The sequence below is a fragment of the Puma concolor genome, chromosome B3 (assembly GCF_028749965.1).
Source record: "Puma concolor isolate L17-30 chromosome B3, mPumCon1.1.hap2, whole genome shotgun sequence".
Classification (NCBI taxonomy): domain Eukaryota; kingdom Metazoa; phylum Chordata; class Mammalia; order Carnivora; family Felidae; genus Puma; species Puma concolor.
The window spans coordinates 115,188,536-115,680,837 of NC_141672.1; the positions used below are offsets into that span (position 1 = coordinate 115,188,536).

Consider the following 492,302-nt stretch of genomic DNA (forward strand, 5'->3'; position numbering starts at 1 on the left):
GGCCGTAAGCAGTCCCTCATCGAGGGCTTGGGTGGGAACCATGAGGGTGGAAAGCTGGAGCCACAGTGAGTGCCACACACATGGAAGCATACACACACACAGACGCACACACACCTCCCAGACACACACTTGCTCCCAGACACATGCCAAGCAGCTCCAAGAGGTTTAAAGTCCTAGGGGACCTGGAGTCCACACTTCCCTTCAAGATTTGGCATTGAACGGCGAGCAGGTTGAGGGCACAGAGGGGAAGGGACCGGGGGACCCTGGGCAGCCTGGGGGCTGGTGTGGGGGCAGCAAGATCGACCGGCTCAGCGGGCACCTTGGTGACGCTGCAGGTGTGGCTGGTTGATCCCCTGTGGAGACAGTAAAGATTAAGAGGATCATAAGCTGCGTCCAGTGCTGCCCTGGGAGAAATCTCCTAGATCCAGAGCCGCTGCTGTGAGGGGAAGTTGGGGCAGCTCCTGAGTTCAGACAGACAGACAGAACAGAGAGGAAAGACTCGGGAGGGAGACAAAGACAGAGGGAGACCACCAGGGCCAGGGAGACAGAGAAGTCGAAATAGAAGAGAGACGGGGGCACCAAGAGAGGGACAGAGGTGGAAAGAGGGGGAGCACGGCTGCGCCCCCTCAGGAGGCCTCCCTCAGGCAGGAAGCGGGGGACCCGCTAGCACCAGGCCCGCTGCCTGCGGATGAGTGCCAACATGGCTGCAGCTGTGCCAGCCACTGCAGCTGCTTCCCGGAAGGAGTCTCCAGGCACATGGGGCCTGGGAGAGGAGCCGGCAGGTATGGCTTTCCTGGAGGCAGCATCCGGGCCCTTGGGGGATTGGAGTGTGGAGGACCTGAGATTTGCAGACACCACGAAAAAGAGCCCCAAGGTCTGTGGGCAAGAGTGAGGGGACAGGCCAGCAAACCCAGAATCCTAGAAACGGGGGGGTGGGGGGCGGTCAGCAGAGTCAGGATGGGACAGCTGAACTGATGGGAAAAGAGAGAGAAGCAGCCTTGGGGTGTGGCAGCCGAGCTCCCAGGGATGTGGTCAGGAACGTTTCTGTGGGATGCCAGAGCCTGAAGTCACCTGCAGAGAAGGGATGGGAGCCAGGGCAGTGGAGGCAGAGAGCTCTTGGAGCCAACTGGCCCCCGGAGGAGGCGGTGGGAGGGCAGAAGCTGGCTGGGGGGGTGGGGGGGTGTGTAGGTAAAGGAGGAGAGAGTGCCAGTGTGTTTAAATGTGGGTGGGGACCGGAAAGGGAAGGAGGCGGGGAGGGCTCCCAGAGAAGGTGGGATGGAAGGGTGTGACCCAGCCCTGCCCCTGCCCCTCAGGCATGGGCCCCTCGCTCCAGTGTCGCGTGTGTGGTGACAGCAGCAGCGGGAAGCACTATGGCATCTACGCCTGCAACGGCTGCAGTGGCTTCTTCAAGAGAAGCGTGAGGCGGCGGCTCATCTACCGGTGAGGGGGGCGGGGCAGGACCCCCACCGGGGTGAGCCCTGCGGCGGGGGGGGGGGGGGGGGGGGGGGGGGGGGGGGGCGGGGAGGGGTGGAGGATGTCCAGGGACGAAGGGACTGGGGGAAACGTGTCCCAAAGCCAAGTCCAGGGCCTGGGTGGGGCACTGACACCCTGGGGCTCACCTCCTCCTGCAGGTGCCAGGTGGGGGCAGGGATGTGCCCGGTGGACAAGGCCCACCGGAACCAGTGCCAGGCCTGCCGGCTGAAGAAGTGCTTGCAGGAGGGCATGAACCAGGATGGTGAGTTGGGGAGCCGGCCCGGAGAGCTATATGACAATAGAGACGGGGGCACAGGACTGATGGGGGGTCCTGACCCTTCCTGCCTCCCCAGCTGTGCAGAATGAACGCCAGCCGCGAAGCACAGCCCAGGTCCGGCTGGCCAGCATGGAGTCAGATCCGGAGCGCCGGCTGGAGCCCCTGGGGGCCCCTCTGGCCCCGGCAGGGCCCAGTCCACGGGGCCCCACGCCTGTTTCTGCAGCCAGAGCCCTGGGGCCCGGGGCTCTCACACCTCCAGGTCACCACCACTTCATGGCCAGCCTTATAACGGCCGAAACGTGTGCTAAGCTGGAGCCAGAGGACGGTAAGTGGGGGGACGGCTGGGTGCTGGCTGCTGGGTGCTGCCGCAGCAGGCTTTAGCCTCACCCCTGTGGCCCTGAGCGCCCCCTGCTCCTGCCACAGAGCAGCCTCCTCCTCCAACAGCCGATGAGAATATTGATGTCACCAGCAATGATCCCGAGTTTCCCTCATCCCCATACTCCTCCTCATCCCCGTGTGGCCTGGACAGCATCCATGAGACATCGGCTCGCCTTCTCTTTATGGCCGTCAAGTGGGCCAAGAACCTGCCCGTGTTCTCCAACCTGCCCTTCCGGGATCAGGTACGCGTGTCGGGATGCACTTGGGTCAGCCGGGTTGGGGGCACATACACTGTCGTGCAGGCGATGGTTGGGGGCGGGGGGCCTGAAACCTGGGGATGGTGGTGACGGTGTGGGGGCACATGTCTCTGGGTCCGTGTTGGTCAGGGATACGCGTCTCAGGGACGTGACCGTTGGGGGCGCTCACATCTCTGGGCAGAGATGATGGTGGGACGTGCAGCGAGGAGGTGACGCAGAGACCAGGGATTTGAAGGCAATGCCTATGGCCCCCTGGGTCCTCTCTCCCCCTAAACACACCCTCAGGTCCTACAGTCCCTCTGTGTGACAGGGCAGTCTGCCCTCCTGTCAGCGGCGTGAGCGGGTGACTCTGGGCTCCCCAGGAGCACGAGTGCCTCTGACCTCAGAGCTCCAGTTTCCGCCTAACCTCTTCACCTGTAGGACTTCCCTCTGAGCGTCTCAAGGGCAAGCGGAAGCGTCACAATAAACCCAGGAAGGGAGGCACACTGAGGGTCTGAGTCCTTGGCCGGTGGTTTGCAAGGAGTGGCTCAGAAGTCAGGCAGAGCCTGCTGAATGCACTCAACTTGGGATGCTTGTGGGGGTGCCCCCGAGGCGGTCCAACTTCCCTCGGCTCTCGGAACTTCCCAAATGTTCCAGCTGAGCCTCTGGGTGGAGGCTATAGTGTCTTGGAGCCTACGCAGCTGGGCCAGATCATACCAAATCCTAGAACTCTGGGCCCCTGGCCAGTGTCGGGCAGAGGTCAGGAGAAGGTCTAGGCATCCGGGACCAAGCCCTTCCTTTCCTAGGGCCCCAGAGAAGGTGGCGGAGGTTGCAGGCTGAGCCGGACAGGTCGTTTCTCAGTCATCACACTCACTGCTTCTTGAGCACAGGTGATCCTGCTGGAAGAGGCATGGAGTGAACTCTTCCTCCTCGGAGCCATACAGTGGTCCCTGCCTCTGGACAGCTGCCCGCTGCTGGCCGCACCTGAGCCCTCCGCTGCCGGCAGCTCCCAGGGCCGCTTGGCACTGGCCAGCGCGGAGAGCCGCGTGCTGCAAGAAACCATCTCACGCTTCCGAGCGCTGGCGGTGGACCCCACGGAGTTCGCCTGCATGAAGGCTCTGGTCCTCTTCAAACCAGGTAGCCCAGTCTTTGCCCAGGCCTTAAAGAAAGGCGGTTGGGGTCAAAGAACGACAATGCCAGTGATTTCCTTCTGCCTCTCGTTCTGCTTCCACGGCCCCACATAGCCCCAGGTGGGCGGAGGCTTCTTCCCTGGGGGGCAGGAGGAGAGAGGCACGGGGCCCGGCTCATCCCTCCTAAGGGCCCTGGTTGACTGTGGGGGGTGGAGAGGGACCAGAGGGCAGGCTGGGAGAGGAGCTCACTGCCGATGCTTGTTTCTCTCCAGAAACTCGAGGCCTGAAGGATCCTGAGCACGTGGAGGCCTTGCAGGACCAGTCCCAAGTGATGTTGAGCCAGCACAGCAAGGCACACCACCCCAGCCAGCCTGTGAGGTGACCTGAGCGCGTGCCTCCCTGCCCACCTGTCCCTTCTCCTCTTCACCCTCCCCCCACCGCTTTGACATCATCTCTGGGCTGCACTGATCAGATGGCCCAAAGGTCTGAGTTCATCCGGCCCGAATCCAACATCCACTGTGTGCCAGGCCCCAGGAGTAGGCACCAAAATGAGCATAAGACAAAGTTGCTGCCTTCCAAGGATGCCCCCCCCCCCCCGCCCAGTGAGCACACCGAAGACGAGAAGCACCCTAGTCAGATACTGAAGTTCAGATACCTGTATCTCTATGTATGTATCTATGTGGGTATCTAGGACAGGAGCCCAGTTCGGAAGGTGTACCAGGTTGCTGCCAAGTGAGGAGGTGGGAGATTAGGCCAGAACAGTGCTCTGGGGCCAGCCTGTCCAGGACTTGAATGCCAGCCAAAGGCCATACGTGATTTGGCGGGCAGACGGAGCCACCGTATGTGTTTGAGCAGAAGGGTGTTGTGCACAGAGCCGGAGTGAGTACAGAGAATATGATCGGGGAGGGTGGTGCACGCTGACCTCATCCGGGGGAGTCCCTGGGGTCCTGCTCTCCAGAAGTGGCCATAGGGAGTAGAAGGGAGAGGACAGTGGCAGGAGCCTCTAGGAGTCAGAATGGGTCGGACTTGGAGCCAGAGAAGAGGTGCTATCGGGCAGAAGAGGGAGTCAAGAAATAAAAGGGGACGTCGGGCAGAGATAGTTTTTAGGGAACATGACCAGGTCTGTTGGAGCTGCAGGGTAACATCTTGTCAGGATGCACTGGGCTAAGCCACGTGCACGGATGATGGCCCGGCCCTGGCTGGGTTTGGGGGCAGGAGCTCCAGGCTGAGAGCGTGGCTGGGGGAGCGTGGGGGCAGGGGCCACGTTCATCCAACACCAGTAGATGCAGTGGAGCCTCGGCATAGATTGGGCCACTTGACCTCCAGGCATCTACTGGCTATTTTTTTTTTTTTAATTTTTTTTTTTCAACGTTTATTTATTTTTGGGACAGAGAGAGACAGAGCATGAACGGGGGAGGGGCAGAGAGAGAGGGAGACACAGAATCGGAAACAGGCTCCAGGCTCTGAGCCATCAGCCCAGAGCCCGACGCGGGGCTCGAACTCATGGACCGCGAGATCGTGACCTGGCTGAAGTCAGATGCTTAACCGACTGCGCCACCCAGGCGCCCCTCTACTGGCCATTTTAGACCTTATTATCTGCATTCTTTTGGGGTGCCCAGCGGCTGTCTCTGAAGAAGTTAGGTGAACATGAACATCTTCAAATCACCTCTGATCTGAGAAATGATGTCAGGAGGTAACCTCCCTTTAAAAGGAGTCAAAGTATACAAGGAATATATATGGGGTTGTCCAGAAAGATTTCTGCTGCCTATGAGCATGGGGAGAAACAGCTGTTCCTAAGGTGCGACAGAGTGTCCTAAGCACAGTCATCCCAGACACTCAACACATCCAGTAGCCCTCCCAGACTTTCTACTGGGATCAGCTCCCAGAGATGTCCGGGCATATTGGGTTGGTGTCAGATTTCCAATTCTGATTAAGATTTCCTACGTCACCTCTTAGCAGTTCAATATCAACTACAGACAGAAGTGACAGAGAGGTTTTCGGTTCTCTAAGTCCGTGTATTTCAGTTTTTAGAAACTGCAATAGGCAGGAAGAAATACAGTTCCCATCACAACCCAGTCCACACACAGACACTGAAACAAAGTCCCACCGAAAAGTACCTGCACTTACTTTGCAGACAGTAATTTACTCCGTTTCTTTTTCTTTTTTTTTTTTTTAAGGCTTGTGGTGACCCACTGAATTTAATTTCAGACCCACTAGGGGATGAATTCCTGCAGTTTGAAAAACAGTTTCTCGACTTGACTTTCTAGTTACTTCTTCCTGAAACTCCCCAACTCAGATGAACAAGACGGGAAGGAGCAAGGGAGAGGGGCAGGACTGCAGGGTGCCACCCACTTGGCGCCCGCAAGAGAAAGGAAGCCCTCGGGTTGGGTGGGCAGAACAAGTCCCACGGATACCTGGCCCATGAGGGAAGGCCTCCCACAGACCTCCATGGTGGGAGTTGCGGGTGGAGCTGCCCCACTTTGGAGCGGCCTCCTTGATGTTGGGCACTGAACCCTGCTGATCCCTCCCGTCTGTCTTGTGGAGCTTCGCCATCCACCTTCCTTCTTTGCACTGGGGACTCTCGCCCTGGCAAATGGTTCTTACTGAAAACTGCAGCTGTTTTGCTTCTGGAGGAGTATCTCACCACAAAAATGATGCTTCAACTTCAGAACACTTTCACTAACGGCTACTCTATCATCCTAACAGGCTTACACAGGGGAATTTATATTCTTACTCAAATATCTATAGTATTGACCACAGCTATCATAATAATCATATATGTGATTGATATATTCATACATAGTATTAATGTAAATAACTCCTCACTTTCCAATCTTTACACATAAACAATATTCACGCACGCTTTCTTATGCCACCGCCCCCATGACTCGTGCTCAGAAGCTGCCGATAAAACTGATATTGTTCTCTCTCCCGTTCAGGTTTGGGAAATTGCTCCTGCTCCTCCCATCCTTGAGGTTTATCACTTCTGAACGGGTTGAGCTCCTCTTTTTCCGCAAGACCATAGGGAATACTCCAATGGAGAAGCTCCTCTGTGATATGTTCAAAAACTGAGAGACATGGAACTACCATGGGCACCGCTTCTTTGGAAAACAATCTACCAAAGCCAAACATTTGCCCTGTGACTCGGCAATTCCACCTGTGGGTACACGCGTACCAGGCAGAAATGTCCACTAAAAGAGATTATAAGAATATTCATAGCAGCTTTATACCTAATAGCCCCAAACTGTATTTTGGCAATAGGATGGATTAATAAATCGTGATCTATTCATTTAATGGAAAACAGCAATAAAGAAGAGTGAACTACCAACACATGTGACGACATGGATGAATTTCACAGACATAAAAGTGGAACCGAAGAACCCTTCCAGGCACAGGTTCTGCTTATACAAAGTTCAAGAACAGGCAGGACTAACGGATGGTGACAGAAGCTGGAATAGTACTTACCTCAGGGGGAGGGAGGTGGGTGGCTGGGAAAGGACCCAGGGGAGCCTTTTGGCATGCTAGAAATGGTTTTTATTTTGACCCAGGTGGTGGTTTCCCAAATCTACTAATTCATAAAAATTAATTGAGCCATGCACTTAAGATTTGTGTACTTTACTGTATTATGTTAAATCTCAATAAAAAAGTGAACAACAACAACAACAAAAAAGAAAACACATGTGGAAAAGGCTCTCCCTTTGAGGACATGGAAGGAATGAGCACAGACTCGTGTTCCATCTGGTTTCCATGCCAAGGCAGAGTCCAGGTGCAACAAATTCAAGCCTAGCTTCAGAAACTCCCACAGGAGCAAAAAGGCCAGCCTCTCTCCAGATGGGGGCCCGCCAGCCCACAGGCTCTCTCAGCCTTTCTCTTCCTGTTCTTCCTCACCCTTCTAGAAACAAAGGTGAGCCCATCTGACTCAAAACCAGGCAGCTACAGGCACTTTTGGGGAAGGGGAATCTCTAACACTTCTTAATTCCTTAGGGAGAAATGCTCAGCCAAGCCTCATCCATTTCAAAGGCAGACGCAAAAGACCTACAAAATGGTAGTAAAGTTTGCTTTACTTTATACCAGGCAGTGAACCAAACGCTGAATGCCCCTGTTATTTAATCCTCACATTAGCTCCGGGACAGGGACCTATCATCCCCATTGATAAATGAAAACCCTGAGGCTTGGAGGGAACACAAACCTTAGTGGGACTCAACTCCTCTGAACTCCGGCACTGCCGCCCCACCACACCCCTCCACTCCTGGAATCGCTGAACAACGCTGTTGCATTTCCTGTCCCCACAGAAGAAATACTTGAAGTCAAGAAGGAAAAGGTCATGTGAGAAATATGTGAAATCCTAGGGGTTCCCTGCCCTTTGGCCTGTGTTATGAATTCTAGCTCGCAGAGATATCCTGCCTTGATGGAAGGAGGTGGTTCAGGACACTCTGCTCTGGAAATGACAATAGCTAGGCCGGTGCCCAGAGAGGAAAGAGGATGGCAAATATTGCCCAGCTTAAGCCCTTCCCACTTGAGCACTCAAACTACTCTGGGTCTTCTAAAAGCATCAGATACGCCTCAGTTATGCAGGCCATTTAATGTCCACAGTGTCATTTTACTATCTAATTGCTTATCAAAAGTTTTAACCATAGGGTTTAAAAGGCCTGCAAACAGAAAGTCCGAGCAAAGGCACTGTAGCAAGACACAAGGGTGAAATAGGACCAGATACGCCCCGGACATGTACCCTGTAGTCATGCTCCTGAGAACATAAAGGAGTGCGGAGGTGGCCTGTTGAAGTTCACAGGCTGGTGTCTGGGATGTGTGAGCACAGCAATCCTATATTGGGAGAGAGTGAGATCTCCAGGAGGAAGTCATGGAGAATTAGAGGAGCTACATAAACTGAATTATCTGCTGGCAACCGGCATCAATACCACCCCCCCCCTTCTAAGGTCTTGTCTTGGTTGCGGAGATGCCAGGAACTACATTTCCCAGGATCCCTTTGCCTAAGGCTCCCTCAGGAAAGGCAGGCACTCACAGGGGCCTAGGAAGGTAAAGGAGGAAGCCATTACTCTCTGGAGGCAGTTGCAGCCAGCTGTGTGGGAAGACGGAGGTTTCAGGCAGTCTTCCTTAGAACTGCAGTAGCTTCGAGGCAAGCTCTTAACTTTGGATCTTTTGGCTGAGATCTGTGTTGGCTTTCTCTACCTTCTGCAGGAGCTTCTCTGATCTTTGTTTTCCCAGTCCTTCCAATGTTTATTGTTAAACTTAACCCTGATTCCTTTTTAAATCCTTCTCACCTGAAATACACCTAGTGGCTCTTGTTTTCCTAATACAATATAGAGCTTAGTTGATCTCAAGGATTTACTCAACATTTTGCTGTAAATTGGCCCCACTGAAATTTGGATGGAAAAGAGCTCTCCTTCATTGCATTTAGGGCTGTTGCTAGGGAAGAGGATACTGTGAAAGCTTTTTTGCCCTCAAAATCTAGAAATGTCTTTGGTTATGAAGCACATGGAGGTAGTCTCTGTGGGCCTATCTGGGCCTTTCTTTTCAACTGCAGTTTGCAGATTGGAGGGACACTCATCCTCCTGCACCCTTAAGGGACTTTCATGGTAAGAAAGGCAGAGAAAGACCCAAAGATGCCAAGAAGCACCATTCAAATTAATAAATATAACCTGATTGTGGAATCCAGGTGTTGTGGATGACTAGTCTCCATCTTGTGGACATTGTTTCCCCCCAAAATTCAAGCTCCACAGGGTTAGGGAGCTTTGTTTTGTTTGTACCAATTTACCCCAAATACCTGGGACAGTGTTTATGGGTGCTCAGCAAATATTTGTTGGATGAATGGATAAATGGCCACCCAGAACTGGGAGGAGACATACTCAGATAGGAATCCGAGATGCCCACAGACTCAACAATCAGATATTACATGTGTCTGATTTGCTTTCATGGTTATGTCCCTGGCTCTTAGACACTGTACTGCTACCCAATATAGAAGAACAATTAAAAAAACAAAAAAACCAAAAACCAAAAACCAAAAACACAAGGCTCTGGTCTCTTTAGAACTTGTCTCCTTACACCTTTCTGCTTTCTTCATAATTGGGAGGTTTGTTGTAGATTCAGCTATCACAGGGGATGTCTCAAAAATGGCATTTCTTGGGGCGCCTGGGTGGCTCAGTTGGTTCAGCGACCGACCTCAGCTCAGGTCATGATCTCTCGGTGTGTGAGTTCGAGCCCCACGTTGGACTCTGTGCTGACAGCTCAGAGCCTGGAGCCTGCTTTGGATTCTGTGTCTCCCTCTCTCTCTGCCCCTGCCCCCACTCATGTTCTGTCTCAGAAATAAACATTAAAAAAAACTTTTTTAATGGCATTTCTAGGTTTTATTTGGCCAACGAAAGACATTTTAAGAAACAATTCACCATCCTTATCATTTTGATGTAAACTTATTGCAAAAATGTAAATATAAACAATGCAAAAAGAAATGGGAAGATGATCTCAGAATTCTAACTAAAAACTGAACAATTTTCTATTTCACCTTCGACCTGGTTTGGCATTTGGGAACCCCCAATCTCCTTCAAGTTGCTCATCCAATATCTAAGCAAGGGCACTTTTTGTTAGGTGCTGGGGATCTAAGAGTCAGCAAGATAGGCACACTTCTTGCCTTGAGAAGCTTAATCAAACAGATTTTTGATGGCACAAATACTGGGCTCTGTTGAGAATACAAGACATCTAACCCAGTTCAAGGGGGAAGCGTAAATTTCCAGTAAACTTCCCTTTACACAGACACCTGAGAGTCAGCAGGAGTTATACAGAGAAGTAAACCCGAGGAAGGGAAATTTACAGATGAGAAAACTGACACCCAGAAAGGGCTCTCAACTTTCTCCAAATCACAGCCAGAACAAAAAGCACAACCTAGGCTTGAATTCCTGGGCCCACAGCAGATATTGCTACTTCTTCACAGTCTTTTTGGTGAGGATCCTAAATGTAGACTTGCGGTCTTGGCTGTCCACCTAGCTCTGAGCTGATTAAATGGAAGTCTTAACAGCTGGCAGCTAGCATCCATTACAGAAAACTAACAGCTTGAATCTCACCCTTCACTTGAATTCAGCTGAGTTCCAGTAATTACTGTTTCTGTACTTTGCCAACTGCTCAGTCCTTTCCTTAAACAAAAACCACTGGAGTGGGACTGGAGTGAGTTAGGGTGGGAGCCAGGATGGTCAGAAAACAAACCACACGGATTGCTGCTTCTGGAAGCTTTGTTCTTTAATGAGCCACGGGGTGATTTGTTCATCAAGCTGCTTTTGTGTAGCTATACAGTGCATATTCTGAGTGACACAAACTGCACTTCATACAGATGATGTCTTGCTCCCCCACCTCCAAAAAAAACAAAAACAAAACAAAAAAAAACAACCCAAAAGGAAATTACAAAGTGCCTGTTGATTGCATCAGGAATGTAATCAGTTCCGTGGGTGAGATAAATCATTCTTTTTATAGAATTATTCTGTTAAACAGTAAAATGATATATTTCACAGGATATGTCCTTTTACAATACATAGTCTTAAAAATTTACACTCAGCATACTTATAAATTACTTTAAATCCATTAAAATAATATAATACTAATCTGTAATCCACACCTTTCCCCTAGTAAATACAATTACTTGGTTCAAAAGGTGCAACTTTTATATGACCTAAGAGGGCTGATAAACAGGCATTAAGTATATAGATGGATAGCAAGGTGATAGGCCCCTTAAACAGTTTTAGCCAAGAGACCAACAAGACCAAATAGATCCATCTCCACATTCTTCATCTTGCTGTTTCCTTTAACACCAAATCAAATGTGGGAGTGGTTCCAGAGAAAAGTGGTTAGAAATATTTTAGGGGCACAGAAGAACAGAGGACTTCCTCAAACACCAGGGACTTTTACCACCAAGGCTAGCATGGTGTTGTTGGGGGACAGTGCTGGGGAACTGTCACAAAATATGGACAGACATAACACATTTGTCAACACAGAATGACGCATGCCCCATGCCTAGCTCCCACCACAGGGGAGAAGAGAGGAGGATTAGGAAAGCCATCTGGACTGTGTTTCATTTTAAAATAAAAACCCTCTTAGCTTTGAACACATCCTGAGAATACTTTCTTCTCTAGTTCACCAAAGTGCTTATAAAAGGTACACATTCGTTAGTTACAGTTAAAAAATCGTGGCCCACGGTCACTGAAGTGGGCCTGCAGAACCTTGCCGGAGCTCCTCTTTTCTTCTAGGCCCCCCGTCCTCGGTCTTTGACAGTGAAAACAACCCTACTGTCACGGAACACAGGAAGTCTCCACTAACCTCCCAGCAGGGTTAAGAGCTGCACCCGGTTTCCAAAGCATGAGAAGGTAGGGGTCTGCTATCCCATCCCTTCTTCAGGTCCCTGTCTGTGCAAGGCCCATACTGGGAACTCTCTATCTCCCTTTGTGTTTCCAGAAGGCCAGAGTGGCAAAGTAAATAAAATGGCAGGAAGTACAGAGTGTGTTAAGCATGCCACCTGCCTCATCCTTGCTGTTGAACAGATTTGCTTCACTTAATGATACACAACATAACCCTAAAATTATACTTCTCTGCTTTTATTACATTTTCCATGATAAAGGATATGTTGGCTTTAATGGGGAGAAGTGAAAATCTGGGCTTTGTTTGGGGCTGGGAATGTGTGATATGAACAGAATTTCTCTGTATTCTGGAGTACGGGCTCCAGATGGGGGGCTGCCCCACTGATGCCACGCAGGGATTTTGTTTGTGGCATCTGAGAGCAGAGAAAAGCAAAGGAGAAGCAATAGGAAGCATGACTTTGACACATATTAAGGGTTAACATCTTCATTGTAAGTGACTGTAATACAGCGTCACTTTGTGGTGACAACTTGAACCATGGAGAGGACCAGTTAAGATCAGATGGAAGAAGATACAGCACTTGGTTCTGACAGCTTTTAAGAATTATGGCTTCAACTCTTTATCAGGCCAACAACACCTGTTATCCTACGAGAAGAAAAGCTTTCTTTCCTTCAAAGGGAGGGTCCCACACCTGCTCTCCATTCTTAACATTTGTGTGGATCTCTCCTCCCCACCATCCTCCATTCTGGCAGTTTGTTAAATAACTAGAAATCCACAAATCTAGCAACTGAAAAACAAGTATTTTTTATTTAATTTTATCCAAATTCAGGTTTCAGGTCCCTGAGAAAAATTATAAAGTCTCTTATCATCCACTGCCTAGTTCCTATAAAGTGACCTACCTATAATGAGTAGTTTCTTTTTTAACTGCCAAAACCTTATTTTGCAAACAAACAAAATCCGCAAAGATTTAGAAGGGAGAACATATGCTGAGATGTGTCCTCCAGGCTGTTCCTCAGGGCCAAAGGACTATCCGACAAGGGTAATATCTTTTTTTGTATAGTATTTAACCAATGTTCTGGAGCAAGTGGAGAGTAGCTGTGAATGCCCAGGAGGACACTCCTCTCCCCGGAATCCTGAAGCAGACCTGTGTGGCCCGGCAAGGGGCCCTGAGGCTCCAGCAATCCCACTTGGACATGACCACGCTGAGGGGCTGGGTTTTCCTCTAGGAGATTCTCCAAAATTCAGATTTTTAAAGGCTTTAAATTTATTACTCCTCGGCACAAACAAGGTGGCAGATGTTTGCGGGATATAAAATCTAACATTTACTCACAGCCATCATCATTCTGGAGATTTAAAAAGATTCCTTTCCCTAGCTCATTTCTGAAACCAAACCAGGGAGAGGTAAGACTCCTGCTACCTTTAGCTGCCACTCAGAATGATGTTCCAAGTCCGACCTCTGGGGCTTGACAATAACCACTGAGGCAGTGACATGAGGTTCAGTGTTGTGTAACAGGAGAGACTCTGCCTTAACAAAAATCTAAATATTTCCATAACTTCAAATTGAAGAAGTATGAAAAGAAAGAATAACCAAAATTCAGGTTACAGATGGTAAAGGCTCTTTTTCAGAACAGTGCATGTGGTAGTTAGACAAGATGCATTTAGTAACTTTAAAAATAAACATTTTCACATACTTATCTCAAGAAAGAGTATCATGTTTCATTTTCCATATATTATAAATAGCAAAAACAGATTTCTAATCCCACAAATGCTAAGAAGCTTAAAATACTATTATTATAGCTCAGGTGTGTGGAGACACCCAGTGGTGAAAAAGATGGTTTGATTTTTCCCTCAACCCAGGGATAGTGGCTCTCACCCCTATCCAATGGCCCCTAATCTGTGGGAAGAAACTCCATGGGAAGGAGGGAAGCATAAAGTTAAAAAGAAATATGCATACTATACATATATATTTACAGTAAACTTCAGTAACCAGAATATTAACAAAAATAGCTTCAAGTAGTCCTTGATTTTTCTTTCATCTATTTAATACTGATGGTCTGAGGAAAAGAAGATAATAGTTAGATGGTTATATTAAAAACTTTTTTATTTTTTGGCAGCTTTCTGTTAACACTTATTCATGCAGTGTTGTGTATAAATGTTTTGGGAGAAGTGATTAAATGGTCACATTATTTGTCTGAGTTTATGGTGGAAATCCACCAGCAAATGAACAGGTTCGTTTGTGATCTTCAATTTAATCTATACGAAGAGAAAGGCCTGGGTGGATTAGGATGAAACCCTCATGTTTAGGGATCACCATGTCTCTGATGAGACTTTTAAAAAAAATCAGAGGAACCTAATCCTAGGACCAGGAAATAAGAGAAAAGTAGGCTACTGAAACTTTAGCCCATGCAGTATGTTTGGCAAGAACTAACCAGGAGTGAAACCAGCATTGATTATTATGACACTGAACATCATCAAAAAACAAAACATGTACTCTCTTCTTCATTGTGTAACCAGATGTCTGAGGCATGCTCTGATGGCTTCATGGAAACAATTACTTTTTTACTTTCCCCAAAATATAACATGGAGTGTTTCTCAAAAATCTTAAAATAGAGGGCTTAGGCTTTTTGTTTATAAATCCTTGGAAAAAAATTATATTCTGCTCCAGCTCCTAACTATCCCAAAATAAACCCAAAGGCTTTTGCTTTCATGGTTAAGAAAGATTTATATGTTTTCTTTCAATGTCAGAAATCAGCGGGTCCCTCAGGCCCACCATGTCCCCTCCAGTTCAACACCCACATCTGGGAAGGAAAAGAAGACGGAGGAGAGGCAACTACAAAGACCTCACAACTGGCCCAAATCCCCAGGCCCTTGGTGGCTCTGTTTGGTGGAATCTCCAGTCAAATACAGCAGCCAAGGCACAGCTGGCACCATCCCCAGCAGGCTTCAAAGGGGCTTTTCTGCTTCTGCAGGAGGCCCAGGAAATTAGCACACAAGTTCTCAGTTGTATGCTTGGGCAAGAGGCAGGACCACAATTAGGATGGACTATTGTGGACAAGGTGATGAGAAGAGGCCCCGAAGAGGAGGTGTGTTTACCACTCTGTAGCCATGACAGGACATACAGCTGCCAGTTCAGACCATAAACTCGTTATTTCCAAAGAGTGCTAGCTGTTGGGTGGAGCTGCAGTCTGGGTCCACAGTTTTCCTTCGGCCAGACAAGACTGTCCCTTCTGGGGTCTCTTTGGTTTTCTGAGGTGAGTTTTTCACATTCTTTAATTTTTGTTTGCCCTTTTCAGGGTTGAAGGTTCCTCTGCTGATGAATTGAGGCCTGTCTTCCAGGGATCTGCTCTGGCCCAGTGGCCCTTCCATTCCCAGGACCTCCCCAGCTGAGGCAGCTCGGTAGAATGGAGATTTAGAATAAATCTGAAATCGTTTTCTGGTCCCATGAGAAGATGCAGTGCTAGACGAACATAAAGTAGAGACTGAAGAGTCCACTGAATCCAAAGAGTCTTCCTGCTTTTTTAGCTGCTTTCGGAACTTGCTTGAAGATTCAGACTTGCCAGCTGCCTTCAGGGAGCTAAGGGCTAAGCTTCTCTCTAATTCAAAGAAGAGATCAAAGCTATAAATGACAATTTTCTCTAAAGCAAATCATTCCATAATGAATCAGTTTCACCATTCCCATGTGAAATTGGGTGGGCTGAGGTCTGAAGGGTCCAAGCTGACCTACTTTGTGCACAGTCACAACTCGAGAAGCTATCCATTTCTATGTAGGTCATTTCAGAATCAACCCCAAGAAGTCTGGAGTTCGACTATGCCATTAGGAGAGGCCTACAACTGTCACTATCATTTAAAAAACTGCCAGGGTATGTAGTAATTCTTCGTCTCCCTGAGACATGCCAGGTGGTTAAATACCTCCTTTGGTATAACCCCATCTCTCAGCAGGGCACAATGCCTGTAACCACCTCTGGAACATGGATCATGGGTAAGACGACATGTGTTGTTACTATGGGTTTTTCTCGGTGGTAAATCGAGGAGAAAACATTAAATTGACAAAAAGCTGCATTGCATTAAAGGCTTGGTGTAATGAACAGTATATAATGGAAGTTTCACAAAGATTAGTACATATTTAACTCCTTAGGACTTTGTCACCTTCTCACATAAGGTTAGGCATTCTTGAAAGGGATTTTGTCTTATTAGCTTGGGAATCCTTACTCCTCCTTCACAAAAAAAATCTGGAGACTTTGGTCTAGTATGTTCATTTACCTGATTTCTCAGAGATGGCACCTTCAGACTCAATATTCAAATTTTCTGAGCTATCGGCAGTCCCAATGGAGGCCTCAGACTCCAGGGTTTCATCATCAGAGGCACGGGGTTCCAATACAAGCATCTCAAATGTTAGCTCCTCCCTGTAAGATATAATCAAGAAATCCACTAGCATTTGATAAGAAGTGGAGCGAAGACAACAGGAAAAAAGACCTATGATGCAAGAAATTTAAGTAGCAAAAACAGTCACATTTCCTACTGTTCTCAACCAAAGTGGCGATGGAGACCCGGAAGCCACAGTAATGATGAAGGTTGAAAACAGCAAAGTCTGGGACCTATAATAGAGCAAAGAGTGAGGTAGGAAAAGATGCTGCAGCTATAAGATATTTTGGTAAAATGAACTTGGGACTGATAATCAGATCAGGGTTCTAAACTCACTCTAAACTCATACATAATGCAGCAGGAGTGTACTTTCCTCTCTCTGGACCTCAGCTTCCTCATCCACAAAACAAAGGGATTTAATGAGATAAACTCTTAACATTCCTTCCAGCTCTTAAACTATTTCCCATGAAACAGGCACTAACTACACTATAGATGATATCCTCACCTTAAACACAGAGAGGCCTCTGATGAAGTCAAATGCTGACTGATCTTTTCTGTTCTTTGCAGCTTATGCTGCTCCCACTCACAGCATTCTCTGCTCCTCTTCATCAGCCTGCCTCTCAACCCCCTTGTTCTCTCACGTCTTTGGTACATGGCTCCTAATCTTGCTTTCTTACTACTGCTTGATGTCACCCAGATCTGTGTCAATTAACGTCTTCGTAAAAGCTCACTTCAGTCCTCTAAGACAAAAGTTCCTCTATGTCTGCTACTTCTAACCAGCTTTCCTCCACATTATGTGGGCAACTTTCTCCAATGGGCAGATCTTACACCTGGAAATACATCAGCCCACAACTTCCTTATCCTTACAATTCTTATTCCCTTTTACATCAAGTCTCTTCTCCTTCAGGGCCTTCTTAGCTTTGCTTCCACTCTACCAAGCTTGAACTACTCATCCTTCAGTACCTCCAATACCAGCCCCTGGTCAATGTATACTACTTCTGCCTTATCATGTTCTGCATATCTGAGCCCCAGCTGCTTTTTTAGCTTGCCTAAATTCTAGAATCAGTCCTGATAGGCAAAAAGTACTTCAACAGACTCCCATATTCCCTAATGCATCAAACTCTCAGACCTGGGATCGTGAGACTGAGGAACAAAAATGCCCTTAAAGCTTAAGAGTCTTCGTTTTCAACCAGAACCAGTACACAGTACCTTCAAAAAGAGCCACAGCTTGTCCACATTATCCCCCCAAATATAGTATTATTGTTGCCTACCCTTTCTCCAGTGATGGCGGAGGGCACAGAGTTGACTATTTGTCTCTCTCCTAAATTGCAACCAATTTCCCTACATAGTATCCCAGCGCCCACTAGAGCTGCTGCCTTATCCTGACCATCTAATTGTTGGCCCCATGGCTACACTGATCTTCAGATAATAACCTTCCTTTAGGGAGTTCTGGGTAATACCCATTCTTGAAAGGGCCTCTGCCTTAACCCAGGAATCCTCATTCCTCCTTTTAAAGACCAATTTAGTCAGTGAGGCTGGTCTCAGACCTGTGAGGAATCTTGGCTAAGACTGACACACCGTGTTGCAGTGTGTCAGTTCAGCATCTCCAGGTCTCCCTGCTCATGGAGCTTCCGTCAATACAATGACAACTCTCACGCTGTTACCCGAGTCCAGGTAACATGTCTTTGTCTTCTCTGCATGCCCTGTATCACCTGATACAGTGCTTCACACATAGGAGATATTTACTAAGTAAGGAAAAATCAAGAAAGCACAGAATGAAGGAAAGGAAAACAGGTAATAACTGGTCACTCCTTTTCCTCCTGAAAACTCACTTCTCTTTCTGTAGGTTCTCAATCTGCTCAGTCAGTACCCTCTCCTCCTGCTGCATAGCTGCTTGCTGTTGTTCTGTGATGTCAGTCTCCACAGCTGTTTCACTAGTCAAGGTCTCTTCTGGCACATCAGACATAGAGGGCAACCGAACTACAACAGGAGAGGATGGACTTGGATAGTTTCCTCGGCGAAGTCGCCCCTTTCCCTGCAAAGAAAAACATGTGTTAGAAACTAAATTGAGTGACTGCATTGGTTTTATGTGGCCTGTTGAGGATAGCAAGTGTACTTCCATCACACCAGGTGAATGGTAGGAATACATGGAAACATTCTGCAAGGCCTAAGATATTTAGAGAGATACTACTGACCATTGAATATATTTAGGTTAAGTATTTCTTGCAAAAGCACTAGAAAATGGACACTTTGGTGGGTGAGACTGTAAGAACACATTTTGCACTGAGAGTAGATTCTTCATTTAATCTAAGCTTTATCCACTCTAAACTAAGTACCCACCCACACATGGCTATTTAAAATTAAATTAGTTAAAATTAAATAAAAGTAAAGTAAAATTGGAGTTTGGTATTCGCACTAGACACATTTCAAGTGCTCAATAGCCACAGGTGGCTAGTAGCTACCATATTGAACAGTGCAAGATGTAGAACATTTCCATCATCACAGAAAAGTTCTGATGGACAACAGTGCTCTATAAATTTAACCTTGGAATACACAATCACTCTAGGAAGACTACAGAAACATGTCTTGAAAAGTCAGTTTCATTAAAGAAAAAGTCATTTATATATCAAAGGATGTCAGTGAGAGAGATTCTCTGAGAACACCTCAAGAAATTTCCTTCCTGAGATCAAAGAGGAAAAAAAATCTCACTGCTGTTAAATTGGTTAACTTTGTATATGACTTTAGCTTCTAATAATACCACAGACTAGGTATTTCAGATTAAACCTCCTGCTGACAGCAACTGGGCAAAACATAAAAAACCCAAAATATTCTTGAAGGCATTAGAGAGCTATTTAACACAGCAGACCAAAGAGAGGCTAGATCAGCATTCAGGGCTAACCTAAATTTAAGAAGAGGTGGCTGAGAATCTGAGCAGAGCTTTTGACAGACTATAGCAGGGGTTAACAAACTATGGCCCTGGGCCAAATCTGGCCTTGTGCCTGATTTTGTAAATAAAGCTTTATTGAAATACATTCACGCTCATTAATTCACACGTTGTGGCTCTTCTCAAGAACAATGGCAGCATTGATTGTTGCATCAAAAGACTGTATAGTCCACAAAGCCTAAATTATTTACTCTCTGGTCCTTTATGGAAAAAGTTTGCCAACCCCTGGGGTAGAGAATAAAAACTGGAGTTCAGACCCATGCAAGAGTATGGACTGCTGCCTGGTAAAACTTCCATGCCTGATGCTGGCATCCCCAATGTTTGCAACCTAAATGAGTTAACTGAAATAACAGTCTTTGTGGACATTGTAGCCTAGCTTCCAGTAATTTGAATGGTCCAGAAAATTGTAATTCCTAAAATTGGATTAAAGTAATCCCAGATTGCTAGTACCCTAGAACCTGAGAGAAAAAACAGACACACCTTGGAAGAAAGTAATATCACCTCAGGCTTCAAAATATTTTTATAGTTTTTCAAATACTATGTATGACACATAATCAAAGGTAACCAAGCACAAAAGGAGACAAGACAATGTAAGTGAAAATAACAAAACCCAGAAACCCTCAATGACTCCAGATACTGTCGCTATCAGACAGACTTAAAATAACCATGCTGAAGGAGACAGAAAGACATTGCTAAAATAGTAGACTGGAAGTTAATTATGTCAGAAGAAAATATAAAGAATCAAGCAGAGAACGCGAAACAAAACTTTTCCTGCAAAAATTCAGAAAAGAAGGTAAAAGAGAGAGCAAAATAAAAAAAATCTACCATATATATATATATATATATATATATATATATATATATATATACACACACACACACAATACCAGAAGAGGAAAAGGATCCTGTAGAACACTAAAGAGATAATGGCAGAACATTTTCAAAACCAATCATTAAAGATATCAACCTAGGGGCGCCTGGGTGGCGCAGTCAGTTAAGCGTCCGACTTCGGCCAGGTCACGATCTCGCGGTCCGTGAGTTCGAGCCCCGCGTCAGGCTCTGGACTGATGGCTCGGAGCCTGGAGCCTGTTTCCGATTCTGTGTCTCCCTCTCTCTCTGCCCCTCCCCCGTTCATGCTCTGTCTCTCTCTGTCCCAAAATAAATTAAAAAAAAAATGTAAAAAAAAAAAAAAAATTAAAGATATCAACCTATCAACCTGAAAGAAAGCTTTCAACCTCTAAGAAAGATAAATAAAAATAAGTCCATACATAAACAGAATGGCTAAGAACTAAAGACAAGAGATAATCTTAAAAGAAGTCAGAAAAATATATATACCTGAAATAAGGATACAAAGCTAATATTAAAAAATCAGTTGCATTTCTATATACTAATAATGAAGTAGCAAAAGAGAAATTAAGAAAACAATTCCATCCACAATTGCACCAAAAAGAAAAAAGTACCTAGGAATAAATTTAACCAAAGAGGTGAAAGACCTGTACTCCAAAAAGTATGCAACACTGATGAAAGAAACTGAAGAGGACACAAAATGAGAAAATATACCCCATGCTCATGAATAGGAAAATTTAATATTTAAATGTCCATACTACCCAAAGCAATCTACAGATTCAATGTAATCTTTATCAAAATACCAACAGCATTTTTCACAGAACTAAAACAAATACTAACATTTATGTGGAATCATAAAGGATCCCAAAGAGCCAAAGCAATCTTGAGAAAGAAGAACAAAGCTGTAGGTATCACAATTCTAGATTTCAAGATATACTACAAAGCTGTAGTAATCAAGAATATGGTAATGGCACAAAAAGAGACACATAAATCAATGGAACAGAACAGAGAGCCCAGAAACAAATCCACATTTATAAGGTCAATTAATACAATAAAGGAGGCAAGAATACACAACAGGGAATCTCTTCAATAAATGGCGCTGGGAAAACTGGACAGTTACATGCAAAAGAAAAAACTGGAATACTTTCTAGCATACCAAAATAAACTCAAAATGGATTAAAGACCTAAATGTGAGAACTGAAACCATAAAACTGCTAGAAGAGAACATACACGGTAATTTCTTTGACAATGACCATAGCAACGTTTTTCTAGTTATGTCTCCTAAGGCAAGGGAAACAAAAACAAAACTAAATACTAGGACTACATCAAAATAAAAAACCTTTCCACAGTGAAGAAAAGCAGCAACAAAACAAAAAGTCAACCTGAATGTGAGAAGATATTTTCAAATAATATATCCAATAAGGGGATAATATCCAAAATATATAAAGAACTTATACAACTCAAAACCAGAAAAACAAAATAATCCAATTTAAAAATGGGCAGAGGACCTGAATGGACATTTTTCCAAAGCGGTCAGACAGCCTACAGGCACGTGAAAAGATGCTTAACATTATTCATCATCAGGGAAATACAAATCAAAACCATAATGAGATATCATCTTGCATCTTAAAGATAAAAAATAACAAATGATGGTGAGGATATGGAGAAAAAAAGAACCTTTTTACACTACACATGGTGAGTGAGAATGTAAATTGGCACAGCCACTTTGGAAAACAGTATGGAGGTTCCTCAAAAATTTTAAAGTAGAAATTCCATATGATCCAGTAATTCCACTACTGGGTATTCACCCAAAGAAAATGAAAACACTAATCTGAAAAGATACATACATCCTTGTGTTTATTGCAGCATTAATTTACAATAGCCAAATTATGTAAGCAGTCCAAGTGTCCATCAACTGATAAACGGATAAAGAAGATGTGGTATGTTGTGTGTGTGTGTGTGTGTGTGTGCGCGCGCGCGCGCGTGTGCATATGTGGACTACTGCTCAGCCATAAAAAAGGATGAGATCTTGCCGTTTGTGACAACATGGATGGCTCTAGCGGGTATCATGCTAAGTGAAAAAGTCAGAGAAAGGCAAAACCATGGTTTCACTTATATGTGGAATCTAAAATACAAAACAAATGAATAAACAAAAAGCAGAATCAGACCTATAAATACAGAGAACAAACTGGTGGTTGATAGAGGGGAAGGGAGTGGGAGGATGGGTAGATGGGTCAGAGGAAGCAGGAGATACAGGCTTCCAGCTTTGGAATTGTAAGTCACAGGGATGGAAAGTACAGCATAGGGAATCTGGTCAGTGATATTGTAACAGCACTGCATGATGAGACACGGTGGCTACACTCGTGGTGAGCATAGCATAACACAACATATAATTGTTGATTACTATGTTGTATGCCTGAAACTAACGTAACATTATGTGTCAACTATACTCAAAAAACTTTTAAATTGAATTATGAAATGAAAAATATATACACATATGCAAAAAGAAGAAACTACTGGATTCAAAGGTTACTTTTCAACAGAAATAATGGGAGGCAAATACAATAGATGGTATTTTTAAGTGATGAAAGGGAAAAGACACTGCCAACCTAGAATTCTACAGATAGCAAAACCACCTTCAAGAACAAAGTTGAAATAAACACATTTTCAGACTGACTTAAGACAGAGAATCTGTCCCCAGCACAATTGCACTAAAGGGCATATAAAAAATGAAGAGAAGTCGGGGGATAAATGAAGAGCAAGGAAAACAGTAAAAGAGTAAAAATATGAGCAAGTTAAAATGAATACTGACTGCATAAAACATAAAAATAACGTGTTGGATTTAAAGTATATAGAAAATTAAAAACAACATTAGCAACTATACCATAAAATAGCTGAAGCACATTAAAGTCCTTGCATTATCTAAGAAAAAAAATAAAAGCACAAATTAACAGACTTAATTGATAGTCATATATTTATGTGGTCATCTTTATGTTTACTACTGAAAAAAAAAAGAGTATAAAACTTGAAACTAACAAAAGAAAAAAATGGGATAAAAAGTAATAAGAAGAAAAGGGCAAAAAAACACACAAAAAACAAAAAAAGGCAATAAAGAAAAGGGACATATATCAGGCAGGAAAAATAAAAAGCACAAAATAAAATAAGATTTAAATCCCAATACATCAGTGATTACATTAAGTGTAAGCAGATTAAATGTACTAGTTAAGATCTGAAGACTGTCAGATTGTCTTAGTAAAGAAAACCCAAGTATATGAAGTTTATAAGGCAAACAAATTTAGAAAGTCTGAAAATAAAAATATGGGAATAAAAGACATATCATGTCTAATCAAAAGAAAACTGGTGTCACTATATAAATTTTACACAAAGTAAACTTTAAGGTAAGAAGTGTTACCTGTGATGAAGAGGGGTATTTCACAATGACAAAATTTCAAATTATGAAGACAGAAGATTTCCAAATTTGGAAGTACCTAAGAAATGGCTTCCAAAAATTTAAAGTAAAATACTGACAGAAATTCTCAAAGAAACAGACCAAGCTATAATCAGCACAGAAAAAACAAATGTGTACACACAAACCAATAAAGCTAAAGAAAGGAACAACTTGATAAACATAAGTGATATAATAGACATACAAGAATTCAGTATCTAACGACTTCAGAATACTCATTATTTTAAAGTACATATACCAAGACAATATATTTCCAAGGGGTTATCTTCAAAGTAACTTAAAATAATTTCCTATAAGTGTCATCACAAAGAGAAAACTAAAAGTCCCTATATATTCAGAAATTAAGAAACTTTAAAGAGACTTTAAAATATCCATGAACAAAGAAGAAATCACAAAGGAAATTAGAAATTATTTTGAACTAAATAACAATATCAAAATACATGAGATACAGTTTAACACTGTCTACCTTAAAGTTATAGCCTTACATGCATACATTAGAAAAGAAGAAAGGCTAAAAATTAATGAGGTAATAAGCATCAATTTCAGGAAGCTAGATAAAGAACAAAAAAATAAACCCAAGGAGAAAAAAAGGAAATAAAGATAAGAATAAATGAACATCAGAACTGAGAAAAACAAAGCCCAAATGTAACTTTTTGAAAAATCATAAAACCTGGCAACACTGAGAAAGAAAAATTAAGAATTTACAACAACCAAAGGCAGGAATGAAACAGAGGGCACTACTATAAATATGTAGTAGTGAAAAGGATATGAAAAGGTTAAGAGGCTACTATGAACAACTTTATGTCAGTAAGCCTGAAATTTTATAAGGAGTGGAGAAATTTCTACTAAAACCCAAGTAATTAATACCATTAAAGAAAATATTTTAAAATTTGGATAATCTTTTTTTTCATTTTTAAAATATTTATTTATTATTTTTGAGAGAGAGAGAGAGAGAGAGAGAGACAGGGTGTGAGTGTGGGAGGGTCAGAAAGACAGTGAGACAAAGAATTTGAAGCAGGTTCCAGGCTCTGAGCTGTCAGCACAAAGCTGGATACAGGGCTCCAACTCACGAACTGTGAGATCATGACCTGAGCTGAAGTTGAATGCTTAACCGACTGAACCACCCAAGCACCCCAAAAATGTGGATAATCTTACAAATTCAATCCAAAAATTAAAACCTTTCCAGAGAGAAAACTCTGGGCCCAGATGATTTTACTAGCAAACATGATAGTTTTAACATTAGAAATTCACTGTATGTGTGTATACATGTCAGTAAAATAGAAAAGTCTCATGAACACCAAACTACATATAGTAATGGCAATTCATAAAATTCAACATTAAATCCTAGTAACAACTCTTAGAAAACCAAGAATAAAAGGGAATGTACTGAATCTCAAAAACAAACTACAAAAGTTCTATTAAAAGCTTTCCCAGTGAGTTGGGGAACATGCCAAGAAGGATCCTTACCACCACTGTACTGGAGGTTCTAGCTGATGTAAGAGAAAGAAATAAAAGGCATAATGACTATAAAAGAACAAATGAAACTATCATGACTCATGAACAACCTGATTGTAGAGGTAGAAAATCTAAAGAAATACACAGAAAAATTATTAGAATAAGTGAGTTCAGCAAGGCTGCTGGATACAAGGTGAAAAATAGCAAAATCAACTGTATGTAATGAGCAAAAAACATAAATATTTTAAACATTTAAATTGTATTAAAAATATTAAAATTCTAGTATTAATTCAAACTAAAGATGTGTAAAATCTCTGCAAACAAAACTTTATTTTTTCTCCAAATTTTTATTTAAATTATAGTTAGTTAAATATAGCATAGTATTGGTTTCAGGAATAGAATTCAATGATTCAACACTTACATAACACCCAATGCTCGTCATAACAAGTGCCCTCCTTAACACACATCACCCATCTAGCCTATCCTCCACCCACCTTCCTCCATCAACCCTCAGTTTGTTCTCTACATTAAGAGTCTCTTATGGTTTGCTTATCTTTTTCCCCCTCCCATATGTTCATCTGTTTTGTCTTCTAAATTCCACATATGAGTGAAATCATATGGTAATTGTCTTTCTCTGCCTGACTTATTTTGCTTAGCATAATATACTCTAGCTCCATCCAAGTCATTGCAAATGGCAAGATTTCATTCTTTTTGATGGCTGAGTAGTATTCCAGTGTGTGTGTGTGTGTGTGTGTGTGTGTGTGTGTGTGTGTGTGTGTACCACATCTTTATCCATTTATCAATTGATGGACACATGGGCTTTTTCCATAATTAGACTATTATTAATAATGCTGCTATAAACATTGGGGTGCATGTACCCCTTCGAATCTGTATTTTTTGGTATTCTTTGGGTAAATACCTTGTAGTGCAATTACTTGAATGTATGGTAGTTCTATTTTTAACTTTTTGAGGAAACTCCATACTGTTTTCCAGAGTGGCTGCAACCGTTTGCATTGTCCAAATGGCCAATTTCTGTATGAAAAGGTGCTTAAGCACATTAGAGTCACAGCACAAAAATACAAATTAGACCACTTTGACACACCCATTAAAATGGCTAAAATGAAGGAATCTGGCAATATACATACTGGGGTAGAACAACTGGGAACCCTCATATACTGTTAGTATAGTACAACCATGTTGGAAAAAAGTTTGCTATTATTTACTAACGTTGCAGATACATATATCTATGGCCCAGTAATAGTGCTCCTATATACTCCTAACAAAAATATGTGCATGTGTCTAGCAAAAATACATGTATCAGAATGTTCATAGCAGTATTCACAATTCCCCCAAATACAAGCCAAATGTCCTTCAACATTAGGACATTTGTGTGTATAAATTGTGGTATACACATGCATTGGAATACTATACAGTTAACAAGATACAATGAAACACAACAATATGGATAAGTCTTACACATATAACATTGAGTGAAATAAGTCAGATATAAAATAATATGTGCTATATGAATCCATTTTTATAAAGCTCTAAAACAGGCAAAACAAAACTATAGTGTTCAGAGATACATACAACAACAAAGAAAACAGAGTAAGTGATTAACATAAAACTCAGGTTATCACTTACCCTGGGACGGAGAGAAAGAATTATGTTTGGAAAGAGAAAGAGGAGAGCTTCTGGGAGTGCTAGAAATCAACTTCTTGAACTATGGGTGGTATTTGGATATTCACTGTATAATTCATTAATAGATGTATGTTTCTGTGCTTTTCCATATGTGTTGTATTTCACAATAAAAAAGATATTTGAAGAGGTCCTTTTCAAAGTTAGCACTTTATGCAAACATATCAGTATCTTTTGAATAGCACAGGACAATAAGTGATAGATTTCTGAGTTGATTTGGGGAAGAAAGAAGGAAGATATACTGTCTAAGAAAGAGAAACTACTGATTTAGTCCAGGTATTAAGGCAAAGTGGAGGACAGCTCTACGGAAATTCATGCTAACTCTTCCAAACTCATGCATTCTAAAACACACAACAGGATGAAAATCAAGAGCATTACAAGATTGCTATTCCACTTTCAGTTCTGAGTTCAAAAAGTAAAGAATATATTAAGAAAAAGGCCCTTAAAACCAGAAGATCAGTCTGTAAATTTAACAAAGGATGACTCAGAAGAAGATGGCACTGTGGAATGGAGGCAGAGAACGGGGTTTAGAGTTAGTATCAACACAGTGCTAAAGTCCACTGACAGTCCATGACCAGTCAGAATCACATTATAAATTCCAGGACATCTTGACTTTGACTATTTTAATGAAGCCAAATGAATGACTAAAACATGTGATACAAAAGCCTCAGGAAGCTGAAAACTATGAACTTATTCCCGGTACACACCAATATTCAAAAAAGAGTTGCCTTTGTTCAGCGTTTATACCATCACCTAGCTGACTGAGTAGCTCACCATGGTTTAGCTAGGAATTACTTAGAAGAGCTGAAGAAAATCAAACAAACCTTACAGGCCTCATCTCTAATCAGTATTAAATAAAGATGAAGTAGAAATTGAAGCCCCTACAGCTCAGAGTTGTCTTACAAGGTCAAAGCTTAATATTAAAATTACAAATGAGTGTATCCCTAAAAAAAAAATTAAGTTTTCAAGTTGATTACATAGAGCTTTTAGAAACCTGGAAAATGCTAATACTGTGTTAGAAACTAGACATAAATTTGTATACTGTCGGGTTTTTTTTTTTTTTTTAAATCTAAACATACCACATTATTAACAGTAGCTTGAGTGGAATAATATCCTTTATTCTCTAAACTTTTCTGTACTTTCAAACAGTCAGCAGTTAACGCTTTGAGCAGTGGTTGGTAGAATCTTTTGCTCATTTTTCACTAGGTAGCCAGTCTTTCTCCTATTTATAGGAGTTTCTCCTTATTGATTAGGGAAAATTAGACCTTGTGATATGAGTTGTAACTATTTTCTTAGGATGTGTCATTTCCTTTGTGGCTTGCTTATGGTCATTTCTATCATTCAGTAACAATACTTTGTATTTGTGCTGATGAACCTATCAACTTTTCTTTTCATGTTTTTTTGTAATAGGAAAACCTTCTCTACTCCAAGGTTACAGTGTATTTTTCTATCACGAAAGGAATTTTATTGGTTTGGATTGATCACATACTTTATGAACAATTTGGACCCATTTGCATTAATTATTATTTAATTAATACAAAGTCAGATTGTAGTCCTTTTTGGAGAACTTATTTCAGTGATTTTCCAGCTTAAACTTTAGGGACAAACTATTCCTAAAATTAGGATATCAACTATAATTATCTTCAAATGTTGATTAAGTGTTAGGTCTGAAATCCGACTAATCCATGTTTTAATATGATATATAATACTCAAAATTTCAAATCCAAGTTCCTAGGAAAAGCTGGACTACCACTACCAAAGGTGTCACAGATAACACACAATTCTCATAGATCAGGGAACAGTTTAAGACATTATCATACTTATGGACAGGTAACTGTTTTTAATTTTTTTTTAAAGTATGTATTTTTTTCATTAAAATTTTTTCCAAGTTTTAATTTAAATTCCAATTAGCTAACATACAGTATAATATTAGTTTCAGGTGTAGAATTTGGTGATTCACCACTTCCATACAACACCTGGTGCTCATCACAAGTCCCTAACCCCCATCACCTATTTCACCTACTCCCCCCACCCCGCACTCCCACGCACCTCCTCTCCAGGAACCATCAATTTGTTCTCTACAATTAAGAGTCTGTCTCTTTATTTGCCTCTTTTTTTCCATATCCATTTGTTTTATTTCTTAATTCCACAAGAGTGAAATCATATGGTATTTGTCTTTCTTTGACCTATTTCGCTTAGTATAATACTCTCTAGTTCTATCCATGTCACTGCAAATGGCAAGATTTCATTCTTTTTTATGGCTGAGTATTATATCATTGTATACATACACCACATCTTTTGCATTCATCAATCAATGGACACTTGAGCTGCTTCCATATCTTGGCTATTGGTTGATAATGCTACTATAAACATCAGGGTGCGTGTCCCTTTGAATCAATATTTTTGTATCCTTTGGGTACATACCTAGTAGTGCAATTGCTGGATCATAGGGTAGCTGTATATATTTTTTAATGTTCATTTATTTTTGAGAGAGAGACAGAGCGTGAGTGGGGGAGGGGCAGAGAGGGAGACACAGAATCTGAAGCAGGCATCAGGCTCCAAGCTGTCAGAGCACAGAGCCTGATGTGGGGTTCAAATCCACGAACCATAAGATCATAACCTGAGTTAAAGTCAGACGCTTAACTGACTGAGCCACCCAGGCACCCCAGTGTAGACCTATTTTTTACTTTTTGAGGAACCTCCATAGTGTTTTCCAGAGTGCTGCACCAGTCTGCATTCCCATTAACAGTATAAAACACTGATTAAAGAAGTTGAAGATGACACAAAGAAATGAAAAAACATTCCATGTTCATGGACTACAAGAACAAATATTGTTAAAATGTCTGTATTACCCAAAGCAATCTACACATTTAATGCAATCCCTATCAAAGTACCACCAGGATTTTTCACAGAGCTAGAACAAACAATCCTAAAATTTGTATGGAACCACAAAAGACCCCAAATAGCCAAAGTCATCTTGGAAAAAAAAAAAGTGAAGCTGGAGGCGTCACCATTACAGACTTCAAGTTATATTATAAAGCTGTAATGATCAAGACAGTATAGTACTGGCACAAAACAGACACACAGGTCAATGGAACAGAATAGAAAACCCAGAAAAGAACCCACAACTATATAATCAAATTAATCTTCGACAAAGCAGGAAAGAATATCCAATGGAAAAGAGAGTCTCTTCAACATATAGTGTTGGGAAAACTGGCCAACAACATGCAGAAGAATGAAACTGGACCACTTTCTTACACTATATGCAAAAATAAATTCCAAACGGATTAAAGACCTAGAGGGCAGTAACTTCTTTGACGTCAGCAGCTGCAACTTCTTACTAGGTATGTCTTCTGGGGCAAGGGAAACAAAGCAAAAATAAACTATTTGGACTTCATCAAAGTAAAAAGCTTCTGCATAGTGAAGGAAACAATTAACAAAACTAAAAAGCAACCTAAAGAACGGGAGAAGATATTTGCAAATGACCTATCTGATAATGGGTTAGTATCCAAAATATATAAAGAACTTACAAAACTCAATATCCCCAAAACAAATAATCCAGTAAAAACATGGGTAGAAGACATGAAAAGCATTTTTCCAAAGGACAGATGGCTAACAGACACATGAAAAGATGCTCAACATCACTCATCATCAGGCAAGTGCAAATCAAAACTACAATGAGATATTGATAACCTCACACCACTTTAGTCAGAATGGCTAAAATTAGCAACACAGGAAACAACAGGTGTTGGCAAGGATGTGGAGAAAATGGAACCCTCTTACACTATATATTTTTTTTTATTTTTGCAGTATAACTGACATATAATATTAGCTTCAAGTGTACAACATATTGACTTGACAATTCTTTTTTTTTTTATTTATATATGAAATTTATTGTCAAATTGGTTTCCATACAACACCCAGTGCTCATCCCAAAAGGTGCCCTCCTCAATACCCATCACCCACCCTCTCCTCCCTCCCACCCCCCATCAACCCTTAGTTTGTTCTCAGTTCTCAACAGTCTCTTATGCTTTGGCTCTCTCCCACTCTAACCTTTTTTTTTTTTTTTTTTCCTTCCCCTCCCCCATGGGTTCCTGTTAAGTTTCTCAGGATCCACATAAGAGTGAAACCATATGGTATCTGTCTTTCTCTGTATGGCTTATTTCACTTAGCATCACACTCTCCAGTTCCATCCACGTTGCTACAAAAGGCCATATTTCATTTTTTCTCATTGCCACGTAGTATTCCATTGTGTATATAAACCACAATTTCTTTATCCATTCATCAGTTGATGGACATTTAGGCTCTTTCCATAATTTGGCTATTGTTGAGAGTGCTATGAACATTGGGGTACAGGTGCCCCTGTGCATCAGTATTCCTGTATCCCCTGGATAAATTCCTAGCAGTGCTATTGCTGGGTCATAGGGTAGGTCTATTTTTAATTTTCTGAGGAACCTCCACACTGCTTTCCAGAGCGGCTGCACCAATTTGCATTCCCACCAACAGTGCAAGAGGGTTCCCGTTTCTCCACATCCTCTCCAGCATCTATAGTCTCCTGATTTGTTCATTTTGGCCACTCTGACTGGCGTGAGGTGATACCTGAGTGTGGTTTTGATTTGTATTTCCCTGATAAGGAGCGACGCTGAACATCTTTTCATGTGCCTGTTGGCCATCCGGATGTCTTCTTTAGAGAAGTGTCTATTCATGTTTTCTGCCCATTTCTTCACTGGGTTATTTGCTTTTCGGGTGTGGAGTTTGGTGAGCTCTTTATAGATTTTGGATACTAGCCCTTTGTCCGATATGTCATTTGCAAATATCTTTTCCCATTCCGTTGGTTGCCTTTTAGTTTTGTTGGTTGTTTCCTTTGCTGTGCAGAAGCTTTTTATCTTCATAAGGTCCCAGGAATTCACTTTTGCTTTTAATTCCCTTGCCTTTGGGGGTGTGTCGAGTAAGAGATTGCTACGGATGAGGTCAGAGAGGTCTTTTCCTGCTTTCTCCTCTAAGGTTTTGATGGTTTCCTGTCTCACATTCAGGTCCTTTATCCATTTTGAGTTTATTTTTGTGAATGGTGTGAGAAAGTGGTCTAGTTTCAACCTTCTGCATGTTGCTGTCCAGTTCTCCCAGCACCATTTGTTAAAGAGACTGTCTTTTTTCCATTGGATGTTCTTTCCTGCTTTGTGACTTGACAATTCTTTACATTACCATGAGCTCTTTACATTACCAGAGCTCACCATGATTGGTTCATACAAAAAATAAACTAGCATTTGATTTCATGATTTCAAATGGAAGGAAATGGGATTCTCTTCTTTTCATAAATCAGCTTTGTATATGCTCTTAGTGGTTTTATGTGGATGCATGTTACCACGCCTGTTGGGTAAATGCACTGGGGGCACAGCTGCTATACCATATGGTGACACTATGTTTAGCTTCAAAAGAATCTGGCAAGATTTCTTAAGAGGCTGTACCATTTGTATTCCCATCAGCAATGAATGAGATTTCTTCTTGTCCCACATCCTCACCAGCAAGTGGTATTGTCAGTTTTGGTATTTAGCCATTCTGGTAGATGGACAGAGAATCTCACCAGTGTTTTAATTTGCTTTTCCTTAATGGAAATTCCATATCATTTTCTAATAATTCCCCAAGTTGAGCAACATACACATACTGATTTCCCACTTATGTACATTATTTGGTAAGGTGTCTACTCATATTGCCCTATTTATTTTAATTTGGAGAGTTTGTTTTCTTATTGTAGAGTTTCCCAGTTAATTTAATATTTTTCAAGCAAATCTTTCTTCACATATGTGTTTTGAAAATATATTGTCCTAGTCAGGGTCCCGTGTTCTGTGTTTTTAACTGAACTCATGGAAACAGAGTAGATTGACTGGTGGTTGCCAGGGGCTGGGGTGAGGGCATAGGGGAAATAGACAATACTGGTCAAAGGGTACAAATTTCTAGTTATAAGATGCATAAATTATGGGGATGCAATGTACAACATGCCGACTACAGTTAACAATACTATATTGTATATTGAAAGCTGCTAAGAGAGTAGACCTTTAATGTTGTAACCACACACATACACATAAAAGGTAACTACGTGGGGTGATGAATGTCTAACTAAGTGTATTGTGGTAATCATTTCATGATATATACATAAATCATTGTGCTGTATACCTTAAATTTACACAATGTTATATGTCAATTATAGTTCAATAAAACTGGGGGGGGGAGGAAAAAAACAAAAACACACGTTTTTAGAGTTCTAAAAAACTCACATTTACAAAATGGTGATTAAAAAAATTCTTCTGGATTGGACAAGAAGTGTAATACAGGGATCACTTACCTGATAAATGCTATCAATTTCATTGTACTTAGCCTCAGTTTTCTGTTTTCTGAAGACGTTTTCAGTTTCTTGGTTAGCCACTTCGGTCTGTTTTCTTTTTGCTCCCCCTTTCCCTTTTGTTTGCATCCCCGCCCCCGCCAAAGATCGATCCTTTTCTGCCACTTTTAATGGCTTGGTTTCAACTTTTGTAGGAAGAGGTTTTATTTGACCACCTTGCTGATTTCCTCTTGGGCTCTTCTACAACTACCCTTTCAGCTGAATTGAATTTCCTCTTGGATATTTTGGCAGTGTGAAGGTAAAGAGTAGGATGCTTTAATAACTGCAGGATGCAGGGCAGTGAGCAGCCCTGAAAAACTAGAATGCCTCAACTATATACTTCTAGTACCTTTAGTTTGTACTTTTTAGTCTTTGATTCACTTGAATCAGTATTTTAATTCTTGTTTTTTCCCCATATGGCTACCCATTTTTCCTTCACTATTTATTGAATAATATATCTTTAAAATGTCACTCACTTTAATGTTCTTTTTCTTTTTTAAGGATATTTCTTCTTTATTTTCTTATGAATTTTAGTATCAACTTGTTAAAGTCTCCCCAAATATTATTTTGCTATTTTTACTCAGATCACGTCTGTAGGTAAAGGGTTACAAAACTTTCCTTGACCTTGGAGGGAAGATGGTGGAGGAATAAAAGGACCCTAGGCTTGCCTCATCTCACAAATAGAACTAGACAGCTATCAAATCATCCAAAATCCCCAGAAATCGATGTAAAGACTGGCAGAACAAACTCCACAGGAAGAGAAGAGACGACACTGAAGGAGGCAGGAAATGCAGAAACACAGCTTGGAAGAGAAATGGATTGTGGCTGCTGCAAATGGGGAGGAGCTGTGGCTGTGAAGGGTGAGAGAGAGACTAACACACAGGAGAGTGCACCAAGAAAATTATTCCCATAGCAATTGGCTCTCTTTCTAAAGAGAGAGGGTTTGAGTTTTTAAAGTTATTGCAACCAGTGAAGCTTAAAGCCTGGTTTTAAAGGTCAACATTCTTGCCTCTGGGAGAGCTCAGAGGATCTGGGGGCTGCACTTGCAGAAAAGGCAGGACAAACAGCCCATGAAAATATAGCAGGGAGACAGCACTCTGAAAAGCACCAGGACACAGTGGGAGGTTAGTTTCTCATCTCCGAGTGTGTCCAAGAGGGCCAGTGATCATGGAGAGACCCATCCAGGAACAAAGGAACTGGCAGGTGCCATTTCTCTCCCCCATCCCTCAGCATAAGCACAGGGCACCAAGAACCAGTGCAGCACCAACACTTGCTACCTAAGTTGCTTACATCAAGTCCGCCCATCCCACTCTACACTCCAGAAGAACCACCCTACCCAGTCACACTTGCCTCTGTCTCAGTGCAGATGGCCTCTTCCTCCAGAAGACTGGCCCAAATCCCTGGCAATACCTCATCTCCCAGTGAAGGAGTTTTGTAACCCCTTGGTTCCCATGGCAGTGGCTACAGATCTCATTTCACTAGCAGACTAGAGCATACCTAGTTAAACATGCTACACTCACGTCAGGGAACAAACACTGCCTATAACAGGCAAACAGAACCTCTGCATCTGCAGATGACTGGCCAACACACAACAACAGAGTGCATGCAGCACACATTGTAGAAATTCTTGGAGGCACCAGGCCCTGGGGAACAGGGGACACTATACTACAGGGACTAAAGGACTCTTCTTCATAAAGCTATTACCCTCAAGAACAGATACAGCTGACTTTACTGACACAGAGAAACAGTCCCAGGAACTTAGACAAAATGTAAAGACAGAGGAATTTGTCTGAATGAAAGAATAGGACAAGGCCATGGCCAGGGATCTGGGCAAAGCAGATGTAAGTAACATGCTTGATGGAGAATTTAAAGCAATGATCATAAGGATACTCACTGGACTTGAGAAAGGAGTGGAGAACATCAGTGAGACCATTAAATGAGAGGTATACTTGATGGAATGACAGCAGACTGGAAGAAGCAGAGGAACACATTAAAGACCTAGAAAATCGAGTAATCAACCTGAACAAAAGGGGCAGAAAAAAGAATTATGCAAATTGATTAACAGACTTAGGAAAATCAGTGACTCCATCAAATATAATAACTTTTGGAGTCCCAGAAGAAGAAGAGAGAGAAATGGGGCAAGATTATTTGAAGAAATAACAGCTGAAAGCTATGGTAATAGATCCAGATTCAGGAGGCACAGAGACCCCCAACAAAATCAATAAAAGCATATCTGTACCAAGACAAATTGTAATTAAAGTGGCAAAATATAGTGATAAAGAAAAAACCTTTTTAAAAGCAGCAAGACAAAAGAAGACAGTTACATACAAAGGAAATCCCATAAAACTATCAGCAAATTTTTCAGCAGAAAAACCCCAAGCAAGAAAGGAGTGGCATGATATATTCAAAGTAATAAATGGGAAAAACCTACAGCCAAGAATATTTTATCCAGGAAAACTATCATTCAAAATAGAAGAAGAGATAAAGAGTTTCCCAGACAAACAAAAACTTAAGGAGTTCATGACCACTACTAAACCAGCCCTGCAAGAAATATTAAAGGGTACTCTTGAGTGGAAAGGAAAGACCAAAAAGACAGTATGAAGGCAGGAAACACAAAAACAGTAAAAATGGATATTTCTTTAAAAAAAATCAGTCAAGGCATTCACAAAATAAAAGGATGTAAAATATCATACCATATACCAAAACATGGGGAGAAGAGGAGTAAGTCTGAATGGATTCAAACCTAAATGACCACCATTTTATATGCAGAAGAGGTTATATACAAACTAACGATAATAACAAATCAAGAACTAATAAATACACAAAGAATAAAAAGCAAGAAATCCAAATATATCACTAAAGTAAATAAGCAAACCATGAAAGACAGATAAGAAAGGATCAATCAAAATCTTCAGCAACAACCACAAAACAAGTAATAAAATGGCAATAAGTACATATCTATCCATAATTACTTTGTAAATAGACTAAATGCTCCAATCAAAAGACACAGGGTGACTGAATGGATAAAAAAACAAGGTCCATCTATATGCTGCCTATAAGAAACTAATTTTAGACCTGAAGACACCTGCAGATTGAAAGTGAGGGGATGGAGAAAAATGTATCATGCAAATGGATATCAAAAGCAAGCCAGAGCAGCAATACTTATATTGGACAAACTAGACTTTAAAATGAAGATTGTGAAGGGAAGACAAAGAAGGACATTATATAATAATAAAGGGGACAATCCAACAAGAAGATAAAACTATTGTAAATATTTATGCACCCAATTTAGAAGAACCCAAATACATAAAGCAGCAAGTAAACATAAAGGAACTAATTGATACTAACACAATAATAGTAAGGGACCTTAACACCCTACTTACATCAATGGACAGATCACCTAAAGAAAAAATCAACAAGAGAACAATGGCTTTGAACGACACACTAGAATAAATGGATTTAACAGATATATTCAGAACATTCCATCCTAACACAGAAGAATACATATTCTTTTCAAGTGCACATGGAACATTCTCCAAAAGAGGTATTAGCCCACAAAATAGGCCTCAACAAGTGTACTTGTGAAGAGCACCAGTTGTTGAGTGGAAGTGCTGAATCACTATATATCTAGAACAAACATCACATTGTATGTTAACTGGAATTTAATTAAAAATGTAAAAAAAATGCTTAAAAAATTCAAGAAGATTGAAGTCATACCAAGCATCTTTTCTGACCCTATGAAACTGAAGTCAACCAAAAGAAAAAGTATGGAAAAACCAAACATGTGGAGGTTAAATAACATACTACTAAACGATGAATCAGTCAACCAGGAAATAAAAGAAGAAATTAAAAAGAACATGGAAACAAATGAAAGTGAAAACACAACAATTCAAAACCTTTGAGATACAGCAAAAGAGAGTCTAAGAGGGAAGTTTATACCAATACCGGTCTACCTCAAAAAGCAAGAAAAATCTCAAATAAATAAACTGAACTTACACCTAAATGAGCTAGAAAAAGAACAAGCAAAACCTAAAACAAACAGAAATAAGAAAATAATAAAGATCAGAACAGAAATAAATGATACAGAAACTAAAAAAACAGATGGATGAAACCAGGAGCTGGTTCTTTGGAAAGATCAACAAAACTGATAAACCTCTAGCCAGAATTACCAAGAAAAAAAAGAGAAAGGAAAAAAAGGAGAAAGGACTCAAATAAATAAAATCACAAATGAAAGAGGAGAAATAACAACTAACACCAGAGATCTCCAAAGGATTATAAGAGAATACAGTAAAACCTAGGTTTCCAAGCATAACTCATTCCAGAAACATGCTTGTAACCCAAAGCACTTGTATATCAAAGTGAATTTCCCCATAAGAAATAATGGAAACTCATATGATTTGCTCCACAACTCGAAAATATTCATATAAAAATGATTACAATACTGTAATATAATACAAAATAAGAAAGAAAATACAAAATATAAAGAAAAGTAAACAAATTAACCTGCACTTACCTTTGAAAACCTTTGTGGCTAGTGTGAGGGCGACAAGAGAGAGGAGGGTTATTGTGTAGGACAACTTTCACTATCACTAGCAGAATCATTGCTATCTATTGGCTCAATGGAATCTTTTTCTTTTCCTGCAACTTTAACAAGGAACCTATCCAATGATACTTGCTTTGACCTCCTTTTGAGGATTTCACGGAAATGGGGCATTGCATTGTTATTAAACAGATTCATTGCTCACACTGCTACAGTCTTATTTGGGTGGTGCTTTTCCACAAAATCTTGCACTGTTTCCCACATTTTACAAATCTCCCTAATCTCACGTCACATGAAGCATTCCTCCTCCTTTTTCTCCTCTGCAGACGAGATGCAGACGTGGACTTCTTATAAAATCTTGCAATTTCGGCCACTTGCATACCTCATTCATACTTTTCCATGATTTCCTTAACTTCCACCTTAATCATCTCCTTCTTCTTAACTGCCTTTCATTTCAATCTTTTTCTGCATGGGGGGCCATTGTATATGCTCCCATAGATGTTGACTACAGTACAGTATTAATAAACTCTTGTCATAAACTGTATTTAATGTAACTGGCAATAAGGCAGCAGAGGAAACGGTCTATATCTGCAGGCAGCCTGACCTAGAATGAAGCAAAGCATTCATAAGCTAATCTCGTATGGAAAAGCAAAGGACTGTCTATAAGTGATCTGAAGTGACAAAAAAATACACAAGTGCCAGTTGTGGGCACCTTCCAATGTTCTGAAAAATCACAGATTTCTGCCAAACACCGCAGCTTGAGACCGAGCATCCAAGTATGGGAGACGATTACCCACAATCCCGCAGTGGGCAGGGGAGAGAGAGAGAAGAACCAATGGCTCAGTTGTGCTCATGAGATGTTTGGCATCACGTACTACTCATATTGCAAGACATAGCTCATTTATCAAGTGAAAATTTATTAGAAATATTTGCTCGTTTTGCAGAACACTTACAGAACAAATTACTCACAATCCAAGTTCCACTGTATTATAAAAAATTATATGCCAACAAACTGAGCAACCTGGAAGAATTGGGCAAATTCCTAGAAACATATCACCTACCAAAACCAAAATAGGAAGAAATAGAAAATTTGAACAGACCAATTACCAGCAAAGAAATTGAATCAATAATCAAAAAACTCCCAAAAAACAAAAGTCCAGGACCAGATGGTTTTAAGATGAACTCTACCAAACATTTAAAGAAGAGTTCATACCTTTTCTTCTCAAATTATTTAAAAAAACAGAAAAGGAAAGAAAACTTCCAAATTCATTCTATGAGGCCAGCATTATCCTGATACCAAAATTGGATAAAGACACCACTAAAAAATGAGAACTACAGGCCAATTTCTCTAATGAACATAGGTGCAAAGATTGTCAACAAAATACTAGAAAACCAAATCCAGCAATATATTAAAAAAATTATCCACCACAATCAAGTAGGATTTATTCTTGGGTTGCAAGGGTGGTTCAATATTCACAAATCTATCAGTGTGATGTATCACATCAATAAGAGAAAGGATAACAACCCTATGTTCATTCCAATAGACGGAGAAAAAGCATTTGACAAAGTACAACATCCATTCATAAGAAGAACCCTCAACAAAGTAGATTTAGAGGGTACCTCAAACATAATAAAGGCCATGTATAAAAAACCCACAGCTAACATCATACTCAATGGGGAAGAACTGAAAGCCTTTCCCCTAAGATCAGGAACATGACAAGGATGTCCACTCTAGCCAGTTTTATTCAACACAGTACTGAGGTCCCAGCCATAGCAATCAGACAACAAAGATATAAATAGCATCCAAATTGGTAAGGAAGAAAGAAAACATTCAGTATTTGCAGATGGCACGATACTATATATAGAAAACCCTAAGACTCCACCAAAAAACTGCTAGAACTGATAAATAAATGCATTGAAGTTGTAGCATACAAAATCAATGTACAGAAATCTGTTGCATTTCTATATACCAATAATGAAGCAGAAAGAGAAATTAAGAAAACATTCCTATTTACAGTTACACCAAAATAGTAAGATACCTAAGAATAAACCTAACCAATGACATGAAAGACCTTGTACTCTGAAAACTGTAGAACACTGATGAAAGAAATGGAAAACAACACAAAGAAATGTAAAGACATTCCATGTTCATGGATTACAAGAACAAATATTATTAAATTGTCTATTATTAACCAAAGCAATCTACACATTTAATGCAATCCCTATCAAAATACCAACAGCATTATTCACAGAACTAGAAAAATCCTAAAACGTGTATGGAACCACAAACAACCTCAAATAGCCAAAGCAATCTTGAAAAAGAAAAGTAAAGCTGAAGGCATCACAGTTCTGGACTTCAAGTTGTATCACAAAGCTGACTGGCACAAAAACAGATACATAAATCAGTAGAACACAACAGAAAATCCAGAAATAAGCCACAATTATAAGGTCAATTAATCTTAAATAAAGCAGGAAATAATGTCTGGTGAGAAAAAGAAAGTCTCTTCAACAAATGGTATTGGGAAAACTAGATAGCAATTTGCAAAAGAATGAAATTGGACCACTTTCTTACGCCATACACAAAAATAAATTCAAAATGGACTGAAGACCTAAATGTGAGACCTGAAATCATAAAAATCCTAGAGAAGAACACAGGCAGTAACCTCTTTGACATCACTGTAGCAACTTCTTTCTAGATATATCTCCTGAGGCAAGGGAAACAAAAGCAAAAATAAACTATTGGGACTTCATAAAAATAAGCTTCTGCACAATGAAACAATCAATAAAACTAAAAGGGGACCTATGGAATGGGAGAAGATATTCACAAATGACATATCTGATAAAGGGTTAGTATACAAAATATATAAAGAATTTGTACAACTCAACACCCAAAAACCAAATAATCCAATTAAAAAATAGGGAGAAGACATGAACAGACATTTCTCCAAAGAAGACATAAAGATAGTCAACAGATACATGAAAAGATGCTCATCATTACTTATCATCAGGGAAATGAAAATCAAAACTACAATAAGATATAACCTCACATCTGTCTGTATTGCTAAAATTAAAAACATAAGAAACAACAGGTGTTGGTGAGGATGTGTAGAAAAAGGATCCCTCGTACAGTGTTGGTGAGACTGCAATCTGGTGCAGCCACTGTGGAAAACAGTATGAAAGTTCCTCAAAAAGTTAAAAATTAGAACTACCCTATAATCCACCAATTGCACTATGGAGTATTTACCCAAAGAATTAAAAAACACTAATTCAAAGGGATACATACACCTCTATGTTTGTAGCAGCAGTATTTACAATAACTAAGATACCAAAGCAGCCCAACTGTCCATTGATTGATGAATGGATAGAGAAGATGTATTATATAAATACAATGGATTATTACTTAGCCATAAAAAAGAATGAAATCTTGCCATTTGCAACAACTTGGAGCTAGAAGAGTATACTGCTAAGTGAAATAAGTCAGCGACAAATACTATACAGTATTTGGAATTTAAATATATGGAATTTAAGAAATAAAATAAACTAACAAAGGAAAAAAGAGAGAAACCAAGAAACAGACTCTTTAACTATTGAGAACAAACTGATGGTTACCAGTGGGGATGTGGGTAGAGGATGGTGAAATAGGTGACGGGGATTAAGGAGTACATTTGTCATGATGACCACTGGGTGATTAAAATAAAAACTTAAAGAAGCAACAACAACAACAACAACAACAACAACAAAAACAACCTCTTCCCTTATTTGTGAAAATCTGATCTTTGGTCAATGTTCTAGCTGAGGGATCCCTGGAATCCTGGTAAAGACAGCATGAAAATGAGGTTATTAAGTGACATTGCCTCTGGAAAAAAATTACCCTGTTGGTAAGTTGCATTTAGAGAAGAAGAAATAATAAATTATAAATATCTGGTTGGAAGCCACACATTTGGACTTCCCTGAGCGTAGAGTCTATTGTAATCAGACATATTCCTTGCAGGGACCCTGGAAACTATGTTTATAGAATTTTACAAAAGATATTGATTCCTGTGGAGGAATGAAACTTCTAAGGCAGAATGGGTCTCAGTCACTAGATTCAGATCTTCTCTTTTCAGAGATGTGACTTGGGAGGCTAAAGATAACTAAATCGTTGATAGTTGTATGGCAGCATGGACTGCTACAAGGACTCTGGCAGAAGAAGACGACCTTAAATTGTCTGGTGGCATACTGTGCTTCCTGTCCCACATCCTTCTAAGTGATTCTGATGCCAAGTGTAGCCCATGGTAGCCCTACCAGTCTGAAAGCTGCATCTGATAAGATATCCCTTCTCTGTGCTGTTGGGTATTAGAACAACAATAGAATGGGAATAGACTAGGAAGAACTGACACCTTTATAAAATTTAGTCTTCTTTTCCAAATGCAACTGTTAAAGCCTTCTTTTGTAATTCTTGGGGTTTTAAGGCTTTCTTTGTGCGACCTTCCCTATTTCTTCTTCCCACATTTCTTCATTAAGTGTACTCCTTGGTATTTTACGTTGCTGTTGTGTATGTGTATGTGTGTGTGCGTGTGTGTACAAATATGCTAATACAAATGGGGATTTTTCTTTCGTTATATCATCTAACTGGCTGTATACATCAAAGTTATTAACTATTTTTTTTTAATGTTTATTTATTTTTGAGACAGAGAGAGACAGAGCATGAACAGGGGAGGGGCAGAGAGAGAGGGAGACACAGATCTGAAACAGGCTCCAGGCTCTGAGCTGTCAGCACAGAGCCTGACGCGGGGCTCGAACTCACGGACCGTGAGATCATGACCTGAGCCAAAGCCGGACGCTTAGCCGACCGAGCCACCCAGGCGCCCCCAAAGTTATTAACTATTAATTGCACCCTACCACCTTATTAAATTCTCTTAAAACCTATAGATTTTTAGTTTTCTTGAGTTTTGCATATATACAGTCAGAAGACAAATGATAATTTTTTATTTAAAAAAATTTGTTTAATGTTTATTTATTTTTAAGACAGACACAGAGTGCGAGCAGGGGCGGGACAGAGAGAGAGGCAGACACAGAATCCGAAGCAGGCTCCAGGCTCTGAGCTGTCAGCACAGAACCAGATGCGGGGCTCGAACCCACAAACTGTGAGATCATGACCTGAGCCGAAGTTGGACACCCAATTGACTGAGCCACCCAGGTGCCCCAACAAATGATGATAATCTTAACTCTTCTTTTAAATTTTATACCTGTGATCTCTTTTATTATCTAATTGCATTAGCTAGTACCTCTCTAATCAGTGTCAAATAACAGTGGGGATAATGGACATCCTTGCCTTGTCCCGATTTTAATTAAAATGCTTTCAGTGTTTCTCCATTAAATAATATGCAGGCTTTGGGGTTGAGACAGATATATTTTACCATGCTAAGGAATTAGAGATATATCCTTATTTTAATAAGAATTTAAAAAATACCTACATACTTATATCAAATGCCTTTTTTTATTTATCTATTTATTTTGAGAGAGAGAGTGCATACAAGTGGGGGAAGGGCAGAGAGGGAGAGAGAGAGAATCCCAGGCAGGCTCTGCACTGTCAGCAGAGCCTGGTGGGACTCAAACTCATGAACCATGGGGTCATGACCTGAGCTGAAGTCAGTTAACCGACTGAGCCACCCAGGTGGCTTTTATTTATATTATTTAAATAAATAAAATTTATTTAAAAAATTTTTTTTATTTATTCATTTTTTTTTTTTTAATTTTTTTTTTTTGAACGTTTATTTATTTTTGGGACAGAGAGAGACAGAGCATGAACGGGGGAGGTGCAGAGAGAGAGGGAGACACAGAATCGGAAACAGGCTCCAGGCTCCGAGCCATCAGCCCAGAGCCCGACGCGGGGCTCGAACTCGCGGACCGCGAGATCGTGACCTGGCTGAAGTCGGACGCTTAACCGACTGCGCCACCCAGGCGCCCCTATTTATTCATTTTTGAGAGAGACAGAGACAGCATGAGTAGGGGAGAGGCAGAGAGAGGAAGAGTGAGAGAGAATCCCAAGCAGTCTCCACACTGTCAGCGCTGAGCCCTACGCAGGGCTCGAACTCACAAAACCATGAGATCATGACCTGAGGTGAAACCAAGAGTTGGAAGTTTAACTGCTTAACCAACTGAGCCACCCAGGTGCCCCTCAAATGCCTTTTAAATATCTATGAGGATCAACTAACATGGTGAGTTATGTTAATAGCTATCCTAATATAGAATCATCCCTTTATTCCTAGGTTAAGTCTCACTTGGTCAAGGTTTATGTTTATGAGCTACTGAATTACTCTTGCTAATATTTTAACTTGCAATTAACTTGTAACAGATGACACAGTTCTACATTTATATATCAACTATTTTACTGATACATACATACATACATATAAACATACATACTATATATCAATGTATCAAGTGCTGTTCTTATGGCTTTCTGAATAGGAACTCATTTAACTCTGGGAGTTTGGTACTATTAACCCCAATTTATAAAGAAAACTGAGGCATGGGGATTAAATGACTTGCCCATCACATAATAGCTAGTACACTGGTGCTGGGATTTATACACAAAAGTAGTCCAGAGCCCATCCTGTACTCCGCTGCCTTTAATTCTTTTGTGTGCAATTGTTTTTTTCTTTGGGGGGGGGAGGCAGTGGGAGTGAATACCAATGTTACACTCTTTTCACAAAAAAAGGCCTTTTCCCTTTTTGCTCTGGAACAGCTTAAATTGTATTGTAACTATGTCTTTAAAAGGGTTAGTAAAATTCCTCTGTGAACTGTTTGTGTCTGGTGTTTTTATATGAGGAAACTCTCAGACAACTTTATCTTTTCTTTGGTAACTGGTCCATTGATAGTCTTTCTTTTAGAGGCACTTTGGCATAGGACAGCTTCTTAGAAAACCTTGTATTTCAAAGTATTTCAGAGTTGAATAAAATTGCATTAGCTATCCTCCAAGATGGTTCCTGATCATTCTTATCTCTCAGTGTTCATTTCCTTATGTAGTCCCTTCCACACTGAATAGAGTTAATGTGTGTGATTATCGTAGAAATAGCACAGTGTAACTTTTGAGGCTAGAGTACAAAAGACATTGTAGGCTTCTGCCTAGGCTGTCTCTTAGATCATTTGCTCTGGAAAAAGTCAAATCATTCAAGTAGCCCTATGGAGTGATCCATATGGCAAAGAACTAAGAGTTTTTGCCAACAACAAACACCAATAAGTTAACAATATGAGTAAGACATACAGAAAGTAAATCCTACAGCCCCAGTCAAGCCTTCAGATAAATGAAGCCCTGGCATTCTGACACAAGCTCATGAGAGATCTTACCAGAACCACCTAGATAACCTGCTCCTGAATTCTTTTTTAAAATTTTTTTAAATGTTTCTTTATTTTTGAGAGAGAGACACAGTGTAAGTGGGGGAGGAGCAGATAGAGAGGGAGACACAGAATCGGAAACAGGCTCCTGGCTCTGAGCTGTCAGCACAGAGCCCGATGTGGGGCTTGAACTCACAGACCTTGAGATCATGACCTGAGCCAAAGTCGGGCGCTTACTGACTGAGCCACCCAGGTGCCCCCTGAATTCTTAACCCACAAAAATATATGTATGAGATCATAAATGTTTGTTATTGCTTTAAGCCATTAAGCTTTTTGGTAATTTGTTACATAGTAATAGATGACTAAAACAATAGTAGTCTTAATTATGTCTCTTAATTTTCAGTTATCCATGATAATCATTATTTCTTGTAAATTTGTGCCTACTCCCATTTTAATTACATTAGCTAATGATTTGTTTTTCAGAGAATCAAGTTTGTTTCACCATTTTTGTTGTTTCTAATTTATTTCCTGCTTTTACCTTCATTATTTTCTTCTTTCTGCTTTCCTTAAGTTAATTTTGTTATTTACTTTTTTTTTTTTATAAGTTTTTTAAGGCAACACAATTTCATTTGAACATTGCTTTAGGTACATGTCCCAGAGACTCAGATAGTGTTTTTATTGTTATTTTTAAATTACTCAATAATTTCTCTGTGCCTTTGAGATTTTTCTTGTGGCCTGGTTTTTTCTCACAGACTTATTATTTTAATTAATTTCTAACAAGAAATATTTTATACCATGTATGCTTTGTACCTCCCCTTAAGATCTGGCTCACAGGCCTTCCCAGTATGCCCAGGCAGAATTAAATATTTCTTCCTCAGTACTCTCATCACATAATACACAGTATTATCTGATCCCTCCCTCTCTTCTTTTAGAACATTTTTTTTTTTTAATGTAGGCTTCACGCCCAGCACAGAACCAAATGCAAGGCTTGAACTCACGATCCTGAGATCATGACCTGAGCTGAGATCAAGAGTCAGATGCTTAACTGAGCCACCCAGGAGCCCCTTAAAACGTTCTAATACCCATGAATTCAGTCATCTAATCATATACATTTGCCATATTTTATCTGAGAAAGTCTATATGATTCTACTATCTACTTTTTCTAAGAATGATATTCTGAAATAAAAATCCTTAATTATTTGATTTGGATCAGAATTCTGTGAGTCCATAAAAGGTTTCTTTACTCTGTGAGACCAGTCTGTAAAAGGCTTCTTACCATAACAAAAATATTGAGAACCAAATGCCTTAATGTGGAGGATCTAAATAAAGATACTAACATTTCCATTTTCTCCCAAGGCTTGAAGAGATAACAATATGACTAGAAGGTATAGCAAAGTGTTAAAATGAATAAGGCCTATGAAAGAGTTTTGATATCTTCTGAAAATGCTTTAAGGTTCATGATGGCGGAAATATTCAGGAAGGAATGGCAAGGCATAATTGATGAGACACAAAGAAATTCAACGCTGAGTCAAAGTAAGCCCAAATAGTTAAAGACAGATGAAGATAGAGATACTTGTGGTGGTTATAAAGGACTAGATTGCACTGCCCTTACAAAACCTGAAGACTATGTAAGGAAAGACATGTACTACCCTCACCATGGAGTCATTATACTTTATGAAGATCCAAGGAAAGTATATACCCAAGGGTTGAACATATAAGGAGAAGAAAATATGCATCATCTAGACAGGACTGTATATAACTAGTTAAAACAAAAATTTCAGAATTCTTAGGAAGAAATTTTACCCCAAAATAGCACTTTGGGCCAAGACGAAATATCAATAGTGAGTGATCTTAACAAAAATAGGAAGCAAGGATGTGAATTATCAGACCTCTTCCTGAGGAGTCTGCTTTCCTGATAAGGACAGGTCCTATATTCAAGGCTTTCTGGAATATTGGTTACTTTGAATGGTATTATAATTAGGTTACAGGCCTGATCAAAAATCCCAATGCTTGTAATTATGGCTCATCAGATCATAAGAATTAGTAAGTACTTTAAACACAGCCAGTATATGATTGTATTTGTATCTTGCACATGAAAAGGAATTACCCACGTCAAATATTTCTGTACAATGCAGTGTGTCAGCAGTATTGTATGTAGAGCAGTGGTTTCCCAAAGGCTAGGCAGTAGTCTGTGGATCCCTGGCAGGGGTTATGTGATATCTCTAAGCCCATTTAAAAGGGTCTGCAGTATCAAAATCAAGATACTAAGTTGCTGTTTGCCCTTCTCACTTGTTAACATTTGCACTAATTGCACAAAAGCAATTGTAGGTAAAACTGCTAACATTTTTGCATGAGTACAAGGCAGCAGTACCAAACTATATTAGTAATCATGGTATTTTTTGCTACTATGACAGCTTTTTTAAAAAGTCAATTTCACTTCATTAATCAAGTAGTATGAAGTGATTTTATTAATTCCTAACCCTTAAGTTCACTATTTTTTTTTTTATTTTTTGTGTGATAAAATGGGAAGTACATATAAAGGACCTTGCTACATACTGACCAGTTATCTTCAGAAAAATAGGAGTGCAATTGTTTCAAATGCAAGCTGAATTACAACTGCTTTATTCATAAAACAGTGCTTATAAAAATCAACAAAGTAGGATTATTCAGACTTAGATATGTGGCAGACATTTACTTTAAAAATGTATGAGGAGAGCTCATCATTTCAAGTGAAATACATGACCATATTTGTTGTCTATAATAAAATTTCAAGCTTTCAAACAAATATTGGAATTTTAGAAAACTTGTAACTGCTCTGTGAGTTTGATAGCTACCCAGTACTTAAAAGATTGTCTGAAGAGACTGGTGGTAATACTAACAAATGTGATTTTTGATACTGTATTGGGAAACATTTGAGCACTGAGTAATGTATATAATTGCTGAATTACAAGGTTGTACTCCTGAAACTATACAACACTATAGGTCAACAATACTTCAACAAAAAAAATTTTTGAAAGATCTGCCTAACTTAGTGATCCAATATTTCCCAAATGACCCACCTATGACATTATAAAGCCATTGAAAGTACAAAATAACCAATGGATTTTAATGTCACAGAATATACTTTTTCTCCCAAATTTTTACTTAAATTTTGGTTAACATATACTGTAATATTGGTTTCAGGAGAATTTAGTGATTCATCACTTATATAGAACACCTAGTGCTCATAACAACAAGTGCCTTCCTTAACACCCACCACCCATTTAGTCCATCCCCACCCCTCTCCCTCCATCAACCTCAGTTTGTTCTCTATCATTAAGAGTCTCTTACAGTTTGCTTCCCTCTTTTCCCCCTTCCCATATAATCATCTGTTTTGTTTCCTAATTCCACATATGAGTGAAATCACATGGTATTTGTCTTTCTGACGGACTTATTTCACTTATTAAATAAGCATAATGCATGCTAGCTCCATCCATATCATCATTGCAGATGGTAAGATTTCATTCTTTTTCATCACCAAGTAATATTTCATTGTGTATATATATATATCACATCATCTTTATCCATTCCATCAATTGATGGGACACTCGGGTTCATTCCATAGTTCAGCTATTGTTGATAATGCTGCTATAAACATAGCGGTGTATGTACCCCTTTGAATCCATATTTTTGTATCCTTTGAGTAAATACCTAGCAGTGCAATTGCTGGAATGTAGAGTAGTTCCATTTTTAACTTTTTGAGGAACCTCCATACTGTTTTCCATAGTGGCTGCACCAGTTTGCACTCCCACCAATAGTTCAAGAGATTTTACCTTTCTCTACATCTTTGCCAACATGTGTTTTTTCCTCTGTTGCTAATTTTAGCCATTCGTGATGTTGAGCATCTTTTCATGTATTTATTAGCCATCTGGGTGTCTTCTTTGGAAAAATGTCTATTCCTGTCTTCTGCCCATTTTTTAACTAGATTATTTGTTTTTTGGGTGTTAAGTTTGATAAGCTCTTTACAGATTTTGGAAACTAACACTTTATCAGATGTCATTTGCAAATATCTTATTCCAGAATATGAAATGTTAGTTGATGTAGCTTCATATTCTATATTGCAATTAACTTGTAAGAAATTAAAAACTCTTGCTTTTGGGTGAAGGACCACAGTATCCAAAATCATCTGAGGGATAAGATCAAAAGTATATTGACTATACCAGACGTGAAATCTTCCCTCATTCCAGATACCACAGCCAATGGTAAGTCATTTTAATAAGAATTAAGATTGCATCTCTTAATGGCATTTTTAAAAGAGCTATAAGCTGATTCTCTTTAGTAAAAGCAGAACTAATGCTCCTTTTTCCATAAGGCCAACGTTCTATGAAGGAGAAGGAAACTCAGCTTTGGATCATGAGCAGATGCTGAGCAGGCACATTAGGTGGAAAAAAGGACTAAGTTGTTTGAGGGGATGTATTAAGGAAAAACTCTGCTTTCTTTGTAAAGAAACATGTTCCTGAGCTTTCCTCCTGGCCTTGTCAGAAGTATCAAAGATCATGACAGACTAAATTACTGGCTCCAATTCTCCAATCTTCCGAATAGAATTATATCTGCACCCTCCTCATGGCCTCAGAATAGGTGAAGTATATTCTCCCCTTCTTGATTTGGGGTTTGGTCATATGATTTGCTTTGACCAGTTGGACATTTATTAGCAGACATTATGGGAGCAAAAACATGCACAGTTGAGCTTACCAATTCACGTGATGAAGACATCATGAAAAAAAAATATCCCAAAGAGTCCAATAGTACAAGAAGAATCAGAGATGTGTGGAACAGAGCTGGACCTAACCTGCAGTCTACCCTAAATCAGCTAAACCTCAGCTGCCCCACAGATGTGTAAGTGATAAATACATGTTTGCATTAAGCCAATGAGTTGTGGGGTGCTTTTATATAGGATTATTTTGAAAACAGCCAATAACTTAGGCTACTCCATGTATACCTAATAGTCACATTCTGGAAGCTACCCTTGAGTACAGTCATTGCCTTTCCCTAAAAAGGTTTGAAAGTCTTTGGTAATGGGTAAAAGTTTGGTAGTATTATTCCCTGGCTTAAAAACCTTTGACAGACTCTCAAGACCTAAAAAGGATTGAATCCAAACTCCTGATTCTGTAATTTAAGAGCCCAAAATGTTACTAACTCATCATATCTTATTACTCTCCCCTTCCTTCATTCTTAACAAGAAATCTTCCATTCTGGCCTCTGATGTTCATTCAACTTTCACAAGCAGTACGAGTCACCAGCTTTCTATGTTGCTATAGCTTTTTGCACAGACGAGATTTAGTAAACTGAACTGCAATTATGTATTTGTTTGCTAGATTGTTATTTTATCTAAGGCAGAGATACTGTCATTTCTATACCTCCAGCACAGTGCCTGAAACATGGCAGAACTGTTCTATTTTTGTTGAAAACATAAGAATAAATGAAATAGAATGAATGAGTGGGATTAGGAGGATAGGTACCATCTGCAGAAGAGAATGGGAAGGGAAAAAGATGTGTCTAAGATGCAGCCTACAAAGAGAAGTATCCTTAAAGAAACGAATTGAAAGTAGCCTCATTTTTATTTAGTAAAATTGTAAAAGTTTACTAAATAGATTAAGAATACTGAATTGAGATTACGTTTTACCTCTATGAAAGTCTTCCTAATGAAAGAAATATAAAACTATGATACCTAGTATTATCATAACTTCATCAAATATACATAAGGAAAAAGTTCGAGGGAAATACAAATACTCTAAAGGATTCTCTTTTTTTTTTTTTTTTTTAATTTTTTTAACGTTTATTTATTTTTGAGACACAGAGAGACAGAGCATGAACAGGGGAGGGGCAGAAAGAGAGGGAGACACAGAATCTGAAACAGGCTCCAGGCTCTGAGCTGTCAGCACAGAGCCCGACGCGGGGCTCAAACTCACGGACCACGAGATCGTGACCTGGCTGAAGTCGGACACTTAACCGACTGCGCCACCCAGGCGCCCCAAGGATTCTCTTTTTTTAACGTTTATTTATTTTTGAGAGAGAGAGAGAGAGACAGACACACAGAGCATGAGCGGGGAAGGGGCAGAGAGAGAGGGAGAAACAGAATCCAAAGCAGGCTCCACGCTCTGAGCTGTTCGTGCAAATGGGTTTGCAAACCCACAAACCGTGAGATCAAGACTTGAGCCAAAGTTGGACACTTAACCAAGTGAGCCACCCGGGCACTCTGAAATACAAATATTCTAAAATATTAATAGATATCTATGATTTGCTTCCTGCTTTTACACGCTACCCTGTTTAAAATTTTCCACAATGAACATGAAAAAAGTATGTGAATCTCTTTTATATAAAAATATGTGATCTTAAATATATCAAATGGCTAATTTTAAAAGACATTACATACTATAAAAGAATTCCAGGGGTGCCTCTGTGGCTCACTTGCCATCTGACTCTTGATTTCTACTAAGATCAAATCCCAGGGTTGTAGGATCAAGGTTGGGCTCTGTGGTGAGCTTGAAGCCTGCTTAAGATTCTCTCTCTCCCCCTCTGCCCTGCTTCCCCCACTGGCATACATTCTCTTTCTCTAAAACAAACAAACAAAAAAAAAAACCAAAAACCTTTCAGTGATTTGAAAGTGGTAAACACAAAATAGTTTATCTTTCAGCTCCAAGTTCTGTGAGAAAAAAGAAAATAGTTTCTTTAAAAGCACTAAGTACATTACTACGCACACACAAAACTAGAATGAAGCTTCAAATCTCATTTAAAAAAAAAAGGAGCGGGGTGCCTGAGTGGCTCAGTCGGTTGACTTCAGCTCAGGTCATGATCTCACGGTTCATGAGTTTGAGCCCCACATCGGGGTCTGGTCTGACAGCTCAGAGCCTGGAGTCTGCTTCAGATTCTGTGTCTCTTTCTGTCTGCCCCTCTGCTGCTTGCACTCTGTCTCTCGCATTGTCTCAAAAATAAATAAACATTTTTTTAAAATTAAAAAAAAAAAAAAAGGAGATACAGGAGTGAACTGAGACTATTTAACAGTCAAGTTTTAGAATATAAATGGTAGGTAATCCCCTTCTAGCAGCAAAAATTACACAGGGAGCCAACAGCATTCCTTTTTGTCTAGCATTCTGTACTTTTTATTCTTTAACCACAACCCCCCAGGATCACTCTACTGTTTTGTAAACTTCTCACCTCTCTTTTCTCACATATAACCCCATCATTCCAAACCACAATAATCCTTAATGTTTTCTTACTTCCTATCTTCTGCCTTTTATTCTTCAAACCTAATTGTTAGGCTTCCTGAAAAGGGTTAAGTTCCCTTCCCAGATATTACTGTAGTTCTTCCATTTCCATGCAATTCTATGTACAATAATTCCCTACATAATTTTCATTTGTCCCCATCTGAGAGAAGATTCCAAAGCTTTGAAAGAGGTGCTTTTCTCACAAATACGCAAAGAACACAAATGCTGTTCTCCTTTTGCCTACTCTCCCAAGAAGGTCCTGTGTATCCTCCTTGTCACTGGCCTTGCACATTTACTGCATGCAGATCTAAGCCTACTCTTTCTATTTCCCCCAACCCCTTTCCAGAGATCTAAGTAATACCTCATGCATACCATGACGATCTCTGGAAAGGGCTTAGGGAGAAATAGAAAGAATAGGGTCCTTCTGGGTGTGGTGTTATCAAAGACAACACTACAAGTTCTCACCACAAGAAAAAAAATTATAACTGTGTGGTGATGTAACCTAAATTTGTTGTGGTAAATTCTGTAATATATACATACAGCAAATCATCATACAAAAGTCTGCAATATATACTTTTAGCAAATTGTTATATTATATACCTAAAATTAACATGACATTACATGTCAATTATATCTTTAAAAAAAAAGATAACAATATAAAAATACCTGCTGGTCAGTACCAGAAACAATAAGAATGCTTCTATATTCTGAGAAAATCTTCACTCTCTGAATCCGATTCTTATTATGTCAAGTCACCTGAATGTGAACAGCAGACTTATATACTATACATTATTAACATAAGGAAATGACAAAACCCTTCGCTGGAAGGAAAGCAAGTCCACACTTGGAATATTTCTTTCCTTTGGAACCATTCAGAGCTGCCAATTTTCAATTGATTTTGGCTTTCCAATTATTAATACTTAACTTTTGGAAGGACATTTCTAGCTTCTTTTGGTGTAGTCAACTGCAAAACTTAACGCTGCAGATCTACCTATACGGGTTAATACAGAATCAAAGGTATGTTAACTTCTAAAAGAGACATGCAGGTAAGTTCTTTAATAAGCCTACAACAGGCAAAATTCACAAGGTCTGCCACTATGAGTACAGCAGTAAAATCTTTGAAAAGACTTAGAGCAATTTATAAATTTCAAACTAAGTAAATAAAGTAGCAACTGATACTATTTTAAAAATTAGAATGTTCATTTTTTTAAAATGCCCTTCTTAGAATGCTTGTTCAGCTAGATACGTTATGAAGAAAAGAATTCCATGGTCAAAGTTTTGGAAGTGTTATCCATTATATCCCCAACTTTGTTTGGTTATGGAAACTTTTGTGTGTAACATCTTTCAAGATGATGATTTGTGAAAGTTTTACAGATTAGTAAAATTTATTTCAAATTGTATTCTTCATATTATATTAACATAAATAGTGCTAAGTCAATATTTATGTTTGGAATTATGCCATAAATACAAGTAAATAAACCACTTCTTATAGCAAAGGAATAGTTGGATGAGACTAGAAGCATATCATATTCTGAAATCCTAGTCTGGGAGTGTCCTAGCCAAAGATTATGCTCCATAAACCTAATGACCTTCTTTCTGCATGGTAGCAGAAAGAGATTTTCCACATCATTTCAAAATGAAATGATCGGCATTCAACCTATTTCAGTGATTTATGAGTCAAGAGCTTTCTGATACATGACTGCTAGTCTTGCCTATCTCTAATCTATTCTTCTTTAGAATGCTACCAGTTATCTTCTAAAAGACACACTGATGGTGACACTCCCTCATTTAAAAACCTTTCCATAGCTCCCAAATGCTTCAAAGCAGGAAATTCAAAATTCATTTTTTTTAAGTTTATTTATTTATTTTGAGAGGGGGAGAGAGTGTGAGAGGGGCAGAGAGAGGGAGTGAGAATCCTGAGCAGGCTCTGCACTGTCAGCACAGAGCCCAATGTAGGGTTTGAACTCATGAACCATGAGGTCATGACCTGAACCAAAATCAAGAGTCAGATGCTTAACCAACTGAGCCACCCAGGCGCCCAAGAAATTTAAAAAAAATTGTTTTTTAATGTTTATTTATTTTTGAGAGAGAGAGAGACAGAGCACGAGCAGGGGAGTGACAAAGAGAGAGGCAGACAGAATCCAAAGTAGGCTCCAGGCTCTGAGCTGTTGGCACAGAGCCTGATGCGGGCCTCAAACCCACAAACCGTGAGATCATGACCTGAGCCGAGGTTGGACGCTTAGCCAACTGAGCCACCCAGGCACCCCAGAAATTAAAAATTCTTAATGTTGCACATCTGGTTCCAATCTACTTTCCAAATTATTCTGCCACTTCCACACCACCTGCCCCAGCTCTAGCTATACAAGGTAGTTATTATTCACAGATTGTTGCTTCATGCTTCTTTCCTTCTCGAATTCTCTTTTCCCCTCATTTTCTCCATTTGTTAAATTATTATTCATCTTTCAACACCCAACTCAAAATGACTGTTCACATTGGCAATAATACAACATACGTTTCATAAATATATTTCACTCTTCATTTCAGAAAAGTCACTACTATATTTAATTATGGAATAGTAATTTTTTTCATCTATGAATAATGAACACTATTGAGTTTGATTAGTCTATTTGTAGTGGTTATCCTAAAAACTCACTGCTATCTCCCCTAGATTTAATTCTTAGATTCAATTCCATGGATACTTACTAAATACCAAATATGCCCTCGACACAGTCATACTCTTAAGAACTGGGCCTATATACAGCCTTTACTACAGCTAAATGCAAATGCAATAGTACATTGCATTTTTCTTCCTGTTTCAAAATTGTGGCTAAGGCCCAAAGCTGAGGATAATGAAGTATTCCATCTACTAGCTTAAGAAGCCAACCATAGTTGGTACCAGACTCTTCTCTAAGGGTTTAACTGAAAGATACCAATTTATTGAGACAGCTCCTACCATCAATATCCTAACACCTTCCCTCAATGTAAATCTAAAATGGCTGAAAAGAAAAGAGGATTACTAGACCTTAAGGGGAACACAGAGTTTCTGAAAATAGGACATTCCTTTCCTCTTTGGAGAAAAAAGAAGTTGTCATATTTAAATCCAGAGGGAAAGAATCATCGTCATCTAAAAGAAAGTCAGACTGGTATTTCATTCCCTATTTGGTTATTTGTATAGGCAAAAGACTTACTGATTTACCCCTCTGTTATATACATAAGGGAAAAGAGAAATAAGGAGAGAGTATGGTGGGGGAAGTGAGAGATAGTAAGACAGGAAAGATAATGGCCTGGTTCCTGGAACCTGGTTCCAAGAGGTATGAAAAATGTAACCTTTCCCCTAATGTGCCTGTAGGCCCTAGAACTGGTACTGGGAGGTAGATTTGATTGTAAAGTCCTGAGGCAAAAAAAGACATACAGAGTCCCATGGTGTGAATGCCATTAGTAGGTTTAGTCCAAAGATGTAACCAAATCTTCCAAGGGATTGCCAATGCCTGTAAACATGGGATAGGACTGATCTGTTAGCAGGATAAATGGAAGTTCCCACTCACCTACATTTAGGCTATTGACAATGAGCTAGAACAGCAGTGCTGAACCACCAAGAAAGAGGACTGCCACCTCAACGGTGGGATATCATGTAGGATTTTGCCCCCGGTATCACTCCTCTCAGTTTCAACACTAGAGAAAGAAAAACCACAAGAAAAAGGGACGGCCGACATGTGTAATAAAAGGAACCTACTTACCCACCCCAAAAGTTTTCAGCCCCAGATTAAGGTCTAGTTTGCCTGAGAGAAAATGAAAAGAGTAACTGAATCAAGTCTGTGACTCAAGTTATAATATGGAGAAAACTGATTCTTAAATACTGCCATGAGACAAGAGTGTTTAAAAATTGCAGAATAGTGACAAGACACTGTGAAGGCAGTTGACATCCAATCAGAAAGGGGAGTCAGACATGGTAGAGTTGGCAGGCAGTTACTAAGTAAAAAGCAAAACTGATCGGTGTTTATATCCCAGCAAATTGAGATCCTTAATGAACTAGTTAACCACAGATGGATAGCCTCTAAAGTTAGTTTCCACATATACTGGTGTTCTTAGCTTTCCATCTCTCCTTTCCTTTTTTTGTATAATAAATGAAATCCTGGTATGAGCTCTATTATACTATGATATTTATACTATGAAGTCTAAAACCAGTCTGTCAATTTTTTCACTACCATTTGCTTGCTGCTCTGTCTGAAAAATGCTAAGCAGATGAGAGCTATTATTCTATATCTGGGAAGTCACCATTAAAGTCACAGATATGAATGGACAAATAAGCATTACTAATGACGGAGGATGCTAGTAGTAGTAATAGGTATTTCAAGTAATGAAGTGAAGGGGACCAATGAGAACAAAGTTCTTCAGAAATTAATTTGATACCTCAAAGCCTCTTTCAATGTTACCTTTTAATGATCCAACCAAAGAAGAAATCTACAAAGAGGCTTATCTGACAAAGAGCAAAACCAGTATATTATAAATGGACACTGTTCAGCTGCATGATACAAAGGAAGAAAAGGGAAGGTTCTAAAGAAAAAGAGTAAGAGAAAAACAAGTGAAGGCTGGTCAGGAAGTGGGACCTGAACTGGGGCTGTACATGGAAGGTGGACAGGCATGGATGATAGACAGAGCAGAACAACTCTGGATGGATGGTAGACAATAATGTAAAGTGGCTATGACACATTGCAATATTAATACATACCGAGACTGAATTGCGGGTAATGCTCATAAATCTAACTGCAATTAGTACAGGTTTCTGGATTAGGAAGGACATGAAAAGGAAAGCAGAAGGTTAGAATGTACATGTCATTGCCCCATTAAAAGAGAAGGTTTAATCTTTCAATGGACTGAATATATCTGTCTTCTGCAGCATCAGGGGAAAAAAAGCACAGCTTGTCTAGCTGCTTTGAAAAGCAGTTTTAGAGTAAAAGGTCTCTCCCCATCCTTCTTAGATGGGAACTGCTAAATTGGGCATCCTAGAACTGAGCTCCTGAAAATTCAGACTACCAGAAAGGGTTTCACTTTTTAATAGTGTTTCTGTTTTCATTTTCTAGGGAAAAGATTTAGATAGTGTCCTACAATTAACTTTCTTTAGTAACTTGACTGCCTGGAAAAGGTCTATGTTTGTACTTATTTTTAGAGAAGACCCTTCACTAATTTAAATCAACAGACATATTTGTTAGGACTTATTCTGTGCCAGGCAGTTTAAGCACTAAAGAAAGAAACAGAGTTATTTTAATGTTAATCTAAGTATAAATCATGAAGATATAGATGAAGTATTGCTGGGCTCCTGGAAAAGCACGGGCATGATAACAGGGAAGCCTGCTTTCCTTTAGAGATTTACTGGGAATCTGACTGGGTCTTCATTGCTACAATTCTGTTTTGCAGCTGAGGGGAATGGTAGCAAATGATAGGACTTTAATGCAGCAGTAATATCCCAGTTACCCAGATCCTACTGATTACTGGTCAGTGAGAACTGAAGTTGTCTATCTATAGGTCACTGGTTACAAAGGAAGATATTAAACAGAAAAGTAGGCAAATGGAGAAAACAAATTAAATTTTTGCCAGGCTTTTCTCAAAACCTAATAATAAATCCTTAAAGAAATCTTTATTTGAGAATAATAGACTCATAGATGGAATTCCATTTCCTTATGAATCACATTCTTGCAAATGATTAAGTTCTCTACATCACACAAGTATTAACAGGAACATCAAAGGTGACATGGTTGAGGGTGGGAACAGATGGTGGAACGAAGTAGAGAAAAAAATTAGGATAGGTTAAATTTTCACAGAAAGGACAGGAAAAGAAAACAGGACAGATTATTAAACCACCAGCATTTTACCCAAATACTTGACTTAAAAACTTCTACACATTTAACTATATATATTCTGTACATATTACTAAAGAGGGCTAAAATATCAAACATGAGGCATCTGTATTACCCTGAGTTAAAGTGGTTTCTTTTTACTCATTCCATGTGAAAAAGATTTGGAGAATAATCTCTCTTTACACCATAAATGCACACTTAAAGCCCCAGGAATGCTCCCATTTTCCCCTGTGATTCCACATCTTGTATCTTACCATTGATCTACGAATCAGAGACAGCCTGGTCTTTGCCTTATTCTCAGCAAATTCCAGGCTACTGATGTCTTTGAGACGAGCCTTGTATTTATTCATTTGTTCCACAACAATCAGCTCCACACAGCTGAAACAGGAGGAAAAAGAGGAAACTGTTAGGAGCTGAAGTAAGTCAAATAAAGTGTAGTATCCACAGACTGCTTTTCAGCTAAATGTGGCAGATGGTTGGAGAATGAAAGAAAAATCAACATTCCTTACTTTATGAGCTCTATGACAAGGTTTATATAATGGTGGTCCACAACTTTGGCTGTACTTCAGTACCCACCCGAGGAGTGACTGTATGTTGCAAAGCCCAGGCCATACCCCAGACCAATTAAATTAGACTCTCTAGGATGGGACAAAAACACCAGGATTTTTTTTAAAGCTCTTTTTGCAGTCAAGGTTAAGAACCATCAATCTAGAAGGAAACAAGAGGCCCACCACAAAAGGTTAAAGTAAAATGCAGAAATACTGAAGTACTAAGGCCAAAGGGATTCGGAGCCAGTTAGACTAATTACGGGAAGATACAAAGTATACATAATTTGGTAAAATGAAATTCTAAAATATTTTTAGAGATTACAAGCATTGCTAAAGAAAAGCTAAATTTAAAAACATCCTTCAAAACAAATGGTGTTCAGTTGAATAGAATCTAAAAAAAAAATTTTCATCTTCAGCGTAAGAAAACCCAATGGTGTCTAACAATCTTCTTAAAAACATCTGAACTTAAGAAATCATTCACTATGTTCGATATCTGGATAAAGTGGCTACACTGACTCAGAAGTTTCTGGGGTCTTGTGGAGGTGTTAACAACAGGCCTTACGTGGTAGTCTTACTGATGTCCTGCACACTTTGTAGTGGGTCAATGGTATCAGGGCAGCGGAGAATGCAGGGTGCGAACACAATGGCTAAAGCATTAGCAGACATTCGATTAGTTTCTTCCTGTAGAGCAATCCTAAGGAATAAAAAAACCAAGTGAAGTTCAGAAAAAAAGGGTAAATAGTAAGGACACAGGCAGAGGATATGAGAAAAAGATGACGTATGACATCAAGCACATAGTACTGGAAGGATATACATATCAGTTGAAAGAAGATACTTGTAGACTTTTCCCAAAGCTATTCCTTTGCCTCTGGAAAATACACTTTTTTTTTTTTTTTTTTTTTAATGCACTTTCACTCTGTCCCTTACTTGAAGCAATATAGGCTAGCAGATAGCTTATCAAGGGAAATTTCTGACCCACTGCCATACACCTGATAAACGTGTCTGAAGAATGCACAGCAGAGACTTTAAGGCATTTTCAGATAGTCATATTAGATATTCATCTAACATTTATCTAGTATTTACCAGATATTTATCTAATAAAAATAAACATAACTTTCTACCCAACTACTGCAGATACTTATACTCAGAGAAGAGAGACCACTCCTGAAGTCTCTGGTCAGTCAATTCTCAAGCACCATTTGAACCCACCTCCTTTGAATTAGGTTATGTCTACTTCCTAGTTCAGGAATGAGATAACAGGCTAGGCTACATAGTGCCACCATGAGGCTGAAGTTGTTACATGGCTCAAACAGGGCAGAGAAGCACCTGTCATGCAGTCCAACTCAGCTGAGGCTTTCTGCTCCAAGGAACTGTAAGCCCCTGTTTGAGTCGCTGACTTTATAAATAGGAAAAAAAAGATCTGTCAGTTTTCCAAATGAAGGAGTTCTTCCCTCATTTAAAAGAATCAAAAAAAAAAAAAAAAACCCAAAACTATCATATCTTTCCTTGCTCCTTGAAATTACCTGACTAGATGAAAGATGAGGCGTTCCAGTGTATTGAGATGAGTTCGAGAGAGCTGGTCAATCACAGAGTATACACCACGGATTGTTTCTTTCCTCTCCTGAAGGCCTAGAAAGATTAAGGACAGCAAATAAAATTGAATACGCCCTCTTATATGCTGTATCTTCCTCCTGAACAGATAGAAGCAGGGCAGCCTGGCTCTAAATTTTAAAGTTTTAGGAGAGACAGTTGTACCTGTATGACAGAAAACGAGCAACTCACAGTTACTACTAATCTTCCTTTGCTTGAATTCTATATTCACTAAGCAGTCTCCTGGTTTTAATCTATATCCCAGTCATCCTTATTACAGCAAGGGGAAAGAGACGGCCTAGTTTATTAGGCATTTTGTGGCAGGTGGATTCCCCCATTAAAATTAATTAATTGCCATGTAATTTATAAATTGGTCTTATAGGAATTTGAGGAGTAATGCCTCAGGGCCTAAACACGTCTAGGCAGGCCTTCAGCAACACCCTACATACCTGTAGTGCTGAAAAACTAAACTCCATCATCTAGTAGGCCTGGCATAAAATAGATAGCAGAGATCTTGCCTAGATTCACAATTTAAATGAATATAAGCTGGCCCTTAAATCTATTTAGTTTTCTAATGTGTTTATAATTTGTAATCTTAGTCTTTCAATCTCTTTGTGAGAAGCAACTAGCTGACTTACTCAGAAAACGTTTGGGATCCTGACATTTTAATGAAGCTCTCAAAAATCAACAAATGAATAGGTGAGAATACAGTGGCAGTTCTGTATTGACTGTCAAAAGCTTAGTTTTGGACCTATATGGACTAAACCACTAGAGGATGACTAAATAAATCTATAATGAAGATAGCATTCCTTTCCCAAGTATAGCCCTTCCGTGGAATCCAGGAAGCCTGTGCTTACCCATAGCTCGAAGAAATTCCTCATAGAGCTCAAAGGTCATGAGTGGATTGGGCAAATCACGAAGCCATTGTTTGAATACACTTGCAATGACATGTATGTTATAGTCATCCAGGTTTACATTCTCAGCATCTGTTTATAGACAAGAGTTAGATAACAAAGCCAAAACATGCAAAGAAATTAAAATAATTCACTTTAGAAACTATCATCACCAAGGAAGCCTTCATGTTCTTAATTGAACTAATACCTTCTACAATCTAATTGTTTGCTCTAGAAAAGCACTTCTAACAGTGGTAAAGGAACAGCTTTTTGTTTGTTTTCCAAATCTGTTGTAGACTGCTAAATAAGTAAAATAAAAGATCATATGCTTTCATGTCAAAGCTCTGTTAAATACTGTTATAAGTATTTCTAAATGCTTACACTCAGTTTTTGTACTTATCTTGTAGATTGGTCTGTGAGCCACACTTTCATTAGCAATGCTGTGGATGACACATGGGGAAAAGGCCCAGAAGACATTTTCTAAAAATAAGGCTAATGTTAAGTCATTTTTAAAGATGAAAGGACAGCAATAACTGAACTTAGGAAATGTAAAGGACATATCTTTACTCTGTTTCACTTATAAACTCCCAAAGGTTATACAAAGGAAATGATTGGGAGGATATAGGATGAATGATTTTTCATTTGTGCTGACCCAAGGTGCAAGACACAAGTTGGAAACTGCCTTTAAACTGGAATAGATGAAGTCTCTGGTAGGCAGAAGTTCCTGCTTGAGTTTTACCAAACATTTTCTGTTATTTCCATACTAATTTCTCCCTGATTTGCCCATTAAAACAACAACAACAACAACAACAAAACAAAACAACTAGAAAGAAAAAGCATGTAGATAGGTTCCTGGAGACACAGAGACAAGCTTTGTACCTATGTTTGATTCAAAATGATCTATTCCTTCCCAATAGTGATAAAAAGTAGAAGTTGACAATGAAACCAAAGTCAAATTCCTGATATATTCCGGGGCTGAGGCTACAGTTCTACACAGGTACATGTTTAATCCACTAAATAATTATGTCATCAATATAGGAAGGTGAGAACATGCATCAGAAACAGCACACTTGGGAGTCAAAATAACAGACTAATAGGCGATAGTTTAGATTATGAATTCAGAACATCTGGGGTTAAATCCCAGCTTGATCACTTATTGGTGGTGAGTCTTTGGGTAAGATCCTCTGTAAGCCTCAGTTTCTTTAAGTAGGATAATAATCCCTAAATCACAGGACTGTTGTGAAGATTAGAATAAAAACATTGGCACACTGCTCTACATCATCATCAACAGATCATTATGTAATTTTCTTTAAATTATTTTCTTCTTTGTAAATTACAGATATCATGACCATACCAAATTGTTAAGATTAAATGAGATCTGTCTGAAGTACCTAATAATGCCTTGTAGAAATGAAACACTCAATATGTGTTTGCTGAACTGACCACATAAAAACAAAGATTCTTTAGAAAGCCACAAAATGAATAAGCACCACAGAAAAGATTGCATTCTTTTGGCTACGAGAAAAAAAGGCAACATGTAATGAAAACTTTGAGTGTAAAATGACCTATTTAAATAAAAGCATGTGGTCTTGATTTGGAGAGCACTATCTTACCTGTATCTAGACCCTGTCGGAGCTCCTTGATTTTATTAGTTGAACCAGACTTTCGGTAAATACCTTCTGTGTACAGTCCATGCATTTCAATGTAGTTTATGAGCTTTTCCACCACTAAAGGAACAGTTCGTTCTTCGCTGGTCAAACGGGACAATTCAACCCCAAATTGTCGAGATGACAGCTCTGGATCATACTAAATGGAAGATAATTTTCTGTTTCCAAATACATTCAAACATCTTTAAACATATTTAACCAGTTACTTAAGAGGAACTACTTTTTATTTCCCTGAAGTTTCATGAACACAGTTATAGGAGCTGGAGGGAAAGGGAATTCTGGTTAATACTGACAATATATATCAAGTGAGATGTACTTTTCAATCCTCTACCACTACGAATCCCCTCAAAATATAATGGGGTAGAGAATGAAGACAGTGGCAACAGGCTACTGTTCCCCTTCCTATTAAAAAGTTCTTCACATAAAGTTGGGATTTGGACAAAGGAGAAAGGGAATAGACTTTGTGTGCTAAACATTTACCAAGCACCAATAGAAAGTCTGATTAGATATGAATTAGAGCTGCCAGTAATTTCTCAGGCTTAACAATGCTTCAATGTTTATGTAAACTTCAGGGAAGTTTTTTTTTTTTTAATTTTTTTTTAACGTTTATTTATTTTTGAGAGAGAGAGAGAGCATGAACGGGGGAGGGGCAGAGAGAGAGGGAGACACAGAATCTGAAACAGGCTCCAGGCTCTGAGCGGTCAGCACAGAGCCCGACGCGGGGCTCGAACTCACGGACCACGAGATCATGACCTGAGCCGAAGTCGGACGCTTAACCGACTAAGCCACCCAGGCGCCCCAACTTCAGGGAAGTTTAACTGAACAATATCATAGCCAAAGGTAGAAGCACACACAGACTGACCCATGATTAGTGTTCAAGCTCTTTCTTACTTTAATTGGTGTATCTGCGGGCACCTGGGTGGCTCAGTCAGTTAAGCTTCCTACTTCAGCTCAGGTCATGATCTCATGGTCCAGGAGTTTGTGCCCTGTGTCAGCTCAGAACCTGGAGCCTGCTTCAGATTCTCTTTCTCTCTCTCTGCCCCTCCCTCACTCATGCTCTTTCTCCCTCTCTCAAATATAAATAAACATTTAAAAAAAATAGTGTATCTGACATCATAATCCTACAAACTACAGTTTACATGACTGTAAAAGAACAGCTTATCCTGAAGACTATTTGAAGTAATTCACAGAAGATAAAAATGCCAGGTATTATCTCTGAGACTCAGATCTTTTTTTATAAATCTCTTCTCTTTTCCTTCTCTTGCATCATTCTCTTTTTCTAACTTGGTCGTGGGGTGGCTGGGTGGTTCAGTTGGTTAAGCATCCAACTCTTGATTTTGGCTCTCAGGTCATGATCTCATGGTTCATGAGTTCGAGCCCTGCATTGGGCTCTGTGCTGACAGTGTGGAGCCTGCTTAGGATTCTCTCACTCTCTTGCTCTGTCCCTCCCCAACTCACTCTCTCTCTCTCTCTCAAAATATAAATAAACTTTTAAAAAAGATTATTTGTCCTAGTTCTATGAAAAATGCTGCTGGCATTTTAATAGGGATTGCATTAAATCCAGTAGATTGCTTTGGGTAGTACGGACATTTTAACGAAACTTGTTCTTGTAATCCGTGAACATGGAATATCTTTCCATTTGTTTGTGTCATCTTCAATTTCTTTCATCATTGTTTTACAGTTTATAGAGTACAGGACTTTCACTTCTCTGGTTAAGTTTATTCCAAGATATTTTATCATTTTTGGTAGAATTCTAAATGGGAATATTTTCTTAATTTCTCTTTCTGCTACTTAGTGTATAGAAATGCAGTGGATTTCCATAGATTGATTTTGTATTCTGCAATCCTACTGAATTTATTTAGCAGTACCTTTTTGGTGGACTCTTTAGTTTTTTTATATATGGTATCATGTCATCTGCAAATGGTGAAAGTTTTATCTCTTCCTTAGCAATTTCCATACCTTTTATTTCCATATCTGTCTGACTGCTGTGGTTGAAACTTCCAATACTATGTTGAATAAAAGTGGTGAGAGTAGACATTTTTGTCTTCTTCCTGACCTTAGGGGGAAAGCTCTGTTTTTCCCCATTGACTATGAAGTTAGCTATAGATTTTTCATATATGGCCTTGATTATGTTGAGGTATGTTCCTTCTAAACCTACTTTGTTGTGGGTCTTTATCATGAATGGATGGTATAACTTCAGTAAACTCTTTTTCTGCATCTGTTGCAATGGTCACATACTTTTTATACTTTTTCTTGATGTGATGTATCACATTAATTGATTTACAAAAATTGAACCACTCCTGCATCCCAGGAATAAATCCCACTTAATCATGGCAAATAATTTTTTTTTTTTTTTATTTTTTTTTCAACGTTTATTTATTTTTGGGACAGAGAGAGACAGAGCATGAACGGGGGAGGGGCAGAGAGAGAGGGAGACACAGAATCGGAAACAGGCTCCAGGCTCCGAGCCATCAGCCCAGAGCCTGACGCGGGGCTCGAACTCCCGGACCGCGAGATCGTGACCTGGCTGAAGTCGGACGCTTAACCGACTGCGCCACCCAGGCGCCCCGGCAAATAATTTTTTTAATATACTGCTGAATTTGCTTTGTTAATATTTTGTTGAGATTTTGCATCTATATTTATCAGAGATATTGACCTGTAGTTCTCTTTTCCAGTACTGTCTTTATCTGGTTTTGATTCAGGGTATTGCTGGCCTAATAGAATGAGTTTGAAAGCTTTCCTTTTTCTTGTTTAGAACAGTTTGAGAAGAATAGGTATTAATTATTTTTTAGATGTTAGATTTCACCCATGAAGCTGTCTGGTCCTGGACTTGTTTGTTGGGAGGGTTTTGTTTGTTTTTTGTTGTTTTTTTTTCTTAATTACTGACTCAATTTCATTGTTGCTAACTGGTCTGTTCAAATTTTCCATTTCTTCCTGACTCAGTTTGGGGAGGTTATATATTTATCCATTTCTTCTAGATTGCCCAAATTGTTGGCATATAATTTTTCATAATATTTTCTTATAATCCTTTGTATTTCTATGGTGTCAGTGGTTATTCACTTCTGTTTTTGTTTGAGTCCTTTCTTCTGGAGTCTTGCTAACAGTTTATCAATTTTTAGATCTTTTCAAAGAACCAGGTCCCAGTTTCATTCATCTGTTCTGCTGTCTTCTTAGTTTCTATTTCATTTTATCTGCTCTAATCTTTACTTCTTTCCTTCTACTAGTTTTGGGTTTTGTTTGTTCTTTTCTAGCTCTCCTAGGTATAAGGTTACGTTGTTTATTTGAGATGTTTCTTGTTTCTTGAGGTAGGCCTGTACTGCTCAAAACCTCCCTCTTAGAAAGCTTTTGCTGCATCCCAAGGATTTTGGACTGTTGTGTTTTCATTTTCATTTACATCCATGAGTTTTTCTGATTTCCTCTTTCATTTCTTGGTTGACCCATTCATCATTTAATGGCATGTTATTTGACCTCCATGTATTTGTATTCTTTCCAGGTTTTTTGTTGTTGTTGATTCCTAGTTTCATAGCATTGTAGTCAGAAAAGATGCATGGTATGACTTCAATCTTTCTGAATCTGTTGAGACTTTTTTTATGGTCTAATATGTAACCTATTCTGCAGAATTCTCCATGTGCACTTGAAAAGAATATGTGTAAAAAAAAAAAAAGAATATGTGTTCTTCTGTTTTAGGATAGAATGTTCTGAATGTATCTTTTAGATCCATCTGGTCTGGTGTGTCATTCAAAGTCACTGTTTCCTTGTTGATTTTCTGTTTGTATGATCTATCCCTTAATATAATGGGTTGTTAAAGTCCCCTATTATTGCATTACTATCAATTACTTCACTTATGGTTGTTATCAGCTACTTTATGTAGAAAGGTGCAGAAATATATACAATTGTTATATCTTCGTTTTTAATTTTTTTAATGTTTGTTTATTTTTGACAGAGAAAGACAGAGCACAAGTGGGGGAGGGGCAGAGAGAGAGGAAGACATAGAATCTGAAACAGGCTGCATGTTCTGAGCTGTCAGCAAAGAGCCCAACGCAGAGCTTGAACTCACAAACCATGAGATCATGACCTGAGCCAAAGTCAGATGCTTAACCACTGAGCCACCCAGGCACCCCTATAATTATCATACCCTCTTGTTGGACTGTTCCCTTTATGATTATATAGTGTACTTCTTTGTCTCTTGTTAACAGTCTTTGTTTTAAAGTCTATTTTGTCCAATATAACTATTGCTACCCTGGCTCTTCATTTCCATTTGCATGATAAATGCTTTTCTACCTTTCACTTTCAATCTGCAGGTGTTTCTAGGTCTGAAATGAGTCTGTTGTAGCAAACATATAATGGGCCTTGTTTTTTTATCCATTCCATCTCTCTATGTCTTTTGATTGGAACATTTAGTCCATTTGCATTCTAAGTAAATACTGATAGATAGGTACTTACTGTCATTTTGTTACTTGTTTATGGTTGTTTTGTAGTTCTCTGTTCCTTTCGTCCCTTGCTCTCTTCTCTCACAATTTGCTGGCCTTCTTTAGTGATATACTTGGATTCCTTTCTCTTTTATTTTTTGGATATCTACTACCAGTTTGTGATTTGTAGTTACCATTAGGTTTATATTTAATATCTTATGCATTTAGCAATCTTTAAATTGGTGGTCACTTAAGTTTGACCCCATACTTTATTCCTCACTCCTTCCCACCATGTTTTAGGTATATGGTGTCACATTTTATATCTTTAATTTTGTCAGTTCCTTGACTGATTTTTACAGATATACTTATTTTTATTGCTTTTCCTATTTTTCTTATTCCTACTACTTATGGTCTTTCTTTCCAGACAAAGGAAAGGAAACATTTCTGTCCTTTAACATTTCTTATAGGGCTAGTTTAGCGGTGATGAATTCCTTTAATTTCTGTTTGTCCGGAAAACTCTTTATCTCTCTTTCTATTCTGAATCACAGCCTTGCTGTATAGAGTATTCTTGGTTGCAGGTTTTTGTTTTTTCAGGATTTTCAATATATCATGCCACTCTCTTCTGGCCTGCAAAGTTTCTGCTGAAAAATCAGCTATTAGCCTTAAGTGATTTCCCTTGTATTATTTATTTTCTTTTCTCTTGCTGCTTTTAAAATTATCTCTATTAACAATATTTTTGGCCATTTTAGTTATTATGTGTCTTCATGTGGACCTCCTTGAGTTGATTTTGTTGGGGGCTCTCTATGAATCTGGATTTGTTTCCTTCTTCATATTAGGGAAGTTTTCATCTGTTATTTCTTCAAATAAATTTTCTGCCCCCTTTTCTCTCTCTTTTCTTTCTAGGGTCCCTATTGTGGAAATGTTATTGCACTTGATAGTATTGCTTAGTTCCCATAGTCTATTTTCATTTTTTATTATAGTATTTTTCTCTCCCCTGTTCAGTTTGATTGCTTTCCATTACTCTGACCTCTGCTGATCTGTTCTTCTGCTTCTTCTGGTCTATTCCATCTATTTTTAATTTTAGTTATTGGGTCCTTAATCTCTGATTGGTTCGTTTTCATGTTCTCTATCTCTTTGTTGAGGGTCATATTGAGTTCCTCTACTCTTATCTCAAATCCAGTATCATTATGACCATTACTTTAAATTCCCTATCAGACATATTACTTATCTCTGTTTTGTTTAGCTCCCTTGCTGTCCTTTCATTTGGGACATATTCCTCTGTCTCCTCATTTTGTCTCTCTGCATCTGTTCCTATGTGTTAAGAAAGTCTGCTACATCTCCCACTCTTGAAATTGATGACTTTATGAAGAAGAGGTCCTGTAATGGCCTACAGAGCAATGTCCCCTGTTCACCAGAACCTGATGTTTCAGGGGTGTTTCCTATGTATGTTGCACGCACCATGCTGGTGTAGCTAAGCCGTGTTTGCCTTCAGTCCATTCATCTGCAATGGCTCTCACTGCCTGTTGTGAGCAGGGTTTGGCCCATGTATTGTTAGTGGGCCAGTCTAGGGCCACCTTGGCCTTAAGTTGATTCAGACCAGGAGTTGGCCAAACATGCAGTAGCACCAAACTACAGGCTGCTTTCCTTGTATTGTCCCCTGAAAAGTTTTCGTTGGTTGGCAGGGACTATAGTCAGACCTGATGTCTGACCTCAGCCCACTGCTGGGCTGCAGCTGTACTGATGTATGTGGTTATCTTCTACTCTCCTTTAGGCAGGAGTCACTTTGGAGTGGTGCCGGTCCCTGTCAGTGTTGCTTGCACACTGCCAGGCTCAATGCACCACTTTGGATGGGCTCTGACCTAGGATGTACTAGAGGGGGCATTTCTGCAGGAGAACATGGGGGCAGAATGTACTGTCAGCAAGCTAAGTGGAGAGTGTTGCTGCAGTGCTGGTTCTCATAGCAGCCTGTATATCTAGGCTGGGGGGCAGAGAGGGAAACGGCACCCACCAGCTCTTCTGCTCTTGGAGAAGTCTGACAAAGATCCCTTCCTCTCCAGCACATGTTCTGAGATTAGTAAATAAATATCCTTCCCATACACCCCATGCATTTTTCAAACTGCTGCTTCTATGCTGTATCTCAGTAGGACTGTTTGTTCTTCTGTCTCTTTAAGGGTGGGGGCTCTACTCTCCCACTTCTCCCAGAGCCAACCCACTGGTTTTTAAATTTACTGGTGTTAAGCCCCATTGATTGTTAGGTTCCTCTGGTTTTCAAAGCCACATGCCATGAAGATTTGTCTTCCCCATGTGAGTACCCTGTGCCTGGGGTGCCTGGCATAGGTCCTTCCCCTCTGTGTGCCCATGGAGTCCCTCTCTCTCACACAGTCTTATGGGTCCATTTAGATCCCACCACAGTTCCTCTCTTCCTACCCTCTTCGATGTGGCCTCTTCTCTACCTTTAGCTGTGGAGAGCATGTTCTGCCAGTCTTTGGGTCATTTTCTGAGTTATTTACACTGATGTGGATGTTATCTAGTTGTACCCATGGGATAAGGTGAGCTTAGGATCTTCCTACTCCACCATCTTCAGAGGAAGTTCACATCACTTGATTTTTGAATGACAAACCAACTTTATATTCATAGAATAAAACCAACTTTATCACAAAAGTTTTTGTTTTTTTTTTTTGTTTTTTTTTTTAATTTTTTTTTTCAACGTTTATTTATTTTTGGGACAGAGAGAGACCGAGCATGAACGGGGGAGGGGCAGAGAGAGAGGGAGACACAGAATCGGAAACAGGCTCCAGGCTCTGAGTCATCAGCCCAGAGCCCAACGCGGGGCTCGAACTCACGGACCGCGAGATCGTGACCTGGCTGAAGTCGGAGGCTCAACCGACTGCGCCACCCAGGCGCCCCTATCACAAAGGTTTTTTTTTTTCATTTTTTGCCATTAACACAGATTTAAGTGCTAATAGTTTAAGATTTTTTTATATCTATGCTATGATATAGACTGACCTACAATTGTCCTTTATTGTAATATCCCTTCATGTTTGACTTTAAGGTTTCTTAAAGGTTTGACTTTAAGGTTTCTTCGTAAGTCAGTTTGGGGGGAAAAGTTATGAAGTATTCACTCTTTCACCATTCACTGGCAGAATTTATAGAAATTTGGTGTTGTTTCTTTTTTAAATTTTGGGAAGTAGTTAATTAAGCAAAGATCAGACCTAGAATTTCTTTGTGGGAAGATTTTCAATTACTAACTCGATTTTAATTGATATGATTCTTCAGATCTATTTTTCTTAGTTTAAATAAATTGTCAAATTTGTTAGCATCAAGGTATCCATTAATAGCCTTTAACTAAAGGCCTTTTTAATGTATACAGTATCTGCAATGATACATGAATTATTTTGTGACAATTTGTTTTTTAGAAGTTCTTTTTATTAATCCCTCTTGTTAAGAGTTTATCCATGGTTTTAGTATTTCCAAAGCGCTAAAATTTGGCTTTGTAGATTTGATTTCATTTATTTCTCTTTATTATCTTCCTTCTACTGCCTTTGGATTAAATTTGCTGAGGTTACTTTTCCCCATCTTCTAGAGATAGAAGTTTAGATCATTTCTTTTTTTACATCCTTCCTAACTGTATGCATTTAAAATAGCTATAATTAGTCCTCTACTCACAACTTTTGCTGTACCCACACTTTTGTACCTAGTCATACTTTATCATTTAGTTCAAAATATTTTTTCATTTTTATTGTAATTTATAAGAGTATTGCTTAATTTCCAAGTACTTGAAGACTATCTAGTTATCTTTATGTTGATTTAGAGCTTAATATCACTTGGGTCAAAAAATGTACTCTCAACAGTTTCAATCCTCTTGAAATTTGTAGGGACTTGCTTTATAACCCAACATATAATCAATTTTTCTCAAATGCCCCATGTGCTCTTGAAAAGACTGCAAGATTCATTACACATCAACTAGGTCAAGTTTTTTCATCTTGTTTTCCTATCATTTGCACCCTTATTAAATTTTTGTCTCTAGGTATTAAAGCAATAATATCAAGTCTCCCCTAATGTTAGAATTTTTGGGGGTGCCTGAGTCAGTTAAGTGTCCAACTTCAGCTCACGTCATGACCTCACAGTTCATGGGTTCAAGCCCTGCATCAGGCTCTATGCTGACAGCTCAGAGCCTGGAACCTGCTTTAGATTCTCTGTTTCTGTCTCTGTCTCTCTCTGCCCCTCCCCCACTTGTGCACACTCTTTCTCTCAAAAATAAATATTAAAAAAATAAAAAAGGTTAGAATTTTTATATCTCCCTGATGGGATGACCATTTTATCATTACAAAACATCTTCATCTGAAATGTTTTTTGCCCTAAAATACACTTTAGTACTAGTATACGTACACCACCTTTCTATTTGTTAGTCTTTGCATACAAATCTATCCTTTTGCTTTCAGCCTTTCTGTATCTTTATATTTAAGAATGTTGCTTGTAAACAGCATATCATTGATTTTTCAGTTGGTTTTAACCTAGTCTTCTAACTGGAAGTATCTTACCTATTAACATTTAATGTAATCTCCAATATATTTGGACTTATACCTACCAATCTGCTATGTATTTTCTTTTCTGATCTAATTTATGTTTGTTCCTCTCATTTCTGGTCTTCGTTTAGATCAAATATTTTTCGTTTTTCCATTCTCCCATCTTTATTAGCTTTTAAGACATATATTCATTTGCTTTTCTGTTAGTGGTTAAAGACTAAAACAAATATCCATAACATATTTAAGTCTAATGTATTTTGAACAATTTAACCACTTCCCAGATAACCCAGGGACCTTAGTATAGTTTAATTCCATTTACCCAAGTAACTTTTGTGTTGTTATTGTTGTCAGGCAGTTTAATTCTATATAGTTGGCCTTCAAACAATGTAGGAATTAAGGGCACCAATTTCCTATGTAGCCAAAAACCTGCATGTAACTTTTGAGTCCTCTAAAATTTAATTACTAATAGCCTATTGCTGACTGGAAACCTTACTGATAACATAAACAGTCAATCAACACATTTTTATATGTTATATATGTATTATACATTGTGTTCTTACAATGAAGTACACTGCTAGAGAAAATAAAATGTTATCAAGAAAATCATAAGGAAGGGGTGCCTTGGTGGCTCAGGTGGCCAAGCATCTAACTCTTGATTTCAGCTCAGGTCATGATCTCATGATGCATGAGATCAAGCCCAGCATTGGGCTCTGTGCTGACAGCATGGAGTCTGCTTGGGATTCTCTGACTCCCTCTCTCTCTACCCCTCCCCAGCTTGTGCACTCTATCCAAATTAAATAAACACTTAAAAAAAGAAAATCATAAGGAAAATACATTTACATAACTGTGTTTATCAAAAAAATCCACAAATAAGTGGACCCATGATGTTCAAACCCCTGTTGTTCAAGGGTCAACTATATATTTGAAGTGTTATAAAAGACATTATTGTATTTTTAGTCATATTCACTTAGATTTATAAATATTATTCACTCTTTGCATTTTTCTTCATTCTTTCCTATGTTTCTGTTTCTATCCAATGTCATTTTCCTTCTGCCTGGAGTACCTCCTTTAGTATTTCTTTTAGTGCAAGGCTGCTGGTGACATATTCTGAGTCTTTGTCTAGAAATAATTTCACATCATTTTCACTTTTTTTTCAATGTTTATTTCTTTATTTTGAGAGAGAGAGAGTGCTCGTGCACGAGTTGGGGAGCAGGGAGAGAGAGGATAAGAGAGAATCCCAAGCAGGCTCTGCACTGTCAGCAAAGAGCCCAACATGAGGCTCAATCCATGAACCATGAGATCATGACCTGAGCCAAAATCAAGACGCTTAACTGACTGAGCCAACAAGGTGCCCCCATTTTCATTTTTGAAAGCTATTGTCACAAGGTACAAAACTCTGAGTTAGCTTCATTTTATTATAACTCTCAAAACATGCCAGGCCACTGTCTTTTGACTTCCATCATTTCTGTTGAGAAGCCAGTTGTCAGTTTTTCTTCACTGCTGCTTTAGCAGTGCTTTTATTTTTTCCTTTCAGACTGCTTTTAAGGAATTTTTTTTTCCTTTCATTTGGAGAAGTGTCCATCTGGTGTGGCTTCCTTTGTATTTATCCCGCTTTAGGTTAAAAATGGTTCATGAACCTGTGACTTGATGTCTTGGTCATTATCTCTTAAAATGTTGCTTTTCCCTTATTCTCTTTCCTTTCTTCCTGGACTCCAATTACCCACATTTAAAGAACCTTTCATCTTTTCCTAGATGTTTCTCGTGTTTATCTTTGTATTTCCCCCTTCTTTTTTGCTCTCTGCACTTATAGATTTCTACTGACCTATCTTTTAGTTCACCAATCTTCTCTTCTCCTATGACCAATATGCTGTTGAGCCCATCTTTTGAGTTTATAATTCCAATTGCATTTTTTATTTTTAGAATCTCCATTTGCCTCTTTTTTAAATGTATATTTCAGATATTGATAAAAAATAAATTTTCGGGGTGCCTGGGTGGCTTAGTCAGTTAAGCAGCCAACTTCAGCACAGGTCATGATCTCGCGGTTTGTGAGTTCGAGCCCCACGTCGGCTCTGTGCTGACAGCTCAGAGCCTGGAGCCTGCTTCAGATTCTGTTTCCTCCTCTCTCTGCCTCTCCCGTGCTTGTGCTCTGTCTCTCTCTCTCTCAATAATAATAAATAAATGTTAAAAAAATTAAAAAAAATTTTTCTTTTTATCTATATTTCAACATATTTGAAAAAAAAGGTTTTAAAGTCCAGGTCTGAAAATTCAGTAACTGGGTCATCTGTGAGTCTACTGACATTGTCTATGTGTTTTTTTCTCTGTCTCATTTCTTAATATCTGTTATTATATATAGATAAAGTATAAACGTTGGATGATGTTATGTCTCTTTGGAGAGGGTTCACCCTATTCTCTCTGATGGGTAGCCAAATTAAGGAACAGATCATCTTAATCTAATCAAGAATGCCTTAAAGCTCGTCTTCAGCTTTTATAACGTCCAGACTATTAATGACTCACTCCCTTTCTGAGAGGGAGTACAGCTCTTCAGAGGTCTCAGTGCCAGTGTAGGACATTCAGTAGGGCCCCTCTCTGAAGGTGGATCACAGAACTCCAATTTTTTTTCCTTAACAGTGTGAAATTGCAGAAAACTCTGATCTTTTTTCCAGTTTAGCTTTTTAGCCTTTTACCCCATATAGCTTAAGAATTCAGAGAATGTCTTGAGGGAAAAACCTCTGAGTTCAAGGGTTACACCTGGATCATGATCCTGGCAAACCCAAATTCCTGGTCTTGGCAATCCCAAATTCCAACTTTTGCCTCCATTGCCCTATGAGATTCCTAAAAGTTGTGCTGACTTCTCTGACTCTTAAAAACTCTGCCTGAAATTGTGGTTTCGTGTTCTACAGCAAAAATTGACAAATTCCTACTAGGAGAAAAACATCTCACAGACACAGATTCACTACTATGCAATTATCTTCTCTCTAGGATTGACATTCCAACAAAGTCCAACTTTCCTGGGCAGCTAGCTCTCTGATGTGCAGCAACACTTTTTTCAGTTATTCTTGGCATGGGTAATAGTCTGTCACAAGCTATTCCACCTAAGCTCAAAGCAAATGTCCCACCTTCATTGTATTTTAAGCCTTGAATAAAATTTCTCTTTGTATACCTTGCCATGATTTGTCTACTAATTTGGAACAGATGCAAATACTGTACCTGGGTTGTAAACAATACACACACACATTTATATTACAGTTCAGATTTGTATAGTATTGTTACAACTGTCCATATGTGACTAATAAGTAAAAAAAATGTGATTATATAGCAAAAAAAGCCTGAAATCTATCAAAAATCATTGCTTCCTTTAAAATAAAGTGTCAAAGTACATGTTTAATACCTTTTAGATCTCTGTGTATCCAAGCTGAATTATGTAAAAACATAATGTTAAAATCTTTAGCTATAGCCTACCACTTTCAAGACAATTTCTAGTAAGAGTTATGAGCATTTAATGAAGTGGAAAACCTTTAAAAGCAGTGTTTTAATAAACTGTCAGTTGTGAAACCAGTTTAATAGCTCTCCCAAATAGTAAAGGTAAATATAGTTCCAGGAAAATCAATCCAATTATATACCTATCCCTATATATATACGTATGCTGGATCATGACATAAAGTGTGAGTTGTGATCAAAAAGTTTGAAAACCACTGCTCTATAAAACCACTGAAGAGGACTTGCTTGCTTTCATGAGGTAGAAAAGACCAATATATCTGTTATTTACTACTCATAGGTGATAATTTCTTACCTTTTTAGAGCACTTGGCTGTGGTTTTCAGACAGCATTTCTTATGGCAAGCATATTTACATACTGAAAAACAGATTAAGAATGCAGTATTTTTAGAAGCCTGTACATCAATGACAAGAACTTAAAAAGTTTACAACTTTAGGGGGGCCTGGGTGGTTCAGTCGGTTGGGCGACCGACTTCGGCTCAGGTCATGATCTCGCAATTTGTGAGTTCGAGCCCCGCATTGGGATCTGTGCTGACAGCTCAGAGCTTGGAGCCTACTTCGGATTCTGTGTCTCCTCCCTCTCTCTAACCCTCCCCTGCTCACACTCTGTGTCTGTCTCTCAATAATAAATAAATATAAAAAAATTTTTAAAAAAAAGTTTACAACTCTGTTTTAGACATAAATATTTTCTTTAAATTTGAGGCTGCTATAATATCATATATATGTTTCATATGGTATTAGAATGGGGGAGGGGAAGGGGAAAAAAAAAGTTAGAGAGGGAGGAAGCCAAACCGTAAGAGACTCTTAAAAACTGAGAATAAACTGAGGGTTGATAGGGGGTGGGAGGGAGGGGAAAGTGGGTGATGGGCATTGAGGAGGGCAGCTGTTGGGATGAGCACTGGGTGTTGTACGGAAACCAATCTGACAATAAATTTCATATAAAAAAACAATAAAAAAGCATTTTAACCCATTCTATTTAGAAAAGTGAAGCTGAAAAACATGCCTAAAATTTCTAACTACTGTCTATGAAAAAGCTTTTAATCTTTCATCACTGTCTACTCCTCCTCCCTGCACCTGCCATATTCCTACAGAATATTTTCTATCTTTCTGACCTGACTCACAAATTAGTCTTTATGCTCTCCTAATATATCTGGCTCTGCAATCTATTAAAGTGCCAAAAATACCTATTAAGAATCATTCCAAGGAGGAAGAAACGTATTACCACCAAAGACTCCTGCTGAAATGAAAGTACGTTGGGTAGCACATTAAGATCTAAGAAAGGCTTTATTTATTTACTATCTTAGAAAGTCCAGAATAGAGCTCTGAGGAACCAGAATATAAACAATATCAGTTGTGACTGGGAAAAAAGATAAAGAAAAGTTTCAGAGGAGAAATTATTCCCTGGAGCAGCAGAGAAAAGGCTTGTTAGGCAATTGGTAGTGGGAAGAAGCAGTGAGAGAATACTGAAAACATACCTGACCGGTATCACTTTGCTACACCAGTTCTACCCCTTGATATCAACACCTAAGTATTTTTTTTGAGCTTCTAAAACATAACTTGTGAGGTTTTCAAGACCGAGATCAAATAGGGGAGGCTATCTCACTGTGCAGGTGAAACCACCAGTAAATCACAAAGTCAGTTAATTCTATTTAGAAATCAAACCAAGCCCACCCAAGTCATAAACAAGCAGATTTTTTTCCATTTTCAGTTTTAAAACACAGAGACATTTATACCAAACCTACTGGACCCAGACTAACATCAAACAGTCAAGTTAATGGCAAACTACTTCCTATTTTGTTCTTACTGTAATTTTTTTAGATTATCAATAATAAAACAAAAAGAAACCATTGTTGATGACAGAACAAATGAACATATCTAATAATGGTGATTCCACAATGGTGACCATGACTTTCATCCTTGTCCTACTGGACACAGCCCTTCCTAATACTTCAGTCATTCAATTCCAGGCCACTAGGAAACAAAACCTCCAAGAATTACTGAAAGCACCACAGTAGACGTATGGCATGACAGGAAAAGAATCTGAAGGTCCTCTGTAAGCCAGAACCCAGAACCAAGGTGACCTATAAAAAGTCTCTATTCACATTCACAGACTTATATATTCTGATGAGATTACAGTAGAGGGGCTCCTGGGCAGCTCAGCCAGTAAAGCATCTGACTCTTGATTTCAGCTCAGGTAGGATCTCACAGTTGGTGAGTTTGAGCCCCATGCTGGGCTCTCTGCTGACAGTGCAGAGCCTGTTTGGGATTCTCTCTCTCTCTCTCTCTCTCTCTCTCTCTCTCTCTCCCTCCCTCCCTCCCTCTCTGCAACTTACCCATCAGCTCTCTCTCAAAATAAATAAACTTTCACACACAAAAAAAGTTTAACAAAGAAGATTACGAGTAGAAAAAAAGTACTTTTTTGGTTATAGCCTAATAATATTTGCATTAATTCATCCATCCATCTATAGGTCCATCTACCTAACAAATATTTATCAAAATTTGTAATACCAGAACTGATCTGGTATTAAGTTTCAAGTGATCTGGTATTAAGAAACAATTAAGGGGCGCCTGGGTGGCGCAGTCGGTTAAGCATCCGACTTCAGCCAGGTCACGATCTCGCGGTCCGTGAGTTCGAGCCCCGCGTCGGGCTCTGGGCTGATGGCTCAGAGCCTGGAGCCTGTTTCCAATTCTGTGTCTCCCTCTCTCTCTGCCCCTTCCCTGTTCATGCTCTGTCTCTCTCTGTCCCAAAAATAAATAAACGTTGAAAAAAAAAAATTTAAAAAAAAAAAAAAAAAAAAAAAAGAAACAATTAAATTTCCTGACCTTATATGTCTTTCTAGTGGGACAGCCTGACAAACAAGAAAACAAATACTTAATATAACCTTGGGTGGTGATAAGTGCTATGAAGCCTATTAAGCTGAGGAAGGAGACAGAGAATTAAGGGACAAAAAATTAGGGGACAGAGTGGTATTCAGATAGGACAGTAAGGAAAGAGCTCTGTAAGAGGTAACATTTGAGTGAAGACAGATTAACTGAAATAGTAAGTCATACTAACGTCTGGGAGAAGAGCATTTCAGATAAAGTAAGCTGCAAGTACAATGACCAAACAACACCAAAATATCTGGTTTGGCAACAGGGAGTAGGTGAAAGAGTACAGTGAAATGAGGTTAAAGAATCAGGAAATGTGAATTACTCTTTTATGTTAAAAAAAAATGTAAGTAAACTTAGGAAATAGAAATATCAAGGGGTTAAAAAAAATTCTCAAAGATCACTCATATTGGCTAAATAAAAGTACTATAATTTCTGAGGGTAATTGTCTTCCCTCAGAAGAGCTCTTCCTCTTTGAAGAAACTCACAAATTGGTTCCTCAGGCTACTAAATGTAGATAAAAAGTTTCTGGAAGAGTGGCTTTCGATGTGAGTCCTGACAGCAGGGCCCAGACCCTTCTTAGCCACAAGTTTAAAGTGGGACCCCTGAGAACCTAGAGAAGTCAGTTCAGGTCTCTGTACTTTATTTTGCACTTCAAAGAACGGATAGATGGGTGTCTGACAAAGTACATGTGTTCTGCCACATGTGACAAGATTATATAGCAAAAATGAGGTTCATGGTGAAATGTTTGGAATTACTGTAGTAAAGATAGATGGATTCCTTTAAAAAAAAAAAAAAGATCACTCATACTTACATTTGCAAACAGAGGCTCGGTCCATTATCCATATCAGGGAAGAACAGTACTCACAGTATGTAGGGATGCTATACTGGGTGGCCTTAAAGATGTGACCATTGTGCTCTTCTACCTGAATAAAAAAAACAAAAACAAAAACATAGCATTTATGTTAAAGCCAACATAACAAATGCTGTCTTAACATAGTCAGCCAATGGGAAATCCTTCAATCCCTTGTTAAGTCTTCAATGGGCATTTACTCCAGGAGTAAATACGATCTTCTGAGAAACTAAATAAAGGCAATATATGTGGTCCCTACTTTCAAAAAGCTAACAATCTAGTAGAGAAACAAGATCAACTTGTATGAAAACAGAAAGGAATGCTACAAACATACAAGAGCTGTTTTGCATGACTCTGAATCAGCATTTTAAATTATAAAAATCAGTGGTGCTAGACAAACAAAAATTAAAGGACTTCATGACCACTAAACCAGCCCTGCAAGAAATTTTACCGGGAACTCCCTGAGGGGAGAAAAGACAAGAGGGGGGAAAAAAAAAGACCAAAAGCAACGAAGACTAGAAAGGACCAGAGATCACCACCAGAAACTCCAACTCTACAAGAAACATATTGGCAACAAATTTGTATCTCTCAGTACTCTCTCTAAACGTCAGTGGACTAAATGCTCCAATCAAAAGACACAGTGTAACAGATGGATAAGAAAATAAGACCCATCTATATGCTGTTTACAAGAGACCCAGTTTAGACCTAAAGACACCTTCAAATTGAAAGTAAGTGGATGGAGAACCATCTATCATACTAATGGTCAACAAAAGAAAGCTGAAGTAGCCATACTTACATCAGACAATCTAGACTTTAAAATAAAGACTTTAACAAGAGATGAAGAAGGGCATTATATCATAATTAAGGAGTCTATCCACCAAGAAGACCTAACAGTTGTAAACATTTATGTTCCAAATGTGGAAGCACCTAAATAAAATCAATTAATCACCAACATAAAGAAACTCATTGATAATAATACTATAATAGTAGAGGACTTCAACACCTCACTTACAACAATGGACAGATCATCTAAACAGGAAATAATGGCTTTGAATGACACACTGGAGCAGATGGATTTAACAGATATACTCTAAACATTTCACCCTAAAGCAGCAGAATATACATTCTTCTCCAGTGCACATAGAAGGTTCTCCAGAATAGATCACATACTGGGACACAAATCAGCCCTCAATAAGTACAAAAAGATCGAGACCATACCATTCATATTCTCATACCACAATGCTGTGAAACTCAAAATCAATCACAAAAAAAAATTTGGAAAGATAACAAATACTTGGAGACTAAAGAACATCCACTAAAGAATGAATGGGCTAACCAAGAAGTTAAAGAAGAAATTAAAAAGTACATGGAAGCCAAGAAAATGATAATACCCAGCCCAAAACCTCTGGGACGCAGCAAAGACAGTCATAAGAGGGAATACAGATAGCAATCCAGGCCTTCCTAAAGAAGGAAGAAAGGTCTCAGATACACAACCTAAACTTACACCTTAAAGAGGTGGAAAAAGGACAGCAAATAAAAACCCAAACAAGCATTAGACAGGAAATAATAAAGATTAGAGCAGAAATCAATGCTATAGAAACCAAAAAAAAAAAAAAAAAAAAAAAAGTAGAACAGATCAAAGAAACCAGAAGCTGGTTCTTTGAAAGAATTAACAAAATTGATAAACTACTAGCCAGTTTGAGCAAAAAGAAAAAGGGAAGGACCCAAATAAAATCAAGAATGAAAGAGGAGAGATCAATAAAAACAATAATAAGAGAATATTATGAGCAATTATATGCCAATAAAATGGGCAATCTGGAAGAAATGAACAAATCCCTAGAAACATATAAACTATCAAAACTGAAACAAGAAGTAACAGAAAATTTGAACAGACCCATAACCAGTAAAGAAATCAAATTAGTAATCAAAAATCTCCTAAAAAACAAGAGTCCAGGGCCAGATGGCTTTTCAGGGGAACTCAATCAAACATTTAAGAAAGAGTTAACACCTATTCTCTTGAAGATGTACCAAAAAATAGAAATGGAAGGAAAGCTTCCAAACTCTTTCTATGAAGCCAGCATTACCTTGATGCAAAACCAGACAATGACCCCACTAAAAAGGAGAACTATAGACCAATTTCCCTGATGAACATGGATGCAAAAATCCTCAACATTAGCCAACCAATAATACATTAAAAAAATTCTTCACCACAACCAAGTGGGATTTATACCTGGGATCCAGGGCTGGTTCAATATCCGCAAAACAATCAACGTGATTCATCACATCGATAAAAGAAAGGACAAGAGAGGCACCTGGGTGGTTCAGTCGGATAAGCGTCCAACTTCAGCTCAGGTCTGATCTCATCATTCATGAGTTGGAGGCCTGCATAGGGCTCTGTGTTGACAGCTCAGAGCCCGGAGCCCGCATCAGATTCTATGTCTTCCTCTCTCTCTCTGACGCTCTCCCACTCACACACACACACACACACACTCTCTCTCTCTCTCTCTCAAAAATAAACATAGAAAGAAAGAAAGAAAGAAAGAAAGAACGAACGAACAGACGGACAAGAACCACATGATCCTCTCAATAGATGCAGAGAAAGCATTTGACAAAATATAGCATCCTTCCTTGATAAAAATCCTCAATAAAGTAGGGACAGAAGGATCATACCTGAAGATCATAAAAGCCATATATGAAAGACTCAACACTAACATCATCCTCAATTGGGAAAAACTGAGAGCTTTCCCCCTAACGTCAGGAACAAGACAGGGATGTCCACTCTCACCACTGTTATTCAACATAGTATTGGAAGTCCTAGCCTCAGCAATCAGACAACACAAAGAAATAAAAGGCATCCAAATTGGCCAGGAGGAAGTCAAACTTTCACTCTTCACAGATGACATGATACTCTATGTGGAAAACCCAAAAGATTCCACCAAAAAACTGCGAGAACTGATCCATGAGTTCAGCAAAGTTGCAGGATATAAAATCAATGCACAGAAATCAGTTGCCTTCCTATACACCAATCGATCCCGTTTACAATTGGACCAAAAACCATAAAATACCTAAGAATAAATCTATCTAAAGAGGTGAAAAATCTATACACTGAAAACTACAGAAAGCTTATGAAAAAAATTGAAGAAGACATAAAAAAATGGAAAAAGATTCCATGCTCTTGGATAGGAAGAAAAAATAGTGTTAAAATGTCAATACCACCCAAAGCAATCTACATATTCAATGCAATAGCTATCAAAATAACACCAGCATTGGGGCGCCTGGGTGGCGCAGTCGGTTAAGCGTCCGACTTCAGCCAGGTCACGATCTCGCGGTCCGTGAGTTTGAGCCCCGCGTCGGGCTCTGGGCTGATGGCTCAGAGCCTGGAGCCTGTTTCCGATTCTGTGTCTCCCTCTCTCTCTGCCCCTCGCCTGTTCATGCTCTGTCTCTCTCTGTCCGAAAAATAAATAAACGTTGAAAAAAAAAAAAAAAAAAATTTAAAAAAAAAAAAAAAAAAAAAAAAAAAACAAAATAACACCAGCATTCTTCACAGAGCTGGAACAAACAAGCCTAACATTTGTATGGAACCACAAAAGACCCCAAATAGCCAAAGCAATCTTGAAAAAGAAAACGAAAGCAGGAGGCACCGCACCCGGACTTCAAGCTCTATTACAAAGCTGTAATCATCAAGACAGTATGGGACTGGCACAAAAACAGACACTCAGATCAATGGAACAGAATAGAAAACCCAGAAATGGACTCACAAATGTATGGCCAACTAATCTTTGACAAAGCAGGAAAGAATATCCAATGGAACCAAGACAGTCTCCCAGCAAGTGGTGCTGGGAAAACTGGACAGCAACATGCAGAAGAATGAACCTGGACCACTTTCTTACACCATACACAAAAATAAATTCAAATTGGATGAAAGACCTCAATATAAGACAGGAAGCCATCAAAATCCTCGAGGAGAAAGCAGGCAAAAACCTCTTTGACCTTGGCCGCAGCAACTTCTTACTCAACACATCTCCAGAGGCAAGGGAAACAAAAGCAAAAATGAACTACTGAGACCTCATCAAAATAAAGGAGCTTCTGCACAGCGAAGAAAACAATCAGCAAAACTAAAGGCAACCAATGGAATGGTTGCAGATATTTGCAAATGGCATAGCACATAAAGGATTTAGTATCCAAAATCTACAGAGAATTTATCAAACTCAGCACCTCAAAAATAAATAATCAAGTGAAGAAATGGGCAAAAGACAGGAATAGACACTTCTCCAAAGAAGACATTCAGATGGCCCACCGACACATGAAAAAATGCTCAACATCACTCATCAGGGAAATACAGATCAAAACCACAATGAGATACCACCTGTCAGAATGGCTAACATTAACAACTCAGGCAACAAAACACGTTGGTGAGGATGCGGAGAAAGAGGATCTCTTTTGCATTGCTGGTGGGAATGCAAACTGGTGCAGCCACTCTGGAAAACAGTATGGTGGTTCCTCAAAAAATTAAAAATAGAACTACCCTATGACCCAGCAATTGCACTACTAGGTACTTACCCAAGGGATACAGGTATGCTGTTTCGAAGAGGCACATGCACTGCAATGTTTATAGCAGCACTATCAACAATAGCCAAAGTATGGAAAGAGCCCAAATGTTCATTGATAGATGAATGGAAAGAGAAGATGTGGTGGCTCAGTCTTTTGAACGTCTGACTTCAGCTCAGGTTATGATATCACGGTTCATGGGTTCGAGCCCCACATCGGATTCTGTGCTGACAACTCAGAGCCTGGAGCCTGCTTCAGATTTTGTCTCCATCTCCCTCTGCCCCTCCACTGCTCACTCTGTCTCTCTCAAAAATAAATAAACATTAAAAAAAATTTTTTTTAAGATGTGGGGTGTGTGTGTAGATACACACACACATATATATGTATATGTATATGTATATGTATATGTATATGTATATGTATATGTATACACACATATACATATATATAATGGAGTATTACTTGGCAATCAAAAAGAATGAAATCTTGCCATTTGCAACTACGTGGATGGAACTAGAGGGTATTATGCTAAGTGAAATTAGTCAGTCAGAGAAAGACAAACATTGTATGACTTCACTCACATGAGGACTTTAAGACACAGAATAGATGAACACAGGGATGGGAAGGAAAAATAATATAAAAACAGGTAGGGGGACAAAACATAAGAGACTCTTAAATATAGAGAACAAACAGAGGGTTGGTGGAGGGATTGTGGGAGGGGGGATGGGCTAAATTGGTAAGGGCATTAAGGAATCTATTCCTGAAATCATTGTTGCACTATATGCTAACTAACTAGGATGTAAATTAAAAAATAAAATAAAAGCAAATAATAAAATAAGTAAATATTAAACAAAAAGAAGGAATGTTCTATAATCATTCAAAATCTAATTGCTAAAATTCAGGGAAGCACAACTGAACTGTAGTTTAATTCAGAAAGCTTGTATATTAGTAACTATATTTATTCCATCTCAAGAAATAATATGTTAACCAAAGATGGTTAATCTGCATGAAGTCTATAACAGGGGCACCTGGGTGACTCAGTCGGTTAAGCATCAGACTTCAGCTCAGGTCATGATCTCACGTTTCACAAGTTTGAGCCCCATGTTGGGCTCTGTGCTGACAGCTCAGAGTCTGGAGTCTGCTTTGGATTCTGTGTGTCTCTCTCTCTCTGGCCCCCCGCCCCCCCCACCCCACACTCTGTCTCTCTCTCAAAAACAAATTTGAAAACTAAAAATAAATAAATAAAAATTTTAAAAAACAAACAAACAAAAAGTTTGGGAAGATGGTGGAGTAGGAAGGCTCTGAGCTCATCCTGTCCCACATTTACATCTACGTTATCACCCACATTCAGGTCAATAAACAGAGAGTGAACTGAAGACAGGCAGAACAAACTCCACAACAAGATACACAGAAGAAACTGCATCTGAAAGGGTAGGAAAGTCAGAAAAGTGGAGGGAGGCTACCTGCAGTAGAGAAAGAGCTACCCGTGCAGAGAGGGCAAAGAAATGGGCCCTCACACCAAGACAGCTCACATGGTGAAGAATAATCCCCATAACGTTTGGTTTTAAAACCCAGGAGGAGTTGAATTCAGTGAGTTTGGAAAACCAGTGGGACTTGCAGCCTGGAGTGTTTTTTTTTTTTTTTTTTTTAATGCTTATTTATTATTTTGAGAGAGAGAAAGATAGAGAGAGACAGACAGACAGAATGTGAGTGGGGGAGGAGCAGAGAGACAGGGAGACACAGAATCCAAAGCAGGCTTCAGGCTCTGAGCTGTCAGCACAGAGCCTGATGTGGGGCTCGAACCCACGAATCATGAGACCATGACCTGAGGCGAAGTCAGGCACTCAAACAACTGAACCACCCAGGCACCCCATCAGCCTGGATCTTTAAAAGTCACCTGACTCAAATGATGGTGGGAATCCAAAGTGACTGCAGCTACTCTGGAAAACAGTATGGAGGTTCCTCAAAAAATTAAAAATAGGGGCGCCTGGGTGGCTCAGTTGGTTAAGCGTCCGGCTTTGGCTCAGGTCATGATCTCACAGTTTATGTGTTCGACCCCCACGTCACGCTCTGTGCTGACAGCTCAGAGCCTGGAGCTTGCTTCGGATTCTGTGTCTCCCCCTGCCCCTCCCGTGCTCATGGGCTGTCTGCCTCTCAATAATAAATAAACATTGAACAAAAATGTTTTAATTAAAATTAGAACTGGGGCACCTGGGTGGCTCAGTCAGTTGAGCGTCCAACTTCGGCTAAGGTCATGATCTCGCAGTTTATGAGTTTGAGCCCTGCGTCTGGCTCTGTGCTGACAGCTCGGAGCCTGCAGCCTGCTTCGAATTCTGTGTCTCCCTCTCTCTCTGCCCCACTCTCTCCCACTCATACTCTGCCTCTCTCTGTTTCTCAAAAATAAATAAATGTTAAAAAAAAATAGAACTAACCTATGACCCAGCAATTGCACTACTAGGCATTTATCCAAGGGATACAGATGTGCTGTTTCGAAGGGACACATGCACCCCCATGTTTATAGCAGCACTATCAACAATAGCCAACGTATGGAAAGAGCCCAAATGTCCATGGATAGATGAATGGACAAAGAAGATGTTGTGTGTGTGTGTGTACACACACACACACAATGGAGTCGGCAATCAAAAAGAATGAAATCTTGCCATTTGCAACTATGTGGATGGAACTAGAGGGTATTATGCTAAGTGAAATTAGAGAAAGACAAATATCATATGACTTTACTCATATGAGGACTTTAAGGTACAAAACAGATGAACACAAGGGAAGGGAAGGAAAACTTATATAAAAACAGGGAGAGGGACAAAACAGAAGAGACTCTTAAATATGGAGAACAGAGGGTTAGTGGAGGGGTTGTGGGAGGGGGAATTGGTTAAATGGGGAAGGGGCATTAAGGAATCTACTCCTGAAATCATTGTTGTACTATATGCTAATTAACTTGGATGTAAATTAAAAAAAAAAAAGTCAGCTGACTCAGCAAGGGGTGAGCTGGGAGGGCAACTGATAGCTGGGATACTATCCCTTAAAGAGATAGTAACCTGCACAGAGAGGACATAAAAATAGCAGTTTACACAATACTGGGGGGCAAATGGGAGCTAGATAAATTACAGCTGATTTTGGAGTGAGCTGGGGGACTTCTATGAAAACAAGGGAGCTGGCAGTCACCATTTTTCTCCCCTGGCCCCCAGCACAAACACAGAGCCACCTACAGGATGAGGAGCTGTACACCCAGACACTTGCAGCCTTGGCCCAGGGCTCAGGGCACATTTTGTTAAAGCTGCATGCTCCCCACCCACCCACCAGGTGTGCTGCTGCTACCATACACTGCACCCAACAACAGCATTCAGCCATGCACCCCCAGCCACCATCCAGAATCAGGCCCAACCACACCCAGCCACAGTGCACTGCCACACCAGGCCTCATGTCCCCAGCCATTGCAGCATTTCATGGTTCCATCATAAAACTAGTGGCCCAATGCCAATTTTGCTAACAATGCGTCCTGCATCAATGGACAAATCATCTACACAAAATCAAGAAGGAAACAATGGCTTGGAATGATACACTGGAACAGATGGATTTCACAGATATAGTCAGAATATTTCATCCTAAATCAGCTGAAAAACACACTCTTTTCAAGCACACATGGAAAATTCTCTGGAATAGATCACATATTAGCCCACAAAATCAGCCTGAACAAATCCAAAATATCAAAGTCATACCATGCATCTTTTCTGACCACAACGCTATGAAACTAGAAGTCAACCACAAGAAAAACTCTGGAAAGACCAAATATGTGGAGGTTAAATAACATGCTACTAAACAACAAATCAGTCACCCAGAAAATAAAAGAAGAAATTAATAGAACAGATGAATGAAACCAGGAGCTGGTTCTCCAAAAAAAAAATCAAGAAAAGTGATAAGTCTCTAGTCAGACTTATTAAGAAAAAAAGAGAGAGAGAGAGAAAGGACTCAAATAAAATCACAAATGAGACAGGAGGAAAAAACAACTGACACCACAGATATACACAGAGAATATTATGAAAAATTATATGCCAACAAATTGGACAACCTAGAAAAAAAATGGATAAATTCCTAGAAACATATCACCTAACAAAAATGAAATAGGAAGAAATAGAAAATTTGAACAGACTGATTACTAGCAAAGAAATTGAATCAGTAATGAAAAAATTCCCAACAAACAAAGTCTAGGACCAGATGGCTTCACGGGTGAACTCTACCAAACATTTAAATAAGAGTTCATACCTATTCTTCCCAAACTATTCCAAAAAATAGAAAAGGAAAGAAAACCTCCCAATTCATTCTATGAGGCCAGCATTCTCTAATAAACATAAATGCAAAAATCCTCAACAAAGTACGAGCAAACCAAATCCAACAATACATGAAAAAAAATCATCCATCACAATCAAGTGGGATTTGTTCCTGGGTTGAAAGGATGGTTCAATATTCACAAATCCATCAACGTGATACATCCCATCAATGAAAGAAAGGAAAAAAACCACATGATCATGTCTATAGATGCAGAAAAAGCATTTGACAAGTACAACATCCACTCATGAGATAAACCCTCAACAAAGTAGATTTACTTTGAGTAGATTGTTGAAGGTACATACCTCAACATAATAAATAAAGGCCACATATGAAAAACCCATAGCTAGCATCATATTTAGTTTTTTCCCCTAAGATCAGGAACAAGACAAGGATGTCCATTCTAACCACTTTTATTCAACATAGTACTACAAGTCCTAGCCATAGCATTCAGACAACAAAAAGATATAAATGGTATCTAAATTGGTAAGGAAGAAGGAAAACATTCACTGTTCACAGACACATGATATTATATATGGAAAAACCCTACAGACTCCACCAAAAAACTGCTAGAACTGACAAATAAATTCAATGAAGTTGCGGGACACAAAATCAATGTACAGAAATCTGTTGCATTTCTATACACCAGTAATGAAGCAGCAAAAAGAGAAATTAAGAAAGCAATCCCATTTACAATTGCACCAAAAATAGTAAGACACCTAACTAACAACATGAAAGACCCCATACTCCAAAAACTATAAAACACCAATGAAAGAAATGGAATAGAAGATGACACAAAGAAATGGATTACAAGCACAAATATTGTTAAAATGTGTCTACTACCCAAAGCAATCTACACATTTAATGCAATCCTTATCAAAATACCAACAGCATTTTTCAGAGGTAGAATATACAATCCTAAATTTGTATGGAACCACAAAAGACCCCAAATAGCCAAAGTAATCTTGAAAAAGAAAAGCAAATCTGGAGGCATCACTCTTTCAGACTTCAAGTTATATTACCAAGCTGTAATAATCAAAACAGTATGGTACCGGCACAAAAAGAGACACACAGATCAATGGAACAGAACAGAAAATCCAGAAATAGACCCACAAATATATGGTAAATTAATTTCTGACAAAGTAGGAAAGAATATCCAATGATAAAAGGGAAGTCTCTTCAACAAATAATGTTGGGAAAACTGGACAGCTATATGCAAAAGAATGAAACTGGACCACTTTCTTACACCACACATCACTAAAAACAAATTCAAAATGGATCAAAGTCTAAATGTGAAATCTAAAATCATAAAAGTCCTAGAAGAGAACAAGGGCAGTAAGGTCTCTGACATCAGCCATAGCAACACTTTTCTAGATGTCTCCTGAAGGGAAACAAAAGCAAAAATAAACTACTGGGATTACATTGAAATACAAAGCATCTGCACAGTAAACAATCAACAAAACTAAAAGGTAACTTAAGGAGTGAGAAGAGATATTTGCAAATAACATATCTGACAAAAGATTAGTATCCAAAATATATAAAGAACTTACAAAGCTAAACACCCAAAAAACAAATAATTGAGTTAAAAAATTAGAAGAAATAAACACATTTTTCCAGAGGACAAACAGATGGCTAACAGACAGACACATGGAAAGATGACCATCACTCATCATCAGTGAAGTACAAATCAAAACTACAGTGAGGTATCACCTCACACCTGTCAAAATGGCTAAAATTAACACCACCACAGGAAACAACAGGAGTTGGTGAAGGATGTAAAGAAAGGGAATCCTTTTTTACACTGTTGGTGGGAATGAAAAACTGGTGCAGCCACTCTAGAAAACAGTATGGAGCTTCCTCAGAAAGTTAAAAATATAACTGCCCAGGGTGCCTGGGTGGCTTAGTCAGTTGGGAAGCTGGCTCTTGATTTCGGCTTAGGTCATGATCTCACAGAGTGTGAGATCTGCGCTTGCAGCATGGGGCCTGCTTTGGATCCATCCTCTGTCTCCCTCTCTCTGCCCCTCCCTCTCCCCTCTCCCCTCTTCCCTTTCTCGCTCTCTCTTTCTCTCAAAAATAAATAAATGTTTAAAAATTAAAAAAAAAATAGAGCTGCTCTATGATCCAGCAATTACACTACTAGGTATTTACCCAAAGAATACAAAAATACTAATCGAAAGGGATACGTGCACCCCAATGTCTATAGCAGCATTATCAACCAATAGCCAAATTAGGGAAAGAGCCCAAATATCCATCAATTTATGAATGGATAAACAAGCTGTGGTATGTATATATTCAATGGAGTATTATTTAGCCACAAAAATGAATGAAATATTGCCACTTGCAATGATATGGATGGAGCTAGAGAGTACTATGCCAAGTAAAATAAGTCAGTCAGAGAAAGACAACTACCATATGATTTCATTCATATGTGGAATTTAAAAACAAATGAACACAGAGAAAAAAATAGGGAGGCAAACCAAGAAATAGACTCTTAACTATAGAGAACAAACTGATGGTTACTGGATGGGGAAAGGGTGGTAACTGGATTAAACTGGGGATGGGGTTAAGTATACTTGTGATGAGCACTGGCTATTGTATGTAAGTGTTGAATCGCTACATTGTACACCTGAAACTAATGTAACACTGTGTGTTAACGAACTGGAATTAAAATAAAAACGTAGTCAAAGTAAGAGAAAAGCCTTCAAGACTTTAGAGTCTTGTATATCATGTGTATATGGGGGTATACATGTACATATATTTGATAACATAAAAAGTAATTTAAAAAATTTGATATGTGTATAAACAGATCAATGAATAAAAAGAGAAAGTTCAAAATTAAACCCAAATACATTTGGAATGAAGTATATTATAAAAGTGATATTTCAAATCATTGCAAAAGAAATGCATCATTGAATACAGTTCAGAGAATTGACATGCTTTTAAAAATAAATCAGACTTTGATCCCTACCTTATTCAAGACTAAAATAAATCCCAGATGATTAAAAATTTTTATAGGAAACAAATGAAACAATAAATGTATGAGCAAAAGGCAAGGGAAAAGTGAAAAATTATTTGTAATAATTATATAATTATTTGTCTAAGAAAGATAAAAACCTCAAACATAAAATAACTGGCGAGAGGTGCCTGCGTGGCTCGGTCAGTTAAGCTTCTGACTTTGGCTCAGGTCATGAGCTCATGATTCATGAGTTTGAGCTCCACATGGGGCTCTGTGCTGACAGCTCAGAGCCTGGAGCCTGCTTCAGATTCTGTGTCGCCTTCTCTATCTGCCCCTCCCCTGCTCATGCTCTGTCTGTCTCTCTCTCTGTCCAAAATAAATAAAAACATTTAAAACATTTTTTAAAAACTGGTGAATTTGTATTTCCATAATAAACAAATCAACTATAAATAAAGCAAAAAGATAATTCCAGTCAGAATATCCTAAAAAAGGAAGGGGAATAATATATACATTTAATTTTTTATGTCTATTAATTGATTGACTGACTGATTTTGAGAGAGACTTCAAGAGGAGGACAGGCAGACAGCAAGGGAGACAGAGAATCCCAGGCAGGCTCTACTCAGCATGGGGCTCAATCCAACAACTGAGAGATCATGACCTGAGTGCTATCAAGAGTCAGAGGATTAACTGAGCCACCCAGGTGCCCCTAAGGAAAAAGGACCGGGAAAGAAATTTCCTTTATAATGAATATCATTTTAAATTATGTTATGAATTTCTCAAATATAAAAACTAGTTAAAAATTTTAGAGATTATGCTGGCAAACAGAACTAGACCAAGAGTATCATTGATGATGACTGGCAACACTGCCTGTTACTAAAATATATGGCAGGGAAGGCTGTACAAACTTTCAGTTATAAAATAATTTATTATTTATTTAAACTTAAAGTTACAAAATAATTAAATCAGGAGGATGTAATGTACAGTATGATGGCTACAGTTAATAAGAGATACATTATACAAATTAAGAACATGAGCAATGGCAAAATATGCTGAAATGACTTTGAGAATGTCTTTTGAATTAGAAGTAGTTATATTTGTAAAACCCTTAAGAGTCCTCAGTTGTTTGTTTTTGTTTTTGCTTTTGTTTTTTTAGAAATGAGGGGAAGTTAAACAGCTCCTATGTCTGAGAAGAGGTATTTGTACCTTTCATGAGTAAACATTTTCACTTTTCTGCCATTTTAGGAAACCACCACCAATAGCAAGTCACAGAATTCAAGACACATTTGCCATTGTAAATTTTTGTAAAGACATAAATTATAACCCCTTAGGCAACTGATAAACATTCCTTACATATATCCACAGAAATACTGTAAAATATACTTCAAACTACTAAAAATTATTTCTTGCTAACATAAGAAACAGATTATAACTTACTAAATCAGTTTCTTTTTTCCTTCTTTTCTTTCTTTCTGTTTTTGGCACCTGATGGGAGAGAAATACAGAAACTGTAATATCAACAAAGACAAACATACTTTCTTGCTTCTGTGCAAATGCTGAGATTTTTGCTCACAGGTAATAGAGCAAGCAGCTCTTTGTTCTTCAAGACAAAGTATGCAGTGCTAGTAAGCAAATGTGAGAAAACTTTTAAATTTAGTAAAACACAGTGCTCATAAAAACAACAGAATAAAAGGACACTTTAGGGATTCTTGTCTTATTAAACATTAGTTCTGTCCAGAAGCCACTCCATATAAATTTAAATGATAATTTTATTTTAATCATTAACTGAATGATTATTAACTTTTAAGATTGTACTTTCCATATTTTGTCTCTAAAAAACTCTCCATCTCAGAGTTAAATATAAAAAGGTATCACAAGGGATATGGAAAGCTCTTTTATATATGACATTTCCTGATAATTACAGTATAGAGCAATCTAAACCTAACCTTTAAAATTATAAACAAAGGCAGTATAAGCCTACTAAAAATCTTCTTCTGCATAATATAAAGTTAACCTTGACCTAGAACAGAGGAACTTTTAAGGTTATTACTTATACCTGACTACTTCAAAAATGAGTTAAAATGGCTTATAAATCTACACACATATAAACTAGAATAACTGAAAACAAGACCCCATCAATAAAAAGGATTAATAATATTCCTGATATCTAATAATTAGAGACCTATTTATTTCAGCTGGGGTACTAAAATGAAACACTGATAACTTTGTCTAAGCTTGCTATCTTTTCTGCAATAGGGATTTCATAATAGTTATTTAATAGGACTGAAACAAGAATTAAATATCAAACTCCTAGTACAATTCCTGGAATTCAATAAATAAATGTTACTATTAACTGTTATATAGATTTCTAGCAACACACATCCTCTCAAAACCTAATTTAAGAAGAAATATAATCTGTGGTTCCTTACATAAAGGCCATCAAATGATACAATGAATCACATCTTTAACCATGACTTTTCAAAAGGAAATTCATGTAGTGAACTCTATCAAAGTAGAAGGTATAATTTTGAGGACCCATATTATATTGTAACTAAGCAAAGAATATATTAATTGCAGAAGATTTAGATAAAATGGCTTGATAAACTTACAAGACAGAATTAGGTTTGCTGAATCTAAAGCAGTGCTAAGTTGACATGTTTCCTGTAATGTTCTTCTCAAACGCTGTTTCAAACAGTTAAAAATTCTTAACTGAGTTCTTTTTAGAAATCAAAACATATTATATTTACCTTTGTGGGTATACAATCCAAAGTCTTGAATTCATTCATATATTCATCTAAAAACACTTTAAAAGTGTTAACCCAAACTCTGACTGGAGATTCCCTCCAATCACGCTGCTCAAGTCTCATGGTCTTTTCCAGAATCTGTTCAAATAGTGCGTAGAGGTCTTTATACCGTATGCTTTTCCCATCATCTACCTAATAAGCAATAAGAGAAGAAATGTTAAGGTTTTATAAAGAAATTCTATAAATATAGAAGTTGATTGAACTTGTATTAGGTAGTGCTTAGAATAAAGATTAGGATCCTTTCTAATGGGCATGCCCATGAACTCATGTGGTATTTGTAAACTCTTCTACTTGGAATGTCTGCCAAATAAAACCTATTAAATTTGAGTCAAATGCCTAACAATTTAAACAATATAACAATCTGAAAAAGTCCTGGAAACTTTCCAATAAACTATATTTAGTTATAAAGATTATTTGCATCCCTTTCAATTACCCATTGCTTCAAAGATGAACCTTGTTTGGATAGTTCCACTCTAAAATTGAAAGAATGAATACTTGAATCCTTGTCTAATGATACATTAGGTAACTTTTATTTTATTTTTCCAAAGAGTGATATGCCCTAACACTGTATTACATGCACAGAAATCTACATGGAATTAACTTTTTTATTTAAATAAGGTCTGGAATCCTTATGAGAAGAAAGGGGCTTTAAATGACCAAAAAGTGTTAAATACATTTAGAATTTGTTTCTCCTTCACTTCCTCAAAATAAGTTGAACATTTTTGATCTAGGGTTAGAAAACCACTATTAAGCTCTGCTTTATAATTTTGGTTCTTCATATGTAATTTAAGTGCACTGGAGCAACAACCCTGAGTCCCTAATCTAGGAAATACAGGTATGAAGCAGAGAAAGACATGAGCATAATAAGCAGTGTAGCAGGATTAGAAAAATACGACCAATGTTGTCTCCACCCAAACCTAGTCATTTGCCATAGCCTGATTACTACTCTTACTATGGTCTTGAAATTCCTATTCTCTCAGACTGCATGGTTGAGGTTTCTAAAAAATCAAAAAGTCTTATATTGAGAAAGAAAAAGTAGAGGGTACACAAGAAAGTTCTGGTTTCTCTTTTCATAATAAATTACAGATTGAACAAAGAAAAATGATTAAATACAATTATTTATACAATGTGAGAATTCATAGATTGTAGAGATCAAAGAATGATTATATACTTTAGCATGAAAATAAATTTTCTAAAACATAACCAATATCACATAAAATTATAATGTAAATCTGAAAGTGAAATAAACTGATATATATAAATCAGCAAACATAAATGCTCTAATTCCACTGGGGAAAAATATATAATTCCACACATGTGAAAATTAAAAGCTAAAGCTAGAGCTAAAAGGATTATGAGAAGTCAAAATAGTAGAGAGCCACAGAATCACATCTAGAATATTTGAATTCATCATCTTAAGGAGATTCAATATCTTAACAGGGGAAAAAAAACCTACTTAAGGAAATTGAAGGAAGGTATTAATCTAAGACCCATAGGTATGCTTTTCCCTATCTATTCCTAAAACAAAAACAAAGAATTTGAGAAATCTCTCATTGAACACAGCTTCTGTATGGTCTTCTACAGCATTGCGAAATTTTCATATGTTGAACTACTGAGTATCTCCTAACACAGTCCAACTTACCGCCAAGGCAGATGAATAAAAGCTGAAGATATTCTGCCGAAATTCTTTTAGGGCTTTTTTAAATACAACATCCACTAATGTGTCTTTCTTGCTGTCTTCATTATCTAGGTCATTCATCTAGAGGCCACAGAAAGAGTTTTTGCATATAATCAACTAATTAAAAACAGGTGAACACAATAGTGATATTGATTGGTTCTTCAACAATGATGGTCCTGATGGTTCTGAAAGTGCAAGCTCCTGCTATTATGGGTCCCAGGTAAAATCATGACTAGAAAGCAAATGTTTTATTACTACTAGATGATTTCTAAGATCCTTCTAACACTGCATTATTCTATTGTTCTGTCACCTGAGAAAAAACTCCAAGTGTGCAATGACATGTCTCACCTTTACAATGGAATATAATGGGACAGTTATAGTAAAATGGAAGTCAATATTAAAGCATAAAACCTTAAATCCTGTCCACCCAGTCTTAGTAATGTATATCCTATTATTTGTACCTTTTGATAAAGAAAAGACCATCTAACTTACTGAAGCATATATAACTTTGATCTATAAGGGCCACATTCTGATATATACACGTATTCCATAGTCAAAACCAATCAGGGGCTTAACTCAGCGTGCAGAGTGTACCTTTTTCAGAAGAAATTCATCCATACTTTTTAAATCACTGACACTTGCTATGATCTGGACAGAGTCATTTTGCCAGTGCACAGATTCCAAAGCCACATTGCTGATCTTCACACTTCGCTTCCGCTTTGCCTTTGGAGAAGGTTCTTTGTTCTCTTTGAACTCCTTCCGGCAACTACCAGGCAAGTCTGGGCTCAAAGGAGGTGTCGAATGATACTGAACTAATTCTACAATTCAAGATAAGTATCCAAAAAAAAATTTTTAGTGAAAATATTGAAATCTCCATATTCTTCTAAGTTTAACTTCCTTTAGTAAGTCACTGAAGGAAACATATGTAAGTATCTGAAAAGCCAAGTAACATTAATGTCTGAGGTTAGGCAATTAAGCAATAAATCCAGACTGCATATTTGTACAGAAAATGTATTTTAAAATTATCACTTGGGGCGCCTGGGTGGCGCAGTCGGTTAAGCGTCCGACTTCAGCCAGGTCACGATCTTGTGGTCCGTGAGTTCGAGCCCCGCATCAGGCTCTGGGCTGATGGCTCAGAGCCTGGAGCCTGTTTCCGATTCTGTGTCTCCCTCTCTCTCTGCCCCTCCCCCGTTCGTGCTCTGTCTCTCTCTGTCCCAAAAATAAATAAACGTTGGAAAAAAAAATTAAAAAAAAAAAAAAGTTTAAAATTATCACTTTTCGAAAGGAAATGCCACCATGTCTCCCAAGGGGCTAAGGTCTGATACCAAAAACCTGGATAGAGGGGTCTGGTAGAACCGAAGCCTGGAATCAGATACCACAGTCCCAAAGAAAAAAAAAGAAGATGTAATCACCCTGGCACATTTCATGCTGTTAACCCAGTCATAGTTTTACTATATTAGTTTGAATGAACATTCAGCTATATATGAGTCCAGCAAACCAGTGAAATTCGTTAATTATTATTATTTCATTACTAGGGTCTAAAGCCATAAATGTTCCAGTTATATTATCTGGTGTTAGCCTGGCAACCTGTCTAGGGAGCCAGGTAAGTCAACTGGCTCATTTCTCCCTGGTCTCTTTAGTATTTACGACTGTCTTACATATCTCCCAAATAAATTTCTCAGGAATCCTAGGATTCCTAGAATTCTCTGAGAAATCTCCTGGAATGCATTAGATTTGTATATAATATTGGAAGGCCCAACAAATCTTCTTAATAACTATTTACAACAGCGAAATTAGATTCCATGTAAGTCCATCACAATCCAGAACTATACTGGGTTTGCCAAAGCCCTACCTGGGGCTTGATAAGAATGTTGGCCCCTTCTCACTTCACATTTCAGTTTGTTTCTCTGACACATATTCACCTATCCAATAGTATGTCCTCATTCCTTCTAAAAGCTAATTCTGATAATGAAGGAAAAAAGTAGCCTCCTACATGCTAAATGCCACTTCAAGCAGAAAGGCAAACCCAATCTAAGATATGGCACCACAATAAAAATTATAAAGATATAGGATATATGTATGTGCAAATTAGTATCAATTGACTTTAATTCCATTATATAACCTAAAGATATAAGTATCTAATTATTTCATTTAGCAAAGTCAGTATCTTTCTTAAATAAAATAATGATTACTATAGAAATTATAATACTATTTCAGTATTAAAAACGAGGGCTACCTTAATAAATTGCTACCCAAAGAGGAGTAAAAAGCTACAATTTTAATTTTTATATACATATCCTTAAGGAGCAACACACAGTGAAGCCTGCTAATAATATATGCATCAACTAAAGAGCCTTATGCTTCCTTCCTGAGAATTAGCCATTGAGAATAGAGCTGTGAAAAATGAAAAATTTAGAATGATTACTATAAACCAGATAAGATAAAGGAAAGAGATCCTCTTAGTAATGTAATGGTAAGAATTTCCCAAATTTCCAAACTGAACTTGCAGTATTCATTTAATTTATTATTGGTTTTATCCATATCAGTTTGCTAACTGATAGGAGCAAAGCCACAACATGCAAAAATAGGGCTCTAACTACAGCTCTACCATTTTTTCCCCTGATGCACAACTGCCTCTGCTTGGGCTCATCCATTCCTATGTGAAACCTGATGATCTTTTCTCCTTGTCCCTTTATCTTACCCTAGATATGAGAAGTTTTGTCTACTTATTTTAACTGGGTCTGCTCTATCTTTCCTTTAGAGATAATAACTTTCTTCCTAGATCCACTTTCTATTTTATTCAATCCTGATATTTCACTTACCCACTGGTATTTCATCCACTCATTACCACACACTCATCTCTGGTATATAGCCCATCATTGCTGAAGATAGCTGGCATTTTTACATAATGATTAAAAACTCTCACATGTGCTTGAGCAAAGGCTTGGGGGGAAATGGCATAATCATCTAATGCTGGAATTACTGTAATCCTTGGAAAGTTAGTAATTCTAGCATTTAGAAAGGCCAGTTTTCGTCAGGCTCTGGGCTGATGGCTCAGAGCCTGGAGCCTGTTTCCGATTCTGTGTCTCCCTCTCTCTCTGCCCCTCCCCCGTTCATGCTCTGTCTCTCTCTGTCCCAAAAATAAATAAACGTTGAAAAAAAAAAAAAATTTAAAAAAAAAAAAAAAAGGGGCGCCTGGGTGGCGCAGTCGGTTAAGCGTCCGACTTCAGCCAGGTCACGATCTCCCGGTCCGTGAGTTCGAGCCCCGCGTCAGGCTCTGGGCTGATGGCTCAGAGCCTGGAGCCTGTTTCCGATTCTGTGTCTCCCTCTCTCTCTGCCCCTCCCCCGTTCATGCTCTGTCTCTCTCTGTCCCAAAAATAAATAAACGTTGAAAAAAAAAAAAAAATTTAGAAAGGCCAGTTTTCTCAACAGATGAACTCACTGTTGGGTACTTCCAAGTGTGTTGTGACTGATGTCCAAAATGTTAAAATAACAGCTACATTTATAAGGTCCGAGACATTGACAGTATAGTACATACTTAATATATAGCACAGGGGTTTAGCCCCTGGAGCTAGGCTACCTAAATTCAAATCTCAGCTCTGCCAACTACAATATGTGTATCAGCAAATAACTTCTCTGTGCCTCAGCTTTCTCATCTATAAACTGGGAATAATAATTATACCAACCTCAAAAAATTGTGAGGATCAACTGAGTTAATACATACAACATCCTTAGTACAGTGCCTTGCATATGGTAAGCACTCAAATATTAGCTGCTATTATCTTAATTTTTACTAAAACACAAATTTGTTAAGTGAATGAATATCAGCTAAATTTTTACACTGTAGAAAACTGAGGCTAACCGAAGATTCACCATCATTCTTGAAGTTGTTACTTCACCGTTTTGTACACTTCCTTGGAACTTCTATTATAGGTACAATGTAATTTTATAAAGTTAAGGAAGGATTTAACAATCCTGGTCCTATCTCATAAAATATCTGACCAACAGGAACAGTAAAGTCTCAGAAAGAGTAGAAAATTAGAAAGACAATCTCCACCCTCTATCTTTTTTTTACCATCTGGAAACTGATGAGCTGGAATCATATCTGAGCCAGCAAAGAATGCTGACACCTCTGGTTGGGTGGCAGGTTTCACTCGGGTAGTCTTCTTCTCCCCTTGTCTCCCTTTGGCCCAGAATCTCATCTTAGCTCTCTGAGGTCTATTTTTAGAAATAAAGGTAAAAATGGAAAGAAATTAGTATGTTGCAGTGATAATATCTGTACATCACTTTAACCCATATAAACCTTTCATGTGTATGACTTCATATAACCTTCACACTTAAGTTTAATCATATTTAACCTTCAATTTCACATTTAAACTTCTTCTGGAAGGGAGATAGTTTCCTCATCTTGAATACAGGAAATAATAAGACCCAGAGATGTTAAATAATTCCTGAAAATGAAATGGCTACAAAGCAGTAAAACTAGAATTCTAAAGTTTTCTGATTCCTAAACTGGTATCTTTTCACTCTTGTCCACCTTCCAGCTTGGATTTAGCACATAAACAACAACAAAGAAAATACCTTTTAAAAACTCACTGGTATCCCATCACTCTAAAATGTATCAGTTTACCTTTTTTGTTTTTTGGTTTTTTTTTTTTTTTTTTGTTAATTCCCTTCAAGTCTTTATCCATAAGAATGCCCATTTATTTTTACACCACTGTAATCATGATGAAGACATAATTTTTTTTTTTTTTTTTTTTTTTTTTGAGACAGAGAAAGACAGAGCATGGGCAGGGGAGGGGCAAGAGAGAGAGGAAGACAGAATCCAAAGCATGGTCCATCCAGGCTCTGAGCTGTCAGCACAGACGCGGGGCTTGAATCATGTGATCATGACCTGAGCTGAAGTCAGACGCTTAACTGACTAAGTCACCCAGGTGCCCCGATGAAGATACAATTTTAAACCTTTCCACTTACCATTATATAAAAAATATTTTAATGTGATTTATATGTAGAAGTTATCAATACTATTATTTAACAAATGCTACCACTTATTTGAGTTGTTATTTTTCTCTAGGCACAAGTGCTTACACTGGCTTACCTTATTTAATTATAAAAACAAGTTTACTTTCAACGACAAAAACCATTTTATAAGTGAAAAACTGGAGGCTTAAACATTAGGTGACTTTCCCAAGACTACATAGCCAGTGAGTAATGAAGTTGAAAATCATAACTATATTGATTGTTATACTACCTTATTCTTATTGCTTATATACTTTCTCCTATCATATAAATTAAAAAAAAAAAAAAAACGTAGGATAATAACAGTGCACATTTGCTGACCATACATCATGTATCCTAACCCCATACCCCAAGAGCTTATTTGCGCATTCATTTTTTGTTTTTTCTTTTTTTACCTTTTATGTTCATTCAATCAAAATAAATATAAGCATCTACCAGGAGTCAAGCATGATATGCCTTTTTGATATACCTAATTTTCACAACTACTATGATAAATAGCTATTATTATCCTTACTTTTTACCCATGAGCAAACTGAGGCTCAGAGGACTGATGAAGCTGAAAGTTAAAAACAGGTCTATCTGGTTTTGAAACCCACATTCTTTTTTCTTTTGTTCCTTTCTTTAAAGCCTATTACTAAACTTACACATCCATATACTGTAAAGAGAAGTTGTTCTACAAGGCTTATTACAAAGGACAGCATCCTTCTGCCATCTCATTCCTTTTCTGATCCCTGGAGGCAACCCTTTTGAATTGATTTAACAAAAAGTTAAAAAAATATTTACCATACTTATATTGCTGCCATCCTTGTGACCACAAGTAATGATTAAGCATATTCCAACACTCCTGTTCTACACTCTCCACAGACAGGTATGCCCACAACAGAATCAAATAGCAATTTGAGTTAGCTCAATATATAGTATTTTCTTGTAGTAACAGCCACTTTTTATTACACAAATAATATTCACAACTAAGACATGTAATTCCCTGTATAACCTATTTTTTTCTCTAGAGTTAACGTTTTGCTTTACATTTGCTCACTTATCCACATACAATTCACTTCGAAATGCTTTCCTAGTTGTGTACATCTCTTTTCAACATGTTCAAACACAGTAAGTACTCCATTTCTTTAAGAAATCTCTCCCAGAGCCTTCTAATCTGCTCTAATCTGGCATGGTTTCCCTCAGTACTTGTACAAACATCATTTGAAAAGCTACTTTCATCCATCATCATTATGTAAATTCCTTTCGTCCCTATTGTTTTACAATGACATGTCTTTTAGTACGGGTCTGTTTTCATCCATTATGTTGGGCAATCATTGGGTGCTATCAATCTAGAAACCCATGTCCTTCAGTTCTATGAAACTTATTTAAATTACTTTATTAATGATTGGTCCTCTTTATTTTCTTTGTTCAGTCTTTCTGAACTTCCTATTAATGTGGGTCACTGGATCTTCTGAACTGCTCTATGTTCTTATCTTTTCTTTTTTTAATTTAAAGTCCAGTTAACATACAATGCAATATTCATTTCAGGTGTACAATACAGTGATTCAACACTTCCATATAACACCCAGTGTTTATCACAACAAGTGCACTCCTTAATCCCATCACCTATTTCGCCCATTCCTCACCCACCTTCCCTTTGGTAACCACTGGTTTGTTCTCTATAATTAAGAGTCTGTTTCTTAGTCTGTCTCCCTTTTTTTTTCTCCCTGTTGCTCATTTGTTTTGTTTCTTAAATTTCACATATGAATGAAATCATTCAGTATTTGTCTTTCTCTGACTTAATTTACTTAGCACAGTACTCTCTAGCTCCATCCATATTGCTGCAAATGGCATGATTTCATTCTTTTTGATGGCTGAGTAGTATTCCATTGTGTATATATACCACATCTTCTTTATCTAATCATCAATGGACACTTAAGCTATTTATCATAATTTGGCTATTGTAGATAATGTTGCTTTAAACATCAGGGTGCATGTATCCTTTTGAATCAGCATTTTTGTATCCTTTAGGTAAATACCTAGTACTGCAATTGCTGGATCATAGGGTAGTTCTATTTTTAAGTTTTAGATGAACCTCATACTGTTTTCCAGAGTGCTGCACCAGTTTGCATTCCCACCAACAGTGTAAAAGGGTTCCCCCTTCTCTACATCCTCACCAACACCTGCTATTTCTTATCTTGTTGATTTTAGCCATTCTGGCAGGTGTGAGATGATATCTCCTTATAGCTTTAGTTTGTATTTCCTGATGATCCGTGATGCCGAGCATGTTTTAATGTGTCTGTTAGCCATCTGGATGTCTTCTTTGGAAAAATGTCTATTCATGTCTCCTGTCCATTTTTTAACTGGATTATTCATTTTTTGAGTGTTGAGTTTTATATACGTTCTTTATATATTTCAGATACTAACCCTTTATCAGATATGTCATTTGCAAGTACCTTCTTTCATTCCATAGGTTGCCTTTTAGTTTTGTTGATTATTTCCTTCACTATGCACAAGCTTTTATGTTAAGGAGGTCCCAATAGTTCATTTTTGTTTTGTTTCCCTTGCTTCTGGAAACATGTCAAGTAAGAAGTTGCTGCAGCCGAGGTCAAAGAAGTTGTTGCCTGTTTTCTCCTCTAGGGTTTTGATGGCTTCCTGTCTTACATTTAGGTCTTTCACTAATTTTGGGTTTTCTTGTATGTATGATATGAAAGTGGTCCAGGTTCATTCTTCTCCATGTTGCTGTCCAGCTTTTTCAACACCATTTGCTCAAGAGACTGTCTTTTTTTCCAATGGATATTCTTTCTTGCTTTGTCAAAGATTAGTTGGCCACACATTTGTGGGTCCATTTCTGGGTTCTCTATCTGTTCCACTGAGCTATGTGTCTGTTCCTGAGCCAGTACCATATTGTTTTGATGATTACAGCCCAAAGCGATTTTCTTAACCTTTTCTTGTGTCTTCCATTTCTTTGTCTTTTTCTTCAACCTTCTGAGATATGTCCTTAACTTTCTTTCCAACCATTCTAGTTCTTTCTTTATGTTATCATATTTTTAGTTCTCAAAGGCTCTTTTAATAATGAATGTTTGTCTTTCATGCACTTTGTTTGGTTCCATGTATGCAGTTATATTTATTTATGCAGGTTTGCTGATTAGTTTCACTTGTCTGTCTTGAAGTTCCCTTTCCCCTGCATAGTTTATTTCTTCCAAGTTGTATTATATCCATTAGTTTTAGTCTCTTTAATATAAGATGTTTCTTCAGGGGTGCATGGGAGGCTCAGTCGGTTAAATGTCCTAATTCGGCTCAGGTCATGATTTGGCAGTTTGTGACTTTGAGCCCTGCGTCGGGCTCTGTGCTGACAGCTCAGAGCCTGGAGCCTGTTTCGGATTCTGAGCCTTCTTCTCTCTCTGCCCCTCCCCCACTTGTGCTCTGTTTCTCTCTGTCTCTCAAAAATAAATACATGTAAAAAAAAAAAATTAAGATGTTTCTTCAAATGCAGTGATAAAATACAGGGCTGAAAAAAAGCACTATTTGGAAGTTCTAGTGTGCATTGGTGGAGCTTCCAAACTGGTCTTCCTTGTATGGTTATCTGGCTAGTCCATTTTGTAGGGCGAGCCTCTGATACCAATACCTCTGGTCTTTCCTAGGAGTTGTACAAATGTCCCAAAGACTTTTTGAACGATTTGTCAAGGGGATATGTGAAATGTGGAAACTGAGTGGAATCTTAATATTCAGTATGTAAACATTCATTAAATCTCCTTATTCCAAATATGTACTCCAGTCCTCAAATGTATCTGAGAACTCCAAGTAAAGAGATCTTCTATTTTATCCTTTCCAGAGAATAAATTTCCAGCTTTCTGCTATGATTGGGGAATATCAGTCAGCCAGAGGCTTCTTTCTCAGGTCCACCCAGGTGGTTTATGATTCAGCTTTCTTCTATTAAGACATTTAAAATTTGCCTATTTCCTTTTTGGATTCCACAATTTTACTATTGTTGTCTCTCATTGTTTTATTGTTTGTTGTTGTTTGACCTGCACAGGTTTTATCATTTTAACAATTTTGGAGGAGGAAGTAGAAATTAAATTTATATATTTAATCTGCTATCTCCAGCCATATGTTCTTTCTATTATGGTATATCTTTTTCCCAAAATTTGATCTCTAACATAATCTGGTCAGGATTTGCATCATCTTGGATTATGCCTCTACAGACATTAAGGAAGTGGTCTTTAATAGGACTAAGACCAGAAAGATTTCAATGTAATCTTCAGGTGTTCAGTGAAGGCCCAATTGCCTTCTGTAACACAATAAGAGACAAAGATATTTACTTGTCAAATAAGAACTCCATATATTCTCTTAAAGGGAATAGAATTATTTCCTGACAGTCTTTTCCAGTTCTGTTTGTAAAACACTTTAACGCAGAGAACAGAATCCAAATCCAAAGCTGGAAAATATTGTCACTCTCATCTGGTCTAATCTCCCTTTCTGACAACAAAAAAATTACAAGTTGTATAATGATTTAAAGACTTTGTTCAAATCACACTGCTAAACATACAGAAACATAAAGCTCATCATGTAAATCTGAACTATCAGATGCCTGTCACATAGTAAGTACTTAATATTTGTTGAAAAATAACTTTCAAAACTAGCTGCTCTATCAACTATGCTTTTTAAAAGAGGCTAAGTATAAACTATAGTTGATTAGTAAATAAAATGATATCACCCCTATTAACTTGGTGTATATACCTTATATCCGAATCTGAAGCCTTCTGCCTCACTGCCAATTTTGTAATCTCTCCTTGAGACATAGTCTTATGAAGCTTTGTTTCTTCATCAACTGAAGAAAATCGCTGTGATGTCTGTAATAATTACATATATGGAAGACTTTAAAACCAAGTAACTATAACAGCACTGTAATTAAAACTCAAGTTATAGAATTTGAGAATTATATCTATGAAAAATATATAAAAATACATTCATATTATTTAGCAATTCATTGAAATAAAAGAACCTAGTAAAAACTCTATTAACTTCCTAATCTGAAATAAAAAGAACTTGGGTCAATGAAATGCTGAATAGGACCTACCAGCTCATGTTTTCTGACAACTTAACAATGAATATCAAATGGAAAGGTATGAAAGAAGTCAAAGCCAACTAAAGATACAGACAAAAGATCCAGGATCTGATAAATCTAGAATACTAAGTACAGTCTTTCATGCCTTTTATTTGTCCCTATAAATTAATAATTATTATGGCCTAACTTGCTATTATAGATTCTTATTATACTCAGTCAAGGATTTTAAAAATCTAGAAGGAAAAAAAAACAAAAGACCAAACAATTAAAGATCATTATCACCACTAATGCTCTATACAAACAACTTACACAGCTTTATCAAACTGGGGCCTGAATTTCAATCGGCAATTTTTGTTCCATTTGTTTACAATGTGCCCCTTTAAAATTTGGAGGAGAAAATTTCTTGTTACCTATTCAAATCATTTCCTAGTATTTCATTTTTCTATAATTATAGTACTTTTCTTTAGCCTTTTAGTCTGCTTGACTATGGCCTTACCAACATAAATAGAAAATAACATGGGTTGCTAAAATTTAAAGAACAGACTTCTGCTTCTGGCCAAGAAGAATTAACAGGGACCTGTTTTATCCTCTTGTCTGAAACAACCAAAAACAAAAACAAAACACAAACTCCCACAAAATAGTAAGAACCAGCAGTTATCAAGATGATGGACAGTTATCCCTGAGAGATGGGAAACAAAGGAAGTAAAGTCTTTCATTTTCCCCAGCCTAATGCCTTGAGACAGTTTCCAGGCTGTTACACAGGGAGGGGGAATCCAGGTGAACCCTGTCAGACTCTCTGAGTTGGACACATGAAGCTGAAGTCCAGAAAGACCAAGGTTGACTAGGGACCAAAAGGCAGAGTACTGAAGAGGAAAGCGATGCACAAATAAAGAACTCTAGAGATCTTCAGAAACTATTGAGCTGAGTACTAATCAATACTTCTATGTCAGACAACTACCCAAGACCAGGCAAAGGATCACCTGAAAGGTTTAAAGGAAATAGAATCCCACACCTATGAAATCCCAGTAATAGTGCCTGTACCCAAGAGTCAGAATACATAACTTTATGATTCCCAGGGCACTGGGTGAAGTACACAGAGGATCTTGCCTCAATAGTCAATAATGAGCCCTAAGTGAACTATTGCTCTGTTTAAGCCTAACAAATCTTTGTTTTATTTAATAAAAATTGTATATTAAGTATAGAACATAGTTCAATTTACATATAAATATTAAAATTACTACAGTCAGACTAATTAACATATCACCTCCTCACATTGTCTGTTTTTTGGCAGTGAGAGCACCTGAAAGCTACGCTTTTAGAAAATTTCCAATATTCAATACAATGTAACTAACAAATCTTAAAAGGAAGACCTAATTGCTTAGGAACAAACTGCTTCCAGAACCAAGCTCTAGAACATTACTGGAAATAACAGTCTCAAGAATATTAATTAAATACAAAAGTATTCAGCACCCAGTAAGACAAAACTCACAATGTCAGGCATCCAATAATGTCTATTTCTAGGCATGCAAAGAAATAACAGTATATGACTGACAAGGAGGAAAAAAAATCAGTCCATCTATAGTGACTCAAAACTGACACAAATATTGAGCACTAGGAGATCAGAGAACTGACTAAAAAGAAAGGACTTAAAACTGCATGGGATTCAAGGTGACTTTTTTTTTTTTTAATGTTTATTTTTGCAAGAGAGACAGAGCATGAGTGAGGGAGGGGCAGAGAGAAAGAAAAGAGAGAGAGAGAGAGAGAGAGAGAGAATCCGAAGCAGGTTCCAGGCTCTGAGCTGTCAGCACAGAGCCTGACACAGGGTTCAAACCCACAAACCGTGAGATCACGACCTGAGCCAAAGTCGGACACTTAACGAACTGAGCCACCAGGTGCCACCAAGGTGACATATTTTTAAAATCACTGCTTCTGAGGAAAATGAAGGTAAAAAAGAAGGAAGGGTGCCTTCTGGAGATTGAGTAGTGAAAAGGAAAAGAAGCAGAAGGGTAAAATTTAGAATCTAGCAAGGCAAAAAAGTAAAAAATGAAAGACACAACAATGCCTTCACCACACACACACACACACGCACTCACACACCTACCAGACCCAAAAGAGGCTGCCTGTAAAATAAATTTTTCTTTGTTACACTGACAGAAGAGGAAGCCCTTGAAATCAAGTTACTTATAAACTATCCCAAATGAACATGCAGAAATTAAGACATACAAAATCTACACAAGTTACAATAAGAAAACAAAGAAAATTAAAACCAAAACAATGCAGTTGATTAACCCATCTCCCACTGACCAAAACCAAGCATGAAGTAGAAAACTGTAAATCAAAAATGAATTTAATAACTTCATATATGAAATACCATATTAATCAGAAATTCAAAAATTAAAAACAGAAATGAGCTCCCCCCTTCCTAGAAAAACCAGGAAGAAGTGAAAAGAGTCAAATGAACTCAGGAAAGAAATAAAAAGATAGTAAAGAATAGCTTAGAAGATGCCCAAGGGAGAAAATACACAAATGCAAATTTAAAAGGGACTGAACAAAGGCAGAAAGATAATAAAGAATGTAAAGTGATATAAAGAAATGAGTGAAAAGAGTCAGAAGGGAAGGTAGTTGAGTTGGAAGACAAGAAAAGAAGAAAAAATCATTTATAATTGGGGTCCCTACACAAGAAAAACAAAACAATGGATGGAACACAATATCTAAAACTGTAATCCAAGAAAGTGTTTCAAAAATAAGGCAAAACCTGAATTTATACACACACATGCGTGCACACACACACACACACACACACACACAAGTCCTGCAGGTATATGGGATAACTCATCTGTGATGATGAAGTTGAAGACATACCCTAACTTTTAGATATAAAGAAAAAAAATTCTGGAAGTCTCCAAGTAAAAAGAGCCAATAACTCTTTGAAACAGCAAGAGGATTAGTCTGGTAACAGACTTCCAAAAATAACAAAGTGAGACAATAGCATTTTCAAAACCTCAGGTATAAATCAAGTAAAGTATGAATCAAGGATTTTATATGTAGCCAAGATGTCCCTTCAAATATCAAGGTAATTCCAGAGCTATGAGCCTTCCTGAGTAAAGTATTAGGAGCAGAGCTACAACCAATCAAGAGATAAATATGGAAACTTCAGCAAAATATTTGATGTGATCATTTCAGATATTTAATAGATCTAAGACAAAAAACAAAGATGGACACTAGAGTGAAATAATATGTAAAATTAAATGTTCTGACAAAGTAGAAGTAAAAGCCTAAAAAACAGAGGAAAGGTAGAGACCAGAATAATTTGATAGTTGTGCCAAAACAGGTGAGAATTAAAAAATATTTTTTATAAATGACTAACTGGAGAATAATAGATTAAAATATGGTAAATTAGGGGTGCCTGGGTGGCTCAGTTAGTTGAGCGTCCGACTTCGGCTCAGGTCATGATCTCATGGTTTGTGAGTTCGGGCCCCATGTCAGGCTCTGTGCTAACAGCTCAGAGCCTGGAGCCTGCTTCTGATTCTGTCTCCTCCTCTCTCTGCCCCTCCTGTGCTCATGTACTGTCTCTCTCTGTCTCTCAGTAATAAATAAATGTTAAAAAAGTAAATAAAAAAATAAAAATAAAATAAAATATGGTAAATTAAGGGCATTTAAAAGTTATATACAAACCCAAAGAAAAGAACACACCATCTCATATCAAAATAAATTTTAAAAAGTGAAATAAAAAAGTAACAAACAGCAAATTTAACATAATGCAGAATAACAACATAAAACTATAAGAGTTGAGACCAAAGCTATCAGTTATATCAATAAATATAAATAGATTTAACTCATCGATATGGTAAAAAAAATTTTAATTTGGTTCACAAAGTAGGAACCAACTATAATGCATACAAAACACATCTAAAGCAAAAGGGTTCAGAAAGGCTAAAAATAAAGGGATGAGTAAAAGTACTCTAGGCAAATGGAAATAATTAAGAAAACAGAGGCTATAATACTATTATTTAAGTAGAATTCAAGCAAAAAGCACTGAATGTGACAAAGGACACTTTTTGATACCAAAAGCCACAATTCACAATGAATAATAGGAAACTTTAACATAACAGTCTCTGTAAAAGATAGCTGTATAAACAATAGTAAGTATACAGAAGGTAAACAACCTAATCAGTAAGGAAGAAATTATGGTTATATTTTGAAATTTTACATTCTGAATACATAATATATACCTTCTTAAAAAATGCACAAGGTGCATTCACAAAAACTAACCACATATTAAGTAACAAAGAATATAACCAATAAATTTGATCAACTAGAAGCATTACAAATACTCTTTAATCATAATACAATAAAACTAGAAATTTAAAAAAAAGCTAAAAAAGAAAAAGGTTCTTCCTCTGAAAACTAAAAGATTTTTATTGAGCAAGTTTTGGGTAAAAAATAACATAAACTGAAATTACAGATTTCCAAAAAGTAATTGAAGACTTAAACACATTAGAATAAACAAGATATATCTAAAGTAGTGATCAGAAGAAAATTCACAGCCTTAAAAACCTGTATCAATAAAAATAACTTCAATAAATGAATTAAATTCCCCACGAAAAATGTAGAAAAATAAGACAGTAAACCAAAAGAAAATATAAGGAAATAAATAATAAAGGTAAAAGCAGAAATCAGTGGAGAACGGGGAAGCAGTGGGGAACTAGGTATCATAAATAAAAATCCTGTTGTTTTGGGAAAAAGTAACAAAGACAAATGATTGGCTAACTTAAAGAAAAAAATGAAAAAACACAACTCTATAAAATATGAAATGACAAAAGGGAAATAACCATTGAAACAAAATTTTTAAAAATCATGAGATTATTTCCAGACCTCTATGCAAATAAATCTGAATCATTAGATGAAATGAATAATTTCATAAGAGAAATTATTTACCAAAATTGACCCCTTTAGATAGAAAGTTTGTAAGACTAATTTCTCTAGAAGAAATATAGGAAGTAACGAATTACACCATAAAAATGTACCAATCCAAGATGGTTTCATAGGGAAATTCTACCAAATCTTTAAAGAGCAGAGAGTTGCGATGCTATGAACCATCCCTAACTTCTGGGAGGGGAAATACATGTACAAATACTAAGTATATTTAACAGTATGGCTGCTGTGCTGGGACTGCCAATCCAAACCTTTCATGTCATGAACTGTTCAATATCAACCAGATTTCTAATTTGCAAGACCCATCTCAAAATCACCAGCCTAGGTTCTAAAATTCTATAAACATCCTCTCCTGGCTTCCCCTTTCTGAGGCCTAGCCAAGGTAGATTTTCCTTTACTGTAAAATAAGCTAAAAACCTTAGCATTGCTCTATCTACAGGTTTTTCTGGCAATTTTTTGTGGAGAGAGTGGTGGTGAGAAGGAAAATTCAACAAAGACAAGGACTAGTGAATATCTCAGAGAATAACAAACAGAAACAGGAAGTGACAGCAGGTTTGGGGTAAAATGAGAAATTTATCATACTGGAGATAAAGAAGACAAATTTTGGAGAGCTATTTAGGAATCATGCCCACAGAGATGATTATTTTCCATCTAGGGAATGACAGAGGAAACTATAACGTTACCTATACCAATCCTACTAATAAGGAATAGAAATGATGTGACTAACTCACTTACCGCCTAGAATATTGAGAAACTAAAAACTATATAAAAATTGGTTTTAAAAATACTACGTGACAGGGGCACCAGGGTGGCTCAGTCAGTTAAGTGTCCGACTTCAGCTCAGGGCATGATCTCACGGTTCACAAGTTTGAGCTCCACATCAGGCTCTGTGCTGACAGCTCAGAGCCTGGCGCCTGCTTCTGATTCTGTGTCTCCCTCGCTCTCTACCCCTACCCCACTTGTGCGCTCTCTCTCTCTCTCTCAAAAATAAATAAAAACATTAAATAAACTTTTTTTTAAATATTATGTGACAGAACATATTCTTCTTGGGTAAAAGCCAACACAACGGATAGAAGAACTGAGTGAGAGCAGCATACAGAGAGTAAATAGTTATTCAAATGGCAGAATTAAAGGCAGAAAGTTTAAAAAAAAAAAAAGGAAACTGCTACTCTTTCCACTCCTCCTAGCAGGTAACAATTAATTAATGTTAATTTAATTAACCACTGATGAATTCAGGAGGTAGTGCTTATCAAATCCTCTTCAGGTAATTCATTTATAACTGTCTTTATCCCATTGGATCAGTTATTTTGCAAGTGGAAAGGTAAGACGGCTTCTTCCAAGATTGAATGACACTCTTTTTAGAGAATGTCGCAAGTGACAGGATCACTTTGTCCAGGAAAAAAAAAAAAATCCAGTTTTTAAAAATCCACGTGTCTAGAAAATCAAGCCTATTTAAAATCCTGGAGATACCTGAATTTTTGAGAATTCCCATTTACAAACAATTAGTCTTCATCTTCATATCAGATAACATTAGAACACGGCATATTTTCAAGATAAACAAACAGAAACACATTTTAAACTGTCTCTACCCTTTCCACCCCCAACCCCAATACTATCTATCAGCATATTCTAGAAAGCAAAGCTGCTTCATGCAAGTGTCCACAGAAACAAACACCACCACCTGTTCCTAAAATAGCTAGTGATGAAACAGAAGGACAGTGAGAAAGCTGGAAAGGGGGCTATATACACTGTGCAGGGATACAGAGTGCTCTACAACTACTGGCATGCAGTGACCATCAAAAGCAGGTGAACAGAATCATAGGCAGAGGCTACCAGCTAGAACCCTTAATGGGGCCAAATGCTCCAAGCAGAAAGCCCAACCTCCAGCTTATCTCAGTAAGAGTTTTCAGTGAGGAAGAATTCTACCACCAAAAGGACTAAGGTTTGTAACAAAGCAAACTCTCAGGAACAAAACAGCAATTACAATGCTAAGTTCTTCCACAAATGAAAAATCTATGTACACTTTAGAGAATAATTTAAGTATGCTCCCTATTTACACTAAAAAAAAAAAAAAAAAGAATTTTTTTTAGTAAAATTAGTTGCTCTGTAACATAATTTCATCTTTAACCACTAATCATATGGTAGAGTAAGTTTCATTATTTATAACTCAAAAACAGGGCACCTCCAAAATGGAGTTACTTTACCTTACACTGAAGAGAGGGCTTTGGCTCTAGTTATATATAATAGATACACAGATTGTTTCTAACTTTTATAGCCCTAAGGTTTAGCTCAGGGTAAAGACTCATTTGTCTAATTAGAGACCTAGTCATACAGTATGTATGTATGTACATACATATGTACATATGTACATATGTAAAAATACATATTTTTATTTTTTCTTCTTAGATTATCAATATTATCATTTAAAAATGGGATCTATCTAACGGAAGATAAAGACAAGGAGAGTATTCTAGAAATTAGCAGAAGATTTAATTCTTTGGCACAAACAGCTTACAACAGTTCAAAAATGAAATATTTAATATGTCAAAAGACCAACCTAAAATTTTTCTCCCATAATGAATATATACTAAAGAATAACATTAGAAACCCAACTTAATTAAGGATATGCATGGAAATAAACCATATATATCACTCCACTTGATAAGTGATAATGTTTTAGTACATATTAGACATAACAGACTGTTTATATAGTATATTTTCCAGGACAATTCCAAAATCAAATACTTTATATCCATAAATACATTCATACTTGTCAAACTATATATACCTAATTTTGGATGAAATATGATGATAAAGTTATACTCCTGGTCAAATATTTTGACTAAGTGTAGCTTTATTCAAACATAACTCCAATGTTATAATTTGTGATTAATTCAAATTCACATTACATACAGACTTCTGCCTGGCTAGGTTGGTCCAAGAAAACATTTTTGGCACTGTTCATTACATTTTTAAAAAATTAATGTTTAGGGATGCCTGGCTGGCACAGTCAGTTAAGTGTCCAACTCAGTTTCGGCTCAGGTTGTGATCTCACGGTTCGTGGGTTCAAGCCCTGCATTGGGCTCTGTGCTGATGGTGAGAAGCCTGCTTGAGATTCTGTCTCTCCTTCTCTCTGACCTTCTCCTGCTTGTGTGTGCTCTCTCTCTCTGTCTCAAAATAAACAAACTTAAAAAAAATCATGTTTATTTTCTATTACTAAATAATGGTGGAGGGGAAGCAAGCTTAAAGGCCAAAAACAAAAAAAGGAGAGTACCATTTCAGTTAAAAGCAACTGGATTATTTAACCACATACCCTATTCACTAGACACAAGGATCAATCAGCAACCTACGGCCAGCAAGTCAAATACAGCCCACTGTTTTTGTAATCAGTTTTACCAGAACACAGTCCTATTTGTTTAGTTATTACTATGGCTATTTTCACTTTACAACAGCAGAGCTGACCAACAACATCTAAATATTTACTATCTGGCCCTTTACAGAAAACAATTTGGCGGCCCCTGATCTTGACCTTTTAAGATATAATAGAAAAACTCTACATTAGTGCTAAATTAAATAACCCTAATTTCCCCTAATTTATGATTTGATATATGCTGTTAAAGTGCCCTTTATCTGGTCCTATTAAGTTAAGGTTTAGTTTTATTGCTGTGTTCACTGAGGTTTCCCGTGTACAAACCACTATACAAGGAAGAAGCCGCAAAGGTTAGCTTTAGATTAGCAAAAACTACTCACTATTCCCATCAGATTTGCTTGTTCCCTATATTTCTTATATTGCTGTAAAATTACCATTTCGGAGTCACTGTGAGAGGCCTGACCCAGGCTGGGTGCAGGCCCTAGCTCAGAGTGAGACGCTTGATCAAGGGAGAGAAGGGGCTCAATAATGTCATCGTAATCATCTTCCTCTGTATCCCCCTCCCCATCGGCAAAAGTACCTCTAGTCAAGAAATCGGAGCGCGTCCGCGCCATTCGAGCTTTCTTTTTATGGGCCGGTCTGGCAACCTGCTTGACCAAATGATAAAACAAATAACACAACAATGTTTTGTTTTGGTTTTTTTTGGAGACGATGCCAATGAAAGACATCTGAGAGCTCATGAATTTCTTGAAACATCCCTCCACCCCACTGTATCCTCTTCTAGAAGTGACAGAGATAACCAAAAGCAATCCATATACATTACTCTGGACAAAACACAAATGGAAGCTAAATCTACACTGTTCTCCATAGCCAAGGAAGACATCTTTCACCGCCATAATATGTCACCAAAGCCACTTGCATAAATTGCCTTCTTTCTTTAAGCAACATCTTTTTTGTAAACATAATCTGGGATTTTAGTCACCGTTCCCTCCCTAAAGTACACTTCCTTAAGTATAACAGACTTAACTCATTGCTTCTTTCCCATAAACACTTGGGAGTAAATGCATAAATGAGGTGCTCTACTTATAAGAATAATAATTTCCAAAATAGGTGCATCTATTTTGCATAAGAGAGATAAAGTTCAATACTTACCTCTCCTTGGCCCAGCCCAGTTAATTTCACAGGTTTCCAATTTGGCTCATCTTGTTTATGGAGTAGAGGATTTCCACTGTTTAAGGCTTCCTTGTTGACACTTAAGATAAAACAACAGGATTACATTTCAATTCCGAGCAGACATTCCATGGCAACAGTCTTAAAGTACAACATGAAATATAGCCTAACAAGCCAAGTCAAAGAATTCTAGAAAATCACATAAATATTTCCAGATCTTATCCAATTCCTAAAACAACGTATCAATGTTTTTCTGCCTATCCTAATTAATAGCATTATCAAGAATTAACATATGTGACTGAATTAGAAGCCTGTCCCTGATACTCACTGGGTATATTCTACTATGATATATGTTTAAGAATAGTAGCCGCAGAATTAGCTCAAGAAAACAGATGGATTTGATAAGGGAAAATACTACGTCCCCAAATCTTTAAAATCAGTCTTAGAAGGGACCTTTTATTCTAATCATTATAAAATACCTGATAAGTAGCTACTAAGTGATGAAGATCCCATTACTTTGTTTTATACTGAGATGGTTCCTCCTGGTTAGCAAATTTCCTTTCTGAAATCCCTCTGTAGCTTTCATCTACTATCTTAGTTTTAAAACTGTTATACAGAACAGTGGGGTGCCTGGGTGGCTCAGTCAGTTAAGCATCCAACTTCGGCTCAGGTCATGACCTCATGGTTCATAAGTTCAAGCCCCGCATGAGGCTCTGTGCTGTCAGCTCAGAGCCTGGAGCCTACTTTGGATTCTGTGTCTCCCTCGCTGTCTCTCCCCCTCTCTCACTCACACTCTGTCTCTCAAAAATAAATAAACGTTAAAAAAATTTTTAACTATTATACAGAACAAAGTCAACACTAGAAGGATAAGAAATTGTTATTAAGTTAAAAGAGGTATGCCATACAGATTGCACAGTGTTAGTTTATGAAAATTTAATTTTGCTTGAATAACCACATGATGTGACTACTTTATCATTAAATTCTGTTACCTACCTTAACTCAGAACCATGAATCTTAAACTTTATCAACATACCATTATCCTCTCCTTAGAACTATAAGCTCACTGAGAATCATACTTTACCTTCTAACATAGTGGTGGGTTTAAAGTACATACTAACTTATAATACAAGTTGGCAGACTAACTGCTCTCATGCAAAATCTTCCATTTAATTTTTATAAGTGAAGTCCAAGGGGCCATAGAAGTTATACTGTCCTTTACCCTATGCATAAATCCCTAAACAAACCAAAATAGATGGCAACCTTTCCTAGCTAAAGGCGTCTCAGGTATCTCCCTTTTTGACCAACGCACGATCAAACCTAGCAATCCTAGGCTATCCAAAAAGATTCCCTTTCATCAAAATCTGTCTTGCCACAGTTAAGCCTATTGGCCTTTGATTTATTCTCAAAACAAGGAAACAATGTTTGATAGCATCTGAACACCCTAGCCAACTTTTAAACTCACAGCATTTTCTTTATATTTCTCCATGATTTCTTTTTTGTTCTCTTTCATTAACCAGATGAAGGCCACAATGCACTTTATCTATAGAAAGTGCATTTCTTTTCTATAGAAAGAACACTAATCTAAAATTACTTCCTAATCATGAAATCCAATGGTGATTTCTAATCATGAAACTCAAGTTCCATTCCCAGCTATTTCTCTCAGTATGTGATTTTGAACAAGTCATTTCATCTCTATAGGCCTAGTGAGCTCATCTATAATAGTGTGGCAACTGGACAAAATAGTTTAGAATTACCAGCATCTGCAATTCTATAAAATGCTAAGGTTTATAGTATTACTTATACAATAAAAGAAGACTTAAAGTATGAATTTTATTTAAGCTTTCACAGAAACAACCTAACACATAATCATTCATTTTGAAGATAAATAGATCTTAATGAGGCAAAACAAACTAGATCAAGTACCCTTAAGATTGTTTACCTTGGAAAATGACAAAAGTAATTTACAAGGATTCACAAGAATGATTAATGTTTTTGCAATCTATAAGTAAGCCTTTCACAGAACTGATTCATGGATCCAACAACTACACAAACATACAACACACACACCTCCCATCACTAAACTTAATCAGAATGACAGGAAATAATGTTTTTAACACTCTGATGGGCTTATATATGCTTATACAAAGTCTTTGAACTTTTGGGCAATCTCTAGGTTAATGGGCAGGTATAGGATCTCAAGCTGTCATTTAGTCCAACTGCGTTTCATAATACCATACAGAAACCCCTAATGGAAAAAAAAATACCAATGATTTTTTGCTCGTATTTACAAAGAGTTTCTATAAAATCTGTATGTAATTTTAAAGACAAAAATATTTAAAAGCTCAAGCTATGAAAAGAGAGAAAAGGTTATTTTCATAGTTAATGTGAAATTCAATTTTTTTTTTAGCTCTAAGATATATACCCTCCTTTCATTTAAACACTGACGTTCTTGTGGCACCGTGGTGGCTCAGTTGGTTGAGCATCTGACTCTTGATTTTGGCTCAGGTCACGATCTCATGGTTGTGATATCGAGCCCCATGTTGGGCTCCACATTTACCCAGAGTGTGGAACTTGCTTGAGATTCTCTCTCTCCCTCTCTGCCCCCCCCCCACTTTGTGCGCTCGCTCTCTCTCTCTCTCAAAAAATATTTAAAAACAAAACACTGACATTGTCCCAGGAGAACTGAAAGAATCCACTATACAACAAAGACTTAATAAAATTTCTTAAATTTTATCATTTTTGTTTTTATGTTCCACTTAAAAAGTGCTTTTCTCATGATGACCACAAGTTAAGAAAACTTAAAAGTATAAAGAACTTCCACTCATATGAGGCATCCACTTAAGTAGTCAAACTCTTAGAAACAAAGCAGAATGGTGGTCACAAGGAGGGACGCCTGGGTGACTTAGCCAGTTGAGTATCCAACTCTTGGTTTCAGCCCAAGTCATGATCCAAGAGTTGTGGGATTGAGCCACATTGGGCTCAGTGCTGAACAAGGAGACTGCTTGAGATTATCTCTCTCTCTCTCTCTCTCTCTCTCTCCTCCTGCCCCTCTCCCCTGCTTTCAAGTACACATGCACACTCTCTCAAAATAAAAAAGAAAAGAAAAGAAAAAGAAAAAGAAAAAGAAAAGAAAAGAAAAGAAAAAAGAAAAATGGTGGTTACCAGGGGCTTGGAGTAAGGGGAAAGGGCTGGTTGCTGTTTGATAGGTAATAGAGTTTCTTTTGCAAGATGAAAAAGTTCTAAAGATCCACTGTACAACAATGTGCGTATAGTTAACACTACTGTCGTATGTAATTAAGAATGGTTAAGATGGTAAATTTTATTCTTTTTGTGTTTTTTACTACACACCAAAATGTATAAAGTACTCAGTGAAGACCCAATAGGCCAAGAGCTGGGACAAAGTACATTAACTTTAAAGTGTGACAATAAAAACCTGGACTTGCCTCACATGAAAAATCTAAGACAACCAGGATTTGCCGAATGCCTAGCCTACTATGTTTATAGGCACTGTATTGACCTTCACAAATGCTTTCTCACTTAATGAGGAGAAACCAAAAAACTCCATCTATGCTTAGTCAAAGATTCCTATGGTATAATTATATCCAATTTCAGGAACCCTGCTAGAGTCAACATTAAGGGAATTTTTTTACACAGAGAAAATGGCTCATTTCAGCAGCACCCATACAAATAGTTGAGGTAGATTAAAGCAACTTAGCAAAATTCTCCAAAAAGTTTCCCATTTACACAGAAAATAAATATCATTTCACTTACAGGGAAATACTCATATTGTCCTTTGGTGTGAAGAAAATGACCCTAGTAGTTCCATCTCTGGAAGGGCCATCAGATTTGTGGATGTAAGACTGAGCTGGCCTATGATGCTCTCTTTTGGAAACACGATTATTAGAAAGTTTACAGGCTACATTCATTTGGGTACACATTCTGTCTGTTTTGGATAATTCCTTGGTAGTAGCAGATTGGTATGGGCCTCCTTTTCTTTCAAAGAATAAGGTGACAGGTCGGTCCTTCTGGGACAGGTGAGCAGAAGCGCTGTCTTTTGGAAGAACTGCATCTTTTACAGTTACTAATGGAGGCCCTAGTACATTGGGTTCTTCCTTATTTGGAGTATTCAGAATGAGGAGAGAGGACGGCCTCTCTACTCTTTGTTTTGATGGATGGAAAGATGGTGCCAGGAACAACTCCCCAGTTCGTGGCTTTTCAATGGTCTTGAAGGCTTTACGCTCCTTCTCTAAAATATCTGTTTGCTGACGAATCTGTTCCATCATCTCTTTTTCATTCTGCTGCTGCAAATGCTTTTGCCTTTCTTCCTTCTCAGTGTTTAGCTTTTCTAACTTCTTCAGCACAGTATTAGAAGAATCTGTATTCAAAGACATGACAACTTGATTTTCTCCGGAGGAGTGGTACTTTCTGGCTTCCCTGTTGATATCCAAAGTAAGAGCTGAAAGTGCTTCTTCACTTTCTAATAGCTTGTTTCTCTGGATACCTGTGTCTAGTTGGGAACTTGTTTTCAGTGGATCTTGTTGAGGAATATAAAAAAATGTAGGCAGACTATTTGAAATAAAGGGGTCTCTCAGCTGTGGCTTACAGGTAATAGATTCAGAACTGCAAACCAATTTTTCCTTCACAGTCCCATTCTTCAAATGCACTGAGTCAGAGGGTGTTCCCTTTTCAATCATGGTATAGTTAGTCTCACTTGAGGAACTGAGGGCATTGTCCTGTGAATCAAATTTTGGACTGCTAGATATTTTAGGTGACAGACTCTGCAAGTCTCCTTCATCTAATATTATGGACTCAAGTTTGCTCTTCTGGCTTTCCTCACAGCTCAGATGTTCCAAACTTCCTTGAGAGCTTTCACTGTCAGGTGTACCCTGTAGAGACTGAAGACCTTCAGGCATCAGTTCTGTAGACCATCTACGTTCCTCTGAAGGAGACATGCCACCAAGAGAACGAACTTTTAGTAATTCTAAACTGAATATAGCTTGCTCTAGTTCTCTCATTCTCCGGCTTTCTCTTTTGGCCCGACCTACTTTTTTCTGGTGGAGATCCTCTAAGGACTTAGGTCTCTCTCTTACAATCACTTCTTCCTGCAAGTCCACACCACTTTGGCTTCTGGCTCTCTCCTGTTGCTTGTTTGGGGACTCTTTCAAGCAGTCCATTGAACTCTCCTGGCTAATTCGATTACTCTCTATCACAGATTTACATTCCTCTATAGCTTTCACTCTGTTGTCAAAGGAACAATCCTCCCATTCTGAAGGGTCTGAGCCCTGAATTTCCAGAGCTCCATATGGCTCAGGATCTGCCAATCCAAATTCTAGTTTTGTTTCTTTCAGTCTTTGTTCTTTTAAAACTTTAAATCTATATAACAGGAAAAAAAAAATGGGTTAGAAAGATTTTTTTAGTTACTACTGGAGAGAATACACTTTACTGAGAATTTAAGAAATAATTTGAAAGTTTCAAAATTTTCTTCTTAAACTAACTTGGATGCACATTTCATAATTCTATTTCTATGAGTGAGATACTTTATTAAGTACATTAATCCTAATAGGTCATCCTAGTCAAAACATAAATTAACTCAGAAGTAAAGCTCTCATTTTAAAAATAACTTTATTTTAAGGTAAACGTTAATAATGAAATTAAAGTTTCTGAAGATAAAAACAACTGAATATTGCCAAATTTTAAAGACTCAACCTAATGTAAAATCAATTCTTAGTGGTTGTAACTGTAGACCATGCAGGTTTTCAATCCAATTTAATTCAATAAGTATCTGTTTAGCTTCTTTTAGAGACCATACAACTTGGGTTAAAACGGCTAGGAACATCACAGCCTAGTGGAGAAGACGAAATTGTACATAACCAATTCTAATACAAGTTAGGCAAGTGTTAAGAGCAAAGATATAAACAAAATAGCTGAGGAGAAAAGGAGTAAGTATCAAAACAATACAGATTACCTTTGTCTTGCTCTGAATCCTCTACATATTGATTGCAAAAGGATAATTTTGCTCCTTTGTTCTTGATACCTCTTACTTTCCCTGTAGCCTTTCCATCTTGCCTGAATACAGACAGCAGCCATGTGCCTCTGCCTATAGCATTCCTTCCATCTCTGCTGGATGATGATGGCTGCAGTCCGGAGCTCCAAATACCGCTGCCTCTCCACATGAGCACGCCAGGAAGACTGGAGAAGCGTGGCTGCACTAGCCAAGACTAAAGCATCCTTCTGCACAGCTACATTTCTGGCTTGCTTCTGATTTAGATAATTCCTCCAGAATCGCTGTGAGGAAGACAAAACAATAGAAATGGCTGTCATATCTTATACCACATTTTCACAGAAAAAAGAAAAAAAATAAGTTTATTGTGTTGTAATTAGAGATTAAATGGCTAAATAGCTAAATTGCACCTGATTAAAGTGAAAAAAAAAAAGCTTTCTTTTCCAGATATGCTTGGCTAAAACAATTCTTAGAGAATATAACCTCAATGAAGTTAATTATAGAACTTAAAATAATTTAAAAGTTTTTGATGCTTTAACAAATTACATTATCTTCTCGGGCTATAGTTTTGCCAATATTAATGGGTTTAAGGTCAACATGCACATGTTTCAAAGATAAATATTCTAAAAATTTTCTTGTATTAAAAGAAAAGGGCCTATGGAGGAGAACAGAACGGTCATCATATAAATCAGTGAAGGAAAAAATAAAACAGATAAAATATGAAATAAGATACCTATCATCCAAGAGGAGTACAGAGCAAGAGCAATGTATATATAACTCTCAAATGTCACTCAGGAAACAATCAAATAAAAATAACTAAGGCAACAAAAATTAAGGCACGTAATTCCTTTGCCCCTAACCATAGTGTACAAGACATTACAGCTATAAATTCAATTTAATTTAACTTCAACTCCATCGATGTTTATCAATGGTCTATTAGTATATGCCAGGTAATCTTTTAGATGCTATGAACATTTCAAAAATGAATAGGACACATTGTCATCAATGAAGAAGTTTATATTCTTATTCAAATGTTTCACAGTAAAATTCTAGTTACTAAAATAAAAGCCAAATAAACTAGCAAATCTCATGCAAGAAATCCTTTACTTCCCACCTGGATAATGATGCATGCCTGTCTCAGGTGGAGGAAATGCTGCCTACACAGCAGGACCCTGAACCATCGCTGCAACAATATGATTCTGCGCAGCACCTCTTGGTGAAGCAGATCTTGTAGGTGCTGTCGTTCCTGCTCCTTTAGGAACACCTACCAAAAAGAAGAAAGATGAGGAATACAGCTTATGAAGAAATGAGAAATTTATTTCATGAATCATCTTTTTGTGGTAAGCTTCTTTTTTTTTTTTTTAATTTTTTTTTTTTTAACGTTTATTTACTTTTGAGACAGAGAGAGACAGAGCATGAACGGGGGAGGGTCAGAGAGAGAGTGGGAGACACAGAATCTGAAACAGGCTCCAGGCTCTGAGCTGTCAGCACAGAGCCCGACGCGGGGCTCGAACTCACGAACCGTGAGATCATGACCTGAGCCGAAGTCGGACGCTTAACCGACTGAGTCACCCAGGCGCCCCTCTGTGGTAAGGTTCTTTAGAGAAGAATACAGTGGAAGAAATGAAAAGCAGTACTGATAAATATTTCTATCAATATATCCAAAGAAGTCATTCTCAAATTAAAAAAATAGCCATTAGAATATAGAAAGAGACATTAGAACATAGAAGGGGAAATGAAACAGTGAACACGAATACAAAATTCCCAGTTTTAGAGATTCGCTGCCATCATGAACCACTTGTACCACTGGTAAAAGGTCATATTGTTCAAGGATGTTAGGGTGGGGGGATGATCATAATATGAATAAACCAATAATAACAGTCTTTTTGAAACCCAGTATGCATCAAAGGCTTCTTGCTACCCAAAGCTATTAATCAATTTATTTACTATTTCATGCCATTAATAAATCTTTAGGGGTTTAGGAGGAAACAAATATAACTTAAACATAGTCCCTCTGAAAACAGAATTTGCACTTCACCCTTAAAAGCAGGTAGATATTAAAACCTATATATATCTTTAAGGTGTACAATGTGACATTTTGATGTATGTATACATTATGAAGTAATTACCACCAACTAATTGATATCCATCACCTCCCCCTTCTGTCAAAAATTTAACACTATTTTAAAAAAGAAGAGATATTAGATACACAAATAGGAAAACAGTAAACTGTAAGGCAAAAGACAGAGGGCTCTACCTAAGCAAAACAAGGAGCAGGAAATAATAACAAATGTACACGTACATGGCAGCATGTACAGGAGACAACCGAATAATCTTCATAAAGAAAATATTAAATGATATGAAGTCACAATATGGAGGTTCTTGAAGAAGAGAAAGATGTTTGAATTTAACGGGAGGTTATCAGGTGATTATTATTGAGCAGAAAGTCAACATAAAAGAAAAGTATATTAAGATGATGGTTTTGATACTATGGGTAGAGTGACTTAAATGGAATGACAAATAGACTGAAATCGGATGAGGAATTAACTGTAAGAGAACTATAACTGAGAGCAAAGGAACAGACTAAAATGCCAGCAGTAGGAATGAAGAAAAGGGGCATGACGTGAGAATCATTTGTGAGAAGACACAGAACTTTGTAAAAGGATTAAGGTAAAGGGTCAGGCCAAATAGCATTACAGTTTTTAGCCTAAGAACCTAGAAGAAGGATGAGAGAGAAAAGAATAGATGAAAATTAAAGACAGTAGGGTAATTTGGATAAGCTCACTTTGGGCAAGTTGAGTTAAAGATTACAGTAGAATACCTAGGGAGTCATTGTTTTTAGGCAGATAAAAACCTTAAGCAGACCTAGAGCACTGGCCAGAAGCTCTTTGGTTAATACTGACTATATTAAGTAAAAATCTTGGCCTAATCAATTTCCTTATGATAAGTGGTACAGTATCTTTTTCAGAAATGTTCTCTGGGGCAAAGATCACCATTATTATCTAAATATAAAAATTCACTCAAATTTGACAAGGAGTGTATATATTATATTTACCATGGATTTTCCAACTTGATAGTTATCTGAATTAAGATTTATTTTCCTGAAGAAATCCTGAATGTTAAATTTGGATGGAATAATATTTCGGGGAAGAAGTACATGGAAGTGGCTCACAAAATCCTGAAAAATGAAAAGAAAAATGTTGTAAAATCACAAGAAAATTATAAACATGTCTAAACTATGTGTAAAATGTAAACATGGGTCTAAATTAGCTAGCTGTCCTTTTATTGATCCTTTTCTCATCTTCTAAACAGACTGAAACCAAGAAAGTATTTAATTAAAAAAACGACAAAACAGTTAATTTGTAAAATGGGGGTGGGGTGGAGAGAAGATAGTGAGTTCTACATATTTTGTTATCAAAAGGGAATGGAAGAAGAAAAAAGCAGAAACTATCCCTTTTGAGAAAGTTGTGTTAAAGACCAAAGAAAAAGTTATTTAATAATAATTGAAATTTTTAGCAAAAAAACATGCAAAGGTGTCAGCTATTACAGGGTATAACTGAGAACAAAGCGTTCCCGCCCAGAAACAGCAAAGAATCTCTTCAGCTGCTGAAAAGCTTCAACATAATTTCTATACCCATAGCAGCAGCAGCTGATGAGAATAACTGTGAACCTTGCTGGCAGCTTACTATAAAAGAAAATCTTGCTGAGAAAACTTTACATAAACCTAAAATAGAATCTTCTCTTGAACCAGGTAGCTCTGATTGAACTATTTCCATCACTGGAGTAATCAGCAGGAGGAACTACTATGTTACAAGTAAACTTAGTATTAGTAAACATTCAGATAAAATGAGAATAGCCAGGAACTGGATTCGATTACAACACATAAATAAGATTGCTGCCATTCAATGGAAGTGAGTACTTTCTATCCCTCTTCAATTCTGTATACAAAAGATGGAATGGAAAGGAAGAAATAAGAGAAATAAACAAGTGAGCCCCAAATGAAAACCAAGACACAGGAATCACTTAATTATGTGTATATAAATTTAAATATCACTATAAAAGCATAACCTGGAAAGAATATTTGCAGCTGTATCCAGATTGGCGAATTCGAACTGTCTCTAGCATCCCAGTGTACCGAAGCTGTCGAAGTACCAAAGCATCGTTGAACCTTAATGGCAGCTAAATCAAAGCAAATGGAAAAAAAAACAGATTAACCCGGAAGAACAGATCTCCAGATTAATGTTTTCCTCATAAGTATAGTCAACTTTTGAGTATCTAAAAATTGGAGATTGTCAGGTTAAGACACAACAGAGGTGACAGGAAAATCTACCTCCTCAGCTGGTAGCTTCAGAAAAGTTCTAAATGCCTGACCCTAGGGAAAAAGGAGAAACCAAGCTTCCAGCTTCTCTCTAGTTGTAGAGGGAGAGGACCTTCAAAGCTAAAAAGGAATGCAGTTACCCACAGGAGGAGCAGACATAGTCTAGTCCCTATAAAAATCTGTAACAAGATTAATCTACATATATGTAGTCAAGAGTGTCTGTATTTTTGTTTTTAATTAAGATTTCTCTCTATAATTTCAATCAGAAACCACCCACTCCACTCTACCAGTTGCCTTGGTTAATGGAGAGCTGACAGATTCTTCATTTAATGACTAGTACAAGGTTAAGAGCAGTTTTTTCTCTAAACACTTTTTGCTAGTAATACCAGTAGGATACAATGAAAAAAAAAATTCCTACAGTCCCTGAGAACTGACCTCCTCAATGCACAAGCATTGATAAGGAAGAAGCTAATGGGAGGCAGTCACTCATCACCAGTCACAACACCCTGTCACTTGTAGGTATCTCAGTAGGCATGTTTTCTGATATTCAAAAGATATATTTGGATATTCTGATATATCTCCCTATTCTCTAAATACTATTTTTAATTGCAAAGGCAATCCCAAACATTTTCCTGCAGGGAAATGGGGCATACCAGCTATCAAAGAAAAAAAAATCAAATATGCAACTTATGTTAATAATAGTCAATGTTTATTTAGTACTTATTCTGTGCCCTGAAATACTTCATTAATTGAACTCTCTGTATAACAAGGTCTTCATTAATAATAAGGACTCAAAGGTTCTATTTAACTGTAAATAAAAAGGTGTCCTTTTTTGTTACTATAAAAGAACAGCTAACATTTACTGAACAATTAGTATGGGCCAGTAACATTTTAAGTACTTTGCAGGTAGTGACTCAGGTATACTAGTTCCAAAACACTATGAGTATGGTCCTATAATTATAGTATATTCTTACAAAGATGAAAACTTTTAAAAGTCACAGAAATGGTTAAGTTCACAAAGCTTGTAAACAGCAGTTGAAGACTGCTTCCTAAAAATTAAGAAAGCTGGACTATACATTTATAGTACTATAGAACTACACATTTTTAGCTGTTCAGCCTAGGAACTATATTTTCCTATGATGAACATAAAGGAATATGACAAATGTTTGTATTTATTAGGTATATTCTGCAAAGCTGTAATTAGGAGACCTATTATCGAAAGCAGAAGGAATCAAGAATGTCCACAGTACGTTCCTTATTTTACAGAGGCAAAAAGCTCTAAACAAATTCTTTAAGAATGACAGGTTATATACAAACAAGAAAGATTAATCTCAGGGTAACAAAAGTTGCATAAAACTCTTTTTTATGATGGAATTTCAAAACATATTTGCTTCTCAGATTCTAGGAAACACTGAATCAAGTGCATGTAAACACGGAATAGGCAAGTAAATACAGAAAATAAAAGGATATCCACAGAAAATACAGAACCTGGTTTTCCTTGAAAAGATTATAGATAGCTCTTCCCTACCACTTGCTCTCCTTAAAAAAAAAAAAATGTAAAGCCTGATTTGAAGTAAGCTGAGCTAGAAGCTCTCATTTACAGGACATTTTTACCTTTTCAGCGTTAGAGCGAATGCATTTCACAAAATATGGTTCTGCTTGACCAAGTGTCTCCATCAGTTTGCTTAATGAGGCCTGCAATACAAAGCAATGTAATTAGCAATTTCTCCCATTCCAAACTGGCAGGAAATAATTTATAGGTACAAAAAAAAATGTTGGCAAACTATGCAGAAACGATTGGTATACACAGGAATAGCTTTCTTTCTGAAAAGCAAATTTATTTCCATACTAATTAAGGGTAATTTAGTAATTTAAGGATGGTAGTTTAATCTTAAAGCTAATAACTTGGCAATAGTAAATACTGCATATATATTACAGAATAACCTAATTCTAGACTTTTCTTCACATTTCATGAAGCAATTTATTCAAACTCATGCATTCCTAGAACAACTTGGAAAATCATCCAGTAGGGTATCAACTAGCTAATATTCTCCCACTTTCAGTGTTCATGTCAGTGATATCCCCTCTTTCATTCTTAATATGATAATTTGTAGTTTACCTCTTTTTTTTTCCTGACTAGTCTATCTAGAAGTTTATAATTTTTTTATGTTTTCAAAGAACCAGCTTTTTGGTTTCGTTGATTTTTTTCTATTATTTTTCTGTTTTCAATTTCATTGACTTCTTTTATCTTTATCATTTCATTCCATCTGCTTGCTTTGGGTTTAATATATTTTTCTTTGGCTAGGTTCCTAAAGTAGTAGTTTACATTATTGACTTGAGACCTTTCTCATTTCATTAAAAGCATTTAATGTTATCAATGAACCCTGGAGCACTGCTTTAGCTGCACTGCACAAACTTTGATATTTTCACTTCATTTAAAATATTTTTAAAATCTTCCTCCTTCTTTGACTCATGTATTATTTAGATGTCTGCTTTTTATTTTCCAAATAGCTGGGGGTTGTTATCTTTCCTTTATTGATTTCTAGTTTCATTCCATCTTATGCTCAGATAACATATTTTGTTTTTTAGTATTCCATCTATTGGCTTCTCTGTTATATTTCTTTGTAGTATTTTTCAGTGGCTACTCTAAGGATTACAATATGCAAACCTAACTTGTCATAGTCTACTTAGGGTTAATATTTTATGACTTCAAGTAAAACTTAAAAGCCTTACAACCATATAGACTCTTATTATTACCATCATATATAAGCAACATACAACTTTTTTACTTTTAAGTGTTCTTTTTTCTTGTATATGCTATTGTAGTACAAGATACATAAAATGCTTAAATCATAAGTATACATACAGTCTGATGAATTTTCACAAAGGGAACACATTCTTACAACCAAAGCCCAAATCATTAAACAAAATATTACCACAAATTCAGAAGCCCTTCTATTCCATCCCATTGATTTTAGCAAGGTCACTGTACATAAATTACCTACCTCCACACCTGAACCAAGGGTAACCATTACCCTAATCTCTAAGATGGCAACTTAGTTTTGTCTGCTATATGAGTTCATATAAAAAAAAAATATATACTAGGTACTAGCTTGTATTTGTTGCATATATTATGTACATTTTCAGTGCTATATACTAATGATTCATTATATGACTATACCACAATTAAATAATCCATTTAAGGTAGATATTTGTTTCAGTTTGGGCTGTTATAAATAAAGTTGCTGTGGACATTCTTCAACATATCTTTTAGCTATTTCCAAATACCTGCATCAGTTTATATTTCAATAGAAGTGTATAAAAGTTCTTCTGGTTGCTCCACATCCCCACTAACACTTTGTATAATCAGTCTTTTTTATTTCAGCCATGCTGGCAAGTGTGTAGTTAATTTGCATTTCTCTGATGAATAATAATGTTGGGCCAGTATTTAATAGGCTCACTGGCCTTCTGGATTACATCTTTTGATTTCAGACAGTTTTGACTGCACAAGGCTTTGTACCATTTGTATTAGGGTGTCAGTCTTTTTAAAAATTGATTTGTGGTTCTTCGTTTATTCTATATATATAAGGTGCTTTTCAGATATATTGCTAGTATATTTTCACACCCTGTACCTTGCACTTTCATTCTCTTAAGAGTGTTTTGTTTTTAAGTTTATTGAAATACAAATTAAATACTATAAAAATGTACCCATTATAAGTGTACAGATCAATGATTTTCAGTAAGTTTACATAATTGTGCAAACATCACATTAGATGAGATATAAAAATCTTCCATTACCCTAGAAAGTTCCCTCCTGCCCATATGCAATTAATAACTCTTCCTGCTTACAGTCCCAGAAAACCACCGATCTGATTCCTGCTGCTATAAACAAACCATCTTTGAAAAAAATAGCCCATTTTAGACTTATTTTCCTTTGATTATAAAACCAATGTGAAGGTACTGTAAAAAACTTAAGACACAGATATATGTTCAAAGAATAAAAGTCAGCTTGACAATTCTATATAACTGTTATTTAATTTATTGTGATATTTATTCACAAATGCCCAGTCACAACAAAAAGAAATGGATCTATGTACACAAAGTTAAAATAAAACCAGAAAAACCTACAATCTCATTTAATTAAATATCGATAGCAGAAGCATGAAGTTTAAAAATACATATAGGAAAAAAAACATACACCTTATGTTAACAGTGACTATATCTGGGCCATAGGGTAAAAGGAAGATTTTGTTTATAATAGCAATTTCCTGCCGCCTGTCTCCTCACATTGAAAGCAATGAATTACTCTTTGGGATATCCACTATCCACAGATACAACAATGAAAAAGAAAGGCAGCTGACTTTTTCCACCACTGTAACTTTTCTCCAAAATGACCACCATAAAATGGCTTTTAAGTCATATGAATCATATTCCATTCAGGTACCTTGCAGATCATTTTGACCTTTCAATGCTGATCTGAATGAAACAGATTCCTGATTTTAAAAACTTTTTTTTATAAAAAGATAACAAAAGAAATAACCTGAAACTGGGCACTGATGCTGGGAGGCTTTTTCTTCTTGTGCAAATGAAGAAGAGACTTGGTAATGCGATCCTGTAGTGTCAGTCTTGTCAGGTGCTTTAAAGAATTTACCTCTAGCAAGTGCTGAAAACAAGCAAGAAAAATCATATTCTTCACATAAATTAATTAAAGAACAGGGAAACCAAAATTCTAAGCCAGTTTTCATTATCACCTATGTATAATGACTGTGGTGAATATTAGAAATTGATATTCAATATCCATCTCACCCTCCTGCTTTCTCGCAGAAGCTTTCCAGCTAAAAAGAAAACTGCATTTCTCAAACTCTCTTGCATCTGGGTTCCAGATAGGATTTAAGTTTATCATTTAAATTCTAACGCATGAAATTGGGAAGGTATAACTGAGGCAGACTTTGGCTACTAGCTTCTGTTTCTTCTGACAACCATATATACCCAAGTACTTTAGCTTTCTAAATGGATCCTAATGTCCAGGCACCACCTTTGTGAGTTGAGAGGCAGAGCACAGGGCATTTGTGTTGTTACTGCAACTCTAATAAATGCACCTTAACCCTGGAGCCAATAGTTGTGGCAGCTTCCTCCTGATTCCTGGATCACACCACAGGTAGTATGCACCTGGAAGCAGCAGCTGGAATGGCAGCTTCCTGCTTTCTTAGCTGATTACAGCTGGGGTCAGTTCTGCACTGCTATTTTAATACTCTGAAATTCTAAAACTTCTAATGATTTTGTAAGTGCCTATTTGAATTAAGTCTTTTTCTACTTAAAAATATCTACACTTATTATTGCTAACTGTAACTGAATCCTGACTCACAGAGACAATAAATTTAATCCCAGGGCCACAGAGGGTATGCCAGAAACACACACAGAAACAAAATAAAACATAAACCCTATTAACCATGATCCTGGCAAATTAATTATCAATCTTAATAATAAGATAGGAGTTACACATAAAGCAAATGCAAATAATACAAAATGGGGTGTTAATAAAGTATTTGAGAGCTTTTGCAGCCAATTACAATTAAAAGTAATTTTTTCTAATATTTATTATTTATTTTTGAGAGAGAGAGGCAGAGTGCAAGCAAGGGAGGGGCAGAGAGAGCGGGAGACACAGAATCTGAAGCAGGCTCCAAATCAGCACAGAGCCCAACGCAGGGCCCAAAGCCATGAACCATGAGATCATGACCTGAGCTGAAGTCGGATGCTCAACTGACTGAGCCACCCAGGCGCCCCAACTTTTTAAACCATACCATATTTATGGAAGTGAGCTTGCCCATGGAAAGAATATATATATACATATGTACAACTATATAATGTTATTCAAAAAGCTCTAAAAATTTTATTGTATGAGAAGCACAGAACTGAGTTAAAAACAACAAATTTAAAAGTCTTAAAAATATTAATTTTGACAATATAAACACCTAAAAATATAAACCTTCAAGTGGCAACAAGTACAATACATATTTTAACAGATACAACTAAATAAAATTTTTCTAGCAATGACAGACTTATTATCTGTACATAAGAAATGTAAAAATTCCTTTAAAAATTCATCCTGAAATTAAAATGAACAGAAGACATGAAACAGGCAATTCTCAAATAAAGTATAAATGACATACAACATGATGACAATCAATCAACCTGATTTATAATAAAAAAAAAAAAGCACATTTCTTTTAAAGAGATTTTCTGCATATCAGATTGGCAAACATAATAAACACTGACAAAACCCAATATTCATGAGGTTGTGAAGAAAGACATATTTATGCACTGTTCTTAAGAATGCAAATCAGTATAGCCTTCCTGATAAACAATTTCACATCTAGATATTTATTTAAGGGGATTATCAAACAAGATCTGAAAGTTATTTTTGACAATGCTTCAGAAAACAGTGAAAAACAACAGAGATATGCAATTATAAGGAATTATTTTCATAAAGTATGCTTTAGTCACACAACTAAATTCTATACAGTTCATAAATATACTGTAACCTGTATTTGCTGACACAGAAAAATATTTGCAACCCTGTCCACTCCTATCACTTTTATTCAACATAGTACTAGAAGTCCTAGCCCCAGCAATCAGACAAGAAAAAAAATAAGAAGCATCCATATTGTTAAAGCAGAAGTTAAACTGACACTATTTGCAGATGATATAATACTACATATAGAAAACCCTAAAGACTCCAAACAGAAAACTATTAGAAATAATAAATGAATTCAGTAGTTATAGAATACAAAATTAATATGCAGAAATCAGTTCTTTCTATACACTAATAATGAGTAGCAGAGAGAGAAAATAAATAAACAATTCCATTTGCAATTGCACCAAATAGAATAAAATAACTAGGAATAAACTTAACCAAGAAGATGAAAGACCTATACTTTGAAACCTAAAAAACACTGATGAAAGCAACTAAAGGTGGCACAAATGGAAAGATATTCCATGCTCATGGATTGGAAGAACTAATATTGTTAAAATGCCCATTCTATCCAAAGCAATCTACAGATTCAATGCAATCCCTATCAAAATACCAACTGCATTTTTCAAAGAACTAGAACAAATAACCTTAAAATTTGTATGGAGCCACAAAAGATCCTGAGTAGCCAAAGAAATTTTGAAAAATGAAGAACAAAAATGGAGATATCCCAGATTTCAAGATATACTACCAAGCTGTACTACCAAAAGAATATGGCACAAAAATAGACACATAAGTTAATGGAACAGAATAGAAAGCCCAGAAATAAACCCACGACTACATGGTCAATCTGTGACAAAGGAAACAAGAATATACAATGGGGAAAAGACCATCTCTTCAATAAATGGTATTGGGAAAACTGGACAGCTACATGCAGAAGAATGAAACTGGACCACGTTCTCACACCATACTCAAAAATAAACTCAAATTGGATTAAAGACCTAAATGTAAGACCTGAATCCATAAAAATCCTTGAAGACAGCATAAGCAGTAATTTCTCTGATATCAGCCATAGTAACATTTTTCTAGATAGGTTTCTTCAAGAAAGGGAAACAAAAGCAAAAATAAGCTACTGGGAGATCAAAATAAAAAGCTTTTGCACAGCAAAGGAAGTCATAAACAGAATGAAAAGGCAACAAACTGAATGGGAGAAGATATCTGCAAATGATATATCCAATAAGGGGTTAGTAAAAAGAACTTCTACAACTCAATGTCAAAAAATAAGTGATCCAATTAAAACATGGGCAGAAAACCAAAGAGACATTTTTCCAAAGAAGACATATAGACGGTCAACAGACACATTAAAAGATGGCTCAACATCACTCATTATCAGGGAAATACAAATCAAAACCACAGTGAGGTTTTGATTTACACCTATAAGAATGGCTAGCATTAGAAAGACAAGAAATAACAAGTGAATATTTAGCAAGGTGGTGGAGAAAAAGGAACCTTTATACACTGTTGGTGGGAATCTAAATTGGTACAGCCACTAAGAAAAATAGTATGGAGGTTCCTCAAAAAATTAAAAAACAGATATACCATATGATCCAATAATTCCACCACTGGGTATTTTCACAAAGAAAATGAAAACACTAATTTCAAAAGATGTTTGCATCCCTGTGTTTACTGCAACATTATTTACAACAGCCAAAATATGCAAGCAATCCAAGTGTCTATCAACAGATGAATGAATACAGATGTGGGGTGTGTGTATACAAACACACACATATACACACAATGGGACTACTACTTAGCCATAGAAAAGAATGAGATCTTGCCATTTGTGACAACACAGACCTAGAGGGTATTATGTCAAGTGAAGTAAGGTAGAGAAACACAAATACCACATGATTTCATGTATAGGTGGAATCCAGAAAACAAAACAGATGAATGAAAAACAGGCTCAAATACAGGAAAAAAAAAAAAAAAAAGAAAGTGATAGTTGCTGGAGAGGAGGGGTAAAATAGATAAAGGGGATTAAGAAATACAAACTTCCAGTGATAAAATAAAAGTCACACAGATGAAAAGTACAACATAAAGAATATAGTCAGTAATTCTGTAATAACATTGTTGGTGACAGGTTGTGAGCACTGAGTAATGTATAGAATCAATTAATCAATATGTTGTACACCTGAAACTAATATAACACTGTATATACGTCAATAAAAATAAATAAATAAAAATAGAGAAATAGATGGGATTCCCGTCACTGATAATTGAATAGAATTTTTTATTTCAGGTGTAGCCAACATGAATATTTTTAAACCATATGAAGTTTAAAGAGAGATTATCCATTTGAGGAGAGTAAAAAGAATGGTACAAATAGCTAGACTCAGTGCTGGCATTCAAAATACTAAAGTACATACATATACACATACACACACACACATTGTATATATATACATTTATATATAATATATATACTTACATATTTATATACACACTGTACATATATATATGTATGTATATATATAAATCTTGTATATATGTGTATGTGTACACAGACACTGGAATATTACTCAGCCATCAAAAAGAATGAGATCTTGCCATTTGCAATGACATGGATGGAGCTACAGTAGAGTGTATTATGCCAAGTGAAGTCATTCAGTCAGAGAAAGACAAATACCATATGATTGCACTCATACATGTAATTTAAGAAACAAAACAGATGAACATTGGGGAAGGAAGGGAAAAAAAGAGAGGGAGGCAAACCATAAGATTAACTATAGAAAACAAACAGGGTTGCTGGAGTGGAGGGAAGCAGGGGATGGGCTAAATGGGTGATGGGTATTAAGGAGGGCACTTGTTATGATGAGCACTGGGTGTTCTATGTAAGTGATGGATCACTAAATTCTTTTCCTGAAACAACTATTACACTATATGTCAATGAACTAGAATTTAAATAAAAACTTGAAACAAAAACAAAATACTAAATGGCTAAAGAGACAATGAAGGAAAAAAGGAAACACAAATGAACAGATAAAGATGTTTGATAATGAAAGTGGTAGCCTTTTTCTCTACATAAAATCTTTTCATGATAAGAACAAAGTACAAACCACTTAACATAAATTTTCTTTGTGCTTTAAAACTATTTACCACTACCAGAAACCACAGAAGCATTGCATTACCTTTTCTCTAGAAGCCAAAGAGGCTTAAGTAGAAGGAAATAATAACTTCATTTTTTTGTTTTTTGTTTTTTGAACTAGAAAATCTGAGAATAAATAGCTCTTTCTCAGTTCTTTTAAAATTTTGAAATTCACCAAAAAGGTTACAAGTGACAGAACTTCTTTAGGGGGGTACAAGAGGAAGAAAGAGTAAGATTTTTCTTTCTTTAGTAAATTAAGTAAATACTTTTGGAATGCCATCTCAGCATAAACTTTGTAGATCAGGGTGGGCAAATTACAGCCATGGGCCAAATCCTGTTCACTGATTTTATATGGTTAAAAGAACATTAAAATAATACTTAAGGGCATGTGTAAAATTATATGAAATTCAAATTTCAGTGTCTAAAAATAAAGTTTTATTGAAATATAGTAACACTTATTCAGTTCCATATTGTCTATAGCTGCATTTGTGCTACCACAGCATAGCTAAGTAGTTACAACATAGACCTGCAGCCTATCTGGGCCTTTATAGAAAAACTTGGCTAACTAATGTTAATGATGATAAGCTAGACAAACACTAATTAGAAACTATTTTATTTTTTTTTTTAATGTTTATTTATTTTTGAGACAGAGAGAGACAGAGCATGAACAGGGGAGGGTCAGAGAGAAAGGGAGACACAGAATCTGAAACAGGCTCCAGGCTCCGAGCTGTCAGCACAGAGCCCGATGCGGGGCTTGAACTCACAGACCGCAAGATCATGACCTGAGCTGAAGTCGGACGCTCAACCGACTGAGCCACCCAGGTGCCCCTAATTAGAAACTATTTAAAATCAGGTAAAATTCAAAATTTGACCTTAGCCTGGCTTAAGGATAAATGAAAAGATCTAATGTAAAGATGCAATTACTCAACAAAAAACATTTGTAATTCAAAAGCCTTTCAAACACTGAAATATGAGATATATCACAAATATTTACCTGAACCATTAAGCCTGGCCATTTCCTAACATCCAGTGTTATTTCTAAAACAGATTTAACTGAATATACAAAATTAATCCCTACTTTGGGTACAAATAAGGTACTGCTTATCTGGGATTGTTTATAAAGATTGTTTGCATGAATAAAAAAAAAATATTACAGAATAGGGCACAAACAGAAAAATTCTTTTTCATAATACTCACCTTTGGAAGTCCAGGCTTGGGTTTGAAGTTTTTGCTTCTCCTATAAGACAGATCATATATTAGAAATAACGACAGTACAGATGAATCCTTTCCAGGTCTCTGGTAAAACAATAGATTATATACCCATTTCCAAGATACTGGTCCTCTATATGAAAACACTGTCTAGTTCAACTAAGCAGGCACCTTTAGGAATGAAAAATAAGCAGGGAAAAGGAACAAGAAATACCTGCTCTACAATATAGGTATAAACAGATTCAAGCCTGATAATCAGTAACATAATGTTGTACATTCAAAACTAAAATTGTTTCCTTTTGGACGTTAATAGAATTCTGCTTTCCTATACCTACAGAAACTTTGTTTCTGTCATTTTAAGACTTTAAAGAGATGTCTAATTTCATAGATTTTTTAAATGTACGTATCAAAAAATTCTTATCTTTCCCTTTTGAATTAAAAATTCTCTTCTTCTCTTTTTCTTCTTTATAACCCAATATTATATTCACATCAAGACTTTTTTTAACGGCTAAAGAAATAAAAGGAATAATGCCCAGAGCTCATGAGCATAAGCTGGGGAGTCAGAAAGACCAAAGCTTGAATCTAAAACTCTAGCACTTACTAGTGTAGGAGTTTTAACTTCTCTAAGTCTTGGTTTCACTAATGCGATAATGTAAGATAATGTAGAATGTAATAATGTAAAATGAAGATCATAATACCACCAACCTCTTGGTTGTTGTGTGGATTAAATGAGTTAATTTATAATTCTGAAGCATCGCAAAACTTAAATAAATTGAGCCTATTAGCAGTGTTAAGTGATGACTTAGGGATTAAGGAATCCAATTCAGTCATACCAGCTAGCGGTCAAAAAATATGTTTTGAAATAATGCCTGAAATACATGGATACAGGTAGCTAAGAACTTTTTACTGGTCCACCTTGCATAGTTAAATCTATACCCTCAAAGCAGTCCTATAATTAGGTAATGAAGAATGGCAGGCTGGATAAAGGTTATATATCACTATATATAGTCTCAGTCCCCATTTCATAGGGGATTTTACTGCCCAATTTGTTAGGACTGTCAAAATTAAAGGACAAGTGCAATTCAAGACTGAGAATCATAAAAAGTGTGAACAGTTTTACTCTATTTGTATGTAGGGTCTGTCAAAGACTAATGAAGAATTATCTCCGTAAGTACATCCAACCATGATTCTCCTGGGGAGATGAAAACAAACAAACCACCAAGCTTCTTAATGCAGGAGATTCACAGCTCTCAATACTATTTTTGATTCACTTGTTTCACTCAAAATTCTCCTCATGAAAATAATGATTCACCATCACCCCTCTTCTTTTTTTAGCCAGAAATTTTAAACCAGTCATAAAAACCAATCCACATTTCTGATCAATACTAACGTGAGAATTCCATGCGCTCTTTCCAAGAGTTTGCTGCTAGCTGAATTAGCAAATATCCCATCTTTATCAAGCAAGGAGGTGCTACTTGACAGTCTGCTCTGGCGAATCCCAGTTCTGCCATTCCAGGCAATATCAAATGTATCACTGTAAAAAGTTAAATACGGTATAATTTGCTTTAGTTAACTGAGACATCTACAATACTCCCCACATTGCTTAAATAAGTAAATTTTAAAACTTTCAACACTGAAGTTAAAATTTACAAAAAGAGCTAACCCAGCAAAAAATGGTTTTAGCACAGAGATTACCAATCAATCTAATCTTTTCCTCATTCAGAACAAAGAATTTCTATGGATTCTGGCACATTCACATACAAATGTGCATGTAGATGAGCACATCATACAGCTAATATCTTTAAATCTAATCCATTAACTATTTACAATCAGTAAATAATATAAGGTTATTATAGTAATATAATGGGTTTTTGTCTTTGTTAGATTTTAGAACTTCCAAATATTATTGAAGGAATTTACAATCCTAATAGGCTGTCCCATTCTATGGAATATTTAATTTCTTCCTGGGAGGTCTTATTCACACATTCACTCACTACACACACATCCACCAAAGTTACTAAGTATCTTCTATGGGCTGAGCAATATTCTAGCCACTGGAGATAGAGGAGTGAACAAAACAGGTAAAATTATCAGTGATTACAATATGAGGACTTAATAGAGGGCTTTCCAGGTAAAGCAGCAAATTGACCACATTTTTTGATTCCTCCCATAAAAACCCATAAAAACCCATAAACACATTAAACATTAATAAAATCCATAAAAACCCATAAAAACATTAATAAAATAACTTTTAGGGGCGCCTGGGTGGCGCAGTCGGTTAAGCGTCCGACTTCAGCCAGGTCACGATCTCGCGGTCCGTGAGTTCGAGCCCCGCGTCGGGCTCTGGGCTGATGGCTCAGAGCCTGGAGCCTGTTTCCGATTCTGTGTCTCCCTCTCTCTCTGCCCCTCCCCCGTTCATGCTCTGTCTCTCTCTGTCCCAGAAATAAATAAACGTTGAAAAAAAAATTAAAAAAAAAAAAAATAACTTTTAAAGGAATAAACACTTAAGAATAAAGAAAATATACTAAGAGACAAGAGTAACACAGTTTTGAAATATGGAAAACAGGGGCGCCTGGGTGGCGCAGTCGGTTAAGCGTCCGACTTCAGCCAGGTCACGATCTCCCGGTCCGTGAGTTCGAGCCCCGCGTCGGGCTCTGGGCTGATGGCTCAGAGCCTGGAGCCTGTTTCTGATTCTGTGTCTCCCTCTCTCTCTGCCCCTCCCCCGTTCATGCTCTGTCTCTCTCTGTCCCAAAAAAATAAATAAACGTTAAAAAAAAAATTAAAAAAAAAAAAAAGAAATATGGAAAACAGAGGAATACAGAAAGCAATCTGAAACTGGCTACGAGGAAGAATGAGAAACATCTGTATTTACAGAACTCTCAAAGGCTCCAGAGTTTCTGGAGTTCCATCAAGTACCTGTGGAAGTGGTGGGGAAGGTGGGTTAAAAACAAGAGCAGTAGTTGAAAGTCAGTTTAATAAGCAGTTAGATGAATGGATAAAGAAGATGTGGTTTATATATACAATGGAATACTACTTGGCAATGAGAAAGAATGAAATCTGGCCATTTGTAGCAACGTGGATGGAACTGGAGGGTATTATGCTAAGTGAAATAAGTCAGAAAGAGAAAGACAGATACCATATGTTTTCACTCATATGTGGATCCTGAGAAACTTAACAGAAGACCATGGGGGAGGGGAAGGAGAAAAAAATTACAGAGAGGGAGAGAGGCAAACCATAAGAGACTCTTAAATACTGAGAACAAACTGAGGGTTGATGAGGGTGGGGGAGAGGGGAAATTGGGTGATGGGCATTGAGGAGGGCACCTGCTGGGATGAGCACGGGGTGTTATATGGAAACCAATTTGACAATAAATTATATATATATATGTATACATATGCGTGCGTGCGTGCGTGCGTGTGTGTGTGTGTATGTAAAGAAGCATTTAGAACTCCATGAAGCCTGATAGCCATCCCTTACCTAAGCAAGAGGATGAAAGAGGAGTCCATGAACCATGGACTAGGCAGCACCAGGCACAACAGAGGATGAGTATACTATATAAAAGTCAAAGGTAATACTGAAAATAGATTCTCAACCCTCTTACCCCACTGGCTCCAGAATGCTAGCAGCTAGGACTATATCCTCCAGGGAGAAAATCGGAATAAACTTTTGTGTGCAATGTGGCCATCCCAGGAAGAAAGACCCAAAGATACCAATATGTTCTATACATTGCCAACACACCCAATTAATCAGATTGCAATTAGTCTTTCAGTGTTTCAATAATGAATATTAACAGTCAACCAAGGTTCATCAGACATCTGAGTAAAGCCATGAGCATAAAACAGAGACCAAAACAAACTATCATGACATAAACAACTTAAAGGAAAAAAAGATCAGGCAGGCGGGAAAAAAAAAAAGTTTTAAGCCCTCAGTAATATTCTTAGAGAAGAGAGAAAATATTGCATCTATAAAATAAGATGCTATGAAAAATTTAAAAATTGAGAAAACAAAGTAACAAAAATGTCCTAAAAATTAAAGATGTAACACCAATAAAAATGCAGAATATACTTATTCATTCAAAAGTATTTATTGAGCACCAAATAGTGTCAATTTTTTCTAGCATCTTCATATTACTTAAATTCAAATGGAAGAAAACAAACACATAAAAAAACACGTTGTATGTCATAATAGGTGCCAAGGAGAAATTTTAAACATAGAAGAATGCTAGGACACTAGGCTTTTTAATAGGGAAGTCAAGGAGATGCACGATGTTGAAGATTTCATTTAAACAGAGATCTAAGGGAGATAATAAGCAATTCAAGCAATTATCTGAAAGAAGAGCACTCTACTCAGAAGAGCAAACACACAGTTTGGGAGGCTGGAATTTTGTTGATGAGTCTGAGATATATTAAATAAATCAGCAAGGCTGGAGTGGAGTAAACAGGGGAAAAATGGTAGATCAAGTCAGAGTTAGGAAGGAGGAAACCATGTCACATATACCCTCTAGGAAATGTAAGAATTTTTGGGTTTTAATGAGAATGAGAAAGAAAGACAAAGAAGGATTTTCAGCAAAACATGAATTAGCTTTTTTATATTAAAATGTATTTTATATTACATATATTTACATATTATATTAAAATGATCTGGTTTCTATATTGAATACTGTTTGAGGGGCCAAGGACAAAAGCAGGGACTTTACTTTAGGAAGCTATTATAATAATCTATGCCAGGGCAATAGCAGTGGAAGTAGTAAGAAATGGTGAGATTCAGGATATCATTTTAAGGTACAGCCAATGTAACTTGCTGATGGATTGAATGGGGAGTGTCTGAGACAGAGGGAATTAAGGATGACTTCAAGATTTTAAACCAGTAAGAGAAGATTTAGAGATGACGAAGTGGGAGAAATCACTTATAAAGCAAAACAACATGAAAAATCATTAACAAAATAGATCAATCAAGTAGACTCAAGACTTAACAAAAGAGTTTCTAGACAGATCATACAAAATTCTGGTACTTAAGTACAGAGGAGAGATGTCACTTGTATTACAAAGGCTCAAGAATCAGGTGCACCTGGATGGCTCAGTTGGTTAAGCGTCCAACTCTTGATTTTGGCTCAGGTCATGATCTCACAGTTCGTGGGTTTGAGCCCCACTTCAGGCTCTGTGCTGGTGGGGCAAAGCCTGCTTGGGATTCTCTCTCTCTCTTCCTTTCTCTCTTCCCCTCCTCCACTCGTGTACTTTGTCTCAAAATAAATAAATAAACTTGGGGCGCCTAGGTGGCTCAGTCAGTTGGGCATCTGGCTTCGGCTCAGGTCATGATCTTGCAGTCTATGAGCTCGAGCCCCACGTCGGGCTCTGTGCTGACAGCCCGGAACCTGGAGCCCGCTTCAAATTCTGTGTCTCCCTCACTCTTTGCCCTGCCCCTGCTCACAATCTGCCTCTCTCTCTCAAAAAAATAAATTAACATCAAAAGACTTTTAAAAATTAAATAAATTAAATAAATAAGTAAGCTTTAAAAAAAGAATCAGAGAAAGGCCATCTATAAAAAAAAACCTACAGTCAACATCATGCTTCATGATTAAAAAAAAAAAAAACACTGGAAGATTTCTCACTAATATCAGGAATAAGACAAGGATGTGAGCTCTTGCCACACTGATTCAACACTGTACTGAAGTTTCTAGCCAGGGCAGTAAGTAAGAGAAAGAAATAAAAGACATCCAAGTTGAAAAGGAAGAAGTAAAATTATATTTATTCACATATGACATGCATGATCTTACATATAGAGAATTCTAAGGAATCCACTAAAAAACTATGAGAACTTATGAGTTAAGCAAGGTTAAAATATTCAATTATATTTCTATATAACAGCAATGAACAATTGACAATGAAAGCAAAAAATTTTTTCATTTATAAAAGCATGAAAAATAATACTTAGTAAATTTGAGAAAAGAAGTGTAAGGCTTGTACACTAAAAACTAAAAAATATTGTTAAAAGAATTAAAGATCTAAAGAAGTGAAAAGATATTCCATGACAATATTCCTCAAATTAATCTATAGATTCAATATAACCTCTAGCAAAATCCTAGCTGTTTTTTGGGGTTTTTTTTTTTTGCAGAAATGACAAGATAATCCTAAAATTCATACAGAAATGCAAAGAATCCAGAATAGCCAAAACAATGTTGAAAAAAACAAAGCTGGAAGAATTACAGTTCCTGATTTGTAAACCGATTATAAAGCTATAATAATTAAGACAACATGGTACTGGCATAAGGAAATACATACATATCAATAGAATAAAATTGAGAATCCAGAAATAAACACTTCTATTTATGGTCAAATGAGTTTTGACAAAGGTATCAAGACAATTCAACAGGGAAATAACAGTATTTTCAACCAATGGTACTGAGGCAACTGAATATCCACATGGGAAAGAAGGAAATTGGATCTTTATCTCTTAGCAAATACAAAACAACTCAAAATCAATTACAGATCTAAATTTAAAAGCTAAAACTATAAAATTCTTAAAAGAAAACAGAGAGAGTAAACCTTTGTGACTTAGGCTTAATGATTTCTTAAATACAACAAAAGTATAGCAAAAAATAAAAATAGATAAATTAGACTTCTTCAAAATTAAAACCTTCACACTTCCAATAACACATTTGAAATCATGTATCCGATAAGGGACCTAGATCTAGAATATATAAATAACTCTTACAACCTGATAATAAGACAACCCAACTAAAAAACAGATTACTCAAGAAATAAAAAGAAATGAACTACTGATACATTTAATAACCTAATGAATTAAGCACCACGTTTAACGTTAAAGAGCTAATCTCAAAGTTATGAAGGGGATTAGGACATGTCACCCCAAATTACACTACATAAGGGAACTAAGAATCAACAGATACAGGAAGAGTCAGTTCTCTCCCGTCCCCTGAATTTCCTAAAAGTAGGGCATAAATTTCCCTTCGCGAAAAGTGTCCCCCTCTCCCCTATAAGGAAAAGAAGAGCAGCTTTTATCACCTGAAATAAGAGACTAGGAACTGAAAGGAGTTTGCTTAAATAACCCTCATCTTCCATTAGTTCCCCCATCTATTCCCTAGTCACTACCCCACATTTTATAATCCCTTTTAAAGCCCAAAACATCTTTCCTTTAAAAAAAGAGTATATAAGCCCCCAAGTATGACACCACCTCTTTAAGTTTCACTTCTTTTCTGTGAATACTCATGCATGTAAAACATTAATAAAAATTATATACTTATTCTCCTGTTAATCTGTCTTTCATAATTTAATTCACAGGCCCTGGAGGCCCACAGGTTGCTAGAGGATAGGACAGGGAAGGAGAGGGGTAAATACAAATAGGCAGCATTAGTGAATTATTTTGTGATTATGAAAAAGGTATGTATCTTGACTGTGGCATTGATTACATAATTGTATATATGGGATACAATTGCAAAAGTCTATATATGGACATGTGTAGATTGCTAAAAATGGTGAAAGTAAAAAGATAAGTTACAAATTGGGGGAATACATTTGAAACATAAGTGAAATGGCACCAGTACATAAAATTTATAAAGAATACTTTTTAAAAATAAATATGGACAAAGAAATGATATTTCAAAATACATGAATAGCCATAAAATATATAAAAATTGTTCAACAACATTAATAAGCAGGGAAAAGCAAATCCTAAGATACCATTTTATAACCACCAGATTATCAAAAGTTAAGAAGACAGTCAGCTGAGTTGTGCTGGCAAGGAACGAAGCAAACGGAACTTTTAGCTGCCACTTTTAGTGTACATTAGTACAACTCCTTTGGGGGAAAAATTGGGGATTATCTTACAAAACTATCATGCACATATCCCACTGAATTAACAGTTCCATTAATAAGTACATATCCTAGCAATGTAATAATAGGTGAACCAGAAGACTGGTATGAGCATGTTTAAAATAACACCATTAGTCAGGGTGCCTACATGGCTCAGTTGGTTAAGCATCTGATTCTTGATTTCGCCTTAGGTCATGATTTCACGGTTCATGAGATCAAGCCCACATTGGGCTTTGTGCTGACAGCGCGGAGCCTGCTTGGCTTCTCTCTCTCTCCCCTTTCTCTTCCCACCACCCCCCCAACACACATGTGTACACACCTGCTCTCTCTCTCAAAATAAACATTAAAAAATTAAAAATTATATGGGGTGCCTGAGTGGCTCAGTCAGTTAAGCATCTGACTTAGGCTCAGGTCATGATCTCACGGTTTGTGAATTTGAGCCCCGCATCAGGCTCTGTGCTGACAGCTCAGAGCCTGGAACCTGCTTTGGATTCTGTGTCTCCCCGTCTCTCTGCCCCTGCCCTGCTTGCACTCTGTCTCAGTCTCTCAAAAAGTGAATAAACATTTAAAAAAAATTTTTTTAATTAAAAATTTTTAATAATAAAGTAGCACCATTTCTTTAATTTTTTTTTTTTTTAACATTTATTATTGACACAGAGAGCAATACAGCATGAGCATGGGAAGGGCAGAGAGAGGAGGAAACACAGAATCCAAAGCAGGCTCCAGGTTCTGAGTGGTCAGCACAGAGCCAGATGAGGGGCTCAAACCCACAAACCATGAGATCATGACCTGAGCCAAAGTCGGATGCCCAACCAACTGAGCCATCCGGGCACCCCTAAAGTAGCACCATTTCTAATAGTAAAAGAATCACTCATATATCCACTGAGAGACAAATCAATTATGGTATATTAGTGTCACAATAATTTTTTTAATGTGATAAAATAATTTTTTTTACTGTGATAAAAAATACACAACACAAAACTTACCATTTTAACTATTACTTTTTTATTGAGAAATAATTGACACATTACATTATATTACAACATACTGACTGAGTACTTATATATACTGCCAAATGATCACCACAATAACTATGGTTAATATCTGTCACCATACGCAGTTACAAATTTTTTTCTGTGATGAGAACTTTTGAGATCTACTCTCTTAGTAACTTCTAAATACACAATACAGTATTATTAACTATGGCAACTATACATACTATCTGTTACTTCCCAGAACTTATTTATTTTGTAATTGGGAGTTTGTACCTTTTCACCACCTTCACCCATTTCACCCACCCCCTACTCAGGCCATGGGCAACCACCAATCTGTTCTCTCTCCATTTTAATATTTTCAGTGTACATTGTATATGAATATATTGGCATGAGTACATTCACATTGCTCTACAACCATCACCACTATCCATCTTCAGAATTTTTAGCCAAACTGAAACGTTGCATCCATTAAACAGTAACCCCCTATCCCCCCCCCAATAGCATATAATATTATACAGCAACTAAAAAGAATAAACTGTATGCAACAAGATGGATGAATCTTAGATGAATATTGCTGAAGGGAAAAAATCATAGAAGACAGCATACTATATACTAATATTTCTGTATAACTTAAAAACAAGCAAAGACAATTTATGGCTTAGAAAAAACATACATTTATGATAAAACTTTTTTGAGAGAGAGTGCAAACGTGTATGAGGGGGGAGGAGTAGTGGGGAGAGAATTTTAAGCAGGCTCCATGCCCAGCATGGAGCCGAATGCAGGGCTCCATCTCACAACTGTGAGACCATGACCTGCGCTGAAATCAAGAATCAGACACTCAACCAACTGAGCCACCAAGATGCCCCTGTAAAACTTTTTTTAAGAGTACAGTAATGGTAAACATAAAATTCTACATAGCAGTTACCTGAGGGGTGGGAGGAAGGGAATGATCAGATAATATAAAGGTAGCTGTAGCAATATTAATAATCTTCTAGTTCTGAACTTGGGTGGTAGGTTCATTTTGTTTGTGTGCTTCCTAATTATATGAGTGTTTGCATGTTCTCTTATAGCAAAGTCTACATTAATGTATAAAGACTGAATAGGAGCTTCCCATTAAACATGTATATCAAACTTACTATACACCATTTCAAATCCTCAGTCTTAACCTCTTACAGCTACTGCTGTTGCAAAGAGTACTATGACTAGTTACACATATTTAGTCCAGTTTCAAACCTTATTATACCATTTATAAAAGCTTCAAGAAAGAAAAACAAACTACACCTTGCTTCATATTTTTAAAGCCACATAAGTATTAATAAGAATTCTAACTATTTCTTCTATACCTCTTTGAAAACACAAACCAAACATACTTACTGTTGATTTTTTTCATTTAGAGTATTCATGCCCTGGAGATCAGAAAGAGGTGTTCTGGGATTTTTCCGGGTTATACCTAACATATAAAAAGCAGATATTTTCAAATCAATGCTAAAAGAAACTACACATAAAATAATTTTTCTAAGGGCAAATGAAATTAATGTACTTCGATAGTAAATATTTGCTAAACATGTCAGAAATATCAAATAAGAATGTGAACCAAGGCACATGACTATTACTTACAAATCTGACTTAATCAACAATGAACCCAATTAGGGAATTAAATAATAAATCTTTTTAATTGTTCTCTCATTTAAACATTATCAGAAAATCAAGGGTAACTGGGCTGAAGGTCTAGAAATGTATATACTCATTTATTTTAATATTCAAAAAACTCCTAATTATTCCTTTGCATCATTTTTCAGCAATAATTATATTGCTGACATGGACCATAGATTTTAGAGATCAATTAATCTTATGTATAGACATTGAGAAACAAAAACAATAAATTACTTCCTTTACCGATATTTTTTAAGTTATAATTTACTTTAAATCATATGATAAACACTGAAGCTCTATACACATAAGGCTACGAATTTCCAACACACATTTAATATAGGTAAAATACAATGGAAAGGAAATAAAAGTATCTATTCAAGATAACAATCTTAAATGTAGAAAATCCTAAGTAACTCACAAAAAATTATTAGGACTAATAAAAGAGTTCAGAACAATTATAAAATATAAGATCAATACTTAAAAGTCAATTTTATTTCTATACAATGGTAATAAACAATCAGAAAATAAAATTAAGAACACAATTCCATTAATAAGACCAAAATAATATTAAACAATAAATTTTAAAAAGTATAAAGTGTCTACACTGAAAACTACAAACATTAAAAGAAAACCTAAATAAATGGAATGCCTTTCACACTTATTGGTTGGAAAATTTAATGCTGTTAAGAAGGCAATGTTCCCTAAATTTACCTGCAGACTGATGCAATCTCTATTAAAATTCCAGCAGCATTTTTTTTGCAGAAATGAATAAACTGACCCTAAAATTAATATGGAAATGCAAAAGACCCAGACTACCAGAACAATGCTGAAAAAGAACATGATTGGAGGACTCAGACTTCCTGAATTCAAAACTTACTACAAAGACAGAGTAACTGAGACATTATGCTACTGACATAAAGAAAGACAAATAAATCAATGGAAAGGAACTGAGAATACAAATCAGACCTTTACATTTAAAATCTATTGAATTTTGACAACGGTGTCAAGATATTCAATGGGAAAAGAATAATCTTTTCAATAATGGTGCTGGGAAAACTAGATATCCTTATGCAAAAGAATGAAGTTGGGACCAAAAATCAAAATATAAGTCCTGAAATTATAAAACTCTTGAAAGAAAATACAGAAGTAAATTTTTCTGACACTGAAGTAGACAATAAAATTACTTAGCTATGTCACCAAAAACATAAGCAACAAAAGAAAAAAAATGGATAAAAAGACATCATCAAAATGTAAAAATATTATGCTTCAAAAGACACCATATCAAGAAAGTAGGAAGACAACCCAAAGAATGGTAGAAAATGTCTGTAAATCAAATATCTGATAAGGAACTTGAATCCAGAAAATAAAAAGAACTCTTACAACTGAACAATAAAAAGACAACCCAATTTAAAAATGAACAAAGTATATGAATAAATATTTTTCCAAAGAAGACATGCAAATGGCTAATAAGTACACAAAATGATGCTCAACATCATTAGTAATCAGAGAAATGAAAATCGAAACCACAATGAGATACCACGTCACACCCACCAGGATGGCTATAATCAAAAAGACAGATAATAAGTGCTCCCAAGGACATGAAAAAATTGGAACCTTTATACACTGTTGAAATGTGAAATGATACAGACACCTTGGAAAACACTCGAGCAGTTCATCAAAAAAATAAACATAAGATTACCGTATGACCCAGCAATTCTACTCCTAAGTAAATCCCCAGGAGAATTTCCAATAAACTATTACTGGAAATATATCCTGAGATCAACAAATTCTTAGAACTTTGAATGACCTTATTTTCTTATATATTTGAATTCACTGTTTTTGTTTTATTTAATCAGTTGTTTAGTTATAGGCACCAATTATCCCTATGACAAATTCTCCCTTTCTATCCTCCATATTTATTATTTTCTTTTGTGTATTGAAACATAATAATCCCAGAACTTTCTTCAGTATCAGTAATTCAATTTTCAGCTATTTCCCCTATTTTTTGAACTCATACAGATTTAGCTTTATGCCTCTGTGTGCTTTAGTAGTTCAATACCTATTTTCAGTATCATTCTGGTATTTTATACTCTCAAATTTGTACTGCTGCTTTACTGGATTCATGTTATTAAATGCTTCTAAACTATAAAGTACTCACAGGAAATCTCTCTCTTTCTTGGAGTATCTTCCCTGTAAACACAATAGGGCATATCTTTGAGGGTCGTTCTTTTATGCATATTAACTCACTTTCTTATTTCCCTCTGTATGATGATTTTTCAACATCAATTATTAAATAGTTTAACATTAAAAGGGATAATACACTGAACACTGGCAACTGATCACTCAGAAAATGAAGGCCTGTGCACCTCTCTCCTGATCCCATCACAACAGCTTCAGGTCCCATCATTGCCTACTTGTTAGGATTAGCACAAAAAAACAAAACAAAACACTATAATAGCTATCATAATATTCAATAACTTAACGTTGAAGATTGTCTTATGAGTTAACAGACAGCAAATCTCAAGGAACAATAGAGAACTGTAAAAAGGAACCAAATGGATATTCTGGAACTAAAAACTAAAATTAAAAATTCATTTTATGGGTTTAAGAGAAGACTTTAAACAGCACAATGAACTTGAAATTGATAAATAAAAATTATCCAACCTGAAGAATGAAAGAAGATAAAAGAAAAATGAACAGAGTATGAGGAATCTGAGAGAATATCAAATATGCTAAAAACATGTAACTGACATCCAGAAAGAAAATAAATTGCAGCAGAAAAAAAAATTTTAAATATTAGCCAAAAATTTCCTAAATTTGATGAAAAACAATTGAAGCACAGGTCCAAAAGGTACAGCAAATCCCGAACAGGATAAATATAAAAATAAATCATATCTAGGAAATCACAATTACTGAAAACCAGAAAACAAAGAGAAATGTCAAGCAGCCAGAGGAAAAAAGGTCCATTAGGCATGAAAGAATGACAATAGGATGACATCTGAATTGATCATCACAAATAATATATAACAAGGAGAAAATGAAGTATATATTTTTAATGTTTATTTTTTGAAAGAGAGAGAGAGAGAGACAGTATGTGTGTGTGTGAACAGGGGAGGGGCAAAGAGAGACACAGACAGAATCCAAAGCAGGCTCCAGGCTCTGAGCTGTTAGCAGAGTCCAACATGGGGCTCAAACCCACGAACTGTGAGATCATGACCTGAGCCAAAGTCGGACACTTAACTGACTAGGCCACCTAGGCACCCTCAGAATGAAGTATCTTTAAAGTGCTGAAAGACTGATAGCTCCTAATGACATTAAACATGTCTACTTTATGACACAGTAACAACCCATAAGTTTTACCTGAGGAATGAACATACGTAGTACACAAAATGACTTGAATGTTTATAGCAGGACTTCTCACAACAGCTCAAAACAGTATTATAACCCTAATATCCATCAAGAAACGAATGATATACAATTGTTTATACCTATATAACTGCAACAAATTACTTAAATATGAAACAACATAGATGAATGTTTACCATTATATTGCATAAGAGAATCAGAACGCAAAATACAAACTGAATTATTCCATTTCTGTAAATTTTTAGGAAAGGCCAAACTATAGTAACAAATCTTAACATGAGTTGCCTAAAGGTGGTGGGAAAATGTACAAGAAAGCAAGAACAAATTTTCTGATATAACTTTATTCTAGTATTTCATTTTGAATCTTTTTGTGTTCATGTTTTAGGTTTTTCTTGTATAAACATCTTATAGTTACATTTTTTTTTCTTTTTAAATGTTTATTTTTGAGAGAGAGAAAGAGACAGGATCTGAAGCAGGCTCTATGCTGACAGCAGATACAGTGCTTGAACTCATGAACTGTGAGATCACAACCTGAGCCAAAGTCGAACCCAGACGCCCCGAGTTTTCTTTTTCTTAACTGCATAATCTGTTTTTTAACTATTTAGTTTGGCCCAACATAATATTACTGTTATTTCTATTTTTACTAACTTATTTTATGCCTTCTACGCCCTAATTATTATATGCTTTTATCCAGACTTCTACTGAATTATTTTCTTTATATTCTGATTTCTTTTGTTTTGGAAGTTATATATATACTCTCTTCTTTGATTATCCTTGAATTTTTAACATATCCATGAATTCTAAACTAAATTCTCTATTCCCTTTTTCTAAAGAGTACAGAAACTTTTTTTAATATACTTATTTTTGAGAAAATGCAAGTGGGGGAGGGGCAGAAAGAAGGGGACAGAGGCTTCAAAGTAGGCTGTGCACTGACAGGCTGCTAGCAGGAAGCCACATGTGGGGCTCCAGCTCACAAACATTGAGGTCATAACCTGAGCTGAAGTCTGACACTCAACCAAACTGAGCCACCAGGTTCCCCTAAAAAGAGTATAAGAATTTCTGAAAGGTCCGATTCTAGCTATCCCCTTCCCATCTCAGATGTTGTTACCCTGTACTTATTTTCACCTTGTTTTCTTCCCATGAATCAAGAAATTAAGCTTTACTACTAAGTTTTATAAAGTAAATATTTATTTAGATTTATGCACTTATTTAATACTTCTTTATCAGATCTCAAAACTTGCCAGTGAGGTCAGGTTTCGTCTTTCTCAACTAAACCATTTTATAAGTTCTATCAGTGTAGAGCTATTCAGATTACTATCTAACTTTATTACAATTGTTCATCTTTGCATGGTCTATCTTTGTCCACCCTTCTATGTTTATCATTTTAAGAATCTTTAATTGAACTTCTTGAAAAATTCATTTTGGGAATTTAAGTGATGAGGTTAATCTATTTTTAGTAATTATAAGTAGCAGTACTTGTTTCTTGTATTTTATTTCATATTTTTCATTTATCTCACTCAAACTCATTTTTTCCCTTTTTTGCTTTCATTTGTTAAAGGTTTCTTAAGCTACTGTAAAAGATAAACTTGTTGCTATTTTTTTATTATTGTAGTTGCCTATAAAGCACACATTCATGTTTATTTACCCATACTGATTTACCAACTTTGATAAATATCTATATTCTACCAATTCAAGAAAAAGATAGCTTCCTGACTTCCCTGCAAGCTTCAACAAAGTAACACTCTAGCACTTCCTGCATGTTTCTACTCATTTTCAAACAGGAATTCTGATCATACACTTTTTTATTTTGTATATTCTTAATTCCATGCAAAATAGTCTTTTCTATACATTTGTGACTTTTGTCAGGCTTCATGATATGTGATTTTTATTGTGGTAAAATTTACATATAGAATCCATGCATTTTTAAGTATATGGTTGTGTAAGATTAGATAAAACCACCACCAAAAGAAGACAGAATATCTGCATCATTGCCCAAAAGTTCCCTCATACCCTTTCTTAGACAACCCCTACAACCCCTTTCCTGGATCAAGGAAACCACTTATCTGCTATGCATATAGACTGGTTTGCATATTCTAGAATTTGACATAAATGGAATGTAACACAGTATGTCCTCTTTTGTGTAAGGTTTAACTCAGCATACTATTTTAATAATTGATCTATAAAAATATTTCCATGAACACATATTTTCATTTCTCTCAGGTAAATACCAGGGATCGGTATTAATGGAACATATGGGAAGTATATGCGTACCTTTATTCAAAACTGTTTCCCAAAACAATTATACTATTTTACATTGCAGTAGAGTAAATAAGTACCCCCAGTTGCTCCACATCTTCAGCAACAGTTAGTACTGTCAGCTTCTTAAAGTTTAGCCATGTCACAGGGTGTTAATATGACCTCATTGTGATTATAATTTGCATTTCCCTAATGATTAATGAAACTGATAATTTTAATTAGCCTAAGGATCATTCATAGATCTTTTTTATTTTTTTTATTTTTTTATTTATATATGAAATTTATTGTCAAATTGGTTTCCATACAACACCCAGTGCTCATCCCAAAAGGTGCCCTCCTCAATACCCATCACCCACCCTCTCCTCCCTCCCACGCCCCATCAACCCTTAGTTTGTTCTCAGTTCTCAACAGTCTCTTATGCTTTGGCTCTAGCACATGTTCAAATCTTTAGGCTATTTTTAACTGAACTGTTGATCCTATTAACTACAGGGGTTTTGAAAATATTGTTTTCAAATCCATTATCAAGTTATTAGTATTATAAATTATTACACAAATATTGTTTCCCAGGGTGTGGTATGCTTTTAGCTTTCTTAAGATCTATTTCAAAGTAGAAATTTTCAATTTGGTGAACTCCATCTTTTTTTTTTTGTTTTTTAACAGTTTAAGCTCTTATGTCCGATCTAAGAAATTTTTGCCTGGCAAAAGATTTTGCCTGACTGCAAAGATTTTCCTCAGGTTTTCTTCTACAAATTTAATAGTTCTCCTCTTTATGAAAAGCTGTATGACCCACTTTGAGTTCAATCTTATGTATAATATAAGGTAAAAGTCAGTCTTCTTGTTACATACAGATACCCAGTTGTTCCAATGTGATTTATTCAAAAGACTATAGTCAACCCCACTGGATTATCTCAACATCTTTGCAGAAAATCAACTGACTTCTATGTATAGATCTTTTCCTGGATTTTTATTTGGTTCTAGTGATCTCTTGATCTTAAGAATAAGAGAACAATGTCATCATTATTTTAGTCTTGAAATCATATTGTATAAGTTCTCCAGCTTAAGTGCTCTTTTTCAAAATTGTTTTGTCATCCTAGGTATTCTATATTTCTATATAAATCTTAGTTATCAGCTCATGAATTTCTACAAAAAATCTGCTGTGATATTCATCAGAATTGCATTCAAACTATTGATCCAAATGGGGAAGAACTGACATCTCAACAATAGAAACACATGTATCTCAAAAAAAAAAAAAAGAAAGAAAAAGAAAATGAAGAAGAAAAAGAAAAACATGTATCTCCATTTATTTAAGTATTTTTCAATTCCCCTTGATTGTATACAGGTCTAACATGTATTTCATTAAAGTTATCCCTATATATTTCATGATTTGGTGTATTATTACCCATTGCATATTAAAGCACTTCAAAACCTAGCACTTTAAAATAACAGTTATCATAATCACAGACTTTCTAGAGAGACAGGTTTCAAAAGCTGCTTAGCTTGGAGGTTCCAATAGGGTTTCTCATAAGGTTGTATTCAACCTGTTGGCCAAGGCTATGGTCATCTCAAGACTGGAATGGAACTGGGGAGGAGTTAAGACGGCAGAGAAGTAGGGGAACCCCAGGTATTGCTCATCCCTCAAACACAGCTATGTTGAGGTCAGATTACTTGGAACACCCAGGAAATCGATCTGTAGAGACACAGAAGGATCTCCAAAGTTGGAGGGAGACAGCTTGGCAGATGTGAAGTGGTTGGATCTTTTGGGGCTAAAACCCTGAGGTTTTGGAAGCATATGACTTTCTGCAAAGCACAGCCATGGTGCACGCTCCTGTGGAAGAGGGACCTGGCCCCGAGAGTCCTTAGTGTGGTGTAGCAATCTCCAGGGTGCACTGGGAGAGAACAATTCCCTTCCTGGAGTACTTCCGAAGAAGGTTTATTGCCTCCCTAAGTACAAAAGACCCTGCAAGTGCCAGCCAAAGGCCTTTCATGATCAGGGTGAAGGGGCTCTACTCCGGAGGAATGGAGAGGCTCTGTGCCAGGCCAGGCCTTTAAGACTTTGGGTTTTGAATCCCAGCTGCGTGCCAAGTGCCAGGTCCTTTAAAACTGGGTTTTGAATCCCAGCCATGCACCAAAGAAAAAATGCAAGAGAGTTTTGGCGCAGAGTGAGCTTCCCTCACTAATCCTTGAGGGCTGCCTGAACAACAGGGGTTGAGATCCCCAGTTGGAGGACGAGGGGTTGGGGTGGCACCATTTTTCCCCAACACCAACAGGAGGGACTTCAGAGACCAACACAGAGCGCCCAGTGGGCAAGACCGGCTGACACCAAACCCTGCCCCTCTGTGCCTGCAAATGCTTATTTACTGGGGCAAGACTCACAGAGAGACAACACAGATGGCCTCTCCTCCAGACAAGCACAGCTACCTCCACCCCCAGGCACTAAGACATAAATAATGCTTTTTTTTTTTTCTTTCCTTTTTACCAGTCTTCTTTACTTCTTCTGGAATCAGGCTCATAGTTTCTGATTTATTTTTTGTCATTTCCTTTCATCATTTTTTTTTTAATCAGGCTTTTTTATTCCTTTCTTTTTTCTTCTTTTCCCTTTCCTTCTGCCTTTTTTCCTCTCTCTCTCTTTTTTTCCCCACTTTGTTTTTCCTTGGAATCAGCAAGATAGTTTTTTGATTCTGTTTGGTTTTTTTTCTGTTCCTGTTCTTTTTTCTCTTTTTCTAGAATCAGGCCTACCACTGATTCTAGATTTATTCCAGGATTACTTCAACAAACAAATCAAAGCGTATGTAGTTAAAGGTCCAAACACTCCACCACTGCAAGCAAGGAGGAGCTCTGCAAATGACTGACCAGTGGGAAAAAGCAGGCAAAACACAACAGCAGAGTGGACACAGCATACACCAGAAACACTTCCTGGAGTGTGAGGCCCTGAACAATCTTAATTTTTTTTTTTTTTTTTATTAAAAATTTTTTTTTTCAACGTTTATTTATTTTTGGGACAGAGAGAGACAGAGCATGAATGGGGGAGGGGCAGAGAGGGAGGGAGACACAGAATCGGAAACAGGCTCCAGGCTCTGAGCCATCAGCCCAGAGCCCGACGCGGGGCTCGAACTCACGAACCGTGAGATCGTGACCTGGCTGAAGTCGGACGCTTAACCGACTGCGCCACCCAGGCGCCCCCTTAATTTTTTTTTTTTAATGTTTATATATTTTTTGAGAGAGACGGAGTGTAAGCAAGAGAGGGGCAGAAAGAGAGGGAGACACAGAATCCGAAGCAGGCTCCAGGCTCTGAGCTGTCAGCACAGAGCCCAATACAGGGCTCGAACCCACAAACCATGAGATCGTAACCTGAGTTGAAGTCAGATGCTTAACCAACTGAGCCACCCAGGTGTCCCTCAGGCCCTGAACAACGTATGACCCCTTTTTAATATAGTAGTACTCTCAAATGCAGGAAACATAACAAGCTTTTAAAACACGCAACAGGGAGGAAGATGGCGGCGTAGGAGGACGCTGGGCTCACCGCGCGTCCTGCTGATCACTTAGATTCCACCTACACCTGCCTAAATAACCCAGAAAACCACCAGAGGATTAGCAGAACGGAGTCGCCGGAGCCAAGCGCAGACGAGAGGCCCACGGAAGAGGGTAGGAAGGGCGGCGAGGCGGTGCGCGCTCCACGGACTGGTGGGAGGGAGCCGGGGCGGAGGGGCGGCTCTCCGGCCAAGCAGAGCCCCCGAGTCTGGCTTGCAAAAAGTGGAGGGGCCTGACGGACTGTGTTTCCACAGCAAGCGCGACTTAGCGTCTGGGAGGTCATAAGTTAACAGCTCTGCTCAGAAAGCGGGAAGGCTGGAGGACAAAGGGAAGGAGAGCTGCTGAGCCCCCGGACAACAGAGCTCAGTTTGGTGGGGAACAAAGGCGCTCGCCAGCGCCATCTTCCCCGCCCATCCCCCAGCCAAAATCCCAAAGAGAACCAGTTCCTGCCAGGGAACTTGCTCGCTCTGCACAAACACCCAACTCTGCGCTTCTGCGGAGCCAAACCTCCGGCAGCGGATCTGACTCCCTCCTGCTGCCACAGGGCCCCTCCTGAAGTGGATCACCTAAGGAGAAGCAAGCTAAGCCTGCCCCTCCTGCCCCTGTGCACCTTGCCTACCCACCCCAGCTAAGACGCCAGATCCCCAGCATCACAAGCCTGGCAGTGTGCAAGTAGCCCAGACAGACCACCCCACCCCACAGTGAATCCCGCCCCTAGGAGAGGGGAAGAGAAGGCACGCACCAGTCTGACTGTGGCCACAGCGGTGGGCTGGGAGCAGACATCAGGTCTGACTGCGGCTCCGCCCACCAACTCCAGTTATACACCACAGCACAGGGGAAGTGCCCTGCAGGTCCTCACCACGCCAGGGACTATCCAAAATGACCAAGCGGAAGAATTCCCCACAGAAGAATCTCCAGGAAATAACAACAGCTAATGAGCTGATCAAAAAGGATTTAAATAATATAACAGAAAGTGAATTTAGAATAATAGTCATAAAATTAATCGCTGGGCTTGAAAACAGTATAGCTGACAGCAGAGAATCTCTTGCTACAGAGATCAAGGGACTAAGGAACAGTCACGAGGAGCTGAAAAACGCTTTAAACGAAATGCATAACAAAATGGAAACCACCACGGCTCGGATTGAAGAGGCAGAGGAGAGAATAGGTGAACTAGAAGATAAAGTTATGGAAAAAGAGGAAGCTGAGAAAAAGAGGGATAAAAAAATCCAGGAATATGAGGGGAAAATTAGAGAACTAAGTGATACACTAAAAAGAAATAATATACGCATCATTGGTATCCCAGAGGAGGAAGAGAGAGGGAAAGGTGCTGAAGGGGTACTTGAAGAAATAATAGCTGAGAACTTCCCTGAACTGGGGAAGGAAAAAGGCATTGAAATCCAAGAGGCACAGAGAACTCCCTTCAGACGTAACTTGAATCGATCTTCTGCACGACATATCATAGTGAAACTGGCAAAATACAAGGATAAAGAGAAAATTCTGAAAGCAGCAAGGGGTAAACGTGCCCTCACATATAAAGGGAGACCTATAAGACTCGTGACTGATCTCTCTTTTGAAACTTGGCAGGCCAGAAAGAATTGGCACGAGATTTTCAGTGTGCTAGACAGAAAAAATATGCAGCCGAGAATCCTTTATCCAGCAAGTCTGTCATTTAGAATAGAAGGAGAGATAAAGGTCTTCCCAAACAAACAAAAACTGAAGGAATTCGTCACCACTAAACCAGCCCTACAAGAGATCCTAAGGGGGACCCTGTGAGACAAAGTACCAGAGACATCACTACAAGCATAAAACATACAGACATCACAATGACTCTAAACCCATATCTTTCTATAATAACACTGAATGTAAATGGATTAAATGCGCCAACCAAAAGACATAGGGTATCAGAATGGATAAAAAAACAAGACCCATCTATTTGCTGTCTACAAGAGACTCATTTTAGACCTGAGGACACCTTTAGATTGAGAGTGAGGGGATGGAGAACTATTTATCATGCTACTGGAAGCCAAAAGAAAGCTGGAGTAGCCATCCTTATATCAGACAAACTAGACTTTAAATTAAAGGCTGTAACAAGAGATGAAGAAGGACATTATATAATAGTGACAGGGTCTATCCATCAGGAAGAGCTAACAATTATAAATGTCTATGCGCCGAATACCGGAGCGCCCAAATATATAAAACAATTACTCATAAACACAAGCAACCTTATTGATAAGAATGTGGTAATTGCAGGGGACTTTAACACCCCACTTACAGAAATGGATAGATCATCTAGACACACGATCAATAAAGAAACAAGGGCCCTGAATGAGACATTGGATCAGATGGACTTGACAGATATATTTAGAACTCTGCATCCCAAAGCAACAGAATATACTTTCTTCTCGAGTGCACATGGAACATTCTCCAAGATAGATCATATACTGGGTCACAAAACAGCCCTTCATAAGTTTACAAGAATTGAAATCATACCATGCATACTTTCAGACCACAACGCTATGAAGCTTGAAATCAACCACAGAAAAAAGTCTGGAAAACCTCCAAAAGCATGGAGGTTAAAGAACACCCTACTAACGAATGAGTGGGTCAACCAGGCAATTAGAGAAGAAATTAAAAAATATATGGAAACAAACGAAAATGAAAATACAACAATCCAAACGCTTTGGGACGCAGCGAAGGCAGTCCTGAGAGGAAAATACATTGCAATCCAGGCCTATCTCAAGAAACAAGAAAAATCCCAAATACAAAATCTAACAGCACACCTAAAGGAAATAGAAGCAGAACAGCAAAGGCAGCCTAAACCCAGCAGAAGAAGAGAAATAATAAAGATCAGAGCAGAAATAAACAATATAGAATCTAAAAAAACTGTAGAGCAGATCAACGAAACCAAGAGTTGGTTTTTTGAAAAAATAAACAAAATTGACAAACCTCTAGCCAGGCTTCTCAAAAAGAAAAGGGAGATGACCCAAATAGATAAAATCATGAATGAAAATGGAATTATTACAACCAATCCCTCAGAGATACAAACAATTATCAGGGAATACTATGAAAAATTATATGCCAACAAATTGGACAACCTAGAAGAAATGGACAAATTCCTCAACACCCACACTCTTCCAAAACTCAATCAGGAGGAAATAGAAAGCTTGAACAGACCCATAACCAGCGAAGAAATTGAATCGGTTATCAAAAATCTCCCAACAAATAAGAGTCCAGGACCAGATGGCTTCCCAGGGGAGTTCTACCAGACGTTTAAAGCAGAGATAATACCTATCCTTCTCAAGCTATTCCAAGAAATAGAAAGGGAAGGAAAACTTCCAGACTCATTCTATGAAGCCAGTATTACTTTGATTCCTAAACCAGACAGAGACCCAGTAAAAAAAGAGAACTACCGGCCAATATCCCTGATGAATATGGATGCAAAAATTCTCAATAAGACACTAGCAAATCGAATTCAACGGCATATAAAAAGAATTATTCACCATGATCAAGTGGGATTCATTCCTGGGATGCAGGGCTGGTTCAACATTCGCAAATCAATCAACGTGATACATCACATTAACAAAAAAAAAGAGAAAAACCATATGATCCTGTCAATCGATGCAGAAAAGGCCTTTGACAAAATCAAGCACCCTTTCTTAATAAAAACTCTTGAGAAAGTCGGGATAGAAGGAACATACTTAAAGATCATAAAAGCCATTTATGAAAAGCCCACAGCTAACATCATCCTCAACGGGGAAAAACTGAGAGCTTTTTCCCTGAGATCAGGAACACGACAGGGATGCCCACTCTCACCGCTGTTGTTTAACATAGTGCTGGAAGTTCTAGCATCAGCAATCAGACAACAAAAGGAAATCAAAGGCGTCAAAATTGGCAAAGATGAAGTCAAGCTTTTGCTCTTTGCAGATGACATGATATTATACATGGAAAATCCGATAGACTCCACCAAAAGTCTGCTAGAACTGATACATGAATTCAGCAAAGTTGCAGGATACAAAATCAATGTACAGAAATCAGTTGCATTCTTATACACTAACAATGAAGCAACAGAAAGACAAATAAAGAAACTGATCCCATTCACAATTGCACCAAGAAGCATAAAATACCTAGGAATCAATCTAACCAAAGATGTAAAGGATCTGTATGCTGAAAACTATAGAAAACTTATGAAGGTAATTGAAGAAGATTTAAAGAAATGGAAAGACATTCCCTGCTCATGGATTGGAAGAATAAATATTGTCAAAATGTCAATACTACCCAAAGCTATCTACACATTCAATGCAATCCCAATCAAAATTGCACCAGCATTCTTCTCGAAACTAGAACAAGCAATCCTAAAATTCATATGGAACCACAAAAGGCCCCGAATAGCCAAAGTAATTTGGAAGAAGAAGACCAAAGCAGGAGGCATCACAATCCCAGACTTTAGCCTCTACTACAAAGCTGTCATCATCAAGACAGCATGGTATTGGCACCAAAACAGACACATAGACCAATGGAATAGAATAGAAACCCCAGAACTAGACCCACAAACGTACGGCCAACTCATCTTTGACAAAGCAGGAAAGAACATCCAATGGAAAAAAGACAGTCTCTTTAACAAATGGTGCTGGGAGAACTGGACAGCAACATGCAGAAGGTTGAAACTAGACCACTTTCTCACACCATTCACAAAAATAAACTCAAAATGGATAAAGGACCTGAATGTGAGACAGGAAACCATCAAAACCTTAGAGGAGAAAGCAGGAAAAGACCTCTCTGACCTCAGCCGTAGCAATCTCTTACTCGACACATCCCCAAAGGCAAGGGAATTAAAAGCAAAAGTGAATTACTGGGACCTTATGAAGATAAAAAGCTTCTGCACAGCAAAGGAAACAACCAACAAAACTAAAAGGCAACCAACGGAATGGGAAAAGATATTTGCAAATGACATATCGGACAAAGGGCTAGTATCCAAAATCTATAAAGAGCTCACCAAACTCCACACCCGAAAAGCAAATAACCCAGTGAAGAAATGGGCAGAAAACATGAATAGACACTTCTCTAAAGAAGACATCCGGATGGCCAACAGGCACATGAAAAGATGTTCAGCGTCGCTCCTTATCAGGGAAATACAAATCAAAACCACACTCAGATATCACCTCACGCCAGTCAGAGTGGCCAAAATGAACAAATCAGGAGACTATAGATGCTGGAGAGGATGTGGAGAAACGGGAACCCTCTTGCACTGTTGGTGGGAATGCAAATTGGTGCAGCCGCTCTGGAAAGCAGTGTGGAGGTTCCTCAGAAAATTAAAAATAGACCTACCCTATGACCCAGCAATAGCACTGCTAGGAATTTATCCAAGGGACACAGGAGTACTGATGCATAGGGGCACTTGTACCCCAATGTTCATAGCAGCACTCTCAACAATAGCCAAATTATGGAAAGAGCCTAAATGTCCATCAACTGATGAATGGATAAAGAAATTGTGGTTTATATACACAATGGAGTACTACGTGGCAATGAGAAAAAATGAAATATGGCCTTTTGTAGCAACGTGGATGGAACTGGAGAGTGTGATGCTAAGTGAAATAAGCCATACAGAGAAAGACAGATACCATATGGTTTCACTCTTATGTGGATCCTGAGAAACTTAAGAGAAACCCATGGGGGAGGGGAACAAAAAAAAAAAAAAAAAGAGGTTAGAGTGGGAGAGAGCCAAAGCATAAGAGACTGTTGAGAACTGAGAACAAACTAAGGGTTGATGGGGGGTGGGAGGGAGGAGAGGGTGGGTGATGGGTACTGAGGAGGGCACCTTTTGGGATGAGCACTGGGTGTTGTATGGAAACCAATTTGACAATAAATTTCATATATAAATAAAAAAAAAATAAATAAATAAAATAAATAAATAAAACACGCAACAGACAGAAACTTAGCCAAAATGACAAGATGGAGGAATTCTTCCCAAAAGAAAGTTTAGGAAGAAATCACAGCCAAGGACATGCTCAAAACAGATATAAACAATATATTTAAAATGGAATTTAGAACAACAGTTATAAGACTACTAGCTGGCCTTGAAAAACACAGAGAAGACACCAGAGATCAAAGCAAAGATCTCTGCAGAGATCAAAGACCTAGGAACTAGTCAGGATGAATTTAAAAATGCTATACCTGAGATGCAAAACAAACTAGATACAGTGATAGTGAGGACTGAAAAAGCAGAGAATAGAATAGGTGAAATAGAAGATAAAATTATGGGAAATAAAGAAACTGAAAAAAAGAAGAAAAGGATGTTACTAGATCATGAGGAGAGATTTAGAGTACTGATTCTATAAAACAAAACAATATCTGTATCATAGGGGTCCCAGAAGAAGAGGAGTGATAAAAAAGGGCAGTAGATAGATTTGAACAAATTATAGCTGAAAACTCTTATCTAGAGAAGGTAACATGCATCCAAGTCCAAGAGGCACAGAGAACTCCCTTCAAAATCAATAAAAACAAGTCAACACCATGACATATCATGGTGAAACTTGCAAAATACAAGGATAAACACAGAATTCTGAAAGCAGCTAAGAATAAATAGTCCTTAATCTACAAGGGTAGACACATAAGGTTAGTAGCAGACCTGTCCATTGAAACTACGCAGGCTAGAAGGGAAATATTCAATGTGCTGAATAGCAAAAATAAGCAGCCAAGAATCCTTTATCCAGCAAGGCTGACATTCAGAATAGGAGAGAAAAAGGCTTTTCCAGACAAATAAAAACTAAAGGAGTTTGTGACCACAAAAAAAAAGCCCTGCAAGAAATTCTAAGGGGGGCTCTCTGAGTGGAGAAAAAAAAGGAAACAGCAAAGACTATAATGGACCAAAGAACAATAACACCAATTCTATAGGTTAACACAATGGCACTAAATTCGTATCTTTCAATAATCACTCTGAATGTAAATGGACTAAATGCTCCAATCAAAACACACAGGGTAGCAGAACAGATTTAAAAAACAAGATCCATCCATATACTGACTATAAGAGACTCATATTACACCTAAGGACACACGCAGATTGAAAGTGAGGGGATGGAGAACCATCTACCATAATAATGGACCTCAAAAGAAAGCTGGAGAAGCCATATTTATATCAAACAAACTAGATTTTAAAACAAAGACTATAATAAGAGACTAAGAAGGGCATTATATCATAATTAAGGGGTCTATCCATCAAGGAGATCTAACAATTGGGATGCCTGGATGGCTCAGTCGGTTAAGTATCCGACTTTGGCTCAGGTCATAATCTCATGATTCATGAGTGTGAGCCCTGCATCGGGCTCTCTGCTATCAACACAGAGCCTGCTTCAGATCCTCTGCCCCCATCTCTCTCTGGCTTCCTCTACTTGTGGTCTGTTTCTCTCAAAATAAATAAATAAACTTTAAAAAAAAACCTAACAATTATAAATATTTATGCCAATGTGGAAGCCCCCAATTTAAAAATCAATTAATCACAAGCACAAACTTATTGATAATAATACCATAATAGTAGGAGACATTAATACCTCACTTATAGCAATGGACAGATCATCTAAGCAGAAAATAAACAAGGAAACAATGGCTTTGAATGACACACTGTACCAAAATGGACTTAACATATATTCAGAACATTTCATCCTAAAGCAGCAAAATCCACATTCTTCTCGAGTACACATGGAACATTCCCCAGAATAGATCACATATTGGGTGACAAATCAGCCCTCAACAGGTACAAAAAGATCAAGATCATACTATGCATATTTTCAGAATACAACACTACGAAACTCGAAATTAACCACAAGAAAAAATTTGGAAAGCCTTCAAATACATGGAGGTAAAATAACATCCTATTAAAGAATGCATGGGTTAACCAGGATATTAAAGAAGAAAAAAAAAAAAATACATAGAAGCCAGTGTAAATGAAAACAAGACAGTCCAAACCCTTTGGGATACGGCAAAGGCAGTCCAAAGAGGAAAGTATATTGCAATTCAGGCCTATCTCAAGAAGTAAGACAAGTCCCAAATACACAACCTAACCTTACACCTAAAGGAGGTAGAAAAGGAGCAGCAAATAAAGCCCAAAGCCAGCAGAACAAGGGAATAATAAAGATTAGAGCAGAAATAAATGATATAGAAACAAAAAATACGGTATAGAACATACCAATGAAACTAAAAGCAGGTTTTTTTTAAGGAATAAAGAAAACCAATAAACCCTTAGCCAGACTTCTCAAAAAGAGAGAGCTCTAACCCAAATAGATAAAATCACGAATGAAAGAGGAGAGATCACAACCAACACCACAGAAATACAAACCATTATTAGAGAATACTATGAATATTGTATGCCAACAAATTGGACAATCTGGACAAAATGGACAAATTTCTAGACACTCACACATTACTAAAACTCAAACAGGAAGAAACAGAAAATGCTGGACCATAACCAGCAAAAAAAGTGAATCAGTAATCAAGAATTTCCCAATAGACACATATGGGTAGCTAGGTCGGTTAAGCATCTGACTTCAGCTCAAGTCATGATGTCATGGTTCATGGGTTCAACCCCACATCAGGCTCTGTGCTGACAGCTCAGGGCCTGGAGACTGCTTCAGATTCTGTGTCTCCCTCTCTCTCTGCCCTCCCCCACTCATACTCTGTCTCTCTCTGTCTCTCAAAAATAAATAAATGTTAAAAAGAATTTTTTTTTTCTTTAAGTTTCCCAACAAATAAGAGTCCTGGGGTAGATGGCTTCCCAGGGGAATTCTAACAGACATTTAAAGAAGAGTTTAATACCTATTCTTCTCAAACTGTTCCAAAAATAGAAATGGAAGGGAAGCTTCTAAACTCATTCTATGAAGCCAGCATTACCTTGGCTCGAAAACCACACACACACACACACAACCACACACAAAAGTCTCACTAAAAAGGAGAATTACAGACCAATATCCATGATGAATCTGGATGTAAAATTTCTCAACAAGATACTAGCAAATCTAATTCAATAGTACATTAAAAGAATTATTCACTGGGGCTCCTGGGTGGCTCAGTCAGTTAAGCATCCAACTTCGGCTTAAGTCATGATCTTGTGGTTCATGGGTTCGAGCCCCGTGTTGGGCTCTGTGCTGACAGCTCAGAGCCTGGACCCTGCTCTGTGTCTCCCACCCTCTCTTCCCCTCCCACCCCCTCGTGCTATGTCACTATGTCTCTCTCTCTCTCTCTCTCTCTCTCTCACACACACACACACACACAAATGAATAAACTTAAAAAAATTTTTAAAAATAAGAATTATTCACCATGATCAAGTGGGATTTATTCCTGGGCCAAGGGCTGGTTCAATATTTGCAAATTAATCAGTGTGATACACCACATTAATAAAAGATAAGAAACATGATTCTTTCAGTAGATGCAGAAAAGGATTTGACAAAAGCATCCTTTCATGATAAAAACCCTCAAGAAAATAGGGATAGAAGGAACATATCTCAATATCATAAAAGACATATATGAAGGGCCTACAGATAATATCATTCTCAACAGGGAAAAAATGAGAGCTTTTCCTCTAAGGTCAGGAACACGACAGGGATGTCCACTCTCACCAATGTTGTTCAACATAGTACTGGAAGTCCTAGCCTCAGCAATCAGATAACAAAAAGAAATAAAAGGCATACAAGCTGGCAAAGAAGTCAAACTTTTACTCTTCACAGATGACAGGATACTATGTGGAAAATCCAAAAGACTCCACAAAAAAACTGCTAGAATGATACAAAAAATCTGCGAAGTTGCAGGATATAAAGTCAACACACAGCAATTGGTTGCATTTATATATATCAATAATGAAAACGCAGAAAGAGAATCAAGGAATTTGACACAGACACTCAGATCAATGGAAGAGAATAGAGAACCCAGAAATGGACCCACAAACATATGGCCAACTAATCCTTGACAAAGCAGGAAAGAATATCCAATGGAATCAAGACAGTCTCTTCAGCAAGTGGTGCTGGGAAAACTGGACAGTGACATGCAGAAGAATGAACTTGGACCACTTTCTTTCACCATACACAAAAATAAATTCAAAATGGATCAAAGACCTAAACACAAGACAGGAAGCCATCAAAATCCTCAAGGAGAAAGCAGGCAAAAACCTCTTTGACCTTGGCCACAGCAACTTCTTACTCAACACGTCTCCAGCGATAAGGGAAACAAAAGCAAAAATGTACTGGGACTTCAAGATAAAAAGCTGCTGCACAGCGAAGGAAACAACCAACAAAACTAAAAGCAACTGACAGAATGGGAGAAGATATTTGCAAATGACATATCTGATAAAGGGTTAGTTTCCAAAATCTATAAAGAACTTATCAAACTCAACATCCAAAAAACAAATAAGCCAGTTACAAAATGGGCAGAAGACATGAATAAACACTTTTCCAAGACATCCAGATGGCAAACCAGACACATGAAAAAATGCTCAACATCACTCATTGTAGGGAAATACAAATCAAAAGCACAATGAGATACCATCTCACACCTGTCAGAATAGCTAAAATTAACAACTCAGGCAACAATAGATGTTGGCAAGGATGCAGAGAAAGGGGAACACTTTTGCATTGTTGGTGGGAATGCAAACTGGTGCGGCCACTCTGGAAAACAGTATGGATGTTCCTCAAAAAATTAAAAATAGAACTACCCCACAACCCAACAATTACACTACTAGGTATTTATCCAAAAGATATAAAAATGCTGATTCAAAGGGGCACATGCGCCCCAATGTTTATCAATAATGGTATCAATAATGCTATTATTTTATAACAACAGCCAAATTATGGAAAGAGCCCAAATGTCCATCAACTAATGAATGTATAAAGAAGATGTGGTATAAATATACAATGGAATACTACTCAGGGGCAAGAAGAATCAAATTTTATCATCTGCAACAACATGGATAGAACTAGAGTGTTTATACTAAGCGAAATAAGTCAGAGAAAGACAAATATCATATGATTTCATTCATATGTGGAATTTAAGAAACAAGAGATGAATATAGAGGGAAGGGAAGGAAAAGTAAGAATAAAGGCAGAGAGGAAGGCAAACCATAAGAGCTTCTTACATACACAGAACAAACTGGGGGTTGCTAGAGGAGAGGCAGGTGGGGCAATAGGGTAAATGGTGGTGGGCATTAAGGAGGACATCTGCTGGGATGAGCACTTGGTGTTATATGTTAGTGATGAATCACTGGGTTTTACTCCTGAAATCAATACTATACTGTATGTTAACTACCTTGAATTAAAAAAAAAAAAAAAAAAGACTGGAATGGAACTGAAGGATTTGCTTCCAAGTTCACTCATGTAGTTAGTGGCAAAGATCATTTTCTCACTACCTGTTGACCAGTGGCTTCAGTGGGATTCTCAAAACAGGGCGACTCACAGATGACAGTTTGCTTCTTTCTCCTAGAGACAGTGATCTGAGATAGAGCTACCAAGTAAGAAATTACCTAAGATGAAAACTGCAGTCTTTCATAACTTAATTTAGGAATTGACATACTATCACTCCTGCCATGTCCTATAAGTCACACAGACCAAGACAGGAAAAATGCAGAAGATTATACAAGGTTGTGAATACCATAATATGGGGATAACAAGAATATCTAGGAGACTGGCTGCCAAAGATGTATACATAAAATTCATAAATTTAATTTTCTATGTCTTCATGGCTAAAATAGTATAATTTTGTAAATTTACCTGGTATCATGAGAGGCTGTTGAATCTACTTCCTAGATCAAAGAGCATATATCAAACTCCTTAACACTTCGTATATAGAGGATCGTATGTTGTTTACATCTTCCTTTTCAAGCTATGCACCTTTTACTTCTTTTTCTTGCCTTATAGCACTGTGTATGACTTTCAGTACAATGTTAAATATCAGTGTCAAAAGCAGATATCTTTGCCTTGTCTCAATGTCAGAGAAGTGTTCAATCTTTCATCATTACATATGAAGTCTGCCGTAGGATTTTCATGCATGTTCTTTATAAAACTGAGGAAGGCTGCCTTTTATTCCAAGGCTCCTAAAGGTGTTTAAATGAGTGAAAAATTACGAAAAAATCTTTTTCTCCAACTACTGAGGTATCATATGCTTTTTCTTTTTTTAGAAGGATAATATAGTGAATTATAATGATTGAGTTTCTTTATTTTTTTTTTTTAATTTTTTTTTTCAACGTTTATTTATTTTTGGGACAGAGAGAGACAGAGCATGAATGGGGGAGGGGCAGAGAGAGAGGGAGACACAGAATTGGAAACAGGCTCCAGGCTCTGAGCCATCAGCCCAGAGCCCGACGCGGGGCTCGAACTCCCGGACCGCGAGATCGTGACCTGGCTGAAGTCGGACGCTCAACCGACTGCGCCACCCAGGCGCCCCATAATGATTGAGTTTCTATTATCAAACCAAACTTTCATTCCTTTCATTCATTCATTCAACCTTAAATTCCACTGGGCTTCATGTATTATCCTTTATTATACTGCTGAATTCAGTCAGCCCTTATGTTGTTAAGCCTTTTTACACCCATCATTGTGAGGTCCATAGTTTTCTTGTAATGTTTTTGTATGCTTTTGGTATTAGAGTAATAATACTGGCCTCATAAGATTTGTACAAGGTTACTTGCTCATGTATTTTCTGAAATAGTTGAAGAGAACTGGTATTATTCTTTTCTTAAACATCTCTTAAATCAAATTTACTGTTGAAGCTATGTAGGCCTACACTTTTTTGTGGGGGGAAGATTTTACTTATGAAGCCAATATCATTTATAGGAGTGATCAAATTTTCTATTTTTCCTTGGGTCAATTTTGATTGACATTCAAGGAATTTGTCCATTTCATCTAAATTGCTTAATTTATTGACATAATCTCTCCTCAGTCTTTTGAGGTCTCTATCATATATAACTGTGTCCACTTGCTCCTTCCAGATAACAGTATTTGTCTTCTTCTCTCTTATTTCTTGATCAGAATGGCTAGAACTGCACTAATACCGCAGTCACTAGCCACATGTGGCTTTCAAGTTTGATTTGACTGAATCAAATTAAAACTTCAGTTTCTCAATTTTAAATAAATTTCAGGTGCTTAACAGCCATATGTGGCTTTTAGATAGCATGGTTGGAGAACATTTTCATCTTTATAGAAAGTTCTAATGGACTGACCCAGAGCTTTAAAAATTTCATTGCTCTTTTTGAAAAAATAGCTTTTGGGGGCACCTGGGTGGCTCAGTTGATTAAGCATTCCATTTCTTGATTTTGGCTCAGGTCATGATCCAGGGAATCGGGATAAAGCCCCACATCGGGCTCCGCACTAAGTGTAGAGCCTGCTTATGATTCTCTCTCTCCCTATGCATCTCTCCCCTACTCATGCACATGTGCGGTCTCTCTCTCTCCCTCTAAAACTGGAAAAAAAGAAAAATCAGCTTTTGGTTTCCACTGATATTCTCTACTGTTGGTCTGCTTTGTATTCATGGATTGTAGTTCGTCACTTCTCTCTACTTATTTTGGGTCTAATGTGCTCTTCTTGTTGTAGCTTCATAAGGTAAAAGCTTAAATCCTTGACTTTTGACCTTTTTTCCTAACATAAGGACTTAAAGCTATCAATTTTCTTCTAGGTACTTCTTTAGTTGCATTATGCAAGTTATGTTATTTCTATTCTCATTCAGATCGAAGTAGTTTCAAGTTGCCCTTATAAATTTTTCTTTAACTCATGAGTCATTTATACATGTTGTTTATTTTCAAAATATTTGAGGATTTCTTGAGGGGTGTCTGGCTGGCTCAGTCAGAAGAGCATGTGACTTTTGATCTCAGGGTTGTGAGTTCAAGCTCCACACTGGGTGTAGAGATTAGTTAAAAAATATACATGTATTTCTCAGATATCTATTATTTATTTCTATTTTAATTCCATTTTTGTAAGACTTAAATTTCATTTGAAATTCCACAATGGAATTCCATTAATTGTATTTGGCCAGATTAAATTTTCAATCATTTGTAGGACCCCACACATTTGTGGGCCTGAGGTCAGGGACATTAAGGTAAGCACTGTCAGCAAGGTGAGTTGTATCAGAGGGAGGGAGAGAGAGAATCCCAAGCAGGCTCCAGGCTCTAAGCTGTCAGCACAGAGCCCAATGCAGTGCCCAAACCCATGAACCATGAGATCATGATCTGAGCCTAAGTCGGATACTTAACCAACAGAGGCACTCAGATGCCCCCTACATTTTTAAATGGTTAAGGAAAAAAATATCAATAGAAAAATAATTTTGTGAAATGTGAAAATTATATGAAATTTAAATTTCAGTGCCCATAGTAAAGTTTTATTGGAACATAGCCATGTTCATTTATTTATGTATTATCTATGGCTCCTTTCACAGTAGAACTGAGTTGTTTCAACAGAGTCCATAAGACCCACAGAGGCTAAAATATTTACTTTCCAGCCCTTTGCAGAAAGTTTACCAACACTTACTACACATCCACATTACCATCTGGTGCCATTTCTCTTTATTTTACTTTTTTAAGTTGGTTGATTTGTTTTTGAGAGAGAGAGAACAAGCACATGTACACTCAAGTGGAACAGGGGCAGACCAGGAGGCAGAGAGAGAATCCCAAGCAGACTCTGCACTGTCAGTGCATAGCCCGACACAGGTCTCAGACTCATGAACCATGAGATCATGACTTGAGTGGAAATCAACAGACACTTAACCAACTGAGCCACCCAAGCACCCTGGTGCCATTTCCCTTTAGCTTACAGAACTTCCATTATTATTTCTCATAGAATACACATTATGGTGGCAAATTCTCTCAGATACTTTTTATCTGAAAACATATTTATTTAAGGTTCATTTATTAAGAATATTTTTGCTGATAGCTTAACATTATGGATAATACATTGTGCCAACACTAAATTCTGTTATGTTCTTCTGAAGACTGTTGGTTTTTCTTTCAACAGATAGTTAACTTGTCTGGACCCAAACTAAAAATATAGAAATTTTGCCTGAAAGTTGGGATTTGTTTGGGAGGTAGGAGACAGCTGTGTTCTGGTTCATTTTGGGCCAGGGCGAGATTTTAATTATGATTTTTCAACATCTTTCCATCTCCATTGCTTTAATAAGTCAGGTGTTAATATCATTATTCCCCTGTATTTGATAGGCCATATTTTCTCTTCACTGCTCTCAAGATTTTCTCTTTGTCTTTGACATTTAGCAGTTTGTCTACAATGTGCCTAATTATGGTTTTCTTTTGTATTTATTCTACTTGGAGATCATTAATCTTCTTGGATCTCTAAGCCAGGTTTCTAACAAATATAAAAAGTTTTCAGCCATTATTTCTTCAAATATTCCTCTGCTTCTTTCTTTCCCCCCCTCTACTTATGGGATTCCAACTAAGGCAGGAAGAATTCAGCTTTTCTCCCACAGGAGCTACACACAGATACAAAACGTGTGTGTCAAAAAAGCAGCAAACGAAAATCTCACCTACTACAGTTGTGTGTTTCGAAGTTTGTCTCCTATTTGGTTTGCACTGCTTTGCTGACAGGTTTCCCTGTGTACTCATAGCTGTCAGCCAGGTACGGCTGGCAGAATTCATACTCTAACTTTGGGTTTTAGCCCTCTGGCAGCTTTCTCAGTTTCAGATTTTCCTCCTAAATTCCAAGTTGTTTTGCCAGTCCTCACCTTTGTTCTCTGATACCTCAAGTCAGTATGGTTGTGGTTTTCCGTCTCTGGGGCTATGAGAGTGGGGAAGCACCTTGTACAAAAACCCACAGATTCACAATTCTTATCCACTACTTTACTTACTTCAAACAATAAACTCTCCTCTGGTTTCTGCTTCTTTATGGTATTTTAGTGGGGGTTTTTTGGTCTTTTTCCAATGCTTTCAAATCATTTTGTTATTTTAAAAATTTTTCCAGGTAATGCAAATTGGTGCAGCCACTCTGGAAAACAGTGTGGAGGTTCCTCAAAAAATTAGAAATAGACCTACCCTATGACCCAGCAATAGCACTGCTAGGAATTTACCCAAGGGATACAGGAGTACTGATGCATAGGGGCACTTGTACCCCAATGTTTATAGCAGCACTCTCAACAATAGCCAAATAATGGGAAGAGCCTAACTGTCCATCAACTGATGAATGGATAAAGAAATTGTGGTTTACATACACAATGGAGTACTACGTGGCAATGAGAAAGAATGAAATATGGCTCTTTGTAGCAACATGGATGGAACTGGAAAGTGTGATGCTAAGTGAAATAAGCCATACAGAGAAAGACAGATACCATATGTTTTCCCTCTTAGGTGGATCCTGAGAAACTTAACAGGAACCCATGGGGGAGGGGAAGGAAAAAAAAAAGAGGTTAGAGTGGGAGAGAGCCAAAGCATAAGAGACTGTTGAGAACTGAGAGCAAACTGAGGGTTGATGGGGGGGGGGTGGGAGGGAGGAGGGGGTGGGTGATGGTATTGAGGAGGGCACCTTTTGGGATGAGCACTGGGTGTTGTATGGAAACTAATTTGACAATAAATTTCATATACTGAAAAAAAAAAGTTTTACATAGGAAAAAAAAATAATAAATAAAATAAAAATTTTTCCAGGTTTTATCATTGTTACCTGTGGAAGGGTTCATTCACCTTGCCAATTATCCATTACCTAAAGCTGGCAGTCCCCTGTTTTTTTGAGATCTCCCAAAATTGAATTTGTAATTTTATAGAGTATAAAATTCTAATTATTGGTAGTACTATAATATAAAATGGAATAAACTTCTTAAAATAATGGAAAAGCTCCAACTTCCATAAATGTAAAAATCAATTTGCATGTAAACACAGAACAAATGTACAATTTCCTCACGCAGCCTATACTGTACATGGTGCCTTCCTATTCCCGGAACCCATATATACTAAACTGGAATACAATCAGGCCTAGGGTTGTCAGAACATGATGAAAATCAACAAAGCAAATAAACCACTTGCAACTATTTAAAAGTTAAAAAGAATTAAACTCCCAAAAAGATTTGTAAACTGGTTTAAATAATGTCCCATGGATTAAAAGATTTAAAAAGGAAGATGGGTAATTGAAATAAAACTTATTGTACACCTTTTAGAAACAATAGCAATTAATTCATTGTAACACTTAAGGATGGTCTTTTTAAAATGAAATACTTACCTTTGTTCTTTCTAAAATGAGAAAACATTTTTAATAGTATTTTTCAAAATGCATTACCCATTTCCTTATACCAAGACAGCAAAAGTAAGAACAACTGAAAAAAGAATCCACAACATTTGCTTTTACAAATTCTACTTACATTCTCCTTTCACTGATAATTAGATACTAAAATTTCATGGAATTTCAATCACAAAACTGTAAAATCAACAAAGTAAATCTGTGATAATTTGTAAAAAGCTCAGAATCTGTAAGTAATTTAGGTCCATTATATGGAAACTGCTAAGTTGGGGTTTGAGTATTTGAGTATTCTGAAGGATCTCTTTATTCTCACTATAGCAGTAGCAAAATAACTATAATCCCACAATAAGCAAAACAATCTATTTTCATTCAGAATGAGTATAACAAATAGAATGGAGGAAATGGAGACCACGGGCATCTTTTCACACCAATTTTATAAAAAAAAAAAAAAAAGAAAGAAATAGAAGAAAAAGAAAAAAAAAGAAATATCCACTATGATTCTATCATTCTTCCTTAATCCAAAACATTAATATGGTGGTTTTTCTCTAAACCAGACACAGAAAAGTCTGATAGGAGAACTGCAATCAAACTAAGTGGATTAAGCAATGATACACAAAAGCAACACTGCTGATGTTGAAATTCAAGCATAAGCAAGCGTAACAATCAGCCAAAAATTGGAAAGAGGCAGAGGAAACTTTTGGTAGTGTTGGATATAGTAATTATCTATATCATGTTAATGACTTCACAAGTGCATATATATGTCAAAATTTACCAAACTCTATGCTTTTGCATGCAATTTTATCTCAACTAGATTTCAATAAAGCATTTTTTAAAAATTAGCAGGGAAAAAATCATTATTCATTTTTACCCATCACTCAGCTACTTTAAAGACAAAAGTGGAAACAAATTCAGAGTCTATAACCAAGTATAATCAACAACTCATGGATCACAGGCAAAGAGTCGTCCAAGTTCAAAGAAGAGGTATATCAACTTTTTCAAAAGAAAGAACTTAAGTCTCAACGGAAGTATCCTGAGACTGGTCAAACGATTATTTAGGTGACATTGCCTATGCAATTTATGTCCCACCCTGGTGCAAAATGCTCCTGGTTTCCATTTCCAAACAGATATGTGATGACACAGAGTTTATCAGGATTTGCAGCCTTACTGTACTTCTCTTCCTTGCACCTCTGCAGAATCTCTAAGCTCCTCTGGTGGACTGGGTGTTGGAGAAAGCTAAAACTATCCATACTTTTCAAAATTGCACATGGCGCTGTATCATCATGTCCTTAGGAAGCAAAAGAAAAACAAAAAAATGGAGAAAAGAAAAAGATTACATAAGCCCAAACCAATAGAGATTCAAGGACAATGCTGCCAACTATCTTAAGAATATATATAAGTGTATCAAGTAATAGGAATTAAATGTGAATAATTTTTCTAAATTGATTTGCGGAAATTACACAAAAATAAAAGGAAAACATAAAGGTATTTTTTAGATATTCAAAGTATCCTTATCAGTATTCAAAGTGTTGTGAGATAACATCACACTGAAAATTTCTAATTTAAAATATTAGGGAAATTTCAAAACAATTTGTATGATTTAGCTATTTTTTTAACAGACCCATTTTTATCAGGTCTGAAATATAATTAGCATATAGTTGGCAACAATGCAAGGAACAATGATGGAACACCAAAGAGAAATATACCCAAAACAATTTACCAAAAGTTAAACAATTCTTTCACAAATCTTGCAATAAACCACACTTGTAGGAATTCCAACAAGTGTGTCAATGTTTAAAGAGCAGGAAGAAAAGCAAAACAGAGCAGGAAAACCCAGCAGCACTTTGGTATTTATAAATCTGAAAAGAAAGTTGGAAAATGTACCTCACCACCACTTCTTAGTCAAGTGAGACAGGATCAACTACTGGTGGGAAACGGAAGAGAGCATGTTCACATAAGGACCAAAGCCCCAGATTAGTGCTACTGAAACCATGAGTCACTCTAGCAATGATGAGGATTTGGGGGATGTCAGTACCATTAATATTAGCAACAGACGGATTTAAAAGAGAATAGGCACCGCCAGTTTTGGGAGGTGGTGTTGAGTATCATTTACTCAAAGAACATCTCTAGAGATAAGACGTTATATTCAAATTTGTGTAGGTTTGCCTTTAAAAAACAAAAGGGGGGAGAAAAGGGAATGGTTTAACAACAGAGGCAAAGTAAGCAACACAATGAACTAAAGTTTCATTAGTGCATATTTACTCTATAATTTGGAATGAGATACTATATAGGAACAGTTCTCAACACAGGATCATTTAAAAAGTTAAACAGAGGCAGAGTAGTTCAAACAAGTTGGCAAAGCATGGTTTAGTCTAACCATAATTCCTTAAACTGGATCCAGAGAAAAGGCATCTACATTTTAGCTGAAGACATGGAATCTTACAATACATTATATAGGAATAAACACATAAATAGCAGGCTTTTAAAAATGAAATAGATGTGAAAATTATTTTCACATCCAATATTAAAAGAGTAAACGAATAAAACACTATCTCATCCACTGTGGAGAGCCCACAGCTGCAAATGTTCAATGTTTCAAAAAGAGACAAATATTATCAAGTTATCTATCATTTCTAGGTCAAAGAATACCTCAGTAAAAATATTCTACACTCATTACCAATAATTCTCCCCTCCGTGTTTGACAGGCTACTTGAAGAAAGAATGCTTAGGTTCAGACTAGCCTGTATTTTACCAATAATCCTCCCCACCACGTTTGATGGGCTACATGAAGAAAGAATGCTTACGCAAAGAGACTAGCCTGTACTTGGTTAGTTGCTGGTGACAGAAGGTAAGTATCAGTTGAAGGGGACCATGTGAGGGGGGGGGGGGGGGGGAGAAACAAACACATGGTGAGTTCTATTTATACTCCCTCCAAACTGTAATTTTAAAAAGTTATCACTAGACCTTTAGGCCTTTCAATAGCTATCTTAATAATCTGCCAGTCAAAAACAGTTTTAAGGAGATTATGGTATTAAAGCATTTTATGTAAAAGTTCAGGTATTAAATACACTAAATTAGTAAGCAGTTTGAAGAAATCACTTGACATTACTACAGCCAGCACACTCTTTTATCTAATTAAATTGTAGCAATGCCGTTAATTTTATAATTGTGACAGGTTTATGTCTCACCATCATACCTACCTTATTTTTTTTTTTTTAATTTCTTTCATTCTGCTTTCTATGCTCTAACTCTTGTTTTAGACTATAATACCATTTCGAAACCTTAAGCTGACCTTCCTGTTGTTTGCTGTGTGTAACAACTCCCTGTTAAGGTGGTTAGGCTTCCTAGGATAAGTATAGAAATACATTTTCAGTGAGTCTTCTTGTCTAAGGAGTCCCATAAACTCTTAAAAGATGTTTATTAATGTTGGTGTACGCTAGTTCCTGGTCTAATTTTGATAATTTCTTAGCTTGAGATCATGCATCAAAAACACAGCATAAATTCAGATCCCATACCTATGCATGGTAAAGACATGGGCACTGGTTTTTTTACAGGTAATTTATTAAGAAAAATCTTATCTAGGGGTGCCTAGGTGGCTTAGTCGGTTAAGCATCCGACTTCAGCTTCAGCTCAGGTCATGATCTCACAGTCTGTGAGTTCAAGCCCTGCATTTGGCTCTGTGTTGACAGCTCAGAGCCTGGAGCCTGCTTCGGATTCTGTGTCTCCCTCTCTCTCTGCTCCTCCCCTGCTCATGCTCTGTCTCTGTCTCAAAAATAATAAAATAAAAACATTAAAAAAAAAAAAGAAAAAGAAAAATCTTATCTAACGCCTAACACAGATTGCTAAGGTCCTTCTTGTTTCTATGCTCAAGGCCAATGGACAGAATTTTTCAATTATCTTTTCAGCGACAGAAAAGTCCAAGCTCTTCTAAGATACTACCACATAATGGGAACTCAATCCTAGCTAATCGTTCAAATCTGAAGCCATGTATCTGATCCTAAAGTAGTTTCTGTAATACCAGCTCCTGGGCCTTATGGCCATAATAAAGGTATATCTCATACACAGTAAAATCCACCAATCTCAAGTTTAAATTTGATAAGCTTAAACAAATATTTACTTCCATATAATCCTCAATCAAGAGGATTTCCAGGGGCGCTTGGGTGGCTCGGTCAGTTAAGTGTCTGACTTTGGCTTAGGTCATGATCTCACAGTTCATGAGTTCAAGCCCCACATCAGGCTCTGTGCTGACAACTCAGAGCCTGGAGCCTCTGGATTCTAAGTCTCTCTCTCTCTCTCTCTCTGCCCCTCCCCTGCTTGTACTCTGTCTCTGTCTCTGTCTCTCTCAAAAATAAACATTAAAAAAATTTTTTTAAGGATTTCTATTATCCATATACCCATTATTTCATCCCCTTCCAATCAATACCACTCTTGTCCTCCCAGAAACAATCAAGTTATGGTTTCTATCACTATGTATTATTTTGCCTGTTCTTAAACTAAACAAAATCATATGCGTTATATCCTGGCTTTTTTTTGCTCAGTTTTTGTGACTCATTATGAATATAAGTAGTTTGTTCTTTTTTACTGAGGAATAATGTTACATGGTAGGAATGTATCACAATATGGGTTATCCTTTCTTCCACTGATGGATATTTGAGTGTTTCCAACTGGGAGCTGTTAAATTAAGAGGCACCCCTCTTCTTTTTTAAGAGATATTTGAAGCTATAAATTTACCTCTAAGCATTGTTTCAGCAGCATCCCAGTAAGTTTTGGTGTATATTTTCTTCCATTCATCTCAAAATATTTTAAGTTTTTACATATTTTGAGAGACAGAGAGAGTGCAAGCAGGGGCAGGGCAGAACAGAAGAACCCCAAGCAGGATCCATGCTACCAGCACAGAGTCTGACACAGGACTCAAACCCACAGAATGCAAGATCATGACCCGAGCCAATATCAAGAGTTGGACGCTCAAACAACTGAGTCACCCAAGCACCCCATCAAACTGTTTTCTTTCTTTCTTTTTTCTTAATTTTTTTTAATTTACATCCAAATATTTTTTATTACGTTTCTTTATTTTTGAGAGGCAGAGAAAGACAGAGCATGAGCAGAGGAGGGGCAGAGAGAGAAGGAGACACAGAATCCGAAGCAGGCTCCAGGATCTGAGCTGTCAGCACAGAGCCTGACGTGGGGCTCGAACTCACATGCCGTGAGATCATGACCTGAGCTGAAGTCGGACGCTCGACTGAGCCACCCAGGCACCCCTAATTAACATCCAAATTAGTTAGCATATAACCATCAAACTGTTTTCTAATTACCTTTGTGATTTCTTCCTTGACCCACTGGTAATTAAGAAGTGAGATCACAGTTCGTGAGATTGAGCCCCATGTCTGTGCCAACAACACAGAGCCTGCTTGGGATTCCTTCTCTCCCTTCCTTCCCAATCTCCTGCTCACACACTCTCTCTCAAAATAAATATAAAAACAACAACAACAACAACAACCCTGGGGCACCTGAGTGGTTCAGTCAGTTAAGCGTCAGACTCTCGATTTCAGCTCATGATCGTAAGTTCGTAGGTTCGAGTGGCACACTGACACTGCAGAGCCTGGTTGGGATTCTCTCCTTCCTTCTCTTTCTGCCCGCCCCCCCCAACCCATCTCAAAATAAAACTTTAAAAAGAAAAAAAGAACTCTTCCTTTGGGGCTCCTGGGTGCCTCAGTCAGTTAAGCGTCTGACTCTTGATTTCAACTCAGATCATGATTTCACAGTTCGTAAGTTTGAGCCCTGTATCCAGCTCTGCAGAACTTGCTTGGGATTCTTCTCTCTCTGTCCCTCTCCCCAACTCATGTGCTCTCTCTCAAAATAAAAATAAACTTTTAGAAGTGTGTTGTTGAGTTTCCATATGTCTTTTTTTTAATGTTTATTTATTTTTGAGAGAGAGGAAGGCAGAATGTGAGTTGAGGAGGGCCAGAGAAAGAGGGAGACACAGAATCTGAAGCAGGCTCCAGGCTCGGAGTTGTCAGCACAGAGCCTGATACAGGGCTCAAACTCATGAACCATAAGATCATGACCTGAGCCAAAGTCAAACACTTAACTTACTGAGCCACACAGGTGCCCCTCCAGATATGTCTTATGACATATTATTTGCGCTCCTCTTCTCTCATTACTATCTTCTTTTGTATTAAACAGATGTTTTCTAGTATATTCTTACTTTTTTGTCATTTATTTTACCATCATTTTTTAGTTATTTTCTTAACAAATGCCAAGGGAATATAGAATTAGCATCTTATAACAATCAAGTCTGGATTAAAAACCACTTAATTTCAGTAGTATATAAAAATGTTTCCCAGGGTGCACCAGGGTGGCTCAGTTGGTTAAGCTTCTGACTCTTAGTTTCCACTCAAGTCATGATCTCATGGCTGTGGAATTGAGCGCTGTGCTGGGCTCTATGCTGACTCAGCCTGCTGGGGATTCTGTCTTTCTCTCTCTGAGCCTCCCCTGCTCATGCTCTATCTCTCAAAAATAATTAATTAATTGATTGATTTTTTAAAATGTTTCCCCTATATAGTTCCATTCCCTTCCTCCTCCTTTATGCTGTTATTATCATACAAATTTACACCTTTAAATGTCATGCCCATCAACAGAGATTTATAATTATTGCTTTGTACCAGTCTTTTAAATCAGATTGGGGCGGGGTGGGGGGAGTTACAAAATGTAAAAAATATACTCTTACTATATTTTTTATTTAACTCTATAGTTGTCTTTAATGTGCTCTTTAGTATTTCATGTTACTGTCTAGTTTCCTTTCATTTCCACCAGAAGAACCCACTGTAGTATCTCCTGTGAGGCAGATCTGATAGTAACAGTAGCTCAGGATTTGTTTATACAGGAATGTCCTAATTTCACCATCACTTTGAAGGGCAATTTTGCTGAATACAGAATTCTTGACTGACTCTCTTTTATCTTTCAGCACTTTGAATATATCAAGCCACCGCCCTCTAGCTTCAATGGTTCCTGATGATGAATCAACTGTCACTCTCACTGAGAATACTTTGTACATGATGAATTACTTCTCTCTCGCTGCTCTCAATATTTTCTCTCAGGACAATTCAATTATGATGTATCTAAGTTTGGATCTCTTTGAATTCACCATTGTAGTTTGAACCTCTTGGATATATAGATTAGTTTCCTCATCAAATTTGAGGAGTTTTTGGCCATTATTATTTCTTGAAATGTTTACTGCCCCTCTCTCTATCTTTCTGGACTACCAGAAATCAGTGTACTTTCTGGTGTCCCATAGCTCTTTTCATTCTTATTCATTCTTTTTTCTTTCTGTTCCTTAGAACAGATCATCTCAACTGATCTGTCTTCAAGTTCACAGATTCTGGCCTCTGCCTGTTCAAATCTGTTGCTGAATCTAGTGAATTTCTCATACATATATAAATTAATACTTTATATTTGGTCAGACATTGTTCTCAAAATTTGCATTAGTCTTCAGACATGGTTGCCTTTGAACATATTTAAAATAGTCACATTTTTTCTTTGCACATCCCATAATTGTGTATAGAACAGCAGATATTTTTTTTGAGAGTGGAACAACATCTTTATTTTTTTAAACAATATTTGTAATTATTTACTTAATAATTTAAGGTCTTCTTTTCACATTTACATGTCACTCAAGGAACAGGAATTATTTTTGTGAGTTTTATTAAAACATTTAATTTGCAACAAATTTATAACAAATTTCATATTTTTATATCTTCACACTTTTAAGAGTAGGAACACAAATATTTTTAAAAATATAACATGGCAATTCTGGAAATCAGATTCTCCCTTCTTCCCAGGATTTAATATTTCATGTAACTGTTGCTATCGTCTGGGACTTTCCTGAACCAATTCTATAAAGTTTGTATTCTTTGTCATATATGATCACAGAGAAATCTCTCATCAGTCTGCTTGGTGCTCAGCTAATTACTGAAGGCAGATATTTCTACATGCCTGGAAGCAATAAACCTCCCTGTCTTTGTCAAAGTTCACTGTGCATGTGTTTTGGGGCACACCTTCAACACCCTGCTAATCTGCTAGGCAGTTTACAACTGTCTTATATGATCTCACCTTTGCTTCCTGCTTGCACAGAGCCTGAAGGTCATAGAAGTGAGAGAGAAGGATCTTCTTGGGTCTTTCCTGAGCATATGCATAAGACTGGGCATGTACACAGCCCTATGTATGTACACGACTATCTAGATTTCCACGAAGATACAGGAAATTTTCAAAGCCATTACTATGGAGACCTCATTTCCCAGCTTTTCCTTTTAAGTTTTTTAGTTAGTTTTTGCCCCAACTGCTATCTACTACTAGCAGGGAGTTGCACTGTTCAACAAGTACTTCTGATTATTTTTGGACATCACCCCTACATAAAAGGCTATTCACACTGGGCAAGCTCTGAGTCAGGTTAAAGAAGCAAGTGGGTGTCAGGTTTTCCAGGGAACCACCTAATATGCTGAATATAATTCTCTGGAAATGGGGCTTTTGAAGGACCTCCAGCCTCCATCTACTACCTGTAATGGCTGTCAAACTGCTGATATTCAATGTGTTTCTGACCTATTGGTTTTCAAGGCTATCATGGGGAGCTGGGGACGGAAGAATGCAAACAGTGTAAATTAAAAGGCTACAAAGTGCATTGTCTTTACCAATATTCAGCCTTTTTTCTTGTATAAACGCTTTCTAGATTACTACAGGCCTTTGATAAATTTCCTGAGTTCTGACAAAGTTATTCTGACATTTTCTGCAAGTATTTGTGTTGCTTTTATGGAAGAGGTTCCTATTCTACCATTTCACTGACATTCCATCTAAGACACTACTCTTAAACCGCCATACTACAGTGTCTGATACACAAGTGATTTATAAAAAATATTCAGAGTTTATTTTGTTCATAAAAATCCATTTAATTGTCTTAAATTAAGGGTACATTTAAATTTGGGAAAGAACTGTGGACAGAGTACTGCATAGAGATCCTAGACCCTTGGTGATATCAATATCAGTTTTAGTACCTGGTCATTTCTGGAAATAGATGGTCCATGGAACCCTTGCCCTTCTCCCACTTAGAAAGAAATGATAGCACATTAGAGTCATGCAATCCACTGAGTGGGTGGGGAAAAGGAACAGGTTATGTGGGGCAGGTTATGTGGAAACCATTATAGCTCTCTGTGAAAACTATATCAATGACTTCAGCTTCTCTCCTGTAGATGAAGAAAAAACTGACACTTTGAACTCTCTTGTTCTTGCCTCTTTTCCCTATACCACAACTGAACTCCCCATTTCTGTCTAGCTGTTTTAGATTGATTAAAATTCTCCAAAAGAGCTACATAAAACATCACTGCACTCGCTTCTACATACAGCATAATTCATGGTCAAGTTATGATCTCTCCTACTCTCTTCCAGAATCTTTCTTATTCAGGAAGAGGCAAGGTGAATGACACTACTGGAATGTCTGTTCTCTCATACCTCACTGCTGACCAGACAAATCATTACTATTTCTCAGGGCCAACATGTACCTTTACTCAGATGGCCTACTTATATGACTCCATTAAGGACATTTTATGGTTTCCTGATTACCATAATATACATTACACAATTTTAACAAATTTATCCTTGAAAAGAATAAATTGAATTAGTTTTTATTTAAAAGTATTAAACAAATAGCACTGTGTCCTTTAATTTGGAAGTCTGTATACAATAGTCAAAAAGTAGATTTTAATTTGATATTCTCATTTTTGTGTTTGGTTTGCTTGATGGTGAAAAAGAATGTCAGGGATTTCCATAAGAAAATCCAAAATTTTTTAGTTTACCATCAACTATTGTTGGCAATCAAGTTAAACTGTTGCCAGTTTAGCTAAGAGCCACTAAAACTTTTTTATACAGATACTCTCAAAGGAAGTGAAAAATATATTGTACTTCTGCAGTCTACATCTTCTTTCTTCATTAAAGTATTATCTTTGAACTCTTATTCAAAATCTGAACTTGATTACCTTCTTCCATCCATATATTCCACTTCTACTTAAATAATCTCTAATTCCTATTTCATTTTCACATGTCTGCACACTATTTATGGTCATTATAAAAGTTCTGAATCTACTACTAATCCATTTTCAGTTATTCCAATAGTTTTCATTTTGCAATGCTACAATGTTCTAATTTAATGGCATCCTTTTATCCTAAACCCATCAGAGAACAGTAAGTGGTGAGAGATGTGGAAGGAGCAAAAAAAGCTGAATACTTGCACTGACACTAATTTACAGTAATACAATTATTTCCTGTAACAAGTCTGTTCCATCATTGCCTCAAAATACAAATGAACTATGGAATTTCTTTTTCTTGAGAAAAAACGAAATTTAAGAAGTTAATCGAATGCGATTTCTGGGTTGTTGGTAATATTCTACTTCTTAATCTAGGTGGTAGTTCCAGGGGTGTTTTCACTTTGTGATAATTCATTGAGCTATACATTTTGGGGGACACACTTTTCGGTATGCATGCATGTTATATCCCAAAATAAAAGAGCTTTCAAAAAGTTTATTATATGGAAGCTCTGTGCTGGCCAGAAAGGAAAAATAGATTAAAAAACAAGAAGAATTTAGATATGATCAAAGTAGAAATAACACAGTATCATTTTGCTGATCATTAATAACATTACATATCTTTGTACAAATTGATAATAATAAACCTACAATCAGCTTTCACAAATAATATTTTAAATGCCAAAGGAACATACAAACAATGTGAATAATGTTTACAGAAAGCAATATTTTCAATAGTAAATACAAGAAAAGTTTCTTCGCTTAGTTATACCTTAGCAGGATACTTACCAATTTTTTAAATTTTCAAAATTAATAAATCCATTGTAATAAGTAAGAACATATCTTAAAGGAAAAAAAATCTTTCCTTAAAGCTTTTTTCAAAGAGAGCCTCTTAGAAATAATTTTGTAAAAGACATAGCAGGTTTAAGATATTCCTTTTATTTTCCAAAAAACTGTATTTCTCTCTACCTACAAAGGCCAGTTTGCACGTATTATAATTTGAAAAACAGAAGCTAAGCTCAATTAGCATTTTTCTCTCATTTTAGAAATACAATCTACCAAATATGTGTATTCACCTGAAATATATAAAAGCTGAACCTAAAAGTTTTACTGCTAGTACACATACCAAAAAGCCATATATGTAAGTCTGGGGGTCCTGAAAGCACAGATGTGTCCTAGAGAACTTCTACTGAAGCTTCTCTGGGCAGAAAAACTTATTTTAAATCACTACATATATATTAGAAAATCCTCACTATGCAGCAATGGTCTATCTAAGGCTAGAGCTACAGCAAGCAACAGTGTGGTTTCCATTAAGTGGCAAGTGCTTATGAAGATGTCCTCCCACAGAATGTGAAATATGGCGTTTTATGATTTAAGGGGAAAAGACACAGAAAAAGTATCCTGCTTCATTCATTTCTAAATTTCAAAGTAAAATTCAATGAACTAAAGAGTGGGAAGAAAAGAAATTTAACATTTGTAAACAGATATTTTATATGTATCATTATTATCTGACTTTACCTCACAATTTTGAAGGCAATATTTTCAAGAAAAACTTCTTCAAATAGTCACAAAACCTCTTCAAGAGAAGAAATGACACTTGACTGATTACTGAAGCCAGGTTATCTCTAACTAGACTACCCTACCTCTATCCCAATTTTTCTATCTCCTGATTTATTCTTCCACATTAAATTATGTTTCATTTGGAGTAAAAACTATGGCCTAAGAAGAAAATAGAAAAAGGTATCAATATTTAATTCTATATAAATAATGGTAAGTATCATTTTGTTTTTTTGTTTAAAAATTTTACCAATGTTTTACTAAATGCCTATTAAATACCAGGTGTCTTACATACATTACTCCTCTCAGGATTTATTAATAAAAATGTACCAACACATATATACACACAAACACCATATATCCACTTAATCATATAAAGTTCACTAGAACTAATAAGATCTGAAAATGATGTTAGGATATGGTAAGAAAACAGAAGAGAACAAAATTATGATACCTCTATTTTAAAAAGGTAAAAAATTAAAAGATGAAATATGGTAGAATACTAATATCTACTGCTTACCAGTTTTTCTCTGAACGTGTCTTTTCCCAGCTTCCCTGAAAGCAACCATGGCTCTGAAAAAAGCTCTGAGAACTGCCCATCGGAAAACCGCTACAGGATCAATTCCAATCATCCCAGAGATAAATGCATTCTTGCTACTTCTTAGAAGAGCTACAATGTCAGGGCGCATATGATCTGTATTTTTTTCCCGGAAATCCTACATGAAAAAAGTACCAATGTTATTTCTGAAAAAAATATTAAACCAAGAAGACAATGGGTGACATATCTGAAAAGTGGCTAAATAAGGACTATAGAAGTGATTTCTGTTCTAGGTAGCTAACTGGATCAGATACCTTCTATAAAGTCCCATCCAACCCTAAAACTACTGAATTCTATAATACATTTCATTTAGAGTGAATATTCAATTATTTTATTGCAGCTTGTTAAACATTGAGCCTCTCTGAAGGGGTATTATATAAAATGACCAGAGAGTTGGACAATAAAAAGGAGGCAGACATAAGACAAGGAACAGTGTTCTAAGCAAAGGAAACACCTACTACCCATAGGTGGTGATGAACTGGACAAGTTAGGAGATAAGCAGTAAAACCAGGGGCTGGAGCATTCTGGGCAAGGGTGAGAGTGGTGGAAGATTTGGCAAATAAATAGGTTACGTAAGCCTGAGTTGGGAGTTTGGGTTTTATTCAAGTGTAAAGGAAAGCCAATGGAAGGCTAATGACATAAGCTAAATGTTGTTTTATAAACAACACTGGATGTTGCAGAGGGAATGAATTTGTGCAAAGAATTAAAAAAAGGAGAACAGCTACTACAATATTCCAGGTAAGAGCTAATTGTGACTTTAGACTACATTGGTGGTAATACTGTAAAGAGAAAATAGTTATTGCATTTGGGATATGTTTTGGAAGTAAGGCTGGTAATTTGCTGGTGGATTAGGCCCCAGTGAGAAAATGAGGGAATAAGCATAACACCTATATTTTGGGTTTAAGTAACTAGGTGGATAGAGGTGCCATATTGATATGGATAAGCACAGAGAAAAGAGAAGGTTTAGGGAAAGGAAATGAGACCAAGAGATTAGTTTTGTACAAGTGAAGTCTGAGATGGTGAGGATAAAGATAGCAGTAAGTAACATTTATTGAATGGTTATTATGTACATGGCACTCCTCTGAGCATTTTACATGTGCTATCTCATTTAAGCTCATTTCATCCACCTAACAACTCCTTAAGATAGAGAATATTACTATTATTCCTATTTTATAGATGAAGAATCTCAGTCACAGAGAGGTTAACTATCTTGGTCCCTATCACACAGTAAGTAGAACAGGGATTCAAAGACAACCACTCATAACCACTGTACTATGTCTGCATACAGACATCAAGTAGGCAGATGAATATATGCATCTACGAATCCTATACAGACTTCAGAAAATACATATGGATATCATCCACAGAGTTTTTTTAAAGCAGGATAGTATTACCTAAAGAGCATAAACAGGCAGTAAAAACCACCTGCCAATGGAGGTCGGAGGGAATATCAGAAGAAAATGGGTTAAAACACTCCACACAAAGATAAAGAGGACAAAAAGCTTATACTCATGGAAGAAGGTTCTAGACTGATATGTATAGTCCAACACACCCAGATTAAAGGATTAAAACTTGGTGAGTAAATCACCTGGAGTTGGTGCAACTTCACAGAACAGCTCTAACTCAGACTTCTACGAGGAGCAAGCCTAGTATGATGTTTTCTAGAAGGCAGTTTGGACTCATCCTATTAACTGTTAGGGGTTTCTTTTCCTGTTCTTTGTTCTCTTGAGAATAGAAGAGGGAAAACAAGCCAGAAATCTTGGTCCTTGGCTTTCCCCTAACCATCTTTTGAGCAAAAGTATATATTATAAAAGTTAGTAAAACTGAGTTAGAATTTACAAATTCAAATCACCACCACCAGCAGCAGCAGCTAATACCTACAATGGGAGACAAGATGCCAGGCACTAAGTTAAGGACTATACATAACTTATTCAATTCTAACAAGTACTTAATAACACAGAATAATTATAAACCATACTTTACTGATAAGTAAATAGAAAGATAAAGAAGGTCAAACTACAGGAACTGAAACACTAGTCTGTTCTATACCAAAGACCATCCCATCCTATTAATAACTATATGGTACGACATAAAATTCTAGAAATCTTTTCCATGATAACTGTTAAATATTGATGGGAGACCTTCATTTTCCAAATGCAATGGTCTCATATGTCTTCAGAGTTCCAGATTTCTAAGTACATTTCACAAACTGATCATATCATTCTTGACATTTTCTTCTTGGTTTCTATAACAACACATCTTGTGATTTACTACTTACCTTTTGTGCTGTGCATTCTCAGTCCCTACTGCTGGTTCCATTTTTGAAATTCTTATCTGATGTAAGGTGATTGATCTCAACCATAATAATGACCTTAAACACTATCTATATGATGAGGCCTAAATCTGTATTTCTACCTCAGATCTTTCTTGTTTGAGATCCACTTATACATCTTAAAGGGATCTCAAACTTGAAAGAGAATGAGCAAGACTAGTATTACTTAAATGTTTGTAAGCATTCACCAGTAAAATCATGTGGGCCTGGAATTTCCTTTGTGGGAAAGATTTAAACTACTGATTTAAATTGTTTAACAGAAGTGGGAATCCCGGGTTTGCCTGTATTTTTAGTGTCAGTTTTGATGATGTGTGTTTTCCACGGAATTTTCCATTTTCATGTTAACAAGTTTATTGGCAAAATATGTTCAGATCTTTTTAATATCTGTTGAGTATGTAGTTAAGTCCTCTTTTTCTTTTCTGATATTTGTAATTTTTAAATATTTTTCTGTTATCAGTTATTTTCTATTACCTTTTACTTAGATTATTTTCTGTTATCTTTTTAAGAAACTAATTTTTGGCTTTGGTAATTTCTCTCTTGTATGTTTGTTCTCTACTGCATTGATTTCTGATCTTCCCTTTATTATTTCCTTCTAATTTGGAGGAGTAGGGTTAATTTCCTGTTCTTTTTTTAGTTTCTTGAAACGGAATGTTAATTACTTTCAACCATTCTTCCTAATATATGCATTTAAAGTTATAAATCACTGCTTTAAATGCATCCTACCAATTACTATCAAATCTGCAAATTTTGATATGTTGTATTTTCATTCATGCTCAGTTTGAACTTAGTATTATATTGTAATTTCTTTTTTGACTCATGGGTTACACAGATGGACTGTGCTTAATTTCTGAACACCCAAAGACTGCCTACTTACCCTTATTAATATACCAAGCAGGTCAGTTTTTAACAATGCTTTTCAATTTTTCTGTTTTTACTGATTTTGTGTCTGCTTATTCTGTTACTAAGAGATATGTATAAAAATCTACAACCAGATGGATTTTTCTAGTTCTACTTTTGTTCTCACTTTGCTTTTTATGTACTGAATCAAATCATTAGGTACATGCAACTTTTGATGATTGTGTCTTCCTGTCAAACTGGCCCCTTTTATTGTTATGAAATGTGCCTCTTTATCTTTAGTAATACTTCTTGCTTTAAAGTCTACTTTGATAATAACATAATTATACATCAGCTTTCTTTTAGTTAGGGTTTGTGTGGTATATATTTTTCCATACTTTTAATTTCAACGTATCTGATAATATGGATGAACAATCCATACAAGTGTATATATAATTCCATTTATCTGAAATTTAATAACAAGTAAAACCAAGGATAAAAAATGAGGATAGTGGTTACCTCTAAGTGGGGGAGAATGAGCTGGGGAGGGGCCTGATAGAAATCTGTACACTTTAGATTTATGTATTTTATGCACCTCACTATATATAGCTCAAGATTTCTGGTTTTTGTTCTAAACTGTATTTTTAAAATCTTTTTTTTACATAAGATAAAACTGACATGTAATATATATAAGGTATATAATATGTTAATTTGATACATTTATACACTGCAGTATGATTACCACTATAGCATTACTTAACACTTCCATCAGGTCATTTAATTTATCATTTCTTTTCTATGGTGAGACCATCTAAAATCTAGTCTCTTAACAACTTTGAAGACAATGCTATTATTACAATGTTAATTATAATTGCAATGCTGTGCATCAGGGCTCCAGAACTTATTCATCTTCTAACTACAAGTCTGTATCCTTTGTCCAACATCTCAATTCCTCCATCCCCAGCCCTGGTAGCCACCACTCAATTCTGTTACTTTTTTTTTTTTTTCTTTTTCAATATTTATTTATTTTTAGAGACAGAGTGTGAGCAGGGGAGGGACAGAGAGAGAGGGAGACACAGAATCCCAAGTAGGTTCCAGGCTCTGAGCTGTCAGCACAGAGCCCCACGCAGCACTTGAACTCACGAACTGTGAGATCATAACCTAAGCCGAAGTCAGGTGCTTAACCAAGTGAGCCACCCAGGCACCCCTATTCTGTTATTCTTTATGCTTGTTCTAAAATCTGTTCCTTCCTGTCTTTTCCATCTCAGGAAACAGCACCTCAAATTCACCCATCAGTTACAGTCAGAAGTCACTTACTTTCAACCTATCTGATAGGTTAGAATAAATCAATCAGGTTTTACTGATTACACCTCCAAAATTTTTTCTTAATCATCTAGATCTCCTACATCTCTACTGTCACCCTGGTGGTTCAGTTTACCTTAACATTTCACCTCAACTATTTTTTTTTTAATTTTTTTGTTTTTCAACGTTTATTTATTTATTTGGGACAGAGAGAGACAGAGCATGAACGGGGGAGGGGCAGAGAGAGAGGGAGACACAGAATCGGAAACAGGCTCCAGGCTCTGAGCCATCAGCCCAGAGCCTGACGCGGGGCTCGAACTCACGGACCGCGAGATCGTGACCTGGCTGAAGTCGGACGCTCAACCGACTGCGCCACCCAGGCGCCCCTCACCTCAACTATTTAAAAAAGCTCCTAACTGATCTCCCAGCTTCCTCTCTCATCCTCTGCTATTCCTTCTCCTCAAAGGAATCAAAGCAATCTTTAAAAAACACGAATCACATCCTGTTTAAAATCTTTTTATTGCTCCCCATAATAAGTTCAACAAAAAACAAACACCTTTAACTTGTCCTAAAAGCTATGAATTAACTTGCTGTCCATTCTCTAAATTCATTTCATGCCACTATCTCCCTTGTTTACCATAATCTAGTAACACTAGCCTGTTTTCAATTATTTTAACATACTAATTCTTTCCCACCTCATGTCCTAGAATATTCATCATCTCAACTCCTCGCCAAGGTAATGCTTGTTTCAGGTTAACTCTCAATATTTAAGTTTTCAGAGAGGTATTCATGGATCTCCAAATTCAAAATCCACTATTTGACTACTATCTCTCATAGAACTCATTCATTTATTTATAGCAATACCCATTTATCTATATTACACGCAAACACACACACACACACACATACTGAGCCAAGAACAGGTCTGTCTAGTTTATCACTAAGCCATTCCAAACACCAGGGACAGTGTCTGACACATAGCCTGTATTTAACAAACACTTCCTAAATAAGTGAATCATTGATGAATGAATGAGTGATCTCAGTTGTGACTCTAATCTCAAGACCCAAGAGAAAGCTTATTGCTCCACTTTTCTCCAAAACATCACTGCCTTGCCTGGGAAATTATCTTAAATGGTAGGCTTAAACATCAAGTGGTTGAAGGGTAATGGGCTCACTAATTACAAACAGGAAATAGACACAATTATGAAGGTTCCCCTCTGCAGGAGTTAAGAGTTTCAATATATGCATTAGGAATGCAAACTCACAAATACCTAATGGTGCATGAAGACAAAATCTTCTGTCAAGCTTCATGGATATAGGGAAGAGAAAAATTCATCAAACCACTTAATGAAATAGTGGGTTTAAGAGATATTTATGCTACCTATTCTTTTATATTCAAAAAACTATTTGAAGGGACTGATATCAAGTTTATCTATAGGAAGAAGCCAAGAAAAATATCACATAAGACAGTAATATATTGCAAGGTAGGATACGAGGGTTAGTAGTATTCTTACAAAATGTCTCTAATTGTTACTGATCAAGAGCTTCCATAAACTACAAAGAAAGCAGTGTGACAGGAATGATAATACAGTAAACACACTTTTACCCTGAAGGCATTTTAATGAGAAATTTACTGACCTTTACCCCATATTTTACTTTCCCGGCATAATGCTTTATAATGAAAGCAGGCTCCATCACAGCTGGAAATTCAATGTAAGAATTCTCTTCATGTTGATGCTTAAATTTATCTAGCAATGTTTGATTTGTAGCCTGTGGAAAGCTGAATTAAAAACAAAAGCAAAAATACTAAAGAAAGATGCAACAGTTAATAATCTTAAAAAAAAAAACCCTCATAATTACATTGCCATCTAACACATTTAGCAAATTACAAAGAGCAAATTATATTCTCTAATCTGATTCTTATAACAAGCTAAAAAGTGAATGTAACAAGGATTGATGTTTTATAGATGAGGGATCAAAATTCATGATTTGCCCAAACTCACACTTGGCAAGTAGCAGAACTGAGAAATAAACTCAAGTCTTTAAACTTTTAGCTTAGGTTGCATTGTGTGACACTACCATTAAACTCACCAAATAAAACTCAAATGATCCACTGTTTGGGGCCAAGAACTTCCAAAAACAAAATGATTTCCCAGTTTTGATACATCCTTTAAATCCATAAGTCATTTTCTGTTTTCCTATTTCTTGATATATAAATTAAGTAGCAATTTTCATACCTATACCAGTTACTATATAAATTTATACTATATCTATTATTATTTCAAATATACATCAATGGGTTTATACTCACTGATGAGCATTTCATATCTAGGGATCATTCAAATGATACCTATTAAAAATAATTACATGATAGGGGCACCTGGGTGGCTCAGTTGGTTAAGCGTCTGACTTTGGCTCAGGTCATGATCTTGCGGTTCATGAGTTCGTGAGTTTGTGAGTTCAAGCCCTGCGTCAGGCTCTGTGCTGACAGTTCAGAGCCTGGAGCCTGCTTCAAATTCTGTGTCTCCCTCTCTCTCTGCCTCTCCCTCACTCATACTCTCTCTCTTCTTTCAAAAATAAACATTAAATTTAAAAAAAAAAAAAAAAAAGAAAAAGAAATAAATACATGATAGCAAATACAAGAATATAAAAGTTCAGAAGAGGAAAAAATCACTAGTGGTTGGAAATAATGGAAAGGTTTAACGAAGATACAGGAGGCAATTATGAGCTAAATGTTAAAGGTGGAGTTTCTTAATAAAGGAAATATCACTGACAAAACGGAAGAAGCAAGTATCTTTCAGAGAATAGTTTCATTTAATAGTAGCTGAAGTAATGAGAAATAATGTGACATGAGGTTGTAAAGATGATGAATACAAAATCTAATGTGTAAAAATGATTCCAAAATTATAACGAAAATAATTATGTAAATGTATTAAAATGAACGCCTTTGGTGTTAGTCATTGTTTAGATTACCAGTTCTGTCAGTGACCTTCAGTAAGCTTCAAGAACCAGCTAGCTTCCACAAATGAGTACAATGAGGTATCACAGTGTTAGCAGAATCAAATAAAACTAGTAAAAACATCTAACACTAGCTGGCATCCTATAGGAAGGACATAAATGTCACCTCATTTCTTAAGTTGCCAACACTGCCATTTTTCTATCCACCTAGGCCTGCTTTTCCATTCAATACCAACCCTTCCTCAAAACATCTCCACCATCCACCTCTTCCTGTCCATTCTAGAACTCTAAAGCCATTCTAGAATGAACTATAACTTTTACAATTTCAAACAGAGAGTACAGCAACAGCCTCTACAAGTGTCAGTGACTTTAAACTTTGTTTCAAGTCACCAAAGCAAAATAACAAATTTTCCTAGAATACTGCTTTAATCATGTGCCTCCCCTACTCAGGAAAATTTATGGATCACCAAGGCAAAGAGACAGAATCCAAGCTCCTAACCCTAGACAAACTCAAACTCTGCAAACTTAATGCTTCACTATCCACAGCACAGGATGCTTTTCTTCAGAAAGGATACTCACACCTCATGGTCTCTGGATAATCCCCTGGGTAATCAAAAAGCTTATGATTTTTTTCCTACTTTTAAATGGAGAAAAAAAATTTTCAAAGGAAAACATACATGAAAACAGTTTTTATTCCAAACAAGGAAAGATAGAAAGGGAAGCTCTCCACATTTCCTGCATTCAATACACACCTATAGATACACACTACAATATCAAGCAAAAGAGCTTGGAACAGAGACAAATATCATACATTATTGTGCATGTCAAAGCTTTTCCATCTAGTGTTCCCCAAAGGCTATCTGCCAGGATAGCCTTAGTGCCTCTCTGTGTCTTTAGCTTGCAAAAATACCAAGGCCTAGACCCCATTCCTGTGATTCTACTGAACTGACCCTAGGGTGGTGATGATCAGTACTACTTCCAAATTCTCCAGGTAATTCTTATGGGCAGGCAAGACTCATGAAATGCTGTCCTAAATGAATGCACTGATCTTAACTTCATTTTGTTAAAAGAGTCTGGGGTCGAAGTCTCAGATTCTGCATTTCTTTTTTTAAAAAAATTTTTTTTTTCAACGTTTATTTATTTTTTTGGGGACAGAGAGAGACAGAGCATGAACGGGGGAGGGGCAGAGAGAGAGGGAGACACAGAATCGGAAACAGGAAACAGGCTCCAGGCTCTGAGCCATCAGCCCAGAGCCTGACGCGGGGCTCGAACTCACGGACCGCGAGATCGTGACCTGGCTGAAATCGGACGCTTAACCGACTGCGCCACCCAGGCGTCCCTCAGATTCTGCATTTCTAACAAGCTTCAAGGTGCTGCAAGTCCTGCCATCAACAGATCACACTTTGAATACTGTAGGAAAGACTGGTAACACTCCTAACATCCTGCTCATACCTAACTTTGCTTATTCTACTCCTTCTTTCTAAACTTCGCACTGCATCCTTTACAATCAAGCTTAAATAACTTGCCCAGGTCAAACAGCCCAGAGATAGCAAGACAAAATTAAACAAGACTTCTGACTTCAAACCCATTCACCTAAAGCAGTAAAATAACACTGAATGAAGGAGAAACACCACTAAGGATAGATTTCAAGTTATATGCTCCCTATAGAACAAAACAGTTCTTAGAAGAAAACTACTTTATAAAGTGGTCCCCAAATAGCTCTTCTTAAATGTGACTGTTTTCAACCCATTTTGGCAGAGAGAAAACATTTCATGCCTTTGCATCTTCTGGGATGTTAACGCATAGAGACAAAGTGGTCCATTTACAAAAGGAGGTAAGAACAACAGGACTGATATAGAAATGAAGAAAATTATACTAGGGTTTATAAAAAAAATTTTGTGGAGGACTGAATATAGAAGTATAGCTGAAGGGACAATTAAGAGGTTATTCAGTCCAGTCTCCCAACTACAGATGATGCAAAATAATTATGATTTTGGGAAATTTTATTACTTTATAAAGCAGCTGCTAATCAGCTCTACTGACTAGTAAGTTCTTCCTTACATTGAGCCAAAATCCGTCTCTCTGTAATTTCTGGCCACATGGCTTACACCCAGGAACTTTTGAGTAATGGCAAAGAGTTGACAGTCTCTTATTGGGTAATATTTATATCTATGGGAGGTAGCAACTGACCAGGAAAATACAGTCTTTGTAAAGTAAGATATGAACTCAAAATATTTTGAGTAAAGAATGATAGGCCAGGCAACAACCCTTTTCTCCCATGTTTTAATTATATACTATATCTCAACTGCTACTTACAACCACCTTAAGATATATAGCACAAAGCATTATCATTTCTCATCATCATCTGCTTTTTACATGAAAAAAAAACAATGACCAAGAACATTCAGAGATTTGCCAAAGGCAGTTAATAGAGATGGAATGCAACCTTGAAATTCTGACTCTACAGCCTGAGCATTATGAAGAAGCTTTATAGGACAATACTTAAAAGCACAAGCTAATTAGTTAGAAATACCTGGAGTATCTGAATCTCAAATCCATCATTTGATACCTGTATAATCTTTTTCTAGAATTGCTTACACTTTGTTCTTTTTGTTATCATAAAATACCTCAAAAAAAGAACTGCATTTTAACATCAACCACAGTAGTTCTCAACACCGAATATCATAATCACCTATGAAGCTTTCCAAATAAAATACACCAGAGGTAAGGTATGTGAGCACAGCTAAGAACCACTGACCTTACAATTTTATAAAATTGCTCTATATGTTTCAGGACATATAGAGCAATACAAAAAACTTTTACGCAACTTTGGATATAAAATATTTTTGTGTTAATTGTATTTTAATTCATTTAAATTAATGGAAACAGACTAGTGATAAAGTAGGAAGATGTAACTGGTAACATTCTCCTTTTCAATTTATTTTGCAATCTGCTGTATTACTTTATATTTTTGGGTATCAATTCTTTTTTTTTTTTTTTTTTAATGTTTATCGTGAGAGAAAGAGCACGTAGTTGCAGGAGAGAGGCAGAAACAGGAGGATAGAGAATCCCTAACAAGTTACACGCTCAGCCTGGAGGCTGACACAGGCTCAATCTAAAGACCATGAGATTGGTAGATAGCAATTCTGAATGTTTATGGCATATTAGTAGCGTAACCTACAACCTACCATACAAACCAGGATATCTGTAAGTAAAAGTAGGCACCTTTAATAACTAAACTGGACAACAGGCATAAACTTCAGATTGTCCTATTCAAGCCTGGTGATGTATAGTCATCCCACCTATGATAGTGAATTCCCAATATTTTAGATCTTAGTTCAATGGGTATAATGTTAAGCTAGACATCAGGTGACCTAATTACTAAACATTTTACTGAAGAGTGACAGAAAACTTAAATACTCCCCATCACTTCAGTTTCTCCAGTTCTAGATTTGCCATCTCATAAGATAATTTTACTTTAGATAATATCTTATAGAGCACTGAAAACACTGTGGAGGATGCTATATGAAGTTTTATTTCTGAAGCTTATATATAAGTTTGGTATACTACACAGTGGTAAAAAGGATGCCAAATACTTGGCCTATATTGCTATTTACACTTGCACAGCTGTGACAGACATCACTAATCTATCATGATATTCTTTGCTGATAAACATGAAAACTACAAACATATCTTATATAAAACCCAATTCAGGAAGAGAAGAACATGGAAAACAACAAAAAATATGCTAACAAATTTAACGTCAAAGAAACTCAGTAGAAGAAATCTGGAAAAACTCAAGGAAAGAATGCATTCAATGCTGAAGTGCATCCAATTTTCCTAGAAACACACACACATAATAAAATGCATACAAGGGAAACTTTGGCACATTATTTCATTATGTAAGGAGAAAACTTCACAGTTAATAAAAAGACATGAAAATCCCAAATGGCCAACAGCAAAATTGAAAGAATCATACTCACTTGCTTTCTTCATCCAAAAGATGGAGTAGTCCTGTTGGTTTCTTGCTAATAAGATTGATGCAACAGGTATTATCAATATAATCTATATTGTGCCAGCTGATACCTTCAGTTCTATACTCCTCCTAGGAAATAAATTCATAATTTATTCATCTCGCAGAAAATAATTGGTATATAATAAAGACTGGAAAGCTTTTGCCAGGCTTAAAAGAACTTTCTAAACTTTTCTTTTTTAAATTGCTAATCTACACAATAGAAGAATGTTTAATTTCGGTGGTATAAAACCTTCATACAGTCTATGTCTGTTTTCATTAAAACATACATGTAACCAAATGTTTTTGTTAGAATGCTATTTGTAATACCACTCAGGTGAAAATTTAGGGCTGAATTTGTTTTAGCCACCTTATCTGTGGACTGCACTAAGGAAAAATGCAAAATGAAGAAGCCTAATTTCTCCCACATTACCCTAAATCATCAAAAAGAACTGAGTATTTGTTGGATTATCAACAATGAATTTAATGAAGCAATGTCTGGGAAAAGAAAAAAACCATCACCTACAGTGATTACTGATATCATATGGAATTCATACACACTGTACTTTGGTAAAATAAAACCCTTGTTGGAATTGGGGGGGGAGGAGGGAACTCCTACAATACGTTAAAAAAAAAAAGTTTCAAATTTCAAGACTTAAAAAAGTCAAAGCGCAGGCCTTGAGCAACTAAAACAATGTCATTAAGCCCCTATTGGTTTTAACTTTTTCTCTATACTGGGAAATATTTGCTTTTAAACTGTTTTTCAAAATGAGGCCCCCGAATAAGTTTCTACACAGCAGTATTTAGGCACCAAGGAAATACACTGATAACATTCACACACTTCTCTGCAAATATGGTGGTTTTGCAAATTGGTGATTTTGTGATTTTTATCATTCTTTGGGTATTATTATTATTATTATTAACCTGTAAAGAAGAATGGTAGTGCATAAGTGATAGTTATGTTAATTGGGAAAGGCATATGCTTATGCTCACTTCAGCAGCACATATACTAAAATTCGAATGATACAGAGAAGATTAGCATGGCGCATGTGCAAGGATGACATGCAAATCTGAAAAGATAATTTATCATTTCCTTTTAATTAATAATTTCACAAGGAAGTAATTGCTAAATGAAGGTCACCCCCAAGGAGTTGTATGATTCTGTTTCTTCTCTTTTGTATCATGGTTAACAAGCACTCTACCTAACAGGAACATATGGATTCTTACACACATTAATAGCAGTCCAAAATCCTTCCCATCTCCTCTTCCCAAATACAATTCAGACACCCTTGCCAAATTTAACCATTTTCCTAACTTTTCATACCACTGTTAAGATTCATATGTTTACAAATATAAATAGAACCATACAGGGGTGCCTAGATGGCTCAGTCAGTTAAGCATCCGACTTCAGCTCAGGTCATGACCTCATGGTTTGTGGGTTTAAGCCCTGCGTCAGGCTCTGTGCTGACAGCTCAGAGCCTGGAGCCTACTGGATTCTGTGTCTCCCTCTGTCTCTGCCACTCCCCTGCTTGTGCTCTCTCTCTCACTCTCTCAAAAATAAATATTAAAAAAAATTATTTAATTTCCTGGTTAACCCATTCATTTTTAGTAGGATGTTATCTAACCTCCATATATTGAGGGCTTTCCAAATCTTTTCTTGGGGTTGACTTCAAGTTTCATAGTGTTGTGATCTGAAAATATGCATGGTATAATCTCGATCTTTTTGTACCTGCGGAGGGCTGATTTGTGACCGAGTATGTGATCTTTTCTGGAGAATGTTCCATGTGCACTTGATAAGAATGTGTATTTTGCTGCTTTAGGATGAAATGTTCTCAGTATATCTGTTAAGTCCATCTGGTCCAGTGTGTCATCAAAGCCATTGTTTCCTTGTTTATTTTTGCTTAGATGATCTGTCCATTGTTGTAAGTGGGGTTTTAAAGTCTCCTACTTTAATGGTATTATCAGTAAGTTTGTTTATTTTTGTTACTAATTGATGTAAATACCTGGATGATCCCTAGTTGGGGACATAAATATTTACAACTGTTAGATCTTCCTGATGGAGGCACCCCATAATTATGATATAATGCCCTTCTCCATCTGTTACGGTCTTTGTTTTAAAATCTAGTTTGATATAAATATGGCTACTCCAGCTTTCTTTTGACATCCATTAACATGTAGCATGATATATGGCTCTCCATTCCCTCACTTTGAATCTGTAGGTGTCTTTAGGTCTAAAGTGAGTCTCTTGTAAGTAGGATATAGATGGACCTTGATTTTTTATCCATTCTGATACCCTGTCTTTTGATTGGCTGTAAAGTATTTACATACAATTTATTCACCCAATGCACTACTGATAGACATTACAGTTATTTCTAGTTTTTAACCATTGTTAACATTCACGCACAAAACTTTTGGTATGTGTATATGCATTTTGAGAGTGAAAACACAGGCTTATAAACTACACATGTATAACTTCAGCAGATACTGCCAAACAGCTTGCTAAAGCAGATGTACTAATTTATGTAACCACCACCTGTAAATGGGACTTTCCCCCATGCACAGTATCTCTAATACTTGTATTATCAGTCTGTTTCATTATAGTCATTCTGATGAATGCATAGGGGTATCTGACTGTGGTTTTCATTTTAATTCCCTAATAAGTGAAAAATCTTTTCTTATGTTTACAGTCAGTCCATTTGGATGTCCTCACATGCCTACATTCATAATGAAAAACTCTGAGGAAAACTCCCTTAGGAGATGCCTTAGGGGAAAGCATTCAGCCTATTTCCATTAAGTATAATATTAACTATAGGTTTTTGTAAATGCCCTCTACAATTAATTTGCTAAGGACTTTTTTTTAACATGAATGGTTATGTAATTTTATCAACTGATTTTTATACTTTTAGTGAGATCACCATAAGTTTTTTTTTCTTGTTTTGTTTATAGATGAATTAAATCAATTGATGATTAGATGTAACACACACCAGGAAAAAACTCCACTTGGTTCTATATTATCCTTTTGTGTATCTTGCTGGATTTCATTTGATAATATTTGTTTAAAATTTTTGAATCTATGTTTATGAGTGAAATTCACTTTAATTTCCACTTCTAATAATATCCTTGACAGATCTGGATCTGGACAGATCTTGGGCCCCTCAAACGCATTGTGAATTGTCTCTTTTTCTACTCCACAGAAGAATTTATGTCAAACTGATACTAATTTTTTCAGTATTGGCAGAATTTACCACTGGAGCCAATGTGGCTTACAATGTTCTTTATGGAAAGGCTTTCAATTACATATTGAAATTTTTTCATAGTTATAAGAATCAGATTTTGCATTTCTTCTGTGTCAGTTTTGTAATTTTTTTTTCATATCATTTGATAAGTCTACTTATGGACATAAAGTTGTTTAGTGTACCCTATTATCTTTTTAATGTGTGTAGGATCCATGGTGATGTCCTCTTTATAAACTGGAATTCTTATTATTTATATCCCTCTCTTTTTCTGTCACTCCCTTGGATGAATTTCTGAGGGTTTTTTTTTTTAAACATTTTTAATGTTTTTATTTATTTTTGAGAGAGACAGAGTGCAAGCGGGGGAGGAGCAGAGAGAGGGAGACACGGAATCTGAAGCAGGCTTCGGGCTCTGAACTGTCAGCACAGAGCCTGATGCAGGGCTCAAACCCATGAACCGTGAGATCATCACCTGAGCTGAAGTAGGACGCTTAACTGACTGAGCCACCCAGGCACCCCTCTGAGGGGTCTTAATTCATCATTTCAATATATTACTTTTGACTTTGTTGATCTTCCTCCATGGCATATTTGTTTTCACTCTTATTTAATTTCCTCTTTTATCTTTATTATTTCTTTATACTTTCCTTTGGTTTATACTTCCTTTATATCTTTTTCCAATTTGTTGGGAGGGGTACTTTTATCATCGCTCTTCAATCTTAAAATCTTCTAACAGCTATAAACTTTTCCTCTAAATACACCTTTGGTTACATCCCACAAGTTTTAGTATGCAACATGCTCACTCAGTTCAATATATTTTCTATTTTCTTCAACTTCTAGTCTATGCAGAAGGACGTTTCTTAATTTTTACCCATAAAAGTATTTTCCAGTTATCTTTTGGTTGTTGGTTTCGGGCATAATTTCTGTTTGGTACTAAAATGTGTGTGATTTCAATCCCAAAACTTGACCTTTGTTATTATGGTCCAGTACAAGGACAGATTTTATACATTTTGTAAATTTGCAGTTCGTTAACTATACATGTCAAATAAGTATTTGCTTTAAAAATCTTCCATATCCAAAAGTAAAACAAAAATAAAAACAAAAAACCTTCTATATCCTTATTTGATACAGGCCCAAGTAAACTGGCATTCAAACCTAAAGGCAAGAAGGGCTGAGCACCCACAAAAGCATCTGCCACATCCTCTGGGTGCTTTAAATAGTCTATACCCTGACTGTTTTTTTCTTTTGTGTGCTTATTCTGTTAGCTATTCAGGAAGGTCTGTTACATGTTTCTTTTTTACTTTTAATTTTTGTTTTATATACTTTGAATTTATGTTATCAGTAACCTATAAATTTGGAATTGTATACTTCCTGATGAACTCGTCCTTTTGCATTATCAAATATTCTTTTTGATCTCCGGCAATGCTTAAAGCATGATATTAATATACTTACCTACTAGCTCTTTTTTGTTCAGGTTTATTAAAGCTTTTTCCATCCTTTTATTTTTAACTTTTTAATATGTTTATATTTAAAGAATCTCTCTTATAGGCAGCAATTTACCTTTGTTTTATATCTAGTATGACACTATTTCACTTCTACTTGGAGTAATAAATCCATGTATATTTAGCACAATCACTGATAATTGTGGGATTAAATCAGCCATTTTACCATATGCTATCTGTCCTGCTTCAGTATTGCTTTTATTCTTCTTTCTTGCTTTCTTTTGGATTGCTGGAGTTTTTACTTGTTCCCTCTATTAACTTGACAATTTTATATTCATTTACTATTTGGTGGTTATCCTAAAATCATAATACTATCTTTACTTAACAATGTTTAACAGAGGGAGAAAAAAAAATCTTCTATCGCTTGGCATTTAATGCCTGGCCCTCAACCCCTGACTGCCTCTCAGATTCTCAGATTTTTTGTTTTTGGTTTACTATATGACTGTCTTTATACTTGCCATGCTTTGAATTCTTAGAGTTTTTCAAATGTGCACTTACTGGATTTTTTTTGTTTTTTGTTTTGAGTTTTGGAAAAATTCTCAACCATTATCTTTTCAAATATAGCACCTATCATATTCTCTCTTTCCTCACATACATCTTTCCAGAATTCCTCTTACACTTATGCTAAACCTTTTCACTTTACCCCATATGTCCCTTTTATTACTTGTATTTTATTTTTTCATCAGACTAGGTATCTTCTTCTGGCCTATCTTCCAAATCACTAATCTTTTCTTAAGCTATATCTAACTGTTAAAAACTATCATGTTCTTAATTTCACTCTCCCTTTTAGTTCTAGATTTTCCTAAACTTGGGATCTCTTTGTAGTTCTTCAATAAAAATATTGCTTTTAAAAAAAATTTCTTGAAACCATTATTACTTTAAAGATCATGTCAGATAACATCATTTCCTGGATCTCCTGTGGAATAATCTATTCATTCTCTTGTTTTTTATTCATGTTGGTTTCTCTCCTTGTATGTTTTTAAAAAAAGAATTCTCAGTTAAAAAAACTGAATTCTTGTTCCTGTATACGAAAAATCATACAGATAATTTTAGCACTAGGATGATCTCTTCCTCCACTGGAGAGTGAATTTGCTCTTTGCACGTGGCTGAGAACATTAGGAATTCTATACTCTTTCAACCAAACTGGAACTAAGAATATCTTAAACTGGGCTTCAGTCCCTATGATGCATGATCTATTTCTGGTTTATCTTTACTTCTAAGACATAATCCTTAAGGTCTCAAGCATAAAGCCTGTAGGAATTACCAGGAGTATCTTCCTTGTTCTTAAATCTGAAGAAACTCTGTTCAGCTTCTCAGATTCTTAAGGCTGGGCAGCCCTCTACCAGAATAGAAAAATATCTTTAGAGGCAAAGCTGTCCAAAAATGCTGGTCTCGTCTCTCTGGGTTTCCCTCTTGCAGATATAATAAGCCCTGTAGAACTTCACTTATTTAAATGTAACTCAATGCCTTTAAATATATTTTGTTCATTTTTTTTAGGTGTTCTACAAAGGCAAATTTCCTAGTTTGATATCCCCAGAAGCGACAGAGATGAGAAAAACTCTCTAGATTATAAATTCCTCAGATAAGATCCCTGTGCTCTAAATTTGCTGTCTTCAGTGGCTAGCACAATGCGTGACACACAACTGTTATTCAATTTAGTGATGAGCCAATGACTTCAAGGATAATTCTGAGCAAGTAATGGAAATAAGAGAACAGTATTATAAATGACAACTGTAAGTATATTTTCAAATCACGGAAACTTTTTCTGGTCTCCTACTCCATATTATCTTTACATATAACTTGATTCAGAACTCAGAATCACACTCACACTACTTTAACTCAAGGATTACGTCCTTCCCTCCATTTCACTTCCACCAGTCTATCTTACACAGTTCAAATCCTCTGCTAAATATACTTCAAATAGCTCCTAATTTTCCAAAAGAAAAATTCCAATCTTCTCTGCATGACATATAAAGCTCACAAGTATATGACCCTTTATTTCATAAACTAATCTTCCTCCCTGTCTCTATCCTTATATCCTGTATTTTAGCTTACACTGAACTATTTTCAGTTCCTCTAAAGTGCCATGCTGTTTTATGCCTCACAGTTTTAAAGAGATTGTTACCTTTGTTTAAAATATCTTTTCCCCATTGACAATCTGGTAAACTCAATCTTCTATTCAAAACTATATTCCCGAATCACCCCTGGGAAATGTTTGTAGACTTTCATGAAATTCTAATCAACTTCATCCTTTATATCACTACTTTAACCTTCTACCTGATTTTCACACTTATCATCCTACAGGGCAGTTATTATACCTGTCTCCCATCCTATGTGTCCATACACAATTTTTAGAAAAAATTTACTTCAGTACAGATGTTTACTCCCTAAGCATATTTGATAGCTTTTTACTTCTATCCTCATTTTCAACAAATTTTATCTACTTAACTGATGTTGCATTCAATTGAATTTAACAGTCACTGTGTACCCATCTTATTCTAGGTACCAATGATACACAAATCAACAAAACACTCAATATTTAAACTGCCTTAAATCTCTTATGGCCCAGCAAATCCATTTTAAGTGGAAAAACCTAAGAAGGGAGAGAAAGGAAGAATAAAATAGATGAGATGGCAAAGAGGTGTAAGGTCTCCAAACTTTCTATAAATTATAGCAAAAGTATACCCATTACACTAAATTACAGAAGGGAATATTAAAAATTGAAAGGAAAAAGCTGTATCTTTGAATCTAAATCTTCTGATCCATAATTCCACCACATTGCCCAAAACTATGATATTCAGAGTAGCAAATACATAAAGATCACCCCCAGCCAAGTAGTCCCAAAAACATTTTCCATGAACTGTGAGGCATGTTTTTATACATGTTTCTAGTCAAAGTATTTCTTGTGGCTCCTCCATGTCTAACCTACACTTCTAGAAAAGGTAAGAATAATTTCAATAATTGTAAGAGAATACCTTTTTTCTTCAAAAGCAATTTACTTACTCTTCTGTTTAATGATCCAGAGAGCAACTGACGCTTTGCTTTGTAAAATACAGCACACAGTCAACAAAACACACTTCTCTACCCCTCCAATACATATATCCATTTAAAAACTAATTTAGCATGATCTAGTTAAAAGAACACTAGACGGAGTCTAGTAGATCAATCCCAGCTCAGCTTTTTAAAAGCAAGAATTATAGAGCCAGAGTGTTAAGGTTTGAATACTAGGCTTAGGTATCATCTGCACAACTAGAATAAAAATAGTACCTGCCTGATAAATAGTAAGTACTACATAAATGTTAGCTAACATTGTAACAAATAATACTGTACTATCTTTTAACAGCTCCATCAGAGAGTCTAGCTAAAAGGTTGAATATGCTAAACATTTTAAGCACCATCAAGATGGCCAGGACTAGTGCTGCTTGTGCAACTGTCCTAACCCTTTAAGAAGGTAAATATGCTTAAAGCTAGGACCCAATGTAAAAAGCCTCAATGACAGAAAGATTCTTTTTTTCTGTTTTGTAGATGTGTTGTCATCCTCTTGTCCATTTCATTTCTTCAGCATTTCAAAGTGAACCCTGCTTCTGCTTGTATCTTCCTATACAAACTGAAATTGTTGGCCACAACTCAACTCGTTACTAACTTGAAATCTGGCTTGGAGAAAGAGACCACGTTTTCTCTGACCCTGTATTTATTCTAAGTATTCTCAGGGAAACTGATGGATCGCACTTTCAACTCTAAATCAATTTGAGTGTTTCACAAGAAATATCTAGTTACCTATTTTGGTCTCTGTAAACTATCCCATTTCTCTGTATCCATACTCTAAATTGATTCAAGATTCTATTAATAAGCTCCTCCACCCCACAGATAAAGAAGAGACCAAAGCAAGCAACTACGTTGAAACTAAGAGACCAAAGCAATCAAACAAGCATATTTAGCATTACACAAATTGACCAAGCACATGGCAACAATTAAAAATCAAGAGAAACCCAAACCAAACCAAACCAAACCCAAGCATCTTTATATTGAAAGGTATACTTAAGCAAGTACATATTATTGAATCTACTTGAGGTTTATAAAAAAAATATAGGAAACCCTGTATCACATGGCTCAAAAACTATGCTCTGAGTATTAATTTGCTGACACTTATGTGAAGACTGTAATATCTGCATGAAAGTACAAGACTTAAAATGCCTGTAACTATGACTCAAAAATGTTATGTGTATACACGTAAGTGAAGGTTAAGTGGTTAAGACAAGCATACATGCATTTAGGTACTCACTTGCTCCAATTTAAAGATATGCTGATTGAAGTAGTGTTGTAAACGTTCATTAGCAAAATTAATACAGAACTGTTCAAAGCTATTATTTTCATAATCTTCAAACCCAAAAATATCAAGAACACCAATGGACAAAGTCTATAAAACAGGAAAAAAAATATGCTCAAATTTATTTCATAAATAATATCCACAAAATAAGTAACAAAATGCTCAAAGTTCTTCTAGAGCAGTGGAGAGGAAATTCTGGGGGGCCAATGTTCAACCAAAATATTCCACAAAATAGAGGGCATCTTACTTCTCTTTATCTTCATTTTTTTTCTTTTTATCCCAATTATAAAAATACATACAAAATTTTAACACATGTAATACATTGATTACTTTACAGAAATGCTTGAAGCAGGGTTAGTGACCTGTTACCTCAATCTCAGAAATTCCTAAACTCCAAGAGACAAGGAAATAGAAAGAACCACCAATGGGGAAGTAAAAAATAACCTAAAGCTAGGTTGCTCGTGATTATTCATGTTTATGCAAAGAACACCATGCAAGTTCCACTATTTTGACTTCTAAAGCCTAACAGAATTCTGCTTCACAAACCAAACTAAGAAGTATGTTTCATCAGCCTTGTGCAAACTAAAAATTAAACTGGGTATCAGAATATGGCTTTTTCAAATTTTAGTTTTCATCAAAAAAATTATACAAGGTTCATGATGTTAAAAAGTTCTAAAAGGTTGGGGGTGCCTGGGTGGCACAGTCGGTTAAGCGTCCGACTTCAGCCAGGTCACGATCTCGCGGTCCGTGAGTTCGAGCCCCGCGTCAGGCTCTGGGCTGATGGCTCGGAGCCTGGAGCCTGTTTCCGATTCTGTGTCTCCCTCTCTCTCTGCCCCTCCCCCGTTCACGCTCTGTCTCTCTGTGTCCCAAAAATAAATAAAAAAATAAAAAATAAATTAAAAAAAAACGTTGAAAAAAAAGTTCTAAAAGGTTGTAACAAAAAATAGCAATCCCTTCTTCAATGTCAACTTCTGCTCCCTAAAATCCACACACTCAAATCTTTTAGCTATTTGGTATAAAATAGTAGAGTACAGTATACAAGTGCTCATTCATCTATGTCTTGATATTTTATTTCTACAAATTATATTCTAACTTCTTACTATGGATAATAGGGATTCAGCTCTAATGCCCCCAAACCAACATTTTTCTCACCACCTCACCTCATTCTTAAAATAGAGTTGCAAGACAATTTTGGTTAAATGAAAACAATTTTTCTCCACCGGTGCTAAGAGAGCCACTGGGCAAACTAATGTCATGAGTGATAAATAGTGAGAGATTTATTTAATTCTCCATTAAGAATATTTCCTTTGGGGTAACTGAGTGGCTCATTCAGCTGAGTGTCCGACTCTTGATTTTGGCTCAGGTCATGATCCCAGGGTCATGGGATCGAGCCCTGCACCAGGCTCAGCGCTGAGCATGGAGCCTGCTTAAGATTCTCTGTCTTCCCCTCTGCCCCTCTCCCTTACTCATGCTCTCTCTCTTAAAAAAAAGTATTTTCTTTGATTCTAATTCTAAGCCCTTATGAAAAACAGTGAAAGTAATGAACTTTAAAAATATGTCAATTTGGTAAATTAGATAACTATTACAATTAATTTTATGGCTGTGGGCTTACTCAAATCATAAAAAGTTAATATAAAAGCAATTACACATTTAAGACAGGAGAATTAAGTAATAAAGATGATATTTTTAATTACCCTGAATATGCAGACTATTCCATAAAGTTGCTGAGAAATAAAAATGGATTTAAAATAATTTAAATATCTAAAATCTGCCATATTAAAAAATAAATTCCAAGGGCACCTGCCTGGCTCAGTTGGTGGAGCAGGTGACTCTTAATCTCAGGGTTGAGGTTGAGCCCACATTGGGTGTAGAGATTACTTAAAAATAAAATCTTAAAAAATACATAAATAAATATTCCAACCAGATAAATAATCTGATTATAAAAAATTAAATTCTAAAAGTATGAGAATAAATATTTTTATAATCTTGGGGTGAAAGATGCATTCTTATGTAAGAAAAATAAATACAACTCTGGAAAATAAGGGAAAAGAATGACAGAATTAACTGTACAAAAACTTAAAACATATGGGCCAGGGGCACCTAAGTGGTTCAGTCAGTTGTGCATCCGACTCTTGATTTTGATTCATGTCATGATCTCAGGGTTGTGAGACTGAGTCCAGCGTTGAACTCCTACCCTGGGTGTGGAGCCTGCTTAAGATTCTCTCCCTCCCCTTCTCTCCTTCTCCCTCTCCCTACCTCCTGGCCACTCGCTCTCTAAAAAGAAAAAAAAAAAAAATACAGGCCCAGGTATATAATATAAATAAAACATAAAAGTTAAGAGAAAATATTTGTAATATATATCAAACTATAAGTCTCTGCAATATCCACAATGACTCCAAAAAAGGAGTAACAAAAAGGCAAAATACATAATGAAATAATGAAAAAACATGAGAAGATGCTCAATTTTAATCTATCATTGAAAAAACAGACACTAAAATGGGATACTCCTCCTAATCAGATGCATAGATGAAATGACTGATAATATCCAATATGAGTAAAGGTGTAGGGAAACAGGCAGTTTCATACACTACCAGTGGAGTGTAGTCTTTTTGAAAAGCAATTTAGCAGTAGCTACCAAAAATTGAAAATGTATATTCTTTAATCCAGCAATTTACTTTAAGGATTTTATCCTAGAGAAATGTGCACAAAGAATATTTGTTACACCATCATTTCTAACAATAAAAAAAATGCAACATTTTTATGGGGAAATTTATGGTATACAGGTATACATACTATATAATATTACAAAGTTATTAAAAATAATAAGGTCCAGATATATTTCAAGACATACCAGGTAAAAAAATACAAGTTAGATACAATACAGATAGCATAATTCTATTTTTATGTTGAAAACCAACTCTGTATAGTCTATATCCATAGAAATGTACATAAGAAAAAGGTCTGGAAAGACAACAGAACAGTAGTTTCCTTGAACAGGGTTTATATGTCTATAAAAACAGACATAAAGAGGAAAGAGCAGGGAATACATATAAACACAGATTCTTACTTATTACTCTACATAATTCTGTGTTTTTAAATTTCATCTTTTAATTATTTTATTAAAATAGCTTTCCAAGAAAAATATATAATAATATAGTTTATGTCTACCTTCGTATTTTGCTCCAAATCTTTACTATTCAGAAGTGCATGATTAATCCGAAAAACTATCCAGTCAAACAGGGCACTATATAAAGACTTAGCCATGGAGTTCCTCACTGTCACAGCCTGAAAAAAAAGAAAAAGGGTTGGAGAACAAATGAAAATGGCAATAATCTAAGATACTATAACAAAGTGTGTTTTTCTCTCGATCAATCAAGAAATATCCAATAATTCTTATCCTGAATAAGAAATTTAATTTTCTGTCAACATAAATAGCCTATAATTGAAGTTTTCCATATACATACACTCATTTACCTAGTCCAACTCAGGTAAAGTAGACTAAAAAGTACAAGAAACAAAATATAGGTCAGTTCTAAACAGTTTTACTGAAAATTGGGGTATACATTTTATCTAGTAAAGAAGGTATTATAGGAAGTTTACAAACAAATGAACTTTGCCAGCTGAAGTGGGGAAGACTATTCCAAGCAGAGGAATAAATCTGTTGGAAAACAGGCATCAGTTATAGTTATCTGTGGAATCCTAGTCGGAGTCAGACTCTTAAAACATAATCAAAACAATGACATTCCTAGTCGTCTTCAACTTGTCATCCATTTTAACCTTTAGGGTTTCTCCATCACCAGAGTAATGGTTTCATTATGGAGTAATACAATTTATATTTCCCCTCACTTCAAACTTTCCCCAGTTTATGGAAACCCTCTGTACTATCTGCTCAATTTTTCTGTAAGTCCAAAATTGTAAAAAAAATAACATCTATTAGTTAAAAAAAAAAATCCAACATTTAGAAAGCACTACAGGCTAAAAAGGAAGGACACATATCATAGAGAATTGAGTCCTAGTAGTTAGAAGAATATAAGTCCTAATAACATATATTTGCTATCTAGGGACTTATTTTGAAGCTGAATCAGGTACATATTTATATATCTGTCCTAACCTTTAGAGGAAATAGAGAATAATGATTAAAAGCTAGGCTATCATCCAATCCCAGTTTCTCTACTTATTCTAGCTGTGTAACCTTGACCAAGATACTTGAAATTCTTAAGCTACAGCTTATGCATTTGTAAAATGTAGATAATACTACAATCTACCTCATGAAATGATGAATTAATTTCTCAGTTTTTGTGAATAAAAAAACAAAAGTTTCAAGTTTCTAGACCAAAAAATAACTAACTAAACCATTACCTGCAAAGAAAAGAAAAGATGGCTATCAAATTCTCTACCTTTAACACCAGAAACTTGAAAATACTTGGAAAACATTTATAAGTTCTGAAAGAAAAAGGACTGTGACCCTAGAATTCTATACTTAGGCAAGTTATCTTTAAAATTCAAAAAAATCAAATAGAATATACAGGGAGAATAACCAATTTTTCCCAGAGTGCAAAATGAAGACAATCTGATCTAGCTTAGCAAAAGTAAAAAGTTTTATTTTTTTTTAATGTTTATTTATTTTTGAGAGAGAGCACAAGTGAAGGAAGGGGGGGGGGGGGTGCACAGAGGATCCAAAGTGGGCTCTGTTGCTGATAGCCGAGAGCCCAATGTGGGACTGAAACTTACAAACTGCGAGATAACCGACTGAGCCACCCAGGCACCCCAAAAGATTTAAAACTACATACACAAACATAAATCACAAAAACACAGAATAAGAAAACATATTAGCATAAAATATACAAATGGGTTGAATTTTTTAGTGAGAAGACAGACCTTCATATTAAATTAAAAACTACAACCCATCTACTTATGGTTTACATTAAACAACCACTATTTTTATAAAGTTAACAGTCAGACAGAATCCAGATATACCAAATTATACCAACATAATACTTATTTACCCCATAACTCCCAATATTATACTTTTAGCCCTTTTTCTCTGAAATGTGGTCCTTTCACAGCTTAATCTCAATAAACCCATATGCCAATTAACATTTTCCAATCCAAACAAGATCTCATCGAGTGTTTCCTATCTCAGTGAATGGTACCAATACTCTTACAGTTGTGTGAACGAGAAAATTAGGATTTATCCTTAACATCTCCTTCTTTCTCCTTGCTTCCCATTAAGCAAATCACTACCAGATGCTATTGATTTTACCATCTAAATTTCTTTTTAAATATCCATTTCTCCCTATCAATATATCACCATTTTAGACAAAGCAATAAACCTCTTTCTCCTCAACTCATCTTTCCACATTCACTCTTGTCCTCTGTGTTAGAATTCTAAAATGGTCCTCAAGATTCCCATCTCCTTGTGTACACGTTCTGAATAACACTCTCCTGTTAGGCATGGGCAGGGCTGTAAATATGATGAATTTCACTCCAGTAACTATCTTGTTACACGACAAAGGGATTTAAAAGACATAATTATGGCCCAAAATCAGCCAATTTTTTTAATTAATCAAAGAAAGTATCCAGAGAAATCTCCTAAAAGAGACTGAGCCTTTCCATCTGAGATTCCCTTGCTGGCCTCTGAAGTAGCAAACTGCTATACTGTATACAGGACCACAAGTAGACTCTGATGAGCATGGCTCCTGACAGTCAACAAGAAATTAGGGCTCTCAATCCTATAACTGCAAGGAACTGAATCCTGTCAACAACCTGTGAACTAGGATGCTGAGTCACAGATGAGATCACAGCCTTTTCAGACATCCTGACTTCAGCCTGGTGAAACCATGAGCAGAAGACAAAACAAACCTGTGCCCAGACTGCCAATCCATGGAAACTGTCAGAAAATAAATCTGTGTTGCATTAAGTTGCTAAGATTGTTACAAAATTATAGAAAACCAATACACTCTCCTCTAATTCTTTAAACTGTTGTGAGACTGATCCTTTAAAAAAATAATCAAAGACACCTTTTTTGTTGATAACATTTTAAGAACTTTCCATTGCTCTTAAAATACAAAAATTCTTTTTTTTTTAATTTTTTTTAATGTTTATTTATTTTTGAGAGAGACAGAAAGCAGAGTGTAAGCAGGGGCGAGGAGGGGCAGAGAGAGAGGGAGACACAGAACTCGAAGCAGGCTCCAGGCTCTGAGCTATCAGCACAGAGCCCGATGTGGGGCTCGAACTCACAAACCGTGAGATCATGACTTGAGCCGAAGTCGGATGCTCAACTGACTGAGCCACCCAGCTACCCCTTAAAATACACAAATTCTTAAGAACTGCTCCTTAATTTTACCTTTAATGCCTAATACATTTCTGGACACAAATAAGATTTTCAAATATTTACTAAATAAATACACTAAACAAATGCAAACAAAAATAAGTCAGGAGCTATAAAAATTATCTGAGAAAGTTCAATTTTAAGTTAAAAATGTAAATAAACATAAGGAAATATTTTATATTGAAAAAAGTTGTAAAACAAAATATAAAAGTACTAAACCTTTATGCAAAAAGAAGGGCAAAACCCTGTAAAAGGTCTGGCTTTTGGGGGCACCTGGGTGGCTCAGTCAGTTAAGCATCCAACTTCACCTCAGGTCCGCATCTCACAGTCTGCAAATTCAAGCCCCGTGTCAGGCTCTGTGTTGACAGCTCGGAGCCTGGGGCCTGTTTCAGATTCTGTGTCTCCCTCTCTCTCTGCCCTTCCCCTGCTTTCTCTCTCTCTCTCTCTCAAAAGTAAATAAACATTAAAAAAAATTAAAAAAAAAAAAAAAAAAGAAAAGAGCTCTAAAAGTTGGGAGACTATGACATAAGATACATGACATAATGAAGAAATACAGACTTGAAGGTACATTTAGAAGGACCCGAAAAGATGGTATAAATAGATCAATGTCAGCCTAAAAAGCATTCTCTAGACAGAAATAGTTCTATTACTATTTCCCCACCTCTGTGTCTTCTAATCTCACATTCCGTCCTATTTTTATAATAACTGTCATAGTTTCATTTCTCATCATTTTCATTAAATTGTACTATAAAATAGTAGGCTTTTCAATAATTTTCCCACTCATACACACCTGAATAGTATATTATTATAATTATAATGGCAAAGACAGCAATACTCAGTATACAGATGATACTTAAAGCCATGGGACTAGGTGAGAGAACCTAGATAAGGAATATAGAGAATAAAAGACAAGGACTGTGTAGGGAGCACTACATCTTTTAGAAGTCAGGTGGAAAAGAAACAGCAGGGGCGCCTGGGTGGCGCAGTCGGTTAAGCGTCCGACTTCAGCCAGGTCACGATCTCGCGGTCCGTGAGTTCGAGCCCCGCGTCGGGCTCTGGGCTGATGGCTCAGAGCCTGGAGCCTGTTTCCGGTTCTGTGTCTCCCTCTCTCTCTGCCCCTCCCCTGTTCATGCTCTGTCTCTCTCTGTCCCAAAAATAAATAAACGTTGAAAAAAAAAAATTTAAAAAAAAAAAAAAAAAGAAACAGCAAACAAAAAGAATTACAAATGAGTGGCCAACAATGAAAAAATGAACTAGAAAAGTATGATGTACTAGAAGAAACTACTTGAAGAAGAAATAATCAACTGGATCAAATACTGCTCATTTGTAACTATCTAGTTCACCCTATATTAATAACATAAAACTTAAGAATGGTGAACAAATTAAGATCTCTGGAGAAAAATATAAGCCTACTGCTTAAAATCACATTCAAGTAAGTTTTCAAGTTAAGGGAAAATTCACAACCAAATTTCAAGGGCTCAGAAGATATTTCAATCAATACTCTTTTTTGTTATTTTCATTCTGTTAAAAGAAAGAACAAACTCAAACTTCTAAAACTGTTCAGAGTACTCTGATCTCAAGAAAATCTATTCAAGGGCACCTGGATGGCTCAGTTGGTTGAGCTTCTAACTCTTGATTTTGGCTCAGATCATAATCCCAGGATCATAAGGACAGCTCTGCCCTGAGCATGGAGCCCATTTAAGATTCCCAGTCTGTCTGTCTGTCTCTCTCTCTCTCCCCCACTCACACTCTCTCTCAAATTAAAAAAAAAAAAAAAGAAAGAAAAAATAGAAAAAAAGGAGAAGAAAATCTTTTCATACCTCTGCCAGCTTGTATGGCAAAATAAGTTTTTCTCCCACTGTCACAGTCTTCCTTGTAACTAATGCTTCAAATAGCATCTCTTCTTTAACCTATACAACAGAAAAGTAAATTCAATGTATAAGATTTATGACAACGTATTTATTGAAAAGCCAAATAAAGAAAAAAAATGCTTAGTGAGATTAGCAAATATACAATCGAAAAAACAAAGACAATACATTGGGTAATTTAAATATTGGCCATGGTAAAAGTTAAATTTTCCACTCACCCCACTTCCCAGTGCCCACCTCCAAAAAGAGAAGGGGTGTAAGACAGATGTGTCTTTTTAAAGTTTTCTTTCTGACCATAATGGAAAAACATGTTTCTTTGTGCAGAATATGGAAAATACAGAATAGTGCAAAAAAACATTTTAAGATGGTCAACAATAATGCCACAACTTGCAGGCAAGGACTAAAAAGTGAGAACACTTCTTGAATTCGAAAAGCATTACAGTGAGTACTTATTTATGTTTCAGAGGTTTGATATTTATTTGCACATTTAAACTTTAAAAAAAGTTAATGCTTCCTTTGTTCTCATTCTCTCTAGAAGCAAATATGATCATGAATTTGACATGTCATCATTTAAGTTCAGTATCATTCAGTTCAGTTGACGTTATATATATTAGATGTATTTGTAAATACATTATACTGCCAAGTTTATTTAACTCTTAAATCTATGGCATCGTACTGCCCATAAGTTTTTGAATCTATGTTAATAATTTACATCAAGCTCATTCATTTTAACTGCTGTACAGATTACCAGTATATAAATTACTACAGTGTTTAACCCATTATCCTACGTGTAGGAGTTTACACTATCCACCATTTTGCACCATTAGGAAGTAAACTGAAGTGAATATTCTTGCATATGAGTTCAAGAGTTTCTCTGAAGTACAAGCCTAAAAGGGGAATTACTAGGTTGTAGCATACACATTTTCATCTTTAAAGGATATTGCCAAACTATTGCATGTGGTTTTCACCAATTTGTTCTCTCATCAGCAATGAGCATTCCTATTTCTTCAAACCTTGACTATACTTGGTATTATCAGACTGCTGATTTTTGCCACACTGAGATCATGAAATGGCAAAACAAGGGCATTTTATAAAAGCATCCATACATAAAAAAGATAAAACACTCACAAAATTTTATGTAGACAGTATGATATAAAGTATAAAAAGCAAAAAAGATTTGATTATAAAGAGAAACTGAGTTAAAAAACAATAGAGTGAAGCATTACCCTACCACCAGCAATTCATGATAGATCAATCGTTTTTTTTTTTAATGTGACGATACCATAAAGGAAATATACCTTCTTTTGGAGCATCCACTGCTCAACCTTCAAATTCAAAACGAATTGGAAAAAATTTGAGGACCATTATCTTTACAAAATGCAGAAAAACTACAAATAAATAACCAAAGTTTAAATAAAAGACCTCAAGCTTTTAGCTATATTTAAAATATTTTGAAAAACAAAAATTAAACAATGCCAGATTACACAAATATAACAAAGCTAATAAAACTAAGAAAAAAACTATGTGATAAAAACCACTGTTGTTTGGTGAGGTTAAGCAATTATTACTAAAAGTGAGTATTATTAAATAAATGATCTAGGCAGTAGACTCAAGAAATTTTTTTAAAGGAACAAACAAACGTAAGCTGGCAACAATGTGGAGCAAAAGTCAGTTCCATACACTTGTATAAACTGGTACAACCACTATAGAAATAATCTGTCAGTATCAGTAAGCTATGTATATGAGTATACCATAACCCAAAAATTATACTCCTTGGACTATACTCTAGAATAATTCCCACACATGTTAACAAGGAGACATGTACAAAAATGTCTATCATAATACTATCTATAAATGAAAAATTACAAATCTCAATCTCCACTAAAAAAGATGTTTTACTCATATAATGAAATTTTATAAAGCAACTAAAAAGAATCATTTAGAATATTTAAATCAGTATGGAAAATTCTCAAAAACAGGATATAGAATGAGAAAGTCAAGTTTTAGAATGATACATTAAAACATTTACATATATAAAGTACAAAAATATGTAGAACAAAACTGTTCTTTTTTTTTAATTTTTATTATGTTTATTTATTTTTGAGAGACAGAGCGTTAGTGGGGGAGGGGCAGAGAGAGAGAGGGAGACACAGATTCCGAAGCAGCACCGGGCTCTGAGCTAACAGCAGACAGCCTGACGCAGGGTTCAAACCCACGAACCGTGAGATTATGACCTGAGCCCAAGTCAGACGCTTAACCGACTGAGCCACCCAGGTGCCCTAAAAACTATATATTCTTTATGTAAACATCCATCTATTCTGAAAATATAAAAACAAAACTGAGAATTATAAACACCAAATTCATAATAGTGTTTACTTATGGTGTGGCAGAGTACAAAATGAGCTACAATTATATGCAGTATTTTATTACATGGGTACGGTTGTGAGTACACAGGTATTTATTATATTGTATATAGAAAACCATTTATAATTTAACAGAGAAAAATGAAGAAGATATATTAAAACAGAAATTAATACATAATAAGTAAAATGGCAGAAGTAATAAATCTAAAGGCCAATTATTTCAAAATAAGAAATGAAAGACAACTTTTACCAAATCAAAAAAACATTAAGAAATACAGAGGGGCGCCTGGGTGGCTCAGTCAGTTAAGCATCTCACTATTGGTTTCAGCTCAGGTCATGATCTTGCAGTTTCATGAGTTCAAGCCCCACATCAGGCTCTGCACTGGCAGCAGGGAGCCTGTTTGGAATTATCTTTCTCCCTCTTTCTCTGCCCCTCCCCCACTCATGCTATCTCTGTCTCTCAGTGTTAATAAACTTAAAAAAAAAATTATAAAAAGAAATACAAACAGAAACCTAACAAAATAGAGAAAATGTTTTTAAACATTAACAGAATACTTACAAAGAATGCAAAATAAAGTTTTAAACATTTAATCAATATATGATTTCCTAGAAAAACACATCCTAAAAAATTAACAAAAAACAAACAGGAAGGACACAAATATTGCTGATCACAAATATAGGGTTGATATCTCTCAAATTTTTAAGGAATATATTATTCTTGGCTAATTATTCTTCTTTTAAGTGCAGAAAACATTTTGAAAGGATAAAAAACTACACAATTCACTTTAAGGAGCTGGCTTAATACTGGCACTAAAACCTAGTAATAATAATGATCATACACAGATCTACACACATATGCACAATCACACAAAACACACAAATCTTGCTTATGTTTGATAAACACCCTGAAGAAAATGACTGAATTCACGATATTTTAATCAGCCATCTCTGTAATTTCCCAAATATCCTTAATTGTACATGACTTTTAATTTAAAAAATTAGTTTTATTAACACAAAATAACTATGAATAGCTCAATATCTAGTCTACAATGTTTCTCATATTCACATAATTGAGAAACTGATATGTGTGTTAAAAACCCATTCTTTATATTGTTTTAACAGATGTTAAAACATATTCAAAACACATAAACCTGCTAAAAACTGAACAGTTTTTGATAATGATGATTGTTCTAATGTGCTCCAAAATATGCACAAAAATATGCTCTACAATTAATCTACTGGAGCTTGTTCACCTTTCAATAATTTCACAAGTATATATCCCAAATAGAATTTAGTAAACAGATGACTGAAAATATTCATTGCTGCCTGAGGTAACTACAAAAAAATAATTAAAAAAATAAAATTAAATCATTATTTCAGAAACATTTCCTCCAAAGAAATACATATAGGGGTGCCTGGGTGGCACAGACAGTTAAGCGTACAACTCTTGATTTCAGCACAAGTCATGATCTCATGGTTCATGGGATCAAGCCCCGCCTCAGGTTCCAGCTTGAGTATGGAACCTGGTTAAAAGTCTCTCTCCCTCTTTCTCTGTACCCTCTCCATCTCTCTCTCTCTCTCAAAATAAATAAACATTAATAGTTAAAAAAAAAAATAAATCTAAAGTTATCATTGAACTGAACTACTGTGAGGAGAAGAATTCAATTAAAATCTTAACTAAAGAGTTTATATTTTAATTAAACCAGTTACTGTTCCTATCTTTGAATTCTATCTCAACAAAAGCCTTAAGGTTGCAATTATTATTACCAATTTTAACCAATTACAGGAAATCATCTTAAAAATAATTTTTAAGAACTAAATACAGGCATGATACTATGGTAGGTCCTGTCAGTACTTCTATAGCTCCTCAAACTTTGAAGATAACTTCTTCCTACTTACTACCAAACCTCCATTCTTAGAACCTGTTCATAAGTGTTTTTATTGACTACATGTTGACTAAAATATCACCTAAAATGCCTGACTGAAATTGTTTATTCATTCACCTATTGTCAACCTCATGACCTTCAAAATTACCACCTTCAAATACCACACTCCACATCCTAGTGTAAAACTTCTTTCAATGAATGAGTCTAGTTTCAACTCCGTGTATCCTCTTCTGCCCCTTCTGCCAGACTAACTAATTTCACTTAAGTTAATAAGCAACACCCAGGCATGTGCAAAATAAGCACTCTAAGGTTAGATAAATAAGAAAGAGGCATCCATTGCCCTCAAAAAGCACTGCCACCTTATAATGAACACAAACCACTAAATAACTTTCTGCTACAAAACCAAAATTAAATTAGGCTAAGCAGACACAAATGTTCTATTCTGATGGAGTCAGCTTACAGCATTTAATAAGGTTAATTTCTATGAAGAGGCAAATGAACCAAAATTTGAAAGATAAGTAATATTTTAACATTAAAAAGCAGGCTATTTATACCTGCAAAAAAATGTAAACAACCAAGATGTCCTTCAATAGGTGAATGAATAAACAAATTATGGTACATGCATACAATGGCATATTACCCAGCAATAAAGAGAAATGAGCTATCAAGTCACAAAAAAGATATGAATGAATCTTAAATGCATACTGCTAAGTGAAGCAAATCAGTCTGAAAAGGCTGCATTCTATATAATTTCAATTATGTTACATTCTGAAAAAGGCAAATCTACAGGCAGAGTAAAAAGATCAGTGGTTGCTAGGAGTTTGGGGAGAGGGGTTGAACAGGTGAAATACAAGAGGCTTTTAGGAATGAAACTATTCTATACCAATAGTAACATAATGGAAGAACATGACATTATGCATTTGCCATAACCCATAAAGTACAAAGAACAAATTTTTTAGAAAATTATTTCAGACACTGAGGGATCCTAGGAAAGAATGCAGACCATGACAAGAAAATCTAACTGTATGACAAATATATGAAACAACCTAAACGAAGGGAGTGGGAGAAAAAGGTGCTAACCTAAATTAATTCTGGATGAATGGAGTCAGAAAAACTAAAAGCAGAAGGAACACCATACTCTAGTTGATAGTCATTTCCCATATCAGTGTATGTGTACATAGATATATGTACATTCCCATACATGGACAGTTGACACTTAACGTGGATTTGAACTACATGGGTCTACTTAACATGCGGGTGTTTTTCAATAAATACAATACTGTAAATGTATTTTCTCTTCCTTATGGTTTTAACATTTTCTTTTCCCTTGCTTACTTTACTGTAAGAATACAGTATATGATAGATGTAACATACAAAATATGTATTAACCAACTGTTTAATAAGGCTTCTGGTCAACAACAGGCTATTACATTTTGGGGGAGTTAAAAGTTATACACAGATGGGAATGCAAGCTGGTGTGGCCACTCTGGAAAACAGTATGGAGGTTCCTCAAAAAACTAAAAATAGAACTACCCTACAACCCAGCAATTGCACTACTAGATATGTATCCAAGGGATACAGGTGTGCTGTTTTGAAGGGACACATGCACCCCCATGTTTATAGCAGAACTATCAAAAATAGCCAAAGTATGGAAAGAGCCCAAATGTCCATCGATGGATGAATGGATAAAGAAGATGTGGTGTGTGTGTGTATGTATATATGTGTGTGTGTGTGTATATATACACACATGTATATGTAGATATGTGTATATATATGTGTGTGTGTGTGTGTGTGTGTGTGTATATATGTGTGTATATATATATATATATATATATATATATATATGCACAATGGAGTATTACTCAGCAATCAAAAATAATGAAATCTTGCCATTTGCAACTACATGGATGGAACTGGAGGGTATTATGCTAAGTGAAATTAGTGAGTCAGAGAAAGACAAAAATGATATGACTTCACTCATATGAGGACTTTAAGAGACAACAGATGAACATAAGGGAAGGGAAACAAAAATAATAAAAAAACAGGGAGGGGGACAAAACAGATGAGACTCATAAATATGGAGAACAAACTGAGGGTTACTGGAGGGGTTGTGGGAGGGGTGATGGGCTAAATGGGTAAGGGGCATTAAGAAATCTACTCCTGAAATCATTGTTGCACTATATGCTAATTTGGATGTAAATTTTTAAAAATAAAAATTTTTTTTAAAAAAGTTATACGCAGATTTTTTTACTGCCCAGGAGAGCTGGCATCCCTAACCACTGCATTGTTCAAGGGTCAACTGTATACTGAAATTGAATAATTAAATAAATGAATGGCAGATGGTAGGAGATAGGTTCCTTATTGTTAAAGTGGGAGTTTCTATACAAGGGGAGAAGGCTAGGATGATACATGTGATAATGTATTAGTTAGAAACATCAGTATGACCTCAGGTTTACCTTTATATAGATATACATGGATATATAAAAACATTTGTAGTATGTGACTATACATGGATTAGTAAACACACATGTATTTCCTTGCTCTGTCAAACGAGAAGGCCTGTAAAATGATTTTGAGATGAATCTGGCAACATGAGAAATGAGCTGGGAAAACATGGGAAATCATCACTCCCGGAAGAATGAGGCAATAAAGACCTTGATTATAGGAAGAAGCATGGTAGGAAATTAAGACCTTTGGCTCCTATTTAGACATGAATAGAAAAAAGGTAAGTACCCTTTTCTCTTCACTCATCCAGATATTCCATCTTCAAATAAATAATCTAACCAAAATCTTAGTATGAGAAACAAATCTCAAATATAGAGGGAGAAACACTATTAATGGCTTAGAACATGATACAGTCTAGAGCGAAATACTGATCCTATCCAGCAAATTGAGGGATTATGGATATCTGGCCAAAGGGAGACAGGCAAGAAAACCCAAGCCTTTTAGAGATTCTGGTAATAGCAAAAATTCCATCTTTCCAAGAAACACCATAATAAAAAGCATTAACCCATTTACACCTAACCAAATAGTTACACAAAATTAAAAGTGAGCAGTTACCCCAGTATTTGAGAAATGACAACTGAAAATATAATCACTCACTTCTAATAATTCTGAGACAATAGGCAGAACTTCAGGATTACAGATATCTATGGAGTCATCCCGATATGTCTTCTTTTTATAACAGATATTACCCAAATGTAGTATTGCTGAGAGAAGAGAGAAAATCCTGTGAAAATAAAACCATAAATTACAGCTTGCTTATGTGCATTCTCTACACTTACTTCATTGCAAAATTCTAATCAAGCACATTAACCACTACAAATATGAAGTATCTAATCATTATAAAAATAAAAAATATAGGAATACTAATTATAATAATAAAAATTATGTATATTATGTCAGGTACTTCACAAAGTGCTTTACATAACCTTACTTTCAGTACTATATCACTTTTCAAACATAGTTGTTAGAAGAGGACTTGCTATTGCCTGAATCTGCTATAGTGTTTCAAAATCCATACCTTTCTAAATGTTTTTCATCCTGCCTGGAATTGCATCCTTTCCCTACATTGTATAATTCAGATCTACTGCATCAGAAACTTTAAAGGCAAGTCCTTGGAATCTGTATTTTTTTAACTAAGTAGCTTAGGTGATCTTTCATTATTAGTTACATCTTTGAAATGTTTACCTACATCATACTAAGGTGCCCTTGATAAATGCTTTTAAAACAAACACTATGAGGTCATTAGGGTAAATTACCTGATATCAGGCCCCTCCTATAAAAACAGCATCTACATCTGGACCCTCCTTTCCATTCTTCCCTCCCATCTAAGAGGAACACACGACCCTTCTCCAGTCAACAACTAAACCTCTACTTGTGCTCTACATCCTGGGAATTCCAGGTGACTCAGGAATTTTATTATACCTATTTCCTATATCTTACCTGAACCTACAAGAACTTTCTACCAAAATAATATCATGTCCACTTTTCTCTTTAAATAACCCATCCTAGATCCTACATCTTCTCCTTCCCTTCACAAACAGGCTTTTTAAACTGTTAACTTACACACTTGTCTTCACTTTGTCATTCCCTGTTTACTATCACATTCTGGCATCTGACTCCATTAAAATATCTCATTGAAGCTACCAATGACCTCCATGAAACCACGAAAAGTATATTGTGTCCTAACTTACCTGACCCCTCAAAGGCATTTAACATAGCTGAACCTTCCATCTAAAAGCCCTTCCTAGAAATCCGTACACATATACACATCCTTCTGGCTTGTCCCATTGTTTCCTTGTAATAAACCTGTCCTACCTGTAAAATTTTAACTAGTGTGTTTTCCAAAAATTACTAAGTGTTCTAAATAAAATAAAGATACTGCTTTAGGAATCTAACCTATACATTCAAAATCCCTGAATCAACAACTAGTTGATCTAATTTTTCAAACAATTTAAATTTTTAAATGTTTGAGGGGCACCTGAGTGGCTCAGATGGTTAAGCATCCGACTCTTGGTTTTGGCTCAGATCATGATCTCGTGGTTTGTGAGTTCGAGCCCTACATCGGGCTCTGTGCTGACAGCATGGAGCCTGCTTGACATTTTCTCTCTCCCTCTCTCTCTGCCCCTCCCCTGCTCACTCTCTTAGTCTCTCACTCAAAAATAAATAAAGTTTAAAATTTTAAATGTTTGAATCATTAATACAACTCAAATAAAACACAGGTCAATTATAAAGGAATAATTTATAAAAGTACTCTGGGTTAGAGAGGAAATTCAGTATCAACTGAATCATTATACAGACTAATGGAAGCCAAAAAATATAAAAACACAAATTCATGGGCCATTTATTAGAAACTGTTTTTAGTAGGATTTTATATAGTTGCTAATTACATTGTTTCAGAATATGGGGTTCAATAATCTGCACATTAACGTTTTCTCACACACAAATACATAATGCATAGTCTCCAATAATAAATGTTACATAACAATCTCATGTACAATGATTAAACATAAAAAAGATTTACAAATATGAATAAGAATTCCTGTTCTCAGAAAGCTTATAATCTTGCAATAAGAGATAACACAGACTCAAAAACTGTAAGGCAAGGTATACTAAAATACTGAAGGCAGAAACAATACACAATTAAGAAAAATTTCACCAAAAAGACAGGACATGGGGTGACGGGCTGGCTCAGTAGGAAGAGTGTGTGACTCTTGATCTCAAGACCATGAGTTTGAGCCTCACACTGGGTATAGAAATTACTTAAACTTTAAAAAAAAATAAAAAGGGAAGACAAGTACAGTACTCTAAAGCAAACAGGTTTCAATTAATATACCAAATTTTGGGCTGCCTACAGGGCTGTGTTAAGAATAATTCTGGGGGCACCTGGGTGGCTCAGTCGGTTGAGCAACCAACTTCGGCTCAGGTCATGATCTCACAGCTCATGAGTTCAAGCCCTATGTCGGGCTCTGTGCTGACAGCTCAGAGCCTGGAGCCTGCTTCGGATTCTGTGTCTCCCTCTCTCTCTGCCCCTAACCCACTCGCATTCTGTCTCTCTCTCAAAAATAAATAAACGTTAAAAAAAAAAAAAGCTGCTGATAAAAAAAAAAAAGAATAATTCTGGATTAGATCTGAGTGCAGTGGAAAAGAATTTTGTGAATTATCAGCAGATAATTAATCATGGTCACAGGAGAGGGGAATAGCAGTACATATGATATGTTATCAAAAAAAGAACTGTAAGTATGTGAATGACTGAAAAAGAGATAAAGATGTGTCCTTCAGGGCGCATTTGAATGGCTCAGTTGGTTGAGCATCCAATTCTTGATTTTGGCTCAGGTCACGATCCTGGGGTCATGGGATAAGAGCCCCACATTGAGCTCTGTGCTCAGCACAGAGTCTGCTTGGAATTCTCTTTCCCTCCGTCCCTCTCCCCCAGCTTGTTTTCTACCTCCCTCTCTCTCTCTCTCTTTCTCTCTCTAAATTAAATAAATGAATGGGCACCTGGGTGGCTCAGTCAATCAAGCATCTGACTCTCAATTTCACTCGGGTCATGATCTCACAGTTTGTGGGATCGAGCCCCCCATCAGGCTCCACGATGACAGCTTAGAGCCTGCTTGGGATTCTCTCTCCCTCTCTCTCTGCCCCACCTACTCACTCTCTCTCTCTCCCAAAATAAATAAACATAACTATTATCATTATTATTATTATTATTATTAAAATAAAATGAAGAAAAAAAATTTTTTAAGATGGGTCCTTCAAGGAATTGGGAAAATACTGAACATTCAGAATACAACATACTGTTTTAGGACACACCATCAGCCTAGTTAAAATGCAAAACTTGTGTTAGGGAGTATCTGAAGATAATACTAAAAGATAAAGAAAGGTCAAATTAAGGCCAGGCTACTAAGAACATACTTTTTCCAGTGTTTTCCAATAAGAAATACAGTGATATCAGAAAGTGTAAAAGACACACAATCCCTTGGTGTATGAGAAATATTTTATTTCCAATGTATGTTACCTTTAAAAAAATGAAATTAAGTTTCACTATTATTTAATATATAGACTGACACTTTGGTCCATGTATGTCAATCAGGTATCACATGACGTATGTTGAGGGACGAATATAATATAGCATGGAGGAACTATAGTGGTACTCTCATTTACTTAGTAACTTTCAGTGAAATGCAGTTTATGTGACTAATTAAATTGGCTTGCATATTTACATATTGTACTATTTGGCAAAAAATCATTTTGGCAAATAATCGAACTGAAGATCATACTAATGATGTAATCACAAGTAAGCAAGAAAACAGCAGAGCTGTTATTCTACTTTTAGTATAAGATTAAAGGTTGACAATATAATCACATCTGACATAATTCAATTCCTGTCTCAAAAAAATAGTTGTTACTTTTTTTTTTCTGGTGAGAGTCAGGTTATTTGTCTTTAATTTTAAAAAGTTTGTTTTATTTTAAATATAATTTGCTTCATCTTTATTTCAACCTTTTTACATTTCTATTTTGTTTATAATGAACAAAATATGTTTAGTACAATAGTACAGACATAAATTTACAGAGGAAAAGCAGGGAAATTATGTTTTATTGAGAGGTACACATGCCTTAGGATTAGAGCTCAATGACGCAGAAAATAAAAAACTATAAAAATAGCATTATAAAGCAAGTTTTTAAATAAGGTCCATGGACAGGCTTTAGGAGCACCATGAATTCCCACAATTGCATGCAAATATTTATGGATGCACATTTTACAGGAAGAAGAGCTCCAACTTTTAAGAGATTTTCAAAGAATTTATAATTAAAAAAGCAATTCATAACAGGTCTTTTAAGTAATGCTTAACAAGGGAGAAGGAAGCACTAGCTCAGCAATATCCATTAGAAAATTCTTTCAAAGGACCAAGGAAGAGGAACTTCTTAACCATACATTGTGATTTGTTCTCTACCAATGGTATAGAGTACAATAAATAAACTCACTGTCTTCGTGTCTTGGGAAGAAATCCTACCATTTCCATGGCCAGTTGTAAGCGTTCAAAGTCATGCCTCAAATCTTCCCCCTCTACGGAGAAGCAATCCTGCTTATTAAAGAAAAAAGGGGAAGAAATCAAGATTACCTATGGAAATATAAGGTAGGCCACTCAGAAATAATAGTAACTCTAGTAAGTATACCTGTGTATAAAAATTAGAGCTGGTGAAATATTTAGACACAGCCAAATTCATTAGAACTCTTATGACAGGTTTGCAAACTAAACCCATACCTACCAAAATAACAATTAAGTTACCTTTTTTTCTTCCTTTCACAAATCACCAAGGCAAGGATCTCAAAGCAACTTAAGATAAAGAGCTAGCAATATAAAATGTTCTGATACCAAGTTTGATTTTGAATGGTGAAGAGTCCTGAAGATCCAAAGCATTTAAGAGAGCTCAATTCCACAAACAAATGTTATTTAATCAACAAATATTTAATAAATGCCTATCCCTATGCAAGATGCTAAACAAGATCCTGAGACACAAAAACAAATTTTAGAAGAGGCAGTAATTTAGTTGAGAAGTGAAGCCTAGTTTTATATAAAGATGTTTATATCAGTATTAGATACAAAAATAGTTCCTAATGAAATAATATAAACGTGATTATCAATCAGCAAAAAAAGTATACACGAAAATTAAAAATTTGCAAAGAATACATATTAGTGCATAAAAATAGCTGTGAACTACCAAATAAAAAAATACTACTTTTTTCAGGTAATCCTTGCATTTCAGTTACCAAAAAAGTCAAACATATATATAATCTGTATCTTTAAAATAACAAATAGGTTCTTAGAGTCCTTTACTGTATTTGCTCACATTCCCTTACACCTACATTTTCAAACACCTCCTCACACATATTTACTTTTTTAAGATACTGTAGAAGGTTGCATCAAGTTCTCAATACATGCATTAACTGTTAATCTGTTTTATTCACTGAAGATCTCTAGCATCAAGTCAGTGCCAAGAAAAAAGTGGATAATCATTAAGGTAAATATATAGTCAGTGAATTACTGAACAAGTACTGAATTAGATGAAATACTCCTTTTTGAGAAAGTACTCATTTATTATTTTTAGACTATCAAGTATCTAGCATGTACACCCTGCTTTCAACCCTGTAAGAATGAGTTAAACTAGATATAGTTTAAAATATAAACACAAGGAGGCAATTAGGGGTATATACATTCAATTGGGAAGAAAACAGGCTCAGAGATTAAATAATTCACCTAAATGACAGGAGTGGCCAAATGAAAATCTATCCAGTTCTAAATCCTCTGCACTCCCTCATGCAACACCAGTTGCTTGAGCTTATTTAATAGGATACCTCTTAATAGGAATTAAACCAACATAAAATGGGCAACAACTGGCCCCTTGTTAAAAGCAATTTTCTCATCACAGTTCTCCTCAGGATCATTTATACTACTCCATTACATGTATGATAATACAGAACACATTACAAAACAATCCTTAACAATCCTCTCTTCTCGGGACACCTGGGTGGCTCAGTCAATTGGGCGTCCAACTTCAGCTCAGGTCATGATTTCATGATTCTCCCAGTTGGAGCCCCACATCGGCCTCACTGCTGTCAGCACAGAGCCCCGCCTTGGGTCCTCCGTCTCCCTTCCTCTGCCCCTGCCCCACTTGCGCTCTCTCAAAAATAAATAAGACATTTTTAAAAAAAAAAAATCTCTCTTCTTATAATGCTAAGTCACATAAATTCGCATAACTCAGAGGGACACAAAGTTTAGTTTGGCCCCAAATATACTCTGAGGAGGGCTAGGAAGATAAACCAAAAGATTCTCATATTGACTGCTTGCTTTCATCAATTAACTTGTAAGAAAAAGTAACAGAAATTATTCAAACTATAATAGACTGAAAACATCAGCAAGAGGCTAGTGATGAAAGGTATAAAAGGATAGGGGCGCCTGGGTGGCTCAGTCAGTTAAGCGTCTGACTTCGACTCAGGTCATGATCTCACGGTCCGTGAGTTCGAGCCCCGCATCAGGCTCTGTGCTGACAGCTCAGAGCCTGGAGGCTGTTTCAGATTCTGTGTCTCCCTCTCTCTCTGACCCTCCCCTGTTCATGCTCTGTCTCTCTCTATCTCAAAAATAAATAAACGTTAAAAAAAAATTTTTTTTAAAAAAGGTATAAAAGGAGTAGAAGAATTTGGGTATAAAATTCTAAAAAGAAAAGATGGAGACAATGATGATCTCAAAGGTGGCAGCAACATTGGGAACATGTACTGTACATTTATGAAGTACTAAGAAGCACTCTATCAAGCTGTTTATTAGATGCACTGTCTAATTTATTTATTTATTTTTTAATTTTTTTTAAGGTTTATTTTTCAGAGGGAGAGAGAGACAGAGTGTGAGTAGGGGAGGGGCAGAGAGAGAGAGACAGAATCGGAAGCAGGCTCCAGGTTCTGAGCTATCAGCACAGAGCCCGACGCAGGGCTCGAACTCACAGATCACAAGATCACGACCTGAGCCAAAGTTGGATGCTCAACCAACTGAAACACCCAGGCACTCCTGCACTAATTTAATACTCACAAAAGTTAAAGAACATTGTTATCCCTTTAGACAGACGATGGAAACAAGAGTTACGTGACCTGCTCAGGTTCTCAAATCTAGTAAATGGGTAAGCCAGTCATCAAGGCAGGTCTGTCTGCTTCAGAGCCCAAATCCTGAAGCATGACTCAGACTAAATAACAGCAGATCAGTTCATAATGTCACAATAAGCTCTTTACAGGCAATCAAGTCTTACATTTACTATATGAGTCTACCAGTCTCCTACCTACTTCCCAACAGATCAGTCACTTGATATAATAGGTGAAAGGTGGGAACTTATCAAGAGTGGCAAAACAGCATAATTTTTTCTACTAAAATTTATCAGAATCTATAAATTTAAATGTCTAAATTTAATTTTCCATAATGTTAAATCTGAAACCATAAATTAATTGATATATAATGAAAAGGTAATGCAATTAAACTTTGTATGAAGGAAAAAATTAATGTCCATAATTTCTGATCCTTCTCAACTCTCTGAAACAGTTTTATAATTACTGGAGGTTGTAAACACATGCAGTGAAAATTAAAGTCACGGTTATTTAAAGCAAGGACGAAGATAAGTTATGTTTCCAGAAGGAATAGTTAATAAATTAGTTCATAAGTTAATAGATATAGATGAGTGCAGATTCTCAGCCTTTTATATCTGACCTCATTACAAAGGGAATGGCAGGAAAAAGATTTTTTATGTTCTCTTTATAATTACAAACTTGCCTTTATAAAATGTAACAAATAAAATTAAATTTACCTACTCATTTTACGCCCTTAAATCATACATCATATATGCCCTACATCATATATGCCCTTAAATCACTTAATTTAAACATTATTTATCTTATTTATATGAATTTCAATTCTTAATATTTGGAAAATGATAGCCTCTCTTGCTATTAAAAAAATTTCAAAGAAAAATGCACATGCATCCATCATGTGAAAAGACTGTTAATTGACACATAAAACAGGAAGACTACAACTTTTTAAAATGAATACATACTACTCACAACATGTGAGTAATGAAATCACTAAAAAAATACTGAAAAAAAATATATCTCAGGGAAAAACACCCTGTAGTTCATAAGAATCCACATCAATGTTGAAATCAGGAATGCAAATCAATTTATTGTCAAAATAAATATAGACTAAACATGAGCAGCAAAACAATAAAGTTTTAAAAAGTAAATTGACTGGTTTTTAATCCACACACTATACACATACAAATAAATCAATTCAAAGAAATTAAACATTAATTTCTCTTCTTTCCTAGAGTCTTTGTATTTCAGCTGATTTTCTTTCTAAGTCATGAGATAGATGCAAATGAGCAAGGTGAGTGAGGGTCCTTTAACAGGAACACAAAATATTTAGGTACTTGTACTGACCGGCTCAGAGTCATAGCAATAATCATCCCAGCTCTGTCTGAGGGGTTTCTTTGTTATCTGAAAGTAAGGCAGATTAGTTAGGTAGAAGTAATGATTATTACTCTTCTCTAATTATCTCTTAGAAATACTATTCAGTTAGCACTGCTGCTACCCAAAGAAAGTTATTTTGTGTAGCAGCATAAAACAAGAAACAACTAGGTGAACATTCAGATTCTGGGAGATCATATATCATTACAACGAATCCATACATGCTGTTGTCCAGCAACTCTGAGATTTGTATTAATTGATCAATCTTACATTCTATGAATACTGACCCGTTTAGGACAAGAATATGTGTGGTATGGGCACCGATAAAAAAAAAAATCTGGAAGAAGAATTAATAAGCTCTGGGTTTCTATAATACTATCAGCTCATTTATGGGCAATTATTAGTTTTTAAAAGAAAATATTTAATCACCCAAATATATGCAAATTGTTTAAACAGGGGAAAGAAAAAGGTCAGAAGCTAAATCAGTAACTTTTTAAATCTACTTAATTTTTATACAGTGGAAATGTTTAGTATTTATATCAAGAAGTGAAATTTTAAATCATCTTGAAATTGATATATTTGATAACAAAGTTATATTAGCTTATATAAAATAGGTAGTTTCAAAACTAAGAAATATCATTACACAGCATGCTGTGTATCTTGGGAAAAGTCTAGGATACTCATTTCATAACCTTACTACAAACTATCATCAAATGTCAATTTCTTTACAAAAGCTCCATAAACATTTTTTAAATTACCATAAAGACATTTATTTCCAAGGATATTACATCTTGTCTTGATCCAAAAAAACAAGGAATGTCTTTCTGTTAAGTGATCTACTGTCATACCAATTTCATTGATTTTGGTTCTAGAATTTTTGTTAATATGAGAAGTAATAAAATTGGAGAAACTACTGTAATGAAAAACTGGGAGAAATTACTCCCTAATTAGGGGTGAATTTTTGAGTTTCAGAGAAAGATACAAATTCTGTAAGTCATTCTTTTTGATGAATTTCATACTAAAGAGGATCATTCACTAAATTAAAAAAAATCATACTTTTAAGTTAGTATCATAATATCATGCAAAGAGGCATATGTATTAGACTTCAAAACATACAAAAAAGGTTTCAAGTAATCCCATGCGAAGGACAAACATTAATTATTAGTGATATTTAGCATGCTCTTGTCGATAAAAGGTAAATCACTTTGAAAAGACCAACCCATTTTATTAAGGTGTAGGTATGTATATAAACAGTTTATTATTCTCTGAAAGAGTCTCACAAAAAGCAAAGGGCACACATATAACTAACTTCTTACAATTGAAAGTAATAATAATTTTTAAATTTGAGAAGCGCATCACATAAACTTTTAGGCGGCATGTATGAAAATGCTAGTTAATGTCTATTACCAGGTTCAGAGAACAAAGTATTAGGAAAAAAACTTTTCTCAAGAGCTAAAATTTAATAATGCCCAACATTCAAAATACTTTTCATGAATCCTCACCTGATTTAGATAATGATACTCTTCCGGTCGTTTAAGATGGAATGCTAATCTTTCTTCTTCATTTGCTCCTGCCAGGAGGTAATAAAATACATGATAGTTCCTGTTGGAAACAGAGTATGGCTTTAGAATGGACGTGATCTATAGTCATCATTTATCAGAAAAAAAGAGCAAATGTTAATAAAATGTTTCAACTTTGCCTCATTTTAAAAAGAAAAATTTTTAGTGTTTATTTATTTTTTAGAGAGAGAGAGACAGAATGAAAGCGGGGAAGGAGCAGAGAGAAAGGAGACAATCTGAAGCAGGTTCTAGGTTCCAAGCTGTCAGCACAGAGCCTGAGGCAGGGCTCAAACTCACTAACTGTCAGATCATGACCTGAGCCAAAGTCGGCCGCTTAACTGACTGAGCCATCCAGGCGCCCTGGACTTTGCCTCATTTTTTAATGCAAAAGTGGTAAGTTCAATATTTTAAGTATTACAAAATAAATGATGTTTTGGATGCTAAATTCAAACGAGAGGGGTGAAGGCAGCTATATGGCAAAGGTTAAGACCTGAAAATTCTCTCCTTCATAAAACCAATTAGAAAACTGGCAAATTTGTCAGAATCAACTTTTTCAGAACTCTAGAAAATACCTCAAAGCTTAAAGCAATCCAAGGAGTGTTTACATAAGAAAAACAGCCCAATCTCAGTAAAAAATCCAACCTTTGTAGCCTTTTAACTTGCCCTATTCCATCTCCTGTTCACCAGATCCATGGTAGCCTTCAAAACCACTAGCTTATAATGGTGATGGACCCCAATAGCCTGGCAGCTTTCAAAAGAGAGCAGAACAGGGTTAGAGCTCATTGAAAAGCCTCATTCTCTGAGAAATATCATTATTTAAACTATCTGGTGGTTCCCTGGAAGAAGCCAGACAGTTCAAAACTGCCTTTATTGACATTACTCACACTTAGCCCAGTGTGAAAACCTTTTCTCCAGGGCCATTGGTAGAAAATTATAGGCAATTTTTTGAAACATATCAGCTACATTAAACAATGAATAAATGCTGGGGCAAACAACAGGTTAACAAAAATTTAAAGGGAAATGTGATCTCCACACCAGCTTTTAATTCCAATTACAATTGGAATTAATTCTATATTCTAATATTCTAATTCTATATTCTAATTCTAATTCTATATTCCTAGGAATCGAGAAGGCCATGCACATACATAAGGCTGTGCACATGCCCAGGGCTTCATGTCTTCTCGGCAAAGACCAAAGAGGGTACTGAACTCTCACCTCTGGCTAACCTTGAAAGGATACACATGCAGGAAGTAACGGCAAAGGCAGAATTATAAAATGCCTGAGTGTACATCATCAGGAAAATACAAATCAAAACCACAATGAGATACCACCTCACACCTGTCAGAATGGCTAACATTAACAACTCAGGTAATAACAGAAGTTGGCAAGGATGCGGAGAAAGAGGATCTCTTTTGCACTGCTGGTGGGAATGCAAACTGGTGCAGCCACTCTGGAAAACAGTATGGAGGTTCCTCAAAAAACTAAAAATAGAACTACCCTATGACCCAGCAATTGCACTACTAGGCATTTATCCAAGGGACATAGGTGTGCTGTTTCAAAGGGACACATGCCACCCCCATGTTTATAGCAGCACTATCGACAACAGCCGAAGTATGGAAAGAGCCCAAATGTCCATCGATGGATGAATGGATAAAGAAGATGTGGTATATATATACACAATGAAGTATTAGTCGGCAATCAAAAAGAATGAAATCTTGCCATTTGCAACTACGTGGATGGAACTAGAGGGTATTATGCTAAGTGAAATTAGTGAGTCAGAGAAAGACAAAAATCATATGGCTTCACTCATATGAGGACTTTAAGAGACAAAACAGATGAACACAAGGGAAAGGAAACAAAAATAATATAAAAACAGGGAGGGGGACAAAACAGATGAGACTCATAAATATGGAGAACAAACTGAGCGTTACTGGAGGGGTTGTGGGAGGGGGGATGGGCTAAATGGGTAAAGGGCATTAAGGAATCTACTCCTGAAATCATTGTTGCACTATATGCTAATTTGGGTGTAAATTTTAAAAAATTAAAAAATTAATTTTAACAAATAAAAATAAAAATAAAAAAATAAAATCTACTTTGATATCAAAAAAAAAAATGCCTGAGTATTAAAGGAACGAATCAATACAAACAGAATGCCCTGAGGCAAAGACTAAGAGATTTACAGTTTCCAAGCATTTAATCAAATCTCTGTTCTATCACTAGCTGACAATTAAGCTAACCAAGCAGATACTTGAATGGCCACACTTAGAACAGAGACTTCATGAAATTAGTTCAAAAAGTCATGATACAAACATAAACAAAAACAACCACAAACAGTAGGAACAGGAGAATCTCATTTCAAGAGCTGCCACACAATTATTTTAAATGTCCAATTATTATTTGAAATGTCCAATTTTCAAATAAATGTATGAGGCATGTAAAGAAACAAAGTATAGCACATACAAAAGAAAAAACACAATCAATAATAACAGTCCTTGAGGAAGCCTTGGTACACAAGATTTTTAATCAACTATTTTAAATACGTTCAAAGAACCGAAGGAAACCATGTGGAAGAACTAAAGGAAAGTAGAATAGAGTCTCATCAAATAGAGCCTATCAATAAATATATAGAACTTAAAAAAACAATCAAAAAGGAATTGGAATTGAAAAATATAATAACTGAAATGAAAAACTACCTAAAAGCACTCAACAGCAGACCTGAGTGGGCAGAAGGCATCAGTGAACCTGAAGACAGGTCATTTGAAACTAGTCTGAAGAGAAAGAAAAATTAATGAAGAAAATTGAACAGAGCTTCAGATATCTGCGGGACACCATTAAGCAGACACCAACACACGCACAATAGGAGTCCCAAAAAGAGAGGAAAGGAACAAAGAGAATATCTGATAAACTAATGTTCAAAACTCTCCAAATGTGATGAAAAAACAACTGCACATCCAAGAAACTCAACAAACTCCAGGGAAAAAAACTTGAAGAGATTGACATTTAGACAAATTAAAACTATTTAAACACAAAGACAAATTTTCAAAGCACCATGAAAAGATATGCTAATCAAGGAATCCTAATAAAAGATTTCTCATCAGGAACCATGGCACCAGAAGGATAACACACTTTTAAGTACTGAGAGTAAAAACACTATCAATCAAAAATTATATGTCCAACAAAACTATCCTACAAAAATAAAGGAGATATTAGGATAGTCCCAGATAAACAAAAATTAAGAGACTTTATAGCTAGCAGATGGGTCCCATAAGAAATGCTACAGGGCCTTTTTCTAGCTGAAATGAAAGGAGACCAGACAATTTTCAATTAAACGTGAAGAAATAAATAGCACTAAAAAGGCAACTATGTAAGAAAATATAAAAGATAGCATGTATTTAAGTTTTTTGTCTGTCATTCTTTTCCCACCTATTAGATCTCAAAGACACCAGCCAAAAAACAATGACCAATCTGTATTGATGGGTCTACCATTATAAAGATGTAATTTATATGACAATAATAGTACAAAGGAGAGGGAAAGGAACAGAGCTACACAGGAGCAAAGTTATTTGTGCATTATCAAAATTAAGTTATTACTCCAAAGAAGATTGATAAAATGTTAACTGTAATTGCCAGGGGAAGCATTAAGAAAATAACTTAAGGGGCGCCTGGGTGGCTCAGTCGGTTGGGCATCCAACTTCGGCTCAGGTCATGATCTCACGGTTCATGAGTTCAGACCCCACATCAGGCTCTGTGCTGACAGCTCAGAGCCTGGAGCCTACTTCGGATTCTGTGTCTCCTTCTCTCTCTGCCACTCCCCAACTTGTGCTCTCTCTCTGTCTCTCAAAAATAAATAAATGTAAAAAAAATTTTTTTTAAATAAAATAACTTAAGAAATATGTAATAAGAGATGCCAACAGTACACAGAAAACATCTATTTATCCAAAACACAGCAGTAACTGGAGAATAGAAGAACTAAAACATCATAAAAATATATAAAACAAATACAAAATAACATTCATAAATCCTATCTAAGCAATTATATTAAGTATAAATTAAACACTCGAGTCCAAAGATGAGTAAAATCAACTATATGCTATCTACAACCGACACACTATAGATTAAAAGATACAAAAAGGCTTAAAGTAAAAAGGATGGAAAAAATACCATGCAAAAAAAATAAGTGAAAGAAAGCTGAAATGTCTATATTAACATCTGATACAATAGACCTTAAGACAAAAATTATTACTAGCTGCAAAGGACATTTTATAATGACAAAAGGGTCAATTGGTCAAAAAGATGTAACAATTCTAAATATAAATACATATAAAAACAAGCTTCAAAATACATAAAGCAAAAACTGAAAGAACTGAAAAAAGAGAAAAAAAAAAAACAATTCAACATAGTACTGAGATATTCCAACATCTCACTTTCAATAATAAACAGAACAAGACAAAAGACCAAAAAGGAAAAAGAAAACTTGAAAAATACTAACAACCAACCAGACCTAACAGCCATCTATAGAATACTCCATCTAACAACAGCAGGATAAATACCCATGAAGCATTCTCCAGGTTAGAAAATGTTAGACTATCTGGGGTGCCTGGGTGGCTCAGTCAGTTAAGTGTCCAACTTCGGCTCAGATCATGATCTCACAGTTTGAGTTCAAGCTCCAGGTCAGGCTCTGTACTGCCAGATTGGAGCCTGAAGCCTGCTTCAGATTCTGTCTCCCGCTTTCTCTGCTCTTCCCTGTTTCTGTGCCCAAGCGTGCTTGTGCACTCACTCTCTCTTTCTAAGATAAATAAACTTTAAAAAAAATGTTAGGCTATAAAACAAGTCTCAATAAATGTAAGGGGACTGTAGCATCTGGGTGGTTCATTAAGTGTCTGACTCTTGATTCTGGCTCAGGTCATGATCTCACAGTTAATGAGTTTGAGCCCCCCACATCAGGCTCTGTGCTGACAATGCGAAGCCTGTTTAGGATTCTGTCTCTCTCCCTCCCACCCTCCTTCCCTCCCTCTCTTTCTCTCTCTCAAAATAAATAAATAAAGTTTAAATAGGGGTGCTTGGGTGGCTCAGTCAGTTAAGCGTCCGACTTCAGCTCAGGTCATGATCTTGCACCTTGTAAGTTTGAGCCCCACATCATGCTCTGTGCCTGAAGCCTAGTTAGGATTCTGTGTCTCCTTCTTGCTCTGTCCTTTCCCCACTCGTGCTGTTTCTGTCTCTTAAAAATAAAAAACCTTAAAAAAATTTTTAATAAAGTTTAAATAAACGTAAGGAAACTGAAATCATACAAACTATGTTCTCTAACGACCTTACAATGAAATAAAAAACCAATAACAAATTTCCAAAATTCAAAAATACAGAAGGAAATTCACAAACACACTCCTACCTAACAACAGGTTCAAAGAAGAAATCACATAGAAAATTAGAAAATACACCGAGATGCATGAAAACAAAAATACAACATGCCAAAACATGGGAACCACTGAAGCAATGTTCAGTGGGTCTTTATAGCTAGCTGTAAACCCATATTAAAACAGAAGAAAGAACTCAAATCTAACCATTCACCTTAAGAAGCTTAAAAAAATTTTTTTTTTAATTTAAAGAAGAGCAAATGAATCCAAAGCAAGCAGAACAAAGTGATAAGCATGAGAAGGGAAATAAAATAGGCAACAGGAAACAGAAAAATCAACCAAAACTTGGTCCTTTCAAAAAATCAACAAGATTGACAAACTCTTATCTAAACTGACCCAAAAGGTGGGGGAGATTGCTATGGTCTGAATGTGTGCGCCTCAAAGTCCTATCTTGAAATCTTAACCCCAAAAGGTAATGGTATTAGGAAGTGGGGCCTTTGGGGTTGATTAGGTCATGACAGGTAGAGCCCTAATGAATGGGATTAGTAATCTTATAAAAGAGGTCCTACAGAGTTCCCTATCCCATTCCACCACATGAGGACCAAGCAAGAAGGTATGAGTAATGAACCAGGAAGAACTCTAACCAGAATGCAACCATGCTGTCACCTTGATCATTGACTTCTCAGCCTCCAGAACTCTAAGAAATAAATTCCTATTGTTTATAGCCTTCCCACGTTGAGGTATTTTATTATAGCAGCCCAAACAAAGATAGGAGTAAACCTCAAATTCAAGAAGAAAAGGGGAAACATTATTACTAGTCTTTTAGAAATGAAAAATATTATGAGGGAATACTATAATTTTTTTTGTCAACAAATTAGATGAACTAAATGAAACGGACAAATTCCTTGAAAGATAAAAACCTTCAAACCTGGCTAAAACGGAAACAAAAAATCTACAGAGACTTATAATAACTAAAGTGTTTGAATCAATAATCAAAACTTCCCCCAAAACCCTAGAACCAGATGGCTTCGCTAGTAAATTCTACCAATCATTTAAAACAGTACTAACCCAATCCTTCCCAAACTTTTCCCATCTCATTTTATGAGACAGTATTATCTTGATACCAAAACCAAAGACATCAGGAGAAAAACAAAAAAACTTACAGCAATATCCCTTATGAATACAGACATAAAAAAATCCTCAACAAAATACTAGCAACCCAAACGCAGCAACACATAATAAAGATTATACATCTATCCACAAATAGAATCCAGCAAAATAATAGTGAATTAGTTTATAAACTCTGGATCTTATTTATCTCCCTCCCATTGTTGAAACCATGCTATATCCCTACCATTCCATTAAAATGTGTTAGAAAAAGTTACTAATAATCTTCTCATGGCAGTATCTTTTAGCTCTACAAATCTTTATGAAGCTATTCTCTTCCTAAAACTCCCTTCCCCTCATTTCAAAAAACTTCTAATTTAAATTTCCTCATCTGCTAGCCACAGAAAAATTAACAGTCTTGAGTTCTAGTCCTAACCTGGAAGGTATTCATTACAATAATTTTAGCTATTAATTACTGAACTTTAATTATATAAGGACCACACTAAGCACTTTACTTTTTAAATTTTTTTTAATTATTTTTTTTTTTTATGTTTCATTTATTTATTTTTGAGAGTGGCGGAGGGGCAGAGAGAGGTATACAGAGGATCTGAAGCAGGCTCTGCGTTGACAGCAGTGAGCCAGATGTGGGGCTTGAACTCAGGAACCATGAGATCATGACCTGAGGTGAAGTCGGACGTTCAACTGACTGAGCCACCCACATGCCCCTATTTTTACTTTTAGAGAGACAGCAAGCTCAAGTGAGGGAGAGAGAGAGAAAGAACCCAAGCAGGCTCCATGCTCAGCACGGAGCCTGATGCAGGGCTCAATACCACAACCCTGGGATCATGACCTGAGCCAAAATCAAGAGTCAGACGCTCAACTGACTTAGCCACCAAGCTGCTCCTAAACACTTTATAAATGTTATTTCATTTACTCCTCCAAATAACTCTTGTCTTCTATCTGTATAATGGGAATGAATGTCAAAGAAACAGATGCCAAAGGCATAGTCAATATTTGAATGTAGGTCTCTTTTTTTTTTTATGTTTATTTATTTTTGAAAGAGAAGGGGCACAGACAGAGCATGAGTAGAGGAGGAGCAGAGAGAGAGAGGGGGCGGGGGGGAGAAACAGAATCTGAAGCAGGCTCCAGGCTCTGAACTGTCAGCACAGAGCCCAACGCGGGGCTCTAACTCACGAACTGTGAGATCATGACCTGGGCTGAAGTCAGATGCTTAACCAACTGAGCCACCCAGGTGCCCCTGAATGTAGGTCTCTTTAACTTCAAACTCTGATTCTTAACTTTATTTTGTCTCATTGTAGCATGAAGCAAATCATTTACTGCTCTTACATTTGGGTCTTTCTTTCCCCTGACATTTGGTTTCTTCATCCGTACAAAGTTACAGATATCATCTCTGAAGTCCCGTATACTTCATATAACAAAATTAAGTGCCTTATTAAAAATTTTCTCAAATTAGAAATAGAACACTAAGACATGGGGAAAAGCCCAAAGGCACAATGCTCACAAAAAGCAATAATCTGAGATACCACTGTTTTCCTGTTTGGACAGTTTGCCTAGAATTTAGAAATGGCAACAGTTCCACGTGCAGGCACACCTCGGAGATAACTGTTTGTGGGTTTCAGTTCCAGACCACTACATACAATAAAGCAAATATCAAAATAACATGAGGCAAATAATTTTTTTTGTTTCCCAGTATATATAACAGTTATGTTTACACTACACTATAGTCTTTTCAGTATGCAATAGCATTATGTCTAAAAAACAATGTATATACCTTAATTTAAAAGCACTGCATTGCCAAAAAAAAAAAAAAAAAAAAAATGCTAACCATCATCCAAGCTTTCAGCTAGTTGTAATCATGGATCACAGATCATGGTAACAAATATAATAATAATGTAAGAGTTTGAAATATTCCAAGAATTACCAAAATTTGAGACAGAGAGATACAAAGTGATCAAATGCTACTGGGAAAATGGTGCCAAAAGACTTGCTCAACACAGGGTTGCCACAAACAAATTTGTAAAAATCACAGTATCTATGAAGTGCAATGAAACAAGGTATGCTTGTACCCGTTAAAAAAAACTCCTAGCAGCCTCTGAAAAAGTGCAATGTTCTGCCAGTGATAGTAACAGCAATTATACATAAAGGGATTACACAGTATAAACTGAATTAAAAGTCATAATATACAAACATCCTAAAAGTTGATCTGCATAATACAAATGTTAACTTAATTAAATTATACTAATAAAAATCTGTACCGTTCATTATGCTCTTGATAAACGAGTCTGGACTTCTCCAGTAGATATTTTTCAACATAGGCACTAGAAGAAAAATAAAATTGGTTGATATAAACAATAAAGCTTAAGGTAGATAAACACTGTTTCATAGAAGATGCAAAAGTACAAAGAATACTATCCATATCATTTTAGTACATTTACCATTACAACTATTTTATAAATGCTGGTAATGTTATCTGCGTTAAATTCATAAACTCGTTAAGTCTTTGGCAGAGGGGAGTCAATAAATCAAAATAAAGTCACAAGTTCAAAACATGGCACAGAAGACCCACCCATGGCATAGACTTTACTTTCTTTCCAGGTTCATATACCACTACACATTCTTTTCAAAATATTTTAAAGTTTATTTATTTTGAGAGAGAGAGAGAGAGCATGAGCAAGGGAGGGGCAGAGAAAGAGAATCTGAAGCAGGCTCCACATTCTCAGCATGGAGTCTGATATGGGGCTTGAACTCACCAACTGTGAGATCATGACCGGAGCCCAAACCAGGAGTCGAGATGCTTAACTGACTGAGCCACCCAGGCAACCCTTTGTGTTTTTTTTAATGTTTATTTTTTGAGAGAGAGAGACAGAGACAGAGACAGAGAGACAGAACACGCACTTGAGTGTGAGCAGGGAAGGGGGTAGGCAGAAAGAGAGGAGACCAAGGATCCAAAGCAGGCTCTGTGCTGACAGCAGAGAGCCCAATGCAGAGCTCGAACTCAAGAACCGTGAAATCATGACCTGAGCTGACGTCAGACACTTAACTGACTCAGCCACCCAGATACCATGCCACTGCACATTCTTTCAGATATTATACTTTCGTCAGATGCCTAAATAAGGCTCAAAGACACATTTCTTAACATACTCATGCTACTACCACATTCTGGAATCTATTCATTTATTATTTACTCAGTAAGTATTCATTAATTGGGCACTGTACTAAGCACTGTTCAAATATGAAAATACTGATGTACTATCTATTCTCAAGAGGCTTACAAACTAGTGGAGGAAATAAACAAGGAGCTATCATACTGAGTTGGTATAGGGTTTATTATAGAGCAATGACCACGATATTATAGATATACCAAGAGAGATAGATAAGACTCAATCCAAGAAGGAAAAAATTACATAAGGAACAATTCATATAGAGGTGATTTCCCAGCACATAGTAAACATTCACAAAAACTATTTGATGACTGACTAAATGACTCTAAAATCTGAAAGACTGACCAGAAGAAGGCAAGGAGAACTGCATTGTATAAACGCATAAAAGGAGGGTACTTAACATCAAGGAAGATAATTAGTTAACATGGCTAAAGAATGATACAGACAAGTGGAGTGGATCAAGAAGAACCAATATACCATATGCCAGAAGAATGGATTTTACCCTAAAAGTAATGAGGAATTGAAACATAAACATCTGATACGTCATTCTCTTTATCCAGCCTGTACCCCACCACTTCAAGTCTTCAATACCTATTACCAAACTGAAGCAATTAGTTAAGCTCCCACTGCAAAAGAGGCTCCTATGGTCTGAAATTTAAAGGCTTTAGCCTACTAAATCCAAATTACTTAGCACAAACCTCTGTGGGGTCAAAATCTGACTTTGGAGCTTTTATTGCCATCAGTTCCCTCCCACTGCATGCTCAGTATTTCAGTCACTCCCACATACAGGTTATTTCCACAAGCACACCATTCACTCCTGACTGCATTGTTCATGCTCTTCTTTCCACTTTTAATTCTACAGTCTATACCCACTCTTTATCCAATAGGTTCCATCCATTGGATGGAAATGAAAATGAAAATGAAGCTCAAATGTGCCTTCTTTGTAAGCCCATTATCACTACCACTACCAGCAATTAAAAATGCATCATTTCCTCTGAATAAACATCATCACCTCTAAACTACTGAAACAGGGTCTTATCTGTATAAGATGGGACAAAGAGAACTAACATAAACTAGTATGTTAAATTCTTTTATTTTATTTGACTATGTCAACATTTAGTTGACAATGTTACATTAGTTTCAGGTGTTCAGGTATACAACATAGTGATTCAACAAGTTTATACATTATACTATGCTCACCACAAGTGTAGCTACGGTTCCTCACTACTACAGTATCATTGACTATATTCCCTATGCAATGCCTTTTAGTCCCATGACTTACTTATTCAATCATAACTGGCAGCCTTCACTCATTTTGCCCATTCCACCACCCTCCTCCCCTCTGGCAACCATCAATTTGTTCTGTGTGTTTACAGGTATAAATCTGCTTTCTGTTTACTCATTTGTGTTTTAGATTCTACATAGTATATGAAATCCTTACACCCACTCTGCATGGCAAATATTACTGACTATTTCATAAGTGGAGAAACTGATGCTCAAAGATATTCAGATCATGCAGCTAGTAAAGAGCAGAACTATGACTGGATACCAGATCTATTTTAACTAAAAGCCTCTCTCTTTCAGCTATACCAACATACTCCTAGACATCTCTCCTTCCTCCCCTCTAATCCATAAGTTATACTGCTCTGAGAGTTATTTACCTATAAAATAAGATCTACTCATTTTATTCCTCTTTCACTGCTGCTCATACTAAAGTATGTATGGGTAAACTGATGTTATATCTACCTGGGACTGTTTTTTAAAATACATCAGCAAGAAAAAGAAAAAAATAGATGAAGTATATATGGCAAAACAGGATAACTGTTTAATCAAATGGGCATTCCTTGTACTATTCTCTTTACTTCTATGTTTGACATTTTATATAATAAAATTTTTAAAATCTCCTTCCCAATGTCAAAAGGGTAAATTATAAACATTGGAGCTTTATTCAGAATCTGAAACCAATTGACCATTATAGCCTCTGAACTTCTCAAGTACACCAAGCTCTTGTTATGATTCCATTCATTTCCTCAATCAATAATGTGATTTACCACTTTTTCTTCTTAGCAATTTTTCAAGACCCAAGATAAAAATCCTTTTTTGTGAACTCTCCCAGACGCGTGCTTTAATCACTGTACTTACCTCACTTACTGTAATCCTCTTATGTAAACATGTCTTCCCAAAAAGACTATGAGAATTTTAATGGCAGAGGACAAGTGTATATATTTTTTTTTTGTCCTCAACACTTGGCACAGTGCCTGGTACTAGAAATGAATTCCATAAATGTTTGCCCAATGAATGATAAAATGAAAGAAAAATGTTTAACATATATTTGCTAAGAGTTAGAAATTTTTGAAATGAAAAAAATTTTTTCAATATGTATCTGTTGACTTACTACTCAAGATAAAGATTTTTGTTCATCACTGTTGTAAGAGAAAAGATTAACCATTTTAGGTAATCACTTAACATGTAAGAGCCAGGATTTCATTCATAAAATGGGAAAATAAACATCTGCCATTCCTACTTCATGAAATTGTCTTAGGAATCAATGAATATATATAATGATATTTTGTAAGTTACAAAGCAATATATACTACTGTACCTATTATCAACCTCTCCTGCATCACAATCATAAATACTAGAAAAGTACAACTTGACAACTTGACTGCATCCCATTTTTATTAGTAAGAGTACCAACTGTACCTTTGGAAACATAGTTTTAATAAGAAAGGAAATAAGTTATGAAACTTATCACTGAAGAAGGATTTATCCTTCTTGTTTTGTTTTTGTTGGCAGGGGGAGAATGTACATAGTTTTGGTCAAAATTTTAAAATTAAAAGAAGTAAAATAGTAAGCATAATTAAAATAGCCTAAAAAAGAAAAAGACCAATCTCACTTATTAATATGGACACAAAAATCATAAATAAAAACTAGAAAACAGAATAGAACCAATTTATATGTGTCTACAAAAATATGTTTGTGTACGTATGTATGTGAGTGCGTGTGTACGTATCATTTTGTACTGACCAAGCGGGACTGTTTTCCCAGGAACACAAAATGATTCAATATTAGGAAAATAATGATAACACTGATAGATCTCAGAATGAAGATTATGCTAATCTCCACAAATGTGAAAAATGCATTTGATAAAATGCAATATCATTTTGTTACTCAGAAAACCACTCACAGAAAATTTAAATCGATACTAATCCATTAATGTGATAAAATGTCCTAAAACCAGCATTTTACTTAGTGGAAAAAAGTAAAGTCATTCATATGAAGGTGTGAAACAAAATTACTTGGAATCAGACAAGAGAGAAGATTACTAAAGATGTAAGAGCAGAAAAAAAGGTAAAAATATCTATTTTTGCATATATACCAAGAAAAGGTAAGAGATACAACAGTAAAATGCAAAAAATAAAATAGTAAGATACAAATATAAAAATCAGTAACTTTCATATATATCTTCAAACAACTAGAAGATATAATGCAAGAGAAAAATCACACTTTTAATAACAACATTAAAATACTTAGGAATAAATAAGAAATACAAAAACTTAAAAGCATTTCTAAATAGCCCAAGATGTCAATTATCTCCAAATTAATACATACATTTAACATTAGCCCAATAAAATCAAGCATGAAAGGTGTGGAACAAACTTTAATACAAAGTGCTAAGGCAAAGGGGGTGCCTGGGTGGCTCAGTCAGTTGAGCATCCGACTTCGGCTCAAGTCATGATCTCAAGGTTCATGAGTTTGAGCCCTGTGTCAGGCTCTGGGCTGACAGCTCAGAGCCTACACCCTGCTTCAGAATCTGTGTCTTCCTCTCTCTGCTCCTCCCCCTCTCACACTCTGCACCCCCCCCCCCAGCTCCGCCCTCTCTCTCTGTCTCTCTGTCAAAAATAAACATTTAAAAAAAAATTTTTTTAAGTACTAAGGCAGAGAATCCAAACTGTAAAGACCATACACTATATGATTCCAACTATATGACATTCTGAAAAAGGCAAAACTTAGGGGTACTATAAAAATATAAGTGGTTGCCAAAGGTTAGTGAGTAAAAAGGGATGAACAGGCAAAACACACAGGATTTTTAGGGCAGTAAAGCTACTCCATATGATACTGTAATGGTGAATACATGTCTTTATACAATTGTCAAAATCCACAGAATATACAACACAAATGGAACACACCAATGCAAGATGTTCTTAACATGGGAAACTGGGGGATAGAGTAAAGAGGTATATGGGAACTCTGTACTTTTTACTCATTTCTGCTGTGACCCTAAAACTGCTCTAAAAATAAAGCTTATTAGTTATTTTAAAGTTAGGAAGTATATTGCTGACACAACCAGAGGTACTCTGATTACACACTATGTAAGAAATGTTACTGGAGGGGCACCTGTGTGGCTCAGTCAGTTCAGCGTCCAACTTCGGCTCAGGTGATGATCTCACATTTCCTGAGTTCAAGCCCCACATCAGACTCTGTGGTGACAGCTCAGAAACTGGAGCCTACTTCGGATTCTGTGTCTCCCTCTCTCTCTGTCCCTCCTCAGCTTGCACTCTGGCTCTCTCTCTCTCTCTCTCTCTCTCAAAAATAAACAAACATTACAAAAAAATTGTTTTAATGTTATTGTAACATATTTAATTTCTTAAAAAGTATTATATAGGAAAATGTGGCTGTGATTCCTGTGTGGGGTCAAATTATATGCCCAACTTACTCAAAAACAATTTTAAATGAATGTATGCATAACACACTGAGATAAAACAAATGCAGCAAATTGTTGATAATTAATAAATCTACATTAAGAATATGTAAGTGCTAATGACAAAGAATGAAATCATGCCATTTGCAGCAACGTAGATGGAACTGGAAGGTATTATGCTGAGTGAAAGAAGTAAGTCAGAGAATGACAGGTATCATATGTTTTCACTCATATGTGGATCTTGAGAAACCTAACAGAAGACCATGGGGGAAGGGAAGGGGAAAAAAATATTACAAACACAGAGGGAGAGAGGCACACCACAAGAGACTCTAAAATACAGAGAACAAACTGAGGGTGGGTGGGGAGGTGGGGGAGAGGGGAAAATGGGTGATGGGCATTGAGGAGGGCACTTGGGATGAGCACTGGGTGCTGTAAGTAAGCCAATTTGACAATAAGTTATATATATTTTTTTAAAAAAGGTATATAAGCGCTACACTATTCTTTGAACTTTTCTCAGGCTTGAACTTTTCCAAAACAAAAAAAAGTTTAGAAGAAAAAACTTAGTAGACACCAGTTTCACTATGCTCATTAAGAGTAAATGAATAATCTACGGATTATGAAGAGACAATGGTAAAAATACAAACATACTCCAAAGCCTATTACTGCTACTTACCCAAGTACAGTGCCAGTTTCTTGGTAATTTACTTGAATAAACTTGCCAAAACGACTTGAATTGTTATTATGAGCTGTCTTTGCATTTCCAAAGGCCTGTCAAAATAAATAGTTCTTGTTAATTTCATTTTAAAAATGGAAAATCTTACTTAGGTCAACTCAAAGATACAAAATGCAAGAGACAGTAGAAAAGCAATTTTCTTTAACTTCAGACTCCTATGGTTTAGGTAAAGTAAAAGAGAAAAACTAATAGTTGAAATAAAACCAAGTAGGAAGAGTGGCACCTGGGTGGCTCAGTTGGTTAAGCGTCCAACTGCAGCTCAGGTCATGTCTCACTGGAGCCTGCTTCACATTCTGTGTCTCCCTCTCTTTCTGCCCCTCCCCTATTCACGCTCTGTCTCTCAAAAATAAATACATGTTGAAAAAAATTTTTGAAAAAACAAGTATTTTATGCTTTTCAGTAAAATAAATCTTAATTAGGTGTGCCTGGGTGGCTCAGTCGGTTAATTGTCAGACTTTGGCTCAGACGGTCCAAGAGTTTGAGCCCTACGTCAGCCTCTGTGCTGATAACCTGGAGCCTGCTTCGAATTCTGTCTCCCTCTCTCTCTACCCCTCCCCAGCTCATGCTCTCTCAAAAATAAATATTTTTTTAAGAAGTTTAATAAATAAATTTTAATTATAAAGATTTAACACTCCTTAAAATTAACTTTTACATCCCAGAGCCAGCAAACTTTCTTACTATATTTCAATATATAATTTTTTAGATCTTACTAAATTAAATAACGAGGAGATAGAAGCAGAATAATTACATCAAAATAATTACAACTTTAGGGGTGCATAGATTGCTCGATCGGTTAAGTGGCCACTCTTGATTTCAGTTCAGATCATCATCTCATGGTTCATGAGATAGAGCCCTATGCTGGGCTCTGAGCTCAGAGGCAGCACAAAGCCTGCTTGGGATTCTCTCTCTGCCTCTCTCTCTTTGCCCCTCCCCTGCTCACGTGTGTTCTCTCACTCAAAATAAATAAACATTTAAAAAAAATAATCGCTATTTTGGAATAGTATAAATGAAATAAGGTTTCACTACATAATGTATTGCACTTTATTACATCAACTTAAAATAAAGTTATAGTACTATTTATAAAAGAATATATTGTTACCGAAGTATACACAATGCAGTGAATATTACCCAGCAATAAAGATGATACATCAACACTGATGAATATCAAAACATTACGCCACATAGAAGAAATCAGACTCAAGAGTACATACTGTAATATGAAATTTTAGAAAAGGCAAAACAGTAATGGGAAGAAGATCAGAGTTGTCTGGGAATGAGGGTGTGGTTAGGCAATGTCTACAAAAGGGCACAAGGAGTAATGAAAATATTCTACAGCTTGTGTAATAATGATGGTTACGTTAAATGTATACACATTTATCAAAAATCACTGAAGTATAAATTTTAAATGGCTACATTTTATTCTAAGTTACATCCCAATAAAATTTATTAAAATTTATATTTAAAAGAAATAATCCCTGGTTGAATTCACATATTCAACAACTTGAATGAATCTTTAAGACATAATGCTGAATGAGAGAAGCTAGTCCCAAAACTGTACTTAGCGTGTGATTCCATTTCTGTGACATTTTCAAAACAACAACAGAGGATACGTAGTCTTCACGGATTATAGGAGTATTGGAGGGAAGTCAGAGGGTTTGAAGATAAAGAATAGTGTGAGGGAGTTTCAAGAGGTAATGGGTACTCAGATTGTATACAGATGGTTACAAAAATTAACAGGTTTTAAAATTCATACAATTTTACTATAAGGTTATTCTTTTAATTTTAAAGGCCAAAGAAAGACAATTTCTGACATCTAAATCTGAAAATACTCATCATAGGCCAAACCACATTAAAAGGAACATTAAAGGAAGTCCTTAATGCAAAAGGAAAATATCATATTCAAATATGGATCAACATATGGAAGGAATGGAGAACAGCAGAAATGGTAACCAGAAAGGTAAACATAGAAAGAATTTTTTATTACTTAAATCTCCTGAAAAGATCATTGAAAGTAAGGTCAGAGAAATGATAAAGATCTCTGAAAATTCTCTTTTTCATATGAGAAATAAAACCAAAAAAATTATCCAAATCAACTTTTTGACAACTCTAGAAATTAACCAAAGGGTTGCAATAATCCTTTGAGGGGAAAACAGATGAATCTCAGTAAGAAAAAAGGCATTGTGGCATTTTAACTTAGCCAATTACCATCTCCCTCTCCCTAGCTCCATGCTGAAGAGAAAAGCAATGCCCTATAATTATAGTCTGTTTCAAAGGCAGCCTAAAAGCCATTGAAGGATCAAAACAGGATTATAGCCAAAGCCCCATCCCACAAGTAACTGTCAGAATTTGAGCAACATGGTATTTCACTGGGAAACCTCACTCAAAGGGTTATCTTTACTTGAAATAACTTGGAAAGCACTCACAAGGAACAGCCTTTTCACCCATGTATATTTGTGAAAATCAATCAGAGGCAATTGATTAGAACACTGCAACTGCCTAAGGTACGAATAGGAGAATGGGGCAAAAAATGAGGTAACCAAACAACTTAAGAACTTCACACACACACACACACACACACACACACACACACACTGGAAACCTTATTGCTTCAGGACATTTTTTTAAAATCTTTGTCCAATTATTACCTGACCACTAAGCTAAATGAAGAGAGAATGTAAAGCCCTCACAGAAAAAAAGAACAGACCTCACAGACTAATTTCAAAGAAGTCATGGACAACCAAACAGCAATAACAAAACAACCACCACAAATCCTGGGAGGAGGTAAATACCTCATTTCCAAAACTGCCACATTGTATTAATAAAAATGCCCACTTTTCACCAAAACATTATAAGACATGCAAAAAAGAAAGAAAGTAGGGACACAAAAAAATTTTATAAACACAATAACCAGAAATTGTCTCTGAAAAAGCCCAGATGTTGGACCTCCAAAGCCAAAACTTTACATCACTATTTTAAATACTTTCAAACAATTATAGGAAAATATGACAAAGGTGCCTTAACAGTAGAGAATATTAGTGAAGGCAGAGAAATTATAAAAATTCCAGTACTAAAAAGTAATTAACTAAGATAAAAAATGCACTGAAGAGGCTCAAGTAGAGATATGAACAAGTAGAAGAAATCACAAAACTTGAACACTGATCAATTGAGATGATACCTAAGGAATAGCAGGGGGGAGATAAACAAGAAATGAACAGAGTGAGCTTCAGACACGGGTGGATCACCATCAAACATGCCAATATATGTATATAATGGGAACACCAGAAGGAGAGGATAGAGAGGAAAACACAGAATCAATATTTTAACAATGAATAGCCCAAAACTTCCAAAATTTCATGAAAAACACTAATCTATATATCTAACAACCTTCACAAATTCAAAGTATGAAGAATAAGTACTTAGACAAATAATGATCAAACTGCTGAATGACAAAAAGTGTTTCTTAAAAGCAGTGAGAGAGATGCAACACATACCATATATAGGTTCCTCAATAAGCATAACATCGAATTTCTCCAAATAAAACATCAAGAATAGAAGAGAGTGGAGCTATATATTCAAAGCACTGAGACAAGCCGGTCAACCAAGAATTCTGTGTCCCATAAAACCGTCTTTAAAAATTAAAGGAGAAATTGAGATATTTAAATGAACAAAAACCAAAAGAATCCATTAGGCAGCAAATGGTCCTTACAAAGCAATACTAAATGAAATAATATAAGCTGAAATGAAAGGACACTTAATAAAGCAAATCTATATGAAGAAAAAAAGAACACATGTTGGTAGTAATCCAAACTGAATTGTTATGTTAATTGGAATGCTCATGAATACTGCTAAAACAAACAAGCAAACAAGAGATAACAAAATTAAAATGGTATGCTAGAAAACATCTCCTTAACATAACAGAAGATAATAATGGAAGAATACAAGAACATTAAAAAAATTATTAAAAATCAAATGGCAGACACAAATCCTACATTAGTAATTACATTAACTGTAAATGGCTTAAACATTCCAGTCAAAAAGCAAGTAACTGGCAGAAAAGATGTTTTTTTTTTTAAATGACCCAACTCCATGTTTTCCCCAAGAGACATACTTCAGGTGCAAAGACACAAACAGGTTCAAAGTAGATCTGTATCTACTTTAAAAATTCAAACTTTGTTTAAAACTTTACTGCAGGGTACCTGAATGGTTCAGTAAGTTGAATTTCCAATATATCCGAGGATTGTGGGATCAAGACCCGCATGGAGCCCTATGCTGAGTGTGGAGCCTGCTTACGATTCTTTCTCTTGCTCCCTTTGTCCCCCTTCCCTGCTCTCTCTCTCTAAATAGATAATTACATACATACATAAATACATAAAACTTTCCTACAAAGAAAACACCAGGCCTGGATTCCATCATATCAATCCTAACACTGATAGTAGGAGGAAAAAAGAAGTTCTACACAAACTCTTCCAAAAATATAAAACACCCCAACTCATTCCCATATGGCCAGAATTATCCTGATTAAAAAAAAAAAAAGGCATTAAAGAAAACAATATTTCTCATGACCACATATCGGTAATTCTAAACAAAATTTTAGCAAACCAAATCCAGCAATACATTAAAGGATAATGTATCATGACAATTGGTGTTTATCCCCAGAATGCCAAAATGGTTTACCAATCAAAAATCCATCAATATACAGGAAGAACAAATACTGCTAAAATGTCAACACTACCCAAAGCAATCTACATATTCAATGCAATACCTATCAAAATAACACCAGCATTCTTCACAGAGCTAGAACAAACAATCCTAAAACTTGTATGGAACCAAAAAAGACCCCGAATAGCCAAAGCAATCTTGAAAAAGAAAACCAGGGGCGCCTGGGTGGCGCAGCCGGTTAAGCGTCCGACTTCAGCCAGGTCACGATCTCGCGGTCCGGGAGTTCGAGCCCCGCGTCAGGCTCTGGGCTGATGGCTCAGAGCCTGGAGCCTGTTTCCGATTCTGTGTCTCCCTCTCTCTCTGCCCCTCCCCCGTTCATGCTCTGTCTCTCTCTGTCCCAAAAATAAATAAACGTTGAAAAAAAAAATTAAAAAAAAAAAAAAAAACCAAAGCAGGAGGCATCATAACCCCAGACTTCAAGCTGTATTACAAAGCTATAATCATTAAGACAGTGTGTTACTGGCACAAAAACAGACACTCAGATCAGTGGAAGAGAACAGAGAACCCAGAAATGGACCCACAAACATATGGCCAACTAATCTTTGACAAAGCAGGAAAGAATATCCAATGGAATAAAGACAGTCTCTTCAGCAAATGGTGCTGGGAAAACTGGACAGTGACATGCAGAAGAATGAACCTGGACTACTTTCTTACACCATACACAAAAATAAACTCAAAATGGATCAAAGGCCTAAACATTAGACAGGAAGCCATCAAAATCCTTGAGGAGAAAGCAGGCAGAAACCTCTTTGTGGCCGCCACAACTTCTTACTCAACACGTCTCCAGAGGCAAGGGAAACAAAAGCAAAAATGAACAACTGGGACCTTATCAACATAAAAAGCTTCTGCACAGTGAAGGAAACAATCAGCAAAACTAAAAGGCAACCAACAGAATGGGAGAACATATTTGCAAACGACATATCAGATAAAGGGTTAGTAACCAACATCTATAAAGAACTTATCAAACTCAACACCCAAAAAACAAATAATCCAGTGAAGAAATTGGCAAAAGACAGGACTAGACACTTCTCCAAAGAAGACATCCAGATGGCCAACCGACACATGAAAAAATGCTCAACATCACTCATCATCAGGGAAATACAAATCAAAACCACAATGAGATACCACCTCACACCTGTCAGGATGGCTAACATTAACACATCAGGCAACAACAGATGTTGGCGAGGATGCGGAGAAAGAGGATCTCTTTTGCACTGCTGGTGGGAATGCAAACCAGTGCAGCCACTCTGGAAAACAGTATGGAGGTTCCTCAAAAAATTAAAAATAGAACTACCCTATGACCCAGCAATTGCACTACTAGGTATTTATCCAAGGGATACAGGTGTGCTGTTTCAAAGGGACACAGGCACCCCCATGTTTATAGCAGCACTATCGACAATAGCCAAAGTATGGAAAGAGCCCAAGTGCACATTGACTGATGAATGGATAAAGATGTGGTATATATATACAATGGAGTATTACTCAGCAATCAGAAAGAATGAAATCTTGCCATTTGCAACTACGTGGATAGAACTAGAGAGTATTATGCTAAGCAAAATCAGAGAAAGACAAACATCATATGACTTCACTCATATGAGGACTTTAAGATACAAAACAGATGAACATAAGGGAAGGTAAGCAAAAATAATATAAAAACAGGGAGGGGGCAAAACATAAGAGACTCATAAATATGGAGAACAAACTGAGGGTTGCTGGAGGGGTTGTGGAAGGTGGGATGGGCTAAATGGGTAAGGGACATTAAGGAATCTACCCCTGAAATCATTGTTGCACTATATGCTAACTAACTTGGATATAAATTTTAAAAAATAAATTAAATTTTAAAAATCCATCAATATAATTTACCATATTAACAAACTATTCTTTTTTAAACCATATGACCATCTCAAATAGACAAGAAAAAGCATTTGACAAAATCCAACCTTTCCTGATAAAAACTCTAAACAAAGTAAGAATGAAAGGGAATGGACCTCAATCTAATAAAGAACATCTACACAAAACCAACAGCTATTATCACACTTAATGTTTAAGGCTAAATGCTTTCCCCCAAGACAAGAATGTTACTTTCACCGCATCTCTTCATACTGGAGTAACTAGTGAAATCTGTAGGAAAAAAAATTCCAACTGGAAGAAAGTAAATAAAACTGCCTTTTTGTTCACAAATATGACTTCTTATGTGGATAATCCAATAAAAATTTTAAAAAACTGAAATTAATATTTGTACCTAGCCAGCTTGTACAATACAAGATCAAAGTACCAATTTCAACTGTATCCCTATATACTAGGAAATAACAATTGAAAAATGTTAAGTACTGTTTATAAAAGCATCAATAAATACTGACAAATATATCTTACTATACATGTTCAAGCCCTATACATTAAAAACAACAGAATATTGCTCAGAGAAATTAAAGATGATCTTCATAAGTAGAGAAATAAACTTGTTCATGGGTCAGATGACTTAATATTGTTACCATATCACTTCTCTAAAAATTAAACTATAGATTTAACACTATCCCAAAGTCCCAAAAAACTTTTATAGAAAAACTGACAATTTAGTTCTAAAATTCATATGGAAATGCAAAGGCCTCGAATATCCAAAATAAGCAAAAGAAGGATTAATACTACCTAATTTCAAAATTATTATAAAGCTGCATAATGAAAGTAGCATGGCATTGTCATGAAGAAAAACGAATCAACAGGAGACAGAATGCTGAAATAAACCCACATATATATGTACAATTTTTTTGACAAAGACACAAAGGCAAACGAGGTAAAGGAAAAATAGTCTTTCAACAAAAAATAGTTTTGAAACAATTAGATACTCATAGGAAAACACTGGATCTATACACCATATACAAAATAAACTCAAAATTAATCATAGACCTGAATGCAAAACTGAAACTACAAAACTAATGAAAAAACAAAACAAAACATAGAACACTTTTGCAACCATGGTTTAGTCAAAGTTTTCTTAAATATGACACCAAAAACACAATCCATAAGAGAAAAAAAATGGTTAAACTGGATTTCATCAAAATTTAAAATTCTGCTCTTCAAAAGGTACTACTGAGAGATGGTTGTATTTGAGAGAAATTTCACCAAGGAGGTTAAAGATCTGTACAATGAAAACCAAAAGGCATTAATGACAAAAACTGACGACACAAATAAATTGAAATACATTACGTGCTCATGGAAGAATTCACATTGTTAAAATGTCCTCACTACCCCAAAGCAATCTACAAATATTTATAAGCGCCTGATGAATACCATTTTTTAAAATTAGGGATACCTAGGTGGCCCAGTTGGTTGAGCATCAGACTCTTGACTTCAGTTTGGGTCATGATACGGGGATCATTGGATAGAGCCCCACATCAGGCTCTGCACTGAGGAACTTGCTTGAAATTCTCTCTCTCCCTATGTCCTTCTCCCCCACTCACTCTCTCTCTCTCTCTCTCTCTCTCTCAAGAATAAACATTAAAAAAAACTTTTTAAATCAATAAAACCAAGAGCTGGTTCTTGAGACAGAGAAAGAGAGAAAGGGAGAGAAATATATAGCAACACAGGCCTAACTCAAGAAACAAGAAAAAGCTCAAACAATCTACATTAACAACTAAAGGAACCCAAAAAAAAAAAAAAAAAAAAAAAGAACAACAAATAAAGCCCAAGGTAAATAGAAGGAAGGAAATAATTAAGACCAGAGCAGAAATGAATGACATTAAGACTAAAAACAGCAATAGAAAAAAAATCAGCAGGGGCGCCTGAGGGACTCAGTCGGTTAAGCATCACGTCATGATCTCATGGTTTGTGAGTTCGAGCCCCACGTCAGGCTCTGTGCTGACAGCTCAGAGCTTGGAGATTGCTTCAAACTCTGTGTCTCTGTCTCTCTCTGTCCCTCCTCTGCTTGTGCTGTCTGTCTCCCTCTCTCTCAAAAATAAATAAACATTAAAAAAAATTTTAATCAATAAAACCAAGAGCTGGTTCTTTGAAAAGGTAAACAAAATTGAAAAACACTTAGCCAGACTCATCAAGAAAAAAAGAGGAAGGACCCAAATAAGTAATAGCAGAAATGAAAGAGAAGTAACAACTATCACAGAAATGTAAAGAATTATAAGAGAATACTACAAAAAATTATACACTAACAAGCTAGACAGCCTAGAAGTCTATAAATTACTAGAAACATATAATCTTCCAAAACTGAACAAAAGAGAAATAGAAAATCTAAGGCCAATTACAAGTAAATCAGTAATCAAAAAACTACCAAAAAATAAAAGTCCAGGACAGATTCACAGACGAATTTTACCAAACATTTAGAAAAGAGTTAACACCTATTCTCATCAAACTATACCAAAAAATACAAGAGGAAGGAAAGCTTCCAAATAAATTCACAAGGCCAGCATTACTCTGATGATAAAAATCAAAAAACAACACACACACACACACGCACACACACACACATCCCTACAGGCCAATATCCTTGATAAACATAGATGCAAAATTCCTCAACAAAATATTAGCAAACCACATACAACAATACATTAAAAAGATCATTCACCACAATCAAGTAAGACTTACTCCATGGATGTAAGAATGGCTCAAGATTTGCAAATCAATGTGATACACAGCATCAACAAAACAAAGGATAAAAATCATATCATCATCTCAAAAGGTGCAGAAAACAAAACCCATTTGACAAAATTTAAATTCCATTCATGGTAAAAACTCTCAACAAAGTGGGGTTAGAGAGCACATACATCTATATAAGAAAGACTATATATATGAAAAACCCACAGCTAACATCACACTCAATGGTGAAACAAAGAGCTTCTCCTCTAAGATCAGGAACAAGACAAATATGTCCACTCTTGCCACTTTTACTCAACACAGTACTCAAAGTCCTATCCACAACAATCAGACAAGAAAAAGAAGAGGCACCACACTGGTAAAGAAGTTACACTATCTCTATTTGCAGATGACATGATACTACACATAGAAAATCCTAAAGACTCCACCAAAAAGCGATTCGAAATAATAAATGAATTTGGTAAAGATGCATGATACAAAGTTAATATTCAGAAATTGGTAGCATTTTTATACACTAATTAACAGAGCAGCACATAGAGAAATTAAGAAAACAAGACCATTTACTAGTGCACCAAAAAGAATAATAAAGTACCTAAGAATAAACTTAACCAAAGAAGTGAAAGACCTATACTCAAAAACTACAAAATAACTGATTGAAGAAACTGAAGATGACACAAACAAATGGAAAGATATTCCAAGCTCATGGATTGGAAGAATTCATATTGTTGAAATGTCTATACTACCCAAAGCAATCTATACATTCAATGCAATCTCTATCAAAATACCAACAAGATTTTTTTTAAAACCTAGAACAAATAATAGTAAAATCTCTTCAGAATCAAAAAAGACCTGGAATAACCAAAGCAATCTTGACAAAGAAAAACAAAGCTAGAGGTATCACAATTCCACATTCCAAGATATACTACTAAGGTGTAATAATCAAAACAGTACAGTACTGGCACAAAAATAGACACACAGATCAATGGCACAGAATAGAGCACCGAGAAATAAACCATTTATATGGTCAATTAATCTACGACAAAGGAAGCAAGAACATATAATGAGAGACATTCTCTTCAATAAATAGTGCTGGAAAAACTGGACAGCTACATGCAGAAGAATGAAATTGAACCACCTTGTAACACCATACACAAAAATAGACTCAAATTGAATTAAACCTAAATGTGACACCTGAAACCATAAAAATCCTAAAATAGAACACAAGTAGTAATTTCTCTGGCATCAGCCAAAGTGACATTTTTCTAGATATGTCTCATAAGGCAAGGAAAACAAAAGCAAAAATAAGCAATTGGGACCACACCAATAAAAAAAATTTTTTTTTTCAAAGCTTTTGTACAGTGAAGGAAACCAACAACAAACAAAAAGACAACCTACTGAGAGGGAGAAAATATCTGCAAATAATATATCAATAAGGTAATATCTAAAATATATTTAAAAATATATATATATAACTCAACACACACAAAAAAAAAGCCAAAAAGAAAATTAAAATGGGCAGAGGACCCATTTTATTTATCCAAAGAAGACATACAAATGGCCATGAAAAAATGCTCAACATCAGTCATCATCAGGGAAATACAAATCAAATCCAGCTCAACATCAGTCATCATCAGGGAAATACAAATCAAAACCACAATGAGATATTACCTTACACCTATCAGAATGGCTAAAATCAAAAACGCAAGAGGGGTGCCTGGGTGGCTCAGTCAGTTAAGCATCTGACTTTGGCTCAGGTCATGATCTCATGCGCTGAGCTCTGTGCTGACAGCTCAGAGCCGGAAGCTTGCTTCGGATTCTGGGTTTCCCTCTCTCTCTGTCCCTCCCCAACTGGCACTCTGTCTCTCTCAAAAATTATAAACATTAAAAAAAATTTAAGAAAATCCAATAAAAAATTAGGCAATAAATTTTGACAGATACTTCACCAAAGAAGATATATAGAGGGCAAACAAACACATGAAAATGTGCTCACAGCATTAGTCATTATAGAATGCAAATTAAAACCTCAGTAAGATACCACTGTATATATATTTGAATGGCTAAAATTTAAAAGAATGACTATATCAAGGGTTAGCAGGGATATGGAGTAACTGGAACTGTCACACACTGCCTGGTGGGAATATAAAATGTAAGTATAAACACTGTAGAAAAAGTTGGCAGTTTCTTAAAAAGTTAAGCATATACCTATCATATAACCCAGTCATTCCACTCCTAGGTATTCACCCAAAGTAAAGTGTATGTCCACACAAAGACTTGTATAAAGCTTTATGTGCAAGAGTGAATAACTAGCAATAATCTAAAAGTCCATTACCAGGTAAATGGATAAATGCAAAGCATCATGCACCCATGCAGTGGAATTCTACCTTAGCAAAAGGAATGAATTACTGACACATACAACCTGGATGAATCTTGAAATAATTATACCAAGAGAAATCAAACATAAAAGAGTATATGGTATATGATTCCATTTATACAAAATTATAGAAATCACAAACTAATCTATAGTGTAAGTGTGTAAGTGGTTTCTTACACTATACTTACACTTTGTGAATCACAAAGAAACTTTGGGAATAATGGATGTATTCGGTATCTTGACTGTGACAGTGGCTTAATTAGCATATATACATGTCAAATTTTATCGAATTGTACATTTCCAATATGTGCAGTTTGCTGTATCTCAGTTATACCTCACAAAATCTCTTTTAAAAAATTGGTAATATTGGGGCGCCTGGGTGGCTCAGTTGGTTGGGCAACCAACTTCAGCTCAGGTCATGAACTCACGGTTCATGGGTTCAAGCTTGGCGTCGGGCTCTGTGCTGACAGCCCAGCATGGAGCCTGCGTCAGATTCTGGGTCTCTTTCTCTCTCTGCCCCTCCCCCACTCATGCTCTGTTTCTCTCTGTCTCAAAAATAAACATAAAAAAATTTTTTTTAATAAAAAAATAGGTAATACTACCTTTTCCTTTCAACTCTAAAACAAAAAGTGTATTCTTTTTCCTTTCTACCTTTGGTACTATTACTTCTAAAACATTATAGAACTAAAACTTTTTTTCCCATATTCTCTACATTTTCAAAACTGAACCCTTAGAATTCAATACTAGGCACACATGTTAAAGTTGCAAAGATACAAATAGATTGATGAGAATATTTTCCCCAACACCTAATTCCACAACCCAATTACAGACAGGAGTCCTGTGCTGGCTATTTCCCTTTATAGGGGGATACATACGACTCCAATCATCGCTTACTTCATCACTATGACCCAAAAACACCTTTGAAAAATATACTGCCACTGTCATACCCTTTAATCTTCCACGCTGCCTTTTTTGCTTTCCCATCTTCCAGTTTTCCTTGGTAACTAAAAATGATATCTATACTTGTGGTTTCATTACATTTTCTCACATTTACAAAAAATTTTTTCAAAGACATGTTTAAGAGTAAGAAAACTATTTCTACACACTTACCTCAAGTACTGGTCCAGCTCCAAGAATAATTTGTTCCACTCCACTGGCAAATCCTTTCTGACTGAGTGCAGTAAGGTGGTGTATAAGAAAGTTTGTGCTTTGAGTCTTCCCAGAACCACTCTCTCCTGAAATCACAATGCACTGATTCTTTTTGCGCTGAAGCATGGCATGATAAGCTACATCAGCCACAGCATAAATGTGGGGCTCCAATTTTCCCAATTGGTGGTTATCATACATTTTGACATATTTGGGATTATAAATAGGAAGAAACTTGAATGGGTTAATAACTATTAGAATACTGCCAACATAGGTATAAATTTTTTCATGCTTAAAGCGATTTCGTAGGTTTTCTAAGAGAGTTTTCTCATTCAAATCAGGTAAGCTACATAAATCATCAAAGTCTTTTTGTTGAGGCTGTGGAAGAAAACCCCGCTCCATCATCCTACGACGTTCTTCTGTTACCCGTAGCCATGACTGCAGACTACCATAATGGATTGATCCATCAAGGTTTTTTTCTCTCAGAAGAAAGCGATAGTCCTCTCCACTCAGGCGATTTTCTAGAGCCATTCGGGGCCACAACATCATTCGCTGAACTGGACAGTCTGTTGGATTGAGTATCCATTCTTCTCCACCAAATTCCTTTACTTCTGCAAGAACATAACATTTTGTTTTGTCAAGATGAAGTCTGTTTATAAGAGAGTCAATCACCTCAGCAGCTGTGGAGTTTTTTCTGGCAGGAATTGGACAGTAGATAGTCCCTTCTGAAATTGTCCCAGGATATATATGTAACGTATGTTCATTATCCTCAAAGCGTCGTCTTCCTCCATCATTTATATTCATATTGGATCCTGTCCCATCAGCATGGATAGTATGTGTCCAAGACCCTGCAAACCATTTTCATGGCAAAAGAACTGTAACATAAAAGATGTGAAACATTTAGAAATCATATAAACAATCTTTACCTTCTGATGCTCAAGAAAGAAAGGCTTAAATCATGTTGATTACATCTTTTAGAACATAATATCCTAATTCTTAGTCTAGAAAGTCTTGAAAACAGTCTGAGACCACGTAATATTACATTTTATTGCCCAAATCTGGACACTTTCTCCAAAAGCAACTTGCCAAAGATTTTTCCATGTTTTATCATACTAATAATGCAAAATCCAGAGTGCAAATAAAAATTATTTTGTACTCTATCTCAAATGTTTCCAAAGTACCTGAGATTAGAGTCAAGTTCTTTCTTTATATTTAAAGAGACTTGCCAAAGACTAGATTAAAAAGGGCAGAATAATCATACAGATCACCCTGCACCCAAAAGCTCTTATGGATAAAGCAAAAACACAAAACAATGCCATCAATGAAGCCAAATTTTTGTGAAATTAAAAACAGTAAGAAGATGATATTAACAACACAGGAAATAATAGATGTTGAAGAGGATGTGGAGAAAGGGGAACCCTCTAACACTGTTGGTGGGAATACAAACTGGTGCAGTCACTCTGGAAAACAGTATGGAAGTTCCTCAAAAAATTAAAAATAGAACTTCGCTATGATCCAGCACTACTATTTACCCAAAGGATAAAAAAATACTAATTCAAAGGGATACATGCACCTCAATGTTTGCAGCAGCATTATCAGCAATAGCCAAATTATGGTAAGAGCCCAAATATCTATCAACTGATGAATGGATAAAGATGTGAGATACACACACATACACACACACACACACACACACACACACACACACACACAATGGAGTATTACTCGGCCATAAAAAAAGAATGAAATCTTGCCATTTCCAACAATGTGGATGGAACTAGTGTATTATGCTAAGCGAAATAAGTCAGAGAAAGACAAATACCATATGATTTCACTCATAAGTGGAATTTAAGAAACAAAACAAAGGAACATGTAGGGGAGAGAGGAAAACCAAGAAACAGACTCTAAACTATAGAGAATAGACTGATTGTTACCAGAAAACAGATGGGTGGGGAGGATGGATTAAATAGGTGATAGGAATTAAGGAGGACACTTGTGATAAGCACTAGGTATTGAACTGAATCACAAAAAAGCTACACCTGAAATTAATATTATACTGTATGTTAACTAACTGGAATTTAAATAAAAGCTTGAAAAAAAACCATTAAGAAGATGAGATTAAATAAAAAAATCAAACTAGATAAAATTATAACTAAGAAAATATGAGAGAAACCTGCTATAGAATAGATATATTTTCAAGGACTTTTGGGCTCTCTCTCTACCTCTCCTAACAACAACAAAGATCCTGCCCCCGGCTTGCTGATAAAATTATATAGCTGATACTATTATAACTTTTATTCAACCTTCCCTTTTCCTTCAAGGTTACCTTTTTATCTAACCTTATTTCATTTCTTACACGTATTCTGCATATCCTTCCAATCTTCTCAAACCCCATGTACATAACACCTCCAGAATGATTTCAACTTTGGCATCCCACTGAGAAAATAGCATTTTCCAACTCAAAATGTATCCCTATTTTCATCTCATCTTAGTTTTTCCATTCTAGTCTACAAAGAAAATATATCCCATGTCCTTTCCAGGGTTAATAAAACCTATTTCTTATCATCTCCATCAAACTTGCCCCATCAGAGAATCATCCTCACATGTTACCACTTTCCTTTTTTATTTCATCCTTTAACATACAAAGATGCTGTTATTTTTTTTAAATACCTTCAGTTACTTCTCTCTCATAATATTACATATTTTTAAAAGTTCTCAAGTGAAGAAACTCTGTTTTGTTTTTTCCTAGATGAACTTTCAAACACAGAGAATATTATGGAACATATAAAAAAGCAGTCATATAGCTACCACCGAATTCAACAAGTTTGAAAACTGCTGTAATTACTCCAGATCAGTTTACAAACAACATATTAGAGATAAAGCTCCTTCTTTTGCTCTGCAGAGAGAACCACTGTCCTGTTTCTATATTTTTATTACACATGTGGGTCTCCATGAATTATAGATAGTACTGTTTCACTCTTTTAGGCTTTAAAAAAATGGTGTCATACCATACTTAATAGTCTGCATCTCACGTTAACATTGTCTTTTCTATTTATAAGTGCTGATACATGTAAAAGTTCATTAACTGCCAAATAATATGCCAATTAATGTTTATTAATTGTTACAAATGTACTGGGGTGGGGGGGATGTAGATATTGGGGGAGACTATGTATGTATGGGGGGAGGTTGGGGGGTTCTGGATCTTCTGTTCAAATTTGCTGTGAACCTAACCTAAAACTGCTCTTAAAAGCAAGGTCTTTGTTTTTAAATCCCATTGGATGATTTATACCACAATTTATCAATCCACTGTCCTTCTAGTGAACACTTGGAATGTTTCCAATATTACACTATTAAAACAATGCTGCAGATCTCATACATGTCTCTTCGTATGTCTTTCCTAGAATTTCTCTGGGCTTTAGACCTAGAATCGTTGGGTTTTAAGCACATTCAACTTTACTAGATATTAACAAAACACTCTCCAAAGTAGTTGTACCAACTATTTCACAGCAAGTGTAGGAAGGGCTCAAGTTTCTCTGCCTCCTTACCAATAAAAGTATTGTCAGACTTGAGTTTCTGCCAGTGTAAGTGTAAAAAGGTATCTCATTACTTTAATTTGCATTGCCCTGTTTATTAGAATGAGGATGAGCAACACTTACCATTTGCCATTTGGACTATGTTGCTTATTCATTTCTGTTTTTTGGGTTGTCTTTTCTTTATTGGTTTAAATGAGTTTTTCATATAGCCTGGATACTAATCAATTTTCAGTTAAATGTGTGATAATTATCTCCTACCTATTAGTGCCTTAGCTTTCTATTTTATTCACAATGCCTTTTGCCATAGAGTTTTTAATAGTCAAATTTATCAATCCTTTACAGGTTATGATTTCTTTTTTAGTAAATTACAGTAACAACAATTGTAGTGAACTCTTATTGTGTGTTTATTTATACCAGTCATTTTTCTAAGCATTTCACATTTTATTTCTCACAATTCCTGAGGGCTGTACAGTTTTACCATTATCATCCTCATTTTACAAATGAGAAAACAAGAAAGATTACATAACTTGCCCAAAGTCATAACTAGCATGTGAGAAAGTTGATATTTGAAGCAGTTCGTCTGGCTCTAAAACCTACATGGCGTTATCTCCTGGTATAGTTTTTAAAAATCCCTCCTCATCCTGAAGACATAAAGTTATCCATCCTGCATTTTCTTCGAAAAGGCCTAAGGTTTTTCTTTTCTCATTTATGTACTTAATCCATACAGAATTTATTTTCATAGCACTCTTATTTTCATGCCAAATCAGATTAGCAATTTAATCAGCACCTCAATGAAGAGTCCAATCTCTCCCTTGATTTATAATGCCACCTCTGTCATGTAGCTAATTCCATATAAATATCAAGGTGTTCTGGGCTCTGTATTCTCTTCCAGTAGTCTATCTGTCCATCCCTGAATCTATCTTAATTACTATACCTCTATAATAAGTTTTGATGGAAGGCATATCATTTCAATTTGTTCTTCTTTAATGTTACTTTGACTCTTTACCATAAGAATTTTAAGATCAGCATGTCCACTACCACGAAAAAAAAAACCTTCTGACATTTTTTGATGTTTATTTTTTTGAGAGAGAGAGCACGCACATGCACAAGCTGGGGAGAGGCAGAGAGAGGAAGACACAAAATCTGAAGCAGGGGCTCCAGGCTCCGTGCTGACAGCAGAGAGCTCGACATGGGACTGGAACTCATGAACTGTGAGATCACGACCTAAGCTAAAATCAGACACTTAACCGACTGAGACACCCAGGCACCCCCAAAACCTTCTGATATTTTGACTGACACTACACTGATTTCATAGATTAATACTGGGAAAACAGACATCCTATTGACTTCCCTTTCATGAAAATCACACTGTTGTTTTACACTAGCTTTCACTTCTAAAGTTTCTGTCATTTTCATATCCACCTGATCTTTTTTCTACCTTAAGTGCCATAACTGGGTTTTTTTGCTTTGTTTGGCTTATTTTAGAAAGAGAAAGAGCGTAAGTGGGGGAAAGGGGTAAAGGAGGAGAGACAGAATTCCAAGCAGACTTCACACTCAGCACAGAGCCCGAATCAGGGCTCGATCCCACAACCCTGGAATCATAACCTGAGCCAAAATCAAGTCAGATGCTCAACCGAGCCCCCCCTCCATTGCCCCCATAATTGTTTTAAGGGATATTACTCACTCTTCTTCTTGAAAATATTAAATATAAAATTTTATTTTTTTCAGTGAAGCATTTTTTTTTTTTTTTAATTTTTTTTTTCAACGTTTATTTATTTTTGGGACAGAGAGAGACAGAGCATGAAGGGGGGAGGGGCAGAGAGAGGGAGTCACAGAATCGGAAGCAGGCTCCAGGCTCTGAGCCATCAGCCCAGAGCCTGACGCGGGGCTCGAACTCACGGACCGCGAGATCGTGACCTGGCTGAAGTCGGACGCTTAACCGACTGCGCCACCCAGGCGCCCCCAGTGAAGCATTTTAATGTCATCCAAAGTAAACTGCTCTTCAGATTTATTTCATATCATTCTCGGCACTAGATGGCTAATTTGTTTGAAAATTTAGATGTACAGGTGTACTTTCTGATGGAAATTTTTTTTTGTTTTTCATATAAACATTTACTGAGAACCCACTATTTACTACTTTGTTTTAATATAACCACAATACCATTAATCACACCTTTAAAAATTAACAATTTTTAATATTACTGGTCAACGTTCAATTTCCCGTTATCTCATAAATATGTTTCTTACTGGTGGTCTGTTCAAATCAGAAGATATGTCCTACACTCAAGGAAACTCAAACCTCAGCTTCTGTACCTGCAAGGTCCCAGCCACAGCCCTACTCACTGCTTTGTGTTCTACTGCCTTTCTGAAACAGGAATGTTTACCTTTTCTGCACCCCATTTATGTCAACTTGATTTTTCTTTTTGCTTCATCAATCATAGCTTTGTGTTTGGAAAAGAGGGTTTGCCTCAAAATATCACTAACAAATACATCTTGACAGCAGGCCATTAGCGTTTATCAAAATCATCTGGGCAATGTTTTAAAAATATACATTTCTAAGCCCAATAATGGTTCTGAGATTGGGAAATCTAGGCACTTCTGTTGTTGCTGGTCCAAAAAATAGTATTTGACAATCAATGGTTTATGTTTCCACTCTCCACTCCTTTACCACTCTTCCCACATAGCAAGCTCTGCCAATATTCTTTGAAAATGTCACCAATTACCATAAAGTTGCCAAATCCAACGGCCTCTTCTGAATCCTCATCTTAACACGGCACTCTATAGCATTTGACTAAGAAAGCCATCTTCTCGTTCTTGAAACTGCCCTCACATGATAATTATTTTTCTTGTAATCTTCCTGATAGGCTCACTCTTTTTCTGATTCACTCTCAGAGCTTCTTGTCCATGACCTCAATTTAAAAAAAAAAAATAACAACAACAACAAAATCTCCCAGTTTCTGGCCTCAACCCAGTGCTCTTCTATCTAAATGACTTTATCTAATCCACTGTCTATAATTTATACCACTACCTGTTATCAATGGATGTTTCTGCACTACAATGACAGTGACCATATGGTCCACAAAGCCAAAAATGTTTACTATATGGCCCTTAAATGAAACAGGTTAGGGGTGCCTGGATGGCTCAGTCGGTTGAGCAACCAACTCTTGGTTTCAGCTCAGGTTGTGATCTCACAGTTCATGAGATTGAGCCCCGCATCAGGCTCCATACGGACAGCATGGAGACTGCTTGGGATTCTCTCTCTCTGCCCCTCCCCCAAGCTCGCTCTCAAAAATATATAAATAAACTTTAAAAAAAAAAAAGTTTGCCAACTTCTATTCTAGGCTAACCCCTAAAAAAATTAGAAAAAAGGTATAACTTCCCAACTAACACTGTGAAAAAAATGGAATGATTAAAAAATAATCAATTTAAAGGAAGGCAAAAAGGAAGGGGGTCCTGGGTGGAGTCAAAACAGATGGAACAAATGGAAAGCAAACTAAATGTATCAATAACTACATTAAATGGAAATGCTCCACTTAAAAGAAAAAGATTACCAAGAGATTTTTAAAATCCAACTATATTGTTTTTAATAAACACGCATTTATGATCTGATCAAGATCTGAAAGTTTAAAAAAATTCCATATACCATCTAAATTCTAGACAAAAAAAAAAGTCAGTACAATCAAAATAACATCAAGCAAAATAAAAAAAGAAAGTTGAGTTAAATATCTCTTAGGTCCCTTTTAGCCCTTACATACTGTAATTCTAGGTTTAGGCCTGAAATGAAGGTCTCTGGATATTACTGGGGACTCTGAAAAGTAGGAAGTAAGAAGTTAAGGAAGAAGTGGGAGAAGACAGATTGGCAAGTAAATTAGCAGACATTGGTCAAATCTGCTATAAAGAAAAAAGGGAGAAGTATGAGTGAATCATTTGTTAGGGGGCTTGGGAGCACATCTTTATGGTTATAAATAGAATCAAGTAGAGAAGCAGAAACTGAAAACTTAAGAAAATGAAGGTCTATCTGATGAGCCAAGGTTCTTCAATAAGACAAACTAAATGAGAATGAGATTTAGGTCAAAGATGGACAGGTGCATCTCTCAGAAAGTAAAAAACATACTCTCTTCTTTTCCTTAAAGAATTTAAAGAAAAAAAAAAGATTGAGAAAAAGCTTTTTAGGTAAGATGTGACAAATGTGCATGTTAGCTCATCTTCACAACTAGATAGCACATAGGAGCCCAGTTTTACTTATAGTAGGTCAATGTCAAGTAAAAGCCAAATTGAGTGCTGAAAGAAAATACATTTTGTAATATTTCAACTAAAGAAAAGGTGATGGAATAAATTAGTTATCAGATGACACACTATAGATAGGTACATGGACAGCTAACCGGTTTCATCTGTGCAGTAGATAATCCGGCCCTTTTAATGAAAGTACAGTACTGCATTTGCCTTTGAAGAACTACTCCTCCTCCCTTGCCATTTGACACAGCACACTTTGAATAGACCAACCTCATCCCCTAGCTAGGGGAGGAAGGGTGGTATCAGTCGTGACCCAGACCCAGCTAATCAATTATTCCATTCCCACTGGCAACAGCGGCTGCTCATAGAGATTCCATATTGGAACTTTGCTGCATTTTCTTTTCTGCTGGGCTGGTTATCCAGAAATATGTAAATCTAAAACTGTTTGCAGCCATCTTTCCTGAATGCACAGAAGTCCTTACACAGTAAAAGAAAATGAACAAATACATACAGCAAAACCTAATCAACATTGTTTGGGCTACTGAAGCTAGCTGTGCCTCAAATAAACTCCACCACTGAACTTCCTTAAGTGTGACAATCAATTCCCTTTTACCCTGAGCTACTTTGAGCTGGGTTTCTGTTCTCTGCAATCAAAGGAACTCACTTTAATAGGTAACACTTCAGTGCAATACCCTTTCACAATTTAGGTATCTCTTGTTATCCAAATTACTGATATCTAAAAATGTCACAGTCTAGGGGCATTTGGGTGGCTCAGTTGGTCAAGCATCCAATTTCGGCTTAAGTCAGGATCTCACAGTTTGTGAGTCTGAGCCCGCATCAGGCTCTGTGTGGATAGTGCAGAGCCTGAAGCATATGTGGAGTTCTGTGTCTCCCTCTCTCTCTGCCCCTCCCCTGCTCACACTCTGTCTCTCTCAAAAGTAAACATTAAAAAAAAATTTAAATAGGGGCACCTGGGTGGCTCAGTCTGTTAATTATCTGACTTCAACTCAGGTCATGACCTCGCAGTTCGTGAGTTCGAGTCCCATGTCAGGCTCTGTGCTGACAGCTCGGAGCCTGGAGCTTGCTTCAGATTCTGTGTCCCTCTCTCTCTCTGCCCCTTCCCCGCGTGTGCTCTGTCTCGGTCTCTCTCTCAAAAATAAATAAACATTAAAAAAAATTTTTTTAATTTAAATTTCACAGTCTAAGCTCAGGAACCAAATATATTTGAATAAACTTTTAGGTGCTTACTTCACAATCATGCTATTTGCTATCCAAACTTGGGGAACCAAATAGATTCAAATAGGGCAGCACCCCCTGACATCCAAATTCCCTATCCAAACTAAAGATTGGGTAAAACAGATTTAGATGGTGAATGATACCTGTAATGACAGTCATGCAGAAGAAATATGGCAAGGGATGTATAATATGATGTCAACTGAAAAAACAAAATATAAAACTACACATAAAGGCATATATATATTAAATAAGGACAAATATATTAGACTTTTGAGTAATCTTCAAAATTCCTTTTTATAGTTTTCATCAAAAATAAGTTTGATGTGCATTACCTCATTTGAGTTGAACAGGAAATCTCTGAGACAGGTAACAAGTTAATACCTGTCAAATTAGAAAATTAAGGCTTACAGAGCAAAAAAGTCTATGTAAATTTACCTTATGATAAAGATAGCATTTCAAACCAGCAGATAAAAAGAGTATGGATAAATGACTGATTGAGAGAATAAAATAACTTATATTATGCATATAAAGAATTAAGCACTTTACTGGCACTTATGGAGCAATTACACATAGCTGTACCAGTTATAAATAAAATTATTTAATATGTTTTTTCCCTATCCCAAAGTAATATTTCGAAAGTATATGCTAACAGAGGGAAACAATGCGGTCAGACAGTTGCTGTGGTCAGTAGGGTGTGGTTCAGAATAGGCCAGCTTATGCTGTTATTCAGTGGTCTGAGAAGAAACTAATTATAGAGGAAAACTGTGGTGAAGAATGAAAATAGGGAATACAGAGCTTCCTTTAAATTAGAAGTTCATTTAAAAAAAAGAAGTAACTAAAGATTTTTAATGTCATATTTTGCATCTGTGTACTAATAAAATTTAATTTTCAAAAAATTTTTATAGCTGCTTTTACTTCTTTACCAAGTTCTCAAGGTCATTTTCCAAGAAGAAAAAAAAGAAGTATCCTTTCTCTTTATATTTACTTTATCACAGGGATCTACAAATGAATGTTAGTAAGATCATACACTAACATTCAGTAACAAGAGAAAAATAAAATCAGGCAAATTCATATCTAAAAAATAAAAATCTAGCTTCACTACACAGAAAATAACTCAAAGCAAAAATCTCACCAGTAGATATTAAAAGGAGAACATTCTACTATCAAGGCAGGGTCCATTCGAGAAAACAATACTGATTTGTATACAGTTGTAAATGTCATGGGGAGAAAGCTATTAAATATTTTGAACTTATTTTAGAAAAATAATTTGGAGGAAGTGGTGTTCAAGAGCTAATATTCATGTTTCTTTGTATTTTAGTACTTATAATTTTGGAAAAATAATTTGGAGGAAGTGGTGTTCAAGAGCTAATATTCATGTTTCTTCATATTTTAGTACTTAAAACTGAATTTACAAGTAAATATGTAACTTACTTAAATATGTAAATATTTATATTTTTAAACTTTTCCAACTATGTGTTTTATAATACTCTTTTTTTTTCAAAAGTCTCTACTCTTTTTACAAACCCATTTCCTCCTCTTCCTGGGCACACAGCTAGACTGCATTTCCCAACCTTCCTTGCAGTTAATTATATGGGACCATGCAACTGAATCCTTGGCCAATGGTAAGTGGGCAGGGTGATGTCCTTTCAGGCTGAGCCAATAAGAGCCCCTAAATAAAGGGGGTGGGAGGGCCTGCCTTTCCTTGTCTACTAGAAAATGGAAAGGATCCAGGGGAAATCTCTAAAGTCCTATGGGATACAGAGCCACTAGATGGAAAAACCCTGGTCCCAAATGACCACACAAAGAACACCCACCATCACCCATCCTCACCCATCTACATTGGACTATGATGGAAAAAGAAGTAAAATTTTATTGTGTAGAATCACTGATATTTGGAGGCTGTTTAGTAATAGCAGTTAGTCTACCCTAACGCATTACTAAAGAAATGTTCTAACTTCCCCCATAAGGAAATTCTTCAATATCCAATCCAACAATAAGTACTATTGGTCTGCCATTAAAATATATCCCGAATCTAACCATTTTTGCCATTCCCATCTATACCACCTAGTTCAAGCCCCTTATCATTCTCTCATCTGAATTAGCGGAAGAGTGTGATATGCCTGTATCCATTGCTCCACTACAGTCTAGTTTACACCTAACAGGGGAGTCAACCCTTCTTAAAGGTAAATCAGATCACGTCACTCTCTTACCAAAATTTTCAATGTCTCTCCATAACACAATTGAATAAAACTGTAACCTCTTACTGTAGCCTAACTTCATCTTTCCCTCACTCTACTCCACCTCTACCCTCACTGGTCTTTTTTTGAATTTAAGCTTATTCCTGCTTTAGGACCTTTACACTTCCTTCCTGCCCCCTCTACCTGGACCTTCTTTCATTCACCAAGGTGTCTGCTCAAATGCCAACTCCTCAGAGAGGATTTTCTTTCCTAACCTATGTAAAATAACACCCTTTCCCTGCTATATTCTCCTTGTCCTGATCTATTTTTAATCATAGAACTTGATACACTACCTAGAATTATATTACTATTTATTTGTTTTTTTGTCTATTGGAAGACTTCCCCACTAAAACGTTTTTGTCTTTTTCTTCATAGGTATCCACAGCTCAAAAATATATTTGTTAAAGAAATAAATCCACATACGCATTAATCCACGTTTTAGAAATCATTTTTACTGCTTAAGGCAGTCATTTTATTAATAGTTTGTTTTCCCTTTTTCCTACCTTCTCATCTATTTTCATCTATATACACCACTTTATTTAACTTCCTGTAAGAGCTGTTCTCAACAATAATTTAACAATATCTGGCCTTAAAAATAGGAGCAAGAAGGAGCACCTAGCTGGCTCAGTTGGTAGAACAGGAGACTCTTGATCTCGGGGCTGTAAGTTCAAGCCCCACGTTGGGTATAGAGATTACTTAAAAAATAAAATATTTAATAAATAAATAAAATTTAAAAATGTAAATGAGTATCAAATTTCTTTCCTAAGGAGTTAATCAATGTTGCTGATAGAGTAAGTGTGCCGAGTAATATATGTAGAAGGTGGCTCTTGGGGCACCTGGGTGGCTCAGTCAGTTGACCATCCTACTTTGGCTCAAGTCATGATCTCACAGTTTGTGAGTTCGAGCCCCACATTGGCCTCATTGCTGTCAGAGCAGAGCCCACTACGGATCCTCTGTCCCCCTCTCTCTGCCCCTCCCCAACTTGCGCTCTTTCAAAAATAAACAAACATTAAAAAAAAAAGAAGATGGCTCTTAAGAGAATACCTAAATGGCCAATAAAGATATGAAAAAGAATTCAACATCTGCAGTGAATTAGTTTATTGTTCAAAAATTCACTACCTGGGGTGCCTGGGTGACTCAGTCGGTTAAGTGTCCAACTCTTGATCTCAGCTCAGGTCTTGCTCTCAGGGTTGTGGGTTCAAGCCCCACTCTGGGTTCTGTGCTGGGTGTGGAGGCTTCTTAAAAAAAAAAAAAATATTATTCACTACCTATCCTCAAGTCCAGTCAAGTATACCTCCTCATCCCTTGAACTGAGCTAAGCCACATGACTTAATTTCAAGAGTGAGAGGTCAGGAGACGTGATGATCTTAAAATATGCTTGCCCAGTTAGGTATGCCTTCTTGCATTTGTGCCACAAAATATGCATTATCTAGCCTACTACTCCCAGTAGGAAGATGAGATACACAAGGAAGAGCTATGCCAGGAGACCCACAAAATCATGACCAACAAATAAATATTATTGTACACCACTGGCAATTTTCAAATTGTCTGTTTAGGATTATCAGTTGACTAATATAACATCATTAGTCATCTGAGAAATGAGAATAAAAACCACAATGGGATATTACCAAACCTCTAGCAAAATTGGCTATGTCCACTAAAAGCTACATACAAGAATGTTCACTGCTACTTCATTCAAAAATAGCCAAAGAAATAAAAACAATCAAAATCTTATCAACAATAAAATTAATTAATGGAATACAACACGGCAATAAAAAAGAACTGCTGATACAAACAACAATTAATCTCACAGACAAAAGACTCCATGCAGGGACCAGACTATGACCAAAACATAAATAACTTAAAATCACTCCCTCTATAAGATAGCTCTCCAGTGTTTGTAAATAGTATTTTTTTCTTGGGGCACCTGAGTGGCTCAGTTGGTTAAGCATCTGACTTTGGATCAGGTAACGATGTCCTGGTTCATGAGTTCAAGCCCAACTCAGGTGATAATCTCACACTTTTTTTTTTTTTTAAGTTTATTTTTGAGAGAGAGAGAGCATAAGCAAGGGAGGGGCAGAGAGAGAGGGAGACACAGAATCCAAAGCAGGCTCCAGGCTCTGAGCTGTCAGCGCAGAGCCTGATACAGGGCTTAAACCCATAAACCATGAGATGATGACCTGAGCCAAAGTCAGTCACTTAACCAACTGACCTACCCAGGTACCCCCTGATCTCATGGTTCTTGAGTTCAAGCTCTGCATTGAGTTCAAGCCCTGCTACTGTCAGCAGAGTCTGCTTCAGATCCTCTGTCTCCCTTTCTAAACTCTGCCCCTTCCCCACTCTCTCTCAAAAATAAATAAATGTAAAAAAGTAATAAATTTATTTAAATTTTAGTTAACATACCATGCAATATTGATTTCAGGAGCAGAATTCAGTGATTCATCACTTACATACAACACCCAGTGCCCATCAGAACAAGTACCCTCCTTAGTACCCAACACCCATCTAGCCCATCTCCCCCCAATCTCCCTCCATCAACCCATAGTTTGTTCTCTATCATTAAAAGTCTCTTATGATTTGTTTCCCTCTCTTCTCTTCCCCTACCTTCCCATATGCTCATCTGTTTTGTTTCTTAAATTCCACATATAAGTGAAATCATATGGTATTTGTCTTTCTCTGATTGACTTATTTTGCTTAGCATAATATACTCTAGCTAATCCACATCACTGCAAATGGCAAGGTTTCATTCTTTTTCATTGCTGAGTAATATTCCATTGTATATACATATATACCACATCTTCTTTTGTTTTTGATGTTTATTTTTGACAGAGAAAGAGAGGCAGAGTACAAGCAGGGAAGGGGCAGAGAAAGGGAGACACAGAATCTGAAGCAGGCTCCAGGTTCTGAGCTGTCAGCACAGAGCCCGACATGGGGCTCAAACCCACAAGCCATGAGATCATGACCTGAGGCAAAGTCGAATGCTTGACTAAGCCACCCAGGCGCCCCTATACCACATTTTCCTTATCCATTCATCAGCCAGAGGACACTTGGGCTCTCTCCATAGTGTACCCCTTTGAATCTGTATTTTTGTAGCCTTTGGGTAAATACCTAATAGTGCAATTGCTGTATTATAGGGTAGTTCTATTTTTACTTTCAGATTTTTTTCTTAATACACCAATATGGATGATATAATTATGATGTTTCTGTGCTTTTATCCACTTAACAAAATTCCAAAAGCTTCAAAATGTTTATTAATTCTAATAAAAATCTCTTAAGGCTACAAAAAAAATTTTATATAGTTTTACACAGCAAAGTTTCTGCTCTGAGAAAACCCAACTAGTTGACTCAAAATTACAATATGATGCACAAAGTTTTACAGAAAAAGAATCTTACAATTCTTTAGAATTCTTAATGAAAATACAAAAAATTATACTTGTGGGTGCCTGGGTGGCTCAGTTAGTTAAGCATCCAACTTGATTTCGGCTCAAATCATGATCTCACAGTCGGGAGATTAAGTCCCGCACGGGGCTCCATGCTGGGTGTGGAGCCTGCTTAAGATTCTCCCCCTGTCTCTCTCTCTCTCTTTCTCTCAGCCCCTCCCCTACTTGCACTCTCTCTCTCTTTTTGGAAAAAAAAAATTCTATTTGTAATTAGAAAAAAAAACTATACATGCTTTTTATCCAGCTCATTTATTCATAGATTTTATTTTACTAGCTCAATGATATTTGCCTATAAGATTATCAAATTACCCTTCCACAGTCCTCACAGAAAGAAAACTGTACATCAAACAGCTTTCTCTCTAGGCTCCCAATCTCTAAATAATTAATGTTTTAAGTGAACACACACTTAATGACTCTTACGAGCTCAGGAATGTGCTACATCTCAGCAGCACTTCATTTCTTTAAAAGTCTACAACATTTTCATTCACAGCTTTAGGAAGACTAATGCCTCTTTATTGATAATATATAGTTAGACACTATGCTATATGCTTGATATGCATTACCCCATTTAATAAGAAATGTGTGCTATTATCCTCATTTAAAGATGAAGAAACCAGCTCAGAAATGTTATGTGATGTTCCCAAAATGATACAGATGATCTGGGGTTAGAAACCAGGTCCCGACTATAGATGCTGGAGAGATGTGGAGAAACGGGAACTCTCTTGCACTGTTGGTGGGAATGCAAATTGGTGCAGCCACTCTGGAAAACAGTGTGGAGGTTCCTCAAAAAATTAAAAATGGACCTACCCTATAACCCAGCAGTAGCACTGCTAGGAATTTACCCAAGGGATACAGGTGTACTGATGCATAGGGGCACTTGTACCCCAATGTTTACAGCAGCACTTTCAACAATAGCCAAATTATGGAAAGAGCCTGAATGTCCATCAACTGATGAATGGATAAAGAAATTGTGGTTTATATACACAATGGAGTACTACATGGCAATGAGAAAGAATGAAATATGGCCCTTTGTAGCAACGTGGATGGAACTGGAGAGTGTTATGCTAAGTGAAATAAGCCATACAGAGAAAGACAGACACCATGTGGTTTCACTCTTATGTGGATCCTGAGAAACTTAGCAGAAACCCATGGAGGAGGGGTAGAAAAAAAAAAAAAAAAGAGGTGAGAGTGGGAGAGAGCCAAAGCATAAGAGACTCTTAAAAACTGAGAACAAACTGAGGGTTGATGGGGGGTGAGAGGGAGGGGAGGGTGAGTGATGGGTATTGAGGAGGGCACCTTTTGGGATGAGCACTGGGTGTTGTATAGAAACCAATTTGACAATAAATTTCATATATTGAAGAAAAAAAAAAAAAGAAACCAGGTCCCAATTTCTTAACCAATATGCTACACTTAGCACAAATAAGAAACATGATGATGACAATAATGACAACACACTCACTCAGCATTTACTCTGTGCTTAAGTCATTTAATCTTCATAACAATCCTAATCAAATGTATATTACTATCCTCATTTTACGAATCAAGAAACTGAAGCACATGAAGACTGACACTTGTCTCAGGTTACAGGCTAGTTACACAGCAGAGCCAAGATTTAGACCTCAGTGGTCTAGCCCTAGACTTGGTGCTCTTAAACACTATGCTACTTTGCCTTTCATAAACTGCTTCATGTCATAGTTGAAAAGCTACATATCATATTTCCTCTATGAAATCATAAGCTTTTTATGGAGCAGAGATCAATTCTGACCCCACTGCAGCTCAGTATTAGCTTTTCTTTAGCACAGGAACTGGTAATAATAAAGGGAGACTAGGAGGCACACTGGGGTCCGAAGGAAGGCTTCTTTGCAATAGTGATGTTTGAGTTTAGCCTTGCCACTGAACTACCAAATTGTGTTGTCAACTGCTTAGTCCATATTTGGTGGTCTCCTCTACCAGTCTATAGGCTTGATGAAGCAGAGTATTTGTCTTTATATCTGCTACACAATGTTTGGTACTCAAAAAATGTTTGTTGAATAAATATGTGAAACTATTATAAAGTATTTTACCTCACAATAGCCACTATCAATAGAATCAATAATATAAAACAGATTCAGAAGCAATTTTACAATTTGTGATAAACCACTTATCAAGCTGTTGAAGTAGAAAAAAAAGCAGGGGAAAGCTAGAGATAGACAATAAAAACATATAAGACAGTAGCAACATATGTTATATATACCCAGTAGTAAATATGAGAACAAAGCAGAGAGACTTTTTTTTCTTAATTTACACATTCATAAATTTTTATCCCTTCAGTTAAGATAACCTTCTTCTGAGCACTTCTTCCTTTAATTTTCAATAAGAATTAGAGACTTGGGGAGTTGATCCACTTACAAACTCCATAAATGTCCAAATATTTTGAAGGTCTTGTTGACAAGATAGATAAGCTCAATGACTATAAAATACAAAATGCTGCGATTCAGCCTCACTTTCCACATTCTTAAGCTTGAGGAATAAGAATTCAGCATTTATTTATAAGGGTGGGCCTAGGGGTATCTTTCAACCCTACTACTCTGTTTATGAAACACACTTCTATAATATGACATCTTTCAGGTACTGAATGACTTTTCAGATAACCATACTCTTAATCACTTGAGTAGTTTTACAGGCATACTTTAAACTCAGATTTGAATCCTCTGTATGAATGATTCTGAGAGACTTTCAGAGTCATGTGAGCAGGAGACCCTTCTAACAGATCATCTCTTCTTGTCCACTTTGGGAGATGTCCCACAGTCTCTTTAGTCTTTGTCCCTACTACATTTTTTATTTGCCCTGTTTTTCTACTCTTCAATAATACTAATGTTCCTTGTATTAACTATTGCTCAATTCCTCCATTCCAGATAATTTAACCAATGTTCTAAAACTCTTCAACAATTAAGCATCCTGAGGACAAAACAATAAATAAATAAATAAATAAATAAATAAATAACAAAAACAAAGAAACAAATGAACGAACTAATTTTGGATAACCGTATGGTCTTTTTCTATAGAGAGCCAGAGTATAAATATTTTAGGCTTTGTGGATCACATATTTGGAGTTTTTGTTTTGTTTTACTCTTTTAAATGTTTAAAAATGTAAAAACCATATTTAGCTCTCAGACAGAACAAAAACAGGCCACCTGCCAGATCTGGCCTGTGGACAGCAGTTTGTCTATCATTATACTAGAGGACTTACGTATGCTATTTTAGTTATCAGTAGCATGCAGTGAAGCCTCAGGGAGGTGGTAACAAACCTGTATGAAATGAAGAAGCCAACTATGATAACATATGTGAGAAATACTCCAGGCTAAGAGGAATACGTAATGCAAAATGTTTAAATCAGAAACAAACTTGGTATGGTTGCGGAACAGAAAGGAGGTTAGGGTAGTATGGCTGAAACAAAGTATTCCACAAGGAAAATGGTGAGAAAGTTGAGGTTAGAGATAGAAAGGAGTCGGATCGTACCTCACAGTCTGGGATTTCATTCTAATGTACTAGCCTCTGGGTATTGTTTTATTTTATTGTTTATATACAAGGAATAATATAACCTGATTTATGTTTTTAAAAGGTTACTCCAGTTACTTGAAAGAGAATGGATTAGAGGAGGGAGGGAAGAAGGAGTAGAAGCTGGGAGACCAGTTAAGAGACTATTACAGCAGTCTAGGCAAAAGGTAATGGTTGTTGAATAAAATAGTAGCAGCTGGGGATAGAAAGAAATGGACAGATTGGGTATGTATTCTGTACTCAATGATGAATTGATTAGATGTGGGAACAAAGACAACACTTAGGTTCATCTGACTGAAAGGGACCAGGTAAATAGTGGTTCTATTTACTAAAATAGAAATAGAAACCTGGGGAAAAAACAGGTTTGTTCATGTTCATTTGTTGTTGGTGTGTTTGTTGCTGTTAGGGGCTGGGGGCTGTGTGTGATATGTCTTTGGCCATGTTAAGTCTAGGACTCTAACAGGATATGCAAGTGAAAATATTATGAAAGCAACTAGATAGACAAGTCTGGAAAACAAACGAGGGAAGGGCTAAAGATAAGGCACATCTGCTAACCATCAGCATATAGATGGCACTTTAGGCAATCAGACTAGATGAACTCACGTACAAACACACAGCAGATAGAGAAGAACTATGACTAAGCCCTATGGGTCATCAGTGGTTAGGGGTCCTGCAGAGAAGAATGAGAGTCAAAAATAGAGCAGCTAATGACTTAAAACACACAGTAATAACAGCAATAGTAGTAATAATAATAATAATGGTTAACCCTTAGAATATTTAATATGTGGGGCACCTGGGTGGCTCAGTTGATTAAGTGTCTGACTTCGGCTCAGTTCATGATCTAACGGCTTGTGACTTCTAGCCCCACGTCAGGCTCTGTGCTGACAGTGCACGCAGAGCCTGGAGCCTGCTTCAGGTTCTGTGTCTTCCTCTCTCTCTGTCCCTCCCCTACTTGGGCTCTCTCTCAGAAATGAACGTTAAAAAAAATTTTTTTGAATTAAAAAAAAAAAAGCAATACTTGATATGTGCCAAACTATTCATTTTAGTCATTCAATCTTAGAACAATTTTGTGGAGCTAAACAGCACTATTATCACAATTTTCAAATGAAGAAACTGAAGAACAGCAGATAAACAATGTGCTTTAGATGGTATATCGAAGCAGAGGAAAACCACCAGAAAAATGAAGGCTCATGAAGGAAAAGTATTTCAAGCAGCAGCAAATGAAGTTGAATAGAGAAATGACCTACGGATTTGAAACCATGGAAATCATCTGTGACCATTCTAGATCTGATTGATGTTTGTGACTAGTTGCATCTGGGCATGTTACCCCAATCTCCTCATGGGGTGAGGTGTGAAAGATAAATAAGTTATTGTTGAGTATTCCATTACCTACCTATAAACAGACAACTCATCTTTCCTATTATAAATCATTCATGGTTAGTAATCTATTTTTATAGGATCATTCTCCAATAATATAAATATTTAAGACGTTATGGAGATAGAGCAAACCGTTTGTTCCCAGAAGTTAAAGCTAAGCCACTACTAACCACCCAACAAGAGTGACCTTACATAAATTTGTATTTACCTCTAAAGAGGTACCTATATCAAGATCAACAACTTGCAACATTTACCACAGATAATTAAAAATCAATGATGAATCAATTAGAAAGTATACCTACCTCAACCAACTACCACTGCAATAAGGATCCATGGAACATCAAAAAAGCACAGCCAAGTCATGCATTTGGCTACAGTCATTAGATCTAAGCATACCCCCTGCTCTTCTAAATTTATTCCACAGAGCCAACGTATCACTTTTATTCATATCTCAAGGGAATCTAAATTAAAATATCAATGACAGTCTCATAAAAACTGAAAAAAGAAATTTAGATGAGGAAGAGACAAAGAAATCATTTGATTGAAACAAATACATGAACTATAGCTGGGATTAGCTGTTTAGCAAGAGTCTAGCATGGCACTGATTTTATAGCAAAAGCTCCCTACGGAGCCAGAAAAACAAACAAAACCCAGCACTGATATAATCTTCCTCTATTTTGGTGACCTTTTACAGATGGAATTGAGGTGCTTTCTAACAGAAAGCAACAAACTGGAAATGCCAACAATGACAAGTAATATGTAAATTTGGTACCACAGTCTGCTGAAATTAAAAGGCTCTCCAAAAAGTTAAGAAAAAGGATAGCCAAAAATAAAGTAGCTGTGTGACCTGTACAAATTATTTAACTCACAATATTATTCATTGGCATTTAATCATGGTCTGTGCAGAGGTCCACAATTTTTTTCTGTAAAAGGCCAGACAGTAAGTATGTTAAACTTTGCAGGTCCTATGGTTTCTTTCCCAACTACCCAACTCTGCCCTTGTAGCCCCAAAACAACTGTAAATAAAAACTTACCCTCATATCACCTGCCCTTTACTCATAAAAGCTGAAATCCAAAATTAACTAATGAAAATTTAGATTTGACTAGACATTCCTGTACAATAATAAAAAATTAATCATGTTCCATATAGTTTATGTCATCTTCACTAGAAATGAGAATGAAAGCAAAGCTTAAGGCACATAGCCACACCAATAAACTTGTTAATACTATTAATTAATAGAGGGGTGCCTGGGTTGCTCAGTAAGTTAAGAGGAGCGGCCAACTCCCGATTTCGGCTCAGTTCACAGTCTCACGGTTGGTAGGATAGAGCACCTCATGCTTGGGATTCTCGCTCTCCCTCTCTCTGCCCCTTACCCACGTGTGCATGCACTTTCACTAGCTCTCTAAAAATAAATAAGCTTTTTTTTTAATTAATAGGATACCACCTTTTCAATCTGTACAAATGAAGAAAACAAACATAACTTTAATTTTTTAACTCAAATTTCAAAGTGTTTTCTAAACCTTTAGCAATACACAGCCACGGCATAAATTAACATTAGACATACATCTTTATCTGCAAATATTTTCATACCTATAAGAAATTTTAAATTGCTCAACTGTGATTGGGCAAAGAAAACCACTATTTGCTGATTTCTGTTTATCAATAATTTTATCCTTACAATGCTTACGGTATTTCCATTGCACCCTCCTCTTTCACTACTTAGCTGATTCCTAGATACCCCCTCAAAAAAAAAAAAAAAAAAAACCCACAAAGAAACCTAGTATAGAGTCTGACACCCTGAGAGACAATAGTGAATCTATAATACAACATTCAACAGCATCCATTATTTCTGAATATGCAAAAAATTGATATGAGATATGCTATTATGACATGAATAAACTAATATACCAATCCATCAAAACTATCGTATACTTGTCTTCTCTTTCTTATACTCTTTTCCACTATGGCTTTCTCTAGACAAGATTTAGCTTCTATTCTGTTCTGATATTTGGATTTACACTACTATTATGGGCTGAATTGTATCCCCCTAAAATGTATATGCTGAAGCCCTAACCCCCAATGTGGCTATATTTGGAGATAGGATGTTTAAAGAGGTAACTAGGGCTAAATGAGATCATCCAATAGGACTGACATCCTTATTAAAAAAAGAAGAGACACCAAAAAAAAAAAAAAAAAAAAAAGGCCATGCAAGGACACGGTGAAAAGGTAGACATCTGCAAGCTTAGGAGACCTCGGGAGAAACCAAACCTGTCAACACCTTGATCTTGGACCTTCAGCCTCCAGAACTGTGAAAAAATAAATTTCTGTTATTTAAGCCACCCAGTCTGTGGGATTTTGTTATGGCAGCCCTAGCAAACTAGTACAACTATACAGCAGTTTTTGATATACAATTACCAATACACCTTAAAACTTGACACTGTATTATAGTGAACTCTATAGGATACTTACTCTAGTTTTCTGCCATTGCCTAAGAAATACAATGCCATCCCTCTGTGCCTAGTATATGCATGGCTTTCTTTTTCCATCAGAGCTTGAAATATACACAACTTCCTTTCTCTTCCATCCCTTCAACTGTGATAATTTCTGATTTCTACTCTTATTTACCACAGTCAGGCATCTCCTTTCCAACACACTCAAAAATGTAACCTGACATATTTGTCACTTGCCACTCTGACACATTTTCCCCTCTCTCACCCAGCCCTTTACAATCTGCATCACATACACTTCTCAGCCTTGGCACTACTGACATAAGGCATTCAGAAGCATCACTGACCAATGAGAGCACTTCTGGTCCATGAACAAAACAATAACATGGTGCTTTCTATTATTTATCTTTTTGCCCACACCAGTAGGCTATTTTCTCTGAGTGTTGCAACTGTTCCTTGAGTTGGGAAAATTCAAATGTTTAACTCTATGTAAGCTTATTAAAGTGAAAACCTCTGCTCTTCAAATATTATCTACAAAGAGACTAGCTTTATTGATTTCCATCAACAAAACATGTGCTACAAGTTGATTTTTCTAGTTACATTGACAGCTCTGTGCTCATTTATCCATAGTTATCCAGTCTCCCTTCTCTGACCAATGTGGTACATTTCTACAAAGAAACAGCATTCCAAAAATACAAGTACGTTCAGATAAGAGCATCCCTTACCAACTTGCTCAAGAATAAAGCCTAAAATTTTGTTCTCATTAGAACAGTAGTACAGCAAACAACTAAGTTAATACTTCAAAATACGCACTCATCAAATATTGCCTTATTGCCTCAAAAGTCAAACATTACGGAAAAATGTATCATTTTTATTCCTTCAAGATCTTGACTTTTATCAACACAATATTGCCAGATCATTTATAGAAAAGTTTAATCTTGGGGAACTGGGTGGTTCAGTCGGTTAAGCTTCCGACTTCAGCTCAGGTCATAATCTCATGGTCCATGAGTTCAAGCCCTGCGTCGGGCTCTGTGCTGACAGCTCAGAGCCTGGAGCCTGCTTCAGATTCTGTGTCACCCTCTCTCTCTGCCCTTCCCCTGCTCCTGCTCCATCTCTCTCTCTCTCTCTCTCTCAAAAATAATAAACATTAAAAAAAAAGTTTAATCTTAAAAGTTTTCTTAGGTTTTGATCCTATGAAAAGGGTGCCTTCATTCACTATGTGTCAAAAACCATATTGTGCCAATGACTTAAGTGGGATTCTTTTTTTTTTATGCTGTGAGATAACAATTCTAAATTAATAACTTATAAGGAATAAGTATTCATGGTAAGTTAACAGTTTTATGTAAAAATAAAAGTTCAAGTTAATCATTATTTTACTGCATGGCAATTAGATATATAACGAGTCACAAATTATTTACCAGTACATCAGTAAAATCTCAGCTATTCTGAATTTTTAAAGAAGTCATTCTAGAAATCCAACTTCTCCAACACTGGAATTTCAGCTCTTTAATTAAGCACTAGAGGGCACCTGGGTGGCGCAGTCGGTTAAGCGTCCGACTTCAGCCAGGTCACGATCTCGCGGTCCGTGAGTTCGAGCCCCGCGTCAGGCTCTGGGCTGATGGCTCAGAGCCTGGAGCCTGTTTCCGATTCTGTGTCTCCCTCTCTCTCTGCCCCTCCCCCGTTCATGCTCTGTCTCTCTCTCTGCAAAAATAAATTAAAAAAAATAATAATAAAATAAAAAAAATAAATAAAAAAAAAAATTAAGCACTAGAAGTTGTTTTCAAATACTCTGGATGAAATTATTTCCACAACATATTTTTTTTTAATGTTTATTTTTGAGAGAAAGACAAAGCACGAGCACAGGAGGGACAGAGGGAGAGGGAGACACAGAATCTGAAGCAGGCTCCAGGCTCTAAGTTGTCAGCACAGACCCTGATGCAGTACTCAAACCCACAAACTGTGAGATCACGACCTAAGACAAAGTTGGATGCTCAACCGACCAAGCCACACAGACACCCCTCCACAACATATTTCTAACTTTATATCTTTTAAAGCAGAGTATACTGAATATAATTCACACATTTCTTAAGAATCTGGAATCTTGTAGTAAATGTCAATTTTTATACGATAGTGATATTCATAAAAACTACTGACACACATAAGCAAAGTTCTCTGTCCCTATCTCAGTATCAACAGATTGGCTTACTTTTAGTTTATAGAAAAGCTTTTCATGCTTTCAGCCTAACAACCTACAAATGCCCCTCTGTTCTCACTGCTGCTTCTAATCCATGCGGCCTTAGAAACCAAATACTTATTTGAATTGTCTAAAATAAGACTAACCTCTAAATGAAAGCCTAAGGGATTGTCACACAAGTACAGAAATGTTAACCATAGATTTCATGAAATCTCCATTAACCATTTAGAGACTTTTTCCAAAATAATTTTATGGGGGAAATATGGGCTTTATAGTCACACAGGGGTTCAGATCCTACTTTTAGCACTTACTAGTTGTAGAGCCCTACATAAATAATAAGCCATCTTCCCTAAAAGTTTGCATGCAGTTAAAAGAAATCACCATGATCACCTAATTCACGGTTGCTATGAAGTTAAATGTGATACTAGACATAAAAAAAAACAATGACTCGGGGCACCTGGGTGGCTCAGTCGGTTAAGCGTCCGACTTCGGCTCAGGTCATGATCTCACGGCTCGTGAGTTCGAGCCCCCCGTCGGGCTCTGTGCTGACAGCTCAGAGCCTGGAGCCTGTTTCAGATTCCGTGTCTCCCTCTCTCTCTCTGACCCTCCCCCGTTCATCCTCTGTCTCTCTCTGTCTCAAAAGTAAATAAACGTTAAAAAAAAAAATTCACAAAAAAACACAATGACTCTTACAAAGTAGGTGCACAATTAAAAGGTGTACTTTCATCTTTGATTTACAGACGTTAATGTGGCATATTTGCTGAATTTTATCACCTTTTGTACAGCCAACAAAATTTTCCATTTCTTTTTCAACATTTTTAAGTTCTGTGTATCTACATATGGTGTTAGTTTCTCCCAACAAACAGCTTTTGAGTATTTTATGCCTTTCTTGTCCTCTATAACTGAGACTTCTCCTGCATTGCCCAAGCAGCTGAAATCCCTAAGACCGTACTGGGAACATGGAAAAGAACGTACAAACCTAAGTGTTCACACTCTAGATCACAAATAAGCTTTCTAAAGTCAAAGTCTCTGTCTAATACTTACTAGTAATATAATTTTGAAGCAAGCTAGTCTAGCTCTCTGAGCCTTAATTTCTTCATATTCAAAAAATAATATTGAAGCATCTAGGTGGTTCATTCAGTTAAGCATCTGATTCCTGATTTCGGCTCTGATCATGATCTCACAATTCATGAGTTCAAGCCCTCCATTGGGCTTTGTGCTGACAGTGCAGAGCCTGCTTGAGATTCGGTCACCCTCTCTCTGCCCCTCTCCCATTCGCTATCTCTCTCAAAATAAGCCAAATAATAAACAAAAAATAACATCAATCTCCAATAATATGGCCAGTTATTTGGAACAAAGCAATGAGATTTTCAAAACTAAATAAAACAGAAAACACATATTCTTAAAAGTATCAAAAAGTGACAAGATAGTAGGGAACCATAAGGTCAAAACATAAGAAAGGGCAGGAATTCAGAGAAGAAAGCAGAGTGCTGAAGCCAGGTTAGCCGCTAATCAAAACCAAACTTGGACTTTGATTATCACAGTCTCATAAAGATAGTAGCCCAGGGCCCACCCAAGGCAGTAAGTCTGATAGGACACCCTATACCATACAACTGTAACCCATTAAATCAACCAAAGAAAACCTGTTCCATTCTAACCCATCCCCTTAAAACTGCAAAGAAAGTTGCTTTGGCACTGAACTGTAACAGAAAAGGGGAAAGCAGAGTTCCTGTCAAGTTATAACTTCTTCAGTAAAGGACCAGATGTAAGTACTTTAGGCTTTGGAGGCTTTGGAGGCTACAACCACTCAAACTCCTTTGTTGTAGCTTGAAAACAGCCACAAACGATACAGAAACAAATGAGCATGTTACATTCCAATAACACTTTATTTATGGGCACTGAAATTTTGAGTTTCATATAATTTTCACATGTCACAAAATATTCTTTTTTTGCCAATCATTTAAAATGTAAAAACCATTCTTAGCTTTCAACCTTACAAAAACCAGGTGGCACAGAGCACAGTCTGCCTTGAGTTGTAACCATAAGACACACCACCATCTAAGGCACCACTAGACTACACACACAGATTTGTGGCCCTAATTCACATCACTTGTATGACCAAAAAACAAACAAACAAACAAACAAACAAAAAAACAGGTTATAGGCATCTAGAACATGCCTGTGCAAATGTCACAAATAATGTCCCAAGAAAGGGCATTACTTAGACCAAGCACAAAGAAAGCAAAACACCATGAACGACAACAAGCAAACAAAGGTTAGAAACAGATCTACAGGGTGGGGGAGAGAGGAATGTGGGTTATGGGCAATGAGGAGAGCACTTGTTGGGATGAGCACTGGGTGTTGTATGGAAACCAATTTGTCAACAAATTATATTTTAAAAAAAACAACAAAGTTAATATTCTCATCAAAAAAAACCAGATGTACTAAAATATCAGATATTGTAAATGATCATACACAAAACATAAAATAACTGCTTACTAATGCTGAAAGCAATAAACATGCCTGAAAATATTTGAAAGGAACAAAAACTATACAAAATGACTTGGAAGATAGAGAAAACAGCTTATAAAATTGTAAAACACAGTTGAAACTAACTGGAACAGTGAAGAAAAAATTACCCATAATAAAAGAAAAAAAATATTTTTAAAAAGATCACCTAAGAAAAAAAGTTAATAGACAAGTAAATTGGAGATCCAGAAAAGAAAAGAGTCCTGACATTGTAATATCATGTTCTTTTCAAATAGAAGCCAGTAATAAAAAGATGACTAGGAGTAACAAATGGTATCCTTCACACCAATATATATCCCATCTCACATATCCTTCTACAATGTAATGTTCACACTCCCTATGTTCTTTCCCCATTGAACTTGGATGGACCTTTGTAACTGTCTCCATCAACAAAATGCAACAAAGTAAGGCTGTGTGACTTCTGAGATTAATTCAAAAACAGTAACATGGCTGCTACCTAGCATTTTCTTCCTCAGGAATTCCAGTGGTCATACTATAACAACATTTTAAAAGCTCCATGGAAAAATCCACATGGAAAGGAACTGAGGCAGAACTGCCAAACTGAACTGCTCCTGAATTCCTGACACACAAAAACTGTAAACGGTAATAAGCGACTACGCTCTGGGCTTAACTTGTTATGCCACAACAGATAATTAACATACAAAGGAAATCCTCAGAAGAGTTGTAAATTTTAAAACACAGTCCTGGGGCACCTGGGTGGCTCAGTCGATTGAGCATCTGACTTCGGCTCAGGTCATGACCTCTCAGTTTGTGAGTTCGAGCCCCGCATCCGGCTCTGTGCTGACAGCTCAGAGCCTGGAGCCTGCTGCGGATTTTGTGTCTCCCTCTCTCTCTCTGCCTCTCTCCCACTCACACTCTGTGTCTCCTTCTCTCTCAAAAATAAACATTAAAAAAATTTTTAATAAAAAAATAAAAAATAAAACACAGTCCTAAATAAACCATGTGACAAATAACTAAATAGAAAATATTGTGAACTAGACTGTAACAAGATACTTATGAGATGCAGCTAAAGCAATATCTGACAGGGAAATTTATAACCCTAAATAGGTATAACAAAAAAAATAGGGAATTGTCTATTCAAGAAAATAGGAAAATAGCAAAATAAACCTACAACAAGTATGGGAAAATAATAGAAATGAGAAATAAAAGAAAATATATATTGGAAAGGTCCAACAAAGCCAGAAGTTGGGTCTCTGTAAAAACTATAAGTTGCCAATCCTCTGGCAAGAATGCTGAGTAAAAGAAAGGGAAAGGGATCAGAAATGACAACAGGGACAAAAACTACCAATGCTACAAACATTACAACAGTAAGAGGATTTTTTTTTTAATACAGATGAAATTGAAAAAATATCCTAGAAATATATTTAACTCAGCAAAACTTACTCAAGAAGACATAGAAAATTTAAATGGTCCCATTAAAAAACAAAGCACAATGACTCTAAAAAAAAAAAAAAAAAAAAAAAATCTTCCCACAAAGAAAACTCCAGAGCTTTACCAGCAAGTTCTCCCAAATACTCAAGGAATCTTAAATAAATTCTTCCCAATTCTTTTTATGAAGCTGGCATAACTCTGAAACCAAAAATCCTGGTAAGGACCAGACTAGAAAGAGAAATCTTAAGCCAATCTTACCCCTGAACTGGTATGCAAAAATTACAAATACTGGCAAACAAAAACCAGCATCATAATATGCTGTAATCAAGTTAGGCATATCCCAGGAAAGCAAAGACAAATCCAATATTAATATCAGACAGCCAGTTAATATAATCAACCATGCTTCAAGAAATCCATAAAAATTCAATATTTATTCATGTCTCAAAAGGAGTCTTTGCAAACTAGAAATTGAAGAAAACTTCCTTAATTTGATACAAGGTACCTACAAAAACCTTCAGCATACCGACATATCAGATAAAGGGTTAGTAACCAACATCTATAAAGAACTTATCAAACTCAACACCCAAAAAACAAATAATCCAGTGAAGAAATGGGCAAAAGACAGGCATAGACACTTCTCCAAAGAGGACATCCAGACGGCCAACTGACACATGAAAAAATGCTCAACATCACTCATCATCAGGGAAATACAAATCAAAACCACAATGAGATACCACCTCACACCTGTCAGAATGGCTAACATTAACATATCAGGCAACAACGGATGTTGGCGAGGATGCGGAGAAAGAGGATCTCTTTTGCACTGCTGGTGGGAATGCAAACCAGTGCAGCCACTCTGGGAAACAGTATGGAGGTTCCTCAAAAAATTAAAAATAGAACTACCCAACAACTCAGCAATTGAACTACTAGGCATTTATCCAAGGGATACAGGTGTGCTGTTTCTAAGGGGCATGTGCACCCCAATGTTTATAGCAGCACTATCAACAATATCCAAAGTATGGAAAGAGCCCAAATGTCCATCAATGGATGAATGGAGAAAGAAAATGTGGTATATATATATACAATGGAGTATTACTCGGCAATCAAAAACAATGAAATCTTGCCATTTGCAACTATGTGGATGGAACTAGAGGGTATTATGCTAAGTGAAATTAGGCAGTCAGAGAAAGACAAACATCGTATGACTTCACTCATATGAGGACTTTAAGAGACAAAACAGATGAACACAAGGGAAGGGAAACAAAAATAATATAAAAACAGGGAGGGGGACAAAACAAAAGAGACTCATAAATATGGAGAACAAACTGAGGGTTGCTGGAGGGGCTGTGGGAGGGGGGTTGGGCTAAATGGGTAAGGGGCATTAAGGAATCTACTCCTGAAAGCATTGCTTCACTATATACTAATTTGGATGTAAATTTTAAAAAATAAAAAATAAAGTTAAATTACAAAAAAAAAAAAAAAGAGTATGCAACATGATTGGGAGCCATTTAGTTTTTTGCATAGAAAATTTTGGGTGTGCTAGGAACTTTAAGTTTAATGTAGGAAGTTAAGAAACATTTTAGAGGCTATACTGTAGACTACTTGATAGATTCTTGTTCCAAATAAGTCTTTGTGGACTGTGCCATCTGTGAGGAATCCCAGGGAAAATGTTTACGTTTTGCATACACTGAAGAAATTTTCTGTAATTTGCCTAATCTATAAATAGCATTTCTGAGTATTTTTCTTTTTCCGTGTGTATGGTTTTCTTCTATCTTCAATTATTAGTATTCTAATAAAAGCATTTCAATTTGAAAAAAAAAAAAAAAGAGTATGTTACAAGTACAGGAACAGACCAATAGAACAGAGGAACAAGGCCAGAAACAGACCTACACAAATATGGATACTTGATATAGGTCAGATGCGGCATTGAGATCAGTATAGAAAAGACGAAATGTTCAAAATCAGTGCTAGGACAGTCAAGTATCCATTTGGGATGGGAAAGAATGGGAAGTATCCATTTGGGATGGGACCTCCCATTATACATGAAGTCTATCCCAAATAAAGAGCATCTGTGAAAGGTTAAAACTTGAAAGCTCTTAGTAGATCATATTCGAGAACATCTTTAACATAGCCTAGAAAAGGGTTTCTTTAAAAAGATTCAATAAGTACTAGCCAAAGTTGATAAATTCGACTATGTTAACACTGAGAAATTCTGTTGATCAACAAGCACCAACAAGCCAAAAACATAACTTATAACAGGTATAACTGAAGGACCAGTCTCCAAAACATACAGAATTCCTAAAAATCAGTAAGAAAAGCAGAAAAAAACTGGGCAAACAACTTGAACAGGCACATCATATGAAGAAAACTCAAATGGGGGTGTCTGGGTGGCCCAGTCAGTTAAGCATCTGGCTCGTGATTTTGGCTCAGGGCATGATCTCACGGTTCATGGATTTGAGCCCCATGTGGGGCTCCATGCTGACAGCACAGATTCTGCTTGGGATTCTCTCTCCCTCTCTCTCTGTCCCTCCCCACCCTCAAAATAAACTTTAAAAAGAAAAAGAGAAGAGAAAGAAAACTCAAATCTATGAAAAGATGTTCAACTTAATGAGCCATCATGGAAATGCAAATTAAAATTATGGCATACCAAAAAAATAAATAAATAAATAAATAAATAAAAAGGGGCGCCTGGGTGGCTCAGTCGGTTAAGCGTCCGACTTCAGCCAGGTCACGATCTCGCGCTCCGGGAGTTCGAGCCCCGCGTCGGGCTCTGGGCTGATGGCTCAGAGCCTGGAGTCTGTTTCCGATTCTGTGTCTCCCTCTCTCTCTGCCCCTCCCCCGTTCATGCTCTGTCTCTCTCTGTCCCAAAAATAAATAAATGTTGAAAAAAAAAAAATTTTTTTTTAAATAATAAATAAAATTATGGCATACCATCACACCCTTCACACTGGCAAAAATTAAGAGTCTGACAATACCAAGTGTTAAAAATGTAGAGCAATGGAGGGGCAACTTGCTGGCTTAGTCAGTGGAGCATGCAACTCTTGATCTTGGGGCTATGGGTCAAGCCCCACACTGGGTGTAGAGATTACTTAAAAATAAAATCTTTAAAAAAAAAACAACAACAACAGAGCAATGGGAACTTATATACTGTGTTGGAGGAAGTATAAATTAAAATAATTCTGAAAAACACGTTGCCATTATCAAAGTTGAACATGTGCATACCTCACAACTTAGCAGTTCCATTCCTATAAATTCTAGAGAAACATTTATACACTTGAAAATATGAAACAGGTAGAAGAGCACTTACCACCAAATTATTTGTATAACAGCAAGAAAATGAAATCAACTCAAATGTCCATCAAAAATAGAAAGAATAGGGGCACTTGGGTGGCTCAGTCAGTTAAACATCCAACTCCTGATCTCAGCTCAGGTCATGATCTCACAGTCCGTGAGTTCGAGCCCTGCATCAGGCTCTGTGCTGACAGCTCAGAGTCTGGAGCCTGCTTTGGATTCTGTGTCTCGCTCTCTCTCTGCCCCTCCCCTGCTCACACTCTTGTCTCTCTCTGTCTCAAAAATAAATAAAACATTAAAAAAAAATTTTTTTTTAAGGGAAGGGAGAGGCAATCCTGATTTGTTGGCCTGGGTGATGACAACACAAATATTTACTTCAAAATTTTCTTCAAATTGCAAGTTTTATTCACTCTCCTATATATATATGAATAAAAGGAAAAGTAAACTGCATACCATTGCTATAGTAATTTAACACAATAAAGCAACCTATGGGGCACAGGGTATCTGGGTGGCTCAGTCGGTTAAGCATCTGACATCAGCTCGGGTCAGATCACCGCTCCTGAGTTTCAGCCCCACACGGAGCTCTGTGCTGACAGTTCAGAGCCTTGAGCCTGCTTCCAAATCTGTGCCTCCCTCTCTCTCTGCCCCTCCCCCTGCTCACTTTCTGTCTCTCTCTCTCTCAAAAATAAATAACACATTTAAAGAATTAAAAAAAACAATAAAGCAACCTATGTAAGTCTGGTACCTAGTGCTCATTCAAAAAAAAAAAAAAAAGGCTACTAAATTATATAATTTTTAGTATTTCCCCGAAGTTGCTTATGGTAGATACTGAAAAATTTTGTTCAGTAAATGAAACAAATTCAGATGATAAACACACTTAGCATGGTGAACACTGCCTAATGGGTAATTGCATAGAATAGTGGATCACCTACGCTGTACAGCTGTAACTAATACAACATTGCATATTAACTATACTTCCATTTTAAAAAAAAACAATAAACGAAACATTACTTTCAAGCACTGGAGTAAAAGACAATTTAGATCTGAATGGCTAGGTTCCCTAACTTCCAATTTCTATTTCACAAGCCCCAGAGCTTGAATTCCTTCTATCCTAACAGATGCCCTTCCCTCTCCCTTTGGTATTCTTGATCTCTTACTTTTTATTTATACTCATAATATACATCTTATTATACATCAGACTATAAGCAACTGTCACAAAATGCTTGGAATCCCAAAATCTGAGAGATTTAAGGCAGAAAAGAAGAAGAAAGGCTAAAGTGAGGGAGGGGGAAGTTGTAGAAAAAAAGTGAAGACAAACTTGAGTTATCCTTACATGAAAACACCCAGGACATCAGGTTTTTAGTTCCAATGCTTTAAAAGAAACCAAGAAGCAGAGGAAGAAAAAGCAAGTGAATCATCTATTGTCTGACCCTCGTATCATACAACAATAAAAGCAGATTAACATTAACACCAATGACCTAATATACAAGGGGAAGAAAGTATACTATGTCCCAAAACATACCATGAAATTCTCTTCACAACAACAACAACAAAACACAACAAAGCCCACTCAAACTATAGCTCTCTGGAACAAATCAACTCCTTCTCAATTACTTGGGGAAGACAATTTTTTTTTAATTAATTTATTCCATATGTATTACTTATAGTCCAAAAAATTAAACACAAATATCCATCAGATCCAGATTCATTAAAACTATGGTGTATCAGCACAGAATATTATGCCTCCATGAGAAAGATCCGAATGTAACAATATGAAGTACTCTCCAGAATATATTAAGTGGAGAAAAAAAAAGCTACAGAACAGTATATATAGATATTGCTCACGCACACATGCACGTGCACATACACATACATACACACACACACACACACACACACACACCTTTGGCATATGAAGGGAGAATACACACATACATCTTATTTTTCAAAGAGAAAAAATACTGGAATGACTGATCAAAAACTCACAAAAATGTTACCTTTACAGGAGCAAGGAGGAAACAGAATAGAAGAGACAGGGATAAAAATGAGATTTCTAGGGGCGCCTGGGTGGCGCAGTCGGTTAAGCGTCCGACTTCAGCCAGGTCACGATCTCGCGGTCCATGAGTTCGAGCCCCGCGTCGGGCTCTGGGCTGATGGCTCAGAGCCTGGAGCCTGTTTCCGATTCTGTGTCTCCCTCTCTCTCTGCCCCTCCCCCGTTCATGCTCTATCTCTCTCTGTCCCAAAAATAAAAATAAAAAACGTTGGAAAAAAAAAAAAATGAGATTTCTATATATGCCTTTTCATTTGATTTCTCCTTTGAACTATGTGTTTCATATATTCAAAGAGTAATATTAAACAAACAAAACAAAACAAAACAAAAAAAGGGGGGGAGCAAACCCTAAAATGAAAAACAAATGGATCTAACTACATACCTATCAAATTGGTAACAATCACACTGAGAAAATAATGATTTCAAGTGACTTTTAAATATAGTACTAACAATAAGTATATCCTTATTGGGATACATTCTAAGGACAAAATGAAATGCAAAAAAAATCTTAAGCTTCACTGAGTAGGTTTATTTATCTTGAAACTATTTAAGGTGTACTTTAAATATATACATATACATAAAGGTTAAGAAAAACTAAGGTTTTCAATGTAAAAGAGATTAAACTTAAAAAAAAAAAAAAAAAAAAAGGAAAGAAATACCCACAGCGTTAAATTTGAATTAGAATTATCAATATGACCTCATGCTTTTTTTCCCCTCCAGACAAGGCAAGGCCTAGAAGTAGTGACAGCCCCATAAAAATGAGCATATTTAGCATCCAGATATTGGTTTCTAAATATCATCCTCCATTATAAGGAGACAGAGCTCCTGAAGAGAAACTGCTAATTGAAATCTAAAGCAGGAAAAGTCCATGGTGAGCCAAGGTATCTAATACTCAAAAGTAAGGACTCATTCAATGACTAATAATGCATTTATGCAAAAAGAACTGAGGGCTATGCTTGGAGGGGCTCCCAATGCCCTTATTTGAGACCATTTGAGCACCAAAAAGAACAATATCTGTAACTTATTGTAATTCAACAAAGTAAAATCCAAGAGATCATAACAACATTCATTTGTTACCATTGTAATAACTCATAGACCAACTCCTCACTCTGAAAATTAGATGAGAAAGAATTAAGCATTTATTTACTCTGCCCTTTAGGAAGAACTATAGTTCATTCCCAGTTGCTGGAAGGTTATAAAGCTCTTGTTAACTGAAGAATGATAGCTAGTAAGTGTAAAAACAATAATAGAATTAGAAAAATCACTAATTTTCAAGTTTCAATTAAATAACTGAATTGCCTAAGGTTCAACAAAGGATGCTAAAATTATGAGGTAAGGCACACTGAATAATGTAATTTTTTATGGTACCAAAGTATCACCCCCACAAATTATTGTATTTGATCACAGCAGGAAAAATACACTTCTACAATGGAGAGTCAGCAAACACCAACTTTAAACTTCATAAAACTTAGATTACTAATAGTGACATTATGTACCTCCCGTAATATACAACATGAAATATAACATCACCTATGAAGTATTCTTGCCAAAACTTCTTTAATATGCATCTAACTCAAACCTTTAAAATATAACTTCCAATTTACAAAATACACAGTGAACAAAGGAATAAGTTAAACAAAAGCACAAAGAAACCATCAGGTAACTCTAGAAAACAGGCCATTCCACAAGAATGATCTCGTCTTCTCAAAGAAATGTCAATATCATGAGAGAAACAGGAGTGGAGGAAGGAAATTTTCTAGATTAAAAGAGACTAAAAAGATAATCAAATGCAATACAAAAATCTTGACTGAATTCTGGTTTGAAAAAATCATTTTATGGGACAAATGGGAAAATTTTAAATATAGACTGAAAATTAAATGCTATTAGGAAATGACTTATTTTTCGAGGTGTTGGTAATGGCACTGTGGTGATGTAGAGAATATCTTTTTTTTTTTTTAAGTTTTATCTAAATAATCTCTACACCCAACATGGGGCTCTCAAACCAAAAATCAAGAGTCACATGCTCTTCCAACTGAGCCAGCCAGGCACCCCAAGAATATTTATTTTCTTAGGAGATATATGCTGAAGTATTTTGAGATAAACATCATAATAGTCACAGCTTTCAAAAGGCTCAGTGAAAGTATACACATGTCCATACGTATAAAGAACAATAAAGCAAATACGGATGGGCCATTGATAACCTGAATCTAGGTGGCAGACATATCAATGTTCTTTGTCCTAATCATTCAATTTTTTCATTATTCTCTAAGTTTTTTTATTATTAAAAAAAAAAAGTAGGGGAGAGGCTGGAAGAGAACCAAAAGAAGGTAGAGTTTCAAAAGAAAGTAAGGAAAAAATACGATCTAAAAATCATTTATAAACACATATCCACACAGTCATCTGAAGAACTTTCTTCTTTATATTTAAAAAGAAAAAGGGGCACCTGGGTGGCTCAGTCTTGTTAAGCATCCAACTTCGGCTCAGATCGTGATATGAGCTCAAGCCTCCCAAAGACTCCGTGCTGACAGCTCAGAGCCTGGAGCCTGCTTCAGATTCTGTGTCTCCGTCTCTCTCTGCCCCTTCCCAAGTAGTGTGCATGCGCGTGCTCTCTCTCTCTCTCTCTCTCTCAAAAATAAACATTAAAAAAAATTTTTTTAAAGAAAAAAAATCCAGAGATTACTCAACCCACTATCATCTAATCAATATAAGTAAACAGATTTCAAACAAATACTTACACATTACAAATAGCAATAGTACTACAATCTGTCAATGATTTAAGGAATGTTTGTCACTGGCAAACAGAACATTGTCTTATGATACCTCAATTGAAGTATCATAATACATTGAATCAAAATACATTCTAACATCCATTAAACTTATATAGTAAGAAATCAAAAGCATTTCTTTGAAACTTCATGAATTCAAAAATATTATCACAGTTGAAAGACAGCTAGCCGACTTTCTACGATTTACTTCTATTAGCAACAAACTTTGATTAACCATTTATTCTTTTTTAAAAAAAATTTTTTTTTTCAACATTTATTTATTTTTGGGACAGAGAGAGACAGAGCATGAACGGGGGAGGGGCAGAGAGAGAGGGAGACACAGAATCGGAAACAGGCTCCAGGCTCTGAGCCATCAGCCCAGAGCCTGACGCGGGGCTCGAACTCACGGACCACGAGATCGTGACCTGGCTGAAGTCGGACGCTTAACCGACTGCGCCACCCAGGCGCCCCTGATTAGCCATTTATTCTAAATGCCACACAATGAATTCTTTAAATTCCTGACCTCATATTTAAATATAACAAGAAATAGACATATTTGCAGGAGAAAAGGAAAATTTGTTGAATATCAACTATGTGCCTAGTGCTTTACACAAAGTTTTTTTTAACTCTAAATGATAATCTTGTGTCAGGTAAGTATTTCCAATTTGAGAAATGCACATTCCTAAAGCTCAGAAATGTTAAGTGACTTGCCTATAAATGACAGCTTATAAATGATGAGGCTAGAAACTGAATTGAGGTTGTTGGAAATCCAGGTTTGAAAGTCCATATTCTTTCTACTTGATTGGCCTTAATGGACTTAAATTAATATTTACAGACAGAAAAGCCCATCTAAGGAAAAAGTATGTTTAAAAGAATACCTTCATATTCAAAGAGCTACATAATGTCAAAGAAAAATCAAAACTGAGAAAAAGAAAAAATACACTCTAAAATGATTGCTGGTTGTAAAAAAAAAAAAAAAAAAAATTCTTAGCAAGCCAGCTGTCTATGACATAGGACAGCTAGTACTTTCCTCACTGTACATGTAAAATTACACTCCGGTTGCCCGCTGGATGACCCCACTGCCAAAATATGCTAGCAACATAATTCACATTAAAACTCAGAGGCCAAACGCCATTTGGAAAGTGCTTTACATGTTTACTATACACATCTTCAGCAAGTTCACCATTCAAAATTAATAGGCTATTTTCAACAAATATTCTTTGATCTATCATATTATTTTCTACCACTCTGAAATATTAAACTTATAAACAAGAAAATCTACTTAAATATAAACATCCCACAACTGAATATCAGAATATTAGAATATTAGTAGAATGTGATTTCAAATTTGTCTGTTGCATGTAAGTATGCGAAAATTACATTTCTGTAATATAACAAATTATATTCGTTCTACAGGATCACAATCCCGATACCTATCTCTCATATGTCTAAAGATACACACAAAATATGTAGAAAAAAACATTAAAAGAGTTTTCCCATTTAAAATTAAATCCTCTTTGAACTGGATTAGTAACTAGAAAAGGGCATGAGGTAGCTTACGGAGTTGTAGAAATATTCTGCATTTTACCATGGGTGTTGGTTACACTGGTGTGTTTACTTGGTGAAAATTCACTTAGGATCTGTGTACTTTTTTGTATACTTTAAAATTTATAAAAAAAACATTATACACACACACACACACATATACATATTTTTTTTTAAATCCCCAATCTAAGTCTTCCTTCCTATATAGTAGGGATAAAAAAGAAGTTAAATACACAAGTAATTAGGAATTTCATTTGAGAGCTATGATAGACATAAGCACTAAGTAGGAGCACACAGGAGTGGCATCTAACTCAATCTAGAAGTAAAAGAAATCTTCCTGAAGATATACCTGAAACAAATCCTGAAGGTCAGACAGGAATTAGCCAAGCAAAGAATGGGTGAAGGGAAAGACAGGAAAGGAAGAGAGATGCAAAGACAAGAGAAAAAAGCACCTTATCTGGGCGGAAGCCTAAGTTCAATAAGGGTGGATCAAAGAATTTAAGGAACAGAGCATGGGAGGAAAGCCTAGAAAAGTAATAGGTCATAAAGAATCTCACATACATGCCATGCTACAATTAAGCTTTATCCTGAAAGCAATGAGAAGACACTGAAGATCTTTCAATAGGAAAGGACATGATCAGATTTGTATTTGTACTACAAATGTCAACTATAGTGTCTGCCATGCTTGCAATCCCATTTTGTGAGAAATTAGCCCACACACTGCCCTGTGCTTTTCACCATTATGATCCTGCCCCGCACCCACATGCACAAATAAACACATGGCCAACACTAAATGGCCAGGAGTGATCACATGTCCCAAGTACACAGGCTTACTAGTAGCCCATGAGAAAAAGAGCTGAGCCCAAGAGATGGTTTCTTAGAAATTCAAACCAGAAAATCCTAGGGAAAAGGAAGAAGTTAACAAACAGCTCAAGTTAAAATGCCAGCATCCAGGAGGCAAAATGTTGGCACAGGAGTAACACAGTAGTTATAAGGAGGCATAAATTGGGAATAAAGGGAAGCTGTGAGAGGAAAAACTGGAGTAGGGAGAAAAAAAGAGAAATCGTACAAGTATCTAAGACACATTAACCACAGAGCACTAGGAGTGAAATATGTATTTTTCTGCTTTTAGTTTTATTTATTAAACTCCTGTTCTTCTTGAGACCAAGGTGTTTAACTTTTCCTAGGTTCCCTTTCTGCATGTTTCCTTTTAAAAAGCACTCCACTACTTACTGTAACTTGAGTCTCTTTGCAAATGAAAGACTCTAACTAAAAGAGCATTTTAGAACACCTAATCTGGCAGCAGTGCAGAGAATGAACTGGAGGGTAAGACAAAACAAGAGGCAGAAAAGAGAAAGCAACAAGACTCCTTAGAACACATTACAGGAGCACCAGAGACATTTCTGGTTAAAATAAAATAGAAACAACAAAAACAACAATAAATATGAAATTATCATGAGGGAGAATGTGGAGCACTTAGTGACGTTGGTAGTAAGGTACAGAGTGGACAATGATTCACAGGTTCCTGAAGACTTCTCAAGGAGAGTGGTGCCATTCACCAAGATAGGAAATCAAAAACAAAAATTTTTGTTGCAGTTTGTCTCCCTCTCCCCTCGCCTTTCTGGAAGAAAGAGAAGCAGAGAAGAGTTTTTATTTTGCACACATTTGAAGTGCTTGTGAAATGTGAATCCAAGAGGAGATATCCATTAGCAGTGATTCATAAGGAAAAGTTAGAGATCTATACAGCAGCTCTAAACTTAGAAATACATAGAGTCAGGGAGCACCTAGGTGGCTCAGTCGGTTGAGTGTCTGACTTCAGCTCAGGTCATGATCTCACAGTTCATGTGAGATCCCACAGTTCATGGGTTTAGTCCTACGTCGGGCTCTGTGCTGACAGTTCAGAGCCTGGAGCCTGCTTGCAATTCTGTGTCTCCCTTTCTCTCTGCCCCTCTCCCACTCACACTGTCACTGTCTCTCTCAAAAATAAACAAACATTAAAAAAAAAAAGTCAATGTTAGATTTTAAAACATGAACCACCGGGGTGCCTGGGTGGCTCCAGTCGGTTAAGCATCCGACTTCAGCTCAGGTCATGATCTCACAGTCCATGAGTTCAAGCCCCGCATCGGGCTCTGTGCTGACCGCTTGGAGCCTGGAGCCTGCTTCATATTCTTTGTCTCCCTTTCTCTAACCCTCCCCCATTCATGCTCTGTCTCTCTGTCTCAAAAGTAAATAAACATTAAAAAAAATTTTTTTAAACATGAACCAAAATTTTTTGACTAATATTTATTTTAAATTAAGTTAATACAACTAAAAAATCATGCAAACTAGGAAACACTATTCTTGGTAAACCATATTTTCAAATATCCTACACTTCTCTACAAACAAAGAAGACTGAACAAACATCTACAATAGTAAAATTCAAATGATTACAAAGGATGGGTTTATAGTACTAATTTCTACTGAGGTTTTACTTCTTAAAAAAAATCTAATTTTACTCCCATTTCCCTCATAAACTAAGGCATTATTGTTAACTAAGGGAAAAAACTATTAAATCACATTAGACCGTGAACCTCACTATTGATACGTAAACCATAATAATATTTTTTAAAGAACTTAATCACTTGGGGCAGCTGGGTGGCTCAAGTCAGTTGAGCATCTGACTTTGGCTCAGGTCACGATCTCACACAGTTCGTGAGTTCAAGCCGGGTCCAGCATCTGGCTCTATGCTAACAGCTCAGAGCCTGAAGCCTGCTTCAGATTCTATGTCACCCTCTCTCTCTCTCTCTGCCACTCCCTTGTTTGTGGGCTCTCTCTCTCAAAATAAACAAACTTAAAAAAAATTAATCACTTACTTTACTAGCTTTAGACATTCAACTTCTATCTGTAATGTAAATGTTGGATTTCTGTCCTATAATCTTTTCTCCTCTCATTTATACCTTTTGCCCCCAAATCTATTACTATCAATCCAGAATTTGATAATGAGCTTAAGACACAAAGCCAGCTGCCTCCTGGCCGTCAGTATCTGACAGAAATATAATCACCCAAATCCAACCTGTCACAAATTCTTTTTTGACAAAAATAAAAACCCCATTCCTCCCTTCTATCAATTCCCACTTCAGTGAAGGGCACAAGCTAGAAACCTAAATCTTCTACGAACCTTCTCCCTAATTCCAAATCCAATGAAATCACCAAGTCCTCTCTACTCCCAATACCCAAATCCAGACTCCCTATCATCATTTGCCTAATATTCCTGCCCTTAGCCTTAGACTACCCTTTAATCCACCCTCCTCACTGCAGCCAGTGACCTTTTAAAAATGCAAATCTGATCATTTCAGTCCCCGACTTTATATCCTTCAATAACTTATTTGATAAATATTGTAATCACCATCAAAGCTAATGAATCACTCCGTGAAAGCTCGGAGGTTCAATGATAACTTTAGTTATATCCTTTTTTGTAGGTTCAATACAAAAGAATCATCAGGAAATTTTTTAAAATCCTGATAATTATTTACAACATACATGTAACAGCTGATACACTAAAAGAAAAGCAAATGAGACCGTTTGTAAAAGCAAAGACTAAAAATAATGTCAAGATCATAAAAAGAGAATACTATACAGCCCATGAATGTGGCATGTCCATATGTACTCTAATTGAATGAGCTCTAGGCTCTACTATCAAGTGAGGGGCAGTGAGGGGAGGTATAGAGTGTATAGTATTGCAAGCATTTGTGGTGCATTTTAAGAATATATTTGAGAATATAAATTTAAAAATCACAGGAAGGACCCACATAAAGATGGAAATAGTAGTTGCCTCTCAAAAGTAAAAACAGGTGGTTGCAGGATAAAGGGGGAAGAGAAACGTTTTGCTGCATACTCTTTAGAACCTTTTGACTTGTATACTATGTCTAGTTATTACCTGTAATTTTAATATGATTTTCTCCCGCTTCAGTTTCACACACACAAAAGAAAAAATTTTAAAGTACTAACTACAAAAACCTCACTATATACTTCATCCCTAGGTACTGATCACTTAGTGCATCATTACGTTTCCTTCTTGAGAACTCAGGAGTTCAACTTCCACAAACAAGATTTTATTCACTATTTCACTACTGCTGAGAAGGCTGTTGGTAATGACATCAGTCAACACTGCATGATAACTGTACTTGCTCCTTGGAAAAGGAGCAGCACCAGGTAGCAGAAATTTATTACTAAATTGACATTAAAATCTTCAGGGATTAAGGAAAGCCACAAGTCTTATTTTTCCGGAAAATTCAAAAAACACGTTAAAAAAAAAACAAAAAACAATCGCCTTGTGTCACTCAAAAACAAAACAAAAAAATGTGTAAAAATCTTCCAGAAAGGGAAGCAAATGATACTACATGGAGACACGGTCACATCCCTTAATGTAATGTGATTTAATTCTTATAGAGGTCCCTAAATGTCAGACTGGATTACCTCACACGTTCTACAGAAGAGACAAGATGAGAAGCAGGCTGTCTGACCTTATATTAGCACACACACCCCTGCCCTGGGCCCGCACTCTTCCCTGTCCCCTCCCTCCTTTGGGTGTCAGTTAGTCCCCTTAGGTCCCACTGGGGGGGGGGGGGTAGGGAGTACACTAGGTTAAGCAAACACCCCTCTAGGATTTAAAGGCAAAACTCTTCCAACCAAAGAAAAGAGAAAGATAACAAGGTCTGCCTGAGAGGACTGGGGGAGAGGCTGCTGTCTGATGGGGTCTACAGAGGGGCTGACACCAGATCCACTGGGAGGAGAGAGCATCAAGAACAGACTATCCGCAAGGCGAGGAGGGTAGGGTTGACGGGAAGCGAGCTGGGAGGGGTCCGCAGGCAGGGGGTGGGCTGCAAGGTCGCTCTGGGTTAGGGGGCGGCCGCGCCTGGGTGTCAGAGGAACTGTGACCGGGTCAGCTTACGGGAGGCCGTAACGGAGTCTGGAGGCTCCACGAGGAGTCCTAAGAGAGTCCGAAGGGGGTTCTAACGGGCTGTGCTGGGGATGGGGGGCCGTGACAGAACCGTCCGGGAGCTGGCGGGCCGGAGTGGTGTCTGGCCAATGAAAGATACAATGGGTGGGGTCTACCGGGGACCCAGCGCAGCGATCTGGTGTCTGGGAGGCTCCTAAGCAGACCCGCTCACGGGGCGTCTCCGCTGGGGCGGGGCTGCCCCAAAGGAGCCAAAGAGCGAGACCGAGACGTGGGCCGGGCCGGGCGGCAGGGCCTCTGGGCGGCTTGGGCGGGTCTTACCTCGGGCTCCGCCGCGGTGGCCACTGCAGCCCCCTCCTCTTCGGGAAACGCCACCTCCTACCCGCGGCCCCAGGGTCAGGGCGCCGGAGACCGCAGAGGCTGAGGCCACCAAGAGTCAAACGGTTCCAGGAGGGTGGGCCCAGCTGCCTCAGGGTCCGGGAGAGCGGCCGCCGCGCATCCCCCGCCCTGTCAGAGAGACTCCGCCCGGCCCGCGAGGGCACATCCCCCGCCGCACCCCGCCCAGAGAGCACGCGTTGGACCGTCGCCTCAGCCGCTGTCGCCGCCTCTGCCGGTGCCGCGGGTGCCTCCTCCGCCGCCTCTCACAGTCCTTGCGGTACCCTCAGCAGCCACCGCCAACCGCCGCCGCGTCCCTCGTCCGCTCAGGCCCGCGCGCCCCCGACCCCGCGCACGCGGCCCCGCCCCGAGCGACTCCTCGGCTGCAGACGAGCAGGCGCGCGCGCACTTACCTCCCACGCCCCCTACCGCCTGCCGGAGCCGGCCAGCCTGCCGGCCCTGCCCCCGCACGTGACGCCGCCGGAGAGAACGGCTGGCGCTTGCGCGGGCACGCCCCATTCGTCCGCCCCAGGCGGCCCCGCCCAAACTTTTCTTCCTCACCTTACGGCAGAGCTCGGAACGCTGCCTCAGATTCTCACTCTACTAGACAGGAATGTCGCAAGGTTGGGGTAGAAAACTCTGAGTTTACGACTGTAGCTCTCGCTTTCCGGCCAATACTGAGGTGCCTGAAGGCTGGTTGGGGTGGTGAGGCCCGAGGCAGGTAAGAAGCCGCCTCCCCACTTTGGTTGGTAAGGCGGTGTGTCCCGTCGGGGAGCTGCTTTCCTGACCTAGCCGACTTAACGTGTCCTTGCCCCCTCCCCAGTTCTGGCGCAGGATTCTCAGCGCCGCCCCTCTTAGCCCCCGCCCCTTCCCACACACACGCCCTCTCCCCTCGCATTTCCCCGCCCCCGACCTCCGTTTCCTAGTCTCGCTTTCCATTCATTCCTCAGACTTTTCACTGAGTGCTTTCTGGTGCTTTAGACTCCAGGAAGTCAGAAGCAAATGAAACCGTTTCAGCTTTCTGAAGTGCTGTGTTACATGGGAGACTTTGAGAGAATCCGCAGTGGTAATAAAGTAAAATTATAATATAAAAAAAAAAAAAAGGCACAGGGTCCTCTTTGAGCATAGAAGAGGGGCCCCTGCTTGTGTGGAACGACTTGGGGAAACCTTTTCCAAGGTGACCTTTTGGCCACTCTTGTGTTAAAAGGCCAGTGAGCAGTAGCTGGTCAGAGAAACATGAGACAAGCAGAGAGAATGACGGGCACAAAAGCCAATCATAGTACTGGCTGTTAAGAGTAAAAAGAGGAATAGAATATAGCTGGCGGAAGCGATAGGTGTAGATTACCCTTTAAAGAAGCATCATAGTAAGATTGTGAGAGAGTTAAGGGGCGAGAATGTGGGCCGCAAGAATGTTTTCTTTAAAGATGGGAGACTTAGGCATAGAAGTGGTCCACCGTGGAACTCGAAGTGGACAATTCATGGATAAGGGTGGCTGATTGATAGCTTCAGGAGCACTAGTGGAACTCAACCTTGTATGCATGTTAGAATAACCTGAGAAGTTAAAAAAAAAAAAAAATGCTGTTGCTCCACCCAAGACCAATTGAATAAACCGGGACTAGGGCCCAGGCCATCAGTATTTAAAAAAAAAAAGTTTCTGAGGTGACTAACGCTGACGGTTGAGAACCAATAAAGGATGGGAAAGTAAGGAGGGGCAGGAAGTTGATGGTGTTGGCTCTGTAACATTAAGGTGGGAGTTATTTGATGAAAGAGTTGGGGCTGGAATGAGAAGCTTGAGCAGAGTGATGGAAGTTTTGGGTAACCACTCTGGGAAATGGGAAAAAAAGTGTCATTTTTGCCTTTCCCTTCAACACAGTTACATCCCTCAATCTGAGGATGTAAAATGAAGTCCACCTCAGTTAGGGCTCTCTTTACTCTCCCTTTCCCTACCATCCAGCATTTATCAGCTGGGGATCCAAACTTAGGGCTGAATCAAGGGTATCTTTATTTATGTCCTCAAAAAAGATCAGCGCTAAGTCAATTTGAGATTCAAAGACTAACTTTACTCCCCTGGAAATTACTGCATACAGTGCCTTGCCAATTTAGAATCTTTTATTATTCATTTCATCAATCATTTAAGGAATAAGATATAAAGATAGTTAAGATATAGCCCTATTCAGGGGCACCTGGGTGGCTCAGTCGGTTGGGTGTCTGACTTCGGCTCAGGTCATGATCTCACGGTTTGTGAGTTTGACCCCCGCATCAGGCTCTGTGCTGACAGCTGGGAGCCTGGAGCCTGCTCCGGATTCTGTGTCTCCCTCTCTCTCTGCCCGTCCCCTACTCATGCTCTGTCTCTCTCTGTCTCAAAAAAAAAAAAAAATTAAAAATTTTTAAAGATATAGCCCTATTAAGACCTCATAGTATTAGGGAAAACAAACCTTTAAAAAGAATAATTCCCTTGGCAAGCAGAGAGGTCTGTATAAGGCAATGCCAAAGCCAGTGAGTGCAAGGCTACTGACTATTAACTAGGGCTAATTCAAAAACCAGTCTATCTGCCTCCAGATAAAAGACAGTTACTGTTGTCTGGTATGACTAGGGCTTAATATGGAGAGTAGGGGTGGGGCAGAGATAAAGGCGATAAAGTGGGTGTGAATAGATTATGAAGAGCCTTGAATTCCATGCTAAAGTGTTTAGATAATCTACTATAAGCAATTAATAGGTATAAAAAACAAAGATAAAATAACCTTTTTTACACCACAGACTTCTTTGGCAGCCTGGCCTATGAACCCTATCTCAGAATAATATTTTTAAATATATAAAATAAAATGCATAGAAATAAAATCAATTTTATTGGAAGTTTTAGAATATTCAAACAACTGTATGATGTAGTTACATATGTGCTTCTTTATGCATTAAATAATATCTGGCAGCAGGCCTAATTATGTAATTTCAAAATAGTGATGCATATAAATTATATTTTGAGATACTCATAACTTCAATGTGATATTAAAATATCATATTTCTATTGGTGACAAAGACATAGGGACTGCTAATACTGCTGTGGATTATTGCCTATACTTATTGAAGAAAATGCTAAATTTCAGCTAGAGATTATTAAAAATCCAGAATGCAATTTTTTTCCCAGTCCAAGTTCATGGAACCCTAATTCTAGCTGCATCCTGGCCCATGGACCCTAGATTTATAAAAAGCTGACTGTAATAGTTTTTTTAAACAGGAGCATGATAGATCACTTCTCTGTTTCAGAAAAGTACTAGAGTAGTTTTCACTTCCCAGCCTCTCTGTGGAAGTAGGGAACTGGCTATTTTCTTCTCCTCTTATACGGTAGGGGCAGCAACCAGTACTAATTAATCCACTGTTGCCTAATAATTTGGGCCTGCTAGAGTACTGTACTTGTGCCTATGTATGTAGGAACAGTACTAGGAAATAAATTGGGAAAGATAGGCTGGGGCTCTTTTTGTGGAAATCATTGAATGTCAAGATGTAATTTGTACTTAATTTGGTAGATAATGGAGAGATGTTAAAATCTTTGGAGTAGAATAATGTAATTATTAGAGTTCTGTTTGAAAAATTAATCTAGAAGTAATGTGTAGGTTAGATTGTCAGAAGATAGGAATGAAGAGACTAGACCAATAAATAATCTTTAACTAAATTTTACTATAAAGTGATCTCTAAAGGGTCTGTTAAGTTACTTTGTTTCCCCAGTGTGACTGACCAGTCTAAAGAAACATAGATTGAACTAAATTACATACCTTTCTACAGAGATGTGTTTACCAGTGTGGAGGTCCATTAGCATTTTACATGTCAAGAGGCCAGCCCATTCTTTTGTATTATAAGTGATAATGTTAGTACTTTTGATAGGCAGTGGCTTTACCACATATATAGGTTCCCAGGTGTTGCTAAGGCCTTTCTTAAATTCCATCTACACGTGTTAAATCCTACGTTTCTGACTTTTTAAGGTCAAGATTTCTCTCTCCTTGTCAATCCCTTAAACCTCTTGGATGAGTAAAATGCATTAGCAAACAAGAAGGAAGTCCTTGAAGCCCAGATAACCTGTCTCATTAGAAATTGATCAATACCAAACTATGTGAAATTTACTGCCCAGATTCCAGCTAGTTCCCAACTTGTGTGCTTTTTTAAATATATTCAAAAAATTAATTATGGGGTCCAAATATTACTAATCCAAATAAGTAATGTGAAGTTAACTTTCTGAACCAGATTCTCTGAGAGACTACTTTCTTCAGCATGACTAGCTGTATTGATCTTGTCCGTCTAACTTTTGGAGAACATTTGGACAGTGATATGGTTTAACAGGCTGAAAATCAAGTTTATGTAGAGGCTAAGGTTCATCTGTCTGTCTCCTTTTTAGGGGAACCAGGAAACAGGTCTATCTGAAAGCAGAAAGAATACTGGAAATTTTTGAAGCTTTTTAAGAATTTTTATTACAAAAGATCTCGGAAATTTCCTTTCTCTGGCTTCTGATTAAGTGACTGCTACCCCTTCCACACCTTTATCTGTTATGAAAGCACCAAACACAGTCCTGATACTGAAAAAAATTGTCCCATTTACAATTATTATTTTCGAGTGTCTAGATTACAGGTTAAAAAACTTGAGGACTTCCTTCCCTTATGGCCAGTGAGCAAATAAATACTCTCTCATAGTAGAGTGGTAGGTTCAAGTCCTCCATCAAAGCAATGGCTTGGAGATTTCTGACCTTAGTTGGCTCTAATTTTCTCACTACTATTTGTTGTAGCAACTTGGTACTTTACATTAGCAGCTAAAATAAATAGTTGCTGGAAATGTTTAGCCCTACTTAATAGCATATAATTAAAATTTGGTTAGGTAGTTCACAAATATTTTGTATTAATTAACATTTAAAGACAAATTGCTAAGACAGAAAATTCTCTATGTGTTATTGGATCCCTTCAGATCCTGCTTTCCTATCAGCACAATACAGTAAAACATAAATTCATTATTTTTTTCATTCATTCATTATTTATTGAACCCCTGAGTGGCTCAGTCAGTTAACCAAGCTGACTCTTGGTTTCAGCTCAGGTCATGATCTCTCAGCCTCGTGGGTTCCAGCCCCAAGTCAGGCTCTGCACTAGCAGTTGTGGAGCCTGCTTGGGATTCTTTCTCTCACTCTCTGCCCCTCCCCCACTTGCTCTGTCTCTGAGCAATATATAAAAAAACTTTTAAAAACTTTCATTGAGCCCCTACTATGTGCCAAGCACATTTTTGAAACTCATTAATTAGGAGTTTGTAATAACAATTTACCTCTTAACTATCTATGAAAAAAAATACTTTACCAGGCTTTGAAATCTACAGGACAAATAAGATTAAAACTTGATGAGTTTTTCATACTCTTTCAAACTGTGTCTGCATATAGCTATTGTGTGCTGAACACAGTGGTTATTTATGAAATCAGGCACATCGTAACTTCAGCTTGATCACACCTTATTAGCTTTGATTTGTTTATACGTATGATAAAATTCTGTCCACTCCTTCATAAAATGTTATCTTACTCAAACCCCTCATTCAACCTCTTGGCCTCCCTACACACTGTCTTTACAACCCCAGGTATTTCAAATTTTGCATTTGTACAAAGTCATTTCTCAGAAGATTTTAAGCAAAACACAGCTTAAGGAAAGGCTGGTGTTTACATCAAGTTTATAGTAAGGAAAAAAATTGTAGTACAATTAGAAATGGAACCTTTGAGTTAGAAACAGTAGACTGAAAATAAAATTATTTTCATGGTCAATGACATCTTAGCCATTGATAGCCATGCCTAGTAACAGAACAGTAAATAGAGAACCTTGGTGCTAGAAGAAATTCTAGAAAGTCTTCTAGTTTATCTTCCTGGCCCAAGGCAGGACCAAATGGAATTTATACTTAAAATACTTTAAAGTTAAGTATTCTGGTAGGAGAGTTAACAGGCATCATCATCATACCAAGTAGTTTTTCTACTTTGAGAGCTGAATTCCTCTATTTGTAAAATATTGATGTCAAGAGGAATATTGTTCAATTTATAAATAATTTATACAATTGAGAAATCTTCCTGTTTATAACAATTTTGTGTTTTTAGGAGTTTTTCAAAATGTATTTTACTTCTATATTTTATTCAGGAGAAACATTTATTAAATTTTCTCCAGTTTGTCAAGCACTAAAGAAACGGGGATGCATAAAATCTAATAATTTCTGCCCTCGAGAGGGATATATAAATCTTGATGGTAATTTTTACATTCTACTTTATACATATATTTAGGTTTAGGCTAGCATTAAAAGGAAACGTTTAATAGGGGGAAATTGAAACCAAAAAAAAAAAGTTTGAACTTCCTTCCTGAAAATATTTCTGCTTATGCTGCCATGAAAAGCACATTTGGTCTTTGGATTTGATTCTTTTTGTGAAATTGCAAATGGAATCATACATTAGAAGTTGGACATAATCTAATTTTAGTAAATAGATTAATTTTACATCTTTGTGTTTGAATATTTATAGAAGAGATATTAGACTTTCTCTGTTTTGTTTTTTCTTTTCTTTCCAGAGGACAGAAGAGACCAGTGAGTTGAAAGAACAGACATATTTTAGGTCAGTGTAAGAGTGGGAGATGGTATATCCTTTTTTTTCCTGAATGGAAATAGCTATATTTATTGGTTATATGCTTATTATAAAAAGAAAGGAGAAAAATATAAAGCAAACAGTATTAAAAGGTAGAAGGAAAAAAGTGTTAAGAAGCATTGATAATTCTCTTTTTAAAACTATATTTAAACTTTGGCTATCATTCTTGATTTTTTTCGTGTATATTTTTCTTGTATAAATTTTTATATAAACTTCCTTTTCGTAGCATATCATAAACATATTTCCATGTCAGTACATTGGTATCTACAACTTTATTTTTTAATGACTGAAAATATTTCATTGTATGAAAATCTATTATTTAAATTAATCAGTCCTCTTTTGAACTTTCAGATTGTTTCAGTTTTTCTTTTATAAATATTGCTGTGATGAACATCCTTCATAAATTTTTGCACACATCCTTAATATTTCCCTTAAGATAAATTTCTGAAAGTGTCATACCTTCACACAGACATTTCTTAAGAATTAAAATATAATGGCAAATTACTCTTCAAAAAGCTTGCATATGTTTATATACTCCTGTCAACAATGAGAATGCTTGTTTTTCCCATGGTCTCTCAGCAATGCTAGTTATTACCTGTTTTCCTCATCTTTGCTAATTTGATAGGTAAAAAATTAAATCTTGCTTTAACTTGAATTCCTTTGGTTACTAGTAAAGTGTTGAGTATCTTTTCATGCATTTATTGGCCACATAAGTGTATTAAGCTCCATTTTCTTCTAATATTTTTGTTTCTTTTCTTAACATTTAAATGTTATTCCACTTAAAATATGAGTTCATATAAGGTATGAGGCGGAGATCTAACTTCTTTTTTTTTTTTTTTTATCAAATGATTAACATGTTGCCTCACTGCCATTTATTAAGTAACTCAGCAAGCACGTCCCAAACTTCACTGCACAGCCAATAAGGTGTTAATAGATATTCTGTTTAAAAGGAAAAAAAAAGTGTCTCGTGGTCAAATGAGTTTGGGGGAAAAAATAAGACCAAGAAAAGTTACATTTCCTTATTACAAAACTTCTAGTCTCTAATATGATTGTGTGCATTATGAACCTCCAATGAGGACTTTTAGGATGAAGCATTTCCCTAATTTATTTAACCATATAATCTTATTTTTTTTCTTTCAAGAAATACCTTTGAAATCTGTGGAAGTGTACTGTCCAAAATAGTAGCCAATAGCCACATGTAGATATTTAAATTTAAGTTTAAATTAATTAAAAATTAAATGTTCAGTTCCACAGTCTTATGAGCCACATTTCAAGTGCTCAGTAGCCACATGTAGCAAGTGACTACTGTATTGGACATTGCCAATAAGGAACATTTCCATTATCATCAAAAGTACTATTGGACAGCACTCTTTTAGAACACAGTTCATTGAAACTGACTCCCAACCTATTGGTTTTCTACTGAACCAGCAGCTTCTTCCCTTACTTGTATCAGATTGGCTTCTGTTGAATTGTAAATTTTCCCTTTAAGGTAGTTTTTATTACCTTTTATGTAATTACCTTGTTGTTTTTTACAACAAATATTCCAGTAATATACATTTTAAGGATTTCAAGATAAGATGAAAAAGTAGTCTCTTCCTTTTGCTAAAATTAAGCCTTCGTTTAGGAATTGTTCTATACTATGAATTCAATATTAGCTTCATTTAGCTACAGAAGTTGGAAGATGTTATAAACTGTTACTGCAGGGTTTGTGTATACTGACAATACACAATTAACATCATTGCTCCACTCAGGTCGAGAGAACAATTTTCTCTGGAGTTAGCATTCACCCTTCTTCTGCCAAAGGTAAAGCACAGAGCAGAGTCATGCCCTAGCTAAATCTATCTTTGATGACTTTGTGGCCTTATAAAAAAGACAGATGTGCTTTATTTTCAAGAAATCTCTAAGGCCCATTATTACCACCCCAAATATAGGGAGCAGGGAAGACAACTCTTTTTGAGTCCGCTATATATGTCAAATGACATGCTGAGTGTTTTCACTCATGTTTTTATTTTGTGTAACAGTCTATGAGGCAGGTGTTATTATTACCTCATTTTACAGATGAGGAAAATGAGGCCCAGAAAGAGAATAAATAACTTGCCCAGATTCACACAGATAGGCAAGTGGCAAAGTAGAGCCTGGACCCAAAGCCTCCTAGCCCCAAAACGTAGAACTAAAATATATTTTGTAGAACTTTACAAATAGAACTATGAGGAGGTTATTGTCTCCCCAGTTCACTCTTCGGTTTTCCTTACCATCCACCAAGGCCAAGTACATAAGTCGTCTTATTTCTGAAGGAGTTTACTATTAAGTGAAGAAGAGAAAAGACAAAACACAAAACCAAAGCAGAAAGGGGGATGTTACAAACAATGCAAACGTCTTAAGAGGACTTATTTCTCTTTTTACCCCTAATCTATATTTTCTGATTCCTTTTTTGAAATGTTTCATTCATCTGGCAAATATTTATTGTACCTCAGATGTGCCAAGCACAGTGCTCCCTGTATAGAAAGGAAATATCCCTAGGAGAGTTCTAGATGGTTCTTGGTTCTTTTGCTGGATCCCCTTCTGTCTCCTTTAACCCCACCCCATTAGTAATGGGATCGTCGTCCTTTATGGTCACCCTAACTAAAACCCACAGACAATTTCCTAATGATTCTCTTTTACCCAACTGTTCTCTAATCACTTATTGAGTCTCTGTCTACAATACCTTTCCTCCTTGCCTCCCCATTTCTACCATTTCCCCTGATTTAGGCCATTTCCTCCTACTTTCACTTTCAATAAAAATCTACTTGATCTCTTCCTCCAGTTGCTCTCCCTACCAATTAATCCTATGTACTATGGCTGAATTATTAAACTTCCTAAAGCACCAGCCTTGCCATTAATGGATTCCCATTTCCTCAGTATAAATTCCAAATTCTTTCACCTGGACTTCAGTCTGTTACCATTTAGCTTCTAATAATTTTCCTCTGACCTTCATCTGTACCCCTATTCCTACTTCATTCCAGCCAGACTGGAATGAGCCTCTAGGGGCACTTCCCTTGCCTCTCTTACCTTCTTAATGCCCTTCTCCATGCATCTAATTCTATATGCCTTTCAAGAGCCAGCTTTTATGCCACTTTTTCCTGGAAGTCTTTCCTGATCTCAAGTCTCCTTCCCTTTCTTAGCCAGAGGTGATTGTTCACTCTTCTGAATTCCCATACATTTTATTTCTGCCCCTAGTGGGTTTCTGATCTTATTGACTATAAGCCATCTTATACATCTTGGTATCTCCCACAACAGCTATTAGGTACTCAGTAGGTGCTTATTGAGTAAAAAGAATTGTATATTCACTATTTATTCATTATAACATAATAGGCTTATGCTCATTCAGGGTAGGAACTATGACTATTTCATTCCCATTCTGTATTTTCAACCCCTAGCACAAAGGAAACACTCAGTATACATTTGTTAAATGAAATACATCACAGTTATCAGTTATTGGGATATAAATTTCCTTAAGACACAATAGATGTCTGGAAATACTACTTTATGTTATATTTTTTAAAATATTAGTTACCAATGTTTCTTCATTTTATATTGACAAATACTCCAGGATAAAGGTCATGTATTAATATTCTCACTTTACAGAAGAGGATACTGAGGCTTAAAGAAATTGAGTAGTTTATTTATGATCATACGGCCAATGAGTAACAGAATTGAGTCTAAAATTCAAGTCTTCAGATGCTAAGTTTAGAGTTTTTCTTTGCTAACAATGCTTTGGCCAAAGGCTCCTTTGGTTCCATTTGCTTTAGAATTGTTGGGGTTAAACTATTGCTACCATGCTGGGTGGAATAGACCTAGATCCTTGACTGACCCATTGTCTGGATGTTGGATATTTTCAAAATCAAACAGAACACTAAAACCATTTTCTGAGGGTGCCTGGGTGGCTCAGTCAGTTAAGCGTCCGACTTCAGCTCAGGTCATGATCTTACAGTTTGTGGGTTCAAGTCCCGTGTTGGGCTCTGTGCTGACACCTCAGAGCCTGGAGCCTGCTTCAGATGCTGTGTCTCCCTCTCTCTCTGCCCCTCCTCCACTTGTGCTGTTTCTATCTCTCTCAAAAATAAATAATAAACCTTAAAAAAAATTTTTAAGCCCTTAAAAAAAAAAGAACTATATATTCTGAAGGAAATCTTGGCCACTTATGTCACTTCTTCCAAGGTGAGATGCCTGTCTTTTCAGGAACTCTTCTCCTTGTAGGCTTCTATCCCTAGTTGGGTTGGCTATTAATATGTGGGTCTGATTTCAGTGTAGAGAGTAGGTCTCCAGATATTTGCCAGGCAGTAAAATCTGGTACTCACCACTACATAGTATTCATTGAGAGCAGGGGGAAGAGATTGGGGGAGCTTTGCTTGATGCACAAGCAGTCATTCCATTTTCATATTAATTTACTCTTAAGTCACATCAGCAGCAAGCTGAGAACCTAGCCTCCATAGACTTGAAAAAAAAATGCCTAACCTTAATACAAAGAATGCTTTTACCTCTCCTGAGCAATTGCTTTGTTTTTACCTTACGGACATTGTGAATGTTTAACTTTATAGTCTTTGGTTAGCTGCCAAAAATCTTAGAGCCAAATTTGTGGCCCACCCATAGCAAATGTGCTCTATGCCTCGTTAAACTTTGTTCCAGGCTCTAGTTTATGTCTCTCCTGAAGTTATTCTCTTTTCTTAAGAAAATCTTAAGATTTGGGGCACCTGGGTGGCTCAGTCGGTTAAACATCCAACTTCAGCTCAGGGCATGATCTCATGGTTCATGGGTTTGAGCCCTGCATCTGGCTGTGTGTTGACAGCTCAGAGCCTGGACCCTGCTTTGGATTCTGTGTCTCCTCTCTCTGCCCCTCCCCCACTTGCACTCTGTCTCTCTCTCAAAAATAAATAAACATTTTAAAAAAACCTTTTTTTTAAAGAAAAGAAAATCTTAAGATATTTTCATTCGATCTTATGTTGTATATTTATATTAATATGTATGTGTATATACATATATTTCTCATAAACAGCCCTATATTGTTTCTGAAATAGTTCAGATTATTATATACTATATGCACATAAAACCATCTTTGGTGCTTCTTAATTACCTCACTTACTTTAGGGTCTTTTTTCTTGAGGGGTATATTTATTTTTTCTTACAGGTTTTTCAGACTTGATTACAGAAAAATGTCTGTGCCACAAAATTTTATTATTTTAGTAGTGTAATCAAATGGTAAAATACCTGGTCTGATGGCCAGAATTGATTATTAATGGCTAGAATTAATTGATTATTCTAGCCCAGTCTTTCACAGAAATGATATTATTATAATATGCTTTGTTTTATACTCTCAATCTGCATGTGACCGTTTATTGCTTTGGATTTTTAGTGATGTTGTAATGCTGTCAGGTCAATGCACAGCAGTTAACTCTCTCTGGCTTAAATATTATGTTATCTTGCACATTTATCAGACTTCTTGTCTTTGTTAGCACCTTCGGTGATCATGAGCATATTAATCTTATCATATACTTTGTGTTGCTGTACTCTAAGTTAGTCATGCTTTTGTTTGGAAAAGATAATATGAAGAGATATTTGCTTCCAAACTTCATTTGCTTTCACTGGTGTGGAGCGCTATGTAGATGTTCTGATCATCTTACTAATACCATTTAATTAATAATATAAATGCTATTGGAACAACATTTTATATTCTTTTAATAACTTCAAGTAAAATTATTTGGCCTTTCTGCAACTCACTGAGGCATGTAAGCAGATATATGCCCTTTTTACAGACAACAAAGCAAAGACAAAATCATTTAAATTTTGTGATAAAACTAGGGCTAGATCCAGGTCTCCTGATTCCTGTGCCTAACTACCTTTCAATGATAAAAATTTCTAACTTATAAACATTGCATAATCTTTATCTTACCCCTTGAAGTGAAAGATGAGAAATGGATGAGGAAAACTAGATCACTCATACTCAAAACTGAGCAGAATCAGGAATGATTTTCATTTGTAAAACTCATGATTTTCTGTTCTTGAAATGTTCTTTCATTTATCTTTTTTTCAAGTTTATTTATTTTTGAAAGAGACAGAAAGCACAAGCAGGGAAAGGACAGACAGAGAGAGGGAGACACAGAACCTGAAGCAGGCTCCAGGCTCTGAGCTCTTAGTGCAGAGTCCGACGCAGGGCTCAAACCCATGAACTATGAGATCATGACCTGAGCCAAAGTTAGACGCTTAACCGACTGAGCCATCCAGGCACCCCTGTAGTTCCTTTTAACTACAGCTCTAATCACTGTCACTTTCCATTATGGAATGAGGAAGCAATATTTTTATCTTATCTCAAAAATAAATGTTGAAATGGAAGCTATTTCCCTTGTTAATAAGCAACATTTTTCTTCAGACTCTTTGAAAATTCACTTTAATGTAAAAATAACTTGCCATTGTTATCATGCATATTCATTAAAGGACCAAATATAGGGTTAATGGTAGGAAGTTTGATAAATGTCTGTTATAATTTTAACCAATGTCTGCATTTAAAGAGGAAGATAAAAATTCATGCTTACTGTTTCAGCATGAAAATTTTCCAAAGTTTTCATTTTAACTAATTGTTAACACACAATCCGGAAGCTAGAGTCTGTTGAATGTTTACTCTCAGGCAGGCATTATTGCTAAAAACTTTACAATTATATTTAATCTTTAAAAAAACCTGTAAGAGTAGCTACTATTTATGATCCCCATTTTACAGCAAGGTATCATATTCAGCAGTAAATATTATCTTCTGCCTCTCCTTCAGCTACTGGAATTTCTGATCAGCCCTGGTCAGGACAAGATGGACCCTGTAGTTTTGAGTTACATGGACAGTCTACTGCGGCAATCAGATGTCTCGCTGTTGGATCCTCCAAGCTGGCTCAATGACCATATTATTGGATTTGCCTTTGAGTACTTTGCCAACAGTCAGTTTCATGACTGCTCTGACCATGTCTGCTTCATCAGTCCCGAAGTTACCCAGTTCATCAAGTGCACTAGCAACCAAGCAGAGATTGCCATGTTCCTTGAACCCCTAGACCTCCCCAACAAGAGAGTTATATTTTTAGCCATCAATGATAATTCCAATGAGGCAGCTGGGGGAACCCATTGGAGTTTGTTGGTTTATGTCCAAGATAAAAATAGCTTTCTTCATTATGATTCCCATAGCAGAAGCAACTCAGTTCATGCAAAGCAGGTAGCAGAGAAACTGGAGGCTTTCTTAGGCAGAAAAGGAGACAAACTAGCCTTTGTGGAAGAGAGAGCCCCTGCTCAACAAAACAGCTATGACTGTGGGATGTATGTGATATGTAACACTGAGGCCTTGTGTCAGAACTTCTTTAGGCAACAACCAGAATCACTACTGCAGCTACTCACTCCTACATACATCACAAAGAAAAGGGGGGAATGGAAAGATCTCATTGCCAGACTTGCCAAAAATTAGCTATCAAAGAATATTTGCGGCTGTTGAAGTCTCCTCTTTCTGCCCATCCCCATCTATTGGATGGCTGTAATCTCAGTGCCTGAAAGAAGATGCCTGGTATCTTATTTTTCCCTGGAAGAATGTCATCTTCTGCATTATCCACATGGAAAGTTTCACTTTAACCCTAACTTGAGAGCAATATGCTCTGTGAAAATGTCTTGAAGTTATGCATCAAAACCTTAAAACCACGCTGTCTGAACATTTATTATTTCCCTTTTTGTCTCCCTTATTCCCATTGGCTTATTCAAAGGAAAAGCAGTGATCTTTAAAGAAACCAAGTGTATGTCATATCCAGAAGAATGCAAGAAGAACATTATAGAAGAATCAAAAACTTATTGCACAGCCCTGCATATTTAAAGAGATCAACTGGCTAGAAGCAGGTCAAGATCTAACCTAATTCAAGATCTAAGTATTCTAAGAATCAGTTATTCAGTTCTGTGATACCTCTTCCATTCTCCATGCAGAGGCTTTCCCAGCTATCTTTGTAACCTTTGCAGATATTTGATAAAGATGATGTTAGCCCATCTTCCCCCACTCTATTCCTGGAGTGTTTTAAGAAAGGGGGAATCTTTAACTTCATTAAAATAAATGGCTGTTGGACCTTTTAGTTTGCTCAGTGAATGGGTTGACTTGCTACTCTGCATTGATAACAGCTTTTCTTCACCTTGTCTGTTAGCCATGCAACACTCCTTCCTTTTATATCCAAAGTTCTGTGGTTTTAAAACTCATAGCCAATAACTTCCCAAGGTTGCCTGTTATTTCTAATAAATATTGCTGCTTTCTAATAGTCATAGTTTTTCCTTTCCTCTTTATCCATAATCTGGCAGAATTGTTTTCAACCATGGTGATTTCAGGACTATTATCATATCTGAAACTTGCAAACTGAAAGTTGGCTTGTTTTTTTTTTTTTTTTTTTTTTTTTTGCAGTTATAAAGCAGATAAAGTGAGCTTTCTCAACCCTTTTACTTAATTCAAAATGCAGACAATGTAATTTTTAAAATATGGAACCAAGAATAAAAAGAAATGCTATCCCTCCTAAATCATTGATGTGTTTTTTTCTGAGTTGTTTCAAATAATTAACAACCCGATATGTTGGGTACACACATTAATTCTATTCCTAATGAAAACTAGATTGCAGTGCTTACGAGACTTAAAAACCAAAGATTAGTTTCAGCTGTGAAATTTATTTCACCTCCCTCCCCAACCTAACCTTGCCCCCAGCCCTCATAGCCCAAAATAATCTCACCACTCAGTAACCACAAAGGCAGTAACTCCATTCTTTTTAGTCAGGGGAGTGGGGGGAAACCACAGTGTAAGTAAGACAGGTTACAAAGCAGGCCCAAGTGAACATGAGTTGAAACTGAAAGTCTGAGAAAGCTACAGAAAAAGTTTCCATTTCAAGTCAGTATGTTTTGGATAAAAAGGAGACCTAATGAAGATGGGAACAGGCAAAAAAAAAAAAAGATTAGGAACTGGCAATCAGCCATAGAGGTGAAATAGGGAGGGAAGGGGAGTAAGAGAAGTGACATGGAATGCTGAAGCCATGATTGTAGATAAAGATAAGAAGACAATATTATTTTAGTAACTGTTGACTTAGGTATCTAGTCTAGACTATGAAAAAGGCAAATGCTCTCTGGGAAAAGTTGTTTCTATAATGCAAAGTATGTCTGTTTAAATGTCAGATTGTCTCCCTCTTATAAGTTAATACATATGAGAGCAATCTTTCCTGACTCCCTAAAAGTCATACCAGAAATAAATTACATTTTGAACTAAACTAGTAAAGTCTTAAAAAAAAAAAAATCTAAGGTCTCCTTTTCCAAATGAATAACGTGATTGGACTGTGCCACAAGTTAGTCTTCTATAAAACTTTTGAGTATGGCATTTTTAAGTATTAGCATTATAAATGACAGGAGACTTTAAGAGTTGACTTGTAACATTTCACTAGATACTTTAATAGCCATAGGTCATGTACTTGCTTGACCATACACCATTGATGCTATGTGATACAAAATAGGGAAAAGATCTTTTGTGGTATTGTTTCCTTTTCTCAGAGTCAAAAGAATCCAGTCTGCAAAACGCAGCTTCAAAATATTCAAAAGGAAAGCAAGATTTTTAGAACTGGATTGAGCAATTGTTACACTGAACTTCCCTGCTTTCAAATACCCTGATGTATTGCTCCAAAAGTATATTCATACTTGTCCAACCCATGTCTCTTGGAATTTAGAAAAGTTACCACTTATAAACCCAGCTATGGATGGTGGTCAAAAATAAAAAATTATCAATGGGCTTTTTTTTTATTTGAGTATAGCTGACACATAATGTTACATTAGTTTTAGGTATACAGTGATAATATATTAATACAGATTAATATTAATACAGGTAATATATTAATACAGATATTTAATCCCGTTCAAATCATAAATATTTCTCCTCTTTTGTTAGATGGCTGTTAAAGTTCCTAAACACTAGTCCTAACTAGATCAGAATAATGAAAAAACCACAAGTGGATTATATTTCTGATATAATCAGAATACCTAATTATTTTTACTATAAGTTTTACTATCTCCATATTAACCATATGTTTTAATAAAACATATTTCATTAAAATGACAAAGTAGAATTTCTTAGTCTTGGTTATCTACTGATACTGAAGTTTTTTTCTTCCATCACTTAAAATAGAAAAGGAGAAAATACAAAAATTTACATGCTGTGCTCATGGGAAAGAACATGAGTGTTTTAATCAAATTCAAGCCCCATCTGTTATAAATGTATAGCCTCAGGCAGGTTTAAGATTGAGTAGCCTTGGGGTGCTTGGGTGGCTCAGTCTGGTAAGCAGCCAACTCTTGATTTCAACTCTTGAAATCAAGCCTTAGTGTGGAACCTGCTTGGGATACTCTCTTTCTCCCTCTGCCCCTTTCCCCCACTTGCACTCTTTCTCTCTCTCACTCTCTCTCACAAATAAATAAACTTAAAAAAAAAAAAGGTTAAGTAGCCTCATTTGCAAAATGAAAGTAGTAGTGTGTTTAAGCAAGTGCTATAAGGATTCAATATTATAGGTAAAGCATACAGTAGACACTAAAATAAACCTATTGCCATCTATCTCACTACCGAGTTCCATTTTAAGTCTAGCAACAAGTTTAAAAAATTAGTTGTTTTTTTAAGATTTTATTTAAGTAATCTCTACACCCAATGTGGGGCTCAAACTCACAACCCTGAGATTAAAGAGTCACACACTCCCACCAAATGAGCCAACCAGGTGCACCTGAAAACTTAGTTATATTGTAACTAAACAGCTGTATAAAAAATGGCCTGATAGTTAAAAACTTAGTCAAGGATTGTAAATGGCAACAACTAATCTTCCTATCACTTTATAATGTACAAGTTACTTTATGTTACTAGATATTATAATTATATAATCTCACTTAATTGTCATGTTTTGCCAGGTATCATTATTCTAGTCATAGATAAGAAACAAACTCAGAGAAGTTCAGTCACATGATTGAGAGTGACCAGAACTCCTTACTTGAACATTTTAAGTAATCTCTCACTTTATACATTTCATAAATTCAGCTGGTATATTACAGACAGCAATATTGAGAAATTGTCATCTCAATTAACTGCTGGGTAGCAGAACCTATATAACTGGCTTTGCTTTATATGTTAGGTCATGTTTGGATCAGCTCCTGACATTGATCTACCGATCTAATGCATTTTAAAAGAAGCCCTACATTGTACTTCCTTTCACATTCCATGCATATGAAAGATGGGAAGTAGAAAGAGAGCAGCAGCCTTGGGTATCTCATAAAAAAGAGCTTAAAGGAATTTCATTTTATACAAGTAAAACTGAGCAAAGGGGCGCCTGGGTGGCTCAGTCGGTTAAGCGTCCGACTTTGGCTCAGGTCATGATTTTGTGGTTTGTGAGTTTGAGCCCCGCGTGGGGCTCTGTGCTGACAGCTCAGAGCCTGGAGCCTGCTTCTGATTCTGTCTCCCTCTCTCTCTGCCTCTCCCCCGCTTGTTCTCTGTCTCTCAAAAATGAATAAATGTAAACAAAATTTTTTTAAAAAACCAACAAATAAAACTAAGCAAAGATGGAGCACTCTGTACGCAAGTGGGGAAAATGAGACAAAAGAAATTCCACTAAGGAAAAATCTGGTGCTAAATGCATGTAAATGAAGTTTTCTTATGTAGGGAAAAGCTAACATGTCAGAGTGTCAAAGGAAATGGAAGCCAACTTCAGTGTCAGCAGTAGGAAGAGTTATCAGGAAACTAGAAGAAAATAATTAGATCCTGTGGTTTGTGCTAAAAGACAAGAGAGAAGGATTACTTTGTGCCTCTTTTCCTTCTGGATACCCAAACGAAGAAACCTGTTTGGAACCCTCTCCCCATGACACAAGCTGGGTCAAAGTTTTCTGCACTGGGCTGTGCTTCCCCAGCCAGCTCACACTCTGGCTCTCCACTGCTGCCACCTCAGTCTACATTCCACAAGCCTGCAAAGCCCTTACCTCCTGCACTCTGCAACTTCAGAAAGAAAACAGGAACTACCATGTACCCCTTCAACGTTCCTGACTCCAAATCTATGAACCTACCTGTATCTATACCACTTTTGAGCATTCTCCACTCCTATTGCAGTGACTCTCATAAGGAAAAGGCTAATCCCTTAACCTGTACACAGGACCTTGTGCAAACGGCACACACACACACACACGTACACACACACACACACCATCGTCATCATCTCCACTCTTCTCTGCTGGCTCCTTTCCAATAGCACCTGGATGTATAGATGTATTAAATCTCTCCATCTTTAAAAATAAATAAAAGCATAACCTCATGTCTCCCTCTAGATATTGACCTTTTGCTTTCCTCCTCTTTAACAGCCAAATCTAAAGTGTCACAATTTCTCACCTCCCTCCCACTTCTCAAACCACTTTAATCTAGATTCTGCTCCCACCACTGTACAAAAACTTCTCAATAAGATCACTTATGGTTCTTATTTGACTAGTCTTCCTAGCAACATTAAACCCTCCTTTTCAAACCACTCTTCCTTAATTGATGTGACACCTAGTTTTCCTAGTACTTCACTGACCACTCTTTCTTATTTGCCAGTTTCTTCTCAACTTGTTAGAGATTCTCAGGGTTTAGGCTCTCCCAGCCATTCACCAGGCTAATGATAGAGTTGGACACTTCTTTCCTGAACTCTTCCAAAATTCTACCTGTATATCCTTTTACTGGACATCTCCCTTGGATATTTCATAAGCAACTTGAACCCAGCCAATCCTAAAGCTCAACTCATCTTCCCCCATCATCAAACCTACTTTATCAGTATTCTCTACCTCAGAAAATGACACCACTACTCACCCAGTTCTAGCCAGAAATCTAGGAGTCATCCCTGACGTGTGTGTCTCTCTCAGATTCCACATCTATCAATCTCAAAGTGATGTTCATTCCATATCTTAAATATCTTTTAAATATGTGTATTTCTCTCTATTGCCAATGCCACCACTCTAGTCCAAACAACCGCCAGCTTTCATCTGGACTGCCACAATGGCTTCTAGGGTAGTCTCCAGTATTCATGCATACTTTCCATCCCTCAGTCCATTTTATATTCTGCCCATATATTAAAGCTCAGCATAATCTGGCCCCTTCCTGCTTTTCTTGCTCTTTATGAGCTAGACCACCCTTGCCCTACTTGACTGTACTCCAACTCTGCAGACCTTCTTATAGTTCCTCCAACACAACCCATTCTTTTCTCCCCTTAAAGCCTTCCTACCTGCTGTTCTCTCCCCCTTTAACTCCCCCATGTTCTTCCTCAGGGAAATTCCCATGTAATCTCTTCCTCAGGGAAATCTTCCCTGATGCACCAGACTAATTTGCTTTCGATGTGCCCAAATCACATATAATTTTTGGTGTTATATCTCTCTTCGCACTAAACTGTTGATGCCCTAGAGGCTAGGGACCATATCTGATTTTTTCATCATTGAATCCCTGCTGCTTAATATAGTGCCTGGCACATAGACACTGGGTGTTATTTGTAGAATGAAAGGATGCAAATATAGAAGCAATTTATCAGAAACAGCCCATCATTCTTCCATGGCATTGCAGCCGGAATCAAAATACCATGCTATCAGCATAATATCTCATGCTTGTATAAGAACAAACTACTGTGGGGTTAGGGAGGTTGATGAACTTAAGCAACCTGACAGAAAATAAGAGAAACTCACTAAACATGTAACTCTAATATGCACATCTCTTCAATTTCTCTGCTGATTTGAAGTTTTCACATTTTACATAGTTGTAATCCCTGCATAAGCACTTTTTCCTTTTTTTTTTTTTTTTTTTTTTTTTTTTTAAGTAAGCTCTACATCCAACGTTGGGCTTGAACTCACAACCCCTAAAGAAGAGTTGCATGTTGTACCAGCTGAGCCAGCCAGACACGTCATGCGTCAGCACTTTTAATTCTGCTTTTTTACAAATGTCCACCCTAAATCATTGTCAACTTGTTATGTTTAAAGGTAACTTGGGATTACATCAAGTTAATAGGTCATGATTTTCTTAGCCCTTTCTCCACTGCTAGGCTTTTTGGTTAGTTCTGATATTGTTATGAATAGTAGTGCTACAAACTCTTCATAAGTAACTTTTTCACTTCAGATTATCTCCTTAAGGAATGCTAAAGTGGAATTGGACCAGCAAAGCATATGAGCAATTTTTATCCCTTCATATAGATAGCCAGAGAATTCTCATAAGAATCAATGTTTAGTACCATTAAAAATATATAACATAAAAACTAATCCCATGTAGCCCTTCCAACATTGAGTTTTATCTTTGTTTAAATTTATTTCTTGAAGTTTAAAAGATAATAACTTTTATTGAGCTCTTTCTGTACACTGGGGATTTCTAAGGATTTGGCATGAATTTTCCCATTCAATAATCACATAAACCTGTAATGTAGATACCATTACCATCTCCCTTTTAGAAAAGAGAAAACTAAGGCTTAGCACTGCCCAAGTTAAGTAAATTGATGAGGTTTAAATGTAGATGTACTGATTCCAGAACCTGAACTCTTAACCACCATAATGCTTGTTAGTGATAGTGGGTTTTTTTTTTCTGTTTTATTTTATCAAAAGGAATAACTTTTCTGATTTCAGGAGTATGGCATAATGTATTGCTAGAGAGCTTGTTGTTTGCTGAGCTAAATATCTAGATGGACCTTTTGGGGTTGAGAAAAGTCAACTCCCTGGGGTTAGCTTGAGTGGGCCAGGGGGACACAAAGAAAGATCAGTTACTCCAAATAATAAAATGAAAGAAATTTGAATTTTCATTGGATGCCCTAGAAAAAGAGAATGAGGCCTTGGTAAGAAAGAAGCGGAGGGGGGGTTGATGAAAAGAACTGAGATGGGATGTTTGCCAGAAACATAGCAGGAGGCAGGGGCCTATTGGAGATGGCCAGTGAGAAGTTTCCAAAATAGTGGAGAATGGATTTCCATTTCTATGAGCTTTCCATTTCTATGTGTGCATTGAATTTGGAGTTGTTTTCTGCTCTGTGCTGTAGCCTTCCATTAACTCTAAAACTTGTGTGCAATTTGGATACACCCAACCATCTTGGTGGTGGGCCATTTGGAGGAATGAAGGGAGACGACTGGCACATTACGGGCAAGAGGGCAATAGCCAAAGGAACAGGAGACAAGAAGACTGCATCACAGTCTGACCCAGGAGATAGAGAATCAACTCGGAGAAACTGAAGTCTCAAGACTTCCCAAAGTGGTCGGATATGAGACAGGGGCCATTTTTGTATTGAAAGAATGACCTTTAAACATTGAATCATTTGGAGTTTCCAGATCGTAAACTTTTGGGCCACATTCAAGGGAAAAAGTACTTTTGTTGAGCCACAGTAAAAGAAAAATGATTTATTAGCATTTATCAGCCACCTCCTTGATATGTGGTCATTAGCTTCCTTATCTCTTACAATGATGTGCTATAGGGCGCGGTCCTCTGTCCTCTCCTCTGTGCACAGATACTCAGTCCCTGGTGATATTTCACCCGGTTCCATGCTTCTAGATATCATCCCTTTGTCAACAGTTCCCAAATTTATATCTCCCAGACCTCTCTCCAGAGCTCCAAACCCATATATCCCACTTGACATTCCCCACATGGATATCCAAAGCTCATCTCAAACTCAGCACACCCAGTATTACATTTCTGATATTCCTTCTTTCCTCAAACTGCAACACTCATAGCTTTCTCCATCTCAGTGGATGGCAACTCCATCCGTCCTTTCAAGCTAAAACACAGAGTCATCCTTTATAACTCTTTTTCTGTTATATTCCATCTCCAGTATAACAGGGAAGTCTGTTTTTGCCCTCAGGATATATCCAGAATCTGCCCATTTCTACCACCTGTTTTTCTACCACTCTCATCAGAGCCACCATCATCTCTCACCTGGATTGCCATAATAGTCTCTAACAGACCTCCCTGCTTCCACCTTTACCCTGCTAGCAGCTAAGGGTGATCCTTTTAAAACCTGTATAGTAAAAACTTGTTATTCACTCCTCTACTTCCCATTTCATTCACAGTAAAAGCCAAAGTTCTTACAGCAGTCTTCTGTGATCTCCCTGTCCCCCGCCACCCTGCACTGCCCCACCGTTACCTCTTTGACCTCACTTCCTAGTCCTGTCCTCTTGTTGTCTCTCTTCAGCTACACCTGCATCCTTGCTGTTACTGAACAAAGTCAGGCACCTGAGAACTTTTTCATTGGCTATTGACTCTGCCTGGAATGTCCCACAAAGCATATTCTCTCACTTCTTTTACATCTTTGCTTAAACATCAGACCTTCCCCAACCATCATCCTCTTTTTTGAAATTTTAATTCCAGTATAGTTAACATACACTTATATTTGTTTCATGTGTACAATATAGTGATTCAACAAGTCTATACATTACTCCGTGTTCATCGTGGTAAGTATGGTAAGTATGCTCTTAATCCTCTAACTCTATTTAACCCATACCCACCTTCCCTTTGGTAACCACCAGTTTATTCTCCATTATTAAGAGTCTGTTTTTTGCTTTGTCTCTATTTTTCTTTGTTCGTTTACTTCTTAAATTCCACAGATGAGTGAAATCATTTGGTATTTGTCTTTCTCTGACTTATTTCACTTAGCACTATTCCCTCCAGATTCATCCACGTTGTTGCAAATGGTAAGATTTCATTCTTTTTTATGGCTAATATTCTGTTACACACACACACGCATGCACACACACACACACACACACACACACACACACACCATTTCTTCTTTATCCATTCATCTATCATTGGACACTTGGGCTGCTTCCACATTTTGACTATTGTAAATAATGCTTCTATAAACATAGGGATGCATATATCTTTATGAATTAGTGTTTTCATATTCTTTGGGTGAATACCCCATAGTGGAATTACTGGATCATATGGTAATTTTATTTTTTGTTTTTTGAGGAAACCCCATACTGTTTTCCACAGTGGTTGTACCAGTCTGCATTCCCACCAACAGTGCATAACCATCATCCTCTTTTAATTGCAATATCTCATCAGTATTTCCAATCCCAGTTTTCTTGCCTTACACTTTTTCTTTTTCCCTTAGCACTTAATCACCTTCTTGCATACTATGTAATTTATTGTTATTGTCTTATCTCCCTCACTCACCACTATAATATATAAGCTCAATGAAGGTAAAGATCTTTATGAAACTTGTTCACTAATATACCCCAAGCACTTAGCATTGTGCCTAAGTCACTCAATGCCTAACTCATTTAATGATAATTATTGGAATAAAAAAAATGGAAATCTGTCATCCCCAGCAACAGAATGAGAATCAAAGTCCACAATTTTGTACAACATAGGCATTTTCTTTTAGACCAGGGATCAGCAAACTTTTTCTTAAATATTACTAAATATTATAGGCTTATAGGTCATATGGTCTCTGTGGTAACTACTCAACCTCTGCCTTTGGAGCTCCAGGGTAGCCAGAGACTGTGTATAAATAAATGGGCATGACTGTGTTCCAATAAAACTATTTACAAAAATAAGCAGCCAACCAGTGAGCTGTACTTCACTGATTCTCCTTTAGACAAAGATATATCTTGGTAAATCATAGCTCTTCATTGGCAGGCTCAGCTGCATTCATCTACTTTATCAATTGCCAAAAACAAAACTTTGGAAAGGTGAATGCAAACCTAGCAGAATTACAGATCAGTAGCTTCTCTGTCTGCAGCAGATTGGGCATTCCTTACTCAAAGTGGCCGTTGAGCAATACGTGACTTGGAGGTGGGGGGTAGGGAGAAAAATCCTGACATCAGCCACTTTCTCACTAATGAGTGTAGAACACATTATCTGTAGCTTGGGAGTGTCCTCTAGAGATTTCTAATATGCAGAATGATCTACTTCTGAGACCTCTTTTCTCTAGGCCATTAAGTTCTTTGGCAAGCATTGATGATGAATTTCCTGTGGCAAAGAAACCATTTTTATTTTTGTCAGCTATTCTAAAAGTCAATAGGTTGACGCAGTTGGTTATAAAACTATCTGCCAATATTCTGAGGCCCAAACCCTAATCTCCTGCCATGTAGACAATCAGAATGCACAGTATAACCCCTGTAACAAAGAACTATGCAGCCCAAAATATCAGTAGTACTGAGGTTGGGAAACCATGATCTAGACTATTCTGCTATACTTTTTGTCTGCTTTGTACTCCATTGCCAAACCAGGATTCCTAAACCACCAAATGTATCCTTCACTCCTAAGATCCAGTAGCTCCCCATTGCCTGAAAGACCAAGTCTTTCCTTTTCATCCTGGCATTTAAATCCTGAGGGATTTTGCCCACTTATATACTCATTCCCCAACAGGAACTCAGCTTTTCCCAAGCTTCCTTCTGCACCATCTTCCACACACATGCTTTTACCGATGTTACCCCCTAAACATGTACCTTGTGAGGACCCTCCCCACATCTCTCCTCTGATCCAAATCTTACTCATTCTTTGAAGCCCACACATGCTGCACACCCCTCTGCCAATGAGTTGGTCTCCTTTTGTACCACTACCTTTAGTACTTATTGTGGGCTCACTGTTATATGGCTCTTCCCTCTATCTTGTTTCCTCAATAACCTCCCTAAAGGGTTCCATATTATATTTCTGGTCTTTCCGTCTCAGTTTAAGGTGTGAAAACTGTATTGCTGTATTGAGAGTTTCTTGTTATTAAGAGTCAAATGAGATAAATATAAAAAGTACCTTGTACAGGGCCTTGCACCCAGTTAAGTGCCTGCTCAGAAAACTATAGCATCTATAGAAGCATACAATCGGGAACCCATAGAACATGCTTAATAAATCTTTTAATAGTATTTATGTACTAGAGAGAGCATGCATACAGACTAGCCTGGTATTTGGAACCAACAGCAAAGAAAAACTTGCATCAGAAATTCTACACCAATTAACACGCCTTCATGCTAGAGTGAATCCAAGAGCAGTGGGTGTCACATTTTCTCAAAGTGGTGCCTAAGCCAACCTTTTGCATTTAACAAGTTAATGAATAGCTTATGAGTAACACTTTGCCCACTCTGGCCCTATTTAGAAGGCTGCCAATAGGATAGGATATCAGTATGCCACACTCTGCTTTGCTGGGGTCCCAGCTGTATCCTCCCTAAGTGATTCTGCTCTTAGCAGCTGGGGGGTCTGATATCCCTAGAGAAGTCGGCACCAGTGGGATGAGGCTGCAGAGAGGTCCTGGCCTTTCCCCAAATGGAAGAGAGCCTTGTCTCAGATCCTATGAGAGAAGAGAGTGGGGCATGGTATTCTGAGCAGCCCAGGTTTGGCTTTGGGCCAAGCACTGAGTGGCAAACAAGAAGGAACACATTCCGGGAAGGCAAGGAGCCCTGCCAACACAAAGGCGGCCCAGCAAGCTGGGCCTGCTGGGCGCCAGGTGCTCCTTGGCTCTGTGGAGGTCAGGCACGCAGGCAGATGCACTCGGGTTTCTCTGGATTATCATTTCAGAGGCTTAAACCGCTCCTTCCCTCTCACTTTAGATGGACAAAGCAGTGTTAAACCTCTGTTTCCCCTGGGGTCTAGCCCCTTCTCTCCAAATGAAGGTAGGAGGAGAAAGTGTTATGGCCTCCTGAAATCGTACATTGCTGGAGCCAGATTTCTTTAATTCTGTGCCCTAAGAGGCTACCTACAACAAGGGCAGGTCAGGGGGGAAAGCCTGGGATTTCTATGTCCTTGTTGGAAGAGAGGCAGAGCTGCCCTCTCTCCCTTTCCTGCACCCTCCCTCCCCCCATCCCGCAAACAAGACATGCCTATTCTTCACACCTGCCAGTTCTGCCTCGATACTGGCCTTACCTTCTGAAGGTCTGGAGAGCCCTTGGGAATGCGGTCCACTCCACCCCACCCCCATCCTGCTATGAAAGGAGAAGAGAAAGAACCAAAGGGGACCATAGAGAAATGGCCACAGGAGCTTCCCTTTGCCACTGAATAGACAATGTGCACTGGACTTGGACAGTCCTGGCCCATTTTCACCCGCAAGGGAACAAAGGAAACTGAAGTTTATTCCTCTCCTCCTTGGCTCCAGTTCCTGCTGGACTTTGCTGCCACCTAGTGGTCCAGAAGACATCTCTTCCCCTTCAAAGAGCCCAGCCTGGGGATCTGGCTTCTGTCCCCGCCTGAAGCAAACAGAAGAGCCTTCTCTGAGAAGCTTCTCTACCCTAGGACGCCCTGCTTCTGACGCCCAGCAGCCAGGAGAGAGGAGCTGCATAGGTTCATGACCTCACCCAGCTCGACAGGTGTCCTAATGCCAGGTAGGAAGGCCAAGGCTAGCTGGCTGGGTGCTGGGAGCAGGAGGGTGGGCAGTCTTACAGGAGGCCCTGTTGGGGTGCAGTTCTGCCAGAACTCCCCTCATTCCTGAATGCCCTTTTCACCAGAGCCCCTGCTCCTTTCATGACCTTCTCTCATTTGGCTACACACATGTTGCAAAACCCTGCATTATATATTTCCCTCAATTTCTCCAAATTTAAGGCAGCTGTTTCTTCCTTATAGTTAGCTCATTTCAACTTTAAAAAGTATAAAGATTATTTGCCCTCTCTGTGATGCTGCTGCTATGAGCCAGCCTGAGAATAATGAATAGGGGGTATATTACCATGTAGATTATCAACCATATTTTTCTGCATATTATATCCATGGGTTTATTTCCTCTAGCAAAAGAAAGCACTTGGTTTCAAGGACCGCCGAGCCTATGAGCTCCAAACTTTCAGATCTCAGTTGGCAGTACTGAGGAATTGTATAAAATCCAAACTCCCTTCTCCTGCCTACCTCTCCAACCTCTGTGTGTGTGTGTGTGGGCACACATGCCCACACACATGTGGTAAAATACACATAAAATTTACCATCTTGATACTTTTTAAGTGTATATTCCCATAGTGTCAAGTATATTCCCATTATTGTGCAACCATCATCACTGTCTCCAGAACTCCGTCCATCTTGTAAAACTGAAACTCTATGCCTATTAAACAATAGCTTTCACTTCCCTTCCCCCCAGCCCCTGGCAACCACCATTCTACTTTCTGTCTCTATGACTGTGACTATTCTAGGAACCTCTCAGAAGTGGAATCATACAGTGTTTGTCTTTTTGTGACTGGCTTATTTCATTTAGCAGAATGTCCTCAAAGTTCATCCGCGTTGTAGCGTGTGTCAGAATTTTCTTCCTTTTTGAGGCTGAATAACATTCCATGGTATGTATATACCACATTTTGTTTATCCATTCAGTGGCTGATAGACACCTGGGTTGCTTCCACCTTTCGGCTGTTATCAATAATGCTGCTCTGAACACGGGTGTACAGATAGATAACTCTTCAAGACCCTGCTTTTAGTTCTTTTGGGTATATAGCCAGAAGTGGTATTACTGGATCATGAGTAATTGCTTTTCATGTTTTGAAAACCTGTTTTGCACAGTGGCTGCAGCATGTTACATTCCTACTAACAGTGCATAAGGGCTCCAATTTCCCCACCTCCTCACCAACACTAGTATCCTGTTTGAGAGTAGTCATCCTAATGCGTATGAAGTGTATCTGATTGTTGTTCTGATTTCCATTTCCCTATTGACTAGTGATGTTTAGCATCTTTTCATGTGCATGTTGGCCATCTGTGTCTCTTCTTTAGAGAAATGTCTATTCAAGTTGTTTGTTTACCTATTTTTACTTGGTTGTATGTCTTGTTGGCACTGACCTCTCCAACCTCTTTCACATCACTCTTCCACCTGATTAGTAGAGTCATGTGGACAGTCTCTCTGTGCAGGGACATATACATCTTTCCTACATTTTGCAGCTATTGATCCATTTTCTGGGAAATTCTCTTTTCTCCTCCCACAGCTGGCCCTTTCACCAGCCTAAATGGCACTTCTGAGAACCTTTCTTGACCAGCCATCCACAGCCAACTCCATATTTACTCTCATATCACTGTTTCTTTCCTTCATGGAACCTACTCACAATCTGTAGTTACTTTGTTTATTTACATATTTACCTGGAACTTATGTCCACATGGAACATAGGTGCCACAGGCACACAGGGACATTGCCTGACATGTTCACTGCTCTATCCCCAGTGCCTCGCATGGTACCTGGCTTATAGTCTGCACTTAATATTTACTGAATGAAGGGGCGCCTGGGTGGCTCAGTCGGTTGGGCGTCCGACTTCAGCTCAGGTCACGATCTCGCGGTCCGTGAGTTTGAGCCCCGCATCAGGCCCTGGGCTGATGGCTCAGAGCCTGGAGCCTGCTTCTGATTCTGTGTCTCCCTCTCTCTGCCCCTCCCCCGTTCATGCTCTTTCTCTGTCTCAAAAATAAATAAACGTTAAAAAAAATTTTTCTTAAAAATATTTACTGAATGAATGAATCACTACTAGAGGGGGCATCCTAGGGAAAAAGTGATGTGGCCCAAAATGAAGTTTGACCTCCCTAATCGAGGCTCAAAGTCACAGAAAAGGACACAGGAATTTTCTGGTTCTGAGTTCTGCACTTCAATTGCTGAGTCAGAAAAAAGCACAGGAGTATTCGAACCAGGGACATTGCTTGGGATCTGCCCCAGAGAAGTGGGGAAGCATTCTCAGTGTCCACCCAACAGAGGCAGAAGGCTGTGGAGGCTTGCTGCGGCCACTCTTCCCCTTCCCATTATGCCTGAAGTATGAGGCAGCTCAGCTAAAGTCGTGTGAGATTTGCAGAGTACTGGGGATTCTGGGAATGACTTGGGCTCCATCAGTCTCTTGAGTGCTAAATGTGTCAGTAGGATACCCTTCGCGAGTAGTCAAAAGATAAAAAATGAACTTTCCATACCACAGGACACTAGAAAAATCAAATTTTTGTATTTTAAAATATTTTCAAAGGCTAATGCTATGGTGGAACAACCCAAGGATAGTTGAACCAATCTCTCAGGGAATTAAAGGAGTATCAGCCAGTGCAAGCAGGTCTGTACAAATACACAGTTTACAAATGAGCACAACCAAAAGGGACATTGGCCCCAGAGGACCAGGCTGGGGAATCAAAGGGAGAAACAGAGGGCCCTCCAGAGCGACAGGCACACTCATACCACTGAAATCCCTGGACCCAAGAGGGCCTCCAGAGCCACCCCACCCTACAGCATGCCTCTTGCCCTTTCTGAGCCTGCGGCACAGGTGGAGACTAGATTCACCAGCACTTTGGCACCGTTACCCATGACTTGGCACCTCTGCTGGCCCCTCATGAGCCTCTGGCTCAACCTGGCAAGGCTCAAGAGAATGGACCTACTCTCCCCGCCCTTCGGCAAGGACCAGGGCCGGGAGACACTGGGGCAAGTATTTCCCTGAAGACGTGATGGAAAGGAGTGATGAAGGGGGCTGGTTCCAAAAAAAGGATGGGGTTTTCCCCACTGTGGTGCTGTGGGGAGAATGGAATGAGTTTCACCTGATACATACAGATGAGGTGCAAGCAACGCCCCCAGGCTCTAAGCATAATCCTAGAACCCGCAATGGGGTGAGGATGAAGAGACTGCTAGTCTGAGCTTTGGGACTTGTCACCTGCAGTCAGTCCCTCCAATTCTTGTTTGGGTTTGTCCTAATAGGACAATCATGGCTCTGCAATAAATAATTTCTGCTTGGATTTCTCCCTGATTAACCTTTCAGGTGTCCGAAGGAGGAAAAACAGTGGCTATTTCTGACACCACTCACCCCATCACCAGTGACTTTCCCTTGATACCTCTGACCTCTTCACTGAGGCCCCTCTAGAACCTCCAAAGGCACTGTCTTAGCAGATGGGAGTCCCAGGAAGAGCAGGCAGAGTTCTGAGGCATAGACGAGCTGTTTAGAAAACAGGTGGCCCTGGCAGAAGAGGAGGAATCTCTAAAAGAAAGCTACCACTGTGCCTACTCTTCTCATCCCCTACTTCTCTTGTCCCCAGAGATATCAGACAGAACCCCTTGGCCTGGTCCCTGCACTGTACCAGGCCCACCTTGGACACCTCTACCTTATTCATAGAATGGAGAAGCCTCCCCCCATGGCCCACAACATACTTATTTCTGGTGACATGAGTGAGCTTTGCCCTGCAGTGGCCCTATACCATTGTGCCCGACTGCCCAGCTGCCCAGCCTCACCTCCCGACAGGTTGCTATGGGTCATGGCCTCTCAGGCAGTCAGCCAGGGAGTACAAAGCAAAACTCAAATCAAAGCCACCAACCTTCCCACCCACCCCAGCCCCAGCCCCTACTTCCCGCCTGGGGGACCTTAGAACTGTTTGAGCACACGAGGGGAAGACAGTACCAGGTCTGTGACCACAGTGATCAAAGGCCCCGCTCCACCTGTCTCACCAGGAAGTGGCAGCTCAGGACACAGAATGCTGGACCTCTGCTCTCCTTCACAGCCCCTGCCACCATCCTCTGCTGCAAGTACTGTCCTCCAGATTCAGCCAGCCTCTTTGTGAGTGGCCAGGATAGAGCCTCAGCACAGGGCACGAACGTTCCTCTCTAGCTGGAATCCTAGCCACACGCCCTCCTCTCCTTGTTGATAGCTTCCCCCTCCCCTTCCTCTCCCCCAGTCTGCCCTTGGCCTGACAGGGGCCTGGCTCCCGGAACAGAGACTCTCAGGGGCGCAAGTGAGAGCACAGTATGTTGGGAGAGAGCAGAGCCCCACTGGTGGTTTGGGTTAGAGCCTCTGTCCCACTGAGGCAGTGAGCCGCGTGACAGTTGGAGAGGTACATTCCAGGAACCAAAGCATGGCCTTTGTCCCTCCGGTGGCTCCTAGTGTTCTGCACCTGTGCCAGGCTGTTTCCAAGGAACAAGTTAATTTTCTCTTTTTTCACTGAAGTGCTTGCTGAAGCTTAGTATACAGAATTTCTGAGTTGTTCCAAGAATCTGGCTCTTTGTCCGAGTCCCCAAATTGTAGGAGCTTTGTAAACAGGAGAGATAAGAGTTAGGGGGAGGAGGAAGGATCTGGACTGTGTTCCTTCATACTCAGTCTCAGTGCAGCAGCAGCATAAACCACGGCGATCACTGGTGGAACCTTAGCACGCACAGCATTCTTCATGGAGAAGTGGGGACAAAGGCCAGGTGGCTGTTACCTGTACACAGGAGATGCCCACATCAGAGAAACAGCTTAAAAGGCAGACAGACAGATCAGTAGAACCTTTCTTGCCCCACAGGAGTGAGTCAGGGTGGGATCTGTGCACCCTGCACACTCTGTCCAACCTTGCTTAGGGCCATCAAGCCAGCACAAGGGCAGGGCCAAGTCCAACCAGGATAACATGCAGCCTGGCCATAGCAATTGGCTCCTATCCTTTACCCTCAATCCCAGAGGCATTAGCAAGAGACAGGGCATCACCTGTGCCCAGGGATTGGGCCATCCCAATTCAGGGAGCATAATTGCTGTTCCAGCCGGGAGATGCGGAATGCCAGATACGATGAGGACATGACCAAGAAGCAGATCCTGGAGAAAGAGAGATAAGAAGGATATCTTATCTAGGAAAAGGGCATTTTTAGAGGCTCACCAGAAATAGGAGTGGGGACTAAGCTACTTCCAGTTGTACTTGGAGGAATTAGAGACTCTTGCCCTTTAGCTACATTCAGGCCTAGACATGTTTGTTCTGAGAGGCCACGTGGGGGTCCTGAGACTCGTCCCCATGGAGGTGTCCTCAAAGCCCAGCAAGAATTCTAGGTCCTTAAACTGAGCCCACCCTCCCTCTGACTGGCCACCTTGATCCCGTGCTTCCTTTTCAAGACCACAGAGATCATCCCCTAAGGAGACAGGTCCACATTCCCCCAGCAAGTGCTGAAGCTGACAGTCAGAACTCAGCCAGCAGAACCAGAGGAAGGTCATGAGGTAAGGTGAGGGGAAGCCAGGGGCTGGCTGTTCATGAAACACCCCACCATGCTCACCGCTCTCCTGGCCCTCAGGCCAAATTACAGACACGTCTGGGGTTCCAAAAACTGCTCTAAAGGTAGGTAGCAGGAAAGCTGTGGCTCTCCCCTAGTCTATCTGATGGCCCTCTCCAATTCGGTCAGCCCTCCCCCTTCCCAATCCTGTGCAACTTTTATTCAACAGTTTCGTATCCTGCCAGACTTAATCCTAAATTACAGGGTTGTATGAATAAAAACTGGAGATATTTTGTCTTGCTTCAGAAGGGCCTGCCATGTAGCCTCCAGACTCTGCCCAGGACTTTCAGTTGACCTGGGAACTCCCCACACACAGAGGCCCCTGCCAGACACCCAGGTGAGCTTGACACCCCCCCCACCCCCACCCAATATAGTCACCTACAGCACGAAGATGACCTTGAGGAGCTGGCAATCCCAGAGCCTCAGCTCCCCGTCGCTCCTGGGCAACTCCTCCAGTTTCTCCTTCTCACAGACAGCATTCTCTGTGATAGGAGAGCAATTAGGCATCTTCTGGGGGCAGGAGGCAGGAGCCCAGCCCAGCAAGGAGCATGCCCACCTTCCCCCCGCCCCCCCCCATTTTCTGAAGCTCCTTGGACGCTGCTTTCCCTTATAGATTTGAAGAAAGTAAGAAACAGCTTTAGGAAGAGCTGGTTGTGACTTTTCCTTTTTGCAGAAGTAGGGGGAAGAAAAGCCTGGTCTTTACAAACGTGATCATGGACAAGCCCCCTGAGCTCACCAGAGCCTGGAGGCTTCCTGGAGGGAAAGAAGCTGTCGGTGGAGTCCATGGATGCCCGAGGGATACAAGGGATGTTGTCTGGAAGGGACAGGGACCTGGAGGCAGGGCACACCTTTCTCCACTTCATCTCAGGGATGAGGACTTCCTGCAGAGAAGGAGGGAGAAATCGTCTATGACCCTTGGGATCTTACTTGTCCTAAGGGCCCACACTAGGTTTATCACACCTTCTCCAGATATTACCAATATGGAATCCTAGTGAGCATGATGTCAGGTACCCACAAGGGGAGAAACCATTACCATAGCAACCACATGTATCTCTTATCTGCTCCTTTGCTGTGACCAGCCATTCTTCCAGGGAACAATGTCTCCGAAGACTGCTAGTACAGAACCAGAATGGGATCTAAGACGCGAGCTAACCCAGGTATATGTTCAGATCTGCTGAGTCCAAGAAAGCTCAGCACAATATAATTTAGATGGGATAAGTCCTTCTAATCTGGACTCTAACCCTAAGGACATCACTGACCTTGGCAGGGGACACTTAGGATTCCCATCAACAAAAATGGGAACATCACCTTCTATCCCCTGCATAGAAGTGTGCATATCGTATGCTTGGCTAAACGCTTAATGATTAATGAAGGAGGCTTCAAACACCCTGGGGTCATTTCCATCCGCATCACTGTTCTAGAAACTCAGCTCTGCCTACCCACAACCCCAACAGCAAAGGAGACTGCTGGGGCCGCAGCAAATCTCAAATGAGTCTGTCTGGGTTCTACAGCGATACCCTTTGAAGTTCTTCCCTGAGGATATCTCTATCCCCTGGAAGGCCCTCTTGATCCTGCTAAAGGAAAGAGGGTGGGTCACTGGCTCTCTGTCTGTACAGAAGTGGGATCCAACCTGGGTGGTGTTCTGGGGGCTGGACATCTGTTCTGCTCAGAAAGTCCACAGAGCTGCCCAGGACCTAGTGGCTCTACATGGTATGGAGCATGGTGGGTCTAGGGGACTCCCTGGCAGAGCATGGCCACTGGCTCTTGAACCTGGAGCCCAAGTTCTGCATTGTAGACCCTCCTGGGAGGCCCTGAAGCCTCAGAGGCATAGGGTCCCTCATGCCAGCAACTGTTCCTGCCAGCCTCAGCTCTCACCAGAGACTCGCACTCAGGTTCCTCTGGAAATTCTCTTACACTCAGGCTCTTCTTGCTGGAAGGCTAAAGAAGAAAGGGAACAGGGGTCACTTGTCCATTTGGAACACCCAAGGTCAGGGGTGAAGAGGTGTTAGTACTCTCCAAGAGAGCTTTACCTCCACATAAGCCACCTTGGGTCAGATGGAGCCTCACTCCCAGAGTTTGCAGGGGCTAATGCTGGAGCAGAGCACAAATCCAAGGCAACATACTTCCCCTAGCTCCTGCCCCTCCCCCACTTCCTCACCGTGGGCCAGAGAGAGCTGTAGGCACACTGGGAAGCAGCCACAAGCTTCTGTCTGTACATCGAGGAAGCCCAATGAGGCCATATACAGGGGATACACAAGGGCCAATGGCCTCAAAGGGACATGCTCACAAGCATAGACACCCAGTCCAAGGACTAAGTTCAGATACGCTGGACCTGAGCCTATTACTCCCCTCTCCCTGCCCTTGGTCCCTGTGTTGGAGAGATGGGCCAACCACTCCCAACAGCCTTGTCCCAAGACCTCAGTCCAGACCTGAGCAGCCTCCCTGGGCCAGCTCCTGCCCCTGAGCTCCATACCTGTAGGTGTGTGCAGACCCTCCTCAGCATGTCATAGACACTGTCCCGGGAAAGCAGTGACACAAAGACATACTGGGACAGAGAAGGAAAACAGAAAAGGGTGGGGTAAGTACAGATTGGGGTGAGTGCCAGAGTCAGGATCCTGGGGCTGGGTTGGGGAAATTAACAAGGGATGGCTGGCCCAGAGACTCACTGACCTTTTGGCTGGTATTGGTGGTGATGGCCAGGCCATTGGGAAGGAGCCGGGCCATCTTGTGTTTTTTGATCATTTGCACAGACACCACAGGAATGACCACCTGAGTGGGAAGAGGAGTGCTTCTCTTAGGATCCACCCCAAAGGCCATGGTCCCTTTGCTTCCTGCATAGGGCCCCAGCCACAACTGGCAATCAGACAAGCATAGACACCATGCAGAAGCCTGGCCCTATGCTGAAGAATATCTGAACTATCCACTTTCTCATGCAGGCTCCGCTTCCAGCTCTACCAACCTGCCCCAGCTCTGACAGCACACACCACTCTGGGCTCTCATCCTATTATCCAGGAGGCCAAGGACGGCTGCTCTGGTGAATCCCATACTCCAGTAATGGAGTCCCCTGAGCTACCACCTGGCCACAATTATGGCTCCCTCTAAATGTGGCATCCCACTCTGATTCTGAAGGCATTTCAGAGGCACCCATAGGCAGAATAAATTTGCTATGAGCTGTTCAGGTCGGCTCAGGCCAGATGGGGAGTCTAGATTGGGGGCCCTCCCCAGACGCCAGGTAGGATGTCTTGTAGTGACAGGCCTGCATGCCTGCACGGGAGGGGCCTATATCTTCCCTGGCTGGGACCTCATGGGCCCATTGCAGGCCTTACCACTTATTACTACCTTGATATCCTTGCCAAAGAGGCTAGCATGGAAACAGAGCCAGTTGGGGGAGATGTAGAGCCGGCCCTGGAGAAGAAGGTCCCTCTGGAGGGCACAGGAACACACTGGGAAGTCACAGGAAAGAAGATTGCCATGAGCAAGGCCAACCCTGAAGCTCCACGGCCTGGGTCCTACACTCAGGAGTCCAGAGCCCAGCCTCAGGGACTGCCTTCCTCAGAATCCCACTTCCTGACCCCAGGCCCCAAACCACCCATTCCACCAGCACCCAGAGTCCTTCCTGAGAGTCCTGACTGCCCCACCCTACCCCACCAAACTGCTAGAGGTTCCCTCCTTTGCCACTCATGTCTCATAGGGTTCCCCAAGCCTGGATTCTTGCTCCCTCAGGCAAAACTCCCTGCCCTACCCTGCCCTGCCCTGCCCTGCTCAGCCCTGCCCTGGAGAGAGAGCCTCGATTGTGCAAATGCTCCAACTTGCTCACTGAGAGGCCTCACTGAGAGCAGGGAAGAGCAGTCATTGATAAGAGCAGAACAAAAATAAGATTTGGAAGCCCTGATATTGCCTCAAGAAAACGTTCATAAATTCCATTTCATGTCCCAAATCTACCCAGTCTTCTCATACTTTTGAAGAAAACAGGCCCAACCACATCCAAAGGGCAGCCAGTTCCCGTATCAAAATTGTGCCTTGGAGGCTCTGGAGGAGAGGACCTGGGCCTCAGGCACTCTAGGCACCTGTCCAGCCACACCAGGGAGATAGCTCACCTTTGAGAACAACCTCCTCCAAAGGGATGTCCTTAAACAGCTTGTGGTATTGCTGGTTGTATTTACTCAGTAGTGTCTGCAAACACACGAGCTGGGGCTGAGAAGTCCTGGGGGATCAGACCACTAAAGGGGCCCTGCACCAGCCACCAGGAAATAATGCCACAGGGGCAGGGGCTCTGGTATGAAGCAGTCAGTAAGCAGCCAGTGGGGGTGAAAGGCTGAGTTCCAAGCACAGCATGTCTCTCGGTGACGGTAGATCCTAATGGGCAGCCTATGACTGGAGGGGGACACACCACCCCCACCCAGGAGGGGGACACTCACTTGGGTTTCCCCTGGTGACAAGCCTGGTGGCCAAGGAACCAACAGTCACTAAATTCAGGCAGCCCTGGGCCCCTCCCTTGGTGGGCAGTGAAAAGTCAGCCTCCACACACTTACCCCTTCTCGGCCACACTTCTTGATCTCTTCACTCTTCAAGCCTTCTGGCCAGTGCAGACTGCAAAGGAGACATTCCATTCCAGGGACAAGGAACCCTTGAGTTCTGCCCATACATCCTCAGGGCCAGGTCTGCCCTGGCTTCAAGCCAGAAGCTTAGAGCAGAGATTGGAGACTGAGGCCCTTCTCTAGGAGCCACAGCAAAGTGATAAGCAACAGCAAGTATGTAGCTTGACCCTGCAGGCTACAAGCCCTCCTCCCAGACAGCTGTGGGCTGTGGCTCCCCAGGAGGTTCGCTCAGCCTGAGCCTCCGCCTCCTGGAGATGCTTAGGAGCCTCCCACCCCCAAGTGTCAAAAACCCTCTCCCACTTCTCTGGCCAAAGGATAAGCAGAGGAGAAGACCCAGGGATAAATGAGTAGGAGACACAAGGATGGGGACCAGCTTGGGGAGTGGGTGAGGTGGAGATGTCAGACTCACAGCTCCGGGGCCTGGCTATGGGCCATGATCCCAGCAGGCATGCCCTTCTGGAAGCCTCCTCCCGGCAGCCTGGAGCTCAGCAGACTCACCTGACCTGATGGAGGCTACCAAGGCTGAGGGAGAGGGGTGGTGCTGGAACGCAAACCTTTGCCCTGGCCAGGTTGGCCTGAGGACAGGTGGGCAGGGAGGAGGCTGGTAACCTGAGAAGCCTAGACTCTGCTAGGTACCTGTGTGCTGGGACAGTCCCGGGAATGGGAGGAAGGGGCTGGGAGCAGCCTGTGCCCAAACTAACACCTGACGCAAGGTCCCCTTTCTAACTTTTCTTTAATCCTTTTGCCCCTTTCTTTTTTATTTTTTTAAAGTTTTTAAATTTACATGCCCGTTAGTGAGCACAGTGTACTATTAGTTTCAGGTGTACAATACAGTGATTCAGCACTTCCATACATCCCCCCCCCCCCCCCCCCGTGCTCATCACAACTGCACTCCTTAATCCCCATCACCTATTTCTCCCATCCCCCCAGCCCCCTCTCCTCTGGTAACAAACTGATGTTTGTTCTCTGTAGTTAAGGGTTGGTGTCTTGGTTTGCCTCCCTCTTTCTCGGTCTCTCTCTTTTCTTTCCCCCCTTGTTCGTTTGTTTTGTTTCTTAAATTCCACATATGAGTGAAATCATATGGTATTTGTCTTTCTCTGACTGACTTATTTTGCTTAGCGTAATACACCCTAGCTCCGTCTATGTCATTGCAAATGGCAAGATTTCATTATTTTTTATTTGCTCTGGTCTCTGAGGTCCTCCTGAGGGCTTCCCACCCCTAATCGGTATGTATATCTGACCAGTGGAAAGGGCCTCACCTGGAGTTCAGGGGTGCCTGAACCCTGGCTAGTTTCTCTGTGCAGGACACAGGGCTCTTCAGAGAAGCTGTCTTTCCATGCATCTGCTGGTTGCTAAGCAGAAACAGGCCTGCATCAAGAAGGGTGACTCTATGGGGACACCTTTCCCGACCAGCATCACCATCCCCAGGGCAGGTCCTCCACCCCCACCCAAGACCAGCCCTGCTGTTCAGGGTGAGGCTGAAGCTGTCAGAGTCCAGAGGCAGCAGCTCAGGCAGGAGTCCTGTGCTCCCTGATAGAAGGGACAATCTCACACGCCATCCTTCCTGGAAGCCTGCAGATCAGTTTATTCCTGGGTGGGAAGGAAAATCAGCCTGCCTTAGTGGAGCACCAGGAGGTTAAGCCCTAGGCCCCACCCCAGAGAAAGCACATCCGGATGGAGGACTCTAAGACTTGCTCATGGCTGAAACCATAGTGCCTGAGGTGCCCGGGCAGCATGACCATAAGCTCTCAAGGCAATCCTAGGATGCTAAGGAAAGGATGCTGAGCACAGGAGGCCTTAGCAGAGCTGAGGATCTGGGGCCACTAATGGTGTGGGAGGGGCTCTAGTCAACCCACAGGTGACCATGGGCTGGGAGGGGAGGAGCAGCCCCACACCATGAAGTGGCTTTGGTGGCCTTCAGACAATCAGGGCACCTTGGCCCTGAGAGCCATACTGTCTCAAAAATGTGCCAGAGAGCGGGCCCTGGAGGGAGGAGACACCATCTCCCTGGGCAAGTGGGGCTCTCCAGTGGCTTTTGAATTCATGCCTCTACTAAACAGCTCCAAAGTATAGGGTTTCCCCCTTCCTGCCCCTCCAACACACAGGCTAGGAATCAATAAAGCCTGAGCATTCAAACTAGCCCCCAACTCAATGGGCCCAAAAGCTGACAGGAAGAGAAGGTGGCCAAGAAGCAGGGCCAAGGCAGGGCATCATGGTGGTCACAAACAGGAAACATGGTTCTGGGCAGATAAGGAGCTGGAACCCGAGGCCTGCAAATACCAACCCTTGGTCCTTCTCAGCTTTGTCGCGGGCGCAAGTCAAAGTTCTCTTCTTCAAGAACAGAGTTGGCCGAGATCTGCCAAAGACCCTCAGAGTCATTTAGTCTGACCCCCTAATATACTGTGTAAAGAGTAGGAAACTGACCCCTGCCAAGGGACAGGCTGTACCTAGTATCACACAGTGAAGAGCCAGGTAACCTCACCCACAAAATCAGCCCATCCACAGCCATGTGGCCTGGTGATTTCTGCCTCTGCCCTTAGTCTTCTGGAGAATTTTGGTAAATACACATCAACATATGTTTCCTGAATCTTGCAAAGTGACAAGTTTTGCTAGTGATTTGACCCTGTTGACTCCCAAAGTTAATTTCTATATTTATTTGGTCCCTTCATTTCATATTTTAAGAGGGTTCCCCCCCCCTTTTGACTTTCGTTACTCTCATTACAGAAAATGTGAGAAAAACAAAATATGATGATCAAAATCACCAAGAAGCAAATGCCCTTAAAACATCACCCAAAGAAAAGATTTATGCATAAATATAGAATTCATGTAAGTAGAAGTATACATTATAATATGTATGTTCTACTTTTGTTGCTTAACATGATTTCATGAGAAATTCCCCATGTCACTGTCCATGGCTGAGACAGAGTCTCAGAAGTGTGATTAGTGAGTGGAGAATGCTCATTTCCTGGGCTCTTTAGACTCACTCCCAAAGTGCTTCCATATGTTTTACTGGTGACCACAGCCATCAGCACTACGTGAGGGTACCGGCTTACCTACATCTGGGCTACATCCACGGGCTATTATCTTTTTCTCACTTTTGCAAGTTTGATACATGGAAGCATGCTATTTTCATTTCTATTTCTGCTTCCTGATAGGTTCAACAATATTTCCCATATATACACATTAACCACCAGAATTTCATCTGTGAATTGTCTGTGAGGGTCTTTACGTTTTTCTTATTGATTTGTATTAAATTTTTTTTGAGAATATTACTCCTTAATTTCTCATTTTTGCAAACATCTCCCCCAGTTTGTCATTTGCCTTTTAGTTTTGTCTGTGGTACTATTCAGTTTTTGTGTGGCAAATTCCATCTATGTCTTCTATCTCTTGATTCCTCACTTGGTTTGAGTGCTTTGGTTGGAGAGGCCCCTGAGGTAGAGACTGTACAAGTCAAGCCACTGAGTCCTTGGGGAGCTTAGACCCTGCAGCTTGTGAGCATACTGGGCCACAAGGAAAGAGAAGGAAATGGGGCCCGCTCTAAGGAGCACACTCTAACCTGGAGGCCCAGGGGTAGAGTGAAACCCCAAGAAGGACTTTGGCCATGGTCACAGAGGCAGGGAGCCTGTCATTCGGGCATTGGGAAGGGTGATTCGAGCTATCAGGGCTGCAGGAGCCCAGAAGGCAGACAGAGTGAGAGTCACAGAAAGGCTCCTAGAGAAAAGGAATCCCAACCCTACCACCTGGGTAAGACTGTCATCCTGCAAAAGTTCCATAATCTAACTTTGCGTTCATGATCATTCCTCTGCATGGCTTCTAAACTGAACTCATCCTTAGGTCCAGTGTGTCTTGCTCAGGGACAGGAGCCCGCCCTCTGCCCTCCCCCAACCTAGTGAGGAGCCCCCGCTGCAGACACTCACAACACCCCAATCCTGGCCTCCCTCTTAGCACTTTTCACACTGGGTCAGTGCTGGAACTGCTCGTCTCCGGGGGCTCCAAGATGGCAGGGACTCTGCCTCCTCCCTTCCTGAAGGTCACAAGCTGGGTGAAAGGCCAGCATGCAGCAGGCACACGCGATATGTTTGAGGAATGAAGTGTGGGGTCAGTAAGCAAGGCTGGAGGAGAGACGGACCATGAGAAAAACAAAAGAAGGCGGTGCACTCGCTCTCCCCACAGCATCTCCAGGAAGAAAAGAACAGTGGTAAAACACAGTCACTGGGGGTGGGGGAAATGACTTTCAAGTATCTTTAAACTTAAAAGCAACTCCTTTATGCATGATGAACAAGATGGTTACAAGCCATTCCTACCTGTCCATCTGTTAAGGCCAGTCCCTCCTGGCTGTCCTCATAATGCTCTTGATACAGAGACTCTGCCTGTGGCCGAAATGCATGGTTTGCAAAACAATCAAGTCAGATTTTCTACTAATTAGTCTACAGTATTTAGGTGAGTAAAAATAAAGAAATGGGAGCAAAATCAGATACAAGGGTAGGTCTGGGGCAGAGTGGTCACCACAGAACCAATAAGCGGGGAGCACCCAAGGACCAACTGGGCCCTGCTGCACAAGGTCAGGAAGGAGGCTTCAAGAGCAGGAAGCTGGAGAATGGGGACCAGCCTGGGTGCCCCCACTCTCCTGGCAGCCTCTGTGCGTTCCTACACAGACCCCCTCAAGCCAGTTGCCCCTACTCTGTGGGTTGTGAACTAACCCCCTTGCCCATCAAGTCCCACTCCTACCCCCACCTGCAGACTGTGGGGTAGTATCAGGGGTCCTCAAAGCCATGTCTGTTTTTTCCATCAGAGCCACAAAAAAATATTCTTGTTATCAAGGGGATGCAGCAGGGGAGGCCCAATATTTTGGACGTTAGAGGAGGTAGAAAAGGTTGGGGAACTCCTCAGATGAGTCCCTTTCGCCCTGCTGAGCCCGATTCTGGGGCAGGATGCCTCTCCAGAGGACACAACAGCTGCTTGCCCTACCTGCAAGCCTTCCTTCATTCCCTCTCCAAATACTCACTGAGCTTAGCTTATCACACCAGGAGTCCAGGGTGCAGCCTGCCACATGGGGCTGCTGAAAGAGCAGGGGGCGGGGAGCTAGCACTGGGGATGTCAGCAGAGGAGCCAGGCCAGTCAAGAAAGGGGCGGGGGACACAGAGAGGGTAGGAGAGGGAGAGAGAGACAATAAGGAGGGAACCCAGAGGTCCAAGAGTCGAGCTGCCTCCTGCAGAACTCATGGACCAGGCCTCACAGGACACCTGACATGTGTACACTCTGCTCTGGAAGCTTCCTCCAGGCTCAGAATACACCCACCAGGCAGATGCTCCCAAATCGAAATCTGTAAATCTCTAACCTTGACACCTCCTCTCCTCCTGAGCTTCAGCTATCTGGATGTATCCATCAAGGTGAGCTCAGTGTCATCCCCCCAAATCTGCTTCCTTCTGAGCACCCAATATCCCTGAAAGGCTCCTTCCTCCATGGTTAACCAAGGCAGAAGCCTCACCTCCTTCTCCTCCCCTCCCCCCCACAGCACTCAATCCCCAAAGGCCCAAGAGCCTTCCCCCAGCTGAACCTATGACACCAGGACACCACCTACTCCATTCCTGCTGCACCTGCCAGCCCTGATCACCATCATCCTTTCCCTGATGTTGGCAGAAGCCTCCTCACCATGCCTGGCCCTCCCCCACATCTGCACCACCAGCAGAGCCACCTGGGGCCCAGAACTGATCCTGCCACTCTGCTGCTGACCTTACCTCCCTCATGCCTCCTCAGCTGGCCTTCCTGAGCTTCCTGCTTCCCTTCCCAGCCTCACTCCTGAGGCTCACCTGAGCCCAGCTTCCTTGTTGCCGCAGCCCTCCGCACCTGCACATCCTCCCTACCTGCAATTCCTTCCCATGCTTGTCTACCTGGAGAATTCCACTTATCTTTCAAGTCCCAGTTCAAATGTCACCTCCTCTGTGAAGCCCTCCCTGGTCTCCCCCCTGCAGAGCTGGTCAGTCCTCCTCTGTGGTCCCCTGTCCCCTCTGTCCTGCTGTGCTGTCCCAGCACTTACCACACCAGACTGTGCTTGTCTGTTTACACATCCAGCTGCCCCCAGTGGCCTCTGAGCTCCACCAGGGGTGTGTCTTATACATCTCTGTATCCCCAGCACACAGCAGGCACCCAGTGTTTGCTACTGTGAGGGAAGCAGACAGAGAAAGAGAGATGGTGACACTCCAAGAGGGAAGAGGGGAGGGATAAATCAAGGCAGTAGAAGGGAAAGGCACATAGAATGGAGCAATGGGGGTCACCTGCAGACCGGTCCCTTCCAGGAGCCTTGCCCGTGAAGCAGGCAGTCAGCACTGACCCAGCACCACCAGGCACTCAGTCCATGCTGGCTGACTGATCAAAGGGGGAGCTCGGGTGGGAGGCAGAGACAAAAGAAAAAGGATAAAGTGGCTCGGAAGGGATGCAATGTGGTATTTGGGGAAAGCACAAGCCGGACCCCTCAGGCCTCCACTGTGTTCACTGGACTGGCATGCTCCTGGACTGTCCTGTGCCCACACTCAAGCCTCCCTAGCCCCAGGGGAAACCTCCTTTCAGGCTCCTCCAAGCCTGGCAGGAGCAGCACCCAGGCCATGCTGAAGCAGAAAGCCAGGCTGGGTCTGCAAGGTCACAGGCGGGTCCCCTGGGACAATTTGGGGGAGTCTCCCACGTTGACTTCTCATGGACATTTGAGATACTAGAGCATCACGTGGGACCTGCCAGTCCTTCTCAAGGCCTGGCCCAGCAACAGCTCCACCCCTTCAGCAGCTGGCCAGGACGCTGGGCCCTGTAACCTCCAAGGAGAGAGTTCCTCCAAACAAAAAACACACCTTAGCAACACGTTCCTGAAAACACAAACCCACAGACCACAAAGATGGCCCATCTCTACCTTGACCTCTTGCTTAGCACACAGCTCACCGACTTCGTCATGGAGAAGAGAGACCATCCGGTCAAGTCTAATGTGCAGCCTGTTGAGTACACATTAGCATCACATGTAGAGCTTTTTTTTTTTTTAAATGTTTATTTATTTTTGAGACAGAGAGAGACAGAGCATGAATGGGGGAGGGTCAGAGAGAGAGGGAGACACAGAATCTGAAACGGGCTCCAGGCTCTGAGCCATCAGCACAGAGCCCGACGCGGGGCTCGAACTCACGGACCGCGAGATCGTGACCTGAGCTGAAGTCGGATGTTGAACCGACTGAGCCACCCAGGCGCCCCAACATGTAGAGCTTTTTAAGAAAACAAACAATGGGGCGACTGGGTGGCGCAGTCGGTTAAGCGTCCGACTTCAGCCAGGTCACGATCTCGCGGTCTGTGAGTTCGAGCCCCGCGTCAGGCTCTGGGCTGATGGCTCAGAGCCTGGAGCCTGTTTCCGATTCTGTGTCTCCCTCTCTCTCTGACCCTCCCCCGTTCATGCTCTGTCTCTCTCTGTCCCAAAAATAAATAAAGGTTGAAAAAAAAAAATTTAAAAAAAAGAAAACAAACAAAAAAATGATGCCTGAGCCCTGTCTCAGACCAATTGAATCAGAGTCTCTGGGGGTAGCATGTAGGTAGCTACATATTTTCAACTTCTTATTGAAGTATAGTTTACACATAGAAAAGCATGTGTAGGAGAGATGCCTGGGTGGCTAAATGTCTGACTCTTGATCTCGGCTCAGGTCATGATCTCACAGTTTGTGAGATTGAGCCCCACGTCAGGCTCTGGGCTGACAGCTCAGAGCCTGCTTGGGATTCTCTCTCTGTCCCTCCCCTGCTTGCACTCTCTCTCTCTCTCCCTCTCTCTCTCTCTCTCTCACACACACACACACAAACACTAAATAAACTTTAAAAAAAAAAGAGTACATAAAATAAATGTACAATTCAATGCATTTCACAAATAGAACACACTTGGAAACCAGCCCCCAGAAGCCCCTCCTGCCTCTTTCAGTCTCACCACCACCCCCAACCTGCCACCCACAACCCACAACCCACAAGAATAACCATCACCCTGGTTTCCACAGCACAGGTTGCCTCTGCCTCTTCTTTGTGGACTTTCTATGAACGGAATCATACCATACATACCCTTTTATGTGGCTCCTTTTACTCAGCAATGCATCTGTGGGATTCGTCCACAGTGTTGTGTGTAGCTATTAATTGTGCATTTTCACCAATGTTTAGAATTCCGTTACACGGACATACTACAACTTATTCATTTTACTATAGATGGGCATCTGGGAAATTTCCAGTTTTTGCCTGTTATGAAAGTGTGGCCAGGAACATTCCAGCACCTGTAGTGTGGACACAAGTATTCATTTCTATGGGCAAACACTTAGGATTTGAATTGCTGGGTCATATGTTCAGTTTCAGGCTTTTAAAGCATGAGTGGGGGAGGGGCAGAGAGAGAGGAAGACACAGAATCTGAAGTAGGCTCCAGGCTCAGCACAGAGCCCGATGTGGGGCTTGAACCCACAAACTGTGAGATCATGAGCTAAGCTGAAGTTGGACACTTAACCGTATGAGCCACTCAGGCGCCCCTCCAGTGATTTTAAACATGCAGCCAGTGTTAAGAAACTGCTGTGCATGAATCCTGCCCCCACTTCTCTCCTTTTTTTGTGGCTCAGAGGGAGAAGCATGGCTCCTGGAATTCAGGGCCAATCCTCTTGCCTGGGCTCTGGATCTAGGGCCCTGACCCTCCTATGCCTTCACCCTGCCCCTCTAAAGTTCCAGGAACACCCTTGGCAAGACAGGAATCACATTGTTAATAGAGATTTCCTTCATCTGTTAAGGTCACAGAGCACATTTACTAGCTCGTGCCAAGGAAGTAAGAGCAGCTTTCCGTGCGGCAGAGGCTGGCTCTGTGTCCTTCCCGAAAGCCTCCCTACGTCCTCCCAGGGCCACAGTCCTGACACACAGCCCAGAAACCAGTTGACAAGAGCTCTGCCGAAAGGAAACTGGAATAATGTCAATAGAGTCGGGCTTATCATCAGTACTCCAAAACTTGAAGATAGGGCGTCTGGATGGCTCAGTTGGTTAAGCAGCCGATGACTCTTGATTTCGGTTCAGGTCATGATCTCACGGTGGGTTTGTGAGTTTGAGCCCCGAGTCAGGCTCTGCTCTCACAGTGCGGAGCCTGCTTCATATCCTCTGTCTCCCTCTCTCTGCCCCTCCCCCACTCACGTTCTTTCTCTCTCTCAAAAATGAATAAATGTTGAAAAAATTATTTTTAAAAAATAAATAAAACTTGGGGCACACAGGTGGCTCAGTTGGTTGAGCATCCAACTCTTGATTTCGGCTCAGGTCACGATCTTGCGGTTCGTGAGTTTGAGCCCCGCATCGGACTCCATGCTGATGGTGAGGAGCCTGCTTGGGATTCTGTCTCTCCCTCTCTCTGCCGCTCCCGAGTTCATGCCCTCTCTCTCTCTCTCTCACTCAAAACAAATAAATAAATTTTAAAAATAAATAAAATGAAGATAAAAGGTACTCTTTTGCAAAAAATAATTCTGTTATTTTTACACAGAAGCTGCCTCTCACTTTATTTTCTAAGCAAATATTCCTTATGTAGGACCACTGCTTTGCTGTCTCTGCTGACAAGAAATGGGGAAAGAATCCTGAGTGTAAGGGGGTGGCGTTCAGTGAACTGGGGGCCACACACTGGGTCCCAATCCAGCTGTCCCACTCAGCAGCCCTGGCCAAGGACTCAGGAGGGACGGGCACCCAGCGCAGGCACAAACCCTGCCTACCACGGGCAGGTCTGAGAACACCTGGGTCAGCAATGTGCTTAGTTCCCTTTTACTCACTGTGGCAGCAGCTTTGAAATGAAAGGGGATGTGGAGGGCCAGGCATCCTGCTTCCCAAGATGCCACAGTCTGTACCAAATGACCCTGGCTGCCACCAGCAGAACCATGGTGTGCTCTAGACCCACACAAAGCCATCTGTAAGCTGACCAGCAGCCTCTTTGGAGGAAAAGATGAACTTTGGCCCATACGATTCCATTTCTAATGGATCCCAATGGGGACATAAGAGATGGGAGGTGTGCAGCCAGAAGCAGTAAACAGGCAGGAGGGAGGTATACTGCAGGGACCCTGGAGCAGAACCTTCGGGTGCCCCTGGAGCTGGGTCTAGAACAAGGGAAGAGGGAGCAGAGAGCAGAGACCAGCAGGGGTGCATGGGCTGGGAGAGAGCAAAGAAGGTCTGCTCCCCTTTCAGCCCATTAATTTTCACTTCTGCAGTCGGTGCCCCAGCACTGCCTCTCCTGAAACTTCTCCAGTAGACAGGAAAAAGGGGAGACCTGAAGGGGGTCTCTTGGGCTGAGATGGCCATGCAGGGGCCCCTCTGAGAAGTAGGATTCCCCAGACCAGAACCCTTCCCACCCTCCCACCCCTCTCGAAGCCTTTATCTTCTCTGCTCAAAGAACCAAACAAACTGGGAGAGCTAGTTGTTCAGGAGGAGATATGAGCTAGCATAGCCCTCTGGGGGTGGCTGCATCCAGCCTGAACAAGGACCCCTTTGAGCTCTGGTGCCTACAAGAACTCCTACCTACAGGGATCTCAGAACCCTCTGGGCGCTCCACCCAGTGGGAGCTGGGAGGGCCGAGAGCAAGGCTGGCTCTATCTCCCACTCTTGGCAGCCAAGATGCTGCCCACTGCCCAGGTCTCTCTGTGGAGCCCAGAGCTAGTTAGCCAAGCCCTAATTAGAGGTTAAATGGTTAAAGGGCTCCAATCCCACTCTTCCCTGCTCCTAGAACTCTCCCCCATGGCATGGGCTCTCCCAGCACACTAGAAAGGCCCAGGTCCTTACAGGGATGGAATTCAGGATCAAAGTGCTCAGGCTGACTCCTCTTGGGCATTCAGGAGGAGTGCTAATGAGCTGCCCTCCCAGTTCTGCCTGGGTCCTGCTTAGCTAACCTGCTCCTGCCCAAGATGGAGACCCTCTCTCTCTCTCATCCCCCAACACTTCCCTGAAGCCTAGCCAGCTGGTAGGCTGGGAGAGCAGACCCCTCCCACCTTGTCTCCACTCGCCGTCTGCGTCTGCTCAGATATCTTCACTGTTGTATCCCCTGTTTATGTGGTTGTCTCCCCACTAGACTATCTTTCTTATTCATCTCTCACCCTGGGGCCACACACAGCTTCAGGCATACAGTAAGTGCTCAATAACTGTGTACTGAATAAACAAACACTCCCTGATGAAAAGCTCCTTTGTGTAGTTTGTTCAGCCACACTGGGACCTTGGAACACAAACACAAGAGCTGGAGTGAGAGCAAGTCACTTGAGTTTGCTTCTGGCTGCCCTTGACCTCCTAGGTGGCCTCCAGTCCCCTTCCTCTGGGTCTGCTCCCCTATAAAATGGGGAAAATCCCCTTGCTGACCTGAAAATCTTCAGGGCTGCTGTGGGGATCTGAGAGGTCATGGCCTAGCCCCAAGGAGAGGACTGGTCCTCACAGCCTTGTCCACTGAGGCTCCAACCCCCTGCCAGCCCCACTAAGAGCTCTGCATCCCGTCATGTCCCTTGAAGGATGTCAAGAGGTGTAGCTGCAGAGACAGTGCACTGCCAGGCCCCAAACTGCACCCTGAAGCTCCACACACGTTCTGCATGACTGAATCTTTTCCTTGGGACTTCAGCCAGAGAGCCTCCAAGGGCAGGGCCCTCTTTGCACCTGGGCCACACCCAATAACTGCTCCCACCCGGGGTGGGGGGGGGGGGGGGGCGGGGCTGGGGAGAGGGGGTTGGGGGGCAGTGCTGGAGGCTCTCTCACAACTCAGGCCCAACCCTGTTCAGCATCCCTCCCCCACCCTCCTTCCACCAAGGGTTTGAGGCCAGGAGTTGCTGCCCCCTTCCTGGCCAGAGCTCAAAGGCCTACAGAGTAAGAACAGTCACCAGGGAGACATACGGGACAAACAGCTAAAACACGGAAGCTTTGCTCCTGGGGATGTCCAGGATTTCTCATGAAACCCAGGCCACCATGGAGCAAGCAGTTGGTTCTGCAGAGAGTAATCTGCCTGTAGCTGGCCTCATCCCATAGTGCCCACTGCTATAGCAGCATCTGTTTGAGCTGGCATCCCTGGACCTGGTCACAGACCACTTTTTCTGGGCCAGCCAGTTAGGGTCTGGCCATTTCCAGACAAGAAGCTGGTCATTCAGGTCTAAAAACAGACTTGCATTCATTAAGAAACAGAGCACCCCTGTGCTCCTGGTGGCCACCCTCCACCGGGCTTGCTGTGGGAGGGCCCACAGGCAGCCTCAGCTGCTCAGACGCCCCCACTCAAGGCTGCCAGGGGGCGTGGCTACCCTTGGGACAAGTCTGCTCTGTCCATCCATGGATGCCATCCAACGCACCCCATTCCAACCATCCTCACAGCCACCTCAGAATCCCTCTGGCTTTGTGCATCCTCCAGGCTCTTCTCAGGACACAGGCAGGTTTGAAGGAGTCTTAGGGTCCTGAAAGAGCCTGGGTTTGGGGGCAGAAAGAGAGTCAGGCCTAGAAGTACCTCTCACTGTTGAGGGGCCTTGGAGAAGCCACACTCTATCTCTGGACCTAGTTACTCTCTACAAAGGGGCGATAAAGCCTCACCCCAGGAAGGCAAGCAAATGTTGTCTGAGGGAAAAACAAAGCACAGCCAGGAACTGGGTGAACTGCAAATGGCCACTGACCCTTCTGTGATCAGAAGAACCCCTATCCTAGGAGAGGCTGGCAGGATAACAGTCCTCAAAGGCCACCAGCCTCTCTGCCTCACTCCTACAAACATCAATTAAATGTCTGCTATTCGCTCAGTTCTGTGTAAGTGCTGTGTATACTAAGAGGGATAAGGCAAGCTACTATCCCCAAAATGCCTGGTGGGAGAGGCAGACATGAAGCAAATATTTACATAAATCAATACATAATTATAACTGTGTAATATATGCTATAAAAGGAGGGCACAGCGTCCTAAGAGGACCTCTATCAGGGAGTCCAGACTCAATTGTGGAAAACAGGGAAGATTTCCCTAAGAAGCAGTAGCATTTTGAGCTGATAGCCAAAATGAGAGAGTGACAGAGGAGTCATTGTAGAGGGTTTATGATGGATGTGCAAAGGCCCTGAGGCCAGAGGTGTGTAACATGTATGAGGAACATAAACAGAGCCTTTGTGTCTGGAGGGTGGAAGTACTGAAGTGGTGAGCAATGAAGCTGGAGAGGCGCCACCCAGGCGCCCCTCTATTATTTTCTTAAAAGCAACAGGGAATCAATAAAGGGATTTAAATGGGGAAATACACAATCAAATTTGTATCTTAAACAATCACTCTGAGGGGCACCTGGCTGGATAAGTCAGAAGAACATGTGACTGTTGATCTCAGGGTGGTGAGTCTGAGCCCCACGTAGGGTGCAGAGATTACTTAAATTAAAAAAAAAAAAAAAAAAAAAAAGTCACTCTGACACACAGATTTGCTTCAAAGTAACCCAAAGGAGGTGGGAAAGGGGGAGTAGAGGTGAATATTGATGAAAGAGGGACAATCTTCTGTTGATGGGTATTGTAGCTGGGTGATGCATACATGGGTATCCACCCTGCAATCTCTCCTTTTTTGTATATGTTGAAAATTTTCCGTGGAGACAAATCAGCTAGCAGACTGTATTCCAGCAGAGAGATGATGTCTCAGACTTGGTGGCAGTGGTGATGGAGGGCCAGGGATGGATTCAGGATATATATTTCCGAATAAAAATCAACCTGACTTGGTGATCCATTGGATATGGATCCATGGATATGGAAAAAGTGCCAAATATTACTGTAGATTTCTGGCTTAAGCAAATAGAATACTACTCTGCCTTGCTAAGATGAAACAGGGAAAAACATATTGTAAAAAGAGCATATTTGAAGGAAACAATCATGAGTTCAGTCTTGAAGATGTGTGAGAAACATTTAAGTGAAGATGTCAAGCTATACGTGAGTAAGGAGCTCAGGAGAAAGGTCAAGACTAAAGGGATAAATTCCTGAGTTATCGGCCCATGAATGAATACAGGAGCTAGGAAGATCCCCCAGGGAAAGTGGATACACAAAGAAGAGAAGCTATCAACAAGGGTGCCAAAACCAAGTCAATAGGAGAAAAATTAGTCTCTTCAACAAACGGTGCTGGGACAACTGGATATTCACATGCAAAAGAATTAACATGGACCCCTATTGCACAGCATATATAAAAATAAGCTCAAAAATGTCAGAGCTAACACGAGACTTTTAAAAGAAAACAAGTGTTGGGGCACTGGGGTGGCTTAGTCAGTTAAGCATCTTACTTCGGCTCAGGTCACGATCTCACAGTTCATGGGTTCAAGCCCCACGTGGGGCTCTGTGCTGACAGCTTAGAGCCTGGAGCCTGCTTCAGATTCTGTGTCTCCCTCTCTCTCTGCCCCTCCCCCACTTGCACTCTGTCTTTCTCTTTCAAAAATAAATAAAAACATTTTAAAAAAAGAAAACAAGTGTAAATCTTTGTGTTCTTTGATTAGGCAACTTTTGCCTAAGATATGACACAGAAAGCACAAGACAGAAGAAAAGATAAATTGAGCCTCACCAAAACTGCAAAATTTTGTGCAGCTAATGATATCAAGAAAGTGAAGACAACCCACAGAAGGGGAGAAAACATTTGCAAGTCATGTATCTGGTAAGTGACTAATATCCAGAAAATTAAATAACTCCTACAATCTTGAAAATATTATACTAAGTGACATAAGCCAGTTACCAAAGACAAAACTATATGATTCCACTTATATGAAGTATCTAGAGTATCGAATTCAAAGAAACAGGAAGTGGAATGGTGGTTGCCAGTGGCTGGAGAGAGGGGAAGATGGAGAGGTATTTAATGGGTATCTCAGTTTTGCAAGATGAAAAAGTTCTGGAGACTGGTTGCACAACAATATGAATATGCTTAACACCTAGTGAACTGCACAAATGCATTTACAAATGGTTAAGATGTTAAATCTTATGTTATGTGCTTTTCTTGACCACAATTAAAATAAAATTTTTAAAAAAGAACTCTTAAAATTGAACAATAAAGACAAATAACCCAACTAAAAATGGGCAAATATTTGAATAAACATTTTTCCAAAGGTGATGTCAAATGACGAAAAAGTACATGAAAAGATGCTCAACATCCTTAGCCATCAGGGAAATGCAAAATCAAGACCACAATTAGATACCACCTCACACACACTAGGAGATCATAGTCGATATTAGACGTTGGTGAGGATGTGGAGAAATCGGAGCCCTCATATGTTGCTGGTGGGAACGTGAAATGGAACAGCGGCTTTGGAAAACAGTTTGGTGGTTCCTCAAATGGTTAACCACAGAGTTACTATAGCATTCCCAGGTATTCACCCTGAGAGAACTGAAAACATGTCCACACAAAATCTCATACAAGAATGCTCATAGCATTATGATAATTAGCCAAAAGATAGAAACAACCCGAATACCCATCAACTGATGAACAGATAAACCGTGGCAGAGCCACACAATGGAATATTATGGAGCCATAAAAAGGAGTGAAGTATCGATACAAGCTGCAATCTGAGTGAACCTTGAAAACATTCTGCTGTGTGGAGGTTCCTCAGAAAATTAAAAATAGACCTACCCTATGACCCAGCAATAGCACTGCTAGGAATTTACCCAAGGGATACAGGAGTACTGATGCATAGGGGCACCTGTACCCCAATGTTTATAGCAGCACTCTCAACAATAGCCAAATTATGGAAAGAGCCTAAATGTCCATCAACTGATGAATGGATAAAGAAATTGTGGTTTATGTACACAATGGAGTACTACATGGCAATGAGAAAGAATGAAATATGGCCCTTTGTAGCAACGTGGATGGAACTGGAGCGTGTGATGCTAAGTGAAATAAGCCATACAGAGAAAGACAGATACCATATGTTTTCACTCTTATGTGGATCCTGAGAAACTTAACAGAAACCCGTGGGGGAGGGGAAGGAAAAAAAAAAGAGGTTAGAGTGGGAGAGAGCCAAAGCATAAGAGACTCTTAAAAACTGAGAACAAACTGAAGGTTGATGGGGGGTGGGAGGGAGGGGAGGGTGGGTGATGGGTATTGAGGGGGGCACCTTTTGGGATGAGCACTGGGTGTTGTATGGAAACCAATTTGACAATAAATTTCATATATTGACAAAAAAAAAAAAAAAAAAGAAAAGAAAACATTCTGCTAAGTGAAAGAAGCCGGTTACAAAAGTCCACGTACTGTTATGAATCCATGTACGGGAAATGTCGAGAACTGACAAATCCATAGAAACAGAAAGTAGATTAGTGGTTGCCAAGGTGCCGGGGGAAGGGGAAATGGGAAGTGACTAATGCGCACAGGGTTTCTTTTTGGGGTGATGAGACTGTTCTGGAATTAGACAGTGGTGATGGCTGCACAACTTGGTGAACACATTAAAAGCCACTGAATTGTACACTTTAAAAGCATGAATTTTATGGCATGGGAATTGCATCTCAAGGAGGGGGAGAGGGAGGTGATAAATCTGGGATCTGAAGAAGCACAACACTTAAAGACTGTGTGGAAGAGAGTGTCCCCGGGAGGAGGAGACTAGGAGAGAGTGAGCCAAGAGGTAGAAAGAAAGCCAGGGATAGAGGCTGTCAGTGGAGGCCGAAGGAGTGTTGTTTCAAAAGGAGGAATGGGAATCTGTGAAGTTTGCCGAGAGACAAGGAGGAGGAAGAGTGAAGGCAGTCACTTCAGCAGCCGAGGACAAGATAGGTAACTCCAGCCAGGGACAATCTTGACGGGGTAGTGGGGGTATGAATCCAGACTCGGGTGCTAAAGGCCTGCTCCTCCTTCCTCTCTCCCTCCCAGGGTGGTGACTGCATCCTAGGGATGTAGCATGAGGACAGGCCTGTGACTACAAGTGAGGATGTTGTTCCGCACAGGTCAGATCCCGCCTTCCCACCAGTGAAAGACGGCAGAGACGCTGGAGGAGGGGAGGAGAAGGGATTGCACATCCCCCATCCTGGTGCCCTGGGGGGAGGGGGGCTGCCGTGGCCCGCAACCTTCCTCCCGGGTCCACCCCTCCCCAGCACCCTCACCTGCTGCTCCTCCACCCCAGGCGAGAACCACTGGTCCATTACGGCGCCTGCCTCATCAAGAGCTGAGAGGCCCAGGGTCACCCGGCGCAGCCGGAGGGCAGCCACACCCAGAATTCCAGCCCCGCACTTCGCGCCAGCTCCCCACGGCGGCGGCCTGGCGCCAGAGATCCCGCCTGCCGGCCAGACCCAACTTTTGAGGGAGCTGATGGGCCCTTGCGCGTAAGAGCAAACGCTTACACCGACCGGGGGGGCGCTGCCGGGAGTGCAGCCGCTGCGCCGGCACCTCCTGGCCTCCCTGTCAAAGGATCCAGCGCCCCACCCGAGATCCCCCTCTTGGGTCGGTGACCGCGACGAAATTCGGCCGCTGGCCTGGATTTGGGACGCTCCGAAGCGGGGTCTGGCTGGTGCCCCGCTGCGGGCTCTGAACAACTCGGCTGTGCTGCCGCTAAGTGGGATTCCTGAGCGATGACCTAGTCTTAAGGAGCTTGCTGGGTCCTGGGACCTCTTCCTCTAGGGAGAACTTCAGATTGTCTAACTGGTGGAAACCCCCTAGGAATTCTGCTCTCGCCCCTATTATTCACTAGTGTTCTGGAGGTTCTAGCCATTGCACAAAGGCAAGAAAACATAAGAAAAGGTTTGGATACTAAAAAGAATTTAAATTTTTATTTATTTATTTTTTCTTTTTTAAATAAACTTTCCGCCCAACGTGGGGTTGAACTCACCATCTGGAAATCAAGACTTTCATGCTCCACCCACTTGGCCAGCCAGTCGCCCCCCCTCAAAAAGAGAGAATTTTTATTTGAAAGATGGTAAGATAAACTGTCTTGAGGACACGTAATCAACTGAAAAAAAAAAAAAAACATAAGAAAGTGGCCCAGATATTCTTATACTTGGGGGCTGGACCAGGCAGAGCTGTGGTGGGAATAGACACATACTGAACTCTTATGGAGTTTATTATTCTATCCATTATTACAGGATGAACATAAAAGTCAATCATTTCTCTGTAGACCTACTATATATATATATATATATATATATATATATATATATATATATAATAAAATACCCAAGAATAGGGGCACCTGGGTGGCTCAGTCGGTTGAGTGTCCAACTTCGGCTCAGGTCATGATCTCCCAGTTCGTGGGTTTGAGCCCTGCATCAGGCTCTGTGCTGACCACTTGCTCAGAGCCTGGAGCCTGCTTCAGATTCTGTGTCTCCTTCTCTCTCTGCCCCTCCCCCGCTCATGCTTTGTCTCACTGTTTCTCAAAAATAAATAAATGTAACAACAACAACAACAACAAAAACCCAAGGGGCACCTGGGTGGCTCAGTCGGTTGAGCGTCTGACTTCGGCTCAGGTTATGATCTCATGGTTTGTGAGTTCGAGTCCCTCATCGGGCTCTGTGCTGACAGCTCCGAGCCTGGAGCCTGCTTCCGATTCTGGGTCTCCCACTCTCTCTCTCTGCCCTCTCCCGCTCATGCTGTCTCTCTCTGTCTCTCAAAAATAAACAGTAAAAAAAAAAAAAAAAAAAAGAATAAACTTTTATTTATTTTTTAATCTTTATTTATTTTTGAGAGAGAGACAGAGCATGAACAGGGGAATGGCAGAGAGGAGAGAGGGGGACACAGAATCCAAAGCTCCAGGCTCTGAGCTGTCAGCACAGAGCCCGAAGTGGGGCTCGAACCCACTGACCACAAGATCATGACCTGAGCTGAAGTCTGATGCTTAACTGACTGAGCCACCCAGGTGCCCCAAAATAACTTTTAAAATGTAGAAAGTCCAGGAGAAGAAAACAACAAACACTTTTTTTGAATGACATAAAAGAAGACTTGCATGAAGAAAAAAAAAAGAAGACTCGAATAAATGTTCTTGAGTGGGAAGATTCAAAGTTTTAAAGAAGCTAATTTATCTCAAATTTAATGCAAAGGCTTGCCTTACCAGATGTCAGAAGAAACTACAAAGCTAGAGCAATCAAAATACCATGCTTTTACTGGCTTAGGAAAGATTAACAGATCCCAACAGAGAGTCCTACCAGGGAGTCCAGAACATGATCTATGGGTATCTAAGAATTTAGTACATGATAAAGAAGGTATTTCAAGTAAGTAAGAGAAGAATGGATTGTCCAATAAATGGCATTGGGGCAATTGGCTATCTTACACAATTCACAAAAATAAATTCCAAGGAGATTAAACATCCAAATATTTTCTACACCAATAAAAGAAAAGGTACATACATTTATAAGTAGATACCCGTCAGACCCATAAACTCCACCTCTAACAATTTACTCTTAGGAAATAACTGGGCACAAATTTAAATGTATAAGAATGTTCAATGAAGTGTAGTTAGAGGAAAAAAAACAATAGGGCATGAAGAAATTGTGGTTTATTCATGGAATGGAAGGCTATGTGACAATTAAAATGGTTTGTTTTTTTTTTAGTTTATTTATTTATTTTGAGAGAGAAAGTGCAAGCGCACCAGTGGAAGGAGGAACAGAGAGAGAGAGGGAGAGAGAGGGAGAGAGAGAGAGTCCCAGGCAGGCTCGGTGCCATCACCTTGGAGCCTGACTTGTTGCTTGAACCCACCAACCACGAGGGCATGACCTGAGCCAAAACCAAGAGTCAGACATTTAACTGACTGAGCTACCCAGGCACCCCTTAAAATGATACTTATCCAGTTATTTATTAAAACTTATTTATTGGGGTGCCTGGGAGGCTCAGTTAGTTAAATGTCTGTCTCTGAATTTTGACTCAGGTCATGATCTCAGTTTGTGAGACTGAGCCCCCTGTTGGGCTCTGCACTGACAGCATGGAACCTGCTTGGGATTCTCTCTTTCCCTCTCTCTCTGCCCCTCCCTCCTCCCCCTCTCTCTCAAAATAAATAAACTTTAAAAAACTTACTTATTAGGATCACCTGGGTGGCTCAGTTGGTTGAGTGTCCGACTTCAGCTCAGGTCACGATCTCACAGCTCATGGGTTCAAGTTCCACGTCAGGCCCTGTGCTGACAGCTCAGAGCCTGGAGCCTGCTTCAGATTCTGTGTCTCCCTCTCTCTCTACCCCTCCCCCGCTCATACTATCTCGGTCTCTCTCAAAAATAAATAAATGTTAAAAATGAACTTTGCCAAATCCCCACATGTGATAAAACTGCACAAAACTAAACGCACACACACACACGAGTGCATGTAAAACTGGTGAAATCTGAATAAGGCCAATGGGTTCTGTCAATGTCAATTTTCTGCTTGTGTTATGGTGCTCTTGTTATGCAGGAAGTTACCACTGGAAGAAATTGGTGAAAGGTACATGAGACCATGTGAATCTACAATTATCACCAAGTATAAAGTTCATTTCAGAAAAATAAAGTTTGCACCTTTAAAAGGAAAACAGAGGGGCGCCTGGGTGGCTCAGTCGGTTAAGCGTCCGACTCCGGCTCAGGTCATGATCTCGCGGTCTGTGGGTTCGAGCCCCGCATCGGGCTCTGTGCTGACAGCTCAGAGCCTGGAGCCTGTTTCAGATTCTGTGTCTCCCTCTTTCTCTGACCCTCCCCTGTTCATGCTCTCTCTCTGTCTCAAAAATAAATAAATGTTTTAAAGAAAATTTTTTAAAAGGAAAACAGACCAAGATTTCTCAAAGCTGGGACTGGATCATCAGAGGTGTGGTCTCAGATTCTCAAAGCTGGAAGCATTGCAGAGAAACTAATTTTTGGTGAGAACCTACTGTGTCTCAGGCCATTACACAGCCTGAGAACCTTTGAAGTGGGCCAGATATGCCTCTGTCTTATGGATGAAGACAGGGAGGCTCTGAACCAGTAGTAATTCAGCAGTGGAGAAAGGATTTGAATCCAGGTCTTTGGCTCAGCCCCTTCCTATTATTCTATCACAGTGACTACATATCTGGGAATGACTTAAAAGAAAAAAGAAAACTATTCAGTGTTACCCATATCAAGAAACTGGGTATAAGAAAATAAATAGTCCAGTGAGTAAAAAAAAAAAGGTGGGGCGCCTGGGTGGCTCAGTCGGTTGAGCGTCCGACTTCAGCTCAGGTCGCGATCTCGCGGCCCGTGGGTTCAAGCCCCACATCAGGCTCTGGGCTGATGGCTCAGAGCTTGGAGCCTGCTTCGGATTCTGTGTCTCCCTCTCTCTCTGCCCCTCCCCCGTTCATGCTCTCTCTGTCTCAAAAATAAATAAATGTTAAAAAAAAATTAAAAAAAAAAAAAGGTAAAGTTGCAATCAGGCACAAGGAATTTAAAAATGTGTACCTACATGTGAATATCATCCATCAGGCGTGTCATGCAGAAAGTTCTGCTGGAAAGTTCTTTTCAACACCCAAATGGTCCTCATTCTAACAAGTGATCCTTCACCAAGGAACAAATCTTTGTCATCTTAGTTTGGTAAAACTAGATCTCCACTGTAAGTGTGACCAGGGCAGAGACTAGACCATGACCACTCCTAACCTCTCTTCTCCTGGGTCTCATATTACAAGACCCATTAGCTGTCCCTACTTGCTACATTTATATGGGGCCAAATGGTTATTTCCAGTCCTCCCAAGTCTTCTTCCATCATTATGGGCCCCAGTGACAGTCTAATGGGTCCTGGATTCCAGGCAAGGCTTGCAGGGAGGGTCTGTGAACTCCTGGGGTTTGGGACAAAATTGTTGTGTCTGAACAAAGGGACATGTTTCTGGAAAGACAGCATTTCACTTTTATTACATTTTTAATGTAGCCTATGATTTTCAAAATGATAGGCAACGTAACTTTAGTTTGATCAGCACCAAAATGTGTTGAAAATATAGACTCTGGGGCATCTGGGTGGCTCAGTTGGTTGAGCGACCAACTCTTGATTTTGGCTCAGGTCATGATCCCAGGGTCATGGGATTGAGCCCCACATCGGGCTCCTCACTGAGCATGAAGTCTGCTTGGGATTCTCTCTCTCTCTCCCTCTGCCTCTCTCTCTCTCTCAAAAAAAAAAAAAAAAAAAAATATATATATATATATATATAACTCATATATATTAAGTTTATTTATTTTGAGACAGAGAGAGAGAAAATCCCAAGCAGGCCTCACACTATCAGCACAAAACCAGACACGGGGCTCAATCTCACAAATTGTGAGATCATGACCTGAGCCAAAATCAAGAGTCAGTCACTCAGTTCACTGAGCCACCCAGGTGCCCCTATAGTTATATTTTTTAAAGGCTTTATCTTTTGTAGATACATACTGAAACAGTTGTAGATGAAATAATATCTTAGATTTGCTTCAAAATAATCTAGGAGTGAGAGAGGGGAAAGGCATATATGAAATAAGTTTGCCCCATAACCTGGTTAATTGTTGAAGCTGTGTGATGGGTGCATCCCTAATATATATATATATATAATATTACATATATATTATATATATTATATCTATCTATCTATCTATCTATCTATCTATCTATCTATCTATATAACTATTTTTAAATAGCATTTTGTGTGGCCTGGGTTGGTATGGGCAGGTTTTGAGTAATCCAATTAATGTTAACACATAGTAGAAATATTTAAACTTTTTTCTACAGAAGAGAGAAAAAAAATCTGTATAATTGGTTACAGTTATTTGCTCAGGCATACTACCCACACTGCTGCTCCGACCCTAAGTCAGAGACAAAAGGGATGCCAATGAAATGACATACAGTACAATTTTGACAATTATTTAATATACCATTGATGTGCCATGTCAACCAGTTAGGAGGAAAAGAAATTCATGTTTGATTTAAACTAATTCTTTATGTGCTTCTTAGTTCAGATTAAAAAAAGAAATAGTGCCAACCAGAAATTGACTTCTGTTAAAAACAATTCACTATGTGGCAAATCATAATAGACTCTTAAATACAGAGAACAAACTGAGGGTTGATGGAGGGTAGAGGAGAGGGGAAAATGGATGTTGGGCATTGAGGAGGGCACTTGTTGGGATGAGCACTGGGTATTATATATAAGCCGATTTGACAATAAATTATATCAAAAAACCCCACAAAATACAAAATATAAAATTAAATTAAAAATTCACTATGTGATTTTCCAGTGGATATTAGGGAACACTCTTTGTTTTGTTTTGTTTTCATTTTATTTCTTTGAGAGAGAGAGAGAGAGAGGGAGAGAGAGAGTGAGTGTGTGAGTGGGGAGGAAGAGCAGAAAGAGAGAATCCTAAGCAGGTTCCATGCTCAGCTAGGAGCTCGATGCAGGGCTGGATCCCACAACCCTGGGATCATGACCTGAGCCATGATCTGAGCGGAAATCAAGAGTTGAACGCTCAACTGACTGAGCCACCCAGGTAGCCCACAAGGAAACACTCTTTTAGGACTAGGACTTGAAGAGTATATTAATAACCTCCGTGGGTTATTAATAGGATTTTTTTAGGGTTTATTTATTTATTTATTTTGAGAAAGAGCGAGCATGGGAGAGGCAGGGAGAGAAGGAAAGAGAGAATCCCAAGCAGGATCCTTGCTGTCAGCACAGAGCCCAATGCAGGGTTTCAATCCCACCAACTGTGAGATCATGACCTGAGCCCAAATCAAGAGTTGGCTGCTTAACCAACTGAACCACCCAGGTGCCCTAACCTCCATGGGTTATTAAAATTCCAGTCCTAATTTATGACCAAGCATTTCTAAACCAATAAAAATGTTTAGCTGTGGTAGGGAGAAGGGAGGAACCAGTGTACCCTGTAGAGGCTTATATTCTTAGGGAAAAAAGCGTTCCTTCTGGAATCTGTGCTGTAGCAGGTAGGTACTCCTTGGGGTGTGTGGGGGGGGGTATGCAGGGAAGGGGGCGTAGTTACTTCTTATCATATAGGAAGCTCCATTCCCAGGGGCTTCCGCCCTCCCCTCCTCCTTCCTTTCCCATATTAGTAAATACTTGGGGGATTAATCAAAGCTTCAAAGGTTGGTGATAACAGGTGGTGACAGCTTGATGCCCTGCAACCCAGGTGAATAGCAGCACAGTGGCCAAGCCTGACTTCATGCCAAACTTACACTTGGCACCAGAGACAGCTGCAGAATTGTAGGGCTTATTTTCACTTTTTAAGAAAAGAGAAAAGTAGGGGCGCCTGGGTGGCGCAGTCGGTTAAGCGTCCGACTTCAGCCAGGTCACGATCTCGCGGTCCGTGAGTTCGAGCCCCGCGTCGGGCTCTGGGCTGATGGCTCAGAGCCTGGAGCCTGTTTCCGATTCTGTGTCTCCCTCTCTCTCTGCCCCTCCCCCGTTCAGGCTCTGTCTCTCTCTGTCCCAAAAATAAATAAAAGCGTTGAAAAAAAAAAATTTAAAAAAAAAAAAAAAAAAAAGAAAAGAGAAAAGCAAGTTATTTTCTGGTGTCCAAACTCAGACACGGGACAACAAAGTGGAATGCTGTACCATTTTTTATTTCATGGGCTCTTGCGTGTGTGTGTGTTTGTGTGTGTATGTGTGTGTGTGTGTTTATTAAGTAAGTTCTAAGCCCAACATGGGGCTTAAACTCATGACTGAGATCAAGAGTCACATGCTCCATAGGTAGTCATAGCAAAGAAGAAATTATGTGAAGACATAACATACCTCCGGAAATTGAGGGGAAATTGAGGTTAATTAGCAGAACCACTGAATGACAGCATAGAGAAGGCTCTCAGGGAGCCTACAGTCCAATCTCCTTACCTTATGATGATAGCAAAGCAGACCCAGAGAAGGGGTCTGACTTTTCCCCAAGTATTAGCAAAATAGGAACAGCGTGAGGCTTAGAACTCACTTCTGATTCCCAGAGCAAGAGTCTTCATGCTGGTCTGATAAATATGGCATTCAGGGGCCAAAGCTACAGCTTAACCAGGTTAAGGATGGGGTGGAGCCACCCAAGTAGGCACTGGGAAGAGCTTCAGGGAGGATGGCTGGCATCAACCCGTCTCAGGTACTGCTGACTTTCAACCTCAGGTTGGTTATCTTAGGTGGATGAATTGGCACACAGGTCTTTCTGGTCTGCATTAAGCCTTTTGAGCACTTGCCCAAGTTCAGAAACTTGAAAGTAATCTGTAACATCAAGGCATGGATCGGCCCGGGCTGTTGCCTCTAGGGTATTCAGAAATTTCTCCCTAAGGCAAGTCAGGAAGAACTTGGATTTGGTCCCAACAGAAACTCTCCTGAAGCTCAGTGGCAGCGTCTGTCAGCTTTGCTCCCAGATCTGCCCATTTGCCCCAGAGATGCTCACTGCTTATGTGGCCTTGTTGAACTGTAACCTCAAACCTAAGAGTGTCTATCAGCATGGACTGGATTCTAGCCACCATAATCAGAGGACTGTGGAGGGAGGTATATTGGCCCCTCACTGCAGGGTGGGAGGGACACCCTCTACTCCATCTCTCCCTGCAACCCCACAAATCTTTGACAGAAGCTGGACTTCAGAGCCAGCTAGAGGCGTACATGGGACAAAGACATCACAGATTGTCAGGGTGCTCTCTTATTCTCTAGGAACCTGATCCCTGCAAGGATGGGGCACCCTTAAACAATCATGAGGACAGGGGAGACAGCAAAGCAAATAAGGGCAAATTACAGCTGGGTAGAGACGCATCAACCTCTGAAAACAGGACGGAGGGAGCCCCAAAGCATTCAGCCAGTTCCAAAAATCTGTGTGGGGTGGGCACAGGATTCACACATTCACCCTACCTTCCCCATTGCTAGCTGGCCAGGGAAGTCAGACTGTCCTCCAGAGCTCAGATTGTGGGGCTTGGGGCCTGGGCAAGGGCAGGAACTTACAGCTTCATTCACTGCCTCTGTCTTCCCTAAATAATCTCAGCCCGCAGCACCCCAAGACCTCCAGGGGCAGAGGCTACAATTCTTGCTGTCACCTGAAACGCCATCCCCAGCCTGCCCAGCCTCCTTGCTCCTTCCCCAGCTGCAAGAACTTTCCTTCCTCCCAAAGCGACTTTGGATCAGATCTCCAGGCTAAGAGACCGGCCCCGGCGCGCCTGGCGCACGGGTGCGGCCGAGTCGTGCTGGGACAGCTCCACGCTGCCGCCTGGGCCGCCTCGGGCCATTACAATTGCAGACCAGGCTGGGAAAGGAGAGAGGCTGACCCCTCCGAGGGCCAGCAGGGAAGCACCAGACTTTGGGTGAGGGGCAGTCAGGACTAGGGAATCGATCTGGCTGGGGAATGAATGAATGAGTAAATGAATAAACGAACACACGAATGAATGAATAGCTATGGTGTCGGAGACGCGGTAAGAGGCGTCCCAAGGAGGGTGCCTTCCACCATCCTGATGCCGCCGGGACTTCGCTCATCCGGGACTTCGCTCATCACGGAGCGCAGACAGCAGGGCCATCTGTCCCCTAGCCAACACCTCGCAGCCCCCCGGAGGCGCCCGGGCCCGCGCAGCGCAGCTCGGGAGCGGAGCCCAAATTCCGGTGGCCGGGAAGTGCCTGCCCCGCGGGAAGAAGGCACCCAGGCGCAGGGGCTCCCCACGGCCGCTTCGCCCCGCGGGGAAGCGTTCCCTCGCGGCGGTCCCCGGAGCCCCGAGCCCAACCCGCTGGCCGCAGCCCCTTACCTGCCCACCTCTGCGGCCTCAACCCGTCTCAGAGCGGTCATCGCGGTGCCTCCAGCGAGCGCCGGGGACCGCGCGGCCAGATCCGGCGCCTGCCTGCCCGCCTCCGCCCCGAGGGCCCGCCTCCGCCCGCCCATTGGCTGTTGGGCGGGACCGCCCCGCCCATTGGCCGTTACTCCCTCCTGAACGCCGCGAGCTTTGCGCAGATTCTAAGGCTCCCACTTCCCGACCGGCAAGTCTCGGTGGCCAGGCCTCGGTTTGCACCTTCTGCTCCTCAGAGCGCAGGCCTTGGGTCCCCTCCAGGCTCTTCCTCTTCAGCCCTACCCGTCTCGGAGCTCGGTGCCCTCTGCAGCAACCTCCTCCAAACCCTCCCGACTCTGAGCTCCAGGGCAGGTTTCAGCGTCTCCCCACAGCAGCTAAGGGACAGGAGTAGGGAACGAGGTATTTTGAACTGTTTGAACCGCATAGTCGGGCAGTCAGGGAGCTTTCATGCTTTTCCCAGAGTTGGGTCCTACGGAGGGACTGAAGATGGCCAGAAATCAAGTGGGGAAGCAAGACAGAGTGGGGCGATGTGACAGTTACCTGGGCCTTGGGAATGGGGCCAAAGCCCTATCCCATCTTACCTGGCCTGCAGCACCCTTCCCTCCTCCCACTAGGTAGGGCTTCGTTCTTAGAAGTGGTCTGGAGGGGTAAGATTCAGTCCCATTTCCAAACCCGTCTCCACCCCCCGGTGCTTTGTCAAGGGGGTAAGACATTGGCAAACAGAAGGGGACAAAGGGAACCCAGAGGTAAATATTCTGGAAACTGGGAGCCGTAGCTGGTGTCTTCCTATAGTACCCTTACATTAGAGGCCTCTGCTGCACAAGACATAAGGGGAGGTGCAGGGCAATGAATGGCCACATCACTCAGTTTACCCACCAGAGCAGGAGGGAGGGGCCCTTGTTGCTGCCCTCTCCTCTTTGGTCCAAATAAGCCAATAAAATGTCCCCAGCTGCAGTTTTTAGAAACCCAGCTACCACCACTTCCTCAGGGTGCCTGAGGATAAGGGGTAACCTGTATCCTCGACAGCTATTGCCTTCCCAGCACCTCTGCATCCTGCAGAGAAGATGGCAGGTGACCTGGGTCATCACACAGGAGCAACCATCAGGGCGCAAGGCCCTTACCATTTTCACCCTCAGAGGACAGGGTTCACCACCACACACACACACCTTCCCCCCCCCCACCCCCCCACCCCCATCAGAAAAGAGAGGAAACTGGTACTTCAGCTGTTGTTTATTGACACAGGTAGGCTCTATAGCAATAGGCTGGGAGGTGGCTGCAGTAGTGGGGAAAATGGAGGGTGGGGGGCGTGTTTGCCTGCAACAGCTGAGTGGAGTGTAGGAACACAAGTGCACAATGCACGACAAGGGGAGCCTGAGGGGGATGGGGGAGCAAGGAAGGGCCCGGGCCAGTCTCCTTAAACTGAAACCACTGCCCTATGCCACAACTCTTGCTGGCGGTCTCTCGATGCCAGGCCAGGGGTGGGAGTTGTCTGGGTATCCATTTTCTATAGGAACTGAATGGAATACACAAAAAGGAGATGCAGGAGCGGTTGCCCTCTGTTAAGCTCTGGGGCTTCCAGTCCTGCAATCTCCCTTCATCCCTGGCTTGGGGGGGGTCACATGATGTGCAACCCAGCTCTGGGTTACCTCACCGGAACAGGGTCTTAAAAAAAGAGTCAGGTTTCAGAGGCATTAATCTTCTTCCCTAGCATCCCAGCCCACCAGTGCCACACTACAACCCCCAAGTGAGCACTACAAGCATTGCTGGCCTAATGGATGGGTTGGGGGAAGGGGATGGGACGGGGCTGGAGAAGGGGCTCTTGGGGCCTGTCATGGCACAGGCACTACACGCATGGTATTGGTGAAGCCGGAGCCAGGGCGCCACCCGGTCAGCACAATGACCACATCTCCCTTCTTGAAGAAGCCTCGGGCCTTGCCTAAAGGAAGAGAAGAAAGGTTGGTGAGTAAAAGCCAAGCCAGGCAGATGTGCACCTGGTTGACTGCCCCGCAGCCAGAGGGAGCAAGCAGGGCTGGCTCACCATTACTTCCTTACACCACAAGGTGGCGCAAGCATCACAGCCCAGGCAAAGGGGATGCATGAGGGAGGCCCAGATATTTCCTTATCAATCAAAGAGAGTTGGCAGGGACCTTTGGACATCACTCATTTTATACTCTAGAGGGTGGAGAGCCTTCCCCAAAGTCAGAGCTAGTTGCTTCCGCTCATCCATTGACATCTTACTTTTATCAGGGACAAAGGTCATGAGTACATAATCTGTGTGTATGACACCCAGCAGTGTTTGAGCTCTAATTTTTTTTTAGCCCTCAGTAATAAGCAGATGCCAAAGAGCAGACAACCCTATCCAGGATCCTTTGCTTTGGGCCCCACGCTGGAAGACAGTGAGAGGCAGTGGGCAACTGAGCCCCAAAACTCAAAAGGCTCCTCTTCCCTCCTGGGCTCAGCCCAGAACTTGAAGGAATGGGATGGAGGGTTCAGAAAACATTCCCAAGAAGACAGCTAGGGCTCTTGCATACCCTAAGGTCAGCGTGTTCCCCTTTCTGTAGGATCCCAGGGACACCAGCGCTCAAGCATCCTCCCCACCCCTCCAAGCTCTAGCCCTTGCTCCCAGCCACGCACCAACATTCATGGCCAAGTTCACCCGGAGGTCCACATCCTCAGCCCAGGCCTCCTGCACTGGGTCCTTACACACCACAGGGAAGATGCCGCGGTACAGGTGGGCCTGGCGGGCAGTCTGGTGATTCCGAGTCACAGCAATGATGGGGGCGCGGGGGCGGTATCTGGCCACCTGGTGAGCAGACCTGAGACAGGATGATGGACGGGCAAGAGAGACCATTAAACAGTGTTCCGGGAGCCTCCCAGGAAGCCCTGGAGAGCCTTCAGCAACAGCTCACCCTCTAATCCAACTCACTATTGCCAGCCTGTGACCCTACCATTTTAGCATCTGCTCCCAAAGCCGGGGCAGACCCTCATCCTGTATCTTCCACAGCATGTACTACGCTTCTTCTACTACGACATCTCTAGCTTTGCTACCCACTTGCCTTCCTCGGGCCCCAGGGCCATACCAGCCCAGCATGGTCAGTCTCACCCTATCACCCGACATGCCCCATAGCTGGCAGAACCCCCTCCTCTGAACTTTTCCATTCTGGCACAGATACAGCCCTGCCCAACCTCACCAGCACCCATTCCCTCTCGCTGCCAACAACAGCTATAAGCCAAGCAGCATGTGAATAGCACCTGACTCTTGACATCTGCAAAGAACAGGAGCAGAGCCCACCATCCCCCCTGGGACTCTGCAACATAAGCCTTCCCTACTGCTGTGCCCTTTCCCCAGCCCACATGGCCCCCAAGTCCCTGAAACAGTCCCAGCAACTGGGCTCTAGAGCCAACCCTGAGTATGTAAGCAAGGCTTAGAAATCTGGGTGTTACCCAGGAGGCAAGACCAGGAGATGGGAAGGTTAGTGCCAGTGGGTCTGCCTGTGAAGGCTATGGAGGGTTGGGGGGCCCCCTGAGCCCCGGGGCCAGGTGCTTCCTGGAACACGGACACTGCACACTTGGGTTGCAGATGTCTCTCAGGAGTTGAGGTGGGCCTGCTTGCAGGAGGCACTGGGCCTCAGAGGGCAAACTGTAAGGACACTCAACAGGTGTCCAGGAAACTTAAGCCATGTCACAGCAGAGAATGCCCTGCTAAAGACCTGGCCCCCATACAAGGCTTTCAGAGGAGCAAGTGCTGAAGTCGGGACTAGGAAGGGTGAAATCCCAGAAGACTGGAGCTAAAAATAGCCAAATAGCAAAGGATGGACCTTTTCACAAAGGTCAACCCTAATGGTTGGTGCTGTTTATCCCAAGCCCTCTGCCGAGGGAGTCTGCACAGATCTCATGTCCTGCTTCTACAGAAAACCCCACCTGCCACTCCTCAGTGCATGGGGACCGCCTGATCTGCTCCCCTCCCCCCCCCCTCCAAAAAACCCTCGTGGCCCTAGGGTCAGGGATGGGGAGCACACTCCCAGACTGGGGCAGTGACACAGGCTAATTCAATCTCCCGGACTAGGAAAAGATCCCAAGGCCAAGGCCAAACACAGGCCTCTGCATGGCTGCACGGCACCAGAGAGCCAGCAAGACATCACGGTGACCTTTCCTGGTGCTGAACCCACTTGCCTTTGGGGCTCAAAGACCGACAGGGACAGGTGCACCAACCAAACAGCATGTCAGCGAACAGCACTAATTTTCCAAACTGACCTTTTAAAGAGTACACAGTAATTGGAATGAACAAAATGGCCATCTACTTTTTTAAAAGATTAGCTTTTAGATATGAAAGAACCACTTGTAGTCGGTCTATCTGTAGTTCTATGATTAAGTCTCTGGTTTCTCTGGAGGAGGTAAACTTGCTTTGGATCCAAATGATCCAACGCCACTTAGGAGGGCTGCCTGGAATCCTCTGGGCCCTGGTGGCAGGCAGAGGGGTCTTACCTTGGCTCAGTGCCATCTGAGCCCTGTTCAATGCGCTGCTCTCAGGACACCCAAGAGAGGTGTTCCCGAGCAGGGCATCCCCAGGGCACCGCCACCACCTCCTACCTGCCAGACTTGGTGAGGACGATTATGGCCCCACTGCAGCACTTGAACGAGGCCTCCACGGCGCCCACGGCGGCGGCTTCGGTGGGGTCGCTGGTAATGGGCGCCAGGCGGCGGAGTTCCTCAAATAATTGCAAGTGGTAGATGGCAGCCTCTGCCTCACGGGCAATCTAGGGGAGCAACATCCGTCCAGAGGGACGAGAGGGGGACAGAGCTTTGTCAGAGCTGTGTCACAACGGGAGAGGGTGAGGAAGAGGCGCACAGACAGCTGGTGAGGAACGTGTCCCTGGATGCGTGGCCAAGAGGAGCCCAACTACTAGAGATGCTGAGCCGAGCGACATCAAGACTCACAGGAACTAGTCCTTCGCCAGGTGCCTGTGACATCCACTGTGCCTACTGAGCCAAAGGACCCTTTGATCCTGCCCTGCCCTGACTTCCCTGGCTGGCTTCCTGCAGACGAGAAGAGGGCTGGGCCCTAGCGGTCTTCCAGATCGGCTGGAGTGAGAGGCTGGTTATCCTACAGAGTTACCTGCCCTTGGGGCCCTACCTGCCAGACTCCGTCAGAACTATCAAAGCTGCTGCTAAACACTTATAAGAAGCCTCCACGCTGCCCATGGCCATGGCTTCCATGAGGTCTGTGGAGTGGCTTGAGCCTCGCACAAGTTCTTCAAACAGCTTGCGGTGGAACATGGCTGCCTCAGCCTCACGAGCTATCTGTAAGGTTTAGGAGGGGAGGAGAGGCAAGGAAGAGGGAAGGAGGAGGGAAAAAAACGAGAGACAACACATGGAAAGACAGAATGGGGAATTAATCAGAGGAAGGTAACCTTAGGTTAATTGGCTAAATCTGTCCTTCAGGCAGACGCAAAGAGGCAGCATGATGAAAGCCCAACTGCTCAGGGATGGGTGGAGAATTTCTAGCACCAATTGCTGCTGCTTCCCCTCCAAGAGAGGAAAAATCGGTTCTTCCATTCTGGAAGGATTTGTTCAGTGGGCGTGGGGGTAGAGAGAGACAACATGGCGGCAGGCTCTAGCACCTCGGCACAGAAACATGCCCAGGCTGGGCCCACGCCACTCCCTGGCAGGACTTGACCATGCTGCCTCATGACACAGCTTATGGGAAGAAACAGGCCCTCCCTCCTCACATGGCTGTCTGGTTACCACAAGGCTCCTCCATGGGCTTCCATGCACACACGGAGCATTTGCTTGGCTTCAGGCACAGGGCTGCTGCTACGAGCCTTTCCAAATGCCCTGCACGCTGAACACCATGGGAAAGCTGGGGTCAGACAGAGCCAAAGCCACACAGCTTCACCGTGTTCCAAGCACGAAGGTGGAGAAATGGCAGATTTGTGAGGGTCACACTGAACAGCCATGTGAAGAGACAGATGGCCTGTGGAAGCACACAGGTAAGTTTAAGATGACATTTGATTATTAACACGTAAGGATTACCACAGTTATGAGAAAGCCATTCAGTTATTCACAGACCACCTGCTCAGATAACATCAAAACTTAGAAAATTTAAGCTTCAGAAGATTATAATGCAACCAGCAGCATCTTAGAGAATGATGCGGGAGGGGAGAATCAGTAATAACATCTCATTAATTGGACAGTATGTATTAAGCAGGCATGTGGCAGGATTTACTAGGTTACAGGTTTTATTTCTCTGAGAATTGGGTGCATGCAGCCCAAAGACGAGGAGACATGAACAGGAAACAGAACCATACCTGGTACTGCCTAGCCCTTAGTCATGGGTCATTCATTGCCTCAGACACAAGAGAAAGCAGAGAGCAGCTGCAAGAAGCTATTAGCCAGTGTTAACTGAGGACATGGAAAGGAGAAGCCTGCACCACCTAGCCCAGACCCCATAACTCATCTTCTGAGCAGTGCCATCCAAGCCCTGCGGTTCCCTCTAAGGTGTCTGTCTGTTCACAGGGAAGACTGGGGGTATGGAAAAGCAGAACTGGAATTCAGAGGCCAGAGCCTGATTCTTAGCCTCTGCCCCCAATACAGGCCCCTAATGGAGACATGGCTTTATCTCCTGCTAGATAAAGCACTGCAATGCAGGAGAACACTGGCTCTGGAGACAGCAGATCTGGATACAAACTGAGGCTTTATCATCATGTAATCCTCATCTATCAGCTGGGCTGACATCTATCACACAGAGGATATGAAGACTCCATCAATCTGTACTACCTAATAACTACACACACAGGAAAGGAGGAAAGGAAGGTTTTTTGGAGGGGGTGTTGCTTAAATTTGGTGCAGGGGAGGGTGTGTCACACAAAGGGCATGAGGATCCTTTGCTGACAGGAAGGTTAAAAAAAAAACCCACTTCAGAATTAGAGGCAAGTTCGCTGAGCTCCACACACATCATGAGCACTGACGGGGGGCTGTTGTTGAGAAAGTGAACCTACAGCACTCAGTTCTCCCTGGCCTGAGGAGCCCTGGTAACTGAAGCCTGGGCGGACTCTTGAGCAAGTCTAGAGCTGGACCAGACAAGGCAGAGGAACGGAGAAGCAGCCCAGCAGCGGGTCACGGCCGAGCCAAAGACCCTTGAAGAGCTAGCTCAAAGAAGAGCCGCATCCAGGACTCCTCCGGATGCTCGATGCAGGCCCAGCAGGCCCAGCCCTCCTCCTGCCTCTATTTGTGGACCTGCTGCCAGTCACTAAACCCCACATTTTAGCCTGAGGCATGTGCAGCAGCTCAGCAAAGCAGGCCCGGCTGCAGGCGCCATGCAAGGAGAGCTCGGTCACCACCCCCAAGCACACCCGGGGCCCCGGGGGTGGGGAGGGGGTGGCACCTGATGTGGAACAGGTGGGGAATCAAATGGACCCCAAACAGATCGGCTGAGAACAGGAGCCTATGGCTTTTTCCAGAATGGGACAGAGATACTCAGGGGTCCTTCGGGCTGTCCAGAGGAAAACTACAAGTAATCTTAGTACTTGAACCAAGGGATGGACTCACAGCCTTGAAGCCAGAAGTGAAGTGCGCTCTAATGGAGGACGCCTCCAGAGCAGAGGAAAGAGGAGGGAGTGTGAGCAGGGAAGGCAGAGGAGGAAAAAACCCAACGTACCCCTCTCCCCAGCACACACCTCACTCTTATTGTGACTTATAGAGGATCATCAAAGACTGAGGGCCCAGACGCCTAAAAGGTGTCACTCTGTACCAGAGCTTGCCTCCACCCTGGGCCCGGCCTGAGCCCGCGGAGATGGGGAGACTCGAAAACTCACCAGGTGCTGCATGCGAACAGCCTCCAGGGGGTAGTCCCCTTTGGCGGTCTCTCCAGAAAGCATGATACAGTCGGCTCCATCCAAGACCGCATTGGCCACATCACTGCCCTCAGCCCTGGTGGGACGGGGCTTCTTGATCATGCTCTCCAGCATCTGGGAGGGGGACAGGGCATGAGTGAGATGCAGCCTCGGCAGCCTTCAGAGATGAAGGTCTACCAGCTAACCCCCTGGATACATGTCTGCACATGAGGGGAAGGAAGGGTGTGTGTGTGTTTGAGAGACATGGGGCAGGCCCTGGGGAGAGCCCAGGTGGCCTCCCTGTAAGCGTATGAGCGCAGGGAGAGGCACATGCCTGCGTCGCACAGATGACAGGCTTCCCAGCTCGGTTGCACCTCCCAATCATCATCTTCTGAGCAAGGAAGACCTTCTCTGCAGGAATCTCAATGCCTAGATCACCACGAGCCACCATGATCCCATCGCTGGCTTCCAGGATTTCATCAAACCTGACAGAGAGGTTAGGAAGAGAGAGAGGTTACATGGAACAAGGCCACAACTGCATTAATTACTGCACACAGGAAGTTCTCCTGGGTTCTATGACCTCATCACGCGTATAAAGAGGCGACGGGGTGTTCCAGCTACCTTAGCCGCCCCCCAAAGTAGGCTAACACTTGCCCTGGCTTCTTCAGCACTAGCATGAGAACTTCACTCAAGGGGCAGGGAGGAGAGCAAGGTTTCCTCCAAAGCCCTGTAGGCTCATTTCCTCTCCATCTGCACCTCAAGGCCCCCTCTTAAGGCATCTCTCTACCGTCTCCACTCTAGCTAGCACTTCCAAGGCAGAAAGAGAACGCGAGGCCAACTGACTGCTCACGACATAAAGGTCCTTGGCCAGAAGGGCTGCTCCTTGAGGTGGCCCCCTCCCAACATGCTGAAGGCAAGAATAGCTGTGGCTCTGCCTGGTCTGTGGCCAGGGTCAGCGAGCACCCATGGCTCACCAGGATGGCAGGATCCCAGTACAAAGGATGTCTATGCAAAGTTAAGGGTGGCAAGGTCAAACAGTGGGCGGGGCCGCTCCACCCACCCTCCCCAAGTACATGCCTAATCCACACAAGTAGGTCTGGGGTTTTAGCTGTGCCGGCTTATGTTCCTAGCAGGGAGCTGGAGAGGAACAGAGGTCACGGAGCTGGTCATACCCACTCGGCTCAACCTGGGGAATACTGGGGAGGTGGTGAAATGGAGCTGGGACCATCTAATACACCTGGAGAGGCACATGCTTTCCTCCAGGAAGCTGGTAACATTCCAGAGCCCAAACATCAGGCCAGCTGCTTTCTAAGTGAAGATAAGGACACCACGAGCTTCCACATGCCTCCCAAGTGAGGGGCTAAAAAGGGCCCCTTCCTAAGGGCCTGCTATCTTCCTTCTGTTGTGAAAAAATGGTGGTGTAGGTGGGGGGGGGGGGGGGTGGAGGGGCAATATCCCCTTATTCCGGCAAACATAGGTAGTGCTCCTTATTAGGAGGACAGCATAATGGCCCTTGACCTGTGAGCAGTGACCCTGTCCACTCCCAACGCTGGTCCCTGGGCCTGTGGAACAGTATCAATCACCACTGGGAAGCACCAGCATGCCCATCACCTGGGAAGATATATATGTATTTTTTTTTATTTATTTTTTTATTTTATTTATTTATTTATTTTTTTATAAATTTTTTTTTTCAACGTTTATTTATTTTTGGGACAGAGAGAGACAGAGCATGAACGGGGGAGGGGCAGAGAGAGAGGAAGACACAGAATCGGAAACAGGCTCCAGGCTCTGAGCCATCAGCCCAGAGCCTGACGCGGGGCTCGAACTCACGGACCGCGAGATCGTGACCTGGCTGAAGTCGGACGCTTAACCAACTGCGCCACCCAGGCGCCCCTGTATTTTTTTTTTTTTTTAAATACCAATGCCTTGGGGCACCTTCGGACTCAGTCCGAAGAGCCGTGCGACTCTTGGTCTCAGGGTTGTGGGTTTGAGCCCCAAGCTGGGTGTAGAGACTGTATACATACGTGCATGAATAAAAATAACCAATGCCTTTCATTCTCCCCGCTTAAGAGGGACTCCATGGGTCTGGCCTAAGCTAGGGAGTCTGCATTCTGATAGGCTGGTCACCAGGTTTGGGAACTGGATATTCACAGGATATAGCCTTTTTGGAAAGTGCGGGGGGGGGGGGGGGGGGGGGGGGCACTTACCTCCGAACTCCCTCATGATTCTCGATTTTGCTGATTATCTTGATGTTCTTTCCTTTTTCTCCCAGGACCTTTCTAACTTCATGGACATCAGATGCCTTGCGGATGAAAGATGCAAACACCATATCTACATCCTGCTCTACCCCAAATTTCAGATCCTGGATGTCCTTTTCTGACACAGCAGGCAAGTCCACAGCAGCCCCAGGAAGGTTCACACCCTTCTTGCTCCCCAGGGAGCCACCATTCTCCACCTCTGTCACCAGGAAGTCAGCACCTGTGTAAAACAGAGTGGGGGGGGGAGGGGCAGAGCAATGAGGGCACAACACCCTCAACAGGAAGCAGGCTCTCCCCAGTATAGTGAACTGAAAGCAGTACATTGTGGGCACTGGAGCCCTATGTCCAGAAGTCAAATACCACCTCACTAATTGTATAATCTTGGGCAAGTCAACTAACCTCTCTGTGCCTCAGTTTCCTCACCTGTTATATAGGGATAATAGTATCTGATACTCATAAGACTGTTTTAAAATTTACACAAATTATCGTGTAAAATGCTTAGGACCAGTGCCGGACACTTAAATATCAGCTATCATCCCCAAGTATACTAGAGTCCTGCACATATCATATTGATGGAAAATAGAAAGCAGAAAGGCTTTCTAACAGGATGGATTAAAAAAAAACTCTCGTATCTCCTAAAAGCACGATTAAGTTGAAGTCTGTTTTAAAAAACAACATAAGGAATTATAGAGGAACCTGGGTGGCTCAGCCGATTAAGCGTCCAACTTTGGCTCAGGTGGTGATGATCTCATGGTTTGTGAGTTCAAGCCCTGCATCGGGCTCTGACAGCATGGAGCCTGCTTGGGTTCTGTCTGTCTGCCCCTCCCCCACTTGCTCTCTCTCACAAAATAAATAACTTAGGAAAAAAAAAGAGGAATTCCTGAGAATAGACTTAATCTTGCTGTCAGCCAAACAAACTTCCCATGTTTCTTGTGTTAAAGGAAATTTAAAGAATGGGAGATGGTTTTAGACAACGAGATGCTGACTCCAGTACCTTTCTCCTTCACCAACAGAGAGATAAGCCCATCGTCCACGTAGACCTTGCTGCCCACTTCCACCACCTTGCAAATGTTCTTGTAGTCCAGCCACAGGACCTTCTCATCACATTTTTCCATGTAGGCATTGTCCAAGGTGATCTTGAGAGTGGCTCCTTTCTTCAGCTCCACCTCTGCGGTGCCACTCTACAGACAAAACAGTTTACTGCCATGAGTCCAGCCCTCATGGCAGGAAAAGAAAAGTTCTTTCCTCCTGGGAAAAACGCTCAAATCTCAGCCAGAAGTACAATAAAGCGTCTGGCTTTGGGAATAAATGATCTTCTTCTCAAACTTATCTCAAAGAAGTCATCCAGGAAAAACCTACAACGTTTTAGTCACACTATTTAGTGACAGGGGAAAAGGGATGAAGAGAGGCTTGGAACTAGGTTTTTAGAGTAAAAAAGCTTCCTCTCTGGTATCATTTCTTAGCAAAGTACATCAAATCAACATCGTTTACAGTGATGAATAGAACTCTCCTTTCTAGATCTAAACTAAGGAACATGGCCTCCGAGCAGGGCACAGACATGGCCCTCCAGAGCCCACCGCCCCCTGTACCTTCCCTGTCCCCACTCCCGGTGATACTTACGCCCTTGATGAGCCCAGTTCGGATCTCAGGTCCTTTGGTGTCCAGGGCCACAGCAACTGGCCGGTAACGAATGGGGTCAGAAGCAAAGCTTTCCGTGGCTGCACGCACATTCTTGATGGTCTCAGCATGGTACTGGGGGTAAGGAAGGAGAATGATGGGTGTCCTCCCACATGAGGAGCTAGCCCCAGAACTGAAGTTGATCCCTCAAGGAAAAGCCTTGGATGTTCCAAACCCCTGCCTTCTTTGGCTAGCCTCAGTGTCATCCATTCACTGAGCACCCTTATCTCAATCCCCTTGGTTTCTGCCCACTTCTTCCATAGCACTAACTCGCTCATGGGCAAATCTTAGTTTAGAACACTGCCACCAAAACCCACTACAGGTATGGTGTAAACACATCTCAACATAAAAAGAAGCGTGTCTTATTTTCTCTAGGACCTAGGAATTACTCTCCCTCGGCAAATAAAACAGGCAACTGAAATAAAAGACCTTGCACTTATGTGTGCACAGTGCTGGTCCGGCAATCAGTGTCAGATTCTGATAGATTTGGCAATTCTGAGCTTTTTCCTCTACTGATTCCAAGTACAATTCAAACTCCAGAGTTAGTTACTTAAGCTTACAATGGCCAAGCTACACAACTCATTGCTAAGGTCCGGCAGACCTGGTTTTTACAATCACTTTCCGGAGCAGTCTAGGGAAAGTTGGGAATACGCCTCTCTCTGAACTAAATGCCCTGGCTTCCATCTTTTTCCTAAGCCCTTTCTTTTTTCCAATTGTTGCTACCATCTGACTAAAAGGAGACTCAAAGCCAAGATGTCAAAAGTGCTTAGTATAATCAACAGGACACTGCTGATAACAGAAGCACCCAATTCAGCACTTTGCAGGCCCTGTCCTTCAGCCACCCGGTCCAGGAGAGTAGCACCCACAAGGAGGCTGGAGGGGAGCCGGAACAAGGACAGTGCTGCCAGAAGCTTGTGTCTGAAAATCTTCAGCTTCTAATTATGCTATCTAATGAGGACCAATGGCTGTTTTCTGGGGGCAGAGGCCCTTATCCTAAGTTATAAAAATTTCTTTCTATTGCTGACTCACAATAAAAACAATAGAGAATAGAATATAGAGATAACTTTTCAAAGAAATGGGTGTTTCATATGGTCAAATCCCTTTCCCTCGGAGCTGATGTGAGGCGTAAAAGAATCCATGAAGTATTTAGAACAGAGATGAACAACAGTAATTACTTAATAATTGTTACCTAGCATTACCATCATCTTCTATTGACCATTCTATTTCATCCAATATGCACTTTGTGTTTGGTCATGAGGCAGGGCATTCTTTTAGTAGACAACTGGATTTGGCTGTGAAGTTTTATTTGTGCTTTCTGCCTCTAAGGGAACAAGCCTCGTGTGCTAACCTGTCTGGTTCGGGTACTGTCCTTGGCTCATCTTACTGTCAGGGTGTGCTGATTTCAAAGAACATACTGGGAAGACTTCTGTACTTCTCTAGGCTCTGGGACAGTGTGACAGAGGATCTAACTGCTCCTTCAAGGCAGTCAGAAGGAAGTCATCAAAGTCATTTAGGCCTGGTGTTCTGAACCAGAGCTAGAGCTAATGGCCACATTTTCAATTTCTTCAGGCTGTTCATCTATTTATATTTTCTACATCTTGGATATTACCTTTTCTTGGAAAAGAGTCAAGTTCATCTCAATGTATAGAAATTAAAGAAGTCTTTTTATGACTTTCAAACTCTCTTCTAATACATAGGAAATATTCCCTTCTCCTACTCTTTTTTTTTTTTTGTGCATCCTGATTCTTGACCAGGTTATCCAGAAGTTTCTGTGCTACAGAGGTGTTTTGGTTTGTCAAATTTAGTTTTTATTTCATGAAGTTATGCTTTTAAATCAATGCTTTCCCTTCACCCCTTTTAGATTATTTGGTTACTAGTATTTTAACTATTTCATTTACTTTCATCAGGACTTTTGTTTTCTGGTAAGTACATTTAAGTCTGTGTTAAGACTTAAAGTTTCCACAAAAAAATATGCCAGAGGATATGGCCTATATAATTTCCATTTTATGGAACTTGAGGGGTGGGTTTTGGTGGCCTAATAAATTTTAAAATCCTAAGTATTTTAAATAAATATGTGTTTTGGTCTTGAGTGAACATAAAGTCATCTATTTATATACATACCAATAAGATTATTAGGTCTTATATTATTAGGTCTTATATATCTACAGTTATCTTTTGGTACACTGCTGGAAGGTGTACTGAAGTCTTCCGCTAGGGCTGTGGTTTTGCTGGATGTTAACAAGTGGTAAAGAAGTCCATCAGTTAATACTGTCCTTGTGGAAGATTCTAAATTTAGGTTGTTTAAAAGTCAGTATCACTGGGACCACATGTTCAGTAAGAACACATCTTGCCCAGGTGAACTGCTACAAGTGGGGTTAGGGAGACTGGCAAAAAGATAAGATGCAGATAGTAGATGGCCCTCTGTTAGAGGGAGAGAAAACAATTTCAATGTTCTGTTTTAAAAGAGTACTTAAAAACTGTCAAGAGCTGGGAAAGCATGCTATAGCATCTAGTCAAACTTGCATGTGAAGTAAGAGCTTTGACATGCAGTCAAAACTAAAACTGTTTATGTTACATTATGTAATATTAAATTGTATACATATATATAATATTAGAACAATTTCAGATGAGCCAAAACCCTGATCCCAGAGACAACCTTATCCTGGTCAAAAACCACAGAATAAACCCACTAGAGACACTTGGGGAGTATTTTGTTGTTGCTGGGTTTTTTTTAAGTCCCAATTCTAACTTAGGAATAAGAGTCAAAGCAGAGGTTATCTCCAAATGTGTCTTGTAGTTTAAAAAGACCAAAATCCCTGAGCCAGCCCCTGTCCAGCAGGTGCAGTAGACAGCACGCAGCCTTGCCATTTCAGAGCTGCAGTGGTGTTATTTTACTGGATGGAAGAGGCCACAAGCCTAGTTAAAGGTCAACTTCTTAAAATCTATTTCTGCTTCTTCTGCTACACAGAGGAGACCCTGGCATGGTCCAGGAGCAGGGATCAATAGTGAACCAATCCCCACTGGTATCTTTAGCTCTGTCTTTGGGCTAAGCTAACACTTGCAGGAATTCCTAGGGACTTCCGCCAAGGACCCCGACATCGGAAAATTACAGAATGTCACCACAGACCTGTCTTAACCTGCCTAAAGTGCCGGCTGAGCACAGTTCCTCTGAACTTGGTCAGGCCTCCATGACATTTGGAAGCCGGCCGCCTGCCAGGCCATAGGCTGTTTATGGAACACGGGCTACGGAACTCACGATGGAGAGTCTCACATTTCCAGAAAGGAGAAATTCGCCTCTTGGACTGTACTTCCTGAGGCTTTATTTTTAGTCTAAACTTAACACCAGCTTCCAAATGCCAGAGGGCAACCCCTTACCACTTGCCCTTACGGGGTAGCATTTTCCTTTTTCTAAACAGAAGAGTGAGGGGAGTTTGGCCCATCCATTACTTTCGTACCAATGCCAGTATGAAATCTCATGGCTTATGAGTAAGGCTGATGGTTTTTAAAAGGAACTGTATGTCAAGGAACCTCAATTCCTCCCTCAAAATGAGTTTGGGAACAGAAGCAGGCAGGAATGGAGCACTTCCCAGTAGCTAGGTAAAGCCTCTGTCCACAGGTCAAGTCAGCTCATAAACAGCCTCAGCACAAATACATTCCTACCACGCTGCTGGAGAAGTGTGCAGACTTTATTTTAATGTACCAGAGCCCCTGGGAAGACACAGGCCAGGAACACAATGTTGATGAAAGGGGGTATTATATGCCAAGAAGTGTTAGTGCATGAGACTCAGTCCTTAACTTGCAATAAGGACTTCTCCTGTACCTGCTCAGTTATCTAACCTAGGCCAGAATTCAATCTGCAGGGTGACCTTTTGTCTCATCACCTCAATATGAACTGTTACAGAAACCCAAGGGTAAGGAGGTGTCAAGCACTGTGGCCACGATACCTAATGGCTTACAAGGTTTTCCAGTAGAACCCTTCCACACTTTTTTTTTAATGTTTATTTTTCCCAGCAATCTTTATACCCAACTTGGGGCCCAAACCCACAACCCCAAGATCAAGAGTCGCATGTTCCTCTGACTGAGCCAGTCAGGCACCCCAAACCTTCCATACTCTTGTGAACACAGGTGTGTGGGATAACCACGGCCAATAACAAAACGAATCTTCTTTGTGGAAGGAGACTTGGCCAGTTGAGATAGCAGGAGATGGGGAAAGGAAGAGTAGGGATAGGCTAGTGAAGACGATCTCCCCATTGGCTGTAAACCCCAGATTCTTTCTTGCCTGATCCACTGTGGTTAAATGAACACCGCACTCCCACCCAATTTCCTACATGCTCTCCCAGTGGCCAAACTGTCCAGCTGAGGCTCACCTCATGAGTTCCATGAGAGAAGTTCAGACGAGCCACATTCATTCCAGATTTAATCATCTCTTTCAATATCTCCACAGATCGGGAAGCCGGACCTAGTGAAAAAAATTTTAAAGCCTAAGTGTTATTCAAAGTAGGAATAACACTTGAGTTTGAAGAACTCTGGATATTCTTTGTCCCTAAATTTCCCTCCTGCAAAAAGCTCAAAAATCTTTCCAAAGCATATACATAGCTGTTATTGTGTTTGCCCACTTTCTTGATTTAAGGGGTCACTTTTCCTATTTCCTTCAAATTCTACAGGCTCCTATCTAACTAGGAAAGCCTAAGTAAGACTTGGCCAGCCCTCTCTGCTCTCCCTGAAGGCTAGCCAGATGTCCAACCACAGAACTGTGGTTGCACAGAGCCATGTCAAAAAGGTCTTCCCAAGAGGGGCACCTGGGTGGCTCAATCGGTTAAGCATCCGACTTCGGCTCAGATCATGATTTCATGGTTCATGAGTTTGAGCCCCGCATCGGGCTCTCTGCTGTCAGTGCAGAGCCCGCTTTGGATCCTTGTCTTCTTCTTTCTCTGCCCCTCCACTGCTCTCTCCCTTTCTCTCAAAACTAAAACATTTTTTAAAATCTTAAAAAAAAAAAAATCTTCCTAAGATTTCTGAGATGCTCCTAAAAGAGGTGCTAAGGAAGACATCGTCTAAATTTCGCCTTTAGTAGCAAAAACAGAGCATACTAATTCCTTACTGCAACTTCCTATGACCTGAGTTCCCACAAGAATCTGTGTAGCCTCTCACTCAGCAACCAGGTTTGCTACATTTATTTTGTCTTTTCAGGAGAGAAAAGATCACTGTCATAGGAGACCCTCGTTTTGAGGGGCACACCCACTCACCGATGGTACAGATGATGCCCGTGTTACGGGCCGTGATGGGTGGCGAGTCAATGTCCAGGCGGCACATGTGCTCCAAGAACGTGTCAGCCATGGCTGCGTGCAGCTGCTGAGTCTGAATGAAGGCAGTCCCGACATCACTATGGGGCTTTGACATGGCTGCTGAGGTCCTGGGTCCAGGAGAACTGAAGAGAGAGTATCAGTCTGAGAAGCCCAGGTAGTTAATATACCACTTGGCACATGAGGCTGTTTCCTGCTTACACATTAACTCAATAAGCACACTTTGCACACAAGCCACAGGGAGCCCTGCCACGCTCTGGCCATGTGGGTGCTCCTCAAGTCAGGCATAGGGTTCACACGGCCGTGAGCAAGTGGGAAGGACCTCAAAGAACAGTTTAAAACCTCGTACCCAATGTGTGTACTTCCCAAGTACCTGCTGTAAGCAGACCCCCCTTACAACAGCTCATATCTACCTTGACAACTTTCTTGTCCATCCTACAAACATGTCACAGGCATGGAAAGAGCTTCCCCAAAAGAAAATTGTAACTGATCTTCCAGTGAGGTAAAGAATGGAATCCCAGTTTAGTACCTTGGCGAATCTAGATCTTTGTATGAAAAGCTATCTCAAAGCTATAAATGTCTGCTACAGGGCAGGGCACCCACATTGGCTTTTAACAATCCCCACCCAAACGCAAAGTGAGTTTCCTGGTTGTAAAGACAGCCACCAACCAGGCAGTCCGTTGAGCTCTGGGATACTAGATTTTCACTAACACGGGGCACACATCAAGTTCATTTTCCTCGACTCACTCTAGCAGGAGAGTTCACAGACAGATAGTAGAAACCAGTCCCTAGACAGGAAGCAAAGTTGATCCAAAACGCTGAATGCAGAATCTTTTGTCCCAGGAGTCTACCTAAAAACTACATCTACTTTTGGTCAGCAGCACTTTAGGACACACAAAGTAATTTGCATAAATTCAAGGATAACCCCAAAGGGCACTGGTCTCATTCTAAAATTAGTACAGCAACTTTAACAGGACAGTCACAACATGAGGACATTAAGATTGCTTGCCAAATCCTTTTCCCAACTGATTTTCTGATGCACCATCCCAGTTCAACTTTCTGACAAGTACACCACCCTAAGTAACAAAGACCATCTGTGTTTCAGGTAATTAACCAGGCCAGGTCACAATCCTGACAACTGTCCCGACCTTTGCTTTCTTCATTACTGACTTACAACTAAACTCACTCAGCCGGTTAGTTAGCTGATTACAAAGACTTGAGAAGTTTCCAGGCAGTGTCTTAAGAACCATCAGGTAAGGATGCGAGCCAGAGCTGGACACTCCTCATCAGAAGGCTGTCCCTCTCAAGTTCTCAGACCAAGGGCTACTCCTTCTAAAACCCTTGAGCCTAGAGGCTTCAGGCCAGGCTCTGGAACAAGCCCCTCTTCAGCCCTGTCCCTCCTCTTCCTATAAATCTAAGGCACCCTGATATATCACTCTTACAATCTTTCTCCTCCTCCATCCTTGACTTGGTGGCCTCTCTGGGTAGTTCGAGTAGACCATGCATCTAAACCTACCTCTGCTACCTTCGAGAATTGTGATAAAAGCCCAAGAAGCTTTGTGACCAGGTATGAGCAAACCTGTCAGCTACTGAAAATGGATGGTTACCACATTTTAAAAAAAAGGGGAAGGGAGGGGCGCCTGGGTGGCTCAGCGGGTTAAGCATCTGACTTCAGCTCAGGTCATGATCTCACAGTTTGTGAGTTCGAGCCCCGCACCGGGCTCTGTGCTGACAGCTCGGAGCCTGGAGGCTGCTTCGGATTCTGTGCCTCCCTCTCTCTCTGCCCCTCCCCCATTCACACTCTGTGTGTGTCTCTCTCTCAAAAATAAACCTTTGAAGAAAGAAAAGAAAGAAAAGAAAGAAAGAAAGAAAGAAAGACAGAAAGAAAGAAAGAAAGAAAGAAAGAAAGAAAGAAAGAAAGAAAGAAAAGAAAGAAAACAAATGGCTACCACCAGTCCTCAACTACAGAAGCCAAAACTTTAAAACTGGGGAAGTAAGATATTGGCTAACTATTCCACATGACAAATGCACTGTTCCCTTCAGTGTCCATTTCCTAACTCTCTAATACAACATACCAGGCAGCAAAATGAAAACATCAACCTTCTCCTCCATGACCTATTTGGTTTTATATCTGTTAACACCTAATACTAGGAGGTATTCCAGTGTCTGTTGAATGACCTTTCAGTGTATCTTAACACCTCTTTGCCGAAGTCAAAGTTCTACCCCCCTTCCCCTCCTTCCCTGAATCTGAAGCACTGAGGAATTACTGAAGGTACTGCCTGGGCAGGCAGGGTTCCTTTACCTGCACTGATGGGGAGTCAGGGTTGCTGCCTGCAGAGCACACAGCGGGTGGGGCTTAGGCAAGTCTGGCTGTGAAGGGAACACTACTGAAGAGATGGCACCAGGGGGCACACGAACCCAGTTGGAACACAAAGGCCTTGCTGTGGCCCCCAAGTGGAGTCACCATCCAGTTTGAGGACTGTATCATGAAGCAAGTAAGATCTGAATGAATGGGTTGGAGTAACTAACCCCAATCTTCTTAAAAACCATCAGCTGTCAAAAACAAAAACCAACACCCCCCCCCCAAAAAAATAAAAAAATCATCAGCATCAGCTGCCTCTTCTCTAGACCTGAGACATCAGGGTTTCCTTGCAAGGACCTGGCTGGGGCCACTGGTTATTGGGTCATACCTTGTGTTCTCTGGGCTTGGGCTTCCGATGACATAATGCTCTTTTTTTGGCTCAGGGTGGCTCCTTGGCCCCGCTTGCAAAGATCGCTCGGAGCTGAGTAAAGTTTGCTCTGCAGAGCTGTACAAGGATCAAGGCAGAAGCTGAGTGTAACTAAAGTTCTTTGGGGCAATGGAAAAAATTACCTTAGTAACCAGGTAGCCAGGTGGTAGCTGCTCCCAGAGGTTCAGCTATGTTACAGAGAAAATACCAAGAAACTGGTAACAGAAACTTTGCAGGTAAAAGTAAGTTCTTACTGGCTCCTCTACGATGCTTTATCTCCTAGTGGAGACCAGATTGCCTTCCCTCTAAATTTTCTTTAAGCCTGGGGGTTTACTAACATTTCACTATTCTATATAAGAACCTGGTTGGTTTTGGCTCAGGTCTTGATCTCATGGTTCGTGAGACTGAGCCCCACACTGCGCTCTGCACTGCCAGCACGGGTGCTGCTTGGGATTCTTTCTCTTCCTCTCCCTCTGCCCCTCCCCCACTTGCACTGGCGCGCTCTCTCTCTCAAAATAAATAAACTTTAAAATAAACATACATTTGGGGCACCTGGGTAGCTCAGTCGGTTAAGCGTCCGACTTCGGCTCAGGTCATGATCTCGAGGTTCGTGAGTTTAAGCCCCGTGTCAGGCTCTGTGCTGATGGCTCAGAGCCTGGAGCCTGTTTCGGATTCTGTGTCTCCCTCTCTCTCTGACCCTCCCCCGTTCATGCTCTGTCTCAAAAATAAATAAAAAATTTAAAAAAATTAAAAAATTTAAAAAATTTAAAAAAAATTAAAAAATAAAATAAACATACATTTAACTGGAAAAATATCTACCTAAATATTAACAGCACATCAGCTGGTGATAGGATTACAGCAAATTTTTTTCTTCCTTTTACTAATTTACCCGTAATGAAATATTTCCATATTAAGAAAAATGGCAACTGTACCTCTCCTGAAAATGATAACATTTATAAGTTTCCTGGTAAAAGTGTTGGAATTAAAAGGGTTAGAAGCTTCTGGTTTTATTAATCAACCACTGCTCTATGCATTTCAGGAATACTTTGCTTAAATGGGGCAGAGGTGAGATAACACAGCTTAGGCCCTAAGTTAATCAAGTCCGCAGGACAATTCTATGCAAAAAAAACTATTAGTCACGCACCCAATTCCAGCAAACTTTTTTTCCTGTTTAGTCTGTCCTCAATCTTTATGGCAAAATCTTTGTGACAGGGATGTTCTGGTACAGAAGGGCTGTCTCCAAGGCCAGGAGCAGATACAATTATATTGGGCTCAAACAATAATCCTATGTCACCATGTCAAGTTAAATCTGAGCTTTTCCAAGCTCTGATCTTTTGCTCACCCAGGCTATTAAACACACAAAAAATAACAAATGAAAATCTGTTTGGCATTTGAGCGCATTTACATGCCAGCAATAAAAAAAAAAAAAAAAAAAAAAAAAAAAAAAGCCTGCTTGTCCAGACTCCTATGCGGTATCTCAACATGTCCTTAAAGACCCCTACCAAACCAGGGAACTCGGGTCTCATCCCCAGGTCACCGGCGGGTCTCCTGCCTCAGGCTCTGCCCCAGAGCCTCCTTTGTCGGAGGGTCAGGGCTCTGCTGCCAAGGTCCTCCACGAGCCTCTCTTGAGCGCAAGCTGCCCACCCTGCCAACCACCTAACTTGAGTTCTTCCTAAACACCCTTCGACTGTCCCCTAGCCCCAGGATGGCAGTCCCAGCCCGGTTTCTCGGGGCGGGCCTCTGGGAAGAGCTCCCCGCCCCTCAGGCTGGACAGTGCCCGCCAGGACATGCAGCCAGGCCAGTGCCCGTCTGACTCACTACTGCATCCTCCTCCTTGGGAGGCAGACACATGCGCAGCCAACCTCCAGCCAGCAGTGGAAGCCCGGCGTACCCACTGATGGTGGCAAATGCTGTGCTCGGGTGCGGGAACCTTACTCGTGAGCATGAGCCCCTGCAGTAGGATCTTCCTCACAGCCATTTCTCCTCTGTGAGAAAGGAGACAGCGTCAGAGCCTCAGTGCAGGCTGAGGGGCTGGAGTAGCTACGCTCACAGCTCAGCTCCATGTACCCCTCCTCCCACCTCTCCTCCTCGTCTCCAGCAGCTCCTGGTTCTCTAGCTTCATTCGTGCCAGAAACGATTCTTTGGCCGCTATCCAGAAACCAGAGCAGGAAGGAGCATCCAAAAAACACGACATGCCTCTTCTTAGAGCCAGTACTGTTGGCGAGTTGTGCCGGGAAGGCTTCACGCTTCGCCAATTCTTTCACAAAGGCCCAGATCATTCTGCCCTAGTAAACCAGCCTGGCCCATGGGCCTGTATGTGCATAACCCAATTTTTAACCAGCCAGGGCACTCTGCACCAAGTGTGTCCTGATGCCAAACCTCACCACACAGAGTAACCCAATTATGATGGCACCTGGTGCCCCCCATTGTGTTCCCTGCTCTGACATCAATTTGCTATCTGCACCTCCAGATCAGCATGACAAAGGCCTTTCAATTCCCCAATCTTCAGACAAGGTGTCCAGGCCAGCCTGCTCTCTAGGAGCTCTCTTCCCAGATGCCAGAGCAATAGAAATCCCAAGACTGGCCCTAATCTGACTATGACAACACCGACATCAAAATAGGTGCCGGGCCACCTACAGAACCTAGTAAGGTCTAGACTGAATGGCTGTTTGTCCTTATATTCACTTACAGTAATGACATCATGTATTTACACATGGAGTAGGGTATGGAGGAAAAGGCATTTCTAGCTAAGAGATGTGAATCTCAAGTCCAATCTACCCTCAGCAGGCCCAGTAATAGAAAGCCAAGTCTAGTTTACCTGGTCACTTACATAAAACAAAAATGAGCCCCCTTGCAGGTTCAAGTAAAATTCCCTTGCTTTTATTTATTCAGGGCTACAACTAAGGGACTTATACTTTACAAGCAGGGGCCTAAGGTTCTATTTCAAACTTGGGTGTAAAGAGGGCACTAAGACAGACACAAAATGGGCCCACCCCCCAAAGGACCACTCAACTCCAGGGCAGCTAAGTCCCAAGTCAGAGAAACATCCCACGTCCTCATTTGACCACAGATGCTCAGAGCAGAGAACTGGTTTCAGCCTGAAGGAGAAGTCCGGAGGAAGCTTTTGTTGTCCTGTGTTATGATGTCTCCTTACTAGGCTTAAAATAATGAGGCAGTGTTTTAGGGCATGATATTCATACTCTGGAAGCAGCAAGGGACCTGGAACCCTGTAGTTTAGGGCCCAAGTCAGGGACAACCAGGACGGGTGATGGCCTCCAGAGTGAGGCATTAGCTCAGTATTTAAAGGAAGAGCTGCCCTGCATCACAGTTGGAGGGAGGAGAAGGGGGAAAAGGGGAGATGGGAGGAGGAATGGCAGGACCAGCTCTCTAAGAGCACAGACCCAGTTTGTATGACTGGTCTTCCTATAGTGACCTTCACAGATTTGCTCCTATTTTATTTTAAACTAAGGAAAAAAAAATAATTAACAGCTGTATTTCTACCACCCAGAACTGACTACTAACAGCCAGAATTTTAGGCTTAAAAAAAAAAATGCATTTTGTAGAGTTCATTTTCCCTCTATCCCCACACCCCTCCAACCCTTCCACAGCCTGTCACGAACTCTGACACCCAACTACTGTCAGGAATTTTCTATCCTTCTAATTCATTTAAGTGTGACTATATCTATACCAACCCCCATGATACTGTTTTCTAAAATGTTCTAAGTAGTATACTGTTACAAACAAACAACTTGCATTTTTCAGCACATTTAAGACCTATCTGGTGGGTACATTAGATCTGGTGAATTCATATGAACTGCTGTCCTAGTCCACTACACGACTAGATCATTTACTTATGTATTATGTATTCTCTTACTGGTTGACCATCCTCCTCCTCCCACTGAATCAATTTTTCCACCATTAATCAGTATAAAGACAACTCTATCCTAGTACATGGTTCCTTGTGCAAATGTGAACTCCTCTCTCTATATTTCCAGAAATGGAATTTATGAGTCACGGGGTATGTTTATTTTCTCTTTTACTAAATATCGTTGAACTGCTCTCCATTTACAACCAACCAGTAATGTGAGCTCCTGCCCTCTTATACCTCTGCCCAACATTCAATATTGTGAGGGCTTTAAAATGTCCATCCATGTGATAGGTTTATTAACCTGCTTTCTAATGTAGTAACAAAAGAGGGATACCAGATATCCAAAGTCTCTACTTCCCTACCTCTAACTAGATCAAAGCTCCCAGGGCTCTTCCAAAAGTGTCCATGATTTTGTCTCCTATACCATGACTGACTCACTTACTGGGTAATTCTCTTGCACTCATCACTGGAAACCAGGAAGACACCAACTGTCTAAAATTAAATAAATACTATCTGTAAGTTGATTTCAAAGGCCTGGAAGGAACGGGGGCCTTTTCACAGAACTTTCTGGACTGCATCAGCTAAGCTTGGTGCTATCATAGCTGGTCTTGGCATCTTCACCCCAGAGCCCCTGCCTAACATCCAAAACAAGGCTTGCTGGCGTCAGGAGAGAGAGGCTTAGTTAGAGCTCCCCAAAAGCTTCTCCTATGGACAGAAGTGGGGGAGGTAAGTCTCAGAGGCCACCGGAGGTACTGCAGCCTGGCTTGCCCTCCTACGTGCAGACCAGCACAAACCACTGCAGGGGCGGGGCCACGCCGCTTGGTGGCCCTGCCAACCTTCTGAACTGAGCAGTCAGACCGGGAGGCAAAAAGGCCCAACAGAGGTTGCATGGCACCATCCACTACGCACCCCAGCTCACTGTCCCCAAAACAGCTTCTCTAACAAAGCCCCAAATAATCAGACTATTCATTTATCTAGCCTAAGACTGGCTTTTGGTGAAAAATCCAAGTTCCCAGAAAGTATGCTAGTATTAAGAACAGTCTTCCCTTAGCTCTGTTCCTATCTGTACCAGAATTAAGGTTTAAAATGATGACTCAGGGTCCTGTAAGACCAAAAAATATATATATGTGCATATACAGATATACACACATATATATACATATATACGTATATACATAGACACACACACACACACAAATATATATTTTTTTAAGTAATCTCTATGCCCAACATGGGGCTCAAACTCACGACCCCAAGATCAAGAGTCGCATGCTCTACTGACTAAGCCAGCCAGGCACCCCTCCTGTAAGACCTTTTACCAAATCACTTAAACATCTCACAAGACCCTCGACAAGGTTGCAAGAAAACTCTGCTCACACTGGCAACTCTTTCTTGTGGTGTACCAACCAACTGGATTTGATTGTGGACGTTTGGAATGATTCAGAAATTAAATGTCAAATGAGTCATTTTCCCCTACCTAGAGCGGTCTTAGCTCTTGGCTAAAATAACACATCCTGACATGTCTTCACACAAGCTGAAGCAAAATAAATTAGAACCAGTTTAGTGTGAGTTGATAATGCACGGGTTGCGTTTTTTATACTTTCTAGCTCATAGTCATTTCCTCATTTCTTCCATTGCCTCAACATTAAGAAACGGCTTTAAGAAATAAAATGACTTTTCCTGTGACCCCCCCCCACCCCCACCCCCATTAATGTCACAACACTGAAGGCACAGAAGCAACTCCCTACAAGGTGCTAGCTGTTTGGAGTCCCAGCTACCAAATTTGCCAAGTCACTGGTAAATTATTGGGTCTTAGAGACCCAATAAGGCTTTTTGCTAAACTATGAATTCAACACTAAAATTATTTGCTTCTAATGCAGTACTTAGAAGTGTAACTTCACTCTGAAGTGAGTTCAAGGACATTCAGTCATCATTATTCATGACCATTACAGCCCTCCTCCCACAAAGGGAGCCATGGCCCCGGAGTAGTCTCAGGAATTCAGGGACACAGGCCACATTACTTGGGCCCAGGGTTCTGCCATGCTGCACCCTAAGGTCTTAGAGCAGTACAGAGAGCCAGGGAACCTGGACAACTATTTTTCACTTAGTCGAAACCATTTTTAACTTGGGGGAAACACATGCTTCACTGTTTGACTCACTGAATAGGGAGAAGGGACTTTTTAAACCTGTGAAGACCACAGTGCAGTTTCCCACTCACCCAATGAAGAGAATTCTCTCAAAAGCAGATACGTTGAAAGGTTGAGTCATCTTCCCCACAGAGGACCCCCCTCCACCACAGACCTGGTGCTGGGTTACATACCCTTCCCCTCAGAACAGCCCCACTGCATTTCCCAACAGCATCCTCAGGCAACAGGAGAGTGAATTATTTGCTAATAATGCTGCAGAGCAGAAGTCCTGACCTAGGCTAGCCTCTGTACCCCAGGGAGTGACCAACAGGAGGCTGTACCTCCAACAGGAGGCTGCAGTCCCTGCCTGGGATCCTAACCTCCACTCACCAGCTGGTAAAGCAAACCCTAGAACTCCACCTGGCATAGGTGGGGATGACAGTGAAGATTTCAGTTTATAAGTTTGTTTCTACTCTCCTAGCCAAACATCAATTGCTGAAATTCTGCCTCCTTGCCTTCCTTCCTCTGCAGGTCCCTATTCTCAGGAGATCAAAGAGCCACTGCAGCAAGTAGAGAGCTGCAAGGTAACATTATTAGTTACTTTGTAAACACTGTACCAAGATGCCTTAAGGGACTGGTTTCCAGGAGATGTCTGCATTTTAATCATGGCTCCAAAGATTAACTAGGAATACCTGTTTGGGTATGGCATGGAGAAGGTGAGCCCTCATGCTCAATTACGGTTTAAGTAATTGTGCTCAGCGAACAAAGAATACATTGGAAGGCATTTCTCCTGGACATCTCACTAGAGCTCAGACACTGAGCGAAGTATTCATCATATATTCATGTAACTGGGTATATAGTGACCAATCCTTTCAACCATTAGGAGGAAAATGTTACTCCGAGTTTATACATGGGAAACTGAGGTCCTGGGGCTGAATTCTCTCTCATTCTAGATGTTAATGAGTCGAACCCGATTCTAAAAGCCCATTAACTTCCCAATGCCTCTGTCCATCATGCCTGGACTTTACCCATCAGGCTCACGTGGACAGGAGAGGATCAATGTCCTAGGTTTGAAGAATACAGATAAAAACCAAGGGATGCCTTTCCATGACTGGACTTTTAAATAACCTTACTACTGGAAGGTACTTTTCTGCTTCAAACCCAGTGTGTGATGCCACCTCGTGTGGCCTTTCTCCATCCCTCACCCAACAGGAAGCGATCCCTTCCTCGCAGCAGTTACCACTGTTGGTTCCCTAATCACATTATGAGCTTTGTGGGCTATGACCTTTCTGATCATAGAAAAAACAGCTTAGCACACAGAGATTTTATTGAGTGAACGCGGTACGTGGCGTCAAGCTCCTGACATATTTCTATTCTGCCCATAACCTGCTCCCACCCACCCCGAGATCTCCGTGTTCTGAAACCGGGGAGTATGTGTTCAGCGAGGTGAGGCAGAGGCGAGGCTGCACCGGTCCTGCGGAGGGGCGGGGCGGGTCCCGGTCCGCTACTTGCAGCCCCGCCGCGGCAGGAGGGAGCCCCGGGACCCTCCTCGGAGCCAGCGCGGCGAATCTGGGCGGCCCCAAACAAGAATGCGCCACAGGGGCAACCACCCTTTCCTCCCCATGCAGCGGGAAGGCCGAGAGTTACATAACCTTCCAAATGGGCCGCGGGCCGCCGCTGCATCCCCCGGCGGCACGGGAGCCGGCCCAGCCCATCCGCAGACCACTGCGATTAGGGACGTGAGCTGGGGATACGGGCCCGGGGCTCCAGGACCCAGGCGAGAAAGCGGGGTGGCAAGGGAGGGGGGGGGGTGCAGGCGGACGTGACCAGAACAGAGGGGAGGGGCGAGGACCCGGGCTGAGCGAATCAGAGAGCGGAGGAGAGGGATGCGGAGGAGCGGACGTGACCAGAATGGAGGGGGAGGGGCGGGACCAGGGCATGAATGGGGGAAGGGGCAGGCACGAGGGGGGACAAGGACGCGGGAAGAGCACGCGAAGCTGAATGGAGACGGCACGGGGGGAGGGAGCTGGGGAACGGGTTTCGAGGAGAGATTACAAGGAAAGCATCCGAATGAGGGGGGCAGGGCCGGGCTGAGGGCCCAGGGAGGGGGAATGGTACAGTATTAAGGGGCCAGGGGAGGAGGCGAGCAGATGAGCAGGGGGTGAGGGAGGAAAGGAAGGAATCCGAGAAGGGAATACTGGAAGGAAGGCGAGGATGGAAGCAGATCGAGAAGAGGGAGGCGAGGATGGGACCAGAATGGGGGTGAGCACTGGGGCAGGGGAAGCCCGGCTGTGGAACAAACAAGAGCTGGGGGGGTCTGGGGGCTCTGACGAGCAGACCCTAGGCGCGAGCTGGCTCTCTCTCCCGACTTCAGCCGGGTGCAAGATGCCCAGGACCCTGCGCCGGCCCCAGTGTAAGTGCCCTGAGTGCGCAGACGGCCGGGAGTCCGCACTAGCCGTGTGCACGGAACCCTGGTGGGGACGGATGGCCCAGCCTCTGCCCCGCTCACCTCCGGCGCGGTCCCGCTGGAGCTGCAGTGCGGCTACAGAAAGGTCTGGACGCTCGCGACGCGACGCTGCTGTGCGGCAGTCGGCCGCTTGAGCCCCAAGGTTATCCAGGCTGCAGCCGCCGCAATCCCTCCGCCGCCCCGCCCCGCACCCAATCCTGGCTCCCGGCTCGCCGGGCCCCGCCCCTCCGCTTCCTCGCGGGGCGCAGTCACCTTCAGGAGGAAGTGCCGCGGCACCCAACGCGCTGCCAGGTTGCCCTTTAGGGGAGGACTACATTCCGTGGCGGAAGGACACGTTACATAAAAGTCTCGGCGTGAACGTTCTGCGCAGGCCAATGAGGAAGTGGCGAGGCAGCGGGGCCCGCCCCGGGAGCTCCGGGGACCTCCCTCCCAGACCCCCGGGCGCCGGGGCCACCACCTGTCGCTGACAGCTTGGAGTGCTGGACGAGGGCTCTTCTCTTGACCCTCGGCCCAGGCTGCCCCAGCTGTCCTGGCCTAACCGGGCAGTGCGAAATTTATGGATCCTCGGCAGCATTCCCCCAGCCCTGTCCTGCGACTCCCCATCCCTCCGGGTGCCCGCCCCAGCACACACCTCGGAAACCGTGCCGCACAGGCAGTTAGGGAGCCCGAGATGGGATCAGGAGGTGCGGAGAGATAGAGACTCCTGGGACGGTTGGAGGTCGCCTTCGGAAGGGCTCCCGCAATGGAGCGGGGTTAGGGACGACTGGGGAGGGCGGAGTGTGCGTGGAGCCGGAGCGCGAGGCTTTTTTGTTCTTAGGGCTACAAGAAAGGACTATTTGGGGCCGGGTGAATACTTTAGTTGGGGCTAGGATCCTGCAGAGCGAAGGCCTGAGAGTAGAAAGCGAATAGAAGGCATTAATATTAGTGTAGAAGTGACCATCAGGAAATATCAAGTCAGAATGTTAGAGCTGATAAACTGCAGGAATCAGCACTTTTGTTTTCAACCTCATGTATTTAAATCAAAATTGTTAGAGCTTTTCATACATTTTTCTCCAAGGTATTTTCCGACTTTCCGAGGGCTAGTCAACAATCAATGATGAAGGCAGTTTATCAATGAAACAGCTGTTAATTCTTGCCTTCATGAAGCCAAGTTTTGAGAACAGATACAATGCTGCCTCATTAAAAATCGTTAAGACCATATTCTCTTAGGGTCTTTCCTTTTCCTGGAAAACTAGACAATGGATGTGACTTGACTGGCAGACACCTGCCTTGCCCTGAATCAAAGGCCTTCCATTCCGCTTTCCTGTTAGATAAGCTGGGACCAGAAAGTGACAGCCTAAAAGTACGTTTTTGTTTGCCACAGAATCCTTTAATTTCTTCTGGAAGCCTTTGCTGGTCCCCTTGGTTGTAGATGGGAAGTTGGTTGGCCCTGAGCTAAGGACGAACTAAAAACAGTGGTGAACAACAGTGGGGGGTGGAGGTGTCGGTGATCTGGCCAGTGCTAGACTATGTTGCATTTTAAAGTCCTAAATCTAGATACATTCCCAAGATTGAAATGCACAGGTATTAAACTGGAGAGTTATAAAAATGCTGTCCATGAAACTCTGGCAGAGACGAATCCAGCATATCCTTGCTTGGGTTTAGATGCATAGTGAAAATCTGTTACATGGAGTTTAAGGTGATTGTCATTGTTTTGCCAAAAAGCAGCATATTATATAAGAAAGTTTGGATTCCATCTTCTCTTCTTTCCATTCCACTTAACTAGCCCTATGACCATATCCTATAATTCAATATGTAAGGGCCCAGTTCCTTAAAAGTAAATTGAAGGGGTGCCTAGATGACTCAGTCATTAAGCATCTGACCTTGGCTTAGATCATGATCTCACGGTTCATGAGTTCAAGTCCCACATCAGGTGAGCTTGAGCCCTGCTTTGGGTGAGCACGAGCCCCACTTAAGGTGGTAAGTAAAAAAAAAAAATGAGCCCCACTTTCTCTCTCTCTCCCTGCCTCTCGCTCATTTGTGCCCTCTCTCTCTCAAACAACAACAAAGTAAATTGAAGACAATGCCTGCTTCATAAGATGGGGTTTGATCAGATGATATATGTGAGTGAGTACAGCATGGTGCCCAACAGGCATCCCCTTTTTGGGGAATTGACCTTGTGGAGGATTATCCTTATGATTAGTGCCAGAACATCGTTCAGAATGCAAGAAACTCTGTTTGCCTTCTCTTGGTCATCTTGAATCCCCATTCCTTTGACCCAGCAACAAGTATCCCCAGGGCTACATGAACCTGGGGGAAGCTGAGAGCCAGTCCTTCCATTAAGCTCTCTGAACTGGAAGGATGGGAGGGGGTGCTGTAGGTTCAATGGACTGGGGTGAGTGTGAGGGTATAGACTGCTTTGTTACCTGTTGGATTCATGGCCACAGAACCACAGAATCTGGGATTAAATCTGGTCTCTTGAAGGTCATTTGGAGTCCCTCATGGGGTATGTCTGCAAATGGTGCTGGACCCAACTCCTGTGGCCCTGGTGAGGGAGGGTGATATTTACAGGCTTTACCATTACACGACCTCATGAGGTAAAATGGCAGTGTTCTCTCTCAGGCCAATACAGATTTCCAGGGCAGCCCATTGACCCCGAAAGTCAGGTTAAAGCAGAAGTGCTTATCACTTTGGATTTTATATGCCCTCTCCAGAGCCAGACCAAGTAGACTTAATTTATTCTATGCCTTCCTTCAGATTCCCAAGAGCTCTTCAGGCTCATCAGGGTGACACAAAATCTTAATTCCAGAGTTCCTCCACAGAAAAACCCTGGAAGGAAGAGAAAGTTGGCCTTTTGAAATCAAGAGTAAAGAGAGAACAGGTTTTCTGTGTCGGAAGGGGAAGGCTTCACATAGGAAAACACATGGAGGTTGGTTAGGACAGATATGGGTATGGGAAGGCATTCCAGGGGATAGCAACAGTAAAGAATATTTTCTGAATGCAACTGTGTATCTAGGTTCCCCCCCCCCCCCCCTCCTCAGGATATGCCTCATCAGCAGTTAAAAGCAGAAGGGAGGAAGCTTGAGGAGTCCTTGTTCATTCCAGTGGAAGTACTGCCTCAGCCAAGGTGACCTGGTCGGCCTGTGTGACTCACTGCAAGTCTTTCTCTAGCCCAAAACTGTTAGGACTCACAGGACAAAGCCTCCCTGGGATACTTTAACCCTATCCACCAAGCCAGTCCCATGGAGGCCCTGTCTCCTTCTTTTTCCCTGGAAGTGTAGCCACAGCTAGGCTGCCTAAGATGCAAGTGGGATTGTAAGCAGACCCCTTCCCCCAAAGTAACCAAGACTTGGAAGACGAAGAAAAGCATCAGTGAACAATGGATCATGTGCTCCCTTCCTCAGGAATTCCTCCTGTTGCAGTTCAGTCACACTCTGCTTTTCACTTGGCACCTTACCTTTAGTCTTCATCTCCATGCTTACTGGCTACCAGACAACCTGACCCACTTAGCCCAGAAAGGACGGCTAGGACTAAGGAGACTTCAGTCTCTCTCCTAGACAAAATAATTTTTGTAGGTAATGCTTTAACTTAAAGGATGGCATCTTTGGCCCCATTGCAGGGGGTGTGGTTCTGAAATATCTGTGGAAAGTCCCACACTCCAGAGAGAATGAAGCCCCTTCAGATGAACCGGAGCCTACTTTTATTCCCACTGCTCCCGGGGGAATTGTGTGACCTGCGAAGCTTCCTCCCCACCACTCTCAAACTTGTCCCAGAAGCTGAGACATCTCCCAAACCTCCACCTCCCAATCCATCCTGAGAAGCTGTTAGGTAACCCAGTTATGACTCAGCACCAGACTCATTCCTCTCTCTCCCTACTGGCCAGAGTGAAAGGCAGAACCAAGCACAAGGCTCCTCCCCTATGGATGGCCACATCCTCACCACAAACTGAGTCAGGACCACACCCTGCCTGGATGGAAAATTACCATGAGAAGGAAGAAGGTTAAATTCCAGGAGTTTCCAAGTTCTCAATACAGAAATCATAGCCATCTACTCTCTACCTGGGACTAATTGAGGAAAATAGTTCTTTTCCTGGCCCTCGCCCTAAGTATGTCCAGGTAGAGACGAAGTAAGGCTGCTTGCGCCCAGGACCATGTGAAGTAGGAGGCCACAGTCAACCTACGTGTGCAGTATCTGTAATAACCTTGGCCTCTGTGAAGGAGGATCTCTGGTTCAGACCTGGCTTTCACAAGCCCCACCTCCACGGTAAGCAGCCCTGAGTGGGAGAAAGAGGCAATCCTTCTTCAACTCCTTCTCCAGGCTGTGGGAGGATTCCTCTCCAGAAACTCAGGGCCCCACCCTGCAAGATTCCCTGCAATGAAGGCATTGTTGGAGAAGTGCCATAGGTTTTTAATTAGATTTGCTTTATACCAGATAGGTTTTACAATTTTTCAGATATGTTTGGCTTTCAAACTTCTTAGATTCAGAGTCCTGTTGCTTTTATGTGGAACACTATAAAATGATGTATTTAATGTCATTACAATTTTATTGGCATAAAAAAGACATAATGTGTATGCTACGAAAAAAACAGTGACACCTATGAGACCAGCGCAGGTGTTTGAGTTTTTTCCTGGTAATATACACTATCTGTTCATTACTTCTCATTCTATTATTTGCTAATACTTGCTATAGCAGGTGTCACTGACAAAGGGAAATTGTAAGAAATGCTTACAACTGAGAAAAATCCATTCACAATTTCTGAAAATTGAGCAAAAATGTTGTTACACCACTGGAGCAGCCAAGCACCTAGACTGAGTTGTTGGAACACCTGTGGGAGTAGTCTGAGAACCTCGGCGGGAATTGAAACAATGCTTAAGAGCTCAGATTCTGAAGTTGGGCAGTCCTGGTAAAAACCCAGCACTGCCACTGACTTGCTATGAGACCCTAGACACATAATTTAAGATCTCTAAAGAAAACCTATCTTCCATCTTTTTTGGTCAGCATTAAAATGAAAAAATACTTGTAAAGTTTGAAAGGCTATCTAGTCTAGAATTGGAACAAACAGTTCGGAAATCAGGTTATCTGTCAGTCATGAGCTGTGGAATTATGAGCAAATCACTTATCCTGTTTTCTCACCTACAAAATGGGAATAACAGCTCCTAATTCATAGGCTTGTGAGAATTACATAGTCAAATACAGAGTGCTTACAACAATGCCAAGCATATAGTAATCCAAAGTGTTAGCAAATTATTAAAGTGCTTATTAGCATAAAACCTGGATCTACCTAGTATGAAGTAAAAAATGTTAGCTCTCCCTAATACTGTTTAGATGAGCTGCAAGGGTACTCCTAGGAGGCAGGAATTTCAGTGAGTGTGGGCTTCCTGGTGGGGCCATTTATTTAGTGGAAAGGAATTTCTTCTAGACCACAAAGCAGAATGGGACAGAGAGCCTTAGGAAACTTGTAGAGTCAAGAGTGTAACAGTCTTGATTAAGAACAGGTAAGGAAGTTTAAGAAAAGCTCCTATTGGGTGTTATATGGAAGTGATGAATCACTGAATTCTATTCCTGAAATCATTATTACACTATATGTTAACTAACTTGGATTTAAATTTAAAAAAAGAAGGAAAAGAAAGGAAAGGAAAGAAAGAAAGAAAAAGAAAAACGCCCAGGGGATGGGCCTTAAGAGTGGTACTTCATGTTGAGGCAAGTCAGGAACTACAATGCAGGCAGGTACTCGGGCAAAGAAGGTATCTCCAAAGCACAGGGTGAAAGTAATGAGACAATAGGTGGTCTAGGGAAGACTCTGTAAATCAGGAAGCTGTAACAGAATAAAAAACCTATACTTGAAAAGCCAGGCTTGTTTAATGTGTTTTGTATTCTCTGTGCTTATATTCCTGTTTTTCTTCATTAATAGTTCAAAATATTTGATGTCCAACCCATCTCTGAGCTAACTTAGGGTTACAGGCACATGAAGCACCCTGAAAGGCCAGCAGAAGGTTGGCAGTGGGAATTTCAACAGGGAGATGGATTTCACTGAAATAATTAGGTCTCCTAGAAACAGCTCTCTTTCTTCACCTTGCTAACCTTGGAGAATTTGGATTTTGTTGTATTGAGGGAGGCTGCATTTCTCTAGATGTCAAATGAGAGACCAAGCCAACTTCCTGCATCTGTCAGCTATTTTCCCCCACCACCCTTACCCTAGAGAAATAGCTGAGAGGAGGAAGAGAATAGGGGCCCAACCCCTGAGACAGAGAGCAAGGGGCAGTGGCTAAGTTGTGTGCAAAAAGCAGAGGTCCTGGGGCTCCTGGGTGGCTCAGTTGGTTAAGTGTCTGACTTCGGCTCAGGTCATGGTCTTGCAGTTTGTGAGTTCGAGCCCCACGTCCAGCTCTGTGCTGATAGCTCAGAGCCTGGAGCCTGCTTCAGATTCTGTGTCCCTCTCTCTCTGCCCCTCTCCCACTCGTGCTCTCTCTCTCTCTCTCTCTCTCTCTCTCTCTCTCTCAAAAATAAATAAACATTAAAAAAAAAAAAGAGGTCCTAAGGGTAGGAAATCTGAGCTGCTTTGGCCTCAGCGGTACTTTTAAATCTTGAGGAACAGGCATCAGTGGTATTCTATATCCTTCTGAGTTTGCATCATCTGCGTAACTGATAACTGCCTAACTTCTTTATCCAGTTCATTGACAAAAATGTTGCCAGATCCGTGGTACATACACTACACTAGATGACTCAGCTTTTACTCCACCCAACATAATTAGTTCCAACCCTCAGGATATTCCACTCTCCCCACCTGACACCCCACTTGAGGGCTTGGGGCAGGTGCTGGGCCAAGGCTAGTCAGACCACAGTGATCATATCCAGTCCACAGCACCTTCCATTTTATTGTTTTATTTACAAACAGGGTGAAGTCAACTGGGAAAATCAGGAGTAGGGAGTCAGTCTGGGCCATCCAAATGTGGAGTGGTTCCTGGGTCAGTCTCCACCATGAAGGCCGCCTCTTCTATGCTTTTCCTGCCCCTTGGTAATGGCCCCTTGATTCCTCAGGGCAGCCTCACATGCTGCTCCTGAGCCCTTGTATGAGGGCAGATGGATCCTGGGGGAACAGGGGTGGTACGAGGGCTGGGGCCCCCTCAGTTTGTGTAAACCTGAGTTCCGATCACACGCATGATTTCCTTCTGTATCTTGGGGTCCTGAGTATTAATGTTGGCATCGCCCACCTGACCATCCTCATATCTGCCAAAGATAGGGCAAGTGTGAGCATAAGAGGGAGAAGAATACCAGAATAACGTCAACCAGTGAACTATATGTGAGGTGTGGCCATTCCAACCCAAAAGTCAAAACCCTTTCTTGCTACTCTTTAGGGTAGAAGAGATTCAGCTTATCTGATTTCCTCTAAACAGATCTATACCCATCCCCATCCTCCACAGGGAAAGTTCCAGTGCCAGCTCCACTCAGGTAGCCAGGGATAAGTCTCAGATGACAGGAACAGACTTTCCCAGTAATCATACCATTACACCCCCACCCTTATTCCTCAGAGTAATCCCCAAGGTCCCTCCTAGACTTACACAAAGAAGAACCGTGTGCAGACATGGTCAGACACAGGGCACACCCAGATGTTCCCATGCTTCTGGAGGTCCTTAGATGTAATCACTGGGAAGAAGGGGGCCAGAAATTATAATGCTTAAGTCACACAGTCCAGGCAGGGGAGGGAAGACAATGTGTCAACAACACCCTCAGCTGGATCACGTGCCAGAGCTGTACCAGAAATAAAGGTTGGGGACACAGAAATACAGGGACTGGGTGAGCCACCTACCTTCACAAAGTGCTATACAGTTTAGATTCCGACTCTGCAGGAACCTTGACTGAATGGATCGGGTCTGGAAGAGAAGGATAGCAGAGCCAGGTGGACTGTTATAGCTTCCCTAGGCAGGAGGTTAGCTGCTGGTGGCTAGGGGTATGGATTAGGATATCTGGGTCTCCCAGCCACCACCACCCCCAAATTTTGCTTTTGCATAATTAGTCTGGCTGAGTCCATAGCTTCGATCTTTACATTTTCATGTCACTGCATTTAAACTCAGTCTCTGCTTTCACACTTATGACTGAGGCCACATAGGACTCTGGAAGCATGTTCATCTTCAAACATATCTGATTCCTTCAAATGATCTTCAAACTACTCACTTCCCTCACCATTTGTTCCCCATCCATCTCTGTAGCCTAAACTTATCCTAGGGGAAGGATTCTGCCTGCCTCACTGGAGTGCCAACTAATAATACCTGGGGGATGGTATTCATCCTGTTATATCTCTGGACCAGCTCATCCTTGGAGGGCATCCTGTGCTGTCCTTTTCCCATTCCTGTTACAGAACAACAAATCCAGTTCAGTCACCCACTCCTCAATCACATAGTTACTAAAATGTCTACTATGTGCCAGGCACTGAGCTAGACATGTAGTAAATAAATAAACAAGGTATCTGCCCTGACACAATTTAGTCTGGTGGATACTACAGGCAAAGAACAAGTAATTACAACACAGTATGGCAAGAAGTGTGATGGGGAGAATCTAGAACGATGTGTGAGCTAGAGGAGGGGAACTAGCCTGCCCTAGGGTTTTGAAGAAGGCTTCCCAGTGACAGCCGGGAAAAATTACTTAAATGAAGAGGGGGAAAGTGTTCTGGCAGAGGTAAAAGGACATAGAAGGTCTGGAGGAAAGAAAGCAATGTGCCTTTGTTTGTATGGAGCATAGTCAATGGAAGGAGAGCGGCAACAGATGATATGGAAGCAGTGAGTCAGGATCAGATCAAGCAGGCCTTATAGGCCATGTTAAGACAACTGAAGTTTATCCTGAGAATATCAAAGAATCACTAGAAGGTTCTAAGACAGGGGAGGAACACATGAAATGAGACAGGAATGAGGGGCTCACGAGAGTGGTGATATCAACCCCTTGGATCAAATGCCAGATTGAGCAAAATGAGTGAAGAGGAAGCAAGCAGAGCAAGTCAGATCTGTTCCAGTCTCAAAGTTACGTAGAAAACCATGAGCAGAGTCACTCAAAAGAAAAGACAGAAAGCACAGAAGGTAAGTGATGAATAATTTTCCACAAGTAACCACAATGGCAACAACCTTGAAGAATCCTGCTTCCTTTAGAAAGTCTTCCCAGACTTGAGGAAGTGGTGCCAATTCCCTCCAGTGTCCCCCTGTCTAAATCCATAAATCCTCTGCCATCCTTATCCCACAGTGAATAGCCCTATTTATAACATTTATAGACCCATTCTGGATTTTTCTTATTTAGACATGGAACAGTGCTTATGTGCCCCTACTCCCAACTGTTTTTGGCCTGTGACTAGACTTTAGTCTTGACTCAGCTTTCTCACAGGCCTACCTTTATCACAGTCGTGTGTGTGTCTATGTGTCCATCCCTGTCTGTCTGAGAGGACATGGATGAAGATGGGAAATGATGCTATCCTTACAGGCCATAAGCAGGGCCCCTATCTCACCACTCTACCTTGGAACATTCTATTACAAATCCCACTCTCCTTCAGTTCTTGGTTTTGTGATAGCCATGGTGCAGGAGTGGGGATGCCTGGACTGACATTCCTCACTGCTCAGGCTGTCAATTCATCATGCACTCACACTAAAGTCCCACGACAGATATATGGCCTGAACAAAACTCAAGGCAAGACTTAAACTCTTAATTTCTTCCTCCTACAGGTGTGACACTTACCACCCCTTGATTTCTACTTTCCCCATTAGCCTTAAGTAAGTTTAGCTCTGAATCCAAACATGACGTTCTCATCCTGGGTATTTCAGTGCAAGATTCGGAGTGATCCCAAAGGATAAGAAAGAACAAGTTCTATCCCAAAGGATAAGAAAGAACAATCTGATTTCTATGGCTGGTCTTTCAAATGGCCCTTATGATGCAATCCAAATCTTGTCCCATCTCAATCCTGTTGCACACTGTCCTGTTCATATTGACCCAATGATCTTCTACAGTTTACCAAGACCAGAAACTGAGAAAGTGGTGGCTACAGTAATCCCTGGATGCTTTGTATCCAGAGTATACACCTATCAGAAGTCTCTAAACAGAACTAAACACACAGATGGAGTTTACTAACTCCTTTCTCCCTGGCCCTTGTTTTAACCCACACACGATGGCCAAGTCATTGGAGTGGAGGCTCCATTAGCCAAATGGATGCTCTCTATTTATACCAGCTCCCAGATAGCATGCAGTGCCACAAAACTAAGGATACCCTGAGGGAGAACGAGAAAACTAGAGCAGAATAGGGTATGTGGAAACATATAAGAAGATGGAATTGGTTAAATACTAGAGTAATTACAATAAACTGGCCATCTGTACACATCTCACATTATAGAGATTCTCACATATCTGTGGGCCCTCAGAGACTCATTCAAGCAAAGCCTACCCTGTCAGTCCAATATAGTAATAAGAACACTGGCCCAGAAGTTAGGAGGCCTAGATTCCAATCCTAGGTCTGCTACTCACAGCTGTGTGTAACTTCTCTGTGTATGAGCTTTCCTAACTATAAAGTAAGAAAGGATTGGATGAGATGATCTATAACTCTAAAAGTAAAATCCGATGCCATTTTATAATCAGTGGACCTTTGCAAGAGGAAAAGGATGGTGTCCTATGATGTTTTTCTGTGACTGAAGTGATGAAGAAATATAAAGAGTCAATAGAGATTCCTGGCTCCATAGGTATTCAGGCACTCAGTAGTAAACAAAAGCCAGTGACAGAGAAGAGAGGGAGAGAACAGGATGAGAACAGACAGGAAGCAAGAATTTTGTGGGCACCAAGAACACCAAGGCACCAGGAGAATCTCACTACTTGGAAAATAACGAGAGCTTAATGAGGGAAGCTCAGGCGGGAACAAAGATAAAAACTGAGGAACCCAGACAAAAAAGCCAAAAAGAGTACCCTAACCCCAACCCCACTTTGCACCCCAGGCACACAGAATAAGATTCATTCACACATTCAATCGGTATTTATTGGGCACTTACCCTGGGTGGATTACTCATTAGGTTTGGTTCATGACACACTTTAATTTTTTTTTTTTTTATTTATTTATTTATTTATTTATTTATTAATTAATTAATTAATTATAGACCCAACCTACAGACTAAATCCAAGAACCAAAACATTACTAGTGATTTATATCAATGTGCTCCTACCCTATCCCAACTATCTATCTGCTTATCCTCAGGAGGTAACCACTATCCTGAAATTTCTTTAGTTTTATCATACATACATAACACACATGCACCAAAAGGTTTATATTTGTTTGCTTTTAAACAATATAAAAAAGACATTACACACTAGTCTTCTGGGCTTGCCTTTTTTTTTCTTTAGCTCAGCTCATTACCAAGGTTTTTCCATGTAGTTAAGTACTACTGTTTATCCATTTTCATTGCTAAATAATAATCTACTTTGAGAATATATGAAAATGCATTTATCCATCCTCCTGGTAGTGAGCATTTGGGTTGTTTCCAAGATTTGCTACTGCAAACACTGCTGCTTTGAACATTCAAGTACACCTCTGGGCATGCAGGAATGAAAATGCTGGGTCACTGGGATAAATTTTCTCAGCTTTATGAAATTAAACACCAAATTGTTCTCCAAAGTGGTTGTACCAATTTATATTCCAATAAACAATAAAAGAGATCCTGCTAATCAACTTCTAGGACCATCAGAGGTATTACCAGATTTCTTAATTTTTGCCAGTCCACATAGGTGGCAAACAGTAGTCATTTTGGTCTTCATTTTACTTCCTTGATTAATAGCAGTTCAGCAACTTGTCATATTTTTTGGTCATTTCTTCAGTGAAATGTCTGTTCATGTCATTTGCCTATTTTTCTACTGGGTTGTCTTTTTCTTACTGATTTTTAAGCATTTTAAAATACATTTTTGGGTTACCTGGGTGGCTCAGTTAAGCGTTCAACTCCTGGTTTCTGCTCAGGTCATGATCTCACTGTTGGTGAGGTCAAGCCCCATGTTGGGCTCTGTGCTGGCAGTGTGGAGCCTGCCTGAGATTCTCTCTCTCCCTCTCTCTCTCTGCCCCCTCTCCTGTTTGCTTTCTCTCTCAAAATAAATAAATAAACTTAAAAAAATATCTTTGTTACTAAGCTTTTGTGGTTAAATATGTTACAAATGTCTTCTGGTTTGTAGCTTTTCACTTTCTTAAGGTGTCTTCTGGTAAACAGAAGTTTTTAGTTTTAATAAAGTTAAATTTACTTACCTTTTATGATTTATAATTCTACACTCTTTTCATTCTATCGGAAGTTTTATATAAAACTAATAATTTGTTTGGTTTGGTTAAAGCCTGGTTTAAGATTCACTTATAAAACTATCTGGGTTTGGTGAGTTTTTTGATTTAGTTGCTGCTGTTAGAGTAGTTTAAAATTTAAAGACTTTTCTAGTTCTATGATTCTGGATCTAAGTTTTCTTATCTTTATAATAATTATAATTACCAGGTAATACTAAATAATAATCTATAAAGAATATAGCACTGTAGGGGCGTCTGGGTGGCTCAGTCGGCTGAGCGTCTCACTTCGGCTCAGGTCATGATCTCATCGCTTGTGAGTTCGAGCCCTGCGTTGGGCTCTGTGCTGACAGCTCAGAGCCTGGAACCTGCTTCAGATTCTGTTGTCTCCCTCTCTCTCTGCTCCTTCCCCATTCGTACTCTGTCTCTGTCCCTCAAAAATGAATAAACGTTAAAAAAAAAATTTTAAAGAACACAGCACTGTCTCCTTCATATGGTAGACATGCAATATATGGTGGTTACCTTTTATATAGAGACTGTGTAGAACAAGAACAAACGAAAACTAAAAAGGAACTAAGACATGAACCTGTAACACTGAGAGAGCTCCAAGGCAGATTCATTTTCTGAATAGAACAAACCTGGACTCATCTCCTGATTAGAAAATGGACCTTACCCATGCCTTATCTTTGGAATAAAATGCTTTCTCTTCCATTCTTATAATAGTATGTAATTATACGCAGTTTAAATTTTAAAAGGTAGTTGACAGGGAGAACAATGTCTCCAGAAATGTAAGCCGATGGAAGATACTCAAGCATTCAAGTGTATTCACATATAAACTCACATGCACACGTGTACATATACCATCTATAAACAACAGGCTATTGCCCACACCAAAAATGTGGTCTATGAAAAGCCTCGTTTCAATCTCCCAGTTATTTCCTAACTTATTCTCAGAGCCAAGCCTCTACAATGAATAAAACCATCCCTACGGAGAAGAGGACTTCCTAACAGAAAGGGAGATAATTGGCCTCATGGTGTAAAGACTCTACATCACTAATGAGAGGAGGTAAAGAAACCATGTATCTATGACTGGGAGAGAGCTGACACAGACCAAGTACCCATGATGGAGCAGGAGGAGACAGCATAGATTACGTATTCACAAAATGGATGCGATGTAAATAGAGCCGAGGTGGCCAGACAGTATTTCTTACCTGAGTATCCAAAGGAAATACTGGAGATGGGGCTCAGGTAGATGCCTTTGCCATAGGCTGCTCCATGCAGCTTGCAGGGAAACACCAGGATGAGCAATATGAGCCTGGGCCCTCCCATGGCTGTATGTTAGGCAGCCACAAGGCTTATCCAGCCCTCTGTCCCTCCAATTACCTTCTCACTGGTTCAGATTACTCTAGGAATTTACTCTTGAAAATCTGATTGGCTGAAAAGTGGATGCAGGTTAACCTCTTTGTCCTACTAGATACTGATGTCTTGGAATGTAAGGAGTGGCAAAGCCACTAGTCAGTCCCTCAGAATCCATACTCCATTCCCCAGGCTTTGGTACATATGCAGATTCCAAAAATGAACTATAGAACAGGTACCCAAGAGGAGAAACAATAATCACTCCTTGGATTCCCATAGGGAGAAGAAATAAGTCTTTTATATCACTTTTCTGAATGAACAGTCACATAAATTAAAAACCTTTGTCTAACAGGTTAATGCATCACAGTGGCTGTAGTCAGCATTTCATATTCCTGCCTATTGATATAATCCTATTCCCAAAACTACCAAAAAACACAGCCTGGGGTCAAATATATATCAGCCATATTCATTCTATGCAAACAATTCCAACCTCTTTCCTTGGAAAGCCACACGGCAGGCTAGATTTGAGGATGCTGAGGCAAAAATCAGTTCAGTACTCTAGAGCAGGCTTCCCCAAAACTGAGTGGGGCAGGGAGGGGAGTGGAGAGAAAGGGAAAGGCTCACAGCCTCACCTGCAGTTTGGTGTAGGATGCATTGACCAGCCCATTGCGCAGGATCGAATGCCAGTTTTCAATGTGGGACCCACTGTAAGGCAGGGTATAAAAAACATGTCTCTTCATTGTATGAGGTTCCCAGAAGCACTTTCAAGACCGCCACGCCCACCCACTCTCACCCACACAGGACATGATAACGGACTGGGATACAGCTAGCAACAGACACACACATGGATACAGTCACAGGCATGCAATATACGTGTGTATGGCTAACTCTCCATTGTAACTTCCAGTCCCATTCTTTTTCCTGTGCTTCAGCTGGTCCCATCCTAAATCCTCAACTGCTGGTTCAGTATTTTCATTTGCCTATTCCCCTGATATTTCAAGTTAAGCAGATTCATTTCAAACTCAACCAACAGAGCACTGATCCCAATATGGTTGCCAGTTCTAACTTCACATCTATTTTAAGAAAAAGGTACCACCACTCCCTTCTTAATATCTCTCTCACTTTCTCTCTCTCTTCTTCCTCAATTAAGCATAAATTGCTGATTTCCTTCAAAATAGCTTTCAAATCTATCTCCTCCAATCTGTTCCCTCAACCACATCTTTTTATGTGTAAATGTCATTTCTCCTCAACTACAACATAAGTATCTTGAGAGTAAAGACCATATCCTATGTATCTTTTTACACTCTACAGCGCCTACCACAACAGCATTAAGAAATATCTGACTGGTTGGACATATGTCACACACATTCATATACCTCAAGTGAAGTTGCCCTCCCACCCCCCTACATTATTTGTTGTCATTCCCCCACGCCCCACCCACCCCCAACCCCCCCTTCTCACTGGAAGGCAAAGGTGCTGCCGTAGAGCTTCTTGGCGGTCCGGAACCGAGCCTCCTTGGCAGGAGGGCTGCTCAGCAGGAGGAACTGGTGTGAGGTGTGCATGAACTTCAGCTGCTGCCCAGGTTGGGGGTCGGGTCAGGAAAACAGAGAAGAAATGGAGATCAGGGAGGGAAGGGGTGGGGATGGGGAGCAAATCAGGCTTGCACTGACCCCAAATAAGGAGAATATGCTTAGGTCCAAAGACAACCGTTGATGGATAGAGCCAATGAGGCAAGTCTAGGATCAATGTGGTTAGCTGGTCTGGAGCCCCTCCCTGTCCCTCACCAGAAATTTAAAGAATTTAGAAGAAGAATGGTCACTTACCCTGCTGAGAGGTAGTTTGACAATGTGTGACCTGTTGCTAGAGATGATCCTAGCATAAAACAGAGAAGAAAGGAATGGACAGAATGAGTGTGTCATTAGACCATCCAGAACAAAGAAGCAGTCTTACTGTACCCCTGGGAGAACAAGCAAGGATTCCAGGGCTGTTGGAATTGTGTCAAATGTCCACATCACTATCTAGATATTCCTGTTGGTGGTAACGCTTGTGTATAAAAGTGTAAAAGGGAAACTATTGACCAGAGTTACTGGGTAAACAATGAATAAAAGAAAAGAGATGGGTGAAAGGGAGACTGCTATGTCTAGGAACAGAAAAGGATAAAACAAAAGTGGGTGCCTAGGTGGCTCAGTCAGTTGAGCGTCTGACTTCAGCTCAGGCCATGATCTCATGGTCTGTGGATTTGAGTCCCACATCAGGCCCGCTACTATCAGTGCAGAGCCCACTTTGGATCTTCTGTCCCCCCTCCTCTCTCTGCCCCTCCCCTGTTCATGCTCTCACTCTCAAAAATAAATAAACATTAAGAAAAAAAAGGAAGAGCACGTAAGATCAGCTACAATAAATAAATAAGTAAGTAAGTAAATAAGAAAGCAGGGATCTGTATTAGCATGGTGATAACTTATACTTGGGATTTAGAAACACACAACTGGGACTCAGAGGAATCTTTCAGGGCTCTCAAGGATGGGGAGGGACGGAGAGAAAGTTACTGTTTGGGCTGGAGAAAGAAACAGATGAAACTACAACAACCTTCCCTAGGATTCAAGGATAGACTGGGCTGTGTTTTGGCTGAACTCAGAGGATAGGAGAGAACAAAGGCGTAAAGCATTGAGAGCTCAACATGGGAGCATTATCTCATATAGTGGATACAGTTTTGTTTTGTTGTTGTTGTTTTTTGTGCTTCACCCATTTACTTGTGATGCCATCCTGGATACTCTATGCCTGGTCATTCCTGATGCTAAGAGGGAGCATGTTGTATTGAAAAAGTACTGATGTCAATGGCTGACTAGGAAAAGAAGGGAAAGCTATGTCAGGAAAACAACAGCAATCAAGATCGGGGAAGGAGGGCAGAGGGTGGAGGGCAGTAGAGAATGTTCAGAATCTTTGTTTGAAGGGAATAATAATAGTGCCTCAAGGCTCTGGACAGTGTACATCAACAGGGTAGGCCTTGAGACAGGGATAGGGAGCAGAAGGGGGAGACAAACCTCTCTGTATGCACAGAAAACTTAGTTGAAACAGTATTAACTCCTACATGCAAAGGGTACTTAAAAACCTATTGGGAAACAAGAAACACCTAGAGAGAATCTGAGACATTGTGTCTGAATTTGTGAGCTCCCACTAAGCTCTGAGTTCTTATCAAGGCAAAGTATATCAATAAAACCCCAAGAAAAAACAGCCAGAATCTCTATAACCTCAGGAAGGATGCTGGAACCGGCTCTAAAAGAAGTTGTAGGTTCCATGACTAATTCCATATCCCCCAGCATCCCCACCCCCAATCCCTGAAGGACAAACCATTCTATTCACATTACTTACCACTGCAAGAGAGGATGGGCCAAGGGATCCAGCTTGTCCATCTGCTTCTTGATTTCTAGATATGAGCCCTGTTAAGACAAAGGTCATAAAGTTACCTCCCAGGAGAGGTGAGAGCCCTCCCACTTTTGACAGACTAATCAGGGCCCAGGGCAAGGCAGGCACTGAAAGCCACACAAAGCCAAGAGGAGATAGGGTTCCCACCCTTAAGGAGCCCAGTCAGATTGGGAAGACTCATAAATAAATATGAAAATGACTGAAAATGCTTACAAAACAACATGCAGGTGGGTCTCCCTCATTTTACGCAATTCCTACAACTCTAAAAAGTTGACTTTAAATAAAAAATAAATAAAATCAATGTCCCAGAAAGATTAGGCTAAGGAATCCTGTGGTAAAACTTTACATAAAGCAAAGAGTCCTTCTGACAGTAAATCATCCCTCCTAGGTATATCTTATGTGTTAATCTGAACTGTGATATATAGGATTTGCTGAGAAGAGGCCCACCTGTAAATGTGAGTACAAATGAATGTCTATTCATGCAGAGATTGCAGACGAGGGGTGGGGAAGTCTGGTGAGGGGCAGCCTTGAGTCAAAGGATGGTCACTGCTCCATGTTGCTGCCCCACCCCTAGAAGGACAGAAGATGTAGGCCCCTGGGGCTAGTTCCTTACATCCAAGCCCCCTCCTCGCCCTCCCAACCCTGGGCAGAAGTCTTTCCCTCACTTCTCTAATTCCCTAAGAATTATGGGAAAAACATTAAATATGAACAACTTGTGAAGGAATTGGCAGCAAAGGTAAAAGTTGAGAGAGACATCCGGAGTGAAAAAGAGAGTAACAGAGAACAAGGATTGGGAAGGCTGAAGAGGGAAGACTAAAGAAAACTCAGTGAGGAATCTGAATAGCATTTCTAAATCTCCATTCCACTCCTATGGATTCCAAGCACAACAGGGCACTTAAGCAGGACAGGCAGAGGGCAGAATACCTGGGTCATCTCCCGGATGGACATCACACTATCCAGAGCTTTTTGAAGTCGCTCATAATTCTTCTTCTGTGGGGAATCAATGGGAAGAGAAGACCCAGATGAAGAAAAGTGGAGGAGAGTAAGATGTGATGAAAAGGAGGGCCAGATGTACAAAAGAGGTCTAGGCCCGAGGGAAACAGTATGGCATGTCATGGAAAGAACACAGATTTAATGTCAGACAGTTCTGGAATCACATGCTAGTTCTCTTTTACAGCTAGAAGTAATAAAGTAAGTTACTTAACCTCTTAGAACCTCAGTACCCTGTGTGTAAATGAAGATTAAAATTCCCACTACACTCAGAGATCATTCTGAGGACTAAATAACATACGTAAAGAACTAATATAGTGCCTGATACATAGCAATAAGAGTCATAGTGAGGCACTCTGCTAGGTACTTGTGATGGTTAATTTTGTCAATGGTTAATTGAGTTGATCTGATGGGTCATGGAGTGCCTGAACATTTTGTCAAATATTACTCTTGGTGTGTCTGTGAGGGTGTTTCTACATGAGATTGACTTTTCTATCAGAATGAGTAAAGCAGATTGTGCTCCCCTCATTTGGGTGGGCCTCACTCAATCAACTGAAGGTCTGAAGAGAACGAAAAGGCCAAGTAAGAGGGATCTCCCTCTGCCTGACTGCTGGAGCTAGGGCACTGGTCTTTTCCGAACACTGGACTGGAACTGAGAAACCGGCTTTTGGGGGATCTCAAGACTGTCAGCTTTTGGATTGGAATTTATACCACTGGCTCTCCTGGGCCTCCAGTTTGCTAAATGCAGATCCTTGGGCTTCTCAGCCTTCATAACTACATGAACCACTTCTGTATGCTAAATCTCTTTCCATAGATATCTCCTACTGGTTCTGTTTCTCCGGAGAACCCTAGTACAATACTTTACATATGTTATTTCTCATTTTTATAACAATCTGCAAGGTAGATATTATCCCCTTTTAACAGATAAGGAAATTGTGGTACCAAAAGGTTAAGTGACTTTTCTTACACCATTCAGCTAGGGAACAGTAGAACCTCAAATGGAATCCAGGTCTGTCAGGCTCCAAAATCTATATTCTTCCCTAGTATAACATAATAATTCTTCTCCCCTCCTTCTAACAAACTCAGTTACTTGTTCACTAAAACAGCCACAGCTTAGGGTTTAAGAGTTCCCAAGAACCAAGTGTTCCATCCCTTCTGTCCCTCCTTCCAAGCTGTTATATACATGAGAATGGCAGCCCATAGTCTCCCACTCTCTTTTATTGTTTCTATTCCTTTTCTATTTCTATTCTATTACTTTCTTCCCAAGCAACAATACCTTGGGGTTAAAGGCCAGAGTCTTGGGATCAGTGGGGTCCACCACAGAGGGATAAGGCTCAAAGATGATGCTCTTTCTAGGGGACTCCAAAGCTGCCCTACACATGGCCACCAGCAGATCCACCACCTTAGGCGAAAGGAGAGAAAGGAGGCAGAAGCTAAAGGGTTTCCCAGTGCTGGGAGTCACATGGTATCCAACATAGGTCTGTCCACCTGTTGGAGGCTCTCAGCATTCTCTCTGCTGTTCTTTTTAATAGCAAACACGTTTATGTTTTTTTCATTTGAAAATACAGGCGGTTCATAAAAATTCAAGTAACGATGATTTAAAAAATGACTAAGAAAAAGATAAAAATCATCCCATTGCCCCCAGACAAATCTCATTCCTCACAGGTACTACTGCTAAGTCTGAGGTCTACCCTTGCAGATAATTTTTCCTATGGAAATAGTTATCTTATTAAATAGGCAATTAAAAAAAAGAACTATACTGCGCATACTGTTGTCTTTTCTTTTTTATATATGTTATAATTTTCTACCCATAAATAATAGCTGTATGGTATTTCCACTGTAAGGACATACCATGATTTCTTTAACTGAATCTTCATAGATGGAATCATATCGATTCTTTTTTCGCTATTACAAACAACAGTATTGTGCACACCCTTACATATGAAAGCATTTCTGGAGGTTAAACTGCCAAGGAGTGACATTGCTAGGTTCCCTCGCCTTTCTTGATGCCAGCTCCCCAGCAGCTTTTCCCTCTCCCATACCTCTGCTCCAGTAGCAACCTCCTCTGCAGCTCCGGACATGACTCCCAATGTGTAGAAGGAGAAAACACACAGCTCACGAGTACAGACGGCTGGCTGAACAGACATATTAAACAGAGAACAGTGGCACAGGGTGTGCAATAAGAAGGTGTCATAGGGAGACAAGGACAAATCTGACCTTAGACAACTCTAGAACCAGGTAGGAATTTGGGGCCCTCTACGTCATGAAAAAACTATAAATTAGTCTTAATTAAAAAGCCTTACTTGTAAGATTCACAGTTAATGCTGTCTCCTCTCTGAAGCCTTCCATGACTTCCCTAGGTAGTTAGATGCTCTCTCTTGTGAGTTTCCACAGCACTGCTCATATCTCTTCTACACACTGACAGTGCAGTGTCTGTCCACCCACCTAGACTTGGGAGTCCTTGAGGACAGCTTCATATGCAATCATCTTGACCAATATCTCAATATCTGATCCCTATTTTTAAATGTTGGGTGGGGATTATATCTGCAATAATATTCATACATCCTTGGGGTTCCTGAGTGGCTCAGTTGGTTGAGCGTCTTACTCATCATTGATTTCAGCTCAGGTCACGATCTTGCGGTTCACGGGATTGAACCCCACATCAGCCTTGCACTGATAGCACAGAGACTTCTTGGGATTCTCCCTCCCTCTCTCTCTCTGCACCTCCCCTGCTCTCTTTTTCTCTCAAAATAAATAAATAAATAAATATTTTTTAAAAAGGACCACTGGGGAAGTGATAATAAATATTAAAAAAAAATTTATATAGCCTCATATTTCAAAACAGGACTGCAGAGATTTGTTTTCTGAGGCAAAATAATTACTTCTAGAGTCTCAAGAATTACGGACAAAATTCTACCTTTACCATAGACCCAGGAAGAAAGGAATAAAAGAAAGATGAGGATTGAAAGCCTTGACTAAGGGTCTAAGGAAGAGGGTCACAGATTAGGACACATACCTTGAGCATGGACCCATTCTGGAAGACATGCTGCTCATCACACACCACGCAGTACTCATTCAACGTTGGAATCCTCTGCTCTGCATACTTCATGATCTGGGAAGAGAAGACATTGTTACTAAGTCTTTTTGGAAGTGCAGACACAGATATGGGAAGCAATTTGAGCTTCTTTTCCAACCATTCTCTCCTCTCCCAGCCCTGTGCGTAAGGCAGACCTATTCTTGGGCCCTGCACTTAGTTTAACTGAGGGCCTAAATCTAGAGCTACAGCTATATATTATAGTAAAAATAAGACCAACCATGGTAGAAGACCTGAGTTAAGATCCTGTCCCCTCCCCCCCCCGACCCCCGCCACACTACTTAATAGCATATATAACTTTGGGCAAATTGGTTAACCTGAGCCTTGGTTTCTTCATTTATAAAGTGATATTATTCACCTCATAGAGGAACTGAGATTACTGAGAAAATTTTCATGAAAGTGTTTTATAAATATTAACATGTACTAACCGAACTATTAACCTTAGTTGTAGTAATTAAGACTGTCCCATGATCACATGGCAGGAGGCCTAAGAAGCCATTTCAACTACCCAGAACAATCAGCTTATCCACTGGTCAAAGCCACAGATACAACTCTTGTGCTGGGAAGAAAGCAAAAAGCTAGAGCTCATATGGCAATACGCTAAATAATTTTTTAAAACACTCTGTCTAGGGGCACCTGGCTGACTCCGTTGGACACATGACTCTTGATCTTGGGGTCATAAGTTCAAGCCCCACGTTGGGTACAGAGCCTAGTTTAAAAAAAAAAAAGAGGGGCGCCTGGGTGGCGCAGTCGGTTAAGCGTCCGACTTCAGCCAGGTCACGATCTCGCGGTCCGTGAGTTCGAGCCCCGCGTCGGGCTCTGGGCTGATGGCTCGGAGACTGGAGCCTGTTTCCGATTCTGTGTCTCCCTCTCTCTCTGCCCCTCCCCCGTTCATGCTCTGTCTCTCTCTGTCCCAAAAATAAATAAACGTAAAAAAAAAAAAAAAAAAAAAGAAAAGCAAACTAAAAACAATAACAACAAAACCACGCTCTGCCTTAACATGACTTTTCAACCAGGTACGCTTTTGTATAAATCAAGTTCTTCCCATTTCACATACTTTTGGGCCGGTAAAGGAACATGTAAGGGCTTTTATTCACTCAGGTGTACTGAATGCCTACTATGTACCCAGTTTGGTGAATGGTCTCCTTGATTATGAGGTAACATAAAAAGATTGTCTTCTCAGACCCTAAACGTCAACAAGGGAGATGTGGCATGTATACAAATTAATTACAATTCAAGGCAGCATATGGTACACTGCACATAGATGTCATATAAAACAAAAAGCATCTTAAGAGTTCAGTGAGAGGAAATATCACTTCCAGCTAATATGGTTGGAGAAGAATCTTATGGCTAAGGTACCAATGAGCCTTCACTGCACCAGGCAGATATGGGGAGGAAGGCCCGTGGGGGAATGCTATGAACAAAGACAATTAAGATGCAAAAATGAAAGAAAGCAGGTCCAGGGAATACAGAGGTTTTAAAAGGAAATCACCTAATAGTAGCTGAGCAGTGGAAGAGATCTAGGGAAAACTGAAGACCACTTGATCAAGGATGTTGGGGATCATAAGGAAATCAGTGCTAATCCCTCTCCTATCTTGACATCTATGCACTTAAAATCATTTGATCGACATGGTCTGTCAGTGTTGTCTTCCCAATAATGCTGTAAGCTTCTTTAGGATGGGAACTGTGCCTTCTTTTCTCCTATCTACACAATACATAGTACAGTTCTGGGAGCAGAGCAACTCAGGAAATATTTGTTAGCTGACTGAGGAGCTGGGAGATGTTAGGGGATCAGATGGGTCAGACAACAAGGGAATGGCTTAGGAATGAAGCTTTGAACTCAATTACCTGGACAAGAAATCCATATTCCAGAGTAGGGATATTCTTGCAGTGACCACTGACCTGATGAGTGAAAAGACAGAATTTATGAGCCTCCTATGAAGCAGGTACCTAGACAGACTTCACACTCATCACCTGAGATTCTCCTGAAGTAGCTACACCCTAGCTCTGATTAGCCTCAATAATCCCAAAATTGAAGAGAAGACCTTTAAAAATTTTTGCCAAAGGTTCTTGAAAAGGGCTCACCTGTCCTTAACCTTTTTCAAAGTAGGTGGACAGGCTAATACAGCAGCTGATGACCAAGTCCTAACCACAACCTAATAAAATCACACATGACATCTTAAGATGCCCAAGCCCAGACTCCCTGCTTCATGGCTTACAATCAAAGAAGCTTGACAGACAGTTTAGATGTTTTCAGCTTTTAAAAAATGTTCTCCATTCCACCCATTCATGGTAGAGTGACCAAGTTTGATTTAGGATGCCTGAAAAACCATAGTCTCACCTCACCTTGAGAAGCTATACTCCCACGTTTCCATTCCCACCCTCCTAACACCCAAGTCAAACCCTCCCCAGCCCATGTACCAAAGGAGAGGTCCGTGCTGGGGGAGGGAGGCCCACGTGCTGGGGGCACAGGAGACCTGCCTGGGGGCTGGGAGGGTAGCCAAACACCTCCACTTTGGGGTTCTTCATGGTGCAGGAGATAGAACGGTTCATGAGGCGCCCAACTCGAAGCTCGGGTACACCCAGTTTGCCTTTCAGCATGGAGTCCTGTATGATCGGGAAACTGGGAGACCTGGACAGAGAGCAAAGGGAAGTGATAAAACTGGGATTCAGTATGAGCCCCAGAAGAACACTGGAGATAAGTGCGTCCTAAGCCAGAATGGGTGAAGGGACCTACCTAAGCCAAAGAAGAACTCTTATCTGAGGGAAGTTACACCGGATCTTAAACACTTTCTTTTTTAAATGTTTATTTATTTTTAAGATTTTAAGAGAGACAGAGTGTGAGTGGAGGAGGGGCAGAGAGAAAAAGGGAGACACAAAACCTGAAGCAGGCTCCAGGCACCCACGAACTGTGAGGTCATGACCTGTGCCAAAGTCAGACGCTTAACTGACTGAGCCACCCAGGTGCCCCAGATCTTAAACCCTTTTAAAACAAGTAAATCACAAACCTGAATTGATTTTTATGTCATTATTTGTGTGTTCTTCAGATTGGAACATGGGAGGACAGGCAGAGGCAAAGTCTCAGTCAATCTCTACAGCAGCTAGGCCAGGTAGGGAATGTTCCCCTGGACAGGATGCCTGTTTAATTTACTCAGTGTGTGTATGTGCGTGGCGTGTGCATGTTTATATACACATGAAAAGTGCTGAGTACTGTACTAAGCAATAAGTAGTTGCAACCCAAAAAAGCCTGATGTCTGTCTGTCAACAATAGTGCCTGGGAAACTATAAATCTGGGTTTGTATTTGCCTTTGGGAAGATCAGAAGGCACCAGGGTGGACAATGTAGGCCTGGAGACAGAGAATGGACAGTATTTATTTCCAAAAGTTAGATAATCAATCAGTGTGCCCTTTCATGAGAGAAAGGAGTTGGTACCTATTCTCAGACTCTGCCTTCTTAGTAGAGGGCATAATGATGAGATTCAAAGAAAGAAAAGACAAAAAATTAGCATACATTTCTGCAAAAACATACCATGAGCTAGGTACTGTGTTTTACATGAAGGACAAGGTATGAATACTGGTGTCAGAAGTACAAAGATAAAGACACCTAGGGGACAAGACTATGTAGGTCGGTGTTAATAGTTAAAGGTGCAGAATTCAGAGGACCTTGGGAGAGGGCAAATAGATTAGTGTAAGTAATCAAGAAGGTGGGGTGGGAGCTCAGACAAGACTAAGGTCATTAGAGATTATCTGCTCCTCGGGGAGCACTTACTTGGGGATGGGTGAGAAGATGCTGAGGCCGGCTCGGAACTTCTTGATGGTACCACTTGCCTTGAACCAACTGTGCCTCTTTTCTTGCTGGGTCTTCAAGAAATCGTTGCTGAGATGTTTCCATTGTTGGGATGTGAACATACCCAGGATCCTAAGGAATCAAAGACAACAGGCTTTACAAAACTCAGGCAGGGGAGTAGGTCAAGAAATAGAACTATGAAAAGCAACTAATCTAAAATTCAGACCCAGGGATGGTAAAACTAGCTGTGGTGGGGGAATGTGTGTCTGAAGACCTCGCGATAATGACCTTAGCCCATGGAAATGTACTCTCCTGAAGAACCTCTTTACCTGAGGGGGTAAATACCTACTTCCATTACTTAATCTAATAGACCAGAACAATTCTGAGATGATTAGCCTTTAGTGGAAGGCTTGAAAGCTGAGCCTTCAACGGCCATGAATCTGGGAATTTATTGCCAAGAATGACTATACTGAGAGTGGAAAGGGGTAGTGGGATGCAATTGGATACCACCCTCTACCTTGTGAATAGTGAAGAAAAGGAGTAGGTACATGAGGGGTACTGACATTGTTAGCAAAAAAATTACATCCCCAAACTTATGGCTTCCAATTTGAGCTGGGCCCTCCACTAGCCTTGCCAACCCTTTCATGTGTCTTTGATGAGTTCTCTCTGGCATTACTCTTAAGCTATTATTCCAAATCCTTACTGCCTTCATCAACCTCCTAACTTCACCTATGGCTGAGAATCTCTTCCTTCTTAACAGAGAAAACTGAAGCCATCAGTTACCAGCTCCCTTAATTTTCCAACCCTACTACAAAATCTATTTCTATTTCTACTCTTACCTCAATCCCTCCATTCTCTGAAAACAAGATGACCCTTCTATTAATATCTCTATTTGTGTTCTAGATCTCATTCCCTTCTTGCCTCTTTAGGGATCTTGATCCATTAATCATATCCCTCTCCTATCAGTTCCTTTCCTAAAGTCTACAGAAGTTTCAACTTCCTATACCTTGATCTAGCTGCATTTCCTTCCCCTCCAATCCTCACTTAAATGTCTCAGTCCACACTTACTATATCTACTTCATTACCAACCACTCACTTCTCAAGTCACTGTATTCTTGTTTCTACCTTCACTTCTTCACGATGATTGCTCTTGCCTCCATGCTAAATCTAACAAAAACTCTAAGTTCTCTTACTTATCCTCTCTGGCATCTGGCCCTCCTTGTCTCCTCCTTGCCTTCTGAGACACCATTCTCTTCCTATTCTTCTCCAACTTTTCTGACCTACCTTCAATGTTTCTTCTTTCTCTGACCACCCTGCTGGTTTCTTGGGTATTTTGTCTGGATGCTAAAGGGTGTTTTGCCTTTGATCTTATTTTCTTTTCCATGTTCTCCCTCAGCAATTTCATACTCTAAACTGGTTGTAATTTCCATCCATACACTAAATATATTTTCAACCCTAACCTCTGTTACGTATCTATGTACTGAGTACCTCCACTTGAATATCCCAAGGCTACCTTTAAACATGCTTAAAATGAAACTAATTATCTATCCTTATCGCATAAACCTGTTCCTCCCCTATTTAAATTAGTGGTGTTACAATTTACCCAGACATCTAAGCTGGAAACCTAAGAGTAATTTTCTACTATTCTTTGGCTCTTATGACTACACACGACATATCTGAATCAATCTTCAAGTCTTACTGATTTTATACCCCACAAATCTCTATAGTCCACCTTTCATCTCTATTCTCACCTATAATCACACTTTGGCTCAGGCCCTCATCATCTCATGTCTGGATGTCTACAAAAACCTCCTAGACTTTTGGTCTCTTGTCTCACCCCCTCCTACCTATTTTACACAGTGCTACTGGAATCATTTCTCTAAAACTCAGTCTGACCATGGCCTCTCTTTGCCTAAAACCCTTCAATGCTCCCACTGCCTAGAAAATAAAAGCCCAAGATCCTCTCTGATTTGGACCCCTTCCTACTTCTCTGACTTCAATTCCTACACTCTCCCCTTGTATTTTCCTAGCAATATTTAACTACTTGAAGCTTCCTACACACAGGCTGCTTCACCTGACTGTGCCCTTGCAAATGTTATTCATGCTCAGAATCTGTCTGCATGGGCAACTCTTACCCATCCTTGAAAAGATGAATCATCTTCCTTTCATTCATTCACTCATAGCCCTCCACCCGCCACCAGACTGAGTCATTCCTTCCTCTACATTCTTTCTAAACCTTATATATTCACTTGTATTAGAACATGTATCCAATGGACTCTATTTGGAACTTCACTGAGTGTAGAATCTGTAATTCATTTATTTCTCTTTGTATACCAAGGCACTCAACATATTTCATAAACTATCTGAGCTCTTAGAGCCCCACACTGAGAAAACCACAAGAGAAAATATGAAGATCAAGACCTTAACTCCAGAGTTGTACTTTTCCTTAAATGGTAAGTACTGATGAGCCCCCTCTCACCTCCAGAAGCCTCAAGGCCAGACACCCCAGAACCAGAGGCTCTTCCACCTAACCATAAATTTGGCTTTCCAAATTTATTTTAGTCTTTCTTAGGCCCATCTCAGAAAGATATTTTGGGGAGGAAACACTGCGTCCAAGGGTCTGCCTGTCCATCCGTATGTCCGTCTCTTTCCCTCATATGTCCATAACCAGAAAGATCAAAGTTCTTACTTTTTCAGCTGAAGACCCAGCCCAAACCCTTCCTTATTCGATGGCTGGAAAACCTCAATTGACGGTTCTGCAAAGAGAAGAAAAAGCTCCTAGTATGTACATATCTCTATTTTCCTGGGAGTCCAAAGCCCCAATTCAGTGGATGAGCTTCCTCAGATTCTAAGGGTACTCTAAACAATAGTGATGGAGAAAGAAAACATCTGAAGCAGAGAGTAGATTCTGGGAGCTGTCTGACCCATTTCAAATCACTTCAACTTCTATGAGGACGTTGAAGGGAAGGGAAGGAATAAATAATATCTGGGACCAGAGAAAACAATTTCATTAACCAAGAAGGCCTTTAGGGGATGGCTATCAGGTGACAGGGAATGCATGAATGACAGCAAACTGAAAAGCCCCCACCAATGGCCTGCAGTATATACCCAAGAACCTTATTCTAGCTTTTCTCTGGCTCAGTTAACTTAGGACTTTGGATTAGACCACACTTAGAGCACCTACTTGCCCAAAGTCACTGCCTTTACCTGGTCCATCAAGGTACTGGGAAAGAGAAAATCGCAGCCTCAACACAATAGGTTCTGTTCGGAGGACTTTCCAGGCTGTAGAGACTTCCTCCTAAAAGAGTAAGGGAGAGTTTCCAGTTTAGCAACAGAGAGGAATGGACTTGGAAGTTTTCCCTATATGACACACACATGCACATGACAGTACACACCACTGTCTGCTGATGGTCTAGGAAAGACAGGGATGAAGAATATGTGCTCCAAATGCAGCACTCAGGAACAAGACTCCTGGCCTACATGACAAAATCCACAAGTCCAGCTAGACATGTTGTTGGCAGGTACTAGCACCACTTACATCGAGGAAGCTGATGTTGATGTGGAGGTCAATGTCCACGTCATCGATAGTTCCATATTCTCTACAGAGATACAGGTGAGATTCATTAAGGGAGAAAGAAGGGAACAGAGACTGAGGTGGAGGGAGAACTGAGCCTGGGGCCAGGGGAGAGGGAAGAGTGGGAAGTAGCTCTGTATCTAGACTTAGCTGCAGCCTCAAGCCACTTACATGATCAGGGCTTTCTCCAGGCCAGAAGCCTTTCTTACCTCAAAGATGAAACTATCAGCCTAGAGGGATCTAGGATAGAGGAAACTGCTGAAAAAAGTGGCTATACTTCCCCAGTCACCACTGTCAGCTAAGCTTAAGTATTCTGAGAAATTCCCACTACCTATCACTAAGCTCATAATTTATCCATGTCCACAGACCCCCTATTATACCCTAAAAAGAAAAAACCTTTAGCCTCTTAACAGCTCAGAAAGAAGTGGCTTGCTCCTGAAGTGGGGTCCCACCTGATGGATACAGAGTTCTCACTGTAGATCTCCTTCACGGCTTCAATGTCTGCATCAAGCTGTGGGTGTCGATATAGGTCAGCCGCACAGCTCCCCTGAGTCAGCAGCAAAAATGGTGGGGAGGTTTGGGAGGAGGGAAAATAGAGGGGGAAAGAGAGACATGAAAAATAAAAAGAACATGAACACCAGGAACAGGAAAATCAAATGGCAGCAGTACATATAAGCAAAAGGCTGCTCTTATGAAGGAGCTCTTGATGGTGGCCCTAGCCACCAATCTTTGGCCACAAGTATCCCTCCATCTCCACTCTAGTAAGCTTCTATGAACCAATTGCAGGCTTTGCTCAATGAGTACACAGCCTTAAGTTTCCAGCTTTTCCTCTCAGACCCTGACCAGGGATACTTAGGTATCCCTTCTAGGAGAACTCAGAACAGGCTGAAGAGTACAGAATTTAACTCAGATGGTTCTGTGCAAAGAATCCAACATTCCTGCTCAGGACTGTGCCCTGGGGAGTGATGGCATGAAGCAATCACTGGCAGGATATCTTTTAAAAATTTGACCTTGATGAATGAAATGACAGCTACTGGCTGGTGAAGAGTCAAAAAAAATCACTATTTCTAACCAAGAACACATGGGGTAGCCTCCACGTACAGAGAATGTAGTTTACTCTGGGAAAGGAATGAGCTCCAGGTAAGAGCAAGAATATGAAATCAGCTCTGGCAAGACAATGCTCAGACTGCACCAACATCATATCCTCATCTTATGTCTGCTCCAGAATAATCTTTCACTACTTGGTAAATTCAGAGAAGCACACATTTAGACTATCCAACATGGGTCTTAGGGGCTGTAATCTCACCTGAACTCCATAGAGAAATTCCTCTGATTCATTATCTCCCTCCGAATCATCATCATTCCAGAACTGGCCTTTGATGTCCTAGCGATGAAAAACAAGGATACAACCCTTTGCTGGATCCCTATTATCCCATGGAGCAGGAGGGCGATAGGATACAAAATAGATTCCCACAAATAATGGGAGGTCCTTTGGGATAGAACAACTGAGACCCTATTCCCTATACTCCCTTCACCTCACTCTTCTGGAGCATTTCAGTCTCTTCCTGAATCTGGTCATATCCATGGCCTACCTCTGACCTTGGGAGGGATGGAGGAAAACAGGGCACTGGAATTTTGGCCCTCTTGATTGAGGCTCTGGTAGCCAGGGGTGTAGGGATGCAGACTTCAACGTCGATGTTGGTTCCTGGGCATATCTAGGTCCTAGCACAAGTTGGCCTCTTCTAGATCATTACCCCAAAGCAGCTCCCATGCATACCTAAGCTCTTTTATTACTCCCTTCCTCTTATTTAACTCCCCTTCCTTGCCAAGAAGAAAATCCACCTGTACACACACCAAGTAATACTGTCTCCATGCTCCTTCTCCTTCTTTCAACTTCAGATAACCACTCTACCTTTCAAAAGGGTGGGAGGGAGAATAACAGGAAAAGGTGTCCCATCTATCCCCTGGATGACCAGTCAGAGAGGTGGGAAGTCAGTTCTCACCATTGGGTCAGTGGGTCACACACAATCCCAGGTCAGTGCTAGGCAGCACCCCTCCATACCACCAGCTGAACCCAGGCCAATGGGATGGGCATTTAGGAGGCCACAGAGGGAGACAAGGGAGGGGGTGATGTCAGGGGCTGACTGTAGATCTGCTGGGGATGGCAGGCTCTGCTGTTGTGGTGATAACAAGTCACTGTCCTGTGGAAAGTAGACAACAGTTGGTTTCATCACCACTTAATAGCTAGATGGTATTTACACAGGCACACATGTTTATGGATACACTTTTATTAGACAAATATACAGACACTTGCACATAGAAACATACTTGCATGCATGTACACATACTTATACACATAGTTTTTTAAAGATAATGAACCATGAAAGCACTATACAAACATGAGACACTACTGTTCCATTTAAGCTTGAGAGTTGGGATTGGAGCAAGTCCCTGCTCTAGATCATAATGCATATCAACCCCTGAAGCCAAAAGTGATGGTGACAGGAAAAGACGTTACCTACTTTGTCTAGTTAGTTCATTTTGGAAAATTCTTCATAGTACCAACCCCCATTAGAATCAAGATTCTTTTAGAAATCTTTACCCCTATTTATTCAAACTGAATCATCATCTCTTATTAAATATCAACATCCCTAGACACCTTTACATGACAATCAAAGCTAACTTAAAAAGCCCTCAACAACACTGAATATCCCCTGGTAGACATGGTCTGAGTGGTCTCATCTTGGAACCTATTCCCCAAATAAAAATGCAATAATGATCTGAATAAACAGTCAGAAACACACTAACCCCTAGGCTTTCGCAAAATTAAGAACCACTGTCTAGGCCTTCCTGGCACTGCACGTGTATCTGTCTCACCTACTCCAACTTTACGCAGAGGTGTTCTTGGTCTCTAATACGGTTCTACTGAACCTTAGGTTTGAAGATCACAGTGGGCTTAGGGATCTGTAACATCAGTATCACCTGGGAACTTGTTTAAAATGTAAATTCTCAGACCCTAAGACCTACTGAATTAGAAACTCCAGAGATGGGGTCCAGTAATCTGTGTTTTAACAAGCCCTTTGTTATGCTGATACATGATAAAATTTGAGAACCACTGCTCTAAATCCTTGTGTACTCTAGGGGCCTGTGGTCTGTTCCTCAAATACCAACTTAAGCCTGGTAACTGATCCAGGATGGGGACATATGGCACAATGCCAGTACACACACCATAGCTGTCCTCTCATTGACAGCACTGCCTCACTCATTAAAAATATGCAAAAGAAAACTGCAATTAAAGTTCTTAGAGATAAAATGGCCTGATACCTGAGATTTACTTTAAAATACTACTCCAGCCCCAAAAGGGGGGTATAGATGTGGGGAGGGGATGAAATAAATATGGCAAAACATTAATTACTAATGAATCTGAGTGATGGGTACATGAGGGTTTCTTACGCTCTACCTTTGCATATAGTTGGAAATCTTTATAACAAGTTAAAAAAAAAATCACAGGCTACTCTTGTACTTTTTCAGGGGCTCTCATTAAAAAATCAACTCTAAATGTGAACAGGAAAATGATCCCTGAAACTCCACAACTGCCTCCTTGCTGTTCTTCAAACATAACGAGTATATTCCCACCACAGGGCCTTTGTCCCTGCTGTTGCCTCTTCTTGGAATGGTTTTCAGATATCCATATGGCTTGCTGCTTCACTCCTTCAGCTCTCTGCTCAAAGGTCATCTTGACCATCCTATATAAAACAGCAAAACCTCAACACACACACACTAGCACTCTCTATCCATCCCCCTTACCTGCTTTATATTTTTCCACAGCACAATGCCCTGACATACAAAATGTTTGTTTGTTGTATTTATCTCCCACCAAAGTATAAGCTCTGTGGTGGCAGAGGCTTTGGCTCTTTACTATGTTGTCAGTCCCTCAACTCGTACTTACTGATGAATAAATGAATGAACTGTCTGCTGGATACCCAAACCAAAGGGGAGATACATACAAGAACCTAAACATGTCTACACATAGACAAAAATGACTTTAAAAAACAAGATTCTATTCACCTTCAAGAGCAGCTGAGAACCAAAATTACGAAGATCTGAGGACTGAACTGGGTTTGTGAGATTTGAAAATAAACAGTCAGGTGCTGATCTGGATGATCACAGAGGAATAAAGAGGGAGGCACTAATGTCCAGCGTGGGCTGTCTTGGGCTGGGTGGTAGGATGTTGGCAGCGTAGGCCAGAAGTACCAACTTTCTCAAGGTCTCTGTCACCGTAGAAGTCAAGAAAAACTTAGTCTCTCTCCAAGGGCTGTTGCTGCTCGGTTTCTGCTGTTATCACAAGGAGAAAAAGGTAGTTCAGAGGGAATTTTTCTTGTCCAGGGAAGAAACAAGTCAGGAACTACCATCGTTTCCCAACCAGGGTGTTTTAGGGAAAGAGACTCCCATCTTCTACTCTCAATGCCCATTCCTCTGGAGGTAAAGAATGGGTTTGAAAAGTAAAAGGGTGGGGGAAGGGGGGGAGGTCATGAAATTCACAGAATCACAGACATCTGAAAGAGGAGGAAGCCTAAAAGATGATCTATTTCGCAGCTTTCATGTTATACGTAGAATACTCAAGTGTAGGAAGACCAAGGAAGCTGCTTAGCATCAGTATGGCGGAACCTGGACTTAAGCACATTTGACAGGTCCTAATTACATCCAATTTTCCTGTAATGTGGTTATGACTGATTAAGGTAGTTGTTTAATGCATTAAGCAAAGAACATCTATCTGATTTATCTAAATGAGGTGAAGGAGGGAACATTTCAAGAGAAGCTGGGCCAAGTACAGACTGTGTGAAGAGTGCCCAAGGAAGGGTATTGTTCAGCTCACTGTTTACTCTGGATGAGGGCAGCTAACACAAAGCGCTTTACAGTTTGCATGGAAACAGGCCAAACGTAAATAAGCCTCAAGTCTGGATCACAAAGGTCTTTCCCTAGGTCCACAGGCGGTTCTCGGTGTGACAACTATTCACCTAGTCAAAAAAGCCTCCGAACCCAACGTTTAAACTCTGGGCTTAACTCCCAGCTTTGTATTGTAGTCCTGGGAAAGTGGGTTACTCCTCTCTATACCAAGTGCTCCTTTCTCAGAAAGCCTAGGCCACTGAACAAAGAGTGCGGGGGAGAACCCACGGAGGGGCGATTCTCGAAGGCAAGCGCTATCTCCGGTATACCCCGAGGAGAGCAAGGACGAGGTTAGCCCCCAAACACTGGCAGCCATCCTCGTTTCCAGGGCAGGCCCTGAGGCCTCCCTGAGGGGAGCAGTCACAGCTCTTCTCTGGTTTCCTACGGAGACGCCAAAGACACCCAACACCTGCCTCCCGGGGAAGAAGCTCTGCGCCCGATTTGTGTCGACAGCCGCCCGGCCTTGAGCGCAGCCTGTCAAGCCTAGGAGGGCCCCTCAGAGCCACCCGGTCCAAGACCCTCACTTCATCCACCCCGGCCGAGGCGGGGCGGGCCCCGCACCCTTCCCGCGGCCCGGCCGCCCCGCCCCGTCCCCGTGGCGGCCGCCCCACAGGCCGGCCTCGCGAGTACTCACGGCGACCCCGGGCCGCGTGCGGCCGCCGCTGAGGGGACGAGCGGCCCGGGACGCCCCGCGGGGGCGGAGCGGCAGGCCAAGGGGAGGGGGCCGGGCCGGGCGGGCGAGGTCGCGCACCCCCACGCCTCGTCTTTCCGTCACGGGCGCGCAGACCCACTCTGCGCACGCTCGTGCGGGGACACCGGAATCACGTGACCCGCACCTGACCAATCGCCGTGCGGCCTGCCTCTGGGCGCGCCACAGCCTCGGACGCCAAGCTTCCGTCGTTTGCGCCGTGCTCGCTGGTTGGGAGGGGTGAGAAGCTGAGGGGTGGCGCCTGCGCCTTGTGTTGGGGCGGGTGCGTGGAAAAACAAGAGGGGCTGTGGGGGTACGGGAGAGCTTTCTGAAAGAGAATGTTGGCACTTGGCGCCCCGTGTGGTTGGGAGGAATGAGCAGGGAAGGCCGTCCCCTCTGCCTCTCCTCGTTAGTGGCCAGAGGCAGGTAGAGATTGAGAAGGGCTTCCTGAGACCAGAGGGGCTTTAAGAATCTCAGGTTTGCAAAGGCGGACCTCAGGGTCTTTTGTTAAGGTTAACTCATTTGCACCCCTGGTAGCCGCGGTGTGCCGGAAAGCACTTTGGCCTTCTATTCAAACAATCTGGGTTCAAAGCTTGGTTTCAGCACTGACTGTTGGAAGCCTCAAAGCACGACTTTCACTTTCTGAGCCTTAGTTTTCTCATCTGTGAACTGGGGACAATAATACCTTTTAATGGGGTTGTTGTGGTGAGCATGAAATAACCGCTTGAACCTTATACCTGCAATTTCATACGTTTCAATATAATACATATAAGAACCTGACACTAGGAAGTAGTCTATAAATGGAAGCTGTATTTGTTGTTGTTGTGGTTATGGACCTAAGACATGGCCAGATCTCCCTTCATCTTTATCAGAATTGGTGTCTTAGGGTTCCCATATGCCCCTCTTTTCCATCAGCACTAATGAGGAAAGGCTTATGTTAGCTGTACTCTCCTTCCTCACTCCCTGTTTTTAGCTGGATACAGCACACCCAAGGAAAGCTTCGCCCTGAGTAATATACGCACATGTCATATCTATCCCTCTTGAGCCAGCCTCGGTTCGAAGATCCCTGGTGATGTTTTTTACATTTGGATATCTTCAGCATCTGTTTTCTGATTCCCTCTCCTTTTTGATGCCCACTCCCCAGTCTTCTCATCTCGCTCTCAGCCTGGGCCACAACACCATCTTAGTATTAGTTTGTCACATCCATAATAACTGAAAAAAAGTGAGGGCTATAAAATAACAGGACTTCTAGCCTTAGTCTCAGAGTGCTTGGGGAAGGAGTTGGCTCCGCTCCCTAAAACAACTCCCCAGCAAGGGCCCCATAATAGCTTTTAAAAGCCCTGCATGCATGGGAGTGTTTGAACATAAGTACATTGGGTAAGCAGAGGGAGTCTGTCCCCATGAGTAAAATGTCAAAATCCAATATTTCATAACTTTCCAGGATTTCCCCTGTTCACCCCCCTCCCATCTCCCCTCTATGAATTCCAGCTGTTTACCTCCTCTACCCACCCCTCCTAGACTAAGATAAAGGAAATCGCCCAATCCTGCAAAGCTGAGCTTGTGAGTGGGCACTGTTTTTAGTTAGTCCAGCCTGTGAACCCTGTTCTTTGGGCATTATATTTTCCACACTCGCACTCCAGATCTGTGGGCCCCAGGGCTGTGTTTGTTTTATGTGACCCCTGGCATCATGGCTGCAATTTATTGAACTAACTGTGAGTGGATTCCTAATCCAAGCTGTACTAAGCAAATGTTCTCTCCTGGGAACCTTGGATTAGGGACGAGAGATTATGATTCTAACTGGACTGGTTTCTTGAACAGAAGAGATAAAAATTCAGGAGCTCTAGTGCACCTACCTCCCAGCACCTACCATGAGAAATGAGAAATGAAAAATGAAGAAAGACTATCTGCAGAAAGAGAATGAACCATCTAGAGGCAGTGACCAGAAACAGTGAGATTGGTTTCTGGTTCCTAAAAGCTTCCCAGGCCCCTCTGACCTTGTGTCTCTGAGTCACATTTATCTAGATTAAATCATTTAAGCTAACATAACCTGTACCCAATGCAGAGTCTACTACAAATCCAGTCTCCTCAGTTGGCCCACAATGTACCCAGCAATCTCTCTACAGGCCAGCTTCTGCCATCATCCCCCATTCTGCTTCAGGGGGAAAATAAAGGCACGGAGGAGGGAACTGTCTTAGTTTTCAATCCCCTCCAAGCATCTGAATCTCTCCTACTCTTTCTTTCACAGAGAAGAAAGGTCTCTCTCCAAATACTTCCACTGTGATGTGTATTTCATTCCCTTCGCTTAAGCCTCACCTTCATGGATATTCAACTTTTTCCTCTCCCCTACTCTTTGATCTCAGCACATAAAGTTGATGAACTGGCCCAACCTTTAAAAAAAGTCCCATTTTAATCCCACACACTACTGACTGTCACACATTTGTTTCTTGCCTTCCACAAGCTCCTAGGGAGTCGTGTGACTCTTCATCTCCACTTCCTCACCTTCCATGTATTCCTGAAATCTAGTGCCTTAGACCTAGTGACCTCTTCCTAAAATCTCTACTGAAAATACTTTTGCTGAAGTTGCAAATGACTTTTGAGCTGAAAAACCCATTGGAAATACTTAGGCTTAATTTATTTGACTACTTGATGTCATTTGGCTTTGTTGATCACCCTGACCTGCACCCTTTTCCTCTGTTGGCTCCTATGGGCTATGCTTTTCCCATTTTTTCCCACACCCACATGGGCCCTTCCCGGCATCCTTAGTGCACTCCTTTTCTTGCACTCACCATTGAAATAAGAAAACAGGGCACCTGGCTGGCTGAAGTGTAGAGCGCATAACTCTTGATCTCGGGGTTATGAGCTTGAGCCCCACATTGGGTGTAGAGATTACTTTAAAACAAAAGTAAATAAATAAGAAAACAGTTTAGTCCACACCAATTTCTCATCTCCTCACTCTTACCAGCAACCTCAATAGCACCCACCTGAAGCAGACCTTGGTAATTTGGGGTTTCTTAGAATCTGATTCCCCTTCCTTCTTACAGGTAGATAAGCCGAGCCATGACAGACATTGAAAAGGTTGGGCCTTTTTTTTTTTTTTTTTTCCACACCAGCTAAGACAGAGGCATGTGACGTAGGCCTGGCCAAGTAGTCCTCAGAAATGCAGATTCTGAAGTAAATGATTCAGAGAAATAGAACCGTGGACAATTCGTCCTAGCAATAGAAACAGCAGGTCTTCACTGATGGTGAAAGTAGCAGTATTCTCACTGTCTGGTTTAGACATCTCACTTTGGCTTTTGTTCTGGGACTGGCCTCCCATTGTTCCCACTCACTTCCCAAGCTTGCATGTCCTGCTTGGCAATACTTTAACTCCCCCTCCCGCCCAGTGCCCTTTCAACAAATGGCTTTTCTGTTTTTAAAAAAAAAATTTTTTTTTCTAATGTTTATTTACTTTTGACAGAGAGAGAGAGAAAGACAGAGCATGAGTGGGAGAGGGGCAGAGAGAGAGGGAGACACAGAATCTGAAGCAGGCTCCAAGCTCTGAGCTGTCAGCACAGAGCCCAACGCAGGGCTCAAACTCATAGACCGCGAGATCATGACCTGAGCTGAAGTCGGACGCTCAACCGACTGAGCCACCCAGGTACCCCTGGCTTTTCTGTTTAAGTCATCCTGTGTGGCATGCTGACTGCAGGTGACTAGGACTCTCAAATTTGCATCTCCACCCTTTCACTTGTCTTTTGGGTAAGTTGCCTTGTAGACAAGTCTACTTGTATGTCTCACAGGCAAAGTCATCTTTTTGTCAGTCTGCATCTCTTCTGTGTTCCCAGCTTTGTGAATAGTATCTGTGACTTGTTCAGCCTGAACCCTGAGAGAAAAGGGTAGACACCTCTTAAACATCTTATGTTTTAGCTCTTAATACAACTTAAATCAATCCCTCCTTTGTATTCCTAGTCTTCCTCACCAGAACCACTGCACTATCCTCCTAACTAGACCCTCTATCCCGGTATCTACTCCTCTGATCTATTCTCCACTTAAGCTGTCCCTCGGGATCTTTTTAAAACCCAAATCTGATCATGTCACTCCTCTATTAAAGCCCATCAATGGCTCCCTCCTGCTCCCGTGGTAAAACTGATGCCCGTTCTATGGATCTGGCTTCCACTTGATTCTCACTACTCCTTCACCTGCATTTTGTACTCCAGCCAGGTCAAATCACACATTCTTACCAACCCTGCAGGACAATTTTTTTTACCCTCCGTAAGTGCTTGATGGGGCTGACAGTCACAATGCCACCTCTGCCCCCTCCCCCACTCCCACCCCACAAAAATGGATACATGACCCATTGGGCCAGGTAGGGGACTCCATCACTCTGACCAACGTGATTAGTTCAGTTATGGGTTTGGGACCTAAGTGGAGCCAATCAATTTTCCCTTCAAAGCTCTCTGGCTTTTGAGGCCATGGCACTAGGAGTGTATGACGGTGAAGCTTCTGGCACTCAGCTCTCCCTGCCACATGGAGAAAGTGTGTTTGTGGCAGGGAAGATAACGGGACTAAGACACAAAGAGAAGCGGAGCCCCGAGAGATGGAGTGAGAGTTAGCTGATGACATTTATTTGATCCCTTGAACTCAGCCCTGCCTAAAGTTAGTAAAACCACTGCACCTCTCAGTTCCTTCTTGCTTAAGCTGGTTTGTGTTGGTTTCTGTCACCTGTCGTTCAACCAGTTCAAATACAAAAATGGAATGCAGTGTGCAGATGGTGAAATTGACATGAAATGGAGGCAGTGGGCGTCTGATACTCCCTGGCAGGAAGGTTGGAAGTCCCTGAGATTTGAGTCACATATCTATCCTAAATGGAGATCTCAGGGACACACTGGAGAAATATCTGGATGTTGAAGTGTGCTGGCCTCTTAAGAGTTTCACCAAGGTCCTGAATTTCTGCTTGTCTCTGTGCTAGCATGACTAGAACCATGCCCAGCTTTGTTTAGAGTTGCTTTTTCTGCCTATGGGCAGCAAGTTAGATGGCCAAGGGGCAAACAATCATGCGTCTTATAGATTGTAAAAGCCAGACCCTCTTCCGCAAGCTAGAGTGAGTGAAAACAAAGGCATAGATTAGGACATCCAACAGGAGATACCAGAGCTTAATGACTGAGAAGCTCTGGAGAAAAAATGTGACCCTCCACACCACACCTGAATGCGGCTTTTATTCTCCCAAAAAGATTTTTTTGAGAGAGAGAGGGTAGGGGGGAGAAGGAGAGAGGGGAAGAGAGAGAGAGAGAGAGAGAGAGAGAGAGAGAGAGAGAGAGAATCCTGAGCAGACTCCATGATGCCAATGCAGAGCCGGACGCAGGGCTCGATCCCAAAGACTCTGAAATCATGACCTGAGCTGAAATCAAGAGTCCAACGCCCAACTGACTGAGCCACCCAGACGCCCCTATTCTCCCACATTAAAAAAATACACATATACAGGGGCACCTGGGTGACTCAGTCGGTTGAGCGTCCAGCTTCAACTCAGGTCATGATCTTGCAGTTCATGAGTCCGAGCCCCATGTTGAGGTCTGTGCTGACAGCTCAGAGCCTGGAGCCTGCTTTGGATTCTGTGTCTCCCTCTCTTTTTCTCTCCCCCACTCGTACTATGTCTCTCTCTCTCTCTCTCTCTCTCTCAAAAATAAATAAAAAACATTAATATGTGTGTGTGTGTGTATATATATATATACACACACACACACATATGTATATATATATACATACACACATATATATACATTTTACTTAGAATTCAGACAGTACTGGGGATTCTGGTGCCTGGGGATTCCCACTGTGAATCCTGTGGGAAAATGTAGGATATATTGGTCACAAACCTCATGTGCCTTCTTGAACTTAAATCCCCACCTGTGCCAAACAGCCCCTCCTCTTCCACGTCTGTGGTAGAGATGCCACATGGCAGGCCATGGGATCTGACTTCCCAAGCACCCACTTAGGGGGCAACTGATGCAACTCAGAAGTATGGTGGAGGTAGCTCTCTGTGGGATGCACATTGGCCAACAGGAAACAGGAAATGAAAGGGGCACAGATGGATAAACTCCCTCTCAATTCTCCTCTTGGTGAGCTGCTCCAAGGTGCAGTTTCTCTTTGCAAACACCATGTGCTTAGCAAACAACACTGCCAAGTGACCTGTTCTCTCCTCATGGCTCATGCGAAGATGTGACCAACACAGTAATGTGTTGTCTTGCATTGCTTCACATCTTTCCCAACCCATGTCTTTCCTCCCCTCTCATCATCCTAGGCTTTCATCTCCCCAAACAGTGTCAGCACAACAACCCTTACCTCAGAGTCTGTTTTCTAGAGTACTTGGATTAAGACACGGAGCCACAATCAAAACCCCCGTCCCAACGTTAGGTCCCAACAGTGAGATAGCAAGAAGGTCCTGTGGACACAGCAGATTTCCTGCTCAAATGCGGAGAATCTAGCCCGGACTGCTGGCTTTCTGTCAGGGGCCCAAGGCTAAGGTTGGGGTGGGGGTTCAGGCCATTTCTAGCCTACTCCATAGGAGAAGCTGAGGCTCATTTCACAGGCTGTCTTTTTGCCTCCCTGCATTTTCTCCTGGAGACTCAATACTTCTCTTGGGAAAAGTCAGACCCAGGCTTGCAGCCTGTTCTGACTTCTGGGTCTCTGCTCTTAGGCAACTAGAAGGCCAGAGCCTGGAAGTTCAAAATCTCCTCTACAGATGGCCCGCCAGTCAAAAGTTCTGATCAGCCCAGGCTGCTGGAGGGTGGAGAACACTGTGACATTGGTGTATAAAGTCGGGGCTGGGGAGAAAAAGAGTGGCCCTCTGCCCTTTTTGAGTTTGCACTTGGCACAGATTTGGTCACCTCTTTGTGGACCCCACATGGCTCAGCCTGGAAGGTCAGCTACTTAGACTACCTTGGTTCTGAACTCCCTGGGCCTATGAGGTTTCTTCCTTCATTGGTTATCCCCAAAACATAAGGCTGTGTGACATACTTGTATACAGGTACTGGCCATAAAGGGAGGCTGAGAGGTAAAAAACAGCCTCTGAGTCCCTGATGGATTTGGCTCTGTCATGATGCAGGCAGGTGCCATCCGAACAGTGGATGCCCAAAGATTACAACTGAAGCTGGAAATAATCAAGAGAGATCCTGTGATCTCCATGTCCTTAGCATCTTCTTTGGGAGGGTATTCCATGCATGTTATGTTCCACTGAAGCAGAGGTGAAACTCCAGGTCTGGTCAGAGCACACAGCAGATCCAGATCTGCTTCACTCTCAGAGGTCATTCACCCCATCTCAGACTAAAGGTCTTTTCTTCCTACATCGAAGGCATCCAGGTTGCATCCAGGGAGAAAGAAATTCCAGGGGCACTGCCAAAGGCTGAAGACACTTCCCACAGTCCCCAAGTGATATAAGTTCTCAGAGGGCCCACAAATTCAGTGTCCACTGAGAGACTCCTCTTAGGACTGCTTTGGTGATGTGACCTCAGTGTAATAATGGACATGGCCAGAGGGCAAGCGATAGAGCAAGCTGCAGGGTGGCCAGAATGAGTGCTTCTATGGTTGCCTCACTCCTATCCTAAGCATCTCCTTGGGGCTGAGGCATAGGAGCCAGTGCCACTCAGGGATTTTGACTATCTGGTCAGGGCTACCTGGATCATGAGCCAGCCAAGTGTTGAACAGATAATGTTTCTCTGGGGGCACTGAGAAGATTAAGATTGACTTACCACCATAGACAGACCATTGTGGAAGTCATGAAGCTGAGGGGGAGGGGAACAGGCAAAGTGTGATCTATAGCTAAGAAACAGAAACCTCAAGGGCCTGATCCAGGTTCAAGGGCGAGGACTTAGCAAGATTCTTGATGATGGCTACTAGCTCACAGAGCGCCCAGGAATCAAATCAGTTGCTTTGAAAGGATTGTATTGCCAGAGAATCCTTGCATCTGGCATACAGGGCTCTGGGAGTGCATAATCTCTAAGACAATCTTTACACCCAAAACCATGTCTGAAAGGAAGAGGAATGCTTCAGTTCCAGAAGGAGCATCCTCCGAGGGATTTCCATAAAGGACAATGGATACTAGGAGATATTTCACAGTGGAAACGGCTAAGAGCAATCAGTTTTGTTAACCATGAAATTCATTCCACTGTCCAGAAAGATGTAATATATGCTATAGGTTAGTGACCATTGTTTTTTCTTCTCCCCTATTCCAGATGGAAGTTTTCCTTTCTTTCTTAAAAAAAAAAAAAAAAAAAAAAAAAAGTTATCCTCTTTCCCTCTCCCATTTCTTTTTTAAATAAATGTTTATTTATTTTTGAGAGAGAGCATGGGGGAAGGGGCCAAGAGAGGGGGACAGGGTTTTCGAAGTGGGCTCTGCACTGACAGCAGAGAGCCCAATGCAGGGCTTGAACTCACGAACCAAGAGATCATGACCTGAGCTGAAGTCATGACTCAAGTCATGATGCTTAACCAACTGAGCCACCCAGGTGCCCCTCCCTCTCCCATTTCATATTGGCTATGCACTAGAAGCTAAATTGGTCTTTTAGCCATAGTTTGAAAAATCATAAGTGACATCCAGACCTGATCAAGAATTGCACATCACAAAGGGACACTGGACTGAGGGTTCGGTAAAGCAATTGGACATGATTCTATTTTGTCTCCCATTTTTGTTGGGCCCGGGATTGTTTCATTGTGGGGCAGGCACATTTTTTAAATTATGTTTGTCAAGAAAAATATAGGTGGATGCTGAGCACGAAAGGGGTGGAATATAGTGGATGCATATTGTTTATCTGCCCATCATTCCTTCCTTTGGGCACCCATTTCTCCCTGCCACATAATCCTGGTGAGGCTATCACTTTTGGTGGCCTATTCTTCCACCCTAGAGGCAGGCACATGTCCATTCTGGCCAAAGTCCTCCCTAGGACATTTGAGTTAGAACTAGTGAGGCCAACATATAAAGGGAAGCAGAGCCAAGAGATGGAGACGTCATCAATTGAACCCCTTAGATCTAGTCATGCATGAAGGCAAATGCATCCTTTGGTTTATCAATTGTTTGAGGTTTGAATGGGGGTTTTGACACTCGCAACTGGAAGAGTCCAGACTAATACATGCACACACAACAGAGACACAAACACCATGTTGTTCAAACTCATTGGATATTGTACAAGTCTTCCGTGATCTAATAGGGGTCAGCAAACTTGTTGTCTAAAGGACCAGATAGATATTTTAGGCTTTATGGGGCATATATGGTCTCTGTCTCATATTCATTTTTTGTTTTATTTTTACAACCCTTTAAAAAATGTAAAACTCTTACTAGTTTGTGGCCATACAAAAGCAGGTTGCAGGCCAGATTTATTCACAGGCCACAGTTTGCCAACCCCTGCCAGACCTCTGCAGCGTTGGCACATGATCTGCTAGTTCTTAACCATGAAGCAAGATAGTTTAAGTGCCATTTTGGTCCAAGCGTCTTGATATGACTCTGTAGTGAGTTAAGGTTCAGGACAGAGATAGGAATGAGAAAAGGCTCTTGTCTTGGTGCCCACTGTCTGCCACATAATGGGCACCGAATACATGGTAATCATTATTGTTTCTTGGTAATAAAAATAATTTATCAAAAAGAAGCAGCTGTCCTAACAGCTTTGTTCAAATGTCAATGCATCCTTGAAGACCCTTCTCTCCCTCATGTCCTTTAGGAAACCTTTCTCTGACCTCCCTTCCCCATCAATACTCTACTGACCTCCCCCTTCCTGAATCACATACTCTACTGCTTGTGATTACACACCCTGTGTGTCCTGTCTTTCCCACTAGCTCTGAGCACTTATAACATGCCTGAGCCCTAGCTCCTAGCACAGTGCTTAGCCCCTAGCACGGAAGGGCCTCCATGCCGCCATTTGAATATCTGTTTGAAGGTGCAGGTGCTCTATATGTCCACCTCTGTCCAGGGTGATCAGTCTATGTGTCAGCGTTGTGCTCGTGTAGCGATGCCCTCAACACTGGTTCCTCTCCCAATGGGAAATTATTTGTTAATATACACTGCACCTTACCTGGTAATGTTATTACCATATCTGTTATTCATCCCATTCACTCCAAAAATGAGTCAAAGACAGAGGACCAGGTGGGAACAAGTTTTCTTAGATTCTGTTATGAAGGAGGAACCCTCCAACCCCACCCCCCCCCCCCACACCCTTTCCTGTCTGATGTAATATCAGATCAGAGGCCTCCAGCCTCAGCCACATCTGGGGATCAGAGGGCCCACCACACGGCTGGGGCCCCAGACCAGTTTGTCCCATGTCTATGAGGTGGAGGGGAAATGATCCTCCTGGGAAAAATATGTGCAAGGCCCTGCAGGCCCAGGACAGGCTGACCAAGACAAGGTGAGTCATGGTGTTCTAGGCTGAATCTTTTGCCCATCTCACAGAAGCAGGCAGAAAGCACCACCGTTGATCAGCTTTATATGGCACCCACTGAATACAACAGATAGACAAAGACAGACAGACAGAGCACACACCACTTCTAAGCTGAACACTGCTCACCATCTAGAAGCACCTTGGATAAGCACATGTGAGACACTCTTGCATAGGAAAGATGTACTTTTTAAAGGAATGAAGAAGTATTTTGGCAAAACATCTACTTCCCTCCCAGGTCCTGGGTAAAGAGGGACCTCTAAATTCTGAAGCTTCTACATATTGAAAATTATCCCCTTCTCAATGGCAGTATATACAGTAGCAAACCTTCCAAGTCTGTTGTCACAGCCCTCTACATATATCCTGAATCTACTTTACAGGTGGGCAAACATAGACTTGGAGACAGAAGGTGGCCTGGAACAAGGGGACACTGGGGCTGACTTAAGGTGAGGGGAAACAGGAGGTGTCTCGGCTCAGCCAAAGGCAGGGCCTCTGTCTATCTGGATGGGGAAGGGAAAGGCTGGGGTGGTTAAAACTCCCTCTCTTCCTGTCTGGGGAAGCAGTGGTTCCACAGGAAAGGCCTTCAAGAAGGACACTCCTGCTGGCTAGAGGGCCTCTCAGGGTGGCAAAGGCCAGGACAGGCCAGAGCTCCTCCTGGAGCTCTTCAGAGATGCTCTCTGAGTTTGGGGATTATGGGTTCCCTGCTTCTATAACTCTTTTTGTTACCTGCATGGGAGCTAGACCTTAAGTCCTTGATTATTTTAAAAAGGCAAGGTGGGGGGGGTACAATTTAAGAGGGAATGAGACACAGAACAATCTTTCCACAGCCTCCCTCTGCCTGGGCTGAGGCTTTCAAGGGTCTCCTTCACCCTGTCTCCTAGGGATATTTAAAGGCAGCTTGTATGAGACTCTATACTGTCTTTTTGTTTCTCTTGTGTTTTTTTCTTTTGTTTTGTTTTTGTTTTTGTTTTTTTTTTGTTTCTTTGTTTTAATTTATATAGATATATATATTCTTTAAAAAAAAGCAATAGTCCTTTGGTCCCTAAACTCTAAGGAATGATATGATTTTGAAAGAAGTAAATCTGGGCTTCCCTTGCGGAGAAGCCCTTGGCACCCCCAAGGCCCTCTGCTGGTTCCCCTAGACAGTCAATCCTCAGCCAGCCCCAGCTGCCTTGCCAGCCTTCGCTCTATGCCACAGGCACAGGACAACCCACTTGATGAAAACAATCCTTAACGTGGCCTGAGCCCCAGGCGCCAGCCTTGGGTCCGATCCACCTCCATCCATGGCTGCTCCTTCGGGAAGGGCTGCTCAAGCATTTCTGTGCTTTTCCTTTCCTTTCTTCTCACTCTTCAGTTTCTGTTGTTGGGTATTGGTTGATAAGGAGAGAGGAAAAAGAAAATATAAAGAGGCAAAAATCACTCTGGAGGGCAAGACAGGAGGGAGCCGCCTGCCCCAGCAGTGACGTCTCAGGTGAGTGAGTGGACCTCTTTTCCCAGGGGTAGAGCTGCCCCAGGCTCAAGGCAGCAACCTGATCCACTGAAGTGCCCTTGGATCCTCCTGGGAAGATGACTCCAGCCCCACACCCTCTCCAAAGAGCTCCCTGGGATAGCGCAAGTGAGGCAGGGCCACATGGACCTTCTGAGACAGCAAGTCTCTGGAAGGCGCAGGCAGCTGGCCCTGCCAGAAACCTAAGGGGCTTGTCATCTCTCTCCCCATCACCCACCAGGCCCTGTGGATCCTGCTTCTTTAGCTTATCTGCTTCTCTCCTCATCTCCATGTTCTCTGCCATTATCCCAGTCTCCTGCATCTTATCCCTTCTTTGCTTAACTCCCCAGTGTCCAAACTTGTGACCCTTCACAACTTTTCTAGTCTCATCCTCCACCTGCCCTGCCCTCCCCGCATACAACTTCTCTACTCCCATGGCCCCTGTGGCTCTCCCTGCAGTAGAACTACTAATGGTAGTTCTACTAATCTAATGGTTAGATCTTGCCATAACTGTCTCTCCCAGATTATGGAAACAGGAAGTTGTCTAATTCATCTCCATCCTTGGAGAAACATCAAAGTCTCCAGCTGAGGATTCCTCCTTCGCTTCTGGCTCTTCTCTCCCAGACTCTTTCAGAGGTGGGTGCTCCTGACATCTCAAAAGGAACATCAAAGCGGACAGGGCCTCCATCACTCAGGCCCCATCTGCCTGGGGTCCACCAAGGACTCACCTTTCTGTGGCTGGTCAGTGAGAGAAGATCAGTAAGGCCGATTGGCATCCTTGGGCCTCTTTAGCTGGACTTTGAGCCTCTTCATGCCAATTTGAAAGCCATTCATGGCCTGAATAGCTGTCTGGGCACTGGTTGGATTGTCAAAGCTAACAAACCCTGGGGAGCGGGAGCGGGGGCGTGGGCAGAGAGGTCAGCTGGGAACTCTGCCTGGCAGGGTCCCTTCTCTCTGACAAGCCCCGTCTGTCCCTGTCCCCTCCGGCCAGTCCCATCAAAACATATACCCCCCACCCTCCATTGTTTGCATGTGCTTATGCACACATGGATACACACTCATACTTACATAGGCAAGTGGCCTAAGTTTCCTAAAGGTATAATTCTTGGAAGGACAGGAAGAAATTCTGAGTGTGTTGGCAATGGGGAGTGTGCGGCTTGGGGGGTTTCCTTGTCTTTCCCTGACATGGGTTAATTCTCTGCCTCTACCGCTCCCATTCTAGTCCTCTAAACTGTAGCTGGGGCTGGAGGGGATCTCTGGCCCCAGACTATATTCTTCCTGCCCTGCTAGACTCTAAAGCCTGACCTGGTCGAACATCTTCCAGACACCTGACTTTCTCAGGTGAACCTGAAATGGCCTTGTTCCGGTCTGAGCTTACTACTGTGAGGCTTACTGGTATGTGAGCCTGCTTTTGTGCCATATGATTCTCTGGGAGTCATTGACTTATGGAGGGATAAGCCTAGGGTCTGCACTGAATCTCGAAGTTATGAGTGGGAGACGCCCATGGATGGGGCTCAGCTCACCGAAACATTTGCTCTGGTTGGTGGCTCGGTCCACAAAGACTTTGGCAGAGACAACAGCTCCAAAGGGCAGGAATGTTTGTATGAGTTCTGCATCACCAAACTCCTGAGGCAGGTGATAGATGAAGAGGTTACAGCCTTCGGGGCCTGCAGGAACAGCAGCACGCTGGTTCAGGGGAGGGACCCTGAGTCCAGCCCCACCGCACCCTGATCTCCAGCCCCCTGTCTCTCACCTTCTCTTTGCTGCTGGGGCAGGGCTGAAGACTGCTGGGGAAAAGCTGTGCTCACTGGGGCATAAGCCGATGGATAGGCTGCTGGAGACAGAAGTGGGAGTGGGCAGTGACCCCCAGAAGCCATCCCCCAAGCATGGCCCCATCTGCCTGGCCATCTTTGACCAATTCAGCCCAGTTCAGGTAACCCTACCCCTAGAGGGGTTGTTCTGGGCCCAGGGATGGGGGGATGGGAGGGTTGACTCCTCAGGAGAGAGCCTCCCCCCCCCCCCCCCCGCCCTCCCCCCCCCAAGTTTCCCTATTCCTTTCTGGGGCCCTTCAAACCCCCCCAGGCCGCGTAGCGCCAAGTGAAACCTGCGTAGTGGTGCATCCCAGCGTAGGCCTGCTGCAGGGGGTCAGCCACGCCGGGGCTCTGGGCTGGGGAGAGAGGGGCGCGAGGCCCACGGTGAAGGTGGGCGGGTGGGGAGGTGGAGGGATGTTGTGATAGGCAGCAGGGAAGGAGGAGTCCCTTCCCAGGGCGGTTGCTCCCCCCTACCCCCGGCTCCCCGCACCCCACTCCTTTTCCGGGAGATTTGGGCGGAGCGGAGGGCCCACCTGGGTAAGGGGAGAGCCCGTTATTGTAGAGAGTGTCAGAGCCCGGCTGCCCGTTGGTCTGGGGAGTCAGGGGGCCGAATCCATTAACCCCGATGGGTGCCGGCAGACCGGGAAGCGAGCCAGGGCCGCCGCCCGGCGGGGAACTGGCTGCTGGAGGCGAGGAGGTCGGAGAGTCAGGCCACAGCCCTGCGGGGCCGGATCCCAGCCGCCGCCCCGCCCCTGCGCGCAGTACCTGCCGCGGGCAACAGCGGCGCGGCTACCAGGCTGAAGGCCGCCACGTGCTGCATCTGGGCCGCCACTGCGGCCACGGGGCCTAGGCCCGGGCCCTGTGCCGCCGCCAGCAGGGCCGCCTGGTGCTGCAGGATCTTTGGGAGGGAAGAAGGGCGGGTGTGGAGGACCCAGCGGCGGGCAGCTGCCCTGGCTCCCGACCTCCAGCCTGGTCCAGCCGCCCACCCGCCCTTCCGTGACCTCCGGGGCTAGGCACATACCGCGGTGGTGTAGGCTCCACACGCCCCCAGAGGCAGCGGTGCCGGGTGGAAGGCACCCAGCTGGCCCGCCATCTGCTGCATCCGCCGCAGCGCGCGCTCCCTGTCCGTGTCCGCCAGCTTGACCACGAGGCTGGACGAGGCTCCCTGGGTAGGGCAGGGGAGGCCGCCGTGACCAGTCCAGACCCCAGCCCCGGCCCTAGGCCAAGCGCTTTGCCCATTAGGCCTTTTGTTGGGGGCACCGATCGCATGTGGGGAGAAGCCCGTCCCCACCCCCACTGGCCTCACCCAGGGCCCCGGGTGCCCGCCCTCACCGCCATGGTCCGGCTGCCATGCAGACTCTGGATAGCTGCCTGAGCTTCCCCCTGACTCCCGAACTTCACAAAGGCACAGCCTGGGGCAGAATAGAAGGATTGGTGGCTCAGGCCACAGGGGCCAAAGGGTCATGCGGCCCAGAATGAGGCAGGAAATCCCAGGGTCAGCTCAAGTCACCTTTACTGGTACCATCAGGGCTCCGCAAGACGGTGCACTCCTCGATATGGCCAAAGGGCTGGAACAGGCGCCTGACGTCCTCCTCACCCTGCTGCTTCCCCAGCATTCCCACAAACAGCTTTCGGTCCTCTGGGGACAAATCCAGGAGTGACCTGGAGACCCTAAGTCCTCTTGGACTCCCCAGAGTAGCCAGAGGAGTTTAAGAAGGTAGTTCACCAGGGCCCAGCACTGGGAAGATGTATAGGGAGTGAGAATGCCCGGGGCTACAAGGTTGGGTTTCTTTGAGGGGAAGGATGATCTATAGACAGATCTAGAGGAAAAGAACTTAACCCAAATACACCATGAAAACTCAGGTTGTGAGAAAAAACAAGAAAGACTGCTTGCTGCTCTTGTGGAAAGTGATTTGGTTGATCTCTTTGGTTTGGTAGAGCCCTATATACATCTTTTATATGTTTGGCCTTTCTGTTGTTAGAGTCCAAGAAAGGCTATTTTGGACCATTTCAGCCTTATTCAGGGAGGGGATCCTCAAAGAAGGCCTTTGTATTCAGACTGGATTCGGAGAAGAGAAGTTCACCTTTGCTAGTCAGCCTGATGGCAGTGCTATCAATGCCCCTTCCTGTGCAAACCAGGGAGGGTTCTGGGCAAAAAACAAAAAACAAAACAAAACAAAAACAGCACAGAAAACCTTTGTCTCATTGTACTACCTCATCCCCAGATATTGAACACTGGAATGATGAATCTCCAAGTCTGGCACCAAACTCAACTCGGGTGCCCAAAGGTTGAAAGAGAGCAGGAAGCTTGGGTTCCTGAGTCTCCAACATTAGCATTTCCCCCCCTACACTTGCCAAACCCTTGACCCTTTCCTTAACTCCCAGCTCAACCAACTTATTCCCTCGTTGAGCTTCCAAGGCCCTCATTGAGCCCCATTGCCTCCTTTCTGCCTTCCCTGATTCTCTTGCCCTGATCCTTCCTCAGGTGTCCATGCTAAGAAGAACAGTTCTTTCTGCCTGTAGAACTTGGATGACCACCTGAGAACAAGTCATATCCCTCCCTGTCTTCACTCTTCCTCTGGGAGTAGAGATGCCAGGAAAGGGACTGCAAACTTTGTGTTGTGTTCCTTGGAGCTGGGGCTGGAAACCAGGGCTCATCTGCACATCTAGCAAGTCAGGTCTCAGCAGCACCGTCCAGGAGCCCAGGGTAGAGGGGCCCAGCCCACAGGGCCTACTGTCAAAGCCCTGTCCTTTCTGCACCAACAAAAATCTCTGCAATAGGATGCGGCTTCATGTAGGCAACATACATTGACAACGAAGGAATGGGTGAGATTCTGCCTTCAGGCTTCACCTTCAGATCCTAGAGCCCAAGAAAACCCACCCCACACTCCTTTACTCCTTGACAACTTTGGCTAGGCCACTGGGGATCCCTGGGTCCTGAGTGCAAGGGAGACAATGCTGGTGAGAGTCATAGACTGAAGCCTGGGTGGCAATGAAAAGGAAGAATAGACTCCCTGAAGTTAGCAGTGGAGTGAATCTCCAGCAGGGTTATCTGTGTGTCCACATTTTACCTGGATGGTGTGGGGTTCAGCCTAGGCTGTCCTGGGAGTCTAAGGGGTCTATCAATTCTGTGTCTGTGTGGAGGGTGGGGGCTGTGGTTTACATGGGACAGGCAGAGCATGTTTCAGCAGAATCCTGCCCCCTTTCCAGAGGGTTGCTGCCCATTGATCCCAAGGGGGAAGGGATATACAGTGTACTGTGGCTGGAATCCTAGAGGAAGCGCTGGCCTTCTGTGGTGAGAGTACAATCTGATGAGTGTGCTTCACTTCTGGGAGTGTTAGCCAAGAAGAGTGCTTTTGGAACAGATCACTGGTTTCTTTCTTTTTTTTCTTTTAGAAAAAGCTGTGGAATATGCTGTTCTAACAAAAACATTAGGATGAAGCTCAAAATGTAAGAGACAACTGCTCTGACTGAAACCAAAAAAGTGGGGGTGGGGATGGGGGGGCTGAAGTTCCTCTTGCTTCATCTTCTAGAACCCCCTAAATGGGACTCCAAGGAAAGTCCTTTAAAAACCACTGACCTAAAAGATAACAAACATACGGTGTATGAAGAGGGATCTGAGATCATCCTTTCCAGGAAACCAAGAAGACCAGAAAAGTTCTTTCACGAATTGCTTGATCAGTCTGCTGGTGGCTTTGCCTTGACATCGGAAGACAGGCCCTGTTTGCTCAGGGAATCACACCCCAGAAAACTGTGTCATTGTTCTGAGCTATGATACTAAAGTATGCCCATATGTCTGTCAGAAGTCCAGGGGGCGCTTAGAGAAGATCCTACGACCTCGAGTCCCAAGGCTTAAAGAGGGCTTCATGATGCCCTAATTTGTAGTGCAGCTGCATCATTGGGTAGGGCCTACAAGATGGTGATGGCACCTAGGTAAGATGTTATACCACATGGACCAGCATCCAGGTAGCCCTAGGTAGGAAGAGAAAAGTCAAGGCTGAGATGGAGCTCCCAAGACAATAAACAAGATTGTGTAGACAGTGGCCTGATCCTTTATCTGCTCTTCCTCTCGTTGCTCTATTCTGCTGATGGTGGTCAGTTCAAGCTCATGACACAGACCATGAAATTCTCTGATCCTTCTTTTCCAGTGCCAAGTCAAGAATTTCAATTTCCACGAGAGGGCACTGACCCTATGGTTCTGGCCTACTGGGCTCTACAGAATTTGAAATTGAAATGAAGCTGGGGTACAGGCTGGGCTGTTTCACAGGTGTCACTTTGAATCCTGGTATTCCCTTTACCACTTTACAGGGAGCCTGATGATGTTTGACAGGAGGATGATCTAGGTCACAATGACCATGAGTTTCAGGTGATCTTGAAATGGTGGGATAAGTTTCTCAGGGACCTGCCAAAGAGAAGTACAGGCTAGACCTCCTAAGAGTAGCCCAAAATACACAGCCCTGAAGGTTCTGAGGGCTGATTAGTGCCCCCAGAGAGAGATGGTGGTGGGAGTTAGCCCAGGTAATTCAATTTCCTCTAGTTCAAACTCTATCAGTTTAGGAAAGCGAGGGTTCTATAAGACGTGGGTCAGAAATGTCTGGATAAAATCATCCCATGGGCAGTGGGTGGGGCCCCAGCAATATGGGAATATCAAGGAAGGAGGCTCAACCTTCCCAGAGTGGAATGAATTGGAAGATAGCATTAGTGTGGAGTTGAGACAGAATTAGATAGACACACAGTTGAATAGCATTACCACATTCTCTTGTTGTCAACTAAGGTGTACTCCTTGGTCTTCTATCAAATGCTTTTTTGAACCCAGATCAAGTTGTTTGGGCCCAGAGGCCCTTCTCCTTAAAGCTGCCTTGTGTAGCTGGCTATACAGGTCAGGGATTCTAATGCAGCAAGTGATGGGCTTTGAGAACCCAGAGTCAGAGTCAGTCCACTCCCTCTTCCTCAAGAAAGGCACCAAGATGCTGTTCAAGAAAGGAGACTCTGCCTCAAGTTGGCCCAGAGGAATTCCTCAAGGGCCCAAGCTTCTGGCTTCTAGGCCTCTCACACCCACTCACCTTCCTGTTGGTGGGATGTCATGATTGTAGGGACTGTGTAGGAACAAGATTACAGCATTAAACCACCAAATATATCTTAAAATATATATTAAACCACCAAATATATCTTTAAAATACTGGTCCATCTTTCAGTCCAAATTCCAACCCCAGGGGTCTTGCTGGTGGCAGCATTTGGAGCATAGCCTCTCTCCCCTGATGTTCTTAGTGATGACTCCAGCATAAGGAGCCAAGAAAGCCTGGGATAGTCAGTGAAGGAAATACCCAGGGTAAACCAGAGTCTTCTGGTCCAACCTTATAAACATCAAGAAGAGTTTTAATTCCACAAAACAAATGTTAGAACTAATAAACAAATCCAGCAATTTGCAGAATACAAAATCAACACAGAATCAGTTGTGTTTTTATACACTAGCAACGAACAATCCAAAAAGAAAATTAAGAAAACAGTTCCATTTATAGTAGCATCAAAAAGAATAAAATACTGGGGCGCCTGGGTGGCGCAGTCGGTTAAGCGACCGACTTCAGCCAGGTCACAATCTCGCGGTCTGTGAGTTCGAGCCCCGCGTCAGGCTCTGGGCTGATGGCTCGGAGCCTGGAGCCTGTTTCCGATTCGGTGTCTCCCTCTCTCTCTGCCCCTCCCCCGTTCATGCTCTGTCTCTCTCTGTCCCAAAAATAAATAAAAAATGTTGAAAAAAATTAAAAAAAAAAAAAAGAATAAAATACTTAGGAATAAACTTAAACAAGGAGGAAAAAGACTTGTCTCCTGAAAACTACAAAATATTGCTGAAAAATTTAAGAAGACACAAATAAATGGAAGACATCTTGTGTTCATGGATTGAAAGACTTAATACTGCTAAGATGTCACCACTACCCAAAGAGATCTGCAGATTTAATGTAATTTCTATTAAAGTACCAATGGTATTTTTTGCAGAAATAGAGAAATCCATCCTAAAATTCATATGAAATCTCAAGAAACCTTGAACAGTCAAGACAATCTCAAAAAAGAAGCAAGTTTGAGATCTCACACTTTCTGATTTCAAACTTATTACAAAGCTACAGTAATCAAGCAGTGTGACACTGGCATAAAGACACACAGACCAATGGAATAGAATAGAGGCCAGAAATAAGCCCTCACATATATGGTCAAATGATTTTTTTTTTTAATTTTTTTTTTTTCAACATTTATTTATTTTTTTGGGGACAGAGAGAGACAGAGCATGAATGGGGGAGGGGCAGAGAGAGAGGGAGACACAGAATCGGAAACAGGCTCCAGGCTCTGAGCCATCAGCCCAGAGCCTGACGCGGGGCTCGAACTCACAGACCACGAGATCGTGACCTGGCTGAAGTCGGACGCTTAACCGACTGCGCCACCCAGGCGCCCCTGGTCAAATGATTTTTGACAAGAGTGCCAGTCTTTTCAACAAATAGTGTTGAGAAAAGTGGATATATACATGCAAAAGAATGACATTGGACCCTTACTTTCACCGTATACAAAAATTAACTGAAAATGAATCAAAGACCTAAGCATGAGTGCTAAAAGTATGACACTGTTAGAAGAAATCAGGGGAAAAGCTTCATGACCTTGCATTTGGCAATGATTTCTTAGATATGACACCACACACAGGCAACAAAAGTAAGAATACATAAACTGAACCACATCAGAATTAAAAACTTCTGTGCATCAAAGTACACACTCAGAGCTACAGAGTAGGAGAAAATATTTGCAAGTCATATATCTGATAAGGGGTTAATATCCAGAATAAGAGCTCCTACAACTCAACAACAACAAAAAACAAATGATCCTATTAAAAAGTGAGCAAAGGGGCTCAGTTGGTTGGGCGTCCGACTTCGGTTTGGGTCATGAGTTTGAGTCCCATGTGGGCTCTGTGCTGACAGCTCAGCGTCTGAATTTGGCTCAGGTCATGATCTTGCGGTTTGTGGGTTCGGGCCTGTGTCAGGCTCTGTGCTGGCAGCTTGGAGCCTGGAGCCTGCTTCAGAGTCTGTGTCTCTCTGCCCCTCCCCCACTCACGCTCTGTTTCTCTCTCTCTCTCTCTCGCTCTCTCAAAAATAAATAAACTTTTTAAAAAAGTGAGCAAAGGGCTTAAATAAGCTTTTCTCCAAAGAAGGTACACAAATGGCCAGTGAGCATATACAAAAATGCTCAACACAACTGTAAATCCTTAAAGAATTAAAAATTAAAGCCATAAACCATATCACCTTACACCTATTAGGATGACTAGTTTTGGGGAGAGGGTTGTTTGATTTTTTTTTAATTAATTAATTAATTTTGAGAGAGCACGCACAAGTGGAGGAGGGGCAGAGAGAGAGAGAGAATCCTAAGCAGACTCTGCTCAGCGGGGGGCCCTATGCAGGGCTCAATCCCACAACCCAGAGATCACAACCTGAGCCCATATCAAGAGTCAGCCACTTAACTGCTTAAGCGAGTGAGCCACCCAGGTGTTCCTAGGAGAAGAAGGAGAAGGTGGAGGAGGAGAGGAAGGAGAAAAGGATAAGAAGAAGGGGGGGGGGGGAGGAGGAGTGGGAGAAGAAGGAAAAAATAGCAAGTGTTGGAAAGAATGTGGAGAAATTGAAACTGGGGACTTTGTGCACTGTTGGTAGGAATGTAAAATGGTATAGCCACTGTGGAAAACAGTATGGCAGCTCCACCCAAAATTTAAAATAGGATTACCATATGATCCAGCAATACCAGTTTTGAGTGTTATATCAAAAAGAATTGAAAACCAAGTCTCAGAGAGATATTTGTACACTTATGTTCATAGTAGCATTACCACAAGAGCTAAACATGGAAGCAACCCAAATATCTATCAGCCAATGAATGGATAAAGTGTGGTGTATATACATGTATATATGTATACACACACACACGTACACACACACACACACACAATGGAATATTATTCAGCCTTTGAAAGGAAGGGAAATCTGACATATGCTACAACATGGATGAACCTTGAAGACATGATGCTAAGTGAAATAGGCCAGCCACAAAAAGACAAATACTGTATGATTTCAGTTAAATGAGATATCTAGAGAAGTCAAATTCATAGAAACAGAAAGTAGAGGATGGTTACAGGGGCTGGAGGGAGTTACTTAATGGGTACAGATTTGGGGTTTTATAAGATGAAGAAATTCTGGAGATGGGTTGCACAACAATGTGAATATACTTAATACAAGTGAACTGTACACTTAAAAATTGTAAAGGTGAATATAAAAGTGGTAAAGGTGGTAAAGTTTATGTTATGTCTATTTTACTATAATTTTTTAAAATGAAGAAGGGGCTGGGAAAATAAAATAAGATAAAAAAAGAGAGGGACGCAAACCACAAGGGACTCCTAGCTACAGAGAACAAACTGAGGGAGGGGCGCCTGGGTGGCTCAGTTGGTTGAGTCACCAACTTCGGCTCAGGTCATGATCTCACGGTCTGTGAGTTCGAGCCCCGCGTCGGGCTCTGTGCTCACAGCTCAGAGCCTGGAGCCTGCTTCGGGTTCTGTGCCTCCCTCTCTCTCTGCCCCTCCCCCATTCATTCTCTCTCTCTCTCTCTCTCTCTCTCTCTCTCTCTCTCTGTCTCTGTCAAAAATAAATAAACATTAAAAAAATTTTTTAAAACCCTGAGGGTTGATGGAGGGAGGTGGGGGGGTGGGGATGGCCTAGATGGGTGATGGGCGATGGACATTAACGAGGGCACTTGTGTTGAGCACTGGGTATTCCATGTAAGTGATGAATCACTAAATTCGACTCCTGAAACCAATATACACTATATGTTAACTAACTTGAATTTGAATAAAATCTTGGAAGAAAAAAGATGAAGAAGGGCTCTAAGGAGGGCTGAAAAATAGGCACATAGACCAAGAAAGAACAGAGACTCTGTTGTCCCTTAATCCTGATCCAGAAGAACCACACAGTGAGGTAGAAAGGTAGACCAAGCCTGAGAGTCCAGGTTCCTCTGAGAGAGAAGAATCTCAGGATCCAGACTATATTTTCCTTTGCAGGCTGTATACCTATACCTGAAGGGCTCGTCAGCGCCGTTCAGCCATTGCCATGACCTAAAAGTGTTAACAATCAGCTTTGGGTGATCTGTTCTGAGTCAAGCTTAAGGAGAGCACTTCCTTTTACCTTCAGAGGTAGAATTAATGTTAGGAAGTGAAACATCGGCTTGAGTAGCCTTAAGCACTACTGTGAATCTTATCCAGTCAGGTCTTCACTGGAAGAATGCCTTTTAAATTTTTTTTTTTTTAATTTTTTTTTTTCAACATTTATTTATTTTTGGGACAGAGAGAGACAGAGCATGAACGGGGGAGGGGCAGAGAGAGAGGGAGACACAGAATCAGAAACAGGCTCCAGGCTCTGAGCCATCAGCCCAGAGCCCGACGCGGGGCTCGAACTCACGGACCGCGAGATCGTGACCTGGCTGAAGTCGGACGCTTAACCGACTGCGCCACCCAGGCGCCCCAAGAATGCCTTTTAGAATTAAGTAAGTATAAGGATCAAAGACAAATATGAGTGTCAGGTGACCAACTGAACAGTTGTTGCTAAGGTGTATATGTGACTTAGGTCAGAGGCTATGTCCCAGTATTATGCAATTCTGAACATTCTAGCTCAATACTTTAACTCAAAGTTCAGTTGTAAAACACTGAATAAAAGAGAATCCTGGATAAAATGAGAAAAATGTGGCCCACCTAGTTAGATAATTATATATACAGTATTTTGTATTCCAAATCCAAAGCCAAACAAACCTGTGCAAATACAGGCAGAAATTACTTAATTAATTATAGGATGGTGATAGGAGGGTTGATATGATAACAGATCATTGGCCTTTTCAGTTCACCAAACTTCAAGATTAAAAAAAGAGATGCCTTACTTCAGAGAGCATTTAAGATTTCAAAGTTTCAAAAAACTAAAGTGGAAAGAGTGCATGGATTGATTACTTAACCTATATCTGTACCTCGGGCATCCTGGATACATGAATATTTTCTAGGTTAAAAACAAAAAAACAAAAAAACAAAAACCTAAGTTGGAGAATGGGACAAGCAAAGTAATCACTATTATGCTTTATGAATTTATTGATTTTGTTATAAAATTTGAAACAGATGAAAAAATATACAAGAGTTCAATGATTTTGAAGATTTTGCCTTAGGACTAAAAAATACTTTTCCTGTAAGATTGGTACTTACAACTTAACTTATTTTTTGTGCCTCCATAGCAGAGATAATGTAAGTTAGAAAAAATAAACTACAGTCTCTATGCTGAACAGCAAATAAAATAGACTTAGGAACTGTTAACTAACCTTATGGTGGTAACCATTTTGCAATATATACCTGTATCAAATAATCACATTGCATATCTTCAACTTATATATGTTGTATGTCAATAATGTCTGAATAAAGCTCAAAAAATAGGAAACAAAATAGACTTATTTAGTTACCATTGTATGAAGGGTTTGGGGATCTCTAGCTCTGACCTCATATAATTTGAAGTTAACATTTTGAAACACACGAACCTTGAATTTTTGCCCCGGCACACATTTTAATGTTCACATTCAAACAAATCCAAATGCCAAGGAGAAAATTTTCTGGCACTATGTTTGTTTTATATACAAGTGGGTGCCTTAAGTATAATTAGGATATTATTTTGTTTTGGAAAATTAGGTGCATTTTCCTTTAAGAGTACCACTCGACGCCACAGGATGTAAAATATAGGCATGGGGTACGGAGTACATAAACTGCGCGGAATTTAGCTGCACAAGTTATGGGAAAAGCCTGAGATACATTCAAAGGCTCCTATAACATAGTCCATGACGACCTGGATGCCCATTTGACACTCTGAGTACCATCAAGGCTGCAGAGGATGATCACGGAAGAAGAGGGCCTCCAGCACCTTCTATCAGGCAGATCCTGTTGTGTTGCTACTATTACTGCATTGTAAGCATTGAACATACAAATGTTACCAATAACTTCTAAAAGTACTAAGACATAGTGTGTTTAAAACATAGGTTACTTCAACCACAAACCTCATGTCTATTGATTAAAAATAGAAATAGTACGCAGTTGCACTGGCATCAAAATTCAAAGGAGAATGTAAAGTAACTATTTTCATCAAAAAGCTCACGTGTGCACAATAGATTACTCCTATAGGCAGATGGGAAGAAATGGAAGTCTTTGGGCAAAAGAAGTAAAACTAACAGGTTTGGCTGGGTTCTCACAGTGCTGGCCAATTTTTAAAAATTGAATTAGTTGGTGGGGCACCTGGGCAGCTCAGTTGGCTAAGTGTCCGACTTCCGCCCAGGTCATGATCTTGAGGTTTGTGAGTTCAAGCCCCGCATTGGGCTCTGTCCTGGAGCCTGCTTTGGATTCTGGGTTTCCTCTACCCTCCCCCACCAGTGCTCTGTCTCTCTCTGTCTATCAAAAATAAATAAACGTAAACAAAATTTAAGAAAAAAAATTGAATTAGTTGGGACGCCTGGGTGGCTCAGTTGGTTAAGCGTTTGACTCTTGATTTTGGCTCAGGTTATGATCTCAGGATTTGTGAGATCAAGCCCCTGGTCCAGGCTCCACGCTGACAACAGGGAGCCTGCTTGGGATTCTCTCTCTCCCTCTTTCTCTCTCTCTCTCTCTCTCTCTGCCCCTCCCCTGCTAATGTTCGTTCACTCTCTTTCAAAATAAATAAATAAACTTTAAAAATCGAATTAGTTGCCAATATTTAATACAATTAAAATGTAAATTGTAATTCAGTCATGACAGTCTCATCCATTTAAAGTTACCTACCTGGTTCCTGTAGCATTTGAGTTGGTGATCCCTGTTTTATGAGGGGAAAATCTAACACTTCCTTCCAGAAGAAAATGGTGGAATTTTGGAAGATTATACTATTTGCTTTGATACCCTCTAGATTATGTCTGCATTGATATCAGTATTCTTAAAAGATATAGAAATCACTATTAATCAACTAAACTAAGGGATTTAATTTTGGGAATAATAAAAAATGCAAACTTATAGGCTTAAATATATCAGGACAGGTGTGACCATTAACTCTGAAGTTTTTCTTAGATAATTTTTTAATTTATTATTTATTATTTTTATTTTTTATTTTTTTTATTAAATTTTTTTTTAACATTCATTTATTTTTGAGACAGGGAGAGACAGAGCATGAACAGGGGAGGGTCAGAGAGAGGGAGACACAGAATCTGAAACAGGCTCCAGGCTCTGAGCTGTCAGCACAGAGCCCGATGTGGGGCTCGAACTCACGGACCACGAGATCATGACCTGAGCCGAAGTCGGCTGCTTAACCGACTGAGCCACCCAGGCGCCCCTAATTTATTATTTTGTAAATTTTTTTTAACATTTATTTATTTTTGAGACAGAGACAGAGCATGACTGGGGGAGGATCAGAGAGTCAGGGAGACACAGAATCTGAAATAGGCTCCAGGCTCTGAGCTGTGAGCACAGAGCCCGACGCGGGGCTTGAACTCACAGACTGCGAGATCATGACCTGAGCCAAAGTTGGCCCCTTAACCGACTGAGCCACCCAGGCGCCCCATAATTTTTTTAATTTATTTTTTTTTTTATTTTTTATTTTTTTAAAAAAAAAAATTTTTTTTTCAACGTTTATTTATTTTTGGGACAGAGAGAGACACAGAGCATGAACGGGGGAGGGGCAGAGAGAGAGGGAGACACAGAATCAGAAACAGGCTCCAGGCTCCGAGCCATCAGCCCAGAGCCTGACGCGGGGCTCGAACTCACGGACCGCGAGATCGTGACCTGGCTGAAGTCGGACGCTTAACCGACTGCGCCACCCAGGCGCCCCTTTAATTTAAACTCAAGTTAGTTAACATACAGTGTAGTCTGGGCTTCAGAAGTAGATCCCAGTGATTCATCTCTTACATATGTGGTCATCCCAAAATGTGCCCTCCTTAATGCCCATCACCGATTTAACCCCCCCCCCCCAAGCAATGAACTTTTATAGAATGTTTAGGATCACAGAGATCAGACTTGAATAGGGCAAGCTGTCCCACATTGGTGTCAAATGTTACATTTCAAAAAATCAAACTCTGATACCATTTCAAGAGTTGAGTCTCTAAAGCATTAGTTTGTGTTACAATTCAGCAGAGAGCTGAACTCACTTTAGAAGCAGTATATAACATTGAAGGAAAGGAACACACTTCAATTAGTAACAAGATTATCTAACACAGATCAGTTTGGTAGTTAAATAGTAATAAATTGTGAGGGTCCAACTGTTCTGCAAGACAGTACATATGCCTCCTCTCTCCTGAAAATGTAGCAGGGAGCATTTGGTGACTCTGAGTGGGAGCAGGAAGGAATTGAGAGATTGGGTCATCTAAACCTGCAAGGATTATTCATGAATGCATATGGAGTATATGTGTGCTAAGAGACATCACTTGTCAGGAAATACCTGTGTAACACATAACTACTAAAATTATGAATTCCACTGCCAGGCAGACCTCTTTTCAACTAGATTTGCTTATCCTGCTCTCTCGAGCTGCTCTGAATCTGAACAGGTGTATAGGTGGGTTGCCACAGGTCACAGAATTTGTCAGTGATGTGACACCTGAAAAACCTGTACAAAAGGGGGAGGCAAATGATAAAACTCAGGCTGATGCCACCGAATGGGGCCCAGATGATGAGGAAAGATGGACTACGACATGCAGAAGCATCATCAGAAGCCTCCTTTGTACAGCTGCCCTCATCCCAACAAGTTGTATTGGACTCTAAACAGCAAGAGTGCCCCCAGCATTGTGAACTTAGTTCCTGAACCAGACTCCAAGTTTCATCATGTTCTGAACTCTGTGCACGCTATTCCCTTTGCGTAAACACTTGCCCCCTCTCACCTCCTTTCTGTATTTGACTACTTCTTGTCTATCCTTGAGATCTCAGCTTGAACATTAATACCTCTAGGAGCCCATCTTGACCTCCCAGACTAAGAAAGGTGCCTCTTGCTATTGTGCTCACAATCCCTCCAGAACTTGAAAGACACTGATCACACTGAATTGTAACCCCCTTGTTCACTATCCCCACAGAGCTTCAGACTCAATGAAGCTAGATGCCAGGGCTGTCTTGCTCACAGTTCTATTCCTAATATGGAGTTAAGTTACTCAGAAGATGTTGGCTGGATGGTTGAATAAACTCAACATGTCTGCTTCTTAGCTGATTCAGCTACTCTCAACTGGCCTCTAAGCTATGGGACTAGCTAGTGTTTGTGGACAAGACTTAGAAGATAGCCAACAATGGCCAACAATGGCCTCGATACCTAACAGAGCTTCCCAAAAGGGAGAAATTCTTGGGACAAGTGAACAGATTCTGTATGGAGGCTGGAACTTCTAAAAAACCTGTCTGGAAAGAATGAGGTGGAAAAGGAGGATACACACGTGAAGGGGAGGAGGAAACTTGGAAATATCTCTTCAAGGCAAAGTAGAGGTGATAACATCTTGATCTGAAATTGAGAAGCACAGACCAGAGGTCAGATAATCTAAATAGATGAAGGAATTATTTCATGAAGGAAAGAACTCTACAGTAGAAGAAGCTACCAGAGCCCCCTTTAGGTGTAGATGGTGAATAGGAAGTCTGAGACGGTGTGAGAATTAGTTGGAGTCAATAAATGCCTGTCAATTGGGTTCCATTCCCTCCCTGATCGTGGGGAGCTTCTTCCATCTAACAACACTATGACTGATCTTGGATAAGACAGGGAGAGAGTCTTATCTAAGGGAGAGAGTCAGCAGACATCAGGGCTATTGGCAGATATCCTGGAATGATATAAGACCAAAGGGTGAGAAAAACACCAAAGAACTGACACCAGAAGCTAGCATCACTTTTCCAGTATGGAAGCTGGCTGGAATGTAGCTGGTTGTCAGAAAAGCACAGACTCTTTACCCACCCCTGTTCTTAAGGAGCACTGGTCTTTCCAAAGTGCTTCTAAAAAACCTTTGAAGCCTTTCCATGGTCCTCAGCAGAGAGTCAAGTTCCTTACTATGGCTTGCAAAGTCTGTGTTACTAGACTCATCTTTTGCCATAAGTAACCAGATAATTGCAGTGAGGAAATGAGTGGCCTCAATCCAGAGTGGACTGGGTCCTCTCTGATCAGAAGAATATGCAAAAGGAGAATAAGTCCAGTCTGGTTCTTCAAACAAATCTGGAAATTCCATCTGAAAAAAACAGGAATGAACTCTTTCCAGGGCAAGGTGTCAAGAGCTCCCTTCCTCTATCTCCAGCATCTTCTTAGGCTCTTCCTGCTTCTTTTGGGTCTGGGGACTCTAGGACCCCCTCTCTCCTCAGCCTGATCTGGGAAGGCTAAGCTCTTTTTGGTGTCGAGCAACACTGGGCCCCACTTTTCCCCCAACCCAAGGAAGCTCTAGTAACAAACCATAGATAGGACTGACATGAGGAGTAGACCCACCATCCCCTACATGGGTGATACCCTGAGGTTTGTCAGATAGGGAAGTTACCTCCTCGACCCTCACTGGCAGCCGGCTTCACTTGGATCGGACGATTCATCTGAAAGACATTGGACCAACACACCTAGTCAGCATGACTGCCTGATCCTGGCACCCGGCTTCTCCTCCCCTGGATGCCTCAGGATCTAAGCCCTGGCTCCTTTGAACCCTGCACTCCACCACTCTCATGGTGGGCTATAGATTTTCTCCAAGATTCCTTCCTTAAACTGGGGAATTTAAAAAGTGCTGAAATCTGAAGGGATGGTGATAGGAAGCTCAGTGGCAAGCCAGGATGGACCGTGGTAGTTAAAGAGATTCTGCTTTGGGCTCTGGGCCTGGACTATGTGCGCCTGTCCCTCTGGCTCCTGGACCTCCTTAAAGGTTTTAAGTGAGAGGAGTTGGGTGGGAAGGTGGAATGAAGACTGAAGATTTGTGTTTTGTTCTAAAACTGAGAATATAATTCTGTATGTCATTTAGATTAAACAAGCTGGGAATTGGATTCCGCCATTTAATGGTTGTATGACTTCAGTAAAGCCACCCTCTCTCAGATTCAGCTTGTTAGATGGGGGGAAGCCTTCCCAAGCCTCTGTATTACCAAAGTTCCTACAGTCACCCTCTCAGTTCCCTCCCTGGGTCCCCCTTCCCTTGAGGATGTTGGCATTCTCCAGGGCACCATCTTCAGCCCTGCTCATCCCACTGTTCCCGTTCCTCCTGGAGAGTCTCACTCACACCCACAGCCTCAGTTGCCATGCTCACAGGGCTGACTCAGAGCTCTGCATCCCCAGCCCACACCTCCCTCCTGAGCCTAAGACCCATGTACCCAGCTGTTTGCTGGACAGCCTGACTAAAAAGTCCCACTGGCATCTTCCACTCAACGCACCCATACCAGAGCTTATCTTTTTGCCCGGACCTGATCCTTCCAGTCATCCAAGCTAGAAACCTGGAAAGCAGCTTGACTCTTCCCTTTACCCCCTCCCCCTCCAACTAATTTCACCTTCTAATTCAGGGGTTCCCTAATCAAGGGTAGATAAGAATCACCTGGGAACCATAGCAGACTCTCAAGTTAGGGGACTGTATAATTTGTAAAAGCTCCTAGGTGATTTCGACATACACCCCCACACAGTCCCATCCCCCAACCACCCTGAGAGAATTCATGATTGAATCCCCATCTCACCTTCCTCTCATGGGTGTTGTGGGGATCACATGAGATAATGGGGACGCAAAAGGTCTTTGTAAACTGCCAAGAGCTGGGTGCGTAGGAAGTGAGGAATTAATGTTGGGGGCAGACAGCTGAGTGCCGGGAGGAAAGAACAGCGGCCTTCCCGTTCATGGAGGAAGGGGTACTGATGCCCATCTGGCCTGAGAAGGTGATGATCTGACCCCCTCCCTTCAGGAAATGCACTGCTTCTGCACCAATCAGGGCCATTCCATCCTCTACCAATGTGCTCGTTGCCGAGACAACAGGCAGCTTCCTGTTACCATAGCCACAAGTGCTACCCAGTAACCATGGTAACGCCCTGGCAGTCACAGTTGAGCAATTTCCTTTGGATCAAATTTGGGGGTGGGGGAGTGGGGAGGGATTATTAAAAAAAAAAAAAAAAAGGAAAGGAAAGGAAAGGAAAGGAAAACAGGCCAAGCCTGAACCAGTGCAATCCCCCTCCCACCCAGGGCTCAGGTTCTTATGCTCTCTGACACACCCACCCGCTGGTGGTGGAGCCCCTGCAGTGTACCAGGTTGAGGGTGGGGGCCGAGACACCGACAGGACTCAGGCTGCAGTCTAGAGGGGATGACAGATCAATCCAAGCAGATCAGGGCGAGCTGGGCAGGTCTGGATTGGCCGGGACCAGGGACCAGGAGGAACGGGAACCGTCCCTGGGCATGGCCACCTGTGATTGTGGAGGAGAGACCAAGAGACAGAGCCATGGAGAGCACAGAAACAAGGAGAGATGAAGAGACACAGGAAGACAGAAACGATGAGAGAAAGAGACAGACCTAGAAAGGGGCAAGGAAAGAGAGAAATATTGGTGGATATGGGAAGGAAACGAAGGGATAAGGGGTCAGGAAGGGGATGCAGGAAAGGCAGGGAGGAGTGTGGCAGGGGAGAATGAAAGAGGGGAAGAAGCCTGGGGTGGGGGGGGGCAGTGAGGGTGAGCAAGACCATCATTATTTTATTAGTTCTTAAATAGATCCTGAGAATTTCTCTCTGGAACCTAGAGTGACAAGCACATGTGACAGCAGTGGTTTCCATGGCAGCTGCCTCCCCGGCTGGGTTTCTGGAGAGATGGAGCTCATCAGTGCTCTGGGGGACACCCCTTTCCCCTCCCCCACTCCACCACTCTTTAATGGAGGGTGGGCATTAGGTGGTATATACATGTCCCATAGACCTGGCAGGGTCCAAGCCTCAGAGACTGGGCACCTGGGCTTTCCACCATGCGGGCATTTCCTGAAATCTGTGAAGAGCCCCAGGCTAGGCCCTTCACAGGAGACAACAACCTTGGGGAATCTGTCCTCAATGGTTTTTAGAGAGGAAGATAATCGCCACCATTTCCTAAAAGTCCATTATACACCAAGCCCTTTCTGGGACACTTTACATATATTGTCTCTAAATTCCTTCCAACTTCTCTGCAAGGTAATATCATTATCCCCATAGTACAGATGGGGAAGTTGAGGCTTAGGGAGGTTAAATCACTTGTTCAAGATCACGTGATGGGTAAGTGGTTGAGCTGGGATTTGCCCCTAGGCCTATCTGATGCTGAAGCCCATGTTTTTGTGTTGTGCTGCTCAACTCCATTCTTAAGACATGAACACAAGTAATGAGGCACAGAGTGACCAGGGCCTTAGGAGGAGTGCAAAGTACAGTGCTCTGGGAGAGGCTGACTCCAGCTGGAGAGGTTGACACAGGGAAAGCTTCACAGAGGAGGCAAAGTTTGACCCGGGCCTTGCAGGACTGGGGTCATTGGGCCACATGGAGATAATGGGAGAGGTAGAGCTGGAGCCTGAGCACTCCAGATGGCAGGGGGTTGGAAAGGGAGCTGCAAGTCTAAAGGAGCAAGGATTCTGGTAGGCACCTGGCATGGAGGTAGCCAGGGCACAGCAGATTGATTCTGAGTCATATAGATGTGGGTTTAAATTGCGACTCCATTACTGGCAACTTCTTTAAGGTCTTTGAGTCTCAGTATTAGTAAAAGGGGAAATCATGATCCCACCTTGCAGTGTTGTGTTTGTTTTTAATAGAAGGGTGTAAAACTGAAAGGTAGCCAATGGCCGGGTTGGGGCAGGTTGTGAAAATCACAACAAGGAATTTTGACTTTGTTGTACTTCAAAGGCAGTAGGGATCCAGGGAAGGATATTAAGTAGGGAAAGATCCCATGAGCTATCACTGTGCAGAGAAAAGATTGGAAAGGGAAAAATTAGAAATAGGAAGATCACTAATAGAGGTAAGGGGTGAGGGTGACCTTAACCAGGGCGTAAAGAAATAGACATGTTCAAGAGATGTTTAGGATGATTAGCTGGACTAGAGTTCTATTGGATGTGGGAACTGAGGGAGAGAAGGAAATACTGGCTGACTTTTAGGTTTATGGCTTAAATGTTGAGGATGTTGGCAATTTGGGAGTTTGGAGATGCAGGGGAAGTCTCAGGGGAGGAGGAGCCCAAGAGAATGAGGACAGAGTTGGAGAGAGGTGGTTCTCCTTCGGTCCCCACTGGGAAATGGTTAGGGAGGACACCTAGGATTTAGGTATGCTCTGTGTGGCTGAAGGAGAAAGAGAGCTATCTACATGAACTGCCTAAGCAACCCTACTCTGCCTGGTTCCTGTCACAGTCAGGGGAGAGATGTGGAAGTGGGGTAAAGGTAATCCCAGTTCCCCTTTTAGGAAAAGAGGGTATTGCCTCCTTGGCCAAGAATTTGTCATGGGACCTCAGGTGAGCTCTTGCCCTTGGCTGAGCACCTATTCCCTTGAGAGTTTCCCAGGTAGAGTCCAGGCCCATATCTGCTTCAGGGCCAGCCCTGGAGGGAAAATCAAGGGAGATAATGTCAGAAAGAGGAGAGAACAACCTATTGCAGGCAGTGGAGTGGAGTGGGGAAGGTTGGAGGTAGCACAGAGGCATATGAGGCCCTGGGACTTTGACCACCATGAGCAGGAGGGAAGGCAAGGCTCTACCCCTTCTCCCTGCTTGACTTGCATAAAAGGTCTACTTTGGGCTCAGCATTGCCCTCTTCAGACATTTCTGCCTTGATGCCAACTATTCCTAACACTGAGCACCTGTGCCCTCAGCCACTTCCACCATGGGAAGAATATTTATCAGGATTACTGGTGGGTCTAAGAGAGGTGTCATGGATGCAGGGAAAAGTGAAGAAGAGAAAAAGCAAACTACACCATTTTCAGCTCTTTGCTCTACTTCACCTCTTCTTCTAATTCAATCCACTGCCAAGTCCCACTGGTTCTCGAGTCTATATGGATATCCTAAACAACTCTCAAGTTTATCCTATCCTCCCCATTCCTGCCCTGTCTCCAGCTCCAGGTCAGCACCATCATTCAGCTGCACTCAAGCAACAGTGTCCTAAAGGATAATCTGCCTCCAATATTGCTTCATCTTTCAACTCAACCATCACACTGTAGCTGGAGTGAGCTTTTGAAACCAACCCCTCACTCTTTCCTTACTAAAATCCATCCACAGTTCTCCATTTCAAGCCTCTCAATAAAGCCAGAGATCCTAAGACTGGCAGTCCAAACTTGTGGGTCCTGCCTCCCTTGCTGCCCAAAATACACAACACTCCATTCACAGGGGGCCTTGGCCTTCTCCATTGGACATCTTCGCTGCCAGTTTTTACACTGTACCTAGAATTCCAGAAGTTGCCTTGTCTTTTAGTTTTCTAGACCCTCAAATGTGATGAAATATGGTTATGACTGGGCTCAGATAGCATCTCCACTGTGAAGCATCTCCTCTGTCTCCACTCTGATGCCCTTTTATGTGCCTAGATGTAAATCCCACTGAGATGCAATGAGTTATTTCTGGGCTGGAAAAGCTCCTTGAGGCCAAAGGCTCCAATTCACTCACTGGGTGGCTGCTAGCACATATAGTGCCTTTGTGTGAGTTACAAAAAGGCACTCCCCCAACGATGGGATGAATTAGAAAAAAAAAATGTGCCTCCCCCTCTGGGCTAACACAGCCCTGTGATAATGTGCATGGCTTGGTCAATAGAGCATGGCTAGATTTTAGCCCCCACTTGCCCTTTCCACTCAAGCTGTTTTATGCTGGGCACAACTTGCAAAAGCAAGTGCACTGTTATGTCTGTCTCCTTCACAGTGTTTGAAGGGATGGATGTCCAAGGGAAAGGTGGTCATGGGCAAGGATAGAGACAAGTAGGAGGGCACCTTCTGGGATAAGGTTGGCCTTACCTTCTTTAGGTGGACTCTGGAGCCTAAAATGAGGCTGCAAGAAGTAGCTTCAGCTTTATAGAGAAGAAGCTACAGAAGGTGGGACAGACCACTGAGGTTTAAAGAAAGTCCTCCTGAGTAGGGAGCCCAGTTTTGATAGGTGACAGAAATTAGCAGAGGCACATGGAGGGGAGTCATGGTGAGGTCCCAGTCCAGTAGACACTATGACATTTTTCCTAGGGGTTCAGGATTTTTCTCTGGGGAGACAACCATTCCTGCTCCCACAGTGACTATCCTTCTGGTCTCTAGTAGGAGCCCAAATTGAAGTCTTTCCTTGCTTTTCCAGTAGATGGCAGCTGTGCCCAGGACCCAGTGTCTACAGAGAGCTGGACACCCTCCTCCCTTCATGCTGGTGGGACTGAGGCCAGGTGACTAAAGCTGCTACTGCCCCTGGCAGGCCCAGAGGAAAGATTGATGGCACGGACATTGCTTGGGCTGGCCAACAGAGCCATCGATTTTCATTTAGGAGAATAATTAAATATTAATTTGCACTTTGTTAAGCTGAGGACGGTGAATAAAGCCAAACCTGCAGTACGGGACGAAGCCAGGCCATGTTGGAAGCCTGCAGATGAAAGGGTGGGAGAGGGCAGATGCATCCAGTCACCACCCCCTTCAGAAACATGGACCCCTGTCTGCCACCAGCTTGGTCCAGATAATAGTGTAGTGGTTAAATGAGTGAGTTCTGGAGTCAGACTACCTGGATCTTCCCAGATCTTCCTACCAGTAGCTACCTAACCTTGCACAAGTCACTTGTTTCCTTTGACTCATCTGTAAAGTGGGAATGCCAATTACAATAGCTTCTTCACAGAGGATTAAGTGACTTTGAGAATGCAAAATTCTAGGAACACTGTCTAGTATCAACAAATGCTAGTTATTATTATTTCTCGTTTCTCCTTCAGAAATTATCCCACTAATCTAGAGCTCCACAGCCCTTATCTCAGGTGCCCTCAGCCTCATAAAGTCCTCTCTTTGTGGAGCCCTGTGGCTGGTTGAAGAAGGTTTTTTTTTTTCCCCTCACAAAGTTCATCTTAATTTTTTCAGTGTTCCCATTTGCTTTCAGGATAAAGTCCAAATCCTTCACCCCGGAATCCAAAGTTTCCTCTTCAGCCACTGCTCTCTGGTGGGTCTTCTCTCTGGCCTGGCCCATGCTCACCCAGGCCTTCCTCCAAACTCCCAATCCCATTTCACACCCATCTTGTTCCTTCTGTCTACGCACCTTTCCCATGCTGTTTCCCACATGGAATGTTACAGTTTGTGTCAGTGACTTTCAATTTTAGCAGCAGAAGTCACTTATTCCCATGGTTGGATGAATAATAACTTCTACTCCTACTCCTACTAACACTGCTGTTACTGTCACTACTGCCGCTGCCACCAGGTAACCTGTACTGAGTGCTTACTGTCTACCAAGAACTATGTTAAGCATTTTACATGAGTTAGTTCACTTAATTATTATAACAATTCTATGAATTCAGTTTTACATATGAAGATGCTTAGGCTTAGAAGTAAAGACTTGCCCAAGGTCACAGAGTTAGTGAGTGGTAGGGCTTGGATCTACACCCATGTCTGTTTGACTCCAGAGCCTGCACACAGAAGCTTGGTAGCAGTAATACATTGGTGTTACTGGATGCTGAGTCTTCAAGAGTGAGGCTTGAGTTGCTTCAATTACTGGGATTTGTCCTAGGACCTGACCCACTCACAGCTTGATCAACTTTAGGTAAAGCTTGTGCTACTGCTGGACAGTTCCAATTCAGAGAAATGATTTCTTTATACTGAGCTGAAATTAGTGTGTCTGTTCTCTATACCCGCTGATCCTGGTCCAGCCCTCTAGAGCCACCCATAGAAAACCAAATCCCTCTTCAGAATTTGAAGACGGTTACCCTCACCCTACCAGTAATATTTACTGAGATCTTCCCCTGTGCCAGGCACTTGCTAACCTCAGTTAATCCTCACAATAGCCCAGTGAGCTAAGTGTTAGTATAACTCACTCCTTATAGATGAGGAAATTGAAGCTCCAGAGTCTAAGTAATGTATCATGAGACACAGAACCGGTAAATGACAGAACAGAAATTCAAATCTAGGTCTGTTGAGACTCAAAAAGTCATATTTTTAATCATTATGTTATGATGCCTCCCTGTAGAAGCCCCCACACCCTATCTTCTCCAGCCAAATATCTCCAATTTCTTCAAATCATCATCCATGATATATTTTATTTCCGCATCCCATCCTTGTCTCTTTCTGATAGGCTAATGACCCTCTTAAATCTGAGGCTTAAAAATGGATATAGTCCCAGGCATGGCATTTGAATAGTGCTCTTTTTGTAGACATATAATTCCTTTGACAAGAGAAAATGAAGCTCTGTTGTCTGGTTTGCTCTTGGTGAACCCACACTAGTTCCTAACAATCACCACTTTCTTTCTGCCACATGGTCCGTAGGTCCTACTTTGCCTTTGGTCCAGTGATTAGCCATTAGCTAAGGCCATATCAGGTGCCATTGATATATAATGGTCTAACTGCTCATATAATCAGGTCCTCTTAGCTTTGGGGCTTCCTGAAACCTCCAAATACTCTTCCTGGAAAGATCCCATTAGTTGACAAACTCAAGGCCACTCTTCTTTAAACAAGGGCACTGCTCTGAGAAGCCTCTGTCTCCTACCTTCTCTGAATGGAGGGGCTTCATGTGTTTGAGTCCCAGACTCTGGCTCCCTCTCATTTGCTCCTGGCTTCTTGCCTAGGGAACATGTGTACCCACATCCAGCCAAGTGTTTGGGGAAGAGGAGGGAAAGTAATCTTGGTGACTCAAGGCACCCCAAAAAAAATATTACAGGAAGAGGACAGAGGGAAGTGCTATTAAGGACTCTAGAACTGGAAAAAGTAAGATACCAGCTCAGCAGGGTCTCTACCTCATGTATCTGCATATATTCTCACACCAGTGACAAATGACACTTTAAGCCATGATTTTAGCCAGTGCGGACAAATTCTAGCATAACACACAAAACTGATGCCTCTCTGAAAAGATGGGGTGGAATACTTGGTCCAAGTGTTAAGCCCATTTCTTTGAGCCAGAAGAGTAAATATAACAAGAATTGATAGCTGTTCAGGGCATACGTAAGCCCTGAAAAGTGACTCTGCTTCTAGTTCCTGGCCCCAACCCAGTTCCTGGCCAGTTCCTGGCCCCAACATGCTGCTTTGGCATGCACATAAGGCATGTCCCCAGCCTGAGGTGATCCCCACCCCCCAAACCTGGTGGACTTACCCCTGGCAGGGTCTTCTGCTCGTGCAGTGCACTCTGGGCCTTGAGAGCAGAGTCCCGGGCGCAGTAGGTGAGGAAGGCACAGCCTGGGGAGGAAGAGGCTGGCTCAGGGGATTTCCTGAAACCCCCAAATACTCTTCCTGGAAAGATCCCATTAGTTGACAAACTCAAGGCCACTCTTCTTTAAACAAGGGCACTGCTCTGAGAAGCCTCTGTCCTCCACCTTCTCTGAAGGGAGGGGCTTCATGTGTTTGAGTCCCAGACTCTGGCTCCCTCTCATTTGCTCCTGGCTTCTTGCCTAGGAAACATGTGTACCCACATCCAGCCACATGCTCATACAGTCCCACATCTCCCCTCCCCACTCCAGCTATAAGTCCGGTTGGGGTTAAACCTCCCTAAGCAGCTTTGCCTTCAGCTTTAACCCCAGCCTCCCCCTTCCTTTTCAGATTCATACTCACAGAGTCTCCCAGAATCAGCCTCAATTCCTTCCCAACTCAGTTTCAGATGAGAGGAGGCCAAAAGGAGGAAAATTGTTGACAGCCAAGCCCAGCACCCCACAACTTCTTAACACCTCCCTCCGCCAAGTTTGAAGCTGAGGAATAGGTTAATTTGAGGCTTGCAAGATGGGGCTGGCTTAAGGACTTTCTGTAGAGAAGAGCTTTCATGGACCTCCAATCCTATCCAAGGAGCTTGACCTGTCAGCTCTCCCAGTGCTTCAACATAGGGCCTGTTAAAGGGTTATTGTGCCCTAAATCTTACTTCTCTAAAGGATCCAGTAGTTATGGGACAGAGAATGAGTCTGGGTTGAGCCACAGGGTCAGTCCTACTCCTCTTTGTTCAGACTCAGAAAGTGTAGCCTGCTAGGAAGCACTGAGCCAGGGATCCTTCCTTTCCAACAGTCATTGAGCACTCACTCAGAAAATATTTGTTGAATACTTATTTACTTATTATGGTGGGCATTATAATGGGCTTGGGATGAAGTGGTAACAAGACAGACACATTCCATGTTCTCATGGGGATTATGTAAAGGATCATGAGGGGCACATAATTTGAGTCCAAAGTGTTGAAGAATGTTTCAAAGAATACATTGAGTCCTCAATAACAAATAGGGCTTAACCAGGTGACAAGAAGGGTGGTGAAGGAAGCTGAAGGAACAGCACGTATGAACAGTTTCATACAGCATGTATGAAGACTGAAGCAAGAATTTGGTGTGTTGGGGAAATGGATAGAAGAGTAGTATGGTTGGAGATTGGTGAAAGGAGGCAGAGAGGACAGTGAGGTGTGCAGGGATCAGGTTATCTATAACCTTGTATGCCTCAGTCTGGATTTTGAACTTTTCCTTAGGAGCAGTGAAGAACCACTAAAGGGTTTTAAGCAGGACTCTGGCAAGATAAGATCTGTGTTTTCAAAAAGAGCCTTCTGCTTGTGGGAAGGAGAAAGACCGAAGGAAGAGAAAGTGGATGTGAGAAGCCATTAGGAGCTTGGTGAAGTTTTCCACTTAGACCTCAGCCGACTGCAAAGGCAAAGGGGATCATTTTCTGTGATGTCTTCCAAGTGGCTGCCCCCTTCAGGTGGGTGGCTATCTGCTATTCATTGAGTTAAAGGGACCTTAGAGAAACCTGGGACAAACTCTTACTGTATTAACAGGGAAACTGAACCCAGACAGTGTGCCAGGGGGAGAATAGGGTTTAGAATCTCCTAACTCCTAGACTGAGGTTTTTTCAAAGCACTGTGGCTGCCTCCCTCAGTACCCAGCCATCAAAAGGAAAATGAGTCACTCTGGCTTTTGGGTGTCACTATTGCTGGGGAGAAAGTGGGGAATATATTGACACAGAGACACTTCCAATCATCTTGCAAGGCAACCCTGCTTTGGAGAGCTGCAGGTTGGTTTGGGGACAAATCGCCAAACACCTGATTTCGCTTACATCTCTGCTTCATCTTCCGCCACTAAGCCATATCAGCTGACGTCAGAACTGGGCAGGGCTGGGGCCCAGTCTGAAAGGCTCAGGGGCCCAACTGCTGCCCAAAGGAGCCCCATTTGTACTACCTGGGATAGGGGGTGGGAAAAGGAGGGATGGAAAGACAGAGAAGCATGGCTAGAGGGAGAGACAAATGAAAATTTAAAAACAGGAAGAATTAGAGCTAAATGGAGAAAAAGAACGGATAAGAGAACATTTCAGAGACTCTGATGGTGTTTGAATGAGAAGAGTGAGAATTAAAGGTATCTTATACGCTTCCCAGATGGCCCAGAAAGATTAGCTTGTGCTTACATACGGAAATAAATGTCTAGAAAATAAGAAAGTAAGTTGCTATGGATGGATGGACAGCCAGGCAGCTGGACTGCATTAGAAGGAATCAGGATGATATAGTTTTATTCTTTCATGCCCCTTTTAAAGTAACCCCACCTCCAAGTGTGGAAGAGGCACTGCTACCTAGCTGGTCCCAGACCTTCTGTGGGCATTTTCATGAAGCCCCTGTATAAGTGTGCCTCCCAGATGAAAAGAGGTGGCAGCCTGATTCCTGCTCTCAGCCCTTAGGAAAGTACCTTTAGCTGTTACCCAGGACCGGCCACTTTTGTCCTAGAAAAATCATGGAGAATAGTTGGTGACCCTTACCCTTCAAATCCTAAAACTGAAGCATGTGAAGGTGGGGTAAGATAGAGACCCTTATCCCTCAAATCCTGAAACTGAAGCATGATGAAGGTGGGGGAGAGATAGAGGTGTTTCTCCTCAAATAATTTCTATCCCCTGCCCATGTATGACATGTGACTCTGGCTCTCTTACTCCAGCCCAGCCTGGACAGACTTTTCTGCATGTAAACAAGCCTCCTCCCTCTCTCTACAGGAAGAAAGGGGTGTGGCTGGACAGAACTGTGGTGCCTGTCTCTCTAACAAGGGCAGGGAGAAAATCCCTTCTGCCTCTTCAAACTGACCCACCCTGAGGTTCTGATCCACAGGCTCTACTCCAGGACCTGCCTGCGAAGGAGGGAAAGCAGGAGTCCATAAAGAGGATTGGGGAAGGGTATAGATGAGGCACAAGAGTGGGGAGATTAGAGGATGAAAGAAGTATGGGTTCAGCTGAGAGGAAACCTGAAATGAGGGGGCACACAGGTGGTAGATTTTCCCAGTTGAGGTCAGGGTTCTGGACTCAAGTCAGAAGAGGCAGAGAGTGTTGGGATTCTGGCAGGGGGAGGAGAGATGGGGTTATTGTCAAACATGAGGGTGGAATTTGAAGCTGAGAGCCTCCTCGAGGGGAATTGGATTTTGTGAGTTAGCCAGGCCTGGGTTCTGAAGAAGGGAGGAATTGGGGTTTGGGGGGTTTTAAGTTAGCAGTCTGCATCAAAAGAAGGCTCTGGGGGTTGGCTGGGCTTGGAGGCCAGAATGAGGGGTACAAGTCGGAGACATGTGTGTGGATGGTTAGGCCTGAGTGGGGTGGCACCAGATTGGGAGAGAGGGTCAGAAATGATTGGTCCAGGGTTTGGGAAATTGAGACCCAAAGGTCAAATAAGTTTTCAAATTTCAGGATTTGGAATGTCTGATGAGAGGGATGGAGGGAGGTCCGACTGAAAGGTTGGGACTGTTGGGATGTGAGAGGTGAAGGGTAGGGAGTTAGAGGTTAGAGTGGAGAACACGCCAGAGGATCAGAGTGGTGATCAGAAGGAGGATGTCGGAGAGAAAATTCTGGCCTGGGGGTTCTGTGATCTGGGGAGGAGACTGGGCTGAAGTGGGGCTGGTATTGGACTGATGTTGGACTGACTCTAGGTAGGGCTAAGGTTGGGGCTGCGGTTGAGGCTGGGGTTTGGGCTGGGCCCACTCTAATCGGATTGGGGCAGGGCTGGGCTGGGCTGGGCTGGGCTGACCCCGCGCACCTTTGTGGAGGCCGGTGAGCCGGTCCTTCAGCACCGTCAGCTCGTAGATGCGGCCGAATTCCTCGAACAGCGGCTTGAGATCCTGCTCGTCCAAGCCCCGCGGGATCTGCCCCACGAAGAGCTTGATGGCGTCGTGGTCCTTCATGGGCACGGCAGGACCGGGGTTTAGCCCGCTCATGCCGACGCCGCTGTCCGCGGTGCTGAAACCCAGGCGCGGGCCGGGGCCGGCGGGCGGCGCAGACCCTCCGGGCGCCGCGGCCATATCCCCGCCCGGTCCGCCCTCCCGCCGGTCCCACCAGTCCCGTCTGTCCCGCCGTCCCCTCCCTGGACCAGTGGCGAGGGCCAGGGGGGAGGGGGCGGGGTCCAGGCGGCGAGGGCGGGGGGCTGCACAGGGGGCGGGGCCCGGGTGGAGGGGCGTAGAGGGGGTGGGGCAGGCTGGAAAGGGGCGGGGCCGGGGGCGGGGCAGGACCGGGCCGCGGCGGCGGGACGCTGGGGTCTGGGTTGAGGTCCCCGCGCGGCGCTATCCGGGCTCCCGCCCGAGCTCTCCCGGAGCCGAGCCCCGAGCCCCAGCCCCCGTGCTTGGTGACGTCAGGCAGCTGGCCGCGGAGTCTACGCAAATGATTTGCATAATGAGGAAGCAGCGACCAATCAGAGCTGCAGTTGACCGGGCTTGGCCGGGGGCGGGAGGGGCGCCTGGGCTCACGCGCTCCTGTTCGCCATGGCAACCGGACCCTCGGACGCCGTGTGTGTGTCTAGTGTGTGCGGGCGTGGCTGTGGATGGCGCGTGTGCGCCTTGGACCGCGTGAGGGGAAGTAGCTTCGTCATGCGTGGTGATGTCTGCGGGAGTCGGAGCCACCCCCTCCTCACACACAGACACAGGCACATACGCAGCCACACACACCTCCAATCACTGGAGCGTTTCCTGCGGGGGTGGATGGGGATTCCTCTTCTTCATTCCCACTACCAAAGCCAGTTCCTCCGGGGCGATCCCACCCCGCCCCATCACACATCTCTCCTCGGTGTCTTCATCCACTTCCTTACTCACGAGCCTCAAACATGTTCGTCTACCCTGCATCCCTCCCCGACCCCCTCCCCCCATAAAAGCAAAAATAAATTTTTAAAGAGAGAGAGAGAATAAAACAAAACAAAACTCTTAAACACTCCCTGAATACAGATTCCTCTTCAGGAAAGTGATGGAACTTATATTAGCCATATTTGCTCAGTTGCCTCGTTCATCTCAATTCAGAAGTGTTGTCCTTTTCCGGAAAAGGGAGCTGTGGGTCTGAGAGTTAAGGAGGTTAGGACAGGCCAGCCCCTAACATCTGCTGGGCTCAGGGTAAGAGAAGAAAGGGAAATAGACATACCATGTATCTAAATATTTAAAAGATACAAATCAAGTTACAATTTGTTAAATATGTTCCCCTCTAATTTTCAGAAATACACAGCTATAGTAAAAATGAAAAGTATGTGTAAAGCTATTTTTTATATGGCTGAAAGTTGGCAAAATATCAGAGCTGATGGAATCTTATTACTCTTGTTTATTTCTGAGTAGTCTCTTGATTGGCTAATGATGTTTGAACAGAAGAATCCACTACGGATAAATAACTTATAAATTCTATAATTATTGCACAAAACGTTTTCTTGATTTCTTTCAATAAAATTGCTAACCCCTGCCCATTGACTATTCCAAGAAACTTCAAGAGTAGCAGTAGTAATCGGAATCAACAAAATATTCTTACAGAAACACTCAAATTCAGAAATAAATTGTGATTTTAATTTTTTTAGCTTTTAATAAAAGTTACTTTTAATTACCTAATTATGAAATGTGTTACCAGAACATTTTGCTTTCATTCAGTTTGATATATATTTTTAACTTTCTTCAAACTTCCTCTTTGACCCATGGATTATTTATAAGTTTATTGTTTAGTTTCCAAGTGCTTAGAGACTTTCCTGTTACTGATTTCTAGTTTGAGTCCACTTTGGTCAGAAATAATCTGTATGATTTCAATTATTTTACATTTGTTGAGGTTTTGTGACCCTCAGAATATGCTCAATCTTTGTAAATGATTTGGTGGTGCTTGAAAAGAATGTATAAATGCTCATTAGAGCCTGTTGCTTGACGATGTTGTTGGGTTCTTCTATATACTTGCTGACTTTATGTGTAGTTATTTTATCAACTGTTAACAAAGGGGTGTTGATGTCTCCATCTGTAATTGTGAATTTTATTATTTCTTCTTTCAGTTCTATTAGTTTTTGCTTCACATATCTTGCTGTTCTGTTGATTGGTTCATACAAATTTAGAATTGTTATGTGTTCTTGGTGGATTGACTCTTTGATCATTATGTAATGTCATTCTCTGTTTTTGATAAATTTCTTGCTCTGAGATCTACTTTATCTGATATTAATATAGTGACTCCTGGGGTGCCTGGGTGGCTCAGTCGGTTAAGCATCCAACTTCAGTCCAAGTCATGATCTCACAGTTTGTGAGTTCTAGCCCTGCATTGGGCTCTGTGTTGACAGCTCAGAGCCTGGAGCTTGCTTCAGATTCTGTGTCTCCCTCTCTCTCTGCCCTTCCCCTGCTCGCACTCTGCCTCTGTATCTGTCAAAAATAAATAAATGTTAAAAAAAATTTTTTTTAAATATAGTGACTCCTGATTTATTCTGGTTAGTGTTTGCATAGTATATCTTTTTCTATCCTTTTATTTTCAACCTACCTGTACTGTTATATTTGAAGATAATTTCTTATAGACAGCACATAATTGGGTCATTTTAAAAATCGAAGCTGTCAATCTTCACAGGAATTTTAATTCCTGTATTTAGACCATTTACATTTAATGTAATTATACATACGTCAGGGCTCAAATCTGCCACTTAGCTTTTTGTTGTTGTTGTTTTGTTTTTTCTTTTGCCTTCGTTAGGATTGCCTGTTCCTTATTCTAGGTGTATCATACATAAATGTCACAGTTTACTGGCGTTGACATTTTCCCAGTTCAAGTGACGTACAGAAAACTTACCTACTCTTAAGTTCCTTTATATTCCCTCATTTATAATATAATTGTCTTAAATATATTCTCTCTGTGCTTTGAGAACCACATCAGAGATGTTACTCAAAAACAATTTGGAAAACTGGAGATGCAATAAAACTTCTTGTATATACCCACACATTTGTTCCTTCCACTGCTCCTTTCTCCTTCCAGATAATCGAAGATTCCTTCTTTTATTGTTTCATTTATACTTTAAAAACTTCTTTAGGTTGTTCTACTGCTGGCAAATTCTCTAAGTTTTCATTCATCTGAAAATGTCTTGGTTTATTCTTTCCTGAAGGAAATTTTTGCACATAAAGTTCTGGTTTGACAGTTCTTTCTTTCAGCACTTAAAAAATGTGTCACTTTTTAAAAATGGCATCCATAGTTTCTGATGAGAATCTTTTGTCATTCAAATTGTTCCCTACCTCCCACCACCATAGGTAGGATGTCCTCTCTTTTTCTCTGTTTTCTCTGTCTTTAGTTTTCAGAAGTTTGACTGTGATTTGGCTTTATCCTGTCTTGCCTTTGCTCTGCTTCTCTAATCTATCGAGTTTGGCCTTTTGCTAAATTTTGATTGTTTTCAGCCATTATTTTTTCAAGTACTTTTATAGCCCCTTCCTCTTTCCCCTTTCTCCAGAATTATGACGACAGGAATGTTAGATATTTTGTTATAATCCCATAGGTCCTTGAGGTTCTGTTAAATTTTTAAGTCTATTTTCTCTCTGTTGTTCAGATTGGGTAAGCTCTATTCTTTCTTCAAGTTCACTGATTCTTTCCTCTGTCATCTACATTCTGATGTTTGAGCCAATCTGGTGAGTTTTTATTTTGGTTTTGGTATTTTTTCAGTTCTAAATTTTCCATGTGGTTCTTATTAATATCTTTTATTTCTTTGCTGAGACTTTTTTTTTATTTGTTTCAAGTGTGTTTGTAATTGCTCGTTGAAGCATTTTATGATGGCTGCTTTAAAATCTTAGGCAGTTAATTCCAACATCTGTTTCATCTCAGTGTTGGTACCTATTAAGAAATTCCAGTATTTTCTTTTGAAACTTTGAATATTTAAAATTTCTGTTTTAGCAGGTCTCCTTTGGCCCTACACTAGCTGAGAAACAGGGACACAGCCTTGTTACTGACAGGTGTGGTTTGAAGTTCAGGTTTCCTATTAGGTCTCTGCTAAAACCACCCTGAATGGGAGGGAAAGAGGTCTTACAACTACTGGATGGAGGTAGAAACTTCCAACTAGGCCTCTTTGACTCCATTCCAGCAAAGAGGGAGATGAGTCCCATGTGATCTTCAGTGAAGCCACAGAAGAGGAGCTTGCTGATGTTGGGTAGGGATGAAAGTCCTACCTCCCCATTTGACCTTCTCTGACACCATCTTGGTGGTGGGAGGAAAAGCGGTACCTTCTTACAGCCATAGGCTGTAAGAGTAACTGAATCAGAGTTGCTGGGGTGGTACATAGGCATAGTGTTTCAAAGCTGCCCTGTTGCTTTTAATGTGCTTGCAAACAATTTAAAAACTACTGCTTTAGAATTTCCTTTACTGAGGAGTCTGTTGGTGGCAAACTTTGCTATGCTTATCTGGAAATTCAGTATTTTGGCCTACTTCTTGAATCATAGCTTAGTGAGTGTACAGTTATTTTCTCTCAACATTTCGAAGATATTATTTCATCATCCTTTGGTTTCCATTTTTGCTTATGAGAAGTCAACTAATGGTCAACTAACTTGTCATTTCTCTGCAGGTAATTGGGTTTTCCTTACTGGTGCTCTTAAGATCTTATTTTATTTTATTTTTTTAATTTTTATTTATTTTGAGAGAGAGTGTGAGCATGCACAGGAGAGGGGCAGAGAGAGAGGGAGAGAATCCCAAGTAGGCCCCACAATGGCAACGCAGAACCAGATGCGGGCTCAATCTTATGAAGCTATCTAAGAGAAAGTTTCCCAGGGAACCAAACCTGCAATATCCCATTCTTTGTAGTCACTCCTTCAGAAAATCTGGTTAAGATATGTCATATTGTCTTAGTCTGTCTCCCTAACTCTTTCTCTTTCACAGCATCCATCACCTTGAGCTCCTTTAATGCATTTTGGGCAATTTCCTAAGAGCTTTTACTTTAGATTAGCTCACTAATTTTCTTTTCAGCTATTTTTTTTTATGAATTATTATTTTAAGATATTTATTTACAGGGGCACCTGGGTGGCTCAGTCAGTTGAGCATCTGACTTTGGCTCAGGTCATGATCTTGCTGTTCAAGCCCCACATCACCTCACTGCTGTCAGCCTGTCGGTGCACAGCCTGCTTCGGATCCTTTGTCCTCCTCTCTCTGCCCCTTCCCCACTTGTGCCCTCCCCAAAATAAATAAATATTAAAAATATATATTTTTTTTCTCATTGCTTCTCAGCCTTTTGGCCAAGATCAAGTGTAAAAAAATATATTTCTTTACAAAATTTTCTAGCATATTGACTTGGGAAATTTTAGTTAAATGTGTTTTAGATAAAAAGAGCATAAAACTTTTTAAAAAAGGCTTAGTGTCTTGGTTTGGTGCATCTCTTCCACTCAAATATCTGGTATCACACAAATATCCTCATGCTTCTTCATGAATCAACTTTGGTAATTAATACATTCCTTTAAAAACTTGCAGTGTTGGGGCGCCTGGGTGGCTTAGTCGGTTAAGCGCCCGACTTCGGCTCAGGTCATGATCTCGCGGTCCGTGAGTTTGAGCCCCGTGTCGGGCTCTGTGCTGACAGCTCAGAGCCTGTAGCCTGCTTCAGATTCTGTGTCTCCCTGTCTCTTTGACCCTACCCCATTCATGCTCTGTCTCTCTCTGTCTCAAGAAAATACATAAACGTTAAAAAAAAAAATTAAAAACTTGTAGTGTTAAGTGTATTTGCATAATGTTTAACCTAATTTTTTCTTAATTTTTCATCTCTTCTATTCTTGTAGCTATATGTTGTTTTTCATTCTTTTTTTAATGTTTATTTTATTTATATTGAAAGAGACAGACAGAGAGAGAGAGAGAGAGAGAGAGAGAGCGTGAGCAGGGGAGGGGCAGAGAGAAAGGGAGAGAGAGAATCCCAAGCAGGCTCCATGCTGTAGTGAGGAGCCCAATGTGGGGCTCGATCTCACCAACAGTGAGACCATGACCTGAGCAGAAATCAAGAGTTGGATGCTTAACCAACTGGGACACCCAGGCGCCCCTCTTGTTTTTAATAAAGTCTTTTCTTACTCTTTTTTTCTTGAATAATGCTTGCATTTTCCAAACAATTGTATTTTTGTATTATTGACTAACTCTTTGTATTTTTTCATTTTATTAATTTCTACATTTATCTTTATTGAAGTTTTTACCACTTACTGCTTGGCACAAGATAGGGATTGGTTCTCTAACACAATTAGTTGCAACTACTCTGATTTTACTGGTATATCTGGTATTATCCTGACACCTCAGAGATATTGCAGATTCAGTTCCAGACCACTGCAATGAAGTGAATATCACAATAAAGGGAGCCAAATAATTTTTTTGTTTTCCAGTGCATATAAAAGTTATATTTACACTATAATGTACTCTCCTGTGTGCAATAGCATTATGTCTTAAAATGCATACTTTAAAAATACTTCATTGCTAAAAAAAATGATAACCACTATCTGAGCTTTCAGAAGTCATAATCATGGATTTAAATATTGTGTTATCAAAACGTGACACAGACATGAAGCAAGCAAATGTTGTTGGGAAAATGATGCCAATAGACTTCCTTAATGCAGAGTTGCCACAAACCTACAATTTGCAAAAAAAAAAAAAAAAAAAAAGCGGTTATCTGTGAAGCACATGAAGTGAAACACAGTGAAGTGAGGTGTGCCTGTGCATCAACTCTTTAAGACACCCTGAAGCCAGTCTCACTTATTGCAGTCATCTCTTTTGAGTTGGGACTTCATCTTTAATCCTAACCCATTTCACTTCTGTCTTAGAGAAATTACTCATAATTTTTATTACAATACTTGTATCTGCTATGATTATGGAATATATGTAATAATATTTATATGATTTTGGACAGTAGAGGGAAGTTGAAACTTGTGTTGTTTGCCAACCTGATAAAACATTGATTCTCTGTTTCTGGGATGTTAAGTTCTATAGATATGTATTAATTCAGTTACAATTTACACGTCTTCTATATCCTACACCCTTTAAGTGGAGTATCATTGTGGGAGAGGTGGGTCACATTCTCCCAATAACTCCCCTAACAGCTTTATGTCTTTCCATTTTGCCATATATGCACACATATGTTTTCTTAACAGTTCTTGTGTTACAGGGTTTGAGGCTAAGTTATGCTGAGTTTTAAGATTTATAGAGGTTATATCTGCATTGAGAGTTTACCCTTACAACATAAAATTATCCTCACAATCCGGTATTAAGCTTTTTGCATTTAATTCTAATTTGTTTTACCATCCGTACTCTCTTTTACTTTGTACTTGGTAGACATATCTTTGCCCAGCATTTTGTTACTGTTACACCTAGAAAGGAATGAAACACTAAGACTGACTAGAAACTAGTAAGAGCTCAGTGTTCATAAGTCAATGTGACTGTCCTCCTGTGGGCATTGAACAGTAACAGTGACAGTCAATCCCTAAGACAGGAAAGGGATGTGACATGGAACAAGAACCCAAGCTGAGCCAGTAGGTTTGTGCCTCACTTCTCCATCTGTTTCTGTTATTGTAGTAATAACCATGTGTCAAAATATATAGTAATCAGCAATATAACCATTGAGTAAGGTCTTATGATGAAGAGAATAGCTTGTCTCCAAGGAGGGAGCCTGAGAATCAGGTGGGGGACTCTGTAACCCAATTGGTGATGTCTTCAATCAAACTCCAGAGAACCCTGTAGGCTTTCTGTAGGACCTAGTCCATATAAGAATCAGGGGTGCTGACCTACAGTGAGTTTGAAAGATTTCAAGGTTGATCAATGTAAAAGACGTGACCACAGGGTGGCAGTAGCACATGATGAGTTTTATTTGCACAGTGCTTTGACAGGTTTGCAAGAGGGGTCGTGGGAGGAGAATTTCCTCAAGAGCTGGAGACCTTCCAAAGGCAAGTGCACCAGAACCACAGAACTCTTGGGAGGAGGGAGGCCAAAGAGGGGGTTTACATGTCTAGGTGATGTTGTACAACAGTGGCTCGGGGTCTTTATAGCCCTGGGGTTTCTCTTATTTATGGCTTATTTGTGTCAGCTTCAGTGTCACAGGCCTTGTGAAAATTAATGAAATGAAACCTCATTTAGAATGGAGTCAGGAGACCAGCTGAGGGAGCTCACATGCTATTAGTCAATAGCACATCCAACAGGAATAGACACACCTTGCAAGTCAATATTACTTTAGCTACTACTTTACTACCCCAGAAGGAGGAAAAAAGGTTTTTCTCCTCTTGGGGGAACAGTCCATCCAATAAAAGACTGTCATAAACTCAGCCAATGAAATACCACTTTACTTCAAACTCCTAGTTTACTCCACAGGACTTTTTGTTCATAACAGCCCTCCCAACTGCCCCTTCTATAAAGCAGCATTCCTCCCCTTTATTTTCCAAACTTGCTTATGGTTTTAATGTAGTTTGCTTGTCCCGAATTGCAATTCTCTGTTATTCCCATATAAACTCAATTTTGCTGGTAAAATACTAGGCAGTTTTCTTTTGAAAGTTAACATTACACAAAGCAGATAGGTTGTAAATGGTTAAAAATCTGCTTAATTGAGCAATCTTTAAAACAATTCAATGTGTAAAAACGTTGCCAGTGTGCTTTGGGGCTAATAGGTCCTAGTCTGTCTGGAGAAGTAAGTAACATAGGGCTAGTATATAGACTCCATCTTTGTTTAGTTAAGGGCCCCAACACTGGCACTGCAGATTTGTGTCACCATTTCTTCAGTGTTGGCCAATCGGGTTTGTTCTTCAGGTTCATGAGTGTCTCTTCAACCTGTAGTTTGAAGACTTTTAATTTCAGAAAAATATTATTAAAATATAGTTTTAGTAGATATTCTGTTCCATTGATTTGGTTTTCCTTTTTAGTAAATCCTATCATACATATATTAGGTCTTCTTTGACTATTTTCTTTTTCTATAACTTTCTCTCAAATCCATTTTTATTTCTTCCTTCTTTTATTAAAAAAATGTTTATTTATTTATTTATTTTGAGGGGGGAGGGGCAGAGAGAGATAATCCCAAACAGGCTCTGCGATGACAGTGCAGGGTTCAATCTCACGAACCGTGAGATCATGACCTGAGTCGAAATCAAGAGTTGGACGCTGAGCCGACTGAGCCATCCAGACGCCCCTCTTCTATCTTTTTAAAAAAGTCCTTCATTTAATCTTGTGTGTTTGAAAATATTACGCATTGTCATTTTCTCTTGTGTTCCTTCTAGTTTAGTTTTCAATTCAGAAATAACTTAGTTTATTCTCTTTTCTGAGTTTTGTAAACTTACTTTCAAAAATCTTAATTTTGGGGGGCATCTGGGTGGCTCAGTCAGTTAGGCATCCGACTTCAGCTCAGGTCATGATCTTGCAGTCGGTGAGTTCCAGCCCCGCATTGGGCTCTGTGCTGACACCTCAGAGCCTGGAGCCTGCTTTGCATTCTGTGTCCCTCTCTCTCTCTGCTCTTCCCCTGCTCATGCTCTGTCTCTCAAAAATGAATAAATGAAATGATTCTTAAATGCTGAGAACGAACTGAGGGTTGATGGGGATGGAGGACAGGGGAAAGTGGGTGATGGACATTGAGGAGGGCACCTGTTGGGGTGAGCACTGGGTGTTGTATGGAAACCAATTTGACAATAAATTATATTTAATAAAAAAAGAAGAAAAGAAATAGCTAATAAGAGCACAAAAACAGACATCTCAAAGCATTCCAGATGCCAAAGAAAAAGAAAGTCCCAGAATGTTCAAAAGAGGCTTCCAACCCGCTAGAAGAAATCCCTTTGAACCTAAGAGAGGAAGAGTCCATATAAGCCACACTAAAAGTTAGAATTTATTGTTTATCAGTATGTTTAATAAAATTTATTTTGAAAAGTATATTAAACAGCACAATAAAATAATACCATCTGTATTAAAAAATCAAAAAAGAGAATAAACGTTAATTTTTTAAAAACTCTTAATTTTTTCCTGTTATCAGATTTCTGAATTTTTCTAATTCTTACTTGTAATGATTTTTATAGTTTTTTAATTTTCTTAATGGTTTCCTTCTTTTTTTCTTTTTAAAAAAATTTTAATGTTTATTTTTAAGAGAGAGAGAGAGACAGAGCAAGAGTGGGGGAGGGGCGGAGAGAGAGGGAAACAGAATCCGAAGCAGGCTCCAGGCTCCAAGCTGTCAAACCCACAAGGCTCAAATCCATGAACTGCGAGATCATGACCTGAGCTGAAGTTGGATGCTTAACTGAGCCATACAGGTGCCCCTCTTCTTTTTTTCTTTCTGGGTAAATCTTTCTGTCATGCTTTCATTGTCAATGGGGACATTACTATTTTCTCTTCTTTAAATCTTATAATGACTATGTATGGGTTTCAGTTGATACTAGTTTCAATTGCTCATGTGTAAGTGTAATGAATTTTTCTGGTTACAAGGAGCAATGGGAAGAATAACTATTTTAGCTTCAAAGATTTGTTCTGGAAGGAAGTTTTGATTTGTTAGTGTCAAGATATTATAAGGATTCAGACCACTTCAACATCTCCAGAAATTACTGCAGATCCTTTGCATTTGCCTGCAAATTGAGTCTGTATGACTTCCTCCCAGTTTTGGTGCTATTCTCAGATTGTATTTAACCATTTACTTCCTGTCAGTGATTTGTAGGTTCTCTCATTCTCAAGAATATTATACCCCTCATTGCCTTCCCTTTGCTTTTTTCCTGTACGGATGCTGAATACATGTTGGTTGTATAGGCATTGATTTATCCCCAAATGCTAGTATTTTGGGGATTGTAGGGTGATACCTTGTTTTAAAACAGCTTTATTGAGGTATAATTGAATACATTAAAATGCATCCATTTAGAATAATGACTTTTTAAAAAAGATTTTAAGTAATCTCTACACACATCGTGGGGCTCAAACTTACAACCCCAAGACTAAGAGTTGCATGCTCTACCAACTGAGCCAGCTAGGCGCTATAGAACATATAATTTGATAAATGTTGCCATATGAGCCTATAAAATCACCACACTCAAGATAGTGACTAGATCCATCACATCCAAAGGTTTAGTTGTGCTCCTGTTATTTCTCTCTTCTGCTCCTTCCCACCTATCCTATCCCCAAGCAATCACTGATACATTTTTTTTTTGCTAGTATAGATTACTTTGTACTTTCTATAGTTTTGTACAAATGGAATCATACAGTACATACTCTTTTTTTTTTTTTCTGGCTTCTTTACTTAGCAAATTATTTTTAGATTCATCCATACTTTTGTACATCAATAGTTCATTCCCTTTTACTGCTGAGTACTATTTCATTGTATGTATATACCACTATTTGTTTATCCATTCATGTTTTGATGGTCATTTATTTCCAGTTTTTGGTCATTACAAGCTAAGCTGCTATGAACACTCATGTACAAGTCTTACAGGCATATATTTCTTTTTCTCTTGGGTCAATACCAAGGATGGTACAGAATGACTGGATCATGTCATAGGTGCATGGTTAGCTTTCTAAGAGAATGTCAACCTGGTTTCCAAAGTGGTTGTTACATTTTACATTCTCACTAACGGTGTATGAGAATTGAAGTTCTACTACATTCTTGTCAACAGTTGTTATAGTCAGTCTTTTAAATTTTAGCCATTCTAATAAGTGTCTAGTGATATTTCATTGCAGTTTTACTTTCCATTTCCCTAGTGATTAGTGATGTCGAGATCTTTTCGTGGGCTTATTTAAAATGTACCAGAATCTTTTCTCCAATAAGAAAAACTGGGTTTTCTTATCGTTATGTTTTGGGAGTTCTTTGGATATTCTTTAGATAGTTCCAATCCTTTGTCAAATTTACGCTTTAAAGATTTTTGTGGCAGGCTGTGGCTTACAGTTTCATTCTCTTAACAGTAACTTTGAAAGAACAGTTTTTAGTTTTATTTTTTATGATAAACAATTTATCAATTTGTAATTTAATGGGTAATGCTTTTGGTTGCATACCTAAGAAATCTTTGCATAAGCCAAGGACACAAAGATTTTCCATGTGTTCTTCTAGAAGTTTCCTAGTATTCAGTTTTGCATTTAGTTCTATGCATTATTTTTAGTTAATTTTTGTGTACAGTGTGACATATGGATTGAGCTAATTATGTAGCTAATTATGTATATATATATACATATGGATATGTATATGGATATATACATATGGATACCATTTGTTGAGAAAGGCTATCCTTTCTCCACTGAGTTAGTTGCCTTTGTCAAAAATCAATCGCATGTATGTGTGTGTTTATTATGGCCTATTTGGCTCCATTGATCTATTTTTCTATCTTTATGTCAATACCACACTGCTTTGATTACTGTAGCTTTACTGTAATTCTTGAAATCAGTGTGAGACCCCCAACTTTGCTCTTTTTCAGAGTTGTTTTGGCTATTCTAGGACCTTTGCATTTCCATATAAATTTTAGAATCAGCTTGCCAATTTCTGCAAAAAAGTCTGCTGAGATTTTGCCTGAGATTGCACTGAATCTACAGATCAATCTGGGGAAGAATCAACACCTTAACAAAACTGAGACTTTTGCTACTTGAAGAAAATATGCCTTTCCATTTGTTTAGACTTTTCTCTCAAAAATATTTAATAGTTTTCAGTGTATAGGTCTTTTATATATTTTGTTAATTTTCAAATTTTTAATTGCAAACGGTATCTTTTAAAAACTGCAACTTCTAGTAGTTGTTTGTATACAAAAATGTAATTGATTTCTGTATATTGATCTGTATCCTGCAATGTTATTAAATTTGGATATTAGTTCTAGTGGCTTTTTTATAGCTTCAACTGGATTTTCTCCATAAACAACCATGTCATCTGCAAATAAAGACAGTTTTACTGCTTCCTGTTTAATCTGTATGGCTTTAACTTATTTTTCTTGCGTGACTGCACTGACTAGAACTTCCAGTACAATTTTTTTAAAGGTGTTTAATATTTCTTTTCATTTGTATTTAAAAATAAATCATCAAGGGGCGCCTGGGTGGCTCAGTCAGTTTGGTGTCTGACCTCAGGTCACTATCTCATGGTTTGTGGGTTCAAGCCCGGCGTCGGGCTCTGTGCTGACAGCGCAGCGCCTGGAGCCTGCTTCAGATTGTGTCTCCCTCTCTCACTGCCCCTCACCCATTCGTGCTCTGTCTGTCTCTCAAAAACAAATAAACATTAAAACATAATAATAATAATAAAACTTATCAAGCAAATAATCACAGAATTATAGGGCCTGACAAAGTTTGGCTATATCTAGTTCAGTTTCCTCTTTTTATGTATATAAAAAATAAGATACTGATGGAATCCAGATCTCTGGCCAGAGTTCTTTCCCCTACATAGTGGCAATACTCACTACGATCATGTATGATATACAAACTCTACCTCAGGCAATTTTGTTTTTAGTGTATGCTATATGATATATAAACCCCACCTTGGGCACATTTGTTTCTAATATGTACTATACTATCATTACATTAATGTCTATAGCACACATCTGCAGTAAGCATTACCTAAATTCAGAAAATTGGAACATATGATTCTCCTCCACTGTAATCTTGAATAAAAGAGGTGAGAATCCTTGCTTTGTTCCTAATATTAGGAGAAAACATTTAGTATTTCATCACTAAGTATAATGTCAACTGTAGATTTTTTTGTAGATACTCTTTATCAGGTTGTGGAAATTCCTTCCTCTTACTATATTGTTGAGAGCTTTTTATCATAGATCTGTTTTCTATTTTGTCCAATGCTCTTTCTGTGACTAAGAATGTGGGTTTTGTCTTTAATTCTATTAATATGTTGTATTATATTAATTTTGGATGTTCCTTTTTTTTTTTTTTTTTTGTATGTGGGTGCCCAGTTATTCTAGGACTTTGTTGAATAGAATAGTGTTCTCCATTGAGTTGCCTTCACTCCTTTTTTAAAGTTCAATTGACAGTATTTTGTTAGTCTATTTCTGGGTTCTCTATTCCATCCCATTGATCTGTTTGTTCTTTCACCAAATACCAAACTGTCTTTATCATGGTGACTATAGTAAGTCTTGAAATTAGATATTGTCAGACCTCTAACTTTGTTCTTCTTTTTCAAAACTGTGTTGGCTATTCTGGGTCTTTTGCCTTCCCATATAAACATAGAATCTGTTTGTTAATGTCCATATAATAACTTGCTGGGAATCTGATTGGGATTTATAGATCACATTGGGAAGAACTGATAATATTGAATTTTCCTATCCAAGAGCATGAAATATCTGTTAAATCTTCTTTGATTTTTCCATCACAGTTTTGTAGTTTTCCTCATATAGATCTTGTACATATTTAAATATTTAAATTTTTGGTGCTAATATAAATTGTGTTGTGTTTTAATGTCAAATTCCTATTATTTACTGTTGGTATATAGGATAGCAATTGACATTTGTGTATTAACCTTGCATCCTGAAACCTTACTATAATTTCTTGTAGCTCTAGGAGTTTTTTTGTTGATTCTTTGGAATTTTCTTCATAGACAACCATGCCATCTACAGTTTTATTCCTTCCTTCCCCTTATATCCTTTTCTTGTTCTTACTGCATTAGCAAGGACTTCTATTACAGTGTTGAACATAAGTAGAGAAAGGGGACATCCTTGCCTTGTTCCTCTTAGGGGGAAAGCATCTAGCTTTTCACAATTAAGTATGATGGTAGCTGTGGGGTTTTTGTAGATGTACTTTATCATCCCTCCACTTCCTAGTTTACTGAGACTTTTTATCATGAATGGATTGTGGATTTTGTCAAATGCTTTTTCTATATCTGTTGATATGATCATATAATTTTTTTTAAATTTTTTTTCAATGTTTATTTATTTTTGGGACAGAGAGAGACAGAGCATGAACGGCGGAGGGGCAGAGAGAGAGGGAGACACCGAATCGGAAACAGGCTCCAGGCTCTGAGCCATCAGCCCAGAGCCTGACGCGGGGCTCGAACTCCCGGACCGCGAGATTGTGACCTGGCTGAAGTCAGACGCTTAACTGACTGCGCCACCCAGGCGCCCCATATAATTTTTCTTTAGCATGTTGATACAATGGATTGCATTATTTTCAAATGTTTAAATAGCTTTGCATCCTGGAGTAAATCTCATTTGGTTATGGTGTATAATTCTTTGTATACATTGTTGGATTTGTTAATATTTTGTTGCATATTATGCATCTATGTTCAGAAGAGATATTGGCCTGTAGTTTTCCTTTCTTGTAATGTATTTATCTGTTTTTGGTATTAGGATAATGCTGCCCTCCATTTTCAAGAAGGAAGTGTGGAGAATTGGTGTCAACTTCTTCAAATATATAGTAAAATTTACCAGTGAACCCAACTGGGCCTGGTGCTATTTTGGAACAATATTAATTTTTTAGTACATATTGGCCTATTTAGATTATCTATTTCTCCTTGTGAGAATTCTGGTAGATTGTGTCTTTCAAGGAGCTGATTCATTTCATTTAGGTTATCAAATTTGTGGGCACAGAGTTATCTATAATGTTCCTTTATTATCCTTTTAATGCCGGTGGAGTCGATAGTGATGGCTCCTCTTTCATTTCTGATAAGAGTCATTTGTGTCTTTTTTCTTGGTTGGATTGGCTGGAGGTTTACTGATTTTTTACTGTTTATTTATTTTTGAGAAAGAGAGTGGGGGAAGGGCAAAGGGGGAGACACAGAATCCCAAGCAAGCCCCGCACTATCAATGCAGAGCCTTATGCAGGGCTCAATCTGATGACTGTGAGATCATGACCCGAGCTGAAATCAAGTTGGACACTTAACCAACTGAGTAGCCCAGGTGTCCCAGAGCTTATTTAGATCTTTCGTCTTTGCTAATATATATATTCAGTACTATAAGTTTCTAAGTACTGCTTTTCCTGCATCTCATAAAATTTGATTTGTTTGCATATTCATTTAAAATATACTTTTTTTTTTTTAATTTGAGAGAGAGTGCATGCAAGCAGGGGGGAGGGGCAGAGGGAGACAGAGAGAGAGAAGTATAGGTAGGCTCCACGTTGTCAGTACAGAGCCTGATGTGGGGCTCGATCCCACAACTCTGGGATCATGACCTGAGCCAAAATCAAGAGTTGGACATTTAACCAACTGAGCAACCCAGGTGCCCCCGTTTAAAACATTTTTTAAAATTTCTCTTGACCCATGTGCTATTTAGAACTATGTTGTTTAATTTTCAAATATTTGGGGATTTTTGACTACACTTATTATTGAATTCTAGTTTAATTCCATTGTGGGCTGAGAGCATACATTGTATAATTTCAATTTTTAAAAATGTATTAAGGTGTGTTTTATGCCCCAGACTGTGGTCTAACTTGGTGAATGTTCCATGTGAACTAAAGGGGAATGCACAGATCTAGCTGAGTGCTGATGGTAAATTATGTTAAATGACATTAAATTCTGTCACTACTAATTTTCTACCTGCTGAATTTGTCAATGATTCTCCAATCAATAAAGTTGAAGACTCCAACTATAATAGTGCATCTGTCTGCTTCACCTTGAAGTTTTATAAGTTTTTCTCTCATGTATTTTTGTATTTTATTGCTAGGGCACACACATTAAGGATTATGTCTTCTTGGGAAATTGGCTCCTTAATCATTATGTAATGCCCTCTTTTTTCCCTGATAATTTTCCTTGCTCTCAAGCTGGCTCTGTCTGAAATATCGCTTTTCCAGTTTTTCTTTCAATCAATGTTAGCCTGGTATATCTTTTTCCATTCCTTTACTAGTAATCCATCTGTGTCTTTATATTTATTTATTTATTTATTTATTTTTTTTATTTTTGGGACAGAGAGAGACAGAGCATGAACGGGGGAGGGGCAGAGAGAGAGGGAGACACAGAATCGGAAACAGGCTCCAGGCTCTGAGCCATCAGCCCAGAGCCGGACGCGGGGCTCGAACTCACGGACCGCGAGATCGTGACCTGGCTGAAGTCGGACGCTTAACCGACTGCGCCACCCAGGCGCCCCTGTGTCTTTATATTTAAAGTGAGATCCTAAAGACAACATGTAGTTGGGTCTTAGTTTTTTAATTCTGACAATTTCTTTTAATTGGTGTATTTAGATCATTCATATTTAAAGTGATCATTGATAAAGGTAGATTACTACCTAACACATTTGTGTTTTCCATTTGTTGCCCTTCTTCATTTTTTTCTATTTTTGGTATTCTACTTTTTTTTTTGTCTTTTATGGTTTTAATTGGGTATTTCATATTCTCTCCTTTATTAGCCTATCAGTTACACTTTTTTTTAACCTTTTTAGCGGTTGCCTTAGGTTTTGTAAAATACATTTACAACTAATTCAAGTGTGCTTTTGAATAACACTATACTTCTTCACAAAGAGTACAAGAGCCTTAGAGCATTTCCAATTCTTCCCTCTCATCTTTGATAACATTGCTGTCATTTCATTTATTTCTAAGGTATATTAACCAAATACACTGTTGGTGTTATTATTTAACAAACTGTTACCTGTTAGATAAATTAAGAATAAAAAGTAAAATTTGGATTTTAATTTGACTCACATTTAATCTACAGATATTTAAATCCTTACAATTTTGGGTCTTCTCACTTATGAACATGTTACCTATCTACATCTGGGTCTTCTTGTGTCTTTCAGAAATTTAGTAATTTTCTCTAGAAAGTCACATCTTTTAGATTTATTCCTAGGATTATATAATTGTTGACTCCTGTTACATGAAGCATGCAATTACAGATACAATGTTACCTTTTTTCACTTAAACCAGGTTGAGGTGTTTCTTTGCAACTACAGGAGTCCTGATTAATACAGGTAGAATGTCAGGGAATGATGGAGAACTCAAGAGATACATCACTTTGAAAGGGAAAACTAGCATATCCTAAGTGAATTGAAACATAGGGGCGATTTTGAAAAATTAAAAGCAGAAAATGGACATATTACACCTATTTGTGTGAAGAAAGAAAGGAGCCATCTATAACGAAAAGGTTTGTAGAGCAAGGTGGGAAGAAATGGACTCGAACCCAGATGTAGTTGAGTACCCAGCTTTATTCGTGTGCCTAAGTGTAGTGTCCAAGAGAGGAAGAGTGCAGTGTGGGGCAGTAGCCAATGACCAGGTGCAGGTACAGTGTAGAATTAACTAGGTGAGCTTTGATCCATATTGCCTAAGTACAAATCCTGACTCAGCCTAGCTGTGTAACTATTTAATTTTTCTGTCTGTTTCCTTACCTATGTGATAATTTTTTTTAAAAAGTAATAAAAAGTGAGAGAATAATATTGATACCTAACTCACTGGTTAGGATGAGGATTAAATAAACTGATATCCAATAAAGTACTTATAACAATGCTTGACACACAAAGCACATAAGAATGAAGGAGCACTGTTTCCCTAGATGGATCTCCACAAGTACCTTCAAATTTCTGACTTATGTGAGTCTAGATCAAACATTCGCATAGTTATCTCACAATTCCTATGTTCAAGTATCTTCTCTTTTAGAATAGATTATCCAGATACTTCCATCATGCATTCTCTTACATTCAGCAGCACACCAGCACAGTAGAAATGCCCCTCTCCCCAGCCCATGTCTGCCTGCCAGCTGGTCTCTACACACACACACACACACACACACACACACACACACACACACACACACTGCTCTTTTGGGGGTGTCTTCTAAAACATTCCTTTTTAATTTGCTATAAAGTAAAATATAAAAATTTATTAACAATGAAGAAAAATCAGAAGTAAGTATCAGATACTCCAAAGGAAATGAGATTTAAAATAAATTCTAGAAAGTGGTTATTTTGGTAAGGGCCTGGGACTGGGAAAGGGGACATATATAGTATCTCATCTCTAAAAAAATCTGAAGCAACTATAACTATTGAAATGTGATAAAGCTGGGTGGTGATTATTCTGTGTTTATTATTTTGTTCTCTACACTTTTGTTTGAAACACTTGAAATCATTAAAAGATATAAGTAGTTACTGTGGTAGAAAAGACATAACATGAATGTGGTTGGAGTACAGTAATTACTGTGAAAATAAGCAAGGCTCACGGACTTCTTCATTTTAAAAATCTCATTGAAAAATGCAGGAACACACACACAGACACGCACAGACACACACATGCACACACACACAACTGTGAGGACTGTGAAGATGTATATATAGAGTGAATGGTAATGAAAAAATTCAACAAGGAAACATTTCACTGAAATTAGCTAATACGTATTTATGTTATATATTTATTAACAGTTGGAATAAAAGGATACTAATTTTCAAATTTTCAGAGTTTATTTATAAAGAAAAATACAGAATGATTTTAACAGATAAAGTACCCAATTTCTACTTATTTTCTTTCTTAGTGGGGGGGGGGAGCATATAAAACAACATTGTCGTGGCCTGTTTTGACAAAAACTATAAAAATTTAAGCTTTAGAATGAAGTAATTGTTGCCACCAGGCATGTATATGTACATCAGTATAAATTAAATTCAGTCTATATCCATACAACCCTTTTTCACCCTTTTGCATTATCGTTCGGCTTTCCTTACCCCTTCCGTTCTGCATCATTAGTGCCGCAGAGCACCTATACTCTCAAGTCCTCTGCTTTCCTATCCCTATGTGAATGTACAGAGGTGCACTTGAAAACACGAGATTCTAAGCAGGGGGGATACCTGGCACATGCTCTCAACTCCTACCAAAGAGAGGGGAGGCTGGATGTCCTCCTAGCCTCCATTCACTCCTCCTTTACTTTTATTCCCATTAGGCCTACTTGGCATCCTTGCTAAGATTCATAGGAGAGCAGGATTCTGCACTAAGATGAAGAACCAGGAAATCAGTCTGGGCACTTCCCTGCCCCCCGGTGGTGCACCGGGAACACAAGCAGGCCAGAGCGGTCTGACCCTCTGCAGGATGGGGCACTAAATTCACAGCCAAATGAAAGAAGGGGAGATAGACAAGCAGTGATTCTGTGCGCTAGAACAGACTGGATATTTGCTGCAGGTACTGTCTCTGTGTCTCTGACCTGTCAGCAGTACGAGGTCTAGTGAGGATCTTCAGGTAAGTGCCCTCATGATCAGTGGGCCCACAGGAGCCTTGGGGAGGTTGGGAAACAGCACATCCCACAGGTGAAAATCTTAACTGGGCCACACTGGTTTTTTTTTTTAATTGCAAAAATAGTAACATTATAGAAAATGCTTATAATAGGAATAAGAAATCATAGAAACTTACTGCTGCAACAGTGTTTTCATGGCCTCCTCCTTTATTGACTTCATTGAGACTTACAACCTAAGTGTCTGATCTTTTTATTTAACATTATCCCAAACAGTAACAATGTTAGTTATGATTAAGAAGAAAGCAGGGCATTTGAAGTGAGGAGCGTTTGTACAGGGTCTTTGCCTGGGACCACCCCACAAGCTTCTCTGGGTAATGGAGGTAAGGGGGCTCCTTTGGTAGGGCAGATGGTAGAGGCTTAACCTATATCTCTCTAGGCCAGAGCCCTGGGCTTGGCTAATCTGGTCTGTGTGAAAACCCTGTCCCCAAAAGGATTCTGCTGATAAACGGTACCCACCTTGTTCCTGTAAAAACAATACAAGAAAGCAGGGCTGGTGTACCTCCAACCAGGTCTCCAAGGGGGCATGATAAAGGGACTGAAAGATGCCATTTAAGGACCAATTTTACTCAGACCACTTCTCAGCCCGCCTTTCCCAAGTTTCTGTATCCACCTGAATGGAAACTTTCTAAAAGAAATGCCTCAGACTGCTCCATTGCCCTCTCAGCCTAGGACCAGGTAAAAGAATTAAATAACGATCAACAAAATCTTCATCCAGAACAGCTGCTGTCTACTATTGCCCCAGCCTCTGGGCTGCATCATTACCTCTGAACACGAAACCACCAAGGGGCAGTCTGGTCCAACAACGAGCCATTTCCTCCTAGGGAAAACTGGTTACATGTGCAAAGACCCTCTTCCAGAGCCACATGCCCACCTCCTGGCCCTCAGGGGCTTTCCTCTCCTGGTCTCAGCTGGGCCATCAATTCTTTGAGAAGATGCTATTGGGCTGCAAATGGGTAGGAGGCAGCAGGTGGAAACTGCTGGCATACTGGGGAGTTGGCCAGGGCCTCTGGGGACCAAGTCCTTCAAAGTCAACACCTACCACCATGTCAAGACCACAATATATGTTCAATAATATTTAAATAATGGTTGAACAAAATTAAATTAACAAGAAACCCATGATACTCTATGTAGAAAGCCCTAAGACTGCACCAAAAAATTGTTAAAACTAATACGTGAATTCAGCAAAGTCACAGGATATAAAATCAGCATAGCATACAGAAATCTGTTGTATTTCTTTTGAACACCAATAATGAAGCAGAAAAAGAAATCAAGGAATCAATCCCATTTACAATTGCACCAAAAACAGTAAGATACCTAGGAATAAACCTAATCAAAGAAGTAAAAGATCTGTACTCTGAAAACAATAGAATACTTGTGAAAGAAATTGAAGACCACACAAATAATTGGGAAAAAATCCCATGCTCATGGAATGGAAGAACAAACATTGTTAAACTGTCTATAGTACCCAAAGCAATCTACACATTTTGGCGCCTGGGTGGCGCAGTCGGTTAAGCGTCCGACTTCAGCCAGGTCACGATCTCGCGGTCCGGGAGTTCAAGCCCCACGTCAGGCTCTGGGCTGATGGCTCAGAGCCTGGAGCCTGTTTCCGATTCTGTGTCTCCCTCTCTCTCTGCCCCTCCCCCGTTCATGCTCTGTCTCTCTCTGTCCCAAAAATAAATAAACGTTGAAAAAAAAATTTAATGCAATCCCTATCAAAATACCACAGGCACTTTTCACAGAGCTAGAACAAACAACCCTCAAATTTGTATGGAATCACAAAAGACTCCAAATAGCCAAAGCGATCCTGAAAAACAATAGCAAAGCTGGAGACATCACAATTCCAGACTTCAAGCTATAATACAAAGCTGTAGTCATCAAGGCAGTATGGTACTGGCACAAAAACAGACACATGGATCAATGAAAGAGAATAGAAAGCCCAGAAATAGACCCACAACTGTATGGTAGTGTAATCTTTGACAAAGCAGGAAAGAATATCCACTGGAAAAAAAGACAAGTCTCTTCAACAAATGGTGTTGGGAAAACTGCACAGTGACATGCTGAAGAATGAAACTGGACCACTTTCTTACACCATACACAAAAATTAATTCAAAATGGATGAAAGACCCCAATGTGAGAGGTCAAAATCTTGAAGGAGAATGGAAAACACAGGTAGCAACCTCTTTGATCTCGGCCAGAGCAATTTCTTATTAGATGCATCTCAGGAGGCAAGGGAAACAAAAGCAAACATGAACACTGGGACCTCATCAAGATAAAAAGCTTCTGCACAGT

The 492,302-nt window shown here is 40.0% G+C and overlaps 7 protein-coding genes, 2 long non-coding RNA genes and 1 other non-coding gene across 53 annotated transcripts; 5 read left to right on the forward strand and 5 right to left on the reverse strand.

Annotated features, from left to right (window-relative positions):
* The first annotated feature begins 289 nt into the window (after window positions 1-289).
* Window positions 290-7,097, forward strand: NR2E3 (nuclear receptor subfamily 2 group E member 3). 3 transcript variants are annotated; one of them, XM_086711128.1, is made up of 8 exons: window positions 290-782; window positions 1,314-1,440; window positions 1,632-1,735; window positions 1,827-2,075; window positions 2,153-2,370; window positions 3,255-3,501; window positions 3,767-3,872; window positions 6,434-7,097. In XM_086711128.1, exons 1-8 carry the CDS (start codon window positions 689-691, stop codon window positions 6,564-6,566), a joined length of 1,278 nt encoding a protein of 425 aa, XP_086567254.1. In that variant the 5' UTR covers window positions 290-688; the 3' UTR covers window positions 6,567-7,097. The 3 variants fall into 3 exon arrangements, with proteins under 3 accessions (XP_086567254.1, XP_086567255.1, XP_086567256.1); XM_086711129.1 differs by having other exon boundaries at window positions 291-782; window positions 2,174-2,370; XM_086711130.1 differs by having other exon boundaries at window positions 300-782; window positions 2,195-2,370.
* Window positions 7,098-10,718: 3,621 nt separating this feature from the next.
* Window positions 10,719-302,589, reverse strand: MYO9A (myosin IXA). Of its 14 annotated transcripts, none has more exons than XM_086711104.1 (45): window positions 302,451-302,586; window positions 271,130-271,248; window positions 258,736-259,646; window positions 245,874-245,968; window positions 239,593-239,655; window positions 230,802-230,901; window positions 229,273-229,329; window positions 225,285-225,385; window positions 220,899-221,025; window positions 213,500-213,589; window positions 208,517-208,633; window positions 205,304-205,438; window positions 196,261-196,382; window positions 190,958-191,099; window positions 184,774-184,969; window positions 173,798-173,917; window positions 146,009-146,084; window positions 137,201-137,344; window positions 135,799-135,838; window positions 129,528-129,650; window positions 126,602-126,682; window positions 124,738-124,848; window positions 123,725-123,847; window positions 121,784-121,933; window positions 120,634-120,953; window positions 118,440-120,041; window positions 114,651-114,750; window positions 113,933-114,148; window positions 104,866-104,978; window positions 99,200-99,342; window positions 95,719-95,942; window positions 95,089-95,205; window positions 93,390-93,578; window positions 92,080-92,127; window positions 78,762-78,873; window positions 75,376-75,437; window positions 62,597-62,789; window positions 60,948-61,076; window positions 60,024-60,129; window positions 59,063-59,194; window positions 58,207-58,330; window positions 56,827-56,880; window positions 18,041-18,243; window positions 16,107-16,249; window positions 10,719-15,439 (listed from the first exon to the last, which is right to left on the reverse strand). In XM_086711104.1, exons 3-45 carry the CDS (start codon window positions 259,573-259,575, stop codon window positions 14,976-14,978), a joined length of 7,947 nt encoding a protein of 2,648 aa, XP_086567230.1. In that variant the 5' UTR covers window positions 259,576-259,646; window positions 271,130-271,248; window positions 302,451-302,586; the 3' UTR covers window positions 10,719-14,975. The 14 variants fall into 14 exon arrangements, with proteins under 14 accessions (XP_086567230.1, XP_086567234.1, XP_086567235.1 ...); XM_086711108.1 differs by lacking the exon at window positions 302,451-302,586 and adding an exon at window positions 301,836-301,975 and having other exon boundaries at window positions 225,285-225,382; XM_086711109.1 differs by lacking the exon at window positions 302,451-302,586 and adding an exon at window positions 301,836-301,975 and having other exon boundaries at window positions 113,933-114,145.
* Window positions 197,275-197,381, forward strand: LOC112856554 (U6 spliceosomal RNA). Its single transcript, XR_003223126.1, has one exon. It is a non-coding gene; the product is annotated as a U6 spliceosomal RNA (small nuclear RNA).
* On the forward strand, window positions 302,471-317,070 carry SENP8 (SUMO peptidase family member, NEDD8 specific). 2 transcript variants are annotated; one of them, XM_086711147.1, is made up of 3 exons: window positions 302,524-302,610; window positions 308,450-308,493; window positions 315,317-317,070. In XM_086711147.1, the coding sequence occupies exon 3, from the start codon at window positions 315,353-315,355 to the stop codon at window positions 315,989-315,991; it is 639 nt and encodes a 212-aa protein (XP_086567273.1). In that variant the 5' UTR covers window positions 302,524-302,610; window positions 308,450-308,493; window positions 315,317-315,352; the 3' UTR covers window positions 315,992-317,070. The 2 variants fall into 2 exon arrangements, with proteins under 2 accessions (XP_086567272.1, XP_086567273.1); XM_086711146.1 differs by lacking the exon at window positions 308,450-308,493 and having other exon boundaries at window positions 302,471-302,610.
* Window positions 317,071-331,376: 14,306 nt separating this feature from the next.
* Window positions 331,377-366,679, reverse strand: GRAMD2A (GRAM domain containing 2A). Of its 16 annotated transcripts, none has more exons than XM_086711144.1 (13): window positions 340,480-341,985; window positions 340,291-340,383; window positions 339,441-339,553; window positions 338,966-339,023; window positions 338,531-338,606; window positions 337,773-337,876; window positions 337,104-337,202; window positions 336,907-336,978; window positions 336,309-336,371; window positions 335,170-335,314; window positions 334,816-334,915; window positions 333,883-333,987; window positions 331,377-333,622 (listed from the first exon to the last, which is right to left on the reverse strand). In XM_086711144.1, exons 3-13 carry the CDS (start codon window positions 339,479-339,481, stop codon window positions 333,619-333,621), a joined length of 867 nt encoding a protein of 288 aa, XP_086567270.1. In that variant the 5' UTR covers window positions 339,482-339,553; window positions 340,291-340,383; window positions 340,480-341,985; the 3' UTR covers window positions 331,377-333,618. The 16 variants fall into 16 exon arrangements, 13 of the variants coding, with proteins under 13 accessions (XP_086567270.1, XP_086567267.1, XP_086567265.1 ...); XM_086711141.1 differs by having other exon boundaries at window positions 338,531-338,627; XM_086711139.1 differs by having other exon boundaries at window positions 338,531-338,627; window positions 338,966-339,117.
* Window positions 366,680-366,830: 151 nt separating this feature from the next.
* PKM (pyruvate kinase M1/2) lies at window positions 366,831-394,074 on the reverse strand. 2 transcript variants are annotated; one of them, XM_086711127.1, is made up of 11 exons: window positions 393,918-394,074; window positions 382,629-382,810; window positions 381,750-381,841; window positions 377,326-377,457; window positions 376,700-376,886; window positions 375,655-375,925; window positions 373,782-373,932; window positions 373,430-373,582; window positions 370,750-370,916; window positions 368,250-368,431; window positions 366,831-367,551 (listed from the first exon to the last, which is right to left on the reverse strand). In XM_086711127.1, the coding sequence occupies exons 2-11, from the start codon at window positions 382,780-382,782 to the stop codon at window positions 367,445-367,447; spliced, it is 1,596 nt and encodes a 531-aa protein (XP_086567253.1). In that variant the 5' UTR covers window positions 382,783-382,810; window positions 393,918-394,074; the 3' UTR covers window positions 366,831-367,444. The 2 variants fall into 2 exon arrangements, with proteins under 2 accessions (XP_086567253.1, XP_025774835.1); XM_025919050.2 differs by lacking the exons at window positions 370,750-370,916; window positions 393,918-394,074 and adding an exon at window positions 370,206-370,372.
* Window positions 391,746-392,498, forward strand: LOC147580316 (uncharacterized). Its single transcript, XR_015252794.1, has 2 exons — window positions 391,746-391,837; window positions 391,940-392,498. It is a non-coding gene; the product is annotated as an uncharacterized LOC147580316 (long non-coding RNA).
* A 161-nt stretch (window positions 394,075-394,235) lies between the features above and the next one.
* LOC147580317 (uncharacterized) lies at window positions 394,236-395,073 on the forward strand. The gene is made up of 2 exons (XR_015252795.1): window positions 394,236-394,558; window positions 394,933-395,073. It is a non-coding gene; the product is annotated as an uncharacterized LOC147580317 (long non-coding RNA).
* Window positions 395,074-400,717: 5,644 nt separating this feature from the next.
* PARP6 (poly(ADP-ribose) polymerase family member 6) lies at window positions 400,718-430,779 on the reverse strand. Of its 9 annotated transcripts, none has more exons than XM_086711122.1 (24): window positions 430,761-430,779; window positions 426,408-426,674; window positions 424,343-424,540; window positions 423,646-423,723; window positions 422,792-422,886; window positions 422,304-422,364; window positions 421,973-422,063; window positions 421,455-421,521; window positions 418,748-418,897; window positions 417,401-417,611; window positions 416,828-416,881; window positions 414,902-414,997; window positions 413,928-414,020; window positions 413,162-413,287; window positions 411,820-411,885; window positions 410,842-410,909; window positions 409,299-409,347; window positions 408,937-409,049; window positions 408,108-408,180; window positions 407,331-407,400; window positions 402,119-402,198; window positions 401,659-401,722; window positions 401,411-401,495; window positions 400,718-401,078 (listed from the first exon to the last, which is right to left on the reverse strand). In XM_086711122.1, exons 3-24 carry the CDS (start codon window positions 424,343-424,345, stop codon window positions 400,976-400,978), a joined length of 1,896 nt encoding a protein of 631 aa, XP_086567248.1. In that variant the 5' UTR covers window positions 424,346-424,540; window positions 426,408-426,674; window positions 430,761-430,779; the 3' UTR covers window positions 400,718-400,975. The 9 variants fall into 9 exon arrangements, 8 of the variants coding, with proteins under 8 accessions (XP_086567248.1, XP_086567246.1, XP_086567245.1 ...); XM_086711120.1 differs by lacking the exon at window positions 430,761-430,779 and adding an exon at window positions 427,921-428,077 and having other exon boundaries at window positions 426,408-426,671; XM_086711119.1 differs by lacking the exon at window positions 430,761-430,779 and adding an exon at window positions 427,921-428,076.
* A 7,623-nt stretch (window positions 430,780-438,402) lies between these two features.
* Window positions 438,403-470,133, reverse strand: CELF6 (CUGBP Elav-like family member 6). Of its 4 annotated transcripts, none has more exons than XM_086711148.1 (13): window positions 469,743-470,133; window positions 465,879-465,961; window positions 457,200-457,248; window positions 443,179-443,307; window positions 443,001-443,080; window positions 442,690-442,833; window positions 442,434-442,566; window positions 442,202-442,348; window positions 441,962-442,024; window positions 441,611-441,691; window positions 441,381-441,524; window positions 440,586-440,741; window positions 438,403-439,728 (listed from the first exon to the last, which is right to left on the reverse strand). In XM_086711148.1, exons 1-12 carry the CDS (start codon window positions 470,002-470,004, stop codon window positions 440,614-440,616), a joined length of 1,443 nt encoding a protein of 480 aa, XP_086567274.1. In that variant the 5' UTR covers window positions 470,005-470,133; the 3' UTR covers window positions 438,403-439,728; window positions 440,586-440,613. The 4 variants fall into 4 exon arrangements, with proteins under 4 accessions (XP_086567274.1, XP_086567275.1, XP_025775701.1 ...); XM_086711149.1 differs by having other exon boundaries at window positions 441,611-441,688; window positions 442,202-442,351; XM_025919916.2 differs by having other exon boundaries at window positions 442,202-442,351.
* Between the last annotated feature and the right edge of the window lie 22,169 nt (window positions 470,134-492,302).

Bases quoted from the DNA above. Each gene is read 5' to 3' on its own strand.
- NR2E3 (XM_086711128.1), top strand. From the start codon at position 689: ATGAGTGCCAACATGGCTGCAGCTGTGCCAGCCACTGCAGCTGCTTCC. The intron at 3,502-3,766 runs GTAGCCCAGTCT...GTTTCTCTCCAG, and splicing joins TCTGGTCCTCTTCAAACCAG to AAACTCGAGGCCTGAAGGAT. The intron at 3,873-6,433 runs GTGACCTGAGCG...TCTCCCGTTCAG, and splicing joins CACCCCAGCCAGCCTGTGAG to GTTTGGGAAATTGCTCCTGC.
- MYO9A (XM_086711106.1), bottom strand. From the start codon at position 259,575: ATGAATATAAATGATGGAGGAAGACGACGCTTTGAGGATAATGAACAT. The intron at 59,195-60,023 runs GTAATTTCAAGG...TTTATTCCTTAG, and splicing joins CTCATCTTTCATCTAGTCAG to GATTGCTCTACAGGAAGAAA. The intron at 56,881-58,206 runs GTAAGATACAAG...TTCCTAATCCAG, and splicing joins CTCTGATTCGTAGATCAATG to AAACCTGTACTAATTGCAGT.
- SENP8 (XM_086711146.1), top strand. From the start codon at position 315,353: ATGGACCCTGTAGTTTTGAGTTACATGGACAGTCTACTGCGGCAATCA.
- GRAMD2A (XM_086711131.1), bottom strand. From the start codon at position 365,710: ATGGGCGGGCGGAGGCGGGCCCTCGGGGCGGAGGCGGGCAGGCAGGCG. The intron at 338,628-338,965 runs GTAAGTGTGTGG...AGGACTTCTCAG, and splicing joins AGAAGTGTGGCCGAGAAGGG to CCCCAGCTCGTGTGTTTGCA. The intron at 336,372-336,906 runs GTATGGAGCTCA...TTTCTTCTTTAG, and splicing joins GGGTCTGCACACACCTACAG to CCTTCCAGCAAGAAGAGCCT.
- PKM (XM_086711127.1), bottom strand. From the start codon at position 382,782: ATGTCAAAGCCCCATAGTGATGTCGGGACTGCCTTCATTCAGACTCAG. The intron at 373,933-375,654 runs GTAAGTGCCCCC...CCTCTCTGTCAG, and splicing joins AATCATGAGGGAGTTCGGAG to GTTTGATGAAATCCTGGAAG. The intron at 373,583-373,781 runs GCATGTGCCTCT...TCCCCCTCCCAG, and splicing joins CTGTCATCTGTGCGACGCAG to ATGCTGGAGAGCATGATCAA.
- PARP6 (XM_086711122.1), bottom strand. The intron at 414,021-414,901 runs GTATGTGTCCTA...ATGTCTGTTCAG, and splicing joins AGAATGGGTCCATGCTCAAG to CCAGCCGTCTGTACTCGTGA. The intron at 413,288-413,927 runs GTATGGGAGAGG...CTTTCGCCTAAG, and splicing joins AGGTTGCTACTGGAGCAGAG to GTGGTGGATCTGCTGGTGGC.
- CELF6 (XM_025919916.2), bottom strand. From the start codon at position 470,004: ATGGCCGCGGCGCCCGGAGGGTCTGCGCCGCCCGCCGGCCCCGGCCCG. The intron at 443,081-443,178 runs GTGACTTGAGCT...ATTCTGCCCCAG, and splicing joins CCCTGATGGTACCAGTAAAG to GCTGTGCCTTTGTGAAGTTC. The intron at 440,742-441,380 runs GTGAGCTGAGCC...CCCGCTCCCCAG, and splicing joins CAACCAGAGCAAATGTTTCG to GGTTTGTTAGCTTTGACAAT.